The 487,587-nt window shown below is 48.7% G+C and overlaps 12 protein-coding genes, 6 non-coding genes and 1 pseudogene across 38 annotated transcripts in view; 9 read left to right on the top strand and 10 right to left on the bottom strand.

Annotated features, from left to right (window-relative positions):
- Positions 1 to 17,276: 17,276 nt before the first annotated feature.
- VAC14 (VAC14 component of PIKFYVE complex) lies at positions 17,277 to 115,473 on the top strand. 2 transcript variants are annotated; one of them, XM_068527467.1, is made up of 19 exons: positions 17,277 to 17,668; positions 29,454 to 29,604; positions 29,911 to 30,078; positions 30,886 to 30,948; positions 31,488 to 31,595; positions 32,149 to 32,258; positions 32,542 to 32,648; positions 33,647 to 33,781; positions 34,249 to 34,401; positions 40,527 to 40,590; positions 48,394 to 48,538; positions 48,765 to 48,830; positions 67,242 to 67,398; positions 77,237 to 77,369; positions 105,082 to 105,256; positions 106,641 to 106,759; positions 107,948 to 108,027; positions 110,011 to 110,161; positions 114,869 to 115,473. In XM_068527467.1, the coding sequence occupies exons 1-19, from the start codon at positions 17,565 to 17,567 to the stop codon at positions 115,029 to 115,031; spliced, it is 2,352 nt and encodes a 783-aa protein (XP_068383568.1). In that variant the 5' UTR covers positions 17,277 to 17,564; the 3' UTR covers positions 115,032 to 115,473. The 2 variants fall into 2 exon arrangements, with proteins under 2 accessions (XP_068383568.1, XP_068383569.1); XM_068527468.1 differs by lacking the exon at positions 107,948 to 108,027 and having other exon boundaries at positions 106,641 to 106,804.
- TRNAG-GCC (transfer RNA glycine (anticodon GCC)) lies at positions 26,247 to 26,317 on the bottom strand. Its single transcript has one exon. It is a non-coding gene; the product is annotated as a tRNA-Gly (tRNA).
- TRNAG-GCC (transfer RNA glycine (anticodon GCC)) lies at positions 26,922 to 26,992 on the bottom strand. The gene has a single exon. It is a non-coding gene; the product is annotated as a tRNA-Gly (tRNA).
- Positions 35,394 to 35,464, top strand: TRNAG-GCC (transfer RNA glycine (anticodon GCC)). Its single transcript has one exon. It is a non-coding gene; the product is annotated as a tRNA-Gly (tRNA).
- A 1,619-nt stretch (positions 115,474 to 117,092) lies between the features above and the next one.
- On the top strand, positions 117,093 to 137,144 carry MTSS2 (MTSS I-BAR domain containing 2). Of its 2 annotated transcripts, none has more exons than XM_068527301.1 (14): positions 117,093 to 117,249; positions 122,101 to 122,162; positions 122,251 to 122,324; positions 123,181 to 123,265; positions 123,362 to 123,453; positions 123,538 to 123,612; positions 124,927 to 125,084; positions 125,295 to 125,402; positions 126,354 to 126,451; positions 127,974 to 128,196; positions 134,021 to 134,095; positions 134,427 to 134,603; positions 134,789 to 134,954; positions 135,038 to 137,144. In XM_068527301.1, the coding sequence occupies exons 1-14, from the start codon at positions 117,181 to 117,183 to the stop codon at positions 135,817 to 135,819; spliced, it is 2,244 nt and encodes a 747-aa protein (XP_068383402.1). In that variant the 5' UTR covers positions 117,093 to 117,180; the 3' UTR covers positions 135,820 to 137,144. The 2 variants fall into 2 exon arrangements, with proteins under 2 accessions (XP_068383402.1, XP_068383403.1); XM_068527302.1 differs by having other exon boundaries at positions 117,094 to 117,249; positions 128,070 to 128,196.
- A 1,817-nt stretch (positions 137,145 to 138,961) lies between these two features.
- On the bottom strand, positions 138,962 to 208,854 carry IL34 (interleukin 34). 3 transcript variants are annotated; one of them, XM_068529001.1, is made up of 8 exons: positions 208,547 to 208,854; positions 200,716 to 202,682; positions 149,744 to 150,155; positions 144,239 to 144,372; positions 143,330 to 143,407; positions 142,881 to 143,042; positions 139,877 to 140,009; positions 138,962 to 139,643 (listed from the first exon to the last, which is right to left on the bottom strand). In XM_068529001.1, the coding sequence occupies exons 3-8, from the start codon at positions 149,769 to 149,771 to the stop codon at positions 139,471 to 139,473; spliced, it is 708 nt and encodes a 235-aa protein (XP_068385102.1). In that variant the 5' UTR covers positions 149,772 to 150,155; positions 200,716 to 202,682; positions 208,547 to 208,854; the 3' UTR covers positions 138,962 to 139,470. The 3 variants fall into 3 exon arrangements, with proteins under 3 accessions (XP_068385102.1, XP_068385103.1, XP_068385104.1); XM_068529002.1 differs by lacking the exon at positions 208,547 to 208,854 and having other exon boundaries at positions 200,716 to 204,054; XM_068529003.1 differs by lacking the exons at positions 200,716 to 202,682; positions 208,547 to 208,854 and adding an exon at positions 172,270 to 172,408.
- A 426-nt stretch (positions 208,855 to 209,280) lies between these two features.
- On the bottom strand, positions 209,281 to 256,583 carry SF3B3 (splicing factor 3b subunit 3). Of its 2 annotated transcripts, none has more exons than XM_068529000.1 (26): positions 256,353 to 256,583; positions 253,919 to 254,056; positions 251,390 to 251,716; positions 250,515 to 250,687; positions 249,365 to 249,506; positions 246,878 to 246,990; positions 244,571 to 244,708; positions 243,643 to 243,746; positions 236,166 to 236,331; positions 234,024 to 234,119; positions 231,223 to 231,295; positions 225,687 to 225,838; positions 225,226 to 225,381; positions 224,053 to 224,208; positions 223,413 to 223,556; positions 219,912 to 220,034; positions 219,030 to 219,184; positions 215,296 to 215,470; positions 214,384 to 214,589; positions 214,129 to 214,285; positions 212,744 to 212,869; positions 212,103 to 212,315; positions 211,497 to 211,595; positions 210,676 to 210,819; positions 209,951 to 210,055; positions 209,281 to 209,549 (listed from the first exon to the last, which is right to left on the bottom strand). In XM_068529000.1, exons 2-26 carry the CDS (start codon positions 253,986 to 253,988, stop codon positions 209,409 to 209,411), a joined length of 3,654 nt encoding a protein of 1,217 aa, XP_068385101.1. In that variant the 5' UTR covers positions 253,989 to 254,056; positions 256,353 to 256,583; the 3' UTR covers positions 209,281 to 209,408. The 2 variants fall into 2 exon arrangements, with proteins under 2 accessions (XP_068385101.1, XP_068385100.1); XM_068528999.1 differs by having other exon boundaries at positions 256,464 to 256,583.
- Positions 244,961 to 245,051, bottom strand: LOC137753986 (small nucleolar RNA SNORD111). The gene has a single exon (XR_011071667.1). It is a non-coding gene; the product is annotated as a small nucleolar RNA SNORD111 (small nucleolar RNA).
- On the bottom strand, positions 251,017 to 251,096 carry LOC137753987 (small nucleolar RNA SNORD111). Its single transcript, XR_011071668.1, has one exon. It is a non-coding gene; the product is annotated as a small nucleolar RNA SNORD111 (small nucleolar RNA).
- Positions 256,584 to 256,860: 277 nt separating the features above from the next.
- COG4 (component of oligomeric golgi complex 4) lies at positions 256,861 to 283,935 on the top strand. Its single transcript, XM_068527492.1, has 19 exons — positions 256,861 to 257,033; positions 258,672 to 258,754; positions 259,457 to 259,571; positions 262,306 to 262,480; positions 263,557 to 263,750; positions 266,019 to 266,124; positions 266,648 to 266,805; positions 267,740 to 267,798; positions 269,892 to 270,025; positions 271,732 to 271,850; positions 272,411 to 272,577; positions 273,380 to 273,545; positions 277,929 to 277,991; positions 280,613 to 280,729; positions 281,335 to 281,427; positions 282,419 to 282,502; positions 282,705 to 282,806; positions 283,059 to 283,187; positions 283,409 to 283,935. Exons 1-19 carry the CDS (start codon positions 256,863 to 256,865, stop codon positions 283,541 to 283,543), a joined length of 2,370 nt encoding a protein of 789 aa, XP_068383593.1. The 5' UTR covers positions 256,861 to 256,862; the 3' UTR covers positions 283,544 to 283,935.
- Positions 283,936 to 284,229: 294 nt separating this feature from the next.
- On the bottom strand, positions 284,230 to 302,534 carry FCSK (fucose kinase). Of its 6 annotated transcripts, none has more exons than XM_068528067.1 (25): positions 302,255 to 302,534; positions 301,267 to 301,432; positions 298,442 to 298,542; positions 297,935 to 298,086; positions 296,751 to 296,801; positions 295,697 to 295,822; positions 295,295 to 295,367; positions 294,794 to 294,891; positions 294,316 to 294,396; positions 293,710 to 293,829; positions 293,360 to 293,531; positions 292,832 to 292,944; positions 292,074 to 292,175; positions 291,782 to 291,952; positions 291,235 to 291,299; positions 290,151 to 290,521; positions 289,265 to 289,475; positions 288,924 to 289,090; positions 288,608 to 288,829; positions 288,148 to 288,291; positions 287,865 to 287,984; positions 286,079 to 286,266; positions 285,893 to 285,992; positions 285,167 to 285,390; positions 284,230 to 284,992 (listed from the first exon to the last, which is right to left on the bottom strand). In XM_068528067.1, exons 3-25 carry the CDS (start codon positions 298,521 to 298,523, stop codon positions 284,906 to 284,908), a joined length of 3,240 nt encoding a protein of 1,079 aa, XP_068384168.1. In that variant the 5' UTR covers positions 298,524 to 298,542; positions 301,267 to 301,432; positions 302,255 to 302,534; the 3' UTR covers positions 284,230 to 284,905. The 6 variants fall into 6 exon arrangements, with proteins under 6 accessions (XP_068384168.1, XP_068384169.1, XP_068384170.1 ...); XM_068528068.1 differs by having other exon boundaries at positions 288,226 to 288,291; XM_068528069.1 differs by lacking the exon at positions 297,935 to 298,086 and having other exon boundaries at positions 295,697 to 295,866.
- Positions 302,535 to 312,792: 10,258 nt separating this feature from the next.
- Positions 312,793 to 358,670, top strand: ST3GAL2 (ST3 beta-galactoside alpha-2,3-sialyltransferase 2). Of its 5 annotated transcripts, XM_068528857.1 has the most exons (8): positions 312,793 to 313,009; positions 314,082 to 314,184; positions 344,829 to 346,221; positions 348,855 to 349,048; positions 352,918 to 353,097; positions 355,004 to 355,049; positions 355,340 to 355,459; positions 356,309 to 358,670. In XM_068528857.1, exons 3-8 carry the CDS (start codon positions 345,883 to 345,885, stop codon positions 356,480 to 356,482), a joined length of 1,053 nt encoding a protein of 350 aa, XP_068384958.1. In that variant the 5' UTR covers positions 312,793 to 313,009; positions 314,082 to 314,184; positions 344,829 to 345,882; the 3' UTR covers positions 356,483 to 358,670. The 5 variants fall into 5 exon arrangements, with proteins under 5 accessions (XP_068384958.1, XP_068384956.1, XP_068384960.1 ...); XM_068528855.1 differs by lacking the exon at positions 314,082 to 314,184; XM_068528859.1 differs by lacking the exons at positions 312,793 to 313,009; positions 314,082 to 314,184 and adding an exon at positions 329,515 to 329,534.
- A 10,655-nt stretch (positions 358,671 to 369,325) lies between these two features.
- On the bottom strand, positions 369,326 to 393,627 carry DDX19A (DEAD-box helicase 19A). Of its 3 annotated transcripts, none has more exons than XM_068528851.1 (12): positions 393,459 to 393,627; positions 390,350 to 390,398; positions 384,486 to 384,536; positions 383,245 to 383,380; positions 380,839 to 380,931; positions 378,699 to 378,801; positions 378,187 to 378,301; positions 374,811 to 374,988; positions 374,201 to 374,438; positions 371,730 to 371,892; positions 371,075 to 371,266; positions 369,326 to 370,640 (listed from the first exon to the last, which is right to left on the bottom strand). In XM_068528851.1, the coding sequence occupies exons 1-12, from the start codon at positions 393,513 to 393,515 to the stop codon at positions 370,579 to 370,581; spliced, it is 1,437 nt and encodes a 478-aa protein (XP_068384952.1). In that variant the 5' UTR covers positions 393,516 to 393,627; the 3' UTR covers positions 369,326 to 370,578. The 3 variants fall into 3 exon arrangements, with proteins under 3 accessions (XP_068384952.1, XP_068384953.1, XP_068384954.1); XM_068528852.1 differs by lacking the exon at positions 393,459 to 393,627 and adding an exon at positions 393,343 to 393,362; XM_068528853.1 differs by lacking the exons at positions 384,486 to 384,536; positions 390,350 to 390,398; positions 393,459 to 393,627 and adding an exon at positions 382,889 to 382,949 and having other exon boundaries at positions 383,245 to 383,370.
- Positions 393,628 to 402,397: 8,770 nt separating this feature from the next.
- LOC137753588 (proteasome subunit alpha type-2 pseudogene) lies at positions 402,398 to 403,306 on the top strand (annotated as a pseudogene).
- A 100-nt stretch (positions 403,307 to 403,406) lies between these two features.
- On the bottom strand, positions 403,407 to 422,618 carry LOC137753585 (ATP-dependent RNA helicase DDX19B). Its single transcript, XM_068528854.1, has 12 exons — positions 422,440 to 422,618; positions 416,108 to 416,156; positions 415,163 to 415,216; positions 413,981 to 414,116; positions 413,607 to 413,699; positions 411,331 to 411,433; positions 410,648 to 410,762; positions 408,219 to 408,396; positions 407,609 to 407,846; positions 406,902 to 407,064; positions 406,247 to 406,438; positions 403,407 to 405,812 (listed from the first exon to the last, which is right to left on the bottom strand). The coding sequence occupies exons 1-12, from the start codon at positions 422,494 to 422,496 to the stop codon at positions 405,751 to 405,753; spliced, it is 1,440 nt and encodes a 479-aa protein (XP_068384955.1). The 5' UTR covers positions 422,497 to 422,618; the 3' UTR covers positions 403,407 to 405,750.
- Positions 422,619 to 425,440: 2,822 nt separating this feature from the next.
- On the top strand, positions 425,441 to 451,351 carry AARS1 (alanyl-tRNA synthetase 1). 5 transcript variants are annotated; one of them, XM_068528850.1, is made up of 21 exons: positions 425,441 to 425,463; positions 433,604 to 433,768; positions 436,608 to 436,796; positions 437,138 to 437,283; positions 438,988 to 439,179; positions 439,687 to 439,831; positions 440,179 to 440,324; positions 440,959 to 441,067; positions 441,222 to 441,372; positions 442,380 to 442,504; positions 442,942 to 443,086; positions 443,912 to 444,090; positions 444,795 to 444,908; positions 445,994 to 446,200; positions 446,705 to 446,889; positions 448,118 to 448,226; positions 448,902 to 449,015; positions 449,568 to 449,687; positions 449,811 to 449,897; positions 450,304 to 450,417; positions 450,825 to 451,351. In XM_068528850.1, the coding sequence occupies exons 2-21, from the start codon at positions 433,625 to 433,627 to the stop codon at positions 451,008 to 451,010; spliced, it is 2,907 nt and encodes a 968-aa protein (XP_068384951.1). In that variant the 5' UTR covers positions 425,441 to 425,463; positions 433,604 to 433,624; the 3' UTR covers positions 451,011 to 451,351. The 5 variants fall into 5 exon arrangements, with proteins under 5 accessions (XP_068384951.1, XP_068384950.1, XP_068384949.1 ...); XM_068528849.1 differs by lacking the exon at positions 425,441 to 425,463 and adding an exon at positions 430,003 to 430,077; XM_068528848.1 differs by lacking the exon at positions 425,441 to 425,463 and adding an exon at positions 430,116 to 430,187.
- Positions 451,352 to 452,487: 1,136 nt separating this feature from the next.
- Positions 452,488 to 453,831, top strand: EXOSC6 (exosome component 6). Its single transcript, XM_068528255.1, has one exon. The coding sequence runs from the start codon at positions 452,546 to 452,548 to the stop codon at positions 453,362 to 453,364; it is 819 nt and encodes a 272-aa protein (XP_068384356.1). The 5' UTR covers positions 452,488 to 452,545; the 3' UTR covers positions 453,365 to 453,831.
- A 4,497-nt stretch (positions 453,832 to 458,328) lies between these two features.
- On the top strand, positions 458,329 to 458,399 carry TRNAG-GCC (transfer RNA glycine (anticodon GCC)). The gene has a single exon. It is a non-coding gene; the product is annotated as a tRNA-Gly (tRNA).
- Positions 458,400 to 476,992: 18,593 nt separating this feature from the next.
- CLEC18C (C-type lectin domain family 18 member C) overlaps positions 476,993 to 487,587 on the bottom strand; it is a 14,407-nt gene continuing 3,812 nt past the window's right edge. Inside the window, 9 exon segments of the mRNA XM_068527536.1 lie at positions 476,993 to 477,679; positions 478,156 to 478,247; positions 479,167 to 479,263; positions 479,636 to 479,765; positions 480,359 to 480,465; positions 480,857 to 480,949; positions 481,426 to 481,533; positions 481,711 to 481,832; positions 482,252 to 482,349. Of these exon segments, the coding sequence (XP_068383637.1) occupies positions 477,642 to 477,679; positions 478,156 to 478,247; positions 479,167 to 479,263; positions 479,636 to 479,765; positions 480,359 to 480,465; positions 480,857 to 480,949; positions 481,426 to 481,533; positions 481,711 to 481,832; positions 482,252 to 482,349 (885 nt within the window). The 3' untranslated portion in view covers positions 476,993 to 477,641.

Here is a 487,587-nt window from a genome sequence, read left to right as displayed (position 1 = left end):
CACTGCACCACCAGGGAAGTCCCACACCACTTCTTAAAAATAGTTTCTACTTCTCTGGTGAGATTTCCTATTTCTTAATTTATTACAACAAATTTCCCTTTATATTATTGAGCATACTTATGATGTTTGCTTTAAAATCCTTATGTTCTAGGGACTTCCCTGGCCGTCCAGTGGTTAAGACTCCACGCTTCCACTGCAGGGGGCAGAGGTTCAACCCCTGGGCAGGGAACTAAGATCCCACATGCCACACGGCCAAAAAAAAAAAAAAAAGAAAAGAAAAAGAAAAAAGGCATAAAAAATCCTTATGTTCTAATTCAATGTCTCAATCGTGTTGAGGTCAGATTCCATTTATTGTCTTTTCTCTTGGACAAAATTCACATTTTCCTGTTTCTTTCTATGTCTAGATTTTTTTGACTATATCTCGGACATTCTGAATGATTTGTAGAGATTCTGAATTATTTTGTGGTTCTCTGAAGAATCCTGATATTTCTATTGCAACAAGCAGTTAACTCGGCTGAAGTCAAACACCAAACTGTTTTTCCTTTGATGGGCAACAGTTGAAGTATCTGTTCAGATCTTTTGGATTTACCTGGACTGCCTGAAAACAGTCTCATGCACGCCCAGTTCAGGAGTCAGGTGATGATATGGGTGAGTTTATAAACAAAATTTAGAGCTCCCCTTTGTGATTCTGTCATTTCCTTACTCACTTTCCAGCTGCTGAGGTCACCCCAAATCCTGCTCTCAAAAATCCTATTTAAGTTTTAGCTTGGCCTGCATATTGGAGTAATAAATGTGATACACATGGGAAACTCATGCAGTGCCATTCCCCTTTTCCAAACAGATACTCCTCCAGTTCCTGCCTGCTTTTGGTTGTTCTCCATTTTATTCAAGCAGTTAAACTTCCATCTTTTTGATAGATTATAATTGTTACCACAGAAGGGTTGTTCAAAAAGGTGGTACTGGGCTTCCCTGGTGGTGCAGTCGTTGGGGGTCCGCCTGCCAATGCGGGGGACACGGGTTCGTGCCCCGGTCCGGGAGGATCCCGCATGCTATGGAGCGGCCGGGCCCGTGGGCCACAACTGCTGAGCCTGCGCGTCTGGAGCCTGTGCTCCGCAATGGGAGAGGCCGCGACGGTGAGAGGCCCGCGCACCGTGGTGAAGAGTGGTCCCCGCTCGCCACAACTGGAGAGGGCTCTTGCACGAAAGCGGAGACCCAACACAGCCAAAAATAATAGATAATAAAAAGGTGGTACTCCTTTCCTTACCAGAATCAATGGTAATTCAATTGGGAGAGGTAAAAATGGTACTAGAAGAATTGGATATCCATATGAAAAAAGTGAATCTTAAACCTCCCCTCACACAAAAATTAACACAAAATAGATCAGAGATCTAAATACAAAAGCTGAAACTATAAATCCCAGAAAGAAAATCTTTGTGACCTTGAGGTAGACAAAGATTTCTCAGGACACAAAATGCATCAATCATGAAATTATAAACGGATAAACTGGACATCATCAAAATTAACAACTTCTCCTCTAGAACAGACATCATTAAACAATGAAAATGCAAGTCTCAGACTAGAAGATATTCTGAACATGTGTAATTGACCAAGTACTTTTATACAGTATAAGGAACTTTTATATCTCAATAAAAAGAAGACAAGCCAGTTCTTAAATTGGCAAAAGATCTGGATAGACACATCCTGAACACTATCTGAATACCCAAAGAACACATAAAAACATGGTCAATGTCATTAGACACCAGTAAAGTACAAATTAAAACCACAAAGAGATATAAATAAATATCCACTAGAACAGTTAAAATTCAAATAATTAATAGTTCCAAGTGTTGACAAGGATATGGAGAATTGCAACTCTCATACATTCCTGAAGGGAACATAAAATCATATAAATACTTTGGAAAACAGTTTGACAGTTTCTTATAAAATTGAACAATTACTGTGTGATCCAGCAATTCCACTTCCTAGGTACTTAACCCAAAGATTGCATACAAATGTTCACAGCAACTTTATTTATAATGGCTTCAAACTGGAAACAACCCAAATGTCAATCAACATACAAATGGATAAACAAATTATAATATATAAATATAGATATAGAAACACCAGGGAATTCCTTGGTGGTCCAGTGGTTAGGACTCTGTGCTTCCACTGCAGGGGGCACAGGTTCCATCCCTGGGTGGGGAACTAATAGCCTGCAAGCCACACGGTGCAGCAAAAAAAAAAAAAAGAATTTCATTCCATAGAAATACCATAATACTGATACACACTAAAACAGGAGTTAATGTCAAAAACATAATACTAAGGAAAAGAAACCAGATACAAAACAGTACATACTGTATAATTTCATTTATATGACATTAGAGAAAGTCAAAACAAATCTATAAAGTCAAAAAGCACATTAGTGGTTGCCTAGGGTTGGAGGGGAAGGGATAGAAAATGACTGAAAATGGGACAAGAGAACTTACTGGGGTAAAGGGAGAGAATGGGGAAGAAGCTATGTCTGAGAAGAACTGATCAGGAATTTTACAAAACTGGTAAAATATATCAAGCCATGATTCAACCCTACAAAAGGATAAACAGTATGCATTATTAAAAAAATATATAAGCCTAGGCACACCATATTAAAGTACTGAAAATCAAAAAGGGAAAATCTTAAACGGAGTCAAAGAGGTAAGTTCCTTTTAAAGGTGTAGAAGTAAGTCTGATAGCTAACTTCTAAGGAAAATCAGTAAAGACCAGAAGGCAATGGAATTACACCCTCAAAGGGATGGGAAAACCAAACTATCGATCCATAACTGACAAAACTATCCTTCATCAATGGAGGTGAAATGAAGACTTTTTTCAGATATATGAAAAATTATGAGAATCTGTCCTCAACGAATCCATATTCAAATAAATATTGAAGGGCATTCTTCGGGCAGAAGGAAATGATCCCACCAATGGAAGCTAGGAGAGGAAGGAATGAAAAGTCACAAAAAAAGGTAAATCTACAATAACGATAACGTCTTAGGGGATTTTAAATACATAGAAAATTAAAATATAATAGCAAAATATGAAAACATGAGAGTAAATGTAAGGCAATGATAGATTTGATAAATCAAGAATATAGAACAGAGGGGGGAAATGAAATTATTTAAAAAATCAATCCAACAGAAAGAAAAAAAGAAAAAAAATGAGACAAATAATAAGATGGTAACTATCAAATCAATGTATTTTTAATTGTTAATATATTAGTAATTATATTAAATAAAGAAGGGCCAATTGCAGGGATCTGATTCCTAACCACTTGACTCTTCAGGACCCCAAGACCTCATCTCTTGAGGCTGTATGTCTCTAAAATTCAAGCCTCGGGACTTCCCTGGTGGCACAGTGGTTAAGAATCCGCCTGCCAATGCAGGGGACACGGGTTCGATCCCTGGTCCAGAAAGATCCCACATGCCGCGGAGCAACTAAGCCCATGCGCCCCAACTACTGAGCCTGCACTCTAGAGCCCACGAGCCACAACTACTGAAGCCCGCGCCCCTAGAGCCCGTGCTCCGCAACAAGAGAAGCCACAGCAATGAGAAGCCTGTGCACCACAACGAAGAGTAGCCCCCGCTTGTCGCAGCTAGAGAAAGCCTGTGCACAGCAACGAAGACCCAATGCAGCCAAAAATAAATTAATTAATTAAAAAAAAATAAAACTCAAGCCTCTTGATTACTGAGACCTGTATCTCCTTACTCTCAGTATAGCAGTTTGATCAGCCTGCAGCGTTATTGCTCTTTTCTTCCAGCACTTTGTTTCTGGACCCCGGGGACTTTACTTTTATATGATATGTATATATATGTTTGTAGGAGAGGGTATTTTAGGTTATCTTTTCCTCCACTATGCAAAAACAAAAAATCTTACCTACCCAGTGTTTTTCTTTTAATTTATGTCTCACCAAGCAAGCACAGTAGTTATTTGCATTTTAAAGTATTGTATTGCTAATTGCTGTAGGGAACTAGGCAGTGCCTAGCAAAAGTAATGAAGATGAAGAATGTTATTAGGACAGCAGTGACAAACTACCATACAAACTGAGAGGTTTAAAACAACAGAAATTTATCCTCTCTCAGTTCTGGAGATTAGAAGTCTGAAATCAAGGTAGCAGCAGGGCCATGCTCCCTCTGAGGACTTGAGAGAAGGCTCCCACTTTCCCTCTTTTTAGTTTCTAGTGGTTGCTGAAAATCCTTTGTGTTCTTTGGTTTGCAGCTGCGTAATTCCAATCTGTTTCCATCATCACATGGCCAGAATCTTCCCTCAGTGTGTGTGCTCTCTGTGTCTCTGTATTCAAATCTCCTTCTTCTTTCTCTTGGAAAGAAACCAGACACCGGATCAGGACCCACCCTAATCCTGTATGACCTCATCTTAGCTTGGATAAAATCTTCAAAAACCTTATTTCCAAATAAAATCATATTCACAAATAACAAGGGTCAAAGACTTAAACATGTTTTGGGGCAGGGGGGACACAATTCAACCCACACCAGAGACTGTCTCTAAATTTAAGAAGCTGTACAGAGTTCTAGTAATTTCTATCCATATTCTGCAGGTCTGGGTTTCTGGAAGGCCTCCTGTTTGCTTCATTTCTCTGCGAGTAGTGCTTTTTAAATGACCCTAGCACTCTGAACTTACAACTCCTATAAAGCCCTCTCTACAAAAATTTCTCTTTCCAGGTAACAGGCTTGATGGTGTAGTTAGAATAAACTCCTACCCTCCTTGAGGACAGGGATCAAATCTTTATAATTCCCTAAAACCAGAATAGGGACTGATACCAATAAACTAGAAACCATTCAAGTTACCCTCGTTTCAGCTGTGTTATCTGTTTCTCATGGGACCTCCTGATTAGGTGATTACCTTTTAACTGAGCTCCTCTCCCATGTAAGAAAGATCTCCTTATGGCTTTTCCTCACACCCCACATCCTTGTTTTCCTCCGAGACTACTTGATTGACTTCTGAGAGCAGAACCACTTTACAAAATATGCATTAGTGAAATTGCGTTCAGGTCATCATGCTTTACATTTTTGCTTGGTGTAGTATTTCCAAAGGAAACCACAACTTCTTTAAAAGAAGTTATACGATTACGACTTCATGAATGCAAATCAGTCTTCCCCCAACATCCTTTTCTCAATTGGTTGTTATCTATCCTCAGTGGTACATTTGCTATTGTGCTTTTTTTTTTTTGAGAGTCATCAGGGCTTATTTTATTTCATTTCATTTTATTTTATTTTTTTGGCCACGCATGCAGGATCTTAGTTCCCCGACCAGGGATTGAACCCGCGTCCCCTGCACTGGAAGCATGGAGTCTTAACCACTGGACTGCCAGGGAAGTCCCTGTGTTCTTTTGTAAGGAGAAAAATTTTACCTTATTTATTCCTTCCAGGTTCTACCTCCATTTTGTTGTGTCCTTTGCATTTTCTTATAAAAATTATTTGAAATATTCTAAAAGTAAAAAATCAAGTAAAACTAACTCCTATATACCTATCATACAGCTTAAGAAATAACACATTGCCAAATATAGCTTAAACACACTATAAATTCTTCCTTAATGACATTCTTCCTCTCTTCCCTTCCTCCACTACAAGTACATACCACTAGTTATCTCCACAACTAATTACTATCTGGAAACTGATGTTTATGTCCCCATGTCCAATTTTATACTTTTAATAAATTATATTGTGTTCTATAACATATTTTTAAACTTTAATTTGGTATTATACCTGTTAGAGATTACTCTGCAATCTTTTTTTTTTTTTGCTCAAACTATGATTGTGATGTTCATCATATTGATCCATATTTCACTTCATTATTTTAATACCTTCTTCACTTTTTCATTCTGAAGGTATGCAACCATATCTATACTCATTCTTCTACTGATGGACATTAAGTTAGTTTCCAAGTATTTGCAATTATAAACAATGCTGTTTGAATAACCCATAAATGGATCACAACTAGTAGTTTTTTCCCTTTCTTTGAACAGCTTTATTGAGATATAATTCACATACCATAAAATTTGCCTTTTAAACTGCACAGTTCAGTAGTTTTTTAGAATATTCACAACCTATGCAGCCATCACAAGTATCTAATTCCAAATATTTTCATCATCCCCCCCAAAACCCCATGTCTACTCCAAAAAAAAAAAAAAAAAAAAAACCCCATACCCACTCCCCGTTCTCCCCTGTCCCAGTGTCTGGCAACCACTAATTTACATTCTGTCTCTATGGATTGCCTATTCTGGATATTTTATGTAAAGAGACTCATACAGCATGTGGCCTTTTGTGACTGGCTTCTTTCGCTAAGCATACGTCTTCAAGGTCCATCCATGTTGTAGCATGTACATTAATTTGATTGTAGTGATGATTTAATGGGTGTATCCATATGCCAAAACATATCAAACTATGATTTAATTATATGTAATTTGCTGTAGTTAATTATAACACAATAAAGCTGTCCAAAAAATAGACAAAAGATTTTAATAATGCTCCACCAAAGAAGATATACATATAGAAAATAAATACATGAAAGATGCTCTACATCATTGGTCCTCAGAGAAATGCAATTAAAACTACAATGAGGGAATTCCCTTGTGGTCCAGTGGTTAAGAATCCGCCTTCCAATGCAGGGGACGTGGGTTCGATCCCTGGTTGGGGAACTAAGATCCCCCATGCCAGGGGGCAACTAAGCCTGCATGCCGCAACTAGAGAAGCCCTTGTGCCACAACAGAGACCCAGCAGAGCCAACATTAAAAAAAAAATTTTTTTAAAAACTACAGTGAAACATCAATACACGCTGATAGAATGGAATGGAATAGTTAAATTTAAACTACTAACATCATCAAGAGCTGATGTGAATGTAGAATAACTAGAAATGTCATGTGCTGAGGAGAGGAAAACAAATGGAAGAGCCACTTTGGAAAAAAGTTTGGCAGTATTTTAGGATGTTAAACATACACTTATATGACCTAGTAGTTTCATTCCTAGGTAGTCACCCAGCAAAAATAAAGATCTACGACCTGTAGGCAAATGGTTACAGCAGCTTTATTGCTAATAGCCAAAGCCTGGAAACAACCCAAATGTCCATTAACTGGCTAATGGATAAACAGATTATGGTACATATGTATAATGGAGTACTACTCACACAAAAAAAGGAATAAACTACTGATACATGCAACAACGTAGATGAATCTTAAATGCATTATGCTAAGTTAAAGAAGCTAGACATAAAAGGCATACAGAATTCCATTAACATGATGTTCTCAAAATGCAAACCTATAGTGGCAGATATCAGATCAGCAATTGCTAGAGGATAGGTATGGGGTCTGAGAATTGATAAAGGAGCATGAGAGAACTTTATAAACTTACAGAAATACTCTATATCTTGATTATGGTGGTAGTTTACCACTGTTTACATTTATCAAAACTCTAAGAACTATATTCCTAAACAGAGTGAATTTTACCATATGTAAATTAAGCCTCAATAAAACCGACTTTTTAAAAAAAGCAGCAGCCAGGAAAAAAATAAAAGACATTACATACAGGAGAACAAAGATAAGAATGACTCCAAATATATAACTAAAAACCTCCTCTCTCCCTGGATCAATAGACTTTGACTTGCTGGGAGCCGGAAGGGAAGGTGAGGGCTGGGTTTGGCGGTCTCGGAGCCATGCAGTTTCCAAAACAGAAAAGTCTCCAAGACCCAGATCTTCAGACCCTTTGAGCCACCGACCCCCCTGATAGATCTGGACCCTTTGCCAAAGAAGTGCACATGTACACAAAGTTTTGTACTCAAGTTCCTCTCTCCTCCACTTCCCTACGCTCCAGTTCATCCCTGGATCTCTGCTCCCTGGGCTGAGGGTTTAGACTCATTAAAGGCAGTCCATTCACTCACATCAATTCTGTGACCCACAGGTCGTTGTCACAGTATCTTAGCTCTGGAAGTTTCTCAGAAATCACCTTGGTTTACCCCTTCATCTTAAGGAGAAGCTTATGTTTTAGACAGGAAAAAAATTGCCTGAGGTCACATAGGGAATTAGTATTTTTTGGGCACAAAACGTGGTTCCTTTAAGATTAATTTTGCAGGTACATTCTCGCACATTTTCTTTTGGGTGCACACAAATGCCCTCATGTGCTTCTCCCATGTGTTCTGTTTCTTTGTCTGTCTTTTCCTACTCATCTCCTGCGTTTTCCTGTCCAAAACTGATTGTCACTTTGGGTCCAGTTCTCAGGCCTCTCCTTCTATGGTCACATGCCGCTACTCCCACTGTTCTCAAAAAACTTAACCTCAAGCCCCAAGTGAGACTGAGGTCAGAGCTGACTCTAAAGAGGAGTGGAGTAGTGGGGATTGATGCTTTGGAAGATGTGGAAGAAGAGACAAGATTCCAAACATCTAGGCAAGGAACTGGATGTGACAAAGGTAAGGAAGGAAAGGGCCAAGTCGGCCATAATACAAGACATGAGTCACACCTTTAAAAAAATATATATTAAGGGCTTCCCTGGTGGCGCAGTGGTTGAGAATCTGCCTGCCAATTCGGGGGACAGGGGTTCGAGCCCTGGTCTGGGAAGAACCCACATGCCACGGAGCAACTGGGCCCGTGAGCCACAATTACTGAGCCTGCGCGTCTGGAGCCTGTGCTCCGCAACAAGAGAGGCTGCGATAGTGAGAGGCCCGCGCACCGCGATTAAGAGTGGCCCCCGCTTGCCACAACTAGAGAAAGCCCTCACAGAGAAACGAAGACCCAACACAGCCATAAATAAAATAAATTAATTTTTTTTAAAAATTCTTAAAAAATAAATAAATAAAAATTTTAAAAATATATTAACTAAAAACATTTTCAAGTTAAAAAAACACTAACAGGGCTTCCCTGGTGGTGCAGTGGCTAAGAATCTGCCTGCTAATGCAGTGGACAAGGGTTCAAGCCCCGCTCTGGGAAGATCCCACATGCCGTGAAGCAACTAAGCCGGTGCACCACAACTACTGAGCCTGCGCTCTAGAGCCCACGAGCCACAACTACTGAGCCCACGTGCTGCATCTACTGAAGCCTGCGTGCTCTAGAGCCTGTGCTCAGCAACAAGAGAAGCCACCGCAATGAGAAGCCCGCGCACCGCAACGAAGAGTAGCCCCCGCTCGCCGCAACTAGAGAAAGCCTGCGTGCAGCAACGAAGACCCAACACAGCCAAAAATAATTAAAATAAAAAATAAAAAAAACACTAACAGAATTCATTACCAACAAGCCATACCATAAGCAATGTGAAAGGAAGTTTTTCATACTGAAGAAAACTGATGAAAACTTGAATCTACAAGAAGAAATAAAGTGCCAGAAATGGTAAGTTATAGGCAAATAGAATTTACTCTCATTTTTTAAATTTCATTAAAACCTCCTCACAAATAAAGTGCCAGGTCTGGATGGATGCATTGGTGTTTTCTATCCAATATTTAACAAAAAAATACCAATCCTATACAAAATCTTTCCAGAAATAGAGAATACAACACATCTCAAATCATTTAAAGAAGTCAGACATTCTAATTCTAAAACCAGACAATCACAAGAAAGCAAAACCAAGACCAATCTCCCTTATGAACACTCTAAACAATCTTAATATCACATTAAAAGATATGAAAACAGGGACTTCTCTGGTGGTCCAGTGGTTAAGACGCTGCGCTTCCACTGCAGGGGGCGTGGGTTTGAACTAAGATCCCACATGCCCCACGGCCAAAAATAAAATAAAATAAAAAATAAAACACATGAAAAAAATCAGGATACACTATGTTCACGGATGGAAAGACTGAATATTGTAAAGATGACAACTCTTCCCAAATTAACGTGTATATTCAACGCAATTCCTATTGAAACCCCAAAAAGATTTCTCATGGTATTTAATAAACTGATCATAAAAATTAGTATGAAGGGGACTTCCCTGGTGGCGCAGTGGTTAAGAATCTGCCTGCCAATGCAGGGGACACAGGTTCGAGCCCTGCTCCAGGAAGATCCCACATGCCGCAGAGCAACTAAGCCCATGCGCCACAACTACTGAGCCTGCTCTCTAGAGCTCCCGAGCCACAACTACTGAGCCCATGTGCCACAACTACTGAAGCCCACATGCCTAGAGCCCATGCTCTGCAACAAGAGAAGCGACCGCAATGAGAAACCCGTGCACCACAACAAAGAGTAGCCCCCACTCACAGCAACTAGAGAAAGCCTGCGTGCAGCAACGAAGACCCAATGCAACCAAAAATAAATAAATTAAAATAAAATAAAGTTAAAAAAAAAAATAGTATGAAGGATCCAAGGGCCAAGAATAAATAAGGCAAAGAACAACTTGGTATAGGGAGTAAGGGAAGCAGTTAACCTATTGGATATTGCCCTATTTTAGCGCTAACGTAATTAAAACACTGTTATATGTGCAGAGCTAGACACATGCAACAGACTAGAAAAGCTCAAAAACAAACACATATATATTGAAACTATATGGGAACATGACATTATCCAATTGGTGAGGAAAGGATGTCATATTTCAGGGGTTGGCAAAGTTCTGTTACGGGCTAGACAGTAATATATTAAGCTTTGAAGCCCATATAGTCAGTCTCTGTCACAACTCCTCAACTCTGACACTGTAGCACAAAAACAGCCAGACAACAAGTAAACAAATGGATGTGCCTGTGTTCCAACAGAATTTTATTTACAAAAACAGATGGTGAGTCAGATTTGGCCCATGAGCCATGGTTTTGCAAACAGCAACGGAACAATGAAAAAGTTCTGGTAAAAGCTATTTATCACATCATACACAAACTAAGTTTCAGGCGAACTAAAGTTCTAACGTGAAAAAAATAATGCTTGACAATATAAATTATATTCAGGACACGTTATTTTTTCACAATAAAAATTATTTTAATATAAAACATCCAAAAAATTAAGCCACATAAATTATTTTAACTCCCTGTTGATCAAGAATTTTATATGTATAACTGATTCACTTTGCTGTACACCTGAAACTAAATCAACTATACTCCAATAAAAAAAAATTTTTAATTGAATATCAAATTGAACTGAAATAAAAAAGAATTTTCCTACTTTTTATGTTAACTCAAAAAGATACAAAATCTTATCAATTGTCTTCTTGTATGCCTGTGTGCCCATACCCTCGTCTGTGAATGACCTTCCTATAACTTTAGAAAGCATTTCAGTGTCTTCTCTAAAATTCCTAACTCAGTGCTCATTTTGAAGCTATGCTACTAATCTATCTGAGTAGGATCCTATGGGGCCTTCCCAGCACAGATTCTCCCCTCCCCCATGTCCTCCACCTGCCTCTTGTTTGTAGAAAAGCTTTAGCCTCCTAGGCCTTCCCCAAGTCCCAAAGAACAAAATTTAATCAGAAGTGAGAAAATACAGAAACAAAGGAAAACAATCAAGCAAGATCAAATAATAGTTCAGCCATAAAACAAAGTCAAGGACCTTTAGTTCCTCCTTAAGGGCTATAGATAATGTTCTGAGCCATATCCTTCCGCTCTTTTGCAGATACTGAAACCCACACCAGGTGGAAGAAGTTAACTGCATGCTGACCCAGACCAGCTGGAACCAGAAGATTTAATGATATCGACTCCCAATTACCTCACCAACAACCAATTAGAAGAATGTCCATGAGCTGATCATACACCTGGCAACCCTCTCTTCTCATCCGGTCTTTAAAAACCTTTCCCTGAAAGCCATCAGCGAATTTGGGCCTTTTGAGCATTACCTACCTTGACTGCTTGTTTGGTGCCTGCAATAAATGCTGCACTTTCCTTCACCACAACCCAGTGTCAGTAGATTGGCTTTACTGTGCACGGTGGAGCAAATCCAAGTTTGGTTTGGCAACACTAATACAACTGCTTCAGCCTTCTCAATCCCCACTTCCTTGAGAACTACAAGTCTTAAAACAACTCAAATTAAATGACGGCCATTTTTTAGACGTAAAACACTTAGCTGCTTTGGCTGTTTAACTACTTCTACTTTTTAAAAAAATAGAAATAAACCTCTAGAACTGGACTGAGGTCCTTCGGATATCCATACTTCAAAGTGGACTTTAAAACTCCCTGAAATTGGTATAAAATTTCTATGCGTCATATTCTATAAAAAACTCCAAGGTTTTCTTGGTTCTTCAAGGGGACTATGACACACACACACACACCCCCAAGTTAAGAACCTCCGTTTCCAGAGGCTGGACATCCAGAATATGAAGTTGAATTATCAAACTGGAAAGAAAGTAGATTTTCATAGTAACACAGGGGATATAGGAAAAGATGTCCATTTACACTGTAAAACTCCTTAAATGGTTCTGACCTCAATTTGAAATTCAGTGCGTGGGGGCTGGCTGGGGGGGAGTCAGATCATAATAAACACAGAAATTAATGAAAAGAAGTCTTTTCTACCGGTGGTTGTTTTTATGTTTTGGATCACGCCTCAAAGTTTGTACACCAACAGACCTATTGGCTTTGTTCTGTTTTAAGGTCTAGACAGTATTCATAACGCCAATCCGAAATGTATGTCTCAACAGGGTCCGACCAAGAACAAAATAATCCTTTTTTCGATATGACTCCATCCTCATTCAGAGTCAACAACTGGGACAAGAGCTCACATTTCTGTAGCGCTTTATACCGCGCTTCAAGTTGCTCAGGAGTCTTCTCCACACTGTCAAGGGCAGGGAGAAAGTTTCTGACAGTGCTGGTGATGGAGAGCCGGATATAATTACGAAAGAGGTCAGGGGGAGTCAAGTACGCTTGGGAGAGGTGTAAGCACGACAGGGTCGGACGGTTGCTACTGGGGAGGGAAGGAACTGAGAGACACCGTTCGCGAAAGAAGAGGAAAAGGGAGCGTCAGGAGGAGCCTCCGTCCAGGGGCGACAGAAGAGGGGCGGGCGCGTTGTCTCTGAGACGCGAGGAAAACGACGTGAGAGAAGAACCTAGAGGCTGCGAGGAAGCGAACAGAGGGGCTGCCTCAGGGAGGGAAGCAGCCCGGCTGAAGCCCCCCATCTCGAGGCGGATTGTTTGACTCAGCGTCCCTGCACCTCGGCCGCCCTTATCATCCTTCTCCCCTCAGGGTCACTCACCACCGAGTTTGTTGGCTCCAGCAAGACGCCCAGCTCCATTCCTCACCTCACGAACTCCCGGCGCCACAAATTCAAATATGAGTTCCAGAGCCCCGCAGCCCGGAACCTCTCCCAGAGTGAAGGACGGATGGACCAATCGAAGCCCGGCTGGCTACAAATATACAAGGTGGTGGGCGGGGCGAAGGGATGGGGTGGGACCAAACAGCGTTACCACGACGACGGCTTCGGGTGGGCGGGCTGTGGTGACTTAATGGCCAGAGGGTGAGACTCGGCGGGAAAAGCGGTTTTGTTAGGTGGTCCAGGTGGTTTGGGGCTGAGGCCGTCTCCTCAAGAGTAACCGCGGGCCTGTGCTACGGTCACGCCACCTGCCTCCGTTTCCTTTAGCCTTCTCTCTCAGCAAACGATTTTCCTGTCCAGTTATAAAGTGCAAGTTGTTTCCCTAAGGTAAGCGTGTAGTACCACCACCCCTTGTTGGGTAAGGGGTAACGGAAACTTGAGTCCACTTTGTCACCCGGCGAGCGGGTACTAAAAACAGAAATAGGTGAAAATTTGGATTTCTAAACATTTAGTAATTTCTTACCGTGTGAATTTTTACTGTATCGTGCACATTTAGTAGTCTTTAAATATTGGGTGCAACTTGAGTTACAATTAAATTTACCATTCTAGTTCTTTCTGACCCCCAAATTCCATCTGACCGGTTAACGAACAAAGACCTGAATTTTTTAATTTTCTGTAACAGTCTCAAAGATACTCTACCTTAAGTTCTTAATCTCCCCGAAATCTGAAGGCGGATGGTAAAATGGGCAGGTGCTTTGAGTCCAAACCGTTAGAAGAATCAAACTAATTCAGCTGAGGCTCCTCCTTTCTTAGATCATCACTTGAATCTAAAATAATTGAAACCAGATGCCGAACATGGTTCAATGTGTATCTCATTCAATGCTCATGGTCTCACAGAAGTCTCATTTATGAAAGAAAGTAAACATTGTTGAAATGATGGGGGAGAAATAAGGCTTTCTACAGACAAGTAGTTCTTAGAGAAAAAAAAAACCTTACAGCTTTGAAACACGTCTTGTAACAAACCACAAAGTTGTTGTTAAATTCTTTTTTTTTTTTAAAGTTAAATTTTTTTTTTTTTTATTTATGTATTTATAGCTGTGTTGGGTCTTCGTTTCTGTGCGAGGGCTTTCTCTAGTTGCGGCAAGTGGGGGCCACTCTTCATCGCGGTGCGCGGGCCTCTCACTATCGCAGCCTCTCTTGTCGCGGAGCACAGGCTCCAGACGCGCAGGCTCAGTAGTTGTAGCTCACGGGCCCAGTTGCTCCGCGGCATGTGGGATCTTCCCAGACCAGGGCTCGAACCCGTGTCCCCTGCATTGGCAGGCAGACTCTCAACCACTGCGCCACCAGGGAAGCCCTGTTGTTAAATTCTTGTCTCCAAAATCTAAAAGAAAACTTCAGCAGAACTTACCAGCTTATCAAGAAGAATTTCTTCCTCTAGACTTAAGGCAGAGAAGCATTTATGAAAGCTTAGATCTATATGTGTTTAGATACCTGCCAACCCTTTTCTTAAAATTCCATCTTCAAAACCCCCTGCTAATGAACCAGCCAGCTGCATCCTCATCTGGAGAGTCAACTGGGGAAAGAGTCCCTTCCAAACTCTCTCAGTTTGTTGACAAAATTCATTTCCTTGCAGCCATTTGAAGTCCCATTTTCTTGGCAACTGACAAAAGGGGACCCTTTTTAGCAACTGGAGACCATTCTCAGGTCCTTACCAAATGACCTGTCATAAACAGTTCACTGTTGTTACTGTTGACTTCTCAAGGTCAGCAGGAGAATCTCCCTCCCACTTAAAATCTCTTCTAATGGCTTTTAAGTCCACACATGATTAGGTCAGACCCACTCAGAATAATCTCCCTTTTTAGTAACTCACAGTCAGATGATTAGGTACCTCAATTACATCTGCAAAATCTCTGCTATATAACATAATACTTGTTAGAATGACAGTCCATCATATTTACAAGACTCAATCACAATTGAAGGGAGGGGTTTGCACAGGGCATATACCCAAAAGGGAGGGACTCTTAGGGGTCATCTCAGAATTCTACCCACCTATAGCTCCTCACTTGTGTCCCATAGATTCTGATCTGTGGATTGAAAATAACACTCCATTTTCAAAACTGTTATAAGCTTTAAGTGAGTGCTTTTCACTCAGAAAAAAGTACCACCAGTGTTATGTTCACATTGTTAAAAAAAAAAAGAAACAACAAGCCCAAACTGAGTCACTTGTGCTAAACCCATGTCAGCAAATCAAGACTTAATAGCTAACCTAATTGTAGTTTCAGCTTCTCCCAGGAATGTGACTTTTAACTAATTAATTTGGAATTACCTGATCAGCTCTGGTGAGGTAATCTGCATGATAAACAACCCCCTTCTCCCAAGGATGGTGACATACCTGAACCCATCCAGTTCCTTCCCAGCCCCCTCCCCTTTCTGCCTATAAAAGTCTTTGAAGCTCTTTGAAGCTCCTGTCTGCTAGATGGGATGCTGCCAGAGTCATAAATTGTTGAATAAAGCCAATTAGATCCTCAAATTTACTCAGCTGAATTTTGTTTTTTAACAATATGAATCCTCATTGGGTTCCACTGTGATATAGCCTTGTCCTAAGTCCCTGTCCAATGCGGAAGCTTATGATAAGGAACTCTGATGCATCTCCCTGTTACTGTATCTTTAGCCACACTGAATCAATAAAGTGCTTTTAAAATTTTTATCACGTAGCTTCAATTTCTGTTCCAGGATTTAGTGTGACACTTCAAAGCACTTGGAGGGGCTGCTTTCTAGTGGATCCATCTGGAGACCTGCAAGCAGCACATTTGGGGCTTCTGCTGTCTGTAACCCAGCCCTCCAAGGTATCAGAGCATGATAACACATCCTGAGTCCCAAATGGTGGGGTGACAACCACTGTTGGTACCTGAGATTTTAGGTGGCAGTATAAGCAGGTAGAGTAGGGGGTCCCTGGAGAAAGAGTAACAGGCAAGGCTTTCTTGACATAAGAGAAGCGGCCTAAGCTGTTTTGTGACCTAAATCTGGCCACAATGCCTGCCCTGGAACAGGTCTCAGTAATCATTGATATTAAGGGAAGTAAGGGAATGCAAGAACAAAGGAAAAGCAGTCAAGAAAAACAGTTCAACTATAAAACAGAGTCCTAGTTCCTCCTCAAGGGATGTACATAACAATCTGATACGGTTTTTGAGTACTGCAAGAACTAAGGCCCCAACCTAGGAGGAGAATGGAATGATGACATTGACCCTCGTGACTTCAATCAACTAAAGCTTGGACTCTGTCGACTGTGGCCCGAATTCTATGCTGAATTCTCCACTGCTCAAGCCCCTTCATGAATACCCATGTACCTTTAGCTTAAAACTTCCCCAAATTTGCTGTTGGGGGAGACACTGCTTTGGCAGAGATCACTGGTGTTCTCCTTACTTGTTGCAAGAAATAATAAATGCTTCCTTCTCCCTAACTTTGGCTTGGTTGTGACTTTTGGCTCAATACCCACCAAGAGGTGAACCCACTTTTGGGATCACAATAGACAGATTATTCTGTTTTTAATTGCAATTTATTTATGTGTTTTAGAAATATATATATATCACTATTCAAACCCATGATTATAGGGCATAAGCAAGGCTAAAGTAGGAATTTAAATTTTTTTTAAGTTCGTTGATTAGAGAAAATATTTTTTAAATAATAGTACAAGTGGCTAGGATATGGCAAAAATCAAGATGGTTTTACTCTAATTTGGGAATCATAGGCATATGAGAAACTGGCTGGTGACTAAGCAGTGGATGAACTAGTGGATTCAGTAGATATAGAATAAATTATGCTAACCGAGTCAGGCTCCAAGAGCCCTTTCGTTCTCAGGAACGTGTACAGAAGCCCACCATGTTCCAAGCCTACCACGTGCAGGCAGTGGAGTGCATGGTATTCAAGCCTACTAAGCAGGCCTTAAACCAAACCCATACCGTGGGGGTCTACAAGCAGGAGTGTGATGGGAGAAGGTGGAGCCTTGTGGGGGCGTGGCTAATCCACCTGCGGATGCGTGCGGGGGCGTGGCTGGCGAGGGGCGGGTTCTAGCGGCGGAAGGCGGAAGTCGGTGCAGAGTCACCTGATCTGAGTAACATGGCCGCTGCCCCTTGAGCCCGGCAGGTGCTGCCCGGGAGCGGGTCTCGTGAGCTGTTTCGCGGCCAGGGGCAGGTGTACGGAGACTGGGTCCAGGCCCGGGTTCCGAGGCGGCGCGCGGCGGCGCAGCGAGACAGGCGGCCCGGGGCGGCGTGGTCCATGAGCCGGCGCCGGAGGCAGCGCGGAGCCGCAGACTCCCCTAGTCCCGGCGCGGCCCGGGCTGCCGCGGGCTGAGGAGTCGCGGGGCTCCGGGGATCGCCCCGAGCTGCCACCATGAACCCCGAGAAGGATTTCGCGCCGCTCACGCCCAACATCGTGCGCGCCCTCAATGACAAGCTCTACGAAAAGCGGAAGGTGGCAGCACTGGAGATCGAGAAGTAAGAGCCGCGGGCACCCGGGATGGTCGTGGAGAGCGGAGCCGGGACTCAGTCCTGGCTCTGCAGGGGTCCCGCTCTCCGGGCAGCTCCTCACGCCTTTGCAGCCAGTGTTGCTACTCCAGGTTTCAGGCCCTTAGGGCCGTGCTTAAGAGCAGGAGATTGGCAGTCCCAGCTTTGCTTCTGTGTGACATGGGCCAAATTATTTAACCTCCTGGTACCCCAAAGGGGCTGCCGTGAGAACGAAGGGACGAAATGTATGCGTGGTGCTTTGCACAGTGCCTGGCACATGGTGCCTGGCACATGGTGCGTCCTCAGTGTGGTCTCCATGCAAACGAGCAAATCAGAGAGTGACCTCTGATGGGAGGGAGGTGGGAAGCATGAGAATTTGCTAACGATGTTGACCTGCCTCATTTCCTACCCAGCTTCTGAGAAGTGAAAGGGACAGTAAGTTGACCAAGTGGAGAAATCAGCCAAAACCTCAAGGCTCAGAGGGCTGTTTATCTCTGTCATATCACGCTTCCCTGCAAGTGAAAGAAGGAATTATTTGTTCTTGTTTTTGCAGTCTTATTACACGTACAGTAGTACCCTCTTATCTGTGGGGGATATGTTCCCAGACACGCAGTGGATGCCTGAAACCTTGGATGATACCAAGCTCTATATATACTATGTTTTTTCCCATACATACGTTTGTATGGTAAAGTTTAAGCACAGTAAGAGAATATCCTAATGACCGGCATCACCAGCATTGCACTTTAGGGCCATTATTAAGTAAAATAAGGGCTATTTGAACATAAGCACTGCGATACCGACAGCCGATCTGATAACCCAGAAGCTACTAAGTGTGTGGGTATCATATACAGCATAGATATGCTGGAGGAAGGGATGACTAATGTCCTGGTGGGATAGCACAGGATTTCATCTCACCATTCTGAACCGCATACAGTTTAAAACTTAGAAATTGTTTATTTCTGGAATTTTCCATTTAATATTTTCTGACCTGCTGTTGACCATTGGTAACTGAAACTGGATAACGGGGTACCACTGTATTTGTAACCATGATCTGACATTTTGCTTTTTTTTTTTTTAATTACAAAACAAGGTGTTTAACTGCAAACATTGAGGTTTTTCTGCTTTTATTTTACATTTGTATTTTTTTTCCAGCCAAATCGTTGTGATAAAGTCTGGTGGGTGGGTAATTTCAAAAGAATAGAAAGAGGCAGGCTGTGAAAGAATGCCAGTCTGGGCGTCAGGAAATATAGATTGTGGTTTTGCCCTGTCTAATAGGGTAGCCACTGGCCATGGGTGGCTATTTACGTTTAAATTATTAAAGATAAAATAAAAATTTTATCCAGTTCCTCAGTCACACTACCCATATCTGACACGTTCAACAGCCACATGTGGCTGTCAGCTGCCATAATGGACAGTGCAGATTTTAGAACATTTCCATCACTGCAGAACGCTTTGTACAGCTCTAATCTAGTCTGTTGTGTGACACTCATTCTTTGACCTCCAGCAAATTCCTTAACTCAGGGTTTCTTAACCTCAGCACTACTGATATTTTTGGACAGATAATTCTTGGTTGTGGTGGACTGTCCTGTGCATTATAGGGTTTTTAGCAGCATCCCTGATCTTTACCCACTAGACACCAGTAGCTTTCTGTCACTTGTACAACCAAAAATGTCTCCAGACACTGCCTAATGTCCCCTGGGGAACAGACAGTCACCCCGGTTGAGAACCACTGCCTTAACTGCTTTGGGTTTTAGTTTCCTCCTAGGCTAAAGGGTTTGGATTTTACTGAAAAGGACCCTCCCATTCAGTTCTGACATCCAGTATGTCCAGAACCACCTAGCTGCTTCTCTCATCAAGCACCACTTTCTTTTTTTTTTTTTTTGGCTGCACCTTGTGGCTTGCAGGATCTTAGTTCCTCAACCAGTGTCCTGTTTGTCCTTCCTCAGAGTATGTGTTTCACAAATTGCTCAGGGACAGAGGGACTTATTTGTGCTTCACCTGGGAGCTTCGTAGTGTCTCTGTTGATAAAGACACTGATCCTATTGGATCAGGGCCACACCTTTATGACCTCATTTAACCTTAATTACTTCCCTTATAGGCTCTATCTCTAAATACTCCCACTAGGGTTGTATGAACCGGGGCGGGGGGGGGGGGGGTACAATTCAGTCCATAACGTTGATCATTTTAAAAAGTGATCACGTGTAAAACGCTGTCTGCCTTATTTGGGGGGAGGAGGATTTGGCCTTTGTACATCCCTCATCTCATTATTTTGCGCAGCTGCCCTATGAGCTAGGTAGTGTTACCCCATTTCAAAGATGAGGAAACAGAGGCTCCTTGAGGGTAAGTAATCATCCCAAGGTTTCACAGCTAGAACCTGGATTAAAAACCCAGGTTCATCTGTCTCAAAAGGCTTCCCCATTACAATGAATGGTTTTCCCTTCCAAAAGGGAGGCATATACTTAATAAAACGTCATACTTGAACACCCCCATGGTAGTTTTAACTGCCACTTTCTGTTTTCTGGAAACCATCTATTTGCTTGGGTGACAGAACCAGTACTGCATGGGGTGCTGGAGTGAGGGATTAAAATTCCTAATAAGAAGAGGGTGTTTTATCTTGATGACAGGCCTCTCAGACACTAAAAACGCAGAGGCGGATGCTTGGCTCGACTGAAGGACCCCAGACTCTAGGCTCTCAAGACCAGGCTGTGTTAGGTGACCAGGATCTGACAGCTGACTGTGTGAGCCTGCTGTGCACAGTCCTGGAGAGCCTTCACCCCACAGCCTGGCTCCGGCACGCCCACACAGCTTCTCAGGGATAAGGCCCCGAGGCTAAGATTCTAGAATGGCTGTGGCGGGCTTTGCGGGCCTGGGTGTCAGGGGTTATAGTCCCTGATGAGTCCCGAGGACGGGGTTGGTGACACCCCAGGCCCTGCTCTCCGGGAGAGTCTAGCGTGGGGGAGAGACTCCAGCAGGCGCTCTGATAAGTGTGGTGGGTGCTCCCTCACTGCGGTGCCAGGGCCCTCACTGCAGGCTGGGAGAGATGATGCCCTTCGTGGTGACCAGGGATGGGCTCACTGGCAAGTCTCTGGTGCTCCTGAACTTTGAGTTCCCAAAGCCAGCAAATGGAGGTGCCCAGGCCCTGCGCCCTGAGAACACCGAAGCCCAAGGAGGGGCTCCAGGATCAGAGCTCCTGAGGGATGAGTCCCTGCCTGCTGGGGAAGGCAGGGTGGGGAGGGTGGCATGGGGAGCAGGGATCCCTGGGGCTCTGTGATCAGATCAGGGTTGAACTGCTGAGTTTGACCTAGCTCTTTGGAGCCTGCCACCTTTGTAGGGAGACACTGTTTATTACCAAGTGACTTCAGGCAGATTTTGGAGTGTGGGTCAGAATTCCACCCAGCAGATTGCTTCATCCAGGGGTCACAGACTGGCAGCCAGGGGCCGTGTCCTGCCGCAGACCTGTTTGGTTTGGCCTGGATTGCAGGGTATTTTAAATCAAGAAATTTCACAGTGAAGTTCAGGTTTCTGGCTTCTATTAAAGAATGGGAAGCTGTGGCTCTGTGCGGCCCACATTCCCATGTAGCAGTAGGGGACCCAGGGGCCCACGCTCTTCCCCCAGCCAGGATATGGGCTCCCCAGTTTGCTTCCTGTGTTGGCAAGTTCACTACAGCCTGTCTTAACTCCCTTGGCCTTCTCACTTGTGTCTCCTTCTTGGCCCCTGTAAGCATTTGAGTTTGTGACCTTGGGTTTAACGTCTGTGTGCCTCAGTTAACTCATCTTCAGAAAAAAATTGCACATAGAAAACATTATGCTAAGTGAAAGAAGCCAGTCACAAAAGGCCAGGTATTGTATCATTTCATTTGTGTGAATTCATAGGCAAATCCACAGAGACAGTGTAGATCAGTGGTTGCCTAGGGCTTGGGGGAGGGGGCTTGGGGGAAATGGGGAGTGACTACTAATGAGTACAGGTTTTCTTCTGGGGATGACTAAAAAAAGTCTAAAATTGATTGTGGTGACACTTGCACAGCTTTGTGAATATACTAAAACTCACTGAATTAATTGTACACGTTTAAAGAGTGAATTTATGGCATGTGAATAATATCTCAATTTTAAAAAATAAGAGTGCCTGTAGGTTGTGTTACAGTGTGAGGGAAGCGCTTATTCAGTGGTCTTTTGTCACCTGAGATCCAAACATGCCTCTTGCTGTCTCCTTTACAGTTTTTCCACTGATTATACCCAGTGGATGCTCAGTATATTTTGCTACTTAACTAACTCTTGGGCCTTTTCAGAAGCTCTTGGGCCTTTCCTCAGAGGCAGATGTTCCGCTTTTCCTGTTCAGTTATTGGAGAGTAGTGAGCAAGTGGAAACCAGGTTACTTAAATACTCAGCAAAGCAGATGGAGGAGACGTTTACCTGCCAGGTTCTCTTTGGGAAATCGCTGCCTGAATATGTTGCCTGATTACAGCGTGTTACATAGAGAACTGGGATGGTTCATTGGACTTGTCAGGAAAAAAATGGCAGCCCGAAGTCCAGGCTGAAATTTTTACAGCACACGAATAAACACAACTCTGGATTATCTTTCTGTCCTTCTTGGAGCAAGGAGCAAAGCAGGTTCTCAGTCAGCAGTTAATGAATGAGTATGATCTTGTTTGGTGTGTATAACATCACAGTTTGATTCTGATTTTGCACTAATACTGTTACATGAGCATATGCAGTGCAAAACACATTATGTGCATTATTTTATTTAATTCTCTAAAAATAGTACAAAGCCATAGCAAAGACTGTCTCCTCTGAAGACATAGGAATGTGTGTGCAATGGCTGAAACCTCTGCCACCTCCTGGCCAGGCCATTTGGACATCAACAAATGAAATGAGATAGGGCTAAATGAAATAATGCATGTAAAGTGCCTGGCACCCAGTAGGCATCCAACAGGTGGGAGCTTTGATGTTTGAAGAGGGGGTAATGTAACATGTTAGATTTCAGACCTGGTGTCAGAAAAATCTAGGTTTGATTTCTGCACCTACCATCCATAAGTTGTGTGACCTTATATGTTTCATAACATCTCTGAGCCTCAGTTCCCCCCATCTGTAAAATGGGTATTATAGTACCTAGCTCCGTGGCTTATTTTAAGGTTTAAATGAGAGAACGCATGTAAAGCATCCACCACATTACCTAGCATGTAGTAAGTGCTCAGCAAACAGTTACTTCTTTCCTGCCTTAATGGTAGAAAACCAGCCCTAGACCTTCATTTCAACATCTCAAGTATGTACCTCATCTGTACACCCGTGTGTGGCAGAGGAATGCTTCAGAGATGTCTAACACTAGACAGTGAGGAAAATGCATGGAGAAAGCTGCACTTCAGTTGGGGCCTGCGTTCTGCACGAGGGAAGTACCCTCTGTAATTGGGTGTGTGCACTTTGCAGCTGACGTGCTTTAAGAAGATGGGTGGGAGGAACTGGTGTACAGTTGAGGGGGCCTGGGCTTTGTAGGTGCCAAGGTTCAGATCCTCTGTGACCTCAAGAAAGGGACTTGGTTTCCCTGAGGCTCTGTTTCAAATCTAAATGGTGAGATGATAATAACTACAGAAGGAGGTTGCTGTGAGGAATAACCAACCCCTGGACTACTTAGAGTGTGTTCTTGGCAAGTGGTCAGCTCCCCAGTCCTCGTGCAGCCTGTGGTGGTCCCCAGGCTGCGTTACAGAGGCCGAGGGGCCCAGTGCGGGGCTGTGGTTTTGTTGCTGAGACGAGGCCCCAGGTTCTCCTTGGGTGAAAGACACATCCTGGCCTGTCTGTGGCTCCTTCTCCATCAGGGACAAGGTAGTTGGTGTGGCACTTTGTGAAGCTGAGAGCAGTGTCGAGAGCTTGGAGTTGGCCAGCATTGGGCATTGTGCCTCCTGGGGAATGGGTGTTCCTGCCACCCTGCGACACCTCTGACTAGTTGAGAATGGAGGCTCTGAGCAATCTCTAGAGGATACTTCGTCAGCCAGAGTTTTTAGAGGAACGAAGCAGAAGCAGATCTCTTCTCTGGGACACAGAACAGCAATGCATGTGACCCTAACGTCAGCAAAGGTCACTGGGATTTGTGATCATAAGTTTCTGGGCCAAATACTAACTTCAGAACTAGTTGAGATCCCCCAGCTGTGGCTCACAACGTGGAGATGAAAGAGGAGACGGGGTGTTCTTTTCAAGAGACACTAGCCTGGAACTGGGGGCGCCCGGATTTCAAACTTCACTTCCTCTGCTTCCCTTTGTAGTTGCTTTTTCTCTCTGCCTGTGCCCTGTGAAGAGACCAGGTCCTGCTGATGGGGGCTATTTGGGGCACCCCCAAGGGGTTGGTTCACCCCGAGGCAAACGCATGTCAAGTCACATCCTGGCATCGGCATCTGTCCCCAGCCACGGCCCTGGGGACCTGGTCCTTCTCAGTGTGCGTTTGGAGATCCTGGTGGTGGTGCGCTTTGTCCCTCCTAACTTGGATTGTAAACTAGGGGTTAGGTCCGTCCAAGTACAGTTCTGATTTACCCAACAGGTTAGGTGTAGATGAGCAGGCCACCCCTTGTCACCAGTACGGCAGCGTGGGGCTTTGCCCGTGTTTCCCTACAGCTTGCCCTGTGGGCCCGCCCACCTGCACAGATGGGTCCCTGGGCAGATGCTTACTGATTCCTCACTTACTGTGTGGGGAGCTCTAGACGCGGGGAGACGGCTGGCGCTCAAGAGGCAGAGGATCGTGGCACCAGTCTGTCCTCAGGGACGCTGGCAAGGAGCTGTGGAGCTAGAAACGTGAAACATGTGACAAAGAACCCGTGACATTCGATGGTGCAGTGCTGGGCACAGACTGCGGGGTCGCCGAGTCCTTCAGCATCCAGAGGAGGAGTGGTCCTTCCTGGGAAGGTCAGGAAAAGCAGGGGGTTGGATTTGAACTGGACTTTGAAGGCTGGCTAGGATGTGGAAGGGAGCGGGAGCTTCCCCACAGAGTGGAATGGACAGGAGGTGTCCAAGGAGTAGCGTAGCAGGGCCCAGTAAGAAGCCCTTACTGGAGAGGAAGGTTGTGCCGGGCGGCTGAGCAGTGAGACTGGAGAGGTCAGCCGGCCCTGCCTTGATCACCCTGACTGTCAGGTAGAGAGCGTGGGCTCGGTTCGTGGGACAGGTCTTCCTGCTGTGGCCCCAGGGGTGACCCACAGGGCCAGGCCCAGTGCTCTAAGAACGGATGGTTTTGGTGAGAACGTGTTCTCAGGGTTTCCCCTCCACAGGGAACCACTGTTTGTCATTGTCTCGCTCTCCTGGACACTGATAATATTCTTCCTCCAAGTGCAGATAGAGACTTGGGGTTCCAGGCCCTCGGGAACTGAATGGGCCATTGTACTGTAGTGGCCTGGGGTACCCTGAGTTGCGTCCTGGTAAGATTCGGGGCCTTGCAGCTGGTGTAGAGCGAACGGGAATGTCGGGGGGTGCTGAACACAGATATTCCCCTTGCCCATCTCATCCCCCTTCAGGAGACCCTGTTACACTTGCCCGCTGTCACCCGACGTTAGTGCCCCATTCCTCACGCTCTCCCACCATTTGGTCTCTGTCAGCCTTTGCAGTCTTCAGAGTTCCCTAAACGCTGTTCAAATCCCTACCACCCACCGCTGCAGATCACTCGTACCTTCCGTGGCTGCTCACGGCCACCAGAAGCAAAGGCCACTTCCTTTGCCAAGCACGTGAGTGGGCGCAGCCTTTCTGGCCCTGTCACCCACGTCTCCTCCACCTGTGTCCTTTGTGCTGCCAAACCAAGTGCCTCTCTCCTTCCTCTGAGCCTTTGTTCATGCTGTTCCCTCTGTCTGGGCCTCCTCACCCTGAATGAACACCTACTGATCCTTCAGAGCCCCTTTCAAAAGCTGACCCTCATGAAGCCACACCCAACTCCCTCCCCACCAAAGCTGCCGGTTGGGCTCTTTCTCGCCCGCCCCCTCCTCACCTTGCACTGTCCTCACCAGAGTTTTTTTCTGTTTTGCACGAAAGTCCTTGAGGCCTCTCTTGCTTCCCCTCCATGGGATTCTGTCAGAGAGCCCCTCAGGGGCAGGGAATGTGTCCCCTTTGCCGTCTCTCAGGTGGGGAGGAGGGCCCTTTCTGGTGGCTCAGGGACCATTTGTGGCCTGAAACAAGGAGACAGGCGAGGAGCTGGTCCAGGCTGGGCTGTGCTGCTGGCAGGGCTGGGTCTCCTTTGCTGCCCTGCTGGAGCCTCATAAATGTCGTTACTCCCACTCTCAGGGCTGCTCTAACGCGGACGGAGCAGAAACACACACGGCCTGGCTTCCCCAGGGGCAGCGCGGTCAGAGTCCCCGGGCAGCCTGTCTGGGCAGGAGGGGAGGCACAGCTGCTTGCAGCGGCTTCGGTGATCCCCACATCCTGGACTCCTCAAGAACAAGGGGACACAAGATCTAGATCTCTGTGGAATTTAGGAAACAGGCGTGGAAAACTCAAGCTAGGAAAAAGTCATTCTAGGTTTTTCAGACTGTATCACCAATGCTGTGGGCAGTGTGAAATGTCAAATCCAGTCTCTTAGGATGATAAAAAAAAAGTTTGCTGCTACTGCTGCATTGGCCGGGAATCGAACCCGGGCCTCCCGCGTGGCAGGCGAGAATTCTACCACTGAACCACCAGTGCTCCAGCTGTGAGCAGCTGTGTGAGCACCCCCCTTTAACCCCAGTCCCCTTGTCTGTATGCTGATTCACAGAATGGAAGGCCACATCAGCACGGCTGCAAGGGCAGGAGCCTAGGCTCCAGAGCAGGAGAGAAGGCAGGAGGAGGCAGTGTGTGTGTGTGTGTGTGTGTGTGTGTGTGTGTGTGTGTGAAGTTGATTTGCCTTCAGACGTCAGGACAGAAAGTAGAGCTCAAGTCGTTCCTTCTCAGTAGCAAAAAGCCCACTGAGACTCTGGGGACTTCCTCCCCTCTGAAGTGTGGGTCCTCCCGTCCCACGTTCACGTGGTGTGTTGAGCTGTTTTACAGCTCACGGGCTTCAGCACAGCTTCCTGCTGGAGACTGGCCAAGGCTGAGGGGGTGCAGCAGGAGTCCCCGTACAGGGTGAAGGGCCCCACAGCCAGTGGTGCCTCTGTGGAGAACCCAGCTGCTGTTCATGCTCACGAAGCAGGGAAGTGTGCTCAGAGAATCGCAGCCCCCTTGGCTGCTGCAGGCCGGGCGTGGCTGAGGAGCTGGATCCTGCGGCAGGATCTCTGGGGGAGCCTGCCAGGAAGAGGCCAAAAAGCAGCACTGCATTGGCCGGGAATCGAACCCGGGCCTCCCGCGTGGCAGGCGAGAATTCTACCACTGAACCACCAATGCTCTAGCTGTTCTCTGGCACACCTGCAGGGCTTTTCTCAAGAGGCTGTGTCTGTCATAATAGTCAGAGAGCTCTGACACACCACTGGGCCTCATCTGGCTGGTTTGTCCTGTTTGAGAATACAACGGGTTTATGTAGAGCCATCCTTGCTGCGCCTTATTACACTGCTTAGGGAGGGGGCACCTATGGAACTGGCTTCCTCCCGAGGCCCTTGGTTCATCCACAGCCCTCAGCCCCCTGGGGTGGGCTTGGTGGAATCACACCCTATAAAGATCAAAGCAAGAGGCCCCTCACAGGCCATCTGCGCAGCCCCTTCCTGGAATCCCTGTCTCTGCCCCCACATCCGCCAGCTCAGGAGCCAGGCCTGTTTGATTCATCTGTGGCCACAGTCCCAGGCACAGGATAGATGCCCCCTACAACTTGTGGGATTCAATCTTTATCAAGCCCTGTAATCCCCATTGAGCAGCCTTTTTGCAGGAGTGGTCACAGCCTCACAGGACAGCACATTTATTTAAACAACGCTAATTACTAGCAGGTTCCTGACACCGAGCTGGAACCACACAAACTAATTAATACCTTTTGGACTTGACTGTCCTTAAAATTCTTTGAGCCAGCTTGAGACCCCCATTTATGCCATAGGTGAGCAGTGTACCTGCTGTGATGGGCACAGAGCAATTAGGCAATGAGTCCAGGCAGCTACTTTGAAAAGTCTTTGACCTCTAGGCCTCCCTCGTCACACCTTCAGCTGCTATACTGGTCCTAGTCCCTCTCACTTGATGATGGGACAGTCTCCCCGTTCCCATCCATCTCATGGCTTCTTAAAACACCCTTTCACCATCTCTTCAAAACCCGCAAACAGCTTCCCTGTTACCCATGATGTGAGATCCCTTCTCCTGAATCTGAGCTGCCAGGCCAGCTCATCCCAGTTGATTTCCTGCTGTTCTCTGGACCCCAGGCAAATTTGGCTATTTTTCTCTCCTTGCCTTTGCTTACACATTTCCTCCTGCCTGGAACACCTGTTTCCTTCTCTCAGGGTCCCTGCCTCCTCCGAGGTCCAGCTCAGTTCCCACTCCGGGGAAGATGTCCCTGACCCCCAGGCCGCAGCTCCCCAGTGGTTATCTGGGCCCCTCATGCCACCATTTGCCCACATGAGGCTTCTCACCGCAGAGACGCTGTGAGCCTCCGAAGGGCAGAGCGTCTTCACGTCCACTGGGCTCTGAAAGGAGACCCTGGTGCCTGACGGAGCTGGGCCTCCCTCTGCTCTCCTCCTGTCGGGCGGGGCCTGCCTTGGGAGCATCCCCCCAGGGTGACCACAGGCACTGCCTCCCTCAGACCCCCTCTCCCTGCTAGCATCACCCACCAGGTGGACACCTTGCTGGCGTCTCTACCCTTCCTGCCCTCTCCCCTCTCCCTGCTGCTTCCCACTGCCTCAGCCATATTTCAGGCCCCCCTTCCTGACCCTGGTAGCTGTGGTGTTCTCCCTTGGAGATATGTCAGTCTCCTGTCAAACCATCCCACCCCCACCCAGGGCAGCCTCTCCTGGTCAAAACATAGACATAAATATGTCACCCCATTGCTGGAAACCTTTCACCGGCTCGTCTTTTCCTTTAACTGTCCCCAGCCACCCCTTCCACACACCGGACTCCTCACCCTTCCCTAAATACACCGTGTCTTTTCAGGGCCCCCGCCTTTAGCCAGGCTCTTCCCTGTGCCTGAGGTTCCCTGCCTTCCTTTCTTTACCTGGAAAATGCCTGTTAATGGCTCTAAGATCTGACTCAGAAGGCACCTCCCCGTCAGCCCAGGGACACTTGCCCGTGGCATTCTTTTTTTTTTTTTTTTTGCCTCTGGCCATGCCGCACAGCTTGCAGGATCTAAGTTCCCCAACCAGGGATGGAACCCGCGCCCTTGGCAGTGAAAACGTGTTGTCCTAACCACTGAACCACCAGGGAATTCCCATGCCCATGGCATTCTTGCTTCTGTGGTGTTGCTTGTGCCATGTTGCTACGTGTACTTGTTTGTGTGTGGCTCGTGCCTGTTGGACCTGGGCCCGGTTCAGCACCGTCCCTGGAAATGATGACACAGACACAGAGAACTGCTTGGGTGCATGAATGGAGGGCTGAGCAAGTGTTGAATGAAGACGGTGGATCATTGCAGTTTTGGGGCCCCAGCACAACGTTCATGTGCATTCTCTCAGATTCCCAGAAGTGAGATTGCTCACTGTTCTTCGTTCCGTGGTAGACAAAGGGAAACGGAGACTCAGAAAAGGGAAAGGACCGTGACCCAGCCAACGCCTCCCGGTCAGCAGCAGAACTGGGAAAGCCCTGCCCCGAGATGCCTGACTCCCAGTTCCTCTTTCTAAACCGGTCATCTCCCTCCCTCACCCCAGCCCCGGGCCCCAGGCCGGCAGCCGCAGGAGCCGCCTGATCCCGCTGGTCCTGCAGCCCCTCTCTGCTCCCTCTCCAGGCTGGTCCGGGAGTTCGTGGCCCAGAACAACACCGTGCAGATCAAGCATGTGATCCAGACGCTGTCTCAGGAGTTTGCCCTGTCCCAGCACCCCCACAGCCGGAAAGGGGGCCTCATCGGCCTGGCCGCCTGCTCCATCGCGCTGGGCAAGGTGAGCCCTTCTCCTGGAGGGATGTACACACCAGCCAGGGCCTCGACCCTGACCCCCGAGCCCCAGCAGCGTGTTGCAGACTTGTGATTTCTTTATTGCCGTTCTCTCCACATCTCAGACCTCAAGGCTGGCTCTGCGGCCTTGCACCCTGGGTCCTGGGCGTGGCCCCTATCCCAGGAGGCTGACTTGCAAAGGGTCTTTTAGCCCAGCCCTCACTCGAGGGCCTGAGCGTCTCCAAGGGAGCCGAGGGCTGGGTCCCCGAGGTCTGACCCATTCTGAGCTGCCTCTGCTCCTGCCCCATCGCAGGACTCGGGGCTCTACCTGAAGGAGTTGATCGAGCCGGTGCTGACGTGCTTCAATGACGCTGACAGCAGACTGCGCTACTACGCGTGTGAGGCCCTCTACAACATCGTCAAGGTGGCCCGAGGCGCTGTGCTGCCCCACTTCAACGTGCTCTTTGACGGGCTGAGCAAGGTGACCGCTCCTCACTCGACTGGGCTGAGCTCGCCCGACACACCTGACTTGACCTTTCGGGACCTTGAGTGCTGGCCTCCCTTTTCCCAGATGCAAGGGGAGCAGATAAGCACATGCTACCAGGGGTGCTTGTTGTCTGTTCAATCTAATGATATATTTTTTAGATGGGCTTGTAAATATTTGTTTGTTTTTCCCCCACACCTCTATTAATTTATTTTTAGTGCATTTTACAAAAGCATCAGTCCACCACAAATTGGAGGGGAAAAAAACAGTCATTTGAGAGCACTGACCTCCCTTATAGAAGGTGAAGGTGGTGATTCCATAGTATAGACTGTATTTCCCCTGCAAGGAGAGCGTAGCCCATAAGCTCTAGAAAAAGCTCTGCTTAGAAAGGCTTTGGGTTCCCTGATAGCTCATCAGCACCTCTCTCATCGTCGTGGAGTTCTCCTCCCTGAAGTCGTTTCTAGAGGATCAGCCTCACAGCTGATCCGTCCCCTCCTCCAGGAGTGGAGAGAGGACCCAGCATTGTAAGATTGGAAAGCCCTGAGGAAGGCCAACGGGAAGCAACCACCTGACTGGTGGCAGCAGGTCCCGGCGGTCCCTGAGCAGAACGGGGGTCTGCCACATCTCGGCGGCATTGCCAAGTTCCGCTTTACCCCCTTGCCTCCCCTGCCTGTCTTCCATCTGTGCACTGAAAGAGGTGCCCATGCGATGTTCAGGCTGTCCCAAGGCCTTTGCTGTGGGACTTCAGTGGATTCCTTGTCTTATATATTGACAGTGACCCTCTCTCCACCTCTGCTCTCATAGTTGGCTGCTGACCCAGACCCCAATGTGAAGAGCGGCTCTGAGCTCCTAGACCGCCTCTTAAAGGTACTTGTACTTGGTCCCCACTCTTATTTTTAGCATCTGTTTCTTCCATCTGTCTGTACAGCTTATAAATTCTATCATTGGGATGCTCTTTGTAATTTAAAAAAATTTTTTTTCATTTACATACAGTTAATGGAATAGTATACAGCTCTTTGATGAGAGTATAGAGTTATGTCAACAGCAGGATCAAAATACAGAACCATTCTGTCACCCCAATGTCCCCTCCTGCTGGCCCCACCCTGCCCCGAGTGACAGGGGCAGCTTATGCTCAGCTCACCAGGGCATTCGATCCGGACCACAGAGATGCAGGGTTTTGCCTTTTGATTAGTTCTCTCGACCTTGATTCCTGCTTTCAGTGCATCCTTTTTGCTGGTCCTTCGGCCTGTGTGAGGAGGGGTGCTCCGGGGGCCTCTCCTGCCTGACTCGGGCTCCGTCATCTTCCTCTGTGTCCACCTGACCCCTGGAGCCAGCCCGGGCCAGGGATTTAGCCAGGTCAGGCAGCCCCTCCCCCAGCAGGCAGCTCTCATGCCTTTGACCCACAGGACATCGTGACGGAGAGCAACAAGTTCGACCTGGTGGGCTTCATCCCCTTGTTGCGGGAGAGGATTTATTCCAACAACCAGTATGCCCGGCAGTTCATCATCTCCTGGGTAAGGTCCGGCCCCGCGACACTCCTTCTCCAGCCGTAACGAGCCTCTAGTTGAGTGAGGTCTGCTCTCTGGCTCACCTGGGCACTTCCTGTGGCTGCGGGGATGCCTGATTGTTATCCCTCTAGGAGCCGATGACACCAGATAATCGGAAAACACATTTATTCAGCTCTGCCCCCAAAGCCCATCACGTTTGCCTCTGAAGAGGATGTGGTTCCTTCCTTGTCTCTGGAAACACCCAGATTTACCTTTGAAGCCAGCTGTGCTCCTCCAGCTGTCACACCTCTTCTAGCCTTGCCCACCTTTCCCATGGGTTTCCTCCCGCACCCCCTGCCCCGCCCCCGGGCATCTGAACTGCCTTGGGGTTAAATTGCCGTCCCCTGCCCATTGAACAGAAACAACAGCTACTAGCACCCCCTCCCCCATGGGACACCCGCAGTGCCGTGAAAAGATGCCTCAGCAGGACCCCTTCTCACTGGCCAGTCCGGAGGATGGGCGAGGAGATGCGGGTTCTCTGGCTGGTGACTTTCCCTGATGGTTTCCTCCCCTGGGGCAGATCCTGGTTCTGGAGTCCGTGCCAGACATTAACCTGCTGGATTATTTGCCGGAGATCCTGGATGGACTCTTCCAGATCCTGGGCGACAACGGCAAAGAGATTCGGAAAATGTGAGTGGAGGAGGGGAGGGGCAGGTGGCTGCAGGGGCCCCTCGGCGAGAACGCGTACCCCACACCCAACCGACAGGCGGCGGCAGGAGAACACGAAATTCACCGTCCTCTTCCTGGCTCGTGTGCTTCCTGCTTTGAGGAGCTAGGAGATCATCCACCCCCAGCCTCTGAAAAAGGTCCATCTGACAAGCGTATCCCACAGAGCACAGCAGAAATGGCACTGGTGGCGGCTCCTCTGGCTCTGGCTGCATGAGCTATTTCCTTTCTCTTTGCTCATTGGTAGGTGTGAGGTGGTCCTTGGAGAATTCTTGAAGGAAATTAAAAAGAACCCCTCCAGTGTTAAGTTTGCTGAGATGGCCAACATCCTGGTGATCCACTGCCAGACCACGGGTGAGTGTGTAAAGGCCCCAAGGCCACCACCACCTCCTCAGAAGCACCTTTCTGTCTCCCCATCTCAGAGAGAGTCCTCATGGGAGTGTGAACCAGTGTGACGGTGGGTCCTGGAGCGGTGGGTCCTTGTGGGAGAGATTCTGATTCTGTCAACATGGAGGCCCTTTCACTTGGTCTGGCCCTAGAGGGGAATCAGATCTGGAGGCCTTCTTGCTGGCAGGCTTGGCATTAGCACTGTGAATTGAAATGCTTGGAGATTGGGGTCGTGTATCTCTTTGCTTCTACTGAGTATCAAACCACCACAAAATGCAGTTACTTCACATAGCAGTCCCTTGCTATTGTCCTGAGTCTTCGGGTCAGCTGGGTGGCCCTGCTCCCCTAGGCCAGGCTCGGCTGGGCTCAGTCATGTGCCTACAGTCAACTGGAGGGTCGGCTGAGGTGTCACTCATGGTCAGTGGTGTCACTCATGTCTGGCTGTTGCCAGCTGTCACCTGTGGCAACAGGAACAGTCGTTCCAGGTGTCTCATCATCCAGTGGGCTAGCCCAGGTGCATTCACGTGGCATCAGTGGATTCCGAGAGACATGAAAGACGTGAGCAAGGCCTCTAAGGCCTAGGCTTGAACCAGGCACACCATCATTTCTACCACCCTCTCTTGGACAAAATAGCAGGGCCAGCCCAGATACCAGGAGGGGGGAAGTAAACTCCAGCTCTTGATGAGAGAAGCCGCAGAGCCCCATTACGGGGGAGTGGACACAGGAGGGATAGAGAATCGTGGCTACTCTTACGATCTGCCGCAGGATTGTAATTCCGTGTCACCCTGGTACCTGTATGTTCCTTTGGAAGGAAAAAGCAAGGGCGAGCGTATTGGTGAGGCTAGAAGCTGTGCCAGCCCTCAGGTGCCCTCCAGTTCTCCAGTCCCATCTGTGGGCATGGTCGGTGGGAGGAGCACTCTGGCTGCTCATGCTGACCCCCTGGAACCCGCCCATTCCCCTTCCAGACGACCTGATCCAGCTGACAGCCATGTGCTGGATGCGGGAGTTCATCCAGCTGGCCGGCCGGGTGATGCTGCCCTACTCTTCTGGGATCCTGACCGCTGTCTTGCCCTGCCTGGCCTATGATGACCGCAAGAAGAGTATCCTTCACTCTGGAGAGAGGAAACAAGAGCAGCCCCAAAGGGGGCCATAAAGTTGCAGGACCCTGGAGTGGGGGATGGGGGCTCCCTTAGGATCCATCATACCTCCACATTTCCCCAGGCATCGAAGCAGCAAGAGGTGGAGCTGAACATGGACAGGGAGAACCAGGGCAGCACCAGGGACATGGCGCTAATGCCGCCATCCCCAAACCTCACCTGGTTACTTACAGATCTGGAGAGGCTCTCCCAGGTCCCAAGGCGCCAAGTCTCTGAGCTCACACTGCCCCACGTTGGGTGGAAGAAATCCTGTTGATGAGAGGTCCACCAGGAAGGGCCCCTGTGGGGAGACATAGGAGCATCTTGCGGGGACCCCAGCGTGGCAGGGAGAACAGGGACTCAGTTCAGCCTGGCTGTCTGCCCACTAACGTAGCCCTGGATCGGGCTGCTCCTTACATCAGTGGACTCAGGCATCAAGGAGGTGGCCAACGTGTGCAACCAGAGCCTGATGAAGCTGGTCACCCCCGAGGACGACGAGCCCGACGAGCCAAAGCCAGTGGTTCAGAAGCAGGCAGAGCCCAACCCTGATGACTCCTTGGCAAAGCAGGAGGGAACAGCCAGTGGTAAGTGGTCTCTGCCTCCTGCCCCTCACCTCCCAGGGAGGGCCACGGGGACCCAGAGGTTGTAGAACCTGACCTGGGGCCTCACTCAACCAGCCAGGGCTGCTTTCCATATCTTAACTCCTAATTCTAATAACAGCCCAGTGAGGTGGGAACTGCTGTCATCTTCATTCTGCAGATGGGCGCAGGGAAGATAAGTGCCACCACCAGCATCTGGCCGTCTGGCAGCTTTGAACCCTGGCAGTCTGCCTCCAGAACCCACAGCTCTTAACCCTTTCTGCCTCAAAGAGCATTACTGCTTTCTTTACTCTTCTTCTGGGTTCAGCTATAGTCGGTGTAGAAAGGTTTGGAGCATGGCAGGAGTACAGTCTGCAGGGTTCACTTGAGTCTTGGCGGTAGACATCCAGTGACTCGGAAGCTGGCTGCCTTTCCTGTGCCAGTCATTCTTAGGGTGGGAGGGTTAAGGAAGCTCCAGCTCTGGTTTATTTGGTCCTCGGGAATTCTGCTCTCCTTCAAACTCCTTTAACGTTGATGTCTTGTTTATCCTTAACATGAAGAAAACCACTTTTATGCCGATTGGAGCCTGGAGTTTGACTCTCTAAATGTTTTCTAGAAGTCTAGACTTTTCTAATCTCTTGGACCTCTTGTCGTCACTGAGAGGTCACCAGTCGGCTCTGGAGTGATGTCCTCCTTTCCAGAGTCAGCCAAAGAGTAAACTGACGCAGAAACTACTCCGATCTTTAAGGCTAACAGACTGAGGCCTGGAACCTGCCCCCCAGAAGCCAAAAGAATTTCTAGAGCCTTTTCGCCTGTTGCCTTTCATCGGAGCCGAATGTCAGGCATGTGTGCCCCATGGGCCTCCTCCCATGGATTTGGCCGGCAGAATGGAGCAGCATTCCGTGCTGGACCATCTGAGGTGTCAGGTTACAGCCCTGCCAGTGCCGCTGTGAGCCAGAGCAGCAAAACAGCCGCGGGCAGAGCGGCATTCAGCTGGAGCATTGGTGGTTCAGTGGTAGAATTCTCGCCCGCCAGGCGGGAGGCCCGGGTTCGATTCCCGGCCCGTGCAGCTCGTTTAACCTTTTAGACAGTTTTCCTAAGCATTCCTAAAAACAGCTCCCGGCTCAGGAGAACCTTATCCTAAATGAGGATACATCCAGGCAGCTTGCTTTCAGATTTTACTGCCTCATGAACAGCACTTCAGCAGATGCAGAGCTCACTTTATAGTAGTTCCCAGAGATGGCCGCAGCTAATGCTGGGGCTCCACATCCACTCCAGACGCACTCAGCTTGAAACTAACCACCACTTTACGAAGGTACCAGCAATCCAGGAGAGTCAGGATTTAGTTACTCAGTCCACGGGTTCATCCAGCCCTCCTGCTTACTCTCACTCTGACTCTGCTCCACTCTTCCAGCCTGGCAAAGGCAGGAACCTCCTGTCTGGCTTGCCTCCTCTAGTGCCCCTGTCCCCGACTCAGCCTGCGTTGTGTGTCCCACAGCACACCGCGTTCTCCACTGCACACCTCCGGGCCAGCCCCACAGTGAGGCCCGTCAGCCAGGCCCTCTGCATGCGAGCACACGCACACACACGCTTGTGCATGCACGTGCTTCTCCCTCTCCCCTCACCACGAGGCTTCAGGCAGGGCAGGCCCTGTTCGTGTCACGCTGCTCCCAGCCCCCTCTACTTACTCTGGCTCCCCCTTTGCCCTGCCACTTGGGGGGTCCACAGTGCAGTGTCCTTTCTCCGATTCTGAGTTCCTAGGCGCTTGATGCACCCTCCCAGTTCCCCTCCATGACGTTCCCTGATTGTCTCAGGTGTCACAAACTGGAGTCCACAGTCAGAACTGCCTGCCTGTGCATCCTGGCCCTGCTGACTTCATATCTGTTGCCCTTGGACAAGCCACTTGGCCTTTCTATGCCTCAGATTCCTTATTCATTGAATAGGCCAACAATGAAAACACTGAACCTATGTGTGGTTGTGAGTTTCGGAGATTTTTGCATGTAAAGCTCTTAGCACACGGCATAGGCCACACACTCCCAATAACAGGTGCTTTAGTGTCAAGTTGTTTTAATGTCTGTTTATAATGAGACCCACTACTTAGCAAGGTTGTCAGGGGCAGGGCTTTTGCTCATTTGTCTTTTATCATCAGCTTTGCCCAGGTGGTAATGGGCCCCTGATGGGTCCTAAATGAGGGATCGGAGAGGGTCAGGGATGGAAGTTCATGTGGTGAGTGAGGAGCAGATCTATAAATAACGGTTTCCAGTGGAAGACCGGTGACCTCCGTGGGTGAGCATGAAATGGAATCCACCCACTTGCAAAGCTTTGATGGGACTGTGTGTATCTGCACCCTCTTTGGACACTGCAGATGCAAGTGAATCAGACCCAGGACCTGCCTGCAAGGAGTTCAGGGACAGATCCTCAGATGAGTGATCGTGTGACAGCGGACGTGGTCACAGAGGACTGGGGGCACCGGGCCGGGCTTCGTGGAGGTTATTTGAACTGGATCTTTTCTTTCTCCTTCGCTTCCACTCTCCCCTAACCCCACCCTCATTTTTTACTGTGGTTATAAGAGAAATACACATTCCCTGGAGAGATTTTGGAAAAAACAGACATTCCTACTGGAAGAAGGTGGAGAGTAAATACATTAAATACATTAAATACGTTGTCTGGTAGATACCTTTGGCAGTGTGTATCATAACATTTAAGAATTTATCCTTAGGAAATAAGTATAAATGTGGGTCAGGTTTTTCATCTTAACAAATGTTACTTTACTGTCATAACAAGCCCTCTGGTGCAGGCAGTGGCGTTAGCACATTATACAGGTGAGGAAATGGGGGCAAAGGCAAGTGACCTGCCAAAGGTCACACAGTGAATGAGTACGAAAGTCAGGCTCAGACCCAGGCCCAGGGGCTCCTGAGTCTGGGAATTGATACAAAAGGGCAACCAAAGATGCTCAGCTTGCCTGGGTATCCCAGAATTGCAGAGTAAAACAGTGTCTCATTTTTACTCATCAACTTGGCAAACACTTTAAAGATTACTAATATCCCAGTGTGAGGCTTTGGGTGGGTTGGGGGGATGACTGCTCAGGAGAACATTCCTAAAGGGCAGCTTGGCGACAGCTATTAAAGCAGCAGGTGTCTGACCCTCCACCTCAGCAGCCCCCTCTAATGGATCCTGGAGAAGTGCCCACACCCATGCAGAAGGACGCAAGGGTGATATCTAAGACTGAAAATTAGGAAACAATCGAAGTTAATTTGAAGCCGGTTTCTGACATCCTATCATTTCATCTATAAATGCGTGTGTTTCCAAAAGGCAAGAGAGAGGGGGGCCACCAGCGGCAGGGAGCCCCAGTTGCTGCTCCCAGCTGGCCTGCCCAGGCTACCCCGCGTATCCTCCTCACCTCTCCCCAGGCCTGTTCAGGTCGAAGGCGGGCGGCTCAGCAGGCCCAGCTGGCGCCCACAGCTCCTCCTGCCCCCTCTGAGCTGTGCCCTGTCCCGCAGAGGGCCTCTGGGACCAGAGGGGACAGGCGGCAGCTCGGAGCTTTTCTGTTCAGCATGGAACTCAAGGCCCCCTTTACGGGGGGACTTCGGACATCCATTGTCTACAACTGTGGAGTTGCGCAGCTTGAGGACACAGTAGGAAGTGAAAAAAACAAGTTGCAGAAGATAGACTCTGATCCCATTTATGTTTACAAAACAAAAAGTAAGACTGGGAAAAGACGAGAGGGACCCTTGCCTAACCAGTAAATTAGTGAGTTACCTGCCCATAAAGTAAGATTGAAGGTTAAAGTGAGAAGGCGGGGACTTCCCTGGTGGCACAGTGGTTAAGAATCCGCCTGCCAATGCAGGGGACACGGGTTCGAGCCCTCGTCCGGGAAGATCCCACATGCCACGGAGCAACTAAGCCCGTGCACCACAACTACTGAGCCTGTGCTCTAGGGCCTGTGAGCCACAACTACTGAGCCCACGTGCCACAACTACTGAAGCCCGCACGCCTCGAGCCTGTGCTCTGCAACAAGAAAAGCCACTGCAATGAGAAGCCCACGCACCGCAACAAAGAGTAGCCCCCGCTCGCCACAACTAGAAAAAGCCCGCTTGCAGCAACAAAGACCCAACGCAGCCAAATAAATAAATAAATAAATAAATAAATAAATAAATAAATGAGAGAGAAGGGGGCTTTGCTTTGTTGTGTTTGGAATTTTTAACATAAGACTATGTGTTACTTGTATAATTTAAAACTTTTAAGAGGCCAGGGCTGGTACCATTTGAAAAACAATATAAATAATGATAGTTTTAATGTGTAACCCACAGAATAAAATAAATATGTATGGGTCAATGATGTTATAAATGAATGAATGGATGGATGGATGAATAGATAGGTAAATGACGGAGAAGGGACAGCTCTTCTATATAGAAGAATTCCAGTTAATAAATGTAGAAGGAAAGAAGAATATAGAAAATCACCATTAGTCAAACTCCATAGTACTAATTGTAGGCAACACCCACTGATGGATGATAAAAACAGCGGGAGAATGTTTGAGGGGAAAAAACTGGATATTTGTCTAGTCTTAAGTATCTTCCCCAAGATATTTATTCATTACAAAAAGAAAAATAGTAACTTTACAGGGGAGAAACCTGGTAGGCACTACCATAAATTGGGTGATGAGGTTAACATCACCAGTAAAGAGAAAGATAGACATCACGTACCCCTGATTTGATGTACTGAGAAGGCACATCACTTCAGAAATATTTTTCCAAAAATGCATAGCCTTAGCCTAGTCATGAGAAAACATGAGACAGGCCCAAATGGAGAGGTGTTCTACAGAGTAACTGACCAAGGGTTTCAAAAGCATGTTCATGAAAGACATGAAAAGACTGAGGAACTGTCACAGATTGGAGGGGACCAAGGAGACAGGAGAACTAAATGCAATGCGGGGTTCCGGATTCGATCCTGGAACAAAGGACGTGAGCGGTGAAATTGGATTAGGTCTGTAGTTTAGTTAGTAATACTGTATCAATGCCACTTTCCTGGTTTGATCATTGAGCTATGGGTGTGTATAATACTAATATTAGGAGCAGCTAGGTGAAGAATATCGAGAATTCTGTACTATTTTTGCAACTTTTCTGTAAATCTAAAATTATCTTAAAGGGTTTTTTTTTTTTTTTTAATTTAAGAAAATGGCCATCACACCCTTGTCTCCTCTAGTCCTCAGCAACCTCTAATCTACTTTCTGTCTATATAGATCTGCCTATTCTAGACATTTCATATAAATGGGACCAAAATATGTGATCCTTTGTGACTGCTTTCTTTCATCTAGCATAATGTTTTCAAGGTTCATCCATGTAGCATGATCAGTACTTCCTTTTTATTGCCAAATAATAGCCCATTGTATGGCTCCGGCACATTTTGTTTATCCATTCATCATTTGATAGACATTTGGATTGTTTCCACTTTATGGCTGTTGTGAATAGTGCTGCTATGAACATGGTGTACAAGTCTTTGATGTGGACGTAAGTTTTCATTTCTCTAGGAGTGAACTGGCTGGGTCATATGGTAACTAACTGTCTGGAGCCTTTTGAGGAGCTGCTGGACTGTTTTTCCAAAGCAGCTGCACCATTTCACATTCCCACCAGCAATGTATAAGGGTTCCAGCTTCTCCACATCCTCACTGTCACTTGCTACTAATATCTGTCTTTTTTATTTTAGCCACCTGGTGGGTGTGAAATGGTATCTCATTGGGCTTTTGATTTACATTTCCCTGATGGCTTTATGATGTTGAGTGTTCCAGAAGTCACTTTTAACATCCATGGCCCTTGAACCAGCAATGCCTTCTGAGATTTCCCAGATAGGTTCAGCCCTGGAGACCCCCTCCTTGTGAGATCACTGTGCCTAAAAACCTACAAGCATGGGTACTGTCCAAAAGCTTTGGGGAATGAGTAGGCATTGGGTCTTCAGAGCTCCAGAGTTACATCGCCTTTCCAAGAGCCAGAATCAAGGTGTGGGGGACTAGAGGGTCTGTGTGTCCTTGTGGATGGATTTAGGAGGGACTCGGGTGGGTGACAGGGGTCTTGTTCATTCTAAAGACTCCAACAGCCTTTATCATGATGCCTTGTGCCTCCTTCTTTCCCCAGGAGGGCCCGATGGTTCTTGTGACTCCACCTTCAGTAGCGGCATCAGTGTCTTCACTCCAGCCGGGTAAGTGGTTTGTTCCGGCCAGAGCTGTTTGTGGAAAGTGAGCAACCTCGATCTTCCCTGGGTGCAGGAGACTGCAGCAAAGCCCTGAGGCAAACTTTGCTTGGGGCCGCTGCTTGTGGGACACAGAAAGTGCCGGATGAGGGAGTCTGAAGGATACTAAGAAAGCCCACCCAACCCGGTTGTGATGGACACATGGCCTCTTGGGAGGGATTAGAAGCTGTTTGAGGTGAGTAAATACAAGTTGTTAGAGTGTAGCTAATGCATGATGACTGCAGGGAGACACTTGCAGATGCCTTTGCCCAGCCCCTTTTGCTTGTCCAGGATAACACGAGGCTGATGAGACTGACCAGGGGAATGCCGTTCAAGGAGAGCCCAGAGCACAGGCAGGGAGGGTGCATAGGCTGGGATGCAGGAGCTGTCCTTTCCCAGGCACCCAGGCCGGCTGTAATGGTGCAGCCTTCCACATGGGGGCAGTGCAGGCTGTAATGGTGCAGCGACGTAATCCTCTTCCTTGCCAGCCCCTGCCATACTCTGCAGGATGATGACATTCCCCTAGGAGGGAATTATCACCATTCTGTCCCTGTCTGCGTCCCCTGGACTTGCCCCATGTCACTTTTTCCTTGGGCAGAATTGGCTGTGGGGCTGGAATAGATGGAGGTTCTCCTACAAGGGGTTTCTTCCTACTGAATTCAACATTGAATGTGGACCCTGGGGGGACGGGTCACTCATGAAGAGAAAATATACACTCAACCCCAAGAGACTCTCTTCTCCTCAGACCCTTAGGATCTTTTCTCCTTTTATATCATTTTTTTATTCTTATCTCTGAGGACCTTGTGGGTGTTTTCAAAGTGAATACTGATTATAAATGTGGACTATTCCTAAGACCTCTCCCACATTGTTCAAGCAAGCCAATAAGCACTGTTCATTTATTGGTTTTTAGCTAGTCATCACACACATCCAGAGCCTGTGTTCAGCCCTGCAGGTTCGAAGATAAAGATACAGCCCCTGAATGTGGTCCCTGATCTTGAGGTTCTCCAGTGGGGAGGCAGAGAAGTAAGCAGGAAGTTCCTGGAAAGGGTAGTGATGGTTTTGCTGGGGGCTCACACGGTGTTGGGGGCAAGCGCTGGCGCCCCCGCTGAGGCTCGCTGGAACACTGGCTGACAGCCACGAACGCTCGGGGAGGCCTTCCGGGGCCCGGCTGTGCCCAACGCTTTGTGTTGCGTCATTAGGTTTTGCTGATGTTTAAATCCCGTGGGGTCAGTAGTAGCGTTACCTCCACTTAGGGCTGAGGAGGGACAGGAGGTCGGGGCTGTTGTGTGGAGAATGGATTTAGGAGGGACTCGGGTGGGTGCAGACCGGTCAGGGGGCCACCGCCGCATCCCAGTCAGACGGGACAGAGGCTCAGACTGAAGAGGCGGCAGAATATGGAGGAAGTTGACAGATTTGAGATCTGTTTTGAAGGTAGAATTGACAGGATTTGCCGAGGGATGGGATGGCGTGAGAGGAGGAAAATGAGGGAAAGAAGAACTTCTAGATTTGGGGCTTGAGCCAGATCAGGGCATCCTGGTATCATTTCCCAAGCTGGGGCGGAAGGAGGAACGGGTGTGTGAGCGGGCCCATCGAGAGCTGGGTTCAAGGCGGCTCTGAGCAAAGGTATAAGACACTTCTGTTGTTTTTCTAGTATTCAGTAAGAAGCCTTGGTACAAATTTAAAACGAATACAGATTTTGTTGTTTTTCTTCACTTGCTGGCCTTAGTTTTAGTCCAAGTACTATTTTCCTCGCTACTTTCATCGTCCCCCAGGAGCGGTTAAGGAAGCAGGTTTGGATATTGGATTCCAGAACTCGGGGGAGAGGTCTGGATGGAGATGCAGGGGGACTGGCCTGTTCTGTAGAGGAATCGATTTAGTTCTGAAGGTCCTGGGAGTGAGGGGGGCAGACCTGTGGTTTAGAAGCCCCTCTGGCAGCGCCGGGGAGGATCGGTGATGGAGGGGGCCAAAACTGGCAACAGAAGGGCCTGTTGCAGACTTGTCACTAACCTAGGCCACAGGGAGGGGATGACCATGCTCCCTGGGGGTTGGGGAGGTCCAGGAGGAGCAGAGACCAGACATAACTGACCGCCCTGCGGAGGCGGGCACGACTCCGCTGCCTCCCTTGGGAGGCGGTGGTCCGTTTGCCTAAAGGAGGCCTTGGTTCCTGTGCTGCAGCCGGGAACCACCTGGCTGGAACCAGTGCCTTGATTTATACCCGTCATTCAGCAGCAAACACCAGTCCTATCTTTGAAATTAAAAAACCAAACGAGAACAAATTATCTAGTGCTTTGTTTCCCTCAAACGGAGGTTTCCTCGCGGCAGCTGCCGATCTGAGTCACTAGCTATGCCAGAGAGGAGGGCGGCCTTCAGAGTCGTGGAACCTGAGCCCGGCCCCCCACCCACTGGAGACGGCAGCTGAGGACAGGAGGGTGGGGTGCGTACTTCCGCCAGTTGGTGCTGCCAGAGGGGGACTGAGCTTGGGCAAGATGGCATCTTCCAGGGACACCGAGAAACATAACCCACCCTGTGGTTTTCCAGATGCGCCGCTCGCCCAGGGCACTGCCCACGGGTGCCACTTTTACTAAGTTCAGGCCAGCCTAGGGCAGCGGCCCAACTGGGGTCCCCTCCCATGGCAGAGAAGCATCCCGCCCTGGCAGAACACTGTCAGCGAGGTGACACTCAATCTGATGAAAGCTCTGGGCCCTCTCCCTTATGCACAAAACTCTGAATACACTTTCAGGGGTTCAGGGATCTCCTCGAAGCCAATCCTTGCACCCCAGACTTTTTTTTTTAATCTTTAATTCCTCACTTGGACCTAAACACAAGGAGAGTTAACTGCCAACCCAAGAGCATAAGCCTCTTCTCCCTCCTCATGTCCCCTCTGTCCCAAGATGCTGGGAAAGCCCCACGCGGCCCCGGGTGAACAGTAGCCACAGGGGAGAGCCATCTGAATGAGCAGGGGCTACGAGGTCATTGTAGTGAGGAAGGGCTCCAGGTACCGGAGGCTGGGTTCCTCCACCCTCCAGGAGCATGAGAAATGCACACGGAGCTGGAAACCGGACTCCCTGGGAAGGCAGGGGAAGAGGGATGGAGGCAGTGTGCTTGCAGCTGAGGGAAGGGTTAAGGAAGAATAGTATACACCTCTTTCTCTCTGTCCCTCCCCTTCCTTCTCTCCCTCTCTCCCTGTCTAATGCTGCTATGTGCACCAGGCACGTTCTTCATCACCGTGAATCCTCTGAGCTGTGGAATCCCACTGCCTGAGCGCACATCCTGACTTCACCATGCCTGGCGGTGGGGCCCTGGGCAAGCAGCGTAACCTCTCCCTGCCTCCGTTTCCTCATCTGTAAACTGGGTGTGATGATCTACTCACCCCATAGTGGTGTGGAGCTTAAATGAGTTAAAGCATGTGAAGAGCACAGAATGGTGCCTAGCCCACAGAAGGCACTTGACACACTTCAGCTACAATTATTATTACAAGAACCTTGTCATTATTCCCATTTTACAAGTGAGGATACAGGCCCAGAGAGGTTAACTTCCTGCCCAAAGTTGCTCAGCTAACTAGTGACCAGCTTGGAATTCAGGCTAGTAGGTCTGTCTGACCCCCAGGCCCACGCATTTGAGCTTCATTAGTCACAGTTGGAGAGTTGCAGGAGCTTTGCATGTTGGCCTGTGACCTGATACAGGAGCCCCAGACAGGCGTTGCCATGGGCACAAGCTTCTACTCTGAAGCCCTGGGCCTCACTGAGGACCAATGTCATCGGGGACATTTAGTACAGGTCTTCTGGTATAGCTGGCTGCATAAGGCAAGCAGAAAGATCTAGAAATCAGTGCTTCCCAACTTATGGCACCTGCTGATTGAAAGAATTAGTAAAGATCTTTTATAAAAAAACAACTTTGAATTCAGCAACAGTTCCCTTTTAGATTTACCTTTGTTCTAATTTGATTAGAGCTGTAACACATGAGTGCCATCAAAGGTTAGACATTACAGAAATAAAGTGCTGCTTCCCAGAGAGAAGCACTGGATTTTATCACGAGGTATTAGAAGTATCAGAAGCCGTATTCAATAAATCGATATTTTAATAGCCACAGTAGCGCCATTCATTTAGAAGTCGTAGTACATATACTTGTAAGACCTTCATTATGAGATGCTTTATGAGAAAGCGCTCCGTGAAAATGGAGTTTTGGAGACACCTTGAAATAACTCAAAAGCCCTCAAGAGTGACTAGTCTAGACTTTTTGGAACCGGTGCAGAAATGTGTTTTAAACTGTGAGTGAGCTCCGTTCTGTTCTTTCTGGGTAAGGTAAGCCAGGGCAGAGGGAACGCACCTCCGGCTGCAGCCCAGCAGCTCAGGAGCTGAGCACAGGGTGCGGCGTGCCCGCTCTAGGAGGGGCCCGGGTTCCAGAGTCCCGGCTTCCCACAGAGCACGTGCGGAGCCCAGCACACAGCAGCCGACCCACCTGGCGTAGCAGCTGAGAGCTGCCCCCTCAGAGGCGGGCAGGATCATCTATCCTCCCTTTCCCTGGTGCCCTGGGCTATGCCTGCTTCCCATGGCCTTCACCTCCAGCCGGCCAAGGGAAGTGGGGCCAGGGAGAGCATCTCCAGCTGAGGGAGTGAGTTCTCCATGCCTCATGGCCTCGGACAGGTCCCATACTGTCTCATCTGTGCATCAAAGGACTTTGATCATCTGTGCATCTGTGCATGGTTTATGTGAACCACGGGGCCTCTTTCAGCCATGAAGTTCTTGGTTGTTCGAAGCTGACCCCTGCCTCACACCATCAGTCCAAAGGTACCCGTGTCTGGGGAGGGCTGCTATGGGGAAAGACGGAGACTGTTAGCACACAGAGTGCTGCCAGTTTACACACCGGCTCCATGAAATCCTTCCTTTGTTATTTGGCCCCAACACAGTGCCACCTGAGGGAGATGCCATAACGGGCATCGATTTCTGCCCTCAGTAGAGATGCTTAGCTGGCCAGGAGCATCTCGGGACCACTGTGAGTTAAGGAGCCTGGCTGGCCGAGCGACTGTCTAGCCTTGGCATCTTGGGATCCTATTTGGGCCACTTGGATTTGGAGTGCCCCCCCTCCCCAAAAAGGATCAGCATCGGGCTTCCCCAGTGTCCTCTCGCGCGCGGAAATGATGCTGCCGTGGACTCTCTAGGGTGCGGCCCATTAGGAGCCAGTGCCACGTGGTGGGGGAGGCCACTCTGGGCTCGGATGCTCGCGTTCAGATTGCCAGCTCCGCCGCTCCCCAGCTGTGTAATGTGGAGAGGTTGCTTAATGTCTCTGTGCTCTGATTCCCTCGTCTCCAGAATGGGAACAACATCGCTGCTGGCATAGGGCCCTTGAGGGAAGTAAATGCAGCTGTGCAGGTACAGAGCTCAGCATGATGCCTGGCACAGAGTATTTATCCAGAACATGAGTTATCATCGTTTTGAGTACCATCGCCGTCATCACTGTTATCGAGCCGTGTGTCATCATGTCTCCCCTACCCCATCAAGGTTCATACACCCCACTGGGCCTGAACTGCAGGGTGGATGGGGGAGCTGGGTTTGGCACTGCCTTCCTCCCCACCAGCAGGACACAGCTGTGCTAGATCAGTGCAGCCCTGAGTCCCCCAGGCCTCCCTCCTGAGGGCTGTTTCAGCTAAGAATGTGGCAGCGACCTGCCAGACATGGGGCACTCATGGCACCCTGGGCCCCACGTGGCAGCTCCTGCTGTGGAAAGGGACTCACTGCAGACCTTGGGTTCACGGGGTCAGGAAAGAGCAGGCAGGGAAGGGGCTTCCGTTCATTCCCCACTGCTTTCCGAGCTCGCTTTGTTAAGGCCTTGGGCTGCAGGTAGGCCTCTGAAGTGTCTCCAGCCATGGGTTCCTGCCCACCCAAGGAGAGGAGCTTACGGAGCACCCCAGAAGGAGCCCAGTAGGAGGCCAGTGCAATGGGGAAAAGAGGAACTTGGAGATTAGACAGTAAATCCTGGCCATCGGAGGAGGGAGAGGAGTGTCTAGGAAATTGTCAGAGAAGAAAAGAAAATGCTTGGGAAGCCCTGGGATGGCCTGCCAGCCTGCCACTGCAGAGCCTGTCACACGTGCTGCCCAGCGTGTGCGCCGTGGTGCGTCTGAGCTGAGGGTGCTGAAGGCGTGAAAGACATGCTGGGTTTAAAAGACTCCGGACATAAAAAGAATATAATGTGCTTTATTACTAATCTATATATTGATATTTATATTGATTCTGTGTTGAAGTGACATTTGGGGTATATTGGGTTAATTACAATGTATCATTAAAATTAATTTCACCTGTTTTCTTTCTACTTTTTAATATAAAACCAAAAAACATAAAATTCTATATGTGACTCGCATTATGTTTCTGTTGACCGTGAGTGTGAGAGAGATTAAGAGATTGTCCAGGAGGCTGCATTTGCCACCCTGGACTTGTCTGTCTGTGGGGGAGTTTCCCCATCTGTCTTAGGCTACCAAAGAACCCAGATGCTTGAATATCCTCAGAAGACCCCAGAACTTTCAGACATATGGCTCTTGGGGAAATCTCAGTGGCAGCCCCACCCAGAGGCTCAGGTCTGCTGGGCCGTGTCACTCACACGCCCAGCGCCTCTAACCACCAGAGGATAAAAGTGCCCACTTGCACCCCCGAAACGAGCACCATGGGGAATCATCAAACTATATTAAACAGCAGTTCCGTTTAGCACTTAACAGAGCTGAGATCATGCCCTTTAGGAATTCACTTCAAATGAGCTTCAGGAAGTCTGCAGGTGAATTGGGAAAGCACAGGCATCGAGTTCCTGATGCAAATGAATAATTGAGCAGCGTGGAAATACCACGAAAGGGAAAGGCCGTTTTGTACAGGCGCGCGATAGTGTCCCGCATCGGAGGGGAAAGGAGCCCCTCACTGACATCCTAAGGCCCTCTGTCCTTGCCGTCCCCATCCCTGACAACCCTGGCCAATGCCTGGACACCGTGCTTTGGGCAGAGGGCTAAGTGTCAGTGTCCCAGCAGCACCCAACCTTCCCGGGGCTGCTTGGAGGGACTTTTCTCTGCCTGGAGACCAGCAAGGCTTTGGGCCAGGGAAGCGGGGAGCCTGTGCCCCACTGGAGCAAAGGCATTCTGAACAAGCTCCATTCTGTAGGCTGAGGCTGTGTCACCTCTTCCCCGACTCAAACAAGAATGTTACAGCTTCACAGGCAACTCTCAAGGCCTCTCAACCAGGCCAAACGTGGTGCTGAGTGCCCTGGAGTGTGACGAGGTGAAGAGCCACAATCCCTGTCCTCACGGGAGAAGTGTTCTTTGGGTGCCTGGTGAAGGACCTGTTGGATTTAAGGGGTGTTACCGGGGCCATCCCCTGGACTCTCTGGACGTGGTGGTTTTGTTTTATCAACAAAGGGTCTGGACGTAATGCCCTGAGGGAGCTGAACAGCCTTTCAACCATGAGGTCTGCTAGGGCAGAGCTGGTTGACATCAGAGAGGTTTTCTCCGGTACAAGCCTGCTAGCGCTGGAAAGAGGACAAGGGGAAGCGGGTGGCTGCCCAGCAGAATGGCTTTCCTCCCCAGACGTGGTTGTCGGAGCTCCTACCTTGGAGAGGGAGGAGGGGAGCGGAGGGAGAGAGGCCCTCTGCGCGCTTTGCGCGGTGTGTGCCATCTGCCACTGTCCCGGGACAGCGGGCTGAGCGTGCGTTCCTCAGCGTGCGGGGCCAGGGTGCGGCCGCAGCTCTAGGGGAAGGGGCCTGATGGGCTTCAACCGGGCTCCTTCCTGGTCTCACCCACAGCACTGAGAGGGCCCCGGTCACCCTCCACCTCGACGGGATTGTGCAGGTGCTGAACTGCCACCTCAGCGACATGGCCATCGGGATGATGACCAGGATCGCTGTCCTCAAGTGGCTCTACCACCTCTACATCAAGACCCCCCGGAAGGTGAGCCCCCGGGCCCCTCAGCCCTCCAAGCCAGGGGGCTGCCTCTGGGTGGTTTTTGAGGGCCTGCCCGTGCTTGGTAGGATTTTGGTCGTTGCAGTTCTGGAGAAACCCTGACCAGGAGAGAAGTGGCAGATGCCTGAGGAGCCCTCGGTGTCTTGAGGGGGGTGTGGGAGGTGGTCCCTGCAGTGGGGGCGCTCACGTGGGTCCCTGCTTCTCTGCTCTCCAGATGTTCCGGCACACAGACAGCCTCTTCCCTATCCTACTCCAGACGCTATCAGATGAATCCGACGAGGTAGGTCACCAGTGCCCCTTCCTCTGTGCCCTTGGCTGCCAGCCTCTCCTTTTGATGGGATTGTGTAGCTGAGGGGTGCTCATTTTGTTGTTGTTGTTCTCGTAAATCAACACCCCTAAAATCACCCTATTCCTCCTACCTGGTGAGGTGCATCCATTAAGGGAAAAGCTGTTTACTGCCCTCAGCTTTGGGAATAAGGACTCTTTCTTTGTGGGCCCTTCTGAAGAGCGTGCTGGGTCAGGGCATTGGCGAGGAAACCAGTCCGGCGGGGAGCTCCTTGTCCCTGGAAGGCCGTGGAGAGTGGTGGTGGGGAGCCCAAGGGCAAGGTCCAGCCCGCCTGGCTGCCCAAACTTGGGCAAGTCACTGCCCGGCTCCGCACCTCAGTTTCCTTCTCTGTCCGGCGGGTAGTGACAGCACACGGGGTTGTGAGAACGAAATGACCCACGAAAAATGCCGGGTGCTGTGCTGGGCACCCGCTAAGCACTGAGGGAGCGTCAGTTGTGATTCATTTCAGCTGGACTCCATTTTGACCTCTAGTTTGAAATCGGACCCTGAAGCTTTGCGTTTGTTGGGGTCACCAAAAGTTAAAGGGAGAGGCTGGCCCCGTCCCAGGCAGCAGGAGTAACCCCAAGTGGGGGGGTCTCAGAGTGGGGCAGGGGGAGCAGGACCCTGCAGCCTGCCACGTGGGGGAGGGGCTCCTCCAGCCGCATGCCTCTCCCCACGCCATTCCCGGCAGCGTTCTGTTCCGTGGACTTCCTCACCAGGACTCCCCTGCTTCCCAGTCAAGGGGCAGGATTTGTCGTTGGGTGTTGCCATTTGCCGGGGTAGCATCCCTTCCCTCCGCCTGTACCGGCTCCAGGCTGTGGGGTTGGCCGCTGGCGGCCCGCGCCTTGACCCGCCCCTCTCCTCCCCTCTTCTTCCCTCCTCGGGGCTCCGGGCAGCTGTGGGCTCCGTGAGGCAGCAGGCTCGCACACCTGCAGACCTCCCAGCTGCCCAGCGGGAACGAAGAGCAGACGGGCTGGAGCGGTAGGAGAAAGAGGGAGAGGGACGTGGCTCATGACTTCCCGTGGCAGGAGGCACCTCGGTCTTTCCCCGGGCTGGTACCAGGCTTGTGTGGAGCCCAGGGCAGCTGTCCTGCAGCCTGACTTTGCTTCCCTGAACCTGAGCTGAAGAGAGATGCAGACAGGCAGGTGTCCACCTCTGGGTCCTCTCAGGGTCTCTGCACTTCCAGAAAACCCAAAGCGGGTGGCCTGGGAGTCTGCCCGTGTCCCCTCCTGCCTGTCCACCACGCACCCGCGTGTGCACACACACGCCAACGCCCTCTCTTTCCCCCACCACCGCGGCAGTGCGAGGCCCAGGTGGACATGGCCCAGTTCTGCCTGAGTTAGGACTGACTCACTGCACAGTCACGGCCCTCATTTCAATACAAAAAGGGAGAGAATAGCTTTGCTGATTGGTTCCTTCTCGAGGACTGCAGTGGAAGCAGCTGAGTTTTCAGTCCTTTAAATGGAGTTGTTTAAGCCCATCCAGCCTTCTTTGCTCGCGATTGGTCTTTGCGTGCGTGTGCATTTGAAGGGAGCCGGAGGAGACGCAATCCATGAAACGGCTCTGTTCAGGTTGCGGCTGTGGGAGCTCGATTTGCTGAAGTGCCAGATGTTGTGGGGCTTTGGGGCCCGTCTTGTGGGCCTGCGGTGGGGAGAGGATTGCAGCTGCTCCTGGGGACAGTGACCGGAGGGGGGTGAGGCGAGAGGGTGCTCCTGGAACAGCCGTGAACGTCCCTGCTTTCCCGTCTCTCCGGGGGAGGGATTTAGGGACCTCAGTATCAGTGGCGAGTTGTGATTGTGCTGCATCCTGGTTCTTCACCAGAATCACGTCCCAAATGGCCCCTGCCGAATCTGGTGACCTTGAGAGGGTACAGTGTACTTGGCAGTGGAAATACAGCCATGAACAAGACAAAGTCCCTCTTCTCCTGGAGTGAGCTTCCTTTCCAGGGTATCTAGGAAGTGCTGTCTGTGAGAATTTCCCAGTATTTCCTGGGATCAGGCACAGCCCTGATCTCAGATTGGAGCTCCCTGGGGTGCAAGACCCTGAAAGGCCATCCAGTCAAGTTGGACCACAGTCAGATTGGTGGGGAGAGGCCCCTTCCTAGGGAGGGCTTCACAGAGCCCCCTCGCCGATGGAATTTAACTGTGGCCCACCCTGCGCAGGGCCGTACATCCAGCCTGGGGCCTCAAGGCACAGGTTAGCCCATTTGTAACAGCTGACTTGTGTGAGGTCGTTACAGTGCCAGGAACTGTGCTAAGACCCCTTAGCTGTTGTATCTAGAGAAAGTTCAACAGTTCTGTGGGGGAAATACTGTTATCATTTCCATTTTGCAGTTCAGAAAACACGGCCAAGGGAGGTGAGGTTAAGCTGCACACAGCCATGGAGTGGTGGAGCCAAACTCAGAACCGGATCTGTTTGACTCCAAACCCCGTCCTCTTAGTCGCTTAACCACCATGCCTGTGTTTCACCACCTGTGGCCCTGACCGCCCACATCAGAACCCCAGCTCATGTTTAGTCGTATCGTCATCCCCATATGCCTTTTTCTCTTGTTCCACAAGTTCTTGAGAAGAGTTCTCTCAGTCTGGTGTGGAGAGGGGTGTGTGAATTCTGAAAAAGTTCTCCCTCAACCCCCTGACCCTTTGTCCGCTTTTCTTATTGATCTACAGTAGCTCTTTTTATATCGGGGACATTCCATTTATCATGTATGTTGCAAGTGTTTTTCTCTCCCAGGATGATTGTGATACACCCATGTGCCCATCACCCTTGGTGAGAGCCACTGGCCCCCGGGGGACAGAGTGTACCCAGGTGTTAATGATGCAAGAGCTGGGCACAGGGAGGGGCAGAGCCTCAGAGACCTAGCTCTGCCCCCCACCACCATGTTCCACAGTCCCCTTGGCACGTGGCCTCACTGGGGTGTCTTGTGTGCCATTGTTTTCTCTGTCCGCCTCCCCTTCCCCCCGCTCCAGTGACAGCTTGGTAGTCCACACCCGTCTGGCATCCTCAGGTTGTCTCTGCTTTTCCTTGTTCAGGATAAGCGGCTGTTTCCTCAGTACCGCCTGCTTCTTGCAGACTTTATCTGAAAATCCCTTTTGTCAGAAAGAATTTGCAGGTGTCAAATTAATATTCTTGGCACTAGAGTAGAAATCCTCCCATTAGCTGGAGATCCAATGACTTGTTTTTAAGCGAAAATGCAACCCCGATTCAACAGTGCAGAATGCGTGGCACGTGCACAGAGCTTCCTGCTGGACCCTGGTGGGAGGCGGGGCTGCTTCTTCCCCTGCCCGGAAGATGCCAGTTGTCGGCTGCCTCCCGAGCCTGCAGCTGCCGGGGCGGGCTCTGCCCGTGAGCCCGCAGAGGACAGGTCTTCTCCATGTTCCTGATGGTGCGGCTGGCTCAGTTGCAGGGGGGTGGGGGGAGGGGGTGGCTCCGTGATTCCTCATCCTCATCTTACTCTCAAGCACAACTGCCTCCTAACCGGAATTTAAAATCCTCAGCGGGTGGGGGGAGGACTTCCCTGGCAGTCCAGTGGCTAAGACTCCTCGCTTCCACTGCAGGGGCTGTGGGTTCGATCCCTGGTCAGGGAACTAAGATGCCATGCGGCACAGCCCAAAAAAAAAAAAAAAAATCCTCAGGGGGTAATGGTGGGTACGTGTCACTATACATGTGTCCAAACCCACAGAATGTACAACCCCATGAGTGGACCCTCATGTCAGCTATGGGCTTCAGGGGATAACCATGTGTCAGCGTAGGTTCATCGAGTGTAACAGATGCTGTGCCGTGGTGAGGAAGACTGATAAGGGGGGGGGGGGGGCTGTGCGCATGCAGGGGCAGGAGGTACGTGGGAAATCTCTGTACCTTCTGCTCCATACTGCTGTGAACCTAAAACTTCTCAAAAAAATAAAATCTGTTTTAAAGAAAGAAACATGTAGAACTAAAAATAAAAAGTCTCAGTCTCAGAAGAGACCTGGAAGGATGTCTGGTGCCCCTCCAAGGGAACGTAGCGTCCCAGACAGCCAGCCACCAGACCTGAGCTTGAATCGCAGGAGCTCTATCCCCTCCTCACCATGGACCACGGGCAAGAGCCTAACCGCTCCAACCTGCGCAAAGGGCCAGTGCTGTCTGCACATGCCTCGTAGACCACTGTTTAAAGGGGCAGAGCAAAGCTCCTGATCTGATCCTGGCCCTTCCTAACAACCTGGGCATCACCCCACGTTCTTTAGGGGGAAATTGGCATTTCGCTCTGTTGAACTCTTCTGCCCAGGAGCAGGGCCTGTCCCCATTTGGGTCATCTTGTAAAGCTTCGAGGTCCTTTTTGTAGGTCTTATTCATTATGAAGTTTACTCTCAGTATTTAAAATTTTGTTGTGACTTTGAGGGGCATTCCTTTCCGGTAATATTTTTTTTCCCGAGTGACAGTGCAGCCCGGTGGCCAGGCTGTCCAGGAGTCTGGTCCTGGCTCTGCCACTTAATAGTTGGTTGGGGGATTCGCTGGCAGTCCAGTGGTTAGGACTCTGCGCTTCCACCGTAGGGGGCACGGGTTCTATCCCTAGTCAGGAACTAAGATCCCCCATGCTGCATGGCGAGGCCAAAAAAAAAAAAAAAGTTGGTTGCCCTTGAGCAAATTACATAGCCTCTCTGAGCCCGCTTTTCTTATCTGAAAACCGAAAGTAACGGTGGAACCACCCACCCAGGTTGTTGTGAGGATTAAATGAGATCGAGAATGTCAAATGCTCAGCACAGGACGCAGCACATGTAAACACGTGGTAAACGTTAGCTCGGACGCTGGTTATAATTTCTGTGAAAATGGCAGAGACACGCACTGAAATCAGGAAGATGGGCTCCATGTTTGCCCCATGTCCTTCCTGCCTCAGTTTCAGCAGCAAAAGCCAGAATGGAAGCAGGTCTCTGTCCTGTTTCCCTGCCTGTCTCTAGAACCACACAGGCCCTTTGCAGATGGCCAGAGTAGGTGGGGCTGTTGGGGGTTCATCGTCCATTTCCAGGTCACAGAAAAACCAAGAGGAAGACAGTGGGCAGCAGGACCGGTACCCCATCCTGTGCTTTCTCCCCCTCTATCAGCCCCCCAGCACCCCTGAGATAGCAGTGCCCAGAGTGGGGAGCCCATCGTCAGTGGGCTGTGTTGCAGTGTCGCCGGTGGAGGGGCTCCCAGCTGGCTGCCCCGGGTCCAAGGAAAGGAGGAGAAATGGCATCAGCAGCAGAGGACCTGCACTGGGGCCTCTCACTGCCACAGCTTCTTGCTGATTCCATTGAGATCCAGAGGGGCACACCTGCTGGGGCCACCAGTGGCAGCCTCCCAGAGGCTTCTCAACATCTCGGAGCTGGGGTGTCCTTAACACCTTAGAGCAGACATTCTCAGTCCAGGAGAAGTCCCCCCTCTTTCCCCTCCCCTAGTTGCAAAGTAACTGTGAAGAGAAATTGTGGATGGGAGTTTATGGCTTATGTGTTCAAATTCTAGAAAATTTGGAAGGTAGGTTAGTGAGGGCATTACTCACGGCAGTGGTAGAGTTTCTAACTCCGGAATCCATTAACTGCATGGAGAGTGTGGTCTGGCTGTCGCACCCAGTGGGACATACAGCCATGACTAGGAGGCGGGAATAGTGGGGGGATAGCTAGACGGGTCTAAGAAGTGATCTGGGGGCATCTGACCAAGGTACTTAAAGTCCCCCATGGGAGCAGCGATGTACCCCAGTCCAGAGTAGCCCAGCGCCTTCCCTGTCCTCTACCCCGTGGTGCATCTCAGAAGTGTCCAGACCTGTGGGCGGGAGCGCAAGAGCTGCCCCGCCCTCTGCTGAGTCCTGAGGGAAGGGGGGCCGTCAGCTCTTCTCTCTGGTGCGAGACTCGGCCCATCAACCCACTCTGTGTCGGGGCGCTCGGACCCTCACCAGCAGGGGTGTTACCAGGGAACAGACACGACTATATTTGAGGGTGGTGGTCTTTGGGGGACGGGGAGAGGATTTCATTTGTTTTCATGGTCCAGATCCCAGGAGAGATGGAGCGGGAGAGGTTCTCAAATCTCTCAAAAGAGAGAGCTCTGCGGGGCTACGCTGAGTCGCCCCAAAGAGAAACGGGCCGAGGCCGGTATCAGGGATGAGCAGAGCGGCTCCGGGGCTGTGCGGTGTGGGCGGTGCTGCTCCTGACTGGCGGCCTGAGCCCAGCGCCCCGGCGCAGACTTGGGGCGAGGCTGCCTTTGGCTTCTTCTGCCTCGGGGAGCAACAGCCCTGCTGTCCCATCACGTCCCTTTCCCTCTCCATCCCGCATCCCGCCCGGTCCACGGAAGCACTCCCTCAACTCTTCCTCTCCCCAGGAGCCCTTGTCACTACGGTCTGGCGCGTCGGCCAGTTGGGCCCAGGGATTCATCTCTCTGCTGTAAAGGGATTTAGTTGGTGGCAACAGAGCCTTCCACGTTGGGGGAGGCCCCAAACCCAAGAGCTGTGCCCTGAGGGTGGTGGGGAGGCGCGCCGGTCCCCACGGGTTCCTCTTCTGACTCACGTTCCAGCATAACGGGCTGTGCTCGCCTGCCCTTGGGAAGGAGGGCCTTCTGTTGGAAGTTGGCCATCCCTCAGTGTCTGCCCCAGAAATGAGGGCTGCCACTTTAGAGGCCCCTGTAATTGACAGCAGCTTAGAGAGCCAGTGATGGCCTGTCTAACGCCCCCAGCGCTGGCATCCTTTGGAAACCATGGTGGTTGCTGTGTGCCGGACGCCACGTGTCTGGGAGAAGGAGAGGCAGAAACCAGTTTATGGGGTAGTTGCGCCGGTCAGAGTGCATTGCGTCTGTTGTCTTAAGGAATCTGCCTGGTGATCTTGGAGTGGTTTTCATTATCCCCAGTTTGACATAAGAGGAAATTCAGGCGTGAGGAGGATAACTTGCCCAAGGTCACACTGCCAGGAGCCAGACTTGGAAGTCAGCTCTGTCTGATTCCAGAACATCTAAAACCCCACAGGAGGTCTGACCTCGCTGCACAGTGGGAGTGCCGCTGGGATAGGGTGTGCTTTATTCTTCAGTCTGGATGCACTTGACTTTGACCTGCCCCATCGGGCTGCCCCGGGGCTGCTCACCCACCCACCCAGGGCCCCATCCAGAAGGAATGGGCCAGTGGCGGGGATGGCTGAGGGGCCGTGTGGAAGCAGCCCGGGTGAAGACAGGAGGACAGGCCTCGGCTCCACGCTGCCCCCTCTCCCCGTGGGACCGGGCAAGTCCACGGCATCTCCTCACCTCCGTTTCCCTCCCTAAAATGCGGTTGGACTGGATCGTGTTAGTCCCTTCCAGCTCTGACTTTGTGTGGTCCTGACTCCACCGCCTAGAATACTAATGCGGCCTGCTCAAAAGTGGACAGTCTTCCGTAAGAATGGGGCTTGTTTTTCCTTCTCATCTCCTTGCCTCAGTTTTTATTTCACTCCAATTTTCATTCCATCCACTCTCCAAAACAAACAAAAACAACCCCTCCACCACCCGCCCCCCGCTTCAATTCCAAAGATTTCTTTATAGTCAGATCACACGATCAGGTCAGATGCCAGCCCGGAGAACCGAGGGGTGAGATGTCAGGGGGCCAAGAACTTGGTTCCTCTCGCCGAGAGCCCACCTCACATGGAGAGATGAGCTGGGCCACAGCACAGACAGCCGGAACAAGGAAGGTGTGGACCCTCCCCTGCTGCAGCCTTCCGGGGGCTGGTCCACTCAGCTCTCCCTGGGGCTGACCCTGCGGCTTCCGTTGGGGGCTTTGGAGAGAAAATGAGAGGACAGGAAGTAACGAGCAGGGAGAAAAGCTGTGGCCAGCAAGGCAGAGACACAAGCCTCTAGTCACAGGCCACAGGGACAGGTGGCCCCAGGCCCCCACGGCCCAACAGAGGCACCGGCCGTCAGCTCTAGAGGTCCTGGGAGGTCTTCTGCAGTGAGCCCTTGACGGGAGACGATTGCCGTGGAGGGGGGAGGGGAGAGGGACGCGTGGTCTCAGTCCCAGAACAGCCTGTGGGGAGGCCTGCTGCTCTCATCTTTCCATACCTCTGCGCCGTGTGCTTTCACTGCCCCACATCAGCCTCCCTCAGGTAAGGGGGGACCCACAGTACCCGCCATCGGCCGCCATCACCTGCTCTAGGAAGGCAGGTTTGTGTGCCGGGAGGGTTTTCAGTCTTTATCTCTGTCTGGATTCCCTCCACTGGTGGGCAAGTGAGGAGCCAGAGCTGCACCGTAACTGGAGCACCTGGGTTGGGCAGGGGGCTCCCGGTGAAGGCGAGGGTGGACCGAGAAGGGCGGATGAAGGGGAGGTTTGCTTTCCCGAAGTAGGGCTGGGCGGCACAGGAGGGAGTCCACAAAGGGGAGCTGGTTGCGAACCGTCTTACCCTGGACAGAGCTGCGGGCTCCCAGAGAGCCGAGCTACAGGCCAACTGGCCTCCAGGGATGAGCAGACCCCCTGCCCCAGCCCATCTCTCCTTGAACTCAGGAAGTGATCAGTCACCTCACCTAGAAAGGCCAAAGTCCAACAACCCAACAGAAGTCCCACAGGGAGCCACGCACACCAGGGCCACTGTCAGAATCCTCTGGAGCTTTTTTTTTTTAATAGGTTGTTTGTTTGTTTTGGCTGCACCGTGTCTTAGTTTCAGCATGAGAGATCTTCATTGCAGCATGCAGGACCTTTAGTTGTGGCACACGGGCTTCTTAGTTGCAGCGTGCGTGTGAGATCTAGTTCCCCGACCAGGGATCGAACCCAGGCCCCCTCAATTGGGAGCACAGAGTCTTACCCACTGGACCACCAGGGACCCCTCTCTGGAGCTTTTTAAAATCCGACTGTTTGGGCCTCAGCCCAGACCGCCTGAATTGTTCTCTGAGGTGCAGCCTCGTGGCCTGGGCGCTGGTATTCTCCACAACCTGCAACGATTTTGATGCTTGTCTCTGGTTGAGAACAGCTCAGCCTAAGATCCTATTGGGAGGCTAGGGGCCAGGCCCCTAGCTCTCAGCCCTGATGCCCTCTCTCCATAGCCCTTGAGGTGGTGGCCAGGCCAGGGGCCCTGTTTTTACCCGACCCCCACCCCACTTGTGGCATCTTCAGAAGTCAAAATTTCTCCCAAGATGTGTGTCGATTTTTTCTCCTCCAGAGATGGCCAAAGCTGAATCAACTAAATTTCCCTGACATCTTCCTGTTGGCAGTGTGCAAGGCCCACGGATGGGGCAGGGAGTTCTGGTTGCTAGAGATGCTGAGGACAGGAAGTGTACCTAACGCTCACTCCACGCCAGACCTGTGCTGGGCATCACCCAACAGGCGTGGTCTTAGTCCATCTCCACAGCAGCCCCTCGAGGGTGCGTTCTGCTGTGTCCCCACTTTACTAACGTGGAAACGGACTCAGGGAAGTGAAGTAACTAGGTCAGGATCTCGGCTTGATGCTCCGTGAATCAACGAAGCCTTATTTGTCACGTACGCCACCCACTCCTCCTGCTCATCAAGGCCGGCCGGGTCCCCGTCTGTGTCATTATAGCACCCTGTGCCCTCAGACCCTCTCACAGCCCTTGTCACACTCTATGAGGACAGAGGCTGTGTCCAGCACATAGGAGGTGCCCAGACACGTTTCATGAGCAAGTGAAGAGACAGGAGGTGGGGCAGGCGGTGAGCTGACCCCACTGCGGCCTGCCCCACCCTCCTCCCTCCCTTGCTGGGGCCTGGTTCTGCCTCCTCGGACCAGACCTGAGTGGCTTGCAAGCACGCTGAGATTAAGTGGAGACCTGGCAGTGGGCAGGAGACCGGGGAGCCCCACGCTGCTCTCCTGGTTGCCATGGACTGGTGCCCCGGAGACAGCGGCCCTCGGCTCATCGCCTGGTAACTGAGCTATAACAGTGTGCGCACTGCTCCCGAGCTGCCCGCAGCGTGGCCGGCCCCTTGCCTGTTCCCTGCCTGGCTCATGGGGAGAATTTACCTCCTGGAGGTGCACCTGCTGGTCAGGGCCTCTGGGATGCAAGTGAGTGATGGCTGGCTTCAGCAGGAAGCCCTGGGAGTGGGAGAGAAGGGGTGGGTGGGGGGACTGGTCTCCAAGTTATCTCACCCCAGGCTGGCCTTTCCCTCCTCTCCCCTCAGAGGGATGGAGGCTGGAAGGCTTTAGGCTGCCAGAACCCACGCTGTGCTGCCACTGTGGAACTTCATAAGCAGTAGGTGCTGGCCTTTGGCATGTATGGCACATTTCAGACTTCACTAAGAGCAGAAGAAAAGAAAGAAAGAAAAGAAAGCAATCCTGATTCCTAAGGCCATGCTTCAAAGTCAGGCAACAAACCAAGATATAATCCTTTTTTTTTTTTTTTTAAGTTGTTTTTGCTTTACTAAGGCATACAAGGTTTTAATCTGTGTAGTTTTCTCAGTGGGAAAATAGGTCTAAGCCTAAGCAGTCCTTCTCCCCCACCCCCAAATCTAAGTGTTCTTTTTGGCAGTGCTTTCCTTGCTTGCTGCAGAAGGCAGGGCTGCAAGGCTGCGGGACCCGCCTCCCAAGAGTGCTGGGCATGGCCTGCTCTGACCCCGTTGCAGAGGAAAGCTTTTCTGGGAAAACCGCTCCCTCCTGGGCTGGGTTGGGCTGGGCCAGGCTGGAGCCTGGTCGCTGATTTCTCCAGCCTAGGTTTGCTCTGTGTCCAGGGCAGGGGCTTCCAGCCCCAATGCTGGCTAGTGCCAGGTGCCGTCACCTAGAGCTCCATAGTTTGACTGCTGCGGGGCCTGTGGAGATCCTTTGACCCTCCCTCAGCTCCCCCAGGGGACCCTTCCTGGGGACGGCAGCCTGCGTTCCTAGAGTCAGTTCTCTGGCTGATTCCACCAGCCGCAGGAGCCGTTCTATAGGTGTCAGGAACTCAAGAGGCCTTGGCCTGCTGGGCTGTACCCCTTGTGAAGGAAGGGGACAGGCTTCTGTGTGGAAGGAAGCAGAGGGCCCCAAGGCTTCCTGTGGATGCCTGGCCTCGGTGCCTCTTCATTTACTCTTAGCTCCACTTCCCAAGAATAAGGAGTGGCCTGACCTGATCCAGCTCTCAGGCATGGCCCTGCGGCCCCACTGCTCTGGACAGAGGCATCAGATGGCAGTGGCCCGCAGATCTCAGCCTCCAGGACCTTCAGCCTGAATTCACCTCTCCCGCCAGCCCAAGTGCATCACTTGGAAACACTCTTGCGGCCTCCTCCTGGCCGGGACTGGAGAGGGCCCACCCTGTGGATTTCTTTCCCTCCTCGTGGGACTGGAAGGCGGAGCCAGTTGACATCTGGGGTCTAATCAGCCGACCAGTGGCCTAGCCAAACTTTTGACAAAGCTTCTTAGAGATAAGTGGGTAGAGAAATGGGAGGCTTTTCCAGCCATCCCCTTGGCAGAAGCTATCCAGAAGCATCCATCTTCCATTTCCTGCCTGGCACTGCAGGTCAGCAAGAATTTATTCACTGTCTGCTGAGTGCTTCATCTGGGACTTCATGTTCGGGAGTCTTGGTAGGAGGAGAGGACGGGCCTGCAAGCCTAGGGAAAGCCTTGACCTTGCAAAGCTCTGGGTCTCCAGCTATTCCCAAGGTGGCGAAGGAGCAGCCGGAGCTCCTCGGGGAGAGAGAAGGGAGCCTTCCGCCCCGAGGGGTTTTCCAGGGCTGGTCTGTGGACAGGGTGTTGGGACAGAGAGCGCCTGGAGGGACCAAAAAGGAAAGGAGGAAACAGTCACCGTCCGGGAGACTGTCCTTGGCCTACTGGAATGCAGGGGGTGACAGCCTGCCGTGGCCCATCCAGACGATGACTCCCCTCCCACACTGAAATGTGCCCTTTGCTGCTGTCAGGTCACCTCCTAGAAGGAAGGCCTTTCTCAGGAGTCCCGTGGCTTCCTTACTTTGCTCCCCAAGCCATGGAGGGTGTGACACCCCTTCCCCCTCACCTCTGCCGCCTTCCCCTCAGAGTTGCTTTGTCAAATGTTTTCCTTACCCAGTTGCCACCGACCCTTTCACTTCATCGATGGCCAGCTCACTCGGGGACCAGGGACCAGCTGATGTGCCTTCCCCACCCCCCCAGCCCGTTGCCATGGTAACGGCAGGCACTCCTGCTCCTGCAGAATATTGCTTTCTTGTAACCTTTTTCCCTCCCTCTCTTTCCCCCCTTCTTTCTCTCACACAAAAAGAAAGCACAAGTGTTTTATATTCATTCTGCAAAAAGCTGTGTAGTGCATACTAATTGGCGTGGCTTCCTCCTGCTTCTTTGAGCCTTTCCCGTCCTCAGAGCCAGGACCACAGGCCAGCGCAGGCATGGGCCCAGCCGGCCCGCTCTCTGGAAGGGGCACTGGCTCTGCATTTCTAGAGGCCGAGCAGTGCGTTTATAGCTCTCGGCCTTTTGTCCAGGCCGTGAGCGTGATCGAGGCTGCTGAGATCACCGTGTCCTTCTCCCCGAGCTTCCTGCACTCAAGCCAAGGGCTGCGAGGTCTCCAGGGGAGTAGAGCGCTAACACCCTGGCTGGCACAGAGACGCAAAGCCAGGTGCAGCTGGAGGGTGGCTCCTCCGCGGTCTCTGTCGCCCTGTCCCAGGCCCCCTGTTGGCGTTGCCCCCTGGAGCCTCTCCTCACTCCCCAGGCAGAGGCAGAGGCCCGGCCTAGGCCTGCGTCAGGGTTGTGGTTCCATAGCCTCAAGTCCAGCACCTGGACTGAGTGGTTTTGCTGGTTGGTTGGGGCAGAGCCAGTGGCTGGACTTGATGGGCCTCGGAACCAGGAGCGGCTCCCCACCAACTCCCCACTCTGCTCTTCAAGCCATTCCTTGCCCTCCATTTTGGTAGCCCCTTTCAAGCCCCTTGCTCTGGAGGCTGAAGGAGATGATGGTGTGTTCTCTGACTCCCACTTAAAGGGGCTTCCACTGTACGGGACAGGAAGGACGCTGTGTGCGCGTGTGTGTGTGTACAGCAGACAGTGGGGCTGTCTGTTGGCTCTAGCCCCCCGGGGACCAGAGACAGATCTTGAGGAGTGGCCAGGATTACCGAAGGAACCTGTAGACGACATTTCCAGCTTTAATTGTGCAATTGAAGTGTAATTTGCATTCATTTGCCATTTGGTGTCAAACTTTCTAAAATAAGAGAATTCAAAATGCGAAGTATGCAGCTTTGCTGGCTGTGCTCTCCAGTGGGGCAGGAGGAGGTGTACAGAGATGGGCGATGCAGATTCTCTTCGGTGCAGAGATGAAATCTGAAGGCCTCGATGTGTGCGCCGCTGTTGCTGCCCAGTCCCTGATCCAGGGCCACTGACCAAGCTCGGCTGTGGTACCAAAAATCTCAGCACAGAAGTAGTACGTGAAGTATCTCCTGTAATCTTCACAACAACCTTGCAAGGCGAGTCCCCATGGGCACATATGAGGAAACTGAGCCCCCCACATCACCTGCAAAACCAAGTTCAGACCTACCTCTTTGCCTGGGTCCTAGTTCTTGACGACCTGCTCCTGCCTGTGGCTTCCGCCTGATCTCTGCACCAGCCCCACACCCCACTCCGGAGCTGGGCCGAAGCTTAGTTTCCTGGAATGTGCCACGGGGTCTGGCCCTGTGTCCATGAAAGGCTTCTGCTAGTTAAGAGAATGCTTTGCGTGCCTTCCTCTAACCCCTGGTTCCCAGGCAAACTGGGACCCAGGTACTTCCGAAGCCTCCCAACCCCCCTCAGGCCGAGCGGCTGGCTCCCGTTGCACAGGCGATGCCTTATCAGTGCGTCAGGGCCCCCCGTCTCCCCCAAGGTCACTCTCGTCCGAGGCAGGGCCCAGTTCAGCCTTGCAGTCTCGCATCTCCTCCAACCAGCACAGGCCCCAGCAGTAGATGCTGGAGAGGGGAAGGGTTGTTCACTGGTCCACTGGTGAAGTTCACTGGTCCAGGGTCAGGCGGCTGAAGAGCAGGGTGTGACCACAAAGCCCTGTGTAGCTTATCGGTCTCCGGTTTGTGGACTAGAGCTGGCTTTGAAGTGGACCCCCTGGTGCCCTGAGCGGCTGCCTGTATGTGAGACTGAAGACAAGTGAGGGCATTACCTCCAGTTGGGAGCGAGGACAGCTGCCTCTTACAGCCCAGCCTTGGGGCCACTCACAGGGTGGGGACATCTCACGGGCCAGGCCTCTCAGGCAGGGTGGTTCTTCCCAAGCATCTTTTCTGTTAGGGAAATAAGTACCTGCTGGACCTGGTGTGGGTCGTTGCAGCCCTCATGGGGGTCAACATCTGGCCGAGCGCTGGCCTGGCCCCAGCTGCCTTGCAGTTTTTCTCACTGACAGCATTCGACCACCAGGATTTGCTGCCCACCTGTGCAGCCAGACCTGAGAGGAGTAGCCTGTGGTTCAGAGGTACGGTCGGCACGAGGGGTGCAGTGGGGCTGGCAGATGCCACGAGATGTAAAGAAACACAGGTTGCCCCCCAGCTCCCTCGGCTCCCCTGTGAGTCTGAGCCAAGTGTGAGATCACGGGGAGTCAGTGAGGCCCCGCCACCCCGAGCTGTGGGCAGAGCAAGAGCGGACTGCTCTACCAGTGCCCCTGGGTTGGGAATTAGGCTGCTGGTTTGGGGCTTTGACTTCTTTTTTTTTTTTTTTTAATTTTATTTATTTATTTATGGTTGTGTTGGGTCTTCGTTTCTGTGCGAGGGCTTCCTCTAGTTACAGCAAGTGGGGGGGCCACTCTTCATCGCGGTGCGCGGGCCTCTCACTATCACGGCCTCTCTTGTTGCGGAGCACAGGCTCCAGACGCGCAGGCTCAGTAGTTGTGGCTCACGGGCCCAGCTGCTCCGCGGCATGTGGGATCTTCCCAGACCAGGGCTCGAACCCGTGTCCCCTGCATTGGCAGGCAGATTCTCAACCACTGCGCCACCAGGGAAGCCCTGACTTCTTTTTTTTTTTTTAAGATGAAATTCACATACCATAAATCTCATCCTTTTAAAGTATACTACACCCCAGAAAGAAACCCCTGTGCCCCTTAGCAGTCACTCCCCCGGCCCCTGGTAACCACAGCCTACTTTCTGTCTCTACAGATTTGTCTCTTCCGAATGTTTCATATAAATGTATTATATGTGACCTCTTGCAACTGGCTTCTTTCTCTTAGCACGTGTTTTCAAGGTTCATTCTTTTTGTAGAAGGTATCAGAACTTTGTTCCTTTCCATTGCCAAGTAGTAGTCCATGGCGTGGATATGCCACGTTCTGTTTTATCCATTTATCAGTTGATGTACGTTTGGGTTTGTGGTATTGTATATATATATATATATATAGTAAGAAATACATATTTGGTCTTCCTCGTTTCTGGCACAGAGGTTCTAAAACTGTTGTAATTTCCTAACTGATGAGAGCAGTAAAGATGTCTTTCATCATCCACCTCCAGGAAGAGGAGAGGGGCTGAGATTGAATCAATCACCAAATGCCAACGATTTAATCAGTCGTGCCTATGTAATGAAGCCCCCATAAAAACCCACAAGGATGGGGTTTGGAGAGCCTCCAGGTCGGATATTCAGGGAGAGTGTCGCCCCTGGAGAGGGCATGGAAGCTCTGTGCCCCTTTCCCCATACCTTGCCCTGTGCATCTCTTCCATCTGGCTGTTCCTGAGTTGTATCATTTTATAATAAACCACTGGCCTAATGAGAAAAATGTTTTCTGAGTCCCGTGACCTGCTCTAACAAATTAAAGCCAAGGAGGAGGTTCTGGGAACCTTTGATCCATAGCTGGGCAGTCTGGTGACAGACAGCCTGGACTTAGGATGGGCATCTGAAGAGAGCCTTCTGGGGGGCAGTCTTGTAGGACTCAGCCCCCAACCTGTGGGATCTGACGCTGTCTCCCGATTAGACAGTGGCAGAATCGGGTTGCATTGTGGGATACCCAGCTGGTGTCAGAAAATTGCCTGGTGGTGTGGGATAACGACATACATCAGAATTGGTGTCAGAATCTTAGGGCTGTCTCCACTTTCTAGCTATGATGAGCAGTGATGCCGTGAGCTTTCCTGTGGGAGTTTTTGTGTGAACATGTCATCAGCCCCCTTGGGTAAAACACTAGGAACCCATAACTCTGTTTAGCTGTTTGAGGCACAGTTGGCTTGCTGTTCCCTGGATGGATGTGCCAGATGGAGGGGCTACTCCATGGTGCGGCGCTGCACCATTGCTGCTTTGCTGCCGGTTCCCCCATCCACCTCCTCCCTCTGTGTCTTCTTTCTGCCATTGCTGCAGTAGGCAGCCTTCTGGGGGCCTCCCTTGATGAAGCAGAGGCCTGGGCCTCTCTGCTTCCAGGCCTAGACCCACCCAGGCCCAGGGCTCTCGGCCTGGGCATAGGGGCCACCCTTGCTCCTGCCGTCTGTCTGGGTTCTTAGCAGCCACGACTCTCAGCCGGCACGAATCCATTCCCTGCAGGCCGAACGGTCAGAATGTTCTGAAATCACGTACACCGATGCACGGAAGGGCAGGCGAGTGTGGGTCTGCCCGCCAGGCCGTGGCAAGGGCAGGTCTGACTCATCTGCAGCCCCAGCACCCAGCACAGCGCAGGGCTCAGGCAATGCTGAGAGTCAGCGGAGAGACGAAGGAAAGGACGAGGTTGGACAGATGGGAGGTGGCGTTTGTGTGCATGAGTTCCATGTCCAACGTGGATGGGGCCGGGGTGCGGCAGGGTAGGAAGCAAAGCAACAGGTTCTCGGGGAGACACGCCGTGCTGCTGGGAGAGATGGATGGGCCAGAGCTGACAGAGAGGACACCGGGAGGAGAAGTGACAAGTGGGGCAGGGTAGGAAGAGGCACTGGTATGTTACTCACATTGAGACAAGAATCGCCCTCAAGCTATGGAGAGAGGATAGTAGCGTTATCTTTTATTTTTTTAGATAAAATTTGCCCGTTTAAAATATACAATTCGGGCTTCCCTGGTGGCGCAGTGGTTAAGAATCCGCCTGCCAATGCAGGGGACACGGGTTCAAGCCCTGGTCCGGGAAGATCCCACATGCCGCGGAGCAACTCAGCCTGTGCGCCGCAACTACTGAGCCTGCTCTCTAGAGCCCACGAGCCACAACTACTGAGCCCGCGTGCCACAACTACTGAAGCCCACACGCCTAGAGCCCGTGCTCTGCAACAAGAGAAGCCACCGCAATGAGAAGCCCTCGCACTGCAAGGAAGAGTAGCCCCCGCTCGCCGCAACTAGAGAAAGCCCGGGTGCAGCAACAAAGACACAACACAGCCAAAAATAAATAAAATATATAATTCAGTGGGTTTTGGTATATATACAAGGTTCTGCAACCATCACCACTGTCTAACTCCAGAACATTTTTGTCATCTAACAAACAGCCCGGGAGTAGCCTTATTTTGACTGTAGTCACCACGTTCCATGGCTGGCCTGTCAAGCCACACACAGCCCACCCACCAGGGCCCCATCCGCCAACGCTCTGCGTCACTTCCACTGGTTCAGGACTGAAGCCCTTGGTTGCCGTGGTAGGTTCTTGGCCTGGGCTCAGGCACAGTCATCCATCTATTGGATGGTGCCTGTTGGGCATCCACTGGGTGCTAGAGATAGTCTTGGGGGTACACCTGTGCTAGGACAGGCACAGTCCCTCTTCAGAGCACAGAGATGAGGAGGGAGCAGAAAAGGGTGGGCAGCCCTACCTGCAGTGTGGCAAGGGCTCTGCTGGAGGAGCTGGGACAGGTGAGTTACCGAGCTGCACACACACTCACACACACACACACACACACACGCACACACAAACAGGGTGCCCTACCCCCACCCTGGTGAGGCACCGCCCTGCTTGCCGTTGATGCCAGGGGAGGAGCAGGAGGAGATGGGTGCTGTGCAAGGGGAGACAGCCTCTAAAGGTACAAGACTTTTTAGATTGTGGGGTCTCCCCTGGGGGCCTCTCACATCTATGTATGAATGTCGCAGAGGCAGCCGAGAACTGAACCTTGTGTCTAGAAGTTGGAAACTGCTCCGTCCTGGAGACCAGGATTACACCCCAAATGTGGCGGGTGGCCTGGGGTCACCTCTGCAGAAGGCTCTGCCCTGTGGCCTGGTGGTGGGCTGGGCCGTGGCCGGCACCCCCAGGAGTGTGGCCTGGAGGGCACCGTTGGACCCTTGCACAGGTCGACATCGAGGCCTGGCCAGCCCCGGAGCCCTGGGGCACACACCGCACAGACGGCACCCTGGGGACCAGAGAGGAGTGGTCATGGGAGAGCTGACTCCTGGGCCTTGACTCCGGCTTCCTTCCTGCACTTGCCCCCACCCACTGCCTGTCTGTGCTCTCATCGGCCCATGTCCTTTGCAGAACCCTCTTAGTACTGTTAGAGCCACAGTCTTGGCAGCTCTCACCAGCCCGTTGCCCTCTGCAGACCCCTCCCCACCCCCTGGAGGCAGCTCTCCATCTCCAACCACAGCTCAGCACGGAGGTCCTTGTCCCTCATCCTCTGCTTTTCTCCCCCAGGTTATTCTGAAGGATCTGGAGGTATTGGCAGAAATTGCTTCCTCCCCCGCAGGCCAGATGGATGACCCAGGCCCCCTCGATGGCCCTGACCTCCGGGTCAGCCATTCAGAGCTCCAGGTGCCCACCCCTGGCAGAGCTGGCCTACTGAAGACTCCTGGTGAGTCCTCCCCGGAGGGTTGCAGCCTCGGGGACCCTGGGAATGGCAGTGCTCAGTCTTGTCCTGGACCGGCTGGCCTTTGGGCTGTCCCTCTTTCCGCACCCTCCTGCCTCACACTACAGCAGCCCTCCACCCCTGTAAGAGACCTTCACAGCCCTTTTTCCTCATCTCCCTGCAAGTCTCGGGCTTTTGAGCCGTTGGCTAAACATAAAACCATCCGGGTCAGCTGACTGTCTCTTTCCCTGCGGTGGCGTCTCCCAGTCAGGAATCAAGGTGCTTCGGAGTCTTGGGTCTCACAGGTGGAAGACTAGGCAGCCGTTTCCTTCCTCGTCGAGAAGCTAAAAATAACATGGCAGGCAGCGCAGGCTGGAGAGCAGATAATTCAAACAGGATGTTTCCGGGCAGTCCTTCAACGTGAAGGTGGCCGTGGCGCTCCTGGTGCTCACCCCTCAGGGTCCTTCCAGACAGCAGGTGGCTCTTCTCCCTGCGCCTGTGTGACTCCCAGGTCCTCCCTCCCAGGCAGACGCCTCTTCCCTCCAGTGACACGATCCTGGAAAATGCCCAGGGATGCGACTTGGAAGGAAAGTACCCAGCGAATCTTGGGCATTTGCCTGGGGTGTCTCTTTGTCCCCTGAGAAGCTCTTGACATCTAGATACAAGGTCCTAGACCTCCTTTGATGCAGAAGCCAAGAGTCAAATAGATCTGGGGCCTTTCAGTGGCAGCTTCCCTCCTGCAGCCCCACCACGCTGGTCCCAGAAGGCGTCCCGGTACTCGGCCCTGAGGACACCTGCTTAGTGGAATTGGAGGTGACCCCAGGGCTGCCATTCAATCACAGAACACCCATGCATTGAAGACATCTGCCTGATGACACTTGAATTCAAGCCCCTGCAGTGGGGTGTCACATAGGACCCCAGGCTTCAGGCTACCGCCATTGTGCACACTCTTGGGCCTGCAGCTGGTCCCAAGTTTCCAGCTGTTTCTGACCAAAGCAAGGAAGGAGTAAGGGGCTCTAGCGGCAGCCCAGCTTCCTTCTCTCGTTTCACAGGACACGGTGGTTTCCCTGCCTGTGAGCCGTTTCCTCTGGGCGGTCAGAGGCCATGGCTGGGAGGCTCCCACGTCCTGACCAGGAGACCCCTCGGGAGGAGATCCCTACCCTTTGTCCCACAGCTCAGGAGTCCATTCTCCATCCTGTGTCCCCAAGTCAGCACTTGGGCGTCAGCCTGAAGTCTCTGGATGGGCGGCAGGAGTGCCAGAGGTTGAGTGTGAGGCCACGCCTCGCCGCAGGGGTGGGAGCCTTGATGAGGGGGAAGAGCAGCAGCTGAGGGAGGGGTTCCCGCCGGTGAGGCCAGGCCCCCAGATCTCCCTGCCCGGGAAGCAGTTATCACTCATCCTCGGGGAGAAGCTGAGGCAGCATAGCCTCGGGCAGGGGACACCTTGTTCTCCCGGGACTGTCTGTGATCTGTCCCTCCATCTGTAAGGTATCTTCTCTCTTCCTCCCCGGCACAGAGAAGCCGATGGCTGTGAACCGCTTACTGGCTAGTGGAGGGATGGGCCAGGTCTGTGTTGGAGAGGGCCTGGTCCAGGGAGTTCCGGCAGCAAGCCCTCCGCTGCTTGGGAGCAGGGGCTGAAAGGGACTTGGAGGGCTAAGAGGTTGAACCCCAGCTCCTGGCCCTGTCAAGACAGGTGGGCCACTAGGGAGCCTGAGGTGGCGAAGACTTGCCCCAGCTCACAAGGCTGTCAGACCAGCTCACAAGGCTGTCAGACCGGCTCACATCAGCCAGGGCCTCACCCCGAATTCATAGAAAACAAAACAGCCGAGTATGCCAGATGGGAAGAAATTCCATCCTGGAAAGAGCACCAGGGAAGTGCCTGAAGCACTTCCTTGGTAATGCGTCCCTCCTTCAAGGATACACAGCGCCAAGTGCCTGAAGCACTTCCTTGGTAATGCTTCCCTACTTCAAGGATACACAGCGCCATGGGTCCCGAGCTCTTAGCCCGAGACCCATGTGTGCCCTGCAGGGAGTGTGGGAACCACACGTGCGTGCTGTCCACAGCTGACCCCAGATCTGTCAGACGGGTCCATGGTTTTAAAAGGTCAAGCTCAAGGCGGTAATAGAAGAGCACGGGAAGCCAGAGCTGTACCCTGTCCCCTCTCCCGCCTCAGCCACCGTGGGGAGGGCACACGCCAGGCCCTAAAGGCCCCAGATCTGTTAGGATGGTAGGGGTGGCTGTGTGAGTCAGAAAGCGCGCAGGAAGTGCACTCATTCCTCCCGGCTGCTCTTTCTCCCATCGCTTCGCAGGCGTGCGAGGGGGTCGTTCTGTCTGTTTCCGTCTGGCTGTGCACAGAGGCTGCGAGGCCAGCCCCTCTTCCTGTTTGGACGCTGCCTTCCTCTGCTCTCCAGGGCGCAGCTCTGAGAACTTGCAGAGTGCAGAGCTGTGTCCCTTTAAGGTCGTTTGCCACCTTACCACCACCCCACCCTCCCCGTCCCTGTAAAGGCACTTTGGAAAGCCAGGGAGGTGGGGAGCCTAGCAAAGACGAAACCAGTGGTGTTTGTAGGGAGCTAAGTGGCCCTGCCTTCCTGTCAGGTCTGTAAACTCGGGTGGTGCAGATTGAACACAGCAGGAGCGGTGGGGACGCCAGCCCATCACACGCCTGGATAGTTGCTGTGCTGGCCTAAAAGCGCCACAGCAGTGGTCCCCAGGGCCACAGGCAGGGTTGTCCACAGGGGATTTTGCTCTCGCCTGGCCTAGCATGAACATCTCTGGCTCCAGCACAGAGCGGTAGGGGCAGAGGCGATGGTCTCCCTCCCCCTCACCACCACCCCGGCCTGTCCCCCTTCACTCCTGACCTTGGCAGAGCCCCGGGGCTGGGGAGAGGGCCACCTCTGGGGCAGTCAGGAGGGGAGCTGGCTGGGTGGGCGGCCCCGAGGGAAGCCTGTGGAGGGCTCCCTGTCTCCCTAACTTGTGTTTTGGTGAAATGACACGAAAACGACCGGTTGGGTCCCCTGTGACTTGGCAACTTTTGTGCCTTCTCTGTCTGGCTCCACATGGCTGGGGCCCTGCCAGGCTCTGGGGAGAGGGGATGGTGAACCCCCTGGAGCAGGCGTGCAGTGGGGAGGCCCAGCAGGAGCAGGAGGGCTCTGGGATGAGTCCGTCATTGGAGACGGGCCTGGACATCCTGCTGCACGAGAGGGAGGCCCCTGGGCCCCGCACCGCAGCAGTGTGGCGATCTGGGACCACAGGTCACCCCGGGACTGATGTTTGCCCCCAAAACCCAGTCTTCCTGACCTTCCCTTCCGGCCACAGGGCCCATTCTTGGGATAAAGCAGCTCGTGTCAGTGTGCCCTGCAGGGCTCTCTGGTCCCAAGCTCTAAACACATGGGCAAAAATGAACGTTCTGATTCAGTTTCGTTGCTTATAGCCTGGCCTGGTGTGACCAAGTGCAGAAATAAATTCTAGAAGAAGCCCAGGAAGCCATCCCTGGTAGTTTTGCCAGTAATAGCGGTGACTGTCATATGCTGAGCTCTTGTTTAGGACTGGGCACAGTTCTAAGCACTTCTCACGTCAGCTCACTGAACCCTCCCCGTGGATCAGCCCTTGACCCTTATGCCATCTCTGAGGAGAGCACTGCTGTCATTCCCACCTGGGCTGGGGGATCATGGCAGCGGTGGTGCCGGCCCAGGAGCCTGGCCTGAGAGCCTGCTCTCTTCACCTTCATACTCAGAAGACGGCAGCACACGTGAACCCCACCCTGTCCAGCAGTGGTGGTCCAGCTTCCTCCTCTGCGTGCTGGGCTATGGCCTCAGCCTGGCAGTTTTTTTGGGGGGGTATCCCTCCTCTTCACAGTGACTTCAGGGACCCCATTCCAGCCTTAAGCCACCTCAGCAGCTCATTTCCTGCCCTTCTGCTGCCTCCCCCCTGGCCTGCCCTCTACTTCCTCCGGCCACACCAGACCATTTCCCAGCCCCCAGAAAGCCGTGCCAGCTGCCCTCTGAGCTTTAAACGCCCTTCTTCCCACACACCCTTTTCGGGCAGCGTAAAAGCACACAGGTGCTGGGGTCGAAAAGATCTAGGTTCACAACCCAGCTCTGCCCTGCCTGTCTTGTGACCTTGGGCAAGTGTCCTGCCTCGGTGCCACCTCTCCCTCCTCTGTAAATCGGGTGATGGGCCGCTGGGGGGCTCTGTGAGCGCTTGCATGGAAGGGGGTAAGATAAATGCCCTGTATGTGTAAAGTGCTGCCTTTGTTCCCATCCTTCTATGTTACAAGAGCTTACGCGTGCTCCAGGCCAGCTCAGGTGGCTTCTCTTCCATGCAGCTTTCCAGGCTATCCCAGGCCAGACTCCTCTCTCCCGCTTTGTTCCTTCCACCAGTCACACTGTGGGGTTTGCATCTGTTTCCCTCCTGGCCGTGACCTCTTAGACCCCTGAAAGTGCAGGTTATGGCAGCCTCAGCATTGCCTAGAGCTCATCAGAAATGCAGACACTGAGGCCCGCCCCGGAGTCAGAATCGCATTTTATCAGGATTGCTGGGTGACTTGTGTGCGCCTCAGTTTGAGAAGCACCAGCTTATACCGCAGGGGCCTGCTGTACTCACCTCTGACCCCCCCAGCGTCAGGTGCCCAGTAAGGGTCAGCACCCCTCCTTCAGAGTTTCTTAAATTGACAGAAGGAGCGGGTACCAGGACCGATCACCTAGTCCCCATTGTCGGGTCTGAGGCTCCCCTAGCACATCTGCCCAGGCCTTCACTTGTCCCCAGATGGAGAACCTGGCCCCCTCCAACCCAGGGCCCTTCCTGGTCTCTCCAGCGCCCCCTTGGCCCCAGCCCCTGCTCTCCCAGCAGGAGCAGCGCGGCCCCTCTCCACCGCCACGGTCAGCTGGAAGGTCCTCCCAGGCCCTGCCCTGGCCCATTAGCTTATCTCTTGCTCCGAACCAGGCAACTGGAAAGCCTCCTGGATTTGGGTGACTGCCCGGGGCAGAGGACTCCCTGGCTTTTCCGCAGAAAAGAAAGTTTCTGCCTTTTGGATTGGGTCCCAAGGGTGCCGTTGCTGCAGCATCTTAACCACCCTTTTGTCCACACAGCCATAGGGTTTGGGCCCTCTGACTCGGGGGACTCCACACCCCCTGAGACCCTGCTTCCCAAGTGGCCGAGGCCTCCCTGTCTCCCGGCCCCTCTGCCCTGTGTGTGGGCTCTCCCTTCCCTGCTCGTCCCCCTCGGGTCCACACCAGCCTCCCAGTCACGCAGCCCGCTCCTCAGCACTTCCGGTGCCAGGTACGGCGTCGCGCTCCTCATCCCCGCGAGGTCCACAGATAGGAACCGGCCCAGAGAAGGTGTCACATCCCCAGGAGTGCCCTGCCAGTCGGCCACAGGACCTGCATCTGAGCCGGGTCCCCGGCCCTCCCCCCTCCTCTCAGGGCAGCGGATCCAGATGCCCACTGGAGGGGCTGGCCAGGCACACGGCCCCAGCCCTCGGGGGAGGTAGCTGGGAGGGCTGGGAGCGGAGCGGGGACCCTGCTGGGCCCGGGCTGGGCGCCTGATGTTTTCGCATCTGGTTTTGTTGAACTGTAACTCGCGTTGTGTGTTGAGGCCAGAGCTATTTTTATCCTGACATGTGAGGCTCCTTCACGTCATAGCCGCAAAGCTCAATCCAAAACATCCCAGGGAAGGCTGTTTGTAAGACGTTCTGCAGATTCTCATGTCGCCACATCAGGTTTCACTTAGTAGCATCTGCAGGGCTGGCTCCCTGGCCGCCCACCCCCCGGCCTGGTCTCGTATACGGGGTGCTCCCAGCAGTATCTGTTGGCCCCTCGGCCAGCTGGTGGTCACGTGGACGTCCTGCCAGAGCCCACTCCTCCAAACCAGAAATGCCAGGCAGGCGGCACTGGACTGGTCCTCGGCAGGAGTAGGGAATGGAAATCCCGCTCTTCTCGGCCCCTCAAAGGGCGCCTGCCTCCTGAGACCCGTGTCCAGGTTGCTCCCAGCCCTCTCCTCACTTCCCCACCTCCTGGGCCCCCGGCCAGAACACCTCCCCGACCGTGCGCGGCGGGCCTGGAAGACCGTGCTATCAGCAGTGTCTCCTGGGTCAAAGCCTGCCAGCCCTGTCGTCCCAGCAGATCCCCACGTTGGAGGGCGGGCCCTGACTCCGGGTGCCGGGCCCCTATCCGGCTCTTCCCTGTCCTAATGTGCCGGCAGCATCCAGCCCCGGGCCCCACCCGAGGGGGAGCTGAGCTGAGTAGGCTTTTATCGGCTGCTGAGAAAGGAGGCCGATTCCCAGCCGAGCTTGTCAAGCACGCAGACGGGCGAGAGGCAGAGGCGGCCGGTGGAGGCGCTGTGAGCTCCCCACGGGGAGGAGCAGACTGCGGCTGGGCAGAGATTAGTTCAGTTGGGAGAGGCCCATCATTCCCTGTAGTAACACTCCTGGAGCGGGTTTGTTCTCTCTCCACCCCATCTCCTCCTCCCGTGCCTGCAGCCTTGCCTGGAAACATCTCACAGGTTCTACCTCAAGCCAGCTGGGCCAGAAGGGCTGGTGAGTCAGAAAAGTGGCCAGTGGGGCCAGTGGGAAACTGAGTCTGGGAGGGACCGAATAGGCCCTCACCCCGTCCGTGGTGAGCACTGAGATGTGCCCCCTCCTTGCCCGGCCCACCTGGCCAGTGTTGCCCTACCCCCGCGAGCTTCCCAAGGCTCCCCGCCCTCTTCTGCAGAGGCTTCTCTCAAGGGCAGTGGCCCTGACCAGAGCCCATTCTGGCTGGCGGGAGCCTGAAGGGCCCCCGGCCTCGGGCAGCTCCCCCGAAGCCCCCATCCTCCTAGTCTCAGCCTCAGGAAGGCACCCGGCGCCCCCTTCGGTTGCACCCGGCCTCCTGCGCTTCACAGTCCTTAAACCGAGCAGCGGAAGCTTTCTCAGTGACCACCGCACTGTGAGAATGGGAGGCACTCGACATGGCTTCTCCCAGATGTGGCTCTGCCCCCTCCTACCTCCTAAGGGCCTCAGCTCCAGGGGCCGCCATGCGGGCCTGGACGTGGAGAGTCGATTGTGGGGCCCAAAGGGGGCTGTGGCTAAGGAGAGCGGCGACATGTGCAGAGCAGCCCCAGGCCTTCTCTTCTGCGGGTCTGTCAGCTGAGGGGTGGCCAGATCTCCCTCCCTGAATGTGGGGGGTGGGGGAGGGATCCCAGGCGATCCCCTCTCCTCACAGCCTCCCTGTCCCCCAGCAGAGGACTGTGAGCTCGTCCCAGATCTGACATTCCAGACTATCCCCAGCCCTCAGTCGTCCAGTCCGAGACTCGGAGAACGGGAACCATTTGCCTCATGCAGTGCTCTGCGTTATGGCACGTTTGCCAGGGATAGCAGCCCCGGTTTATCGAGATCAGACTATGTAGGAAGCCCCAGGCCAGGTACGTTACATGTTTGTCTCGTTTAATGAGGGCTCTTATTGCCCCCACTTTACAGATGAGAAAACTGAGGCTTAGAGAGGGTAAGAGACTTGCAATTCTGGAGTTGCACAGCTAGTAAGCGGTTGAGAGGAGATCTGATCTGAACCCAGGTCTGATGGACTCCCAAGCCAAGCTCTAAAACACCATGTTTGATGCTTCCCACTGCCTCTGTAGGGACAGAACCACCCAGCACCTCTCCCCAGTGCCTGCCCAAGACACCCAGTCCCTGGAGACTGGAGACTTGTGGCCCCAGGTGGGGAGGATTTCTTTATGGTCGGTCCCCGTTTTGGTCCCTTTGTCCTTTGGAACCTAAGCCTGGAAATGGGGTGGGACAGAGGTGTACATACAGAAACTAGAAGGGGACAGGGACCTAAGGAGTCATCGTGAACGAGCACCCAAGAGAAGGCTGCAGGGAGCTGGGCTCCAGTCCACACACACCTCCACTGGGGGGCGCGGGGGGAGCCTCTGCCCTCCAGCCAGGCCACCGTGGGGGCGGCAGAATACACGTCCTCAAGTGTGGGGATGGGGACAAGGGGCTGAGAGGCAGCCAGGCTGCCTCAGCAGCTGTATCTGCAGCCACCTCTTTGGAGATCAGCCCCAGCTGGGCCTGGGGTAACTCGATCTGTGAGAATGTGACACTTGATTCTGCAAACAGCCCCTCTGGGCAGGGAGCAGAGACTGTTTGCCATTCCAGAGTCACTCAGGACTGCCTGGGCCAGGCTCTTCTGGACAGGGACCCAGAACAACACACTGCAAACAACAACAAATTCAATGAGGCCTGTCCTTGAACTGGCTGCTCACCCTGTGCACGGTTCACAGGAGCTGTAGAAGAGGCTCAGGAGAGAGGACAGTATTTTGAAGGTGTGGTTCCTGGTAAGGAATCCTCATAGAGTAATTCACAGCCAGGAAAAACAAAACAGGAAACACCTTTTCCAGTTCCCAATCACTTCCCCGTAAGGACCACGCGAGGACGTAAGGAAGACTGAGTTCAGCAAAACGACAGAACTCCTGGGAGAAGGTTTTACTGCTGCTTCCTGGCATCTGATGAAGTCAGCCTGTAGGGGCTCCTCTGTAAGGCTCACTTGTAGTGCTCTGGACGACGGTTCCACACGTTCCTGTTTTGTGCTTTAGGCTGACGCTTCTGGGAGCTGATACTCCTTGCACAGCCAAGCTTGATTCCCAGAGACCCCCCCCCCACGCTGCCTGTTTCACTAAATCGTACGCTTTAAAAGGGTGAACTTTATGGTATATGAATTATATCTAAGTTAAACGGCTATTTTTTTAAAAAAATCAGATGTCCTGTTAATGCCTCAGGCAGATGGAACGAGGAGTCCTAACATCACTGACACCTCTTTCCAGCAGTGCTGTTGAGGTCATCATGTGTCAGAAAGGAAGGACGGGGGGAGATCCCAAGGGGTGTATGAACACACTACATTGGGATCATCCAGGCACTGTGTCAGCCCCGCCCTCGTCCCCTCCGCGCCGGAGGCCTTACAGAGGGGACCATGTGCAGGGCTGGGGCTGGGACGGGGTTGCAGGCACAGTGGGGTGAGGGCTGTATCTGGCTTTCAGTGTGTTTTCAGCTGGTACACGTAAGAGGGAGACCTCGAGTGTGCTTCTGGTTGTAAGGCCAGCTCAGGGTCTTCAAAGTACTACTCTAAAAGAGCGTCTTTGCCTGAAGATGAGGAAGACTCTCTGATTTCAAAACATTGGGTGCAGATGGAAACGCTCGGTTACATTTTGTCGGTGTGTGCTGTCTTCACCCTGGTGGCTGTGTGCATAACTGACTTATTCTTAAGCAGCGGCGGGAAGGAAGTATGGCTTCTGCCTTGCAGGATCTATCGGCTTCATGGACCATTGAGGTTGTGTGTCTGCCTTCTCTCTTTCTTCTCTTTGACTTGCCATTTGCTCTTAACCAGTCAAACAAAGCCCAAGTGTATTTTATCTATTAGGATAATGAGTAAAAAAAAAAAAAATTTTTTTTCCAAAAATTTCTGGCACCTAGCAGCAGGTCTCACACGTAGGAGAGGTGTTCACTAAGTGATGGGGGGTCGGCTGGAGGGGTGGACAGGGAAGTGGGTGCTTTTTGCAGTAAGCAGAGTTGTATCAGCTTGTGCACACTTGTTTGGTCCTGGCTTTTTTGCTGCCAACGTGGCCCTTGATTGAAGGTGTTCCCTCATCCTGTTACATTATCATTATCATTTATAAGTTATCATTTATAAGTCTGCAGGTTTGTGAATTGCAGTGCCCCTGAGGTCCATTTTTCAACTCGCTCTATTGCGAGCTGGCCGCAAAAGCGCAGGATTGCTTGAGGCAATTGCAGAGACTCTTCCCCCACCGTTTTGGCGTTGATAATTGTTTATATTCTGTGGACACGTAGAATAAATCCCGGCTCTGTCCCTTTCTCTACAGGTACCAAAGGCTTGGAGTGTTCTCCTTCGACTCCGACCATGAACTCCTACTTTTACAAGTTCATGATCAACCTTCTCAAGAGGTTCAGCAGTGAACGGAAGCTTCTGGAGGTCAGAGGCGGCTTCATCATCAGGTTAGACTCCGCGTACCTTCTGTGCTCCCACAGCCTCGGCTTTTCATTCTCATACCATGCAAGGGGTCAAGGCAACCATTTTCTCTTCCACTCCTCTCTCCTCCTTTCCCTGACCTTTGAGCTCTTAAAAGAGACAAAGAAGGTTCCCCCTTCACGCCAGGTTGCTGGTGCTACTGACGTGGGTTAGGTCGATGGCACCATTTTTCGAACAAATGAATTCGTCTTTCACTTGTTGAGACAGCTCTCCTTGAGGCTGAATATCCTCTCATGGGACACTCTTGTGGGAGTCTTCAGGGAGAAAAGGAGGTGAGCCAGACAGAGCGTGAACCGGGCTGCGCCGGGTGCCCAGCTGTCGGCACACCGTCTGGCCACGGCCGGTGGCAGCAGTGGCTCTGGCGGAGCCAGGTTCTTGTGCTGTGTGAGCCCAGCCCCGGACGGTCCCAGGGCACCAGCCCCGGTCCCTGGAGGCCTCCAGAACTGTCACCACCAGCAGTCTGGCCGGGTCCGGCCCTTTGCCTCTTGCTTGGCTCCAAGGAGCAGGGTCACCAGGAGAGTGACCTTCAGGCCAACAGAAATCTAGAGGGGGCACAGATTCCTTCAGGCTCCCCACAAAGCCAGGCAGAGGAGTTTCCCAGAGTAGTCTGAGTGACCCTAGATACTCTACAGCAGTGGTTCTTGGCCCTGGCTGCACGTTAGGTCACCAAGGAGGCTTGAAAAAGAAGGTGATGGCTGGCCTCCACCCTGACCAGTGAAATCAGAACCTCTGGGGCGACGGAGGTTAGTAAAGCCATCCAGGGTGTTCAGGGAGCAGACTAGACTAATGTCCCAGGAGTTGGGGGACTCCTGATCAGGGCCATCTGGGGGTCAGGGAGTTGAAGGAGAATTCCAGGCGGGGGGTCCACCCTGCACAGAGGCTTCAAGGCAGGAAGGAGGTTGGAGAGTTCATTTTGCTGTAAACCAGAAGGCGAGGGAGGGGGGAGGGGCTCAGCCGTGTGAGCTGGACTAAGGACTGGGGCCCTTACCCAGAGGTCAGCGGGAAGCCGCTGAATGGGCTTGAGCAGGGGGATGGTGTGACCAGATTGCTGCTTTTTTTTTTGGTTATATATAAATTTATTTATGTATTAATTTCTATTTTTGGCGGCGGCGGGTCTTCGTTGCGGTGCGCGGGCTTCTCATTGCAGTGGCTTCTCTTGCTGCAGAGCACGGGCTCTAGGCGCGTGGGCTTCAGTAGTTGTGGCTCGCAGGCTCTAGAGTGCAGCCTCAGTAGTTGTGGTGCACGGGCTTAGTTGCTCCGCGGCATGTGGGATCTTCCTGGACCAGGGCTTGAACCTGTGTCCCCTGCGTTGGCAGGCGGATTCTCAACCACTCCGCCACCAGGGAAGCCCCAGATTGCTGTTTTTACAGATTACTGTGCTGCTGGGAGAGAATGGGTGGATGTGTGGGAGACCAGGTGGGAGGCTGTTGTCCAAGGTGGCAGCTTGGTAGGGGGATGGGAAGAAGCAGTGCAGTGCGATGCAAGAATCAGTAAGAAGTATGTTGATTGGTGATGAATTGCCTGAGGGAGGGAGGGAGGAGAGAGGGAGCTGGGGGGGACGGCCAAGACTGTGGTGTGAGCGGCAGGGTAGATAGTGGTAGCTGTCCCTGAGGTGGGAGCCCCGGAAGAGGAGCAGGGAGGGAAGGGTTTTAAATAGCTTTGGGAACGTCAAAGGAGAGACACTGAAGACATTGCTATGTCTGCCTCTCAAAGGAGGGATCTAGGCCCACGATACAGATCTGGAGGTTGATGGCAGTCATTCATTCATTCACTCTCTTATCCATTCATTCAACAGATATTTACTGAACACTCTGCGGGGTTCCATTCTAGATAATTCTACCTTGTGGATTTCACTCCTAGGGACTAAGAATGGTCAGTGGTCAGAGCGAAGGAAGGCCGCCCGGAGCCGGGCCCTTCGGAGTTCCAGTGTGTAATGGTTGGGTCTGGAGGAGCTGTGAGAGGAGGCTGAGAAGAGGGGCCCAAGAGGTAGAAAGAAGCAGAGGAAAGAGGGGGATGGCAGGAGGCAGCGAGGGGAGAGGAGGCCGGAAGAGGGCCGGCTGGAAGGCGTGGGGGAGCCTGCTGAGCACGGGGTGAGCTGAAGGAGTGGGAGACAAGGAAATGGGGGGAGCAGGCCCAGGGCTTGCCTGTGTGGCGCCGGCGGGTGGAGGAGCCACGGGGCCCCGGCTCCAGGCAGAGGGTGGCATTGAGGCCGCCTGGGGAACGGGCTGAAGGGTAGAGTCTCAGGAGGGGACAGCCCTGCCTGGCCAGAAGGACAAACAGCAGGACCACAAGTCCCTGCCCATCGGGAGGAAGGGGCTTCCGATGGTCTAGACCACCCAAAGGCGTCCCGGTGGTGGTGGGGTGGTGTCACCACCCTCTGCCTTCCTGCGCTCTCACAGAGCAGGGTTTCTCAGCGTCGGCCCTGTTGGCGTTTGGGGCCGGACGATTCTTTGTGGCAGCGGCTGTCCTGCGCGTGTAGGGTGTGAAGCGGCATCTCCAGCCTCGACCCGCTGGATGCCAGTAGCACCGTCACCCACCCAACTGGGACAGTCAAAAACGTCTCCAGACGATGCCAAAGGTCCCCTGGGGGGCACAATCATCCCGGCTGACAGCCACGGTTACAGAGCGACAGAAATGGATTCTTATCGTCACTTGCCAAAAGAGGAAGGTTTCTTTCGCATCAAGTTGGACGGTTGGGGATTGAAGAGACCCCCTACCAGGAAAACGACGGACTCTTCCCACACGAGTGACGGTTAGCTCCGTGCGGCTTTCCAGATTGTAGAGGTGTCAGCTCTTTTGATGAGCCCTCCTTGCCTGGAAGACTTTTAGGAAACCAGTGGAGAGAAAGGCCTTTGAGAAAGGAATTTGTAGCTAGTTTCCTCTCTGGAGAACTGGGCTGTACTGGGTTTTTCCATCCTCTGTCAGCCTCACGTGCCCTGTCAGGGGCCTGGGGAGAGGGCGCTCGGGGAGTCGGCACTATCCCCAGATGGCACCAGGCAGAAGTGCGGGCAGCGTGCGCGCGCATGGGTGTGTGTGAGCGTGTGCGTGGGCGCTCCCTCCGCCCGCGAGGGCCGAGGCTCCGTGGAGCTGCTGCCACGTTCCCATTCACAGCCTCTAGGACAGTGAGGCTTCGCTTGCTCTGCAGTGTCTCCCAGGCATCCTAGGCTGATGAGAATCCTCATGTTGCAGGAGGGAAATGAGAGGAAGCCGCGTGCCTGCCTGGCTCGGTTGGAGCTGGGCTGCAGACCGCTGCACTCTGCTAATTTTGCAGCTGCCCCTCTGTCCCTTCTGTGAGAGCGTGCCGAGCCAGGTGCCTTGAGGAGCCCTGCGCAGCCTGCAGACCAGGACCGCCTGGCGCCCAGCTCCTCAGAGGGTCCTCCCTGCTCGTCCTTCTGGGGCTCAGTATCCAGCATGGCAGTCGCTCTCTGTTCCAGGGCTCACACTCCCCATGCACCACACTGGGGCCTCAGTGGGCATGGCGCCTGGCCTCCAGGGCACGCCTCACTCCCACCCCGCACGGGCCGCAGAGGTCTCCTAGCCCTGGGCAAAGAACCCAGTGGGCTGGACAGAAGGAACCTGTGACTGGGCCCCTCACATTTGTTGTCCCTGCTGGTCCTTCGCTTCTTTAGTCCAGCCTGCCGTTCCCCCTGAAGCAGCACCAGCCCCTGTCATTTCGAGCTACAGCTTCCTCTGGGCCACACCAGCTCTGTGGGGCGGCTACCTGCTAAGCCAGCGAGCCACGCCACCCAGCCTGGGTTCTCAGGGTGAGCACAGCCCAGCATCCGATGTGGAGGAGCCCTTGAAGACGTGTTCCTTCCTCCTTCCCGTGGCCAGACGGGCCGAGGCCCTTCAGCAGAGGTTCACTGGGGGCCCAGCCCTCGGAGTGTCAGCCTGCCCACCTGCCTTTCGTTTCATTTCCTTATTTTCTGCTGGTGGCTTTAAAGAGGAGCATAATAGTGATACATGCAGGCTGAGAAGAAGCCACAGGCCTGATAAGAAACACGGTAAATGAAAAACTTAAAAAAAAAAAAAAAGAGAGCGAGAAGCAGGGACTTCCCTGGCGGTCCAGTGGTTAAGACTCCATGCTTCCACGGCAGGGGTCATGGGTTTAATCCCTGGTCGGGGAACTAAGCTCCCACATGCCGTGCGGCGCAGCCAAAAAAATTTTAAAAAGAAAAAAAAAAACACAGTAAATGATTCCTAACCCCCTTCTTCTGGTGTTAAGCCAGCTATAAGTTGCTCCTCTCAACCCCCAAGATTGAGCAGAGAAAGGAAAGAGATTCTTCTGGCAAACAAATGAAGAGCCATTGTTTCTGTAGTAGTGTGTTCAGCTCAGGGTCCAGGAACGGCTACTGTCTATAGAAGGACAAAGGCATCCAGAGTTCTTGAGGACAAACGTCTGGTGGGGGGTCTTGGCCTTGAGGAAGATGCATGACTCTCCTCAGGCCCCGGGGTGTTTCCCCCAACTCGGCTTTCCCAGGCTGCACCTCCGTGGGGCGTGGGAGTAGGGCCCCCAACTCCAGCCAGGCCCCTGCGTAGGTTGGACATCCTCTCTGTGTCCATGTGGCCTCGCTCTCTGGTGGGTGTAACAGTTCAGAGGCATGTTGAGTTTGGGGAAGCCAGTGACTCCAAAACCAAGCCAGACTTGCTGTGACCCACTCCGGGCCCAGGCCCTTCTCCCGGCTGCAGGGACTGAGGGAGGGAAGAGGGGGACGCGGGCAGATGCCACCCCAGCCCTGCCCACACCCACGCCCCCTCCCCAAGGCTCCACAGGAGTCGGCAGATGCCACAGGCACTCAGGAGCTGGATTAAGAGGGGAGCTTCTCGAGTCAAACAGCCTTGGGTTCGAATCCCAGTTCCTCTAGCTTTTAACTCTGTGACCTGTTTCCAAGCCCGTTTTGCTTTGACTGTAAGACGAAGATAATTGTGCCTGCCCTGTCGTTTTGCGGAGAGGGTTACATAAGACCCTGCGTGTTACAGCGCTCCGCACGGCTTGGTCCAGGGGAGCTTGCTGTTCCGCCTCATGATGCGGCCTCGGCCTCCCACAGTGGTCTGTGGGGAGGGGAAACCAGACCCGGGAGAGGGTGAAAGAATTGAACCTTCTGTGCCGAGAGCTGGCCCCTGAGCGCCAGGCCTGCTGCACCGACACCCAGGGCGCCCACCAGCGGCCTGGCCCTGGCACCGCTAAAACAACTCGGCCCCAAGTGGGTGTTCGTGTACATTTCCCTCCTCTGGCCTCTCCCCCCGCCCCCCCCCCCCCACCGCCAGTGCAGACAGAACAAGCACAGAGCTTGTTTTCCCACGAACCGTTCCACTATACTCAGTAGAAAAGGAGAGGAGGGAGAAAATGCAGCCTCTTTGATAGACTGTGATATGAACTCCAGCGTAATCCAACAGCTGTGATCTTTACAAGGCCTGCTTCTGTGCTGGGAAGGCAGCGAGGCTGAGGACGCTCACGCTGCCAGCCAGTGCGGCCCTCTGACCAGCCGTCCTTCGGCTTAATCAGCTGTGCCTTTCCCCCTCCCCTTCCTCCCTGCTGCCTTGCAAAGAGGACTTGCCAGAGAATGCTTTCTTTTCAACGAGTGACTGTGCTGTGAACTCGAGGGCTCCATCCCCATCCAGCCCTGTCCATGGTGGCCGAGCACCCTCCCCGGAAAAAGGAAGCCCCCAAGATGAGGTGCAGGTGGGGGTCCAAGTGAGAGACGGGGGAGCCGTCACGAGGCTTCTTCCACGAGACCCCGACCCAGAGAGCCCCGCGATAAGGTTTCTGGTTCCTTCCGGTCCTCCTCTTGCCTCTGACACAGACAGGCCTGGCAGCCTCTCCAGTTCAGCCAAGGCCCAGAGTCCCTAATATGTACCCCTGCTAAGCCTGCCCTCCCCTCCCCCAGTGCCCCGGCTTTGCGTGAGAGCCCTGTGTTGGGGGGCGGGCGAGTGAGGAATTGATTGACTGCTAAGGTGGGTGGTGGGGCTAGGAAGCCCCTGGACTTGTTTTTAATTGCAGGGCGGGAGGGGGGCACGGTGGCTCAAGAGAAGAAGCTCTCTTTCATGCCCTAATTGGGAAATTCCACTTTGCTGTCCTTGTCTGTTCCTTGGCGGGGGGTCAAACAGCCCCTGTGGCTAGGGCAGCGAACGCCACAGATCCTTGCCGACCCCAGCTCCGCCCCCCTCGGTCTCTGTATCCACCCGGCCTCTGGAGTTCATCTGCGTCGGGGGCACCCCCTTTCCCCTGTCTCTTTCTGCGTGCCACCTTGCATGCCAGGGGGCATCGGTTGGGTCCCCAAAAGCCCATTGTGCTGGTGCTAATGAAAGATGAATCGAGTAAAGTGGCAAGACCCAGATCCCTGTTCAAATGGCATTTTAGAAAAGCAGCTTCGCTTCTGGCCCCCAGCCTGCGGAGAGAGCTGCTGAGAGGCCCCGCTCGGCTGTCTTCCTCTCGCCCCTTTAATGGATTGCGTTCATTTGCTCAGAATAAAAACAAATTGCTGTGACAGACACGCACCAACCTAAGTCTGTCTGTGGAAACAGGCCCTGATCCCCCTCCCCAGAATGCAGGCGGATTTGGGTCTTTCATCAGTTGTAGCCGTGTTGATTGGGGTCCCCAGCTGAGGGGAAGGAGACAGAACATTGAACAGGGCTGGAGGGTTGCTTCGAGGAATTTCTTACTTCCCTCTCAGAAGAAGCTTCTCTTCCTGTCAGCTTTAAGTCAGTCTGCCCAGTTCCTTGTGTGAATCTTCTGGAGCCTTCCCCAGTCATTCTTCTCCAGGGGCTACGGTGCTTTTGTTTAGATGCAGGACAGCAAAGGGAGTGAGTGGCAGAAGCTGCTTTGCACAACCAGCTCTTGGCTCTGATCTCCGAATTGGGACAACGCTGAGTACCTGTGAATGGCAGGGCAGCCCGATCTGACATGCCAGAGAAGATTGCCTGCAAGAAAGCCCTGCCCTCAAACGTGAAGAGATGTCCCTGGGAGGTGCAAAGTGCAGGCAGCCCAGAGAGCCCAGCCCGGCCCATGTCCATTGTTCCCTAATGCATGGCAAAGTGCCAGCATCCCAGCACCTCATAGAACCATCTGTGACCCAGGGGTGGCAGGGAGGGCTGGGGGCAGCCAGTGGCTTTGCTCTCGCTCCTGCAGGCAGTCCCCCTGCTGTCCCTGTAGAGCCTACTGTCATACACACTGACGCTCCCTGCAAGAACTGATGTATTTTCTTCTGGAATATGGAAACCACATGCGATAAGCCTTGCTAGGCCAGGCTGGGATTAACTAGGTGCAGCCAGGCGGGAGGTGGGAGGAGAGGAAGTGCTGGCCAGAGGGACCCCCGTGCAGCGTGCTCTGGAAGTCTGGGGAGCTTTAGAGGGAAGTGGCCCCATGTTTCAAGGGTCCTCCTGGATCCCTTGTGGGCGGAGGGCTGCTGATGGAAGCAGGGGCTGGAAGGAGGCCAGGGATCCACTCGCTTCGAGCAGGGCTTGTGGGAGGTTAGGGGTCACAGGCGAACTGGGCACGGGGAGGCCAGGTGACCCACAGAGCCAGCCGTTTGCCCCCACGTCCAGGAGCACCTGTGGTGGGGGGAGGACTCAGGAGCCATCCCGCACCTGCTGCATGGGAGGCCTTAAAAGGCCTCCAAAGACTCATCACATGGGTGGTGGCACCTGCGGGGCCCTTTCCAGCCTCCAGTTAAAAGCACTTTCTTTGTAGTCTATACACCCGAGAAGCCTCAGCTCCCCGGCCCTGTTGCCGGGGGCTGAGAGCTTGACAGTGAATTTCTTTCTGAAGCTCTAGAGGTTATGGAATCTGCAGTTGTCTCTGGACCTGTTTATACTTTACCTAAGGATGCCAGGAAACTAGCAAAGCTTTGACCTTGGTAAGTCAGACAGCTGGGTTAATTAGCAAGTAGCTGCTGGGTATCATAATGTAGCAACTTAAAATATCGTCAGGTTTGGAATTGGCCCCTAGAGGTCACTTCCATCCTCCTGCCTCCTTGGAGTTGGGCTGCATCCGAGCCAGAAAAGATAAATGGGCGTCCTTAGCTTAAAAGTGCTTTTAAACTCCTGGAACAGCAGTTACAGAAATGTGTCCTGTTTGTCGGTCGTAGAACGTGGTTCTCAGGAAGCTCTTTACTTCATCCTTTTAACCCAACCTTTTCACCGTGGGTGCCCTGGGAGGCCCCTGTGTGGTCCTCCCCCCCTCTCTCCCCACAAGGGTATTCTTTTAGCAGGTGGCCACAAAGATCACAGACACACACGCACCCACTTCCGCCCCCCGCACCCCCATCGTCAGAAAAATAACACAGAAAGGTTTCCATCACATGCGGTTTGTGAAAGGCCGTCAGACCAGCTGCCCCTTCCACATGGAAGGAGAGTTCCCGTCTCTGAGCGCGTGTGATGGTGACACCTTGCAGGGGCCCTGGCCTGGGGGGACCTTGGCACTGAATTCAGCCTCAGACGGTGAGCACAAGCCCACGTGAAGTAGTGTACAGTCCATGGGAAAGGGTGCTTTGTAACCCGGGCTGTGAGGGCCCACGGAAGAGGCCCTTGGGATCTAAAGTGGATAATGGAACTCTCTTTACAAGTATGCAGCCTCAGCTCCCAGGAGAGCATGGGCTTCGCGTCTGTTGCTGTCATCCTAAAATCTTTGTGTCTCTGTAGCACCAGAGCATTTGTCCCCAGCTCCCTCACCCCATGTCTTAGGACATCTCCATGGGGGTGCTGTGTACCATCTAGAGATCCCAGAGCTGAGGTTCTTGGTTGTCTTCCAGACTGGGTGCTGGAGGCCATTTGGGAAAACTGCCCAGTTTCCAGTCTGGACTTGCTTTTCCTCAGCCTCATTGGAAAGAAGCTATGTTCTCTCGTGGCGCCTCCCTTTTGCCCAGAGTCACTGACCCACAGAAAATCCCCACCAAGACCCGTCCTGATGTGCTCTCCTCCTCGTCGTCCTCTCCCAGGGCTCTCATCCTGCTGCCTGTCACCTCTCAGAAGTGAGACACCGAGTAAATCTGCGGATCCTTCCCTGTCTTCCTTCTAGGCCCCGGGCCCTCCAGACTCCTGCCCGGCCATTATCCTGTCCCATTTCTGGTCTATATTTAGATTACATAATCTCATTGGAACTGCCTGGCACTAGGACAGTGACTTTCTTGGTCTAAATCTCTGTTTTGACTCTTGCTCAAGAGGACAAGTCTTCCCCCCACACCCAGATCATTTGTTTTTCCTTCTGGTTTATCACAGTTGCTCACATCACCCACATTGGCCTCTCTCTGTCTCTGAAGCTGAGCTGAGATGGATTTCAAGTGCAATCCTGAGTCATCTCTCATTTTTCTCTAGTCCTCTGTCGAGCATCCCGTGCTGTCTGTTTCGAGCCTTGCCTCTCCCTCTTCCCTTTCAGAAGCCGCTTTCCTAAGCGTGAAGTTTTGCATCTCTTTCTCCGTTTCCACCGGCCGCACCGCCTGCCCGGGCTGCGGTCACGGTCACGCGCCGCAGTGCCAGCTCTCACACGTGACCAGTTTCCCGAACATGGGGCCATTGAGCCTCCTTGTTTTGCTCCCCCAGAGAGCTGCTGCTTTAGCCTAATAATGGCGCTCGTGTCTCCACTTCACCCTCAGCCTTGTCATCGGTAAACTCGTGGCCTCCTGTGTCCCCAGAAGTTCTGACTTGTTTTCTGCGCCGTTTTGCCATCTCTTTGGCAAAACCCTCTCTCTTTCTTAACCACGTAAGCTTAACACTTTTTGCTTCAGTGCCCCAGATCCATCTTTTCCTTCTCCTGATCAGGCCACCATGGCAGCCTTTCCTCCCTCCATGCCTCAATTTCCACAACGCCTTTTTTGAATCTAAATTGTGTATTAACAACATACTATATAAAAGTACACAAATCGTAAGTGTACTACAGTTCGGTTAGCTTTCGCTAATTGTCTACATCCATGTAACGAGCACTCAGATCAAGAAGTAGAGCATTTCCAGCACCCAAAGGTCCCTTTCATGTCTCCTCCCAGTTACCACCCCTACCCTCCTCCCCAAAGTAGCCACTGGCCTGAATTCTAACGCTGTACCAATCGTTTACCTGGTTTTTTGTTTTGGTTTTGGGTTTTGGGTTTTGGGGGTTTTTTTTGTTAACCTGGTTTTTTGAACTTTATATAAATGGAATCACGTAGTTTGTGCTCTTTTACAAACTGTAAACTTTCTTTTGACCCGCCTCGTGTTTGTGAGGTTCACCTGTGTCCCATGTAGCAGTAGTTCACGTTTCTGTCAAGTCCCCCACTGTGTGAAGATGCCGTGGCTCATTTACACATTCTGCTAGTGATGGGCATTTGGGTTATTTTCAGTTTGGCGCTATTGTGAATAGTGCATCCCTTCACATGTCTTCTGGTGAATATACGTGTACGTTTCTCTCAGATAATACCTAGGGATTGCTGGATCAGGGACCATACATGTGTTTAGCTTTGATCGATATTGTCTGAGCTGCACCAATTTCCACTCCCATCCACGGTGTGAGAGTTCCCGTTGCTCACATCCTCACCAACACTTGATATCATCGGTCTTTGATTTTAGCCTTTCCTGTAGGTGTGTGGTGGTATCACCTGTAGTTTTCATTTGCATTTCCCTGAAGACTAACAAAGGTAAAGAACTTCTCATCACTTTTTGCCTTTTGCAATGAGCCTATTCCAGTCATTTCCCCATTGGGTTTTTGGTGCCTTTCTTATTGATTTGTGGAAGCTCTTTACATATTCTGGATGCAAGTCTTTCTCCAATGTGTGTACTATAATTATCTCCTCCTACTCCGTGGCATGCCTTATCACCCTTTTAAAAGTGTCTCTTGTTGAACAGAAGTTCTTTATTTTTAATGTAGTCCAGGTGACCAGTTTTTCTTCTCAGCAATTTTTATGGTTTGTGCTGCTTTTTCAGGGGATTAGGAGCTCATGAAACTAACCATAAAGCTGCCTGTTTCTGGTAAGCACTCCCAGTGAGCTGGACACTGAGTACAATCCACCTAAAAAGGTATTATATCTTCACTCTGGACGGGGTCTTGGAGACCACCTAGCCCAGCCTGCTTACGCAAAGATTCCCACTCCCTCTCCATCCCCCCACCCAGCTAAATCCCAGGGGCTTCTGGTGCAGCCAGGCCAGTGGAGGTCTGCAGCCTGGAGTTGGGAACCGCTTATCTAACTATGGTGGTCAGCAGGAGGTGGGAACCCAGGTCAAAGGCACCAGTACGAGCAAGGGGGCTTGACTGGCCTGTGTAGCCAGACCAAGGCGGAGGGCTGCGAGGCCCAGGAACCCAGCATCTTCCTGTGGTGCCGCCTGTCTTCTTGGCCTCTGTTTGAGGTCAACCTCACTGCTTTGGTCTCTTCCGGGGGCGGAGACGAGGTCACCACATCACGTGGCCATCATGCCCCTGCTGTTTGTGCTCCGGGGGAGCTCTGGCTGGTTCCCATGGGGTCATGTGTCCCCTGTGGTAGGGGAGGCGGTGGCAGGGCGCTGCAAGCAGCAGCCCTGACAGAACCCCAAGTGGAGTGGGGAGCAGCAGCTCTTCAGAGGAAAGGGGCTCCCACGTGGCAGCTTTCCTGAGCACAGTTTTCTCGTATGAAAAATGGGGACGGTCACCATCGTGATCTGCTGATCCTCGGGAGGTTAAATGATGTTACGCTAAAGTACTCAGAAGAGTGTCTTGCACCTGGTAGCTAGCTGTGCAGGAGGTGTCCCGGTAGCGACTGTGACAGTCATTGTGATGAGAAGCATCCACCCTCTCTCTGTGCGTGTCAGAGTCAGGAAGCCCGCGGGCGGGTGGGTTGGCGGTCCTGGAGCTGGCCTGGCCCCCGTTCACCCCCTTCCCAGGCCCTTGCCGCTCCCTCAGCCTCAGCTCCTGGAAAGCAGATGCTCTGGGGTTGACTGTCACTTTCTCTTGTTTTCTAGGGAAGAGTAAGAGAGAAAGCCATTGAGCAAACTAAGACTTGCCCCCAGGTGTCCCCCTTCCTCTGCCCTTCGCCCCCCACCCCCCCGCCAAGACCCCACCCTGTTAAGAGCTGCCCAGTCAGGACTCTTGAGCACATGTGACAGAAAACCAATTCTCACGCTTATGTTGAAAAAAATGAAGGTGCTGTGTAGTCAGGGACCAGGATTGGCACGTCCGCAGCTAGCACCCTCCTGGTGTCCTCAGGCCTCCGTCTCACCTGCTCGCCCCCACAGCAGGCTCTTCTCCCTCCTCTGTCAGCCCCGTGCCCAGCAGGCCGTCTGTCCCGTGACAGGACAGCCACCCCCAGCCCTCAGCTCACTCCTCTCCCTCAGCAGCCAGCCTTCAGCCGCGGGGCTGGGCTTGAGTCTCACTGGACCCGTCCCTGTGCCCTGATTGTTCAGGACGGGATTGTGTGCCCACCCTCCCGCGCAGGAGGAGCAGCCGTGGTTCGTGGGAAACTGGGTCTGGAACCAGAATCCCAGGCTGTGGACACCGGGGAGGCAGACGCAACCAGCGCCCACCCTGTGGTCAGGTTCAGTGCTGCCCGAAAGGGGGTGCGAAGCAGGCCCCACTGAGGGCCCACCACGGCGGCAGTGGAAGGAGAGACACTCCCTCTCCACTCTCCCAGCAGCCAGATTCTCCAGGAATGGGGGCAGGGGGAGGGTGGAGCTGTGTGTGCGCCCCAGTGACCTTCCCAGAGACCACCGCGCAGGCAGGTGGGGAGCAGGGCAGCCTCTGAGGAATTAGGCCTCCAGCTCATCCCTCCTCTAGGGCTTCCTTCCTTTTGCAACACTGCACCTTGCCAGAGACTAGAAGTTGTCTGCTGTGTCATTGTGTGTGGAGCTGGGGGTTAGACTCAGACCCGGCCCCTCCCAGCACGGCCACTCGTGCCGTCTCCACACGCGTGTGCTCCCAGAATGGTGGCCCCAGGCCATGATTGAAGAGAGACCAGGAGAGTCTCGGTCTGGAGTTTAGGCTCAGTTCAGAGTGGGCAGAAGGGACCTTAAGGGTCAGCTGAGGTCTTTCACACAGGAGGGAACCGAAGTTCTGATTTTCCCCAGTAAATATTTACCTCGCGCTGCCCCGTGCCCCGCCTGGGCTAGGCCGACGCGGGACCAGCCACCACAGTCCACAGGCGGGACACTCAGGTGTAGCAGGAGCACTGGGGTGGGGGGGTGGGAAGAGCTCAGGCTAACCCAGACGGGGGACAGGGGTCGAAGGTTCACTCCCCCTGGTTCATTCCGTGGCTGTTCCTGGTGCGCCCGCAGTGTGCCAGGCCCCGCGCCAGCCCTGGGCACACACAGAACCGAGAGCCGGTTCCTGCCTTCACCGAGGTGGCAGTCCGGTGGCATAGGCAGACAGATGACGAGTGACTAAGAAATGTGTGCCCCAGTGTTGTGATTCCTGCTCTGGAGGAACTGCAGGGGCAGGGGTGTCCTCAGGTTCGGGCCTGTGGGCCGGGGGGTGCCCGTAGCTTCAGCAGAACCAAGAAGCTGTGACCTGGATCCGATGTTTTCTCAGAGCATAAAGGTGCCCTAGTTTTCCCTCTCCTCAGGCTCAGCTGAAGCTACGCCAAGAATTGGCCGTTAAAGGCTGCCTGAGCTGTGGTTTGGAGCCAAAAATCTATAGAGCCAGTGCATTTGTGACCTTGTTGAAAATGCTTACTGAGGAAAATCGGGGCGTGGGGCTAGGATTTGGGAGTTAGGTGGTGGGGTTTTTTTTCCTTTTTTAAAAAAAAAAAAAAGAATCAGTTTGGCCGTCCTCACCCGCATCCCTTTCCCTCTCTGCACAGCCCCTCCTGGGATGCCTGACTCCTCCAGCCCCACGGCACTCATCCCTCCCGTTTGTCCACACCTCCCCCATCCCCAATCCCTCTCCATCCCCTGTGCTTCAGGAATGAAAAATACCAAGTGGGTAAAATTAAGGAGCCTGGGTATAGCCCTGGAAATTAGGCCACAGCTGTCAGGCCAGGCAAGAGTCCTTGCCTCTGAATTGGAACTGCCGGTAGCAAGCGCTCGGCCCCTCCCCCGTGAGGATGGATAAAAATCCCCAGCTCCGCCCTCCCCCAGGAAGGGGCTGCTGCCCTGCCGGCCTTGGAGGGCCAGGGAATGCTGTTTGTCGTTGAGCAGACCTGTCCCAGTGCCCGCCCGCTGGGCCACCGCAGCGGGCAGAGCGCACCCCTGCCCTCCCAGGGATGGTCACAAACTCGAGTAGCGATGATGCTCTGTGGGAGCAGATGGGGTCGGGGAGTGTAGCCCTGATGGAGGGGTCTGGGGAAGCTTCTGGAAAGAGATGCTGTCTACCTGAGCCATGAAAGATAAGGAAGTGCTGGGGGTGAGAGTGGGAGGAGAAGGTGCTTCTGATGTGGGAAGAGTCTGCTCAGAAGCCCAGGCGCCAGGGCCCGGGCAACCCTAGGGAGCTGGGAGTGTGGCTGGGACCAGGCCCAAGCAGCCCTGAGGTATTCCCAGCGAGCCACTGAAGGGCCTGGGCAGGTTCAGAAAACTCCCTCCACCTGCTGTGGGCGTGCACAAGTCCTGAGAGACACCCCGACACGTGGCCACCCTGGCGTCCTTGGGATGGCACTGAGCCAGGGGGACTGCAGGGCCTCATGAGGCCACACCTGAGGCAGCTGGTCCCAGAGCCCCATGCCCTGAGCTCCAGCGAATGGCAAGGAAGTGGGGCCCAGGGCTCATGGTGGCGGGGACACTTGCTCGCTGTCTACAGCTGTGCCATTAGCCTCCTCAAACAACAAAGGCTGGTTAAGGAGAGGCTCAGGAAGCTTGCCTGACAAGGGCTCTGGCTGCTACATCACTTTAGAAGGTTCAGTGGTGCTGGGACCCACAGTGTGAGCAGATAATCTGGACTAAGTTTAAAACCTTCTGGAGGCTCCAGACATCCCTGCCCTGACACGTTTGGCTCTTCAGCCAGTTAATTCCAGGTGCCTGTGAATTCAGCCAACTGGCCTCAGCTGTTCCCAGAGAGCAGTCAGCTTTTTCTTTCCTCCCACGTGAGCTGGTCCACTTCCTGACAGACGAAGCCTGCCTCCTTTGAGCCCTCTCCTGAACGGGACCCCTGCCCACCTCTGCCGGTAGCCCCTGGCCCTAACAGTTGGCAGGTTCCTGGAGTTACCTCACTTCCTTCCTGCCCTTGAAGCCTGAGCAGCCGCCCCAGTCCAATTCCTTCTGCTTCTCCCGGCACCCCCAGTAGCGTGGTAATTGGTTTCTCAGATCTTCAGCTGTGCACCCCGTCTGTGAGTATTTCCCGGTCCCCTGACCCTCCGCAGGAAGACCTGTGATCTTACTGCTGTGGAGACCCCACAGGGAGGGGGCCGTGGAGAAGGGACTGCGCCTCCCTTTCTGCACCCCTCCCGTTCCTGTGCCCCACTCCTGCCAGTGAGGCCTGAAATAGCACCAGCACCGCCACTTTCTGCCCCCAGCCCCACCGCACAGCCCAAGGTCACACTCCCCTCAGGATGGGGTACTGGGCCTGGTGTGACAGAGCAGCAGCTGCCCGGTGATATCTGTCCCCAGCTCAGCTCCCGAGATGAGTATCTGTAATTACAGCTCTTGGAAGGTCACAGCTTTCGTTTCATTTTTGTGGTGTTTGGAAAAAAGTTCAAACGTCCCTTTACGTGTTTAGTCTTCCCGAGCCAGCTAGGGGTTTTCTAGGAGAGAAAAAGACAGCCATCAGAGATGTGCCCACAGGCCAAGCATAATGGCAGCGGAGAGTGGGGGGCCTGGGCTGGGAGAGGAGAGGCGGATAGACCTGGACAGGCGTGAGCGCCCGCGGGGCTGGGGAGGGCGGAGGGTGGCACGGAGCCGCAGCGCTGGCTCACCCCCAGCTGAGCCGCCTCTCGAGGGCCACCTCCCTGAGATGTCATCATCTGAGTCCTGCAGCGATGGTGCCCGCCTGCCGTCTGCCCAGTTCGTCCCTGTTCCTCAGCCTTGACTTGGCTCTGACCTTCCCCTCAGAAAGGGCATCTCTAAAGGCAGCCCCCAGACCCTCTGTACTTAAAAGCGGAAGAAGGTGGTTGCATGAGACAAAAGCGATTTAAGTAGCAGCCCAGAAGGGAGGCCTCCCCGTGCGAAGCTGTGATCTCTCAGATCTCACCCTGCCTGGCTGCATCGCACCCGTCATCCCCAGGCCCTCTGTGCGAGGCGGCTTTCTGGCTCTGATGGAAGATGGGGGCTTCACCTCCATTGATGAGACTTCGCTGTTCTGCTGGGATTCTATTTCAGGAGAAGCCTCCCCTGTAGTAGGCACTCCTGTCTCAGAGTGGAGCCAGGCCTTTTCTCCCAAAAGGAGTATTATGCTAATCACTCCTTGCAAACAGGCAGACTTTGTAGGAGGTTTGCCTGGTTTTAGATGAAACCTACGCCTTTGAAGCAAAGAGCCACCGTAGCTAAAAATATCATTTCCCGGCTGTTGATCCTCTCATTTGTAAGATGCTTGTTTCCATTGTCAGATCTCCCCTGCTCTGTCTCTGAGATTTCCATGAGGGAGTCCAAGATGATCCCCAGATATGTAGGTTTCTAAATGATTTCTGTATTATTTAAAAAGAAATTTAAATCCATGTAATATAAAAATTGAAATAATGCAGAAGAATGTACTGCAAAATGTAGAAGACCCTCCCCACCCCTTCCTCCCCAAGACGTAGCCTCTACTTTCAGTTTCATGTATCTCCTTCCAAACCTTGTCTTTGCATTTATAGATGTATAATTCTGTTTGGTTGTGGTTAAGGTTGAGGTTTTCCGGCAGACGATTCCAGACTCAGAATTGTTCTGCAGCTTGCTCTGTTTTCACTCACTCACACGTCACCCGTCATTCGGCAAGCGAATCTCCGTCGGCAAGCGAATCTCCGTCAGGATCCCAAGCTCATTGGGACACTGCCCTCTAATCTCTAGGCCAAAGCAGACCGGCTCGGGGTCACTCTCCCTCATCGAGGCCTCCACATCAGCGATAAGCTCCATCGCCCATTTTCTGTGTGCAGCATCCAGACTCTGCTCAACGGGCAGTGAGTGGTGTGGTGATGGGGTGCTGGTGTATCCCCAGCAGGCCCCTTGCCTGGCACAGCTGTGCTGGGGGTCAGAGGGCGGCCTCTTCTGTAACCAAGACCTGGGATTCCTCAGGCACCTGCAGGACACTGTCACGTCTGGAGCCCTTTTTCATTCTCGTGCGTTTAATCCGATAAAGATTTCCTGGGCTGGAAAGGGACGTTCGGATGAAAAGCCTATTTCACGCATCTTAAATTTCCCTGAAAATGACTGATCACAAAAGGAGTTTTTTCAGCCTCCTGACAGGATGGAGGAGGGTACCAATAAGAGAAACCCCCCTTCCATTTGGCCACGAAGAACTAAAGGAGTCCCCTCCACGCTCTCTTTGTCCATCCTTTCTGCTGTTGACCCTTCCGTCCTCCCAGCCCTTTCACTCTGATCTCTTCACATTGTCCAAGAGACTCAGCAGTGAGGCTGCTGTGATATTTGCTCTTTGTTACCAGCAGTAGTTATTAGTGTTTCACTTGCCGTTCTGTTTTCTGACGTTTATCTCAGTGCCCTTTAAGTGGGCACTTGTAAAGAGCTACAGAAAACAATCTCAGTTCATAAAATTCCATAAAACTCCCAGACTGAAGATATGAAGGCCAGAAAGGCACTAATCAGTCTAGCTCCTTAATCGGAGACTGTTATCTCCTGTGGAAGCCAAATGTAGCCAGGAAGGCGGGAGAGGCACATGCCAGAGGGGGCTAGAGCTGAGCTTCCTCCCCCAGGGCCTCTGAGGCTGGGAGAGGAGACACCGCCGGAGGAGATGGCCGTGCAGTCCTGGGCAGGCAGAAGTCTGGCCGGAGAATTCATCTGTTCCACCCTTTGAACAGCGCAAGTCAGGGCTGTGCACAGAGGGCTTAGGACCCTAAGGTGGAGACGAGGCAGAAATGCAGGGAAAACCAGGACCCTGGCTCTGGGGAGGTGAGGGTGTGGTTGGGAGAAGGAAAGCAACGGGCCCTTCACCAGAGCTCCGAGGCAGAGCCCAGGCTCTGCAGCCCTTTGTGGCTGCTGGTGAAGCCTCCCCATTTCCACAGGGAGAGTGGCATCGCCGGGCTTGCAGCAGTGGCAGTTTGGGGACAGTGGTTCTCGGTCCTGACTGTGAAGCCTGTTAGGAATACAAATCGCCCACTTCCTGGAGTATCCCAAACGGTCTTCGGGTAACTCCAGTGTAAGCCAGGTTCAGGGGTCTCTCAGTAAGGGGCTCTTTCTGGCATGGAGGGCTCTCCTGGTTCTGGAGGGTCACTGTGAGACCTTCTGGGTGGGCAGGTACACTGGTGGAGCAAGAGATGGGCACTGAGACGGCCACCAGAGCAAAATGGCAGCCCCTAGTGGGAACTCTTCAAGGCACAGTAAATCCCTTGGAGGAGTCACCACAGGAATGTGAGATAGAAGTAGATCTTTGTGATCACCCGGCAGGACCCACACCACGAGGACAGCCCATTTGGGTGAAGAATTTGAGGAGGGGGACATTCTGGCTTTGGTGCAGTGACCACTGGGCTGCTGGGCCCAAGTCGCGTGCCTGGCTTTAAGGGTAGAGGGGCAGAGTTATGGGAGCTCAGGCCTCGGCGTCTGGGCTCACGCTGACTAAGGTGGAAGGGAGGAAGTGCTCACCGTCTGTAAGCGTTTGTGGTCGTATAAGCAGCAGCAGGGAGTGATCCCTTGGCCTGGAACGAAGGACTAGTTTGGGAATAATGGGATGATGTAAAGGAAAATGTGAACAAAGCAGCTTGGTAACAGGAAGACTGTTGGGGCAATCCCCAGAGCCCTTCCCAGGGATGATGGGGCAGCCCCAGCCGGGCTCCCCAGGCTCCTGGCACTTCTGTTACTTGGCTGCCTCATTTCTCAGAAGGTCACCCTCTTAGTTTGAAGGGGGAAATGGCAGAGATTCAGGGGTGCCTTTCCCTTACCTGTCCCAAGACAGACCCTCTACCTCAAGGGACCCTGATTAAGGTCACATGTCATGGGGCGAAGAGGTGTCTGTGCCCTGGGCATTCGTCACAGGGAGTTGGAGCCCTCAAGTGGAAAGGGGGGCTGACCCGGGAGGAGAGGTCTGTCCTTCTGCAGGTGACATACCATGTGGGACTGTCTGGCAGTATGAAACTTGAACTCTGGGTCAGGGACGTGACTCCACCACGGCCCCGGCTGTGTGGCTTGGACCAGCCCTTGGCTTCAGTTTCTTCCTCTGTCCCACGAGCGCTTGATCTCTGAGGGCCTCTGTGCGCCTGGCTGGAAGCTGGCAGCGGCGTAGGGGGCAGGCAGGTCTGGGGCCAGGAAACAGTTTACCAGGCTGGCTGTGCACTGGCGTCGAGGCAGCTCGAAGCCTCTTCCCAGGCCGGGCCACCTCAGTGGGAGGCTGAGTGTGTCCTGGGGAGGAAATCCCTCCTGGAAGGCCAGGAGCTCAGAAGACTTCAAAGGGGAGAAAAGTTCCATCCGGTTCTCTAACGGTCAACCCAGGGCACTCCCAGGTGTGCAGGGCTCAGGATGCTCTTTCCCTGGCCGTCTCAGCCTGGGTTCAGAGCGCCGGGAGTCACTGTACTAAAACTCCCGCCTCGCCCTGGAGCTCAGGCAGCAGCAGGCCTGGGAACCGGCTGATGGAGTCATCCCCGTGGGTGCCTCGCTCCCCGCAGGCTCCCAGGCTGTGCCTCCTGTCTCACCCCTTGGAGACAGGCCACCACCGCAGCAGAGCAGCCCATCACTGTCCCGACCAGGTGTGGCCAAGTGTGGTCAGTGCCTTCCACCCCCAGAGGTAGCCCCAGGGTGAGGGTTGGGTAGAAGGAGCTGGATTGCAGATAAACTGCCCCAGAGCCACAGGAAGGTCCTGGAGAAACTTGGACTCTGGTCCATCAGAAGGCCTAGTGATATCTGTAGCCAAGGTGCCCTCCTTCTCCCCAAAAAACCATCCGTCTTCCAGAAAAAGCACTTCCAAACCCCTGTGCAAGCTGGGCCCTGGATCCCGCGAGCTGGGTGTATGGCGAGGCAGCAGCTAAGAGCTCGGGTGCCCAGGTGGGCGGACCAGATGGGGACCTTGGCAAGGCTCTGGGCTTTGCTCTCATCCTCTGGAAAAGAGGACGGCTAAAATGACGCCTGTCCCGTGTCAAAGGGATTTAAGGTACGGGACGTGCCTAATATGGAGAAAATGCTCACAGATGTCAGTTATGTGGGCCAAGGCTGAGGAAATGGTGATTCAGCTTGAAGGGAATCCCTGTGACGGGAGAGGCAAGAGCCCAGCCTCTCTCAAGGGCTTGTTGGAGTTGATGTCATGGAGACAACAGGATTTCCTTTGGTGGCCCACCCCTTTGTTTTCATTTGCCCTGAGGGCTCGAGAGATGAAATGCTCTGAAGCCATGGGCTTCGCTACCCAGGGTTTGAGGCTCGGAGGCCTGGAGAGATGACCCCCAGGGGTCTTCCCGGAGCCTCCAGCAGGGGGTCCCACCCCTGCCATCTGACCTGCCTCCAGCCATGCTTGGAGCAAGCTCCATGTGGGACAGGCCCGGAGGGGGCCGGAGAGGCACCTGTGAGTGCACAGTGGGGCCAGGCTTGACCAGGTTGCTAAGAACACATGGGAAATGAGGCCCAGTGGGTCAGCCGGGCATGCGCAGAAGCTGGCTCCTGTCCTGGGCAGTGGGCAGGAAGGGCCACCAGACCACCCTGGGCAGTGGAGGAAGCCTTGGTCCCTAGAGCAAACCCCAAGCCTGGAGAGAGGGGCTGTCTCGCACGGGGGGTCTAAGGCCCCAGCTGCCTCCACGAGACCATTTGGTTTTCCAGGCCGCTCCTGCCCAAAGGAGGCCTCCCCTGAAGGTCTCCGGAGGAGCCCAGCTCAGGTGTCTGTGGCCCCCCAGAGTGTGGCCGTGCCGCTCTTGAACAATCAGACGGAGAGCCAAGTGGACAGAAGACCCTTTGCTTCCTCTTCTGCCTCTTCCCCATCATGCTGCGGCCCTCCCTCCATCCCCTTTGCACCAGTTCCCAGCAAGACCCAGAAAAACAAGTCCTCATGCCCCCTCCTCCCACCCCTACCACCCCCCGCCAAAAAAAAAAAACTTATAAGTGTATCAGACACATCGACTGCATTAAACACGATGAATTTTTTAGGCATGAGTTAGCAGGGTTACCATGGCTGCCTCTGCCCTGAGGGGCACACTGCCGAGGATTGATTGAAATAAATAAAACAGATTTACAATTTTCATACTTGGGAAGCAGAGAGCTGGAAAGGAAGAGAAGCAAGGGAGCTGTGGGGGGAGGATACAGTGAAACTCTGGGGCTTTCTGAACTTCGGAGGGGAGGCCACTCCCTCCTCCCCTATTCTCATGTTATAGAATGCGAAAGCTGCTCTCTCTTTAAATTTCTAAAGGATCCCAGCTGTTGGGCAGGGACGAGGCAGGGAGGGCCCTTTCCGGTGGGAATGGCTCTGGGCCCCTGTGATCTCTGTACTTGACATTAGGCTGCACTTCAGAGTTATGGCTGTGAGGCTCCAGGTGTCTCCCAGGAAAGCCCGTGTCCCATTGGCCTTGGACCACTGAGGGGACGTGGACACCAGCTAGCGGCCAAAGGAGAGAGGAAGTGAGGGCCTGGCCCTTCATGCACAGTGTTGGCCTGGTCAGGACACGCACGGCTGGGGATGGAGACCAAGGAAGGAGACTCAGGCTAGAGGGAGAAGGTGGAGCCTCTGGGGAAATTATCCGGCCCTGCTGTCCAGGATGCCTAGACGAGAGGCGCCTGAAGTGTGGCATGCACCTTTTCTCACCTGCCATGCACGCAGCCCAGGCAGGGGGAGGGCAGGGCTCAGAGCCACTGGGCAGGTCTTGGCTTCCACACTGAGACTTGACCCTGCCCAACCTGGTCCAGGTCCCTAGAAAAGAAGCGGCGTGTGGCCCCTTTCCCACGCCAGGACAGAGCAAAGGACAGCACCAGGCTCCCTGGTGGCCCGGTGGGGCTGGCCTCTGCCCGTGCCTTCCCCCGTGAGGCAGCCTCCTCCCGCCCAGCCTGGGCCACACGGCCTCGGGGCACGACCGGCCCTCTCCAAGCCTCCTGCAAGGCAGCTGATGTCTTCCTCCCACCCGCTCTGGCCCACATGTCATCTGAAGCAGGGGCCGTGGGTGGGTACCAGGCTGGGGACAGGAGAGCACCTCCCACCATGGCCACCACCGAGGCCAGTGGCCTTTCAGGGACAGAGTCTGGTGGATGCTTGGCCAGTGTTTGTGGTTGAAGGGACAGTGACACGAAGCTCACACCAGCCCAGCAAGTGTGGTGTGGCCACTTCCAGGCAGGCACTGCCCCAGAGTGACTTCCTCGGCCCCAGCAAGTGTCTTGGCCTTTTGAGGCCGCCCCAAAGAAGGCCTCTCTGTGCATTAGAGAAAGCGGCGGTCCCTCTCTTGCGTCCCGGGGGCTTCAGAGCTGACCGAAGGCAGATTGCTCCTCTGAGAGCTCCTGGTATGTGACAGAGGGACCAAAGAGAGCTGTTCCCTACCCAGCATGAACCCAGACCCAGAGCACGGGAACAGCTGTCCAGGCAGCAGCGGGCGGCTGGAGGAGAGGGAGGCAGAGCCCCATCCGCGGGGCCTCACGGCCACACACCACGGGCCACCTTGGGGCCCACGCATGTGGACCCCGGCCCTAAGGTGGGCCTCCAGGTTGTGACCCCCCAGACCTCATCCAAGTTCGCTCCCACCCCACCTCTGCCTTGTCCCCAAGTATTTTCCAAGCCATTGTCTCATGATGAATAGCACTTTAATATGGGTATTAAAAAATATGGGCAAATGTTTAATGCTTGCAAGCTGTGTTCCATTATTGATGCTCTGCTTGAGAGCCCAGCAGGCAGCTCAAGCCGGGCGGGGGCTCAACAGAGAAGTGATGACGCAGCAGCCCTGCGAGGCAGCCATCTGCCAGGCGCCCCCAGGCGGGGACAGCCCCCGTGCCCGCTCACGACAGGCACCTAGGAGGCAAAGTGGGGAAAGGAACTTGGCTTCTGGGTCTGGATCCACCCTTCCTCGTCCCCTGGGCAGCTGTGTGACTGGGCCGCTCTGCCTGGGGGTGCAGGCTCGTGTGAGGACTCAGGATGCCGCGGGAGGAGCCTGGGGCCGGGCGCAGGGAGACTGAGGCCGCCTCTGTGGGTCGTGCCACAGACTCAGGGCTGAGTGAAAAGTGGGCCCCTTTCCTTCCTCCCTTACCTTCCTGATGCAGGAGGAAGAATCCTGCTCAGGTGTCCAGAGCTCGCAAGGTACAGCCCAGCCCACCGACCCAGACTCGCCTTCCCCTAAAATGCCCAGACGGTGCCCTGAGCCCGGTGAGCACGTGCAGACGTGAGCCACTGTCCTTTCCATCTCCCCTGAACTGCCCCAAGCGGACTCATGTAACACCCTCTGCACGGTGCCCGGCGTGTGCTCAGGGCTCCCCGGGAGCTAACACTTTATTATTCCTGCCTCCTGGAAGCTTCATGACCCGGCAGTCTGGAGGCGTCTTTCTTTTCTTCAGACTACAGTGACCTTGGAATGAGACAGCAAAGGACGGGTGAGGTGACAGGTGACCCCCACCGCCACTCCCCCCCACTTCCTGCCCCTGCCGGTCTGCAGGGCTGGAGCCCCCTTCGATGGAGCCCTGTGAGCCGCTGCCGCAGCCCTCCAGGCTCTGTCCAGCGGCCTCCTAGGGCAGGGGAGACAACCCCCCTGAAGCAGGTGTAGCTGCAAACATCCAGAGCACAGCGGGCAGGGCATGAAGGCTAGATGCCGCGTGTGCCCCCGCTGCCGCTCCTCCATGGTCCCTCTTCCCGGCTCCTCCCCGTCCCTCCCCTCCTTTTCCCTCCCCTCCCGTGGTGGTTTAATCAGCGGTGCTCAGGGGGAGACCCCTTGGTATGATATGCTGCGGCTGACCCTTCAGGCTGTCCTGGCGGCTTGGGCGTCTCCTGAGGTCTCCCTGGACCGGGCAGCCAGGCCCTGGGTGATAGGCTGAAAATGTACCATCAGGGCAGCTGCTCTCTGCAGACCAGGCTGGCACAACGTGCCAGGGCACGCCCAGGAGCAGCTAAGGGATGTGCTGGAATGGGGCAGAGGAACGTCTCCGGGTCTGTTCATGAAACCTTGGGTGGAGATCAGCGCATCTCCTCCATGCGGTAATGTGCAAAAGTGATTCTTGGTATGAGGGACCTGAGGGTCACAGGCAAGGCCCTGCCCTTTGCAGCTCATGTTCTGGTGGGAGAGACAGCAGGGGACCCAGTAAACGAGTCCATCAACCAGATGACTCAGGTGATGAGAAACGCTTGGAAAGAAACAGGACTTCCCTTAGAAAGGGCTGGTGGCAGAGGGGTGTGCGTGGGACAGAGGCTTCCCCTGAGGCTGGGGTTGGAGCTGAGATCTCCCTGGCTGGAGGGAGCCAGATGTGCGCTGGGCCCTGGCAAGAGCTGCCCAGGCCAGGGCAGAGGTCAGGAACAGAAGAAACGCAGGAGAGGCCTGCACATCGTGGGTAAAGGAGGACTCATAAGAGCCGAGGTTGGTGAGGAGCCGACCAGAAAGTGTGGGGCCTGGAGGCCGTGGTCAGGAGCTGGGTTTATTTAGATCCAGCAGGAAGCCGCTGAGGAGGCCCATGCTCTGATGAGGACTTTTTTTTTTTTTTTTTTTAAGTATTTGTTTATTTATTTATTTATGGCTGTGTTGGGTCTTCGTTTCTGTGCGAGGGCTTTCTCTAGTTGTGGCAAGCGGGGGCCACTCTTCATCGCGGTGCGCGGGCCTCTCACTATCGCGGCCTCTCTTGTTGCAGAGCACAGGCTCCAGACGCGCAGGCTCAGTAATTGTGGCTCACGGGCCCAGCTGCTCCGCGGCATGTGGGATCTTCCCAGACCAGGGCTCGAACCCGTGTCCCCTGCATTGGCAGGCAGATTCTCAACCACTGCGCCACCAGGGAAGCCCTGATTAGGGCTTTTTAAGAAGCGCCCCAGTTGGTGCATGGAGGGTGAATGGTGGGGTGAGAGAAGACACAGGGAGACCAATTAGAAGCTGGCTTGGAATTGACCAGGCAAGAGAGGGCTGACCCTTGGCCCAGGGCAGGGCAGCTGAGACGGGCCGGGAGCCAGGTGTGCCCTGAAGGCAGAGCCCCTGGGCTTGCTGGTACACTGGACAGAGGGGCCCAGAGGATCAAGGAGGACTCCTTGGTTTGGGGCTGGAGCAGCTGGGTGGGCAGTGATGCCACTTCCTGAGGCCGCGGGGCGCCGATGCCCCCCTGAAGGCTGGGGGACCAGAGTCTAGGGGGAAACCAAGAGATGTGCTTTGGCCCCGCCGAGTCTGAAATGCCTGTTGGGCAGCCCAGCAGGGCGTCCACCAGGCAGGCGGTGTCCATCCAGAGCTCAGTGGGGGCTCAAGAGGCACGTGTGGGAGCCGCTGATCTAGAGATGGCTTTGAAGATTTCCATGGGACCAGACATGACCACCAAGAGGTGCAGACCAGGGAGAGAGCAGAGGAGGAGAGCGCCGTGGTGGCAAGAGTATTTCCGGAATACTCTGCCATCCCTGACCTTCTGTGGCTCCCCAGTGTTTCCGGGTTCTTAGGGACAGCAGGAGGCCTTGGCGCCCACCTCTGCTCATCGCCACCCCCTTGCCTGTCCCTCCGCACCCTCCTCAGCCATCCTCACGTGAGAGCACCACCCCCGCCCTTCAGCTGCTGCGGGTCCCATCAGGCCTGTGGTCCCTGGAGAGCGCTGCCTGGCAGCAGCCTCAGCTGTTGGCCCCTGTCATGGAGACGGCAGCAGCTGCAGGCGACGGGCATTTGTGACCATTTGTCAGAATGCTCCCCTTCCTCCCCGGCCTGCCCTCCTGAAACATTTCTATCCCACAGTCCTGGAGATGGGGTCGTCTCGGGGTGGGAGGACCACGAGGGGACAGGAAGTGCTGCCTAGGCTCTGCTGAAGGGCCAGGCGTCCTCCTGGGAGCTGGCCCTCGTCCCCCACCCGTGGTACCAACAAGGTACCCAACCAGGGGTCCCATTTGCCACATACTGTGCACCCACGCGAGTTGCCACTAGTCTTGATGACTGCCCTCTGAGTAGCCCCCATGCTGCAGGTAGATGTCACCCCCAGTTCGGAGGTGGAGAAATTGTCACACAGACACACTGGGTGACACAGCTGGTCAGGGGCACCAGGCTCCAGGGCCCGGGCCCCTCCTCCACCCACACCAGGTGAGCAGGGGGGCTCCCCCTACCCTCCAGCAACGATGGCACGGCTTTCCCCACGCCACCCGCCGGCCCCATCCCCCCAACAGCTTTGTTTCCATTTCTCTGGTGGTTTCTTGCCCAAGCCTGCCGGTTCCAGCTGGGACTAGGCTGGAGACGGCCTGCCTGCTGCTTGCGCCTCGTGGTTTGGCCTCTCTGTTACCAAATGCTCTGGGATTTTTTGGAGCCGGGTGTGGGGAAGAATCTTCTCCAGTCTGGCCCCAAGGCGTGGCTGGCGTTTGGAAGGAAACAGGAAGCCAGACCCTGATAACGCCGAGTTTAGTGTGAGTTCGGTGACCTGGGGTGGACATATTTCAGGCTGGTTGGCTCCAAATGGGGCTCATTTTGTCCAGCACCTGAGACCTTGAGGCCTCAGACCCATTGTCCCCACAAGCCTGAGGCCTGGTCTGTGGATGCTTCCGTGGAGCAGAGACCAGGAGATGGGGAAGGGGTGCCATGCTGCCACCGGCGCCCAACAGGCAGGGCGCGGGGGCCACACCCCACCCTCCTTACCAGCCACTTGCCAGCTCCTTGGTTTGCTCTTCTTAGTTTCAGGAGCCTTGGGATCCTTAAACTCCCAGCAGGAAGGCCTGCTCATCCCCTCAAGGCCAGGCCTCTGTGGGCAAGCGGCAAACTAGGGAGGTCAACAGGCTTCCCTGAGCCTTGTCCTTGATACCTGCCTGTCACTGTGGACGTCACCTTGGCCCAGGGACCCTGGGAAAACTGCTTTCCTCCTCCATTCTCTGGGTTCTCTGTTTTCCCTTTTATAAAATGGAGACTCCTTTTCACAAAGCCCACGCCTTATCCCCCACAAGACTCTTATTAGAGGAGAGATAGTGGGAAGAAGTGGCCCTAAGTAATCCCGTGACCTTGGCCGAGTCACTTGGCCGCCCCACCAGAGTTTCATTATCGGAACAGCAAAGGTAAAACTCAGGGTTGCCTTAGGGTTTGTTCATCCCACGAGCACCTACCGAGCCCCTGCTACGTGCAGGCACCACTCCAGGCGTGGGTGGCACCGTGAACAGCCCAAACAAGCTCCTGACCCAGGGGCTCTCACGGGGGAGGGTGGGGGGACACCATCCACGGATGACCAGAATGCGTATTTGTCACGTAAAGATAATCTCTAGCCAGAAAAGTAAAGCCAGGAAGGGACACAGAGCACCTTGGCACATGGGGAGGCGTTGCTATGCTATGTGGGAGATCAGAAAGGTACCTCAGGGCTCCTGGGGCCACACTGGTAGCCAGAGGCCCCGCTGCTTCTCTCGGGATTCCACTTCCTGGCCTGGGGTGGGTGGGGGGATAGATGGAGCCCGTGGGGCTCTGGAGTTGCCGCGAGGCGTGGAGCCAGGTCCGCTGTGAGCAGCCCCCTTGGCCCCCCGCAGGCCCCAGAGCCAGGGTCCCGCACCAGGCCCAGGAAAGAGCAGGTTTCCTCAGGAGCTGCTGAGGAAGACCAAGGAGAGGGCTCCGAGGCTGAGGCCCAGAGGTCTCCAGAGCCTCCACTCGGCCCGTTTTCCAGGCAGCTCTGCCTCCTGCTGAACGCAGAGAACATCTTCCACTCGATGGCGGACATCCTGCTCCGGGAGGAGGACCTCAAGTTCGCCTCGACCATGGTCCACACCCTCAACACCATCCTGCTTACCTCCACTGAGCTCTTCCAGCTGCGAAACCAGCTCAAGGACCTGAAGACGCCGGTACTCCTCGCCCACGGGCTCCAGCCTGGTGTCATCTATGTGCCCACGGGCGCGGCCATGCCAGCCCAGCCCTCGTTACCCGGAGGTTGGCGGGGAGGAGACGAGAATGTGACCTGAGGTCTCCCTGGTCCGCTGTCAAATAGGGGTCCCCCTGGGTTGGCTGCGTGTAAGTGCCAGCCATGGGAGGGAGTCACAGCGGGCTTCCTTGGAGCTACCCGCTCTGGAGGTCTCTGCCCACAGAAGACTCCAGACCCTGCTCCAGGTCCACGTGCCCTCCCTGACACCCCGCCCCCCACCAGCACTGCCTCCTCGCACACAGAGAAGGTTGGGTTCCGAGCCCGCCTCGCAGGACCCGGCAGGGTCAGACCTGCCGGGCCGTGTCACCCAGTCAGGGTCAGGCCTCTGGATTGCAACCCCGCTGGGGATCGGGGGTCATTGCTCTCCTCACCCTCCTGCTTGGCCAGGACCCCTCTCTCCCACAGAGGGACACATCTCACAGGATGCCCTGTGTAAGCCAGGGTGTGTCACAGTGCTGCCTGGCCCAGGCTTTCGGTGAGGACCCACCCCACCAGGGCTGGTCAGAGAGAGCAGGGAGGCGCTCACCATTCTACCGAGCTGCTCTGGGGGACACGGGTCAAAGGCCTTGCTCGGCCCAAAGGAGGGGGCCCCCGGGGGTAGCCGCCATCCCAGACATGCTGGCAGCTCCAGGCGTTTCATCTGGGCTGTGGTCACCACCTTCCCAGCTCAGACCCTGCCTCGGCCCTCTCTCAGGGAGTCTCCAAGACATCCAAGCCTGCGCCTGAGGGCATCTGGGGCCGAGCCACTGGGAATGACCCAGGCCACACCCCTGCCTTCTTCCTGTGGTTCCTTCCAGACGTTCGCAGAGGCCTAAAGAATGTTCCTCAGGGCAGGGGCTCTCGAGTGTGGGCTCAGCTCCTGGGCTGGTTCCCGAGTGCAAGGTGGGCTGCAGAGGAGGGAAGAGTTGGCATTTGAGGACGGCAGGAGGGCGCTGCCGGGGAGAGCCTGGGCCCTGAGGAAGCTTCCTCCCCGCCCCCCTCCGGTCACACCCCCTGCCAGCCCCACAGGCTCCGGGACCACAGGGCTGTGGAGAGGACGATTACTGTTGTTTGCCGAGGGCAGAAACACCAGCACAAAGGACAGGCTCACTCCCGAGCAGGCCCTCACAGCCATCACCACGTGGCTCTGTGGGACGGAGAGTAATGACAGGGTCTGAGCGTTTCCTTTGTGACAGCTCGTTCCCAGCTGGGCTGAGCTGGCTCCCTGGCGCTCCGAGCGGGGCCCTGAGTCTGGGCCGCGGACCCGTGGGGAAGGAGTGGGGAAGGAGCGGGGGCTCGATTAACTGCTCACACCTCTCCGCCCTCAGGAGAGCCAGAACCTGTTCTGCTGCCTATACCGCTCCTGGTGCCACAACCCAGTCACCACGGTGTCCCTCTGCTTCCTCACCCAGAACTACCGGCACGCCTACGACCTCATCCAGAAGTTGTATCCTTCACTCACTGTTCTTCCAGCCCAGCCTCTGAGGGACAGGTGGGGGCCGGGTGCTCCCTTCCCACCCACGTGGTGGCCCGACTGCCATCCTTCTGCCCTGACCCTGCGCTCCGCCTCCGGGCCTTGGGACATCAGGACCCGTGAGGGCACCGTGAGGGGTGGATTTGAGGAAACAGGGTCATCTAGGGCCTCGTAGAGGGGAGCTGGCCCTGGAGAAGCTTTGTGAGCTGGGGATCAGGGACGGGGGCTTACCTAGGTAAGGGTGCCCCGAGAAAGAGGCAGGGTGCCCTCTGCCCGGTGCTGGGGCAGGGTGGGGAGAGAAGGCCCGGGAGCAGGGGGGCTGCCGGGCTGCAGCAGGCCGGTAGGTGAGGAGCTCAGGACCTTTGGGGGCCACAGAGCCAGGGCCCGGCAGAGGACACGACAGGGAGAAGCAGGCTGGAGGGGAGGCCTCAGGGAGAGGGAGCGCCCCTCAGGGCCTGCCTCTGAGAAAGGCATCCATGGTCGGCTTTTGTTTGAAACACCGTGAAGCAAACCAGCTTCCTCTGTGAATGCCTGGCGTGTGACCTGGATTGGACAGACATTTAGGATGCAAAATTGGTCTCCTTCCCTGATGGGCCAGGAGTTGGGGGGTAAGGAAAGAGGGCCCCTGAGGTGCCTCCACTGAGGGTCAGCTGTGGCCTCGCCTGGCTCCCTCAGGCTGCCCGCTCGCCTTCAAACTACGATTTGCTCCTCTCAGCCACCGGTGTGACCCGAGGACTGCAGGCCCCAGGCTTGCAGCAGCCCTGACCTTGGCCCTGCTGACAGGCATCCACTCAGGCAGGAACAGGGGCCTTTCCTGCCCAGCCCTCCCCCATAGGCTGCAGAGTGGTGAGAGCCTTTCAGGGCCTGGAGGGCACAGAGGAGAGAGTTGCCGGAGCAGAGCCGGAGTGCCCGCACAGGGGGACAGCTGTGCCGCTCTTCATTTAGAGGGACAGAAAGGCAGAGGGACAATAGGCTGCTGTCCTTTGTGTCCTGATCCTGCTCAGGTGGAAACACGCTCTGTGCCTGGAAGCCAGGGCCCAGTGGGAGGTGTGCTCTTGCCGCTGGGTCGAGCCCCTAGGGCCCAGCTCCCTGGCTGCCCCCGCCCCCAGAGAGGCAGGCTGCCCTGGCCAGTGGTCCCACTTCCCTTGACCACCCACCCAGCGGGGACCTGGAGGTCACTGTGGATTTCCTCACGGAGGTAGACAAGCTGGTGCAGCTGATCGAGTGCCCCATCTTCACATGTGAGCGCCCTGCCTCTGGCCTCCGAGGCCTGGAGGGAGGTGGGAGGGAGCCAAGCTCAGAGAGCAGCTCTTGGCTGCCACTGGGGAGGGAGCGAGAACAGTCACCCCAGGGATGCTTCTAGAATGTCAAGAACGTAAGGATGGGGATGACAGGGCTGAGGACGTACACAGGGCTGGGACACGCGGCATCAGAGCGTGGGTCCTGCCCGTGTGCCTTAAGGCGGGGCTCGACCCAGGCCAGCGCTGATGGCAAAACCCACCTGAAGAATAGTGTCACCTCTGCCGGGGAGACGTGGAGCAGTGCCGCCGGGGGGCAGGTGGGGCAGCCGTCCCAGGGCTGTCCCCGGCCACCCCTCTGAGCACGCTGCCCTCTGCCGTGGCTCTTGGAAGCTGGGGGCACCCTGGGCCCACCCGCAGGTTGCTCCCTTGTGCCCAGGAGCCACCCCCTCGTCCCTCTGCAAAGCAGAGCTGGCGTTTGCTGGGAGCTGATGGGCAGGAGCTGCCTGATTGTAACACCCGGGCTGAATGTGCAAAGTGGCAGCTGGCTGGGGCGAGTGCAGCTCCTGGCGCCTCAACACATACAGTGCCCGCTCCCCAAAGCAGGCAAGTCTCTGAATGACGCTCGTGTGCTTACGGCGTGGTAGCGAAGCCGGGAGGCAGCCCTGCCGGTGGCCACCCTCCTGCCGGGCTGGTCACCCAGGCCTCCTGCTGTGGTGGTGCCCCGATCTGCCCAGGCCGAGCCCATCGGCCTTCACCCTGGAGCCCAAAGGCAAACCCAGGGGCCGAGGGGCCCCCTCCCATCCAAACAGAAGACAGCTTCTCCAAACAGCCAGCCATCACAGTAACAGATGCCCGGGGGACCCAAGAGCAGGAGGGAGACCCTGTTCCCAGGGCAGTGCTTCGAAGCCTGTCCCAAATGGCCCCCTGGCCTGACATTTCACTTCCCCAAAGGCCTCCCAGGGCAGCCTGGCACACGCTCGCCTGGGGGCAGGTCCAGCCTGACCCTAGAGAAGCCACGAACATCTTCTCTCCAGGCCCAGGGCTTTGGTGGGGTGACCACAGCAGACATCCCCTGGTCCTGTCCAGCACCCATTCCAACCCTAGACCCCCCTGGTCTAGGCTTGGCCCCATAGCGCAGCTTACCCAAGGCCCAGGACTAGATTCAAAACAGGTTCCCGCCTCTTCTGGAGTCACTGGGCCTGGGCACGACTGCCACCTGGGGCGAGGGGAGGGGCTGCTGTGAGAGGCCCCTGCTTCCTGGCTCACCCTGGCCCCAAGGCCCCCGTACAGCTGCTGGGGTGACATGGTCTCTCCAGAAGTTTGTGGTTTGTCCTCCACCAAGGATGCCTGAGACTGGGCCTCAGAGACGGTAGAAACGAGTGATGCTCCTGGAAGGGCTCGGAGGAGAGCCACGTGGGCCTGTTTATCTGGGACGGATGCTGGGCAAGACCCGGGAGCGTCTCCCTGCCGTCTGGTCGGGTGGAGGCAGGGCTGGTAGCTGAGATGGATTTCCAAAAGCATCCACCAGACACTCATGGGCTTGATGTGTGTTTAGTCACACACCAAAGCGTTTTTCCATCCTGCCCTCCCTTAAAGCTGCCCTAATCCAGTCTTTCTCTCCAGCTCACCCTATTTATAGCTCTCTCGTGCTGGCACGTGCAGAGCAGACCGGGGAATCTGTTACGCTACAGGCCCCAAGCCCCCTCATCGCCAGGGAGGCAGTGAGTGTTGGGGGAGGGGACCAGGCCTGGCAGCAGGTTGGGGGTCGCCAGGCTGAGGTGACTGTTGGGAAGATCAGACGGAAGGCAGGTGGGCAGGTCAGAAGAAAGAACAATGGGATCGTGGGGACGGCTAAGACGCTGCAGGAGGAGAGGCAGGCATGTCTGGCTGGGAGGAGCCCTGGCCACCAGGCTGGCCCTTTCCTGGCCAGGCTGAGGTGCCACCCAGAGCAGTGCCCGACCCCTGCCCTCTGCCCTCCCACAGATCTGCGCCTGCAGCTGCTGGATGTGAAGAACAACCCGTACCTGATCAAGGCCCTGTACGGCCTGCTCATGCTGCTGCCCCAGAGCAGCGCCTTCCAGCTGCTCTCCCACCGGCTCCAGTGCGTGCCCAACCCCGAGCTGCTGCAGACAGGGTAAGTGCCCAGCTCATGGGGGCGGGGCTCTGCCAGCGAGCAGGGCCAGGGCCGGCTGGGCTGGCAGGGCCTGGCGAGCTTGGAGTTTTAAAGGGGCTACCAGGGCCCTCCCTTAGCTCGGCATCACACCTCCTGTCACTGCGGACACTGTCCGCCCCGCAGCCACTTGCCCTTGGGTTTCCATATCAGAGCACCGGGCTGGGAGATTCTAGGAGCGTTTGTGAGGTGGTAGGTAGTCGGAATACCTTCTCCCAGCAGTCAGGGTGGAGTTAAATCAAAAAACCCGAGAGCGTGCTGGCGTGACCCAAACAGAGGCCCCTGGAGAGAAAGTCCAGAGGGGAGGAATTCGTGCCCCAGCTCAGACACTGCGTCCCAGGTGGTACATGGGCAAGAGAGCTACATAGGGTCCCTCCCGGGCCTCAGAAAGCCCTCCCTTCCCATCTGTAGCAGAGGCCCAACCCTTGGCCACTGAGTGACCCTGGCACTGCTAGGACCCTCCCAATCTCCTCCTGAGTGGAGTGGGAGACAAGGGTGTGCCCGTGGCTACCCCGCTTGCGACCTGTCCGCGGGAAGCACGGGTCCCAGGCGCTCTACTGTGGAGAGGCCCAGCACGGCAGCCTCTGGGGAGGAGGGCTGCAGCCCCTCGGGGGCATCCAGGCTCCCACCCTGAACCCACTGCTGGCCCAGTCCCCAGAGCCTGTTGGGTCATGTCTATATTTGGTAACCCTTGGAGGCTTTGCCTCATCCACAGGCATTTGGCATCAGAGATGGAAAATTTCACTTGTCGGGTCGCCATGGAAACAGGCAGAGCCACTGAGAAGATTTACGCTGAATGGAGCGCACCCAGCTTGCATCAGATGCCCTGTGTGTCTAGAATTCCCTCCCAAGCTGTTAGACCCTCCTCAGCAGGCCTGGCGCCTCGCCCCCCGCCAAAGGTCTCGGGCCTTTGCCCTTGCGATGGATGCAGGCAGCCTTGAGATGGGCCTGCCCGGCACTCTGGGCCCCTGACCCGAGCCCCTGTGCCCTCCGTCCCCCAGGGTCTAGGCCACCACCACCCCTCCCACCTGACCTGGTCTCTCCTGGGGCTGGGCGTGGGGCCCCTAACGGGTTGTGAGCCTCAGGCCGCTGGAGGGGCTGGGAGCCCCCAGCAGGTGTGGCCCCCAGGCCAAGGCCCAGCTCCTGCCCACCCTGCCCCTTTCCCCAGACAGCAGCGCTCAGGGGTGGAGGGCTAGTCCCTGTCCCAGCCGTTCGTGGTGCCACCGGCTAATCCTCAGGGGAAGGCATTCAGCGCACTGAGTGTCCCAGGGGAGCGGGAGCAGCCGCAGAGTCAGGTGTGCATTTTATTCCCTTGGCCGGAGCACCTCTATCTCCTGGGAGTCGGAAGGGCCCTGACGCCACACCTTGCTTTGCTGGCTTGGCCTCTGCTGGCCTGTCCAGTGCCCAACGGGTGTTAGGGTCGCCCTGGCAGCCACTTAGGCGGGAAGGTACAGCTGAAAGTGAGAAGGAGGCAGGAACGGCTGCTTCCCTGTGACCTCTGGGCCAGGCCACAGCCCCTGTGCTGCTGAGGGCCCGTCCCTTCTCAGAGCTCTGCCTGCTACACCTCCTCATGTAGGAACATCCTGTGGAAAAGGAAGGCGGGCTCAGAGTGGTCGGACTCCTCCCTGCGCTCCCTAAGCCGGAGTAGAGCGAGTCCGCAGAGGAAAGCTGGGGAGGATGAGGCTTTCCCCCAGATCTCCCATGGTCAGGGTCAGGAAGTCTTGAGCCACAGGGCTGAGGCCTCTGGGTCAGCGGATGGTTCGCAGGCCTGGACTAGGATGTGGTCCGAGCTCTGCTGCGGATTTGCTCTGTGACCTCAGGCAAGCCCCATGCCCTCTCTGGGCCCTTGGTTTCTTCATCAGTAAGTGAGCATTTGGACTGAATGGATCCTTGCGGTTCCGCTCAGTCTTCAAGGCTTTGGGTTCCCAGCCTTTCTTTGCAAGGACCTAGGAAGAGCTGTCATAGAAAAAGGCAGCGGAGCCTTGGGCAAGGAAGGGGCCTCAGGAACAGCTGGGGGCAGGGTCAGGTTGCAGGGTTGGGCACAGAGGGACAGCTCCCGCCCTGGAGAGGGGGCTGAGGACAGTCTCAGCCCCGGGAGAGGCGGGCAGCTGGAAGACAGCGTCAGGTTGCCCGACAGGCCCGTGTGCCGGGAACAGCTGGGGGAGTCTCTGCTCCTTGCCCATTCCCGCCCCCCCTTGTGTGCACTCAGGGTGCCGGCAGGGCTAGGGAACCCTGGCCCTCCGCTCGGGCTTCTGGGCCACTCCCCAGGGACCGTCTCCTCAGTGAGGCAAGAGGAAGCCTCTGAAGGAGAAGCTGGTGACAGGTGCGTGGGTGCGGTGGCAGGAGAGAGGGCTGGCTTTGGGTACCCCAGCTCTGTGCTGCTGGCTGGGTGTCCCCTAGCCACTCACTGCCTGAGGGTTGCTGTAAACATACAGAGAACGTGAAGGCCTGAGCAGCGGCCGTGCCCACTGTGACTAGCAGGGAGAGGCCCAGCCTCAATGCTCAGCGGAGTCCCCGTACCCATGGACATACCCCTCCCTGCTACCAAGACTTCAGGCCAGGAAGGGTCTGCCCAAAGGGACGCTGAGTCATGGGGGGGAAGGACTTCTTGCCTCCGTGAGGGCCCAGAGAGCAAGGTGCGGCCCACTCCTCCCCACCCCTACCCTCACCTGGCCACATCTGTGCACATCACCCTGGATTTGCCATCCATTGCTGGCATCTCCCTGGCAACCCCTAATCTCAGATTCCCTCCTCTGGATCTAATGCAAAGAGTGTTGCGGAGAGGAGCATACAGATCCGTGGGTGCCCAGCCTCAGACAACACACTTCAGGATCATCTCTGGCCTGCACATCTCTCCCCCTGTTCTGGCCTACATGGGCTGGGGTAGCATCTGGCCACCCCCTGGAGTTAGGGCTCCAAGTTCCAGGGTGTCCCTCAGCATCCTCAGGAGCAGGAGTTGCTCTCTTGGGGCAGTAGCGCCTGGGCCACAGATTACTAGGACAGGGATGTCTCTTCCCCATTCCCAGGGGAGTTGAAAGCAGCAGCCAGAGCCCAGAATGCTGCCCGCAGTCTGGCCCCCTAGAGCAAGCCCCACCCAGCTCGTTTTGATCTTTGTTGAATTTGCCTGAGTCCCAGCTCCGGAGGCAGGGCCTGAGGCCCAAGAAAGAAGCAGCCACGGCCACAATCCAAGGTGTTGTCAGGTGGTGTGTCTTTAACAGGAAGGGAACAGGCTGAGTAGGGGTACAGGGGCCCACTTCCAGGCTCCAGATGGCATCCCAACCATGGGAAGAGTTCCCAATGCCCCTGGGCCTGGTGGCTTGTCAGAGATGGCTTTCAGGCTCTGACCATTGGTGGGATGGTCACAGCACCGTTGTGATTCACCCAAATGGAATGAGCTGCTGGGCCCCGGCTGGCCTTACCTCAAAGGGACAGAGTTGTAGCCACAGTGGGCACCCATTGGGTACCTAGGCTGGGGCTGGGCATCAGGCCAAGTTCTTCATGTCAAGTATGGAGGAATCCTCACCCACCCCACCATGGGGTGGTTCCTGTGGCAGCGCCCCCTTACAGAGGAGGATACTGAGTTACCTGCCCAAGGTCAAGTGGCTAGGGGGTGGTCGTGTTACAGTTGGGTCCAGGTCTGTCGAGCTCCTGTGCTCAGCTGCTGCCTGGACCTCTCCCGCCATATTGGGGTCTTTTCATGAACTCAAAGGGCCCAAGGATTCTCTGCTTAGCTGATCAGCCCACAGCCTTCATGAGATCCCTTACCAGGGCCACCAGGCCTCAGGACCTGGAAGCAGATCCTTCCCAGCCCACAGAGGTCGGCTTCCAGTGAGGCCAGAATGAGGGAGAAGCAGAGTCTTTTCTTGGGACTCTCTGCTGGGGTGATGATTAGGAATGGGACAGGGGCCCAAGTGGATCTAGTGTCCCGGGGCAAGCTAAACACTGGGCTTGAAGGGGACAGCAGGGCTAATGCATTGCCCAACTATAGAGAGCATCAGGCCCATGGCAGTTGTGCAGTGCACAAGCCGTGAGGCGGTACAGAGCACCTGGGGAGAGTGCTAGCAAGCGGAGTTCCCGGAGGCATCAGCTGCCCAGTGGTGAGACCAGCTCTCCTTCCCCAGGGACAGAGAGTGACTGCAGGCCTCTGGGCCCCAACACTCAAAAACAGATGTCCTGCCAAGTTGAGGGCCAGTAGACTTCAGCCCTCCCTGTGGTCCCCGGCCCTAGCCCTTCCCCAAAGAAAGGGCCAGGCTGCCTCCTCCCCCTTCTCCCTGGACCCTGTTCCAGGCCCCAGCTGGCTTCCTGGCTGGCTCCTAGCCCTGGCTTTCACCCCAAAGGGAGCCACTCATAAACAGGAAATGCTTCCCGATGTGATGCCTGCTCTGGGCACCGTTGCCAGCCCACAGGCTGAAGGCCCTATCCAAGCAGCAGTGTTGACTGGTCCCACCACCTGTGGGGGAGGGGATGCTCATAGGGCTCCCTGCTCTTTGGGGCTCACTGCTGGGGAAGGGTTGTTGGGCCTGAGGTGGACAGACTCCCCGAGGTCGAGCTCCCCCAGCCTGTGGCCCTGCCCCGACCCCACTGCCCTCCTGTGGCTGATGCTTACCCGCTCCAGCAGCCCCATCATGTGCTGAGACACTGACGCTGAGCCCTTCTGCTCCCTTTCCCCAGAGACGGTCTGAAGGCAGCCCCCAAGTCACAGAAAGCAGACTCCCCAAGCATCGACTACGCCGAGCTGCTGCAGCACTTTGAAAGGGTCCAGAAGAAGCACCTGGAAGTGAGGCACCAGCGGAGTGGGCGTGGGGATCACCTGGACCGGAGGGTTGTCCTCTGATAGGCCTGGCCTGGAGAAGGGCCCAAGCAGTGGTCCCATGGAGCACTTGGGGTCTTCAGGCCCCCTCCCCACAGACCCGAGGACCTGCCTCAGGGGCAGGGCTGGGCCTGGCCACCAGCGCAGGGCAGGGTTGGGGGCTGGAAGCCCTGTCTACCCAAGCTCCTCTCACAGGCCCTCCAGCGCGGTCAGCTGCACTCTGGCATTCAGACGGAGCTGGCTTCCCGCCAGGGTGAGGCCGCAGCCTCAGACGCCCCCATTTTCTGGAATCGGGTTCTTTCTAATGCCCTCTTGTAAAAGAGCTTGACCTCCCCAGCGCACCAGAGCTCTGGCCTCGTGCGGATGTGTGTGTACATATGTGTATACACATCTGTGCACACAGGGACCAGCACAGAGGTCCATATGAATGGTGCACCCTCTGCCCCAATAAAGAAACGCAACCCGTGCCTGGCCTGCTCCTTCCCACTGATGCCTGCCCCCGCCTGGTGCTGCAGTTGCCCCAGGACCTTGCTGCCTGTCCTAGAAATTTGTTCTCATGGTGGTCCCAGGAGTGCTGGCTCTGCCAGGAGAGGCTGGCCGCTCTCTGCACGCTCACCTGACTGGGGTGTGGGGCTTGGGCCCAGCCCTCACCTCTGTAGAACCAGCCCCTTCTTCCTGGAGAGCGCCAAGCACTGGCCTGGCCCCCGAACCCTGCCTTCTCAGGCACCTAATCTGACTTTTCCATCCTGACAACCCCCGCCCAGGGGGCATGGGACATGTCCCCACTAGACAGATGAACTGAGTGAGCCTCAGGAGTTTCTGAATGAAGGGGCACACTGCAGAACATTCCAGGTCACTGGGGATGAAGGGGAAGGCCCAGACCAGCGCAGGGAGTTGGGCGGGGCAAGGGGTGGGCTTCCCACATCCCCACCCCTTGATTTGGCTAAATGAGCCTTAGCTCACCAAACCTATAAGCCAGAGTCCACGTGACCCCAGGCTTTGGGAAGCCTCGGATGGGCCTAATGATCTCCCAAGTGGCTCTTGTGGGTCCCTGGAATAGAAGAGAAGGATCTTGCGCGGGCTCTTCCCCAGAGCCCCAGCATAGGGCCGGGAGGGTGGGTTTCCCTGCCTGGAGTCTCCAGAACAGTTTGACAGACTGAACTCACCATGGCCAACGTACACACACATGCACCCTCATACATGGGTACCCTGGCATCAGCGACTGGGGACAGTGGCCCACCTCTGTTCTGCTGGTCCCACACGGCCCCAACCCGAGGAAAGAGGTTGCTTGAGGACCAGTACACCACCACCCCCAAAGGCCCGGTCTGGGGCACCCCATGCAGGTGGCATCAGCACTGGCACTGCTTGGAAAAGGAGCCAGAGAACTTCTGGAGGAGGGTCCAAACCCTTTTGTGCCTGGGATAAAACGTTCCAAGGCGGGCGGCCTCCAGGGCACCGTGCGCCCCTGCTGAGTGTGGTGTATCCGTCCCACGGGATGCGCCCCGAGGACCCCAGCCTGCCCCCCTCTTCTAAAGCGCGGGAACACCCACCCCCGACACACGCGCGCGCGCGCGCGCGCGCGCGCCAGAGACCAAAGGCTGGAGGGTGGTGGTGGTGTTGGGCACCTTCCCGGAGCGGGCACCTAACCACTGGTCCCACTCCCGCGGGCAAGTCGGGCAGCCCCGCCCCAGCGCCGCCCCCGAACCGCGGTGGCGCCTGCGCCTGCCGGGCCCTCTAGCCCGACCAGTTTGGCCGCGCCGGGGCTCGGATTTCAAAGCCCGGGCTCCATTCCTGGTGAATGGGCCGGAGCTCGCCCGGTCTTTCCCACAGACCCCTCCCGCCACGGCCCTGCCCCTCCCCGCGGCCCTCCCCCCGCGCGTCCACGTGACGTCCAAGCCTCGGCGGCTCGGGTTACGGACGCCGCTCCAGTCCCCGCGCCGAGGCTGCACCGCCAACTGCCCGCGCCGCGCCCCCAGCGCCGCCCGCCAGCCCCGCCGCGACATGGCCCGCGCCGCCCCGCGGCGGCCCGCGATCCCCGAGCGCGGCGCGGCTGGCCGCTGAGCGCAGCCCGGAGGCTGCAGGCCCGACCCGGCCTCGGAGCGAAAGCCGCCGCGGCCCCGGGTCCCCGCGCCCAGCCTGCGCCCCGCCGCCGCCGCTGCCGCCCGGCCCGAGCATGGAGACGGCGGAGAAGGAATGCGGCGCCCTGGGAGGGCTCTTCCAGGCCATCGTCAACGACATGAAGGTAACGGGGCGCGGCGGGGGCTGGCCGCCCTGCGGGCGCGCGGGTTCTTGTGCGGGTGCGTGCCCCCTCTGGGGACGCGTGGCGACGGGCAGCCGTGCCCCGCTGTGTCCGTGCGCCGCGTGTCCTGTTTGTCCTTGTCTGAGCGCGTCTGGCCTGCGACTGCCGTGCGCCCCGTGTCTCTGGGTGCCCGTCTTGGGGGTGTGGGTGCTCGTGTGTCGGGGTGTCCGTGCGGTGCCCGGGGTCCAAGCCCCGGGTCGCCCGGGTCGCAGCGCCCCCTTGGGGAGCCGACCCGAGCCTGCGCACACGCGGGCTCCCCGCGCCCCAGACCCCCGAACCATGAATGGGGTTTGGCTCCGGGAGCGACTCCACGGCCCTTTAACGGGCCCGGGGTCTCTCCGGCCTCCGCCCCCTACCACCACCATCCCCCCCACTCCCCCGCCCACGACGGCCCGGGAGCCCAGACAATGCTGTCCACCGCCAAAGCAGGGAGAAATAATAAAGCAGGGAACCGTTAACTCCTTCCCTGCCGGCCTCGGCCTCCGCACCCGCTGCCCGGGTCCCTCAAAACAAGCTCCAGGACGCCAAGGTCTCCACGATGAGCGTTCTGCATCCCAAGGCTTCTGTTCCCACCTTGGGAGAGGAGGGAGAAGGTTGGGTTGATGGAGCAACCCCAGGGAAGGGCTACTCTTGCTCCAGGCTGTCAGCTCCAACCCCCTCCCCATGATTGCCCAAGGTCAGGCTGCAGCGGGCCACCAATTCCTGGCCCACTGCTGGCTCACCAGGTGGGGAAACTGAGGCCTGGGAATGGCTCAAGGTCATTAAGGAGACTGCTGGACACTCCCTGACCTCACCCCTCACTGGTGGTCTAGGGAGTGAGGGGGATCCTCTCCCCCAAAGAGGCTAGGGTTTGGCAGGGCCGGCCCAGGCTGACTAGGCAGAGAGGAAGGGCAGCTCCGATGACAGGACGGGGGCCAGGAAGCAGCGTTCTCTACCCTTCCCCTCTGGGGCAGGCCTGTGGGCAGGGGAAGAGCAGGGGAGAGAACTGGGAACTCGTCAGACCCCCGCCCTCACAACCTATCTCACACTCCCAAGTACACAACATAGAATCCTACCGTGACGTCGCAGGCCCGGGAGGACACACCACAGTGCACACCACACGGGCAGGCCCTTCGGGGGCTCCTGGTGCTGCCAGGGGAACAGCCCCAGGGGCAGCTGCCAGATCTCTGCGCCCCCACCCCCATCCCCAAGAGAACTGGAGCCGCCCTCACTGGGAACTACAGGGTTAGCAGCATGCATAGGTGCCACTCCCTGCCCCCGTATAGGGTGCGCCCCTGAGAGCTCCGTCCCCTGCAACCCCACTCCGAGCTTCTTCTACCGGCCCCCAAAAGTCCTGGCCTCTCTCTGCCCTCAGCAACCCCTCCTGCCCTGTGGACATCACAGCCCTGGCACTGGGTTTCCTTCCTGGGACCAAGCAGCCAGGACAACCCTCCCCCAACCATTCCCAGGGCTGGCAGAGGGGGGGACCTTCCCACAACCCTCCTTCTGGCATCCTCTCCACAAACACTGCAGAGAGCAGCAGCTTTTGCACAGAGCAGAGGGGCAGGACCTGTCTCCCTCCCTCTCCAGGCAATTTGCAAGGAACTTTGGGATGAGATAGAAAGAAATGGCCTAGATTGTAACAAGTGATTGAGGCAGGATTTTCTGATATGTGGAAGCAAACTGGGAGAGGTTTCACCTGCGGTGATGCCAAGTCCCGATATACCTACGACACATGCATGTGTTTGGGCCAGGGACAGAGCAGGGGACCGGGCCACCTGGAGTCGATCATCATCTGGATTTGAGGACAGCTTCTGGCTGTTTCCTTCGGTGGCCTGAGCCACAGAAGTAGCAAGGGTTTCCGTAGAGGAACGTGGCCAGGTTGAGGAGACTGAGCCTACCTGTGAGGCCCCTCTACACAGGGCAAGCACGGCCACAGGCCCCACAACAGCACACCCTGGCCCTCCTGGAGGCCCAGACCCTGGCGTGGGAGAGGCAGAGTAGGGGGAGGAGGACCTACACCTGGAGCCTGGGGGGCCTGGAGGAGGACAGTAGCTCAGGGATCGGGAGGGGGCCCTCGGGAGCTTTCCCTGCCTGCTGTGCCTCATTTAGCTCAGATGCCCATCAAATCCCAGAGAAGGGCAGGGACTTGCCCAAGATGACAGGGCTGGGTGTGGCACCCAGGGCTCTGCCTCAGCCCCAGGCCTCACCTTCAGCAGCACTGGCCCATCCAGAAAACAGGGTCATAATCTTTGCCTGCCCTCGAGAGTGGGGAGTGTCAGGACACATAGGCCCTGGCCAGGTGGGAGAGGCTCCTGGCAGAGAAGCAGGGGTCAAGTGTCTGCTCTGTCCGCCAGCATTAACCTAGCATTTACTGTGTGCCGGACACTGTGCTAGTGCTTTCCATGCAGTCTCCATACTGACCCGCTGACATCGGTGCACTTCCCATCCTGACCTTACAGGTGAGCAGACAGGCTCAGAGAGGACACCCTGGCCCAAGGCCACCCAGAAAGCCCCCTCTCTGGGATTGCAGCCTGAGTCACTCCCCTGCACAGCCCAGGGCCCGGTCAGAGACAGTGTCCGGGGGCCAGGGACCTGGGGCCCAGCGGCCTCCATATCAGTCTCATCCCATCCACTTGAGCACCTCTAGTGAGCATGTAACCTCTCCCCTCCAGAGCAGCCCACTGCTCTGGGGGCAGAGCTGGGCGTCTCTCCCATCCATGTAGTTCCTGCCCCCTACCCACCCTTGATGCCCAGATATTCATCTCCCCGCATCCCGGAAGTTGGGGGGGGGGAATCCCTGACGTGTAGTGACCAGTCAGACAAGGGATCAGATCCTGACCCTGGCACTCGATGGCCTTGGGCAAGCCGGTTAATCTCTCTGAGCCTCAGTTTCCTCATCTGTAGAATGGGGGTGACAACAGTATTCATTTCACAGGGTCATTGTAAGGATTCCATGGGATCACACAGTGCCTGGCCCACCGCACGCTCTTGATCAACAGTAGCAGTCCCTGTCACTAGTGGTAACAACCCAGAGTCCTAGAACCTGACAGCCAGGGTGCGGCCTCTGTGAGGGCACAGGTCCAGGTGAAGACCGAGGACAACCCTGGGGCCCTGGCTGCTTCGGCCCCTCAACCTCACCTCTGGGGTCCTCATGAGTTACCAGTGGGGGGTGGAGTCTCAGGTCCTTAGAGACCCAGGTGCTCCTGTCCATCTGCTGAGGAGGGACCGGGCCTGGCCTCCCCCATGCCCCATCCTGTCTCCTCTCCACCGGGAAAGCCAAGGCTGTGAGGGTCTGGGATGGAGCGATTCTGGCTGGGCAGAAGCGTCGGGGTGGGCCCCAGCCAGGGACTTTAATGGGGTAGGGACCTGTGTCTTCCCAGCTTCTCCCAGCCTGCTGCCCTCTGAGACTTCCCAGAGGCTGCTGGGGGTGCTTAGGTTTTCTGGGGGCCAGGACGGTGCCTCTGGACCCCCTGGACCCACAGCATCATCCCTCCTCCCTGGAGGTCTTGGCAAGGCTTGGGGCTGAGGGTGTTGAGGTGAGGGAGGGCGCCAGGCCCTCAGGACTGTCAGGGGCGGCCTCCCGGGCTCCTTTACCCTGAGCCGTGCCGCACGGAGACAGCCCACGGACAGCCTCCCCCTTCCCGCTCCAGCCTGTGTGAACTTCTCAAATATTTGCTTTCCCTGGCCACTGGTTGGGCTGGGCTGGGAGGGGAGGGAGTTTCTGAGGCTCCCAGAAGCTTCCCTGTCCTCCCCACCCCTGCAGGCTGGCCCTGTCCCTGGGGTTCCAGCCCGGCAAAGCCTCCCTCTGAGGCCCTGGGGACTGGGGTCTCTGCCTTCCCCCTTTCCACTGGAAAAGCCCCAGCTCCCAGCGTCCCATCCCACATGGAAGGGAAGGTCGGCAGCACTTTGGGGCTAGGGGCTTTGCCGGCCTGAGGCTCCCCTTCAAGGATCAAGTCTTCCACAGGGCCATTGGGCCAGGACCCAACAGCCATGAGAGGGCGCATTAGCCAGAAAAACCCCTTGATCTCACTGGACAACTTGATCACCAAGAGCCTGGCTTCCCTACTGGGAAACCCCCTCCCAACTCAGAACTTTGGGCCAGGCTGGGATAAAGGCCACACTGTGTCCCCAGGAGGGGAGGGGAGCCGGGGGTGGAGAAAGGTGGCTCTGTTGGCCGCACAAGGCCCCATTCAGCCTGGGGCCTGACTGTCCCAGGCAGGCTGGCCAGGCTCTGAAGCAGCCATAGCCTCCCCGGGCCTGGGAGCCACTTCTGCTGGCCCGGGATGGATGGATGGCCGGGCTGGCAGTTGCTTCCAGGGCACAGGGTGGGGGCCCCAGAGGCCCCAGTTTAGACCTGGCATGCCTTGAGCCCTGTGTACTGTGCCTCTGCCCCCATGCCATGTGGACCATCCTGGGCTGTGTCCGGGGAACATAGTGCCCCTCATGTGGCTCAGCCCAGATCCCCTGCCAGGCCCCTCCCATCCCCGAGGAGACAGGACCTGCCATTCACTGTTTCCATCTCCGTTGAGGATGTGGGCCACCATTGCAGACAATGGGCCAGAGTTCCTGACTGTCAGGAAGGGAAGAATGGGCAAAGGTGCGTGTTCCCAGGGCCAGGCCTTCTTCATGCCCCAGGTCTCTGTCTTTGGTCGCCTGTCCCCCTAGAGAGCCCAAGAGCCTTCCTCTCCGCAGGGGCAGGGCTGCTGTCTCAGAAACTGCCCAGAGTCTGGACCCAGGCATGTGGGGAGCCCAGCCCAGGTAGAGCCCTGCAGTCCTCATGGAGTCTCCCTTCCTCTCCCATCTCCTCTGCAGAGCTCCTACCCCATCTGGGAGGACTTCAACTCCAAGGCCACAAAGCTGCATTCCCAGCTGAGGTGAGGCTGCTGAGGGTGCCCCAGCTGGGGAGGGAATGGGTAGAAAAGACACCTCACCCACAGACCACCCCGCTGTCCATCTCCCCAGGACCACTGTGCTGGCTGCTGTGGCCTTCCTGGATGCCTTCCAGAAAGTGGCTGACATGGCCACCAACACCCGAGGTAGGGAGGGGGCATGGCTGGAGGTTGGGGATGCCCCAGGTTGGGCTTGGAAGCTGGAAGGGCTGAGTGGAATATGAACCGGGAAGGGGACACCAGGCCCAGAGTCGGGACCTTGAGTTCTGCTCCCTAGTGGAATGGGCTTTTTGTGGAGAGAGTGAGCCTCTCGTCATTAGAGGCATGCAAGCAGGAGTGGGCGAAAGATGACAGGATGTTACAAAGGGGGGTTCCCTTCTCGCTTCTGGGTGGCTGGTTTGACCCCTCAGCCACAGTTGTTCATGCTTCCCTATGGTGAGTTTGACTGTGGCTTCTTCTTTTCCACCCCCTTCTGCTCTTCTGAGAGCACAGAGGGCAGGTGAACATTCCCTGTTGGCCTTGGCATCTCCTCTGCATTCTGGTCCGAGTAGCAGGGACCTGGGTCCCCTGCTCCTTCGGGTGGTGAGAACCAAGGCAGTGGGCGCGTGCTGGCACTCTCACACCTGCATCTGGGCACACCTGGAGGGGGTTCCCGGTAGGGCAGGAGGGGATTTTGGTTGGATCTTTGGATGGTCTTTGGTGCCAGCCTCTCCTAGCTGGGGTGAAGGGCAGCTCCTGGCCCGACCAGCAGAGCAGCCGCAGCTGCAGGAGGCTGGCATAGCCAGGATGGGCAGGACCTTGGTCCCGTACGGAGGACGGTCTTGGTAAATACTGAAAAGAGATCAAGTCGCCTGCTGGGGCCGGCAGGATTGCGGAAAGCTGGGGGGCGGGGCGCGGGGTGCCGGCTCGGCCTTCGCGGGCCGGTGCGCCCCCTCGTGGCCCGAGGCCGGGACTGCAGAAGCCCCGGCGGGCCCGTTCACACGCTGCGCGCTTGCCTTGCCAGGGGCCACGCGGGATATCGGCTCGGCGCTCACGCGCATGTGCATGCGCCACCGCAGCATCGAGACCAAGCTGCGGCAGTTCACCAAGTGAGTGGGCACTGCGGTCGGGGAGCGGGGGGTGTCACGGGGAGTGTCACGGGGAGACCTCCATGGTGGCCCTGACCCTCTTGCCCCCGCCCACAGTGCGCTCCTGGAGAGCCTCATCAACCCACTGCAGGAGCGCATCGAGGACTGGAAGAAGTCGGCCAACCAGCTGGACAAGGACCACGCAAAAGGTGGGTCTGGGGCTGGGCCGTGCTTCCCGCCCCCCACTGGGCGGAAACCCGCGTCACAGGGCTCCTTTCTCATCCCTTGCACAGAGTACAAACGAGCCAGGCATGAGATCAAGAAGAAATCTTCAGACACACTGAAGCTGCAGAAGAAAGCACGCAAAGGTAGAGCCCAGAGCTGGCCCACAGAGGCACAGCCCCAGGGGGCCCCGCTCTGTATCCCCTGCCGCCCTGTGGGGCGCCCCAGGGCATCATCCTGGCCTGAGGGGCCCTGTCCCGCACACTGGACCCTCCAACCTGTTGGGTGGGGCAGAGGGAGCACCTTGCACCCCAGACCCGACCCAGGACCTCCCCTCCTAGGGAGGCAGCAGGAGGCCCAACAGGCCCAGGCACCCCCATACCCCACCCCCCCAGCCCCAGGAGTGGCTCTGTCCATCCGGCTGTCTTTCACACATTCTTTCTTTCTCTATCTCTCCTCTCCTCTCCTCGTCCCAATCCTTCCTGTAGAGCTACTTGGTAAGTCAGATGTCCATTCCTCCAGCTGCTCCTCCCGTCCTTGTCGTCCTTGTCGCATTTGTCTGTCTCCCCCAGCTCAGGGCCATTGGAAGGAGCCTCTCCAGGCCAAGGAAGAGCGAGGAAGGCGGTCGGTCCAGCGAGGGAGGGGCCTGGGGCACAGTCCCCTTGGGGCCCCTGGGGCCCCTGGCCAGGGATGAGTCCGGGGCCACTGCTGGGTCAGTCTGCCAGGCCAAGAGGGGTTGGACCGGGCAGGGTGGGGACACAGGCCCTGGCTGCCCCGCCCCCGCCAGGCCCTCCCAGAGTCCTTACCTCTTGCCTCCCCACTTCCTGTCTCGCTGTCTCCTTTACATCATCTTCTCGCCTCTCCCTGTCTCTCTCGCCGCTTCTTGGTGTCGCTGTTGGTGTCCTTGTGCATCATTCCCTGAGCTGAGTGGGGACCCACACGGAGGCACCCCGTTCCCTGTCCCCTGGGCCCAGCCTCTAGCCCTCTTGGCCCCTACACCCCCTCGTGGCCTGGCCTACAGCTGCGCCCCCATGCTCTACTTGGTCCTACTTCCCTTCCTCCTCCCTGTGCCCTGGGACGTGAGAGGCCACCATCCCACGGGCAGTGAGGGTATCCTGGGGGGTGGAAGTCTCATCTCTTGTGGAGGTTGCCACTGAGCTCTCCTGAGCACAGCTGCTCCAAGGGCGGCCCTGCGGCTGCCCAGGGCTCTGCTCACCCCAGGACCTGGGTGGCTTCGCAGCTTTGGCGTCTTTCCTGTGTGTTTGTTTGTCTGTCCTCTCTGTCTGCTCTGGGGACCAGCCCTTCCACAAGCCCCAGCGTCCCGACTGCCCTACCCAGTCCCCTGGCCCCCACGGCAGTGCCCAGCCCCACAGCCAGGGACACCACCACGGGGTCTGAGCTGTGGATGCAGCGGGCCGGGCTGGCATCCCCAGCGTGGTATCTCCTCCCAACCCCTCCAGGGAAAGGAGACCTGCAGCCCCAGCTGGACAGTGCCCTGCAGGACGTGAACGACATGTACCTGCTGCTGGAGGAGACGGAGAAGCAGGCGGTGCGCCGGGCCCTGATTGAGGAGCGTGGCCGCTTCTGCACCTTCATCACCTTCCTGCAGCCTGTGGTGGTGGGTTCCTCGGGCACAGAGAGGCGTTCTGAGTGTCTCCACCATTGGGCTGGTTGAGGGGTTCCCAAGAACCATGATTTGGGAGCCTCCGTCAGCCCGAGCAGCGTTGGTTGGTGGGAAGGGGTGAGGGAGGGGAGACCCGGTGTGGCCTGCTCCTCCAGGGTGCGTGGGCAGGGGCGGGGCCGAGAGGCTGACTCACTGCTCCATCAGAACGGCGAGCTGACCATGCTGGGAGAGATCACCCACCTGCAGGGCATCATTGATGACCTGGTGGTGCTGACCGCGGAGCCACACAAGCTGCCCCCCGCCAGCGAGCAGGTGCGGCCAGCCCTGGGGACAGGACAGGGGAGGGGAGGGCTTGCCCTTGGTTGGGGATGATAGAGGAGAAAAGGGGACAGCATTTGGGGGAAGCAGCTGGACACAGAGGACCACCTTCTGTGGGGATCTAGGAGCATCTGCCCAGGTGAGGGGTGGTGTGCCCAGGACCCAATGGGGGCCTTACATCGAGAGCAGACGGGTGGAAGTCCCAGATCCGCAGGATCCCCCTGAGCAAGCAAGACTTGATGATGCCCACCTGCCATCCACACCCAGACGCGTCAGCTCCCCTAGACCCAGACGCTCCTGCCCCCACGTGCCGCCCTGCGCACTTCACCTCACCACTGTGCTCCCATTGCACTAGGGTCAGCCCTACCTGACAGCGCCGTGGCGTTGCTCTCACTAGGCGCTTACTGTGTGCCCAGCCCACGCGGAGCACTTCCCATGGGTCACCTCATTCATTCACCCCAGTGGCCCTTTAAAATAGGAATGATTGGCTGCATTTCACAGGAGAAACCCAGGAGAGACCCAGGAAGTTGCCCGAGAGCAGAGCAGAGAGCAGAGCCAGGATTTGAACCCCGTGGGGCCCTTCATGGTCACTCTGGCCTGGCTCCTCTGCCAGCGACAGTGAGTCCTCAGGAGCACCAGGTTCTCCCATGTCCTGGCCTGCGCAGCTTCCCTGAGAAGCAGAGCGGGCAGAATCTCCCCAGGCATCCCCCGCAGCCCTCTGGCAGCCCTGCTTCCTGCCCCTGAGTGAGGAGCTTGTGTTAGGAAAAGGCTGGGGGGCAGGGGGCTTCAGACTCCCAGGGATCGCCTTTGGGGCCCGGTTCTCAATTGGGAAGACAGCAGGGGGCCTCTGGCCCTACTAGCCCTTGGAAGGGAGGCCCAGGAAAATGATGAGGCTTTCTGCAGGGCAGGGCTGCTTCCAGTGACCCCATCCATGTCCCCATCCAGGTGATCAAAGACTTGAAGGGCTCAGACTACAGCTGGTCCTACCAGACCCCACCCTCATCGCCCAGCAGCTCCAGCTCCCGGAAGTCCAGTATGTGCAGGTCAGTGGGGGGCTGAAGGGGGGTGCAGGGAGGGGCAGGGGTACTGCAGCAAGGAATCGGGAAGGTCCCACCAAAACTGCATCAAAAATAGCTTCAGGGCTCCAGAATTCACACAACTCCTAGGTCGTCAAGGAATCTGCAAGCATAGGGGAAACTCTACTCTCGTCGCAAGACTGCCGCTAGTGCAGGCGTGTGTTGGGGGCGGGCGGAGGGGCAGCAGCTTCGTTTACGGAGCAATAAGTATGCAGCAGGTGCCGTGCTAAATGCTTTATGCATTTTCTTCATTGAATCCTAACACCACCGTATCAGGTATGGTGTTGTCTCCATCTCACAGAAGGGGAAGCTGAGGTACAGAATCCCGGCATTTAACCACTAGACTCTGCCAGGCTCAACACAGTGCTGGGGCAATAGTAAGAATCTAAGATGGGGAGGGCTGTGGAGGCTTTGGGGAACATGTGCTGAGGCTACAGGCTTATTACCTTATGGACACTGCAGCCTGGCTGGTTCCTGAGAGCTGGTGCCTGGGCAGCTGCCACAGGCCCGAACCTCAGCCTAAGCTGGGCCCCGAGGTCTTGCAGAGCCAGGGAGAGGCCAAAGGTCTTGCTCAATCACCGGTCAGGCTCAGGATCAGGAGCACTTCCTGGGTGGGATTTGGAGAGCTATTTAAGATTCAAGGCTCCTCGGCGGGAGGGCAGTGAGCATAGCGCGAGTTACTGGCGGGGAGAGCCCTCTGTGCCAGGCACCCTTTCCCCAGATCCACCTTGGCTGGGCAACCGGGGCATGGGCGGTAAGCCAGGCACAGCAGTCAGCTGCTCCTGCAGGGAGAGGAGGGTCCACGTCAACTGGCAGCTCTTCAGACCCCGGGTGGGTGACTGGCACAGGAGGGGAGGGTTGATTGCAGGGGACACCCGTGACCAAGGGTGGAGGCTGGGGACCTTCCCGGTCATGCTCAGGAGGAAGGCAACCTTCATTGCCAGGAACGTTGCCCAGGGATGAAATGGTTGCATAGAGGATATGAACTACAGAGGTCTGGACACCCTTCAGTGGGTGGAAAGGATGAGGGCAATGGTGAGTCCAAGACCCACACAGACCGTCACCACGCACTAGACGTTCAATTAGGATTTGATGGCAAATATCAGGCTTTGAGAAGACAGTCATGATCAGACTTATGTCTGGTTGTAGCCTAACTGGGAAACTCTTTGATGCTGGGTGACTCCGTTTCCTCCTTGTTTTAACCTAAGGTCTACTGTTCTTGCTGGCAGAGTAGGAGGTAGCACTGGGGTGCTCCAGGGCAGGCGCTGGGCCAGCTCTTCAGTGTGGTCCCCTGCCCAGGCCCCACCCTGTCCCACAGTCCTGGAACCCAGCTCCTCTGTGGCACTTTGGTCTCAGGACCTTGTAGTCTGACATTGTCTTTTCCTTCCTTTGCCCCTCACCTCTCTCCCCGGCCCTCGTCTGTCGCCCTTCCACACACACCCCTGTGTCTCCCTGTCTGGCTGCTGTGCGACCCCCTTCACTCCCCCAGCGCCCCCAGCAGCAGTAGCAGTGCCAAGGGTGGCGGAGCCCCGTGGCCTGGGGGTGCCCAAACATACTCACCCGGTTCCACCTGTCGCTACCGCAGCCTGGCACAGCCAGCCACCACCAGCGCCCGCCTCTCCAGCGTCTCCTCCCACGACTCTGGCTTCATCTCCCAGGATGCCACCTACTCCAAGCCCCCCTCGCCCATGCCTTCAGACATCACCAGCCAGGTGAGGGGGCATCTGCCGAACCACCCGGGGTGGGGTGCAGTGGCCTCATGCCAGCCTCAGGCTATCCACGTCAGGGGCCACCTGTAGCTGTTGAGACTAGCCCTGGAGGTCCCCAGGGCCACCACATTGAGGACCAACCTGAACTCACTGCCTCAAGGCTAAGGAGAGTTGGAAGGTCTTGGAGCAGCTTACCAGCTCTGGCGCCTTGTGACCCTCCCCCTGCATAGCCTGGCTGTGATGGAGTGGCTGGCCCTAGCAGGCACCCCCAGGAGCCCCAGGATCTGCAGACATCCTCCCCCTTCTCCACACTTTGGCCAGCTCATTCTGAACACAGAGACTGGCCCAAGAATCTCTTCAGATGTAGGCTCAGATCCTGCAGCCTCAGTGAGATGGAAACAGAGGAACTACAGCAGAAGACAGAGGGAGGTCAGGCCACATGGCCAGGGTGCTGTCCTTCCCCATCATGGCGAGTGCCTCCATTTGAGCTCAGCATTCTCTCTTTTCCTGCTCTCTTGCCCAAGGATGTCCCCACTGCATTGCCAGTCTCCCCTCCTCTGCTGGCTCATTTCTGTCAGTACACAAACACACGCTCTAGTATCATCCATCTTAAAAGCCCTCCCTTCCTCCATGTTCTCCTCCAGCCACCTAGTCTCTCCTTCACAGCAAAACTTCTCAAAAGACTTGTCCACACTGACCACCCCTACCTCATTCCCCATTCACTCCTGTCTGCTTTACCTATCAGTAATTGAAAAGCTGGAATTGTTCATTTCTCCCATATAGTTCTATCCGTTTGCTTTATATATTTTGAGACTATTAGGTGCATACAACTTTAAAATGTTAACTCTTCTTAGTGAATTGAATCTCCTAACGTGATGTAGTTGATCTTCTGTTACTTATATGTTTTCTAGCTTAAAGTCTGTTTTGATATTAACTACAGCTCCTTCAGCTTTATTTTGCTCAATATTTATGGTATCATTTTCTGTCTCTTAGCTTTTAAGCTCACTATGTCCTTATGTTTTAGATGAGTCTCTTATAAACAGCATATGCCTAGATTTTCTTTTCTTATCCAATCTGACAATCTCTTAATTGACATTTTTAGTCCATTCATATTTATTATGATTACTGGCATATTTAGACTTCTGTCTTACTTTTTTCTTTCTATTCATTCTGCTTTTTCTGTGCTGCTTTTGTCTCTTCTCTTGCTTTTTGTTTTTTCCTTTCCCCATTATTTTCCTTCTACTGGATTTTAAGTTATACTTCTTATTTCATTTCTTTTACAGGTTACCTTGAAATTTTACCATGCATCCGTAGCTAAGTCACAGCCCCACCTCCTGAATAATTCAAGGACCTTAACGTATATTTTAACTTCAGTCACCCACTCCCTCCCCTTATAAGCTATATATATCTCTTTAATCGTCCCCATGATTGACATTTTTTTTCTTAATTTTATCATTATTTTATACATACAGTATCTGTTTAGATTTACCCATATGTGTTTACACTTTTTTTGTTCATTTTTTCCTTGTATCCCATCTTCCTTCTAAGGTCACTTTCCTTCTTTCTGAAGTAAAATACGTCCTTTAGAAGTTCTTTTAGAATGTGTCTGTAGTAGTAAACTCTGTTTTTGTTTATCTGTAAACATGCTTTATATTTTTCCTCTTTCTTGAAATTTAGTTTTGCCAGGGATGCAATTCTGGGGTGACAGTTACTCTGTTTCCACATTTTGAAGATATATTCCCCCTGTGTTCTGGCTTCTGTGGCTGGTTGTAATGTCTGCTGTCAGTCACTGTTGTGCCTTTGTGAATGATCTGACTTCTCTCTCTGGCCACTTTAGTTTTTCTACAATGTATCTAATTGTGGATTTGTTTTTGTTTAACCTCACTTGGTGTGTTTGTGTTTCTCTGTCTATCTCTGTATTCATGTTTTTCATTTGCTCTAGGAATTTGCAACCATTATCTCTTTTTTTTTTATAAATTTATTTATTTATTTTTGTCTGAGTTGGGTCTTTGTTGCTGCGTGCGGGCTTTCTCTAGTTGCGGCGAGTGGGGGCTACTCTTCATTGTGGTGTGTGGGCTTCTCATTGCAATGGCTTCTCTTGTGGCAGAGCACGGGCTCTAGACGTGCAGGCTTCTGTAGTTGTGGCTTGCGGGCTCTAGAGCGTAGGCTCAGCAGTTCTGGCACACGGGCTTAGTTGCTCCGCGGCATGTGGGATCTTCCTGGACCAGGGCTCAAACCCATGTCCCCTGCATTGGCAGGCAGGTTCTTAACTACTGCGCCACCAGGGAAGCCCGTCAACCATTATCTCTTTATTCTTACTTTCATTTGTGTGTTTCTTCATTCTCATATTTCCCATCTCTTTGTTTCTCTGGATAATTTCTTCAGGTCCATCTTCCAATGTACTTTTTCTCTATTTTATAGCTATTTAACTTAATCCATTAAGGGTTTGGTTTTTTTAAATTTTGAAATAATTTTAGCCTTGTAGAAAATCTGTAAAAAGAGTGCAGAGTTCCCACCCACCGTCCCCACAGTCTCCCTGGATGTTAACATCTCATGTAACTACCAAACAATTTTCAAAACCAGGAAATTAACACAGGCACAATACTGTTAAATAGTCAACAGACTCTTTTCACATTTTGCCAGCTTTCTCACTAACGTCCTTTTCCTGGTCCAGGAGTCCAGGATCCAACACAGGACCCTACCTTGCATTTTATTATTGTGTCTCTTTAGGCTTCTCCAGTCTATAATGGCTCCTCAGTCCCTCTTAAATGACTTTTGAATACTGGTCATGTATTTTGTAGAATATCCCTCATCTTGAGTGTCTCTGATGTCTTCCTGTAATTAAATGGGCAGGAAGAGCACAGCAGTGGTTTACTGCCATTCCACCTCCTCACCAGACCTTGGTATCCTTTTCATTTGAGCCATTCTGATAGGTGTTATATCATAGTGCCCTGTGTTTTTAATTTGTATTTCCCTGATGACTAATGAGGTTGAACACCTTTTCATACTTTTAAAGGCCATTTGGATATCCTCTTTTTGTGAAGGACCTATTCAGATCTTTTGCTTGTTTTTCTCTCCTAGGTTGTCTGTCTTTTTCTTGTTGATTTGTAGAACTTCTTATATATTGTGGATACAAGTCTTTTCATCTGATAATCTTCTCTGATTCTGTGGGTTGCTGTTTTACTCCCTTAATGGGGTCTTTTAATGACCTAAAGTTCTTAATTTTAATGTGTGTCCAATTTATCCATTTTTTTTCAATTGTTATTGCTTTTTCTGTCCTGTTTGAGGTATTTTTGTGTACTCCAAGGTCACAAAGATGTTTTCCTCCAAAAAAAGCCTTTTTGTTTTACCTTTTCTTCATTTAGGTCTGCAGCTCATCTGGAATTGATTGTGTGTGTGTGTGTGTGTGTGTGTGTGTGTGTGTGTGTGTGTGTGTGGTGAGGTAGAGGTCATTTTTTCCATATGAATATCTAATTGACAATTTTTTGAAAATACCATCTTTTCCTCCACTGCACTGTAGTGTGTTACCTTTGTCATAAAACAGGTGTCTGTGAATGCATAGCTGTTTCTGGAGTTTGTATTCTATTCCACTGGTTGATTTGTCTGTTCTTGCACCAGTACCACACCATCTTAATTATTAATAGCTTTATAAAAAATCTTGATATCTGGTAATAAAAGTCCTCCAGCTTTGATATTCTTCAATATTACCTTGTCTATTTTTGGCCCTTTGCATTTCCTTATAAATTTTAATATCAGCTTGTCAGTTTCCACTAAAAAACTCCAAAAAAAACCCCAAAAACAACCCCTGGGATTCTGACTGGGATTACATATGTCTCTCCATTTATTATGGCTTTACCTTCTCTCAATAATATTTTGCAGTTTTCATGTGAGGATCTTGCACATCTACTGGATTTTTTGCCCTGGGTATTTGATGTTTATTGATGCTATTTTAAATTATTTTGGCTTTTTCAGAGTCTTTTACTTGTTTTTTAGCTGCTGATATTTAGAAATTTGATTTTTTTTCTATGTTGATCTTGTATCCAGTAACCTCGCTAAAAACCCATATTAGTTCTTTTGAATATTCTATAATACATACACAGTCATGTCTTTTACAAACAACCATTTTCTTCTTTTCCAATCCTTTTGCTTTTTACTTCTTTTTCATGCTTTATTGCACTGCTAGAACTTCCAGTGCTAAATAGAAATGGTAATAGTGGGCATCCTTATCTTTTTCCAACCTCAGAAAGAAAAGTATTGATATTTTTGTAGATGACTCTTTATCAGATTAAGGAAGTTCCTTTCTATTGCTAGTCTAAGTGTTTTGTTTTCCATGAACGGGTGTTGAATTTTTCTGTTGAGTTTTCCAAATACGTTTTTCCTTTTATTTTTTATTTTTGTCTTAACATTATATTGGTAAAATTCTAAATGTGTTTACTATTTCCTCCGAATCCTTACCTATAGAGTTTAGTTCCTTTTATTTTAGTCATCTTAGCTCATCATAAACTATTAAAAAGATCTGGGAGTCTAAACCAGGATGATTTAGAGAATCTTACTTGGCTGGTACAGGATCTGGAGAGGTGCTACTGATTAGTTCCCTTCCAGGTTTAATTTGGGTCATCAACAGGGTGAGCTCTCCACCTTGCCACTTGCCCAGTCTCTCAACGACAGTGCTGAAGCCAGCCTCTGCCCTGGGGACCCTCATGGTCCTGTTTCTGCCCTTGCTTCTTTTTTCTTCATTCCTTGTTGTTGTTGTTCTTTTGTTATTTATGTATTTATTTATTTGGCTGCGCCGGGTCTTAGTTGCGGCATGCATGTGGGATCTAGTTCCCTGACCAGGGATTGAACCCAGGCCCCCTGCATTGGGAGCACGGAGACTTAACCACTGGATCACCGGGGAAGTCCCTCTTTGTTGTTTTGAGTTGGGGGGCCTCCCGGGGCACCTAGTTCCTGCCACTGTCCACAGCAGGAGCCTCCTGGGCACCCTCGGTCCTGTCCTCAGTGGGCTTCTGCCCCACCATTCTGTGAAACAGTTCTGGAGGTCTGCACAGACACCCCTCCGCCTCATCTGCACGGACCCCCAGCAGCCGAGCACAACTGACCCTCCCTCCTTTGCACGTCAGGTTCTTCCCCTGATTCTGTGACATCACCTGCTCGTGGTCTTCCTCCACACCACCAGCAGCTCCTGTCACTCTTCTTCGCTGGGCCATCCTCTTCTTCCAAAGCACTGAATGTCGGCCTGACATCCTTGAACCTTTTCTCTAACCACCCTCATCCTGACTGCCTGGTGACCTTATTCTGTCCGACGGCTGCTGGATTTGTGGTTCCAAACCTGACTTCTCCCTGAACTCCAGACTGTAAATACAATTGCCTGCATTGCATCTGGGCATAGATACCTAACAGGCAGCTCAGCTTAACATGTATAGGATGGAACTCTGGACTCCATTCCTCCCCCAGGCTTGCCCTTCTGAGAAAACAGTGGCACATCAACCCGGCAGTTCAAGCCAGCACCCCGCTGCCATCCTTAGTATCGCTCTTTCCCTGCCCACCACATCCAGGCCATCAGCAGCCAGTCCTCTTGTTAATCCTCAAAGTGTGTGGTTATCGGGCTGGGCTGGGGGGCAGGTCATTGCCCATGGCGTGCACTCTGGGTGCTGGCTTCCACTGCATACGCTCACGGCCGTGGCCGTGGCCGTGGCCCTGGAGGGCGTGGGGTGGGGATTGCTGAGTCAGCAGGCCCCGCTGCATGCCAGCGCTGTGACCAGATCTGTTCTCTCCTCTCGTCCTGCCTCCCCGCCCATCCGCCTGCCTGCTCGCCTCTGCGTGGCAGAAGTCCTCCAGCTCAGCGTCCTCCGAGGCCTCGGAAACCTGCCAGTCCGTCAGCGAGTGCAGCTCCCCTACCACGGTCAGTGCTTCCCACCCGCAGCGGGACACAGGGAGGGCCCAGGTTCAACCGGGGGGGCGTGCACGAAGCACTTGCTCCCCGCGAGACAGGCCTCCTGGGCACCACCTGCAGCCACTCCCCACACGCTCACATCTTTCCCTTCTGGGCCCTGCCCCTGGGCCTGGCAGGACTGGGGTGTCACAGCACCCTCCGTGCTCTGTCCTTGGCCATGGTTGTGAGCCTGAGGCCCCATGTGGGTCTGGAAACCCTGAACCTCAACAACAGTGAGGGCCCCCTTGGCCATGAGCAGCAGGACCAAGGGTCCTCCTGACCTGCCTGCCATGCCCTGCAGGACTGGGCCAAGGCCGGCCCCCACGAGCAGCCCTCAGGCACCACCCTGCAGCGGAGGAAGGACCGAGTGGAGCTCCTCCGAGACACAGAAGCAGGCCCGGCTAGCGGGGGCACCCTGGGCCCCAGTGGAGAGGAGGCCCTGCGACCCCGCATGTCCCCTGCCACCATCGCAGCCAAGGTAAGCGGCAACTCCCTGGGCAGCCCAACCAGGGCCCCACCTTCACTCCTAGGTCAGCTCCAGGAGGCCAGGCAAGTGGTCGCAGGGCCAGCTGAGACCGCTCAGCCTGTTGGGGGCTGCCTGAGGTCCGGGCTGATGGGGGAAGCGGGGAGCAAGGCTTCAGCCTGCAGTCTTACCACCCCCAGCACGGTGAGGAGGTGTCGCCCGCGGCCAGTGACCTGGCCATGGTGCTGACCCGCGGCCTGAGCCTGGAGCACCAGAAGAGCAGCCGGGACTCCCTGCAGTACTCGAGCGGCTACAGCACGCAGACCACCACGCCCTCCTGCTCCGAGGACACCATCCCCTCCCAAGGTAGGCCCCAGGGGCCGGGGGCGGGCGGCTGGGCCTTCCCAGGCCCCCAGGGCCCCAGGCCCACCGCATCCCGTGCCCCCCAGGCTCCGACTACGACTGCTACTCAGTGAACGGGGACGCAGACGGGGAGGGCCCACCCGAGTTCGACAAGTCGTCCACCATCCCTCGCAACAGCAACATCGCCCAGAACTACCGCCGCCTGATCCAGACCAAGCGCCCGGCCTCCACTGCGGGGCTGCCCACCGCCGGGCTGCCCACCACCTCGGGCGCACCCCCTGGCGTGGCCACCATCCGCCGCACGCCCTCCACCAAGCCCGCCGTGCGCCGCACCCTCTCCAGCGCCGGCCCCATCCCCATCCGGCCGCCCATCGTCCCCGTGAAGACGCCCACGGTGCCCGACTCCCCCGGCTACGTGGGGCCCACGCGGGCAGGCAGCGAGGAGTGCGTCTTCTACACCGACGAGGCCGCCTCGCCCCTGGCCCCGGACCTGGCCAGGGCCTCCCCGAAGAGGCTCAGCCTGCCCAACACAGCCTGGGGCAGCCCGTCCCCCGAGGCCGCCAGCTACCCGGGGCCGGGGGCCGGGCTGGCGGCCGAGGACGACGAGGCGCAGCAGCAGCAGCTGGCCGCCAACCGGCACAGCCTGGTGGAGAAGCTCGGGGAGCTGGTGGCCGGCGCCCATGCCCTGGGTGAGGGCCAGTTCCCCTTCCCCACTGCCCTGTCGGCCACCCCCGTGGAGGAGACTCCCACCCCACCCCCCGCTGCCACCAGCGACCCCCCGGCTGAAGACATGCTGGTGGCCATCCGGCGCGGGGTGCGGCTCCGCAGGACCGTCACCAATGACAGGTCGGCGCCCCGCATCTTGTGATCCCACCCTCTGGCCCGGGCAAGGCAGGTGGCCTGGTCGGTGGGCAGCGGCCACTCAGAGCAAAGGCACAGTCAGGAGCAAGCGGAGCCAGGCAAGCTTTTGTTTTTTTTTTTTTTTTTTTTTAAAGTCATACGAGGCAAAGCCACTTTATTGGAAAGAGACACCCATCTTGGATTTCAAGGTTTAAACAGGAAATGACTTAACAAACCTCGCCAGGATGGAGCCTGCGGGCCTGGAACTTGGATTTGGAGCCTGTTTCAACCTTTGCTTGCAAACTCTGCCCCTCCTCTTCCTCCTTTCGGGCCCTGCCTTTTCCTGGTGTGGGTGAGCCCCAGAGCCACGCTCCCCGCCCACAGCAGCGGGGCCGGGCCAGCCTCTCCCCGTCCCACCAGCCTGGCTGGGCCCCGCAGTGCCACCGCTTAGCTAGCCTAGCCCGGCTTCTCGCCATCTCCCCAGGGACGGTGGCCTTGGGCTCTTCCGGAATGCTAGCCCATCCCACCCTGACTGAGCTCCCTCCGCCTCCCTCCTCCGTTGTCTCATCTCTCTGCCTCTCCAGGCTCCTCTCCGTAGGGGAGCAGGGCCGACAGAGAGCAGCTGTGCAAGGGCCAGGGGCCCAACCGGCTAAGGTATCTGGTTTGCTGAGAAAGCTCTACGGGATGGCTGGCTGTTGGGGGGTTGGTGGGGAGGTTGCAGCTGGGAGCCCAGCCGCCGCCGCCGTCGCTGCCGCTGCCGTCGTCGTCGTCATCGTCGGGGAAGGGGGTCCGGGCCCAAGTCAAGCCTCTTGGGGAAGACATGCAGGGGACCTGCTTGGAGGAGCCTGGGGACCCTGAAGCAGCATCTCCTCCTCCCAGGGGCGGCTGGGGTTGGAGGCAGGGCGGGGCTGGGCAGTGGGGAAGAAGTCCAGAGGCTAGGGGTCACCTGGCCAGTCCCCCAGGAGCTGCTTTCAGATGCCGTCGCCATCCGGGCACATGGCGACCGACCCTGTGGACCCTGGTGACGGTTTCAGCCACCTCTGGAGATGGGGGCTGGAGCTGGGGGCGGGGGCAGGGGGGACAGGAGGGGTTTCTTTTATGAACACATAATAAAATGAGCTGACCGGACAAGGACTGCTTGTGGGGACAGGGTAGACAGTACAGGGTGTGTCCAAGAGTGCCTGAGGGACGGGGGTGCCCACACTGGCCGTTGGGCCTGTGGCAGGAGGAGGGCCTAAGGGCTCCAGAGGCCAGAGAGCAACTCCTCTCCAGCGTCTGGTCTGGAGCAAAGCCGCAGTGAGGTTGGAAAGGGCTGGGGGCTGGGCCTCCTGCCGGCCTGCTGCGGACCAAGGGGTGGGGGTGGGGGTGGGGGGGCAGTCAGGGGAGATTAGCTTTGACTCTGTTGTCAGAGGAGACGCCCTCCCAGGATGGTCCAGGCAGCGGGGAGCGAGGTGGCAAGTGCCCCCGCACCATGTTGCGTGCCAGCTCCAAGCAGGTAAAAGCACGTGTGCCAAGGGCGAGCGGAGGACTTCCTGCAGCCCCGCAAGGCAGCTGAGGGCGGCCAGGGCGGCAGGGTCACGGTCACAGGGCAGGGGCCCCTCCCGGGGTCAGGAGAGCTGGCTTTTCCTGGTCTGGATGGAGCCCGGGCTCCTGGTAGTTCTTGTGCCAGAAACGGCGGTCTAGGCACAGCAGCCAGGCAGGTGTGGGGAACCAAGGATGCCCCTGAGTGGATGGAGCCACGCGGGGTCCCCGAAAGCGGGTGGAGAACGGTACCTGTAAGTCGCTAGGTCGGAGAAAGGAGACTTGCTGAGCGCACCACACCTGGAGGAGGGCCGGGCGAGGAAGGAGCCGGCAGAGCAGGTGGCCTGTATTTGAAGGCTTGGGGCGGGGCTTACACTGCCCCTCACCACAGGGTTTGCCCAGGTGGGCTGATTTAAGATGCAGGTTATGTGATGTGAGCAGGGTAAGGGGCAGTGGGGTGCGGGGTAGCTGAGTCCCCATGAGGAAGAGCTTGCCCCTGGGGAGGGGGATGGCTTCGGAGACCCAGGGAGGGGGTGGGTGTGGCACAGCTGCCCCACCCCCCACCCCAACCCATACTCCAGTGGCGCCCTTCCCCTCCAAGCCACCCCCAGGGCTGTACATAACTCCTCCATCCCCTTGATCGCCTCTCGTCCATTTAGTGACCACCTTGTAGGCCCACCCCTTTGGGATCCGAGCCAGCCATCCCGCATCACAAACTTTGGTTTGGGGGACTTCTTTACGTTTGTTTCATTTTTCTTTTTGTACAGAGAAATATTCTTTTCAAAAAGTGTCTTTTGACTGAAGTAACTTTTCTGGTGCTGTTGTTAACTTGTTCCTTTTTTTAATTTATTTCCCCACCCCAGGCCCCCCCTCCTGGTTCCTACTCACTTTTTCTTCCCTCCACCACCCCCTCACCGCCCCCATCCCATCTGAACCATTTTGTTTCTTTTCTTTCTGTCCGTTTTTGGATAAATGATCCTCTCCTTCCCCCCCCCCACCCCCCTGCAACCCACCCTCTCCTTGATTTAAATAGTCACTGCTACAAGTAACAAATGCACTGTGAAGATTCCAGTATTAATAAAGTTGTACTGTAATTAACACCCCTGCCTCCGCCTGGCTTCCTCCACCGCTGCTCACCGGGCAGCACCCCAGCCCTTGCCCATCCCAGATCCCCGCTGGGGGCGGGGCTCCGTGATGGGGGGGTGGGGGGCGTGCAGGAGTCACCAGGTCTCATGCCAGAACCTGTGCCTTTGAATGCCTCAGCTCTGTCCCTGCTGGGGGCGGTCTTGGGGCTGCCAGATGGAGGGGGAGAGGGCAGTGGCCAGGACGCACTGTGTGACATAAGCCCCCCCCCCCGCTCCCCCCCCCCCCCCCCCCCCCCCCCCCCCCCCGGCAGTCAGGCTGGCTAAGGCTTCAGGGGCTGGGGCAGGGCTGGAAGGAACTCCGTCCCGCAAATATCTACCATTCCAGGGCCCTGGCTAAGGCCCTGACCATTCCAAAACTGAATCCTCAGACCAAGGCCCCAGGGCCAGACCAGCCCACCCCCTCCTCCTGCCTCCTGCACCTGGCAGGAGGGGAAAGCGGCCTTCTCCAGGTGGGCCTTCTCCAGGTTCACCCTTGCAGATGCAAAGCAAACCAAAACAAACCAAAACAAAGCAGGTGTTTAATAGAAAAAATAAAGGGAACTGTGGCAAGATGTGGCATTTGGCTACGCCCTCTCCCCAGCTTTGCTGCCCTCTCCCTGGCCTTGCTGAGTCATGTCCCCCCCCACCATGCCCACCTGGTACAGCTCTCACCTCTTTGGGCTTAGGAGACAGACGGTCAGCCCTGCCCTCAGGGAAGGGGGCAGCCCGGGCAGTGCCAGGAGGGGCCGTAGGCTCTGTCTTCATTGACCTTCAGGTGCCCCCCAGCGCCTACCGCGCCAGGTGAGACCATGGGAGGTATGGAAGGCGGGAAGCTGAACCCTTCTCAGGCACTGAGTCCCCCTCAAAGGAGAAATACCCCTCTAGGGTCTCCTCTCTCAAGAGGAGCTCCCCACCACCACCCAGAGAAGCCTCAGGCCCAGTCCATCTCCTGCAGGAGCTCCTCCAGCTGCCCCACCCAGTTACCATGCAGGCCACTCAGGGCAGGAGGCCTTCGCCCTGTGCCCTCAGCAGCTTCACTGAGCCGGGGCTCCAGCCGTGGATGCCGGGGAGTGGGGCAGGGAGGCGGGGGGCTGCTGGCGCAGGGGGTACAGCTGGGCGGCCACACACTGTGACGAGGGCTCCGGGCTGTGAGGCTGAGGCCTTGGCACCTCACAGTCCTGCCAGTTCAGGACAGAGCTTTGTTTACCTGCAAGCGACACACCACACGCAGACACAAATAAGACTGCAGGAGTGGTCAACACCCACCTCATCCCCAGACCAAGCCACATTGTCCTCCCTGTACCCAGGGCCCAGCTCAGCTTCCAGAAACAGCCTGTAGCCCTGGGAAGCAGAGGGCATGCCGAGGAGGGTCCCAGCTCTGCTCAGTGACCTGGGCTCAGATACCCAGTGTCCCGCCCCCAGCCCCTCAGAGCTCCTTACAGCAAGAGCAGTACAACAGCTCCATGACCCGCAAGCAGTTGTCCAGCAGAGCTTTGGGCCGCACCGGCTTCAGGCTTCCTGGGGCACTCAGGAGGGACAACACTGCTTCCACCTGGGGGCTGACCTCCACACCCTGGAAGGGAGGGAAACTTTAGGACCACAGGTGCCACCCCCAGCCTGTGAAGAGATCCCAGGAGAGCTGTGGGGGGCGGGGGGTGGTGGTGGCTGTCCTGCCTGGAAGGAGGACAAGAGATCCCTGTGACCAGGACGCCTGAGAGCAATTTCTCTCCTTCCTGCAGGTGCCATTTTTCCTGGGAGGGGCTCCCTCCATGTCCCTCACTCAAGCACAACACACAGAAGCTTCTCTTTTCCTCTCCTAGGGGCAGGCCAGACAGGGAGGAGGTGGGGGCATCCTTGCTGTTCTAGCCCAGGCCCGGCCACCACCACATGAGGAGTCCCTATCCCAGGGACACTGTCCTTCAGGATGCAAAGACCCACACCGACTCCAGTGAAGAAGAGACAGGACCCTCAGGAGGGTCAGTCATATCGTGAGGCGCACTGACAGGGCTGGGTCTCCAGCTCCAAGCTCGGGGTCTCCTCTCCACAACACTTAACAAAAGGAACCTGGTGTGGGGAGCACCAGGCACCATGGGAGGGACAGAGCAGGGGCCAGAACCGTCATAGAAGACACGGAGCACGGGACTTCCCTGGTGGCGCAGTGGTTAAGAATCCGCCTGCTACTGCAGGGGATGCAGGTTCAAGCCCTGGTCCGGGAAGATCCCACATGCCGCGGAGCAACTAAGCCGGTGTGCCACAACTACTGAGCCTGCGCTCTAGAGCCCACGAGCCACAACTACTGAGCCCCTGCACGCCACAACTACTGAAGCCTGCGTGCCTAGAGCCCGTGCTCCGCAACAAAGAGAAGCCACCGCTGAGAAGCCCGCGCACCGCAACGAAGAGTGGCCCCTGCTCGCCGCAACTAGAGAAAGCCCACGCGCAGCAACGAAGACCCAACGCAGCCAAACATAAAAATAAATAAATAAATAAATGTATGTATAAATAAACAAATAATAATACTTAAAAAAAAAAAAAAAAAGACACGGAGCAGGAGGAAACATGGGACCTGAGCTGGGGAAGGACCTTCCTAAAAGTAAAGTGTTCTAGGTTGAACTGTGTGTCCCCCTGCCCCACAACCCCCTAAAAAAGCTCTGTCCAAGGCCTAATCCCTAGTACCTGCAAATGTGACCTGTTTGGAAATGGGGTCTATGCAGATGTAATTAAGTCAGGGATCTCCAGATGAGTGCAGTCTGGATTTATGGTGGGCCCTAAATCCAATGACTGTTGCCCTTGTAAGAGAAAGGACACAGGTCCTTCTCTGGGACACAGAGGGAAAGGCCATGTGAAGACAGAGGCGGAAGGTGGAGTGACGCTGCACAAGCCAAGGACACCATCAGCCACCAGAAGCTGGAAGAGGTGGGAAAGATCCTCCTCTGGAGCCTTTGGAGGGAGCATGGCCCTGCTGACACCTTGATTTCAGACTTCTGTTCTCCAGAACTGCGATAGAATAATTTCTGTTGTTTTAAGCCACCAGTTGGTAGTAATTTGTGATGGCAGTCCCCAAAAAAACTAATATACAAAGGCTTAGAGAGAGAAGTGAGCGTGGCAGGAGGGCAAAGGGGCCCATGCCCATGGCCCTCTCCCTAGAGGGAAGACCCACTGCCCCATAGATGTTGGGCACATATGGAACGGGCCATCAACCATTAACACTGTGAGAAAGAAGAGGTTAAAAGTTAGTTCAGGGACTTCCCTGGTGGTCCAGTGGTTAAGACTTCGCCTTCCAGTGCAGTGGGTGCGGGTTCGATCCCTGGTTGGGGAGCTAAGATCCCACATGCCTCATGGTCAAAAACAAAAACATAAAACAGAAGCAATATTGTAACAAATTCAATAAAGACTTTGAAAATGGTCCACGTCAAAAAAAAAAAATCTTTAAAAAACAAAGCTGGTTCAATCTGAAGAGCCCAGGTGGGCAGGGCCTCAGCCTACCCACAATCTCCTTCCCAGCCCCCAAACCAGCTCCCCAGAGCTCACAGAGCCAGATACACTCCCAAGGAAAACTGAGGATGGAACACAGTCCGTTCCCCAGGTCAGCTCCAACCCCCCCTGCCCACAGGCACAAGAAAGCCACCAAGGAAATGGCTGGGTCTCCCGGTCCCCGCCAGAATGGAGAGCCTCCACAAAGTTCTCGGCAGCTGCAAAAGCAGGTGCTGGCCCCGAGCCCTGGTGTCAGCAGAAGCTCACAGTTGGCTTCCTGTTGGCTGTTCTTGCTGGGCAGCAGGTGGGGCCCCGGGGCAGTTGTGTACCAGGGTCCTAAGGAGGGCTGGTGGGGGGGGGGGCAGTAGGGCAAGGCGGGGGTGTGGGGAGGGGTCCCATGGCACATGGCCTGCAAGGACACACACCGACCCTGTCACCTTACCCTCTAGGCTTTTTGGAAGACGTATCCCCCAGGCCTCCGATCAACACTGCTCAACAGGCAGCAATCGGGAACCTCTATTATTATTATTAATTAAGGTACGTTTATGTTAGGGTTCACTCTTTCTGTTGTACTTTCAACGGGCTTTGACAAATGCAATTATACCCACCGGTACAGCATCATACAGAAGAGTTTCATTGCCCTCAACCCTCCTGTGCTCCACCCATTTATCCCTCCGCCTTTCCCTCTTTTCTTAGATGTGGAAATAAAGTGAGAGGGATCAATGACTCGCCCAGGGTTGCAGAGCGTAAGAACAGGGTCTCAGGTGCATCTCTTGCCCCCCAAGCCCAGGCCACCACCCTGCCCCCCCCCATTTCTCCCACACTCTCCAGGACATGCCAGAACTTTCCATGCCTTTATCTTCTCCCTTGATAGTTTTTGGCCACACACACACACACACACACACACACACACACACACACACACACACACACACGCACCCGCCCTGGCCACCTGCACCTCCGCACAGCTCACCGGGAGGCCTTGTTTGACATCCAGCAGCAGCGTATGTACCTCCTCCAGGTACTTCCAGGATGGATGGCCCTCGAGCAGCACCTCCTGCACCCACTCAGTAGCACTGAGACTCACCAAGACCCACAGATACCGCAGCTCCTGTTGGCTCACCCGGGCCCTCTGCTGCAGGGACAGGAGAAATTATTGAAACCCCAGACAGGAGCCTCTGGGCCTGCCCCCCACAGCTCTGACCGCCCCCCAGATTTGCCCTGCACAGGGGGAGGACCACGGGCATCCACTGTGGATGGGGTGGGAGGGGCACCTGGGGCCTGAGCCAAGGGCAGGCTTGCTTGAGGGGCCAGGAAAGACCCCTGGCAACAGGATCTGCCCAGACCAATGTGCCTCCAGGCAGGGTCCACAGGATGTCCCAGGAGGCAGGGGCCTCCCCATTCCAGAGGGGGGATTCTCACCAGCCTGGTGACGTTGGCCATTCGGAGTACCCCCTCATAAGGCACACTGACCCTGTAGTTGATGGGGAAGTAGTGTTTCTGGGGAGATACAAGAACAAAGGATGAGATCAGAGTCAGAAATGGCTCAGACTCCCCCAACCTCCGAGAAGAAATTGATGCAGGAGAAGAGGACCCAGGACCGGCCCTTGATGGCAGCGGTGGTCCTCTACAGAAAACATGTGCTTGGCTCCCAGTTGGGATAAAGACAGCTCTTTCCTCTGGGACACAGGGAAGGTGAAACAAAACAAAACGTGTTAAGGCATAAGTCTCGAGCCAAAATGTAGGATGAGAGGCTTACTACTCCTAGAGAATCATATCCTTTAGGAGGGGTGAGGAAAATGACTTTAAAAGATTGCTCTAAAACTTATCATGGTGATGGTTTCATGACTTTGCGAATACACTAAAAGCCACAGAAATGTACACTTGAACAAGTGAGGTGTGTGGTATGTGAATTATATCTCAAAAAAGCTGTTAAAAAAAAAAAAAGACCTACAGAGCCACATGCCACGTGGTCCACCCTATAAAAAGAATCAAACATTCTAATTTCTAGGTCCTTATCTCCCCTGCTAAATAGTGTCTGGGGTTCCCCCATGGTTTCCTGGAATCCATTCCTGAGTCACTGGGTGAGTGCCACCTGGAGGTGGGATCAAAGGTCAGATCAGATAGGAGGGTTGGAGGCCCCGGGGAAGGATGGCAGGAGCGGGGACAGGAAGTGCAGACCAGGCACATGGGTGTGTGTGAGGGAGAAGGGAGCCATGGCAGGCACAGGCCTGACACAAGTCCAAGGAGAGGGACTGAATTTCCAGGTCCTTACGTCGCATGAGCCACAGGGCTTTGGAAGAGGGACACAACAAGTGCCGACGTGGTTACCATGTACTGAAGGCGGTTCCGGTACTGCAGCTTGTCCCGCAGAAAGCCAGTGATGGCACACTCCTCGCTCCGGGTTAAGGGCCACACCTCCAAACCCTCGTTCCCCAAGGCCATGCCCAGGAGGATCCCGAGATCTGTGGACCGCACACAACAAGAACACGTGAGCCACCTGCGTGGCTCCCACACCGCCCGGGTATGCAGAGCTGTGCTCACGACCTCCCTTTTCCCAGTCACAAGTCCTCTCGGAAGGGCCGGGGTGGGGGGCGCAGCGTCCCAAGGAGGCCTTCCCAGCGCCAGGAATACTCTCCCTGCGGTCCGGGCTCCAGGACAGCAATGCAGACAAGCATGAACCGTCCAGCCCAGCCACCTCCCACCCAAGGCTGGCAAAGTCCCCCAGGAGCCACGTCCTGGGATTGGTCTCCAGTCTCCTTCCCACTCCTGCCCCAGGGGGCAGGCACAGCCTCCTTTCCATGGTAACCCCCTGCCCCTATCTAGAGCCTCTGAGTTTTCAAAGCCTTTTGCTGCATTTTCCATCCAGAGACTCTGGAGCTGTGGATTCTAGGTCCAGCTCTACAAATGACTCTTGGGTGACCCACTCCATTGTCCTCCCTGCTCTATCTGACCTTGACATGCCTCTTAATTAGAGGTACCAGCAGGTTTGTAGCGGCCCTTCCAGTTTGGTCTTTCCGGGATGCTGAGCGAACCTCACTCAGGCTGTTTCTCTTCCCCGCTAACAAACGATCCAAACATTACCAGCCTTCACCACTGCAGGTCACTGTGACTTTAAAAACAGTGTGATTTCTGTGTAACTGAACAGACTTACAAAAATTATCTGAGAGAATTTGCAACAAACATGAACAAGGGTTAAGTTGATGGGAGCAGAAAGAACAAAATATAGATGGGCAAGAGACGTATCTGAAACTCAACCTCGCTAATAAATTCACGTCAAAACAATCGATACATGTTTCACCTACCAAATGGAAAGACTTTTTTGTTGTTGTTACTGTTGTTTTATTTTATTTTAATGACACTTGCTGCTGGCAAAATAGTGAGGCAGATGCTCTCATCCTGGAAAGCAATTTGGCAATTTTTGTTATTAGTGGACTTAATAATGCCCACACACCTCAACCCACTAAGCTTTAAAATTGTCCACACCCTTTGACCCATTAAACTCATTTCTAGGAATAAACGTGAAGGAAAACAAAAGAGAGACATAACCGAAAGATTTGTGACAAAGACTTTCCTTTGCAGTATTATTTTGTAATAGTGAACATCTGTAAGTGGCCTAGATGTTCAATAATAACGAATGTAGCCAATAAAAATCACATTGCCAAAGAATACTTATGATATGCTTATATGATAAGAAAAATACTTTTGATACGCTTAGCAAAGTTTTAAAAAGCATGATTCAACACACCGTATCTGGGTATAAAGCATGACTTGAATTTTGTTAATTATGTGTATGTGTGTGTATAGAAAATGCAATGGAAAGAAATGCACCAAATCTCTATGGGAGATTTTTATGTTCTTCTTTATATTTTTTAGGATATATTTTACATTCTATAATTAGTATGTATTATTGTTAATAGTCAAAAGCAGTAATTTTTTTTCCTTTTCTCCCTCTTCCTTCCTTCCTCCCTTCCGTCCTCCTTCTCTCTCTTTCTCTCTTTCTTCCTTTTTTCCCCCAAAATAGCCAGGCAGGCTGAGTCACCTCTTTGATTCGCCCCTGGTTGTGAGCAGCAATTACTGACCGGACTTTCTGCACTCACTTCTCTGGCACTTAGGGAGACTTTTGTTCTTAAACCCTCACCGGCCTGGGCCTGCTGACACTCACTTTCCCACCCCCTTCTCAGTGCTGCTGCCATGCCTGTGCCCCTGCTGGGCCAGAAGCTCAGGCTTACTCAAGCCTATGCCCCTTATGGCCTGCAGCCCACCAGCCCTTCCCCTCACAGAAGTCTGATAGCACATTTTTTGCAAACTTGCAAATTTGCAATCCATTTTGCACTTCCTCTGTCTCTCTCTTCCCATGTTCTCAACCCAATATTTGGACAAGGGAACAGATAAACCAGTGTTTCTGCTTGCTTTCTCCCTTGTCTCTACGTCATTAACACTCTCAGCTTGGCACCCCTGCTGGTCAGGATCATTCCTGCCTCAGGGTTTAGGCTCACACATTGCCCCTGCCCTGGGTATCCTCTCACATGGCAGACCCCTTCCAAGGTCTCACCAAGACTCCTTCCCTCCCCAGAGGCTCCCCTGCCTACGCCAGCCACCAACCCGTCTCTAGCACCAACCCCTATCTCTAGCACCAACCCCTGTCTCTAGCACCATCTGTCCAATTCACTCATTGTCTTTTTTTTTTTTTTGGCTGCTTTGGGTCTTCATTGCCGTGTGCGGGCTTTCTCTAGTTGCCGCAAGTGGGGGCTACTCTTCATTGTGGTGCGCGGGCTTCTCATTGCAGTGGCTTCTCTTGTTGTGGAGCATGGGCTCTAGGCGCGTGAGCTTCAGTAGCTGCAGCACACAGGCTCAGTAGTTGCGGCACGCAGGCCCTAGAGCGTGCAGGTTTCAGTAGTTGTGGCACGTGGGCTCAGTAGTTGTGGCTCGCGGACTCTAGAGCACAGGCTCAGCAGTTGTGGCGCACGGGCTTAGTTGCTCCGCGGCATGTGGGATCTTCCGGGACCAGGGCTCGAACCTGTGTCCCCTGAATTGGCAGGTGGATTCTTAACCACTGCGCCACCAGGGAAGCCCCTCACTCACCGTCTTGACCAGACAACGCAGCTCCCAGTGTGTGAATGCACAGTGCTGTGAACCACAGAGAGGACGTGTTACTCAGCACTTTGGGGTTCACGTCGAGCAGGGAACCGGGAGCAGGCATCTGGGTCTCCTGTAGAAGCTGGTAAAGGCCCACCCAGGGTATCTGATTGAGCAGGTATGAGGTAGTGGAGCGGGGGAGCAGAGAATCTGCATTTCTAACAAGTCCTGAAGTAAAACTGATGCTGCTGGTCTGGGGACCGCACTTGACAGAAAGTGACAGTTTACAAATTGGTGTCCTTAGGGCCACATTCTGGTTCGCAGAGATTTCACATAAAAATCCAAATTTCCATCTTTTCTTTAAAAATCAGTATCCCTGTCCACACTGAGCCTTCTTTCCAGTGTGGCAGTCACCCTGTGGCTGCCCACTCCACCCCCAAGTCCTACCCCACCTGCCCTCATCTGAGTCCCAGTCTGGAGCCTTCGGGGGCCTGGCCACTAGCCTCGTAGCAGAGACTCACAGAGCCTCCGTGCTTCCCAGCCTGGCACACATGGGTTGCCCCAGAAACTCTGTCCACAGATGATCTGCCTTCTCCCAAACTTAGACCTCCTCCAAGTCTGCAGCCCAACTACCATTCCCAATTTTAAGCTCCCTTCCTGTTGCCTCCACTCTGAAAAACAGGCCAGCAAACAGGTAACTAGGCAGGGCCAGCACAGCTGTAGCCTCACGCACCCTCTGCATTCTGAAAGCCCCACAGCTAGTGCAACCCTGGTCGGGAGGCCCGCCGTGCCCCCCTATCTCCACAGTTAAGAGGCCTGCAAGACAGAAGAGGAGACTGAAGAAAGAGTAATGTCCTGTGCGCAGTGACAAATGGGGCTTGTCCACCACCCCCACATCTGTGCCTGTGTGTGTAGATACCCCCAAATTTACATTCACCAAGAACCTCAGATGCAACCTTATTTGGAAATAGGGTCTTTGCAAATGTTATTAAGAATCTCCAGATGAAATCCTCTTGAATTTAGGGTGGGCCCTAAATTCAATGACTGGTGCCCTTACACGAAGAAGAAAGGACACAGAGACACATGTAAGGAAAGACCATTCACATGGGCTTCACAGATGAAGGCAGACTGGAGTGATGCAGCCACAAGCCAAGGAATGCCAGAAGCCACCAGAAGCTGGAAGAGGCAAGAAGTATCCTCCCCGAGAGCCTTCAGAGGGAGCATAACCTTGACAACTTGATTTCAGACTTCTGACCTCCAAAGCTGTGACAGAATACAGTTCTGCTGTTTTAAGCCAAGACTGTGGCAATTTGTTACGGCAGCCACTCCTTTTCCAGCACCCCAGCCCCTCTCTGAGCCCCTGATCCTCATCCCTCCCTCCCCCTCACCCCATAGCCAGTCCTTGCCAATCCTGCGCTCTGCCTTCATGAGCTCTGTCCCCTCTGCCAGGCCTCTTCATTCTCACTTCCATCTCCAGAAGGAACCCTCATCACCTATCACATCCTGCCCGGGAGGCTGTGACAGCAACTCCCAAAAGCACGGCCAAATTGATCTCCCGAAAGCAGAGTACCTCTCAATCTCAGCTCCCACGCCCAGGTCACGGACCTTCCAGGGCTCCCTGTTATCTCATGAATTAGCCACTCTTCACTCTGGCTTTCAAGGCCTCAGCCACCTGAGCCCAAACCAGCTTTCCAGCCTGGCCTCTCACGCTCTCACTGCTGAGCCTTTGCTCACGCTGCCCCCTCTCCCTGGAAGGAACACTGTCCTCACCTCCCCACGTCTACGTGTGTGAACCCCACCCACCTCTGAGACCATTTCAAGCAGCACCTCGCCGTGCTGTTTCTCCTGCTCCCCCTGCTCCTCATGACTTGGAAGATTCCAGAACACTGGGTCTGGGTCCTTCAACCTGTTCTGAACATCCAGACCCTTTGCAGTACCCTCCACAAGGGCAAGGGTGGACCCATCTCCTCTGTGAATCCCTCACAGGATCAGACCCCGGACCTCATGCAAGTGGCACACAGTTCCTAGCACCTAACTCCATGCCAGGTGTTAGAGAGAGACGCACGAGACAGCCCAGGTCCTTGTCACCATGGCAGTGTCTCTCCAGTGGGCATGTGGGGGGCACCAGAAAAAAATATGTTGAATTTAAGTCAATTAAACTGAATCTTGGAGTCTGAAGGGAGCTTGGTCTGGCCTCCCACCAGCAGGCAGGCCTGAGAGACTTGTCAATTCTTTTTCTTTTCTGTCCTCATTTCAACTATTTTTCTTTTCCCCAACGACACTGTTCTCTTTCTGCCTTTTGATTTAGCTCTTTATGGAGGGAAAGGCAGAGGGAACAGGCTGCACTACTCCCATGTGTCTCGGGGCCCAGGCAATTTCACAAGCCCCCACCCCTGGCTGGTCACGCCCAGGGAGGCCAGAAATCATCTCTCTGCCACCTCCATCCCCACCGTACTCCCCAGCACCAATGAGTCTGAGCAGGTGAGACGCTGCCTCCTACCCCCAGTGCCTGTCCTGTCCCTGTGACCCACTGACTGTGCCCACCCAGCCTAAGGCTCATACCCACCATGCCCGTCTGAGCTGCAGTCAGCTGGAGACAGGGCAGACGGCGTGGGAGTCCCCAAGGGTGCCTGCCATTAAGCTGGGAAGCGTCTCAACTTCTCACCAGGAAGAATGCCCTGGTTGCCATGGTTACGAAGCCTGGCTCTGGGCCAAGCTCTCCCTGGGCAGTCCCCACAGAACCCCCCCAGTACTCACAGCGCAGCCAGGCGAATCCCCGGGGCATGGTGGTGCGCTGGGTCTCCCAGAGAGCAGAGGTGGTGTCCCCAGCAATGTGTCTATCCACAGAGGCCTGAGTGGGGCCTACATGGCCTCGGGTCAGCAAAGGTGGCCCAAAGTCGAGGAAGGACTAGCCACGGAGGAGTGGCCCAGCAGGAGGCGGCAGGTGCTCCTGGGCAGGGCTCACCCTTATCTGCCTGGCAGTGCAGAGGGCAGCCGGGGGGCGGTGGCTGTGAGTCCCATGGCAGCCAAGACCTGGCCTGAAACGGCTGCCTCGGGGTCTTCCTTCCAAGCAGGAGGAGAGAGTCCCCAGCAGGCCCCTCGGAATCTGAGGCTGGGTTGTGCTTTCTCTGATTTCTCTGTCTGCAGCTGCTCAGTGTGAAATCTGGCTCTGGAAAGAGAAAGGAGGAGAGAAACTGATTATGTAAGAGTGGTGCTGCCACTCAGCCATCAGCCACAGGCGCGCAGAGCCTACTGTGCAGGCTGCACCCTCCGCTGGCCGGGACCACCAGGGAAGGCCAGAGGTGCACAGCCCTGCCCTGGTTGCTGGCTACTCGGGGACACAGAAATGACAGAACCACCGAAGGGCAGCCCCAGCCCAGGAGTAAGTTAAAATGACACCAGCTGACAGCCTGGGGCCAAAACAAAAGCAGGACCACAGAATGAATGAGCTGTGTGGGTTAAATCAAGGGAGCTTCCTGAAGGCGGCAGATCACAGGTGAAATACATGAACGGCTTAGACTGTGGGGAGGTTAAAAAAAGCCCAGAATCAGGCTCTGCACCCCTCCATGCCCCAGAGAACACTCTCCTAGCCACCTCCTCACTCAGAAATCTCCCAGAAAGGCCCCCACCATGCACCCTAGACCACCAGACCGGGACGGAGAAGCTGAGAAAGTGAGAATTGGGGTCATGGTCACCTTCATGCCACACCACAGAGCCCTAATCCTGGGTGCCATCTGTGGTCCCACCCATCCACTGAAATGGGGGAAATGTGCGGAAGCCAGGAAGGCACAAAGTGGGAGGTAACTAATGGCACAGAAGCCAGAGCCTTCTCTCAGGGGGAGGGGCACAGAGGAAATCACCTAAAAGAATGGGGGTGTCTGTCTGTCTGTCTCTCTCTGGTGGGGAAGAGGGAGGGGGAGGAGTTTGAGAATTGCCTCTCCCACCCCACCCCCACTTTACCCAGGGGTTTGGAACAGCCCTTTGGAAGCTCATGCAGAGAAAAGTTAGACAAGTAAAAGTTGGAATATTATTCTACATAATTCAATTGCAAATAGCATTTTCAAAGTCACAGTAGCAAGTAAAAAGTGAAAGTTAATTTAACAGAAGCATGACTTAAGGATCCTGGAAGGACAAGGGCCTGGGGAGGGTGCACATGAGTGGTGAGGGAAGCGGGTGACGAGGAGCTACACGTTCCTTGGTGGGAAGTCAACAGATAGTGCCTCAAATGAATGAGCAACATGAGCGTATATATAACTGAATCAATTTGCTGTACACCTGAAAGTAACACAACATTGTAAATCAACTATACTTCAATTAAAAAAATTTTTAAAAAGTTATGGAAGTGGGTGCGTGTGAAGAATTAGGGCCACTTTTGCAACCAATCTATTACACCTACACAGAGCATTCTTCTCCCCAAAGTGGCCAGGCCTGACCTGAGGCCCAGGGGACAGAGCACTGGACCACCTGCTCCAGCTTGACAGCTTCCCTGTAAGCAGGGCAGGGCCACGAGGGTCTCAGAGACATTCCATGCCACCTCCACATCCAGAGATGAGGAAACAGGCCTGGGGGGAGGGAGCTGTCCCAAGGCCTCATGCCCAACCCCATCGTCCTCCTGTGAATCAAGCCCCTCTGCCCTTTGAGAATGTGGGGAGGGACATTCTAGCAACTAGCAGCCCTGTAGAGTGAGTCACAGACGCTCAATTTAAGGAGGAGGTGGATGAAAAATAGGGCTGAGTTGAGGCCACAGAAAAAAGAAGATAAACAAAAGCATAAATAGGAATGATTTTTTTCTGGTTAATTCCATTAGCCCAGGGTCTATATTTCTGAATAACATTTCATTCACCACCTCTGCTCAGTGGAAAGAGGATTCTAGACCTGGGGCACATGAATAACACAGGACCCACTCTTGGCCACATCTGAGTAGTAAGTCTCATTCAGAGAGGTGGGCTGAGTCAGACCCTGACTGGCTCCCTCGGCTCCCATATCCCATTCAGTGCAAGTCCAATCTGCAAAGGAGGCTCTATTTCTACCTCCCTTTAATCTGGGCTTGGCCCTGTGACTTGCTCTGACCAGTGGGATGTGCCTATGCCTTTGGCTTGTCCTCTCTTGCTGCTGGGAGGGCTTCATGTCATGTACACAATTCCGGGCTAGCTTCCTATAGGAGGCCTCAGGCATTTGAGTGAGAACATCCTAAACTAGTCCATCTGGCCTCTGTCTAGTCAGCCCAGAATCCCAGCCACCCCACAGAATCATGAGAAATAATCAGTGTTTGTTTATTTTAAACCACTAAGCTTTGGGGGTAGTTTGTTACACAACAAAAACTAATTGATATAGCCTGAAAGTGCATCATCTCTGCAAATGCTCTGTAAAAAGCCAGGTCAGTTCTAACCCAAAGCATCTTCTGGGAGTGGTTCCGGTGGCTTCTCTCCTCTGAATGAAGCTCAGGAAGACTTGGGGGCAAAGGTGCCCAGCTCATTGCCCTAGGGCCCAGCTCAGCATCTTCTATTGGAAGATGAACTTTCTGGAATTCAATACTAATCAAGACTTTTCTTCCCCTCTGCCACATTTGATTTACGTTTTGAAACTTTATTATAGCATTGTTAAACAAACCCAAATAAGGTAGAATAGTAAAATGGATCCTCATATAGCCATTATTCAGCTTCAAAAATTATCAATATTCTGTCACTCCTGTTTCACCCATCCTCCGTTTTTTTCCCTAGAGTATTTTAAAGCAAATCCAGACAGGCCATTTTACCAGTATGTAAGGATTCTTTAAAAAATATAATCGCATTACCACTATTGCACATTTCCAAATCAATAATCCCTTATATCATCTAATACAGAATCTATGTTCAAATAAACCCACACATATAAACCCACACAACTAATTCACTACAAAGGTACAAAGAACATACAATGGCGAAAGGATAGTCTCTTCGATAAATAGAGTTGGGAAAACTGGACATCCACATGCAAAAAAATTAAACTACACCATTACCCCACACCATACACAAAAATCAACTCAAAATGGATCAGAGACTTTAATGTAAAACCTGAAACCATAAAACTCCTAGAAGAAAACATAGGCAGTATACTCTTGGGCGTCAGTATTAACAATATCTTTCTAGATATGTCTCCTCAGGCAAGGGAAACAAAAGCAAAAATAAACAAATGGGACTGTATCAAACTAAAAAGCTTCTGCACAGCAAGGGAAACCACCAACAAAACAAAGACAACCTACCAAATGGGAAAAGATATTTGTAAATCATATGTCCAATAAGGGGTTAATATTCATAACAGATAAAGAACTCATACAATTCAACAACAGCAAAAAACAAACAACCTGACTAAAAAATGGGCAGAGGGGCTGAATAGACATTTTTCCAAAGACATACGGATAGCCAACAGGCACATGGAAAGATGTTCAACATCACTAATAATTAGGGAAATACAAATCAAAACCACAGTAAGATCCTACCTCACATCTGTTAGAACTGCTATCATCAAATAGGCAAGAAATAACAAGTGTTGGTGAGTATGTGGAGAAAAGGGAACCCTCATTCAATGTTAGTGGAACTATAAACTGGTAAAGCCAGAGTTTTACCAGTACAGAGTTTTCTCAAAATATTAAGAATAGGACTACCATATGACCTAAGTATTTCACTTCTGGGGTTTTTTGTTTGTTTGTTTGTTTGTTTTGACCACGCCATGTGGCTGTGGGATCTTAGTTCCCTGACCAGGGATTGAACCTGGGCCCACGGCAGTGAAAGCATAGAGTCCTAACCACTGGACCGCCGGGGAATTCCCAACACTTCTGGGTGTTCTTTTTTTAATATAACTTTTTTTTTCTTTCTTCCTTCCTTCCTTTGTTTCTTTTTTGGCTGCGCTGGGTCTTAATTGCTGGCTTGCGGGCTTTCTCTAGTTGCAGCGAGCGGGGGCTACTCTTCGTTGCGGTGCACGAGCTTCTCATTGCAGTGGCTTCTCTTGTTGCAGAGCACGGGCTCTAGGCGTGCGGGCTTCAGTAGCTGTGGCACGCAGGCTCAGTAGTTGTGGCCCGTGGTCTCTACAGCACAGGCTCAGTAGTTGTGGTGCACGGTCTTAGTTGCTCCATGGCATGTGGGATCTTCCCGGACCAGGGCTTGAACCTGTGTCCCCTGCATTGGCAGGCAGATTCTTAACCCCTGTGCCACCAGGGAACTCCCCCCAACATTTCTAGGTATTTATCCAAAGAATATGAAAATACTAATTTGAAAAGAAATATGCACCCCTATGCTCATCATAGCATTATTTTAAATAGCCAAGATATGGAAACAACCTAAGTGCCAATAAATGGATGAATAAATAAAGAAGATGTGGCATATATTATATATACAATGGAATACTACTCAGCCATTAAAAAGACGAAATCTTGCCATCTGTGACAACACTGATGCACCTTGAGGGTATCATGCTAAGTGAAATAAGTCAGAGAAATACAATACCATATGATTTTGCTCACGTGGAATATAAAAAACAAACGAACAAACCAAACCAAACAAAAACAAACATGTAGATACAGAGAACAGAGTAGTGGCTACCAGAGCGGAAGGGTGAGAAGGGCAAAATGGGTAACATATGTTGTAACTATATGGTTGGCAACTGTATGGTGATGGATGGAAACTAAATTTTTGGTGGTCAGCAGGCTGTAGTGTATACAGAAGTAGAAATATAATGCTGCATACATGAAACGTAATATTATACACCAATGTTACATCAATAAAAAATAAATTAAAAAAAAGAATCCTGGGGGCTTCCCTGGTGGCACAGTGGTTGAGAGTCTGCCTGCTAATGCAGGGGACACGGGTTCGAGCCCTGGTCTGGGAGGATCCCACATGCCGCGGAGCAACTGGGCCCGTGAACCACAACTGCTGAGCCTGCGCGTCTGGAGCCTGTGCTCCGCAACAGGAGAGGCCGCGATGGTGAGAGGCCCGCGCACCGCGATGAATAGTGGCCCCCGCTTGCCGCAGCTGGAGAAAGCCCTAGCACAGAAACGAAGACCCAACATAGCAATCAATCAATCAATCAATCAATCTTTAAAAAAAAAAAAGAATCCACGTTCAATTTTCCCTGGTTGTTTAAAAAATGTCTTTTTTTAAGTTGTTTTGTTTGAATTAAGAGCCCAGTAAGTTGGTCCACTGATTGATGGGTCTCTATGCCTTTTTTCCTCTCTTTTTAAAAAAAATTTTAAGGGACTTCCCTGGCGGTCCAGTGGTTAAGACTTCGCCTTCCAACGCAGGGGATGGGGGTTCGATCCTTGGTCGGGGAGCTAAGAACCCACATGCCTTGTGGCCAAAGAACCAAAGTGTAAAACAGAAGCAATATTGTAATAAATTCAATAAAGACTTTAAAAATGGTCCACATCAAAAAAAAAAAAAACCTAAAAAAACAATTAATTAATTAATTAATTAAGATATAACTCACATGTCATAAAGTTTGCCATTCTGAAGGGCACAATTCAGTGGAGATTTTTAGTATATTCACAAAGTTGTGCAACAATTACCATAATCTAATTCCAGAACATTCTCACCAACCTAAAAATAAACTCTGTAGTCATCAGCAATCACTGTTTATTTCCTCTTCCCCCTAGCCCCTGGCAACCACTCATCTGCTTTCTATCTCTATGGATTTGCATATTCTGGACCTTTCATGTAAATAGAATCTTTAATATGTGATCCTTTGTGACCAGCTTCTGTCACTTGGCATAATATTTTCAGGGTTCATTCATCATGTAAACTGAATGTTTGTGCCTCTGCCAAATTCCTGTGTTGAAGCTCTAACCCCCAATATGATGGTATTTGGAAATGGGGTCTTTGTGAGGTAATTAGGGCTGGATGAGGTCCTGAAGGTGGGGCCCTCATGACAGGATTAGTGCCCTTATAAGAAGAGACACCAGAGAGCTTGTTCTCTCTCTCTCTCTCTCTCTCTCTCTCTCTCTCTCCATGATCCCACAAAAAGGAGGTCACGTGCGCATACATCCAGAAGGTGGCTGTCTGCAACCCAAGGGGAGAGCACTCACCAGAAACCAACCATACTGGTACCCTCATCTTGGACTTCAGCCCCCAGAACTGTGAGAAAATAAATTTCTGTTGTTTGAGCCACCCAGTCTATGGTATATATTCAAGACCCATTTATTCTCTAGTTCTGCCCACATGGAGACACCCTCCTTGAAAAGGCATTGAATCCTTCCATTCACTTTAACACCTTGGGCTGAAAACACATGTTCCAAGGTTTCAACTATGAGATCCACATTCTTAAAGCACTAATTCTTAAATCTCACCTAGATTTCTCCCCTTGGATGGGGGGAGATGACCCAAACACAGCAAAGAACAGCTCAGGACTGTGGGCTCTGCTCGCCCAGAAGAGCTCATAGCTCCCCTGATCACCCGGCTGGAGCCAGGATTAGGGCCCTGAGACGAGGGGCGCCTGGTGGGTTACCGCCACCACAGATGGGACATGCTGCCTTCGGGCGCCTTTCTGCCACCACCGCCCCCAACTCCTGTCCTCTTCACTAGGCTGGCTGTCACCTCTAGTTTCCCTGGAGGTTGGGGACTCCAGACGGTCTCTGCTCACACTTCTGCATCATGCCTGCTGCCTCAGCACTACTGATCCACACCAAGGGGGAACAGCACACAGAACTGCTTTTCAGCACACCAACGTTCCACACAAAAGTTACTTTATGAGCCTGCAGGTTCTTTTTCATCAGAGGACATTCCCAAGGCCATGACTTCCTCCGGCTGCCCACTGCCCTTGCCAGCAGACTGGACATGCGTGGCCGCAGTGCTGAGTCGGGCACACCACCCTTGCTCCACTACTGCACACTCTCCTGGAGCACTGAGGACGGTGCCCTGGGCTCATCAGCAGGATCTGTCCTGAATCCAGTCCTAGAGTGACAAGAACCACACCTGCAGGTCTATTCCACTGACTAGCCGCACAGGACTGAGCTGGGCCCACGGACCTTGGTCTGGATTGTGTTGGGTGGTCATTCTTGCCTAGGTTCACAGGCCAACAGCCGCTGTCCTTCCTTTCCTGCTCATCACTGCACCAGCAGCTCACTCCTACCTGCTGCCATCACACGCCTGGCAACCTCGTGTGCCGGGGCCAGCCAAGAACTGAGACCCCCGCAGGCCCCTAGTTCCCAGCAAGCAAACGCCCCATTAAACTATTGCTGCCTAGCCGTGTTCTCGAGGCTTCAGAGCCGGGAGAGTGCAGAGAGCACAGCAAGCCGCGGCGCCCCAGCCCTGGACCGGGCTCCATGGATGCGCCAGAACCTCGCCGCACCCCACCCCCCAACACAGGCGACCTCTGCGCCCGCCTGTCCCGCGGACCCAGGCGCACCTCCGGCCACCGGGACCCAGGACGGCGGCGCGGGGGTCGGCCGGCGGCGGGCGCTGGGGTGGGCGGGGACCCGGGCTCCAGCCCGGAGGCCGCGCGGACCCGCCAGGCCCACCTCCGTCCCCGCCGCCCGGAAAGCTATGGTATATTATTATGGCAGCCTGAGCAGGCTAAGACATAGCATCTATCAGCACTTCATTCCTTTTTTTTAAAAATAAGGGTGAAACATTTTATTCTCAATTTTCTTTCTTTTTTAAATAAATTTAAACAGTAAAACAAAAATTCACAAGCTGTCTCCCTGTTCACTCTCTGCCTCCCTCCCCTACCTGTAGTCTTTAGTCTGGCTCCCTTTCCTTCACCCCACTCACACTGGCACAGGGTATCCAACTAAGAAAACAAAACCGCTCTAAGTACATGGAGACATGATGAAGGGAGGAGGTGACCTGCGTCCACATTCCAGGTTAAACTGCACAAGTCTGCATTTTCTGGGTTCTAAATAGTTTCCTTTCATTTGCCAAATTGAAAAAAAAAAAAAAATCCCTGGACCAGATGCTTCAAAACTCCCAGGACTGCCAAAGAATGCCTTGAACTCTCAAACTCCTAATTTAACCCTCCCCCACCCCCTTTCCCCTTTGGTAACCGTAAGTTTGTTTCCTATGTCTGTCTGTTTCTGTTTTGTAAATAAGTTCATTTGTATCATATTTTAGATTCCACATATAAGTGATATATGGTATTTGTCTTTCTCTTCCTGACTTACTTCACTTAGTATGATAATCTCTAGGTCCTTCCATGATGCTGCAAATGGCATTATTTCATTCTTTTTTATGGCTGAGTAGTATTCCATTACACACACACACACACACACACACACACACACACACGTCACATGGCTACTGTATATATATATATAGAAAGAGTATATCTACATATAATAGCTGTATATAGATATCTATATATAATAAGCGTCATTGTAATCTTTCTTGACATAGTATGCACCTTCTTGCTCCTTGAAAGACTGTTTCCTTCTTCATTTCTTTGTGGTTGAGCAGCTCTGGCTCAGTTGCTGCCATTACCACATCACAATCTGCAGCGGCCACCATCTTACCACCGGGACCAGTACTTCATTCCTTTTATTGTAATATAATATTCTAATGTATGGATATACCACATTTTCTTTATCCATTCATCAATTGATGGACATTTGGGTTGTTTTCATTTTTTGGCTGTTATGAGTTATATTGCTATGAAGATTCGTGTGCAAGTTTTTGTGTTGGTGTATGTTTTCAGTTCTCTTTGGGTATATTCCTAGGAATGTGGTTGCTGGGTCATATGGCTACTCTACGTTTAACTTTTTGAGGAACTGCCAGTCTGCTTTCCAAGGCAGCTACACCGTTTTATATTCCCATCAGCAATGTACGAGGGTTTTGATTTCTCTACATACTCACCAACACTTGTTATTATCTATCTTTTTCATTACAACCATCCTAGTGGGTATGAAGTGGTATCTCATTGTGGTATTGATTTGCATTTTCCTGATGACTAATGATGTTGAGCATCTTTTCACCTGCTTATAGGCCATTTGTATATCTTCTTTGGAGAAATGTTTATTCAAATCCTTTGCCTATTTTTTTAAACTGGTTTATCTTTTTATTTTTGAGTTACAAGAGTTCTTTATGTATTCTGGGTACTAGACTCTTATCAGATGTATGATTTGTAAATATTTTCTCCTGGTCTGTGAGTTGTCTTTTCACTTTCCTGATAGTGTTCCCGATGCACAAAACTTTTTAAGTTCGATGAAGTCCAATTTATTTTTTATTTATTTTCCTATTTTTTGGTTACTTATGCTTTTTGGTGTCATATCTAAGAAACTAGTGTCTAATCCAAGGGCACAAAGATATACATGTGTTTTATTCTAAGAATTTTATAGTTTTAGCTCTTGTATTTAGGTCTTTGATCCATTTGGAGTTAATTTTTGTATATGGTGTGAGGCAAGAGCCCAACTTCATTCTTTTGCATGTGGCTATCCAGTTGTCCCAGCACTAGTTTTGTTTTATTGGTTTTTTTAAAATAAATTTACTTATTTATTTATTTTTGGCTGCATTGGGTCTTCATTGCTGCACGCAGGCTTTCTCTAGTTGTGGCGAGCAGGGGCTACTCTTTGTTGCGGTGCACAGGCTTCTCATTGTGGTGGCTTCTCTTGTTGCGGAGCACAGGCTCTAGGCGTGCAGGCTTCAGCAGTTGTGGCTCGAGGGCTCTAGAGTGCAGGCTCAGCGGTTGTGGCACATGGGCTTAGTTGCTCTGTGGCATGTGGGAATCTTCCCGGACCAGGGCTCGAACCCGTGTCCCCTGCGTTGGCAGGCAGATTCTTAACCACTGAGCCACCAGGGAAGTCCTCAGCACTAGTTTTTAAAAAGATTATTCTTTCCCCCAATGAATGGCCTTGGCATCTTTACTGAAAATCAGTTGACCACAAATGCATAAATAGATATGGATTTATTTCTGGACTCTCAATTCTATTCCATTGATCTATATGTATATATTTATTTATTTATTTTATTATTTTTTTTTTTTTGGCCTCGCCACACAGCTTGCCAGATCTTAGTTCCCCAACCAGGGATTGAACCTGGGCCCTGGCAGTGAAAGCGCTAAGTCCTAACCACTGGACCGCCAGGGAAGTCCCTATATGTATATCTTTATGCCAATACCACACTGTCTTGACTTCTGTAGCTTTCTGTAAGTTTTGAACTCTTAAGACATTTTAATCTATAATAATTTATTTTTCCCTTTTTGTTTTTGTTGAAGAAACTGGGTCACTTGTCCTGTAGACGTCCCACATTCTGGATTTGGATAATTGTACCCCTGGAATGTCATTTAACATATTTATCTCTGTATTTATAATATTTAGATCAGGAAGCTTCATTGGGCTCAGGTATAATTTCCATAGGAGGTGCTGCATTATATCAGGAGGCACAGAAGTTCTGTTTGTCCCACTTTAATTAGCTAATGTCATGTTCTTGCTCCATGATCCATCCATTATAAAGTTCTCCATCAACATTTTACCTTTCATCAGGTATTCATGATTATAGCCTTGATCCAGTAATTTCCTTAGGTGGTGACTTTCTTATTCTATCTTCTCTTCCATATTTATTACTGTGATTCTTTTATAAAGTAGAACTTTCCTTCCTCATCTATTTTCTTATCTTAAAATTTGGTCTGGGTAGAAAAAGCAGGATAAAAGCTTGATTCTTTCCCCTTATTTACCAGCTTTCAGAATGAGTTGTTCCCTAACATTTTCCAAAGGTAATTAATGATGATTTTTCAGTATCACTTTGAATTCATTAATTTTTTAATTTTTAGATTTCAATCCATTGAAGTTACTTTAAAGTCAGGTTCACTGAGGTATAATCGATGTACACTAAAGTTCAGCCTCTTTGATGAGTTTCCACAACTATATACACCAACACATTATTCAAGATGTAGAACATTACTATCACCCCAGAAAGGTCCCCCGTATCCTTTAGCGGTCAATCCTCTTCCCCACCCCACACCTCTGGCAATCACTTCATTTCTGTTCCTGGAGTTTTATTTTTTCCAGAATATTATATAAATGGTATCATGTAATATGTTGCTATTTCTGTCCTGTCTTCTTTCACTTAGCAAATGTGTTGGGGATCCTTCCATGTTGCTAAAGTCTGTCAGTGGTCTCTTCCTTTTACTTTTTAAAAAATTTTATTTATTTATTTGGCTGCACCGGGTCTTAGTTGCAGCGTGTGGGATCTTTAGTTGTGGCATGTGGGATCTATCTAGTTTCCTGACCAGGGATCGAACCTGGGCTCCCTGCATTGGGAGCAGGGAGTCTTAACCGCTGGACCACCAGGGAAGTCCGCTCTTCCTTTTATTACTGAGTAGTTTTCCATTGTACCAGGTTTTTGCAAATATGAATAAAGCTGCCACATACATTTGCATACAGGTCTTTCTGTGGACATATGTTATTTTTCTTAGGTAAATACCTAAGAGTGAGTGGCTGGGTGATAGTTGGAGATTTAAACAGTAAGAAATTGCCAGCCTATTTTCCAAAGTGGTTGTTTGTTATTCTTTTTAACATTTGAATTATTTCATCATTTGGCTAGTGGGAGCTCCTTCCAGTGGGTTCCTGTCCTATTGACAGACTCCAGTAGTCTTCAATAGCTTCCTTGATTTCAGCCATGACTGAGGGTTCCAGGCTCATCTTGTACATTTTCTGCCTCAGACTAGATAGAAATCAGCTACTTTTCCAAGGAATTCTTTTAGTGGGAACTGGTACTTAGAAACCACAGCCTGAATACTACAGGCGCTCATTACTACTGGGTTTTCAGTGTTTATGTGAATAGACCTAGGAAATTCGGGGTTTTTAAAATTAATTAATTCATTAATTAATTTTCGGCTGCATTGGGTCTTTGTGGCTGTGCGCGGGCTTTCTGTACTCGCGGTGAGCAGGAACTACTCTTCGGTGCGGTGCGGGGTCTTCTCATTGCGGTGGCTTCTCTTGTTGCGGACCATGGGCCCTAGGCGCACGGGCTTCAGTAGTTGTGGTGCGCGGGCTCTAGAGCGCAGGCTCAGTAGTTGTGGCACACGGGCTTAGTTGCTCCACGGCATGTGGAATCTTCCCGGACCAGGGCTCGAACCCGTGTCCCCTGCATCGGCAGGTGGATTCTTTTTTTTTTTTTTTTTTTAATTACTTTATTTTATTTTATTTATTTTTGGCTGTGTTGGGTCCTCGTTGCTGTGCACGGGCTTCCTCCAGTTGCAGGGAGCGGGGGCCACTCTTAGGTGCAGTGAGCAGGCTTCTCATTGCGGTGGCCTCTCCCATTGCAGAGCACGGGCTCCAGGCGCGTGGTCCTCAGTAGTTGTGGCTCACGGGCTCAGCAGCTGTGGCTCATGGGCTCTAGAGCGCAGGCTCAGCAGCTGTGGCGCACGGGCCTAGTCGCTCCGCGGCACGTGGTATCCTCCCGGACCAGGGCTCGAACTCGTGTCCGCCGCACCGGCAGGTGGATTCCCAACCACTGCACCAAGGGAAGTCCCGGCAGGTGGATTCTTAACCACCTCACCACCAGGGAAGTCCCAGAATTATAAGGTTTTTAAACTTCTTTAGATTGTTATTTGCATCTCTTTTGTGCTGAAAATCTTGTTTCTTAATGACACTTAAGATAATTATTTTCTTTATCCTTTCATATATATAGAAGTTTCAAAATATTTCAATAGTAACACTGATAACAATAAAACAAGTCTGTGCAGTTTAAGATTTCTTTGTGGTTCTTTCATCTTAGGTCATATTCCCAATGGGAATGTATAGTCAAAAGATCATGTATTTCCGGGACTTCCCTAGTGGCCCAGTGGTTAAGACTCTGTGCTCCCAATGCAGGGGACCCAGGTTCTATCCCTCGTCAGGGAACTAGATCCCACGTGCCGCAACTAAAGAGCCCACATGCCACAACTAAAGCTCCTGCATGCTGCAACTAAAGAGCCTGCATGCCGCAATGAAGATCCCACAAAGCCAAATAAATAAAATAAATATTAAAAAAACCCAAAAGATCATGTATTTCCATTTGTTTCTTATTTTTAGAGATTTGTTTTAAATTCTGTGTTTTAATTATATAAAACACAACATTCCAAAGTAAAAACTATAAAAGCCATGTTCAGAAAGGTCTTTCTCCCCCCCTTATTTCCCCCTCCCTGATAAATATTTTTATTAGTTTTTGGTTTATTCTTACATTGTTTACATTTTAAAATACAAGCATATTTTTCATATTTCCTCTTTTTGCCTACAAAAGGTGGCATTTTACACATATTCTTTTGCACCTTGCTTTTTAAAAACTATTTTAAAATAAAACATAGAGGTAACAGAAAACGAATGTATAGTTTAATGAATTATTATAAGATAAACAAACTTTATATCTACCGTGAAATCAAGGAATGGAACCCAGTCAGCCAACCTAAAAGGTCCTCCATGAGCCCCATCTCAACTACAGCTCGCCAAAAAAGTAACCAGCATCCTAATTATTACAGCAATCACCTTGCTGGCTTTCTTTCTGGTTTTATCAACCAAGTGTGCCTCCCTAGACAGTATAGTTTAGTTTTCAGCGTTGCCCATTTTTAAAATTTCATATCTTTTAAGCCTCTTTTAATCTACAATCTACAGGATTTCTCCTCCATCCCATTCTTTTACAATTCATCTGTTAAAGAACCCAGGATATGCGTACCAGAGAGTGCTCCCAGTCTGCACATTCATCTGCACAACGTGTTGTGCAATTCAACACGTTCCTCTGTTCTCTGCTTTTGCACATTGGGGGTTGGATCAGACTCAAGCTTAAATCCTTTGTCACGACTACACGTGGTGCTGGGTTCTCCCAACAGGAGGTAATGTCTGGTTTTCACTCTTTTCTGATGTTGATAGCTACCAATGCTTAATGCCTAGACCCATTAATTCATCAAGGGTGCCAAGTGTGATATTCTCACTCACATGGCTATCTGATCAAGCCTTTTCCCATGAGGCAAGCAGAGTCAGTAGCAGGTCAGCAGCTTTGCCAAGATATCTGATATGAATGACATAGTGTACTTTCCTCCCACGTCTGACCTCTCTATGAAATCAGAAAGTCTCCAGGCCTGTGTGATTTGTTTTCTGCTTCTCAGAAGAAGATTGGCTGGCATCCAGACATGCACTGCCTTTACCCTTGTAATCCAAAGCTACCTGAATGATTTTATCAACTAAGACTCACTCCTGGGTCCACAGACCAAATGCCTGTAGCAGGCAGTACACGTCTGACAGGTGCTGCATGTATGTGATCAGTGTTAGCACGTCTGGGAGGCTTGGCACCTATACGAGATCCCTAGGGCATCTACCAAGCTGGAGTATTGACTTAGATGAAGCAAAACGTAAAAACCTGGACTTCCCTGGTGGCGCAGTGGTTAAGAATCCACCTGCCACACCATTGTAAAGCAATTATACTCCAATAAAGATGTTAAAAAAAAAAAGAATCCTCCCACCAATGCAGGGGACACGGGTTCGATCCTTGGTCGGGGAAGATCCCACATGGAGCAACTAAGTCCGTGCGCCGCAACTACTGAGCGTGCGCTCTAAAGCCCACGAGCCACAACTAGAGCCAGTGTGCCTAGAACCCATGCTTCACAACAAGAGGAACCACCGCAATGAGAAGCTCACACACCAAAACGAAGAGTAGCCCGTTTACCGCAACTAGAGAAAGCCCGCACGCAGCAATGAAGACCCAACACAGCCAAAAAATTAATTAATTAATTAATTTTAAAAAAGAAAAACATAAAAGCCTGCCCAGTGCCACAGACGACAGAAGCACTGAAACAGGAAGATGCATTACTCAACGTTTCCTTAGAACCAGGTGTCTAACACAGAGCTATTTGGGCCATACCTACATGTTTGAGGTATATTTCTCTATAGTCACTCACCTTTTTACTGAAATTTATTTGTAAAGAAAACCTCATAACACTTACTTTGAGAGGAAAACAATTCTAACTTGCCAAAATGAGAAGGTAACATCAAGGAGAGCAAAATAATGTAAATTCGAGTGAGAAAGCATTGCCTGCTGAACTAGGGATCTGTTCTCTCTTTTTGGAAAAGGGAGACTAGCAAGGGTTAGAGAGGTGTTTGAAATATATTAGCACCAGACTGAGTCTTTCTCCTAGAGCAGTCATTCTCAGCTGGGAGGTGGATTTTGTCCCCCAGGTGACATTTGGCAATGCCTAGAAATATCTTTGGTTGTCAGAACTGGGGGTGGCGGCGCTACTGGCATCTAGTGGGTGGAGGTCAGGATGCTGTAAACATTCTACCCTGCACAGGGCAGCCGCCCCACAGCAAAGAATTGTTTGTTTCTCAGCTGAGGCTGAGAAACCCTGTCCTAGAGAAGTAAGAAGGATTGAAAAAGAACTGAAAAGAAATTTCCTCACTCTGGGATTCAATGTTATTTAATGCAGGATCCAAGTACCATGTTACACCATCCAACATTAACTAATGGCACATAATCCACACTTAGAAAACGCTGTTTAAATGATGAGATGTCTTGGAACGAAAGCACCAGTGCTAAAAGAACAATGTTATCAGGAAGCTCATCTCAGAGAAGTCCACAGACCCAGCGGCAGTACTAGTTCATGCTGTGCTGCATGCTGTTCTTACAGTCAACATTTATTAAGCACCTACTATGTGCAGCCACTGTGCTGGGAACTGGTAAGGTGTGATTCCAGTAAGAGGTATACAGGCCAGTGGGGGAGGCAAGGAGGTAAATAAATGAGTAGAAAACAGTATCATGGGAAAGTGTGTGCAGCTAAAGGGAAGATGAGAAAATACCCACTGGGGATGGTGGCAGGGGGTTGCCAGGGAAGGTGATGATTCCAGTTCTTAGCACTCCCAAGGAGCTCCCTCTAGTTAGAAGCAGAGCTAATTCAAAAGCAATGCATGGCTTCTGGCTTCTGGCTTCTGGCAGAGTGCATGAATCCAAACACTTCTAACACTAATTGTAGTATGGATTAAGATGTGTAAATATACTCTAAAATAACTTTAAAGAAAAAAAAAGCAGTACGCTTGGAATATCCATTGCATTGCTGTTTACACTTGAAGAAAGAAAACTGGAAACAACTTAAATGCCAAACCACAGGAAAACAGTTACCATAATCTGAGAACTAATTGCTGTTTATTGAGTCCTGACCGTGTGCCAATGGGTATATATCCAGTGTAGCACAATGATTATACCTTTCTCTCCTTGTAGCGACTGCGAGAATTAATCCTCCCATTCCCGGGGAAAAGTCAGACTCAGAGAAGACATGGAAAGGGAGTCTTTTCAACCAATGCTGCAGAAACTACTGGAAATCCTTACTTAAAAAAAAAGAATTAAGCATAACCCTTACCTCACACCATGCATAAAAATAACTTGAAATGGATCATAGACATAATTGCAAAACCTAAAACTATAAAAATTCTAGGAGAAAATATTTGTGGCTTTGAGTTGGGCAAAATTTTCTTATATTTGACACCAAGAGCACAAACCATAAAAAAAAAAAAAATGGTGTTGGGGGAGAAACAATAGGAATAAGTTAGAATAATGTTGTTATCAGAGTATTTGTTTTTATAGTTATCATCTATCTTTGGCAAGTGATATGGATCTCCCATTTATGGTAGTGATATAATGTTTCCTTTTTAAATAAATGTGACTAGGTTTCCAAAATGTGAATGACCCTAAGGAAAAAATGTGCAGGTAAGATATGTACAGACTCTGAAGCTAGAACCCTTGAGTTCAAATTCTGGCTCCACCTTACCTTGGGAGAGGTCAGCATTCTCTTCTCGCCTCAGGTTCCTCATCTGTAAAATGGCCTTGATACAAAATTCTGACCTCAAAGCGTTCTGAGACTATTTACCGAGTTTCTATATATGGAAAACTTAGAACATGGGATGGTATGCGGTAGCTCAGTATTTACTATTATTATTATTCACTATTATAAATAGCAGTAAAGACGGGTTTTGGAAAACTTAAGCTTTCTCTTTTTTATTTTTTCAAAGCACAGGCTTTTATTATGTGGTAATTTTACAGTTTTAACTTTAAAGGCAACTTATCCACCCCCACTCCCCAAATATATTCCAAGACCAGTGAACTTCTCTCTTTTATTTTTGAATGATTTCCTTTATTGCTGTTGCTTTTGTACCCTCAATAGAGATCTGTGAACAAAATACTTGACTGTGAAAGAAAGAAACAAACACAGTGTGGAACTAGTCACGTGGGACCCCTGAACACTCTGAACAGCTCCTGCTTCAAGAAAGTTGCTGATGTCCTTCTGAAGGACTCCAACCTCTGATCTCCAACCTCTAACCTTCAACTTCTGACCTCCAACAAGCAAGGAGACTCAAGAGTAGAAGAACAGAGTGTGGAGAGTCCATACTTCTGCTCTTCTCAGAAAAAAGGGACAGTGGACAAAGGGACTCCAGCAGACCTTTTTGCCTGAAAGCTTCCTTGGAGCAACACGATAAAAAAGGAAACAAAACAAAACAAAAAGGAGAGAAGCAGAAGTCAGTAGCTGGAGGGCCTTTAGCTCGACAGCTCTGTGGATGGAAACCTCTGCAGAGAGTTACCCTCTCTATGCATCAAAGAAAATAACTACCACCAAGAAAGTAACCAAGTTCATGAGGATACGAAGCAACTGGAACTCTTACACATCGCCCTTGGGAGCATACAATCATTTTGGAAGACTGTTTGGCAATTCTAATAAAGTGAAATATACACCTGCCCTATGAAGCAGCAATCCTACTCCTAGTATTAACCTAGAAAACTCAAGATCTATGTCCACAAAAAGAACAAACAAGAATGTGCATTGCTACTATATTCATGCTATGAATAATACGCAGTTCCAAAAGCTGAAAACAATCCAAATGTTCATCAGTAGAAGAATGGATACAAACTGTGGTATAATCACACAGCGGAAGACTACTCAGCAAGAAAAAGGAACAAACTGGTGATCCATGCAACAACATGGATGAATCTCAAAAACATTTTGAGCAAAAGAGGCCAGACATGAAAGAGCACATGCTACATAATTCCATTTACTCGAATACAAGGACAGGCAAAAAACTAATCTACGGTAACAGAAATCAAACAGTGATTGTCTAGGGTGGGTGGTAGTGGTAGGAACTGACTAGAAAGGGGCATGAGCAAATCCATAGTGATGGAAATATCCTGGTTCTTGACTGGGGTGGTGGTCACCTGGGTATACACAATTGTCAAAAGCCATCTGTACTGGGATGAATAGTGTCCCCCCAAAATTCATGTCCACTGGAATCTTAGAATGTGACCTTATTTGGAAATAGGGGCTTTGCAGATTTAATTCGTTAAATTAGAGTGAGGTCATACCAGATTACAGAAGGCCCTAATCCAATGATTGGCGTCCTTATAAGAAGAGAAAATAGAGACACACAGGGAGGATACAACGTGACGATCAAGACAGAGATCAGAATGACATGTCCACAAGCCAAGGAGTTGTGAGCAACCACCAGAAGCCAGGAAGAGGCAATGAAAGGTCAAAGAAATCATGGCCCTGTTGACACCTTTATTTTGGATTTCTAGCCTCCAGGCCTGTGAGAGAACACACTTCTGTTCTTTTAAGCCACCAAATTTGTGGTACTTTGTTACGGTAGCCCTAGGAAACTAACAAACCATCAAACAGAATGTTTAAGGTCTGTGCCTTTTATTTTAAGTAATTATACTACAATTTTTTAAGTTGCAAATAGCTCATTGGAAACAGCAAGCTGGTGATGAGGCTTCCTTTGGCTTCTGCTTCACCAAATTAGACAGAACACCTGAAGGAGAGCCAGGCAATGCTGTTCAGAATCCACATTTAGCGGGAGAACCGGGGCACTGCCCAGGGAGCCCCTCCCTCCCAATGGCTCTCCCTTCACACTCAACCACCCTCCGCATCTGTTCCCTCTGCCCACAGCAAAATGCCTCTTTTACCCTCTCAGACACAAATACTATGGGGACTACAGGCAGCACTACCCAAGAAAGCCACCCTGCAGATGCCCCATTCAAAAATGAGCCAACCCACTGCCGAGGGAGGTCCAAGCCTTAGAATTAAAGGCTGCAGAAAAGCCTGATTAGGGGCCAAGAGCCTTTAACCCAGCTCTTCAGTAACTCACAAATTTATTATCTGAAATATCAACCTTAAGGAATCTTCCATTCCTTTGCTTTCTGCAGTCCAGACACTTACAAAAGGGGAATTTTTATTTCATTATTTTGCTTCATCTTAGAAGCCCATGACCCTGAGAACTTGCCAGTCACTTGTCTAAGCACACCGGCAGATATCTGCATGAGGATTGGCATCAGCAAAGGTCAGGAAGGTCACTGAATGCAAAGACCACCTGGCCCAATCCGCACTGGATGCTCTGATCCCCATTCCGGATCCCCCACATTTATGGCCAAGGAACTTGCCAGGCATGAACTCACCGAATCCTCACAACAAGGCTAGAGGTAGGACCATTATTATCTTTAATTTTCGATGAGGGCACTGAGGACCAGAGAGGTGATATAACTTGTCTGAGGTCACACAGCAGTAGACAGAGGAGGGATTTGAGCCCAGACAAATTGGCCTGGAAGTCTTAACCACTGGCTGCACTGCCAAGTGGATGCCTCTTCTTTGGATTGGGCACTGGATTCCCCAGTGACTGAGAACCCGAAGGTTTGTTAAATATCCAGACTCCTTCAACTTTTTTCCCTTCTTGATAAACAATAGAGCAGTGAGTCCCAAAGTCTACTGGGACATCCTCCAAAGCATTATATAAACAAAAACTAAGTGTAACAGGATTAAGGTTGTTTAATTTTGTTTTTTGGGTTTTGGAATGTTTTGTTTTGTTTTGAGATGAAAGTTAACCAAACGACAACAGAGCTAAACTGAAAAAAAGGCTAAGATCAGAAACATGCATTTTTTTCCCAACTAGATGGAAAACCCCAGTTGTCGGGGTTTTTTTGTTGTTTTTTTTGCTGCATCACATGGCTTGTGGGATCCTAGTTTCCTGGCCAGGGATTGAACCCGGACCCACGGCAGTGAAAGCACAGAGTCCTAACCACTGGACCACCAGGGGATTCCCAAAACCCCAGTTTCTGTTGTCCATTATACCAGGAAGGAGTTTGGAGCTGGGTTTGCTAAAAAAGAATCAAACCAATGGTTCCTTACTTTAGGAAAAGACACTTCAGTCCATATGTACTGACTCTGTACATGTCCCTAGACCCTCTCCAGAGGAGTCCACAGTAGCTGTTGGCTCAGTCAAAGAACCGTCTCCAGTAGGGTGGCACAGCACATTAAAAAACCAAAGGGAGGGAATTCCCTGGCGGTCCAGTGGTTAGGACTTGGTACTTTCACTTCGGTGGCCCGAGTTCAATCCCTAGTCAGGGAAGTAATAACCTGCAAGCCACGTGGCGTGGCCAAAAAAGAAAGAAAAGACCAAGGGGAATTTACTCCAGGAGTACAGGGATGGTTCAATATTAAGAAACTTCTTTTTTTTTATTTGGCTGTACTGCACGGCTCACAGGATCTTAGTTCCCTGACCAGGGACTGAACCCAGGCCACGGCCATGAAAGCCCAGAATCTTAACCACTAGTCCACCAGGGAACTCGCAGAAACTTCTTAATATAGTATAACATAATGATAGATCCCAGGAAATCCATAAATGTTGAATAAGCATTTGACAAAATTTGACAAAAAACACACTTTCCTGATAAAAAATCCCGAAGTAGGAATCAATGGGTAATTCCTTAATAAGATAAAATATATAAATCTCAGTCAAAAGCCAGCATTTTGCTTAACTAGAAAACACCAAACACCAGACGCATTCCCACTAAAGTCAGACATAACACACATGTGCACACTATCACTGTACAGGAGGTACTAGCCAGTGCAATTAGATAAGTTAAAGAAATGAGAGATAAAATAATTGGATGAAGGAATATAATGTACAGCACGGTGACTATAGTTAACCATACTGCATTGTATATTTGAAAGTTACTAAAGGAGCAAATCTTAAAAGTTCTCATTTTAAGAAAAAAATTATAACTACTTGTGGTGACGAATGTTAACCAAACTTATTGTGGTAATCATTTCACACATATACATACAATGGAATCATTATTTTGTACACCCAAAACTAATACAATGTTATATGTCAATTATATCTCAATTAAAAAAACAAAAAGTAAAGAATTGCATAGGAGGAATTGGAATTGGAAACATATTTCTATTTATAGATGAAATGATTATAAGCTTAGAACAGCTAAAAGAATCAATTAAGAAACTACTACAGGGGCTTCCCTGGTGGCGCAGTGGTTGAGAGTCTGCCTGCCGGTGTGGGAGACGCGGGTTCGAACCCTGGTCTGGGAGGATCCCACATGCCGTGGAGCAACTGGGCCCATGAGCCACAACTACTGAGCCTGCGCGTCTGGAGCCTGTGCTCCGCAACAAGAGAGGCCGCGACAGTGAGAGGCCCGCGCACCGTGATGAAGAGTGGCCCCCGCTTGCCACAACTGGAGAAAGCCCTTGCACAGAAACGAAGACCCAACACAGCCAAAAATAAAAATTAAAAAAAAAAAAAAAAGAAACTACTACAAACAATAGCCAGTTAGAAAAGACTCCATAAAAAACATAAAATATCTAGGAATAAACCTATCAAAAAATGTGCAAGATCCATACCAAAACACTGCAAACAATACTAAAGGACACAGAAGATTTAAACAAATGGAAAGACATACCATGTTCCTGGATAGGAACATCCAACATCATCAATATGTCCATTCTCTGAAGTTAATGTATAAATTTGAAGCAATCCCAATACATTTCATGAAAGAGAATATTTAAATAACCAACAAATACATATTTTGAAGTGCTTAACCTCATTAGTCATTACAGAAGTGAAAATTAAAACCACAATTAATTACCACTACACACACACCAGAGTAAGTAAAATCCAAATGACCAACAAATCCAATTGTTGCAGGAACTAGGAATAACTGGAATTCTCAGATACCACTGGAAGGAGGGTAAATGGTTACATATCTATTTGGAACACAGTTTGGCAGTATTTTCTGAAGTTGAACATATGCATATCCCATGTATAAGTTCTCTCGTAAGTAAATATCCAACAGAAATGTATATATAGGGGCACCAAAAGCCATGTGTTACAATGTTCTTGGCAGCATTATTCATGATAGCCAAAAACTGGGAACAACTTAATTGTCCATCAGCAGGAGGACAGACTTAAAAAACCTCACAAATATAATGTTGAGCAAAAGAAGCCAAATACAAAAGAATCCATTTATATAAAGTTTTTAAAAAAATCAAAACTAATCTATGACATAAGAAATGAGGATGATAATTACCTTTTGGAAGAGGGCGATGTAGTAATAACTGCTTGGGGACCGGAGGGGGGCTTCTCCATGCTGGCACTGCTCCAGTTCCAGATCTGGGTAATCGTTCACCTTACTATACGATGATTCATCCAGCCGTATACTTACAATTTGTTCCCTTTCCTGTATGTGTGTTATACTTCAGTTTTTATTAAAGCAATTCCAGTAAAAACACCAACACGTGTGTGTGTAATTATATACCAGATTTCAAAGTTCAAATAGAAAAACAAATAAGCAAGAGTAGCCTGAAAGAGATCTAAAAATAAGGGGCAGCCCTTCAATACACCAAAAGATATTTTTAAATATTGTAAACCATAGCAAGCAAAACCGTGAACATGAATAGACAGAGAAACCAATGGAAAAGAGTAGCAAGTTCTGAAACAGACCCACATATGTATGAGAAAAAAAGCTTATGACAAACAGCTTATGATAAAAGTAGCTTTTCAATTCAGCAGAGAAAAGATAGCCATCTGAAAAAAAAAAAAAAAGTTGGATCTGTACCTTACAGCACACCTCAGGATAAATTCCAAATGGATCAAAATTTGGATGTAAAATAACAGAAGAAAATAAATAACACGTTATCTTGAAGCGGGGCAGACCTTTGTACCTATGATTCAACATTCAGAAGCCGTAAAAGAAATGACTGATAAATTTGACAGCAAAAAATAAAAACACATGCAAACAAAACCAACCAACCATCAACAAAATAAAAGAGAAACACTAAGTTAGACATGACTTTTATCAAAGGCAAAAGGCCAACCTTCCCTAGTAGATAATCAGTTCCTAGAAATAAAGAAAAAGGCAACCACACAATTTTTTTTTTAAGATTTTTTTTTGATGTGGACCATTTCCAAAGTCTTTATTGAATTTGTTACAATATTGCCTCTGTTTTACGTTTTGGTTCTTTGGCCTCCAGGCATGTGGGATCTTAGCTCCCGGACCAGGGATAGAACCCGCACCCCCTGCATTGGAAGGCGAAGTCTTAACCACTGGACTGCCAGGGAAGTCCCTACAATCCAATTTTTAAAATAAGCAGAATACTAATAGTAAGAGAGTCATAGAAAAAGAGATAGAAATGGCCCGTAAACACATATTCTAAGTTTAAAACTTTCATTACAAATTTAAATGAAGACTCAATTGAGGAGGACTTCCCTTGTGGCGCAGTGGTTAAGAATCCGCCTGCCAATGCAGGGGACACAGGTTCAATCCCTGGTCCGGGAAGATCCCACATGCCGCGGAGCAACTAAGCTCATGCGCCACAACTACTGAAGCCCACGCGCCTAGAGCCCATGCTCCACAACGAGAGAAGCCACCGCAATGAGAAGCCCGCGCACCGCAACAAAGAGTAGCCCCCGCTCTTCACAACAAGAGAAAGCCCGCGTGCAACAACGAAGACCCAACGCAGCCAAAAATAAAATAAATAGATAAATATTAAAAAAAAAAAAAAGACTCAATTGAGTCACTGTTTTTCACCTATCAGATTGGTAAAAATCCAATGATGTGACAATTTAACGAGCTGACAAAGAGGTGAGAAAACAGTAACTTCTCAACCAAAGCTGGTGGAGGTGCAAATTGGTACTAACTTAAGGAGGGCAAGTTGTCAATATCTCTTGAAATTACAAATGCAGATACCTAGCAATCTCATTTCTGGGAATTTATCCTGCACATATAATAAGCACTGGCAAAATGCCACCTATACAAGCAATGTCTGTGATAACAGAATGGAAACAACTGCTATCACACAATAGAACTGCATAATATATTCAGTGAAACAAGCAAGGCACAGAACAGCACCGTGTATTCTAGTTTGTAACGTGTCGGCAGAGGTGACAAAGCATTAAATATATGTGATATATGCTATTATATATAGTTAATATATGTTATATAGAACACATATATATATACATATTTGTATATGCTTGTATTTGTATAAAGAGATGCTGTATTAGAATAATTCACACTAAAGTGTGAGAGAGTGGCAGCTCAGAACCTCTTAGAGATGGTGCATCCGTAAAAGAAGATGCTTGTTAACCAAAATAAATGTGTAATTTGATGGACTTTTTGTCAGGATGATAAAGTGAATTGGAAAAATGCATATACTGCAAGTTCAGAGATTTTGGGGGTCATGAGGGTAGCCATATATCAGGAGATTCCACAGCTTTGCCAAGGATCAGCTTTAATTAGGTTAAATCCAATAAACTAAGAACAGTTACCTGGGGGGGGGACTTCCCTGGTGGTCCAGTGGGTAAGACTCTGCGCTCCCTATGCAGGGGGCCTGGGTTCGATCCCTGGTCGGGGACCTAGATCCTGTATGTGTGCCGCAACTAAGAAGGCTGCATGCTACAACAAAAGATCCCTCATGGTGCAATGAAGATCCCATGTGGCGCGATGAAGATCCTGCGTGCCGCAACTAAGACTCGGCGCAGCCAAAATAAATAAATTAAATTAATTAATTAAAAAAAACAAAAACAGTTACCTGAGGGAGGAAGGTACGGGGTGGTTATGGAACAAGAGTGAAAGAAAAACTTTGACTATAGTCCTTTATTATATGATGTTTAAACCATGTGAACATATTATCTAATCACAACAAGAGACTGTAAAAGAAGAGCTGCAGTTCATGAGCTCCTAAGCCTTGATCAAGACCCACAAAATCTATCCCAGCTCATGTTTCAAGAGCCTCTGTCATTTATCAACAGGTAATCTTAAATATTTACGAGGAGTTTTATTACCCTGTAACAGCTGACTTTGCCAGAAACATCTTATGTCAATAATGCTATACAAGACATTGTGAGATAGAACGATCTTGGGCAACTCACTTAACCTCCCTTAAACTTCAGTTTTCTCTTTGGCAAAGCAAGATAAAGACAAAAGAACATCCCAGAATTGCTGTGGAGTGCATTGTGAGCGTTTCCAGAACCGCAAAGCAGCACTGAACAAGTTCTGTATACAACAGCTGCTCTACAGCCAACCCTCTGCTAGAATAAATGTTACTTGACTGAGGGTGCTTCTCAAAGGTCAGTGTGCTTAAGAATCACCTGGAGAGGCTGTTAAAACACAGGCTTTTAGGGCCGACCCTCAGAGATGTGATTCAGTAGGTCTGGAGCTCAGGAACTTACATTTCTAACAAGCTTGGGTGATACTGATGCAGCTGGTTTAAGGACTACATTTGAGTGGTCTTGTCCAGAGCAGGGCTCCTCAAACTGTGATATGTATACAAATGGCTTGGGAATCTTGTTAAAATACAGATTCATAAGGTCTGGGGTGGGACACAGGACTCTGAATTTCTAACAAGCTCCCAGGTGTTGTAGATGCTCCTGGTCTGCAGACTACACTTTGAGGACCAAGGTTCTGGAATATCCAGCTCCATTTGTTTAGATGAGGAAGTTGTGCCAGGGAAAAAGTAAATGACTTGCCCAAGGCCACTTGGACGGTAAGGTGAAACACTGTCCAGGTGAAACCCCGTCCAGGGAGGCGGCCACTCCTCAGGAGTGCCTTCCCTGCCGTGCCCAGACCTATATCACAAACCTGCCTGAGCCAGCAAGTGATGCCAGCCCTTTAGAAAATGGTGTGGAAATTTACTAAATCATACACAGTCCTCTGTGCTTCTGAGAAATCAGTCACTTACCGGGGAGCTTAGCTCAAATCACCAGTCTGTTCTTTACAAAAATGCACTTTTGGCCAAATTATTTCTTTAGCTGAGTCACTTTCCCCTTCAGTGACTCGCACCTTTGACAGGCACAGCTGTTAAAACGTGAGGAAGACACTGGCACTTCTCAACGTATCTGATTGTGGGGAGAAGAGGGTGAGGAGAAGCAGAAATGGGAGTGGGGAAGCTGATCCTTGGGAAAGCTGAGCAATTTTCTGATATATGGCTCCCTCACGCCCTCAAAACCCTACAGAATTGCACTGTATGCATTCTTCCAACTCACTTTACCACCCTGACAAAAAGTCCATCGAATTACAGATTTATTGGGGTTAACAAGCATCTTCTTTTCAGGATGCATTGTCTCTGAGCTGCCAATCTTTCACACTTTAGTGTGAACTACTCTAATACAGGAGGAAGGGGGTGGAATTCTGAACATAAAGTCTCTGGAGCAATTCATGCAGAGGGGGTCTTACCTGAGATGAAGCTTCATCTGGGAGCACAGCTGCTGGTAAACCACAGCTGCGACATTGGCTCTGCACCACATTCACCAGCAGGCCTCACCCCATACCCCTGATGCCTTCTGGCTGTTGAGTAGTTCCTGGGCCTGGCCCTGCCACTAACCTGTTGCATGATTGAGTAAATCACACAGTTTTAGGGACTTTCAGAGTTGGAAGTTTCTAAACCTAGAACCTCAGTTTCTAATCCAAAAAACACATGGTCTCTAATGGCCTGTCTAAGCTTGGTTTCCCCAGAAGCAGAGCCTGAGATGGGGTTCGCTTTTATATGAGTTATTGAGGGAGAGCTCGCCGGAGAAAACTTTCAGGTGAAGGAGTGAGGGGAGAGGATAGGGAAGGGCAGGTCTTGGGGATGCTAAAGCATTTTTAAATAACACCAGAGGACTTCCCTGGTGGCGCAGTGGTTAAGAATCCGCCTGCCAATGCAGGGGACACAGGTTCGAGCCCTGGTCGTGGAAGATCTCACATGCCGCGGAACAACTAAGCCTGTGTGCCACAACTAGTGAGCCTGCGCTCTAGAGCCCGCAAGCCACAACTACTGAAAGCCCGCGCGCCACAACTATTGAAGCCCGCATGCCTAGAGCCCGTGTTCCGCAACAAGAGAAGCCACCACAAAGAGAAGCCTGTGCACCACAACGAAGAGTAGCCCCCGCTCACCGCAGCTAGAGAAGGCCCACGCACAGCAACGAAGACCCAACGCAACCAAAAATAAATAAATAAATTTATTAAAAATAAATAACTAAATAAATAACACCAGAGTCCTCCCACCCTAGGGCAAGGCGGCTGGGTTTTCATACCCCTGACTAGTCAGTGGCCTCCCCTGCCCCAGGGGGTGTGACCCCACCAAGTAACTCTGGCAAGGTGGCTTAGAGAATGACATGGGGTCTGCTGTTCGTGACAGCCCGGAAATAGGTACAACAGTGGCTAAAGGGGATCTGGTGGGCACCAATACTTCCTTCCAGTTCTGAGAGTCCCTCAAATATGTTTCCAAACAAGAGGCCCCACAAATCACAAAAGACAGAAGGGGAGAAAAGAATACAAGCATATTTTTCATTTTCAGAAGCATCCTGGAATCTGCACTTAGAATAAGTCCTCACTGCTCCCCCTGACTTCCCCACACACTGCAAGGTGACCCCTCCCCCAACTCCACCCACTGTCCAAGCAGACACTGACCTCCAGCTACACATCAAACCGACTCCTCCTTAAGGACTATGTCTGTTCTCTCTGCCCAGAACGTCCCACCCCAGATTTCTGCCCAGCTGCTTCCTTGTCAACTCAAACATCACCTGCATAGAGCGGCTTCTCTGACCTGCCCAGGTCATTCCCTGTCACACTCCCTGGGGCACTTCTGCATTTATCTTGGCTGTGTTCACTTGTATGTTATCTTGTAAGAATGGCCTCCAGAGCCTTGTTCTGACCTCATCACTGTGTCCCCAGAGCCTATGCACACAGAAGACAATAACATCTGATGAACAACATCTGAGTGAATGAGTAGGGCATTTGGGCCAGATGCTGAAATGCCAATAGAGAAGGAGAACTAGGTCAGCTAAACACTCAGCCCAAGAAGCTGGAGGAAAAACCCCGCCCAAGGCCAGGATGGGGAAGGACAGAATACACCAAGAGCTTCCTTGGCTACTTGATTCCCTTCTCCTCTCTCAGCTCCCTCTCTCAACTACCCTTCAACGTAGGACCAGAGTTAGCATCAACCCTGGGGAGATCCTTCACCTTTTAGAAAGGCACAAACCCCTCAAAACGACCAAGGGCATCTGGATTCCAATTCTAGCTCTAGCTCTGAGCCTCCCCTTCCCCGCTGGTACCTGGGTGGGGCGCAAGGATCATGCCAGCCTGGCAGGGTTGCTGAGAGCACCGGCCCGTGGCACAGCGGCGCCGCAAACGCACATCACCGCACACTTAAACCAGGGCAGGGTGCATTCCTGCCCCTGGCTGCTTCTGTGGCTCCTCCAGCTCCAGAAGAGTCTCCACCGCAGCCGCACCGGCTCTGGGCACCTGAGATGCCCCACATGTTACCCAGCATCTCCCACATGCCAGGCACTGTGCCAGGCGCTTGCTCATCTGTCCGGTGACACCGAATTATCATCGGTACCCACACCTCTTGGTACCATTATCTCCATTTTACAAGTAAGGAGACTAAGGCTGAGAGATTCAGCCACTGGCGGAAAGACATGGCTAGCAAGTGGGGGGCATCAGCTTCGAACATAGTCCATCGGCCACTTTTATCTGGTTTATTTAAGTGGTTTGGCACCATGGGTTCACTGAAGAGAGCAGTCCTGGAAGGAAGGATCATTACCTTCATTGCACAGAGAAGGGAACTGCCGGCGCGCGTGTGGCCTGGTGGGCAGTCTCCGCTGCACTCAGGAACCCTTCGTGGGGCGCGCAGACTGGCCGCAGCTTGCGGCCTCCTGGGTCAGTGCGTGTGCTCTGGCTGCCCAGCCACCACCAGCTCCGTTTCGCAGATGCAGAGAACGAGGCTCCAGGAGATGCAAGGGCTGAGCGTTGAGACCCTGCAAGAGAGCCTGAGAGCAGGGACCGCCTCACCCCGCAAGCACACAGGCTGTGGCGAGCTGCCGCTGGGTCCCAGGTTGGCCCCTGGCTCAGCTGGAGCGGCTCACCTGAGGCGGCAGACGCAGGCAGCTGTGTCTGGCGGTACGTGCTGTCCCCGCCCTTGCCCTCTGTCCCCTCCCTCCTTCTTCCTGGATGACTAGGCACTAAACCCAGTTTCCTTGGAGGACAGTGCCCGGGATGCTCTGGAGGAACCTGGATGCCCACGTCCTACTCTAATTTCACATGCAGTACCAAGAATGAAAGGTTAGTTTCACATTTGAAAATCGAGCATTGTGAATTCCCCATGTTAGCAAACTAAAAAAGAAAAACCTATGATCACCTCAGCAGATGTAGTAGATTTTGTCCCTTTGACAAAATCCAACATCCACTGTCAAGGAAACTCTCAGCAAATTATGAATAGAAGGGAATTTCCTCAACCTGAAAAAGGGCATCTATGAGAAACTTACATGGTGAACGACCGAATGTTCTCCCCCTAAAATTAGGAACAAGATGAGCTAATAAACGAGCTCAGCAAGGTTGCAGGACACAAGATCAACATATAAAAATCTACTGAATTTCTCGGGCTTCCCTGGTGGCACCGTGGTTAAGAATCCGCCTACCAATGCAGGGGACGCGGGTTCGAGGCCTGGTCCGGGAAGATCCCACATGCCGCGGAGCAAATAACCCGGTGCGCCACAACGACTGAGTCTGCGCTCTAGAGCCCGCACGTCACAACTACTGAGTCTGCGCTCTAGAGCCCACGAGCCACAGCTACGGAAGCCCGGAAGCCCGCGCACCTAGAGCCCATGTTCCGCAACAGGAGAAGCCACCGCAATGGAAGCTGGCGCACTGCAAGGATCAGTAGCCCCAGCTCCCCGCAACTAGAGAAAGCCCACGTGCAGCAACGAAGACCCAACGTAGCCATAAATAAATAAATAAATAAATGTTCTTTAAGAAAAAAAAGTTCTGGAAATAGGGATAATGGTTACACAACATTGTAAATGTGCTTAACATCACTGAATTGTACACTTAAAAATGTTTAAAATGGTATGTTATGTATATTTTACCACAGTAAAAAAAAAGAGGAGGGTTCTCTGCTTTCCTCAGCCTAAGGGGTGTCTGGAACAGCCCTCCTCCCAGAGGCCCGACAGCCTTCCCCTCTCACAGGACAAGACTCTCATGATCCTTTGCTCCATGGAGCCAGGATCACCAGGGGGTCAGGCTCTCACCCCTGCAGCCCACCCCTTCCGCCACCCGATGACTGACCGGCCTCAATCCCTTTGCTCCTGCTGTTCCCTGAGCAGAATGCCCTCACCCCCTTCCCCTGCCAGCCTAATTCTCCCTCCTCCCCACCTCCCCTCCCCCACACCCATACCCTCCCAGACTCTCTCACATGCTGCCCCTGACCCACATAAGGTGGCCAGTCCTCTGATTGCTCCAGCTGACCCCTCTCCAAGGGGACTGTCCCTCTTCCCCCCATGCCCCCTCCCCACCCTCTTCCTTTGACCTGATCACAGTGTCCTGAGCATCTATTCATTGTCTCAGCTCTGGCTGGGAGGTCCTCAGAGTCTCGGACTTCTCCTAATTCTGTCTCCTGACTTTTCAATTCTGGTTTAGGGACAGCATAGCCGATCAACTGCCAGGACTCGGGCTGCGCCAGTCCCTTCTTTACCAATTCAGGAATGTCCCTAGTGGAGAACAATGGAGAAAATAGAAATCTCGGTGAACAGAGCAGCTTTGTTTCTCATTTTTTGGCTCACAGAGGATGGACTGTGGGGACTTGGGCAGGCTCAGCACGGTGCCGAGAAGCCTGGCTTTGGCTTCTCCCTACTGATTTGGGACCTAGTAGAGCAAATCGGCTCGTTTCTCTAGGCCTCACTTTACCCACCTGAAAAATGGAGCTTGAGAAACTCCTTTTCGAGCTGAGTTGAGAGGGAGGAGTGGTGGAGGGGAAATGGGGATGTTTGCAGAGGTCCCCACTGTGGGGAGCGTCTTGGTCACACAAGGCCCAACTTCCCGCAAATGTTTGGCCTCACACTTGTTGAGGTTGGGTTCAAGCCCTGCTCTAACAAGGCTGCTGGCAGGGACACAGGCCCTGGCACACGGGCTCTGTTCTGGCTCATCATCAAACTTGCTCTGTTACACCTTCCAAGAGCAATGGGGCCTGTGTTTTATAACAGCTACTGCAATTGTAATTAAACATGCATTAGTAGTTTCGCATCCATCCCCCCCTATCCCCACCAGAACATAAGCCCCACTGAATTCCTAGCTTAGTGCCTATCATGAGGCGAATTCAATCACCGTGTTAACTAATTAATGCAGGGAGGCCCGCAGTGGGGGCCTGGTCTGTCTTTTCTAACATGCATATATTGCAGCTAAAGGGGAATCAGACGCAGCCCCCTGTCCCCAAGCCACTTGGAACGGGGAGGTCTGGGGCCAGGGGAGAGTCGCCAGCCTCCCCTCTCATCACACACACCAGCCTGACCCAGGACCCTCCCTGGTTCCACCACGACCCCTACTCTTGCCCATGCCACCTGTATGAGAAAGTGAAACTTGTTAAATGAGTCAAAGTCTGTTCTACATGCGCTTGTGACCCGAGCCTCTCCCGTGTGCCAGGGGTTGGCACACAAAGACAAAAAGCTACAAGCCTAGCCTGGAGCAGCTGACACTGATGGGGAGGCCTGGTCACAGAGCAGGTGGGTGAGAGAGAGGGAGGCACAGAGAGGACGGGAGGCTGGGAAGGGGCGGGCCTTCAAAACCTTTCTAACACATGATGAGAAGTCACTCAAGGTCCCTCACAAGGGGACCCAGCCTGAGTAAGGAGGGTTCCTCAAGAACTTCTGGAAATGTCTGTTACCAGAGTCGGTGGCCCATAGACTGGGAGTCGGGTCCATCTCTCCTCAACAGGGAGCACGCGGTGGGCAGCCTCGGGTTCTACCAGCAGCCCTCCATTCTCCTCCTACCCTCCCCCCACCTTTCCCACAGTGGGCCTCAAACCCAAAGACAGGAGTGAACCTAGGAAGAGACAAGGAGGAATCCAGCCTTCAGAGCGAGCATGGCCCTTGATTTCAGACTGCTGGCGTCCAAAACTGTAGGAGATAAAATGTCAGGTGCACGTAACATGCCCCAACTTTACCTCACGTGTCCGGCTTTACATCAGTTGCCAACACCTGTCCTTCCACACCTTTCTCCTTGCTCACACCAACACATGAGCGCATATATACATAGGAAGGAGGTATGCTTGTTTGTATGAATAAAATGGAATCGCCAGATCCATATAACTTGTTTTCTCCCCCACTTCACAGTGGGCATATCTGCAAGTCAGTATTCTAATTTTTTTATCCTGCGGATACAAACACACAATCAGTTATCCTACTCCATAAACAGGATCAGAGCAGAGAGGCTGAAGGTTGAGTATTGTAGATATTTTCAGTTGCACCAAAATCTCTCTTTTTTTCCTTCTTCTCTTCCTTCACCTGCAGCCCTGATGGGAAGCCTTCACCACCTTCTTCATGCTCATGTATCTATACAGAAATACACCGAATACAAGTGTGGGGTTTGGGGTCAAGTTTGGCTTTATTTGGAGTTTCTTTGCAAAAAGGGGATCATAATAGTACCTGTCTCTATTTCTTACTTTTCTCACTCAATAGTAAAATTCTTCAGGAAAATCCCTCCAAATCTTTTTTTGTTTTTGTTTTTTTGGCTGTGCCACGTGTCTCTTTCAGGATCTTAGTTCCCCGACCTGGGCCCCTGGCAGTGAAAACACTGAGTCCTAACCACTGGATCACCAGGGAATTCCCCCTCCAAACCTTTTAATGGCTGCATAATATTCCCTGACTGAGGGACTTTTACTTTGTTTCCAGTTCTGGTGGTGGTGGTGGTGTGGTGTTTGTTTGTTTGACAGTAAACATCCAGGGACATTTATTTATTTATTTATTTTTCTTTGCAGCAAAGAGAGGGTTTATTTGCAAGGCAGCCCAGTGAGGAATCAGGAGAACAAACCTCAAGTCCACGAAGGCAAGGGGCTTGGGGTATTGATGGGATAACAAATAACAAAGCAGGGCAGTTTGAGGCACAGGAGAGCGTGGGGAAAGGTGATTGGAGAAAGGTGCATGGTTCTGCGCAGGCCTAAGCTCTGCATGTTCAAGAGGTCACTGAGGGGACACTGCACATGCCCAGCTGGAGGGTGGGTGGTCCTAGCCAGTCCTTAACCAACTCAGCTTGATCTAGACGCAGCTGACTCCAAGTTCCTAGAAAACAACTCGGGCAAACATCTTATAGGCTACATGCCTCTTGGAGGACCTGCAAATCTTAAAATAACCTTGATTAGTGAAGGCAGGTGAAGTGGATTTAACCATGGTTTCAGGGTCTTTACAGAGGTAAGTTAAAATGAGGTGGTAAGGGTGAGCCCTAACCCAGTATGACTAATATCTTTCTGAAAAGGAGAAATTGGACACAGAGGCAGATGCAGAGGAAAGACTTTATGAAGAGAAATGGGAAAAAGAAGAACAACTACAAGCCAAGGAGAGAGGCCTGGAACAGACCCAGCCCTTAGAAGATGCCAACCCTGCCAACACCTTGATTTTGTTTGTTTTTGCTGTTTTTTAATTTTTATTGGAGTGTAGTTGACTTACAGTGTTGTGTTAGTTTCAGATGTACAGAAAAGTGAATCAGTTATACATATATATATCCATTCTTTTTCAGATTCTTTTCCCATATAGGCTATTACAGAATATTGAGTAGAGTTCCCTGTGCTATGCAGTAGGTTCTTATTAGTTATCTATTTTATATATAGTAGTGTGTATATGTTAATCCCAATCTCCTAATTTATCACTTCCCCCCACATTTCCCCTTTGGTAACCATAAGATTGATTCTCTTGCTTTCTTTCCTGATCTTGCTGCTGACTCCCTCATGGTGGCTGGCTTCCTCGTGCATTTCTAATTTGGACTGTTTGTTCAAGTTTGACAGGCATCCTGTGGGCAGCCTGACCAGGCTGGGTTGAAGGTTTTGCTTTTGCTTCTTCCAGGTGTTCCAAGGAGTACCAGGTAGGAGTAGTTTTTTGGGTTTTTTTGTTTTTGTTTTTTGTGTGTGTGTTTTTTAAATTGTGGTAAAATATACATAACATAAAATTTACTGTCTCAGCCATTTTTAAGTATACAGTTCAGGAGTGCTAAATATTTTCATGTTGTTGTACAGTCAGTCTCCAGGACTCTTCATGTTACAAAATGGAAACTCTATATTCATTAAACAACTCCCTATATACCTCTCCCCTCAGGTCCTGGCAACCATTCTACTTTCTTTCTCTATGAATTTTCCAGCCAGGAGTAGCTTTTATGATCACTTCCTGGCCTGGAGACTCTAGAATCACATGAGCAGTGTAAATTTGATCCCAAATCCAAAAGAGGGCAGATGTGTGATTATACATTTCTCAGAGGAGGTCTTCCCCTTCTCAAACCAGACCCAGGCCAAGTTAGAAAATCTTCCTTCTCTGCCTCTTCCAGAGGTTGAATTTTTTCTGGCCTAACTTCACTTAAAAGAAGCTTAAACCCTTAAGAGTCTCAGCTGTATGTGGGGGTCTCATTTCTACCTCCCTGCTTCATGTGGGCTCAAAACTTTGGCTCTAGTCCCTATGGCTATTCAAATCTACTTCCCTGGATATCCAGACCAGTGAAGGGCCCTCAGGGAAGGCAAAGCAGCCTCACTCCCTCCCAACTTCCTTTACTGTCTTGCCCAGGGCTATCCTTATTCCCATGCAGCTCAGCTATGCATAAAAAAATGCTGATTGTTTTATATCCTAAGTTTCTGGATGTTTTTGTAGAGTTTCCCCGAAAAACTATCAAACCTTCCATTCTGTTGAAAAGGAACCTCACTTACATTTCTTTTTCTTTGTACTGGTTTTTAGCCATAACCGGAATTTTGCCTTATTTTTCCAATGAAACTAGAGCTCTGGTGTTCAGCCGGCACAGCCCCCAGTGGACACACAGGAGGTGCTCAGTGAAAACTAGTAGAGTGACGGAAAAAGAGCCAGAGCTCCCAGTCACGGCTGGGGATGGCCACGGAGGTGGTGCTGCCTCTGCTTCAGGGATGTTTGGGGCCCATACAATCTGGGTTGACAATGTAGGCAGTGTCCATGAGAAGCTGGGGCTACCTGAGCTTGAATAAAAGGACTAAAGGAACAATGACGATCGTCATCATCATCATCATAATAGCTAATGTTAATCACTTTACGTCATTTAATCCCCCCCCCCCACAACACACACATCAGTACCAGAATTAGAAATTCTAGCCCTCATTTTATTTATTCATTTTTAATTTTTATTTTTATTTTTTTGGCCGTGCCACGTGGCTTTCAGGATCTTAGTTCCCTGACCTGCCCCCTCGGCAGTGAAAGCACGGAGTCCTAACCACTGGACCACCAGGGAATTCCCTCACCCTCATTTTAAAGATGAGGAAAGCAAAGCTCAGAAAGGTCTACAAGTTGCCAAAAATCACACAGCTAGCAAATGGGACAGCAAGCATTAAATCTAAATATGTCTGACCCCAAAGCCCTTGCTGATAGCTCTACATTAGAGGGCAGTCTGAAGGCAAAAGAGACCACATTCCCCCACCCAGCAGCTTTATGCAGCTGGAAGAGCCTGACTGTGAGGCCAAGGAAGGCCCAGCATATGGGATGAAGCCCAAAAGAATATGGAGCTGGAGGGGTAACCTGAGCACCCTGCAACTTCAGAGACAGGACCCAGAGGTTGCCTCTGTGAATCAGCCTCTGAAGTAGCATATGCACAGAGGACAGGAATATGGAAGGAATAGCTGAATCAATTCAGAATGATTCAGGAAGCTTCTGGGCCCAATAGGGTACCCTCCCGTCCTTTTCTAGCATTCCCCACTTCTCCCAGCATCCCTCATCTCCCCCAGCATCCTCCACTTTTCCCAGCATCCTCTCCTCACCCTGTGTCCCTTCATCTTTCCCAGAATTCCCTCATTTCTCCCAAATGCTTTTTCCCAGGTCCAATCCAGAAACAGCTATCAGCAGATTCTCTCATCAACCAGTAACGCCTTATTTCATCAAGTCTAATGCACAATGGATTGTAAAATGCACCAATATTTTACATGACACTGAGAAAGAGGAGGAAAAACCTATCAGTTAAATTGTGATTTGCCATTGATCCTGATTTCAGAGATGTTAAAATGTGGGGAGTGAGGGAAAGGTGTGAATCAGTGGAATATGGTAACACTAAGAGCCCTATTGTGCACTTGGTGCCTTGTCTGAGAGTTACAGAATGTTTCCATATACAGTGTCTTGCTATTAATGGCTAGTAAGCAGGCAGTATGCCCAGAACCATCTTAGACTCTCAGGCATTCAGTTTTCTGCCCTTATGGAAATCACAGGCTAGTTGGCGGTCTTGGAGGCAGGCTGAGAGAACATATACAGAATGGTTCAAGGCTAGTCTTTATGGACGATAAATTTAATAAGTGTTTGAAGCAGGGATGGATCAAAGTTGGCCAAAGTGATCAAAGTAGGCTTCACGGCAAGGAGAAGGAGACTTAAACTAGAGGATGAAGGATGGAAAATGGGGACAAGAGAAGACACTGAGGAGGGAGAAGCGGGGAGAAAGTGAACAAAGCGTGGAGATGAGGCCCACATGGCAAATGCTCGGGACAGCAGAGAAGGTCCTTTGTCTTGGAGCCAAGAAGCGGCATTAGGGTGTCATGGGAGTCTACTTTGGTCAGGCAGGCCAACACAGGACTACAGAAGGCCTTGAAAGCCAAGCAGCTCTTGAGTGTCAGGCAGCAGGGAGCCAGTACAGGTTGTGAGCAGGGGAATGACCTGGTGAACACACTCACTCAGGGAACACTGATGGGCAAGATGAGCTGGAGGCCGGAGCTGGAGGCCAGGACAACAACCATTCCTCCAAGCCCTGCAGTGAAGGAAGGTGACCTCTAAAGAGTCTCTATTGGATGTTCATGTGCCTGGCAGGGCCTGGGGGACAGTCCTTCCAGGCGGTTTGAGCCATGCCTAGATGGAAAGGAGTCCTAGACCCTTTACAGAATTGTCCCTTCAGGGCCGGAGCCACCCAGGCATTTGCCTGGTATATTCCCAGGAGGTACAGCTATATGAAGAATCATTCTCTACTCAGTAAAATTGGTAACACCTAACAGATGCAGGGGCTCAAGAGCACATTGCTTACATTTGTACAGAGTGTAAATCACCATATAAGTAAATCCATTCTGCCTCTAGGAATTAAAGAGATGTATTTGGTAAGAGACACATATGTCTGAGACACGCTCATTGATAAAATACTCCAATCTTTCTGGATTGGTCCTACCCGGCAATTTGTAACAAGAACCATAAAACTAGTTAAACCCTGTGAGGGGGTAACTCCACTTTAAGAGGTAGACGCCTAGGAAATAATCAGAAATGGCCCAAAGCAGTGCCACTTGGGAAGGTGGGAGCCAGAGAACCACCCAAGAACCTAAGAGAGAGGAAAAGGCTCAGCTCAGCCAGGAGGGTCAACATCAGGCACCGCCTGAGCTGCCTGAGTGAGGCACTTACAAACGTGTCAAGCTGGGGAGAAGTACCCCAACTGTGTGTGCTGCCACCCTGGGTGCTGGGACCCTCTGGAGGCAATGCAGTGTTATTTGGCTTCAGAGCTCCGGCTTCCTCATCTATAACATGGGAACGAAATTTGCAGTTACTGGCCCTCAGCCTGGGTCAGTGGTGAACTATTATTACTACATGTATGACACATACAGATAAGAACAGCTCCACCCTCATTGCAAATGGACACAAATAATTTTAGCTGGGCTGGGGGATGGGTAGAGGGTGCCATATATGTGGCTGCAGGGCTTGGCTCCAGTGTCTGAGGCAGACGTGGGAAATGGGATGCCAGAGAGCCTAGTGCCATGTCTAAGAGTGTCACCTCCAGCCTGGGAGGGAGACCCAGGCGGGAAAGCCAACTTGGCCCACATCTGCCACTCAGACATCTTGATCCCAGCAGCTGACTGCCTCTCCCTGGCTCTTCATCATAACCTCTCATGACCACAGTTCCCTCTGCACCTCTGGGGACACCCTGATCACTCCCCCGGCAGGGTTACTCACAGTATAGATAAATCCCTTTCCTCCTGAGGTCGGCCAGACAAGGTTAGACTCGACCCCAGAAGAATGCGTCTAAGAAGAAACCGAGAGGAAACAAAACTAAGGAATTAAAATGCAGCCATCTGGGAATAGGAGGGCTTCCAAGTCATTAATCTGATATGAATCTGGCTCCAGACCGGGCTGGCAGCCTCCTTTAGCTGCCTCCTCACTTCTTTCTCATCTCCACCCATTTGCCTTAGCAAGAAGCCCTCCCTTCAAGAACCTGCTTCTTCTGGCCTTGAGCAGCCTTGCCCCTAGCTCTTGGCAGGACCAGCCTCTCTGCTTGAGCTCTTGGAGAATTTGGTTGGCCCCAGAGAGTCCTCCTTCAATCCTGAGCCCTTCCCACAGGGATAATACCTGCCGGGCAGAGTTCTTGTGAGGACTGGAGATCTAGTTGGTGATGCCAACTGCAACAAATGTAAGCTCCATGAGAGCAGGACTTCCTTTTGTTCTCTGCCCCATCTCCTGTGCCTGGCCCATCGTAAATGCTCATGGATGTTTGTCAAATGAATAATAAATATAAATACGAGCTTGAGTATGTATGTCAATCTCTAGAAGGACCCACAGAACCTAGTATCAGTGATTGTATTTGGACAGATGAAAACAGAGTCCTAAGGAATGGGATACAGAGAGGAAGCTACTTTTCACTGTAAACCAATCGTATCTTTTGATTTTTTCTTTTTTTTCCAGCTGCATCGTGCGTCACGTGGGATCTTAGTTCCCTGACCAGGGATCAAATCCATGCCCCCTGCAGTGGAAGCATGGAATCTTAACCACTGGACCTCCAGAGAAGTCCCTGATTTTTTTTTTTTTTACTGTGCACATATATTATCTACTTGAAATTAAAAACACACCACTGGGCTTCCCCGGTGGCGCAGTGGTTGGGAATCTGCCTGCCAATGCAGGGGACACGGGTTCGTGCCCTGGTCAGGGAGGATCCCACATGCCGCAGAGCAACTAAGCCCGTGCGCCACAACTACTGAGCCTGCGCTCTAGAGCCCGCAAGCCACAACTACTGAGCCCACGTGCTGCAACTACTGAAGTCCATGCACCTAGAGCCCGTGCTCCACAACAATAGAAGCTGCCGCAATGAGAATCCCATGCACTGCAATGAAGAGTAGCCCCCGCTCGCCACAACTAGAGAAAGCCCGCGTGCAGCAATGAAGACCCAACACAACCAAAAAATTAAATAAAATAAATAAATAAAAACACAACACCATTTACATTAGCACCCCCAAAATGAAATACTTTGATATAAACCTAACAAAATATGCTGAAGATCTACATGATCAAAACTATAAAGCTGTGATGAAAAAAATCAAGGAAGACCTAAATAAATCAAGAGATAGTCCATGTTCATGGATAGGAAGACTCAATATTGTTAAGATGTTTGTCCTCCCCAACTTGAGCTATAGATTCAATGTCATCTCAATCAAAATCCCAGCAAGTTATTTTGTGGATATCTACAAACTGATTCTAAAGTTTATATGGAGAGGTAAAAGACCCAGAATGGCCAACACAATATTGAAGAACAAATTTGGAGGACACACACGACCTGACTTCAAGACTTATATAAAGCTACAGTAAACAAGACAGTGTGGTACTGGCAAAAGAATAGACAAATAGATCCATGGAACAGAATAGAGAGCCCAGAAGTAGACCCACATAAATATAAGTAACTAGTCTTTGACAAAGGAGCAAAGACAATTCAATGGAGAAAGGATAGTCCTTTCAACAAATGGTACTGGAACGAGTGGACATCCACATACCAAAAAAAAAAAAAGAACCTAGGCACAGACCTTATACCTTTTACAAAAATTAATTCAAAATGGATATTAGACCTAAATGTAAAATGCAAAAGAATAAAACTTCTAGAATATAACATAGGAGAAAATCCAGGTGACCTTGGGTTTGGTAATGAGTTATTATATACATTAAAAGCACGATCCATAAAAGGAAACATTAGTAAGTTAGACTTTATTCAAATTTAAAACTTCTGCTCTGCAAAAGACACAGCTAAGAAAATGAAGAGAAAATATTTACGAAAGACCTGATAAAGGACTTGTATCCAAAATATACAAAAAACTCTTCAAACTCAACAAGAAAAAACAAAAGAACCCAATTAAAAAGTGGACAACAAATCTGAACAGACACCTCACCAAAAAGATATATGGATGGCAAATAAGCATATGAAAAGATGCTCAACAACATATGTCACTAGGGAATTACATCTAAAACAACAATGAGATAGCACTATACACCTATTACTTTGTGGCTAAAATCCAAGAAACTTACACTACTAAATGCTGACAAGAAGTAGAGCAACAGGAGTGCTCATTGATTGTTGGTGGAAATGCAAAATGGTACAGCCACTTTGGAAGACAGTTTGGTGGTTTCTTACAAGTTAAACATAGCCTTACCATATGATCCAGTGGTAATGCTCTTTTTACCCAACTGAGTTGAAGAGTTATGTCCACATAAAAACCTGCACACATATGTTTATAGCAGCTTTACTAATAAGCACCAAAAGCCGGAAGCAACCAAAATATCCCTTAATAAGTGAATAAACTATCGTACATCCATACAATGGGACATTATTAGGCACTGAAAATAAATGAGCTATCGAGCCACAAAAAGATATGAAGGAACTGGAAATGCATATTTTTAAGTATAAGAAACCAATCTGGAAAGGCTACATACTGTGTGATTCCAACTGTATGACATTTTGGAAAAGGCTAAACTACAGAGATGGCAGAAAGATTGGTGGTTGTCAGAGGATGCAGGGAGAGAGGGATGAATAGGTGTAGCACAGAGGATTTGTAGGGCAGTGAAACTATTCTGACATTGTCACAATTTCATTATACATTTGTCAAAAATCCATAAATGTACAACACCAAGAGTGAACCCTAATGTAGACTATGAACTTTAATAATGTTTTAATATACTAATAATAATGTATTAATATTGATTCATCAATTGTAACAAACTTACCACACTAATAATACATGTTAATAACAAGGGGCACTGTGTGACTGGGGTAGGGTGGCCATATGGAGCTCTTTATACTTTCTCCTCACTCTTTCTGTAAATCTATTGATAAACTGTCCTAAAAAAAACCCCACTAATTACTTTTTAAAAGCTTAAAAATTATAAAATAAAAATTATTCAGTCAATGTTATGGGCTTTGCCAGCAGACAGCCCAGGGTTTAAGTCCCAGATTCTGAACCAGCCTCAGCTTCCTCCTCTGGGGTTAACAGTCACGCCGTATAGGCTTACAGGTTCCAGAACTCCGTTGCTGCAGCCTGACAGTCAAAAATTATGTTGCCTATGTGATTTCCACGGACAGGGAGAAGAGTGGTCTTCTCTTGACTGGGAGGGGAACCAGGGCAAGTAGGACCAGGAGGCACCCTCTGCAGAGATGTCATCCAAGAAAGGTTTCCCAGCTGCAGGAAGATGCTGGAAAGCACCTGGCCCCAGCCCAGCCTCTGCTGGGCCAGCTGGTCTGCTGGCTCTGTGCAGAACCGCTTCACTGGGGCCTGGGACAGACCGTCCAAAGAGACAAGCAGGAGGGCTACATAGCCTGAGACCCAGTGCAGTGGAGGTGGGAAGGGGCCTGCAGAGCAAGGGGGGCCAGAAGGATCACCACCCTGCTCTGGTGTACCCCTTCCACTATGGGACCGTGGGAAGCCCCTAATCACCTTCTTCATCCACAAAATAGCACTACCCAGGCCCACTCCCAGGGTGGCGGTGAGGGTACCAGGAGGGAGGAGGAGAGCAATCTTAAATGTACGACTTCTCCACCAAGCAGCAAGTGGCACTAATATTACTGCTATCGGATCAGCTACCAATGCAAAGCCTCCAAGGCAGCAATGGGGAGAGAGAAAGATCTGAGCTTCTGAACACGTGACTTAACCTCTCCAAGCCTCAGTTGCCTCATCTGTAATATGGGAAAATTGCAGTTCTTCACCTCCTGGGCTCTGTGTGAATTTGGTGAGATAGTGCCCGCACAGAGCTTAGCACCCTACCTGGCATGGAGATGTCTTTAAACGGTAGCTCCCTGCATCTTCATAAGGTGTGAATGGCATCCCCACTAACTGGGTCATTCTGGCTCAATCGCCGTCCCTGCCAGGGCTTCCTCTGTAATTCCAAAGACAGAGGAGGCCACCGTATTGCCACCATTAGGGATAGCATTTATTGACTTGCGGGTGCTAGCCTGGGAACTTGGACAAATTGAATCATGTGGACAAGGTCTTGGCACCCAGAGAGCTGGGCTGGAAAAAACACAGTTGCAAAAAAGGCAGAATGAACTCAACAGCTATGGGAAAGACTTGGAGCCCTGAAGAGAGTTGTCAAGGAGGGTCCTGTTTAACAGAAGGAGAAGGGGGACATTGAGTGACAAGGAGCCTGGCTCCCAGTAAGGCCAGTGTTGTCTGCACAGTGTTATCCTTGAACCCTGGAGACCCCAGCAGGTGGGGTCTGGCTCCGCAGAGAAACCAGCCAGAGTGAGGCAGGCAGCAAGGACTCACAGGGGGAGGTGGCAGCTGCTAAATCCCTACCTGTGAGAGTGTCAGGACCCAGGAACTATCGGCCAGGGGCAGGGTGGCAGGGAGTAGTCAGCTTGCGGAGGCAGATTTGGAGACTTCCACCCAACAGCGAGGGCTAGCACCAGACCTCCTGGTTTCAAATTCCAGCTCACTGCCTACTGGCTGACCTTGGGCAGGAGATTTAACCCCTGGGCCTCAGTTCCCAGGAGTAAAATGGGGATGACTGTAGCAACCACCATACAGGGTTGTGGTGAGGATCTGAGATCAAGCCGGTTTAGCATTTAACAGTGTGTACCCAGAATAAATGGCAGCAACTATTATTACTGTTGTTTAGGGGAAGGCTGGCAGCAAGCCTTCTCACCTGCCTGCCCCCTCCCTCTTACTTGGGTCCCACCTTTACACAGGCCTGTTACATATAACTTTGCCTGGACTGGATCACATTAGAGAGGCGCAGAGCCTAGGAAACCCTCTGACTCCACCCCTACTCCATGCAGGAGTCTCCTCTACAGCTTGCCCAGCCTCTCCTCACATGCCTCCTCTAACGGGGAGCTCACCACTCCATGAGGCAGCCTGTTCCACATTCGGACAGCTCTGGTCACAAGTCCTCTAGGTGGAGCTAAAATCTCCTCCCTGCAAACTGCCCCTTAGTGGAAGTGATTTTTTGCCAGGGACTTTCCGATGTCTGGAATCTACCCATCCCACAAATGCTAGGAACCCTCTGAGCAGGGCCTGTCATTCCTCCAGAAGTCTCCCCTGAACCCCATCCTGAGCATCTCATGCAGAATGGCGCAACTGTTCCCCACAGGGATACACAAATCTCCTCCAATGCCTGGGTCCCTGAGGCAAAAAAAGTCTTGGATGTTCCCAGATCTGACATTAATAATAGTTCACATTCACTTGCCTCACTCAACTCTTACAAAACCCCTGTGAGGCATATACTACTTTTTCCTCCAAGTTTTAAAATTGTAGTGATATACATATAACATAAAATCTTAACCATTTCTAAGTGTACATGTCAGTGGTATTAAGTACATTTACATTGTTGTGCAACCATCACCACCATCTATCTCCAGAAATATTTTCATCTTGTGAAACTGAAACTCTAAATCCATTGAACAATAACTCCCCCATTCCCTCCTCCCCCCGGCTCCCGGCAACCACCATTCTACTTTCCATTTCTACAATCTGACTACTCTTAGGTACCGTACATAAGTGGGATCATACAGAATTTGTCTTTCTGTGTCTGGCTTATTTCGCCTAGCATAAAGTCCTCAAGATTCATCCATGTCGTAGCATGCATCGAATTTCCTTCCTGTTTAAGTCTGGATAATATTCCAGAGTGTGTGTGTGTGTGTGTATACATACACATATACATATTGTTTATCCATTCATCTGTCACTGGACACTTTAGTTGCTTCTACCCTTCTGTCTATTGCAAATAATGCTGCTACAAACATGGGTGTACTAATATCTCTTTGAGACCCCACTTTTAATTCTTTTGGGTGTACACCCAGAAGTGGGACCACTGGGTCATACGGTAGTTCTAGTTTTAATTATTTTAGGAATTGCCAAACTGTTTTCCACAGTATCATGGAAATGGATTGTACCATTTTACAATCCCACCAACAGTGCACAAGAGTTCCAATTTCTCAATATCCCAGCCAATGCTTGTTATTTTGTTCTGTTTCTACGTAGTAGCCATCCTAATAGGTGTGAGAGGGTACAGGGAGATCCTATGCTTACTCCTATTTTACAGCTGAGGAAAGTGAGACTGGAGAGGTGCCCTGACTTGCCCAAGGTCTCACAGGCAGCATGTGGCAGAGCTTGGACTCAAGCTCAGGCTGTCTAAGCCTGTCCAGTGCTCTCAACAGCTCCCATCCCGGCAAATCCCTGCAGTCCAACTGATCAGTGACCACCCTGGAGCCTCCAACATCCTCTGAGCTCCATCCAGGGAGCCCTGGCCAGGGAGGAGGTGGTGACCTTGGACATACCCCCACCCTGCCCCAGAGTGCTAAACTAACCCCAGCCCCTGGATCGTTTCAGCAAAGGCCTTACCCTGCATGGCCCACAGAGATGACAGCCTGGAGGTGTCCTCTAGTTGGTCCCTGCTCTCAGGGCAGGAGCGGGGAAGGGGCCGGGGGCTCGCTCCACAGCTGCCTGATGGGCTGGTGGCTGCTTGGATTATCTTGCACGAGAGCAGGGACAGCCCTGGCAGCGCAGGGCAGCCCGCAGACTCTTGAATCCGGTGGGACCGGGGCTCGGCAGAGGCTGGAGCGCAGGGTAGGGCCTCTCGGGAGACGAGGCGGGGCACATGAGGTGACAGCAACCTATGCAGGGTCGGGTGTGTCCTCTGCACTGCCTCATCACGCCTGAGTGACCGTGGGAAGCTAGGAGTCCTCCCTGCACCTCAGTTTCTTCATCTGTAAAACGGGGGAGACTAAGTCAAACCTAGCAGGGAGCTGTGGACATTAAATGAGCACCAGACACACACTGCCTGGCTGAAGAGTGGGCACCGACAGTGCTGGCCACCCCTGCCTCCTCCCAGGCCCATGTGATCTTCCACTTACCCCACACTTGTCCCACCTCTATCCCACACTGCTCCGCCCCTCACCATTGGTGGGCTGGCAGAGACTTGAGATTAAGTGTCCAGTCCCCCAGGTGACTCTGAGGACTAATACATTTGAATGTGTTAGTTCTGGTCTGATTCCTAGAAAGACAAATAAACACCATAACAGTAATTCCTTCAGGTAAACAAAGACATGGTGACAACGATGTTTGCGAATGCATTATTTATAACAGTGATAACTTGGTAGCACCTGAACTTCTTCCATAGGAACTAGCTGAATACCATCCGACCACGCAATGGGATAGTACGTGGCCACTCTAAAGAATGATGGAGGGCTTCCCTGGTGGCGCAATGGTTAAGAATCCGCCTGCCAATGCAGGGGACACGGGTTCAAGCCCTGGTCTGGGAAGATCCCACATGCCGCGGAGCAACTAAGCCCGTGCACCACAACTACTGAGCCTGCACTCTAGAGCCTGCAAGCCACAACTACTGAGCCCACGTGCCACAACTACTGAAGCCCATGCGCCTAGAGCCCATGCTCCACAACAAAGAGAAGCCACCGCAATGAGAAGCCCGCGCACCGCAGTGAAGAGTAGCCCCTGCTCACCACAACTAGAGAGAGCCCACGTGCAGCAACGAAGACCCAACACAGCCAAAAAAATAAAATAAATTAAAAAATAGTAAAAAAAAAAAAAAAAAAAGAAAGTCAAGTATAGATGATCCCATAGGACATAGAGCTGTGTGCGTGCATACTTACAGACCCTTGCTCCTCCAAGTATGGTTTCCTGATCAATAGCAGTAGAATCACTTAAGAGCTTGTGGAGTCTTGGGCCCACCCCAGGCCTTTGTAATGAGAATTTAACAAAATCCCCAGGTGATTCATGTGCAGGTTACAGTTTGAGGAGTGATGAAGTAAGGCACTGTCTGAAGAGTTGCCCAGTAAAATATTATTGGGGGTGGTTACCTTTGGGGAGTGGGATTGAGATTTTCTCTTCTTCTTGTGCTTTTCTGAATTGTTGGTATTTTTTATAATAAGCACGTATCATAAAAGCAATAAAGCTATTAAATGCTTACACAGGCTTAAGATCCAAAACTATAAAACTCCTAGAAGAAAACAAAGGTAAAAAGCTTCATGACATTGTATTTGCAATGACTGCATAGATATGATATCAAAAGCACAGGCAACAAAAGCATAAATAGACAAATGGAACTACATCAAAACTGAAAACTTTTGTGCATCAAAGGACACAGCAACACAGTGAAAAGGCAACCTATGGAATGGAAGAAAGTGTTTGCAAATATGATATGGAGTTAATATCCAGAATATATAAAGAACTCCTACAACTCAACAACAAAAAAAATCAAATAAGCTGATTAAAAAATGGCAAAGGACTTGAGTAGATATTTTTTCAAAGAAGACATACAAATGGTCAACAGCTAAATGAAAAGATGCTCACCATCACTAATCTCCAGAAAAACACAAATCAAAACCACAGTGAGGTATCACCTCACACCCATTAAGATGACCACTACCAAAAACCCAGATAATAACAAGTGTTGGCGATGATATGGAGACACTGGAACACTTGTGCACTTGTGGTAGGATTGTAAAATGCTGCAACTGCCATGAAAAATAGTATGGAGGTTCCTTAAAGTTAAAAACAGAATTACCATACGATACAGCAATTCCATTTCCAGGTATATACCTCAAAGAATTGAAAGCAGGGTCTTAAAGAGATATTTGTATACCCATGTTCATAGCAGCACTAGTCACAACAGCTAAAACATGAACAACCCTAGTGTCCATTGGCAGATAAATGGATAAACAAAATGTGGTATATATACAAGGGAATATTATTCAGCCTTAAGAAGGGAATTCTGATGCATGCTACAACACAGATAAGCCTTGAGGACATTATGCTAAGTGAAATAAGCCAGATACAGAAAGACAAATACCGTATGATTCCATTTATGTGAGGTACCTAAGAGTAGTCAAATTCGTAGAAACAAAGTAGAACGGTGGTTGCCAGGGACTGTCTGGAGGGAGAAAGGGGGAGTTATTGTTTAATGGGTACAGTTTCAGTTTTACAATATGAAAAAGTCGTAGAGATCTGTTTTGTAACCATGTAAATGTACTTTAATACCTTTGAACTATACACTAAAAAATGATTAAGATGGTTAAAAAGTGCTTATGAAGAGATGTTAATGATTTGAGAAAGTAGGAAGACAAAGAAGCAGGGAAGTTCTAGCTCTTGGGAAAGAGGGAAAGGCAGATGTGGCAGTAGGCAAGGGAAGATTGAGGAGACCTGTGGGTGCTAGATAAAGTAAGAAATGGGGGCTTGGATGTGGTTAAGAGTCCTGGGCCAGAATGTGGACATTCTCATGCTACGACAGATAACAGGCACCCAGAAAGCTTGAAGAGCAGGGCCTGACCTTTCTGAATAGCTGTCCACAATGGCAAGTCCACATCTCTTTGGCCTTTCAAATTCTTCACCTTGACCTCAACGTTGCTAACTGTAGCCACATCCCCACTCATCCACCTCTTCATCACCTGAGATCGACCCAAGGGGGAAGTTCTGGCTGGTTCTCCAGGCGTTGGCTATTGAGCCCTTCCTGGCTGAGATGCACAGACAGAACTCTCCCAGCAGCCCCTGGGAAGCTTGGGAGGTACGTTCCCAGGATGTCCACAGCCCTGTTCCAGGGCACACCATCCCCCAGTTGTGGAACAGTGCCCTCAGGCAAGCGTGCAGGAGAGTCAGAGCCCAGAAGCCCCCTGGGATTGTCACAGGGCTAGAGGCCACAGTTCTCAGACTTCCATGGAGCCTCTCAGGGTCAAGGGGTCAGACTGTCCACTTCAGACAAGATGCCTCTTCCTCCCAAGGCCAAGGCTGGGTCATGGACAGCCACCATGGACAGTGTTGCAGGGGTGGGGGGATAGGGTGAATGCAGTCTCCAGAGACATTTTGCAGCCCTCCAAATGGCAAGAGCTGTAAGAAACCTGACTGCCCTGAACTCTCAGCTGAGGCAGGAGAGGAGACCCTGGGTCTGGTCATAGAAAATCTGGGACCAGAACCCCAGAACCCTGGGCCCCAACTTGCAGGCCAGGCTGCCCCAGGCCGAGTCTGTCTTGAGAATCCCACTCTCTGCAATGATTTATCTTGGGTACCATCGAAGCCCCTGAAATGGGGTGGAAGGCTGGGGGTATTCCAGGCCTCCAACATCATCCTCTACCCCCAAAGCTGCCAGAACAGGCATCCCCAAAGCCACTTAAATCCCCATATACTTGAGAGGAAGTCCAAATTCTCACCTGACTTTCAGGGTTCTTCAGAATTTGGTCCCCACCACTTCCTCTCAGCTCCCTTTTGCAGCCCTCCTGAACTTCCCACCCTTTCCCAAACGCCATTGGGCTTTAGCACTTGCTACTCTCACTTCCTCCCCATCTCTGCCTAACAGATTGTGCTTCCTTCTTAAGCAGGGGGCTGTTCTGAAGTGCCCAGGCAGCTGCAGTCAGTCTCCTCTGTCCCTTGGGATGGGCTGTACACCTGTACCAAGAGCAGGGAGCCTGTGTTATATATCGGGTTGGCTAAAAAGTTCTTATGGAAAAACCCGAACAAACTTTTTGGCCAACCCAATATCTCTCCCTAGTTTCCAGCACCATGACCAGCCAGCCCGATAAATGTTTATTGACTGAGGCAATGAACATGAGTTTTCTGCCTGTCTTTTATGGCTAATTCTAGTACTTTCTCAAAGGCTCTGGAACATGGCCTTGACCTTCCACAGTAATGGGCCCCTAAGTGCCAGCTGATTTACCTATACTATCTCATGTAAATCTATGGCACAGGTATTAACATTCCCATTTTACTGCTGGGAATTTGTGCAGCCAGGTTAGAAGCCAGCCTATGCGTATTCCACTGTGCCTCCATGTGGCCTCCCAGCAAACTACCAGAGTGGGGAAAAAAAGGTGTGTCCACAGACTTCCAAGGAATTCTCCACTGTCCAGTGATCCCTTAAACCTGCCCTTTGAGGAAGGTGGCTAAGAGATGGGACTGGTGGCATCCAGATCTGATGGCAGGTGGCCAAGTCTGGGGGACCTTTGGAAAGAGGCTGATCTGAACCGCAAGTTCCCCGATGCCCAGTTCTCCAGCCTTAGCACAGACAGGGGCCCAAGTTAAAAAAAAAAAAAAAAAAGAACAAACAAACAAGTAGCCTCTAACAGGTGGCTGAATTAGAAGAGGGGAAGGGGTCAAAAAGATGCACTTGAGATGACTCTCAACTCTACCCAGCTTCCAAAATGGCCCAGAGAAAGTCCCAGGTTTGAAAGAGCCTTCCAGGGGTGCTTTTTAAGCACCAATGTTGTTTTACAAATACTATCTCTGCCTTTCCTACACCCCTAAGGAGTTTTATAATCTGTATTTTACATGTGAACTAATTTAAGTCATTAGGTGAGAGTTCAAGGTCAGGCAGCTACACATACAAACCCAGGCTAGCCTGCCTTCAAAGGCCAAGTCTTAACCACTGCTCTAGACTGCCTCCATCCCACTTCCTGAAAAATCCAGAGAAAACAAGTTACCCACCTACTCCCTCATGCCATCATGGTCCTGAAAAGTATTATGAGTGAGCTGACCCCATGTGTAACATGAGCTGAGCTACAAAAATGTTCTTGGGTTTACCTCAAGTATTTATTCTGGATGGAGAATAAAATCCAAGGAGAGATTAAAAAAAAAAATCTAAAAGACAAAGAAAGTTATTTCCAGAGTTGTCCATAAAAATCAAGTTATTAATTGCAAAACACCTGGAAGCAATCTAATTTCACAATTGAGGGACAAAGGCTGCATATCCTGGAATGGGCTTGTTAACGTGGCAGATACCACATGGACTTTAAAAATCACAGTTAGTTGGTTTATGTGCATTTATTAGAATAAATGCAAAGTGTAAAAGCAGAACACTTCATTTTAATTTCAGAATACCAACTGAATGAGGAAGGCTCACGTATGCCATTTTATTTTTTTCCTTTCCATTAAAGAATTTTAAATAAATTTTTGATAGGTAATTCATGTACATAATTCATGCACATAGTACATTAAGGTCTAAAGAACTAAAGCAATATCCAGTGGAACAGCCCCCAGTAACCCATGACAACCATTTAAGAATGTGGGTTTGTTGATTTACAAAACTCAGAAGGGAACACAGAGAGAAGCAACTTGCTTTATGGTTATTTGAATGTTTTTTTTCCTACAAGGCTGATGAAAGCAAAGGTTTAAAAAAGAAACCCAGAGCAGAGAATTCACACCCTTTTTCTGAGACATAATTCAGAGCTTCTTTCTGGGACTGTGTTTTTCAAGTCTAGCTCAAATCCCTCTTGCTGTGATCTGTGAAGGAAGGAAGCAGCTAAGTTGGGGTGGTCAAGTCAGGCAAAGAAAACCATGTGAGAGAAAATCAACCGCTTTCTTACCTGTTCACATACCAGGATGAAGTTTTCTAGGGCTTGGAACAGGTACCTAGGAGCTGGGGGCAGTGGGTGCCAGGTGGGAAAAGCTGTGGCTTCCCCCAGCCCACAATCCAGGCTTCCCGACTGATGGGAAGGGCGGGGAAAGCAGGCCACTGCAACTGACTCAGAAACTGGAGCCAGCAAGGGCGGGGCAGGGCCACGTGGCCCCAGCCAGCCTTGGAGAGTGGAGTAGGAGGGGGCCACAAACCCAGACGATCAGACCGGAACTCTTTTGACCAAGTGCGCCTGGCAAGTTAACGGTGGCAAGTTAATGGTGGGAGTCTGCAGAACCAAGTCTTGGCTCCCAGGCAGGCTAGGTCATTTAAAGGGGCTACCCCAGTGCCTCTCCAGAACACGTTTATTCTGACAAAAACCCTTCTACAAAACTTACTAAAACTGGGTGATGTGGTAGTGACTGGAGTGCATGTGTACATAGGGGGACAAACATTAGATGGAGAAGAGGCCTTTGATAAATATCATCAGTGTCGAGGACCAGTCAATTACCCAGTCTACAGATGGAGACATAAGCCCAGAGAGATGAAGTATCTAACCCAAGATCACACAGCCAGAGGGCTTCCTTCCTTACGTGACTTGGCCTGTCCTGGTGTTAATACGCGATCTGGCACAGCACTTGTGGGAGTTCCTGATGACATGAGAGAGGTCCTTTGCTCAACCCGATCTCCAAGGACAAGGGTCACTCTCACTTTGCCTGCGTCAGAGAGCTGAGAATGGTTCTGCTAGCACAGTTCTGTGGGAACTTAAGGGGGAGCTCCATCTCTAACAAGCTCCCTAATGTACTTAGACTATATTTGGAATATTTAGGGGGTGGGCCAATTCCCCAAGGGATCCTTTTTTTTTTTTTCCAGCCGCACTGTGCGGCTTGCAGGATCTTAGTTCCCTGACCAGGGATTGAACCCGGGCCACGACAGTGAAAGCGCCGAGTCCTAACCACTGGACAGCCAGGCAATTCCCTCAAGGAATCCTTTAGTTCCCCCACCAGCGGACAAGTAGAGAGCAAGGGACAGGGGAAGGGCTATGCTCAAGGCATCAAACTACCCAAGACAGTTTGCATGTTTCCCTGAAAGCAAGCACAGAATCCTTTACTAAGGAGTCCCTTATTAACATCTAGGATTCCACAGCACCTGGTTTGGGAAATGCTGGCCTAGAAGATGTTAGCATATATTATTCTGAATGTCAATGCCTGGCAAAAGTAGTTGTTCAAGAAAAGTTTCCCAAGAAATGGTTTCTCAGTTGGACTGACAAAACCAGATTCCTGGTTTGGCCAGCAGGACAATAATGCCCACACTGGAACTTCCAGCAGGACAATAACGCCCACACTGGAATGTACTATGGCTAATTTCCCACCCCTGTGCCCAAGGCTGTGACTACACTGGCCACACCGTCAGCAAGGCCTTGCTGTATTTCTACCAAGCTGATTCATAGTAGTCAAGCAGCCCATGAGAGGGCAAGTGGGGTGGAGGTGATGGGGGTACAGCCACAGCATATCACTGGGGTCTCACAGAAGTCTGAACAAACTCCACTGTGCCCTCTCCAGGACCTCTTGGCTTAGAATGATGCCCCTTTCTTTCAAAGCATCGCATATAGGGCTGCAATTCAAGATGGAAGTGGCTGCAGTTCTCCCAGCGCTTTTGGATCCAAGTTCTGTGGCCATACCTCCTCAGACACCCTGGAAGCTCAGTGGAAAGCACTTTGCTGTTACTATGACCCCTAGTAACAAGAGGTTGGTCTTATTCTCCCATTTTACAGAAAGGAAGCTGAGACCAAGCTTAGAGACTGGTGAACACAGGTCATGTGACTTCATATCCAGTGTTCTTTCCATGGACTTCACTCCTACTTGGCATTTGGCAGATGGGATCTTGTTTCTGATTGCTTTATGTGAAGTCACCTTTCTCCAGTTGCAGCATCAGCTCCTTAAAGGCAAGAGATTCCTCAGTGTGCCTTGTTAACAGCAGTAGATCCCCTAATGACTCACAGTAAATGCTAATACTTTTCACCATCACATGTCACACTAGCTTATACACATTTACTCATGACCCCAAATTATTAACTTGTAAAAACTCTCCAGAAATGGCCTAATCAAAAGCAACTCTCATTCCCTGAGATTTTGCTTGCAGTTAGAAAAGGGTAAATTCTGCTGGGTCGGCCTGTGGGATAAAAATCTGAGGACCAGACTCTAAAAGACAGAGGCGGGGAACTGGGGTGGGTTTGCCTCTGGGATTACAGCCAAGGCTGACTGGGTGCTGACAGAGCTGCTGGATTTAGAGGGTGAGCTGGTGCTGACAGGGGCCTTTAGCTACGTCCAGTTGAGTCTCCCATCCTTGTGTCCCCTCCAAACTTGGTGTTTTCTTTTGCTTCATTTTAAACAAGAAGCAATGTTCCCTCATTCTCATGGAAACCACCTAGTGATTTCCAGGTCTGATTATTATTACCAGATTGTGAAATATACAGATGCCCAGACACCCCCAGCAGAGTAATCTGGGGCAGAACAGAAAAGCCACTGCAACAGATTTCCTAGCTTCCTGACCTAAACTCTTTGGCTGTCTACCCTCCACCTCCTCATTTTTCATACTTGGGACCTTCTGATTTTCCCCAGAAATCCCAAGGCTGTGCCTGTTTTATCTGAGAAAACTAGAGACATCGGCCTTAGGCTCCTGTGAAATTTGTCACCAGGCTCTCTGGCAGACTCAACCTCACCACCAGACTCAGAGGGACAGAAACAGCATGCTAAGTTATAAAAACTCCTGGGTGTAGAGCAGATATTCAAGGAGGTAACACACAGTAGGTGCTCAGTAAATATTGGTGGAATAAATGAATGTAGCACCATCTTCTAGTGTATTAGGCGTATCTCTTGATGTTGACTTTCAAAGCTTCTACAGAAAAGCTCTTGGTGACGCTAATGCAGAGTGGTGAAGGGGATTCTCTTGAGTGCCGTGTAGTCCGTATCTACTGATTTCAGTTCACTCAAACTTCATACAAGGCCCACACAGTGGGTTATCAGATCCCCAAATATAAATCAGCCACTGACCACAGAGGTGTTTCTTCCCTACCCATATACCCCAGACAGCGTCACCCATGTACCCCAGTCATCTGTATCCCTACATTGTTATTTTTTTGGACAAGGTTTGACTTCAGCACCAGAGCTCTGGATACAGCCCTTGAATATATTTTAAGGGTGCAATAAACTTAAAAATATTCACATACAATATTCCATATGCAAATGAGCAAGTGGATGATTCACACAAACACATGTCATTTCTATTTTGAATAGAAACAGAATTTAGGAATTAAAAAAAAAACAACTGAAAGCCACATTGATTCATTTGAAGAATTCTCCCAACATTTCTGGCTTCCCACTAATAACCTCAAGAGAGGCTGCAGTCATGGGAGCAGCACGGATTCTGGAGACCAGAGCTCTCCCCACGAGGTAAGTGAACCCCAAGAGTCTTTCCCAGCCCCAGCAGCTGTCTTGCTAGCATTAAAAAAAACAAAAGCCAACATTCCATCCACAGTCCAACTTGAACCCCCCTCCCCCAAAGGAATGCTATTCATAGCAAAAGATCTTCCAAATGAAACAACATCTGTGGAACCTCCACTCCTGAGGTCAGGGAAAAGTTGAGGCAGCTAAAAACTTTTCAGTCCTTTTTTAGACCCAAATTGCAGAGATTTAACAGCAGCAGAACGGGAGCAATCCTAATAACCAAGAGCAAATGCCTTGGTGGGGTGGCCTTCCTTCTCAGTTCTATGGCATCCTCTAATGTGTTTTGCAAAACAGGACAGAGTTCTCCATTTACCTGGTTGCACAACTAAACCAAAGGAGTTGACGTGGTCCCCTTAACACTTACACAGATGGGATTTGTAATTTAGCGTATCCAATCACTAAATTTTACTAAACACTTTCTGTAGGTCCTACAGCAACAACTACGAACTAGACAAAACTGGTCTCAACATATTCAAGCCTAATTCCTTGTGCCTGTGCTCCTAAAATTCCACTTGTCAGAGCCCTGTTTTGCAGAGAACAAGCAAACCCACTGATATGCAGAGAAAGCTCAATGGTGATAATTCCTGGATACACCTAAAACACAAAACACAAGCAATAAAATAAAAAATAAACAAGTGGGACTACATTAGACTAAAGTCACACAGCAAAAGAAGCAAAGTAAAAAAGACAACCTATGGAATGGAAAAAATTATTTACAAACCATATATCTGATAAAGGGTTAATATCCAAAAATATAAAGAACTCAGACAACTCAACAGCAAAACACAAAAAATCCAATTAAAAAATGGGGCAAAGGACCTGAACAGGCACTTTTCCAAAGAAGATATACAAATGGCCAACAGGTACACGAAAAGATGCTCAACAAAACTAGTCATTAGGGAAATGCAAATCAAACCACAGTGAGCTAAATCACCTCACCCCTGTTAGAATGGGCATCATCAAGAAAATGAGAGATAAATGCTGGTGAGGATGTGGGGAAAAGGGAACCCTTGTGCAGTGTTGGTGGGATTGTAAACTGGTACAGCCACTACAGAAAAGAATACGGACAACCCTCAAAAACTTAAAAACAGAACTACCTTATGACAGAGCAATTCCACTTCTGAGAATGTAGCCAAAGGAAACGAAAACACTAACTCAAAGAAACATCTGTACCCCCATGTTCATAGCAGCCTTATTTACAATAGCTAAGTTATGGAAACAACCTAAGTGTTCATCAACAGATGAATGGATAAAGAAAATGTGTGTGTGTGTGTGTGTGTGTAATATTATTCACCCATAAAGAAGGAAATCCTGCCATTTGCAGGACTGGATAAATCTTGAGAGCATTATGCTAAGTGAAATAAGCCAGACAGAAGAAGACAAATTATTGTATAACGTCACTCATATACAGAATCTAAAAAAACAAAACCAAAAAAACAAAACTCACAGAAAAAGAGATCAGATTTGTGAGGGAAGGGGTGGGGGCCAGAATGGGAGGACAGGACATCAGAGCAGTGGTCAAGATATAAACTAGTTGTAAGATAAATAAGTACTAGGAATGTAATGTACGTGATGACTAGAGTTAACACTGCTGCATGATACATATGAAAGTTGGTAAGAGTATATCCTAAGAGTTCTCTTCACAAGAAAAGTTTTTCTTTCTTTTTTTGCTTTTTCTTTTTATTGTATTTAAGAGATGATGGATTTAATTAAACTATATATGTCAAACCATTGACGTATACCTTAAATAGATACAATGATGTATGTCAATTATATCTCAATAAAACTGGAGAAAAGAAAACCTTTCCAGCTGTGAGAATTCAGAGAAATCAAGTCCAGAGAAGGCCCCTCAGTAATGGAGCTGAAATGCTGTCTGTATATCCTTCAAAACTCGTATCTCATCCAGCACCCATTTGGCCACAACGGAGAACATGACAAAGTCAACAGATACATCAAAAGTAAAGCAATGTAAGGGGAAAAGAGAACATCACTGTGATGTGTGAGGGGTGGGAAGGGAAGGAGATCCGCATCCATGGTGACTCCTAAAGGAAAATGGAAGACTTCACTGTGCTGATCCAAGCCCCACGTATTAAGGGCTGGGGTTTGGATCAATAAGAACCTACAACATGCTGGGCTGACTGCTGGGTGTTTTAGGTATATGCTCTCATTTTATTGTGACATCAACCCTGTTTATCTCCATATTATGCACGAGAAGCCAACTGGCCTGACCAAAATCGTGGATCTAATCAGAGGCAGAGACTTGACTGAACTCAGGCCTGTGAGTTCATGTCTAGACTTATTTACAAATTCCATTCCAGACTTAAGGGGGAGACTCCTAGGAATCTATATTTTTTATTGAGTGGCCTAAGGGATGATTTTCATGATTAGGAAAATTTGGGGAAAAAAATAAAACAAACATACAAATGCAGTTTGTACTCCCAAGAGATACAGGGTCACTGACTTGTTGATGAATGCTGGGATTCTGAGGAACTAAGATGTTGTTTTAAGTCAGGCTGGGATACATACTTAGAGACTTCTGTGCAGCATATATTACATCTCTCCTTTCACTTTCTACAGCTGTGGGAGCCAAGGCTCAGAAGTTTTAATGGCTTGCCCAAATTCACTCAGCTGTTATTTGGCCCAACCAGATCAGACGTGTTGCCTGATTCTAATTCTCTTTCTACTATAAACACATTCGGCTGATTATTTCACATGTATAAGCCTCCTCTCTCCTACTAGAATGTCAAGTTCAGCTGAGCGAGCCTTGAGAATTTCTCACTGTGCTTAGCACGATGCTCAGAATATTAGCTCATGATTTGCTGTCATCAGATAACATTTTCCAATACACACCCATATTTCTCTGACAATTCCACTGAGTTTGTATCATTTTCCCCGGGAATGGAAGAGAATCTTGTAATACACTGGAAGCACAAGAAGATGATCCAATGTGAAATTCACCCTTGCCTGGCCTACTGGTAGCTCTCCAGTGGAGCAATAATCGGATGACCACACATTCCCAGTTACGGTATAAGATCTAAAATTAAGGTCCAGTATCTCATGCTATAAAATCAGAAGGGCTTCAAGTGGCCTAATCGCCAAGCTTCCCTCCCCACTCTGTTCTCATGAATGAGGTTCCCTAGCTAAACAATCCTCTGTATCAAAGGACCAGGCACAGTTCCTGCCCACCTCTGGGGAGGTTTCAGCTCCTTGCCAGTCTGTGGGTTTATTCAAACAAGCCAATCACAACTTCCCACAAGAACAGGAGGAGTTCCACCCTCTTGATATTACAGAGCCTGCCTCCCAAAGCCCCTAGTTGTTTACTGGGTTTCTGAATGCAACCCCCATGTTGTCTACCATGGATGGCATGCAGTATCCCTGAGTGACATGTGGTGTCTTCCTCCCCTGGGTTGGACAATAAACTGCTGTCTACATAATTAAAAACAAAAAAAGGGTGGCAACTCCTGATTCTATACAGAGATCAAGTTTTCCGTTCTTACATAACCCCCCTACTACTGTAGGAAGAAGTATTTCAGGAGAGAGGCTAGGAACAAGGAGCCACTGCTCAAATATCTATGCTGAGTTTCTCATACCACCGCACATCAACATCATACAATCTGACAGGCTAAATGGAACAAGCTAAGTTGGGGGTGGGCCACAGCAAAAATGAGCCCTGGAATTAGATTATGCAAATGTAATTCAAAAGTACTGTCTACTATGTATACCCATGAACTGAGAAAATGAAGTGTAATTTAGGGATTCAATTCCTGGCAAAACTTAGGTCTCTACTGACTGATCCAAAACCAAGCTGTGATTAAAGAGATACACAGTTCCAGGGATAGCATCAGGAACCCTCTCTGCACTTGGAATGTGGGCTGTTAGAGGTCAAAGACTGTATCTAACCACCTCCATTCCTGACTCTAACCCAATGCCTGCCAGAGAATCTGTTCAATGGAAGTGCTGAGCACACAAACAAAAAAGCGTTTTACTCTGTGAAGTACTCAGAAAAGAAATGACTCAGGCCTCTCCATGTTCAATGAAGCTGACGGATTGCCTGGAACATTAAGGCTTCCCACACAGTTTGACAGGGGAAGGCTGAATTCTCAAGTGTGAATTGGAACATTTGAGACTGGGTCACTTCCAGCTGCTGCCTCCACATACTCCAAAGGCCCTCCAGAGCCCGCCTAAGATGTCTGTTGAAGACAGGCCCCCCCACCCCCGACCCCATTACCCATGTGCCTTTAAAAAGGGACCACATGTACTGACTTTATTCCCAAGGGCAGGTTCTTCTGTACTTACTGATCCTTCCTAGTAGACAGATGGCAAATGATCATTTCAGGAGCTGTGGAAGTAAAAGGAGCATCTATTAAGAGACTAGGCAGCTGGAATTCATGACAAATCCTTCACTCTAAGGCTTCAAAGTAGAAGGGAGCTAAAACAGGGAAGAAGAAACCAGCCACCCTTCCTCACTATCCAATGGGAAGAGGTATGGATGACTATATAATTATCATCGAGCCCAAGTTTCATCTGCATAGTAGAAAAGACTAGAGAAAGCCAAAAACCATCACAGAGCTGGGAGCATGAGGCCACAGGGTGCCAGAAGTCCAGGTTGGTAGCTGGAAGAAGGATACTCAGTTCTTCCTGCTCCAACTTGGGCTCCAATCTCCCACCTAGATTCTCAGAAAAGACACATGGACACCAGCCACCTTAAAAGCTAGGTTTGTATTTCTGGTTAGGTTCCAGGGTGGCAGAACTCCGGAGTTGTACTATATCCAACCTGGTCTCCACCTCAGCTTGTCTCCCGCCTCCCACAAAGATAACATCATACAAAACTATATTTACAGATAAACCAGTTAAAAATTAAGGGTGTGTACAAAAGTAGAGAGGATAGCCAAAAATATCAATGCAAGAAAGCTTTGGGAAAAGGGACACTGTATTCCACACCGGAACCTGGGGGCAATGTATTATGTACCAGGCAAGGAGAAGTGTAGCAAATCTCAGTGCCAATTTTAGGGGAAACCAGTCACTCCACGGGAAGAGCTACTAGCTTTAATATTACAAAGTCTTAATTATACAGCCACCCTTCTTCTGTCACATGGATTCAGAGCCAGGTGGTGAGGGAAATAAAGTCTCTGACAAGCCCCACAGGAAAAGGAAGGGATCAGAAGGCATAGCGAGTCCGGATGTCCTCAAGCTTCTTGGACACCTCAGGTGGGGTTCGGTCCAGTTCTTCAGAGACATTCTTTTGTTTGTTGGGCTCCATGGAGTTGAACTGCTCACAGAGATCTCCATCAATCACATTCTAAGGCATGGAAAAATGAGAGGAAGAAAAAGGTTAGATGCCCAAAGAAAATGACACATGCTAAAGCAGCAACTGCAAGGAAAGCATTTTATTCTCCCTCAGATACCTGAACTACATTTACAGAGCCAGGAATACTACTCTAAGTTGACCCTTAGTAGCCAGAGTTCAGATTAGCAAAACTGGGTGAAAACTTTCCTCTGGCTATGGTCTGCCCTGAGGGAAGAGGTCTCTGAACATCACTAACTACTCCTCTCCCACATTACTGCCTCCATCAATCCACATCCTCAATGCTCCTTCATTCAAGACTGTTCCGATTTTTAAGGAGGGAGGCCCAGAGAAAAAGACTGGTTAAATGTGCTGAGGATCCCCCTTTTCAACTCGAGTTTCCAAGAAAGACCTACCTTAACAGGGAAGTAATAGGAACGAAAACTGAGGTGGTCTCGCCCACAGAGAGGGGGATGCTCGGACCGGAGGTGCATTTCCACATGCTGGAAGAAGTCATGGTCCTGGCAAAGAAACAAAGAATCTGTCACTAAAAGAAAAAAGTGATTTCAACTACTAGTCTACAGTTTCCAAAGCACAATGAACAGAGAAGCTATTGATTTTTACCACGCAAGGAGATGTTAAGTATCTAATTGTTCCTCATGACCACAGGTTCTCCTGCTACAAGGTAGCTAAAACCTGAAGGAAAACCCCTTTGTATTTGCAAAACATGAGAGAAAACACCATATGCAAAGAATGGTTTGTAAAGTCAGATTCCTAACCACAGCTTCCTTGGTTGCAATTACATAAACCAAATCTCGTCAATCCAAGAGCTGACTCTAGGAGGCATTACATGCCCAGTCCACACCATCCCATCATTCCTGGTCTGTGGGGTTTGGTTCTGGGGCTTCAGCCTCTGACTAACCAAACCCTGGTACAGTATAAAACCAGATGGCTTTCCACGCGGCAGGGGGGCGGGGGGGAATCAAGATTCCTATCTCCCCAGGCACTCCTGTCACCTTATAAAAACTGCACAACACTCCTACTTGCAGATGGAGACAAAATGGATTGCCCTCTTAGGCAGATTTAGCACCAAGAAACAACCTTGGGAAGGCAAAAGCCAGACCAGTGTGGAAGATGTCACCTCATGGGATGTGAACGGGACAAGGATGCCAATTCCTCCTGACAAGGTGGTATAGACAAGCGATTCTGAGCCTCCAGGGATCAGCGTGGTCTTCTGTAACGAAAGTACTGTCTCGCCCACGTGATAGTTCATGATCACTTCTGCCTGCAAGTTGAAACCAGAATAGTGACTATATGTGCCCTCAGGAGCCTGTTCTGGATTCCCAAGAGCAAACAGTGCCTCCAAAGGCCAGATTTCACCACCTTTGGAAATTCAAAAATTACTAAAATTTAAAAATACTTTGAAATGTCCTTAGCATTTACTTAGAGCTTAATGCCCTCACAAACATGCTGAAGTTAGATAATTTTTGATTTATAACTAAAAAATCTTTTTGTTAAATTATCAAGTTTGCAAAAAGAAGGTAACCACAGAAAAGCATAAAAAACAGCAATCTCTGGGCTTGCCCTCTAAAATGGATCTATTTTTAAAAGTCCAGAGATACAGAAGTATATGTCTACAGGAGAACAGTAAAGCCCAGGGCATACTTCAGAGAAGAGCTGGTTAGTATCTGGAATGAACCTGTGCAACCATCCTTTCTGAGGAACCCACTATGCAGAGATTTACACTGCTAAAATGTCTCAGAAAAATTTCTATTCTATTGTCATAAAAATGGGATAGTAACTTGGTCACCTTGTGTCAAACCCACCATGCATGGGAGAACACTCAACATAGTCACATGCACTGTGGATAATTCACTAAAGAAATGTTTCCTCGGTGAGGGTCATAAAGAATGTACTACACAGGCTTGTGCCCCTCCTTTGCGGTCCCTTCTGCAATCTTACCTTCTGAGAGGCCCCGTTGAGCAAACCCCGGTCCCACAGGGCTTTGTTTCCAGTGGGATCCTCATCCACTTCATCATTGGTGTTAGGTGGGAGCCTCACCTACAATGAAGTGACACAAATCACAGGGCTGGGTCCTGAACCTACTTACCTCAGTCACCAAGCAACGTTTGCCCCAGGTCCTTGCACGCAAACCTTGGGGCCCCGAATTTGGCAGAGGCCTGAGCCCAAGTCTCCTGCACCTGTTCTGATGTCCGAGGAGTGACAAACTCAAAAGCAAAAAAACCCAAAAAACAAAAAACTAAAGAGCAAAAACGGAGACCACAGAACATGAACAAGAAAAGCCAGACTGGGCTTTAAAAGATAAGCCAAAATTTTGGCAAGTAAAAATAAATATTAGTCCTTAGCTCAAACTAAATCTATCATTATTAAATCATGTTGCATGGGGAGGAGGGAGGTGAATGGGGTGTGAGTAGGGGAATCTTAAAGAATTTTATACCCATTTTTACTTTCCATGTCGGAGATCAGTCTTGGGTCCTTGGCTTTACCACAAACAAACTGGGTCAGCTTTCCTATACATCACTGTAACCCAAGTAAACATCAACTTACGACACAAATGTTGCCAAACTTGTCTGCCCCAGCCACAGTATCGTAGTCCAGGAGGCTAGCTGTTGTGACCCATCGGGGGTAGGTATCATCAGCAAAGATGATAAGCTGGTTCTCGTTACGCTTGTAGCGGACCCAGATGAAACTTTCCTGGACATCAGATACAATTACCCTATGTCCAATTGTCTGGATCCCAGAGATGTAATTGGCGATATGCTGGGAAAAACAAGGACAGCAATGGGTGTAACCTTGGGGTGCAGAATCAACAGAAAGTCCAGGTTACCATGACTGCAGCATATATATGGTCTGAAGAATGGCACACACCAAAGAAGAGGAGTCAGCAATAAATTCCTAGAAGGTGGGAAAAAGAGCTAACTGGTTTTAATACAGTGGAAATATATGCCTGTCACAGTTAAATTCCTTGCAGAAGCAAGGAGAGAAATCTGGCTCTTAGTGTAAAGAAGTCAAGAAACCCACCTACTCCTCCCCTTCTCAAGTCTCAAGGGCCTAGTTCTCCACCTGGCACTGGAAGACAAAGAAGGTCCTGATAAAGACAGATGATTCTAACAGTTGCTGTCCACCACCCCACCAGGGTCTCCTCCTTCCTCACTAGCTACATTTGGGCCCTCTACCAGCGTGTTTACCTTGTTCTCACACTTTCGGAGTAACTTCTTCTTTCCCAGGTCATAGACTCGCAGAAGCTTCCCCACACCAATCAACACCCTCCCCTGGAATGGGGCAATGGCAGCAGGGACCTCTTCCACTGGAGTCTGTGAGAGGAAAAACAGATTATGCAGCGATTAAAACATACAGCCATACCCCCTCAACCCAAAATGCCTTCTACAGGCATCTGTCAGGAAGACAGACAGCAAGTGATCACCTTTTGCTCAGAGAAAATAAACCATACATACAACAGTCTCTATAATATAAACAGGGTGTTTGGGTAAACACTCCACTTCCGCAAGTGGATCAATGCCACAAGTGAAAAGAAGTCCTGGTGCCTGATGAACACTTCAGAACCCATGTGAATTCAACTGGCACCATTAACTAAAAGTGAAGCCTCAATATCAGAAAAGTGACTGTGGGACATGGAGGGAGGGGAAAGAAGTGCTAGTTTAAGGGACATCTTAGTTGTAAGGGAGACACAATGAGTTTAGCACAAAGAAGCCTCTGTGAAGTAACTATTTCCTAGAGAACACTCCCCTTGTGGGACGCCTGGAGAAATCACATTCATGTGCTGTCAGTGTGGAAAAGAGAACAGGAATTTCTTCTATTTTAAAAATTATGGTAGGGCTTCCTTGGTGGCGCAGTGGTTGAGAGTCTGCCTGCCAATGCAGGGGACACGGGTTCGAGCCCTGGTCTGGGAAGATCCCACATGCCGCGGAGCAACTGGGCCCGTGAGCCACAATTACCGAGCCTGCGCGTCTGGAGCCTGTGCTCCACAGCAAGAGAGGCCGCGATAGTGAGAGGCCCGTGCACTGCGATGAAGAGTGGCCCCCGCTTGCCGCAACTAGAGAGAGCCCTCGCACAGAAACGAAGACCCAACACAACCATAAATAAATAAATTAAAAAAAAAAAAAAGTAAAAATTATGGCAAAATACACATGACTTAATATTTAAACCATTTTCAAGTATATAGTTCAGTAACATTAAGCATATTCACAGTGTTGTACAACCATCACCACTATCCATCCCCAGAACTTTATTACCTTTCCAAAGGGAAACTATGTAACCATTAAACAGAAATCCACACTGTCACCCCTGCCCCGAGAATGTTAATTCGTTAGAACTACTGAATTTTGGTCACAAACTGCTACCTACTTAGTAAGACTAGAAAACATGGGGCTACTTCAGTATGGATCTATTCCCCATAGAAATAGATGTGGGACCAACAAGCAGCGGAGCTTCACTGGAGCATTTTCCACGTGCCACCAAGAGATGGATCAGAAAGACCTGATCCACAACTTACACAAAAGTAGGAAAGTTTAGTAGGACCTAAGAACCAGGAAAACCACTGGCTGGTTCCTACCTTGTGCAAAAACTCCAGTTTTTCCCCATTGTTCACGAGCTTGTAGGTATAGACAAAGCCCCCTGCTACAGATCGGGGGTTCAGTATCAGGTCTTTGGCCACGCCCACCAGCACATACCAATCATCGCCAGTGTTGGAGAACCTGCACACAGCCACACTGCATTTACAGAGAAAGAATCAGGAGTCAGGTATTAGTCACAGCCCAGAGAATTCCCATTCCAGTCTTCAAAACTCTGTATGTACTGGGCTCCGTACCTGAAAGCAGCTTCATTCTGTTCCAGCTGGACAAGGTCCAGTGTGTTCCCCTGAATAGGATTCATCACTCGGATCACAGAGGCCCACTGTCCATTGCCAGCCTTAGGAGCTCCAAAGATGGACTCAGGAAGGTTTTCATTGAGGAATGCTGCTGCCATCTCCGCAGCCAGCTCTCGCTCATCCTCCCCTGCTGCTTCTACCATTTCCTAAATCCAAAGAACCAAGCGGAGAGTTGGTGTGTTCAGAGGTGGGTGCTCGGTGAGAAGTGGACAAGTAGCAAGAACACCTCCAGGGAGTGTTCACAGTACACAAAGTAGCCAAGTCTGTCCACCAAAATCAGGATCAAAGGGAGAGGTACACAGACAAGGGGAAGAGGAAAGATCATTCAGGGGAAACTAAAGAACTAACATCAGCTGTGGCAAACACTTGCCTGGTGGTCTGAGAAACATGAGATGAAAACACCTTTTTTCTATCTAACCCATCTGATTTCTCTTGCTAAGACTACTTGTTTCCTCTTTTCTAGGCCAGATACAGTTTTACATACTTGGGACCATTTGTTTTTTGCTGGGAAATGATTTCTGGAAGGAGCTGGTGTTGTGGGGAATACAAAAGCAGTCTCCTCTGGGCCCAAATTCAGGAAACAGACTGTTTTGGAAGTTCCAGGACTGAAGAACCGTTCCAGAGAAGTGGCTGAATACTGAATAAACCCAGCTCAGCGTTTTAGTCCTAAGTCACAAGAAAGCCTCTAAAACCAAGGACTGTGGCAAAGGGCTCTGCTTGAAAGACCTGAAAAGAGCCTGGATCTTCAAATATAACAAAGACTACAGCCATCAATTACACCGAGGTTTAAACTTTTCAACACAATTTCACAGGAATGCCTTTTTATTGAACCCTGAAGGTTAAATGCATTACCTCTGCCATCTGCTGCTTCCGCTGAGCTTTTGTGGCCTCAGTGTAGGCATTGTGGTCAGTCTCAATGATGATAAGGTTGTTACTTTCAGGGTGGATGACAAATTTCCTGGGTGTGTACTGCAGTGGAAAGGCTACTTGATTGAAGACAGCACCCAGCTTCTCCAATGCCAAAATCCTATGGCAAAAGGCAAGGAGTTAACAGCTCACCCACTCAGGACCAAGAAGCTGGTGTTGAAATGGTCAATAAGCAGTCACAGCAAACACATCAATCCCTAAAGCTCTAATGTTGGCATTAGACAACAAGAAACAATAGTCTTCTTATCTAGAAGATTACACACAAGAGACAAGGAGATCAGGGCAGGGCCTTTACTTTAGCAACAGCCCAGCACTGTTCATGGTGATTCCAGTTTCCATCAGTGAAACCTACATTAGAACCCTCAGAGGATTTTTTATCCCTCCAATGATAACGTGATAGTGACAAGTTAAAATTTCCTCTTGATTATTACTGACAAACCCTGATATAAGGAGTATGAATTCCAGGGCTTCCCTGGTGGCGCAGTGGTTAAGAATCCGCCTGCCAATGCAGGGGACACTGGTCCGAGCCCTGGTACAGGAAGATCCCACATGCCGCGGAGCAACTAAGCCCGTGCGCCACAACTACTGAGCCTGCGCTCTAGAGCCTGCAAGCCACAACTACTGAGCCCACGTGCCACAACTACTGAAGCCCGTGCACCTAGAGCCTGTGCTCCGCAACAAGAGAAGCCACCGTGATGAGAAGCCTGCGCACCGCAACGAAGAGAAGCCCCCGCTCACAGCAACTAGAGAAAGCCCGCACACAGCAACGAAGACCCAATACAGCCAAAATATTTAATTAATTAATTTTTTAAAAAAAGAGTACCAATTCCAAATTTGTTGAGAAGCACTGCAATTATCTGAACATATGTGGTACTTGTGTGATAGTGTTTCATAAAATAAAGTGGATGCCATCCTGAACGAAAATCACCTAAGCTTTAGGAAATCCACAACGATGCACAAAGAGATGGCAAGTATGAGTTCTACAACCTTTGTCAAAAGGGACAGAGATGTGCATTAAGTCAAATTATGAGCAAAATGAGCAGAACCCAGATGCTCTTAAAAATACAGACACTTGGTCTCTAACAATGGAGTTTTATTTTTAATTTAAATATTCTCTACAGATCATATACAATCTGACAGCAGACCTAAAAAACAATGGAAGATAGGAAAAACCATTTCAAAGTGCTGAAAGAAAAAAACAGCTAATTAAGAATCATTAAAAAAGAGTACAATATAAAAACCAGAACATCTTCTAATAGACTATGATTAACAACATTCCACTCCCATAAATATCCAAATATTCTGAGGGGATAATTAGCAAGGTCCCTTTACTTGCAGACATTAAATCAAATACTTTACCAACATGTGAGTAAAAAAAAAAAATCAACTGCTAAACATCAAAAACTGTCATTCTGCAAGGAAAAAAAAAAGTACGGCATAAACAAAAACCACAACCCCTGAGTTTTGACTCTTCTAGTCCAACCCACACACTGGCCTGCTTTCATAAAGGCACTCTACCATGCCAAAAGGCAGACTCCAGACAGAGGGAGCACCTGACCTAAGGGAGAAACATAACATGGGAAGGGACACAGATGCTCCCATGTTGTATTCTTCCTTGAAAAACATGAGGCTAGCCAGCGTTTGTCAAAGTGGGGCATATACCACTGCTGATACCCAAGGTGACTTCAGGCAGTTCTCAGATGGAGTTTTTAAAATATAATTCTTTAAAAAATAACCTTTTGTGTGCCAAAGGATACCACCAAGAAAGTGAAAAGAGAAGACTTCCCTGGTGGCACAGTGGTTAAGAGTCCGCCTACCAATGCAGGGGACACGGGTTCAAGCCCTGGTCCAAGAAGATCCCACATGCCGTGGAGCAACTAAGCCCGTGCGCCACAACTACTAAGCCTGCGCTCAAGAACCCGCGAGCCCCAACTACTGAAGCACACACACCTAGAGTCTGTGTTCCGCAACAAAGAGAAGCCACCGCAATGAGAAGCCTGCGCACCACAACTAAGAGTAGCCCCCACTCGCCACAACTAGGGAAAGCCCATGCGCAGTAACGAAGACCCAATGCAGCCATAAATAAATAAATAAATAAATAAATACCGAAAAAAGAAAAAAAAGAAAGTGAAAAGACAATCCACAGGAGAAAATATCTGCAAATCATATTATCTGATAAGGCAGTTGTATCTAAAACATAAAAAGAACTCTTACAATTCAATGATAAAAAGACAATAACCCAATTAAAAAATGGGCAAAGGATCTGAATAGACATTACTCCAAAGAAGAACAAAGAGCCAATAAGCACATGAAAAGATGCTTAACATCATTAACCATCAAAGAAATGCACATCTAAACCACAATGAGACATCACTTCACACTCTCTAGGATGGCTAGAATCAAAAAGTCAGATAATAACAAGTGTTGGTAAAGATGTGCAGAAATTGGAATCCTCAAACCCCATTGGTGAAAATGTAAAATGGTCTAGCCACTTTGGAAAGCAGCCTGGCAGCTCCTCAGAAAGTTAAACAGTTACCAGCAATTCCACTCTTACAGGTACATACCCAAGAAAAATGAAAATATACACCCACATAAAAACTTGTACATGAGTGTTCACAGCAGCGTTATTCATAATAACCAAAAGTAAAAGTGAATGGTTCTGACAGTAAGTACTATGGACAGTGGTGTTTAAACTATGTTCCCAAGAATTCTTATAAGTTTCACACAGCAGCCTTCCCTGATATTGTTCTGGGGGAAAAATGTTCTGCTGCTAAAAAAAAAGTTTGAAAACCTGTGGAATTGTCAAAATTAATAAGGAATCAAGGAGATAGAGAGCACACGTCGATAAAACAATTAGAGGATACATGGATGAGGCTAGGCCTTGAAAGGCAGAGATGTGTGTGGGAAGCATTCCAAGGACAGGTGCAGAGATAAAAAACCAAGAAGGAATATATGGAGGTATGCAGGGAGAGTAATTCTGCTGGAGCATAAGGTATACAAAGGTGCTGACACTTAGAAAGAGAGCGACAATGACTGAAAACTTTCAAAAGTTTTTGCAAACAAATCTGGCAGTTCACTTGATTAAGCAGCAAGTGATTCATACATCAAGAGGTCAGAGTTCCATTGTAAACAGCCAACAGTTATAACCAGGACATGTATGACACTGGTGGCATTAAAGGGTTAAAAAAGAAAACAAACACAACCAACCGCCAAAACTTGAGACAGTCAAACTGAATAGGTTATTTTCCATCTTGCAATACAGACAGTGTTCACTCCAATGTGATCAGTGTAAATAATCTGTCAACCTGCAAAAGGCCTAAATAATTTATATTGGTTAATATTTAAGATATAACACTGCAAATGCAAGACAGAGTGAGAAAAGATTATCAGTGAGCCAACAACGCCTGCTCTAAAACCAATCCAATGGCATGGCCCTTGAAAACAAGAATCTTAAATCTCAGAGACTGAACTACACTGCTGAGTATAAAAACTTGGCCCTGAAGGTCTAAACAGAAGCTAAAACTCCCAAACACCAAGACCTGGCTACCAGGTACTTAAATCCTGAGCCAAATGAAGGTTTCAATTACAACACACTAGTGCCATGGCAGAGTCAGCTCTCTGCAGCCTCTTGCGGGGCTTCAACTGTGGGACTCTCTCACCTCAGGGTATTGGTGGAGATGGCCACAATGCCCTCAGGGCACTGTTCAGAGGCGAAGCCAGATGCAAATTCCAGGGTCTCGTAAGACAGGGGGGTGAGATGGAAACGAGATTGGTAAGAATAGCTCAACCATGAGCGGCTTGACATGGCCAACACCTGAGGAAAGAAAAACATCTCCAATAAGCTTGGGAAAAGCCCAAACATGGTATGCTAACCAAATTATCCTATCCCCAAATTTCAGTGTGCAGAATATCCCAAGGAATTTTAGAAACCTATAGGGCTACCTTAAGAAAAACAGGCCTAGAGAAGAGGCAGTATGGCTTACTATTTGCTAAAAGCATTGGCTATTAGCCATATGACCTACTAATCAATCTCTGAGCCCCAGTTTCCACATGTGTAAAATGGGAATACTATCACAAGGCTGGATAGTTGTAAGTATTAAATGCAGTAACAAGTAAAGAACTAGCAGAGCACCCAGCAACACTGATATTCTTAGCTACAAAGGACACAATGTTTACCAGCCTCTTTCACATTACACAGTAAGCCATGACACTGATACCAGGTTGCTCCTGGGTACTGGTATCCTACATGGGAGGTTTCCAGCTGTCAGTGTACTCCATTTGCTCAGCCTCAGGACTGAAGGGATCAATACTCTAACTCACCTATAACCAAATCATGGCACAGTGCCATGCAAATCCAGTTAAGAAGCTCTAGATTAAGAGACCCAAGACTTCCCACGTGAAGGAAACTAATCAAGATAAAGCTAATGTCAACTAACTACAACACTGGTGAATTAATGACAGCAAAATTTATACCAAGGGGATTTTTCTCAGCTGATGTCACTAACATCCAAAAACACTATCTGCCCCCTTTCATTACTTACTGCCTCCTGGCCTTGCATCCGGACACGAAAGAGTTTCACAGGACGGGACCCCAGGTACCTAGTGCGGGTGTCAGACAGATCCCCAGTGACAGGGTCCAGGACAGTTCTCAGCAACACACCATTCTAATAAAAAGGAGAGGAGTGGTTAAAGCCTATACATAATGGAAGCTTCTTTAGCTACTTTATTTAATTTCAGAGCAGATGGAAGGAAATGACTAGGTGGTTTAAATATATAGTAATCAGCCAGCCATTCATTCACTCTCTCCTAAATCACTCACTCACTCAGATAGCTATTGAGTATTCACTAAGTGAAAAGCACAGTTACTTTTCACTGTATATCCTTAAAAATATTTTTACCAAGTATGTTAAACTCTTCTTCATAATTTTAAGTTTTAAGATATATGCACAGTTTAATATCCACGCCTACTGTGGTCTATAAATACCATTTCCCTTAAAAAGAATAAGAATCCTAAGAGAAATGGCTTCTTCAGGTCTGAAGCAAGAATATTCCAAATGTGTGTGGGGCACTTCGTTGTGCCAGAAGGAAGCCCCCAAATATAGTGGGGTCATGTTAAAAGGACAAAGGAGCCAACTTGAAAGGGGAACTCCCACTCATCTAAAATGTGGCAATTTAGCATCCAAAACAAAGACTACAACAGTTTGATGCACAAATATTATAAAATCTGCAAGTGCATCACGTTATTTAAAAAAAAACAGAAACAAACACTTCATCAGTCTTCACTGGAGTATGCTACGGCACCAACTCCTTACTCTGAAAATAAGTGAACAAAGGGGAAAAAATGAAACATTTATCCTTTCCCTATATGAACTGTACTTCAGGGTAAGCAAAGATATAAAGCAAATTTTGTCTCTAGAGAAAAGTTCCAGCTAATTAAAGAATGAAATAGAAAACCATCACTTCCCAACCCCTAATGAATCTAGGCAATGTGTATCACTGGCTGTTATTAAGTAAAAGATGGACAGAGAGCTTTAAAACAGGTCATTTAAAATAGATACTAACATTCTAACATCACTAAATTAAAGTGGGACAACCAGACTTCATATGCCACCTGATGTAATAGGAAAACAAATGGCACCTATAAAAATATTCTTGTCCCTCACCAAAAACAAAAAAACAAAAAAAAAAAACAAAAAAAACCTGCATCTGGATCTGATCAACCTCTTGGTCTGTGCTATCTAATACTATAGCCATCAATCAAGCCACATGTGGTTAGTCAGAATTAGAAGTGTGCTGTTAGGACTTCCCTGGTGGCGCAGTGGTTAAGAATCCGCCTGCCAATGCAGGGGACACGGGTTCGAGCCCTGGTCCAGGATCCCACATGCCGCGGAGCAACTAAGTCCATGCGCCACAACTACTGAGCCTGCACTCTAGAGCCCTCGAGCCAAAACTACTGAAGCCTGCGCGCCTAGAGGCCATGCTCCGCAACAAGAGAAGCCACTGCAATGAGAAGCCTGCGCACCGCAATTAAGAGTAGAGAAACTAGAGAAAGCCTGCACGCAGCAACGAAGGCCCAATGCAGCCAAAAATAAATTTTTTAAAAAAAGTGCTGTTACGTGCAAAGTACCAAATAGCAGATCTCAGAGACCTAGTTCTCCCCATTCCCAAAAAAATAAAAGGGAGAAAACATAAAATATCTTAATTTTCCACTGACTACAAATTGAAATATTTTGGATATACTAGGTTAAATAAAACATTAAAATTTAACTCCATCTGTTCCTTTTTTGTGGCTACTGAAAAACTTAAGTTACACCTGTGGCTTGCATTATATTTTTAATGGATAGCATGGTCTAATCTACCCACCAGTTTGCAGGAAATACAAAGGATAAAGGAACAACAAACACACAAGGAATGACTCTGTCAAATCCAGAAGGTGGGAAATTCCACAAGAAAAATGATCTGGTTTCTTTAAAAAAAATTTTTTTAACAGGTTGGGACAGTTATTAAAAGAAACATAAAAAGATAAATCAAGCAGATGAAAACTGTGGACAGCTTTATGTAGATCCTGAGTAGAACCAAATGTAAAAACATTTTTGGGAAAAGAAAAAAAAAGGAGAAAACTAGAATATGGGGGTATCAGATGATATTAAGGGATTGTTAGGGCTTCCCTGGTGGTGCAGTGGTTTGAGAATCCGCCTGCCAATGCAGGGGACACGGGTTTGAGCCCCGGTCCGGGAAGATCCCACATGCCGCGGAGCAACTAAGCCCATGCACCACAACTACTGAGCCTGCACTCTAGAGCCCTCAGGCCACAACTACGGAAGCCCATGCGCCTAGAGGCCGTGCTCCGCAGTAAGAGAAGCCACTGCAATGAGAAGCCCATGCACTGCAACGAAGAGTAGCCCCCGCTCGCCACAACTAGAGAAAAAGCCCGCGCGCAGCAACAAAGACCCAACGCAGCCAGCCATAAACAAACAAACAAAGGAATTGTTAAATTTTGTTGAGCATGATCATATTAAGGCCTCAACACACACACACACACACACACACACACACACACACACACACACTCACACCCCCCCCTCAAGTACAGCTACATTCTCAAGTACTTAAAGATGAAACTATATACCATATTGGATCTGCATTAAAATACTCCAGGAAAAAGAAAAGAAGGGGAAAAGACAAAGTGCTGATAACTGGTAACAGGTACATGGAGGTGCATTACATTAGTCTAACTCCTGGGCATGTTTGAGAATTTCTAAATTAGGAAGTAAAATTAAAAAGCAAAAAGTACCTGGCCATGATGAAAACGAAAAGTATCAATACATGGTCAAAACCCCTGACAATTTCTGATCCTTAGGTTCCTGCCTTTCGGGCCATGAAGAGCACAGGTGCTTTGACAACAGGGAACATCTAGGGGCCCTTTATTGCTAATGGAGCCCATTATGAACTGTGAGACCCTCCGTATCCAGGGGTTCTGAATCCACGGATTCAACCAACCATAGATCAAAAATATTTGAGGGAAAAAAAAAAATTCCAGAAAATTCCAAAAACCGAAACTTGAATTTGCAGCAACTATTTACATAGCATTCACCTTGTATTAGGTAATTAAGTAATCTAGAGATGACTTAAAGTATATGAGAATATGCAATTACTATGCCATTTTATATAAGAGACTTGAGTATCCTCAGACTTTGGTATCCAAGGGAGATCCTGGAACCAATCCCCCAACGATACCAAAGGACAACCGTATTAGTTTCAAAAGCCGCATACTGTGAGAACTATAGGCAACTCTTAAGGACCCCATCTAGTTCTGCCACAGAACAGTGATTGCTAAGCATTTTTATCAAAAACTCTTCATAAAAATACTTTTTTCTAGGCCTGATGTGTTCTAATTAGAGCTGAAATAAGTGGAACACAGAGCAGCATTGCTCACTTCTCATAAGGTGGGTAACTGAAACCACAGGCACAGTATTGAACAAAGGAGTCATGAAAGTAAAAGAAGCCCTGACACCAACAATGTGAGCTTCTAGATCTCTTACCTGTAGCCCAATATTCAGGTATAAGAAGCCAATAGAGCCCCTCTCACCCAGCTCATCCTGCTTCTCAGTCCCACCCATTTCCACAATACACAAGGACTCAGGCTGGGCTGGGAGAGCCTGCATGCTCAGAGGTTGCAAACAGTCCTAAGGGGGAAAGAGAAAAGAATAAAACATGGGAAGTGACCAATTTTGGAAAAAACTTACCCAGAGAAATCTAATTCTAGAAGTGAAGAACAACTCTTTCTCATGGACAGGGAAAACCTGAAGAAGTTCTATTTAGACTGAACCTTAGAACAATCTCTGGAGAGGATTGTGCTTTCCTTTTTTTTGGCAAAAGTGGATAACAGTAAAAGTAAATATGCAAAGGGCGCCTCTTTAAAGTCATCCAAGGCCCTTTTCTGCAAACACAATCTTGGATTTTTTTTTTTGTTTCTGTTTAAACGAAAAAAGGGAATCAAGACATAAGCCAAAGAAGCAAGCACTGCAGAAGACTCCTGAGGTGTGCTGCTACAATAATCAGGAGAAGCAGCAGGTAGAGATTTCAGGGTCCAGCCCAGCTGATCTCAGAGAGGGACATCAAAAATGGGTCAGGTGCTCAGGTTCCAAGTGGAAGATCCTTAAAGTTGAGAGTGACACTCACTGAGGGATCCAGGGAGATGATTCTGACAGTATTGTCCACCAGCCCCACAGCCAGGAAGCGAGACCGCTGCTCTCCAGGGGGCACATTGGCCAGACTCATGCACACCACATCTGCTGACATCTCCTTCCGCTCTGTGTATTCATTCAGCTGTCCTGACTACAGGAATGAAGACAGAGAGAGGTCACAAACCACTCCAACTTGCCCCCAAACCCTGGGCCTGGAGAACAAAGCGGGCTTGTTAAGTTCCTTTTTGCTTCCTCGCACTCTTCTTACTATAATCAATGACCAAGAATATCTCTACCTGAGGTTCCAAGACTAAACTCTACAGGCTAATGGAAAGCAGAATTACTGACAAGAGAATCAAGAGACCCTTGACCAGTATAATGCACCACAAATTTTCTAAGCCAACCTAGCTCTCAGGAAATGAAAATACATAAAACTGTTTATTTGTTCATGAAAATACTCTGGGTGAAAGAGAATTCAAATATGGCAGTTAAAGACAAAAACCCTCAATCATAGGTACAGTTGGACTATACAAGTTGGCCACATCCAGAGACTTCTTAAGAACATAATTAAACACACCTAACATCCTTCCATATATAAAAGTAAAATAAAATTTCTGAAATTGATTCAGATTGCAGAAACTAAACATATGGCAAGTATCTGGTGGAAAACTAGAGTGTGAAGGGCAGAAAAAGTGTTTCATTGCTAAGATGGCATTTCATAACTCCAATTAGAATTAAAGACATGAAAACATATCCACCTCCAACCCCCTTGTATAGGGCTTTTGGACACTTTCCCTTCTCATTTCCCTTTCATTTTTAAAATTTTATTTTATTTTTTATGTTTTTAATAGGTCTTTATTGGAGTATAACTGCTTCACAATACTGTGTTAGTTTTTTGTGTGCACAACAAAGCGAATTAGCCATATGCATACACATGTCCCCATATCCCCTCCCTCCCACCCTCCTTTTCCCACCCCCTAGGTCATCGCAAAGCACCAAGCCGATCTCCCTGTGCTATGCTGCTGCTTCCCACCAGCCAACTGTTTTACGTTTGGTAGTGTTCATTTCCCTTTCTTATGAATATATAATCTAGATACCTGGACTGCAACTCCCATCTTCACCTCTGAACCCTACATTAAGTCCCACAGTGAATGGTAAAATAACATACGGGATCCATTTCAAAATAGACCAGTTCTCCTCCTGTCAGGGCGATCACCACTTGTCGTTGGTTCACTGCACACTTCACAATTGTTTTCTTTCCAGGAGTCTTCCACTCATTGACTCTCTTGTCTGCTCGTATGTGCCGAATGCCATCAGGATACACCTAGAAGCAGTAACAGAAAGAAACCCAACTTTAGCAATTTGACTCATCACTCAAGCATGACCCTCACACCTATCAGATCTGTCAGATCTAGAGGCACTGTATTTGAGGCACCAGTTGGGTCAATGACAAAAAAGAGTTAAGAGGTCCCAGGCAAGGTTAACTTCAAAAAAGTTCATGTTTTGCAGCATCCATTTCAAAGAAGTTCAAAGCTCCTTAAATGTGAACCCAGCAATCTACACCATAATGAGGTCAAAGAACGGACAAAGTAAGGTGAGCAGGTTAAGTAGCTCTCTGAGAATCCCCACCTGCACTAAGGCATCATCTCCTAACAAGGAGCAGGACAAGGTTGGGGTAGTGCCCAGAAACCCAGAGTCAGTCACTTCTTCTACAGTCTCTCCAATGGACAACACAAGTGTGGCATTCACGAAAGACACAATGATGTAAGCATCAAACTCATCTGAAAAGGAAAGAGAAGAAAGAAGTGGGTTAGCTAAGAACTCATTAGTTACAAAGCCAAATGAGACACACTAAGCATTCTCTTCAGAAGCCTTCCAAGGCACTTCTCCTATGTGTAGTCATCACACACAGTGTGACGTGGCAAACAGCACAGGATGATCCAAAAGATAATTAAAGGTCATAACAGCCTACACATATACTTTGCTTCCTTAAATGGCTAAACAGCACGTAAAGTAGACAAGCCCACATCTAATACCTTTGAAAATTAATATTTTCTTGAGACATTTGCTAGAAAAATGCAAGAGAACAAAGCAAGAGGAAATTTTGTGTACAATATTTATATGTACTGAAGCTAGAGTTTCAGATGCCAATCACAATCCATTCTTAAGAGATACTCCCTATAACCAAGAAAGGTCCCCATCTTCTTCCAAAAGTATCTTATGCGGGAACACAAGACCTAATGAATAAAATAGTGATTACTTAAGCCTCCACGAGACTAAGTCATTCTAGGGTTGGAAACTGAGAATCCTAGGATGTCCCAAAAGGAATGATGTAAGAACACTGGATAACCAGGGACGGGGCGGGTGGTGGTGGTGGGGTGGTAGTTTATATTGTCAGCCCTTGAACTCTCTAGTTTTTCACATTTAAAAATATAACCATTCGATGGTCATGAGCAATCCTATTAGAACTTGCTTTTCATTTAATAAAATGTACTTGGATAAACAAACACCAACAAGTTTTTCAAGGAGGTCAGAGGTATACAGGCAACCCCAAAAGTTTCTCACACAGATCCCATAGTTAAAAGCTGTCTACTTCCTACACATTCCACCCTACAACATAAAACAACTTCTGTATGTATCTCCCACATCCAGCACAATGTTTGGCATAAAGCTTGATAAATGCTGAATAAATGTATGTTCATTTTTTTGAGATGAATTGAGATTTTCCTACTTTACATTTGAATTTTCTATATCAATTCCCCTCTTCCTGTCCCCTTCACACAGAAATCAGGCAAACAAGGGATGGAATGACAAGTAGACAAGGTACTAAATTGGAGTGGCTACCTCACTCTTAGCAGAAGCAGCTGAAGGATCCTGCTTGCCTGAGTCCTTGTCAGAGCTCAACACCATAGGCCTGATCCACCCCACTCACATCAAGGACACAGTCTGGATTTTGATTGCTCCAAGGGTCATTCAGCTGAACTAAGATTACTCAATGAGTTCAGCAGAATCAGTGCTCTTTACAGAAAAAGGGGCCAGATGAAAATGTATTATTGGTATAACCTATAGTAGCGTTCTGACCTATTAGCAGGATATAAAATCAATTTGGTGGATTGCAATCAGCATTTTAAAATACAAATATATAGAAATAAATATAATTTATGAGGACGCCTCATAGTAAGGGTAAGTACTATTCTGCAAAACTGTTGCTTCAGTTAACAATACGTGTGCACTGAATGAGTGGCTGAAAGGCAAGGATCAAAGATCTTTCCCAATGGGTATAATCTAATGGCTACACCAGGAATCCAGAGTAAGGGTTCCATCATAAGGAATAACACTGAACAAGCAGATAATTGGTTTTAGATTACTTTATTATAACTGTCAACATGTATCGCATGCCTGGGGACACCTTATAAAATGGCTTTGTAAGACCGCACTGTTCACATCATAAAACATGGAGTGCAGATGTGGTTGTCTCTGAAATGGACGCCTTAATAGCACACAGCAAAACCATCATCGCTCTCCACACAACACCAAACTTGGAAGCTTTGCTCCAGCTCAGTTTTTGAACTGGAAATCTCTGGTGTGTAAAAGTAATAGGAATTGCTTAATTTTAACATTATATAAATATTGTGTCCTTTCCCATGTTCTCAACACTGAAACCTTGTATCTTAAATGCTGTGCCAGAGCAAATTAAAGCCAAACAAAAATGGGCTCAAACTGGTCAGGATTTCGGCCTCTTCCTTCAGTCAAGGGAAAAGGTGGGCTTCCAGAAAAGAAACCACACATTTATAACTTACATGCAGAGCATGAGGGGAGTGAGGAAAAAGGGCTGCCTGGGCCCTTATCCTTCCTATGACCCAAGGCCCCAGACTGCTCAGGTATAAAAATAAAGAGATGCTCGGTGGACTTAAATAGGGTCTTACGTTTGCTGGGCAGTTCAACAAGGAGTAAAGCAATGACTGATGTCTGAAAGCTGCTTTACATCACGGATTTCCTGAAAATATCCACTACCCTGTAAATAATAAGCACACTGTAACTTCTACCCTTTCCATTCTACAGCCAGGAGGACCAGAAACAGATAAGCTGCTCTTGTGTCCTAGGCAGGTTATAGGTTAAATGGTGGACTTTAGAACAAAATCAAGCTTCAGTCAAGATAAATGACTATGAACTATGAAATCTATGTTGCCTTCTTCCAGAGGTTTCAAATTTCATATGAAAGACCATTAGTTCATACCTCAGTGAAGAATCTATTAGGATATGAGGACGCATCTTTGTCTCAGTTAAACAGGACTTCTATCTGTCTGAGCAATACGGAAGCAGCCCACAGAAGAGGGAATGCTTTCTTCTTTCCCCCGCCTTAGTATCTCAGGCTCAAAAAACAGCTCACTACTCAAAAGGGAAAAGTGAGTGACCATCCAGATGATTTAGGCCTCCAATGTCTCATTCTCACTCTATACTCAGACTACTCAGTGCTTGTCTTGCCTCAGCACAGTCTTGATTATACTCAAAAGAAAGAGAAAAAAGGGGGGCTTTCTCCAGGACCTAATCTTTCAGTCAGTACACGTGGAACATACCAAAACATCAAGGGAGAGTATGAAGTTAAGATTTTCTAGCTACAGCCTCTTTCAGCTTAATGAGAGGCAAATTAACCACATGTTCCATATTCTGTGGGAGAAAGTGATTCCTGCCTCAGACTATTTAACATACAGGCAGATGGGTGTGCACCACTAACACTGCACATGGAGAGCCAACTGCAAAGTTACCCTCTGAAAGATGCTACCAGGGCAGCCTCAATATTTTGTGCAGGTCCCTCTCCCTGGGTAATCTCTAAGACCCCATAGTAGACCCTAGCAATAGGTACAAGGTACACACCTGTGGTGATCAGCACCTTCACCAGCCACCTGTGGAAGAGAAAAAAAGGCTTGGTATTGGTAGTGTGCATCACCAAGTACCAGCCAAGGTTAGTAGTTGCCTGGAAGACTGCAGCATGTGTGGACATGTGGAATAGTAACTTAGGGTATCTGGAAAGAGAATGAACAGAGAGAACTTGACCTGTTTTGTGGGTGATCACCCAAATTATAGTTTCTAAAGAGTAAAATTTATCAAGATGTATTCATTTCCTAGATTTTAGTATCTAGAGGACAAAACTTTTCAGCTACAAGTTCCATCATGCAACATACCACTTATCATGAACTTATCTAACTTACCCCCAAAGCCTTTCCTGATTCTCAAACACATGCCTGTTCCCTCTCCTCTAACCCCTCCTGGCAACATGCTTGCTTGTGCCTTTCATCACATCAGAACGCACAACAGTTTTTTATACTTATCTCTTCTTTTTTTAAAATTTATTTATTTATTTATTTATTTATTTATTTATTTATTTATTTATGGCTGTGTTGGGTCTTCGTTTCTGTGCAAGGGCTTTCTCTAGTTGCGGCGAGTGGGGGCCACTCTTCATCGCGGTACGCGGGCCTCTCACTATCGTGGCCTCTCTTGTTGCGGAGCACAGGCTCCAGACGCGCAGGCTCAGTAATTGTGGCTCACGGGCCTAGTTGCTCCGCGGCATGTGGGATCTTCCCAGACCAGGGCTCAAACCCGTGTCCCCTGCATTGGCAGGCGGATTCTCAACCACTGCGCCACCAGGGAAGCCCTTATCTTCTTTTTTAGATGGCACATGCCCTGAGAGTAGAGTCCTATCTTAATTACAAGGTAGCAGAATGAGAATACTGAACTTATCCTAGAAAACCAGCACGACCCAGACTCACTATAGGGTTAGTCAAATGAACACTGGATTGAGATTCGGGAGACACCGCTTTCAGTCTCTATTACCTAGGTGCCCTATCTTGGGACAGTCTACGCCTGTGATTTTCGGTCTTCTTCATAAAAATGAGGGGTTAACTTTCCTGCAAATCTAAATTGATTTTACAGTAAAGTTTAATAAGTGAAAACAAAAACAAACAAAAAAAGAGGAGCAAACTAGGTTTTATCTCAAAGGCTCTTTCTAATTCAAACAGTCTGGGAAATGTTTTTAAGAGCCTAAATATCAACCAGCCAATCTGCCACCAAGCTAAAGGTGAACGTCAACAGTGACCAGCTTCTTTATGAAGACATTACGCAAAATGGGGAAATCTTTCAAAACCAATCATCCAATAATTACCTTCTCAACTAAAATGAACCTACTAATTTCCTATTCACTTTTTCTTTCTACTCAACTCAGATTGGATTCCAATGCTTACACGAAGACAAAATCCACTAAAATGTGTACTCTATTAATAGAAATGAGATTTCCCTCCTCCACATTTCCCAGCTCCCTTAAATTTGTTCCATACAACCAAAACATCTAAATAGCAGGAAGATTTCCAGCTGTTTTCTTGAAAAAGCTTTGTATATTGGCCAGTCCCACATTCCTGAGGGAACAAGAGGAAAATGAGGTCTAGGAATAGAAATGACCTACGATCCCAAAGAATCAAAGGGAAAATGAGAATTGAGTTTCATCTCTAAGGGACTGAAATTCAGTTGTCACTAGACTTTCCTGCTATTGCACTAAAAAGAATTTTCGCATAACTTTCAATTTTTTAGGATGAGGTGACCATTTTTATTCAGGAGCTCAGACTTCCTCTTTCCTCCATCCCTTCTTTTCCACTCACTCTAAAATTCTGATTCCATTCAATCAACCTCCGCTTTCCTTAAACACAACTACTATACCTATTGAGCAGGACATTAACAAGCTTTACCAATCTCTTAATACCCAGAATAATACCTTTAATTTCACTGTGATTTCAGCACAATGAGAGAAAACATCGTTAAAGAAAAAAAGCAGCAAAAACTTTCCCTTACACCATACTCCTCACACAAATGGAAAGAGTATCTTAAAGATGAATACAGTCAAAGAACACAACATACGACAGCTCTATCTATGACACTCAAGTGTATATGTGCTGAACAGCCACCCTATGCTCCCCTTACCCATGTGTACAAAAAGTAGTAAGTGAAGGCACCCTGATTGGGACAGCCTCAAAAACATGGTGTTGAGTCAGAAGAAGTTTCTAGTATATGGTGCCAGATGATGTGATATAGAAGCATTATGAATGCAGTTTCTTAAGCCTTCTATTGTCAATGGCACCCAGACCCTCATTTTGACTGTTGGGAAAGGGCTGCTTACCTTCAATGTGCCGACGCACTGTCCAGACAGCATTGGGGTTACCGGGTAGCTCTGAGACAGCCATTTCTGATACCTGACAGGGAGAGGAGACAAACCACAGATCCAGTCAGCATGAAACTCAGATCCTTAACTTACAACTACACTAGATAATACAGTCCCAACATAGCAGGGCTCACACTGTGTACTTGATTAAAACATTGGAACCATCTAGTCAAAAAGAACATAAGAACCAAAACGCTAGAGGTATTGGCAATTCCCATAACAGACTTCAGCAAGAAGTGATGGAACACCTAGGACAGTTGTTGCAGCCAAGGCCAAACGCTTCCTTTGGGTATAACATGCCTGCATCCTCCTCAAAGTGAGCACGTGGGAATGAAACAGTCCATCTAAGTTAGCATCCCATTTCTTTCTTTTTTAAAAAATTTATTTATTTATTTTATTGTATTCGTTTTATTTTTGGCTGCATTGGGTCTTCGTTGCTGCACGCGGGCTTTTTCTAGTTGTGGCGAGCGGGGGCTACTCTTCATTGCATGCTTGGTCTTCTCATTGCGATGGCTTCTCTTGTTGCGGAGCACGGGCTCTAGGAGCCTGGGCTTCAGTAGTTGTGGCTCGCGGGCTCTGGAGCTCAGGCTCAGTAGTTGTGGAGCACGGGCTTAGTTGTTCTGCGGCATGTGGGATCTTCCCGGACCAGGGCTCGAACCCGTGTCCCCTGCATTGGCAGGTGGATTTTTAACCACTGCACCACCAGGGAAGCCTCCCATTTCTGTTCTTTGTTCCCTCAAGGCCAAATTCCATCTCCCTTCACAGAACAATTCAAATGCCACATTCTTTAGGAAAAATCTTCCCTTATTCTCTTGGCTGGCAGTCATCTCTTCCTTGTAAGTTCTCACAGGAATCACAATCATCACCTCTTAGGACACTTACCTAAAAAGTGATCTGAGGAATTGTTTTGTTCTTCCTACTAGATTTTTATGCTCCTTAAGGTCAGAGTCAAGAATCCTCTGAATGTCCTACAGGCTCTCAAATGAGAGTAAATGCAATATGTAAGATGAACTCAAAATGATCTAGAGGAGAAAACTAGGTGTGGGTTATACATTAACTGTCTGTAATATCCTTGCAATTTTTCTGTAAATCTAAAACCATTCTAAAATAAAAATTTTATTAAGTATTTTTTAAATGACCTAGAAATAAAAAAATTAGGCAGCCTATTATACTGTACAGTGGAACTACATCTTATAGGAAGAACGCAAGTATATACATGAAAGACATTACCCTTTTGTTGGTTTACTGACGTAATAATAGCAGGAATACCTGATCGTGGTACAGGAGAATCTTCGAAAACTTCACCATCAATAAAACGTAAATGTCAGGTATACCACACTCTATACACCAAATGTAATATCTGACAGTGACCTTGTTCAACTGAGACCATAATCTAGCTAGACAACAACGTCCAACAATTTTAAAATAGTTTTATATAACACAGATTTTTTTTTAATAGAATTGGAAAAAATTAGGAGGGAGCAGAGGACTCACAAACAATGATTCTTAATTGGGTCCTTTATCTCTTACACGGTATACAAAATTTTCTGTTAATGCATATATGTATTTTTTGTGTTGAGTGGTTGCTTTAATCAGATGCTCGACAGGATCCAATTAGCAGTAAGTAACTAATCAAGAACTACTGGTCTAAATTGGGTTCAAGTCATCGAAAATTTGGTGACCTGATGAATATTTTGGCAGTCAAAATTTTTTGAATTCTCTGAAACTATACTATTAATAGCTAACATTTATTGAACAGTTACTATATGCCAGAACTTGAGCTAAGTGCTTCATACGCATTCTCATTTAATTCACACAACAATCCTTTAAGGCAGGTCCTATAAAGCTTAGTAATAGCTATTAAGTAGTAGAGTCAGAATTCAAAACCAAGGTTGTCTTCCCTGTGTTCCAATAAAAATTTCCAAAAACAGGCAGTGGGCCTCCAAGAGCCTGGAGTCTGCTCAACCCCAACCTCTAAGGGCAAACTGTCAGAGAAAGCTTTATTTTACTCCTAACAAAATCAAGTCCAGGGCACCTGCTAAAAGCCATCAACACTAGAACCATGATGAGAAGAGGGTGTGGGATTTGAGAAGGTAATTTTGAGTATCCGTATCACCTAAAAAGTCCAACAATAAAGGATTCATTGCGGGGGGTGGGAGGGTGAAGGGATGAATTGGGAGATTGGGATTGACCTATATACACTAATATGTATAAAACAGATACATAAGAACCTGCCATATAAAAAAAAAATTAAATTTAAAAAAATAAAGGATTCATTAAATAAATTCTAATCCACCCACTGTGGAGATATATTGCAAAAACATTAAAAATGACATGACATAAGAGCACACAGTAATCAGGAACGTAATAAGATACAAAAATATATACACAATATTAACATACTTAAAAATATAAGTATCTAAAAGCTACGAAAAAAGACCAACACTAAAAGGAAACTGAGTAAAATGTGTCATGCAGATTTCCTAACCTCCACGTAATGGCAACTGAACCTGGAACTAACAGACGTGTTTCTCCCCTTTGATCCCTATTTGCCAGATTTTTAAAATGTGCCTACTGTGCTAACATGTTAAAGGATAGGAAATTTAAACTCTAAACTTTATGGAAATGGGGAGGAAGAAAACATTTTTCTTTCACAGAAACATTAAATACATCTTTGATCTCATCAGAATAAAGCCTTAGGCTGCTTTGTCAATGCTTTCCTCCAAACCCTGCATATGATCTAGAAATTCCAATCTTACCTCAAGTCCATGCCTTAAGACTCTCAGAGATGACCTCGGTCCCCTACCACAGGCCACATATAGCTGTGGAGTGTCTTCATTGGCCAGGTCAGCTATCTGCACAGAGAAAGGGGAAAAAATGTCTACTTCTGCTACTTTTCCATACCCAACCCTGATTGTTCTCAGGGCGACAAACCACTTTTTAGTTTATTAGGCTTAAATATTGCTACTGGCCCTGGGGGCATGGAGTGGATAGACCCAATGTTCCAAAAAGCAAACAGTTTGAAGCAGCAAGTTTTACCAACAAAAAAAGCTTGTTCTTTTTTTTTTTTTTTGGCCATGCTGCGTGGCATGTGGGATCTTAGTTCCTTAACCAGGGATCCAACCTGTGCCCCTTGTAGTGGAAGCACGGAGTCTTAACCACTGGACCACCAGGGAAGTCCCACCTATATCAGTTCTTGAGTTAACAAAGTATTTCTTACAATTAGTGAAACTGTTATATAACCTCAAACTGAAATCTCAGCATTTCCTTCCACCTAAAAATATAGACAATAAATTATATTATCATTATCCGTGACTTTGTCACCAATATTAAAGTTTATAGATACCTCCAAATATCATTTCCCTCATCACGATTTCAAAATTACATTTACTAGATCTGCTGTTAGAACGCACATGATCACAGCTGCCCTATCTACTACAGATGTTCCTATGATGTATCTGACCAATTACAGGGTAACTCTGCACCTGGCTGTTTGCCACCAAATGGGGAAGCCATGTGTTCTTGTACTAGTCACCCCAGACATCTAGCTGCTTTCCAGTACAAATATTTGTTGATCAACATGTGGAAACAAGTTCTTTGTATTGTAGTTTTGTCAAACTGTACAATTCAAATGAAAATTCTTGACTGTAAGGCAGTGCAGCCTACTGTAACATGGATGAGCATGTGGGTTGTGAGCATATACAACCTTCACACTGAGTTCTTTAAAAAATTAACTCACCTATTTTAAATGCACTATATTGTTATTTTAAGCCCATTACAGAAGCACATATACTAATTTTTCACAATTTAAAAAATAATTTGCTCTCTTGGCTATCATGTTTATTACTATATGCATTTAAAAATATTATTCACAGAGGGGATCCAGAAGCCTCACTAGGCTAGTAAAGAGATACATGGCAAAAAATGCTTATAGCCCTGCTACAGATACCTGAACTTCCTGTTATTCTTGACCTACAAACTATTTACACAATTATCTCCTCAAATTCCAATGAAAGCAGAAAAAAAAAAATCAGTAAAAATCCAATTAGGAATTAGTCATACTTATTTTCTATTGCCCTCAGGACTAACCCTTTCTCAAAAAGAACAAAAGCAGTTAACTTCAGAACTGCTAATTTTACCAGGAAGAGTGCCTGAATACTGACTGTGTGTCCTTGGCACACAGTGAGCAAAACTCTTGCACTAAAAGTGTAATCATCTAGACAGGGTAGGGTGGTGCCTAATGATCACTGGAACCCCAGGAATCCAGGATGCAACAGCATGGTAAAATTTCTGCTACACTTGAGTGCCAGTAGTGAGTGACACAATTCCCATCTTGGGCCACCCTGGGTTCCCAAAAAGGTTCTGTTACTGACTGATCCCAGTGTCTGTGGAGTACTTTATGGAGGAAATGAGTGTTAAAATGAGATATAGATATTCACAGACTGTTAAGTGATAAAAGGTCTACTTCAGAATACTGTAAAGGATATGAGCATATTTACATTAAAAAGAAAAGTGTAACACACAAATGCTTATAGATGCAGAGAAAATGCCTGGAAGCAATCACAGGAAGGTATTAATGGCACAGCCTCGGTAGAATAGCGGGTTGAAAAGATTGGGGGTTGGACTTTTACTTTTTATCTTTTGTACAGTCTGAATTTTTATAAAACATGATTTTTATCATTAAAAAAAAATTTTTTTAAGCCCAAGGATTTATGTAATGGTTTTTAATTACCCAACTACCTTTAGTTGCTTCACCCTTATACTCTGGCAATACCACAGATACGCTGATGAACCTCTTAAACTAGACTTTAATTTAACTGGAGTTAAAACTTTAAACTCATTCAGATTCAGAAACAGTTGGCTAGCACCGTTCATTATGGAGTGACTGGAAAGACCCTCACCTGGCAAAACAAAATGGGAGAGAGGCTGTCCAACTCATCAACCAGCACAAGGTTTTTGAGTGGTCTTGGCTGAAAAAAGAACGTATCTCCTTCTTCCAGAGGCATGGCAGATGAAAACTCAGGTTCTTCATCATCATCTCCAAGATGTGCAATTTGATATAAGTAACTAGGGAGAAGCAAAGACTTTAGTTAAAATATTTTCTGTCTGATGTACAACATGATAAATATAATTAACATGCTATATGTTATACATGAAAAGTTGTCGAGAGTAAATCCTAAGAGTACTCAACACAAGGGAAAAAATTTTTTTCCTATTTCTTTAATGTTGTACCAAATGAGATGAACTGTGATAATCATTTCATAATGTATGTAAGCCAAATCATTATGCTGCAACACCTTAAACTTATACAGTGCTATGTGTCAATTATATCTCAATAAAACTGGAAGGAAAAAAGCAAATAGCATTTCAAAAATATTTTGTCTGAAGATGTTTGCCATCAACATAATGCTCATAAATCACTTTAATATTGAGTCAGCATCTATAGTTTGAGATCTCTGCTTATCTGACTGGGGTTTTCTATTTCTTTAAGAAGAGGGATAAAGAAATTAAGACTACTGAATTCAAACTGGTACAGTGGCAGGACCTTAGCATCACAGTGGTTAAGAGTACTGGACTTCCACTAGAGTGCCTGGGTCTGAATCCTAGCTCTGCTGCTTAACTAGCTGCATATTATTACTTAATCTCTCTTTGCCTCAGTTGCCTCATTTATAAAATTGAATAGTACCTTCCTCAAGAATTCATTGAGTACTTAGAACATTGCATCGCACCTAGTAAGCATAGTTTTTGTCAAATAAAATGAAATATGGATAAATGAAACCCAAAGAAAATCTATAACCACTTCTTATTTTAACCAGCCACCAGGCCAAATCTAACAAAAAACAAGAATTGGTGATTTCACAAAAGTATGCAGATACTGTAGTATTATTCCTGAAACAAAACATAAACATATCCAGAGATAATAAGCAACAAAATCATCTTGCCCTTCTCCTGTCTGTCCTCTGGGGGTCTGTAAACTGATTCAAAGGCAAACCACAAAAAAAAATAAAAAAGGGAAAGCAATTTGGGAGTAGATAATCTGTAACAATATACCATCATAAACTGAGTGTGCAATGAGCACACTTTTGGGAAGCAGCTCAATTAAAATAATATCACACGGCTGGTCATATTTATTCTTTAAGTCATATACCAAACCTTCAATACAAATCACTTTGAACAATCCAGTGTAGCTTTTTAGGAGCAAGATAAAATGATTAAATCGGGGTCTGAAATACATAAGACACTCAATAAATGTTAGCCAAATAAACCCCAGCATATAACCCTTCTGGTAAACTCATCAGATTCTATGCTAAATTATGAAAAAGTAAATAGGGTTATTATCCTTGAATGATTTACCGACACATTCAAAAGAAAGAAAATAAAAAGTTAAATAATACAAACTTCTTATTCAGGCAAGATGTCCATATACAGATGAAAAAGATCACCCGTCAAAGACACTTTCACAGATAACCAAGAGGATGCTGGGTTCACTATCTCCATCACAGGAAAGGTTGCTACGGCTGAATCTCGATAAAACAGTTTCTGTGATTATAATGTGCTTCAGAGCAGGAACTTTGGAACCAGGTGGTCTGGCTTTGAGTTAAATTTAGTTGTGTGATCAAATTTCTTAAATTCTCTGTGACCCCAGTGCCCTTACTATAAATGGGTTAACAGCACTGTCTTACAGGGAATGTTATGCATCAATATTTGTAAAGTACTTAGAACACAGTAAATGCTATATTAAGTATCTGATTGATAAATAAGTTTGCTTTATGAGTTAACACCCATAGCACATGTTTCTGATGCCCCAAATCTCCACTCTTAAGTCTTCCAGATTTCAGGTGCAACAGTAATGGATAATTTCTCACAAGTTCAAACCCGTCTCACTCTAACAAGCATCCCACCTGTGCACTGCGGTCTTTCTATTCTCTGCCCTCAGAACATCTATCCCGTTGGGGGCTGCCTGAGCAACAGGATGTACAGGGGACTTCATGCCCCCAGGGGTAACCTTCAACCCAAGAGGGAGAGGAACTGGTGTTGTTAACCCTCAGGTGGGCAATTTTCAGAGGCATTCTGCATGCTTCTCAGCAGGTCTTGACAGAAGCCGGTTTCCAATGTCCACAGCAGGAACCTCAGTAACGTGCCCTTAATATTGGCTTTTCCTCTTTTCCCTATCTCTCCCCACTGATCCCTCACTCTTGCTTCCTGCAATTACCTCCCAATAATCTAGCCTTGTCTCGGGCTCTGCTTACAGGGGAGCCCAAACTAAAACAATATAAGAAAAACGTTTAGAACAGTGCCTGTTACATACAGACAAGTGCTCAACAAATGTACACTATGATTCTTTAGAACAAAAGGAATCATTGTCTGTATTATTTCTAAAAAGACTTTTAGAGGACTTAACAGACAATTAGAATGTGTAAATCCCAGCAAATACACTATCTGCACAAGTTAAGCAAGAACAGAATACCTTATATGTCTGCAGCTACTGATTCCACCCACAGCCTTATCAAGACAGGTTATTATCTAAGTTTTAATGTCTGCCAATCGGCTAGGTGAAAAAACAACACCTCGTGGTTTTTTTTTTTTGGCCACACCTTGAGGCACGCGGAACTTACCGGACCAGGGATCAAACCCGAGCCCCCTGCAGTGGAAGACAGAGTCTTAACCAGTGGACCAGCAGGGAAGCCCAACACCTCGTTTTGATTGGCATTCCTTCAATTATGAATTAGCTTGAAAATCTTTTTACATATTACACTTCTAAACCACTAGTATTTCTTTTACTATGAAAGGCATGCTCAAATCCTGCACCCATTTTTCTATTGACTGAACTGCCCATTTTTACTCAATGATCTTTAAGAGCTTATTAACTCTCCCTTTTTCATGTAGTGAAAAGAAAAAAGATTTCACACACCATTGGTGGGAATGTAAACTGATGTCATCTTTTGAAGTACAATTTGGCATTCCCTATCAAAATTTCATTCCGCATATAGAAATTTAAACTATGGCTTTATTCAGCTAACATGCAAAGATACACCTACAACGTTCACTATAACACTGTTGGGTTTTTTTTTTTTTTGATAGGTAAGAAGTGGATTTATTTAGACAGAAACGCACTCCACAGACAGAGTGTGGGCCATCTCAGAAGGCGAGAGAACCTATAGCACTGTTATAATAGCAGAAGTACAAATAACCTAAATATCCATCAAGAGGGGGTAGAGCCATAAAATATTATGTAGCCATTAAAAATGTCTTCTCTACACCAAATGCAATGTATGAGTCTTACTGGGATCCTGATGCAAACAAATCAACTTATGAAATATTGAGACAATATAGACATTTGAATACTGACTGGTTATTTTATTATATTAAGAAATTACTGGGCTTCCCTGGTGGCGCAGTGGTTAAGAATCCACCTGCCAATGCAGGGGACACAGGTTCGAGCCCTGGTCCGGGAAGATCCCACATGCCCACATGCCGCGGAGCAACTGGGCCCGTGCGCCACAGCTACTGAGCCCGTGCTCTAGAGCCCGTGCTCCGCAACAAGAGAAGCCACTGCAGTGAGAAGCCCGTGCACCACAACGAAGAGAAGCCCCCGTTCGCCACAGCTAGAGAAAGGCCGTGCGCAGCAACGAAGACCCAACACAGCCAAAAATAAAATATAAATAAATATATTAAAAAAAAAAAAAAAAAAGAAATTACTGAGCTTCCCTGGTGGCGCAGTGGTTAAGAATCTGCCTGCCAATGCAGGGGACACGGGTTCGAGACCTGGTCCAGGAAGATCCCACATGCTGCGGACCAACTAAGCCCGTGTGCCACAACTACTGAGCCTGCACTCTGGAGCCCGTGAGCCACAACTACTGAGGCAGCGTGCCACGACCACTGAAGCCTGCACGCCTAGAGCCTGTGCTCCGCAACAAGAGAAGCCACTGCGATGAGAAGCCTGTGCACCACAACGAAGAGTAGCCCCCGCTCGCCGCAACTAGAGAAAGCCCGTGCGCAGCAACGAAGACCCAACGCAGCCAAAAATTAATTAATTAATTAATTTTAAAAAAAGAAATTATTATTATTTGGGGGAGGTATAAATAAAACAAGACTGGCCATGGGTTGGCCTTTGTTGAAGCTGAGTGATGGCACACATAAGTTCATTAATTATACTATTCTCTCTTGTTACGTGCCCGATAGAAAATTTCCATAATAAAAAAACAAAATAATTTTAAGTGAAAAATACAGACTTATTGACATGGAAAGATTTTTAGGATATACTGCGTATTTGAAATAGTAGACTAATAGTTTTTTATAGACTGATGCAGTTCTCTAAAATAAAACTACATATAAATACAAGAAAGTAAAAACACTGTAAGCAGATACAATGTTAAAAAGTAACTATTCTGGAATACTAGGATTATGGGTGATTTTCATTATTTATTTGCTCTTTTATTCATTTTCCAAAACTTTCTACATTATCAGAGTAAAATAACAAGAATGGGAGTAGTCAACATTTACTAAATGCTTACAACAAAAAGTACTTATTAGTGTTTGGCATTTGTATGAAACACCCACAAAAACCCTCATACATTAGAAATGGAAAATGGTGCAGCAGCTATAAAAAAGTTCAGCAGTTCCACAAGAAGTTAAAGAGAATTACGGTATGACCCAGAAATTCCACTCTTGGGTACATACCCGAAATAATTTAAAACAAAGACTAAAACAGGTATGTGCACATCCATGTCCAATGCTGCATTATTCACAATACCAAAAAGGTGGAAAGAACCCAAGTGTCCATTAACAGGTAAATAAACAAAATGTGGTACATACATACATACAATGCATTATTATTCAGAGATAAAAAGAATAAAGTGCTGATACATGCTACTACATATGAACTCTGAAAATATGCTAAGTAAAATGAGCCAGACAGAAAAGCACAAATGTTATATGATTCCACTTAGGTTACCAGACGCTGGAGGAAAGGGGAATGGGGAGTTATTCCGTAATGGGTACAGAGTTTCTGTCTGGAGTGATAAAAAAGTTTGGAAAAATGGCAGTAATGGTTATACAACACTGTAAATGTAATTAATGCCACCAAATTGAACATTTAAAAATGGTTAAAATGGGAAATTTTTTTATATGTATTTTACCACAAAAAAGTGGGGGAGAGAAAAGGTGCTAACAAAAAACGAATGTTAAAGATCTGTACATATTGGTAAAGAAAAATATTTATTATTTACTACTGTATAAAAAAAGCAGGTTACAAAACAATATATAGTGCATAGTTGCAATTCCGTAGAAACATTTAAATATATACACACACAGGAAGGCTACACAAAAAAAAATGTTATCTTTGGGTGGAAGGATTACAGGAGACATACTTGCTTACATGAACTTTCCTAACTTTTCTACAATGAAAATTCCTTGTTAAAAAACTAAAAAATTAGAAATGGATGAAAATAGTCATAATAACAGGCTAAATGTGAAAAATGCATCAAAAGAGGTATATAAACTGGGAAAAGGAGTCATGACGTTGGAATAGTCAATGAGGAAGAGTAAAAGGCATGTTAAAGAAAGGGAGAACAACTGGAGACAAGGCAAAATTGGAATAGAATTGCAGAATTCTAGACAACACCTTCATTTTCATTACGAAGAAATAGCATTAGGTAAGTGATCTGCACACACTTTAGCAGATACTGGCAAAACTTGAACTAGAAAGCAAGACCATGGCGGCTTATCTCATAAGCAATTTGGAGTCTTCAATACTGGTCTTAAATTCAAGGCTAGAGTTCAGACTTAAGCCATTTGTCAATGAAAAGCCATCAGAGACTATAACACGGGATGGGGAAATGATTTCATCAGGGTTGTGTCTTGTCTGCTTAATGAGATGACTCTATAAAGGCCAAGTTTTACAGGAAAGACAATGAACTGCAATAAGCAAACTAGGGAACTAGTTCAGACTAACACCAAAAAAAAGGGATACAGAAGTAAAAACAACTTGGCATTCAACTGAAAGTTGTAGAGGACAGCAAAATCGAGACTTTACACTCAAGATGCTGGAACTGCCCCATCAGACATTAACAGAAACACTGAGAATGGCAATAGCCAAGACATGGAAACCAACTAAATGTCCATTGACAGAAAAATGGTTAAAGAATGATACAGTACATATATACAATGGAATATTACTCAGCCATTAAAAGGAACGAAACTGTGCAATTTGCAGAGATGTGGACAGACCTAGAAACTGTCATACAGAGTGAAGTCAGAAAGAGAAAAATATCGCGTAATATCACTTACATGTGGAATCTAGAAAAATGAAACAGATGAACTTATTCGTACAGCAGAAACAGACACAAATGTAGAGAACGGACATATGGATACTGGGGGGGAAGGGAGGTAGGATGAACTGGGAGATTGGGATTGACATATATACACTACCATGTATAAAATAGATAATTAATGAGAACCTGTAGAGCACAGGGAACTCTACTCAGTGCTCTGTGGTGACCTAAATGGGAAGGAAATCTAAAAAAGAGGGGATATATGTATAGCTAATTCAGTTTGCTGTATAGCAGAAACTAACACAACATTGTAAAGCAACTATACTCCAATAAAAACTTAAAAAAAAAAAAAAGAACAAAATAATGCCATTTGCAGCAACATGGATGCAACTAGAGATTATCATACTAAGTGAAGTCAGTGAGAAGGAGAAAGACAAATACCATACGACATCACTTATATGTGGAAGCTAAAATATTACACAAATGGACCTATCTATGAAACAGAAGCAGAATCACAGACATAGAGAACAGACTGGTGGTTGCCAAGGGGGAGGGGTTGGGGGAGGGATGGATTAGGAGGTTGGGGTTAGCAGATGTAGGCTTTTATATATAGAATGGATAAACAAGGTCTTACTGCATAGCACACAGAACTATATTCAACATCCTATGATAAACCATAATGGAAAAGAATATTTAAAAAAAGAATGTAAAAAAAAAAGTGAGGTTGGAAGGGTTGGTGATGTGGCTGGGAAGCTATGGGTTCTGATGAGGTTCAACTTCAGATTTATACAAGTGAAGTGTCTGTGGAACATATACTTAATACTAAGTAGTTCAATAGATATTTATTCAATGAAATGTCCAGCAAAAAGCTTAGGAGAGATCACTTTTAAAGCTGTTTTTTTGCAGCTACCCACAGGTATTGATTGAAGCCACTAAAGTAGAGGAAGTCACCAAGAGAAAGATATAAAAGGGGAAAGAGAGCAAAACTTGTTCTGAAGAAACTAAAACATTCTTGGGAAAAGCTCCACAGCCTTGAAACTACATCTCCCTCCTGCCAACTTTTATAGTAACCAGGGTGAAATGGGGTAATAAAAGGATTACTCACTGGTTTCCAAATTCTGATGCTACGAAAAGGAAGCCTGTTTTAAGCACACACATGGCAGCAGCAACAGGCACAGTATCAAAATACTTGAGCCGGATCTCGGTAACCTGGAGTGGAAAGAGAAAAAGATTCTAGTGTATAGGCAAGTGAAGCCACGCCATGGAAAATAGCCCAGTATTATAAGATAGTGTAGTAAGCAAAGTAGCAAATAAAATACTGTCCTTCATATCCAAACCAGCGGTCAGCAAACTACAACCCTCAGGCTAGCCACGCAGTTTACACGGTGCTTACGGCTGCTTTTGTGCCACAATGGCAGAGCTAAGTAGTTGAGACAGGGACCACATGGCCCACAAAAGCCGAAAATGTTCACTATCTGGCCTTTACAAAAAAAACTTGCCACCTCCTGAGCTAAACAGGTATCTAAGAAATCACCCAGTGTTCAGCACTCTTCCATGGGATGAAAAAAGTAACAGATCATGTATATTACCAGTTTTCAGGAGACATGGAGAGCTTTCTCTTGTTATTCACTAGAAACGGCATTACCCATTCTCACATTATATGGGATCAGACCAAAAATCTGTTAACCAGAGGGAGAAAACCTACATTCATGTACCAGTTCCAAACTTTAAAAGCTTTAACACCTTAGGCAACCACTTTTTAAGGCATTCTGTTTCCATTTTTTTAACTTGTAAATTATCCTTTCTATCTCAGAGAGTAGTTGTAATGAACAAATGGTTTATAAAACCACTCTGTAAAAAAAAAAAAAAAAAAACCACTCTGTAAACCTTAAATGCACACACATATCAGTTTTTAAAATAAGGTTACTTAATTATATTAAAATTAGGATGAAACTGTAGAAAGTTTCATTAACTAGACTAACCACAACAAATAGGTTTTTTCATTTTTTTCCCTCCCTCCATGGTCTACTTACCATATCTTCATCTGTCTCCAAAGTGATCTTAAAGATATCTCCCTGCTCAGTTTGGGCCAAAAAGAAGAACATTGACTTGGTCTTATGGGTGGCAGAGCAGACAAAAATCATTCCTCTTTCAGGGTCATCCAGGTCATTCTAGCAAAGTCAAATACACAACCAACATCTTGGAAATGAGTACTCCTTTTCTGGAATTCAACACTTTACCGACAAGGATCATACAGGCCATCCAAGGCCTAGAGGCATCTGGAGCCTCTCCATGCAAGCTCTGACTCAGAGCAGCCTGCCAGTCACAGGACTAAAACGCAATAACCAAAAATTCTAGTCTACTATAAATACATAATAAAGCTTACGTTTAAAAAAAAAAAAAAAAGCCACAATTCCACTCTACAGCCTAATCAGATCAATAAGGCAAGAACTACCTCCAGAGAAAAATGTCAGAGAAGAGACATGAAATTTAAAGAATCATCATTTCAGGCTGTGAATAAAAGACTGTTACATGTTCACGACAATACCATCCAAAGCATCATCATCAGCCCTGATTTCCAAAGGGCATTCCCCCTTGGCTGGACTTTGGTTTTCTTTTTTAATGTTTCCAACATTTTGTATTTCTCTCAGAGTAAGTTCAAGGGCAAAACATGTTTTATACTTCTTTGCAGCCCCAAAGCCAAGTACAGCACCTGGCAGTCAGGTGCTTAATAAATTTCTGATCAACTAAACTGAATCACTTATCACTCCTTACCAAGAATTTAACTTGCTAATCTTACCAGATATTCTAAAATTGATGGAATCTTACTCAGATACCATGTACTAGATAAACTAAGTCTTAAAAGATTTAACCTCAGCACCTATAAATTAATATTAAAAAGATAAACAATAGGCGGTGAGAGGAGAGATTGAGGAAGCAGAGATCAAATAAGATTACCCATGTGCTATTGATAACTGCTGAAGCTGGGTACACAGAAGTTCTTTATATACACAATCATCCCTTGATATCTGCAGGGGATTGGTTCAAGGAGCCGCCACAGATACCAAAATCCACAGATGCTCAAATCCCTTATATAAAATGGGGTAGTACAAGGAATAGTCAGCCCTCCATATCCATGCATGAGAACCCTGCAGATATGGAGGCCCAATTGTATGCTTAATGATTTCCACAGTAAACTTAAAATTAAAAGCAATAAAGCAACATTTTCAACCACCAGTGTAGTAACTGACTGAGAGGAAAACCACTGTGTGAAAAGATTTGGGGGAAAAGAGTATTTACACAGTCTCAGAGTTCACTAGTTTCCACACCAATTACAAAAAGGAAAAGGTACCTTTACAACAAAGAGAAGTAGTAGGTGATCAATTTAGCATTACCAATAATGAACCAAATCAGCATCGTGTGCCCCTAATGTAATGTAATGAGAAATATATATCAGCACCTAAGTAATAATCCTATCAAAAATATAACATGGATGCTATCATGAGGAAAAAGATTATGGGACAAACTACAAGAAAATTAACCCAGACTCTTAAAAAAAAAGTCAGTATCATAAAAAAACAAAAGCAAAGGTGAGAGGAAATATTGTAAATTAAAGGAGACTAAAGGTAGATATAAGTGAACTTTGGGAGACAATGAGAGAACTGTACATAAGATAACTGTATTACTCAAAATGGTAAATTTCTTGGGCACAATACTGATAGTGTAGGAAAATTTCCTCCTTCTTAGGAGCTACATCTTAGGAAATTCTTGCAGTGTCATACAAGCTATCTTCAAATGGTTTTGCCTAAAAAAATTTGTAGATACATAAGAAAGAAAAGGCAAATGTAGCAAAGCAGTATTAATTGTTGAATCTAAGTGAAAGGTATACAGGAATTCACCATTCTCTCCTTTTAGATTTTTCTGTATGTTGGAATGGGGTGGGGTGGGAGAGAATGAAACAACACAATTTATCTCCAATGAATACACCTGGATTCTTCAAACTAGAAACTTTCAGAAATTTCAAATTGATAATCTCCATAGGTTCTTCGAGAATGAAAACTGTGTTGGTTTTTTTTTTTTTTAATTGAAGTACAATTGACTTACAGTATTACGCTAGTTTCAGGTGTACAACATAGAATTGTGTTGACTTTTAACTCCCTTTCTCAAAGATTTTGTTTTGCTTTTGCTAAGGCATTTTACTGGCTTTATTAAAAACAACATTTACAAAGAAACTAAAACTTGATTAACATATAAATTAAGAGACCACACTGTAATTACAAAAATTAAGTTCATTTCACAAACACAAATATATTTTCTCTTATGGAAAACAAAGACCTTACCCGTCTCCTGGGAATTGGACAGCGGATATCTGGTTGGTCACCAAAGTTCTTATAGGTGATGTAGTTTTCAGAGCAAATCAGCACTCCACTTGGACCATCTGACCCCCCTGGAACTGTCAAGAGAAAATGAAACTCAGCAATGATTTGACATAACCATGAATTACAATTTAGCCTTCAATTCCTTCCCTCCTTCAGCACAACTTGAAGGTACAGTGTGCCTAAAGGTGATAAACATTCAATGTTTCTTTTCCCTGATAGTTATGCTAGACAAGGATAGGGCACCATTTGGGGAATCTCCAGATCTCTGATAATGCATCTAAATGTTTAGCTCCAAGACCAGAACTCAGTTCTTAGGTTCAGACCTATAATCCAATTGCCTACTGGACACTCTCACATGGATATTCCATAGCAGCTTAAAAATGAACGTATTCATAAACAAGTGCAGAGTTCCTTCCCAAACCACCTCCTGGGTTCTCCACCTTAGAGAACACTGCCATCGACCAACAGACCAAACCAGAAACAAGGATGTCATCCTTCAATTCTCCCCTCTCCCACAGCCCTATTGATTCTACCTCCTTAGCAGTCCTCATGCTGCGAATCTCTCTTGGTTTAGTGAAACAGCTTCCTGACCAATCTCCTGGCTTATTACCTTCCATTCCATTACCAAAATGTAAGCATGTGATCTTTTAAAAACATTCACCTTTAACATGTCATTATTTTCCTGCTTAAAAATCCCTCAGTAGCTACCTCCCACCTCTACCCCATCCCTTTACCGCCAATGATCCAATCACAATGAGCTTTCAGTTCTTTCAATGAACCATGTTTCTTCCTGCATTTGGGCTTTTGTGCATTCTGTTCCATTTGGCCATAACAGAAACTCCTCCTCCACCCCCGTTACACTTAGCTAACTCCTAACTAGTCCTCAGTTCTCAGCTGAGAGCACTTCTTCTGAAAACTTTCTCTGACGCATTGCCTTCCTTCCCTAGGTTAGGGACCCTTCCTCCATGCTGTCATACCATCTGGCACACTGGCAATTTTTTTGTTACTATCACATATTCACCACTACGCTCAATCTTGCATAAAAGGAAACACCACATCTAATTTTTCATCACTGCAGTCCCAGGGCCCAGTAGACTGATTTTGCACATATTGATTGTAGAGGCTCAGTAAAAATTTGTTTTAATGAATGAAACCCTCATAAATGAGAAGTACAATAATACATTACAGCAAGTAATTAAATACAATCTATTTTCTAAAATTCTTCCGCTTAATATATAAGAAGTCTCTTCCTAAGATTTAATGCTCAAAGACAAGTGCTGTTTTGTACTTTTCTTCTCTAAAATCCTCCCCCAACAACTGACATATTTCACTTTAGACATCAATTCAAGTGCAAATGACTTGAAACAGAAAGGACTGGATCATTGTCTTACTCAAGCCTGATGAAATTTAGATTACCACAAATACAGTTGCCCTCCTTTAGTCTTTTAATATGAATTAAACTGATACTGATTCTTCATGGTGAACATCTTTGAGCTCCTACAAAAATCATACTTTGCTCTGGTGCATCTAAAACACTGTTGAGGGGCTTCCCTGGTGGCGCAGTGGTTGAGAATCTGCCTGCTAATGCAGGGGACACGGGTTCGAGCCCTGGTCTGGGAAGATCCCACATGCCACGGAGCAACTAAGCCCGTGAGCCACAACTACTGAGCCTGCGTGTCTGGAGCCTGTGCTCCGCAACAAGAGAGGCCACGATAGTGAGAGGCCCGCGCACCGCGATGAAGAGTGACCCCCACTTGCCGCAACTAGAGAAAGCCCTCGCACAGAAACGAAGACTCAACACAACCAAAAATAAATAAATAAATAAATTAATAAAACACTGTTGATCTGATTTGCTAAAATTTAAGATTTTTGCACCTATAGTCACAAGTATAACCAGCCTGCAAATTTTTCTTATTACTATCCTTCTCTAGTTTTGGTACTGATGTTATATTAGGCTCATAAAGTGGTACAACAGTTTTTATTCTTTTTTCTAATCTCTGGAGAAATTTAAGGTCCCTGAAAATTCTCGACCTTAAATCTTCTGAGAGAAAGAAACTTTGGATTATTGCTCCGATTTCTTTAACAAATGCTGGTCTATTCAGGTTCTTAATTTCTTCCTGGATCAATTTTGGTAACAGTTACATTTGTCTTTTCACAGAGCCATGTTTTGATTTTTGTAATGAGTGAAAGATTGACTACAGTCAAGACACCAGAGCAACCAATAGTAATCAATATTCCAAGCTGACTGCTCTCTTTTCTTCCCTGCCCCCATTAGAGAATAAGAGTTAACCACCACATGAATTTCTAACCTTGCCAAAACATAGACAAGGCACTCAGGTTTACTACAAATGGATTATAGTTTCCAAATCATATTAAGCAAACACCGCTAAGTTTGAACATAAAATGGACCAAGCAAAATGGTACAGAGCAGCTCTAAGAGAAAAGTACCTGTAATAAGGAAGTTTCCATGTTCCTCCAAAGGTTCACTGTATTTTCGGACCACATGATTTAAACCAAGGTCTAACTCATAGAAAGTAAGTGTCTGCTGGGTATTAGCCGCTGCTTCCCCAGTTGGATCATTGTCTGCTTCCTATAGAATAACAGTGGCACAGAGACTAATCAGTACCATAAAATCAAACTTTTAAAACTGGAAAGTAAAAAAGAGTGGATAGGGCTTCCCTGGTGGCGCAGTGGTTGGGAGTCTGCCTGCCAATGCAGGGGACGCGGGTCCGGGCCCTGGTCTGGGGGGATCCCACATGCCGCGGAGCAACTAAGCCCGTGAGCCACAACTACTGAGCCTGCGCGTCTGGAGCCTGTGCTCCGCAACGGGAGAGGCCGCAGCAGTGAGAGGCCCGCGCACCGCGATGAAGAGTGGCCCCCGCTCGCCGCAACTGGAGAAAGCCCTCGCACAGAAACGAAGACCCAACACAGCCAAAAATAAATAAATAAATAAATAAATTTAAAAAAAAAAAGAGTGGATATATGTATATGTATAACTGACTCACTTTGCTGTACACCTGAAACTAACACAACATTGTAAATCAACTATACTCCAATAAAAATTATTTAAACAAACAAACATAGCTGAAAAGGGCATCAGGATTCCTCCATTTCACAAACAAGGAAGCAAAGGTCCACAGACGCCAAATGGTTTGCCAAAGTTCACACTAAGTAATGGCAGAGTGGAAGCAAGAACCCAGGTTTTCTATTTCGGAGACCAGGGTTAGCTCTACTAGAAAATACTGCCTTCCTCTCAAGCAAAAGAATGGTATGCCCCATCTTTCACTATCTCCCAGTGAAAAAATATCCCAAATACACTTTCACCTCCTTTTTCAGGGAGCTTTTCCCAATAAATACCCTGTTTCCACAGGGAGACTATTCAAATCAGGTAAATTCTGAAACACTCCAAAGTATTTCAGAAAGGTATTTGGAATAGAAAAAAAAAAATTGTGAGCACGTAAGATATAAGAAATGCACAATGAAGAAAACAATCTCAGGAAAGCACCAAGGTGAGTGGAAGAAACCCAAAGGAGGGAGAGGGGGAGAAGGGAGGGGAAGGAAAAGGTGGGTAGAGAGATTGAGACCCCCCCGCCATTACCTCATAATCCATTTCCAGACAAGCAAACATTGGATTTTCAAATCCCACATCTACTCCGACCACATGATATACTAAAGTGTTCGCTTTGTGGGCCTCCAGTGGAGATGAAATGGTAAGCCGGGCTGCAGCATCTCTGTTCAAGATATACACCAATTTCTGTTTCTCAATGGCACCTGTTGAAGGAGACAAAACATAGAAAACTCCAGATAATGAAACGAGAGGCTACAGAACAGCTAGATTCACATCACAATTATTTTCTGAAAGATCGTTAATAGCCAGCACTAACTCTACAAGTGTATGCATGCTTTAGGATTTTGCTCTCTATCATTAAAATAGACAAGAGCATAATTTTACCCCCTCCTTCCTAATAGGGATCTTAATATCCCACTAACTCTTCAAAAATTTTTATGACAAACTAAACAATAATTCATAGAATTGCCACCTTTATTCTCTGAATTAGATCTAATGATTTTCTGACTGGTCAAAGAAGGTTGCCCTCTGGAAGCCTGATCAGATACACAGAATTTTCTTCAAGATATTTATCAGAGAAGAGACATGAATGTGAATCATCACTTCAGGCTGATGAAAGCAACCATATTCATTGTCTAATAATGTAAAATCTTACAGTGTAGCCTTTTTGCTACACTTAAAGAAATGGAAAAACACCCATTTCCAACTAGATAAGAAGTAGAAAAGGTGTGTTAAAACTTCTCCCATTGTTTTAAAAGGAAAAGCAACTTTAAACTTTAAACATCCAAAATGATCCAAACTTTACCCAGCTGAGTGATTTCCTGGCACACTACCAAGATCACAGCATTGTTATCCTGAACTGAGCTTCTTTAAGAGTCAAAAAGTCAACAGAGTAAGTCACTCACTAATCATAACAGCTCGCCCTTTGGGATCCACAGCTAAGAACTGGCCAGGAACAATGCGGCGGCATCCACTCTTGCCAAAGGTTTCTTGGTGAATTTTCTCAAACATATTCTTAGATGGCTGGTATTCCAGGATAACAATCCGACCTGAGTCACTGCCAACCACAATGTAGTCTTTTGTGCCACCTGTCAACCTAAAGGCCATGAGTGACCGGATGACACCAAATACCTCCACAGTTAGTAGAGTGTGTACTTTGCCGGTGTTGGGGTCAGGGCGAAGCAGCTCCAAGATCTTTCCCCGGGAAACAACAATTTCCTGTTGTTTGGTTCCTGAAAAACACGAAAAATAAAGATCATGAACAATCAGAACTAGTAACCTGAATGGATCAAAATTCCACTAAAGGGACTTCCCTGGTGGTCCAGTGGTAAAGAATCTTTACAATCCCCCTTACAATGCAGGGGACACGAGTTCAATCCCAGGTCAGGGAACTAAGATCCCACGTGCTGTGGGGCAACTAAGCCCGCACGCCACAACTAGTGGGCTTGCGTGCCTCAACTAGAGAGCCTGTGTGCCGCAAGCTACAGAGCCCACACGCCACAACTACAGAGCCTACGCACTCTGAAGCTCACACACCACAACCAGAGAGAAGCCCACGGGCCGCTACGAAAGATCCTGCCTGCCGCAACTAAGACCTGCCACAGCCAAAAAAATAAATTAATTTTAAAAAAGAAAAAAAGCCACAAAAGATAAATATAACTGAGCTGGGGGCTTAGTATTTTAAGTTAATTTATTCTACTTTAAAAGGTACTTTTCCTGGGCCTCCCTGGTAACACAGTGGTTAAGAATCTGCCTGCCAATGCAGTGCAGGGGACACAGGTTCGAGCCCTTGTCTGGGAAGATCCCACAGGCCGCAGAGCAACTAAGCCCGTGCGCCACAACTACTGACCCTGCGCTCTAGAGCCCACAAGCCACAAGTACTGAGCCCGTGAGCCACAACTACTGAAGCCTACACGCCTAGAGCCCATGCTTCGCAACAAGAAAAGCCACCACAATGAGAAGCCCGCGCACCACAACTAAGAGTAGCCCCCGCTCACCACAACTAGAGAAAGCCCGCACGCAGCAACAAAGACCCAATGCAGCCAAAAATAAATAAATAAATAAAATAAATTTAAAGGCAAAAAAAAAAAGGTACTTTTCCCAGAATTTAAAGCATCTAACAAAAGTAGTATCAAAGAAGAACTTTTCAAAAATGGTCACACAAGTTATTTTTAAACTTCCTTTTTATTTTTCTGAGATTTGCCATCAATTTGCGTAATTCGGAGTCGTCTACAAACGACATTAACATATAATGTTTTGGGGACTTCCCTGGTGGCGCAGTGGTCAAGCATCTGCCTGCCAATGCAGGGGACACAGGTTCAAGCCCTGGTCCCAGAAGATCCCACATGCCGCGGAGCAACTAAGCCCGCGTGCCACAACTACTGAAGCCCGCGCTCCACAATAAGAGAAGCCACCGCAATGAGAAGCCCGTGCACCTCAACGAAAAGTAGCCCCCGCTCGCCGCAACTAGAGAAAGCCCACACGCAGCAATGAAGACCCAACGCAGCCAAATATAAATAATTTAAAAACAAAACAAAAAAAACATATAATGTTTTGCTTCGTAAAATTAAAAATTACCAAAGGCTCTTTCTAGCCCATCTTTAAGTCTATTGTTCTAAGAAATCATATTAACTTTTGGGGCTGTTAGCTATAATATCTCAAAGACCTTTCAAAGCTACCATCTAATATATGCTGTTTATTTCTAAACTGACTCCTAAAAAGCTCACTTGCTTTCATAACTGCAATCAACACCTCCAAATACGTAACAGTCAACTTGTCCCCATCTCTCCCTGCTATGTAATTCCACCCAGATGAGCTGTCATCACCTTTAAACTAAATGTTTAAAATATCCAAGTTCCTCCTTCCCCAAACACACTCTCTGGTCTCAGGTAACCTGCTATCAATGTTACTGTCATTTTCTCTGCCACCCAGGTTGCAAACTCATATTTTCTCTTTCTTTCTATCCTCACTGCCCTAATACAGATCCTCACTATCTAATGCCTAAATGGCTTCCTATCCTATCTGATATGCCACTCCTACCCACCTCAATCCATTCTCATTTGCTCAATGCCATCATTTATCAGGCCACCTTATTTTCCAAAGGTCCTTTGGAAGATCAAGTACTCCAAAGTGCTTTAGAAACTGTAAAGCATCACATAAATTACAATATTCTCTAATGATTAAAAGATTTTTTTCATAATTTGTTTTAGAAAAAAGGTTTGATATTGAAAAAGCAATTTGAAGCATAAAACTAGTAATATTAAAAATGTTAGGAATTCCCTGGCAGTCCATTGGTTAGGACTCCGCACTTCCACTACTGGTGGCACAGGTTCAATCCCTGGTCAGGGAACTAAGATCCCACAAGCCGCGTCATGTGGGCAAAAAAAATTTTTTTTAAATGTTAAGCTCAGAAAGGTAATAATAGAAAAACTTACCAGAGAAGTTGCCATGAATGGCAAAGCTGATGCCAGTGGCTCGCTGCAAGGTCAAGTTGTACAGGAACATGGTAGCAGTAACACTGAGCCACCCAGAACTCCACAATCCAGGCCTTGGTTATACCAAGTCAAAGCAAGCTAAGGGCACATAAAAGCAGAAGAATATCAGCTGTGCAATTGTTATTTTAACAGACATTTCTGTATGGGAACTTCTGGCTGAAGACAGCAGAACCAGGAAAGTAAGGCCTATTGAGGAACAACATACTTATAATTAAGAGTGCCTTCTACATACCAGGCACTATGCTACTATACACCCTGTTTCAATCTCACAAGAATCCTATGAAGTACTCAATATTACACTAATTTTACAGATAAGAAAATTGAGCTAAGAAATTAAATTGTCTGCCTGAGGTCACATAACAAGTAGTAAAATCGCTGGGAGCTGGGATCTGTACCATTAAACCAACACTGTCTATTTGACTCTATTGTGATAGAAACTAAGTAGGTCTACATTTACTTGTATTTGAATAGGCTCTACTTTCACATGGTTCAGAATTCAGAAGCACAGCAAAAAGCTGACTCCATCCAGTCCCTAGCCACCCACTTTTCCTCCCTGGAGGAATCAATTTCACCAAGTTATATTGTGCCCTTCCAGATATTTTCTGTATGTACAAAGAAAAATATATATTAATACTGTCTATTATCTCTTTTTAACTAAAAGCTGGGTACTGTATATCATACACTCACATCATAGTGCAACTGATATTTTATCACTTTACCTATCTTTTGAGATAGCAACAAACAAAAGGCTTTCTCATTTTTATTTTACAACTACATAATATTCCATTGAACGGGTATATCACAATTCATTTAGCCAACACCCCATTGATGAACATTCAGTTTCTTCCCAATCTCTTGCTATTATGAACACTGCTGCAAAGAAAATCTTTCATATATAGGCCATTCATATGTGCATGACTGTATCTCTAAACTGAACTGTCACTTCAGGAGCAAGCCTCCCCAAAGGAGTATACGGTCACAGAAAAGGATTCTTCTCATCAGACAGAACTGAAGACTGCAAACTGATGCACTTCTACCATAAAAGAATTACCAAAACTACACCTATACACAGTTACTGCTGGAAAATAAACTGAGCTATTTTTCCTCAATTCCAAAAGGAAGGGATCTTGAAAAATTCAAAGTGATCACTGTGTAATTAATGTGAGTTTGGTTTTGTTAAATGAGAAAAGAAAATTATGAGCAAATGTCCTTATAAATAATAATCATTTTGGGGCTGGGCAAGAGCAGGGTGCCTAAGAGAGGAAAAGATCCTTCAGTCTGGAAACAGGTCCTGAGAGATATACATTCTCCTACTTGAAACCAAGGAACATCAAGGAAACCAAGGAATGTTCTTCTAGGATCACAGGGAAAGAAGGAAAAAGCCTTGAGATGGAACAAGAAGGGAGTGAGAAATGACCTACAAGAAGAAAAATAGAAAAAACATACAGACACAGAGACACAGATACACACACACCCAGTAGGGCTTAGACATTGGGAAATTTCCAGGGAAAGTTGTGCCCAGCTTAAAGTCTGGGTAAAAAATAGGCAGAGAATGTGTTGCAGTTGCTCTTAAATGAAAAGTAGTGAATGTGATTCTCAGACATAATTTATTGTTGCATCTTGCTCTTACTATAAAATTGCAAACATAATTTCAAATCTCCAGTTATCAACAACACAATTTACAATGAAAGCCCTACCATGTTGTTAATGTGATCCGTGTTGCAGGACTGATTACGTTAAAAATAAAGAATTTTTTAGAAAACAACAGAGGAAACCACAGGCCGCTTCTGAAACCTGGAAAAGCTTTACAGCCTATGCTATCCATTACTATCTTTGGAATTCATTTTCCCCAAACCTAGTTGGATCCAGGTTCCCCAAGTATTGTTATCTTGGGAAATGGAGGAAGTTGCAATCTGGAAGCAGACCAGCCAAGAACAATATACCAGGAATCAGTAACGGCCCAAACTTGGTAAATTTTGATTTCCCCCACTTCTACCTCCTGCCTGTGAATACTAGGAAATGAGCCTGTGATTGCCCCCGCCACCCCTCTCCATGTGCCAAAAGAACATCACCGCATGAGGATCAGAGAAGGAAACAAATCGCCCAAATGCCAAAATACAAATACAAAAGTCTTGATTTCAAAGGCTGTTTCCATTATTTACACTTTTAACACCCTCGATCTTTCCACCCTCCCGTGTGTCGTTTACTTTCTCCAGAAGAAGACGTCCCTCCTGCTCCTTCTCACACCTCCCCCAGCGCCTAAAAGGTAGGCAGTCTCTAGAAAGCTTATTTTGAGCCAGGCCTGGTTCCCACACTGTGAACGGAAACGGGAGACGATTTCCTAAAGCCGCCCCAAGCATTCCCTTTCCCGTACCTCTCGGGCCTAAGATGCCTCAGAAACCCCTGCCACAGGCTCGGCCCACCCTCCTACATGGCCGCTATCCGCCTCCCCGGCCTCGGGGAGGTCGGGGAGCTGTCTCTTTACCCTGCAGCCAGGAGGATGGCGTAGATATCCGACAGATCCTCAGTTTCCTTCAAGCCCTAAACAACCGCCAACGCCAAGCCGCCGGCATCCTCCATTAGCTCCTAAGCCAGGGACCTTCCGGTTGGCGCGCGACGGAAAAAGGTCCCCAACCGGCGCCTGAAGAATGTATATATAATTTTTTTTTTTACTGCTTCTATCTTGCTTCCACACAGCATTGAAAATTATTTAAATATACTTTATGACCGTCACTTTTTCCAGGAGAATAGGAAATGAATTGACCTTTTAAAGTAGACTTTAAAAAAAAAACAAAAAACTACAAATTCATTGGGCACTGCCGTGGGCAGCCCCAAAGACGTGGCGCGCCAACGAGGGGGGGCCTCGCGCGGCCGGAAGCGAGGAATGGGGACTAAGATGGCAGACCTCGATTCCGGTCAGAAGCTGTTAGGGGTGCCTCCGCCGCCTGACGGCGGGGGAGGAGGCAGCTGTTCGAGTATCTCCACTGAGCTCATTCGCTCCCTGACCGAGCTGCAGGAGCTGGAAGCTGTGTATCAACGGCTCTGCGGCGAGGAGGTTGGGGGCTGCGCTTCTTTTTCCAGGAGGATGCAGGGGCAGTGGCCTTAGGAGCCGTCAGTCTTGGGAAATTCAGGCTGTGGGAAGGTCTCTTCTTGCCAAGGAAACAAAAAAGCACCTACTCGAGAAGCGAGCGTGTAGTTGAGTGTAGCTGGGGGGACCTGACTTCTCTGTTTACTCGGTCTGATGCCCCCAAGCATGTTTTCCTGTCATCTAGGCGATCTGCCCCCACTCCCCCGTTGATTTCCCTGGCCCTTAATCTCTAGGTTTCTCCGCCAGAGTCAAGTTAGGCTTGAGGGTATACGGCGGCTCGCTTGCTTTTCAAAATAAGAGGAAAGGCTCTCTTGCAACGGCTTAGCAATTTTAAAAATTATGAAATGCTTTTACCCCATTATCTCATTTAAGCGAGAAATCATTGCAAATAACCTTGAAGCGTTTTAAGATTTCCTCCTGTGGGGAATGAATTTGGGGGTGTAATATTAGTGTTTCAGTTAAATACAGGGCTTTATAGAAGCTTGAGATTTTAAGACTCAGGCACAACTGTCTAATCCTGGACAAGTCACTTAATCTCTTGTACCCCTGCATGGTGTCAAATGAGGGGTGTGGGCTATATTCTGTCTAAGATTCATTCCTTGCAGCCTGCTTCACTTTTCCGTGCGACTTGATGATGTCAATACAATTTTGAATGCCAGTTGGGTTCCTTGCCAGTCAGAAGAAAGATCTAAACTCTAATCTAAAAGTTTAGTAGCTGTTCCCTAAACCAAACTTTTATTAAGGTTGAGTACAAAAAGCAATTTCAGACTGGAGCAGAGGTGGTCATTGATATCTTGAGAATTCTCAAATATAATATTAACTTATACCAACTCTAGCAGTTTCTAATACGTTTTTCAGCAAGATGTGCTTTATAAAGTTCAGTACTAAGCTTGCATTCAATGAATGGGGGGAAAAATTAAGTCAGTCTTACAAACAGAACAAACAATATTAGTTTTGTATTTGTATTTGATGACTGTCAAGGGCATGTTTTCCTCTGGATCCTACTGGACTATTTTAATAGAAACATATAGCTAATACTAATGGCTTTTGTTGAGCCATACGCAACATGCTATGTTAAGCACTTTATATGTGTTATCTTGTTTGGCTCACACAACAGTCGTATGGGGTATATATTACTGTCCCTATTTTACAGATGAAGAAACTCAAGCATAAGGTTACATTAGTTAAGGTAGTGCAGTAAATGACTTGGTTGAGAGAGAATTATATTTATCGCTTCTGGCTACTGACTATACACTAGAAGAGACTTTTTATAACTGCCACTTTAGAAGTTTCATTTGTTTCTTTGAGCCTTTATATTTTAAATGCCTTCCTGTGTTAGGCACTATGCTAATGAAATTGAATAAAAGTTTATGTTCTCCCTTCGTTGTGTTCATCTCCTAGATGGAATAAGATACACATAAGGTAACAATTATTATGTAATATGGTAAGTGCAAAAATGAAGTATTGTTTGTTAAAGTCCTAGGGGAGCTTAGTGAGAGGAAAGAAGACGTTTGAAATGGGATTTACCCTTCAGCTAAGTGGATTAGATAACTCTTAAGGTTCCTTCTGATCATCCTAATGACAGGTTGTTTCTCTGTGTTTCAGAAAGTGGTGGAGAGAGAGCTGGATGCTCTTTTAGAGCAGCAAAACACCATTGAAAGTAAAATGGTCACTCTCCACCGGATGGGGTGAGTCTTCATCTCAGCAAGACCTATTATTAATTCCATTAGGGTCCACTGGATAAGTTATTATTTTTCCTAACTTTATGTTATGCAATGCAAGTTGAGTTTGAATTGAAAAGGAGCATTACCTCCAGGTAAAGTGTTTACCTAAGGGTATAGTTAAGCTGTTCTCAAAGTGTCCTTGGACCAGCAAGTATCAACATTTGGAAACTTGTTAGAAATGCAAATTTTGGGACCTCACCCCGAACCTATTATACCAGAAACTCTGGGGGTGGGGCCCTAGACTCTCTAGCTTAATGTGCATACCAAGTGGTTCTGACATATGGCTCAAGTTTGAGAACCCCTGTTTTTACAGATTTTGTATATTTTCTAGTCATAAAAATTGCTTTTTGATTTCATCATCCTCTTAGATTGTTGGTTAGTGCATTTTATGCTCACTTAACAATTGGGAGAATCTAAATAGGTTCTTTGGCAGTACCTATTTAGGGGTGTCTTTAGTAGTTATTGAAATTAATTTATTATTAAGTATAGGTCTGAGTTTTCACTAAAACACTCTTGAGAAAAAGCTGTGAATAGAATGAACAGAGCTAATAGTTGTAGGGAGGTACAAAAGAGGTAGAAGATGTAGTCTCCATCTGCAAAAAAATTTTTCCATCTCTTCTACTGTCTACCCCTATGGATATGTGTGCTGACAATGTGTGTCTTCAGTCCTAACCTGCAGTTGATTGAAGGAGATGCAAAACAGCTAGCTGGAATGATCACCTTTACCTGCAACCTAGCTGAGAATGTGTCCAGCAAAGTCCGTCAGCTTGACCTGGCCAAGGTAATCCTGTTGAGCTTTTGATATTTGAGTTAGTAGAGGGCAGTAGAGAAGCTACCACGTTAGAAATTAGAGTAGCACCATCCAATAGAAACCTAACGCAAGATACCAAAACCAGACAAAGGTCTCACAAAAAAACTCCAGACCAATAGCTGTTATGAATATAGGCATACAAATTCTCAAAAACACTAGCAAATCAAATCCAGCAACGTATATAAAAAAAAAGACTATACTGTGACCAAGTGGGATTTATCCCAGGCGTGCAAGGTTGGTTTAGCCTCTGAAAATGAATGAATGTAACATACCATATCAATAGAATAAAGGACAAAAACCACATGGTCGGGCTTCCCTGGTGGCGCAGAGGTTAAGAATCCGCCTGCCAATGCAGGGGACACAGGTTCGAGCCCTAGTCCAGGAAGATCCCACATGCCGCGGAGGAACTAAGCCCACGTGCCACAACTACTGAGCCCGCGTGCCTAGAGCCCATGCCCCGTAACAAGAGAAGCCACTGCAATAAGAAGCCCGTGCACCACAAGGAAGAGTAACCCCTGCTCACCTCAAGAAGAGAAAAGCCCGTGCGCAGCAACAAACACCCAGTGCAGCCAAAAATAAAAATAGGTAAAATTAAAAAAAAAACAAACCACATGATCATCTCATAGACTCAAAAAAAGTATTTGACAAAATCCAGCACCCCTTTTGATAAAAATACTCAACAGACTTGGAATAGAAGAGACTTCCTCAACCTGATAAAGGGCATCTATGAAAATCCCACAGCTAATATACTTACTGGTGAAAGGGCATCTATGAAAATCCCACAGCTAATATACTTACTTAGGTGCTTTCCCCCAAGTTCAGGAACAAAGCAAGGATGTTAGCTCTTGCTGCTTCTCTTCAATATTGTACTGGAGGTTCTAGCCAGGGCAGTTAGGTAAGAAAATGAAATAAAAGTCATTCAGATTGGGAAAGAAATCTAATATGAACCCCACATGTGATTTAAAATTTCCCAGTGACCATTTTTAAAAAGCAAAGCAGAAATGGGTGAATATAATTTTAACAATTTAAAAATAACATTTGTTTAACCCATTATATCGGAAATTACTATGAAAAGGTATCAGTGAGATAGTTTACCTTATTTTGTGCTAAGTCTTTGAAATCCAATGTGTATTTTACTCATATACATCTTCATTTGGACTGGTCACATTTCTTGTTTTTTTTTTTTTTAAGATACAGTTTATTGCCACGTTTATACCTCTTTTTTTTTAAAGTTTTTACTTTTATTTTATTTTTTTTGGCCGTGCCGCACGGCTTGTGGGATCTTAGTTCCCAACCAGGAACTAAACCTGGGCCACGGCAGTGAAAGCGCCAAATCCTAACCACTAGACCACCAGGAAATTCCCCATGGACTAGTCACATTTCAAGCACTCATTAGCCGCCGGTGGTTCGTAGCTGCTGTATTGAACACAAGCACAGGATCTGGGTTCTTGAACAAGTCAGTCCCAGCCTCAGGTTGCCCCTGTGAAATAGCATAACTCTTCCCTATCTATTTGTTCAGATTCTGCCAAAATAATTTACCATGAAACATTATAGCCACACAGCTACCAACTCACATATTAAAGTTTTCTTAAATGTTCTTCTTTAAAACAAAAATACTGGACTTCCCTTGTGGTGCAGTGGTTAAGAATCCGCCTGGCAATGCAGGGGACACGGGTTCGAGCCCTGGTCCGGGAAGATCCCACATGTCGCAGAGCAACTTAAGCCTGTGCACCACAACTACTGAACCTGCGCTCTAGAGCCCGCGAGCCACAACTACTGAAGCCTGCGCGCCTAGAGCCCGTGCTCTGCAACAAGAGAAGCCACCACAATGAGAAGCCTGCGCACCGCAACGAAGAGTAGCCCCTGCTCGCTGCAACCAGAGAAAGCCCACACACAGCAACAAAGACCCAACGAAGCCAAAAATAAATAAAATTAAATTAAATTAAATTTTAAAAAAAAGGAATCCACCTGCCAATGCAGGGGACACGGGTTCAACCACTGGTCTGGGAAGATCCCACATGCCGCAGAGCAACTAAGCCCGTGTGCCACAACTACTGAGCCTACGCTCTAGAGCCCGTGAGCCACAGCTACTGAGCCCATGTGCCACAACTACTGAGCCTGCGCTCTAGACCCTGTGAGCCCTAGAGCCACCCCCCACCCCCCACTCGGTGCAACTAGAGAAAGCCTGCATGCAGCAACAAAGACCCAACGCAGCCAAAAAAAAAAAAAAAAGAAACACTGTAACAACATTGTAAATCAATTATACTCCAATAAAAATTTTTTAAAAAATGAGATACTGATAAAGACAATATATAAAAAGTAAATAAATAAAGCAAAAATACTTTCCATGTATTTTGCATATTTTACTACTTGGTTTACAATATCATGTCCCCAAAATGTCAAATACATTTTGATTATGTTATAAATTTAACAGTATAAGCCAAATATAAATACGGATTATCCCCGTTCCTGCTTCTATTAAAATAAATGATCTGGTCAATCAAATAAAATTGTGTGATACCCATCAGCAGTATTGACCATCGTCAACAAGTTTTGTGAGTGGTAGTGGTGGTGCTTTTTAGTTTACCAGTGAAAACTGAAAAGGACCTCTGGTTAATCACATTCAGCTCCTGAAACTCTACCTTCTGGAGAGAGATTTTTGAAAGAATAGGACATTGTTTCTAACCACCAGGTCTTTTTGCAGAATCGCCTCTATCAGGCCATTCAGAGAGCTGATGACATCTTGGACCTGAAGTTCTGCATGGATGGAGTTCAGACTGCTTTGAGAAATGAAGATTATGAGCAGGCTGCAGCCCACATTCATCGCTACTTGTGCTTGGACAAGTCAGTCATCGAGCTCAGCCGACAGGGCAAAGAAGGTTGGCATCCCAAACTGTTGATTTGTAGTTTAGTTACAAGCATCTGTAATCTAGTTTAAACATCTGTAATTTCTAGTTTAGGTACAAGCATCTGTAATCTGAACTAGGCAGTCTCAACCAGCAAAAGGACATCTGTTAGGAAATTTCCTTGTCTGGTACTAGACCCTATGTAGGTCCTAGACCATCACGAGGCAGAGGCTGTTATTCCTACTTTACGGAAAAGAAAACTGAATCCAGATCTACTGTTCCTCTGACCCGTGGGTTCTTTACACTTGACCATGTTGCCTGCTTATAAAATTAAAATTAGGGACTTCCCTGGTGGTCCAGTGGATAAGACTGCATGCTCCCAATACAGGGGGCCCGGGGTTGATCCCTGGTCAGGGAACTAGATCCCGCATGCCACAACTAAAAGATCCTGCGTGCCACAACAAAGATCCCACATGCCGCAACTAAGACCCAGTGCAGCCAAATAAATAAATATATATATTTTTTAATTTAAAATTAAATTTTTAGCTTGGTATTCTGGGCCTTCCATGATCTCAACCCACTCTGTCTTTCTAGCCTTATTTCATGCCATTCACTCATGCATCCATCCATTGTGCACACACTTATTGAGCTCCTCTGTGTACCAGGATATGTACTATCTGCAATACTCAGCAAATACTCTGCATCTTTCTGTTTCTGATCCTTTGCTCATTTCATTCCCCTTGCCTGGAATGTATGTTCCCCTGCTCAGGTATCAAAATCCTGCCCGTCTTTGAGAGATGGAATATCATCTCTAGGAAGCCTCTTCTGATTACTTCAACCAGAAATGTGACTGGGCACCTTTCTTATGACACTTATCATACACTGAATTTTATTACAGTAATTTGCACACAAATCTTATTTCTTTCAGTTGATTGTAACTTCTCTGACGATAGGATCATGGCTGATTCATCTCTTAATCATCCATATTGTTAGTACAGCATCTTACACTAAGTGCTCAATACATATTTTTGGAATGTGCAGACCAGGTGGCATATACCTGACATAGTACCATTCTTTACCTTAATTCTCATTTTCTCCCCATTGTGCAGGCAGCATGATTGATGCCAACCTGAAATTGCTGCAGGAAGCTGAGCAGCGTCTCAAAGCCATTGTCACAGAGAAGTTTGCCATTGCCACTAAGGAAGGGGATCTGCCCCAGGTGGAGCGCTTCTTCAAGATCTTCCCACTGCTGGGTTTGCATGAGGAGGGACTAAGCAAGTTCTCAGAATACCTTTGCAAGCAGGTATGGCTCCTGATTGCTTGGCAGGATAATGTACAGTTCTCCACCTGCAGATTGGGGCACTGGATGGATACATTTTCTGTGGATACTTTTTTACCTCTGGATTTGACTCCCCTTTTCTGCTGTATCCTGGCAGGACTGGATGCATACATTCATTCAACACTTACCTATTACCAGTCTACTGTGTACCAGGCATGGCCTGGACATCTGCTGCTGTACATTTTCCAACAGACCAAGTGAAAGTATAGGAAAATTAAAATGCAGATTCTCTGACAAGTTGAATCACCCTTTCCAAGCTGTCAACCAGGGACTGGCTTCTTTTAAGAGCATTCAGAGAAGTTGGTTAGTGGTTTTAAGACTTCATAACCAGGCTTGAGTCTCAAAATAAGACTTGGTGGTGAGGGGGGAACCCAGGCTTACGTCTCAAAAATTGAGATGAAGCAGGTGAGGTCACTTAAGATTAAAACTGAAAAAGAAACAGGCTTCAGTTAGTCTCAGCTCGCCTCCGCCCAGCCCAACCTTAGATGGAGAGAAGCAAACATCAGTAGGCATATGTGCACAGGGTTGTTGTTATTTTTTAACTATATGTCACAGTGCATCCTGTCCCCACCCCCTCAGTTCTGTATAATGGAACGTTATTTTGCCATTAAGAAAAATGAGACAGTTCCATATGTGCTGACACATTTTACTCTCTAACATGTGGTTGGTTAAGTTAAATAACAGTATGCTATAATTCATGTTTAAAATGAAGGGAGTGGCAGTAAAAATGTATGCTTATATAAACATAGGATATTTTTGGAATGGTTAATAGTGGTCGCCTCTCAAGAGGAGACTTAGGAGACCAAGAGACATAGGTAAGATGAAGAACTACTTTTCACCAGACACTCCTTTGTTTCTTTTGAATGTTTAAGTATGTTTTACCCATTCTAAAAATTAATTAACTAAAAATAAAATATAACTGCTTTATGGGACTTTTTCTTTTTAAATTTATTTATTTTTGGCTACATTGGGTCTTCATTGCTGCACACGGGCTTTATCTAGTTGTGGCGAGTGGGAGCTACTCTTCATTGCGCTGCGCGGGCTTCTCATTGTGGTGGCTTCTTTTGCTGCAGAGCATGGGCTCTAGGCACGCAGGCTTCAGTAGTTGTGACACGTGGGCTCAGTAGTTGTGGCTCATGGGCTCTAGAGCGCAGGCTCAGTAGTTGTGGCGCAAGGGCCTAGTTGCTCTGCGGCATGTGGGATCTTCCCGGACCAGGGATCGAACCTGTGTCCCCTGCACTGGCAGGCGGATTCTTAACCACTGCACCACCAGGGAAGTCCCTATGGTACTCTTTTATCAGTTTTTTTTTTTTTTTTTAAATCAGTACTTTGCCATCTGAAACCTGGAAATGGTTTCTACTGTTAATCCCTTAAAAATCCCTTCCAAGTACCCAGATTCCTTCCCCTGCTCAACGAAGCACCGTTAATAATAATGATAACTTTGAGTTATACTTTGAAACAATTATTGAAACTTGGGACTCTCTCCCCAGTTTAATGACTGTAGATGTTATCAAAGAAAAGGAAAGCTTTATATATACCTCTGAATGGAAGAAGAGTTAACAACTGTGTTAAGTTCTTTGTCTTCCCTGAGGCCTGGACAACCCAGAGCCCCCAAGGGATGTTCCTGTGTGCTGTCTAGGCTTTCAAGCATCAAGGGAAAAAGAAAGCCAATGGGAGGTCTTTTTGGAAAACTGAAACTAGCCTTTGGTCTAAGACATATATGTGGGGACTTCCCCGGGTGGCGCAGTGGTTAAGTATCCGCCTGCCAATGCAGGGAACACGGGTTCCATCCCTGGTCTGGGAAGATCCCACATGCCGCGGAGCAACTAAGCCCGTGTGCCACAACTACTGAGCCTGCGCTCTAGAGCCCACGAGCCACAACTACTGAAGCCCACGTGCTCTAAAACCTGTGCGCCACAACTACTGAGCCTGCGTGCTGCAACTACTGAAGCCCATGCACCTAGAGCCCATGCTCCACAAGAGAAGCCACCGCAATGAGAAGCCCGCACAACGCAACAAAGAGGAGCCCCCACTCGCCGCAACTAGAAAAAGCCTGCACATAGCAGCAAATACCCAATGCAGCCAAAAATAAAATTAAAAAAAAAAAAGTTGAAAAAATAACTTTAACATTCTCTTCTTGTGCGTATATGTACGTATATATGTTCAAAACAGAAATATGAGCAGTTAACCTTTTAAAAAAAAAAGAAATGTGTGGATTTTCTACTTTTTCAGGTGGCCAGTAAAGCTGAGGAGAATCTACTGTTGGTTCTAGGGACAGACATGAGTGATCGAAGAGCTGCTGTCATCTTTGCAGATACACTCACTCTTCTGTTTGAAGGCAAGCCCCTTTTTCCACTCTCGGGAGACTGGAGACACTTACAACACCTGCATCAATAGCTTTTCTTCTTGCTAGCCTGATGCCTTTAATTTAATCCTATGGTTTGCTATGTGTTGACTTATTGGAGAATTAACTTCCCAATTCAGTACCTGCTTAGCAAAGATTAGTTAGCGTCTCTCAGATGTTTTGATTCTCCCTAGTCCTCGAGACCCAAACTCTAAGAGTGAATTTAACCCCAAAATAAATGACTGGGAAGAGTGATGCTTATTTCCAAAGATGCTCCTGTAGAAACTATTAGTATAATTTATCAAATGCCTGCTGGTTTACTAAGCACTGTGCATATTTAACAGACAGATTTGCTTAGCAACTCCTGGCACTGACGAGTACAATTTGTGTTCATTTCGGGAAGTTAAACAGCCAAAAAGGGTTGAGTTAGACCCCAGGTCAGTCCTGGATGGAAGAAAGGAGTTTATCTTGTGGGAAGAATATTTGGAATACAGCTCTCTCACTTTTTCCCTTCTAGGGATTGCCCGAATTGTAGAGACCCATCAACCAATAGTGGAAACCTATTATGGCCCAGGGAGACTTTATACCCTGATAAAATATCTGCAGGTGGAATGTGACGGACAGGTAGAGAAGGTGGTAGACAAGTTCATCAAGCAGAGGGACTACCACCAGCAGGTGAGCAGGGGAGGCTTATAGGTGGTTTAGTAGCAGCATTAGCGTGCAACACTGAATAGAGTCAATTAGGGAGGGGAGTGAAAAAAGGTGCAGCTAGGAGAAAAATGGCAAATGCAGACTGGCCTGCATCGTGCCCCTCACCAGCTTACTTTGGACTTGAGGTGTTGTCAAGTTAATGATGGCCTCAGTACGCGACTAAGAAGGAAATAGAAAGGGCTTCCTAAAAGGAACACAACAGGAACGTTAGACCACTTCTCTATCACAGAATGTACAACAGTGCCTTCTAGTGATTTAATGGAATTTTACTTCTTAAGGTCCTATTCAGTGTTAAGTAATTTGTCTCAAATTTCTCCTTCATTCCTTAAGTGCTAAAGGTAGCATTTGCTTTTTTAGAACTTTGTTTCTCCATTCCTTTGAGCAGATAAAGTAAGAGTAGGACTTAGAAATAGGAGTAGCCCCATACAATTTTATTTCTAGAACTCTGGGAGACTCTAGACACTAGTCCATTGGAACACCACTAGCATCACTTTTTTTTTTTTTTTAACATCTTTATTGAAGTATAATTGCTTTACAATGGTGTGTTAGTTTCTGCTTTATAACAAAGTGAATCAGTTATACATGTACATATGTTCCCATATCTCTTCCCTCTTGCATCTCCTTCTCTCCCACCCTCCCCATCCCACCCCTCTAGGTGGTCACAAAGCACCGAGCTGATCTCCCTGTAGCATCACTTTTAAGTGCGATAACAGAGGTGAATGTTAGCATTATAAATCAAAAGTAAATCTTTGGCTCCTCATCCTGAGAGCCTACTTTTGGCTTGTCTGTTAAACAAACTAAACCTAAACATACTTATGCCAGAAGTTAGGAGTGACCAGCGAGGGGCAGATAGAAGGAGGGAGGGGAAGAGCATTCTCATTTCTGTGGTATATTGCAGTTCCGGCATGTCCAGAACAACTTGATGAGAAACTCTACATCAGAAAAAATAGAACCAAGGTAATAATGCTCTTTTCTTCAGCCCATAGGAGTTTGAATTGGTAATCAAGTATCGTTCAGAGACTGCTCTCTTACAATGTGGTTTATGTTTTAAAAATACTTTATCTATGACTCTTTTTTTAAATGGAATATAGCATACAAACAAAAGCATATGTATAACATATTTGTGTTTTGTAAAGAATACTAGATCATTACCAATACTTTTGAACTCCCCAAAGTGACTCTCCTCCCCCAAAGGTAACTACTATCCTAAAATTTTTAACTTTTACTTTTTTCTAATGAAAGTAACATATGCTTATTAAAAGAAATGCTAAACATAAAAGTGTATTCATTCAATCAGTAAATTTTTACTCTATACGTATTACGTGCCAGGCACTGGTCCTTGGTACTGGGTATATGTCAGAAAGCAAAGTGAGCAAAACAGACATAATTCTTTCTTTGTGGCATTTATGGTCTATAAAGTAGACAATAATAGCTAACATGTATATAGTGTGTACTATCTGCCAGACATTGTTCTAAACACTTAACCAATATTAAATCATTTAATCTAGGGTTTCTCAGCTTCCATACTATTGGCATTTTGGCTGGGTAATTTCTTTGTTGTGGAGAACTAGCTGTGCATTATAAAATGTTTAGCAGCATCCCTGGCCTCAACCCACTAGACGCTGGTAGCGTGATATCACCAGACACTGCTGAATGTACCCCGGGAGGTAAAGTCACCCCCAGTTAAGATCACTGATTTGATCTGTAAACACTTTTTACAGATGAGGAAACTGAAGCCTGGAGAGGTTAAGTGACTTGCCCAAGGTCGTTCAACTAGAAAGTGGCAGAGCCAGGAATAGAATCCAAGCAGTCTGAGTCTAGAGTTGGTGCTGTTAACCATTACAACATACTGAGCATAGAGTACAGGGAAGCATGTAATAAAGGGATGTAACCTAAGCTGATGAAGTTCAAGAAAAAAAATCCTGAGGAAATGACCTTAGATCTGAGACTTTAAGAGTAAATAGGGGGACCCCCTGGTGGCGCAGTGGTTAAGACTCCGTGCTCCCAATGCAGAGGGCAGGGGTTCCATCCCTGGTTGGGGAACTAAGATCCCCCATGCTGTGCGGCACGGAAAGAGTAAATAGAAATAAGAGGTGAAATGTGTAACACGTAGAGCAGGGAAAGCATGTGCAGAGACCCTGTGTATTTGAAAAACCCAAAGAAGGCCAGTATAGCTGAAGTGCAGAGAGTTGGCAAGAGCCTGCTATGAGATGAACCTGGTGAGGTTGTTAGAGTCAGGCCATTCAGTGTCTTGTATCCTAAGAGCTATGGAAATCATGTGATTACGGTATGACCAGATTTATGTTTTGAAAAGATCTCTTGGACTTCAGTGTGGAAAATGAGTAAAGTTTTTCTATAATGTGAGGTAGGGGATCAACTTCATTCTTGGTAATGTGGATATTTGTTATCCCAGCACAATTGTTGAAAAGACTACTCTTTCTTCATTGAATTGTCTTAGCATTCTGGTTGGAAATCTGTTGACCAAAAACGTCAAGATTTCTGGACTGTTAGTTAATCTGTATGTCTGTTCTTAATGCCAGTAAAACCACACTGTCTTGTTTGCTGTAGCTTTGTAGTAAGTTTTAAAATTGGAAAGCGTGAGTCCTCCAAGTCCTTACTTTTCCAAGATTGTTTTGGCTATTCATCTGGATAGATGAATGGGTGTGAGACACAGTTTAAGGGTGTACCCTAAAAAATCCCAGCACAGCTACATGAGGGCTTAGGGAGGTGTGATTTCTTTCACATGAACCATAGATAATTTTTACTAATAGATAATTTTAAACCACTAACAAAAATACGTCTCCCAATCTCTTATTTAGCCCTGGCAGGATTTTAGTGGGTGAAGAGTTCAGGTGAAACATGTAAATGGGATATGTGGTTGACAGCTGTCTCTGACTATAATTGGACCAGCAGAGCCAGGAGGTCCATCGGGCAGAGCTGACCCTTCTGGGCCCAGGGGGAAGGGGAGTTTGGGACTATGTTTGCCCTGTAGCTCTTATATCTGAAGGAATCCAGTGTCCTGCTTATTTTTTCTGCTCCATGTGTCTCAGGGAACTGGATCCTATCCTGACTGAGGTCACCCTGATGAATGCCCGCAGTGAGCTGTACTTACGCTTCCTCAGGAAAAGAATCAGCTCAGATTTTGAGGTGGGGGACTCCATGGCCTCAGAAGAAGTAAAACAAGGTAAAGGCATTTCCCATGTTCTCTGGGATGGGTTGGGGTATAGTTGGCTCTGTTTTGTAATACTTAAGTCACAGATCTTTTAATAAGGAAATAATTGGGCTTATTAGTCTGTGGGAGGTCTGTGGACAAATTGACTCCCAGGAGGAAATCTAGACTTACCAGATTTTAGAATTGGACTGGCTCTTTGAGGCCATCTAATCATTTTACAGATGAGGAAAGCTAAACGCAAGAGTGGTTCAATGATTTTCCTCTGCTCTTTTCCCCACACTATGCTTCCTCAACAGCTCAGATTTAGGGATTGGTGTTTAAGTAGGTGATATGTGCACAAGATAGATAGGTAGATAGAACAAAAAAATATACATAATTTCATGAGGGAACTTAAAGGAGTGATAGAAATATTCTAAAACTGGATTGTGGCTATTGTTACAAAACTCTATAGAATTACTAAAAAAAAATCATTGAATTGTACATGTACAGTGGGTGAATTTTATGGTATATAAATTATACCTCAATGTAGTATTGAGGTATAATATTGAGAAAAGAATATGTAGTATAAAGAGTATACAAAAAGAGTACATGGTATAAAGAAAGCCTTTCACTCCTTCCCTCAGTCTCCCAGTTCCTCCGGTCGCAATTTTTGAAGGGATAAATATGTTGAATAAAAAGGTGTGTCATAGTCCTATTTCATGGACAAATTGACTCTCCATGTTTTGAAGAAGACCATTTAATTCCTGCTGGTTGAGTATAGGCAGGATTCCCTGAACTGGAGACCTGAAACTGACCCAACATCTGTGGCAGTCTGCATGGCTTGTATCAATAATACACGGCAAGGGAATTATTTATATGACCCAGGTGGTTTTTTCTTTTTTTTTTTTGCCACGCTGCGTGGCTTGAGGGATCTTAGTTCCTCGACCAGGGATCGAACCCATGCCCCCTGAAGTGGAGGCACGGAGTCCTAACCACTGGATCACCAGGGAATTCCCTGAATTGGTGTTTAAAGAAGGATACATGCTCATTTACAGTTTGGTGCTTATTGCTGTTATAATAATAACCATGTGTGTTCAGAGTTGCACTGTTTATTACAGAAGCCACAAGCCATTTAATTAAAATTAAATAAAATTAAAAATTCAGTTCCTCAATCATATTAAGCACATTTCAAGTACTTAATAGTGGTACTGTATTAGACAACAGATATAGAACATTTCCGTCATCACAGAAAATTCTGTTGGATAGCACTGGTTAGAGAATGAAATGGTCTGTACCCAATATATTTTGGTCTTTGGCTTTGGAAGCTTACATCTTTTGAGTCTTACCAGTTAATTCTAAGGAAATAATGGAAAAGAAGTAAAAACTTCTTTGTACAATAACATTAACTAAAATCTCCAATTACTATGATTTCCAGTTATCTCTAATAATGGCAAAATGTTTGGAAATAACCCAGGTGTCTAAAAACAGACCATCTACATGATAAGATATCACACAGCCATTAAAAAATAAGCTAAAAAGAAGAAAAACTAAGCTATGTAGAAACATTGAAATATTTGTGATATAATTTTTAAGCAAAATACAAAATTTTATTGGTACTGTGATTATAACCATGTAAATCATGTACAGATTTGGAACAGAGACTAGAAAGGGACCTGAAAAAAATGATCTATTTCCCTTGGGGAAGAAGAGTGAGTATTCCTTTCTTGGCTGTCTCCTAGAGCACCAGAAGTCCCTGGACAAACTCCTCAATAACTGCCTGCTGAGCTGCACCATGCAGGAGCTAATTGGTCTATATATTACCATGGAGGAATACTTCATGAGGGAGACTGTCAACAAGGTAGGAGAGAGGACACATCCCTGGGAATTGGGGCTTCCTGTCCAAGTAGCCAGGCTGAAGAGAATGGCCGAGGCATGTCATAGTTCTTGGTCCTGCTTTGAGAATACCCTTGCATGCAGACTGAGTGTACTGCTTTGAATAGTTAGAGGGCATCTTTGGAGTGATCAGGCTCTTTGTGGACCCAACTGGGACTTCTTTCCCAAGGATCACAAAAGAACACCTCAGCTCCTCAGGGAACCTACCTGTTCCCTGCCTCCCTGGAGGTATGTGGGTGAGGAGCCTTGGGAAAGAAGGGCCTTGCCTGGTGTCTTACAACCTACGTAACAGATGTTCCCAAGGCAAACGCCCAAAATACTTAATTTCCTAATGTGGTGATCAGTAGGGAAGTGAGCTATTTTGGCAAGGAAGAACCACACCAAGCTGTGACCAGAATAAGCTATGTTGGGAAAAACATGGACAAGGTACAGAAAAGGGAGCAGAGCCAGGGCCTGTTCCAGAAGCATCTAGAACCGTGACATACAGAACTGGGGCCCTCATTGGGTGCTTTGCCTTTTGTGTAGGCTGTGGCTCTGGACACCTATGAGAAGGGCCAGCTGACATCCAGCATGGTGGATGATGTCTTCTACATTGTTAAGAAGTGCATTGGGCGGGCTCTGTCTAGCTCCAGCATCGACTGTCTCTGTGCCATGATCAACCTCGCCACCACAGAGCTGGAGTCTGACTTCAGGTACAGTTAACACTCTTTCTGCTTTCTAGGAGGCAAAAAGGTCCTAGTCGTGGTTGCTTCCTGAGGCCCATTTTGTTTCTTCCTTTTTTTCCTTATGATTGTAGTTCAGTTCTATACAGGATATAAGCTCCCATCCGTAGCACAACATCCTTGACTCCAGGCAGTTGTACAGCAACCAGATATGTTATAGGCCAAATCTGTGTTCCCTGGACTGGATTGGAGGAGTTATTGGCCCTCAGACCTAGGAAAGAGACCAGGCAGCTCAGATGAGGGCAGTAGTTGTAATATTAACAATGATAGTTACCACTGCTACAGACCAGGCACTGTGCTAACTTCCTGCTCCTGTTCGGTCCTAATAGCGACCCTATGAGGTAGGAACCATTAGCTGTCTTTTGTAAATGAGGAAAAGGCTCAAGGAGATCACACATCTCATAAATGGTAGAATATGGAGTAGAGTGTGACATTCAAAACCTATTCTCTCAACTCTGACACGGTACTGCCTTTCACTAAGCTGTACTGCCTTCTCTTGAGTTTTCTGGAGCTCAGTGGTGTTAAGTGAAAGCCTCATAGGGAGTAAAGAGTTGGCCAGTCTCCTCTGTATTCTTTCATATCAGTGCCTTTGAGAGGGTGTTGGCCTCTCATACCCTGGCTGCTCAGCGTCTCCTATGGTGATCTCAAGGATTGGTTATTCCCTGGAAAGAGCAACTTATGCTTCTGGATCAGGATAGTGAGCCCTTTGGTGCTGCTGAACTGGAGACCAGGTTGAGTGCTGTCAATCCTCATATGCCAATCTGCCCCCCAGGGACGTTCTGTGTAACAAGCTGCGGATGGGCTTCCCAGCCACCACCTTTCAGGACATCCAGCGTGGGGTGACAAGTGCCGTGAACATCATGCACAGCAGCCTCCAGCAGGGCAAATTTGACACTAAAGGCATCGAGAGCACTGACGAGGCCAAGCTGTCCTTCCTGGTAGGTAGCCCCACAGGTTGGGAGCTGCTCAATTTATCTCAAGGGGTTGAACTGTGACCTCTAAGCCACAGTATAACAAGCCTTCAACTGGAGGCTTTTCCTCCAGTGTCTATATACAAGGAAAACTCCTCCTTTAAGGAAAGCTCGTCCTAGAAGGTTGTGAAACCATTTCTTACCCAGGGACCTATTTCAGAGCAGCCCGAACCAGGACATGCACTGTTCCCTGCCTGGAAGGCTAGGCGCCTCAGCTCTCCCCAGCACTTATTCCCAAGAGCACTACCCAGCTGTTGAGGGGCTCCACTGAGTTTCAAGCTTGGATTACATCTGTGCCAGGCCCCCAGACTACTTCCCTGAGGACATCCCACAACATGGGTTGGGGCTGACCCGTTAGGCCTACCAAACTGCTTTTCTAGCGCACTTCTCAGGCTCTCAGCTTCCTCAGAAAGGTGACCTTCTTAAAGTCCTGCTACACAGAACGGCAGTCTTACCATTGTGTGACAGCTGGGGAAGGAGAAGCGTGGAAGGATGAAGGGATTTATACAGGGTAACAACCAATTTGTGATGAGCCAGAAAGAATGCAGATGAGCCCTGGGCCTGTGATCAGGCGTTTCTGGCACATGGTGTCTTTTCACGTGTGGGTACAGCGCCGTCAGAGGTCATTCTGCTCCACCCCCACACTGGCCAGGCTCTGAGTCTGCTTGGCTCCTGGGGTTCAGAGACCTGACGGAAGCATCCAATAGCAGAGCTCTCATTCAACAGTCCACAGATGGGGTCTCTGAACACCTGGGGGTAGGATGCAAAAATGTATACACGTTTTTTTTCTGGAAGCAAGGTCCTTAGCTTTTATCATTCTTTTTTTTTTTTTTTTTAAAGATTGATTGATTGATTGATTGATTACGATGTTGGGTCTTCGTTTCTGTGCTAGGGCTTCCTGTAGTTGTGGCAAGCGGGGGCTACTCTTCATCGCGGTGCGCGGGCCTCTCACTGTTGTGGCCTCTCTTGTTGCGGAGCACAGGCTCCAGACGCGCAGGCTCAGTAGTTGTGGCTCACGGGCCTAGCTGCTCCGCGGCATGTGGGATCTTCCCAGGCCAGGGCGCGAACCCGTGTCCCCTGCATTAGCAGGCAGACTCTCAACCACTGCGCCACCAAGGAAGCCCAGCTTTTATCATTCTTAAAGGGGCCTATAACACCAAAAGAGTTAAGATGTTGCTTTCAGAGACAGAAGCCTAAACATGCTAATATCTACCTTGCCCCTATGCAGGGGAGCCCACAGTAACTAGTCCTCAGACAGATCCAATGAAGTCTATTTAGGAAACCTTACTTTCTCCTTGTCATTGAAAATATCTTACCTGAGCATGGGTTCTGTCTTTTTAGGATGTCATAGTTGTTGCCAAAAAAGAGGATGAACTCCAAGAAACTATTGTCTCTGAAATATGGTACCTTTGGAAAACTTTGCCAAAATTTCTGGCAACCAGCTTCATATGATCATGAACTGACTTAAATTTTTCGTTTTGTTTGCATTGTGTTTCATTTTTTATAGAACTTATTTTCATTCTTTGATTTCTCTGCTCAGAAATGACTCCTTGCTACCTACCACATCAAAACTAGACATCTTTGCCTGACAGTTTGCTGAAGGCCTCCAGAATCTGATCCATCCTGTCACTCTAGTCCTATTTTCCATCCCTTGGCTCCACGAGTCCCCAGTAGGCTGGCTGCTGTGTGTTCACACATTCGCTGCTCCCATTCAGACAGCTTCATTGTTTGAGGGCCCAGAAAATAAGGCCAACAAGAAAAGGTGATGCTAAATGCTTGGTGACAGTTTTCTGGTTTTCCTGATACCAAGTACTTAAAATGTCATCACTCCCACTGGAGGACCTATTTCTTATGTCACCTTGATTCATATGGCTGTCAAGATGAATTCCCCAACAGTGCTGATGTATCATTCACCATGAGCTAGGGATAAGCCCAGTGAATCCATGCTTACAAGGACTGTCAGTACAAGGAAACTTTGACATCAAAGTTTTTGGTGTTTGAAATCAATACCATTTGAACTCAAATCCATTTTTCCCTCATGACAGATTTTACTTATGCCCTCAAATGCCTTGGAAACATTTATGTTGTGGCCTTCATCCTTGAGCTGTCATGACAGTGCAGTTATTTCTCTGGAAGCTTGTGATGTTAGCAGCCTTGTGCTGTGGCATGCTAATGAAAGACCTCAAGTCTCATCCATCCACCATGCAAGTGGTCTTAGCACCATTGTCAGCAGCGTAATCTTGCAGTATTAGCTGCAGGACACTGACAAGGGCAGTATTTTTGTGGAAGACAGGAGGGACATCCTAATCTCAATCCCTGGGCTTCTGGGATTCTTCTTTCACCCTGAAATCCTGAAGTTTCTGACTCATCTCTTGAAATACTAGCCCCTCTCTACCTCACCTCGGCCTTCCTGGTCATGGCACCAGCACACCAGTTCAAAGGCAATGTGATCTTCTCAAACTCTAATTTCTCCCACACAAGGCCTCTAAATTAGTATTCCCAAACCAGAGCTGTGCTCGTGTGGCATTCACCCGCTTTAAATAATCGTCAGTGCCACTCCATTGTCCACAGGACACCGTAGCACCCAATTCCCAGTCGGACTTCACCCATCTCTGCAGCTCCACCTCTTGCCATTTCCCTGCACATGTCTGTGCACTGACTCTCCTGGTCCCCAAATACCTTTTTGGATTTTATGCCACTCTGCATTTGCTTATGTTATCCTTTCTCCAGAAGACAGTCATTCACTCATTCATTCATTCAACAAATATTTATTGAGAAACTTCTATATATCAGGCACTGTTCTAGGTTTTTGAGCTGCACTGCCCAGTATGGTGTGGCTATTTAAATTTAACTTTAAACTAAAAATCCAGCTCCTGAGTTGCACCAGCCACATTTCAAGTGCTCGGTAGCAACACATGGCTATTGCTACCGTACTGGACAGTTCAGATTTAGAATACTGCCATCATCAAGAAAGTTCTCTTGGACGGTGCTATGCTAGAGATACAGCTGTAGAGAAGACAGACTAGATCCCTGCCTCCTGGAGCTCTCATTCTAGTGGGAAAGGGAAACAAGAAACAAACAAGACAATATCAGATAATCCTAAGTACCATTAAGGTAATACCAAACAGGACACTGGACTAGAGGAGGCCGATGGGGGTGGAGAAATGTACTCACCCTCCTCTCCTTTCAGAATTATGTTCCAGCCTTTTAAGTTCCACTCAGTTACCTACTGTACCATGGAGTTTCCTAGAATGCTTCAGACCAAAACATTGTGTCTTTCCTCTAAATGACCATAGCAGTTTTTACCTTAATTGTCACTTTTGTCACATGCTTTTTATGATTGGTGTTTCTGCACCAAGCTCATAAGGCTGTTGAGTTATGAAGGAAGGAGCCCTTGGCCTAGAGTGGGGAGACCTAAATTCTAATCCTGGCTCTAATCCTGTCACTCTTTGAATTGCTGTCCTCCTACCCTGCTTTATTTTTCCTCATGGCATTTATCACTACCTGACACTTATTTATTGACTTCCCTTCTGGAATGTAAACTCTGCGAGGGGATGGATTTTGTCTGTTAACTGCTTTCTTCCCAGTACCTAGAACAGTGCCTGGCACATAGTGGGCACCTTAAATATTTGCTGAATCAAAAGTTGACTGACCTTGGTGAATTATTTCACCTTCTTAGGAGTCATGTTTCCACCTGTGAGCTGGCTTGATAATACAGTTGACTCTTGAACAACACAGGTTTGAACTGCACAGGTCCGCTTACACGTGGATTTTTTTCAATGGTAAATACTACAGTACTACACAATTCACAGTTGGTTGAATCTACAGATGCAGATACGGAGGGCCAACTCTAAGTTATATGCTGATTTTCGACTGCATTCCTAACTCCTGCGTTGTTCAAGGGTCAACTATACTTGTTTTGCAGAAGGTATTCAACAGAGCCAAAGAACTAATGATGAGAAAATGCCTCATAGGTGGCAGGCTCTCAGGAAGCATTTCTTTAATCAATGTCAGCCGTTGCATCACTGACCTGGGCTTGGAGGTTTGGAGCCCAAGGACTTCTCCGAGACTTGCATGCCTAAACATGGAACAAAAAGACTTGAAACCTTGGGTCACTACCTCAGAGGTCAGATGGCTTTGCTGCCTTTGTGTCAAGCCCAGGAGAAAGGGCGAGCCTGGTTCACCATTCTGCCCACTGAGACCTGAGCCCCCTGCCTGATGACACTGGTGTGGGTGGTCCTTAGCGCCCCCCCGCGAGGCTCAGGAGTGCAGCTGTCAGCCAGTCTGGCCTTGGAGTGGGTACAAATAATAGTGAGCAGGAAGTTACATTCTTCTGTCCTTGTCTCCCAGGTGACCCTTAACAACGTGGAAGTCTGCAGTGAAAACATCTCCACTTTGAAGAAGACACTGGAGGTACAGGGGAAATTGCCTATCAGCTTTCAGTGGCTGTAGCCTCCCCAGGCCTCCTTTTGAGAGTGAGCCCTGTGCACTCCTCCTAGTGGGGGCTATGGCATTCCCTGGCATTGAGCCAGCTCTTCTTCAGAGCATTTGAGGGGATTCATTAGTGAATGACGTGGTAGCAGGACATCTCTGAACTATGGGAAGAGCTCTCACCCATGAGTTAGGAGATCAGAATTCAAATTAGCTCTTCCAGCACATACTTGGCATGTGACCTTGGACAAACCCCTTAACTCCCTGAGCTTCAGTTCTCTTATCTATGAAACAAGATACAGATCTCCATGGTGCCCTGCTTTGGGTTTGTTGGGTGGCCCGATAAAAAAACAGGATTGAAAGCACTTTATAAAAGTGATAAAGCTCTCTATAAATTTTGAGATTAAGATGATATGGGGGGAATTCCCTGGCGGTCCAGTGGTTAGGGCTCCATGCTGTCACTGCTGAGGGCACAGGTTCAATCCCTGGTCGAGGAACTAAGATCCCGCGAGCTGCGTGGCGTGACCGAAAAAAAAAAAAATGATGATACAGGGTTCACTTAACCCTGTACAGAGCCAGTTGCTGTTGTCATTTTTTAAAGGAAGGCCATATAACAGTGGAAGTTGCTTGGGCTTGGAAGTCACATACCCCTGAGTTCAAGTCCCCACTTGACCACTGACCAGTTGTGTGGCCTGAAGCAAGTTCTCTAACCTCCCTGAGCCTCAGTTTCCTCTTTTGTATACAGGGGTAATGCTGTCTGCCCCACAGGTTTGTTGTGAGAACTGAACGAGGATATAAAGCACCTGGTACATGAGCGGCATGCAGTGGTAGTTAATGATTGTATTAGTAGTTATACATAACATCATGGAGCAATCACTTTGTTAAGTATTAGAAAACGAAGAGCCCAGCTCTCCACCACTCCCCAACTCTGCCTCTGGGAGAAGAGGGAAGCCAGAGTCCTGCCTCCCCAGCGGGCACTCATACCAGGGCACTCATAACAGCTCCCCTAGAGCTTGGCTACAGAAGCGTGGGGCTCAGTGCCGAGGCTGGTGCTGAGTGTTGGCTTTAGGGTTGGGTGGACTGAGGAGGCCGGGAGCCAGCACGTGAGAAGAGGGCCTAATTGCTGACGGGGTTCCTGAAGGAGGCCCGGAGAGAGCAGTCAGGTGGGAGTTTACAGTGTAAACTGGACCAGATTAGGAATTCACCCCCAAAAAGGCCTTAAAATGGAATAAAATAAGAGCAATATTCACAGACTACCAGCAGCGTAGTGTCTCTCACGTTACAAGTGTTCAACAAGGTCGTTGTCGTCATTGTTTTTAAGTCATGGCACGTTAGATTGTATTCCAGACTTTTTCCTTAACGTTAATTAGTCTGTTGGATTTTGAAGTAAATTTTTGGGAAATCTTAGGAATTCAGAACTGAGCCAGCAGAATTAGCCAAGTGAATGAAAAGAAGGATAACGAAGAGCTGAAAAAACAATTCCCATAAATCGCGCCCCCCCCTTAGATTTGCATTTCACATGAATTCTTTCTCAACCCCGTCAGCAGTCCTTTGAGATAGGCAGGTCAGGTGGTGTGACGTCCATTTAACAGATGAGGTTAAAAGGCTAGTTAAAGATAGTAAGTATTGGAGCTGCCACGGGGACCAAGGACCTCTCCCTGCTGGATCAGTCCCTTTGCAGCTCTTCCTCACAGCTGCTCCTACTGTAGCCAAAATGGCACCAACTGTTAGGAGGCTATAGGAAATGCAGGCAGCTCCTGCCAATCCAAAGCAGCTCCCCCTGTGGCATTGTCTACAGCTAGACCTTAGTGTGGGATTAGGAACAGGTGCTCTGGAGCCATAATTCCCAGCTTGAATCCCAGCTTTACGACTTACTGCTTTGTGGCTTTAGGCAAGTTATTAATTTCTCTGTGCCTTAGTTTCCTCATCTATACAGTAGGGATAATAATAGTGCCTACTCCTTAAGAAAGGTACTTTAATTCATAAAAGTAAAATGCTTAAAACTGGGCCTGGCACACAGTAGGCACTTAAATCTTACCTATGGTCATAACAGTATCCCCTGGGCAGCCAGACCAAATTATTTACAAAGCAGATCCTATTACAGTAGCTAGTGTCTCCTTAGTGCCTACTACATTCCAAGCACTGGGCTAAGCACTTTGTGCATCATCTCATCCAACTCTCACAACCACCATGGGAGCAGGAATGTGTTCCCACTTTATGGCCAAGGAAATTAAAGCTCAGAAGCTTTAAATCACTTGACCAAGGTCGCTCAACTAATACATGGCTGAGCCAGGATTTGAAGCCAGGAATGCCTGACTCTAAAGGTGTGAAAAACTTCTGATATTTGTGTTTCTTACTCACACCCCCTGACCCCAATACCCTCATATTACAAAGAGGGAAGTGGGAGCCAAATGACTAGCCACAGGATCAAATCCAGCTTTCCTGAGACCCAGTCAGGGTTCTTGCCTCGGATTGACCAGAGCTGCTCCCAGAGAAGGCTGGAATAGGAGAAATGGCTGGTTTCATGTTGGCCTCTTCGCCCTCCTCACACGCCCATGGCCCAGGCATGCTCAGAAGCCTGATGGCTGGGTGTTCTCCCCTAGAGTGACTGCACCAAGCTGTTCAACCAAGGCATTGGAGGGGAGCAGGCCCAGGCCAAGTTTGACAGCTGCCTTTCTGACTTGGTTGCCGTGTCCAACAAATTCCGAGACCTCTTGCAGGTAAGCCCCAGGTTCAACCACTGCCTGAATCCTGGGCCTGTGTCTCGCTCTGAGAATATTGTCACTGGCTTATCATGGGCTTCGTGCATATAAGGAAACGGGAGGGGGGAAGAGGAGGCATGAGGGGGCAGAGTGCAAGCCACTGAACTTGTGCGAGTCCCTTGAAGACGAAAGGTTTTTCAGCAGTGCAGCTGTCACGTTGACAAGCTGGCATTCTGGTCCTCTAGAATCTCCACAGTGCCAGGAGCCCTCAGAAGGGTCCTCAGAGGAAATTGAACCATGTGGGTACTGAGATCTGCTTGGCCTTAGCCGAAGGTGCTGCTTAGTACCAGGCACTCAGAAATCTCTTCTTTCTAGAGTTTAACAGACCAACCCCATGGTCTCATCTCTGGCCTGGACCTGAATCAGAATATATCTGGAAAGGAACAGGTTGTTCCTGGCGTCTTTGATTAGCATTATTTCTGTGAGACTTCAGACAGGGCCTGCAGAAAAGCCTCATGGCTGGAAGGATGCCCTGATAGTCAAAGGATGGGTGGAGCAGGAGAAAGGGAAGGGATGGAGGCACGTGCCTTCTGTGTCTGATGCGTCTCTGCCTTGTCCTACAGGAAGGGCTGATGGAGCTAAACAGCACAGCCATCAAGCCACAGGTGCAGCCTTGGATCAACACCTTTCTCTCTGTTTCCCACAACATCGAGGAGGTCAGCCTGACCACGGACGGCCACCAAGCCCAGGATTACCCCTCATTCCCCAGCCCACAGCTGGAGCTCAGTGGAGCTGTCTGAACAGACTAGAGCTTACATATTTCTCAGGCCCACTTCCCTCATGCTCAAAGGCTAGGTTCCTCCCAGAAACAGGTGGTTCCTCCCAGAAACAGGTTGTTCCTGCAGTCAGAGGGCTCCGAAAGACATCTAAAGGGAGTTTGCCTTGACCTGACGCATTCTCATTTATTGAGGCTCTTTTTGCCCCGCATCTTATAGACTTGGAACCTTCCTCCCTCCCTCCCTCCCTCTCTCCCTCCCTCCCTCCCTGCCCCCCTCCCTCTCCCCCCTCCCTCTCCCCCCCTCCCTCTCTCTCTCCCCCTCCCTCTCCCCCCTCCCTCTCTCTCTCCCCCTCCCTCTCTCTCTCCCCCCTCCCCCTCCCCCTCCCTCTCTGCGTTGGGTCTTCATTGCTGCGCGCACGCTTTCTCTAGTTGCAGTGAGCAGAGGCTACTCTTCGTTGCGGTGCATGGGCTCTAGGCGCACAGGCTTCAGTAGCTGTGGCACGCGGGCTCAGTAGTTGTGGCTCGCGGGCTCTAGAGCGCAGGCTCAGCAGTTGTGGTGCACGGGCTTAGTTGCTCTGCAGCATGTGGGATCTTCCCAGACCAGGGCTCCAACCCGTGTCTCCTGCATTGGCAGGTGGATTCTTAACCACTGCACCACCAGGGAAGCCCCTCTAGCCTAATCTTTTCATTCCTGTATAACATGAGATACAAGAGGGAATAAACTGCCAGGAGCTTTACCATATTGCGTGGGCCACTGCTGCAGCCCAGGGCCGTTTGCTGGTCAGAAGTGTGATGCAGAAACAGCAGCAGTTTCTGCCAGCCTGATTTTAAGCTGATTTTAGGCTGGATGAGTCATAAGCTACAAGGGTGGGGGTGAATGGTCCTTCTTGGAGACGCCCCTGGTGACCCACCTTGCTTCCTGATAATAGGAAGAATTCAATGACTATGAGGCCAACGACCCTTGGGTACAACAGTTCATCCTTAATCTGGAGCAGCAAATGTCAGAGTTCAAGGTGAGCAGGGGCTCTTGGGACCAGCCTATAGAATTACCCACCTCTGCCCCAGTCAGCAGCCTGAGGCTTCTCATCACACTCCTGCTGGGAACCCAGGAAGCTCTTCCGAGCCCCAGGCCATAGAGATACTCCCACAGGAGAAAGACTCCTGGGAGGCAGAGGGGTGAGATGGGACTCCCGCTGATGCCTAACCTGTTTGCAGGCCAGCCTGTCTCCAGTCATCTACGACAGCCTGACCAGCCTCATGACCAGCCTTGTCGCAGTCGAGTTGGAGAAAGTGGTGCTGAAGTCCACCTTCAACCGGGTAATGTCAAGGGAGCACAGGCCTCCCGCTCTGTTGCTTTCCCTCTAAGGAAGACAAGTCCGTCCCCTCTGTCTGCTACCCCCAGGCCCTGCATATCTAGGCTCAGTCCTGCCCTGAGGCAGTGGGGCCAGCTGAGGCACCATCTGAGGCCCAGCTGGCCTTGCAGCCCAGCACTGAGCGAAATTGGGGGCCAGTTCTGCTTGGCCAGAGGGCCAGGCCTTAAACAGTGACTGGGCTCATGTTCCCTTGCAGCTGGGCGGTCTGCAGTTTGACAAGGAACTGAGGTCACTCATTGCGTACCTCACCACAGTGACCACCTGGACCATCCGAGACAAGTTTGCCCGGCTCTCCCAGATGGCCACAATCCTCAATCTGGAGCGGGTATGTAGGGCTCCCTTGGCCTAGCCAGGTAAAGGTGACTGGGAAGAGAGGCAGAGACAAAATTTGAATCCCTGCCACTCCCTCAAAACCAAGTCTCCACCAGCAACCCAGCCCTGCAGGCCACCGTCTTCCTGGGCACCCCTGCTCTGCCTCTGGTGGATCCCAAGGCCTTCTCTCAAGATAGCCCCTCCTTGCTGACTCGTCTCTGTTCTTCCCCGTAGGTGACCGAGATCCTAGATTACTGGGGCGCCAACTCTGGCCCATTGACGTGGCGCCTCACTCCTGCTGAAGTACGCCAGGTGCTGGCTCTGCGCATAGACTTCCGCAGCGAGGACATCAAGAGGCTGCGCCTGTAGCTGCCAGGGTGACCCCACCTGGCCCATCACGCTTTGCGGCCCATTCCTTAAGTGGCCACAGCCCACACTGTTCCACTGCTGGCAGCAGGGAAACAAGGCCCTGACGCAGTCCACTGTCTGTTCTCAGACCTGTCAGGGTGCTCTGGGGGACAGTCTCTCCCCACCAAGTGAGGTGGGTCCCCCTTGGCTCCTAATTAGGTGGGGAAGCCAGGGCAGGCCAGTCTCCTGCATGGGTAGTCATTCTCTCGTCCTTGGACACTGCAGCAAATGGGCTGCCTCCCTGCCAGTCTTAAAGGACCTGGGTTTATCTAGGGACCTAAGGAATTAGGTTTATTCCGAGGAGAGGCTATGATGTTTATGATCACCCTAAATAAAGATACTCCTTGAAGAGATGCCAGTGGCTGTTTCCAGGAAGGGCTGGATGCTACAGAGCGACAGGTCTATCAGTTGCACTGAAATGTGAAGGCAAAAGCCTAAATCCTCAGCCTCCTCCCACACCCAGAGAGGCACATGGCCACCACCAGGACCCACATGATAACAGGTGCCTCATCCAATCCCAGACCCTCATCCCATCTCTTGGGCCCTCAGCACCAGACGTTGGATCATCCCAGGGGCAGTTTCCCACAGTGCCGGGGGAAGTGGGAATTCCCCCAGCAGGAACGAAAAAGATCTTTATGAGGACAACCTTGAAGAGCAGAGTGAGTTTATTCCAAGAAGACTGCAGTCCTGAGAACTCACGGCCCACAGGCACATGGCAGAGCTGCTGGTTAAGGCCACGATCAGCAGTGACTTGCTGCAGGACTGCACTGGCTCTCCGCCACAGACACGAGTGTGGACCCTCATCCCTGTTCCCACTCCCCCATTAAGTCAGCTTGGGAGTGAGTGTGGAACAGCAAGTCTCTACTCAGGCAAAAGCCTGACCTCTAAGGAAGGCCACAGGAAATGCCTCAAAGGGCCTCTTCAGGGTCGGCCTTACCAAGGGACCCCAGCCATCTGCCAAGTCTAGTTGTCATCCCCTTCTTCCAGGCCCTCATGGAGAGTGAGAAGGCCAAGGCCCAAGCTGGGCCATCAGATTTGTAAAGGTCACAGGGGACACTGAACTTAGGACCTTCCTATGTCCAGACACCAAGCCTAGGCCACTGTCAACCAGAAGGTCACAGTCCTGTTCCCAAGCACCGTCTGTGCTTCACCAACTTTTAGAAAGGGCTGGGCCTGAGCTCAGGTTGGCTTCCTTTGGAAGCAGATTCACGAAGTGGGTGGAGAGTAGAAGACTGAGTGCTCCCAAGGGGGAAGGAAGGGAGGGCCTGCTATAGCTCCAGGCTTTCTCCTCTTGCAGAGGGACAAGCCTCATGAGAAGGGGCCTCAGGCTGAGGTCTCAGTCCCCAGCAGCTGCAGGCTCAGGCCCTGAGTGTCCACTTCTACCAGGTGGATGCTGTAGTTACCGAGGCCCTAGGCGCAAAGGACAGAGGTGCTTAGAGGGTTCTGGGTGGGTTTTAGGCTTTTGGGAGGCTGGACTGTGGCTGCAGGGCCAAGGGGGCTTACAGCTGTAGCCGCTGGTTAGCTGGTGGGCCACAGGGAGGGCTCCTGTCCCACGCCAGATACCATGCCCCAACCACACCATACCTCAGTCTTGGCCAGCACAGCCTCCAGAGCTTCCTTTTGCCGTGGCTCCTTGGTCAATAGATAGAGAAAGCCCCCGCCACCTGCCCCTGCCAGGCTCTGGCCATGCACGTGGGGGGCCAGGACAGCCATCATACGCCGCACAGCCAAGGGCTCACAGCCTGGGGCCATGAGCTTCTTCTGCTCCCAGTATGATGTCAGGCACTGGCCCAGCAGAGGCAGGCTCCCTGGGGTGGGGGCAGAGAGGGGAGTTGTGTGCCTGAGCCAGGATATTCACTCAGTGCCCATCTGTAGACTGGATGGGGTGCCAAGAGGCACTGCTTAACCAGTGTCATAGTTAAGAACCTGGGTTCGGTACTGGCTGGAAACAGGAGTGACAAAGCCCATCTCACGGGGTTGTTTGAGGACTAACGAGCACAGAGCAGTTGGCGTGGTACCCGGCACAGTGTTCACTGAACTGTGTAGCCCTAATCAGCTCTGACTCCCTGGAACTCGGCTATGGAGCCAAGCCTCTTCCCCCATCCGCTTCCTGGTAGGTGGGGCTGGAGGCCTTCCCCAGGATGCAGGTATTGTCCTGAGATGTGACTCCCACCTAAGTGTGGGACCCTGCAGAGGACAGAGGCTTCATACCTAGGGACGGTGCCAAGTCTGCAAAGGCCCCCAGCCTCAGACCCACAGGCAACAGGCACTCACTCCTGGTGCCTGAGCTCCGGGGAAGAAGCGCCTTACCTTGGCGGAAGGCTTCAGCGCACTCCTCGGTGTGCCGCACCAGGTTGTGGGCATTCTGCACAACGGCAGGCAGCCGGGCATACCAGCTCCTCAGCACGTCCTACAGATGGGGCAGGAGGGGTGCAGTGAGGCTCAGCCTAGCTGAGCCGTCTCGCGTCCCTCCCTTCTTCTGGGGCCAGGGCTCACCTGCAGCAGATTCCGGGCCAGGCGGGTCTTGCCAGTGTACACCAGGAGCAGGTGGTCATTGAGCTTCTGGACAAAGCCCACAGGCACAGTGATCTCTTCCACTTCCACCTTCAGTGGCAGCTGAGCCCGGGAGCGCCCCACCTTGATGCCAGGCATTAGGCCACCCACTTGGTCCTGCCAGCCACCTCCTGCAAGAGCCCAGGCCCCGTCACTGCTGGAGCCTATCTGGCCCAGCTTCCCTCTCCCAGTACAGGCTCCTGGCCTTGCATCCCTGGCAGGGACCAGCGTGGGAAGACAGCTTCCCCCCGCAATTTCAGCTGGGCCAGGTGAGCTGTGCAGCTTCTGCCCCCGCCCTGGGAGCAAGTTGAGCCCAGCAATGGAAGGGGCTTCATTCTGGAGCCAAGCTTAGAATGCACAAGGCCTGAGTTTTGTTGCAGACCTAATGTGTACTTGGAATTGGGGTAAACCACATCAAAGGATTAAGACCTTACGCTAACCTTTCCCCCTGAGGAGGGATGACATAGGACTTTCCCTACAGCCTAACAGTCCCTGCACCCTGGCTTGCCTGATAAAGGGTGTTGATGGTGGAAATAAGCTCCTCAGCATCTCTTATCAAACTTAAAATAGCTTGTTCATATTTTGCTTTACTAATGAAAGGTATGGATCTCTTTTCTTCTTGCAGCTATATAAAAATGTCAAAACTTGAGATGATTCTGGGATAGGCCTTTGATATTTGGAGAAGGGCCTGCAAGGATTTCGAGTATAAAATGCAAATGGCAGGAGGCATCTGGAACTTTACAGCCAAAATGTGGTTAGTGTCAGGCCTGGAATGTCAAGAACTCCTTAATCGCACCCCTCTCCTTCAGAGCACGTAGCGTAGCTTGTAATTATACATTTACTGGAGTGGTTATTGATCCATGTTTGTTTCCAATAGACCGTAAGACTTCTGATGGCAGGGATGCTGTTTTTGCTCATTTTATCCCCAGGGCCCAATACAGAGCGGGTGTTCCACAAATAGTTGTCACTTGACCAAATGAGAGATATGAACAGTGCACCTCAAAAGCAAACTAAAAAAGCTTCCCCATCTGCCCCTTTTGCTAATGACTACCTATTATGGGATGTGAGTCATTACAATGAAAGGAGGGAGCTAGGCTACAAAGTGGCCAGAGAAGATACCATAATCAGGCATCTATACATCTTTGTGGCAGTTTCCCTCCCACAGTCATGCTGAAGATGAGGCCTGGCATCCTGAGGTGACCAGAGCACCCTAGAGCCAGACAAACCTCTGGCTGCTCTCCATTGTGCATGGATGCTAAGGGGCCACAGTGATGAGTAGGAGAAGCGTGGTGCTAGTGACATTCCGTATGATCACAGCCAGGCACTGGGTACCCCATCATGTGGTGGGGGAAGCGAGGCACAAGTGGCCCTCGCCCAAGGGAGAGGCACGGTGCTGAAGAACAGGCTGAAGGTCCTGTCCCCTAATCCAAACCCAGCCCTGCCCTGAGGGACAGCCCTGGGTAGGAACAGAGACATGAGGAATACCTAACACACATGAAAGGTGCAGCACAGACTCTAACGCTTAGTAGGTGCTCCCACATCAAGCCCTTTGAGGTAGAAATATTTCATTTTGAAAAGCACGAGAGAGAGAGTGTCAGAGTGGTGAGAGGGAAGCTCTAACCCTTGTAAGGAGCAGCACAGTTCCGTGGCTGTCTGCACGTCCAGGGAAGCCCCTGGGGGCCCTGAAAAAGTTCCCCTGACCTCCCTTCTGCCCTGGGGCAGTCCGTACCTGTGGTAAGCAGCTGCTCCAGATGCAGCACCGCGTGGATCAGGGCCTCCGTGCCCACCGCCCGGCCTGCGGCCCGCTGCAAGGCGGCCAGGGCAGCCCCCGCCAGGATGCTGCTGGTGCCTGCAGGGCACGGAGGAGAGCACCAGCCATGGCACGGCTCTGCCCAGCCCCATCCTGCCCCGCCCCCTCCCTCTCCACTGGGCAGAGGCTGGGGAGAGGATTGGAGGCAAAGCTGAAAGGGGGAACAGAGTCGGTGAGCAGCAGGGAGACAGGGCCTGCTCACCAAGGCCAGAGCCATGGGGCAGCTCAGACCAGGTATGCAGCTCAAAGCCGCCCCCAAAGGCACACAGCAGCTGCTCACTCAGCGAGAGCTTGGAGTGGACGCTCACGATCCCCGCACAGATGAAGGCCGCCTTCAACAGCGCCCCTGTGGAGTGAGCAGCATCCGGCAAGGAGTTTGGTCTTCAGGGGTGGAAACAGAAACCCCACCCATCTCAGCCTGGCCTGGGGCTCGGCGCAGACCCCATCCCCAAGCCACAAAAGTTCCTCTGGGCTCCATAACACCAGCAAATGTGCCAGCTCTACCTCCTGTGCCTGGGCAGGGTAACATGAAGGCTCCTCCACCAGACTGGCTCACCCTCAGGCCAGGCACCCATGGCCTGCAGGGTCTCTCGGGTTCTGCCCCCATCCCCCAGCTGGCTAGGTGTGCCATCCCCACCTGCACAAATCACAGGTGCCCTGACCTGGGGCATGGGGCTGGCAGTAATCCTGCAGGTCATCCAGGCTCCCGCATACTATCTTCGTGGCCATCCTGTCCTGCCGAGGTCCCACTGCCAGCCACAGCTCGGGCTCTGGGATGCGGCGAGCCCTGGCCCCAATGGGCCGGCGGCCATTCAATCGCACAGCCAGGCCCAGCACTGCCCCACCAAGCTCATAGGCAAGGGGTGGCGTGTCACTCCAGCCCCCTGTGGCAATTGAACGAGACCAAGCTGGTCACAGGGGCTGCCAGCTCAGTTCTGGGGTGGCTACCCTCACCCCTACCCTCCACCAGGGGCTCACCAGAGAAGTCCACTCGAGCCGGGCACTCAGCCACCACCCACTGCCCGGGTGCTGGCAGCTCTACCGGCACCGAGGAGACAAAGTGCTGGGCTGACATCACAGCCTGGCGAATCAGGATCTGCCCAGCCCCCTCGTAGTGGCGGGCAGCTCGTACTAGTAAGGCTGGTCTGCCAGGAGGGAAGGGAGAGATGGTGGCATGGAGCCCCAAGCTGGGGGCGGGCTGCTTGGGTTTGGGGACCGACTGCCCTAGGTGACCTGAGGACACTCCGCCTCTCTCTGGGTTTCCACCTCCAAGGACGGCAGGAGGCTTCTCCAAGGGTTTTGACATCATTAGCACCCACCTGCTCAGCCACTTGTCCCGCTCCTCAGCGAGCGCCTCCACGCCCCGCGCCAGGTCTCCACACTCCAGGTACAAGAAGGGCCGCACCCACTCAGGGTTGGCAGCTGGCCCACTCCGTAAGCCTCCTTGGCCCTCTGCCATGCAGCCCAGGACATCCGCCACACAGGCCAGTGCCCGGGCTGCCACGCCAGGGTCTCCCCCACCAGCTGCCACTGAGGGACCAGGAGTCAGGAGCAGCTGGGGAGGAGGCCCGCCCTCAATGCCCCCTGCCCTCAGGCACCCCAGACTCCTCACACCTCTTCACTTTTGCCCAAGATGTATCCTTGCCTGGGAATGCTCCCCTCTTCTGCCTGGCAAAGTTCTCATCCCACCAGCCCCAGCCCAGATATGCCTCTGCACCCCCCACCCAGGATGCCCTTAATGAGTAAGAGCTCAGGCTTGGGGGGCAAACCACCTGGGTTCAGTCTCAGCCCACCACCAACCAGCTGTGTGGCCATGAGTGAATAACTGAAATGGAGAATGAGGCAGTCCCTGTGAGGCTAAGGCTGAGTCCCCAGCCAGAATGCCTGGGTCCCACGCAGGGCGGGCCACATCCCCCTGGGGCTGTGCTGGAGCTCTTCACCCACATCCAGCCCCCTGCACAGAATGTGCAGGCTTTGCCGATGCTCACAGGACCCAGAGCCTCACCCCCAGGCCTCCGCCGCTCACCAAACTCCCCACTAACAGGGATGGAGCTTCCCAGAAACCTAAAAGTTAAGTCCATTTGCGTCTTTCCCCTGCTTTAAAGTCTCAAGACTCCCTAGTACCCTCAGGATGATGACCTAGAGGGCAGACAGGGCAGGTGATGCTGGGTCTGGCTTCCCAGCATAGGTGCCCAGCACACTCACCCTGGTCCAGGGTGGCCATCAGGGGCCCAGGACAGCCCTCGTGCACAGCAGCCCGGATCAGCGGGCGCAGGCTGAGGTCCTGCCGGGCCTCCAGCACGTGCCGCGCCTTATGCAGGGCCTGGCGGAAGAACAGGTGCCGGCGGGAGGCCAGTGTGGCAGCCCGGTCCAGGCGCGGCTGCAGCTGCTCCCAGGACAGACGCCAGGAGGCTCGCCAAGCCCGCAGGGCCTTGCCCCCATCCTCCTGGGGGTCCAGCATCCACAGCATGTCCTGGGGCCCCAGGGCCCTCGAGGGGTGGAGCACGGGAAAGAGACGGGCACTGAGAAGGCAGCGCTCAATGGGGGGCATGTCTGGGTCCCACAGGTCCCAGTCCCTGATGTAGGGAGAAGACACATGAGCAGGAGGGAAGCAAGTGCTCCTGCCTGGTCACCAAGCCCTGACCACCTGTCAGCTGGGGGTTGGCTCATTCATGGGGACAGGACGAACTCCAGAGGCAGCACAAGCAGGCAATTCAGGGAGGGAGGCCCAGCTGCCCTGCCTCCTTTCCCAGGCCATTGAACAAAATCCCAAAGCCTGAGCACGGCCAGGAATTTGGAGTTGCCCAGGGAGAAGATGCTAGGGCAAATCAGGCTGCTCAAAACTACCCCAGGGGACTTCCCTGGTGGCGCAGTGGTTAGGAATCCGCCTGCCAGTACAGGGGACACGGGTTCGAGCCCTGGTCCGGGAAGATCCCACATGCCGTGGAGCAACTAAGCCCGCGAGCCACAACTACTGAGCCTGCGTGCTGCAACTACTGAAGCCCGCACACCTAGAGCCCGTGCTCTGCAACAAGAGAAGCCACTGCAATGAGAAGCCCGTGCAACGCAACGGAGAGTAGCACCTGCTTGCCGCAACTAGAGAAAGCCCGCCCGCAGCAATGAAGACCCAACGCAGCCAAATATAAATGAAATAAATTAAAAAAAAAAAAAAAAAACTACCCCAGACCGCAGGGATGGTGGGGGGTGGGGCAGGAGCAGGATGAGCCTCCAAGCAGCTACCACCCTGGCTGCTGAGGCCCACAGAGGCCCGTGGGGCCACCAACCCTACCGAATGCCTGTCTTCTGGAAGAACTGACTCCAAGACATGTTGAGATACGTTCCTGTCCCCTGTCTCTGGGGGAAGAGAAGGAAGCAGTCAGGGCTGCAGGGGCCACAGGAAGGGGTTAAGGGCAATAAGGCCAGGATCTGCTCAAGAGGGGACAGGAAAAGAGACAGGGGCACTTAGGCAAGCAAGTTCTGAAACAGCGTCAAGTCCTGGAGTTTCCACATTCCAGCCCGGGTGCCTGGAACCTGCAGCAGAATCCTGGCTGTAGGCCTGACCCTCCATAACTGGCTCTGCAGCCCAAGGCGGGTCACCTCCCTCTCTGAACCTCAGTCTCCGGCCTGAAAAATGGGGATAAGAATCCCCACCCAGCCTGCGTCAGAGCAGCTGAGGAGGGAGGTAAAGGCCTGTTGAGACTCTACTGGCTACACTCTCCTCACTGCCTATCTCTCAGGTGAGCGCTCAGAGAGCCCTGCAATGAAGCTGGGCTAGGACCCCCGGTGCTCCCCAAAGCCTAAAGAATGGGGGCGAGGGGAGGTAGGTGAGCACCTACTTCCCAGCTGTCCAGACGGCCAACGAGGGTGAAGGCCCGGCTGCGGGCGCCGTGCAGCTGCACATGGTGTCCCTGCAGGACGAGGTCGTGCAGCTCCAAGCCGTGCAGTGCCTCGGACTGGGCCACGTCCAGGCCACTCACGAAGCAGCCGGTGCCAATGTGAATGGGGCCCTGGCAGGGGAGCGGGCAGGCGTCCTGCGTGGGCAGGGGAACCCCAAGCACGCCCACAAAACACACAGGACCCTGGCTCCCGTACCCTTGCCCTCCCTCTGCCTGCCCTCTCAGGCCTCACCCGCAGGTGGCAGTGCTGCAGGACACTCCCAGGACCCAGCTGGACGGGGCCTTCCAGCAGGCAGCTGACCACAGAGCTCCCGGCCCCCAGTAGTTGCCGCTCCTGTGAAGCCAGGGAGAAAGCTGTGAGGGCCCAGGGCGGGTGCTGCCCCAATTCTCCTCCACAGCCAGGGCCAGAATTCCTGCTGCTCCCCGTGCCTGTCGGCCAGCCAGATCCCTCTCGATACCTCCCTGGCCCCAGCCTCAGGCTGACTCCCATCCCATCTTGATTTCTGCTGCTCCCCCAGGGGCATGCTCTCCCTGCCTTCTCCTCCAAAGCAAATCTGCACCCAGTAGTGGAAGTCCCACCAGATGACAGCTCCCCCAGAAAACCTCTCCCACCTGTCCAGCTATCCCTACCCCCGCCACCCTGAGGGCCACCTCTGAACTCTACCTGCCCCATCACCATGAATTTGCCTGAATCCCCAAGCAGACCCTTCAGAAAGGGTGGGGGGGGGGGAATCTTCTCTAGCTGCTCGCTCAGACTTGGATGTAGAATCCTGACTTGGCCACTTACTGGCTCTGTGGTCTTAAGCAAGTAACTTAACCTCTCTGAGCCTCCAGTGACTCACGTGCAAAATGGGGATAATAACACCTACACGCGTAGATAATCTGTCCCAAGCGTGAGCTATTCGCTCCCCTCCCTGAAGCCCCCATTCCTACCTGTCTCCAGGTACCCCGTAGGCCCCTCTGCTGGCCTTACCTCCAGGCAGGTCTTACCTCCACCTGGGAGTGCACGACCTGGGCCCCAGGAGCCCCCGGGAATGTGAGACTGTGCAGGAACTCACTGGCTGAGTTGGTCATGTAGTTGTAGCTGCCGTCAGGGACATATGCTGTAAAGATACAAGTACTGACCCCAACACCCTGCATGTTGCAGCTCTGACACCAGGCTGGGCCTCCCACCAGAAGACACATCTTCATCAGGGCCTGGGAGGGCAAGCATGGAAATGAGCCCGCTGTGCCAATGGGGAAGCTGAGATCCAGAGAGGCTCAGCAACCTGCCCAAAGTCACACAGCTAGAAAGTAGAAAGACCAGGACTGGAGCCCAGTAAAGAGACAAAGGAAGAAGAGGAGAGTTACCTCAGCAGGGGACTTTGAACTGGGAGAGGGTAATCGTCCAGTCCATGCACTCACTAGGCCTGCCTGGTCCAGGAGCCTGGGGGCCAGGCAGGTGGGGTGGGAGCCTCATTCTGGGGGCCTTCACTCCCATGGCCTCCCTACCCCGGAGAGCCAAGAGGCAGTACCCACCCACTGTGAGGGGCTGATCGCGAAGCTCCCTCCACAGCTCAGCCCGGGCTCCATGCAGATAACCCGCGATGTCCACATCACCTTGCCCCATCTCTGGGGGCCGCCCCACCAGGAAGTCCTCCCTTCTCACGTTCCGGGCCATGCAGAGCAGGATGTCAAAAAATAGAGACAGCTGGGACAAGGGTGGGAAGCACTGCTATTAGTGGGTACCTAGGCTGAGCTGGGGCAGTTCCATCTCTAGAGATGCTGACATAGAGAGGGGAAAGGACTGGCCTGAGGTCACACAGCCAGGTGCCAGTGTCAGTGCCTCTTGCCCAGGCCAGGACCTGCCAGTCCCCACTCCCAGTCACCTGGACAGGCCGGGCTCCGGAGTCCAAGCCCATGTAGGTGCAGGCGTCCAGAGGCGGGCTCACATGGGTGGCCAGGAGGTGCTCAGCAGTTTCCACAGAGAAGAAGACAAGCCCAGAAACCTGGAGGGGCCCCCACAAGGGTCAGGTGGGAGACCCTGGGGCCAGCCTTGTGCCTGAGTTGGGGAGGGCATGTGCAGATGGGCCAAGCAAGGCTGACTGCCACACCGGACAGGATCATTCATCTTCTGGGCCACTCCAGCGCCCAGACTCCAGGCTTAATGGAGGCAGCTCCACCAAGGGCCCCTCAGCAGGCAACTTCTAGGACCCCCTCAATTTTCAGGTCTCCTCCCAATCCCAGTTCTCCATCTTCCCTATAGTCTAGTCCCAGGCTCTTATCTACCACTCGTACCTTTGTCCTTCATTCTAGAAGGATCCCCTGAGTCTGGTTCCAGCCTTTCTCATTTGGGACAAGACCCTGAATTCCAAGGCTACCCCCTCCTCAGATTTTGGCTTCACCCGCTCCCCTGAATACCAGTTCCAGATCTTCCTCAGATTCTGGTTCTAGCCTTCCCCAGAAGGAGTGGGGCTCTGCCCTGGCAGCCATACCAGTGGCACCCGCCCGTCAGGCCTGGCACATCGTTGTATCTCTGCCTCGGTGCCTTGGTAATAAATGTCCAAAACGAAGCCCTACATGGGAGCAGAAAACAGAGTTAGGGAAGGGAGCAAGAGAGGATTACGAAAGAGGGCACGCAAGGGTGTTCTCCAGATGTAAACCTAGGACGCAAGTCTGACAGGCCCCAGCATACTCCTGGGGATACAAGTGCCTGAGACCTCCCCCACCCTGACAGCAGAGGGCAGGCTTCAAATGTCTCCACAGCCCCAAGCCTGGGCACAGAGCCTGGCACAGGATCAGGGGCAATTCATGTTTGGCAAAAGACTAAGCACAAGAGCTGCTGCCATGGGGGGAAACTCCTCCAGATCCAGACCATGCCAGAAAGTCCAGGACGAGGCTGCCCAGAGCACAGGACCAGGAGGCCATCCCAGGATGGCTCAGCTGCCCACGCTGCTGCCCCAGGGGCACTACCTGGGAGTCAGTGAGGTAAACACCATGGTTCCGGGCATAGGCCGTGCTCCCCGGAAGGGCGATCACTCTGGCTCCCCGGAAGCCGTCCCAGCTGATCCCTGCAGGTGGGGGAGTCAGGAGGCTCTCCAGGGACCCCAGCCCAAGGAATGGGGGAATCCCTTCCAGGAAGAGGGCAGGGGCATCCAGGCACCTCTAAAGAAAATATGGTTTCCAAAGCCAAATGGACATTCCTCTGGGAGAATGACAACACCTCACCCCCAAAGTTTGGCCACAGAGCCCTTTGGGACAAAGGGGGCAGGGCTGGGTATCTCCACTCTACGGACAGGCAGACAGGCCCAGCAGGGGAAGCCCTGCCTCCTGGTCTAAGCTCCATCCTTCAAACCTTAGAGCTTCCCTTGTGAACAGGGCAGCAGGCCAGGCCCAGAGACGGGGTGGGTGAGGAGAGGCAGAGCCACGTTGGCTGTGGCTAGGGAGGGCAGTCCCAAGCCTTCTCAGGCTCACCTGGGTTTGGAGGAACAGACAGCAGCATGTCGGTGCTGCAAACCCACACGCCTGGCGGGGAGCCTGGGCCCAGCTGTGGGGAGAGAGAACGAAGCTGATGGCCGGGCCCAGCCCTTCCTCTGCTCCCACACAGCACAGCCTCAGCCTGTTCCAGGGGGACTCGGGCTGCTGAGGTAACAGAGGCCTCCCTATATCCATGGTGCCGATGCCAGCCCTCCCGCCTGCTTCCTGAGGCCGCACCTCCCCCCAGTGTGGCCAACACTAACATCCTGAAGCTCTAACTAACTCCAGGCACCCAAAGCCATTGTTCCTGGCATCCCCCGTCTGAGCCAGCACAGACTATGGCTGGTGGCTCAGCAGGAAAGCGGCAGGACAAGGCCCCATGGCAGCTGCCTGTCTCACCCGATGGCTCATGATGTCCAGCAAGCAGTCCAAGTTGCAGACCACGGCCTCCACAGGGGCCTGTGGGTTCTCCACAGGGAGGCAGGTGAAGGCCCGGCCACAGTCATCGAAGGGGAAGTCTCGGCCCTGGGGCGGGAGCAGGGACAGCAGAAGAGCTTGAGGCAGAGAGCCTGGGCAGAAAGCCATCAAGCCAGAGGACTTTTACAAAGTGTGTTCTCATGTGATTTTTTAAATTACATGATTATGGTAAAAAATGAGCAAATGCAGATACACAAAAAGAAAAACCACCCCTCAGGGATAATAACCATTGCCCTCATTTTGAGGTTACGCCCTTTTGTATACCTCACATGCAGACTATTTTTTTTTTTTTTTTTTTTACAAAAATGAAAAAGACGGAGACAACAGAACTTCACACACACACAAGAGTACAAGTCAAACTGGAGAAAGACTGGGAACCATATCAATGTCAATATCCTGGCTGTAATTATACTATAGTTTTGGAAAATATGACCATTGGCGAGATCTGGGCAAAGTTTACAGAGGCTTCCCTCTGGAATATTTCTTAAATGTGGATCTACAATGATCTCAATCAAACTTCCAATTAAAAAGGCTGAGATCATTCTGTACAAACTTGTGCAGCTGGCCTTTTTCACTGAACAATGAAAATATATTCACCGATGCTCACAGTGAGCCAGGCCAGGCCCCAATTTAAGCATTTGATGGGTCATCTCAGCACATCCACATGAAGTAGGAACTGCTGCCATCCTCATGTTACTGATGAGGAAACTGAGGCCTCGAAACAGTCAAGTGACTTGCCCCAGGTCACAGAGCTGGTCAATGCACAGGTCAGTGCAGAGAGTTAAATGGACCTTTTAATCATTGTCTAATATTCCACCAGGTTCCCTATTTTGGACACCTGGATTAATTCTGTTTCTGATTCTTCAGGATTTGCACAATGCACACCTGCACACAAAGGTAGAAGACCCCTAAAGTCCCATCCAACCCCGAGGATTGACCATCCTTCTGCATGGCCCCTGCCCAGCATTCTACTGACCATGTGCAGGATGAGGATCCAGGCCGAGTGCAGAACATCCGATGTGACCACCTATCAAAAGTGGAAGAGCACTGTTCACAGAGGTCTGGGCAGATGGCACCCAAGGATGGCACCCTCTTGTGCAGGGAGAGACCCCCAGCACAAGTCCACACAAGAACCAAAGGAGGGACTTCCCTGGTGGCACAGTGGTTAAGAATCTGCCTGCCAATGAAGGGGGACACGGGTTCGATCCCTGGTCTGGGAAGATCCCACATGCCGCAGAGCAACTAAGCCCGTGCACCACAACTACTGGGCCCGCGCTCTAGAGCCCGCGAGCCACAACTACTGAGCCCGTGCGTCACAACAAGCCCATGCACCTAGAGCCCGTGCTCTGCAACAAGAGAAGCCACCGCAATGAGAAGCACGCGCAGCCCAACGAAGAGTAGCCCCCGCCTGCTGCAACTAGAGAAAGGCCGCGCGCAGCTACGAAGACCCAACGCAGCCAAAAATAAATACATAAAAAAAAAAAAAAAGAACCAAAGGAACAACCAGCAAGGTCAAGACCAATGGCCACAGGCAGGCACGAGGCAGCCCTGGCCACTCCTGGATAAGGAAGCACAGCAGCCTTCCAGTTGGGCCACTCCCCTGTCCCCTGTTTTTAGGGAAGGCTGCAGGCAAGAATGTGGGGCTGGCTGGCGGGTGACTCACAGTAAGTCAGCTTCATGGCAACTACACAGTGGTCCCCTCCCTTGCGGGTGCCACCCCCACTGCCAGAGCGTGTCCATGCCTGTGACCACCCTCACTGCCTGTGCCAGGGTGCCATGCAGGCAAGGTGACCTCGTGAAGTGGCTGGGTGTGTGTGGGACGTGGGCCCACGCTCTACGCACTGGGGGCCACTGCACCTCAGTTCCAGCAAACCATTGCTATGTGGGAAGGAGAGTCCAGGGTAGCAAGATGAGATTTCTCAAGGGAAGCCAGAAAGCCTAACTCCGAGATACTGGCTCTGACTTTCTAAAACCACTACAAAGGCTGCCCCTGCCTTCTGCCCTCAGCTGGATGAGTCTGCTCAATCTACAGATGCAAAAACTGATGCCAAACCTGAACTGGGCAGGAAAATGGAGCCCGAAGAGCTGGGGACCTTGGAAAGGCTCTGTTTGAAGCCCCCATCCCTGCTGTGCCCAGGGGGGCGCTTGAGGAGCACTCACAGTGAAGCCTGCACAGGCACTCAGGTGCTCAGCAGCCACCAGCAGGGCGTTGAGGGTGGCTCCTCCACTGCCCACATGAACCTCAGGGTCTTCCACGGCCAATAGCATCGTCCTGGTGGGGATCTGCTCTCGCTTCTGCCGTATCTCCAGCTCTGTGGTCAGAACATGACTGGGACCTGCGCCCCAGCCTCTCCACCCTGGTCCCAAGCACCTCAAGCAAACCTCCTGACAGCCATTATTTAATCTTCTTTGACTTAGCAGCTTTTCATCTAGTAGCTCATTAGATCTTTTCCCAACTCAGTGAGGTAAGTACAATTACTCCCATTGCACAGATGAGAAAACCGAGTCTCAGTGAAGTGACCTATGTCTGAGGTCACATGGCTAGGAAGAAGCAGAATCTGGGTTTGAACCCGGGTCTGCCCGGCTCCTGGGGCTGTAGGGGTATGTGGCAAAGAAAGGGGAGAGGGTTCCACATTAGGGGCAGAGTGGAGAGGGAGGGTCAACTACCTCTCTGGAAGACCTCGACGCTGTCCTTGTACTGGCATGTCAGGATGATGACCGTCCAATCAACCCCCTTCGGCTGCTCCATTCTGGCCAAAGTTGAGGGGCTTCCAGGGCAGAGATACGGGTATATGTGAATTTTTTAAAATTATCATACCCTAAAATTGATTTTTTTGGTTGTAAGTAGTTTTATGAATTTTAATACATGTATAGCTTCTTGTGGTTACTACCACCATCTGCATCTAAAAAAGCTCCCACATGCTAACCCTTTACAGTCACACCCTCCTCCATCCCTCACCCCTGACAACCAGCCATCTGTTCTCCAAAGCTATAGTTGCAATGTAATCTTTTGAGATTGGCTTCTTTCACTCAACATAACATAATGCCTCTGAGATTCATCCAAGTTGGCTATGCATATCCATAGTTCTTTCTCTTTTTTTGCCAAGCAGTATTCCGTCGCATAGACGTCGCACAGTCTGTTTCTCCACCCACCCACTAAAGGACATCTGGGCTGCTTCCAGGTTTTGGTAATCATGAATAGAGCTGCTATAAACATTCATGCAGATTTAGTGTGAACATAAGACTTCGTCTCTCCAGGCGGACACCTAGGTGTGGGATTGCTGGGTCATGTGATGAGTCTATCTTTGACTTCATCAATCTGGGTGCATGACATTTCCTCAGGAGAGGAAGTAAGGGGAGCGGGGTGGGGTTGACAGGGGGTCCCACCTTAAAACAAGGGGCTGCCCTTTCGGTACCGCAGGCCCCTCATCATCCAATCATTGCCACTGAGCTGCAGGGAGGGAGGCTCTAACTTCTAGGCTCCTGAGGCTGAGGGCAATTCCCCGGAAAAGAGGGAAGCTCTGGGAGAGGGGCACCAGTTTGTTCAAGAGCAGCATGCCAACAGCACCCACTACAGGGACCTCAGAGGGGAACTCCCCTCCCAGAGGCTCCAAGCCAGAAGGGGGCTGCAACCCCACCTGTCAGCCATCTTCCTCCAGGGCACTCTGAGCAAGTGAGGGGAAGGTGAAGCCAAAGCTATGGCTTCACCCACTCCTATCCCCCCAACACTCCTTTCCTACCAGATAAGAAGCCAATCTGACTGCAGAGGCCCTGGCCTCCCCAAGACCTCTGTGGACGAGTCTCTAGGAGTGCGCTGGCGTCTACCTCTGGCAGGGTCCCAGTTGCTGTCCCATGCAGCAGCCCACCCCCACCTCTTCCCTCCAGCCCCCAAAGCTCAGTGTGGGGAGGGCCGGTGGAGTGAGCTGCATGCCACCCCAGAGGTGCCCTGACCACACGTCCATCTGCAGTCAACCCTCACCCCAGCCGGAGCCAACAGGAAACCTGAACCTCAGTAATGGTTTCTTCTTATGCCAGACTCTGCTGCCACCAAGCCTATGGTTAAGGCTGACAGACACTGCCACTTAGCAACACCCACACTCCCATGAGCTTTCAGGGAAAGCTTCCACCACTATCAAAAATTGCTCTGTTCCCTGTTCAGCTCAGGAGGGAAATCCAGAGGGGAAACCTGAGCTAGAGATCTTGGCCAGGCATCTGAGGTCAAAGGCATTCCCCAGGTTACCCATCTGGCCTTCCCAGTAAAGGGGGTGGCTGGGGATTCCAGATGGGCCACCAACTCCCTGTGTGATCTTCGGCACCCCTAACCCTCTCTGGCCTCCTGTGGTAGGGAGAGTAACGGATAGATGCCCCCATCTTGTTCACACGGAGGCCATGCTTCCCACCAACCAATGACATGAAGAAGACAGACCCACTCCTACAAGATGGGGATCCTCTGACAGGCACCCTTGGCTCCAGAACTCCCCATCAACCCAACAGAAACTGTCTTAGAACTGCACTGCAGTCTGAGAGCCTTCTACCCATACCTCCCTTCTTCCTTCCAGTGCTGTTACAGGAAGCAGAACTGAAAACTGACAGCTCTCCCTGCTTCCTCCAGCTCCCTCCCCTTCTTCCCTCCCCCAACAAATCTCTTGCAAGTCTAATCCCATCTTGTTCTCTACTTCTCTGAGGACCTAAACCAATATGGGAGTATATCATCTTCCTCTTGGGACTGCCAAAGGAAAAATTACTGTAAGAACCTCTAAATTAATGTCTGGGAAGTACTTTCTTTATACTTAAAGATGAAGAAACTGAGGCACAGAGAGATTAAGTGACTTGACCAAGGTCACACAGCTAGCAAGTGGTAGAGCCAAATTTGAACCCAGACATCTTTTTTCCAGAGTCCATTCTCTTAACCCCTACACTGAACCTACTTTGTAGGATGGAAAAAAGAACCAACGTACTAAATATATGTGAAGTGCCCAATACAAGGTGACAATGAAATGGGGATGGCATTAATGATAACAGCCACTAGAAGTTAAGACCCATAGTTAAGACACTATGATTTTTCATCTTCACAACACCACTGCCAGGTAAGTATTCTGTCCACTTTACAAATGCTAGTTGATGCTGCATCCATGACTGGGACCTGGGTCTCTCAGGTGATGGTGACAATGATGTTTGATCCCAAGCAAAAGTGTTAAAAGAGAGCAAGGAAGAAATGCCCCAAGGAGAGTCCAAAGGTCTGAGGCCAGTCTTGGTCTTGGCATAGTGACTGAGAGTCATGAGCAGATGACGGGTCACAGGCAGAGGAGGGAGGACGGCATAATCTGGACTGTACTCTACTAGAAACTGGAGCAGAGAAATAGTCCTGGGCTGGGAATCAACCCCCCAGAGGCTGTCCCCATCTCTCCCTCTTCCTGTGTGATCTTGAGCAGGTTACTTAACCTCTCTGAGCCTCAGTTCCCCAATTGAAAACTGGGGCCAAAGATACCAACCTCCTAGGATGGTTGCATTAAATAAAACATAAAAATATGTGGCACACAGCAGGAGCTCAATGAATGGTAGTTCTCTCCAGTGAGGAAAAGCAACAGAAGAATTCGACTTGACCCTGAAGCAAGTTGGAGTGAAGGCTCTGATATATTCTCTGGGTCAAAGATGCTCCTGTAGAAGAAAAAAATCAGGGAAGGCCTGGGAAAATCAACCAAGGCTAAGTGGCATGCCTTGCCCGATCAGACTAAAGGGTATTATGAGAACAGAAAAGGTGGAACAGTACTGGTAGCATAGGGAGAGTCTTTTTCAGGCACCACGCCAAAGACACGTTGAAGTATCAGCTCATGTGACCCACTCAACAGCCCTATGAATTGAATTTTACCACACCCACGTAATTTGTAAGGAAATTGTAGCGTAAAGAGATGAAATAGCCTGCCCAAGGACATATACAGCTTTTACAGGCAGGTCAGGTGTATCCAACTCCAAGATTCCTGTTCTTACCCACCCTGTAGAAACAAGACATCTCTCCTGGAGTCTTTGCCCTCTGTCATACCTGACATTTGTACAGAAATCTTAGATAATACAGGCCTCTATCCAATATTCTGCACACTTCCAACAGAACTTTATCTACTGAGACCAAGTTGAAATAGTTCTTAATGTCCTCAGCCACACGCTGCCTAAAATTAGGATAGGGAAGGGGAGCCAGGGACAGAATAAAATAGTAAGGCCTCTTCATATTTGCTTTTTGAAGAGAAGTGGGGCAGGGATTTTGCATTTTAAAGGGAAAAAGCAGCCCCACGGAGGAATGTGATTCGTCTTCTGGGAAGCGAAAAAAGGCAGAAGGAAGGTGATTGGGAGTAAAATTACATTGCAAATTACACAAACGTCACATAATTGAGATTTGTGGATAATGACGAGCCCCGATGGGGTAAACGGAGGCAGGAAAAGCGACCTCAAAGGAAAAATCACCAGCGCCAGCATCCAGAGGCCCACCTGCCTGTGGTCCCTGTCCCGGGCGTCCCCAGGTCCCGGAGCTCCTGTAGAAAGACCCAGGCCAACGGGTAGAAGGACCCGCAAACGCCCCTTGGAGCAAGTGGGCGCCCGGGGGCGGCTGCAGAGTTCCCCGACGCTCTTCCCTATCAGGAACCAGACAGCCAGTGGCCCGGCTCAGTCTTGCGGGTCCAAGAGTGTGGGCGGGAGGCGGAAAAACGGCGCGGGACACTGGGTGCGCGGTGCCAGTATCCGCGCGGTCTGACATACGTGCCTCCGCCTGTTCTCGGCACAGCGGGATCTTTAACGCGGGGCTGTGCGTGCCTTCGCGGCGCACCCTGGGAAATGTAGTTTCAGCCCTCCGCCCGCCCTGGCTTGTCCTCCTCAAAAGCCCAGCTCGGAGCTATCGCCTGGGCCAGCGGAGATGGTCAGGGCAGCGCTTTCCTAAAGGGCAGTGATTCTTCCCCTCGAGAAGGGAGGTGAGGGGAGAAGGCGGCTCCGCTGGGCAGCAAAACTACAACTCCCAGAGGAACCAGTGGGTTGTAAAGACAAAACTCGTTTTCTGAGACTCGTGGTTCCAGGTTTGTGTTTTGTTCGTTTGTTTAACCCCCTGGCCGGGGGCGTGGTGCCGCCGCGTTTCCCCGAAGAGACAGAAATCAAACCGGGAGGAAAAACCCCACAGGTGTTGTTCGAGCGTAAGCGACTACCGTTGGATTGGCAATTGGCCATGCTTCGCGGGTTCATTACGTGGGTCCTTCCGGTAGAAACTTTTCAACTCTGTAGTGGGAAAAAGATCTGTGGCTTTTTTGGAAAAGTGATGAATGGCTGCCTTGTTCGTAATAGCGGAAAACTGGAAACACTCTCTCTCTCTCCAGGGTACTGGGAAAATAAACTAGGCACATCCATGCAATGGAATACTCTGCAGCAGTTAGAAATAATGAGCTAGATCTACATGTACAATAGGGAAAAGTGTTCAAGACACTTTGTTAAAGAACATTATGTATGGGAATCTACTCGTGTCAAAAATAATGTATGCGGACATATAGTACATGTGGATAGGAACCGGACCGGAGGGAGCACACTCTGAGGTGGAGACTGCCAGGGATGGGGATAGGCAGGGAGAACGTGAGCTTTATTTGTATTGTTTGAATTTTTCTTATGAGAATATACTTTCCAAATCTAGTGTCCTTAATAGGGAGCCTGCAAGACCCAAGTGGTCAGTCTCAGAGAAGATGAGGGATTCTGCTCTAACTCTGTGTAACCTTGACCAGTCACTTGGCTATTCTGCCTCCTTGTCTTTATCTGTAAAACGGGGTAATAATAGTGTCAAATGCCTAAGATTCTTTTTTTTTTTTTTTTCTAAGATTCTTATGAGGATGAGATAAATAAATTCTTGACTCCATAGTAAATGCTTCAAAAATATTAACCATTATTATGCTGATTGTTGTTATTCCCATGCGGACTCCTTAAAGCTGGATCAATGGTTTGTTCACTATTGTATCCTCAGTCACTAGAACGTGCCTAGGACATTGTAGGTGGTTAAAGCAATTTGGGTTTGTATTGTTTGTTTTTTTTGTTTTTGGGGTTTTTTTGGCCGCACCACATGGCTTGCCGGATCTTAGTTCCCCAGACAGGGATCAACCCCGGTCCTCGGGTCCTCGGCAGTGAAAGCGTGGAGTCCTAACCACTCGCCCACCAGGGAATTCCCAACAATTTGTTGAATGAAGGAATAAATAAAGAGCAGTCCCCTGCTCAGCTCCTGCTACCCTGCCTCCTCCCCCAAATCTCTCTCCTTCTCTCAGTCTTCTCCCACTAGAGTCATCCCCCCTCTTCACTTGGCCCAGGTCTCATCCTCCTTCCCCCACTTCAGCACCTGCTCTCTTCTCCTGTGAACCCAGCAGGCCTCCAGGGAAGAGATGAGCTGCCTCCCACTGCTGCTGTTCTCAGCAACGCAGATCCCAGCTCTGCAGTGGAGTGGAAGGCAGGGATGCCTGCAGCTGCAGCGTGGCGGGGGTTCAAGGAAAACAGCTCCGAGGAGCTCAGAGGCCAAGGGCTTCACCCCACCTCCTAGGGCGGGCATGCTGGCCCGGTAGGGAGTGGCTCCAAGGCCACTAGCAAAGATACTCACAGAAGGCTTTTTAATAAGATAAAGCCCTCAGCAGCAGACACAAAAACATGTAGCTCTCCACCCCACGGTCTGGGGTAGACAGAGCCATGAAAAAACATTCTGATGCTATAACGTAGGGTAGATTCTAGTGGTTAAATACAGGGTTTGGAATCAGACAAATCCTCCCCAGTTCTCATCACTTTCTGACAATGTGAGCAAGCCACTCAAATTCTTTGAGCTCAGCTTTCTTCCTCAGTAAGAATACAATAGTATTTGCCTAACCAGGTTGGGAGGATTCAATGAGCCAATGCATATAAAGAGTCTGGCACAGAGTAGGCATCCAACTTCCTTATTAAACAATCATTCTGCCAAAATGTAAGGGTGCAAGTCTGGAAGGCTTCTTGGAGGAGGTACAATCTGCAGGACCCTGCATGAGATATGAGGCTGCTGGTAGCAGGAAATCCCTCTGGGAGCCAGGACTACCCACAGGGATATCTTAGGTTGAGTTCCCTAGATGCCTTAGGTTGAGTTCTCAGAGCCTGAGAAAGGGATTCTTGTGCAAATGATCTCTTAGGGCAGTGAGGGAGGCAGGATAGGGCAGGGGAAGAAGCCAAGCAAAGATGTCAGTTCAGCTAAGTCTAGCCTCAGTCTGATCCTCTGGGGAGCTCTGGAGCATAAAATACATCACAAGGTTTACCCCTCTTAGAAGCAAGGGAGCTGGACTTTTTACCCCACATCAGTCATTCATGGGCTGTGGGCGGGCCAAGGGGAGGTAGGGAAAGGAGGGCATCTCCAGGCAAAGCAGCTCACAGGGACTGATACCAATTCTTCAGAGAAGGGTGAATCTATGAGACATTAGCAGCCAGCACTCACAACAGCAGGGGAATGGGTGCACCATCCCTGTAAAGGTATATAACCAAGAGTATTTACTGCCAGGGGACTGGCAAAGAGATGGGAACTGGATGAAGAAAATGGGGAGAGGATATTAATTTTTCCTACTGGGTCTTCCAAGGAGAAATTGAAGCAGCTGATATGTTTTTGTTTGTTTGCTTTTATTTTTTGCCGTACCACACAGCTTGCAGGATCTTAGTTCCCCAACCAGGGATCGAACCCGTGCCCCCTGCAGTGGAAGTGCAGAGTCCTAACCACTGGACCGCCAGGGAAGTCCCTGGTATGGTTTTAAATAATCAAAACCCAGACCTGATAGGATAACAAAATAGTTAACCCTTTCTGGAGAGCTAATAAGTGTACTTTATCATTAAGTGGCCCATCTTCCCCAATGCCTGATTTGCCTTTGCCAAATATCTTATGCAGTATTTTTCAAAAAGTGCTGCTATAGGATGTTAACAAGTGTTGCTGCAGAGGAGGTACAGATCCATTAAACAAAGGTAGACAGGTTTATTTTCTTCCCACAACTTTTAAACCAATATACTGGATAAACAAAGACAATGGAATATTATTCATCCATAAAAAGAATGAAATACTAATACATACTGCAACATGGATGAGTTTTGAAAACACTATGCAAAATGAAAGAACTCAAACACAAATAACTACATACTGTATGATTCCATTTATATGAAATGTCTGGAATAGTTAAATCCATAGAGACAGAAAACAGATTAATGGTTGCCAGGGACTGGTGGGAAGAATGGGGGGTGATTGCTTAATGGGTACAGAGTTTTCTCTTGGGATGATGAAAATGTTTTGGAACTAGATAGAGGTACTGGTTACAAAACATTGTGAATGTACTAAATACACTGATTTGTATGCTTTAAAATGGTTAATTTTATGTTATGTGAATTTCACCTCAATTTAAAAAAACAACCACGACAAGCTCAGTGTGCTTGTTGCTAATGGGGTGTCACTGTTCCCAGGCCTTCTCAGTGGACAGAGCTAAGGAAAAAAATAGCTATATGTATGGGGAACCTCTAGGCTAACCTATAAAGCATTTCACAAACAGGTTAGGGAATCCTTTTTTTTTCTTTCTTTCTTTTTAATTTATTTATTTATGGCTGTGTTGGGTCTTCGTTTCTGTGCGAGGGCTTTCTCTAGTTGCGGCGAGCGGGGGCCACTCTTCATCGCGGTGCGCGGGCCTCTCACTATCGCAGCCTCTCTTGTTGCGGAGCACAGGCTCCAGACGCGCAGGCTCAGTAGCTGTGGCTCACGGGCCCTGTTGCTCCGCGGCGTGTGGGATCTTCCCAGACCAGGGCTCGAACCCGTGTTCCCTACATTGGCAGGCAGACGCTCAACCACTGCGCCACCAGGGAAGCCCCAGGGAATCCTTTTTTGAGAGCATCTCACAGGACCTATAATGTAGAAGGCTGACCCAGCGCATGGAACATTGGTGGAAAGTGGGTCCCTTAAAATGAGTCCCTGGGGACACTAAGGATGGGGCACAAATGGAAGGACAAACTCCTGTTTTTGTTTGTTTGGGGTTTTTGTTTGTTTGTTTTGGGGGGATGACTTTTAGTTTTGGCCACGCCGCGGGGCATGCGGGATCTTAGCTCCCCAACCAGGGAACGAACCCGAGCCCCCTGCAGTGGAAGCGCGGAATCTTAACCACTGGACCACCAGGGAAGTCCTATGACTCCTGTTTTAATCAGCACTCTTCTTCTGCTTTTTTGTAAAACTTTTGAGAAACTGTTTCTCTGAGCTGGGACTTACTTTATACACCAGACCAATGGTCTCCATTGATATAATTGAAAGGACAGTAAAAAAAGTTTAACACTTTTAATGTCTGTCAGAGTGCTTTACTAGGTTTCAAGCTCCAAGAAGATAGGGTCTAAGTCTTCTTTATCAGTCATTTTCACAGTGCCGGCCGGTGTGCTTTCCACATAAGGAATAGGTAGTACACATTCTATGGAAGACCTTGGACCAGCCACTTTACCTCCCTGAGCTATCTGCCAATTTAGTTCTGCCAGAGGCTAAGAAATAATTAATTTAATCAACATTTCTGGAAGGTCTGTGTGGACCTACAAAAGCCGGTCTTCTGCTCTCCAATAGTCTGTTATCTAGTGAAGTAATGATAACAAAAGACACCGTCAGTTGACGCTTCCTCAGTTGCATTCATTTAATATTTAATCTGGATCATCAACATTTAGATCATTTTAAATCTTTGCTCTTACAATGCTATGACAGATATCCATCTCTATATGTAACTAAGAACATGTGCAGATAGGATATCTTCCTAGAACTTACTAGGTCAAATTGTGTGTACATGTGCAATTTGAAGATGTTACCAAGTCTCTTCTCATAGAGGCTGTATGGATTTCCAGCCCCGTTGGCAGTAGCTGGAGAATCCTTGTTCTCCACACTCTTGCCAAGATAGCTATCAAGCTTTTTGATCTTTGCCAATCTGATAGGTGAAAAATGATATCTCAGTGTGGTTTTAATTTGCATTTCTTTTATTAAGAGTGAAGCTCTGAGAAAATAAATGTTGGTTAGAATGTGGAGAAATTGGAACACTTGTGTACTGTGGGTGGGAATGTAAAATGGTACAGCCGCTGTGGAAAACATTATGGTGGTTCCTCAAAAAATTAAAGACAGAATTATTATATGATCCAGGAATTTCACTTTTGGAATATATCCAAAAGAATTGAAAACAGGAACTCAAAGATATATTTGTAAACCCATGTTCATAGCATCATTGTTCACAATAGCCGAAAGATGGAAGCAACCCAAGTGTCCGTCAATGGATGAATGGATAAAATGTGGTATATACATACAATAGAATATTATTCAGCCTAAAAAAAAGAAGGAAATCCTGACGCATGCCACAACATGGATGAACACTGAGAACATTATGCTAAGTGAAATAAGCCAGATACAAAAGGACAAATATTGTCTTCATACTTACATGCCTTGATAGTCAAATTCGTAGAGACAGAAACTAGACTGCTGGTTGTCAGAGGCTGGGAGGAGAGGAAAATGTGGGTAGTTATCCTTTAATGGGTACATAGTTTCAGTTTGGGAAAACCAAAAAGTTCTGAAGATAAATGGTAGTGTTTGTTGTAAAACAATGTGAATGTACTTAATGTCACAGAACTGTACACTTAAAAATGGTTAAGATGGTAAGTTTTATGTGTATTTTAGCACAATTTTTTAAAAAAGAGTGAAGCAGACTTCCCTGGTGGTCCAGTGGTCAAGACTATGCACTTCCACTGTAGGGGGCACAGGTACCAGGGAAACTAAGGTCTCGCATGCCACGAGGTGTGGCCAAAAACAACAACAACAACAAAACATAAAGAGTGAAGCTTTGCATCTTTTCATGTCACAGCCATTTGTGTTTGCTTCTCTGTGACCTGTCCGTTTGTATTCTTTTCACATTTCCTGTTGTTCCTTGGTCATCTTCTTACTGATTTACAGAGCACTTTGTACTAGCCTTTTACCCTGATATAAATTGCAAAATTTTCTTCCATTTTCCTATTGACTTGGTTTTTGTTGTGCTTTTTTTTTTTTTTTAATAAACTTATTTATTTATTTATTTTTGGCTGTGTTGGGTCTTCGTTGCTGCACGCAGGCTTCCTCTAGTTGCGGTGAGCAGGGGCTACTCTTCGTTGCCGTGTGCGGGCTTCTCATTGCGAGGCTTCTCTTGTTGCGGAGCATGGGCTCTAGGCACACGGGCCTCAGTAGTTGTGGCTCACGGGCTGTAGTTGTGGCGCATGGGCTTAGTTGCTCCGCGGCATGTGGGATCTTCCTGGACAAGGGCTCGAACCCATGTCCCCTGAATTGGCAAGCAGATTCTTAACCACTGCGCCACCAGGGAAGCCCTTGTTGTGGTTTTGGTTTTTAGCTAGGTATGAGGTAGAGATCTGACTGAACTTTTAAAAACCGTTTTATAAATTATAAATTAGGAGTTTGGGATTAACATATACACACTACTGTATATAAAATAGGTAAACAACAAGGACCTACTATGTTACACAGGGAACTATACTCAATATCTTGTAATAACCTATAATGGAAAAGAATCTGAAAAAGAATACATATATATCCATAACGGAATCACTTTGCTGTACACTTGAAACTAACACAACACAGAACTGTGTACCTTGCTCTGGGTCACACAAGCCATTAGGGTGGGAGCTGCCAAATGGGTCAAACAGAAAGCCAGGGAGGGAGGGAGCCAGCTCCACTTTGCACCTTGCTACTTAGTAGCTGTCTACCTCCAAAGCCCCTGCTCACATCCACCATGTTCACTTCCTGTTCCACTGCTTTCCTTGCTCTGGATGCTCACCAACAAAGGTAGGCTTTTAAGAGAATGAGGCAAATTCAAGTGCTCCCCGAGGGGTGATGTTCACCGGTGGCTGTGCGGCTGAGGCAGTTGGGGAGAACCTTGTGGAAGAAGGAAAACTCAAGGTAGACTTTGGAGAGTCAGGCAGAATTTGGATGGGTGGAGAGGATAGGAAAACACAACCGGCAAGGGGAAATGGGTAAAAACCAATTTGACATCTAATTGGGAGGTAGTCAGGGTGATGAGGGGCTTCCTGTTGGAGTTGAGGGATAGAGAGGGTCTGTCTGTCTTGCCCATGAAAGGACATCTTAATTCTGCCTGGGTAATCTGCTAACAGAGCTTTGGGAGATGGATGTACATTCAAAAAGGCTAATTACCTTCTGCCTGTGAGGGAATGTTGCCATTGCATGTGACTCAGGTACAGAGGCAAAGCCCTTACAGGAAGGGCCTGGCAGCTGGTTTTAGGGGCAGAGCATGGGGTTGCATGTGGATTACTTAGCCCCTCTATGGTCTGTGACGGGGATACACACACACACACACACACACACACACACACCACAAAAAAAAAAAAACAAAAGCATTCAAGGGTCAACATTAGTTAGGACCCAATGCCTCTGGTGGCCTCTTGGCTACTTGCCCAAGGACCTAGCAATAACTTTCCCTTTGGCCCTTGGTGGATGGGAGGAAGGCTAGAGCCTGGGGCCTGAGAACTCATAGCAAAGATAAACAAAGCCGGGCACTAGTTAAAGTAGTAAGGACAGATTTTAACCAATATACTATCGCAATAGTATATTGCAACTTCAATTTGCAAAGAGGTGACTGGGCCTTTTTAAGGGAGAATGAGGGAGTATGGAGGGAGGTGAGCAGGGGCTCCGTAGAGTCAAAGTGAAAAATTACAAAGGGTTGGTCAGTGTAAATGCTGATTAGGCCAGCTGTATTTGTGAGCTGGCAATTATTGAAGTTAGGACTCCACCCACCCACAGAGACTGGGAGACAGAGGCCCTATCCATTCCAATGATTACATTTCAAGGGAATGGCTTTCAGGTCCTTGAGAAAGACACATAATACATATACATCTGATATACACCTCAAAGGGGCAGGAAGAAGTCACAGTTGTAAGCCCTTTTTAGTATATGCTCTGAGAAAGGGGTGGTGGTGGAGACCTTATTACAGGTGTTGTCTAGAACAAACAGTAAATTCTGGAGCTTTCTCGGGCAGGCAGTTTAAAGGGGGTTAGGGTCATCCTAGGGATGTGGCCTTGAGGTGTTAGAAACTATGTTATTCGGTTTAAGTCTTTTAATGTGGGCGGAGGAGGGTGGATAAAATTATTTGTGTTGAGAGTGTAGGTTTTGTTGGTTTGTGGGTTTTTTTTTTTTTTTGGCCCCCCCTCGCGGCATGCAGGATCTTAATTCCCCGACAGGGATTTAACCCATGCCCCCTGCAGTAGAAGCTCGGAGTCTTAACCACTGGACCACCAGGGAAGTCCCAAGAGTGTAGTTTTTATAGGCCAAGGTTGAGGCCTATTGGAGAAGAGGGCCCAGAGGAGCCTGGCTAGAGTTTGGTGGAGCAGAGAACATTTGTCATCTCACAGCTGAAAGAGTCTGAGATCGTGCCTGAGGGTGAAGGTCACCAAGTTTCCCCTTCTGAGGTTTGTAGCTCCCAGAACATCATGTGGTAAGTAGGGTCTACCTGGGTAGGTGTGAGAGTCACTCTCTGCTAACAGACAAGTCAGGAATCCACCTCCCCACCTCTCAATCCTCTGGCCTGTTATAGGTCATCATACACCCAGAAGCAGAGGATACCACTGAGCTGACCCTATCCTATAGATTTGAGATTTCAACCCCTGGCTTGCACCCAGAGCTTGGGGAGTAGCACCAGGTATACCCCACCTGCCCCTCTTTGAAACAGAAAACTTTCCCAGCTTTGGAGAGAATGCTAAGGGCTAAGGTCTGGAACACCTTTCAGGCCCATGTAGTATTTTCCTTTTACTGCATGAACTGATTTATTTATTTAAATTAAAAAGAGCATTTCTGTGGTAAACTAGCCTGAGACCCCGCTTTCTATAGCCTGGTTCTTCAGAGGCTAATTATTATTCCACAGCCGGCCCATCCTTGAAGGACAATGCCAGAACTCTAGCGAACAAACGCCAATAGCAGCACTTCTCAAAGTGGTTCCCCAAACCAGCATCACCTGGGAACTTGGTTAGAAACGCAAACTCTCAGGTCCACCCTGGAGTTAAAGAAACAGCAACTGGGGTTATGGGTCAGCTGTGTTTGAACAAACTCTCCAGGAGAATTTGATAGACGCCAGTTAGAGAATTACTGGCTTACAGGCCTCCCCTCTGCCAGAGGGGATGAAACTTGGAGGGCAACCTGGAGCTTCATTAAGATTGAGGTAGGTTTGGAAATTGGGGGAAGCATGTGCTAAGAGAAGACATGGAAAAATATTTAAAATGTGTGCACTTTGCCCTAAACAGTTGGGAGATAAGGGCACCAACCAGAGAGGGAGACTGGAATGAGAAGGTGCCCCAGGGGGTGAGCGCTCCAGGAAACCCAGACACTCGGCCCCTTTTTCCCAAGTCGGGAAAACCACACGCCCACGTGGCTCCTGGTGTTCTCTCTTCTCCCGCCTGTGCGCAGCGGCCCCACCGCAGCTCCAGCTTATGGAGCCCGGGCACGAAGCCAAGCTAGCCTCAGGTCAAGGCTCTTTGCAAGCGCAAATGGGAATGGTATCCGGGGCGCGGTTCTCGGGCCACAGGCTTCCCCTCTAGTCCCGCTCGGCTGCAGCTGACCACAGCCGTGTCTGAGAGGCATCCTCAGCTACTTTGCATCTCCTTTGAGATCCAGGTATTCACCCCGGGTCCGGGGCATCGCAGACCCCAAATCCTATTTCCATCATCGCGAGCCCGGCCTTCTGGGAATCGAGATCTCCCATCCCCCTCTCCTCTCTTGCGCGGTAGAATCCCTGAGCCTTGGCAAAACTACAAAGCCCACAAGCCCTAAGGCTCACGCGCTATCTTCTGGAAGTAGTAGTTCTGGATGCCGGACACTCCTAGCGGCCCGGCGCAGGCTGGACTCCATATCCCAGCATGCCCAGGGGTGTGAAGGAGGAGGTGGGAGGGGACAGACCAGGAGGATGTGAATGGGGAGGGGGCAGTTGCCCCCCTGCCCCCACCCTTCCCTTCCAGCCGGGCTGGGGTGGGGGGAGGGGCCGGGTTGAGGCGGCGGCGGCGGCTCGGCTGCTCGCTTGGGGAGGGCACGGCCGGCAAGGGCGGGACTGGCCCGCTGCGGGCGGACTGGGGAGCCGCGGAGATAACGGGTCCAGACGCTGGCGGCGGCGGCGGCTTTCTCTGCACGGGCGGAGGCGGCAGCAGGAGCGGCGAGTATGGCCCGCGCGGCGCTCGGCGCTGACTGAGGTGCGCGGGCGGGATGAGGGCGGGCGGGATGTGGGGCGCCCCGGGCCCCTCTCTGCCCCGAACCCCCTCTGCGCGGGCAGCTGGCTCGGCCAGCGGCCCACACCCGCCCGGTCCACCCCGGCAACTTCCCCTGGGTCGGGGCGCTGGGCTCCCCCGTGGGGGCGGGGGTCCGCTTACATTGGCCTCAATCCCCTTTCCCCGCCTTCTGCTTCTGCATCTCCAGCCGCTCCCACGCGTGGCTGTTCCTCTCCTTGGCGGCAGCCCGCAGCGCCAGCCCCAGCCCTGGGAAGCGCTCCGTGCCCCAGTCCCGACTTCAGTCCACTGCCTAGTTCGCGCCGCCAACCCCCGCGCGCGCTCCTGGCCTGTGCACTACTGAGAGACCCCTGCCCCGCTCCTGTTGGCCGAAGGATGTCTCTGCACCATCAGCACCTCTATCCTCTTTCCCCTACCTGGCACTGCCCCCTAGCCACCCAAAATGGCCCAGTTCTCTCTGATGAGACCTAACGGCTTGACCTCCTTCCCACTTTGGAGAAACTGAGGCTTGGCACAAACCAGGAACTTGGCCAAGTCCATGCCCCAGTCCTGTGGGGCTGGTCTGAGCCCATGTCTTGGCATGGAAGAGTCATTTCTTCCCTCCAGTCATTCCTAGGTGACGGGACCAAACTTTCCAGCTCCCTGCTGCAGCTCTGGGCTGAGCTCACTTTAGTCTCCCCTTGGGTTTTCTCCCACTTCTGTTTCCCCCTCCTCCTTCCTGTATTTCACTTCTGGCCTACTCTGCCTGTAGGGTCACCCACCTATTGCTCGTTTAGTCAAGTTAGCCTTTTGATTTTTATTTCTTGCCAACTGCATCCATCTGCCATCCCGCATCTTACTCTACAGTGCTTTATAAAGCACTGTAGAACAGAGTCTAAGGTGGTGTTGGGGGGAAAGGGGAGAGAGAGGGGCTGGTGGTGGAAAGGGAGTGGCAGCCTCTTTCAACCAAAGCTGCTGAGGGGGGATCAGGGCACTCTGGGGTCCCTGGGTGAGTCAATCCTAGCCAGTAACGCACACTCCCATCTTGTCTTTGGGACAGTTGTCTGGAAGCTGGATGGTCATCCCTTCCTCTTATTATGCCTGATGGACTCCAGCGTCCCCCTGAGATGGAGGAAACCTCCTACATTGGTGGAGATGGCGGTGTAAGAGGAGTCTGGGAGACCACACCCCTAAGCCTCATCTTGCTTCTGCTGCTAACTTTGGAGGGGCTTGCCGGTTCAGGGAAGGATGCCTGCTAGGTGCCCTGAGCTCTTTGTGGAGGAAGATGCAGTGACTTAGGTGGTGATCTCAAGTTTAGTTGTGGTGTTCAGGATTTGAAGGAAAGAGAGAGCCAGGGCTCAGAGAGGTGGCACAGACTTGCGTGTATAATTCAGTTTTTTGTTTTCAGTTTTTTGTCTTCCTTCGGTAGATTTGCCTATGGGTCACCCCTTCTTAGCCCAGTCTTCAGTTTCCCAGTGGGAAGTTGGGGGAGGGAGGGAAATCTATGAGCCATCAGGAAGGCAGGCTCTGGGCGTTCCACTGGGGTCCTGAATGAGCAATCTTGATCTGAACCAGATGGTTCTCTGCTTCAGTACCCCTCTCTCATCCCTCCCCCTTGGCTGTGAATAGGACGCCTTTAACCTTGTAACTTGAGAATGGAGGAAGGGAGGCCAGGGGGCCAACTGTCTGTGTTCGTGTTTATGTCTGCATCTGCACTCACGTGCGAGCTTGCCAGGGACCTGAGGGAGTGACCCTGCACGGGAATGCGGTGCTGTGATGTGCTGTGGCATGCTCACAGCTCTCTAGGAACTTTCTGAGCCCAAACCCTAGATAGTGCCAATTTCCAAGTTGCTAAGAACCACTAGGTATGGCCTCATGGGCTATTTCCCCATGAACCAAATCTCTGGACCTGAAACATGCCTCAGGGTGAGGATCACTCTTCTCCAAAAAACTACCTGCAATTATGAGGAGTCCAGAATAGAAGCATGGGGGGACCGGTTTCCCGGAACTGGAGTTCTCTTTTTCCGCGGTCATGGCAAGAGAAGATCTGAGGGGTGGAGTCTGGCGAGAGGGATGGGAAGCTGATTCCGTTGCTTTGTTCTATACCCCATCCTGCCTTGTGTATTTGTGTACTTGATTTTGACCACCATTAAACTATGGAAGTTCTTCGGACGTGTCCTCATTTATGAAATATCACCACCCGGCTTGGTCCTTGGCGCATAGTAGGTGTTCAGTAATTTGAGTTAAAGTGGAGAGTCTTGCAGTTAAAGGGCAGGATTTCTCATACTTGATCAGACATCAGAATCCCCCTGGAGAGCTGTGTAAAGCACAGCTGGCTGGGTCCCACTCCCAGAGTTTTCTGGTTCAGGCAGTCTGGGTGGGGCCTAGGATTTGATTTGATTTCTGCCCAGTTTCTTGGCCATAACACTTGAGAACCACTGGTTTGGGGCCATGACAGTTGCTTGGGTGATTAATCCAGGCAGATTGTAAAGTCTTTTTTTTTTTTTTAATAAATTTATTTATTTGGCTGCGTGGGGTCTTCGTTGCTGCACGTGGGCTTTCTCTAGTTGCGGTGAGCGAGGCAACTCTTCGTTGCGGTGCGCGGGCTTCTCATTGTGGTGGCTTCTCGTTGCAGAGCACGGGCTCTAGGCGCGCGGGCTTCAGTAGTTGTGGCTCGCAGGCTCTAGAGAGCAGGTTCAGTAGTTGTGGCGCACGGGCTTAGTTCTGTGGCATGTGGGATCTTCCCAGACCAGGGCTCACACCCGTGTCCCCTGCACTGACAGGCGGGTTCTTAATCACTGCGCCACCAGGGAAGTCCCCAGATGTAAAGTCTTAAGAGAGATTTCCTCCTACCGTGCTTCCCCACCCAGGCTTGTTCTGGCAGCTGCCCTGGATTAGCCGTTTCCTTCCATTCTCATGCTGCCCAGTGTTGGCTAGGTTGGTGGTAGGGGTGACTTGTGGGGCCTGAGCTCCCAGTCCCCCTGTAACCACATAGCAGACACTGCCCTATGGCTATTTGAAAGAAGGCCCCACAAAAGCAGGACATTTAGGCCCCAGGGCTTTGGAAAAGAGGTGGCTGCGTGGCCATGGAGAAGCAGACGCCAAACTAGGCACTCATCTGCCCTGTCCCTCAGAACGAGCAGGCTGGGGTGCTGGCCATGCTGCACACTGGACGGGATGCCTGGGAACCTCTGAAATTTAGAAGAACAGGAGGAACCCCTTACATTGTGCTTTTACTTTGCCAAGCATTTTCCACCTATTGTTCTTTAGGAGGTTGATAAGGCAGATGTAGACATAGGCGGGGTTACTGAGAAACAGAGAGATGCACTGTGGGTCACACAGCAGGCCCAGGGCTCCTGATTCCAACCCTCTGGTGGAGCATCTACTAAACCAGTCGCTATGAACAGCTGGAATAACGGCTGCTGTTCCCTGAGCGCTTATTCCTCACCAGTCACCGGGCTAGATGCTTTCACATGTCAGCTCGTCAGATCCTCACAGCAGTGTTGTGGAGTCGGCATTGTTGTCACTCTTTCATAGAAGAAGCACTGAGCCTTACAGAACTTATGAGACTCGCCCGAGCTCAGACAGCTGGTAAGTGGAGGATACGGAAGTCAGACTCAGGCCTTACCCACAGCACACCCTGTGCTCTGTGTCACTCACTGTCTGTCTTGCCCAGAAAACCTGTAATTGTCCTCTGGGTTGTCTGCCCCCAGAGCCTGGTGAATTTTACTGAGCCTGGAACTATGCCGGGTGTTGTGGAGGAGAGAATGACCAAGTCACTGTCCGCTGGGAGGGGGATAAGACAAGTACACTGGTGTCCACAGTGGAAGGCAGAAGGGGCAGCCAGCGGCTTGTGGGTTTAAAGGAGGCGGAAGTCATCCGCGTAGAGGGTTCAGAAGAGGCCTTTGGGTTGGGCCCTGAAGGGGCAGGTAGAGTTCCAGCAGTGCCTACAGGCTGGAGAGTGTGCAGGCCAACAGGTGCAGAGAGAGGCCATCATGGCACTTTTAGGGAGTTTTCCCTTTTGGTTGGAGCATAGGAGAGGTATTTCAAAAAGCAGTGAGAAGATCCTGTTTGGTTACAAGCAACAGCTTGGCTGATTTTGGCAGGAAAGGACTTCATTGGAGGGCTATGGGAACTCCTAGAATCTGAGGGATGACTCAGGACCCAAGTCCCCTCCAGGGTCTTGGAGTGGGTAAGGCAGGAGCCAAAGGCCAGCCTCTTCAGGGTACTTCTGTCGCCAGGATAAATCTGTTCCAGCTGTGCTCTGTAATTTTGTCACCACAGCTTGGGAGTCATATCCCAGGGAGGATATGTCTCTTTGGCCCAGGCTGGGCCATGCTCCTTCCCTGGCCAGGGAAGGGCTGGTGGCATGGTAGGCAGTCCCCCCAGACTGTATCCAAAAGCTGAAGTCCCCAGAAGAAGTGGCAGTGGGCACTGCAAGAGATCAGTCCAGCAAGGTACTCAACGAGGACTCGAATCGGCAGACAGCAAAGGGAGGGCTTGGTTCTGAAAGGTTTCTGAGCAGGCAGAGGGCAGGCTGGCAGCAAGGTATGGCTGGGTCATAAGGGGACAAGAAAAGAAGGGAGGGAGGAAACGGAAAACTAGGTAGGGTCCAGGTGAGACGTAATGAAGGCTGGAACTTGGCAGTAGAAATGGAAAAGAAGGGACTGATTCTAGAGAATTGTGAAAGTAGATATTTTCTGGAACAGACACTTGATTGGCTAGGGTTTGACACTTCATTGCTTGGGTGATGAGGTTGGTTCCTTTAGCTGAAATGGGGCAGTCAGGAGGAGAAAGAGTTTGCAGGAGATGATGTGTCTTTGCTTTGGAGGGCTGCATGCAGGGTGCTCAGAGCACACACGGAACCCTGGTGAGCTCGTTACTCCTGACTCCATGCTGCCTGAGGTTTGGGGCCTCAGCCCTGAAGAGGTGGGGCCCCAAAGCTTCAGGGGCCCAGTACATCCTGAAAGCAGCTGGGGCTTTCTTGTCCACGCTCAACATGCCTACATCTCTTCTGTCTCCACACTTCCACCTGGGTGGCCTTCTTCCTCCTGCTTCCCCTTCCCCACTCAGTTCCCATGCCCCAAATTCCCCCACCACGTGTTCCCAATACCTGAGCCCTTAACCAACTAAAGGACCTGGCCCAGCTCTCTGGGGACTTAGGTTTTAGATTTTCCTCCCCTTCTGCTCAGAATGGTTGTTAACAAGTCCTCACTAACTATTAGGGCAAACATCTCCAAATGACATTTTGCAAGGAGAGGGTCTGAACTTTGCCTGCTATCTGGGGACAACAGGCTTTTCCTCCAGTTAGGCGGGGCTCACCAGGGATGCCTGTGTGTTTCCATAAGCAGCCATTCTAGAGCACTTCTTGGTGCTTATTCATAAATCATTATACAGCATGTTGTCAATCACGCTTTCATGTTGCCATTGCAGATCTCTCCTAAGGCCCCAGGGCGTAGGCTGGGCTTTGGGCCACCCCAACTTCCTAGCTGAGAACTGGGGAAGTTTCCTCCTACAGGAACGGGAGGGAGGGGACAGGGTCCTCTCTGGGGTGGGGCAGGAGGGGCAGTGCTGAAGAGTACTTATCTCCACAGATTCTCAGAGAGAAGGTCATCTTCCTGGGGTGAAGAGGACTGTTCCCCTCAGTTAGAGCTGTTAGCATTCAAATATAAGTGATATTTTGTCACCTATGAATGCAGTGCATTCCACCATGTACAGTAAGGTGAACCAGGGACAAGAGAAATCTAGAGAAAAATGTAACTTTTCTTTATTTTGATGTCAGTGCTAAATTTGTATTTGTGAAATAATAGCATTAAAACAAAACAAACAGTTCTGCTCTCAGTTGTTGAAAAACATCCTCAAATGGCTTCTTCCTTCAAGGGGATGTGACTCTGCAAATGAGGAAGTCCAGAGAGGGAAAGAGGTTGACTGACATCACCCCACTGGCTGCTGACGTGGGAGGGGAGCCGGCAGCACATGCATCTCCTGCCTGGAGGGGCGTCGTTCTCTGTCCTGCAGTCCTCTGTTTCTCATCTCTTGCTAGTTTATCACCTTGGCCCATTAGCATCCTTTTTCCTTTTTTCTCCTTCTCTTCCTCTCTAGGATCAGGGAGGGAAACATACCAGAGGGACACAGAAAGCAGCCCTGCTTCTGTGCAGTTGAGGCATGAGGCCCGTCCTGCTCCTGAAAGGGGGCTTGAGGGAGGGCAGGAGACCCTGAGGTGTTGGGGCATGACCCAGGGACCCCAGAGAGCAGCCCTCACCCTTTCTCTCTGAATCCTTCTGCTGTAAAGTCCTAGCACAGCAGGCAGGCAACAGCCTCCCAGCTTGAGCAGGTCTGCAGCCTTCTGAGGAAGAAAATCAGCAACAAATGCGAATAGCTAATTGGTCTAGAGGGAACCGTTCTGGTGAGGAAGAATCAACAAGTTGTTAGTGTGGCTGAAGGGAATTCAGAGAGGCTGGAGTGGGTAGTGAGAGGGGAAGTTGAGGTGGATGGTAGGAGGAGGCACAAGTGAGGGAACTGAGGGCGGGAGTGGGGATTCCCCCTCCCCACTCATGTCACCTCCCACAGCTCCACCCTGCTCCTTCACTCCCACTCCTTCCTTCCTTTTTTTTTTTTATTGACATGTAATTGACATATAACCTTAGGTCAGTTTCCGGTGTACAACATAATGATTCCATATTTGTATACACTGTGAAATGTCTGCAAATGAGTTAACATCTGTCACCATGCATAGTTCCCACCTCCTTCCTTCCTGGTGGGGAGGGTCCCTTTGGGTTTGCAAGGGACTCTCCCCTGACCTGTCAGTGGAGTTCCCTCCAACCCTCATTCTCACCCAAGTTCAGTTGAAAACCAAATACCTCTTTTGATACTGATGGTAAACTGGAACCAGAGTCAGGAGGAAACAAAAGTCTCTGTGGCCCGGTGCTGAGTCCTCTGGCCGAGCAAGTGGAACAGACAGCAGCCGGAGGGACTGAGGCTGTGCGGGAAGGCAGGGGAGGGGCGAGAGCCCCTGAGCTCCCAGTTCCTGTCTCTTGGGTTTTCTAGGGAACCATCTGAGTCCGAGGCGGCCACAAGGGAGTTTCCAGGGGTTGGCCTTCTCTCTGTTCCGTCCTGTCCCGGAGGGCTTTGTATTTCCCTGAACCCACACCTGTGTAGCTTCTGGCTGATTCCTGGGGTCTCCAGCATAGCTCAGGAGGAAACCCCAGATACCACAGGTAGAGGGAGATGGGAAAGCCCGAAGGGGGTTTGGAGAGGCATGGGAACCCTGTTCAGGCTCTTCCAGTATCGGGGAGCCAACGTTGGCACTTCCTTAGAGGAAGATGCTGTGAAATGGGAGCAGGGCAAGCAGTTTATGTCAGGGAGGTCCAGCCCAAGGCTACAGTGGCAGCTGATGGATGAAGGGGTTTCCTCAGTGCCTGAAAAGCAATTCACGCTTGACCCTAAAGCAGCAGTGGATAAATGTGAGTTCAGAGCTCTCAAGTGGCATTTCCTGTGATTAACACAGAAGATACCTCACCCCTCTTTACACCTGGTTGAGATATTTCACAAGGTGTCTTCTTCCACTCATGCTGCCCACCCGCCATGCCAGCAATTCCTGCCCATCCTGGATCTGTGGGCCTACCCTGCCATTCATCCTGTGCAAAACAGGAAGAGGAGCCAGCAGACCCTCTGTTGTCTGCCACTGTGGCCAGGGTGGGGGCCTGGCCTGAATGAGAGCCTCAGGGCAGGGCTATTTTGCTCTTCCAAAGAGGAAGCAGTTTGTTTGGTCAGGGGGCCCCGATGATTTTCATAGTCCAGGGCCCAGTCTGGCTGGGTGTATACAGGATTCTCACTGTCTTACTTACCCGCAGGGGGTTTGGTGCTGTGTGACCCAGGGGAAGTCGCTGCCCCTCTCTGGGCCCCAGAGCCCTCATCTGTAAATAAAGAATTTAAAGACCTGTTCAGGAATTTGCTCTCAAATCGTCTGGTAGACCTGACAGAGGAATGCCGTATCCTGAGTGAGGAGGTAGTGCTGGGGCCCAGGATGCCACCATGCAGTCCAGACGTCCATGGGAATCGGTTTGACCTTTCTGCTAACCCGCTTGGATGTACTGAACAGCAGCCAGCCTGCTCCGGCATCTCTCTGGAGAACTTGGGCTCCTGCAGCCAAGGGAGCTGTCCCCGTGCCTCCCGTTGTCCTCATCCCCACCTCCCAACCCTCGCTCTGCCTCTGTCCTGGGTTCAGGCAGAAAAACCCAACTGGTCTCTCATTGCGTTCTTCCCTTCCTATACTGGCCTAAACTGATTAGGCCTTGGGGTGACTGTTTATAGGCTTCCTGTTTCTTTCTGCTCCCAGTCCCCTCACCTCCTTATGCCCTCACTCTGCTCTAGCAAGATTTTTTCCCCAAAGCCAGCATGGGAGGTTGGATGACAGGCTGATCATGGGAGACGCCAGATCGGCAGCACAGACTCCTGGCGGGTCTGCAAGGAGTTGAGAACACGCCTGGAAGGGGGCTGGGTAGAGTTTCTTAGTAGAGGAGAGAAGGAAGATGGTGAGGCAAAGGCCACACATAACATGATGCAAAGGCCTGAACTGAATGGGCAGGGACCACTGGCCCCGAGGAGACCAGTTTGAGCAGAGCATAACATTTCATTGCTCAAGAAGGAGAAGCAGGATGGAGAGGTCTGGCCAAGAGATGGGCCCCAAGAACCACCCTGGCAGGGGGGGAAGGCCTGGGCTTTCCCAGGGCTGGGCTGGTTGCACACGATTGTGCTGGAAGTATGGGAAGGGTTGTTAATGACTGTTTGTTCTCCACAGGCTGTGAGGCTGCCAAGGGTCAGTCTGATAAGAGGGAAGAGATAGACTTCTTGAGTTTTATCCTCCTGACAGCTGCCTTCTCTCAGCCTGCGCCACAGATACTGACAGGCTATTGTGGCCCTGCTCTATCTTCTCTCCTTTCTGATATACACAGCCCCTGGCTTCAGCCCAGCTGGGCTTCCCCTGCCTGGCCTCCAGCTCCCGTTCCCATCTGTGGTTAGATGAAGTCTGTACTGGGGGAGGGTCAGTCCTGGCAAGACTGAGCTGTTCTGAGCCTGACCTGGGAGTGGGACGTACTCCAGGGTGCAGCCAGGGCTCTGGGCTGAGCAGTGACTCCCAGACCTGCCTGGTGCATTTTGGTCTCAGGGTTAACCTGCCACTCAGCCAGCCAGACGTCGGACCATGGGGTCTTAAGGGAGTCCCACCTTTGCCCCAGAGCTTTGGGAGGGCTGGGTGTTTTGCTGGGAGGAGTGGAAATGGGGATCTGATGGATCTTGCATTTGGAAAGATAACTTTGGCCTTTCTCTGGAGAATGAATTGGAGGGGGTGTCCCTTGAGTAGATCTGGGACTTTAGCAGTTAAGGGGCTACTATTGGTGGAGGGTGACAGTTCCTTGGATAGAGTGATGGTGGCAGACGTGGAGGAAGGTAGAAAGCTGAGAGATTTTGGTGGTAAACAGGTGGACTTTATAAGAGGTTGGCTGCAGGAGGTTGAAGGAAGGAAGGGACATAGATGACTCCCCGGTTTCAGGGTTGGCTGGATGATGTCCCTTTCCAGACACTGGGAATACAGAAGGGAGTCCAGTTTGAGGGGCTTAGAGCATGCGTGAGTTTGATTTGGAGCAGGGTGAGTTTGAGGTACTTTTGGGTGCCTCTAAGATATGTCATCAAAGGGGCGGCTTCCAGAAATGAGTGGGATAGATGTGTCTGGAGTTCAGGGGAGTGTCTGGCATCATTTGAAAAGCCAGACATGACTCTTAACAGGTTGAGAAACAGGTTTGGAAAGGGTTCCTCCCAAAATCCATTGCCAGACAAGGAATGGAACCTAGGGTCATGACTTCCTGTTGTGTTCTATGTCCAGGGTCATCTTTTCTTTCCCTGACCACTTCAGCCGGTTCAGGGCCCAGCCGGGCAGCACCCTCCCCTCCAGAGTCTTGCTTGTGATGGGGGGACTCTGGCTGTGGGCAGTCCTGACCCCAGGCCACCCAGAAAGTCCATGCATGTCAGTGGCTCTCTCACCATCTGTACATCTGGGCAGTGTCCCCGGCTGGAGGAGGGTGTGGGACCTGGCCAGGAATGAGTCACTGATGGGAATCCCAGAATCACTTCTGTTCCTGTGGGCCCATGGGCCTCTGAGCTGGGTTGACCTATCAAGGACAGGGTTTTAGGGCCAGGTTCAGGGCAACCCTTCTGCACCAGATGGCAAGCGATACTGTAGTGGCTTTTTAAAATTCCTTTAAATGAAATGCAAAATGGTTGTACATGTGTGCAAGATTGTATCAGTTGGACTTCTTCAATTACAACAGCCAAGAATCCAACTCAAAATGCTTTGATAAAAGGGAATCCGTTGACTCATACCTGAGAGAATGGCTGGCCACGTACAGGGAAGATGAGGGACTCAAACAACGCCATCTCGCCCCGCCCTTCTCCATGGTGACACCATTCTCAGTTCCCACATGGTGGAAGGTGCTGTCAGCAGTGCAGGCCTCCGTCTTCTCAGCATCCCATCCCAGGACGGCCACAGGAGTCCTGGGTTCACTTGGAATCAGGGTCCTTGCCCAACCTTGGATCAAGTACTGTGGCTGGCTGCATTTGGTGCTCTGATTGGCCAGGCACAGGGATGGAAATTTGGGGAGAGATGACTCCCCAAAGGAAAATGGGGTTGTCGTCCATTCTAAAGGCTTCGTGTATTGAGGCAATAGGCAGAGCTAGGTGTGCATGTCAGAATCACCACTGTAGACAAACTTATAAGGATTTATTGCCATGTATTCATTCACCTTGTTAAAAACTGAATGCTAGCATGTAGAATGGGACTTAGAATCATTGAGTCATTCCATTTACAGATCAGGAAGTGGAGGTTGAGAAATATGCCGGATCTCCTCAAACCAGTAGGTAGAAGAACTGAGTCCAGAACCCAGGTCATCTGACTTGCAGGCTGAGGCTCTTTCCAGTAGTAAGTGGTGTCTTTTAGGGAGGAGCCCCCGTGCCCCGGTTGCCCATCCACAAAGTCATTCATCCCCTGGACTGCAAGACAAAGAGTAGACACAGGCAGGTTATGGCAAATGTTCCCTTCCTCGTGGTGGCCCGGGGCCATCTGTCTGAGATGAGGGAGACATTCACTCAGTGTGCGTTCAACCAGGTCCCAGTAAACAGAGGAGGCCTTGGCCCAAGTCTGCCCACTTCTGCCCTGGTGCTGCCTCCATCCCCTCCCTGTCTCCCCTGTCATCTCAGCTTCCTAGATGCTCACCCTCCTCTGTGCCGTTTCCTGCTGGGGCCTAGATAAGGATGTAGCTCTAGGGCTGCTGTGCTTTCTGGATTATGTTGTATTTCCTGCTGGGGAGGGTTGTGCCCCTGTGTCTTCTCCCTTGGAAGAGAATGCCCAGGATGGTGGTGCCAGTTTCAGGTACAGAGAGATGAATAGCACAATTTTGGCCTCAGTTCGCCCGTCACCCCCAATTTGTAAAGGGTACAGATGTTTGACCCAGCTTGGCAGAGCCAAGAATGGGGTGTTGTAGAAAGAGCTCTGAGGGAATTTCCTGGCGGTCCAGTGGTTAGGACTCTGCGCTTTCACTGCCGAGGGCCTGGGTTCAGTCCCTGGTTGGGGAACTAAGATCCTGCAAGCTGGGTGGTGCAGCAAAAAAAAAAGTGCTTGGGGCTTCGAGCCTCACCTTAGCAGGAGGAGACCTCAAGTTCAGTCTGACACAGTTGTCTTGCCCAGAGTGGGTCACTCCCCTGGGGCCCCTGGTCAGAAAGGGAAGGCTGTCCCCTGAGTGTGACATGTATGTTAATAAGATGCTGGAGGTCCTGGGAGCTTGGAGGTGCTTCTCCCCAGCTCCAGGGTGCTCAGTGAGCAAGGCGGGGCTCTTCTGAGTTTGGGACTGAATTCCTTTTTCATTCTGACCATCTCCTCATGCATCTTTCCTCCTGCCCTTCATATACTTGCTGACAGCCAGTCTTCTCTCCTGAACTGTCTGCCAACCCAGACTGACCAGAGCGCTGTGTCTGCCCTGCATGCTTGGCTCCCGCAGGCTCCCTGGTCCACCTGTTTCTGTCTGGGTTCATGTTCTCAGAGATTGGCCAGCCTGGGTCCGGCCTCCTGTTCCCTCAGGCTTAGCCACAGTGCCTACTCTTGTCCCTGACTCCCTCTTCTCGGTGAGGCTGAAATTCGCTGGTACCTCGGGTACATAGTGCCTTGCAGCTTATAGTCATCGCTTATTTCATCTTGACGGGGACTGTGAGGTAAGCAGGGCAGCAGGCATCATGATGCCCATTTTACAGTTGGAGGACCTGAGGCCCAGAGAGGTAAGATTTGCCCAGACATGCAACTGTCGAATAGCAAAGCCAGTCCTGGAATTGAGGTCATCTGGGTTTAGTCCAGAGTTCACTGTAAAATGTTAACTCATAGAAACATGTTGAGGTGGGGCTGCCCCAGTCTCACCACCCAAGGGGCTTGAAAGGAGGCCCTGGGCCCCACCTCTTGGTGGCCCCCAGGTCACCCTGTACAGCCCAAGCCCCAAATAAGCACCATCATGTTGGCCATCCCCTTGTAACCCCAGGATACATAATAAAGTTAGCCAAAAGATACCGCTCCCTGGGGACCATCGTGATGGACCCCAGTCGGTGTATTCCTCCCCTCCATGTTCCCCCGAGGTTGACAACAGTAATAGATGTGATGACAGATACTATCTTAGCAGGAAACATATAATGTAGGCCAGGTCCAGGAGGATGAATCGCTCTTTGAGGATGGGACCGGGGAGGACTCCTTGCTCCCCCACCCTGGCTCCCCTCACCCAGGGGCGAGGGGCAGAGGCAGGGCAAGGGGAAGGCTGCCTTTGCTCTACTCATAGCAGCTGATATTGCCACTTCCCTGAAGGGAAAGCGGATTACCTGCCTAGCAACCTTGGGGATGTTCTTTCCTCCCAGGGGTCCTGCCTGAGTCAGTCACAGCATATTATCAGCTCCTCAGTGACGAGGAAGACGGCTTAGCCAGAGCAAGGGGGGAATGAAAGCAGGTGTGCACTGGCCTCTACAGTTTCCCAGCCACCTGCTCTCTGCCTCCTGGAGCTGAATATTAGTGACACGGGGATTAGCGGGGGCGCAGGGCAGGGGTGCTTCCTGCGGGATTGGTGCTGGCAGTTGCCCTGTGGCGCCAGGCTGGGCACTAGCTCAGGGCCTCTAACGGCAATTCCCAAGGTTTCTGTGGGAAAGATGACTCCAGAGGACACAGGCTGAGCAAAGGGCCCACCTCTGGGCTTCTCTCCACCTCCACTCCCGAGGGAGAGAGGGGACATTGCCCCCTTTAATCTCCTGGTCCAGGCATGGATGCAAACACCTCCTTTGGGTTTTCATTAGCATAGCTGCCACAGGCTGACCTTTCTGAAAGACGTTACTAAGTATAAAAGGAGAACAAGGGAAAGCTAAAGATAGGGTGTATGAAGAGTAAAAACAGTCTGGCTCACAAAGGACAGGTTACTGGTTTGTTTCCAGGGTTTTCGGGGTACTCTCCCCACTGGAGATACCCACCCCTAGGACCAGCGCACCTCTGTACGCCTTTCTGCCAGTCTCTGGTCTCCTAGCGCTGACCTGTCTCCCTGTCTAAGGACCCCTGGGACCCATCCTGCCATGAGTCCTCTTCAGGGCAGGTGGGACACCTCCTCTCTACTCAGGGCTGATTGGCTGTGAGGGAATATAGCTCCTTCCCGAGGTCCCCCAGGGAATTGGCACCTACATGACTGTACCTATAACAGTGTCACCTTATTTATTCTAAGTAAGCCTTGTAACAGGGCCCCATCTCTTGACACAGCACTCAGGCCCCAGCTTAGCCCACAAGCTGCCGTAAAGGGTTGGTGGTTCTCCAGCATCTGATCTTGGCAGGAATTATACAAGTCTCACCACCAGCCTCCCTCTTCCCACTGGGCCACAAGAATAGAAACTGATAAGTTGGCCTGGTTGATGGAAGTTTTCGGGTGGGGTTGGGGGGAAAGAGTGTTCTGGTTTAAAAAAAAAAAAGCAAAAAGAACACTTTGAAGTCATCTAGTCTTGATGAAGGAAGGAGATAAGCGCCTGACCACAAAGCGGAGTTTCCAGCCTGCAGCCCCACTTCTGCATCCTGCCTGGCATGTAGGTGGTGCCCAGGAGCCAGACGGTGTCCACGCCCCAAACGGCTGCCTGCCAGCACGCAAGGTGCTCCCATTTCATAACCAGTGTTCAGATGAAGCCGCAAAAAAAATCAAAAGAACCGCCTCCTGATAAGGAAATGTGGGGGCAGGGCGGATAGAGTAAGGGAGGTTGTCTGCCGACAGTTACAGCCCACTGTTGCTGCCCTGCTGAGCTTGGAGCCCTTTAGAGAAACTCGCCCCAGACAAAGTAGGCCTCCGTGCCTGCAGCCTGGACTGTCACCTTCATGATATTGCCTGGTCCCAGAGGATTTGGCAGGGCCATGCGGATTGAAGAGTTCCAGCCATAGGTTATACTAGCCCAGGGGAAGAGGTTTGCACAGTCCTGGCACTGAGGACGCAGAGCCCTGTTCTCACTTGCACCTTCAAGTGTGACGCTGGCCCTAGTGGAGTGAGTGTGCGCCCCTGACTTCCGCCCCGGGTTGGGGGATGGAAGAACCCCAGAATGGGGGCTGCTGTGCTCCCAGAAGCACTGTTTCTGGACCTTTGCATCCCAGGAGCTCTGCCAGCCTTGTCAGGGGCCGGAGCTTGCCCTGTGTATCAGAGCTTTGGGCCAGGTCCATCCCAGTATGCCCCCCAGGAAGGGCTGGTGTCTGCCCCCTGGTTGCTGAGGGCCTGGAGTCCTGCTGGGTCGTGTGCGTACAATGACTACACAGACAGCGGTCCTGCAGCCCTCCTTTCCAGCGAAGCATCAGTCACCCTGCTTCCCGGGCCCCTCTCCCGCAGGGCCACAGTGCTGGCCAGTTAGGTTAAGGCCTCTTCCCCGGCATTCTCTCCCCCATCCGCCCATCCCACAGAGGATGTGGGGATAGATGCTGGAGTTTTAAGTTGAATCCTTCAACTCTGGGCCTGGGCCAAGGCCTGGCTGGAGTTGTGAGCCACAGAGACTGTGGACTGGAAGATTCTAGAAGCACAGCTTCTCCTTTCCCTAGGTGTGTACTGGCAGGACTTGTACAGACCCTAGCTCAGCCCTTCCCCATCAGCTTTCTTCAGGTGGCCAACCTTCCGGTGCTTACAGTACAGGGAGGAGGACCCTGTCCAGAGCCCCGTGCCACAGTGCAGGCTGGGGAGGGGGCGAGCCAGGGCAGTGGTGGCACACAGAAGCACCAGTCCTGTCCCTTCCCCAGTGGTGAGGGTGAGAGTGATCAGATGCAGGATTTCTTGAGGGGGCTGGTTGGGAGTTAGAAAGGCAACGCCCTGCCTCTCTCTGCCATGTGTATGAATCTGCTGTTTCAGGAGAACATTTGCCCTTTGCCCCCAGCCCCTGGAGCTTCCTTCTCAGTCTGCATGCCCTTGCCTGGGAGCATTCCAGGAAGCTGTCTGGGTGTATGGACCAGGTTTTCACAGGCTCGTCCCCTGCCACGTGGGTGTATGGGTTGGGGAGAAGGGGGTTGAAGGTTACCTGGAGAAACCATTTACTCCTTTCTTTTCACCCAGTTCTGGCGGGGGCAATGGAATGCAGTGAGACTCTCTTTTAAACCTTCTATCTATCAAACTTACACTAGTCCTCCCACCCCAGGGTAGAGGGTGTGTGCGTTTGGGGGAGCCAGCGTTGAGGAGGATCGGAGTAACCCATGTTTCTGAGCAAGGAGGACTCCCATTGATAAGCATGAGTTGGACGGGAAGCATGATCCTTCTCCCCAAGGGGTCTGTAAGTTGAGGATTGACTCACCTCTTCCTTCTTGAAGCCCTCGGCTCTGCCCTCCACCCATGTTCTAGCTGGTGGGTATTGCTCTGGTTATGCCCCTCTGAAGGCCTCTGGGATATGCTGTTACCAGCTCCCTCCTCTTTAGAGGGAGAGGCTGACAGCTGGGACCTGGGTTGCTGGTCTCTGGGGTCAGCTGCCCTTGGCATACCCTTGGAAGGGCAGCTCTCCTAGGGGGAGCCTGGCTGGCAAAACCAAGGAGCCCTGGGTGGCGGGCAGACTAGAGGGGCTGGTGGGGCGTCCTCAAAACAGAGGAGTCCCATTGCTCTGCTCCTCGACAGAGCAGGAGCTGCGAGGCTGGAGAGAGAAGAGCTTTGCTAAGGGGTCAGTGATGCGGCTGTACAAGGAGGGAGAGGCCTGGGGCTCTTCCCATGCTGTCTGCCACTCCCCACTGTGATAATATTTGCTGAATAAAAATATTTGCTTTTCTCTTGAGATTCAGAACATCCCCTAGGCATCCTGACAAGGTGCAGAAGGAAAAGGAGGGCCTGGCAGCTTTTCTGTGGCTCTTCATTACATCTCTGGTGTGACTGAGATCTGAATCTTAAACGGTGAAGAATAGCCAAGCCTCCCACGCTTTGAACCTTATCTTTAGAGGAAATCAGAGCAGACTGTAAGCACCATGGTCCCCTGACCCTGGGTGTGGGTGGGGTAGTCAAGTTTAACTGCCCTTGGAAGGGAGAGTTGGGCAATAAGGTCTAGACCTCAGCTTCTCCAGACTCCTCTCTGACTTGCCCTAGGCCACCATTTAATTCATCCTGCTCCCTGCTTCCTCCAAAAGTCCTCAAAGAAACTTAGATTACTTTCCCAATCTCCTACCTTCAGGGTCTTCCTCCTGTCTCCTGCCTCTCTCTCTTTCTTTTTTTTTTTTTTTTTTGGGTGAGCGTGGAATCTTAAGCCCTGGACTGCCAGGGAGGTCCATCTCCTGCTTCTCTTAATGTCAGAGGCTTTCAGCCCTGTAGAGGAACCCCCTTACAAACTTTGTCTCTTCTAGAATCTTTTTTTTTTTTCAGGACCAAGAATAGGTTTATTCAGATCCATGGTCGGTTACAAGTTTGGTCTGATTACTAGTCACAGCCCCAAATGCCACTATTCTGAGTTTTCATCAAAATACAAAGCCCAATACTTACAGTTTGAAAACTTAAAAAAAGACACCAAAGACTAAGGCTTTTAAAAATCTTGGTTGAAAAGTTCTCCCGGGTGCGTCGTCTGTAGAATGAAACGCGTGTGAGGTGCTGTGTGCCTCTTCTAGAATCTTGCTGCCAGCTTGTGTCTAGAGAGCCACAGAGGTGGCCAAGTATGGGATGGACCTCAGTGAGCTGTTTAGAAGCAGCTCAGGGCAGGCCTCTGTTCTGTGTAGTATGATGAAGCCAGGGAACAGGTAACAGGCTCCGTGACCCACAAGCTCTGCCACAGGATGGACACAGCATTGTTCGCTGTGCAGCCTGGGGGTGGGGGTCATTGGGGCAGAGCTGGCTCGGAGACCTCAGGTCTACACTGCCCACTCCACCTCCCTGGAAGCTGCCACTGTGGGGGGTCGATGGGGTGGGCGGGCAGTACCTGTGGTTAGGCAGGGAAGGAATCTCTGGAGACCCTGGCGGTGCTGGCCTGGGGAAGCCGGGGCTGGAGTGGGGCTGAGGGTGCTGAGGAACCTGTGGTGCCTATCCAGGGTCACAGGCCTGCAGCCCAGAGAGCTGGCCAGGCTGGGTCTGGGACTAACCAAACCGTGGCCCTCCACCCGCCCACCCCAGGAGCACAGGCACTGAGGCTGGGAGCTTTGTGGCTCTTGCCCTTCCAGAAACCCTCCAAAATAGATGGTACTCCCATTTTACAGATCAGGGCATGGATCAGAGGGGCTAAATGGTTAATAGCTGACAAGCGGCAAAACCAGAAAGTGAAGCCAGGTTTTTCTAGGTGCCTTCTTCATTTTGGGAGGCTTGACTGGAAAGGGACTTTGAGCTGCGGTGGATGGTTGTGAGATCTGATGAGTCCTAGCTAGGGAGGACTTAGCCAGCAGCCTGCGGTGCTTAGGGGAGCCACCAGAGAGAGTATTGTCCCTAGCAGCCCTGGTGTGTCTCTGCTGACAGAAGCTCAAGAGCAGTCCACTTCAACTGTTCCCACCGTCCCGGCAGCTTCTCTAGCTTTTACACACTCACCCTTCTCATTGCCTCCGATTTGTGAAATCTGGTTTGTACCTGAGGCCTCGTGTTTCTTGGTGGTCCACGAGAAGTTAGAGAAAGCTTTCACTTCTAGAATGTCAAAGCTGAAAGAGTGGGGGCTGATTATAATGATCACTTCCATCTGCATATTTATACAGTGATTTATAGAAGTGGCTTCAAAACATTTTTTCATTACCATTTATTTCTTCTACTTATTTTTTATTATTTTTTACTTTTTAAAATCTATATGTATTTTTTATTTTGGCCATGCCGTGTGGCTTGAGGGATCTCAGTTCCCCAACAAGGGATTGAGCCCGGGCCACGGCAGTGAAAGCTCCGAATCCTAACCAGTGGACCACCAGGGAACTCCCCTCTTCTGCTTCTTATAACCCTGGGGTTATGTAGAGAGGTGATATTCAGTTGGACAAAATTTTTTTTAATTTTTATTTTATATTGGAGCGTAGTTGATTTACAGTGCTGTGTTAGTTTCAGGTATAGAGCAAAGTGATTCAGTTATACATATACATGTATCTATTCTTTTTCAGATTCTTTTCCCATATTATTACATAGTATTTAGTATTGAGTAGCGTTCCCTGTGCTGTACAGTAGGTCCTTGTTGATTATCTTTTTTTTTTTTTTAATAAATTTATTTATTTTTATTTTTGGCTGTGTTGGGTTTTCGTTGTTGCACGAGGGCTTTCCCTAGTTGCGGCGAGCGGGGGCTACCCTTTTTTGCAGTGCACGGGCTCCTCATTGCGGTGGCTTCTCTTCTTGCGGCATGCGGGCTCAGCTGCTGTGGCTCACGGGCTCTAGAGCACAGGCTCAGCAGTTGTGGCGCACGGGCTTAGTTGCTCCGCGGCATGTGGGATCTTCCTGGACCAGGGCTCGAACGCGTGTCCCCTGCATTGGCAGGCGGACTCCCAACCACTGCACCACCAGGGAAACCCCGATTATCTGTTTTATATATAGTAGTGTGTATATGTTAATCCCAGCCTCCTAAATTATCCCTCCCCTCCATGGACAAATATTTTTTGATACCTACTATATGAAGGCCAATGCTAGATAGTGAATTAAATAACATGGTGTCTGTACACTTAGAGCTTAAGTGAAGGAGATAAACATGTCTGTGTCTTTTTAGGTTTCGTGTAGGATCTTAATAAATATGGGCCAGATTTGGCCTGTGGTCCAAATTAACTCATAACCCCTGGAGGGTAGGACACAGTGAGAGATGAGGCTTAGGAGGGTGGCCTGGTTTGGGGATCTCTGGATGCTATGTGAAAGAGCCTGACCTTGGCCCCATGATTGAGAGAGCTGCATCTCCATCTCATGTGCTTTTGAACGCAGGAAGGTGATGAGTTTGTTAAGTCTGAAATGCCACATGGCTAAAGAGGCAGTTGAGAATACAATCTAGAATCTAGGGTAGAAGGGCCGGCTCTTGATTTGGAGGGGGATGGGGCACCATAGAGAGGCAAAGGAGAAAAAGGGCTGAGGGCCGAACCTTCAGAATCCATTAGCAGCTGAAAGAAGCAAGCAAGGAAGGGTCTGAGTCAAGAAAGCTGATTGTGATGGCTTGGAAGTCAAAGTGGTGGTCAGCAGGAACAAGCAGGAGATAATCAGAGAGGAAGAGGCTGGAGGTGGGATAGCCTTCCTCTGATGGTTCAAGAACCTTGGCCTGGAAAGAAAAAGTGGCTAGCTGCCTGGTGATAGCCTGGACTCGAATATGGCTCCTGAGTTCACTGCTGTTCTGATGTAATTGAAACTAAAGGCTGGGCCTGCTGCAGGTGGGCTGGGGACTTGAAGAGAGTCAGATGGACCTTTCATCAGGAGTGTCCATGTGGCCAGTATGCATGTTTCCCCGGCCAGGTGAAACACTGGGAAATGCTCAAGTGGTGTGGAAGAGGGGCTGAAGGCAGGGCTGGCCTTCCTCAGTGAAGGCCTGGTCAGACCACATCTGAAAGATGCTGTTTGCATGTCTGCCCGCCCCTGTCCCCATCCCATGGTGGACTGGAATGAAGATGGGGTGGGGATGGGAGAGCAGTTTTAATTGGAACTTTTGATCAGCTTACCCCAGGCTGTCTCAGCCGGCTTCCCTCAGTGTATTGGCTGGAGTTCTGTGAATCTCGTTAGAGCTGGTTTGATATACCTTCTCAGGAGACTGGTATTGGCAGGGGTTCCCAGTTCCTTGGTATAAATAGTTTAATCCAACTCATCCAGTGAAGATGGCACTGTAAATTTATACTCTAAACACATAGCAGTAATACATAAAGAGAAAAAATGCTGAAAACATAGTCATGTACTCCCCCTCCCTCCCCACACAAAATGATAAACATCCCTGTGATGAGAAATGGAGCAAGAACGCACACAGGAGAGCAGGGCAGAAGCTGCAGGCCTGCTGGTCTCTGAGACTGGATGCAGGCAGAAGTGGCTAGAAATCTGGGGTAACAGAGCTATGAAGTGCTCAACACAAAGCATGGAATTAGAGCTGGTACACTGCTGGAACCCAGGGGCTGGGAAAACAGTTGCTGTCACCCATTCCCTGGGGCTGTGGCTTACCATGAAGATGCTTACCTAGGGGGACAGACCATCAGAGCCTGGACCTAAGCTGAGCTGGTACTATAAGATATGATTCTAGACCAGGAGACCCAAAGGACCTGGGGAGGCAAAGGTGAAAACCCCCAGATTGGGGAGGGATGAGCTTATATATTCAGAAACATGTGAGGAAAACTAATATGAAAAAAGAAAAAGTTACCCCAGAAGAAATGAAAATAACAGAGTAATCAGAAAATGTCTTTAATAGAAATAGGTTAAGGATCCTCAAAGAGATTAGGGAAACAGGATATTCATTAAAGAAAAGAAAAGGAAGTTGTGAAAGAAACGAGAATATGTGATTATGAAAATTTTAAATTAAAAATTCTAGCAGCGAAAAATAGTGTAATTAGAATTTGAAACAATGGATAGCTGTAGCCTGGACACATAGAACTCATGAATTGGAAGCTAATGCTGAGGAATTAATCTAGAATGCAGCACAGACATGGAGGACATGTTACAGGCTTTAGCACAAGTCTAGTAGGAATTCCAGATATGAGTCAAGGAAATGGCAAAAAAATATTTGAAGTGATAATGGCTGAGAATTCCAGAATTGAAGAAACAGCACGAATACCAAACAAAATAAATACCTAGATATAGTGAAACTGCAGATAAGAATAAAGGGAAAATATGGGAATTCCCTGGTGGTCCAGTGGTTAGGACTCTGTGCTTCCACTGCAGGGGGCACGGGTTTGATCCCTGGTCAGGGAACTAAGATCCCACAAGCCGCATGGCACAGCCAAAATAAAATAAAATAAAATAATTAAAGGGAAAATATTTAAAACGACCAGAGAAATAAAAGAATTCAAAGAAACAACGAGACCGACAGACAACATTTCATCAACATTAGATGCCAGAGATGATAGAGGACTATCTTAGGGAAACTAGAATTCTATATCCAGTTATCATTCAAGAATGAGGTGAAATAAAGATATTTTTGGACATGCTAAGACAGTTTTATCTATAGATCCTGGCTAAAAGAACTACTAAAGGTATACTTCAGTAAGAAGAAAACTCGGGGGAAGGAGGGGGTTGCTAGCACCAGCATTGAGCGCAGAAATTGAAATAGTACGTTGGTACATTTAACTATAGACAGTGTATCTGGATGCTTAAGTCACTCACAGTGACTTAAACTCTAGAAAATATTTAATTAGCTTATAATGAGAAGTGTGGAGGTAGGGAGTTCCAGGGTTGGGGCAGTGGTCTAATATTGACATGAAGAACCCTGGATCATTCCATTGTTCTGCTGTGCCATCTTAAGGGTATAAGATCTTTCTACTCATGGTTGTGAGATGGCTGCTGCTGCTCTAGGTAACATATCATCACCCTATAGCTTCCCAAGCAGGAAGGCAGGGAGATGCTAAGAGAAAGGAAGCTTTCTTTCTTTTTTTTAAATATATCATTTTTAAGGACCATGATCTTTTTTTTTTTAAATTAATTTATTTTTGTTTTTTGTTTTTAATTTTTTAAATTAATTAATTAATTAATTTATTTATTTATTTATGGCTGTGTTGGGTCTTCGTTTCTGTGCGAGGGCTTTCTCTAGTTGCGGCAAGTGGGGGCCACTCTTCATCACGGTGCGCGGGCCTCTCACTATCGCGGCCTCTCCCATTGCAGAGCACAGGCTCCAGACGCGCAGGCTTAGTAGTTGTGGCTCACGGGCCCAGTCGCTCCACGGCATGTGGGATCTTCCCACATCAGGGCTCGAACCCGTGTCCCCTGCATTGGCAGGCAGATTCTCAACCACTGCGCCACCAGGGAAGCCCCGAAAGGGAGCTTTCTAATGTGCCTCTTTTTTGGGAAGGAGAATCTGTCCAAGAAGGCCCCAGCAGACATCTCCTTATGTCTCATTGGCCCGAGCTGGTTCATTCTTACACCAATTCCTGGTAAAAGGGAACAGGCTTACTGTGGTTGGCTTTGACCAGGCTTGCCTCATCTCCTGGGACTGGGTTCTTTGCTGCCTGAGCAAAATCAGGATTCTGTTGGCAGGAAAGAAGGGGGAGTGGCTGCTGGTAGGCAACCAACAGTGTCTGCCACAGATAGCAAAACACACAAACAGAAATCCAGTGTCTAGTTTGTTTTTTAATTTTACAAAAGGAAAACTAAAATTGTTGACCACATTATCAAGGAAGAATAAGGTAAAGTAAGGAAGGGAATTTCATTGTTAAATCACATCAAGTTTCTGCCTTGTTAAACAGAATAGTACTGCTGAAAACTGTAGACCTCATTAGGACAATGTATATATGCTAACAATTTAAGATAACCACTAAAAGAAGAGGAATATAATTACCAAGCCAGGAGGAAAAAAAGTGGTGGGAGTAGGGATAGTGTGTCAGTCCAACAAGTCAGGAAAAGAAAAAAGAACTAAAGGAAAACTAGTGAAGCGAAAACAAAGATAGTAACATGAGTCCAAATACACAAGGGTAAAGGGTTATACTCATGTGTTAAAAAGAAAAAAGCTACCAGACTGGATAAAATGCGAATAAGAAGTGGTCTGGAGCCTGGAGAGACTGGTCAGTGGACACAGGGGCTTAACAGGAACCGCCCTGGCCTTCATCATACAGGTGGTTCTGTTCTTTAAATAACTTTCTATTTATTCCTCACCCCATCTTCCTGCCTCTCCTCAACAGTTTCTGTCTGGCTTTGCCTTGCTACTGAGATGGTATTGTTTTTCTAGATCTCTCCCTGCCTACTGTAGATATGTATAACAAATTCCTGGACTCCTACCCCACGCCCAACACCAACAAATCACACTGGGACTCCTTTAAGGGGCAGGTGTGGTGCAGAGCCGGGACCCCACATCCCAGCTGTCCCCCTGCCCCACCCTCTCCCCGTGCCTTAGAGCCCAGCATTCCTCCCCTTAGAGCCTGTTTCTTAGGGTGCAACATCGATCTGCTTGCGATGAAGACTGATGGTTTATTTCGCTGGGACTTATTTGAAAGTTAGCCAGAGTGATGATCATAGGCCGGAAGAAATGTTAGCTCTTGCTTTCTGGTTTCCTGGCTGCCAACTCAGGACAGCATCAGAAGTACTGGAGCTGAGATCTCAGACTCGACATCAAGACAAAGTGAGGTGTCCTGCCGGAAGACAGGGGCTCCTGAGGCAGACACTGCCAGAGGGGTTGTAACTGGGGAGTGAGGAGGCCTGAGTCACTAGGATAACTGAGGGGTGTGTGCCAGAGGGTGGTGCCAGCATGTTGCAATGTGATGACTTCAGTCAGCCAAGCATGCAGAGGTGAAGCAACCAGTTCTCAGACACATCAAGGATGTGCGTCTCTGGGCTTCAGTTGAGTGTGAGGGAGGGGCTGTCAGGTCTCTTCTTCCAGATGATGACTGACACCCCAGGGCATCTTCTGCTGGGGTCGGCTGTTGCCACACCCAGCAAGCAGGGAGTTTGCTTGGTTGCTAGGTTGGCAAGGTTCTGGGACACAGGGAACTCTTTGATGGTTGTACCCCAGTTAGTGGGAAAAGCCTCTCTGGAAGGCAATGGGAGCTTTTGGAAGGAGCACTGGCCTTGGAGCCATCAGACCTGGAATGATATTAAAGCTCTGTCACTTATCGCCTGGCTGACCTGGTTCAGCTCGTCTTGGGACTTTTGTGAATACCGAATGAGAGGCTATGCCTGCACATGCTCAGAAACTGATAAAACGCCATGCAACGTGAGTACTAATCTGTGGTTTGATGCCTTTACATTGAGTCTCTGGGACACGTCCTTAGGCTGTGTGTCAGTGGGTGGAAAGAGGGTGCTTTATCAGCGTCTTGGGTTGGGATTTTTTTCTTTCTCTCCACCCCCTCCAGATTCAAGCAGTCTCCCTCCCCCCATCCTCTGGCTCCTTATTTTGACATTTCTTTTCTCTGCCTGCCAAGAAGATTGTGTTCAGCTGCGCTGGTCTGAGGCTGTGCTATATCCTGTGCTTCATTAGGTTAATTTGATGGGTTGTCTCCTGGGAACTGACCAGAGACTGGTTCTAAAAACACACAAGCCTCCAAAACCCAGTTCCGTCCGTTCTCCTTTGGGGCAAGCTTTGCTGCTCAATCCCATGTGCCTGCTTTTCCTTTCTTCCACCTGCAAGCTGGCCAGGGCCTCCTTTGGTTTCCCTTGTTTCCTTGTATTAGCGTAGTTGTTCAAGCATGCATCCCCTGATTGGTAGAAGGCTCTAGGGAAGACCATCCGTTCTTCAAGGCTGCCCCTGACCTTCTGGATTCTGGTCTCCAGTTCCTCTGTTCAGCCTCAGCATTTTGAGCTCGGCCAGCCATTCAGGGGGTATTTATCGTTAAGTGGTCTCACCAAATTTGCTAGATTTGTGACCACAAACCTCTCAGAAGACCCTAGTATTGCCTTGCCTCCCATTAAATTTCCCTCATTACTCTCCTTCTCTCTTAGAGGACTGTTTCACATCTGATCTCTGTAAATCTCCAACCCCAGCAATAAAGATGCATCCCTCCCTGTGCCTGTGCCCGTGCCCATGCTCTGCTTCACCTCCTGCTAGGCAGGTCAACCCTCTCCATGCGGGCACTGGCTCCCCCCACCCTCTGCCCCGTTCTTGCTGCTCAAGAACTCTGCTGCTGCTTCTTTTTTATTTAACTATTTATTTATTTTGGCTGCGTTGGGTCTTTGTTGCTGTGCACGGGCTTTCTCTAGTTGCGACGAGCGGGGGCTACTCTTTCTTGCGATGTGCAGGCTTCTCGTTGCGGTGGCTTCTTGTTGCAGAGCACGGGCTCTAGGCTCGTGGGCTTCGGTAGTTGCGGCACATGGGCTCAGTAGTTGTGGCTCGTGGGCTCTAGAGCTCAGGCTCAGCAGTTGTGGCACACGGGCTTAGCTGCTCCACAGCATGTGGGATCCTCTTGGACCAGGGCTCGAACCCGTGTCCCCTGCATTGGCAGGCGGATTCTTAACCACTGCGCCACCAGGGAAGTCCCAAGGACTCTGCTTCTTAATTATCCTCTTTTTCCTGCAGCTTTAACTTCTCCCTCTACTGAACCATCCCCACCAGTTTACAAACATTCTGTAATATCTCCCGTTCTATTTTATCTCATTCCCTTTATTTAGTAACACTTTTATTAAGATATAACTCACATACCATACAGTTCAGCCATTTCAAGTGTACAAGTGAGTTGGTTGTAGTCTAGTCGCATGGTTATGCAATTAGACCACAAACAATTTTAGAACATTTCATCATCCCAGAAGGAAACGCCATACCCATTCTCAGTCGCTCCCCATCTCCTCCAACCCCCAGCCCTAGGCAGTCACTAATCTACTCTATGGATTTGCCTATTCTGGATATTTCATATAAATGGAATCACATCATATGTAGTCTTTTGTGTCAGGCTTCTTTCACTTAGCACCATGTTTTCAAGGTTCATCCATGAGGCATGTACCAGTGCTTCCTTTTTATGGCTGAGTAAGATTCCATTGTATGGATATTTGACATTTTGTTTATTCATCAGTTGATGGAACTTTGAGTTCTTTCCACTTTGGAGCTGATACGAATAATGCTCCTATAATCATTTGTGTATGTGTTTTTGTATGGATATATATTTTCATTTCTCTTGGGTATAGACCCAGGATTAGATTTGCTGAGTCATACGGTAACTCTTTGTTTAACCTTTTAACTGCCAGACTGTTTTCCAAAGTAGCTGCACCATTTCACATTCTCACCAGCAATGTATGAGAATTACAATTTTTCCATATCTTCACTAATACTTGTTATTATCTGTCTTTTTGATTATAGCCATCCTAGTGAGTGGGATGTGGTATCTGATTGTGGTTTTGATATGTATTTCCCTGATGACTAATGATGCTGAGCACCTTTTCACCTGCCTGTTGGCCACTTCTCATCCAGTCAGGTGTTCACCCCCTCCAAACCTCTGGATCAGCCATTGTGAAGGTTACTGCTGACAGCCTTCTCTTATCTATGCCAGGCCTTCTGTCAATAATTTCTTCTGGTCCTGTAGTTTTAAAAATGAACTGTGCTCTGATGACTCTCAGATGTATCCCTCCAGCTGTGACCTCATCCCTGAGCTTCAGACATCTGTGTCCTGCTGCCTATTGCCATTTCCACCTGGACATTTAAAGGGCATCTCAAATTTAACCTGTTGTAAACAGAACTCTTTTTTTTTTTTTTTTTTCTTACCCAAACCCATTTCTTTCCTGACTTTTCTGTATGAAAGAATGGCACCCCCCCCCCACCAGATTGCTTGGGCCACAAGGTCCTGTGTCCCTGGTTCAGTCTTCCTCTCCCACCCACCACCCTCCATCTCACCCATCAGTTAAACCCTTCAGAATACATGCAGCTGCTTCTCATCACCTCCACTGCCTGGGATATTGAAGTAGCTTCTCTCTGGTCCCCTGCTAGTGTTACACAGCAGCCAAAGTAGTCCCTTAGCAAAAAATGTTTTAACCTAAAAAAAAAAAAATTAGATTTTATAATGAAATGCATCACACATTCAGAATAGTATATATCATATAAATTCCTTAAAGATTAAAAATTTTAAATACTCTGTTTCTACTGTCTGGATTAAGGAGTAATACATTCCCCAGTACTTCTGAAGCTCCTATAGACCCTTCTTCTTGTCTCATCTACCTTCTTCCCGTCCAGGGGAATTTCCTGGATTTTACAGTGTTTCCCTGATTTTATCTGTTGTTTTATCGTCTATGTGTATAGAGGCCTTAAAACAATTTCTTGCTTATTAGCTTTACATACTTTTGAACTTTTCATGAACTCATACTGTAAGTATTCATCCCTGACTTATTCTTTTTGCTCAACATAATAGTTTTTTGGTCATATTCATTCCTGTTTATGTCTGAAACTGGAGTTCATTCATTTTTACTGTATTCCATGAATGGACCACAATTTATCCATCCTATTCTGATGGACATTTGAGTTGTTTGCAGTTTTCAGCTATTACCCAGTGCTGCCTTGAGCATTCTCGTATGTCTCTTGGTACACATGTTCACGTGTATCTGGTTGTAGAAATACTAGAGTTTACTACATACCCACCAGGATGCCTAAAATTAAAAAGATAGCAGATATCCAGGACATGGAACAAATGGCACTCTCCTGTGTTACTGGTGGAAACATAAAATGCTACAGCCACTTTGGACAACTATTTCATAATTTCTGGTAACGTTAAACATACTGATGTATGTACCCTATGACCCTGTAATTCCACTCCCAGGTATTTACCCCAGAGAAATGAGAGTATGTGTCCACAAGATGACTTGTACAGAAAGGTCAGGGCAGTGTTACTCATAACGATCAAAAACTGAAAACAACTCAACTGTCCAAACATGGAAAAGATTAAACTACTGATACACACAACATGGACGAATCTCCAAAACATCGTGCTGAGCAAAAGAAGCCAGCCAGGCAGGAGTGTTTATATGAAGTTCAAGAACAAGTAAACCTAGTCTATGGTGACCAGACTCAGCAAAGTAGTATAGCAGTGAACAATGACCAGGAAGGAGCACAAGGGAACTTCCGGGGTTGGGGGTTGGCGGTGGAAATGCTCTGTATTTTATACTGGGTGCTTACACACATGCACACATGGGTAAACATGCATCAAGCTCTACATTGAAAGACGTCTGCATCCTATTATATGTGAATTAAACCTCAATGAGAAAAATCGATTGTCCCAAGTAGGGGCACGATTTTGGGGGAAAATGAAACAGTCTATTCAACCAGTTGTCAGGGTTCAACTTAAGCTTTAAATCTGCTTAATAGGGCAAGCAGGCTGAGCTCACCAGCTTTATAATTCATTGATTCCAAATATTCAACCTTTGGGTGAGAAACCATTCATTCCCACCCAAACTGGAGGAGGACTACATTTTCTGAGGATGTCTTCTCACATGAGGCATCACAAAATAAATTAGCTCAGGACAAATGGGGGAACTTTCTAATCTCTCATTGTGTCCCCAGTGTTCCATCTTTTTCTGTGAGAAAGATGTTTTTTAATTTTTCTTTAAAAAGAAATACTACTGGGATATACTTATGTCCGTGTTTTTTAAGTAATGCCAAATTAGCCTCCCAAGCATTGTACCAATTTATTTTCCCACCAATGGTGAGTGAGCGTGCTTGATACTCTGCATCCTCTCTAAACTCTTAGTACTGTTAGTTTTAAAAAATTTGCTCCAAGGGTCCATTTTAAAATATAAATCAGGTCATGACACATCCCTCCCCAAAACCCCCCCATCAGATTAATAATAAATCCTAATCTCTTCAAAAGCCTCTGTGGCCAGGCCCCTCGTGCCTACCTCTCCGACACCCTCCCCAGTTTTGCTGGCCTTCTTGCCATGCTTTGTTTTTTTTAAAATTAATTTATTTTTTGGCTGCGTTGGGTCTTCGTTGCTGCACGTGGGCTTTCTCTAGTTGCAGCGAGCAGGAGCTACTCTTCGTTGCGGTGCGCAGGCTTCTCACTGCAGTGGCTTCTCTTGTTGCGGAGCACGGGCTCTAAGTGCTCAGGCTTCAGTAGTTGTGGCTCGCGGGCTCTAGAGCACAGGCTCAGTAGTTGCGGCGCACGGGCTTAGTTGCTCCGCGGCATGTGGGATCTTCCCGGACCAGGGCTTGAACCCGTGTCCCCTGCATTGGCAGGCAGATTCTTAACCACTGCGCTACCAGGGAAGCCCTTCTTGCCATGTTTTTCACAGGTCAGGCTGTTTCCTCCTTGTGTACTCTGTTCCCTCTCACAGCACCCTGTAACTTCCCTGTCATAGCACTTTGTAATCCCCTGTGCCTTGCCTTTGTATTTGCCGCTAGACCAGAAGCTCCATTAGGACAGGATGCATGTGTACTGTCCCACACTAGCCCCCCAAGCCCTGCGCCAGCCCATTAAGTATCTGTCGAATGAATAAATAAGCCAGCACCAGCCAGGTGGCCCTGGAAGACTGGCCTGCTTCCCTCTGTGGGCATCAGAGGTGGGAGCTGATGCCCAAGTGTGTGCCCTTCCCCCGACTTTTTTACATTGGGGTTTGCATGGGCTTAAAGTGAAAGATCAAAGCAGCTGTGAAAGGGAGAAATGAGAATTAGGCATTGGCAACTGGAGGGCACGGGGAGTACCCCAGAGCAAATGACATGCATAAAAGCTCTTAACCAGGTGACTTCTGGGATTCGGGGTGCATGTCTGGGACCTCTGACCGTTCTTGCTCCGTTCTGCCCTGTGCCCTCAGTTGCCCTCAGCACACGTTCCCAGAAACAGCCCAGCCTTGGGATTCCCAGAGCAAGGGCTTTTGCCGGTGACCCTTGTTTGGGAAGACCCTCTCTGCTCTTCCCAAACACAGTGACGAAACTGGGTCTTTTCCTCCCCCTGACTAGGCAGCCGGTTACGTCAGATGCCCCCTTTGTTGAGTTAAGACTACAAGGAGTTACAGTCTTCCCCAACGTGAGAGATGTTTCCTGAAGGAAACTTCTGCCCAAGTCCGCCTTCGGGGGCCACAGTGGGCCACGCACCAGAAACCAGGTCTCCCCAGCCAGGCCCCTCGCTCCATCCCTTGCTCAGCCTGGAAAGTCACCACCTCCTGGGCCGCATGCCTCATGGCTGGCTCTCCTCAGGTCACAAGATGCTGGGAGCAAGACCCTGCAAAACGGAGTTCTTTTCCTTAGATGTTGGGCATGGATATGAGCAAAGGGAGGCCTAGAAGAGACAGTGACCTGGCTTATATTTACAGACAGCGCCTCCAAAGGCTGTGCATGGAGTCCGGCATGCCAAAGGGTGCAGTAGAACATTTGGAAGGAGCACACTGGACCAGTGCCACTGGGTCTGTGGGTTAGAGCTGGGAGCCCCGGTGAGGCCTGTGGGCGAAGCTTCACTCTTGACCCTGGGAAGCCGGCTTCTGTGTCTCTTTGTCTCTTACCCTGGAGCCTCTGGGTAGTTGAAGGAACCCATGGGCTTCTTTCTACGCCCTGGCCAGTTGCAGGCTTTGGAACTGGATAGACCTGGACTCAAATCTCAGCTACACTCAGGAGGTTGTGACTAGGCAAGTTCCTTCACGTCTGTGAGCATTGTTTCTCCACCCAGAATAATGTTTCCTTATTGGAATGTGTTAGTTCTGTTCCCTGATGGCTTTGTGGTTTGGCTTGGCCCCAGAAATTTGAGCTGCCATGAATGGAGGGGGCAGCAGAGGTTCTTGAACATAGAGCCTGAGGTGCCTTCTGTGCAGCTGGTGGCACAGCCAGAGGACCTGGAGGAGCTGGCTGGAGCTGGCGCTTTCCGAGAGCAGCTGTGAGGCCCAGGGGCCGGGTCAGAACCAGGGCTGGCTGGACTTGGAGAGGAGCTGGTGGGGACAGGCAGGCCTCTAGGATTAAGTGCTCCCCATGGCATGGAGCCAGGGCCCGGGGGCTCCACTCTCAGCCTTGTCCCTGACTCTTACGCTGGCTCCCTAGCACGTGGCATGGATTCAGGCTCCTTTCCTTAGGGTGGATCCCCAAAGCACCCTGCTGCCTCTTCTCCCTGCTCTTGCCCAGGGCAGCACAGGGCCTCAGGCTGTCAGTAGCCCCTGGCATTTATTTGGTAACCTGCAGAGGAAGGCAACTGTCCAGAGGGCTGAGTGGTGGTGGTGCTGAGGGTCCTGACACAGTCAGGTTCTCTCCCTGACACCAGAGCTGGAAGGATTGTTAATGAATCACCCAGCTAACCCAGGAATGCCTCATCTGTAGCCCACACTGCAGAGGGGAGAGGGCAAATCCCAGGGCTCAGGTCAACCGCCCCCACTCACTTTGTGGGGGCTTCTCTACCTCTTCTCAGGGGTAGAGAAGGCCCGGGCAGGGGGTCATATCTGCAGTCCCCTACAATCTTTTCTCTGGGCCATTTTCTCTTAAGTTTCCTGAAATTAACCTCATATAGCTGGAATAGGAACTTCCTAAACCTGGCTTTTCCGGTGACTTGCCCTGTGGCTCTAAGGAAATCACTTTCCGTCCTTGTTTACCTTCTGGCTAATGAGTGAGGGTGGCGGGCTAATCTGGTCTTTAGAGGCCCGAGTTAAGGAGAGCAGAGTGATGCTATCTGCAGTTAGAGGGAAGAGCCCTTTCTCTTGTCCACCCTTCAGTTAAGCGGGCATCTCCTCTACTGCCAGCTCTGTCCCCTCTGGGACTTGGGGGCAGGGCTGGGGGAGAGCACGTGTGCATGTGCGATCTGTCTGCACATTATTTTTCCTTTCTGCAATTTCAGAGTCATGCTGCGGCAGCCTGGCGCCTGACGAGTGAGGGGAACCTGCCAGGGGATTACTGCTAGCTCAAGGCAGGACAGAGGCCTCAGGGGAGCGGAGATGGGCAGAGCAGCCTCCAAGCCTGGGCCAGCAGCACCAAGACGGAGGCCTGGGCCCTGGCCTGGAGCTTGGCACACACTCGCTCGGCTGACCCTGATGGCATTCGAAGCAACACCCTGCTGAGAAGCGGCTGTTCCCAGGCCCCAGGGGACCTCAGAGCAGCAGCCGGAGTTTGACCACCCCTACACAACTGCAGTTGGGGCTGCGACCGTCGGGGGAAGGGGCTGGCGCCTCGGATGGGAAGTAGAAGGGCAGAACCTAACGCCAGGAGGATCTTGGTCTCTGAAGAGTTTTCTGGAACCCACAGAGCTTCCTGGGTTTCTTCTCTCTAGATTGGGGCTTGGTTCCCTTTCCTCCCCTGGCAGAGGGGTTGGGCCCTGAGGGCCAACTGAGAGAGGGAAGACTCTTACATGAGATTCAGGCTGCTTGAAGCCCACGTGCTCTCTGCTGTGATTGGGGTTCAAGGGCTTCCCTGCTGCAGGGGACGAGGGGCCGCCTCAGCATCTGCTCATGAGCCACAAGGACCCCGAATGCTCCAGACTGGATCGTTTCAAGCCGCCAAAGAGGGGGACCCCCAGAGCTGGCAGCCAGCAACCCCAAGGGACTAGAGGGCTGGGATGGACTGACCTCCCCCTTGCCAGGGCTCCGGGAGAAGCAGAGCCTCTGTGGCCCAGCTAGTGACGGAGAGACCCAATGAAGCCATAAGCAGGGCCAGGCGGCTCAGGGACAGGGGAGCCACTGCTGCCGACGTGCTTTCTCCTGACGCTGAGGGAGGGCGTGGTGTGGGACTCCTGCCCCTGTCCCCTCCTTGGCACGTGCCCATATGCCCTTTGCGCGTGGTGCCAGAACAAGCAGGCTACACTGTGGCTGGCCCATCAGCGGGCTGGGAAAGGAGTGGCCACGGTGACACCCGCCTGACTGCCGGGCTGAGGCCCCGGATCCCCGGGGCGCCGAACCATGAAGTGCTCCCTGCGGGTGTGGTTCCTCTCCGTGGCCTTCCTGCTGGTGTTCATCATGTCACTGCTGTTCACCTACTCCCACCACAGCATGGCCACCCTGCCCTACCTGGACTCGGGCGCCCTGGACGGGACCCACCGGGTGAAGCTGGTGCCCGGCTACACTGGCCTTCAGCGCCTCAGCAAGGAGGGGCCCGCCGGCAAGAGCTGTGCCTGTCGCCGCTGCATGGGCGACGCTGGCGCCTCTGAGTGGTTTGATAGCCACTACAACAGCAACATTTCCCCGGTCTGGACCCGAGAGAACATGGACCTGCCCCCAGAGGTCCAGAGGTGGTGGATGGTGAGAAAGCCGTGGCCTTTCCTGCCTCCTCTCCGGGGGTCTGTCCCCCCGTTTGGGAGTCACCCTTAGAGCCCCCTCTTGGATTGGGGCTGTCTGTCTTCTGGCCCCCAGAGCCTTGACAAAGTGTGAGGTTCACTGGACCGGAGCCAGCTACTAGGATCACAGATTGTGAAGGGGAGAGCGAGCTTTGGCCTGGAAGGAAAGAGAACTAATATCTTCTAGTGCCTGTAGAGGCCAAACAGAGACCAGAAATGCCTTGCTGGGCCAGGGAGGTGAAATAGACAGGAGAAACAGGTTCCCCAGGGAGAAGATGGTGAGAAGTGAGCATGGCAACAGGAAGAAGGCCTGCCCATTATAAAGGAGGCAGCGGCTCAGCTCCAGTGATTGTTGCTATGCAGGCAGTATCCTAATTTGTACATGTTTGCTCAAAATAATTTGAGACACCGTGCCACTCACTTGGTTCCTTCCAATTGCTGGAAAAGCCTTTCTTCTGGGTTGGGATAGGAAAGCATCAGCAACTCCTCTGGGGGCTAAGGGAGGTGAAGGGGAGGGGATGGGGGGACAGGTGTGCCCAAGCCTCCCCGCTCTTCCGGATCCTGTCACCTTGCTGCTGCTTTAGCTCCCTTCACCTTGTCCCTGTCATCTCTGGAGCGTCACTCCCTAGGCTTTGCCAGGGCCATCTGGTTGCCACACGTGTCAGAGGTGGAGCAGTGTCAGTACTTGACCCAGGGGGGCCTGCAGGCTGCAGGCGTTTCCTGCTGGGGGACCTGGGGGGCAGCTCGTGGTCCCTGGCTTCCCCAGCTGGCAAATGGGGAGGGTGATGACTCTCTCTTTTTCTCACAGTTAGGACAACTGTGAGGATGCGCTCTTGCAGCCAGGCTTATCAGAGCATCTCAGAGATCCTGCTTCCCAGCCCGGACTGTCGGAGTCCCTAAGGATGGGGCGTCTACAGAGCAGGAGTCACCAGGAGCCACACACGCCCTTCCCATGACAGCCTGGAGCCCTTGCAGGGTCCTGCCTGTTGCTCATAGTCACACCCTTCATTTTACGGGGAAGATCAAGGTTCAGAGAGTGCCCTGGGCTTGCCCTGGTCATAGGTCTCAGTGGTGGCCACGAAGGGCCAGCACAGGCCTCTGGGCAGGGATGGACCGAGAGGCAGGCCAGGCCCCCTGCTCACGGGTGGAGCTCAGGGCTGTTGAAGCCCCAGAAGCCACCTCTCTGCTGCTCCCCACAGTCACCCTCTTTTGCTATGAACTTAGAAATTCTTGTCTCAGGGCTAAGTTGCTTCTCCACACTGAGTTCATGTTCTTGTGCTCAGGGGCCCTTCCTGTGCTCAGAAAAGAGGCAGAGAAGCAGGCCCACCCATCCCCTCCGTGCATTCTGTCCCCTGAGCAGCTCCTGCTTAGCCGCAAACCCACAGCGTTACCGCTCGGACCACAGAGCATTTTAAAGCCCTTACAGATGGTGGCCCAGGGGCTGAACCCAGCTCACTCAATGTTTTTAAACTATTTGCATGAGTTACCATCATTTAGGAATCAGGGTATTTCACATGACATCTGTTTTTTCAGCTTCTCTTGAAAAACCAGAAAATCTGGTCCTTCTGGGCTGACAATCCCACAAGGCAACAATTGGTTCAAGTCACCCCCCTTTTTTTTTTTTTAATTAATTTATTTATTTTGGGCTGCTTTGGGTCTTCATTGCTGTGCGCAGGCCTTTCCCTAGTTGTGCGAGCGGGGGCCACTCTTCTTTGCGGTGCGTGGGCTTCAGTGGTTGTGGCACATGGGCTCAGGATTTCTGTCGCACGGGCCCAGCCGCTCCGCAGCATGTGGGATCCTCCCAGACCAGGGCTCGAACCTGCGACCCCTGCCCTGGCAGGCGGACTCCCAACCACCGCGCCACCAGGGAAGCCCCAGTCACCTCTTTTTGATGGGAGCTCCTGTTGGCTGTAGGCCCCACCTGCCTCTTCACTCCTGCATGTTACCTGCCTGGCATTATAGGCGTTTAAGTGCTGCCCTGGCCTCATTTCATGGTCTCTTGCATCACTGGTGGTGGGAGGTGCAGGGGACCGGTTTCATTCCAGCTGTTCTGACTTTGAAAGGATATCTGTGCCTCTTTGCCTTTTCCCCAGGGCTCAGGGCTCTGGATATCCTGTGGATCTTGCCTGGAGTTTCAGGCTGAGTCCCAGGGGCGCCCCCTGCAGGCTACTTGGGAATAAGCCCCTGAAGCTCCCCGGGGCTTTCCACGTTAACTGCACCTCAAAATGACCATGAGACTCAGAGCTGCCCCGAGAGGACAGCAGAGCAAGGGGCCTCTGTGCTTCGCGGCACAGGCCTGCAGACCCCTGGAGAAGGTGTTGAATAGCGCCTTGACCCCCAAGCCCAACCAGTACCGCAGGGCTACTCCCGGAAGCAGGGCCCTCCCTGGTCTGGTCTCGGTAGGGTAGGGAGACTGCGCTGTTGTTGAACAAGGGGAGGGTCCTTACTGCTCAGGGAGGACTTCCGCCCCCTGACAGCCTGGGTAGGAGGCCTGCGCCGCTTGGACACTGGAGGGTGAGGGCAGGGAGGGGGAGCAGGTGGGAGTCCCCTCCCGATCACACCCCTCCTTCTTTCTTCTCCCCTCCCCCCCCCCCCCAGATGTTGCAGCCCCAGTTCAAGTCACACAACACCAACGAGGTGCTGGAGAAGCTGTTCCAGATAGTACCAGGCGAGAACCCCTACCGTTTCCGGGACCCTCGCCGGTGCCGGCGCTGTGCTGTGGTGGGGAACTCGGGCAACCTGCGGGGCTCTGGCTACGGGCCGGATGTGGACGGGCACAACTTCATCATGAGGTTAGTCCCAGGGAGCTCAAGGCTGGACCCAGGACCGGCCTCCAGGAGGGGGCCCTGGCCTCCTTGGCCTTGTCCGGCCGCGTAGGAGCGGCCAGCTGCCGGGGGTGCTGTGACAGAGGCTCAAGTCTCTCGCTTGTGTTTGTCAGGGTGGATGAGGAGGCAGAACTGTCATTCTGAACTTTGCTTGAGGCCCGCGCTCAGCTTCCAACTCTGAATGCCTCTGCAAAGAGCTGAAACTAGACTCCTGGCTGATGTCATGTGAAAACTCCCCCCAGAGGCCCTTTCACCTGCCTGGTCCCCTTTAGCAGTTGGGCCAGGAGTGTGGGCCCCAAACTAGTGTCTTGCTTAATAGCCACAGATGATGCCTCTGGCAGACTCGCAGAGGAGTGGCGTCCTGGGCAGAAAAAGGAGCTGTCGGTGCCTGCTTTGGGCTCCCATCCCTTACCTTTACCTCATAGCATTTCGATTGTGCAGGGGCTCATTCATTCTACAGACGTCTGTGCCCAGACTTGAGGAAAAGAGAAGGGCTGGGGGGGCACTCATTCCAGACGAAGACAGGAGCAGGGAACCTGAGTGTGAGCAGGGACTAGAGGTGGATTTGTGACCCGGACATGGGCTGCTCATTCTGCTCCTGAACTGCCGTGTTTTCTGACTTATCTCCCTAGACTTGGGGCAGGAAATGCCACAGTGGGGATCCTTCCATCCCACTCCTTGGTGGAGGAAGAGCCCTAAGAGTAAAGATACTGAAAATGCCCAGTTTTCACTAAGCATCTCTTAGGATGAGCACTGCAGAAAGACCAGGTTTCCCAGGAGGCAGAGCGAAGGGCTTTGTCTTAGAAACTGTTGCTGTCTCCATAGCAACACCAAGGCAGCAATATGTCTCTGAGGCTTTCAACATTCCTTGCAGAACCTTTCTCATGTTGAGAATGGTTGGCGGGGGGTGGGGCAGGGGGGAGGGGGGATGCTAGGCCAAATCCAGGCATCCACAGCCACCAGCTGAGAAACACCATCCCCATTAAGGCTTCCTCTCCAACTGCTCTGTTCCTGCTCTGTTCCTCACAGACCCCAGGGCTGTCATGGCAAAGGCAGATCCAGACTGTGGCTTTGGTGACAATAGGACCAATGCTGTGTGTGGAGCTGTAGCAGTCCCAGCAAACTGTTATTAATGAATGGGAAAAATACTTCTCAATCCCCTCTAGGAGACAGTATCTCTGAACCCTAAATACCAAGACATCAGAGGGGTACCCAGACGGGAGGCAGACTGGCAGTTCTAAAGAAATGGATTTGGGAGAAGAGAGGCAGGATCTTAATCCCCGTTCGGGGGCCAGAGCACAGTTGGAGCTGCAGGAAAGATTCTAGGCTTCTGCTTGAAGCAGACTGGAACTGAAGTGGCTAAGAACAAGGACTCACTCTCTAGTTCCAAATCAGGCCACTCCTGGTTTCCCAGCCCAAAGTACCCTCCAGTCCCTCAAGGGAAGGGAACCAGAGAGGCATGAGGTACAGCACAGCGACCAGTGGCGGGGGAGGGGGCAGGGGCAGGCATCCTGGACACACTGTCACCACATCATGCCATCAATGGGAGACGGGCAGGAGGGAGGCAGTAGGGGAACCCCTGTGACGCAGGGCCCAGCTAGGGGGTGCTGGCCACTTTATGGACAGGGAACGTTCGAACGGGTGTAAAAAGCTGGGAGAGCACGTGGAGGAGACTTTGCTCCCTCTCTCCCAGATCCCTGTGTCCCCAGTGGAGGCCCAGGTTACAGTCACCCTCCTAGGTGTATGATTCTGAATTGTGATCCACACAAGATAGGAATGTTCTCACAATACGTCAAAACAGAAAAGGCGAACAGGTTTGTGTTTAAAGCTGGATCACTTGTTTTTAAGATGCTCACCAAAAAAAGGGAGTTTTGATCCTGTGTTTTGCACCACTTGAGTTAGAAGCCTTCTTGGTGTGTCACAGCCTGGGGGATGGGCAGGGGGGAGATTGCTCTGGGGTTCCAGGTTCTTCTAAGACAGCAGAGGAGAGACAGCCCCACACTGCACATCTGCCCGGGACAGCTGAGGGTGGGCTCTGTCAGAACGCGGGCATCCCTCTTGGCCTTGGAGTGGAAAAGGGAGACAGGAACTTAAAGTGCAGGGACAGGGTGGCTGGGACGGGCAGAATTGAGCCATCCGCCCAGGGGCCGAGGGGGTGCTTCAGCTTCTTGTCTTGCTTCCATGTCTTCTATGAAAGAGGACAGGACAGCCAGGTGAGCTGTAAGCTGTGAAAGGCTGTCTTGTCTTTTTAAAATATATATATATATATAAAAGTAATATGTGCTTGTTTTTGGGGAAAAAAACCCCAGAAATGTACGCACTAAAAAGTGAATTATCCAGGACTTCCCTGGTGGCGCAGTGGTTAAGAATCTGCCTGCCCATGCAGGGGACACGGGTTTGAGCCCTGGTCCGGGAAGATCCCTCATGCCACGGAGCAACTAAGCCCATGCGCCACAACTACTGAGCCTGTGCTCTAGAGCCCACGAGCCACAACTACTGAGCCCACGTGCCACAACTACTGAAGCCCGCGCACCTAGAGCCCGTGCTCCAAAACGAGAAGCCACTGCAGTGAGAAGCCAGCGCACTGCAGCAAAGAGTAGCCCCCGCTCACCGCAATTAGAGAAAGCCTGCACGCATCAACAAAGACCCAACGCAGCTAAAAATAAAACATATATATATATATATATATATATATATTTAAAGTTTTAAATTATTTATTTATTTATTTATTTTTGGCTGTGTTGGGTCTTCATTTCTGTGCGAGGGCTTCCTCTAGCTGTGGCAAGCGGGAGCCACTCTTCATCACGGTGCGCGGGCCTCTCACTATCGCAGCCCCTCTTGTTGCAGAGCGCAGAGCACAGGCTCCAGACATGCAGGCTCAGTAGTTGTGGCTCACGGGCCTAGTTGCTCCGCGGCATGTGGGATCTTCCCAGACCAGGGCCCGAACCCGTGTCCCCTGCATTGACAGGCAGACTCTCAACCACTGTGCCACCAAGGAAGCCCTAAAACATATATTTTTTTAAAAAGTAGGGAATTCCCTGGCAGTCCGGTGGTTAGGACTCCATGCTCTCAGTGCTGAGGGCCTGGGTTCAATCCCTGGTTGGGGAACTAAGATCCCACAAGCTGCACAGCGCAGTCAAAAAAAAAAAAAAAAAAAAAAAGTGAATTATCCCATTCCCTAAGAGTAACCATTGTTAAAATTTTAATACTCTTCCAGATTTTTTTTCTATTCATACACAAAAGTTAGTTTTCATTCTTCCTCCCTTCCCTCCTTCCTTCATTCCTTCCTTTCTTCCTTCCTTTCTCTCTCTCTCTCTCTCTCTCTCCCTCTCCTTCTATCCTTTCTTTTTTTTGTTTTCTTTCACAAAAAATGGAATCACACTATCTAATTTTCAGTTTTCCTTTTCTGTGTTATAATTTCCTCTGACTGCACAGGTATTCAAAAGATATGTGTTAAAGGGAAAGAAGTGAGATTCCTCACGCCACTTGGTTTTTTTCACTCAGTAGCTCTTGGACGTATTTCTTACCAGCACATGTAAATCTACTTTGTTCATTCTGATGACTACATGCTATTCTGTTACATGAATGTACCAAAATGAATTAGCCAGTTCTCTATTGTTTGATTGGTTTTCCTTTTCACTATTGTAAATAATACTGCAGTGAATATCCTTTGCACACTTATGCAACCATTTTTATAGGATAAATTTTAAGAATGGAATTGCTGGGTAAGTGCACACCTATTTACGTGTTTGATGGCCAGCAACAAACTGTCCTCTAAAACTCTTGTACCAGTTTCCACAGTGGTGTCTTCTCACGCCACCCTCTTGTCCCTGCAGGATGAATCAGGCGCCAACCGTGGGCTTTGAGCAGGATGTCGGCAGCCGAACCACCCACCATTTCATGTACCCCGAGAGTGCCAAGAACCTGCCCGCCAATGTCAGCTTCGTGCTGGTGCCCTTCAAAGCCCTGGACCTACTGTGGATCGCCAGCGCCCTGTCCACGGGGCAGATCCGATTGTGAGTTCCTCTGCTGGCTGGAAGTGGGATATGGGTGACAGGCCCACCTTGGGAGGAATTGTCCAGGGAATGGATCTTAGAATTCCTTTAATTGAATATTTTGGCCAAGAGGGGCAGGTGAGGAGAGAAGCAGTGGTAGGGAGGGCCCAAAACGGTGGTTAGCTGAGGCCACAGCTTGTTTTGGGTCACTCCCTGCACGGTGGCAGCCAGCATACTGGCGGTAGAAAGGTGGAGAAGGACACTTTTCCAGGTCTCCTTTCTAGGAGGTAGCTCCTACTGTGGGAGCTCTGCCTTCTGAGAACTTTCTTTGGAGGCAGTTGCCCAGTCACAGCTGGGAACCTCAGGAAATTCAATTCACCAAGTAGTTTTTTTTTAACAGCTTTATTGAGATATAATTCACATACCATACAATTCACACATTGAAAATGTACAGTTCAGGGACTTTTAGTATGTCTACAGAGTTGTGTAACCATCACCACAATTAATTTTAGAATACATGCATGTTCTAAAGATGAAGATAATCTAAAGATACTCCTGTACCCCTTAGCCATCTCCCCCACCCCCTCCACCCTCTCCTCCCCCCCAGCCCTAGGCAACCACTAATCTACTCTCTGTCTCACCATGGTGTGTGTGTGTGTGTGTGTGTGTGTGTAAAAATGTATGCGTGTAACAAAATATACCATTTTAACCACACAGTTCATTAGCATTAAGTACATTCACATGGCTGTGCAAACCTCACCACAGCCCATCTCCAGAACTTTTTCATCATCTCAAATGAAAACTCTGTACCCACTAAACAGTAACTCCCCATTCCCCCCCTCCCTCCAGCCCCTGATAACCACTATTCTTTCTGTTTCTATGATTTGACTATTCTAGGTACTTCATACAAGTGGAATCATATAGTGTTTGTCCTTTTGAGTCTGGCTTATTTCAGTAGCATAATGTTTTCAGGGTTCATGCATGTTATAGCCTGTGTCAGGATTTCATCCCTTTTAAAGGCTGCATAGTATTCTAGTGTATGGATATACCAGATTTGTTTATCCATTCATCTGTCAATGGACAATTGGATTGTTGCCACCTTTTGCCTGTTGTCACCACATATTTTTTTTTTTTTTATTAATTTATTTTTGGCTGTGTTGGGTCTTCGTTTCTGTGCGAGGGCTTTCTCTAGTTGTGGCAAGCGGGGGCCACTCTTCATCGTGGTGCGCGGGCCTCTCACTATCGCGGCCTCTCTTGCTGCGGAGCACAGGCTCCAGACGCGCAGGCTCAGTAGTTGTGGCTCACGGACCTAGTTGCTCCGCGGCATGTGGGATCGTCCCAGACCAGGGCTCGAACCCGTGTCCCCTGCATTGGCAGGCAGATTCTCAACCACTGTGCCACCAGGGAAGCCCCACCACGTATTTTTTAAACATGGAAGTATAAGTTACAGTTTTCTGACTTTATCTTATGTTTGGGAGTCATAAGGGCTAAAATAGGTGCTGTAGAGTTTAAGTCCCATGGATACTCAGAAATGGGAGTGTAGGTTACAGGCACCATGGCTGACTAATAGGGAAGGAGGGATTTGTGCCAAATGGGAGGAGAGTAGCAAGAGGGCTATTGTGGACAGAGGTAAGAGCACAAACATGGTGGGTGTGAGATGATCACAGCAGAGTGTTGTGGGAAGAAAAGTTGGGGCTGGGTTATGGAAGGCCCCAGTGCTTGTCTAAAACATCCTTATTTCATCTTGAAGGACCATAGAGAGCCACTGAAGGTTTCTGAGCAAGGAACTGCAGTGATGTGCTATGGGACAGCAGTCTGGAAGCAGGGGAGCCTGTCGTGAGGCTGTCATCACTCGGGCCTCAGTGGGAGAAAAGGCATCCCTGGGTCCACGGAGCCATCTCAGTGTTATTTTTCTTTCTGCTTTCAGCACCTATGCCCCAGTGAAGTCCTTCCTTCGAGTGGACAAAGAAAAGGTAAGTTTCCTCCTCCCCCTTCTTCATCCCCACCCCAGAGGAAACAGTGCAGACCTGACTTGTGCTGTGCCTGGTCTTGTGGTTCAGATACCCCCCAAAACCCTTCTAGAACCTTCAGAGTCCCCATCTGCTGGTATGCCTGACCCCACACAGAGGCTGCAGGAACCAGAGAACCCTGATGAACAGGTCCACTGGCAAGCATGGAGGAACTGGCAGAAGCTGTTCAGAGCCTGGCCTGAGCCTCCAGGCCCCAGAAGCCCTCATGTGCTCATTACATCTTCTCCTCCCAGGTCCAGATCTACAACCCAGCCTTCTTCAAGTACATCCACGACAGGTGGACAGAGCATCATGGGCGGTACCCTTCCACTGGGATGCTGGTACTCTTCTTTGCTCTGCATGTGTGTGATGAGGTGGGTAGTTGATAAAATAGCGGGACCCATAGACAAGAGGGAGTCAGCCCTTGTCGGGGCTTAGCAGTGCTTCAAGAGGAATGTGATTTTGCAGGAAGAAACAAAGTGGCTTTCATTCCCCCAATTTCTAGGTTGTAAGGTATAGATCTGCATTTCCCAAACTTAACTACTTTCATGATTTTACCAAATCTGAAATCACTTCATTGAAACGCTAAATTTATTTAAAAAGGAAATTGAATACTACTGTAATTGATACTACTTGCCATAAACAATAAGCGTAAACGTAAATGGAATGGAAACGACGTAGTTAAGTTTCAGCGGGATGGTGTCTCCCACAGCTGTGGGCCCCAGGCCTACTCTGTGTTAAAAATGGAGGTTAGTCATTCAAGGAGCCCATCTCTCTAGCAGGGGTAGCCACTGTGCCATACACGGTAGTGCTCATGCCCAGCACACCCACTTTTGCCAGTAAACTCTTCAGTGTATGGTACTGGGTACTTGACCAGCTTGCAATTAAAGTACTCCATTAAAAAAAAGAAAAAAAGTTAGCAAGGGTTGGAGAGCTGTCACAGACTAGCCCCAAACTGAGGTGTTCTTGATGTAATCAGAGGGTGGTTGGAAGGAGAACCGGAAGGGAGCAGCAGTCTCCCTCTGGGACAGTGTCCTTAGCGTCAGGGCTGGGTGTCCCCGGTCTAACCGCGCGCTGTAAATTGATGAGCTGCCGGCCTCTGGCTGTGGTCGGCTCGTCGCGGCTCCCCTCTCCTCCCGCACCGCACCACGACCCGAGGCTCTCCCGCGCCCTCTGCTCCCTGGTCCCCGACTTGGGGTGACCCGCGCCGCCCTCCCTCGCAGGTGAACGTGTACGGGTTCGGGGCCGACAGCCGGGGCAACTGGCACCACTACTGGGAGAATAACCGGTACGCGGGCGAGTTCCGGAAGACGGGCGTGCATGACGCCGACTTCGAGGCCCACATCATCGACATGCTGGCCAAGGCCAGCAAGATCGAGGTCTACCGAGGGAACTGAGCCCGACCCAGCCGTGACTCTTCCGGCCCTACCGCGAGGCGCCGGCAAGCGCTCCAGCCGGGACTCAGGGTCAGCCCGGGGGTGGTGGCCTAAGCGCGGGCGCGGCGCCCTATTGGGCGTCAGCAGGCAATCGGGAGGGACGCCGCCGCAGTCTGGACCAATCATGCTGCAGTCTAGCGAGCGCCGGCTATCCTCCGCCAATCACGAGACTCTGGGCGCTGGCTGGGCCTGGCATTAATCAGCGCTGCCGCCGGCCGGAGCCTCTGTTTCTCCCAGCCAATCACGCGACTCAAGGAGAACTTCCGGCGCTGGGGCCCGTCTTCTCCAATCAATGGCCTTCGGAGGCGGGCCGGCGGCCGATCAATCCCCACTCCCGTACGCTTTTGGGTAGGAATTTATCGAGATTTCACGCTTTCAAAGGAGCAGAAGTTCCGGCCTCGAGAAGTACTTTCTTCAGGCTCGGCAGGAGGCGTCTCAGTCGCCGGCCGGCCTGACCCCGCAGGGGGCGCGGAGGAGGAAACGGTGGGGAAGGTGCGGGACAGTAGCGGCCCGGTCTCCCCTTCCCGGGGGTCCCTCATGGCCTCGGGGCGGGCGGAGGGGCGTTCGCGGAGGCTTGCGGGTGGTCAGGTGGTTTCCAAGGAGCCCGTTTTTCCCCAGGGGAAAAGTTAGAGCCCTCCCAAACCGCTCTGGACCTCCGAGAGAACTAGACCCCACATTTCCTTTATCGGTCAGGCGCAGATGGGTGAGTGCAAACCCACCAAAGAAATGCAGTGAGAATCCAGAGGGCACGTGGGTCCCCTCCTCCTGCCTCCTCCCCTCCCGCCTTTGGCCACCCTATGGAATGGCCTTTCTGACCATGGCATTTAGTGTCTCACCAGAAAACTAGAATTGTTTTCACGTCTTGCTGGGGGCGGAATTCGCCTAGGGCTTAACTCTGGAACACAGGTGTAAGAATAGGGCAGGAGACAAGGAAGCCCCGTCACATCAAATGTAAGGTACACCCACGTGTACCCTCGGCCCCTGTTCGCCCACAACCTTTTTTAAGTGTCTCTCCCTAGGCCCTGTGTCTCCTCACCAGCCTACTTGTTGCTCTGGGAAAAAAAAAAAATCACAACTTGCCCTGATTGGGGCACTGCTGCTCCCCGCCCTTCCCCCTTTGTCTGGCTCTAGGGAGAGGGAGCAACACGTAGGAAAGAAGGCTGGAGATGCTTTGGGCTCATGATTTAGCTAACCTGAAGTTACTAGGGGTGGCTGACCAACAGATTCTTTGCAAATAGTAAGCTGGCCATGCAAATAGCTGGGGAGGAGTAGACTTGCCCCCTGCATGCCTCCTCCCCTGCCCACACATCCCTTCCCCCTTGCTCACCTCCTGCCTTTTCCCTCTAACCCACTTTCCATTTCCAGCTCTAGAAGGGCTGCGAAGCTAACAACCAGAGGTTACAGCTGGAAGCTACTTGCATGACTGAACTCAGCTTAAGTCCCTAGAGGAAGCTGCTGAAGGTGTTCTCACCTTTCAAGGTTGGGGAAGTGTAGGAGGGGTGAAAGGGCTTCTGTGAAGCTTCCAAACCACTAAAAGGATCCCCCTTCCCAACAGTGACGGACACAAAAACCACCCTTTTTTCTTGGTGAGTTGATACCACCCGGCAGCCTCCTGGCCATTGGTGTAGTTCCTGCAGCTGGCTGGGGGAACAGTAGCCAGCAGGGGAGTGTATTAGAGGGTTAGGGCAGGGCAGTGGGCACCCCTAAAAGTTAATATATTGAGAACTTAGCTTGAGTCTGTCCCTTCCCAATTCCAGAAGTAGGAGTAAAGAATGTGGGTGGGTTAGGGGGGCCTTTAGTGGAATGCCTCTCTCACCACCTCCCACTGTCATTTTAGAGAGTCGAGGTACCAGTTATTCTTGCCAGTCTCATCTCAGTGCTTCCTGAAGAGGCTCTTTTGAGTGTTTAAAAGATGACAAAACAATGCAATATGCCAAACAGTATTGAGCAGAATAATTTATTTCTTTTCTGTTCCTTTTTCTTCTTTTGTTTGGATTTTGTTTTGTTTAAAATATTAATAAATCCCCATTCTGGAAGAGGTAGGTCCCAGCACCTGGCCCAGATCTTCTTTTCTACAACAGTTATTTAAACAAATGTTGTTTTATTTTCTTCCCTTTCTCTTTCTGAATTAAAAAGAGCAAAGAAACTATATAGTTGTTTGTTTGTTCTGAAATGTGTTTGCTGGTGAAAAGAAGGTGTATCTGTCAGTGGGAAGTTGTGACCACGTGATGACTAAGACTGTTGTGGGTGGATGTGAAGAGGGGAGGGCACGACTCCCACCCTTTCCTTATACGTGAGGCTTCCCAACCCCCAACTGCCAGCTATGCCTTCTGGGAGGGTGGCCTTCACCACTGTCCTTCAGGGCCCCGGAGTCGATCAGCAGGGCAGACACTGTCCACTGCAAGGCGCCAGCACAGCATGCAGATCCAGCAGGCACCAGGATGGGGCTTTTCCCCCTTCCTTTTCCAGGTTCTGTGGAACTTCCCATGATGCCATAGGTGTGGGTTGGCAGGGATTTGGCAGAATGGTAGGAGCTGGTGCCACAGTGGTCTGCGGTAACTGCCTGTGCTGTTAACTGGGCTGTCTGGACCCACTCGAGCCTACTTCCATCATGCAACAGAATGGCACTGAATGTACAGTTTTATAGTCTGGTGGATTAGATAATGTGGGCCTCATGATGGATCTCTCTTAGAGTGTGTAGTCACATGGTGTCCTGCAATCCAGTTTCTGTCAGTGCTCAAGAGCGAGCCCAGAGTTGCTTTTCAAATGGAGAATACTTTTTGGTGGAGGAGGGTATAGGTCTTTTTCTAAAACCCTAGGACTCTGGGCTGTAATTCTCTTATTTGGAGTTGACATAGGCTCCATATGACATCTCTCTTTGCCACAGACACTCTCCAATAGCATTTGGTTGGCTGAGTGATAAGGTCCAGCGTCCGGATGACGTGCACATAGCCTGGGCTTCCGAGAACTGTTTCTTATCTGGGCCCCAGTCTTATGGGTTGTGGGTCACCACACTTTGTGGGAGCAGCACTCCAGATGTTGTACCTGTTACCTCCAGAATCAAGAGTCTCACCAAATCATGTGTCTTTTTTTTTTAATGTTGGCCAAGGACTGACTGTGTTGCTTTGATTCAGCAAAGATATCACATCTGGAACCACAGGTTACGTTAACATTGCCACTTGTTTACCTTTGCAGTAAACTACTGTCATTCTCCATGATTCAGATGGTGAGTGAATGAAACGAGGAAGAAGTCACCCACCCTTCCATAACTCAATTTGGATGGCAGCACCAATCTCTGCAAATCCTGCTGGAATGTGGTATTGAGTTTGACTTACCATGTTGGAGATAGTTCCAGGGACTTCTATTAGGCCCATCCCATCATAATCACCTTCCCTCCACAGGTCTGGTTGCCAATATGGTGATTCTGCCAGGTAGTAAATATCTCTCTTTCCTTTTGGAACTAAGGAAATTACCTTAAAATAGGTCTGTGGTCTCATTGGACCCACCATTAAATGGACTTGGACCAGAGCTCCATCTGTCATTAGCCATAGTAAGCTCCAACTCTCATAATAAGGTGGACTGCATTGGCATTTGGGTCTCAGAGCCAGTGTCTGATAACTCCTGATGGTCTGGGTATTTCCCTTTCCCCAGTGCCCTGTCACTCCAGGAAATAGGTTCCTCTGGAAAAGCTTAGGGGAAGAGCCACACTACATACCTGTTACATCAGAGAATAGTTCCTCAAAGGACCCTGAGATTGCCTTGAAAAAGGCTCCAGGTGTGTGACCTGATTAGGTCTGGGAACTGGGTAAGAAGCCAAAAATTCCCATCACTGTGACTCAGGTTTCTTCTCGGCACTCCTAGAATGTTCCCTCCCGTACACATCAAGCAGTACCTTAGTAGGCTGCCCAGCATCTGTTTTACTTCTGGGGACCTTAGTGGTCGATTAACTTGCCCCAAATGCTTATAGGTCAGAACTCTAATTGCCAAACTGGATTGTTGTGGTAAATGTGCCTCCCTGGGTCAGGTAGGGAGGCACGGCTTTCTCGTCTTTGTCAGGCTGAGATCCATTCTTTTCTGACCCTCACATAACAGCCACCAGAATTCTTTAAAGATGGTGCCTCAATCGCTACTACATTTAAAAAAAATTTTATTGAAGTATAGTTGATGTACAATATTGTGTTAATTTCTGCTATACAGCAAAGTGATTCAGTTGTACATATATATTCTTTTATTTTTATTTTTATTTTTTTTTTTGGCTGCTTTTGGGTCTTTGTTGCTGTGCGTGGGCTCTCTCTAGTTGCAGTGAGCGGGGGCTACTCTTCATTGCAGTGCGCGGGCTTCTCGTTGCGGAGCACGGGCTCTAGGCACGTGGGCTCAGTAGTTGTGGCACACGGGCTTAGTTGCTCCGCAGCATGTGGGATCTTCCCAGACCAGGGCTCGAACCTGTGTCCCCTGCATTGGCAGGCGGATTCTCAACCACTGCACCACCAGGGAAGCCCTACATATATATTCCTGTTCATATTCTTTTCCATTATGATTTATCACAGGATATTGAATATAGTTCCCTGTACTATACAGTAGGACCTTGCTGTTTATCCATTCTATATATATAATGGTTTGTATCTGCTAATCCCAAACTCCCAATCCTTCCTTCTTCCCACCCCACCTGCCCCTTGGCAACCACAAGTCTGTTCTCTACGTCTGTGAGTCTGTTTCTGTTTCGTAGATATGTTCATTTGTGTCGCATTGTAGATTCCACATATAAGTGATATCATACGGTATTTGTCTTGCTCTTTCTGATTTACTTAGTATGATAATCTCTGGTTGCATCCATGTTGCTGCAAATGGCATTATTTCATTCTTTTTCGTGGCTGAGTAATATTCCACTGTATATATGTACCACATTTTCTTTATCCATTCATCTGTCGATGGACATTTAGGTTGTTTCCAGGTCTTGGCTATTGTAAATAGTGCTGCTCTGAAGCATAGGGGTGCATGACTAACACATTTTTTTTTTAAAGACATTGTTTTGAAATGATGGGTTTTTTTTAATTTTTGTTTTTTGGCTGCATTGGGTCTTCGTTGCTGCGTGCACGCTTTCTCTAGTTGCAGCAAGTGGGCACTACTCTTCGTTGCAATGCACAGCCTTCTCATTACAGTGGCTTCTCTTGTTGCAGAGCATGGGCTCTAGAGCGCATGGGCTTCAGTAGATGCGGCATGTGGGCTCAGTAGTTGCAGCATGTGGGCTCTAGAGTGCAGGCTCAGTAGTTGTGGCTCACGGGCTCTAGAGCACAGGCTTAGTAGTTGTGGTGCACGGGCTTAGTTGCTCCACCACGTGTGGGATCTTCCTGGACCAGGGATCAAACCCGTGTACCCTGCATTGGCAGTTGGATTCTTAACCACTGAGCCACCAGGGAAGTCCCGACTAATACATTTTTTTTAATATAAATTTATTTATTTTATTTATTTATTTTTGGCTGTGTTGGGTCTTCACTGCTGCGCGTGGGCTTTCTCTAGTTGCTGCGAGCGGGGGCAACTCTTCATTGCAGTGCGTGGGCTTCTCGTTGCGGTGGCTTCTCATTGCGGAGCATGGGCTCTAGGCATGCGGGCTTCAGTAGTTGCGGCATGCGGGCTCAGTAGTTGTGGCTCACGGGCTCTAGAGCACAGGCTCAGTAGTTGTGGCACATGGGCTTAGTTGCTCAGCGGCATGTGTGATCTTCCCGGACCAGGCATCGAACCCGTGTCCCCTGCATTGGCAGGTGGATTCTCAACCACTGCGCCACCAGGGAAGCCCCCCGACTAATACATTTTTAAATTAATTTTTTAAAACTATTTTTGTTGTGGGATATAATGCATAAACAGAAAAGAGCATAAGAATAAATGTACAAAAATATATAGCTTCATGAATTATTATTTTTTAAAAGCTCCATAATGGACATTTATTTCGTAAAGCAAAGATGGCATATTATATAATACATACAGATTATAGATTATAAATAGATAGAATTATATAATTCCTGTGGTAAAGGAAAAGCAATTTCCACTGCCATTTGGATATCAAAATGGACTGAAGAAAAAAGAGGTGATTGAACATGTTATATGGAAGAATTGGAAAAGCTAGAATTTTATTTTTCCAGCTTTATTGAGATACAATTGACATAGAAAGTTATATATGTATGTAAGGTATACACATAGTGATTTTATGTGTGTGTATATTGCAAAATGATTACCACAATAAGATTAGTTAACACATCACATCATATAGTTAAAATATTTGTGTGTGTGATGAGAACTTTCAAAATCTACTCTCTTAACAACTTTCAAACATACAGTACAATATTGTTAACTATAATCACCATGCTGTACATTACATCCCCAGAGCTTATTTATCTTGTAACTAGAAGTTTATACCTTTTGACCACCTTCACCCATTCCCCCACCCTGGCAAGCACCAATCTGCTCTCTGTTTCTGTGAATTTAGTTTTTTTAGGTTCCATATAAAAGTGAGATCATACAGTATTTGTCTTTCTCCATCTGACTTATTTCAGTTAGCATAATGCCCTCAATGTCCATCCATGTTGTTGCAAAAGGCAGGATTTCCTTTTTTATGGCTGAATAATATTCCATTGTGTATATATGCACGACATTTTCTTTATTCATTCATCTGTTGATGGACATTTAGGTTATTTCCACGTCTTGGCTACTGTAAATAATGCTGCAGTGAACATGGGGGTGCAGATGTCTCTTCAAGACAGTGATTTTATTCTTTTGGATGTGTACCCAGAAGTAGAATTGTTGGATCTTATGGTAGTTCTATATGCACATGCAAAAGAATGAAACTGGACCCCTATCTCACACCACTCAAAAAAATTAACTCCAAATGGATTAGACTTAAATGTAAAACCTGAAACCAAAATATATAAAGAACTCATATAACTCAATAGCAAAAAAAAAACAATCTGATTAAAAAATGGGCAGATATGAATAGACATTTCTCCAGTGAAGACATACAGATGGTTACCAGGTACATGAAAAGATATGCAACATCTTTAATCATCAGGGAAATGCAAATCAAAGCCATAATGAGATATCACCACACTTCTGTTAGAACAGCTGTTATCAGAAAGACAAGAGATAACAAGCGCTGGTGAGGATGTGGAACAAAGGGAACCCTTGTGCCCTGTTGGGGGAAACTGAAATTGATGCAGCCACTATGAAAAACAGTATGGCGGTTCCTTAATGAATTATTTTAAGATGAACACTCACGTAGCCACCACTCAGGTTGTGCAAGCACCCCAGAGGCCTCCCTGTTCCATCTTCCTTGCCAAGCACAGCCCCCTTCCTTCCCCTGAAGGTGACCACCGCCCTGACATTCCATATTCACTTGAGTATTTCTGGATACTCAATTCTCTTTCATTAGTCTGATTACCTAGACCCAAGTCCGCATGGAAATTTGGTTTATAATAGAGATGGCCTCTCAAATCACTTAGGAAAAGATGGATATTTAAATAAATTTTATTGGGATAACTAGATAACCATCTGGAAAAAGATAAAATTAGATCCATAGCCTAAACCATTCACCAAAATGCCAAGTGAATCAGAGCTAAATGTTAAAAATAAAACCCTAAAAGTAGTAGTTCTTTGATATATTCAAACAGAATATTATCAGCTTTGTAGCTGGTTTTTGGATTGGAATTTTTTTCATGCTCTATATAGTTCCCTGTATTACTAAAAATTGGAGATTTTTCATTCATTTTTCTGTGTATTCCAAACATTTTGTTAAATTCCCTCTTCCAATGTAACTGCTTCCATTTTATTTGTCCATGTGAGTTTATACCTTTTTCCTTCCTTCCCTATAAATTCAGTGAGCTCTTGGAAAGGAAAGTTAGGTAAGTGTGGTGTTTAATCGCATACTAGCAGACACCTTTCTCTTCCTCTGTTTTCCTCTGTCTCCACAGAGCTGATTTTTTGTGGTTGTTTATTTAACCCCTCTCTGTCATGATGGAGGCTTTTAAAATAATTGGGAATTGGAAATTGTTCTGTTCTCTGAAATAGTGGATCCAGAAGCTGCTTGGGAATTTTGTGTACCGAGATGGAGCATATCTATGATATGGGTTGACCTTAGGGTGACTGGACAGGGAACCAGCTGTTCCAAGGCAGGGAGGGTGGTCAGGATAAGCTAGGTTGTGCTACAGTAACAAACACCCTTCAAACTCGCAGTGGCTTAAAACAACAAAGTTTGTTTCTCACTCAAGCCACTTTCCCATCATGGGCTGTGCTCTTCATGGTCACTCAGGGACCCAGACAGAAAGGAGTGCCGTCTGTGGTGGATCTGTTGTTTCAGGGCCAGGAAAAGAGTATCTGGTGAGCCACAGGCTGGCTCTGAATGCTTCTGTCAAGAAGTTCACATTTCCTTGATGTCAGAGAAGTCCCATGTCCATGCCTCAGTCTAGCAGGGATGTGTGTTCCTCTGGGAGAGGCACCATGTTTGAGTGAGCAGTAATACAGTCTGAGCACAGAGGGCTCTTTGGAGAGAAACACTTAGATTTATGGCCTGACCAGGGGTGATGGATACACACTTGGCTGGCACTCTGGCTGGATGCTAGAGGAAGGGCAGGAAGCGATTAAATATTTTACCCATCAGAGGAATGAACGGCTGAGGGCTGCCATTCAGCAGGCAAGGAACTGCTGCCTGTGACATATTTGGCAAAGTAGGAAAACATCATTCCTGGCTTGGTGAGGGGAAGGGTGAAATCCTAAAACACTTCAAAAAATCAAATTATTCCTTTCTGAGTGAATTAGGAACCAAAGCTCCTTCTCACTACCCTTCCAGAAAAATCACAGCTTCTGCGGTTAAGTTTGTCCGTGTGACAACTAATGCACAAAAATGCAAGATGGTCCCTCCCCTTACACTTGCTGAACTGTGGGTATCAGGACCAGCCTGCTCCCCGAGAATATAGAAACAACACCTTTCATCTAACAACTGTTTCTGCTCCTGAGAATAATACAGGCTCTTTCTGGCAACATGGCTTCTCTGCAGGGAGAAGGCTTGGTGAAGTAGAAAGAACATATGGTGTCTGCATTCAGAAGGATCTGAGTTCAATCCTTCTTTTGCTATGAGGTAACTTTGCCTTTTCTTTCTATAAACTTAAAACTGTTCTAAAAAAATCAATTCTATTAAAAAAAAAACCCACTCTTTTCAATGGAAAGAGGGGAAAGTGTCCAGAAGAGCCAACCAATCAGGAACATCCAGTTTAGAGTTTATGGGAGCAAGAAATAGTTTTATTGTGTGAATCTGCTGAAATTTGGTTGTGCTCTTATTCTTGTCCTTAAAATGAGAGTATAATTAGGATTTAAAATCTGAGATTCCCATTTATTGAGTTTATTTCAATGACTAACTTTCTCATTTCTAAAATTTCTAATCTTGTTTTATTTCTGCCCAGTGGTATGCTGGTAAACTGTCTCTGAAAACAAACTAAAACCCCTGATTTATAGTGTTGCTGATTTCTGTAGTATAAATATTCCCAGCACAGCCAGTTTCAATCTGCCAGTGATTTACCAGCCAGCTTGTGTGAGTTTCAGCACACCACTGCTCTTGTCCAAATTTACTTCATAGTTTCTTGCTCTTTTCAGTGAAATGTAATCATTTCGCTTTCTCTTTGAGCATCCAAACATACTTTAAGCGTTTTATGAGGCCATTCCATAAAATAAATTTTATTTGGGGTGAATTTGATACCTTTTTTTTTTTGAAGTATAGTTGATTTACAATATTAGTTTCAGGTGTACAACACAGTGATTCAATGTTTTTATAAATCGTACTCCATTTAAAGTTATTAAAAAATAAGGGCTGTATTTCCCTGTGCTGTACAATATATCCTGGCTGCTTATTTATGTTATACCTAGTAGTTTGTATCTCTTAATCCCATACCCCTATCTTGCCCCTCCCCACCTTCCTTCTGTTGTTTGCGTCTTGCTTTGCATTCAGTTTCTTCTCTCCCCACAATCCACAGATGGGTTTGCTTTTTTAAATTTATTTATTTATTTATTTTTGGCTGCATTGGGTCTTCGTTGCTGCGTGCGGGCTTTCTCTAGTTGCAGCGAGCGGGGGCTACTCTTCGTTGCGGTGCGCAGGCTTCTCATTGTGGTGGCTTCTCTTGTTGCAGAGCATGGGCTCTAGGCGCGCAGGCTCAGTAGTTGTAGCTCGTGGGCTCTAGACCACAGGCTCGGTAGTTGTGGCTCAGGGGCTTAGCTGCTCCGCGGTATGTGGGATCTTCCCGGACCAGGGCTCGAACCCATGTACCCTGCATTGGCAGGCGGATTCTTAACCACTGCGCCACCAGGGAAACCCCACCAGTGGATTTAGGAATTGGCTCCATCCAGCTCCCCGCCCCTCTCGCCCTTATTCTAGAGCCAGGTGTGCTGATTCAGTGAGATCAGAGGATATCAGACCAGGCAGGCAGACAGGATGGTGTGGGTTACCGGTTGCAGTGGGGATCCGCATCCTCCTGTCTCCTTTCTGGGCCTGCATCTTGATGAAAGTCTCTGTCCAGCTGGCGTGCAGGCGAAGCGCCAATCCAGTGCCCTCCAAGCGGCGAGGCTGCCTGGAGTTCTGGTCTTGTGTGCAGCGCTTCGCTTCCCGGCCCCTCTGCTGAGCGGGACCTAACAGCCTGCAGCTGCTCGGTCCCCGGACGGGAGTCCAGCAAGCTTTGGCTTCAGCCCTGCTCACAGCTTTGCATTTTTCCCCGTTACTGGTCCACAGAGGTATTCATCTCGTTTTTCAGTCGGACGGTATGTTTTGTTTTCTAGTTTTATGTTTTCTATATCACTGTTGTGTTTTGGGGTCAAAGTGGGTGTCACTTATCTGGAATGCTGGCACTGCACACGACCTCCTCTCCCTCTTTGCCTGTCTCCCTTCTGAGCACCCCTCGCACTGCTTCCTCTCTACCCGCCCTCGCCTTGTCCCCGGCCTTTCTGGAAACTTGCTCCACTTCTCGCTCCCACTTTTCTTCTCAGAACCCCTTCCCGCACCAGTGGCTTGCATGCGCCCCTGACACACCTGCAGTCACCGTACCTGCTGCACCCCCAGGACACTCAGTCTCACTTTCTCTCACATCCGATCCCAGCTGGACCCTGTCGCTCAGTCTCGGCTCCAGCCCACACACCCACTCACCCGGAGGTAACCGTAATTGCTCACAGCAAATCAGGCGGGCAAAACGACACTTCAAAACATACAAAAACATGAGTAAATAATTTATAATACTGAGATGAGGAAAGGTTTTCTAGCCATGACATGAAATCCAGATTTCTTAAAAATGAAGTCTGAGCAATATTAAACTTTTTTTTTCTTTTTTTTTTTTTGTTTAACATCTTTATTGGAGTATAATTGCTTTACAGTGGTGTGCTAGTTTCTGCTGTATAACAAAGTGAATCAGCTATACATACGCATATATCCCCATATCTCCTCCCTCTTGCCTCCCTACCACCCTCTCTATCCCACTCCTCTAGGTGGTCACATAGCACCGAGCTGATCTCCCTGTGCTATGCTGCTGCTTCCCACTAGCTGTTTTACATTTGGTAGTGTATATATGTCCATGCCACTCTCTCATTTCATCCCAGCTTACCCTTCTCCCTCCCCGTGTCCTCAAGTCCATTCTCTACGTCTGTGTCTTTATTCCTGTCCTGCCCCTAGGTTCTTCAGAATCAATTTTTTTTGGTTTAGATTCCATATATATGTTAGCATACAGTATTTTTCTCTTTCTGACTTACTTCACTCAGTATGACAGACTCTAGGTCCATCCACCTCACTACAAATTACTCAATTTTGTTTCTTTATATGGCTGAGTAATATTCCATTGTATATGTGTGCCACATCTTCTTTATTCATTCATCTGTCGATGGACACTTAGGTTGCTTCCGTGTCCTGCCTATTGTAAATAGTGCTGCAGTGAACATTGTGGTACATGACTCTTTGAATTATGGTTTTCTCCGGGCATATGCCCAGTAATGCGATTGCTGGGTCGTATGGTAGTTCTTTTTTTTAGTTTTTTTAAGGAACCTCCATACTGTTCTCCATAGTGGCTGTATCAGTTTACATTACCACCAACAGTGCAAGAGGGTTCCCTTTTCTCCACACCCTCTCGAGCATTTATTGTTTGTAGACTTTTTAATGATGGCCATTCTGACCAATATTAAACTTTTGTGCAGTATTAAGAAAAAGTGATTTTGTAAAGACAAACTAGGAAAATGTCCACCACTCAAGACAGTCTAATTTCCCTAAAATAGAAAGGTGGCTAAAATTCAATGAGGACTAACAAGCCAGTAGCAAAATGGTGAGATACGAATGGGCAGCACACCAAAACAGAAAATACAAATACCAATAAACTGAAAATTTGCCGAACATCACTAAATTAAAAAAAAAAAAAAAAAAGACAGTTATATAATCTATTTTTGCTACCCAGACTGGCAGTTTTAAAAATTGATAACAGAGGGGGTTGGTAAGCACGTAATAAGTATCTTTGTTATCACTGCAGTAACATAAATTGGTAAAAACTTTTCGGCAGGCTATATTAACAATGTGTTCAAATGTTAAGGGTCCCCACTCTGACCCAACAACTCTACTTCCAGGTATACATCCTGAGTGAGTCTCAGCTGGGCTGAGAGAGGAGCGGGACTGGTATTTTCACCGTGCGCAACAACACAGTGGAAGCCCCCATGTGCCTATCGCTAGGAGCCATGATGTAATGCTGGGGCGGCTATACGCTGGAATGATGCTTGTTGAGAGTGAGGCACATCCATGTCACATGTCCAAGACACACGGGTAAGTGAAAAGGCAGGTCGCACAAGAGCGTGAGTAGAATGTTCACATTTTTGTAAAAGAAAAGTGGGTTGATATATGCAAACAGATGGCAATATACTGCACGTTCACCAAGCTGCTAGCAATGGTGATCCCGAAGAGGTGGGGATGAGCGCTTACACTTTATATATATATACACACACACATTTTTTAATGAGCATATATTAGTCTAATAAGCAGAAAAATACAAGTAAAAACAAATGATTAGTAAAGCATTTCATAATTATTTTTAAATTTCTTAACATAATGAATGATGGGTATAGCTCTAATTTATCCATCCTTATTCATACAGACAATGTATGAATTAAAGTTCATCTACTGTTATGGATGAACAGCATAATCAGAGTTTTCACTTGGTCATAACTTCCTTTCCAAACTCTGCTGCTCGACTCCAGGCACAGTGTGACATCCATGGGTGAGAATCAACTCACTCGGCCAGGCGTGTGTCAGAAAACCACCAGGTACCTGAGCAGACAGAACAACTGCGGGAGGAGAAGGCAGCCCTAGATCATCCACTCTTGCGAGAGCAGTCCCTCTGAAGATTCACTGACTTCTGTGGTTCTCCCCAAATCTGAGGTTTACAAAGTAGCCAAGATGCTCACACAGGGAGAGAGAAGGATATACTGTGCACAGAGAACAGAGGTAAAAGGGATCAGCTGGAACATCTCTGGATTTGAGGAGAAGGAAGGCGGCCAAGGGCAAGAGACATTCGTGACAAGTCTCAGTCAGGGATGGGGGCTGCTGCTCACAGGCCTCTCTGCCGCCGCCCCCCATGCTCCACCCACGCACAGGAGCTCACACGGCTGAGTTGCCCGGGCCTTTCCTGCCCTCTGCCTACACCTCTATCATTTCTTCAGGGGCTAGAGGCTGGTCTCAATACCCCTAGCCAGAAAACAAGCAGGGGATCCTGGGGCCAGCGATTACCAATAGTGAGCACGTTATTATAAAGACGGAGGAAACCGTGGCTTTGAAAAGGGATGGGAGGAAAAGGACTAAATTTTCCAAAACGCAAATTTTTTCTTCTACCTTCCCCCATCATTTGCGCAATTTTTGTCAAGTCCAAATGTAATTTAAAATGAGGTAGGTAGTTTCTCTCTCCTCGTGCCTTCATCTTTGTGTTGACTGTTGAGGCCTGTGCCGTGAAAGCACTAGTGTCCCGTGCAGGGGGAGCACCAAGGGCGGCACCAGTGACTGCAGGAGCTTCTCAGTTGGCTATTTTCTCAATCTCGTCCAAGTCATCTGTGTCCAGTCTTTCTATTTTCTTATCTGGGGGAAAGAAAAGAGAATTCAAAGAGAGACCAACATGGCATTACAGAGACACACACTCAGGGAAGGGACAGCACAGCAGGGAGGGAGGAAACACAGGTCTCTGCCGCCTAGGAACGTGCTGTGCCTCTGGCCACAGAGATCCTTCACTGAACCCCAAAGGCTTCCAGTGACTGAGCAAGGGACACGGACAGCAACAGCCAGAGCCCCAGGCCCCTCAGCCTGGCCAGGGGGGACTGTCATTCAAGTCCCTGAGCCCCGCCCTCTCCAGGTGTGCTCTTTGAGAACTTCCACGTTGTAGGGAAGGAGGGGAATGGGACAGGGACACAGGCCTCTCTCGGGGCCACAGGAAAACCTACCCTTCACCCTCCCCACCCCGCCGGACTTGCCCCTGTAAGGTAAGGGCCCGGCAGGGGACACTCCCAGGGACTCACTGAAATGCTCCTGGATCCTGTTCAGGATGTTCATGCTGTGCTTGCTGTCCACCATGTTCACGGCCAGGCCCCTCTTGCCAAAGCGGCCGGTGCGCCCGATCCGGTGCAGGTAGGTCTCGTTGTCCGGGTTCCCGTCCTTGTCCACGGGAAGGTCAAAGTTGATGACGACAGACACCTGTTCCACATCGATACCTGCATGAAGGAGAGTTGGACAGGAGTAAGGATGGGAGACAGAAATCCCTGTTGTCCACAGTCAGGCCTACACACACCAACCTCAGGTGGAAGGAACAGTCTGGGATGGGCCAGCTCTGGGATTCAGACAAAGGGGCAGGTAGCAGAACCCAGAGGGAGAAAACAGAACTGTGGCAGGTGCTGACCAAATTATGAAATCAGCCATCAGGCTCCAGAGAGCCTCTGCTGGATACCAGTATCTGGAGAAGCAGCTAAAGCCTCACTGGGGGCCCCAAGAAGAGCAGGCGCCGTTCTGAGCCACCAAGTCAGGACTCCTGGCTTCTGTGAAAGTTCTCCTCTGCCGAGGGAATCCAAACAGGCTCTCCTAGAAAACAGGATCTCCCGCAAACCACCGGAGTGTCCCGCAGATGAGGGTCTCTCTCGCTACCCTGAGCCTGCAGACCAGGACACAATCTCTGCTCACCGCGGGCACACACATTGGTGGTGACCAGAACCTTCTCTTTGCCCTCTCGGAAGCGCTCAATCACTGCAGCCCTCTGCTCCACCACCATTTCACCACTCAGCAGAGCCACCTGGTGGCCTTCTTTTGAGAGCTCTGCTGCCAGCCAACTAGCTGTTTTGCGGGTCTGGAAGGAAGAAAACATTTCAGAAATGAAAGTACCTTAAGAGAATATTTTTGATCTGGAAGACTACTAAAACTTAGCAGTTAAGCATTAAATGTCTTAAAATTGTTAACATGATGTGGTATAAAGAAGTAACCATGTCACTTGGGTGCTAATCTTAGAAAAATATTTAACCTTAATATAATCACAAGGCGGGGGGAAATCAGGGACATTCTAAAGACTACTTACTAGTCTGAACTCCTTTTTTTTTTTTTTTTTAAGGTTTTTTGATGTGGACCATTTCCAAAGTCTCTATTGAACCCGTTACAACATTGCTTCTGTTCCATGCCCTGGCCCCTTGGCCCCGAGGCATGTCGGATCCCAGCTCCCTGACCAGGGATCGAACCAGCACCCCCTACACTGGAAGGCAAAGTCTCAACCACTGGACTGCCAGGGAAGTCCCTAGCCTGGACTCTTCAAGATGTCCATGTCATGAAAGGTGGAGAAACTGTTATAGATTAAGGGAGTCTCAAGAGGGACTAAATGCAACAGACAATCTCTGATTGGCTCTTAGGTTTAACAGCAGCAGCCAAAAGCAATAAAGGCCATTTTGGTACACATGGGGAAAGTGGCATATGATGGACGACAGAGAGGGCACTATCGCTGCATCATTGTGAAAGGTGTGGCAATGGTACTGTGCTCATGCAGGAGCACGTCTCATTCTTAGGAAGCATTTAGGTGGGAAGTGTCCTGATATCTACAACTGACTTTAAAATGATTCAGCAAGGGACTTCCCTGGTGGCTCAGTGGTTAAGAATCCACCTGCCAGAAACAAACACACCATTGTAAAGCAATTATACTCCAATAAAGATGTTAAAAAAATAATAATAATAAAATGTGCATAAAACCCTTACTCTAGAAAGGGACACAACAAATTTAAAATAATTACATTAGGCACGATTTGTTTATATTGAATTTCTAATTCTTACTGTTTAAAACTGTCAGGTGCTTTATTAATTGATACTTTCACAAAATGAGAAATGAGTAATTTCTTTGATGGAAAATCATTAGTGCTATATGGTGCAAATCACCTGATAATTTAATAATGTAAGGCATGGCTCCTATCAAGTTACATTTCAGTAGAGGAATAACATGCTTACATAAGGTTTTTTTTATAATAAGTATTTATATACACACATACTTTCTAAATATACTGAGTTACATTATGTCTGGAAGAAAACAGTGAATCAAAAGGATCTATACTGCAGTTTTCTACCATATATGGCATTAGATATATATCCCAAAGCAAAATAACTGAAAGTATTTTATTAAATAAAAAAAAAAGAATCCGCCTGCCAACGCAGGGGACATGGGTTCGAGCCCTGGTCCGGGAAGATCCCACATGCTGCAGAGCAACTAAGCCCGTGTGCCACAACTACTGAGCCTGCACTCTAGAGCCTACGTGCCACAACTACTGAGGCCACGTGCCGCAACTACTGAGCCCAAGCACCAAGAGCCTGTGCTCCGCAACAAGAGAAGCCACTGCAATGAAAAGCCCGCGCACCGCAACGAAGAGTAGCCCCTGCTCGCCACAACTAGAGAAAGCCTGTGCATAGCAATGAAGACCCAACGCAGCCAAAAAAAAAAAAAAAAGATTCAGGAAAAAGTACAGATATGCCCCACACAAAAGCTTATGGATAAAGTAAATGTTGACAATAGGTGAAGGGCATGAAAGTGCTCATTTTGTATTTTTTTCATCTTTTCTGTAGGTTTGAAAGTTTCAATTTGAGTTTGGGAAAACAATGCCACTCTAAAAAAAATTTTTTTTTAATCTACAAGTATTCCAATAATAGAGTAAGAGCTCTCTTATTCTTACATCGCTTAACAGAATTTTGATGTTTTCTTCAGCGATCTTAACTATTCCTGAAAAATTATTTTGGCTATTATAAATGGGGTCTGTCCTTCCATTTTCTAATTGTTTGTGTTTGACACTGGAAAACTACTTATTTTCTAGTAACTTTCTAACCAACCGTCCTGTTTAGTTTCTTATTTTTCCTACAAATATCAGTTGATTTACTTGGGTTTTCTAATGTATCACCTACAAATGATATAAAGTTCAGGAGACTCTATGCTTAGACTATGTATATGCCTCAGGATACTAAGAAGAAATTGTTTCTTACATCTTCACAAACCACTTCCTTTCCAGCCACAGGGAGGGAACCTGGTCCCCCAGCACTAGGTGGAGCTGGCTGAGAGGGAGGGTGCAGGGCCACACCCTCCCGTGGAGCTCCTCCCCCGCATGCCACCTCCTGCTGCTGCTGCTGCTACTCACGTGGCAGAAGATCATGGCTTGAGCAATAGTGATGGCCCCATAGATATTACACAAGGCCTGGAACTTCTCATCTCTGCTACTGCACAGGACATAATACTGCTTGATGGTGTCCAGTGTCTCCTCCTCGCGCTTCAGTTTGATGATGTTTGGGTCTGGGACCACCTTCTGGGCAAATTTCCAGACAGAGTCTTCGAAGGTGGCAGAGAAAAGCAGCATCTGGCAGTTCCTGGGAAGCATCCTGCAAGGGAAGGCCCAGGTGTTCGACATGACCCCGACCGAGTGTTTCTCTGGAAGGAACAGAAGCACAGCCTCCCCAGGCTTGGATGACCTGCGTCCCCAGGAAGGTGGCAAAGCAGGGAGGAGCACCGCAGCGAGGAGGGAGGAGCAGACGTGGGGCAGGGACGGGTGGTGGTAGAGTCCCTAAGTCTCCTTCCTCAACCCAGGCTGGGGGTATGGTCAGTGCTGACATGGAAATGGCCCACCAAACAAATGCCTCTGAAAGCTGCAGAGTAAAGAACCTGGCAGGGGCAAGAAGAGGAGGGTGAAGTAAAAGGACATGATGCTGCAGATCAGGAGGCCGAGAAGTTCCTCCTGGCTCAAGAGTTCCTACCTCTGGATGCGGACGCTCTGATCTTGGTGGCCCTGAGTAGCTATCATCACGTCAGCCTCATCCAGAACAAAAACCTTGATCTTCTTGGGGTCAATGAACTTGAGCTTGGAGCACCAGTCCAGAACGGTCCCAGGGGTGCCAATGACAATGTGCTCACTGATCTTCTGACCTCTTTCCACTGTGGAGACAAGATGTGTTCTGTGGGTATTTCCATGGCTAAACCCGCTTTCAAAATGAAAGCCTTGCCCATCCTTCCAGAGCTAGAACAAGTTAATTCCAGATTTCAAAACACAGGGTGTTACCCAAAAGTTTTGTGTTCTTCTACTATGAAATGGGCATAATGACACCTATCTCACTGCACTGTGGTCAGGATTAAATCCTACAGTCAACCCTCCATGAGTGTTAGTTTCCCTTTTTCTGCTTTCTCCTGTAATTCCCCATCACCCAACTCTTTTTCTTTAGCATAACACTTATTCTTTTTATACCATCCCTTCACTCATGGTTCATTGATTTCCTTATAAATTGGTAGTTTTGAGTCCTAGGATCCTGGCCCAATGATTTTTTGCTTTGTTAGACATTCTAATTGTGTAGACAGTTTTCCTAAGTACAAATTCTCTTTGATTGAAAAAAACACATTACTCTCAAACTATAGCTGGTGGGAGTTGAAACTGATATAACCATCTATCAGAATTACTAATGCATGTAGCCTTTGACCAGTGCTTCCACTATTACGAATCAATCCTGTATGCACATGAATATGTGTGAAATAACATATATGCAAGGATATGCATGCATTAAAACATAACTAAGCAAAATATGACACACCAAATGGATGACACCAATAAAAGTATAGAACTGTTTAGGAACTGATGTGGAACAATCTCCAAAATACATTATTAAATGTGAAAAAGAGGTTGCAGAGCAATTTGTATACCAATAGGGGCAAAAAAGAATACATGTAATATATGTACATGCGTGTGTGAGTGTTCTATCTATCTATCACATCTATCTCTATTGCCGTGCCATGAGGGATGCAGGATCTTTTAGTTCTCCGACCAGGGATCAAACCCGTGCCCCCTGCAATGGAAGCACAGAGTCTTAACCACTGGACTGTCAGGGAAGTCCCTACATGTTATCACATTATCACTTGCCTGTAGCCACACAGACTATCTCTGGTAGGACATGTGAGGAACAGGTTAGTACTGGGTACCTTTAGGCAGGCAGAACCAGGTGGTTGAAGGGTATGGGAAAAGAAAAGTTTCTACCATATATCCTTTTCAATTTTGAAACATGTGAATGTCAGTTATTTTCAAAACAAAATTTAAAGTTCGAGGAGAAAGGGACTTTGGTCAGGAATTCATTAACTCCACTGGAAAAGTTTTAAATGGACTCTTCAATACATTGTGGTTCTCACTGTCCACTGCCCATCAGTCTAAACTGAACTTTTAAAAATATGATACCTTAAATAGTTAATATACTAATCCTTCAGACACAGTGAAGTCCCCTGTTGTTACAAAACAATCTAGAGAAGATCCAGGTTGTCACAAGATTCTGGTACACTACACTTAGCTGCACCTATCAGTGTAAGACATCAAACACACACAAAAATACTAATAATTTCTGGTTAAAGTACTCTTTCTGCATGCTGAAACATGATGGTTTCCTCCAGGAAGAGCCCTTGTGTGATTATTTGTGTGGTAACTGTACTAGCCGTTTTTGTTTGTTGACTGACAAACTACAGAAAATCAAACAGGGGGAATTCCCTGGTGGTCCAGCGGTTAGGACTCCGCACTCTCACTGCCGAGGGCCCAAATTCGACCCCTGGTCGGGGAACTAAAGTCCCACAAGCCGCACAGTGAGGCCAAAAAAAAAAAAGAAGAAGAGAGAAAATCAAGTAGGGAATTTGATATACACTTTCTTGAAAATGAACAAAGAGAGCCTATCTCTTAAATGAAAACAACTGACTGTTATTTGTTGTCATGATAACGTTTCAGCTTAAGGGAAAATTAGAATTTTGGAACACTTCTATGTGCTGCTGTAGGTTTGAGAGTTTCTCCGTGTATAAACTCCTCTGAGTTGGTTGGTGGTGATACTAATGCATTTTAAATGCTATTTAAAATTTTGTATCATGAAATATGTCAACATTTGGAAGATCAGCATAACTCAGTAAGACAGTATTTTCCAAATGACCAAGGTATGATGTTAGAAAATCACAGTTGGGCAAAAGATGCATTCAAAGTGCAAGGGAGACCAAGGAATTTTAATGTGACAGTACGAAGAGTTCATTAATATGATTTCAGATATCACATGGCAACTAACTTTTAAGTAATTACCATTTGTTAAGTTTTGGTATGGCATCCAAACAAACAATATCTAAAATTGTAAGAAAGGCTAGATTTTCTTCATATTCTTCCCAAGTAAGTACTTGGGGTCCTCAATAATGTTTAAGAGTGTAAGAGAGCAAAAAGTTTAAGAACCGCTGCTCTAGGCGATTATAAACTGCTGGGTTGAAGGGATGTCTCTCTTCCGTTTTTCTAGGTAATGCCAACTGCTTCTGGAAGTCAGTGTGCCGATGTTTACTCCCCACTGGAGCACATGAGGCTTCCAGTTCTTCTACATCTTGGTCAACACTTGGTTTGTCAGACTTCCTCATTTCTACCATCTGAGAGGCATACAGTGGTTTCACCTGACGTTTCCCTGATGACTAATGAAGCTCATCATCTTTTCATGTTTACTGGCCATCTGAATTCCTTCTTTTGTGAAGCGTCTGTTCAACTGGGCCTCTCTCGTCCATTTTCCTGTTGGAATGCTTACTTTTTTCTAATTGATTTGTAGTTTCATATATTCTGATAACTTCTCCATTACCCATTTTCTACCTGCCCCTCCTCCCATTTTAACCCATATTTTCTACATTCTGCAGAACACATGAAAAAGGAATTGGTGGAAGGATTTCTGATTTGGTAAGAGCAAGTGAACTGTACGTGCTCTTAGATTACTCTTACTAAAGCTGTGCTTTACTTTTAAAGAAAGGGAACTGACCCAACCTACCATCTTCAGTGCTCATCCCTCCCTCTTAAGCAGCTTCCAGAACTCTGGATGCTGAATTCAAACCCTGGCTCCTCAGTGAAATACTCCACACTTTAAGAACCCCATGACTCATGCAGGGATTTTTTTTTTAACAACTTAAAATCTTATTTTAGGAGTGGAGAGAATTATTAACAAATCAGCAAGTATTTAAATAGATTTGCTAAAGGCAACACTGGGCTCCAAGGTCAGACTGAACTAGAAAGTTGAATATCATCACCTCATCTTCAAAATTCAAATACCCAACCACCCGTCCCAACTCACGGCCTAGGTCTTGCCCCTTTATACTCACATTTATTGCCTCGAACAGCATAAGCAAGCTTTAGTTCTGGATGAAATCTGCCCATCTGCTCAATCACTTTTCCTGTCTGAAGCGCCAGCTCATATGTTGGGGAGAGGCACAGACACTAACAGGCAGATCATAGAAGATGAGTTTAGGAGAGCCTTGTAGTAACAGACAACAGGCTCTAAAGCAACCAGTACACTGATGTCATTACCACTTGAACAGTGTAGGAAACCACATCCTCGTCAACCAGGCCCACATTTCAGCTGTAGACAGAAGCCTTCAATAGGGAGCCCTGGCTTGGCAGATGCCTTCAGAAGCCACTGTTTAAGGCTGCTGCTTCCGAATCAATTCTACCCAGGTAAGGGCCTGGTGCACCATTGGGCTTTGCCTGAGCGACAGTCTGAGGCATCAGATACATTCAGACTGTACCAGGGGCACCCTCGTTAGACAACCCCCCCAGATGGCACAGCCATTCCCAGGATGAGCAAGCCAGGGCCCCCAGGATTCCACCCCCTCACCTGCGGGTATCTCTCTGCTGGTTCCACTCGGCTGAGCATGGCCAGGACGAAGGCAGCTGTTTTACCAGTACCAGACTGAGACTGGGCAATCAGGTTCTGTGGGCTGGATGAAGGAAGAACAGAGATGAAAATAATATTGGTTAATAACAATCAAGTGTCGGGACTTCCCTGGTAGCGTAGTAGTTAAGAATCCGCCTGCCAATGCAGGGGACACAGGTTCGAGCCCTGGTCTGGGAAGATCCCACGTGCTGTGGAGCAACTAAGCCAGTGTGCCACAACTACTGAGCCTGCGCTCTAGAGCCCACGAGCCACAACTACTGAAGCCTGCGTTCTAGAGCCCATGCTCCGCAACAAGAGAAGCCACGGCAATGAGAAGCCTGTGCACCACAATAAAGAGTAGCCCCCGCTCGCCACAACTAGAGAAAGCCTGTACACAGCAACGAAGACCCAATACAGCCAAAAATAAATAAACAAATGTATTAAAAACAGAACAAAAAACAATCAAGTGTCCAAACGTTCTTTCTGGGTGGTAGGAATAGGGATTTTCCCCCTTCATGCTTCTATTATCCAGGTTTTCTGCACTGAGTACAATGATAAAATTTTATATGTTGTTAAAAAAAACTGCTTAAATATTAAGTGAAATGATGATTATTTTAGATGGGCTCACACTAAGAAATCCTCATTCTAGACTCTAGCACAGCTAGAGTGCCCTAGTTTTATACCCCAAGGGGCCTATGGAAATTAAGACCGCAGAGTAACATCTGTGCCCAGACAAATCCCTGAGCCATGATGTGTCTTCAGGACTCGGCTCCTACTATGTGCTCCCTTTTCTCATCTTTATGGAAAATTTAAGAGAACAAGTCACATGCTTTAGAGGGAACTTTCACATTTCACTTCAGGTAACCCAATGTCATGGGAATAGGTGGCTTTTTTTTTTTTTTTAATTTTTGGTTGCGTTGGGTCTTTGTTGCTGCCTGTGGGCTTTCTCTAATTGCGGTGAGCAGGGGCTACTCTTTGTTGTGGTGCGCGGGCTTCTCATTGCGGTGGCTTCTCTTGTTGCAGAGCATGGGCTCTAGGCGTGTGGGCTTCAGTAGTCGTGGCACGCGGACTCAGTAGTTGTGGCTCACAGGCTCTAGAGCGCAGGCTCAGTAGTTGTGGCGCACGGACTTAGTTGCTCCACGGCATGTGGGATCTTCCCAGACCAGGGCTCGAACCCATGTCCCCTGCATTGGCAGGCGGATTCTTAACCACTAAGCCACCAGGGAAGTCCTAGGTGGCATTTTTATCATTAAAAAAGAGGGACTTCTCTGGTGGTCCAGTAGTTAAGACTCCAAGCTTCCACTGCAAGGGGCACAAGTTCGATCCCTGGTCGGGGAACTAAAATCCCACATGCTGTGTGGTGCAGCCAAAATATAAACAAACAAACAAATAAATAATATAGTTGAATGAAAAAAGTTGCTACCTAAGTATGATACCATTTATGTAAGGTTTAAAAATATGCAAACTTGGAATTCCCTGGCAGTCCAGTGGTTAGGACTCAGCGCTTTCACTGCCGAGGGCCAGGGCCCGGGTTCAATCCCTGGTCAGGGAACTAAGATGCCACAAGCCACACAGCGTGGCCAAAAAAAAACAAACAATGAAAGCAAACTACGTAGTAAAAGGATAAAGAAACATGAGAGAATAATGACCCACATCAGTGATGCTCACTTGGGAGGGGGAGGGGGAGGGGGCTGTGAATGGAGGGAGTTACATGGGGGCTACAACTGCCAACTAGATTAATGGCAGCTTTATTTCTTGGCAGGATGGGGTTACGGAGATGTTCCTGGTATTGCTCCTGATATTTTTTGCAGGTCCCAAAATTTTCAAAATTATTAAAAAACAATAGCAACAACAACAACAAAAAAATAGTTTTTAAAGCTGCATAGAATAACAGCACTAACTTTTTCTATCAGTTTTTATTAAGTGGAAAAGGCAGAAACTGTATTGAATTGCATCAGACTCTCTCTGCACCTGTCTAAGCTGTTCCCCTGAAGAAGCACGTTGCTCCCAACGGCCCATCTTGTGCTCAGGAACACTACAGCTCTTGGTGGAAGATGTTGAACCCAGTTCTGAAGAGGTGTGCCAGGGTCCATATACTTACGGCTCAGCAAGCATCATGGGTAACGCATTCTCTTGTATCTTGGATGGTCGATTGAACCCCATGGCATAGACTCCCTGCAGAAGCTGTGGTTTCCTAGGAGGCCAGGGAGAGAAAGATGGATTCCTAGTTGTTGAAATTGTTTTAAAGGCCTAGAATTTTATTTTTCCCTATATCTAGCAAAGAATGATACTTCCTGTCAGACATATTTTCCTGTGCCTTAAAAAATACTAACTAAAACAGAACAAAACCAAAATCTTTCCCTACTAAATCTTAGTCTGAAACTATTATGCAATTTATACAATCCGGGCTAGTTTCCTTTCTTGGAGAAATTCATCTTTCAGGAGACCCACAGATTTGGTTGGCCTTGGATGACAAACATTCCCAGGATACTGGAAGAATGGTACTTATTAATTCATAGTATAAAATAAATTATAAAAGACATATCTAAAAATAAACACTGCTTACTATGCCACTAAGATACAGAAGTCCCTTTAGGGAATGAGATTTCAGTTTTCATTTCTTAGTGCAGATGTTCCACTGAACCACAGTCATTTTGTGTTCCATGGGCCTTCCAAAGCCAGCTGTGCAAGAACTCGGGACAACTGAGAGGTAAGAAAATTGATTCAGCCAGTTTCTAGTAAATAGGTAAAGGGAGTTCAGTTATCATACTGAACTCTACGAGTGATGAGATTTACTTATTATGTCTAGGCAAAATCAAAACTAGAAAAGCACCAACTTCTTCCATAAGTAGCCACACAACAAATATCAAATAAAGCTGCTTTTGTAGTACATTTATAATAAGCTCTCTGCTACCTCTAAATTGACAGGGTGTTTAACAAAAATCCCACCACACTGTTTTTAAAGAAAAGTCAAACCAAGTCAGGAGTGTTCTCTAAGCCTTCCTTAAAGTTTAACAGGCTCTCTAAAAGGCAATTCTTCTGGCATATGGTGGTTCTCAGATACAAAGAACTTTGAAAAGTAACATCCATTTGGAAGAAAAGGTTGTGAAGCTTAGCAGATTCTGATTTGGTTGCCAAGGAAACAAAGTCACTACTGAAAGAGGACTCAAGTGATCCAAGAACTTTCAGTGGCTCATTATTTTTCTTTTATTTTGCAGATCTTTTCAGTAAAAAATAGACAAAGTATATTCGGTAACCTAGGTTTTATTCTTGGTTTCCTTTGGCTACTAACAATTAAATCAGAAAGAACTTGCCTTTTCAAAGAGGACAGTTCATCACTGGTTGACCTGAGAACTCCAGTCCTTTAAATGAAAGGAACTTAAAAAGGCCACTGATACTTGGAAAAGCAAGCTGTCAGAGCACATCTAGCTGCTCGGACAGAATTTATGAATGGAAGCAGAGATGACAGGTTTGCTGAAAAAAGCCTTTGACAAAGAAAATACACATAGAAAAGTATAATGTCCTGAAAATATTCAAAAAAAGAGGCCTCACTTTAAAAACCTTGCTCTTAGCTATTGCTGCATTAACAACTTGATTTGGTTCTAGTTAGCTCTCTTATTTTAAGTGTCTCTTACTCTAAAGTGGTGGCAATAGTTGGCAGAAACGTGGCCCCTATTTGCCTACAGGGGGCATATGATAGATTTTGCTGAACAAAGGCAAAGAATCCATTCATTCCACCACTTTCTTATTCACTAGCTATTTTCTGTGATTTGAGTCCTGGCAGGCAGCAAGAATGGTAGCTATGTCCTGTGTTACTCATAACACCCAGCACAGTGTCATGTACATAAACCAACAACCCTAAATACCTCTTTACTAACTTACTGAAGGAAACAAAAAACTTGGCATAACATTACATAATTCTCTGCCTTTAAAACAAGGACATGTTAGAAGTCATTCTCACCACAGTGCATAAATGTGCACACTTAGGGCTTAATTCTGGGTTCTGGATTTTTCAAAAAATTCTGGAACACTGAAGGCTGATTTCCACTGCAGTTACTGGGAATCCTGCACAGGCTTCTTGGACAGATTTTATAAAAGCAGATAAACTGTTCTTAACACTGTAAACCCTATAGTCTAACAAAAGGGCTTACCTAATAAGAAATGTTCCTGACATCCAGAAATCACCTGTCAGCCAATATTTTATTGAAAGTTCTAAGAGCATAAAAGAAAAAAGACTTTCAGCTATGATGAATAAATTTGTGGCATTAAAAAATCCCTAAGGAGAAGAACTGGGTAGCCAAGAGACAAGGGTGGAAGGAGACCATCACTTTTTCACACTTTTAAACTTTTGAAACATGTGAATTATTAACTAGTCAAAGAAAGTAAATATACTAAGATTTTTTAAAAATAAAAGGAGAAAGTAAAATTCCCACAAGATCTCTGATATGCTAAGTCTTATAAAGGAGGGACTAACAAGGAACAGTTGTTCAAAGGAACAGATACTCACAGCCGAAGCTCCTCGAAGGACTTCACCGAGTAGAGTGGGGAGTTTGGATCCCGCTGCAGGACTTCCACTTGGTTGGTGTTATCGACAAGGTTGCTTCTGATCAGCTTGTTGAGTAAGGACTGGGCGGCTCTGTCCTCTGTAGGAAAAAACCAGTAGATCTTCCTCATACTCACTGGGCAAACCCCACCCTTGTGAAACCTCTCTCCCCATGTCTGCACCCACACCTGAATGGCCCAGCAAGGTGGGAGAAAAACATAATCACACCAAAAGGTCTCACTTTAAACTCCTGACTGCTAGACTCAAGTGGGCTGAGCTGCCCAGCAAGACTTTATGTTTCTATACGCCACTCATTTCTTCTCTCTTCAACTTCTAACCTCTCCACATTCTCACTCATCTAATGACCCTGCTACTCACTTCCCTGAGAAGTGAACGTAATCAGAAGCACCTCCACGCGCTGCCGTGACAACCCACACACCCACTTGCGTTTGTGTGCGTCCTTTCCACCTTCCCTGCTGTGACTATGGATGGACCGCCGTGCTCCTGAGGCTAGCCCCTCTACTCATACAATGGGTCCCATTCCGTCTTGCAGACAAGGATATTTCTCCCAGCAGTGACCTTCTCTCTTGCATGATCAGTTTCTCCCTCTAATGGATCATTCCCCCCAGCACGTATACACGTCGTAACACGTATACACGTCGTAACACGTATACACGTCGTAACACGTATACACGTCGTAACACGTATACACGTCGTAACACGTCTCATCATAAATGTGCTTCCGCCTTTATCCCACATCCCCATCCAGTTACTGTCCCAGTTCTCTGCTCGCCTTCACGGGACATTCCCTGACAGGGCTGTCTGTACTCATGTCTTCACTTTCTCTTCTCCCCTTCTCTACAGAATGTACACTGAAGAGGTTTTTTTAATTTAACCTCCCCACCTGACCTCAACAGCCCTTGTCAAGCTCACCAATGACTCTACACTCTAAATCAACTGAACAATTTTTAGTTCTCTCAACCAACTTATTACCTATATATGACTCCCTACTTTTGAAACACTTCCTTCTTTTGGTTTCTGGGATACCACTCTCTTTTGGTTCTCCTTCTATCTCACTGTTTTCAATTTCCTTGGCTGATTCCCCTCATCTCCTTGATCTTATAACTCAGAATGCCTCTGGCTCCAGAAAGGCACGTCCTAGGTGATACTATGTCTCTTGCTACAGGGTTTCAAAGATTAGTTACCTTTCTCTTCTTCTTCTGTTTTCTCTGGAGTGGCATCGGTTTTGATAACACCTGCACAAGAAAACAGTTATCATAATCAGAAAGGCAAGTATCAAATCCACTCAAAAGGGGACCTCCCTGGTGGTGCAGTGGTTAAGAATCTGCCTGCCAATGCAGGGGACACGGGTTCAAGCCCTGGTCCAGGAAGATCCCACATGTGGCGAAGCAATTAAAGCGGTGCGCCACAACTACTGAGCCTACGCTCTAGAGCCTGCGAGCCACAACTATTGAAGCCCACGCGCCTAGAGCCTGTGCTGCACGACAAGAGAAGCCACCACAATGAGAAGCACGCACAATGCAACGAACAGTAGCCCCCACTCGCCGCAACTAGAGAAAGGCCGTGCACAGCAACGAAGACCCAACACAGCCAAAAATAAATATAAATAAATACATTTATTTTAAAATAAAATCCACTCAAAAGGTGGGACAATATAAATATCAAACCTTATTTAAGTGATCAAAATTTAAATAGTTGGCGTTTCTATAAGTTTAATGGATTTTTATTCCTAGGAAGTTTAGTGCATAAGAAAATTTCAAATTTCTAGAAATGCTGGCTGACTTCAGAGTGATCAGATATGTCACCTCTGACTTATTTAAAATATAGCATTAGGGCTTCCCTGGTGGCACAGTGGTTACAAATCCGCCTGCCAGTGCAGAGGACACAGGTTCGAGCCCTGGTCCGGGAAGATCCCACATGCCGTGGAGCGACTAAGCCCGTGCGCCACAACTACTGAGCCTGCGCTCTAGGGCCTGCGAGCCACAACTACTGAGCCCACGTGCCATAACTACTGAAGCCCGCGCACCTAGAGCCCGTGCTCCGCAACAAGAGAAGCCACCACAATGAGAAGCCTGCGTGCTGCAACGAAGAATAGCCCCCGCTCGCGGCAAGTAGAGAAAGCCCGTGCGCAACAACGAAGACCCAAATGCAGCCAAAAATAAATAAATAAATAAATAAAATTTAAAAAAATAAAATAAAATATAGCATTATTATAACTATATTTAAAATATAGCATTATGTTAGCAGACACAATGAGACATGAGAAAGAAAATAAATATTAAAAATTAAAAGGAAGAGGTAAAATGATCACTTTTTTAAAAATTAATTAATTTATTTTTGGCTGTGTTGGGTCTTCATTTCTGTGCAAGGGCTTTCTCTAGTTGCGGCAAGCGGGGGCCATTCTTCATCGCGGTGCGCAGGCCTCTCACTATTGCGGCCTCTCTTGTTGTGGAGCGCAGGCTCAGTAGTTGTGGCTCACGGGCCCAGTTGCTCTGCAGCATGTGGGATCTTCCCAGACCAGGGCTTGAACCCGTGTCCCCTGCATTGGCAAGCAGATTCTCAACCACTGCACCACCAGGGAAGCCCAATGATCACTTTTTTAGATTACATGATTGTAAACTTGCAGGACTAAGAGTATCAACTTAAAAATGACTACAAAATAAGATATCTCAGGAAAAGATAAAAGAGCTAGGTACAAAATAAATAAATAGAAATCAGTAGCTTTTATAAATAGAGATATTATTGAAAAGATCCTCTTTATAATAGCAACTAAAAAGATAAAATATTGCACCTAGAAATAAAATTAACAAAAAATATATGAGACTTATATGAAGAAAACTTTAAAACACTCATAAACTAACGCAAAGAGATAAAGCTAAAAAGCTCATAAATAAATTAAAATGGAACTCTAAGATATTCAATTAACCCAAAAGAAAGCAGGAAAAGAGGCAGAGAAACAAAATATAAGGGGACAAACAAACAGTAAAATTGCTAACCTAAACCCAACCACATCAATAATTACATTAAATGCAAACGGATAAAATACTCCAATTAAAAGACAGAGATTAGAAAAAAAAAAAAAAAGACAGAGATTAGTAGAATGGATAAAAAAGCAAGATCCAACTGTCAGCTGTCTACAAGAGGCACATTTTATTTTTTAATTTTTTTAAATTGAGGTATAGTTAATTTACAATATTGTATTAGTTTCAGGTGTCCAACATAGTGATTCAAAATTTTTATAGATTATACTCCTACAAGAGACACACTTTAAATACAAAGACACAAACAAGTTGAAAGTCAGTGGATGGAAAGAGATACATCGCGCAACCAGTAAGCATATGAAGGCTGGAGTGGCTCAGGTAATGCAGATTTTAAGACCAAAATCACCACCAGAGATAAAGGAGGATATTTCTAATAAGAGGTCCATTCATCAGGAAGACATAAATGTGAATGTACCTGGCAACAGATCTACAAAACACAGGAGGCCAAAACTGACAAAATTAAAGGGAGAAATAAGACTATTCCACAATTGTCGTTGGAAATTTTAACACTTCTCTTTCAACAACTGGAAGAACTAGACCAAAAAGCAAACAAACAAAAAACAGTCAAGACATAGAAGATCTGAGTAACACTATCAACAACAGTGGCCTAATTGACATTTAGAGGACACTATACCCAATAACTGCAGAATCATATTTAATGGCTTCTGATCAAAATGGAGTTAAATTAGAAATTAATAAGATATCTAGAAACCCCCCAAATATCTGGAAATCAAACAACACAGTTCTAAATTATCCATGGGCCAATGAAGAAATCAAAAGGGAAACTGAAACTATTTTAAGTATATGATAAAAAAGAAGAGGAAAGTAAACCCCAAGTAAGCAGAAGGAAAAAAATACAGAGTAGAAATCGATGAAATAAAAGACAAATATTCAAGAAAATTAACATTGCCGAAGCCTAGCTCTTTGAAAAGATAAAAAAAACTGGTAAGTCTCTAGGTAGACTCATCAAAAAAAAGAGAACAAACACATACCGCCAGTAATAGAAATGAAAGAGGGGACATCACATATGCTCAGTCATTAAAACATTCCTAAAGGACACAAAAAGGGATTTGAAAAAAAAGGAAAGACTTAATCATAGGTTTTATAAAAAGACTCAATAGCATATAGATGTTAAGTTATAAATGTAACATGGTCCTAGGAGAAATACTAAAAGATTCTTCGTCTTCTTAGAACTAGTCAAGTTGACTATAACAGAATACATATGGAAAATAAGAATAGCCAGGAACACTCTAAAAAAAGATCAATGGGGACTTCCCTGGCGGTCCAGTGGTTAAGACTCTGTGCTTCCACTGCAGGGGGTGTGGGTTCGATCCCTGGTTGGGGACCTAAGATCCTGCATGCTCTGCGGCGCAGCCAAAAAAAAAAAAGATCAATGAATGGGGACCAGCACTCACAGATATTAAAGCATGTCATAATGCTCCAGCAATCAGGAATATGAACCTGGTACATGAATATGCAAAATAAACTTGATAGGATAGATGAGAAAATGCAGAATTTGGTATATAATACAGGTGGATCTCAAACTAGAGAGGAAGAATGGACTATTACAAAAGTGGCACTGAAACAAATCTGTAGCCATCTTGAAATTAAAAAGGTGAAACACACTAGAGAAAACACTTTGGATCCATACCTCACAATTCACACCAGGAAAAATTCCAAAAGGATCAAAGACTGAAGTATGAAAACTGACTCAAATTCCAGAAATAATAATGTAAAAGACTGATACGTTTGACTATATAAAAATGTTTGCAGAGGGACTTCCCTGGTGGTCCAGTGGTTAAGACTCCATGCTCCCAATGCAGGGGGCCCAGGTTCCATCCCTGGTCAGGAAACTAGATCCTGAATGCAGCAACTAAAGATCCCGCATGCTGCAACGAAGATCCTGCATGCCGAAACTAAGACCCGGTGCAGCCAAATAAATAAATAAATAATTTAAAAAAAAAAAAGTTTGCAGAGCAAAAATACACAAGAAAAAAGTCAAAAGACAAAACTGACTGAAGTATTAGCAACTTCTATCACAATCTTAAAATATGAAGTTCATATTTAGAAAAAAGACAAAAAGCTCAGTAGAAAAGGAAACACAAATTCCTTTATACTTATGAAAATATTCAACCTTATTAATGAAATACAAAATGTATTACACTGATCCACCATGTTTTACCTGTCAGATTAGCAAAATTTCAAGTTTTTGACTAAAAATTCTGTGGTGGGGCTATAGGAAAACACTTTCATGCTTTACTGATAGAAATATAAATTGGTATAATATTTATGGAGGGTACCTTGAAAAATACTGATAAAAAGTGCAAGTGCATATGCCTTTGACCATGGATATCCATTTTGGGGGAATTTATCCTACAAATGTATTTGCTTACATGTAAAAAGAATTAAGTTCATGGTTATTACATGAAACACTTTATAACAGTGAAAGAATGTGACCAACCCAAGTATCTATCAAAAAATGACTGGTTAAATAAATTATGGTCTATCAACACAATGTAATACTATGCAGTTACAAAACTGAGTGAGGAAACTCCATTTACTGGTAAGGAAAGCTTGCCAAGGTATGTTGTTGAATGAAAAAAAGTAAGTACACTGTGTATACTCTGCCATCTTTTGGTGAGAGAGAGGGAGAGAGGGAGAAAAATCTGTATTTGATTTGCATAAAGAAACATTGGAAGTGCAACTGAGATTATCATACTAAGTGAAGTAAGTCAGAAAGAGAAAGACAAATACCATATGAGATCACTTATATGTGGAATCTAAAATATGACACAAATGAACCTATCTATGAAACAGAAACAGTCACAGACATAGAGAACAGACTGGTGGTTGCCAAGGGGGAGGGGGTTGGGGGAAGGATGGGGAGGGGGTTGGGGGAAGGATGGAGTGGGAGGTTGAGGTTAGCAGATGTAAGCTATTATACATAGAATGGATAAACAACAAGGTCCTACTGTATAGCACAGAGAACTATATTCAATATCCTATGATAAACCACAATGGAAAAGAATATATGAAAAAAGAATGTGTATGTATGTATAACTGAATCACTTTGCTGTACAGCAGAAATGAACATAACATTGTAAACCAACTATACTTCAATTAAAAAAAAAAAGAAACTTTGGAAGAATATTAAAAATCCAATAACAGTGGTTACTTATGGCATAGGGTGGTATATGGGTTGAACTGTGTCCCCCCCAAAATTCATATGATCAAGTCCTAACCCCCCAGTATCTCAGAATGTGATCTCCTTTTGAGATAGGTTCACTGCAGATGTAATTAGTTAAGATGAGGTTGTTAGGATGGGCCCTAATCCAGTATGACCAATGTTCTTATTAAAAAGGGAAATTCTGGATGTAGACATGCACAACACCATGAAGGCAGAGACTGGGGTGATGATGACAGAAATGCCTATAAGCCAAGGAATGCCAAAGATAGCCAGCAAACCATCAGAAGCTAGGAAGAGACATGGAATAGATTCTTCCTCACAGCCTTTAGGAGGAACTAAACCAGATGACACCTTGATCTCACACTTCTGGCCTCCAGATCTGAGACAATAAATTTCTGTTGTTAAACCACCTAGTTTGTAATACTTTGTTGTGGGAGCCCTAGCAAAGTAATATAGGTGGGGCGTGGGATCTGGGTAAATGGTGGTTCAGGATGGGAAGGAGGCCTTTCACTTACTTATACTTTCTGAATTTTGAACCCAGATTAACCTTTAAAAAAATTAAATTAAAAAAAACTTACGGAAACATTATCAAGTGAACAGTGACTGTACAATCCAATAGTGATTCTTGATTTTAAGGAGTCAGAAGCTAGATAAAATCTGGAGAACTAATCTATCTCCATCATTAATGAAACTGAATTTACTGGTTCTCAAATCCAGTGCTGACATTTGCCAAACATGCTAAATGAAAGCTCCTTTCCACATTGCAGCTATGAGTGCAAAGCAGAAGTGCACATGTAGCTTCTAGTTACTAGTGACTCACCATTGGTATCTGGTTTGACTTTCTCTTCCTTGATCTGCAAATTACTCATCTGAATGGGAATAAAAGGAAACAAGAGTAGAGACACCTGATAACCAAATACCATGAATTACACAATTGACCGTTAAACACAAGGTTTGAACTTCAAGGGTTCACTTATTCAAGGATAAATGCTACAGTATTACTCAACCCATGGTTGGTTGAATCCAAATATGTGGAACCACATATACGGAAGGACAATGTTAGTTATTTGGCGATTTTCAGCTGCAGGGAGGGTTGGGGGCTCATAACCCCCAAGTTGTTCAATGGTTAACTACATTTATTAAGCTAATGTACACAAGTCTAAATGGTAAAACAAAAAAGGGGGGAGGGTCTTACCCAACTGTTAGCAAGCTATGTTTATTTACTTATTTTTAATTTTTATTTTATTTTTTTGGCCGCGCCGCATGGCATGTGGGATCTTAGTTCCCCGACCAGAGATGAAACCTGTGCCCCCTGCAGTTGAAGTGCGGAGTCCCAACCACTGGACCGCCAGGGAATTCCCAGGAAGCAACATTTTAAAACATTTACTTATACCAGCCACCCAATAAGCAGAGTGGTTGAAACCAGATACCAAGTATGTTTAGGTCTATATTTGTGTTATTCATAATAACACAGCTAGATTAGGGTTGTAGGTTAAAAAAGATTTGAAACCAATTCTCAGTAACTGTCTTTTAGGGAATATCTGATGCTAAATACTAGATTTAAATTCTAGAGTACAGAATCATATCCTTTATAATACTTTTTGATTTATTTGTGGCTGTCAGTTTTATACTTCTGACCTGATTCCTCCTGAACTCCAGTGCCACATTTCCAAATGCTTGATGGGCACTGTATAGAAAAGAGTTAACACAGCAGGACTGACTGCTATCCTTAGGAAAGCCAGCTTGCAAAGTTGGCCCCTGGCTGGCATCTGGAAACTTGGATTTGGAGAGGATTCCCACCATTCCCAGAACCGCTGAGGGGTTCACTAACTATCTTTCTAAAAACATGTGGTTTATGATAACACCTGGTTTCCTTCTAGGGGTCTGGAATTTTGGTACTGCTAGGCAAAGAATGACGATGTGATAGACCCCTAATAAAAACACTGAGCACTGAGTCTCCAATGAGCTTCTCTGACAACACTTCATATGTGTTATTACAATCTGTGGCTAGAGGAATTAAGCAGGAATGAAGTGGAGCTTGTGACTCCTCTGGGAGAAGATTCTTGGAAGCTTGTGCCTGGTTTCCTCTGGACTTTGCAACACGGGCCTTTTCCTTTTGCTAATTTTGCTTTTCATTGTAATAAATCACAGCTGTGAGTACAATCATATGCTGAGTCCTATGAGTTCTCCCGGGAAATCATTGAACCTGTACACCTCCTGGTGATTCCCAACACAGGTACTTACCAAGTTGTCCTCCTTACCTGAAATTCAGAACAGCCAAACATGAACTCATCATCCTACATATCAAATCTGCTGTTCCTCCCACTCCCCTAATCCTGTTATTAGCACTATATTAATACCACCTTGTGGGATCCAGGTTGAAAACAGTAATCTTTGCCTTTATCTCCCTTCTCTTCTTTTTTTTAAAATCTTCATACCTCCACAATTATCTCTTGAATCCATCCCCTCATCTTCACTTTCATCATTCAACATAGGCCCTCTATCTCTGGGCTATAAGAGTAACTTCCACATTGATCTCCTTTCCTTTAGACATCACTCCTAATATATACTGTTCTCTGCAGTCCAATAAATCTTGCTAGCTCTCAGATCTAATCTTGTCAATATCCTTCTTAAAAACCCCCAAACCAGCCAAATAAAGCCTTTCATTTTTAAGTTCTTTGTTAAGGTCCAAAGTACACTCCTACGATATTTTCAGTACTGCTCCTACTACAACCCGACAAGCTTAAGCTGCAGCAAAAATGAGTTCTGATTCCTGTTCTCTAGGCAAGTCCAGCACTTCTGTGCATTCTATTCTAAAATGCCGTTCACCTTCATCTCTATCTTAAATGATTATTTTCTAATATCCAGCACAAATATAAACTTCTTCATGAGGAATTTCCCTGACTTTCCTACTCATAAACATCCTCTCCCTATTCAAAGTTCATTTCTCACATTATTCTTACCCTTTTCACAGCACCTCCCACATTCTAGGCTTCCTAACTAGTTTGTAAAGCTTCTTCCTAAACTTTCCTGGATTTAGCCCATTTCAACTATCTGCTGAGAAACTGACAATCCTCCCAAAGCAATAAAGGGTGACTGGAAAAGAAATGTAATTTAGGCATTAAAAGGTTACATAAGACTTCAGACTACATGGGACTTCCCTAGAGGTCCAGTGGTTAAGACTCCACGCTTCCACTGTAGAGGGCGCAGGTTCGATCTCTGGGAACTAAGATCCCTCATGCCGCACCGAGGTGGGGGTGGGGGGAAAGACTTCTGACTACAAAAAAACCCCTATATTCTTAAAATCAATGGTCTATTACCACCAAACAAAGGTAACTTAGAGATAAGAACGGAGAGTCACAGTTTACACTATAGTTAACTTCCCACTGAATGGATCTTCATTAATCAAAGAACCAGTATATGAAATTAAATGTCTCTTTAAACACAGATGAAACAATCTGTAGTGCCTCCCCCCGTTTGCAGTAGATTGAAACACTAAATATAAACCTGAATCTGTTATTCTGCAAAGTGCTACAAACTGCCAACCATGTTAAGCACGCATCTAAAAAACGGTAAAATAAGAGTAGCAGAGAATCACTCAGAAACCAGATGAAAAAAGAGAATCAGCATTGCGCCTTTTCTTACAATCCCCACTGAGAAGGAGGTGCAGTGCAGAAAAGACAGCATACATAGCAGGGCCAGATTTGCCACAGGATAAAAGTCTTTAACTGGCCCAGATCAAAGGAAAAGGCTCCATACTGGTCTCTTCTGCCTTAGCCGCAAAACAAAGCTAAGAGATTCCTCCCAGCAAACCTTTAGGGGTGTGTGGGCCACGGGCCTGCCCAACCCAGAGAGCTCCCTGGACTCCAAGCAGGGTCGACTTGGGCCCTCCTACTTCGCTCGCCCCGCCTGGAGCTGAAGCCACTGACCGACTTGACAGCCGCTTCCTGCTCGTCCACTGCCAGGGCCCACGAATCGGTGGCCATGGTCCCGGAGGAAGAAGGCCGACTGGCGAAAAACACAACCGCACGCACGGCAACACCAGCCCTAAGCTCTCTGCCGGCGCAAGAACCACACTCACGCGGACCGGAAGCGGCGATGCGCGAAGATGACGTCAGTTCCCGCCCGGCGCGAGACGTCACCATCCGCGCGGCGCCACGCAGGGCCTAACATCGGGCTTCGATTCCCTTTCTCGTGCGCAAACCTGCTTTTTCCGCGGACTTTCCCGGGAGCAACCTCATCGTGCCTGGAAATGCGTAAGTTCTATGGGGTGAAACTCGTAGACCTCACTTCTTTGCCTTACGTCACTCTGAAGTAACCTAAATTTTATTTTTAGGTCTGCCACGTCTCATAATAAATGTGTAAGTCTCTGTCTGAGCTGTAAAGCCTTGCGCAAAGGAAAGTCCTAGGAGAAAACTCTATGATGACAGTTTCTACTGTTAGCGAACGAGATAACGTGTAAGACAGCAAAAAAGAAAGCGAAACCAAACGCCTTAAACCCCCATAATTCCACCACAAAAAACAAAAACAAAAACAAAAAAAACCCCAGCGTTTCCTTTACCTTCTGGGTCCTTCTAATTTCTGTACATATGCATCGTAGCACAGGTGTTTTACATAGTCCTAAACAAAGTACACATACAATTTTAAATTTGCTTTTTTATACGGCTAAGTATTTTTTAAAGTCAATTATCGGTTTAATGTCATTATAGTCCGTCAGTCTCATATCATGTAAATTACCTAAGTCCCCTTTCTCCCCCCCCTTAGGGATATAGGTTGTTTCCATGTTTTATTATTAATTGATAACACTTAAGTGAGCATTTCCACACTATCAAAAATCATCTTACTTGTTTGCTTCCAGTTTACATTTTGTCTCTCCCCACTAAAATATTAACTCTTCAGACAAGAGCAAAGATCTTATCTGTCTTAATCACAGTTGATTAAAGAACCTAGAAAAGTGCATGGCACATGGTAGACACCCAATAAATATTTTTTAATGTATGGCTGAATAGACTAATGAAGATTTTAGTTCAAAATATGTTACTCTAGGACACATTTCTAATCATTGCAACATTTATGTCAAAATGTATGAATATATGACTTCCCTGCTGGTCCAGTGGCTAAGACTCCGAGCTCCCAATGCAGGGGGCCAGGGTTTGATCCATGGTTGGGTGGTCGGGGAACTAGATCCCACACGCATGCCGCAACTAAAAAAAAAAAAAAAAAAAAAAAAAGATCCCGCATGCTGCAATAAAGATCCCACGTGCCACAACTAAAACATGGCGCAGCTAAAATAAATAAGTAAATATTAAAAAAAAAAAAGGATAAATGGTCAGTAAGCACAAGAAAAAGAGCTCATTAAAAATTATTAGTTATTAAGGAAATGCAAATCAAAGTCACAATGAGATACCACTGCACACTGGTTAGAATGGCTAAAATTAAAGATTGACCCACCATGTGTTGATAAGGTTGTGGAATGTTAAAGAAAAAAAAAATCAAAGACACTTGCTAAAGATGATAACGGAAACTTTACTTAGGACCATTGCCATAAGTATAGGGATGACTGCAATGGGATTTTGCACCAGAGGAGAAAAATTGGGCTCAATTCCAGATACAGCATGGGCAAGTGGGAATTTATAGCCAAGGAGCAGGGGAGTGGATGGAAAATTACTAAGAGGAAACATCAGGGGTAAGGAGAGTTTTTGTTAAACCGATGTAACAGTATTCTTGCTGAAGACAGGCCAGGATGATCAGACAACACCTGGGAGATGGTGGAGGATGAAGAACCTGACCAGATATTGAGGGCGATCAGATATCAAGGGTGGGCGGTTCTTGTTAAAACTAGATTTTACAAGTGCACAGATGGTCCTAGGAGAAGGTTCAGGAGCCTGACTAAATGTTGGTCAAGCAAGGAAACTGTCAGGAGCAACTGGAACTCTCTTAAGCCTCTGGAGAGAAGGTAAAATGGTACAATGGTTTTGTATAACTGTTCTGCAGTTTCTCAAGAAGTTAAACCTACACTTACTCTGTGATCCAGCAGTTCTACTCCTAGTTACTTTCCAAGAGAAATGAAACATAAAGACTTGTACACAAATGTTCACAGCAGATTTACTCATAATAGTCCCAAACTGGAAACAACCCAAATGTTCATCAACAGGAGAATGGATAGGGGCTTCCCTGGTGGCGCAGTGGTTAAGAATCCGCCTGCCAACGCAGGGGACACGGGTTCGAGCCCTGGTCCGGGAAGATCCCATATGCCGTGGAGCAACTAAGCCCGTGCACCACAACTACCGAGCCTGCGCTCTAGAGCCCACGAGCCACAACTATTGAAGCCCATGCGCCTAGAGCCCATGCTCCACAACAAGAGAAGCCACTGCAATGAGAAGCCCGTGCACCGCAACGAAGAGTAGCCCCCGCTCGCCGCAGCTAGAGAAAGCCTGTGCACAGCAACGAAGACCCAACACAGCCAAAAATAAATAAATAAATAACAGGAGAATGGATAAATAAATTTTGGTATATTTATTAAATGGAATACTTCTCAGCAATAAAAAGGAACAAACTACTGATACACATGATGAAATAGATGAATCTTACAGACATTATGTTGAAGGAAAGATGCCAGACACAAGAGATGCATACTGTTTAATCCATTTGTATGAGATTCAGTGTAAGCAGCTCTTTGCAGGAGGCCACCCTCAGCAGGAAGCCCCTTTTCTTGTCACTTTAGTAAAGCTGTATAGTAACTAACTTTTAAGCCCGGCACCCCCATGCTCTACTCATCAATGGCCCAAGCACACCTTTCAAATCTTTTAGTCACACAAAACCTTGCCTAACTTGTTGGTCCTTTCCACAGATCAAAGAAGTAGAAGAGAAGAATAAGTGATTAACAGATGACTAGATCTCTTCCCTAGCTTCCCCTTCAGTAATCTCCCAAACAAACTCTGTGATCAAACTGTGTGAACATGATCACATCTAGAGGAAGATCACAAGAAGTTGAGCCCGCACACAGTGGGGGATGGCGATGACTCAGACCCCCATCTCAGTGATTAACTGAGATTACTTCCCTCCTTCCCTTTAAAAGTTTCACGAGCAGAATCTTCGGAGGTGGTTTTTGGGGTACGTTGAGTCCACCATCTCCCCAGATTGCTGGCATTCTGATTAAAGGCCCTTTTCCTTTTTACCATTTGTGAGTATTGATTTTGTAAGCAGCAAGCAGCGGGACCCCCATTTGATAACAATGAAAATGTTGGTTTTTTTTTTTATAATGTTCTGTATCTTAATTGGAGTGGTGGTTACACATGTGTATACAATTGTCAAAACTTAGAATTATACACCTAATATTTGTGCATTGCAAGTCTATGTATATGTCAATTAAAAATAAAACAAAGTAATGTAATGAGAAAATCAAAGTGTAAAAAATAGAGGTAGTAATAAATTTATTTTTACTTTAAAAAAGTGGGGGGAGGGTAAGAATGTTTTCTCAGTTCTTAACCACTGATCAAAACAGAGGGCATGCACACATTATGCTTACAGAAGTAAGAATGCCAGACGCCATATTGTCGTCCCAAGTGACTAGTCTAATTCCCAGCGCATCACCAATGGAGTTACTGCTTAGAGACTACATTGTTTATTAGGAGGCAGCGCCACGGTCTAACTCCACGTAAGGCAGCAACACTGAGGGAGACTGCTAGTTGGTTATCTAAGGGAAAAATGCTCCTTCTGTCTTACTATTGTAACAATCGCTTTAAAAAAAAATCTAGATCTTGAGGCAACTATCCCTCTTTTTTTATCTCAAACACAGCAAAGCTTTTCATGACAGTCAAAAGCAGCAATATCAAGACTCAATTTAAAGTTATTTTGGAGGCAGAGGATCTTGCTTAGAGCAAAAATTGAAGTCTGGGTGCCTACTACCCTCTTTCCACTGCTGTTTCATTACGAAGTGCAGCTGCCCTAGCACTGAGAGGGTGATTCCTACGTTGCTTCCACTGAAACACAATTCCTAGAGATAAACGTGGTCTCTGGGGGAATTGATAGGATTTTTCCTTGCATTTGATTTTAGGGTGCTTACTAAAAAATTTTTAAATTTATTTCACTGCCTGCACCTACTGGAAGGGTGATTGGCATTTGTTTAATCCAGGTGAGTGTTCTCAGGGAGGTGCAGGCTGAGGCTCCAACTGGGACAGTGAAACCAGCCAGCCTGTTTGGAGCAGCTCTGGGCAACAGGGAACCCTCTGCCAAGGCTGCCAATACCCTGGTCAGCTGAGGTTTATATCCCTAAAGGACAGCATCCTGCTGGTAGCCACTGAGAATCCCATTCCTCTTCAGATCCGAGACCAACAAGAAGGGCACGTTCTCATGAAGCTGCGAACTAGACAGCCTGCCCTGAGTCGGATTCAATTAAACTGGGCAGATGACAACAAGAGCTCACATTTTAAAAATGCATCCTACATGATTTACTTGTATTCTCACAACAATCCTGTTTTCTCCATTTTACAAATAAGGAAATTGACGTTCAGAGAAGTTGACTTCCCAAGACCATATGGCTTAATAAGTGGCAAATCTGGGCAACCGAATTCCAGAAAACTCTGGGCGACAAAACCCAAAACCAAGAGCGGAGTGAGGGGCCGGCTTTCCTGGGACCCCTTTACTTTCAAGTTTCGAGCCGTGCCGGTATCCGATTGGCCGAGGCCGGGCGCTCCAGCCAATCAGAGGTGGGCAATAGCCCTGCCCCGGGCACTTTCTAACTGGCCCTTTGGGCCCAAATCCCGGCTTAGATGCTGACTGGGTGAGCTTGCACTGCGCCTAGTTTAGAACTGCCGGATCACATGATGATTTCGTCTTCAGTGAACTGTATGTCCCGTTGGTAGGGACCTTACCTCTTTTGATCCCGAGCATTTCGCCCATAGCAGAGACACAATAAACAACTGTTGAATTAGGGAGTGAACGTATCAGTAAGTCAATTAAGGGTCGGCAAAGAACATCTCACGATCGTGCCTGATTCTGTGGCGCCATCATGTGTTCTGAGCCGAGGCGTGCGGGCACTCGCATTGCTTACGTGTGCGGTGGGGGTGGGCACGATAGGATGGCGGCTCTGCTCTCGGAATGACTGCTCCTTCTCCCTCGTGATGCCTCTGTGTACCGGAAGTGACGGGAAGGGGAAGAGGAATGCCGTAAGATTCAGAAAATAATTTAGCAATAGTGGCAGGAGCCAGACCAAGTTTGTATTTGGCCCGCAAAATTCTAATGACTAATTTATAAAGATCAATTTGTAAAAATTGTATGAAAAAGTGATTGGGTATAATTTTTACAGAAAATTTGTAAAACATACTCCACTGTTAACACACATTAACAAAGCAGCAACACGCCTGCTGACAGCTAGGAATTCAGTGATGACTGATTACACACCTCCTACCCTTACTGGACTTCACCTCAAGGGAAGACGGACGCTAAACAAGCAGTCCCAAACATATACATGTTTGTATAAGAGGCAAATACAGCCTAGCGGTTAAGAAGGTGGGTCCTGGAGCCAGACTGCCCAGGCGTGTAGCCTGCCTTGCTACTTCTGACCTGTATGTAGTAGGACACATGACTTAACCTCTCTGTGCCTGTGTCCTCATCTGTAGAATAGGAATCATAACACATTTGTTGTCAGGAGTAAATAAGCTATCTATGTAGACCTTTTGAAGGTCACCTGACACAGTAATGTCAATAAGGGAAGTGGGGACTCCCCTTGTGGTCCAGTGGTTAAGACTCCCGTGCTTCCACTGCAGGGGGCGCGGGTTTGATCCCTGGTCGGGGAACTAAGATCCCACGTGCTGTGCAGTGTGGCCAAAAAAATAAATTAAAAAAAAATAATAAGGGAAGTACAGGCACCTGTACAGGGCACCTTGGAGATCATGACAGGGGACTGAGGCACACCTTCCTGAAGAAGTGGTTTTTACCATTGAAAGAGGAAGGACTAGGAGGAGTGAGACAGAAGGAAGGGAAGAACTGGGAGAATAGTTCCAAGTAGAGGTGTAACCACGGCAGTTGATGCACCTGGTCACTGGTTGTTCGGGGCCCACTTGGCAGAGGGGAGAGGGTCCCCCTCCAGGCTCCTCTCCCCACACGGAGTACCGAAATCTCTGGTGCTCTGCTGAGAGGGGGGACTTTAAGAGACAAGGACTGTTGAACAGGAGGTTGGCCACAGGTGATGCCCTGGGGTGGCGTGAAGAAAGTATCCTCAGAACTCCTGCTCTGCTCCCTGACCACCTGCAGCCTCTGAGGACTCCCGTTTTGAGTTACCTTCTCTCTTTCCTCCTGCCCATCTTAGCTAGAATCCTGGAGGTCAAACATTCTTAACCTCATCCATAAGTCCTGGCAGTTTCTTTGAATTTTTGTTCCTGCTTCAAAGTGGGCTGGCTGGGGGAGGAAATAACGGTCTCAAAATGAGAAACTGGAGAGGGAAATGCACAGGATCACCAACCTCTCCGTGGCGTGGCCTAGCACAAAAGCAAATTTTGGTGAGGGTGGAATTGGAGCAGAGTACAAGGGGGAAGTAAAGCAAGTGAGGCTAGAGACTTGAGGTGCCTGATCTGGAATGCCTACTACATACATGTGTCAGGTGTGTATACACAACATGTTATATGGTTTGCACTTAAGGAAAATGGAAAGTAATGGGGGGCTTAAGCAGGAGAGTGGGAAAATCAGACTCAAATGTTACAAAGATCACACTGGCTGCTGTGTGACAGATGAACTAGAGGAAAACCCAGTTAGAGGCAGGAGCACCTGTTAGGAAGCCAGTGTAGAACAGATGACAGTGGTGATCTAGACCAGGGTCTAAGCTAACTTAAGACTATTTGGCATTTCTCCAATTGCAGAATTCCAAGGATGCTGGAAGCCTATGGATGAGAATATAACAGTTGTAAAGACTCACAAAATGTGTACTAGTACTTCCAGGAGAGTTCCATTTAAACAGCCCCCCTCCCCGACCACGCTTCCTCTGGGAGTAGCTAGCTGTAGTCCTGCATAAAAGAAAGATCTGCCACCCAAGCACCTCTGCCTATGAGATATGGATAAAGCAGAGACTATAAGTGTCTCATCTGAGCAGCTGACATCCCGGACAGCGACCATTCTCAGGCTTCATCTAATGTTTTTTCTCCACCTACTCCTATTCCCCACTTTACAATTAGGACTATTAAGGAGAAGCCCCTTGCTCTGCTGAATACTAATGCCAGAACAGTTTCTAAGCCAAAGCAGGAGCATCCAACAACAGGGGCTGGAGAAAGAGAGGACAGAATGTAGGAGTGTGACAAATATCCTCCAAGCAGATCCCCACCTGCCCTCTAACTTCCCACTAGGTGTTTGAAGCTCTTCTGGGAAAGCCCTGTTCCAGACTCAGGATTAGGAAAGCAGGAAAGCAGGGTACTGGAGCCTCCTAGCATCAGCCCTTCAGGTTCCCTCACCTCCACTGTGTCATTTTTGGAAGATGCTGCAACCTGAGTCAGACAACAGAATAAAGAACATTTATTCTCAAGCAGAAAAGCAAAGTCAGATAAAACTGCAGGGGGTTCCTAAGAACCTGTTTTCTACGTTCAGGATCAAGAGAAACCTGAAGAGGGCCTCTGAAATTTACAATAGCTTAGGGGTGTTGGTGAAGAAGAAGGGCCAGTCCCTTCTTGCAAAGGTGACAGGCCTGACATCATTCATGAGTCATTCATTCATGACTCAACCCTGATGTCATTTGTTCTTTCCAAACCTTCCCTTTGGATCTCTCCCCAGAATTATTTGTGTATACTGTGTCTAAATTTTAAGAGCCACAGATTCTTTTCGGAATAACAACAGTAAGCAGGTATAAAAGTCTACCATTCCTCCTCTGCAGCACCCCTCCAGTCCATTTCTTCTTCTTTTTATTTTTTTCTTTTTTTGGCCATGCCGCCTGGCATGTGGGATCTTAGTTCCCTGACCAGGGATTGAACCCACGCCCGCTGCAGTGGGAGCGTCAAGTCTTAACCACTGGACTGCCAGGGAATTCCCCATTTCTTCTTTTGTGTTCTCAGTACAACCAGTGACATCCTGGCACTTACTGTGTGATGGGACTGATGTAATAATCTTCTAACTGGTTTCTCAGATGCCAGCCTTTTCCAGCTCCAATATATCCTGTATATCTCTGCTAGACCATTTTCCCCAAAACCCCATTTCATCACTTCCTGTGATCTAAGAATCTATGACAATTCACTACTAAATCCAAATACTGTTCAAATAATCAAATCTCATTTTCTACTTAACAAGACTTTTCTCTGCCCATGTGGCAAGGCTGCTCCCTTCACTACCCTTCCAGTATACTGCATTTATCCTAGTGAAGTTGCTTTGGTCTTAATAGGGCCTAATCTGCCTAGGCCACTCTTCTTGTCACTTGGAATCCCACTTTTCTCTCATAAGCAAACTCAACCCCTTCATGAAATCTTCTCTAACCTCAGAAATCCTTACCTTCTGAATATCAGATACTGTGAATGAAACAGCCTTCACGTTAAATAATAAACAAGATGGGAACAAAAAAGGGAGAAGACCTGTTTCCAAGCCCTATTTGTATTCCTTTCCTAGGACTAGAAAATCGAATATAAGGCCTTTGTAATGCAGGCATCTACCTTCTTTCTGATTAGTTAGCCAGCATACTCTGGTTTGCCAGCAGGAAAAACAGGAATGTAAGGAGTCCTCTGGCAACTGAGTAGGGCCCTTGGCCTATGGTGACATCCCAACTGCTTATGTTGGAGCAATGTCAACTCTGAAATGGAATAGTAGTATCAGGTGATGACTAGTCTATGGAATAATACATAAATCTTCACCAATACCAGCAACCAAAACGTGCTGTTTTCTTCTTATACTCAGAAATGATGTCTTAGTAACAAGAACATGTCATAATTCAGTTAAACATCAATAAAGAATACATTAACGGGGTCTTTGGGTAAAGATGGCAGAGCGTGGTTACAGCTTTTCGCTGACTACATTCAGCCCATCTGGTAAGCTTGTCCAGATTGAATATGCTTTGGCTGCTGTAGCTGGAGGAGCCCCTTCAGTGGAAATAAAAGCTGCAAATGGTGTGGTCTTAGCAACTGAGAAGAAACAGAAATCCATTTTGTATGAAGAGTGAAGTGTCCACAAAGTGGAGCCAATCACCAAGCATATAGGTTTGGTGTATAGCGGCATAGGCCCAGATTTCAGAGTGCTTGTGCACAGAGCTCGAAAACTAGCTCAACAATACTATCTCGTTTACCAAGAACCCATTCCCACAGCTCAGCTGGTACAGAGAGTAGCTTCCGTGATGCAAGAATACACCCAGTCAGGTGGTGTTCGTCCATTTGGAGTTTCTTTACTTATTTGTGGCTGGAATGAGGGACAACCATATTTATATCAGTCAGATCCATCTGGAGCTTACTTTGCCTGGAAAGCCACAGCAATGGGAAAGAACTATGTGAATGGGAAAACTTTCCTTGAGAAAAGATATAATAAAGATCTGGAACTTGAAGATGCCATTCATGCAGCCATATTAACCCTAAAGGAAAGCTTTGAAGGGCAGATGACAAGATAACATAGAAGTTGGAATCTGCAATGAAGCCGGATTTAGGAGGCTGACTCCAACTGAAGTTAAGGATTACTTGGCTGCCACTGCATAACAATGAAGTGACTGAAAATCTGGAATTTCAGATAACCTCTCTACTTAAACATGTTTAAAGTATGTTTTTGTTTTGCAGACTTTTTGCATACTTACTTCTACATGGTTTGATGGACTGATGTTTTTAAAATGAGACTTATAGATCATAATAAACCGTTAAATTCAAAAAAAAAAAGAATACATTAACGACTGATTAGTTCTTATGCATACAACCAATGAACACTCCAAAAAACCAATAAAATCCATTGTTTATGGATAATGAACATATCCAGAATTTTCCACTGGGCCCAAATCTCCTTTTCTCAAGTGAGTTTCTCTGTTGTAGGGCACAGTTTATCATTCCATACATAGGAACTTACTAAAATCAGCAGAATAAACTCTGGGGACTGAAGCTCAAGGGCTCCACACATTTTTACATCACTGATGTCTCAAAATGGCACAAGGTCACAGAAGCAGCTATGGACCATTACGCCCTAGAGGCTAAGCTCTGGCAGAAATGAACATGGACTGCAGTGACACTGGGGGCCTTTCCGGAGCCATCCATACAGTGAGTCTTTCTTACCTTTTAAAAAGACACATACTCCTTTGGGAGTTTCTCCCCAGGAAAATACATTTAAACTCAAAACACTGCATAAACTTCATAAACTCCATAAAACCCATCCAGTGAGTTCTTAGGGGTCTAGCCCCAGATAAGGAACTGTTAATCTGGATTTCTACCAGATACCCATTTATTCCTACTATTGAAGAGTCTGAAGCACATCGCTTCCCATTTTCCTGCTCAGATTTAGGGCTACTCAGTAGGTAGGTTACACATGTTGTGAGAAGGTGGGATGTGCTCAGCCTGCAGCCTCAGGAGTCCACACTCCTTTAATTATTGCCTTTGTTTTAAGTTATTTCAGGGTTGGTCCACAGGACTTTGCGGGGGTTGGGGGGGGCATAAAATTTCTTCCCTTTTTACAAGACTCCCAAGGTGGGTCAGAGTTGGCCAGAAGTACAAACAAGACTCAACACAGTCAAGTGCCCACAGGGGAATGTGGCAGGACTGACAGTCTGCGGTTCTCTCTGTAGCATCTGTAACGTCAGATTAGGGAAACCACCTGGGAGGCTGACATTGGCCCCTTCCCTTCCCAGGAGACAAATCTGGCCCTAAAACACAGAAATGCCTACAAGGAAGGTCTGGGATTGGAATAGTTCTCATCACAGAAAATCCCTCTTTCAGGCCTGGTCCTAGATAAAGTGGCCCTTCCGTATCGAAGTCAAAGAGCTGAAGAGGACTCTCAGCTGGGGTTTCATATGCGCTTGTAACTCAGCTTCATCTCATCTTTGCTCTGTCACTCTGTGGGTACCAACAGCTTTGGCCAGGTATGAGGAAGTGTCCATTACTATTATTTGCTCTGACTGCTCTGCACAAAGATGCCAAGTAAGGATGGAGCAAAGGCCTTGGCAGTGACTCTTGCCTTGGACAGATGAATGGCTGTAGTCCACCTTGTCCCTTAGTTGCACCTGTTTGTATTCCAAGCACTGTGAACGCAGATATTCAGAATCCTTTTATAATCAAGATGCCTAAATTCTGAAATCATTCCCCAGCACTGACAAAAAACTTGCCTTCTGTGATCTGACTACTGCTGATCGCTTCTGGAGCCCTGAGACTGGCCATTAGCAACTTGAAACCACAATTTTCACTGAGGATCCAAACCTCAGAGCACCTTTTATTTGCTTAGGGCTACTAAACGGTCAAGGTGATGTTAGGGATGTAAAAAAGATGCTGCAAGTGCCCACAAGATCAGGTTTTGTGGCAAGCCAGGACCACCACTAATTCTCCACGATGACTTCTCCACAGGACTTGCTCAAGCACAAGCACAGTTACCAGATGTGCATTCTACACAGATTGCACCCGCTGAGAAGAACAAGTCATGGTCTGCAACACAGACTTGTATACACCAAAGATCCCAGGTTGGCATTTTGGTCCATGCTTAGCAAATCTTCCTGCTCTGGCCATCAGGACAGCGGAGACTGACAACACTCAGATGAGCTGTCCCAACCCAAATCCAGAGCAGCAGCTCGCAGGTCTCCTCTGCTGCTTCATGCCACACTCCGGACATGATGACTGGCTTACACACCTAACCTACTCGGTCTCTCTCTCTCTGTGTTCCCTCTTCACCTCTACTCTGTCACTTTCACAAGGGCTGGAGGCTGGCCTGAACAATTCTAAGCAGAGAACAGGCTGCCTCAGGGGCTGCCACAAAGGCTCCTGAGCAAGTGATCAGCCACAACATATAGATTAGCGTAATGATGTGGGAAAACGCTGGCCAAAAAACAGACGGAATTTCCAAAAGGTAAATTTCTGTGTATTCACGCCTAATCTTCAAAAGTTGTGTAAACAATTTTTTTCTACCTTCCCCCATCACTTGTACAATTTTTGTCAAGTCCAAACGTAATTTAAAATGAGGTAGGTAGTTTCTCTCTCCTCGTGCCTTCATCTTTGTGTTGACTGTTGAGGCCTGTGCCGTGAAAGCACTAGTGTCCCGTGCAGGGGGAGCACCAAGGGCGGCACCAGTGACTGCAGGAGCTTCTCAGTTGGCTATTTTCTCAATCTCGTCCAAGTCATCTGTGTCCAGTCTTTCTATTTTCTTATCTGGGGGAAAGAAAAGAGAATTCAAAGAGAGACCAACATGGCATTACAGAGACACACACTCAGGGAAGGGACAGCACAGCAGGGAGGGAGGAAACACAGGTCTCTGCCGCCTAGGAACGTGCTGTGCCTCTGGCCACAGAGATCCTTCACTGAACCCCAAAGGCTTCCAGTGACTGAGCAAGGGACACGGACAGCAACAGCCAGAGCCCCAGGCCCCTCAGCCTGGCCAGGGGGGACTGTCATTCAAGTCCCTGAGCCCCGCCCTCTCCAGATGTGCTCTTTGAGAACTTCCACATTGTAGGGAAGGAGGGGAATGGGACAGGGACACAGGCCTCTCTCAGGGCCACAGGAAAACCTACCCTTCACCCTCCCCTCGCCCCTGGACTCGCCCCTGTAAGGTAAGGGCCCGGCAGGGGACACTCCCAGGGACTCACTGAAATGCTCCTGGATCCTGTTCAGGATGTTCATGCTGTGCTTGCTGTCCACCATGTTCACGGCCAGGCCCCTCTTGCCAAAGCGGCCGGTGCGCCCGATCCGGTGCAGGTAGGTCTCGTTGTCCGGGTTCCCACCCTTGTCCACGGGAAGGTCAAAGTTGATGACGACAGACACCTGTTCCACATCGATACCTGCATGAAGGAGAGTTGGACAGGAGTAAGGATGGGAGACAGAAATCCCTGTTGTCCACAGTCAGGCCTACACACACCAACCTCAGGTGGAAGGAACAGTCTGGGATGGGCCAGCTCTGGGATTCAGACAAAGGGGCAGGTAGCAGAACCCAGAGGGAGAAAACAGAACTGTGGCAGGTGCTGACCAAATTATGAAATCAGCCATCAGGCTCCAGAGAGCCTCTGCTGGATACCAGTATCTGGAGAAGCAGCTAAAGCCTCACTGGGGGCCCCAAGAAGAGCAGGCGCCGTTCTGAGCCACCAAGTCAGGACTCCTGGCTTCTGTGAAAGTTCTCCTCTGCCGAGGGAATCCAAACAGGCTCTCCTAGAAAACAGGATCTCCCGCAAACCACCGGAGTGTCCCGCAGACGAGGGTCTCTCTCGCTACCCCGAGCCTGCAGACCAGGACACAATCTCTGCTCACCGCGGGCACACACGTTGGTGGTGACCAGAACCTTCTCTTTGCCCTCTCGGAAGCGCTCAATTACTGCAGCCCTCTGCTCCACCACCATTTCACCACTCAGCAGAGCCACCTGGTGGCCTTCTTTCGACAGCTCTGCTGCCAGCCAACTAGCTGTTTTGCGCGTCTGGAGAATTGAAAAGAATTGTTTTAAGTGAAGATACCTGTAAAAAAAAAAAAGACACCTGCAGAAAAGTGGCTTGTTGCCATTAGTATATATGAAGGCTCTACTGAGTTCAGTCAGCAGGTTAGGCTTAAAAGTTTCTGAATATTTTTTAGCCATGTGATTTTTTTGGATAAATTCCATCAATGATCTTAGTGTTTATCTATAAAGACTGGTTTGAGGCAAAGGTCTTCATTCCTAAATACTCTATATTATTAAAACTTTAAAATTATTTTCCTGGATATTTTTTGGAGTTTTTTTTCCCAAGTTATCTCTAAGAAGTGGGACCAAAGAAGGTTTAGATCTTCAGTCTTCCCCTTACAACTCATTACAACCTGCAAGAATATGTCCTGGGGCAGATGGAGGTGATTCATTTCCTTTCCAGCCACAGGGAGGGAACCTGGTCCCCCAGCACTAGGTGGAGCTGGCTGAGAGGGAGGGCGCAGGGCCACACCCTCCCGTAGAGCTCCGCCCCCACACGCCTCCTCCTGCTGCTGCTGCTACTCACGTGGCAGAAGATCATGGCTTGAGCAATGGTGATGGCCCCGTAGATATTACACAAGGCCTGGAACTTCTCATCTCTGCTACTGCACAGGACATAATACTGCTTGATGGTGTCCAGTGTCTCCTCCTCGCGCTTCAGTTTGATGATGTTTGGGTCTGGGACCACCTTCTGGGCAAATTTCCAGACAGAGTCTTCGAAGGTGGCAGAGAAAAGCAGCATCTGGCAGTTCCTGGGAAGCATCCTGCAAGGGAAGGCCCAGGTGTTCGACATGACCCCGACCGAGTGTTTCTCTGGAAGGAACAGAAGCACAGCCTCCCCAGGCTTGGATGACCTGCGTCCCCAGGAAGGTGGCAAAGCAGGGAGGAGCACTGCAGCGAGGAGGGAGGAGCAGACGTGGGGCAGGGACGGGTGGTGGTAGAGTCCCTAAGTCTCCTTCCTCAACCCAGGCTGGGGGTATGGTCAGTGCTGACATGGAAATGGCCCACCAAACAAATGCCTCTGAAAGCTGCAGAGTAAAGAACCTGGCAGGGGCAAGAAGAGGAGGGTGAAGTAAAAGGACATGATGCTGCAGATCAGGAGGCCGAGAAGTTCCTCCTGGCTCAAGAGTTCCTACCTCTGGATGCGGACGCTCTGATCTTGGTGGCCCTGAGTAGCTATCATCACGTCAGCCTCATCCAGAACAAACACCTTGATCTTCTTGGGGTCAATGAACTTGAGCTTGGAGCACCAGTCCAGAACGGTCCCAGGGGTGCCAATGACAATGTGCTCACTGATCTTCTGACCTCTTTCCACTGTGGAGACAAGATGTGTTCCATGGGTATTTCCATGGCAAAGCCAGCTCTACTCTCTGAGCAATTCTAAAGCTATGATGTATTTTAAAGCAATTGTTTTGATGTTTGCATTAATATTTTAAGGAAAGGTTAGGATAGCACTACAGTATTTAATAGACATTCACACAAAAAACAGTAATGCTGAAAAGATTTGGTAAGAGTATAAACAATGAGATGAAAATGGTATTCTTTTACATTCTCTATAATCATCAGTCCTCTTTCAAGGATTTCTTATCTTTATTTCTTCTCTGTCAACATCATTCTCCCTTGCCTGGGTTTGCATTTCCTCACAAGTAGACTTTTTCAAAGTTCTCACTCCAGTATACTCTGCCTCTCAGTTCTCCCAGCATCTATGTCAAATAAGTCAGTTGCCTTTAGGTGTCCCTTTCCCAGGTCAGTAAATAAGATTCATTATGGAAGGTTTTGTCTTTTCCAAGAAACAAACTGCCTCTCTTAGAGTGCTTCCCCAGACTAGGCCTGGCACAGCATGGCACATTCTTGGCCCTGTACAGCCTGAAATTGAGAATTTGGCTCATTTTGGGTTAGATGGTACTTACTGATTCAATTTTTAGTCCTTTAGTTACAGTATAACCTTAACCAAATACATACAAGCTCCCATAGAAGTCACAGCCAAGGGACTTCCCTGGTGGTGCAGTGGTTAAGACTCCACGCGCCCAATGCAGGGGACCCAGGTTCAATCCCTGGTTGGGGAACTATATCCCACATGCATGCCGCAACTAAGAGTTCACATGCCACAACTAAGGAGCCCATGTGCCGCAACTAAGGAGCCTGTGAGCTGTAACTAAGACCCAGTGCAACCAAATAAATAGAAAAAAAAAGTCACAGAGACAATTTTGCCTTAACATTAATGTTGAGTCAATTTAAAGCTAACAAATGCTCCTTTTTACTTCAGTTAACAAACCAATTACTGCCCTCCACAAACACTCAGAATCCTCTGCCATTCTAACTCAAATACAAATTGCAATATTTTAGATGTCTTAAGACATCTAATCTAGACTTAGATTTTCCACTAAGTTTTATTGTCGTATTTACTTTTCTCTTCAGAAGTGACATAAGAGGACTCGCCTGGTGGCGCAGTGGTTAAGAGTCCTTCTGCAAATGCAGGGGACATGGGTTTGAGCCCTGGTCTGGGAAGATCCCACATGCCACGGAGCAACTAAGCCTGTGCGCCACAACTACCGAGCCTGCACTCTAGAGCCCACGAGCCACAACTACTGAAGCCCCTGTGCCTACAGCCTGTGCTCCGCAACAATAGAAGCCACTGCAATGAGAAGCCCGCGCACTGCAACGAAGAGTAGCCGCCGCTCGCCGCAACTAGAGAAAGCCTGTGCGCAGCAACGAAGACCCAATACAGCCAAAAACAAATAAATAAATAAACAAACAAATTTAAAAAAAAAAAGAACTGACTTAAGTTGCCATTAGGATACGTACACCGAGTGGACTTCTGCCAGTCATCAAGTCAAAGGTTTGTGTTAAAGATCCACAGGACTCAACCAAGATTCCAACGAATTTATAATTACTTAAATATTGTTAGTTTGTTGTAAAACAAGCAAAAGTAGAAAGAATGGATAAAGAAAAAAGAATAATAAAAATATCTCCCAGGGTTAATTGCCATGAACATTCTAGAACACTTTTGCTCTTCTAATGACATTAAAAAAAAAAATCAGTCTATTTTATAAGTAATTGGTCTACTCAAAAAGTCAAATGTAACGTAGTGGAGGGGACGGGAGGCGACTATTCTAGACTGGAAGAAAGAGATATAACAACCAAATGCAATGCATATACACTGACTCGGTCTTGGTTCAACAGAAAAGACATAAAGAAACACTTCTGGGACAATTAGGGGGAAATGAAATGGACTAGATGTTAGTTATTAAAAATGTGTAATTTTCTTGGTTGTGATAAGGGTATTGTGGATATGCTGCAGAATGTTCTTACTATGAAATGCACACTAAAGTACTTAGGAATAAAGAGCACAGTGTCTACAATTTACTTTCAAATGATTCACCAAAAAAAAAAAAAAAAATATGCACACATATACAGATAAAGCAAATATGGCAAAATGTTAACTTTTCGAATCTAGGTGGAAGTAACATGTGTTCATTGTATTATTTCAACTGCGTACGTTTTGAAATTTTTCAAAATAAAAAGTAATTAGCTTAATTAACAAGGATCACATAGGCATACTCACATTTATTGCCACGAACAGCATAAGCTAGCTTCAGTTCAGGGTAAAATTTGCCCATCTGCTCAATCACTTTTCCCGTTTGAAGAGCGAGCTCGTAAGTTGGGGAGAGGCACAGACACTGGTAGGGAAAGAATGCAGAGAGAGAATTCAAGACACTCACTATTATGCAACAGGGAATTGCCATTAGAACTTAATGATTCCTCCAGCTGAGGCTGAAGCAAAGAATATATAAAGTGCACACCATTTGACTCTAAGCTGCAGAGTCATAAGCTGTAATTCTCAGGGGTCAGAACTCTGGCTGGGTAAAGACACTTGAGAACAGCTATTGGCCACTGGAGTACCAAAAGCCCCATGTGAGCAGGGATCTGAAATTCCAATTGGAGATAAGCTTCCTTTTCTCTTACTCAGAAGGTTCTCAGAAGTTCCTAATGGATGACAGTTGTAGATTAAGGAGGTTTTTCTTGCAACTAAAGAAGCCAAGCCTATCAGCAGTATCCCAGGACTGGCAAATCATCGAAAGAGGAACAGGATTTTTGTTGTTACTGGAAGATCAACCATGTTGTTTGTGCTCAACTTAAGGGGTTCTAGTTTATGTGAAAAGTAATACATAGCTCGGCTTTTAATCCATCAAATGGCATTTCCCTTCCAGCTATGAGTTAGAAAACCCAAATTCACCAAGCCCTTACCTGGGGGTATCTGTTTGCAGGTTCTACTTGGCTGAGCATGGCCAACACAAAGGCAGCTGTTTTACCAGTACCAGACTGAGACTGGGCTATTAAGTTCTGTGGGCTGCACAAGAAAACACACTGTTTAGGAGTTTAAATCCCATGCATTCTTTCAGTGAATAAAAATGAAGCATAAAGCTTAATTAAAGAATGAATATTCCAACTTAATTTACAGAAGGAGGCCTTGGATTCTGTAGTAAAGTTACATATGATAGCTTCACAAATAGAAGATTTTATGGTGGGATTTGAAGTACTCCTTCCTTATCTTTTATCTATTCTTGACATAGCAGTGAGTGATTCTTTTAAAATGCGAGTCAGCTCATGTCACTTTTCTGCTCAAAAACCTTCCAATCAATCCTGATTTCATTCACAGCAAAAGTTAAAGTTCTTCTAATGCCCTACAAGGTCGCACCTAATGTGGCTCCCCAATAGCTCTCTGTTCTACCACCTCACCACTGCCCTCCCCCTTCCTCACTCCCCTCCACCACAACGCCCCAGCGCTGCTCTGGAAACATGCCAGCCATGCTCTTATCTGAGGGCTTCTGCACCAGCTATACAGTGCCTGGTACCACTGTCCCCAGATGATAACATGCCAACTCTCTCCTCTCCTTCAAGTCTTTGCTCAGATATCACCTATTTAATGAGATTCTACCCTAACTACTTGATTTAAAATTGCAACCTACTTTGAAGTGCCTTAAAAAACAAGATGTACTGATAGATGGATACACGATAGAGCATAGTAAATAGTCACAGTAAAATGTCAGTGAAAGAATCTAGGAGGTGGGTATATAGGTGTTCACTATAAAATCCTTTCAACTTTTCCATAATAAAACGTTGAGAGTAAAACTGCAGTCAGGTCCTTGGTATTCCCAATCCCCCCTATCATGCTCTATTTTTCTCCTTAGCACTTATCAACTTTTTAAAAAAGAACTTTATTGAGATATAATTCATATACCATACAATTCATCCATTTAAAGTATACAAGTCAATGCTTTTTGGTATATTACATTAATGATTTTTTTTAATTGTGGTAAAATAGATAACATAAAATTTGCCATTTTTAAGTGTACAATTCAGTGGCATTAATTATATTTACAATCTATCACCTTTTAACAGACTATATATTTGATTTATGTTTAATAAAAATATATCATCTATACTCCAAACTAGAATGTAAGCTCCTTGTGAGCAAGAATTTTGGTCTGCTTTGTTCACTAATGTATCCAAGTGCCTAGAATAGTATCTGTTACAAACCAAGCCCTCAATAAATATGTTAATGAAGAAAAAGTACTAGAAAATTCTCTCAGATCTCTTCTAACATTGACAATCTAACACTGAGCATCTATGAAAGCATCAAGATCCATAAACACAAGTGGCAAATGTGAAACAATCTAATAAACATTCAATTTATTCATTTTTAAGTATGCTCAAAAGACATTATCCATCTTGAAAAATACCATTATTATGACACAGAACAAAAAAAAAAACTTTGAGAAAATACAGACCTAAAGTATCTATTTTCAGACAAATAGGGAAAGGGGGATTTAGGATTATATGCAGTACAAATTTAGATAATCATATGTGATGTAGGGATCAGTTTTTATAAAAAGTTCCTCATGCTCTAGAACCTTGTTCCTCAAAATGTGGTCTGACACCAGCAGTACCAGCAACACCGGGAAGCTTGTTAGAAATGGTGAACCTCAGGCCCCACCTCAGACTTCCTGAAATCAGAATCTGCATTTTAATAAATTCCTATGAGATTCAAATGCCTACGAAAGAGTAAGAAGCACTGCACCAGAAAATGACCTTAGCAATTGTACTATTCTGGTCTCCTAGAACCCTGTTTGGTTTTTGTCTTCTACATTTGAGACATATATTTTACTTATCCATATAATGAAATCATGGTGTATATAAATGATATAAATGTATTTACCAACATATAAATATTATTATGTAATTATCGTATCAAAAAAACATTTAAACATTTTATATGGTTCCTTTAAGAAAAAAGTATACATATGCAAGTTTACATAGAAAAACATGTATTAGTCTCTACTCCAAATATTAATAGTGTAGGGGAGAGGGAGATTACAAATTATTTCTTTTTTCTTATTTTTCACTGTTTTATAACTCTTCTAAAATGAGCATGTATTACTAGTATAGTTTTTTAAAATAATAAAAGTTAAAAAAAAACATGGGAGGTTAAAAATGGGATAGAGTTGCATCAGGACACGTACGGCTCAGCAAGCATTAAAGGCAATGCGTTCTCTTGTATCTTCGATGGACGGTTGAAGCCCATGGCGTAGACTCCCTGGAGAAGCTGTGGTTTCCTAGAAAAACAGTTAAAGATGAAAGTCACAGTCTCTTTGGTTGAGGAAAGAAGCCAAATATCTAGCTAACAGTACTAGAATTGTGAACTGGACACAATGTATGAGTGCAGCTAAAGCTTTTACAAATTACCTAGAAATTTTACTTACTAGCCCAAAGCAGCTAAATTCTTTTATTAAACTTGTCTTAACTAAAAATGTTCTGTAGTGATGAAAAAATACTTGTAACAGGCCTAGGATTTCTATCTAAACACAAAGGGGAGAGACAGAAAGTAAATACTCACAGCCGAAGCTCCTCGAAGGACTTCACCGAGTAGAGTGGGGAGTTTGGATCCCGCTGCAGGACTTCCACTTGGTTGGTGTTATCAACAAGGTTGCTTCTGATCAGCTTGTTGAGTAAGGACTGGGCGGCTCTGTCCTCTGTCAGGAAAAAAAGAGTGTGAAGATTTTAAAAAGTCCATGAAATCCAGCGTGATCTCATCTGAATTCAGCTGCCATTGGTATTTTAAGCAATAACATGCATTTGTATTGGGACTCCTGATTCAAGGTATAGCTTAGTTTTGATTTATAAATGCAATTAAAATAGTTTTATTAAAGTGAAAAATTATGATAACTCGTATCATCTGTGGGGGCCTCATATTCTTCTCTAGAACTCTATTCCTAAAAACTATCCTTTCTTGAGGTTACTGATTCCTCCTATCCAAACCCAAATATTTACTCCCCAATTTACACTCAATATAAATTTAAAATCATGAGCTTAAGGGACTTCCCTGGTGGCGCAGTGGTTAAGAATCCGCCTGCCAATGCAGGGGACACAGGTTTGATCCCTCGTCAGGGAAGATCCCACATGCCGTGGAGCAACTAAGCCTGTGCGCCACAACTAGTGAGCCCACGTGCCACAACTACTGAAGCTTGCGTGTCTAAAGCCCATGCTCCGCAACAAGAGAAGCCACCGCAATGAGAAGCCCGCGCACCACAATGAAGAGTAGCCCCCACTCCTGCAACTAGAGAAAGCCTGCGCACAGCAACGAAGACCCAATGCAGCCAAAAATAAATAATAAAATCATGAGCTTAAAAACCACATCACAACAATGGAAAAAAAACAAATTAACAAAGTCTGTATCTTAATGTTAGATAAGCTGTTCGTTAAATGTGTCAAAATACCAACAAATATAATTTTATTAGAAAATGGTGACGCAAGTTAAAATTTCTTTTATAAAGACCAATACAAGATAATCATTCAGGGAATATTTCCTGCTGCTGCTGAAGTTTATCAGTTGTTCAAAGTAAAATTTCTCTAAAATGTAAAGAATTAGAATCCCTTTACCAATGACTATGTTGAACTTTTATTAGCACTGTGACTCCCATTAAAGCCCAGCTAAGTAGGGTGTAAAAATGAAACCTCATAACATTCCATTCTCTTAGACTGTAGAACTTCATGTATACATAACTCTAGGCTAGGTTACCTTTCTCTTCTTCATCTGCCTTCTCTGCATTAGCATTGGTCTTGACCACAGCACCTTTATCAGACACAAAGCGACCGTCATTCAAAATCACATCCCATACCCAACAGCTGAGACAATTCAAATTCTATGAGACACTAGAAATGTAAAGGCCTAGGGAGCAAAAAAATAAATGAGGAAACCAAGCCACAGATAAAAACATTTTATTGTTCCTATATAAACAAAGGTATGAAAACTCTCGCTTATATTTCAGTTCTTTCCAAGTCCTCTCACTTTACCTCAAAAACTAATATTAATCCCTCACAGCATCAATATTTCTCTCATGTTACAGAAAGATGGTTACAGCAATGACCAAAACCACCTTGATACTCAACAGAGGAATATCTATATCTATGCAAATCATATTTCGTCAATATACAAACACCATAGTGCCATTAAGACTCTTTGTATATAAATTGTTGATTAATAGAAACATATATTCAATGTTGTAGTTCTGTAAAAACATACAGAAAAATAATTCAGAGTGAGGTAAGGGTTACAATTTCTCCCCTATAATACTAAATACATCAACAAAAATTCAATGGACATATTAGGTTTTTGGTAGATACGATTTCAGAATAATTACAATAGGTTAACCCTCAGGTTGTTCATACGTTGTCTATCTCATCTCAAATTGAGGAATATTTTAAAAAACAAATAATCATTGGCAGTATATTTTCATGGTTAGTAATACACTTTATAATTTATAAGCCCATTAGGCATCCTCATGCTTATATGAAGCAGAATACCAAATCATCCCGTTTGTTGATTCCCAAATCAAATGACTGCCAATATCTGCCAGCCCCCTGTCTGGTACACATATAATTTTTTTTCCAGACAGTTGTTATGTTAAAACATTAATACTAAAGGAAATTATTTTTGTTTTCAAACTAGCATTTAGTTACTCACCATTGGCATCTGGTTTGATTTTCTCTTCCTTAAGATGCAAGTTGCTCAACTAAATGGAGAACATGGCGGGGAAAGTGTCAGGAAAATCACAAGATTTTGCATCAATAGTGCCTCCCCCAGTGAAGCTGGGAAGAAATGAACCACTCTCATGACCTATTCGTTAGGACATATTCATTAGGTTGTTCTGCTGGGCTCCTTTTGTTTACTAAATGTTAGAGTGAGAATAAACAAAATATCCCACAAAACCAGTTGAAAAAAATTGGTTACACAACAGCTCAAAATCCACACTTCCTAATTACAATCCTTAGAAAGAATTATAATTTGTGAGTTTGCTTAATGCCCGGATTACACAGATTCTCTCAGTCTCTCAACAGAATGCCATTTGAGTTGTCACTCTCAGTTTTCAAACAAGAGGAAATTTAGAGAGATACTGGAGAATGCAGTCATTCTTCAGAGAGCACTGAGGCGGGAAGACTGCAATGAAAAGCATCTGTGGGTGGGAACCAGTCACGCTGCAGGCTATGTTGGAGCGACAGGGCCACAGCACGCCAGTATGCACCCTCACATTCGGGTTGCCTTGTGCTAGATGTCTGGTATTTTAAATGGGGAACAGCCTAGAGCATCACGGCACACTATGTAATCAAAATACCCAGCAGGATGAAGTGGGAATAGAAAGGAAGGGATAAAGGAAAGACATTTCAAAGAAAGATTTATTAGGACTTTGATCAAACACTGTAAGTTAGGGATATCCTGGAAGGACTTATCTCCCCTATTAGTATGCAAATTTGTCAATTATACCTCAATAAAGCCAAAAAAAAAAAAGAAAGAAAGAAAAGAACAGAACTTAAAGACGGGATATTTTTATTTTTAGTTGACCTTTGGATCTAGCCAAAGCAGGTGCTCTAATCATAAAATATTAAGTGGGGCTTAAGACATCATGTAGAGAAGGGAAAAAGAATGAAAATCGCCACAATCAAACGGCTATTGCTTAAAGCACCACTTGCACAGGATTTCTATGTCTTGAGGTTCATTTCTGCTTTTCCTCTAAGTCCAAGAAAGGGGAAAGTGGAGGGAGGAATGAAAAAACTGTTTTAATGGGTGGTTAGCTGGGAATGGAGGAACATCACTTCTATTGATGGAAACTGAAAAAGGAGTTTCTGGTGTCTGTCTACTTCGCTGTTGGGGTGGGTGGAGGAGGAAGCGGGGGGCGGGGGAACACACTGGAGAGATTGGCAAGACAGGGAATTGGAAAGAAAAAAAAGGAAATCACTATGAAGCAGTAAAAATCCTTCATTAATTCTGAAGGACAGAGAGCACACTAACAGATAATGAATGAGGCAACCTGCACCGTGTATGATATATAATAGGCGTTCAATATATTCTAGTCTTCACTAAAGCACTCCTCTTCCACAACCTACCAATGAACATGGTTTAAGCCTAATATTCAAGGCTGTTAAAAACAGAGGCAGACAGACTGACTTACTGGCAATATTTACAAGAGCAGGGTTAATAGTACTCACTCCTAGGGTGATAACTGCTACCTAAAATAAATGACAGGGTTGAGGTATAAGTGAGTTAGAAATATCCTTTACTGTAATAATCCGTGATAAAAGGACAACCTATTCTTTTGTTGGTATATTGTTAAAATTGAAGCTAACAGAGTAAATAAACAGTTAAAATAAATAAAATGCAATGTACAGAAAAAGTTGATAGCAACAATGTAAATGAAACCAAGAAATGTTGTTTTGATTACAATGTATCAGAATTCTGGAGAGGTTCCAGAAGATTCTGAAAACTTACTCAGCCCTCACTGGGCTGTAAGGATCTCAAAGCCTAAACAGCAAAAGCACCAGGACAGTGAAGTTCACATCACCTACTGCAGTGTCAGTGAACTGAACGCTGAAACTTACGTTGAAAGTCCAGTTAGTTCCGATTCCTTCCTTTGCTCTGCTTACTTGGACCAAAAAGGAGAAACCAATTTCTCTTGCAACTTCATTCAAAACTATTTTGCAATCCAAAAAATTAACCAAAAGGCAAAAAAGCCAAAACACCCACCTTATAATATCTACATTTTTTCAATGCCTTTAGTTAATATTTTAGCTTTTAAGATGTGTTAAAATAGTTGGAATCTATACAGTTACACACTGCATTTTATTCAAAAGCTACTTGAGAAAGGATTCTTGAGACAGAAGAAGGAAGATTTAATGGTTATTCAGTTATACTGAATAAGGAATGCCTTAGTCACAACGGTGAAGTAGGAGACTTAAGAGTCTTACTCATCAGAGTTTCCTACTCCCTTTGCCCTTCTCTAAATTGAAATTTCCTAAGGAACAAGGGGAACAAAGAGGAACCACAGGGGTATGAGGAAATAAACATAAATAGGATCTAATATTTTCTTTTCTAAAATGAGTAAGAAATGGAGCTTGATGAATATTTAAAACACAGTAACCTTGTACTGCACATGTCAGAGTCACCTACATCACACAATTCCTGTGGAGATCCTCAGTGGGAGTTCCACAAGGCAGAAGGAAAGAGCTGTCTTTACTCATTTGTTCAGTTTTAGAATATTCGGATCTATTATAATTTACCTGTGCATGATTAAGTAAATTCACAAAACTTATCCAGGTTCAACTAATCTGTACAATATGGATAAGTAATTCAAAAGATTCCTGCAAAGAAAATGAATTATAGATAACAATAACTATAATAATAACAATCACTTATATAGCACTTATTTCAGGCATGTCCATAAATCAGTGAGGTAGGTACTATGATTATCCCCATTTAACAGATATGGAAATTGAGGAACAGAGAAGTTAAGCAATTTGCCCAAGGTTATAAGTGATGGGCCCAGAATACAAATCCAAGTCTATCTGGCTACAAAGTCTTAGGTCTTAACTTCTACACAATACTGCCTCTCATAGATGATACTAATCTCAAAAAAATAATAATAAACTTAAAGATGATACAATGATGCAGTCACTTTGGAAAACAGTATGGCAGTTCCTCAAAAGTTAAACACAGAGTTACTATATAATCCAGCGATACCACTTTTAGACAGATACCCAAGAGAACTGAAAATGTCCACACAAAAACTTGTACAACTTTCCCAGTGGCACAGTGGTTAAGAATCCACCTGCCGAATCCGCCTGCCAATGCAGGGGACACGGGTTCGAGCCCTGGCCTGGGAAGATCCCACATGCCGCGGAGCAACTAGGCCCGTGAGCCACAATTACTGAGCCTGCGCGTTTGGAGCCTGTGCTCCGCAACAAGAGAGGCCGCGATAGTGAGAGGCCCGCACATCGCGATGAAGAGTGGCCCCCGCTCGCCACAACTAGAGAAAGCCCTCGCAGAATGGCTTCGCAGAAACGAAGACCCAACACAGCCATAAATAAAAATAAATAAATAAATAAAATTGACTGTGGTGATGTTGATCTAATCTTCCTATTACATAAAAAAATTAACTCAAAATGGATCACAGACATAAATGTGACATTTAAAGCCATAAATCTTCTAGATGAAAATACAGATGAAAAGCTTTGAGGCCTTGGGGAAGGTATATTTCTTAGAACACAAAAAGAACTAATCATGAAAAAATTGACAAATTAGAATTAGCCAAAATTGAAAATGTCTCCTCTTCAAAAAAGTACTGTTAAGAAAATTAAAAGGCAAGTTCCAGTCAGGGAGAATATTTATGCAGATGACATATTTGATAAAGGACTTGTATCCAGAATACATAAAGAATTCTCCCAACTCAATAATAAGAAAACAATCAAATTTTTTAAGTGGGCAAAAGATTTGAAAAGCCACTTCAAATAAGTTATACAGGTGGCAAATAAGCACATGAAAAGACTCTCAACATCATTAGTCATTAGGGAAATGTAAATTAAAACCTCAGTGACATACCACTATACACCTATTAGAATGGAGGGAAAAAACTGGCCATGCTGTGCTGGTGAGGATGTGGAGCAACTAGAGCTCTTATACATTGCTGGTGGTATTACAAAATGGTACAGCCACTTTGGAAAACAGTTTGGTTTGTAACTTATAAAGTTAAACATACACTTAACATATAACCCAGCAAATCTCATATTAGGTATTTACCCAAGAAAAACGCAAACATAAGTCCATACAAAAATCTGTATCCTAATGTATATAATGGCTTTATTGATAAATGCCCAAAACTAGAAAATACACAAATGTTCATCAACAGAAGACTAAGCAAACTGTGGTACACCCATGCATGGAATACTACCCAGCAATAAAAAAGAACAAACTACTGATCCATGCAACAACATGGTTGAATCCCAAACGCATTATGTTAAATGAAAGCCAGATTTTTCAAAAGGCTACATATTATATAATTCCATTTATACCACATTTTGGAAAAGGTGGAACTAAAATAACACAAAGCAAATCAGCAGATGCCAGAGATGGGTGGAAAGAAGGAAGTGAATGCAAAAAGTTTGAGGGAACTTTTTGGAGTCGTAGAAACATTCTATATATTGATTGTGATGGTAGCTATACAACTGTACGTCTCTGTCAAAATTCACAGAACTGTAGCACTAACAAGGGCGAATTTTACTTTATATAAACTATATCACAATAAACTTGACTTAAAAAAATTAAAAGGCAGTCCAAGAGATCCAACATTCAACTGATAAGAGTCTGGAAAGAGGAAATGAAGAAAAACCAAGGGGAAGAAATCAACAATGAAATTTTTCAAGAAAATTTCCCATAACACAAGGACAAGAGTTTTCCAGATTGAAGTTCCCACCCAGTGCCTAGTAAAATGAATGAAAATAGACCCATATCGAGACACATCATCATGAATTTTCTGAATACTGGAGACAAATAGAAGATTCTTCAAGCTTAGAAAGGGAAAAAGAGGTCACATCAGGAATCAGAATGGTCTCAGACATCTCAACAACAAATACAGAAATCTAGAAGGCAATAGAACAATGCCTTTAAAATTTGGCAGGAAAATAATTTCCAACTAACAATTCTACACCCAGCAATACTATTGTTCAAATGATAGGGCAAAATAAGCTAATTTCGGAAAGGCAGTATCTTAAAAATTTTACTTCCCGTACACCTTCAGAAAGCTGATAAATGGCTCCACCAAATCGAGAAAGATGAAGAGAGGGGATACAGAAAGGAAGGGATCCAACACAAGAGAAGAGGAGGAAGTCCCCAGAATGAGGGCAAAGGGAAATTTGCCCTGTTCCCCTCCAGCCCCCAAAATGAATTGGGGCAACTAGTACAGTTTGAAGCAGGCTGAAAGACCTGGGAGAAATGGAATTGACAGAACACCTGATGTGTGGGAACATCCTGAGATAAACTTAGACAATTAGCAAAGAGCCTGGGGTTGAATTGGTGATAAACACAAAGAAAAAAAAAGGCAGTTAAATATTACAAGGGAAAAGTTGTATAGGAAATAAAGGTATTCCTGAGTTACTAATAATATAAGCACAGAATACTGATCTAACTAAAATCACAATATAATGGAAAGATGGGGAATGGGAAGCTGTGCTTTTGTGGTGGGGAAAGGAGGATGTAGGAAAGTGTCAAAATCAATAAACACCTAAAACGGAAAATTCAAGAAGTAGCAAAGCAAGCATGTTATTCAGGGAACAAGGAGGTCAGTATCGTAAATCAATGTCAAGAGAAATAACAATTTTCTTTGGGGAGGAAGAAACTGGCGGGAACCACTTTCTAAAACTATTTGACTCTATCTATGTGCATATGAAACATTTTTATCAGTTATAAAAAATAAGACTAAGTCCTTGTTCTCGAGAAATTAACAGAAATAAGTACCAACAAAGCGGGTTCAAAGCACTATCAGAACTCGAGTGTTTAGGCGGGAAAAATGAATTCTACATAGTAACGTTTAACCCATATCTTGCTTACTTTGTGTCAGGCCCAGAACAAAGTTAAACGGATCAGGAGAGGATTTACTGACTGCCAAGCCTACAGAGTCAATCATTCATCATCACTGAGCAAGCTGAGGAAGCACAGAAATATGAATGAATAAGCCATGGTTCCTGAGCCCAGGCAGCTCAGAATCGGGAGGTGGAAAATGACACCTACATAGGTGATTATTACAATTCAAGGTCCTGACTCCAGGAAGAGAGGCGGGCGCCTGCGCTTACGTAACCTGCGCACCTGCGCTTACGTAACCTGTCGGGGGCTGGCGGGTGGGTAAAGAAAGCCAGCTCAGGGTCCAGGCTGCATCCATCCCGGCCCAGACCAACCTAGGGAGTGTCTTTTCCCAGGCATCTGATCACGGCCAAAACGGCTCCCTGACCCTTTTACGGCTGAAGCCAACTCACCGACTCGGCTGCCGCTTCCTGCTCGTCCACCGCCAGCGCCCACGAGTCGGTGGCCATGGTCGCGGGCACGGCTGGGACGCAGGTGCCGGCAAACTAGCCGGCTGGCGCGGCGCGATCAGCGATCAGGGTAGACTCCCGCCCCAAAGAGGGGGGAATTCTTTCGCTCAGGCGCTGGGGACCGGAAGCGGCGCGCCGCAGTGACGTCAGAGTCTGCCGCCGGACCGGCTGCCCCTCACCTGCTTTGGTGTGGCGCTTTTGTCGCCTTCAGGTCCCCGCTCCTTCATTGCTCTCGGTTTTTTATCCAACGTCCAGAACCGCAGACTAAGGTAGTATCTTAAAGTGCCTAAGCTCCTGTCAACCGGCTCTCCAACCAAAGGGCAAAACCACATTTTGCTCTCTATTGCCACCGTGCTGGGAGAGATGCCACATTCTCTCCCAGCACGGTGGCATAGAAGATGCTCATATAGATTGAATATATCAATACACAAAACCATTACGGATAGTGAGCAAGATGAATTTGAAACAGATTTTTTCCTTCGCTTTTCAGGTTGGTAATTTTAAGTGTCCAGGTGTTGGCTAGGGTGTTGGGAATCAGCCCTCTCAAACAGCGTTTGGTTAAAAATTTGTCCCACAGACTATGTGGCAACACCACTTACAGGAACTTAACCTTGAAAAATACTCAGAGAGGGTGCTAGGGAAATGTGTTCCAGGTAGAAAATCAGAGACAAAAAGCAAGCAGGTTTGTGGAACCAAACACAGTTTCTGGAATGATGACAAGAACCAGGGATGAAGTTGATAGGAGGTCCATTAAAAGGGCCGTGCAGAGCAGCTTATGAGCAAATGAGTTCACTCGAGGGATCGCCCCACTCCGGTGTGACTTTTAGAGTTAGCCTTGCCTGGCTAGAATCCCAGCTCTCTCATGTAAGGGTTCTGTGACTGGGAGAATTAAAAAAAAAAAAAAAATATATATATATATATATATATATGTGTGTGTGTGTGTGTGTGTGTGTGTGTGTGTGTGTGTGTGTATGTGGCTTTTAGAAGAGGTAAAATAAGGTTTAAGTGTGACACTTTCCCTTAACTGGGGTCAAACAAGCTTCTCTCTCCTTGTTACTTCACTAGAAAGAAGCTGGGCACTTTCCTGCAACCTGAGTGAGAAATGAATCCCCCCTTCTTTCACTTTGCCAGTAATCCACTACAACAAATTAATTTCAAGTAACAGTGGGGTCTATGGGGAATTTTACTTGTAGACTGTAAGTAAAAATATTTGGGAAAGAGTAAAGCAGTTCCTGCAATCCTCTTCTTGCCATGATTCTTTTTCTCCCGCACTCCTTACAGGGTTAATTTGGGGGAGATTTTTTTGGACCCTACAGGTGAGGATGTGCAAGAAGAAAAAGGTAAATATGCATTATGGCAGGCCATGACCTACATCTCATGTGAGAAGCAACCCTGGGAATGTCTTGACAAATTATACTGATCACAGGGCTAAAAGAGGTTACGGAACTTTTAAGTTTAATGAGGTTAAAAATAAGCCATCAAAGTGCAGAACTGTATACAATAGGATCCACTTGTGCAAACAAAACAAACTCACATATATGCTTGTACATACTACAGAAAATGTATAAGATACACACAAAACTGCTATCAGTGGCTGCTTCTAGTGAGGGGCTCTAGAAGTCTGGGGTGGGAGGAGACTTCCTTTTCATTGTGTACAGTTAATCCTTTGAAAATTTTTCCACGTGCGTGTTTTCCTTTTAAAATTGTATTTCAGACAAACAGGAAAGGGAATACTATAACAGACATCTAGATTCCCACCTCAAGGCTTAAGAAATAAAACAATTAAGATTCAAATGAAGCCCCTGCAATGCCATCCCAAGAGACAGAAGCTCTCCTGAATTTTAGTGCTTATCTTTCCCATAAATGCTTTTAGTATGTATAGCTTTTCCTATTTAGAAAGAAAGAAAAAAAAAAAACTTAAAAATAAGCCCCAGGATTCTAGACTTTTCCATGTCCACCCCCAACACCTGCACAATGTGAGACTCCTGGTAAGAAGGAAACTGGTTCCCAAAGTGGGGCGTGGAGAGAGAAATCAAGGGAATAAGAGCACCTGGATTTGAATTCAGTCGCCTGCATTTACTCCCACGTGACCTTAGGCAGCCTGTCTCCTCTGAAATCCTGGTAAGCACTCATCTCACGCTTCGAGGATTCAACGAAATCACAAGATTAAGGGCCATCAGCCCAGTGCCCGGCCCTTGGCGAAGGCTTGATTAAATATACGCTATTATTATTATTCCTGTCCCCTCTCCCGTCCGAGCCCGGGGTGGGGGCGGGGAAGAAGCCTAAACGTGGAAAAAAAGGTCTTGTTTCTACCCTCAGATACTCACGTCGCCCACAGGCTGGGCGAGCGGAAAGCGCCCTACGGCGCGACCTCGGAACGGGCTAGTAGCCCAGGCCATCGCCCCTCAGCATTACAGTTACCACCGCCAACGGCCGCTCACAGCCCGAGCCTCATTGGCTGAGGCCTAGAAGCCAGTCCCGCCAGCCAATCAGAGAAGGGGAACGGCAAGCCTGGCGCATGCGCACCAAAGTACCTAGGTGCAAAAGGCTAGGTCTATGTTTCAACAGGGGTAGCCTTTGGGTATTGAGCTTTTTTTTTTCCCCCTCCCCCCGCCTTGAGTTTTTTAAACCGAGTTGTTTTTTGCTGAATGTCAGGCTCCCGCCTTAGGTTGGAAACTCCATAAGGACAGGGCAGTGTTCTCCTTAATCTTGATCTCTAGGGTCTAGCGCATAAGAGACACTCACTTGGTGAATAAATAGATGAGGAATGCACATCCCCCCTCCCTGCCCCCCAGATCAAACATTTTTATTTTTAATTTATTTTTTAATGAATATTTTATTTAATTTTATTTATTTAATTTTATTTTTTGGCTGCGCTGCGCTGCAAGTGGGATCCCAGTTCGACCAGGGATCGAAACTCTGCCCCCCTGCATTGGAAGCGTGGAGTCTTAACCATTGGATCACCAGGCAAGTCCCTATTTTAAATTTATTTTTAATCTTTTTTTTTCTTTGGCCAGGCTCTGCAGCATATGGGATCTTAGTTCCCTGAACCCGTTCTCCCTGCAGTGGAAGTGCAGAGTCTTAACCACTGTTCTGCCAAGGAAGTCCCTGTAGATCAAACTTTTTAATCTTTGCCTCTGAACAAATAGGTGAAGAAGCTCATTCTCTAGTTTAGGCCACTGCTACTCCAAGTGTGATCCCCCAGTAATAGCACAGATAACACATGGGAGCTTATTAGAAATTCAGAATCTCAGGCTTCACTCCAGACCTACTAAATTGGGATCTGCATTTTAAGATCCTAGTGAGGCAGGAGATAGATGGGCCCCAGGTTAGACATTTACAACTGGCCTCCCGTTTACATTTCATGAGACAGAAAAAAGTGGGTCAGGCTGGATACTTAAAACTAGCCTCCTGTTTGCATTTCCTGAGACAGGAGATAGGTGGGCTGCAGGTTAGGCATTTACAATCAGTCTCCTGCTTGCTCTGAAATAGAAGCAATGACAGGGACAGGGGAGATAGCCAAGCTTTGTCTCTTGTGGATGCCTTAAGATAACAGTCATGGCAAGAACAAAGAGGGGCAAAACCTTGTTTGAGTAAAGGATCAAGGGATCTCCGCTTCCCCTCTCCTTGGGGCAAGGGAGACACTACACATGGGCAGAAAGCCTCCTTGGGGGTCAAAAGTCAGGGGACAACTCCAGGCCATGGTGACTCTTGCTTCTCCCAGACACCTCCACGTCGGGATCCATCTTGACTGAGAGGTGCATGCGCACCTAAGGGGAGGGTCCTGAGACAAATTAGCCAGGGGAGAACAAAACAAGATGACTGGCCAGAAGGAAGACAAAGACCCGGAAAACTGCCCCTTTATAAAGAATTTAAGGGGCTTCCCTGGTGGCGCAGTGGTTGAGAATCTGCCTGCCAATGCAGGGGACACGGGTTCGAGCCCTGGTCTGGGAAGATCCCACATGCTGCGGAACAGCTGGGCCCGTGAGCCACAATTACTGAGCCTGCACGTCTGGAGCCTGTGCTCCGCAACAAGAGAGGCCGCGATAGTGAGAGGCCCGCGCACCGCGATGAAGAGTGGCCCCCACTTGCCACAACTAGAGAAAGCCCTTGCACAGAAACGAAGACCCAACACAGCCATAAAATAAAAAAAAAATTAAAAAATAAAAAAAGAATTTAAGAATTTCCCAAAGGCGCGACTCTTTCTCTGAGTTCGCCCATGTGTCTTTCTGCATGTACTTTGCTTTTCCAATAAACTTTTTCCTTTTCTCTTTACCTTCTGCCTCCTCGCCTGAATTCATTCTTGACAAGGCAGGCAAGAACTAGGGATCCAAGCCCTAGCCGCTGGCCCCTGTGGTCTAGTGGTTAGGACTCCCTGTCCGGGAACTAAGATCTTGCTTCCAGCTACCACTCGCTGTTAATTGCTGCAAGCTACTGCTTACTGCTGCATGCATCCAAAATCACTAGGTGACTCCTATAGTACTTCATGGTCTGAAAACTCTTCAGTCACCCCCATTTGACCTGATAGCAAATAAATGAACATTCAAAGTCCATTTTATAGATGATAGAAGTAGCTTAGGTGCCATGGAAGAGTTAGACTACATCCTTCCAAAACTAAGTATTTTAGCTGTACTATCTTGAGCCCCTGCTATCTTCCTCATGCCCCCAGGTAAGGTTCAACCAGTATTTTACTGCAGAGCAAGCCATGTGTATAGCACTCAGTCTTACCTACAGTCCTAAGCAATTAGCCCAGAATAAGTTAGTAGTTTCCTCAAATAGACAATTTGCATGTTACATTAAGATAGTTTTCCTTCTATTATATAGTTGACACTATCTGCCAGGGAAAAATATTGTAATAGGGAAGAGCCAAATCTGACTACATGTTGGATCTGTTTCTTTTACTTTAACCTTTGCTTTCCGCTGCTTTGTTCACTAAAAGGATACTTACTGTCTATACATAGTGGCCTGCCTCAGGGAACCCTGCCCCTGAATGTTAAACCAAAGTGCCTTTGTTCAGGGAAATATCCGGACCCTGTCCACCTGTGGATGGCTGCAAGAAATAAGAAATTAACACATCCCCTCCCTGAGGCTGGCTATTACAGGGGATATTTGCAAAATTTTCGGTCTTTTTACTTTACTTCCTCATCTCCTCCCCCTCTCTGTACTATAAAAGAAACTGGCATCCACACGCCAATAAGATGGTTATTTTGAGACTTTAGTCTGCCATCTTCTCTGTCTTCTGGCTTCCTGAATAAACTCGTATTCCTTGCCTCAACACCTCGTCTCTGATTTACTGGCCTGTTGTGTGGCGAGCAGAGCGAGCTTGGACTCGGTAATAGTATCATAGAGAACTGGGTAATTATCTGAATAATTCATGTAGAAAATTCATTTTTAGAAGAATGTGACTTTTGGGCTTCAACAATTTCTCTTCATGTGTACTGAACCAATCACTGGGGAATAAAAAACATTTTTTAATCTATCTTCAATTCTTTTGTTAGTGAAAGTGCTATATTAACAGCAACAACTATGGCAACATAGCTAAGTTATTAAGGCTACAACCAATATTACTTTATTTTGAAAGTACAGTTTGTACAATTTTGGCTCTCCATTTTAAATGTGCGGGTACAAAAGTCTGACCCATTTCTCAGGTTGTTGTGACTAAATATGCTATTTTGTGCCATTTTGTTAAATATCTTTTTTTTTTTTAATTAATTTACTTTTGGCTGCATTGGGTCTTCGTTGCTGAGCGGCTTTCTCTAGTTGCAGAGAGCGAGGGCTACTCTTCATTGCGGTGCATAGGCTTCTCATTGCGGTGGCTTCTCTTGTTGCGGAGCACGGGCTCTAGGCGCGTGGGCTTCAGTAGTTGTGGCACGCGGGGTCAGTAGTCTGTGCTCAGTAGTTGTGGCGCACGGGCTTAGTTGCTTCGCGGCATGTGGGATCTTCCCAGACCAGGACTCGAACCCATGTCCCCTGCATTGGCAGGCGGATTCTTAACCACTGCGCCACCAGGGAAGACCTATTTTGGGCCATTTTGGATCAGAACAGTTATCTCTCTTGGTTTTGACCTTAGCTGTCTTAACCTCTGGGTGCCTAAGTTTCCTCAGCTGTTAATAGCAGGTAATAAAAGTAACTCATAAAGTTGTTGTGAGGATCAGTGTCTGCTGCATACTAAGTGCTCAACAAACATTAGGTGTGATGATGATTATTAATGCTTTGCTGTGAACTGGGAAATTAAGTGCTAGCTTTTGAGCTTGACCTTCTATTTGTGTAGCATGCTCTTTTACATAAAATGAGTAAAATTTTTCTGAAGTATTGAAACCAAGCAGGACCCTGTGGGGCCATCCTGGGCACAAAAGCCTTTCTAGGAAATAGGTTTTATTCAGCCTCCTTGACCTTCCCAGAGTTCCAAAGGGCAGATTCAGACAGTTGCTAATCAGGGAAGGGAGGGAATGCAGAAACAAGGGAAGAGCAGTCAAGAAACAATAGTGCAGCCTTGGGGTAGGGTCCTGGTTCCTCTTCAAGGAATATACATATAATATGTTTAAGTTCTTCTGCAGGAACTAAGGCCCCCCCTCAGGTGGGGGATGGTAACTTCAGGCTGAGCACAAGATTCCTGGAGCACTACCCTGTTACCTCACCACCAACCAATCAGAAGAACGTCACACACCCTGCAGCCCTCACCCTAAATTTTACCATAACCCCCCCCCCAAAATCATCAGGGAGTTTGGGGTTTTTGAGTACCAGCCACCCGTTCTCCTTGCTTATCCCTGCAATAAACCTTTCTCTGCTCCAAATTCCCACTTTTTGGGTTGTTTGGCCTCCCTGTGCATGGGGCATATGAACTTGTGTTCCGTAACAATATCTTTAACCCAGTTATGACCAGCAGCACAATTTTATACCCTTGCATTTAGATATACAAGATAATGTAGGTTAATAGTGGAGAGGTTTAGGTCATGGGCTTTGGAGTTAAACAGAAACGGGTTTGAATCTTGGCCCTTTAACTTACTTTTCAGTGTGTACTTAGGCAAGGCAGTTACCTCATCTGTAAAAGGTATGCCAGTTGGCCTGCCTCATACACGGTTAAAAAAATAAACAAAATAATGTAGGAAATGTTTAATAATGCCTCACATATAAACATTAACTATTACTTTTCAAAGGCAAATCGAGGACCAAATGCCAATTTAATTGTCTCTCAAAGAGTACATTATTTCTTCCACACCAAATCCAAGAAGGTCTAAAGGACAAGTGTATCCATGAGCACAACGTATCAGAATCTGAGGTCTGCATACCATTCTGCAACTAAAACGAACATAACTAGATACTAAGAGCTGTGACCTCTACCAAACACACGTCACCATTTCCCCCTTATTAATCATGTCAACCACTAGGATTTTGAGTATGGATACTAAAATGTCGGTCCCCAGAAGTCCACGTCCTTACTTGTCACGTGACGTGCCCCAATCCCTTCTTTCCCTGCCATTGCATCAGCCGATTTAGAGCCGCCTTCCCAGAAACCAACAAATAAGCTGATTCGTGCTCCAGTTGACTGGCATGTCGGAAGACCAATAATTTCTCGGGAAGGTAAGGCGCGGCGGGGCACTTTCCATCCGCGCGCTCTGGTTGGACGGGGCGGTGCGTGCTGCCGAGGGCAGCGGTTTGGCGCTGGTACATCTGCGTGTCTGCGGGAACAGGTAACCGTGGCTCCGGGCGCTGGGCGTTGAGGGAGGAGTTAGGAACTGCGACCCTCGGGAGAAGCAGATTGACCTCTGAGAGAGTTCTACGGCGCCGCGATAGCGGCTGTGCTTGGCGTTTGGTCCCTAGGCCAGGCCCTGTGAGTCCTCTGGAACGGGGGCATGGGCTGGAGCCGGGGTTGAGGCAGCCGCTTGGCGACACGGCAGCTGGAGAGTGGCCTTTTGTCAGACCCTTGGAGCGCTGGGGGTGGAGTGGCCTCGGGTGGCCTTGCTGAGGACCGAGATCTTGGAAGGATCACTGTTGTCGCTGACCATCCGCCCAAAGCTGAGGTTTTATCTCCCCTGGTTTTAATCCCCTAGGGGCGGGCGGGGTTGCGGGCGGGTAGAGTGGTCAAGACGGGTGGAATCAGGCTGTGAGCCGTTCCATAAATTCTTAAAATTAGCTAATAACTGATACTAGTCCAGGCCCATCTAGAAGCACTTTCCGTGCTCCATCACGTTTAGATATTACTTTTTCAGGGTCTGCGTTTCCAGTGTGATTTAAGTTCATTCGCAGTTCTCTACTAAAGGGTTATTAATTATACCATGAAATACTTAGCAACCACTGTGCTGGATGCTGAGGCCATACCCGTAATGGTGAGCAAAAACCACCAGTCATGATTCCCACTGGGCTGGAACTTACAGCCTGTTGGGGAGATGGACCGCCAGCTGTCAAATGCATGTGCAAATTATGACGGGAGACACTTGGGGCTATGAGAATAAAATAGGGAGAATCTGATCAAGAAAGAGAAGACTTCCTTAAATAAGTCTCTTTGAAATTGAGATGCCAACAATGAGAAATTAACTAGGAAAAGGCAAAAAGGGAGAATAGGGTAGTCAGCTTACCTGGCAAGTGAAGAGCATGTTGAAAGGTCCAGTGGCTGGAGCCTTAAACCCAAAGGCCAGTGTGATTTAAGGTACTTAAGACCTTTACAGTTGCTGCTGGAAAATGGAATCTGACCTCCTTTGTGCTACCTCTGTATGCAATATAGCCTTCCTGTGTATTTATATTGAATAAATGAATGAGTGGTGATGGTGACACAGCCTTTAATAGTCCCAGCCTCCATTGGGCCTAACAGCAATATATTGGATCCTTTTACATCATACTGCAGTTATTTCTGTGACTATCTCCCTATTAAGGGCATGAACTCTCTTTCATCTTGGTTCCCAGCATACAGTATGTATTCAATACGTTGAATGAATAAACAAAGATGGAAAATTCATGTGTCTTTTGGAATGGAACTGCTTATTTTCCTCAGGTAACACATTTAGAGGAGGAGCAGGGAACATTCTGAAACAGCTATGATGTTGCTGCTCAGTCAGAATTAGCACCGTACGTTCATTGTTGCCACCATGATTAATATTCATTGAGAGCCGTGATGAGAAGGGTCGAGGAAGAATGTGGTGTGACAAACTTTCTAGAAACCATAGCCTTGACTCCTTAGCGTGAACAGAAAGTCCTCAGCTGTGGGGATTTTAGTCAGCTCCTTGGCTCTGTCTGCCAGTGTTTCACCATCTTTTTGCCCAATGGGCTTTTTGTTTGAGTAATGAGTTGATTGAGTTGTGAATAAATCAGTTGAAATTGTGATTAAACATAAATCTAAGAGTCAGTCTCTCATCATGTTCGCTGTGTACATCTGTCTTTGTATCTTCCTCCTAGGAAGGAAGAAAACCTTGAGCTAAGTGATGTAAAGTAATAGTATCCAATTTGTTCCAGGTTACAAGTTGCTTCCAAATACAGGATGGCTTTTGAGCCTCACACCCCAGGTGGCGTAGGCAGAGTAGATCTTACTTTTTTACGAAAAAGGAAACAAATTTAGGACAAGTGCCTTTTTACTTATTTAATTGTTTAAAAAATTTTTTGGCCATGCTGTGAGGCATGTGGATCTCAGTTCCCCAACCAGGGATCGAACCCGCGACCCCCGCATTGGAAGCGCGGAGTCTTAACCACTGGACCACCAGGGAAGTCCCAAAATGACTGTTTTTTTAAAATAAATTTATTTATTTATTTGTTTGTTTGTTTGTTTTTATTTTTGGCTGTGTTGGGTCTTCATTGCTGCGTGCCGGCTCTCTCTAGTTGCGGTGAGCGGGGCGGGGTGGGGGGGGGCTACTCTCCGTTGCGGTGCGCAGACCTCTCATCGCGGTGGCCCCTCCCGCTGCGGAGCACGGGCTCTAGGCGCACAGGCTTCAGTAGTTGTGGCTCGCGGGCTCAGCAGTTGTGGTGCATGGGCTTAGTTGCTTGGCAGCATGTGGCATCCTCCTGGACCAGGGCTCGAACCCGTGTCCCCTGCATTGGCAGGTGGATTCTTAACCACTGCGCCACCAGGGAAGTCCCCAAAGTGACTTTTTAAAGGTTAGAGCTAGGTCTAGAATTCTAGAGACTTTTAGATAATGTTGTGAATGACATGGTTCCTATTTTTCTAGACACCCAGTGCTACATGGCACTACAACTCCATGCCTGTGATTGGTACCCTCTACCAAGGCTTGTCACTTCTCTCTAACCCGCCTGTCAGAGAAGCTGTGTAATATATATGAAAGCGCTTTGAAACTGTAAAGCTGTTTTATTCCTAATTTCCCTCTCTTCTGATTCCCTCTCTCTTTCACTGGCTCTCGAGCTCTGCTTCCTCAGTGTGGCAACAACGTCCTCACTCCCTAGCAGTCAAATAGCTGGGAAGGCAGCAGTTTAGCAGTTGGGTTCTGGAGGAGCTAAGTGGAGGCAGGTACATTCCTGCTACTTGCAAGTCAGTTCCTTGTACAGATGGACCCATCCCCAGGTCCACTGTTGCCTCCCCAAGACGGTCAGGCCAAACCTAGAGGCCCTGGCTTTGGGGATAGTGGAACTTTGCACAGTTCTAGGCATGTGGGTTAAGACAGAGCCGGAAGGGCCCTTAGAGTTCATCTTTTATGGCCCCCTTTTGTTGGTGAAGTAATTCCCTTAAGGACTTGGAGCTAGGACTGGAACCTGGGTCTCCTGAGCCTCCCTCGTCTCCAGGGGGCTCCTCTGCTAGACTGAACTGTGAGGTTTTATTCCCATTTCTTAATTCCTGACCTAGGGCTTGGAACAGCGGACGCTCCATACATTTTTGCAGTGAATGAATGCATGAAGAAACCACCTCCTCGGCTTAATGTGTTGGTGTATTGAACAGATTGAGGTTGGCCGGGGAAGGAAGAGCATGTGGGGTTGCTGTCTGCTACTGCAGCAAGTTTTGCTTCGATGATGATTTTAGCCTTGGACATTAGAACATAGAGGTTTTAGGATCAAACAGCTTACCCGTGTCCTGCTTTGACATGGCCTGAGAAGCTAGGAGTCTTGTGTAATGTTTACTTATCTCTTAGTTTCAATTCCCCTAATTTTCTTTCATTTTTCCTTCGGTTAGTTCCGTAGGGTTATTTTCGAGATGGACTCAACCCTAACAGCAAGTGAAATCCGGCAGCGTTTTATAGATTTCTTCAAGAGAAATGAACACACCTATGTTCACTCATCTGCCACCATCCCTTTGGATGATCCCACTTTGCTCTTTGCCAATGCAGGCATGAACCAGGTAAGGGTGTTTTCCCTTCCCCTTGGCTTTCTTTGTCCACAGAGGCAGCAAAGCAGCCCTGGAGTCAGTCAGAATCCCAGTTCTGTCCTTCCTGTGTGATCTTGCAGAATCTACTTTATGTCGTTGAACCTCTGTTTCTTTGTCTGTGAAATGAGGAATAATGATAGTGCCTGCCTTTAGGTTGCAGTGAGGAGTAAATAAAATAATGCATTTAAAATGTTTAGCACAGTATTTGAAGTAGGTACTTGAAATTTTTTTAAAAATTATTTATTTATTTATTTTTGGCTGTGTTGGGTCTTTGTTTCTGTGCGAGGGCTTTTTCTCTAGTTGCGGCAAGCGGGGGCCACTCTTCATCGCGGTGCGCGGGCCTCTCACTATCGCGGCCTTTCTTGTTGCGGAGCACAGGCTCCAGACGCGCAGGCTCAGTAGTTGTGGCTCAGGGGCCTAGTTGCTCCGCGGCATGTGGAATCTTCCCAGACCAGGGCTCGAACCCGTGTCCCCTGCATTGGCAGGCAGATTCTCAACCACTGCGCCACCAGGGAAGCCCCGGTACTTGAATATTAACTATCATTATTTTTAATTATGATGAGAGACCTCGATACTCATGGATTAAACTTGTATGCCTCTCAAGAAAAATACAGCCTACATCTAGTCTGTAAAGTTTTGCCTTTTTTTTTTTTTCCTAAGGAAAAAGCTGTGCTTTATTAAAATCAGAGGCTGGGTTAATCTTGCTGAGCCCTGAAGAGACTTGTTAACTCAGCTGTTGTGGTTCTTCTTCATCTTTTCATTGTCCTTGTTTTTTTCTTTATAAAATGTCAGTTCTTCAGGATTCTTTTAAGGCTTTGCTTTCATTCCCATTCTAGGCCATGCACAGTCTTATTTTTTTCTTTAATTAATTAATTAATGTATGTATTTATTTATTTATTTTTGGCTGCGTTGGGTCTTCGTTGCTGCGTACGGGCTTTCTCTAGTTGTGGCGGGTGGGGGCTACTCTTCGTTGCAGTGCACGGGCTTCTCATTGCGGTGGCTTCTCTTGTTGTGGAGCACGGGCTCTAGGCGCGCGGGATGCAGTAGTTGTGGCACGTGGGCTTCAATAGTTGTGGCTCACGGGCTCTAGGGCACAGGCTCAGTAGTTGTGGCGCATGGGCTTAGTTGCTCCGCGGCATGTGGGATCTTCCCGCACCAGGGCTCGAACCTGTGTCCCCTGCATTGGCAGGAGGATTCTCAACCACTGCGCCACCAGAGAAGTCCCATGCACAGGTGTATTGATTTTTTTTTTTTTTTAAACTCCTTTCTTGAAGCTACTGCCACGAATGCCAATTCGGATCTACTGCTGACAAAACTTTATTAGTAGGATTTGTGTTTGGGGCAATTGAACTATAAAAGATATTTAAAAGTTTTATTTTTGGAGACAAGCATTTTCTCTTGAAGTAATGAGAGCATCACAAGTTTATAAAGGTGTTTAAAAGGAGTTTTTCAATATACCTGTGACATTGAAAACTATTTAATTGGCTGGAAGTGGATTCAGGTTAGATGGGGCCCTCAGGACTTTCCTTTGGAGGTTCTCTGGGTGACTGCTTAGCCCGGTGGACCCACCAGCCCTTAGGATGCCCCTCACTGTGGGATAAGTTGACATTTTCTCTTCTCTCAGGTCTCTTCTCTGGCATGGAAAACTAGAGGCGCTGGGAACATTTTCCACCTGTATTACATGAACCATGAAATTATGAAAGTGTTTTCAGTTGTGTGAGTCCCATGCATACACCTGGAATTGAGGGCACTAATTTTAGGTGGACTCTTCCAAGGTGGTGAGTTTTCTGGAACACTGGAACAGTTCTATTCTACTCAGGCATACCTAGGCTTTGTCTTCTCCCACATGAACTGAATGTACTTGGCAGAAGGACCATGGAGTCCAAGGTTTATAAACATTCTCTGAATAACAGTAGTAGCCTGCGTGTAGCACCTCCTATACGCCAGGCATTGCTCTGTGTCTTATGTATATTCACTCATTTAATCCTCACTCTGTGCCATCCTACTGAGGCACTGAAGGCTCAAGTAAACTGCCCAAGCTCACGAAGCTGGTAAATGCTGGAGCGTGGATTTGAACCCAGACAGTCACTTGCTTATGTGCTCTATGCCTCTTAATCAGAAATACCTTGTGTTTTTTTTTGTTTTGCTTTGTTTGTTTTTACATTTTGAATTAGTATTTATTGAGCATCTATTCTTTTCAGATACTTTTCTAGGTGCTGGATAGTAGCTAAGTAAGATAGTTTCTGCTTTTAAGGAGTTTACGGTCTAGTGCAGGACTGTACAATGTACTTTCTGCAATGATGGTAATTCTATATCTAATCACACACCAGCCATGTGTGATTATGGAGCTAGTGTGACTTAGTGTGACCAAGTGGCGCTAATTTTACTCCCTTAACAGGTCTCAAATTTTTTTCTTCCTTATCACCTTTACTACCAAGCCAGCACATTGGTTTTAGAATAAGTTCTTCCAGAAAGATGGTATAAGCCCTGACTGCAGAGACTTGAGAGGAAAGACAGGTTTCACTGCATCAACCTTGACTGTTATCCCAGATCTGGCAGGGCTTTGCTTTGCGCAGTTGGTGTTACTGGCAGTGGTGGAGACCGTTGGAGAACTAGGACCAGGGAGGAGCTGCTCCAAGACAGGCTGCCTCTGCTGCAGCCCACAGGGCCACCTGCCTCTGATAAGTTTCTGTATTGCAGGCTAATCACATCCGGAAGGGAATGGTCTATGTGTGTTCTCTTCCTGCCAGCATGTAACCACCTGATATAACAGCAGCTCTTTAAAAGTTGAAATGTTCCCTTTCTTTTTTAGTTCAAACCCATCTTTCTGAATACTGTTGACCCATCTCACCCTATGGCAAAGCTGAGCAGAGCTGCCAATACCCAGAAATGCATCCGGGCTGGGGGCAAACACAATGACCTGGACGATGTGGGCAAGGATGTCTATCATCACACCTTCTTTGAGATGTTGGGCTCCTGGTCTTTTGGAGATTACTTCAAGGTAAGTTCAAAGAGGAGATCTTTGAGCAAAGTTCAAAGAGGAGATCTTTGAGCAAAGATCAAAGGGATATTGAGCAAAACAGTCATTTCTACGGAGGGAAATGGGTTCTAACTTTGCTTGTTTCATGATACAAAATATCTAGGAGACTCAGAAGTGAAGGACATTTATCAATTCTAAGACTTCTTGGAAGCAGTACCTGTAATTTTATGATTTCAGTTTACGTGTGGATTTCTTGTGTAAATTTGACTGTTTATGGTGAAGATACTGTATTGGACCTCTCCTACTCATATTAAATAGATTCTGGTTTGGTCATATTCCACATCTTTTTTATCTTTTTGTAGGAATTGGCATGTAAGATGGCTCTAGAACTTCTCACCCAAGAGTTTGGCATTCCAGTTGAAAGACTCTACGTTACTTACTTTGGGGGGGATGAAGCAGCCGGCTTAGAACCAGACCTGGAGTGCAAACAGATCTGGCAAAACTTGGGGTAAGAATGTAGCTCGCATGTGGAGAGTATGAGTATGGAGGAATAAAATGGTTCCTACACTCAGTGCCAGAGTGGGGTCTTAGGACTTGGGGTGCATCGCCATTTCCTATTTCGGGGTGTGTATGTGGAGGTGGAGGTGACTGGGAGTAATTATCCTTTGGTGCATCCGTTGCTTCTTAGTAGGTTTACTTGATCATTCTGTCGTTGAAAGCCAACATAAAGAGTCTCATTTTTTTTTGCTTTTTATATATTTTTAGAAATTGTACATAGAGTGCATATGTTGTGAAATTTCAAACTATATGGAAATGTAAAAAATAGGAAATGGAAGATCCCTAACATTAGTCCTTGTTAATAGTTTGATACCCCATATAGAGTCTCTCAGGCCTTTTTTCATATTTCTGTAGCCCTGTGTGTATGTGTGTGTCTTTTTCAACAGAGTGTATTGATATGAAACAGTTTATTTCTTATAGAAATGTAATGGCGTCAAACAGGTCTAGGACAAAGGAAGTTGTGGGTTTTTTTTTTTTAACGTAATATAATTCTAATATAAAATCACATAGCATAAAAAGTAACATGATAGATGAGCGATATGTGTACTGGGCTTTGAACATAATAGAATTTATGAAGCTCTGTATCAAGAGGAATCTGATTGTGGAATGATGTTCCCCTGTAGATAGAAAGAATGCCCATGATGTCCTTGTCTCATTTTCTTGTTCTTTTTACTTACACTCTCTTGTCCTTTAGTTGCATAGCTTTTTATATACTTAAGCACTGCTACTTCTCCTTTATTTTTAATTTTTTTTTTTAAATTACTTTTACTCCAGGTATATTATTCCAATCCAGCTTCCCCTTGTACTTGGTCTGAAATCCCTCTTTGGTTAGACTCTATAGTCTAAATGTACTTGGATGTTTTGAGTAGTAACACATGTGAAACTTAAATACTAATCTTGACTTTTTGAATCCTGTTTTACTTGGCTTGTATATATCTGTACTTTGTTTTCAAGCAAGCATAATCTTTTTTGAGTGCTCTGTTATCTAGCAACTCTCAGCAGAGTCAATATTTTGGAAATGTTTTAACCTTATTAAATTCTTTTTGGTGTCATTTTAAGGTAAAAGATGACTAAATTGAGGCATAGAGAGGTGACTTTAAATGATCAGCTGCTTTTTTTCAACACTTATACTGTCATAATATAATTGTTTTCATTTATAAAAATGAAGGAACATTTGCAAAGAAACGTGCAAAGAAATTTGTTTAAATTCTGGTCAGGAATTCCCTGGTGGTCCAGTGGTTAGGACTCCACACTTCCACTGCAGGGGACATGGGTTCCATCCCTGATCAGGGAACTAAGAGCCCACAAGCCGGGTGGCCGATAGATAGATAGATAGACAGATAGGTAAATTCTGGTCATATTCAGCATGAAAGTTTTCATTTTTATGTGTTCCTTTCTAGGCTTTATCTATATGTTTACATGTTTTTATTTATGATCACAGCATATGTGCATTTTGTATTCTGTTGTAGTCACTCTTGAAAAGAATCATGTTCTGCTTCTTTATCAGGATTTGAATGCAGACTCAGCACTAGTAATTGCCAAAGAGTGAGCCTTCTTTCTAGAAATGCATAAGGATCTCCTTTTTTGGTGGATGCAAGTCTGTGCAGAATCCTGTTACTAGCTATAACTGGGCTTATCTTCCCGCTCTCTGCAGGCTGGATGACAGCAAAATCCTTCCGGGCAACATGAAGGATAACTTCTGGGAGATGGGTGACACAGGCCCTTGTGGTCCCTGCAGTGAGATCCACTATGACCGGATTGGTGGTCGGGATGCGGCGCACCTCGTCAACCAGGATAACCCCAATGTGCTAGAGATCTGGAACCTCGTGTTCATCCAGTATAACAGGTGGCCTTGGGGTCCTGATCTGTTCCTGCTAAGAGCAGCACCTTTCCTCAAGCTGCGTAGAACGAGAGGAACTCAGAGCACACGGCTGTCTTCCCACCCTCGTCTTTGGGGACAGTGGGGCACTGCTAAAGGCATCATGGGATCTTGTGGACATTTGTTCAATTTTATTTCTCAGGTTTTCCCTCTGATCTCTGGGACAGGGCCGGGCCTATTCTTTTATAAACTAGTTTTATTGCACATACTACCTGCTTAAGGGCTATTCCTATAATGTCATTTTTGCTATAATTTGAACTGCTGTTTTAAAGCTCATTTCCTTGAAGCTTGCCTCTTTAATGAACCCCAGAGTATTTCTTCCCTTTCCCCCTTCACTCCCCTCCTCCCACCAAAACAGGCAGAGGCAAATGGCAAATAGTCACAGCCTGCAAACTGCAAAGTGAGTTCTACCCAGTAGGGAGAGGTGGCAGCCTGAGTCCATGTTTCATCCTCCTCTTTCTCTGGATCTTGCAGGGAAACCGATGGCATTCTGAAACCTCTTCCCAAGAAAAGCATTGACACAGGGATGGGCCTGGAGCGACTGGTGTCTGTGCTGCAGAATAAAATGTCCAACTATGACACTGACCTTTTTGTCCCTTACTTTGAAGCCATTCAGAAGGTACTGGTCCTATTGCAGACTTCTGTGGAAGTTTCAGGCTGGACCCTTAGTACTGTCAAAGATAAAACAATCATATGCTTTGCCAGGTGAGGGTACCTGTGACCATCTACCAACTTCATTGTTAATAACACAGGGGTCTAAGCACAAGGCACTGTATTTTATTGTGTGCAGGGGCCTAGCTGGAGGCTCTCCACTCTTGCTCCTGTTACCTTTCTTGGGGTTATAGGATCTGGCAAGAGGGTCATCCTTTCTCTTTATGCCCCGTCAGTCCTCTCTGAACCTCCTAGGGTGAGGCAACGCTAGGAGGGCTGCTTCCTGATGAGCTGCCTCCTGGTTTTTATCTGTAGGGCACGGGTGCTCGGCCATACACTGGGAAGGTTGGTGCTGATGACGCTGATGGGATCGACATGGCCTACCGGGTGCTGGCCGACCATGCTCGGACCATCACCGTGGCCCTGGCTGATGGTGGCCGACCTGACAACACAGGGCGGGGGTAAGTGTGTTACACGTGGGGCAGGGTTAGGACTGACGCTGTTGAGTTTTATGGCTCTCTGTGGAACTTAACACCATACTTCGTTATTGTTTGTCTTCTAGGTAGTTGGAGGGATCCTTTTATTTTTTTTAGGGATAAAGGGAGGTTTCAGCTCACTTTGAAGAGTTCACTATATTAAATTTCTGCTGCCAAGTACAAGACGATAAGGATTGTATTGAAGGTTGTCTGATAAGATATTGGCAGGGGCAGGGGAGATACTGATGAACCCCAGGCAACTTCATTACTGACAGCCAGGACCTGGGATTGGATTGTGGGCATCAAGTTGGCCGTCTGGTCTGTCCTTCTTGCCTCCATCTCTGGTTTGGCAGAACAAGCTTGGAAAATAAACCAAGGTTATCCCAGGTTATCGATGCATATTTGTGGATTATATTACTGAGTTTTATGCTGGAATTAATGTAATGACCTTGGGGGAATGCAAAAAAAAAAAAAAAAGCAGGCTTAGGATAAAAGAAAGAATCTGAAAGAGAAAGACAAAAAATTGGTCATGTTGCTTGGGTAGAATTCCAAAGGACCCACTACAAAACGCTCGGCTGGGAATGTTGTCTAGCAGGAGACTGGGTTCTGCCTCTTACAGGTATGTGTTGAGACGGATTCTCCGCCGGGCTGTTCGATACTCCCATGAGAAACTCAACGCCAGCAGGGGTTTCTTTGCTACATTAGCAGATGTTGTCGTCCAGTCCCTGGTAGGTGTATTTCCTGTTCACCTCTTCTGTACTGAAGCACATACCTTAAAAGGTGTAGAGTGGGAGATATCACACTGTTAATGAGAATTTTTAGAGGAGTCATAGTATAGTCCCTGCCTTCATTGGGCTCATATCTGTGTTTCCCATTTACCAGGGAGATGCATTTCCTGAGCTAAAGAAGGACCCAGATATGGTGAAGGACATCATTAATGACGAAGAGGTGCAATTTCTCAAGACGCTCAGCAGAGGGCGTCGCATCCTGGACAGGAAAATTCAGAGCCTGGGAGACAGCAAAACCATTCCCGGTAAGGACCGGTTTGTTCCTTCCTTCTATAGGCTGGTTCATCTTTCTGGAAGAGGCAAGCCCTTTCTCACAAACTGACAGTGGACTCCTGTGTCTCCAAAGGCTGAGCATAGCTTGGTTAGACCGCTTTTGGTGTAAAATGGGGTTTATAGTAAGATTATAAAAGTAACATTTTAGGGCTTCCCTGGTGGCGCAGTGGTTGAGAATCTGCCTGCTAATGCAGGGGACACGGGTTCGAGCCCTGGTCTGGGAAGATCCCACATGCCACAGAGCAACTGGGCCCGTGAGCCACAATTACTGAGCCTGTGCGTCTGGAGCCTGTGCTCCACAACAAGAGAGGCCACGATAGTGAGAGGCCCGCGCACTGCGATGAAGAGTGGCCCCCGCTTGCCGCAACTAGAGAAAGCCCTCGCACAGAAACGAAGACCCAACACAGACAAAAGTAAATAAATAAAATAAAAGTAACATTTTATTGTGGCAAAGTATTCAAACAGTACAGAAGTAAAAAGTGAAAATCCTCTTTCCCAAACTCATTTCTCAGAGGTCACAACTCTTTAGAGTTTGTTGTATAACTATTCAGGACTTTTCTGTATTTGCATACAAACGTATATAGGGGTGTGTGCACGTGCACAAGCAAAAAATGGGAACGAATAGTATATAGTATTTTACAACTTTAATTTTTTACCAGACAGGAAAATTAAATCCAAAAGTTTTTACTTTTTATAGAAGTATAATGTAATGTTCAAGGTGAAAGCCTGATGGATTTCCACAAACTGAACACACTTGTGTTCAGATTAAGAAACAGCTTTTCCAGGGACCTCTTGTGCTTCCCCCAGGTTGACTGCAAAAGATCTGATGGATTTTCTGACAGATACACAGAACCATTACTAACTTGCCTGGCTCTTTAATCCCTCCTGTCACTGCCAGTGTCCTCCTGGGAAGGGGTCGGGATGGAAAGGAAGGGGGGCCATCCCCGTCATTCTTACGTGATTCCTTTGTGCTGTGTAGGGGACACTGCTTGGCTCCTCTATGACACCTATGGGTTTCCAGTGGATCTTACTGGACTGATTGCTGAAGAGAAGGGCCTGGTGGTAGATATGGATGGCTTTGAAGAGGAGAGGAAGCTGGCTCAGGTAAAGCATTTGGGGAATGAGCAAGAAACTCAGCACCAATCAAGGCAGCACTTGGCTGCAAGGCAAGAAAGAGTTTCCTTCCATTAAAGTCTTTGAAATTCTGTTTTTTCCAAGACCAGTGAGTCTCAAGTGGGGGCAGTTTGCCCCCCTTACCCCAGGGGATATTTGGCAGTAGCGTATAAAGACATTTTTTGGTTTTCACAACTGGAGATGAATGCTACTGGCCTGTAGTGGGTAGAGGCCAGGAATGCTGCTCAACATCCTTCAGTGGACAGCCTCCCAGAACAAGAGTTACCTGGCCCCAAATGTCAGGAGTGCTGAGATCAAAAAACTCTGTCTTAGAGCTTTACATTGGGCATAGTTTAGCAATTTCAAGTCCTTCAGAGTTCTTTTTCTTTGACATTGAGGTAACTTATGCTTATTTCTCTTACTGGCAGCTGAAATCACAGGGCAAGGGAGCTGGTGGGGAAGATCTCATTATGCTGGACATTTATGCTATTGAAGAGCTCCGGGAAAAGGGTCTGGAGGCAACAGATGATTCCCCAAAGTATAATTACCATTCGGACTCCGGTGGGAGCTACGGTATGTTAGTGTGCTCATCTGGGGTGGTTTTCAAGCAATGAGTCTCAAGATTAGGAACCCAGGACATCCATGGTAGCCTTGCCTGTAGTGCTGTGTAATTTTATACTCAGAGAGACCCTTGGTGATTGACTTTCTATTTATTTTGGAATAATTATAGATTCACAGGAAGTTGTAGAAAAAAATTTACCAGGAGATTCCTTGTATCTTATACCCAGTCTTCCCTAATTGCAACATCTTGCAGGAAACAAGGAAAATGACATTGATTGATAAAATTCACAGTGGCTGTTGAATTTTGCATCGGGATAGTAGCGTTCTAAGGTTAAGACAACTCAAAAGAAATACACAGGCGCTACATGTTTTTGCTTTTTTTGCTCCAGCAGAGATACCTAAATCTATCTAAGGAGGCCCACAAAAGGAATACATTCCTTATGAATTGACCTTGGAGTAGGGAATTTATTACTACTCTTAAATACCTACTAATCAAATTCACCAGGTTTCTGTTCAGTAGCTCACAGTTAGGGTGACCATCTGTCCCATTTTCCCAGAATTGTCCCAGTGTTGACGCTGAAATTGTCCCAGTGTTTCCTCATACCCGGGGAAATCCCTTGGTCCCAAGCAAACCGGGACAGTTGGTCACCCCTACTGAGTATTATATTCTCCAGTAGAAAACCAGCATGTTAAGCCCTTTTGTGGAGTCTAATAGGCTTCTTCCAACATGAAATTAGACAATTAGGACCTAAGGAGAGTTTGAGAAATAGAATCCGATAAAAGCCAGCTAAGAATGTGTGAATGAAGTCATCAACCGTGTTTTCCCCTTGTATGCAGTGTTTGAGAGTGCGGTGGCTACAGTGATGGCTCTGCGCAGGGACAAGATGTTTGTGGAGGAAGTGTCCACAGGCCAGGAGTGTGGAGTGGTGCTGGACAAGACCTGTTTCTATGCCGAGCAAGGAGGGCAGATCTACGACGAAGGCTACCTGGTGAAGGTCGATGACAGCAGCGAAGACGTAAGCCAGCAGTTCTTCTTCATTAGTGGGGGGCGGGGGCCCAGCAAAGTGCCGGGCCTGGGCCCCAGGCAGCTGCTCTGTCTCCTCGGTGCTCCCAGCCCTGAGGGGCAGACACCACCGACCTTTGGGTCGTGTTCTGTGGTCAGTGTTTCTGAAGCCGAGGGAGCTGCTTCTTGTACTGTGTTGCTTTCATCACCGTTAGGTCCCCTTGTAGCAGGATCCTTGCAGCCAGGCTGCTTAGGTTGATCCTTGATTCCTCCAGGCTTTCCTTGTAAATAAGGAGAGATAGTTCTCTGGAGGGCAGACATCCTCGTAGAAGACGTGGCCTGTAGCTCAGCCACTGCTGTCTCTGCGGTCTTGGATGAGTTACCTAGTCTCTTGGGCTTGAGCTTCCTTACAATGGCTTTAATTCTCTAAGATGCTCCTTAATGGAGAGTGTGTGTGTGTGTGTGTGTGTCTGTGTATATATACACATGTATTACATATTTAAAGTGTTGTGTGTTTGTAATGATAAATATTTATATAGTGGTCGATATATATATGTATGTATGTATATATAATGGTATTAATGGTATGTGTGTATAGTACATAAAGGGAGAATTCATATTTATGTCCATTTATATATATTTATATATATACATATATACACACACATATGTATTTGGATTTATTTATGTATTGGTCTCCTCCTTGACTCCTCTTAGAAAACTGAGTTTACGGTGAAGAACGCTCAGGTCCGAGGAGGATATGTCCTGCACATAGGAACAATCTATGGCAACCTGAAAGTGGGGGATCAGGTCCGGCTGTTTATTGATGAGGTGAGTTTGAGTTGCTTTAGGCTGGTTAGTAATCATCTCTCCTTCCCCTTTTAAAAAAAAATATCAGCTTTATTGAGGCATACCTGGCATGTAGAATTACAGGAGTTGTTTAAAGTGTACGTCATAGTGATTTGATGCAGGTTGTGAAAGGAATTCATCTCCTCCTCTGGCTTTAAATTGGTCCATCATTACTGTCCCTCCTAAGTAAAATTATAAGTAGATGATTGCGTGTAAGGTGCAGAAGTAAATTTTGAGGGATGTCAATGAGAGTTAAATCTGTTCCCAAGTTAGACCACAGTGGTTTCAGTTGAGATCCTATACCTTCATTTTCGCGGATTGCCTTTCTCCAGCTTAACCTCAAATACTTCTTCAGGAGCCAAGGATCCTGTATGAAGAAATAGGTTCTGCTGCACGTGCCAGAGCTCCAAAATAATAGTAGCATAAAACAAGACGGAAATGTGTTTCTCACCTGAAAGTCTGAGCTGATGCAGAGGCCCTCCCCACAAAGTCACAGGGCCTTGCTCTTCCTTGCTTTTGTTCCACCATCATTCCTGGGGCGTTGCCTTTGCTTTCATGGTCCAAGAAGGTAGCTATCAGATCCATTTTCTAGGCCAGGGTTGGGGGACTTTTTCTGTGAAGTGCCAGATAGTAAATAGTTTTGGTTTTCTGAACCATACTGTCTCCGTCACAGCTACTCGACTCTGCCGTTGTGGCACAAAAGCACCGTAGGCAATACGTAAACACACGGGTGTGGCTATGTTCCAATAAACCTAGTTATAAAAATGGATTGCAGGACGGGTTCAGCCCACAGGCCATAACTTGCCAACTCCTGTTCTAGACAGTGGGAAAGAGGAAGGGGAGGGTGTGTTCCTTTAAGGGGTACACGTCACTTCTGCTCACAGCCCACTGACCAGAATTTAGTTACATGGCCACAGTTAGCGGCCAGGGAAGCTGTAGGCTTTATTCTGGGCAGCCATGGGTCCAACTAAAAACTCTAATACTTGGGAGGAAGGGGAGAGCAGGTACTGGGGGCCAACCAGCAGTCCGCTGCGGACCTCTCCACCAGCCTGCTCTGCCCTTTATAGCCCCGACGGAGGCCTGTCATGAGCAACCACACAGCCACTCACATCCTGAACTTCGCCCTGCGTTCCGTGCTTGGGGAGGCTGACCAGAGAGGCTCCCTGGTTGCTCCTGACCGCCTTCGGTTTGACTTCACCGCCAAGGGAGCCATGTCCACCCAACAGATCAAGAAGGCCGAGGAGATTGCAAACGAGATGATTGAAGCTGCCAAGGTAGGTTGCGTTACATGTGAGCTCTTGGGTCATGAACTTCACTCCTTCCTGCACCATCGCTTTCTATGTACGGAGCCGCCCCCGCCCAGATGCTCTCACTCTGTCGAGCCATAGTCTGTCCTGTGAACACGTGTTCAAAGCAGTGATTCTTAACTGTGCTGGGTAGGGGGCAGTGCTGGTGTTCAGTGGGGGGCCTCAGGGAGGTCTTTGGTCCGCCCCTTCCTTAGGACAACCAGAGCTCTTTTAGTTAAATCTGTTTTACATATAGCACATCCATTTGAGATTTGGTTCACGGTTTAACAAAGCAGTTGGAAATTCCTATTTTGAGCCCCTTGACTTTACACATGGGGCTTTATTTTGGGAGGCTCAGGGCACATGATGGGCAGAGCCGGGATCAGAAACCCAGAGCCCTGCCTGCAAGACTGCATTCTCCCTGCTGCTTCCTACTGCACCTCCAGAGAAGATCTTTTCCCAGCTTTTTTTCCTATCTTCTTTCCGTGGCAGCCCGTCTACACCCAGGATTGTCCTCTGGCAGCAGCTAAAGCCATCCAGGGCCTGCGGGCTGTGTTTGATGAGACCTATCCTGACCCTGTGCGAGTCGTCTCTATTGGGGTCCCGGTGTCTGAGCTGTTGGATGATCCCTCCGGTCCTGCTGGCTCGCTCACTTCTGTTGAGTTCTGTGGGGGAACGTGAGTACTTCAGGGGGAGCAGTGGGCGGGCCTGCCTTTTGTTAATCTGCGTCGCCCTCGGAGGATGTGGGTGATAGGCTAGACCAGCTCTCGTTTGTCTGAGGTTGAAACAGAGTCCTCAGAAATGCAGTTGCCAAACAGCGTTCCCAGGAATCAGCACCTGCGTGCTCCCATCAGACCCCACAGTGTCTGACGTTGACATTTACTGGGTGTGTGATGAAATGTTCTTCCGAGGAGGGAAGGTGAAAAATGTCATCTTAACACTTACAGCTGCTTGCTCTCGTTCCCTGGACGGATGACGACAGAAGGCCTGGGGATTCATGATTCAGCAGGGCCCTGGAGCTTCTGATCTGGTCCTAGCCACTTTCCATTCCCAGGGCCTCACATAGTTCCCTTTGCAGGCTTGAGCAGCATCTGTGGAATTAACCTCATTGTCTCAGAGCCCCTGAGTCAGGCCCCACGGTAGACCCGGCTCACTTTGGCTGTGGGCAGCCGCATGTTTCTGCCAACTTGGAGTCCTCCATAGCCCTTGGGGTGTTTCTGGGACCGTCTGGTGGCCTGGGAAGTTCCTGCTTGCAAAGAATTCAGGGGGAAAAAAACATTCTTAAGGCCATGGTAGAGCCCATCCAGGGCCTCCTGTGAGCCTCAGGCAGGCAGAGAGCAGGTGGGCGCGTGGAGGATGGGGTAGGGATCTGGGAGGTCACATTCCAGGCCTCCCTCTGTCCAGTAGAATTGGGCCTTCAAATGAGTCCCACATCTGCCTTAATACCTCTCTACATGACACTCTCTAGAGCACTGGAAACAGCTTTCGGAGACTTTACATCATCCTTGCGGAGTGGCTGAGAGTAAATGAGCATTTGAGGTTCTCTGAGCCCCTGGGGTTGTCTGAGGTGCTGTGGTAAGACTTGAAAGGGAATCCATCGATACTCTCAGGCTGTTGAGCAGGGACAGAAGGCAGCAGTCCGGTGAGGGAGAACTATCCACATTTCGTGCATGAGAAAACTGAGGCACAGGAACATGGTGCCTTGCTCAGTATCGGCCCCAGCCAGGCCTTCTCTGACTGCCCCTTCCAGGCCACAGCTGCGTTCTGAAATAAACACGAAGGGCCTTTTCTCATCATCCCCTTGAGGGAGCTTCCCTGGGAGTGACTACCACTTAGGGCTCCTGTCTGCCAGCCAAGGGCTCCTGGGTGCTGTGAGGACCATGAACTTTGCCTTCTGCCATTCAGGCATCTGCAGAATTCGAGTCACGCGGGAGCTTTTGTGATTGTGAGTGAAGAAGCTATTGCCAAGGGCATCCGGAGGATTGTTGCTGTCACAGGTGCCGAAGCCCAGAAGGTGAGCAGGTCAGGCTGGTTTGTGGCTTACTTGAACAAGGCAAGAGGGGCCCAATCTGTGGATCCACAGTGTCGATGGTCACGTGGCCGCTGCGGTCAGAATCGGAGGTACAGCACTCCCTCCAGAGTGTCCTCCCGTTACCCCACCTGGCAGAAGAAAGCCAGCACCGCAGGAAACGTTCTAGCTATCTTACATTTAATCTTTTAAAATATAGGTAAATTCTGCCATAAGATGTCTGTGTCTAGGAGGGTAGGCCATAGTTTTGCTGTGGCTTCTGTGCCCCTAGCACTTAGCCACACCTCCCTAGGGGTTTGTACCCAGTTTGAGACGCATGGAGTACGGGGACAGTTGCTCTGGGGGTGGGGACTGCAGCTCACGCCTGATGTGTGCCGAGGCTTGAGGAGTGATGATCTCATAGGTGGGAAGGGCTCCTGGCTCATGAGTTCTCCGTCAGCCCCTGAACCTGAGTTCCGCTGGCCAGGTGTGTGAGGAGGGTGCGCCTTTCTGGGGCACGAGGCTGCAAACACTTGCTCCTGCAGGAAGAGAAAGTTCTGGTGTTCTGGGGGGGTGTTGTTCCATAGCCTGCCATCAGTGTCTGCCACCGTTTACAGACAGAGTCGTGAAGCTGGAAGTTGCCTGACCCACAGTTTACAACTCTGGTTGTCCTTCTCCCAGGCGCTCAGGAAAGCGGAGAGCTTGAAGAAATCTCTCTCTGTCACGGAGGCCAAAGTGAAGGCCCAGACTGCTCCAAATAAGGACGTGCAGAGGGAGATCGCGGACCTCGGTGAGGTAGGGGCGGCCTCCCTCCTCGGGTCCTGGTTCTCGGTGCAGTGGGCCTTTGGACTGACTTCTGATGTCCGGCAACCTTGCAAAGGGGACACTCCGGATCCTGGCCTGCGGACCCCTGGAACCAGCTGCTGCCCCCGTTGCCGATGGCAGGGCAGCCCCTTCTGAGCACTAGTGGGCACCGGTGTTGAGGGGGCTGGGAGAGGTGCTGTGGGAGCCCACTGTCTCCAGGTCTCCTGGTGTTTGTTAATATTCGGGGGCTTCCCATTAGCCCATCACAGACTGTGTTCACTGCCTTGGGGGGACCAGGTCTAACAGAGGATCCCAGCTCTCTTTATTCTGCCCCTTTCTCTCTAGTCCTGCTCCTTACAACTGATGCAGTTGCTCATTAAGTGACTGGTCTCAAGGCCCGTGGATTCCTTTTTGTTCTTGTGTTCTCGCTCCTTCTGGACACTGGTTGGGGGACTTCGGTGTCAGAAGCCAGAAGGGTGGGGTGGGCTCACATCCTAGCTCCTCGTGGCCCAGCTCCCAGTGGTGTTCCTGTTCTGGTTCCAGGCTCTGGCCACCGCAGTCATCCCTCAGTGGCAGAAGGATGAATTCCGGGAGAATCTCAGATCCCTGAAGAAAATCATGGATGACCTAGACCGAGCTAACAAAGCCGATGTCCAGAAGCGGGTGAGTCCTGGCGGTGCAGGAGCCGGGAGGGCTTACCCAGCAAAGGCTGTGCAGCCTGCTCTCTGGGTGTCGGAGTCTGAGCCTTTGACCTGAGGCCTCTCTTCTGGACTTCCTTCCTTGCAGGTGCTGGAGAAGACAAAGCAGCTCATTGACAGCAGCCCCAACCAGCCCCTTGTCATCCTGGAGATGGAGAGCGGCGCCTCGGCCAAGGCAAGCCGGGGTTGGGGCTCCGTGGCTCCGCCCTGTGCCTGTCTGCTGCTTGTCTCCTCCTCTCGGGGTCTTAGCCTTCTGGTGGCTGAAGTGGGAGCCTTGTGGCTCTGAGCAGAGTAGTTGCCTGACGGCCCACTCTCTGGGACTGAGGTTGGGCTGAGCCATGGAGAGAGCTGGTGGCTGGGGAGCTGTGGCTCCTCGAGGTGGAAGGCGAAGCTCCGAGCCAGAGCGTGGGCGAGGCCCTGTGCTTAGTCCTCCATCCAGGCTCCGGGGACCAGCACCTGCTCTTAGAAGGGAGTAGGGGGTGGGAGCACTCTGAGAACTGAGCTCTGCAGACGCGCTGCACTTGTGGAGAGCGTGGCCCCATTCCCCAGGGCCATGGCCTGATGCCAGGTTCTCCCCACAGGCCCTGAACGAAGCCTTGAAGCTCTTCAAGACGCATTCCCCTGAGACGTCTGCCATGCTCTTCACAGTGGATAATGAGGCTGGCAAGATCACATGCTTGTGTCAAGTCCCCCAGGTCAGAGTGCCCTGCAGTCTTGCTCACAGCAGCTCCGTGCCAGTGGCCATAGCTTTTCTCAGGGAGCTCGGTTCTTCTTACACCTGTTTGCCAAGACCCATGTGTGTTTGTGCAACCCCTGTTAGAAGTGGCCGTTTTCCTGCTCACCTGTTTGTCACCTCCCCAGCACCCCTTCCCCTCAGGCTCTCCCCTCCCTGGTGGATATGTTTAACCGTGCTGGCTTTGCTACTCGGTATGCCTCGCCCTGGCTGTCGTACCCACTGTAGGATCTCTCTTAGCTCTGGCAGCATCACCCAGGGCAGGATTGGGTGTCTGGCTCCCCCATCCTTTTTCCATCCCACCCCTCTCCTTGTCTCCCTCAATCCCGTCCTCTGTCCTAACCCCCACTTCTCCTTCCTGTCTTCTAGAATGCAGCCAACCGGGGCCTGAAAGCCAGTGAGTGGGTGCAACAGGTGTCAGGTCTGATGGATGGCAAAGGTGGTGGCAAAGATGTGTCCGCTCAGGCCACAGGCAAGAACGTGGGCTGCCTGCAGGAGGCGCTGCAGCTGGCCACCTCCTTTGCCCAGCTCCACCTGGGAGATGTGAAGAACTGAGGCGGAAGGGCGGCTTCCATGAGGAGGCATCTCCCCCGCACCCAGATGGATCCGTCCAGCCAGGAGCGCTCCATCCCCCACAAGGGCATTCTAATCTTGGGACCTTTAAACAGCCCCATCTGTCCTCCTAACCCAGCAGTAACTGGAACTTAACCTGGGAGCCAGCCTGTGACTCAATTCCCACGTTACGCTTCTGCCCCGAGCACATCAGCGCCATCTGTCTAGAACCACTATCCCAGGATTGTGTCTGTAGAGTTCTCTGCAGACCCAAGGCTCTGGGCCTGCAGGGAGGAATCGTTTTTGCTGCAGAGAATAAAAGGACCATGTGCAATACTTGATAATGCCATGTGATTTCTTATCTCCTCCTCCCCTCTCTCCCCCAACCCCCCCCCAACGGGTGCCCCCAGTGTGACAGCCCGTGGCTCCCTGGGTGTCTGTAGAATAAATGCTGTGGCTCCAACTGGCTTCTGGTCGCAGTCCTTGACGAGTCCAGCCCCAGACCCCTGAGGTTCGGGAATAATGGCCGCTAGATTTTCCTCAAGACATCTGTGGAGGTGGTCCACAGAATAGAGCCCCTTGTAGGAGATTATGTTCATTTTTTAGGCCCATATCCCTTTTCCTCACTTGATGTGCAGGTTGGGTGTGAGGTCAGAGGCATTCTTTGGTATAGGAGGTGTTTAGGGTACATCAGTTGCCTCCCCCCACTCCTTTGACTGCCACGTCATTCCTGGTTCCAGGACCTCACTTAGACGGTAAGGGTGGAGACTCTGACCCGGTTCTGTGTCCATTCACCCAAGTCTGAAGACAGTTGGGTTTGGTAGCAGTAGTGTACAGTACTTGGTTGTGCCTGCTCTGGCTGATTTCATGTCCCCTGAGTACAGCAGGCTGGCTCTGGGGCCCTGGGTCATTCTCAGGCCTGCTGACTTTGAGGGAGGAGGAAAAGCAGGTCTATGCTGAGAGAAGAAGCAGAGGCCAGCAGTCACAAGGCCTGGGGGTGAGAAGTATGAAAAGCAGATAGAGGGAGGGTGCTGAGGCCCTTGGTTGCAATATGTGCATGCCAGGTAAGGAGCGTTCATTCACTCGACAAGTGTTTATGCCAGCCAGGGCACTGACAGTACAGGAGTGACCAAGACAGAAGGTCACTGCCCTCTTGGGCAAGGCAGTGGGGAACATGGATAAAATAGTCACACAAATAAGTGCAAAATTAAAATAATTACAGCTTCACAAGTGAAAGGAAGAAGCCCTACACCCTGAGCGCAAAGGCTAGAGGTCAGCCGAGCCGGCCTAGGTCCCACTTCTGCAGGCCTGCCCGGTACATCCGTCCATCCATCCACGGAGCTCAGGGCGTCCTTGCGGCGGCCCCAGGCCTCTGCAGCGCTCGCCGTTCTCCCTCCGGGCCGGCAGGGGGCGGTGCGGGGGGCGGCCTGCCGCTATCCCGACAGCCCTCGCGCGAGCGCGCGGCTTTGAGCGGGCGGAAGAGCCGGTGCGCGAGGCCGGGCCGACGGGTGAAGGCGGCTTGCACGTCAGGCGCCGCCATGCCCGGGGACAACCGCCGCATCCGCGGGCCCGAGGAGTCGCAGCCGCCTCAGTTGTACGCGACCGACGAGGAAGAGGTGCCGGCCGCTCGCGACCCGACGCGGCTCCGGCCTGTGTACGCGCGCGCCGGGCTGTTGAGCCAGGCCAAGGGCTCGGCCTACCTGGAGGCGGGAGGCACCAAGGTGCTGTGCGCAGTGTCCGGCCCACGCCAGGTAGAGGGCGGTGAGCGCGGTGGTGGCCCGGCCGGAGCGGGCGGCGAGACCCCGGCCGCGCTGCGGGGCCGCCTGCTCTGCGACTTTCGCCGCGCGCCCTTCTCGGGCCGCCGGCGCCGCGCTCCCCCGGGTGGCAGCGAGGAGCGTGAGCTGGCGCTGGCGCTGCAGGAGGCGCTCGAGCCGGCCGTGCGCCTGGGCCGCTACCCGCGCGCGCAGCTCGAGGTGTCGGCGCTGCTGCTCGAGGACGGCGGCTCGGCGCTGGCCGCCGCGCTCACGGCTGCCGCGATCGCCCTGGCCGACGCGGGCATCGAAATGTACGACCTGGTGGTGGGCTGCGGTTTAAGCCGCGCGCTGGGGCCCGAGCCCACCTGGCTGCTGGATCCCACGCTGCTAGAGGAGGAACGCGCCGCCGCCGGCCTCACCGTGGCGCTTATGCCGGTGCTCAACCAGGTGGCCGGGCTGCTGGGCAGCGGGGAGGGCGGCCCGACCGAGAGCTGGGCGGAGGCCGTGCGCCTGGGTCTCGAGGGCTGCCAGCGCCTCTACCCCGTTTTGCAGCAGTGCTTAGTACGGGCCGCCCGCCGGAGGGGCGCCGCCACGCCGCCCTGAACCAGAACCCTGAGCAATGACGGACGCCGAGGACCAAGCTGCCGCTGTCCCCGAAAGGACCCGCGCCGTCGGCTTGCAGACTGCGTGCGCCAAGCTGAGAACTCGGACCACGGGAGAGGCTCTGGGGAGGCGTGCTCAGAACTGATGCACTGGACAGCTGTGTTGGGATGATTTTTTTTACAAACTGTTCTGTTAAAGGAACTTTTCTAATTGAGTTGGCTCCCAGCCACGACTCAGTTGAAGAAACCTGCGAATGCAGCCTGACCCCCAAGTTGGAAAGGACTTCAGCTGGACTTACCCGGAAAATGGAACCTGGAGCTAGTGTCTCGTAAGGGATGGACCCTATGCAGGCCGGCCAGTGACCCTCCTCCTATATTATTGGGCTGCTTTTGAGAGAATGGACAAGGGGGCTGTACCTTCCCACTTAATATCTGAGCTAAAACATAAACTCTTTTATATCTGAAAAATTCTGTTGTTCTTGGTACAGGATTTAAGAGAGCAAGGCTCTTCTGAGCTGGGTAGTGTGTTCTCGGACTCCTGGTGTCAAGGGCTTGAGACAGCATTATCTTATATGTGTCCTGGTGTCCCTCATCCTGTCTTGGCTCCTGGGAGAGGGCACTTGAACTGCCAGGAGTGAGAGTTTCTGGATGTTGGAGATGGAGTCTGGCCATTTTACAGGGCAGAGCTGGCCTGTCTGACCACAAGGTAGGATCTTCCCTTTGTGGCTCCTGAGCCGTGCAGGTTTGTGCTCAGGTCTGGTTTGGAGAAAAGCGGGGCAGCCTGGTGCCCTTTCTGCCCTGGCTTGGTGTGAGCTTCTGAGCTTGTGTGTCTCGGGCCTGCTCAGCTTCTCTAGGAAGGGCTGGCCTGGGACAGCCGAAGGGCCAGAATAAGGCTTGGAGACCACACCGAGAACCCCTGATCAAGAGGAAAAAAATATAAATTTTATTTCCCCCCAGTGACATAATACATATTTCCAAAGCAGATCTGAAATACATGGTATCACATCAGCAAGAAACAAGATAGAAACGACACAAAAAGGATACCCCTGTTGACACCCAGACAGGATTGGGGGCTTTGAGAGGGAGGAGAGCCGCTGGAACAGTACCTGCAGTCAGAGAGGGCTGATGGTGCTCCCAGGTGGGCCCCGTCCAGCTGCCCCTTCCACGAGTGGGCCTCAGCTTTATGAGAATGGTGAGCTGGTGCTGGGCAGTTGCAGGCCGCTTCCCTTCCCTGCCAGTCCCCAGACTGTCATCTGGAAACAAGACCAAAGCTAAAGCCAGCACTGGGGGGAGGCTTCCTGGCTGGTCTGGCTGAGCCGTGCCTCCATTTCCATTGCCCTTGCTCCAGAATGGGTTGCATGGGTGCCACTGAGAGGCCTTTGGAGAATCACTCAAGGCAAGGAAAGGAGCCACTCGGGAAGGTGCCTGGAGCTGATGAGCCTGGAGGGGTTACAGCTGGCTGTCTTCCTGGTCTGCTGCATGATTCTTCACCTGTAGGAGAAGCAGAAGCAGGACTCTAGCCCTGAGGGCTGAGAGGTGTGGTATGGCTGGGAAAGGGAGGGCCATCTGCTAACAACTCCCAGTCTCTCACCCCCACCTCCCTTTCTTGGCAGCTCTAACATCTCAGTGCTACTGTAGATTCTTCCTGAGACTTGGGAGCGAACCCAGGACCACCAAACAGAAGAAGGCATTTTCTCCACCTACCCCAGTCTTTTCCTAGATGTGATTCAGTCTCGGGCAGCAGTAAGTGTCTCCTGGAGCCCACAGGCCAGAGCTAGGCAAGTGGAGGAAAGGAAGCTCCTCACTGCTAACCTCCCAGCAGCCCCAGCCTTGCTGAGACGGCCCTAGCAACAGTAGGGGCTTGGCCCATCTCAGGGACCACCAATAGGAGAGGAGGAAATGGTAGGGCAGGGAACATTTGGGCCCTTTGAAGCTGCACAAAAGGCTGTTATCAGATCCAGGGTTGGGTATTCTCAGTCCAGGAAGGTCAGTGTGTGCTACAGCTTTCCTGGGGAGTATGGTACAATGCAAGACAGCCCAAAGACCCTGGGGCAGCAGGTGGGCAGGGGCAGGCTTACCAGATGGTTTTTGGGCAAGGGATCTGGGGCCATGGGGCACACCTGTGATACTCCCTGTACAATGCTCAAAGCCCCCTCCCCACCCACCTTCCAGGAGGAGATGGCATTTCAGCCCAGAACTGGCTCAGCTGCCCAGCCGTAGCCCCTGGTCCGTTTGAGCCCACCAAGCCCGAATTAAGAGGGGAGAAAAAACAGGGCAGGGCCCCATCTTCTCCTGGGCATTGCCTGTGATGGAAGTCAGACGCCTCCCCGCAACCACCATTGTGGTCTCCCACACAAACCCAAGTCCCTCCCTTGCTCACAGAGAGGCCACAAGGACCAAAACACAAGGAGGGTGAGAATGGGGGGAGGCGCCAGGCCACTCACTGCCGCCTCCAGGTCTGTGTTCTGGGAGCTGTCCGCCTCTGGGTGGGCCCTCTGGCCCCTGGGCTCCTGCTGGGGTTCAGTGGTTCTGCATGAGGGACCTTTACCCCCAGAGCCCCTGTTCTGTTGACAGTCCTCTGTCCCTGCACAGGGAGAGTCACTGGTCAGTGGCTGGATTGGAAGGCCCCAGCTAACCCCAAAGATGCCACTTGATGCCCAGCACTGATCTAGGGTATCTAGGGCTCTAGAGGACAAGATGGGGATGGGCTGGGACACTGCTCTGGCTCCAGACAGCTGCTGAGTGGGTGGGGGTCATAGAACAATCTAGAAGCCAAAAGGGTCCTCAAGCCACAGAAGCACCCAGAGGGAGTGGGGGGAAGTGAACTCTAGGGAGGGCGAGGAGGAGCCCTGCACCCAAGGAAAGCCGGAGGCAGGACCCCCTGGTACCTTCAGGAGTGGGACAACCTGGAGGCTGCTAGGAGTGTGGCCTGGGCCCACACTTGGGGGGAACTGACCTGAAAGCTGGTCCCTCTGCTGGTCCATGCGCTCCACACTGTCCAACAGGCGGTCCACCTGGGCTTTGATCTGGCTCAGCTCTCCCCTGATGGAGTGCAGCTCCTCAGTCTGGACTGCTGGGAGAGGGGCCAGAGTTGGTATCCATCAGGTTCAGGAGGCAGAGGGCAGTGCTGCGAGGACTCCTGAACCCACCCTCACTGCTAAGGGCCTCCCAGTTCTCCCCTAGCCCTGCAGGTGAGGGCTGTGCTCCCTCACTCACGCTTTATCTTGGGGGTCAGCTGACTGTTCCTGGGAGCCTTGTGGGGACTGAAGTTGCTCTTGACCCCCATGCCCATATGGGTCCTCCGGATCTTGATAGGCACGCGGTTGATTAGTGGAGGGATCCTCTGGTATTCATACACCCTATGGACAGGATGGAGAGGGAGTCAGGCCGACTAGCCCCACCTGCTTGCCCAGAGGACAGGGGGCAGGACCCACCTACCTGCAGGGGAAATCTTCCCTGTACAGCTTGTAATCCAGGTCATAGTTGCTGTTGAAATAGAGATAAATGAGGAAAGGGTCATTGTCCAGGGCCAGAATCCTTGCCTCGACTCCAGTTTAATTCAGAGAAACTGATGTATGCAGCTTTTCCTTAGAATCCCAGGATTCTTCACCAGAAGAGCCCCTAGGGACTTGACCAAGGTCACTTTGGGAGACCACAGCAAACCAGCTTCCCCATAGCTGGCCTCTGTTAGGGGCACGTTCCGGGTGCCTCCAGGTGGCAGGAGGGGGCAATTGCCCACAGGCTTCTGGCCAGCCAGGTCTGGGCTGTCCAAAGGCTGCTCTGCCTGACTTAGGCACTGCTGATCTTATTCTGGTTCTTAGTCTGGCAAAGGATGAAAGGGAAGAGTTAAGTCAGGGCTCAAAGCCACGGAGAGAGCCTTTAATCCTTGCGTGGGATTCGCCAGGATGCAGGGCTCAGCACTGGCAGGGCCAGACAGGCAGGGTTAGGGCCGTGGCCAGGCCACCTTCCCTTCGCTCCAGGCCCTGGGAAAGAGGCTGAGTCTGGAAGGTCCCAGGCTGTCACTGCCTGGCCTCACCCCTGCTCTCATGCACCATGCACCTCCAGGGAACTGGTGCCTAGGAGGGAAGGGGAGATGGGTGCAGAGGGACAACTGGGTCCGGCTTGGGCAGGAAGATCCTGTGGGGATACAGCTGCAGGAAGTTCGGGTGCAGCCTGAGGCTTCGGTTAAGGCAAGTGAGGAGTTGAGGGGGAGGAGAGGGGCTGCAAGCTGGGGGCAGTAAAGTTTCTGAAATAACTTTCTGGGACTGTGCGCCCACGCCACCAGCTCAGGCCCAGCCGATGAGGGGCGAGGCCTATGGAAGCCACTGGAGCGGAATAGGGAACATTAGGGGGCCCCTTCGCCTTCGTGCCGTGAGGTCCCCAAGCCTGTGGATGAGATTTCCGGCCACCCCCGCCCCCGCTTTCTGGCCTCAGGAAGTCTGGTGGGCGGCCCAGCAGCCGCTGGGATGCTGATTCCGGCGGTGGGAGGCCCATCCTTGGAAAAAAGAAAGCGAGCCAGTGGAGCGCGGGAGGGCAGGTACCCATCCCTTCGGCGCTCTGGGGTTGGGGTCAGGGTCCAGGGGCACGGTGCAGGAAACAGGCAGCCCCCTGAGGGTCAGCAACGACCAAGCTGGGACAGCTGGGTGCCAGGACAGAGCTCAAGGTTACGAGTCTCAGCTGAGTACGAGTCTCAGCTGAGCATGACCACTCCGGGAAAATTCTCGCTTGTCCGGCCCGCCTTGGGCTGGCCTTGGGCTGGCCATGGGGTAAGAAACCACTTACCTCCCATCAGACGGATATTTACCAAACCGTATATTTACCAAACCGATAGCCGCCTTGGGCTGGCTATCCCTGACTGGGTTGAAACCTCAGCAGAGATCAGACAGCTGGAGGGGAGGGGAGGGAGATGGGGAGGGACCGGTAGCCGACCACCTGAGCTACCTCGATGAACCCTGTCCTACAACAGCATTGGTGGTTCAGTGGTAGAATTCTTGCCTGCCACGTGGGAGGCCAGGGTTCAATTCCCAGCCAATGCAAGAAGCACACTTTTCTTTAAACACCTCTTCCTCACTTTTTTTCCTAAAATGACTTTTTAGAGTACCTAAAAATTAATGGTAAAGGAATGGTAATTCACTGACTGCTGAGCACAGACCTGGGAGCTACCAGAGTTGAGACAGAGGCAGGATGAGTTTGCGGGTTAGAGGTTAGGCGGTATTCGCTGCTCCAGTTTGCTGTAGGTAGAGGGTCCCTCCTGGTCTGGGGTCATCCCTGCTCTGTCCCTGGCCTGGTCACACAGGGTCTGCAGTCACATCTGTCCCCTGGTCTGGGCTAATGATTACAGTGCAAGCTGGGACTTCCCACAATAAGAGAAATAAAATGCACCATCAGTATGACCCCGTGGGCAGAGGTCAAGCCACCTCCCTCAGTGTCCTCAGGGGCCAAGCGGGGGGAGATGTGAGGGGAAGGGACCTGGGGCAATCCTTCCACCACAAACCTTTCCCTCCAGGTTGACAAATGCCATTTTGAGACCCAAGACACAAGACCTGGACTTGACCAGTTCTCATAGAGAAGTCATCCAACAACTCAGGGGCCACCAGAACCCCATCCCCAAACCACCGCTCTTTGGGTGACTATCCAAAGGGGCCAGAGCCACAGCAACAGCCTGCTGCTCCAGACATGCTGCCCTAGTCCCCAGAGAAGGGTTTCATTCTCCCCACTGGAGTTCCCTAGGGACACATGGGTCTTAAGGAAGCCACCCCTGCCCCAGGCCGTGAATGCCAGGCACCCCTCCGAATGGAATCTGAGCTCCTGCAGGACAGCTGGCATCACTCCCCATTGCTTCCCTGTTCTCCCACCTGCACCTACAGGACTGGGTCCGAACCTGCTAGGCAAGGGGGTGGGGGGACATGAAATCTGGAGAAGGCAACTGGAACTGAAGAACTGAGGAAGGGTTAACCCAGCCTCAAAGCGGCCGTGTGAAAAAACACAGCAGAGAACTATGGGAAGAAACCACTTACCTCCCATCAGGCGGATATTTACCAAACCGTATGAACTCCCAGATGAGAGTCTCACGCACAAGACTAGAGGCAAACCAACACACCGCATATGCAGTTCAACATCACTGAAGAAACGCAAGCTTAAAAAACTACGAGTACACATCTACTCATCAGCCCAAAACAACACAGTGAAAAAGCAGTCCATGCCGGCAAAGATGATGTAGACCTTCTGGCTGACGCAGGTAGAGAGAGATTTGGCCTAATGTCTCTCGAGGTCAACCTGGAGGTGCAGAGGCTTCTCAGAGTAGCCCCTACCCAGCCCAGCCATCGCACTTCTGAGGAGATGAGACCCAAAAGAAACCAGAACCGGACTTCCCTGGTGGTCCAGTGGTTAAGAATCCGCCTGCCAATGCAGGGGACACGGGTTTGAGCCCTGGTCCAGGAAGATCCCACATGCCGTGGAAGAAACTAAGCCCGTGCGCCACAACTACTGAGCCCGTGCGCCACAACTACTGAAGCCTGCTCACCTAGAGCCCACGGTCTGCAACAAGACAAGCCACTGCAGTGAGAAGCCTGTGCACCACAACGAAGAGCAGCCCCAGCTCGCTGCAACTAGAGAAAGCCCACGTGCAGCAACGAAGACCCAACACAGCCAAAAATAAAAAAATAAATAAGAAAAGTAAATTAAGTATTAAAAAAAATTATTAAAAAACCCCACAAACAAACAAACAAACAAAACCCCAAAAGAAACCAGAACCTTTGGCAGCAGGCTGTTTACATGGTGCTGTACCTAACAGCAACCACCTGCCCCACTGCCTCCCTGCCTCCCCCAGTGGCAAGACAGAAACCACTCAAATGCCCACAGACAGGCCAGGAGCTGATCGCAGACATCACAGCCTCCCAGCTGAGGGGACTAAGGGGCCACCGGTTCACACACACCCTCGTTATGCCTGTGAAAATGGCACATCGGCTGGCAGAGGTTGGTGAGCTCCTTTCTAAACATGTTTAAAGGTTTCTTTAAAATTCCTTGAAGCTTCCCAAGTTAGAGGGAAGATTTCATCCAGAAAGGTTCCCATTGTCTACTTCCCAAACATGTATACCCAGAAAAAGCCCCCGAGCACCCCACAGGTGAGGCTCCCCTTGGAGGACTCACACCCCCCCGGGGTCCAGGCGAGAGGAGAGGGCACCACTAGCAGGAGGGTGGCTGGGTTTTGTCAGCTAGAAGGGGCCTTGGAATGAGCTGGGTTGACCCCTCCCCCCAGTTTACAGACAAAACCTGTGGCCGAGGGAGACCGGACCTCCTCCAGTAACACAGAGAGTAGGACGAGCAGCCTGGCCGGCTGGGTGGGCAGCACACAGAGCAAGCCTCCTGGGGTTCTTATTCTGTCCCAGGGGAGCCCAGAGCCCCAGACAAGCTGGTGATCAGACTCCCTCCCCGGTAAGCAGCCCCAGGCAGACTCACCAGGAGATGGCTCTGCCCCATGGCCTCTTCTGGCCTGGCCGGGCAGGGCCGGGCTTGGGCTCCCGAGCCATGTCTCAATCTGAAGAGAGAGCCAAAGAGTGGGACAGAGCAGGAGAGAGAGAGGGAGGGATGCAGGAAAATGGGGCCAAGTGCACACGGGCCCCGCTTGCCCCCCTGGCTGGCCCTTCCCTGCTCCTCAGCTCTGAGGCGGTGGGCAGTGCCCCATGAGAGGCAGTGCATTGGAGCGCCCATCCCCAGTCAGTGGGCAGCCCGACCTGGCTTCCAGACCCTGGGCCCGCCTAGTCAGAGCTGGGCTCCGGCTCCAGAGGGGTCATCTCCATCCTCAGGGGACCATGGTTCTGAGGCAAACAGTCCCTTTGGCTAACTTCAAAACAAAAAACCTCCGAGGATGAGGAGGCTGCTCTACTGTTTCCCCCAAATTACCACGGGAATCAACCCCATCGCCCAGGCCTTGGAAGTTGGGGGTGGTACCGTCAAAGGGCAGGAGAGGGGATGTCCGTGATCCTCTGAGGAGACACCGGTCCCTGGTTGGGTTAATTCTCGAGTGTTCTCCTGCTGCCTGTCTGCCCACCCACGGGCCTGCCTGCTGCCAGGCCCACGCCCCACAGCTGCCTCTGGTCTAAGCTCCTGGGCTGGCTGCGTCTGAAACGGCCAGGGTGGCTCTGAGAAACAAAGCAAGCAGCCTGCCTGGTCTGGGGTGGGGACACCCCGTTGCCCTCTCTCTTGGTGGCAGGGGAGTCAAGAGTCAGCTGAACCCGATTTAGAGGAGGGCTGAGAAGTCAAGCAAGGCAGCTGTCTGTGCACCAGTCACGGGCAGACTGTCTCCTTTCTGGGCTCCTTCAGTGTTCACCGCTTGAGCACATAGCTCTATGCTCGTGGGAGACAGAGGGGAATCTGCTCCTTGCCGTATTCCCGCAGCTCACTTGGGGCCTGGCCACTTAGTAGGTGCTCAGTTGCTCTCTGCTGAATAAATGAATAGAACTCCATTAAATAAATTCCAGCTTTTGCCTGTGGGTTTGGATCAGACCCCAGAGTTTCACCTGTGACCTCGAGGCCCCTCCCTGAGCCCACCCCCTTTCTTCCTGAATCTATGATCATCATCCATGGCCCACTTTTAACTGCCAAGACAGCAACAAATGCGAGCCTTCTCCTTTTCCTGTTCACAAGACTTCCTGCAACACAGTCACCAAGAGCAGTTATCCAGCACCAGCTTGCTCATGGTGAGGAGCAAGGAGACCAGCAACGGTGTCCCTGAGGCATTGACAATCCAGATCGAGTGTGCATGTGGGAGGAAGCTGGCAATTCTGTACCCGCACCCTCAGCCCTTCTCTTCCATTCATGGTCCTGCCTTACCCAATTATCCACTCAGGAACACATTAAACAGATAGCCATGCACCAAGAAAACAGCTGTACTTCCATGTTGTCTGCCTTTCTATGTCTGTTTCTTTGACTTTCGTATTTGCAATGTCCGGAGAGGACAGAAAAACACACCCATGTCCACTGTGTAGGGCAACAGTGCATGAGCACTATGAAAATATATAAAGAAAATCTCATTTAAAACGGACTTGGGGGCTTCCCTGGTGGTGCAGTAGTTGAGAATCCGCCTGCCAATACAGGGGACCGGGTTCGAGCCCTGGTCCGGGAGGATCCCACATGCCACGGAGCGGCTGAGCCCGTGAGCCACAACTACTGAGCCTGCACTCTAGAGCCATCGAGGCACAACTGCTGAGGCCTGCATGCCTGGAGCCCGTGCTCTGCAACAAGAGAGGCCACCGCGATGAGAGGCCCGTGCACCACAACGAAGAGTGGCCCCCGCTCGCCACAACTAGAGAGAAGCCCACATGCAGCAACGAAGACCCAACGCAGCCAAAAATAGAAATAAATCAATAAATTTTAAAACGGACTTGGGAAGCTCTGAAGAGGGAACTTGCACACATGTACCATTCATTGCAGTCTGTATAACCAGCAGGAAGAGGGAAGATAAGAATTATTTTGACAGAGGAGGACATTAATCACATGGGAATTTTATCTTCTGCCTTTTTTCTTTTTTAAATATTTATTTAGGACTTCCCTGGTGACGCAGTGGTTAAGAATCTGCCTTGGGCAGAAGACCTAAATAGACATTTCTCCAAAGAAGATATACAGATTGCCAACAAACACATGAAAGAATGCTCAGCATCATTAATCATTAGAGAAATGCAAATCAAAACTACAATGAGATATCATCTCACACCGGTCAGAATGGCCATCATCAAAAAATCTAGAAACAATAAATGCTGGAGAGGGTGTGGAGAAAAGGAAACCCTCTTGCACTGTTGGTGGGAATGTAAATTGATACAGCCACTATGGAGAACAGTATGGAGGTTCCTTAAAAAACTAAAAATAGAACTACCATATGACCCAGCAATCCCACTACTGGGCATATACCCTGAGAAAACCATAATTCAAAAAGAGTCATGTACCAAAATGTTCATTGCAGCTCTATTTACAATAGCCAGGACATGGAAGCAACCTAAATGTCCATCATCGGATGAATGGATAGAGAAGATGTGGCACATATGTACAATGGAATATTACTCAGCCATAAAAAGAAACGAAATTGAGTTATTTGTAGTGAGGTGGATGGAGTTAGAGTCTGTCATACAGAGTGAAGTAAGTCAGAAAGAGAAAAACAAATACAGTATGCTAACACATATATATGGAATCTAAGGGAAAAAAAAAATAGTCATGAAGAACCTAGTGGCAAGACGGGAATAAAGACACAGACCTACCAGAGAATGGACTTGAGGATATGGGGAGGGGGAAGGGTAAGCTGTGACAAAGTGAGAGAGTGGCATGGACATATATACACTACCAAACGTAAAATAGATAGCTAGTGGGAAGAAACCGCATAGCACAGGGAGATCAGCTCAGTGCTTTGTGACCACCTAGAGGGGTGGGATAGGGAGGGTGGGAGGGAGGGAGATGCAAGAGGGAAGAGATATGGGAACGTATGTATATGTATAACTGATTCACTTTGTTATAAAGCAGAAACTAACACACCATTGTAAAGCAATTATACTCCAATAAAGATATTAAAAAAAAAAAAAAAAAGAATCTGCCTTGGGGCTTCCCTGGTGACGCACTGGTTGAGAATCTGCCTGCTAATGCAGGGGACACAGGTTCGAGCCCTGGTCTGGGAAGATCCCACATGCCGCGGAGCAACTAGGCTCATGAGCCACAACGACTGAGCCTGTGCGTCTGGAGCCCGTGCTCCGCAACAAGAGAGGCCACGATAGTGAGAGGCCCGCACACCGCAATGAAGAGTGGCCCCCACTTGCCGCAACTAGAGAAAGCCCTCGCACAGAAACGAAGACCCAACACAGCCAAAAATAAATAAATAAATAAAAGTAACTGGATGCGTGGTGGAGTTAAAAATTAAAAAAAAAAAAAAGAATCTGCCTGCCAATGCAGGGTACACAGGCTTGAACCCTGGTCCAGGAAGATCCCACATGCCACAGAGCAACTAAGCCCGTGCACCACAACTACTGAGCCTGCGCTCTAGAACCCACGAGCCACAACCACTGAGCCTGCATGCCACAACTACTGAAGCCCGTGTGCCTAGAACCCGTGCTCTGCAACAAGAGAAGCCACCGCGATGAGAAGCCCATGCACCAACGAAGAGTAGCCCCTGCTCGCCGCAACTAGAGAAAGCCTGTGTGCAGCAACAAAGACCCAAAGCAGCCAATAAAATAAAAAATAAATAAATTTAAATATATATATTTATTTATTTATTTGGCTGCACCGAGTCTTAGTTGTGGCACACAGGATCTTCATTGCCGCATGTGGCATCTTTGTTGCTGCATGCGGGATCTTTAGCTGCGGCACACAGGATCTTTTAGTTGCGGCATGCAGGATCTAGTTCCCTGACCAGGGATAGAACCCTGGCCCCCTACATTGGGAGCATGGAGTCTTAACCACCAGGGAAGTCTGGCTTGTGGGATCTTAGGGATTAAACCCAGGCCCTCAGCAGTGAAAGCAGGGAGTCCTAACCACTGGACTGCCAGCGGATTCCCTCTCCTGCTTTACAAAAAAAAAAAAAAAAGGAAATTTCCTCCCTGCCCCAGCAACAACTCTCTTACCACCACTTGCAGCCAATGAGAAACTGCCACAACCTTGAACACTTGTTCTTTTCCAATGAAGTTTTGTTCAAAACAGCTCTCCCCAATTTCCCCCTAAAACCTAATAAAAGCAAGCACCTCTCCTTTGTTCTGCAGGCTTGCCTTTGATACATCATAACATGCTTGTCCCAAATTGCAATTCTCTGTTATTTCTGAGTAAACCTATTTTGCCAGTAAAATAACTGGATGTTTTATTTTAAAGGTTGACATTGCATGGTGTCAGAAGTGGGATCCAGAGATGCCCTCTAATGACTTGGAAGCTGGTGAACAAGCAGGTGTTGGTACCCATGGAGTTCATTGAGCTCACTGCTTTCTTGTCAACCCTGGAGTTTGAAGGTAAGTTTTTTCCTGAATCCAAGCTCTGCTCTCTTTGCATTTTGAACTCTCCAGCTTTATTGGCATCTGTTTTCATGAAGCTTTCTGGTGTCACCCTTCCTGTTCAAAGCAGGGAAAACGTGTGATTCCTAGTATTTTTTGTTTGTTTGTTTGTTTTGTAAAATATCTATTTTAGGAGGCTTCCCTGGTGGCGCACTGGTTGAGAATCTGCCTGCTAATGCAGGGGACACGGGTTCGAGCCCTGGTCTGGGAAGATCCCACATGCCATGGAGCAACTAGGCCCGTGAGCCACAACTACTGAGCCTGCGTGTCTGGAGCCCGTGCTCCGCAACAAGAGAGGCCATGATAATGAGAGGCCCGCACACCGCGATAAAGAGTGGCCCCCGCTTACCGCAACTAGAGAAAGCCCTCGCACAGAAATGAAGACCCAACACAGCCAAAAATAAATAAATAAATAAATAAATAAATAAATAAATAAATATTTTTTTAAAAATCTATTTTATTTATTTATTTACTTATTGGCTGCATTGGGTCTTCGTTGCTGCACATGGGCTTTCTCTAGTTGCAGCAAGCGGGGGCTACTCTTCATTGTGGTGCACGGGCTTCTCATTGCGATGGCTTCTCTTGTTGCGGAGCACGGGCTCTAGGTGCATGGGCTTCAGTAGTTGCAACATGTGGGCTCAGTAGTTGTGGCTCATGGGCTTAGTTGCTCCGTGGCATGTGGGATCTTCCTGGACCAGGGCTCGAACCAGTGTCTCCTGCATTGGCAGGCGGATTCTTAAACACTGCGCCGCCAGGGAAGCCCCAGGACTTATTGTAACTTCTTGTTTTTCAAATTGTGATCATAGACCATTGGTGAATTTGATTAACGTTTATTTAAATAGAACATATACATATTGTCTGTACCTACATAGATAAATTAATAATATATATCTTCAATTTTATCTATAATTTATAGATAAGTTTATTATAGATTTGTTTATTATCTATATATAAATAGAAGAGAATAATTTCATAAAATGCAAAATAGAGTGCATGCATGACATACACTGCAAATAGGAAATACAGTTTATTTAACTTTTATTTCAGTTACTTATATGTTTTTTTATACGTAATTATATGTTGGACCATAATATTTCTTACTGTGGAATGATCCAACACATTTGAAAACAACTGCTCTTATACCACAGTAAATGGAGCAACAAAAGGGTCTTACAGCCAGCTGAAAAGGCCAATACAGAACAACCACCCTTTCTGCCCTGGACACACTCAGTGATAACTTCTCAGGGCCAGGCTATAATCACTTGTTGATAGGCTCATACTTTGTTGCCTTGTCTTTTCAAATTCACAGCCAAGTAGCAATCCTTATTTAAAAGAACATACCCCATTTATCTTTTTTATTCTATTTTTTAATTGAAGTATAGTTGATATACACATCCCCCATTTCTTTTTTTTTTACTTCAAGTATAGTTGATTTACAATATTGTGTTAGTTTCAGGTGTACAGCAAAGTGATTCTTTTTATATATATATACATATTCTTTTTTGGTTTTTTTTCCATTATATGTTATTACAAGATATTGAATATAGTTCCTTGTGCTATACAGTAAATCCTTGTTGTTTCTTTATTTTATATATGGTAGTGTGTATCTGCTAATTCCATACTCCTAACTTATCCCTTCCCCCTTCCCCTTTGGTAAACGTAAGTTTGTTTTCTATGTCTGTGAGTCTGTTTCTCTTTCGTAAATAAGTTCATTTGTGTCATATTTTAGATTCCACGTGTAAGTGATATAATATGGTATTTTTCTTTCTCTTTCTGACTTCACTTAGTATGATAATCTCTAGGTCTATCCATGTTGCTGCAAATGGCATTATTTCATTCTTTTTTATGGCTGAATAATATTCCTCTGTCTATATATACACCACATCTTCTGTATCCATTCTTCTGTTGATGGACACTTAGGTTGCTTGCATGTCTTAGCAACTTAAGTTGCTAAGGAACTCCATATTGTTTTTAAGGAAACTCCATATTGTTTTCCATAGTAGCTGCACTGATTTACATCCCCACTAACAGTGTAGGAGGGTTCCCTTTTCTCTACACCCTCTCCAGCATTTATTGTTTGTAGACTTTTTAAAAAAAATTTATTTATTTATTTATTTATTATTTTTGGCTGTGTTGGGTCTTCGTTTCTGTGCGAGGGCTTTCTCTAGTTGTGGCAAGCGGGGGCCACTCTTCATCGCGGTGCGCGGGCCTCTCACTGTCGCTGCCTCTCTTGTTGCAGAGCACAAGCTCCAGACGCGCAGGCTCAGTAGTTGTGGCTCACGGGCCTAGTTGCTCCACGGCATGTGGGATCTTCCCAGATCAGGGCTCGAACCCCTGTCCCCTGCATTGGCAGGCAGATTCTCAACCACTGTGCCACCAGGGAAGCCCTGTTTATAGACTTTTTGATGATGGTCATTCTGACTGGTGTGAGACGATACCTCATTGTAGTTTTGATTTGCATTTCTCTAATAATTAGCAATGTTGAGCATCTCTTCATGTGACTGTTGGCCACCTGTATGAATTCGTTGGAGAAATGTCTATTTAGGTCTTCCTCTCATTTTTTGATTGGGTTGTTTTTTTTTTTTTGATATTGAGTTGTATGAGCTTTTTGTATATATTCGAAATTAAGCCCTTGTTGGTCGCACTGTATGCAAATATTTTCTCCAGTCTGTAGGTTATCTTTTTTGTTTTTTTTATGGTTTCCTTTGCTGTGCTTCCTTTGCTTATAAGTTTGATTAGGTCCCATTTGTTTATTTTTGCTTTTGTTTCTTTTGCCTTGGGATACTGACCTAAGAAAACATTGATATGATTTATGTTGGAGAACGTTTTGCCTATTTTGTCTTCTAGGAGTTTTGTGGCGTCATGTCTTATATTTAATTCTTTAAGCCATTTTGAGTTTATTTTTGTGTATGGTGTGAGGGAGTGTTCTAACTTCACTGATTTACATACAGATGTCCAACTTTCCCAGCACCACTTGCTGAAGGGACTGACTTTTCTCCATTGTATATTCTTGCCTCCTTTGTTGAAGATTAACTGACTGTAGGTGTGTGGGTTTATTTCTGGGCTCTCTGTTCTGTTCCATTGATCCATGTGTCTGTTTTTATGCCAATACCATGCTGTTTTGATTACTGTAGCTTTGTAGTATTGTCTAGGAGGGTTATACCTCCAGCATTGTTCTTTTCCCTCAGGATTTCTTTGGCAATTCTGGGTCTTTTCATCATATATATATATATATTTTTTTTTTTTTTGCCACATGTCTTGCAGGATCTTCCCTGACCAGAGATTGAACCTGGGCCATGGCAGTGAAAGCCCAGAATCCTAACCACTAGGCCACCAGGGAACTCCCACATCCCCCGTTTCTTATAACTACTTACAAAGCTGGAAATTCTGGTGGTGGCTTCCCAGTTATTTATAGGTTGCAGGTCCCATCTTTCAAATCTTTATTCTGCTACTCAACTTAGAACAACTTTCTTCTGGAAATGTGGGGATCTTATTGCCCCTGCCTGTTCTATTATTCCCAGTCTAGCAGAGCAATGTCAGGATGAACATTTGACACAAGTGAATCTTATACTGTAATTTTCAAGAAGTGTATGGTTTATTTTAACTATATTATGTGGAAGGAGTTTATATTAATTTAATGTAATGCATAGGTAATTATGTGAGCCTCTAAAAGTAAATCTGTAATTATTCTGTAACAACTGCCTTTTATCATTTCTTTTCTAGATAAGATTTGTAAGTTTTTGAAATTGAGACAATAACATCTGAACTAATAAAGTTGAAATTATCAGCAAAAAACAAAAAAGATAGAACAAAGCTGAATGGAAACAAGTTGTAGAAAGTTTATGGAAAACGAATCTTTGAAAAGGAATTTTAATGTATGGTCAAGCTGGCTAAAATTAAAATAAATTTAATTAAAATGAATTTTAATATCAAAAGTACACTGGTGCAAAATTAGAATTTGGTTTTTCTCTCCGTTAAGAAGACAAAGTTTCTCAGGCTTCTCTGGTGGTGCAGTGGTTAAGAATCCACCTGCCAATGCAGCGGACACGAGTTTGAGCCCTGGTCCAGGAAGATCCCTCATGCCGCGGAGCAGCTAAGACCGTGCGCCACAACTACTGAGCCTGCGCTCTAGAGCCCACGTGCCACAACTACTGAGCCCGTGTGCTGCAACTACTGAGCCTTCAAGTCACAACTACTGAGCCCGTGAGCTTAGAGCCCGTGCTCTGCAGCAAGAGAATCCACCGCAATGAGAAACCTGTCCACAGCAATGAAGAGTAGCCCCACTCATGGCAGCTAGAGAAAGCCCATGCTCAGCAACGAAGACCCAAGGTAACCAAAAAAAAAAAAAAAAAAAGACAACAAAGTTTCTTTGCCTTTGATGTAATCTGCCTAAGAACAATAAGATTCTGTGCTTTGTCTTTATCAGATCTTTGATTACTCAGAAAAGCTGTCTTCTTATTTTTTATTTAAAAATTTTTTTAAAAATTGAAGTATAGTTGATGTGCAATATTATATAAGTTACAGGTGTATAATATAGTGATTCACAATTTTTTTCCCTTTTTCCTATGCCACGCGGCTTGCAGGATCTTAGTGCCCCAACCAGCGGTTGAACCCAGGCCCTTGACAGTGAACGCACAGAGCCCTAACCACTGGACCACCAGGGAAGTCCCTAAAATGTAGGTCCTAATAACTTTAAGATCATAACGCTGAACTGGTAAAAACTTCTAAAACTTTAATGAAAAACTGATTGATTCATAAAGCTGCTAACCCAAGATCAAGATCAACAAGAATTAATTACAGGAGACTAAATTAACTAATGAGGATGATTGTAACTTTTATGACTTTTTATGCTGGTTCTCCAATGTTTTACTTTTCCAGATTTAAGGAAACTTCTCTTCAGCATCTATGACTTACAGCAATTTGGTAAAATACACCTTTGTAAACAAAGAAGAAACATTATCTTTTTCTCCCTAATTGATTCCTCCAGAATTTGGAAACTCTTATTAAATATTCTTATTTTTCATGACAATATTTGCATAAGTTCAATAAGAATCTATTCTCCTTGTAATAGAAAATAATTGGAAATATTGGCTATATTACCAAGGCTTTGACTGAATTATCAAATTCAAGAGAGATATGCATAGATTCAGGTATGACCAGACAATTTTAAGGAACTGCTTGGAAAAATCAGCCTAGTACCTTGATTACAAGGTTCCAGCAAAGTAATCTTAAAAAGGGCTTATATGAGGGAATTCCCTGGCGGTCCAGTGGTTAGGACTCTGTGCTTTCACTGCCAATGGCCTGGGTTCAGTCCCTGGTTGGGTAACTAAGATCCCTCAAGCTGTATGACCAAAAAAAAAAAAAAAAAAAAGGGCTTATATGGTCAATCACTATTCTTGCTGTATTTTTGTAAATAATCAAGCCAAATTTACTACAAACAAATTAGTTTTACTATGATTATCTTTGATAATAAGGGGAATAATTATTGAGAGAGAAATTGTGTTTGTAACTTTGTAGATATTAGATTCTTGTCCTTGTAGATATTAGATTCTTGTCCTGTTAATGATAAAGCTTCAAGGTTTTTTTATACAGCTGTAAGCTGAACTGGATTCTAAACTCTTCTAGTTTCCTCAAATATCTGACTATAAATCTCTAAACTGTTTCCAATTTTCTCCCACCCTTCTGATTTGAAATCAGTAAGAACAAAGACTGCCCTTAAATGTCCTTGGAAGGGACTATACCAGGTCCTCCTCACTACCCAGATGGCAGCCAAACTTGAGACTCAAGCCTTGGATATACATCTCACAGTTAAAGAAGGCTCCAACTGACATCCAGTCCGAGATAATCAAGCGCTGGAGACCTCTGAATCAAATTTCACCAGGAATTGAAGCAGACAGCAGCTGAAGGAGACAGCTTTCCCAAGATGACCAGAACAGGCCTGTATACTCTTTCCTGCTCTTACTTCTTCCCTTATCCTCTCCCTCTTTTTCTTGGAAAGACCAAATGCTCTTGTCTGCATTACTCAATCTATTATAAAAGGAGGAAACTTATCAGTCCACTGATTCAAATGTTAATCTCATCCAAAAACACTCTCACAGACTCACCCAGTATAATATTTGGCCAAGTGTCTGGGTAACCCATGGCCCAATTAAGTTGACACATAAAATTAACCATCATAGGGACCAAGAATCAGGAAATGGGGTGGAGGTCTTTGCTCCATCTTCACCTCTCACAAAGATTCCCAGACAGATTTCCTAAGGGACACCCTCCTGTATTCCCCCAGGTTGTGAGTTCTTGACTGCACGGAACATGGGTAGGACAGTTAATGAATGGGAGTCATAATGAGTGACAGCAAATGATGCAAGGATGGGGAGGTTGGCAGTCCGGTGGGAAGACAGAAGAAGGCTGAAACAGAGAGGCCAAGCTGACGGAAGGACAAGAATAAGGAAAAAGGAGAGGAGGAGAAGGGGGTGGACACACTGAACAACTGGTCCCCAGAGTTCCCTGAGTTGACTCCCAGACACATCCACCCTGAATTCATGAGATGGATACAAAATAGTTCACTTTTTTGCAAAGAGCTCCCAGAAAGAAAGAAAAGGGTAATTGTATCATCCCCAGTGTTAAAATTGTAATCGGCAGCTAACAGTGATTGAATTCTAGCTATTTGCCAGGCATTGTGCTACAAACTTACATCCATCATCTCATTTAATCCTCACAACAGCCTTGCAGGGTAGATGCTCCCCATCTTATAGAAAGGCTACCGAATGTGCCCAGGGTCAAATGGAGAGCCAGTTGAGAGGAGTAATGAGATCTCAGTCGCCTGCCTGGCAATCACTACGTGTTCCAAGAAGTTAGAGGACTTACTGAAAGACACTTACTGGTAGGCTCGGCTACAAGCATAGCCTGATTCTGTCAGGACCTCCAGGCCACACTGCCTTTGCACGGGGTTGCTCCATTACCTACCTTACCCTGCACAGACTCCAAAGGCTGGCGAGGCCCCTGGTTAGAGCGTGGGATGACAGGGCCAGTGCTGCAGGCCAGGGGCCCAGGGGCCCAGGTGTACCAAGTGGCTTCTTGCAGTGGACCTGAGTCATTCTCTTGGCCGTCCCACATCGGAGTCCCATTCCTGTGTTAGAGCTTGAAGACAGAGGCTGCCTCCCTGAAAGAAGCTGAAAATGCCCCTTTCTGCCTCCTTTTTCCAGCCTCCCTTGCAGCAAGGTCCTGGGCACATGACTTGGCTCCTCCAATTAGAGCCACATGCCCAACTTCAAGGTAAAGCTGCCGGTGGGAGAAGCTCATCTCAGCAATTGATGGCGGCAGTGCCAGCAGCTATATCCGGCTTTCAAAGGTGATGGCACCTCCATCCCACGTTGGTGATGCCCGTTGTGGCATCTGTGCCCAGCAGAGGCAGTAGGGTCTCTTCCAGATCTGATCCTCCGACCTTCCAGAACTCCTGGGAGCTAACCAGTAACTTGGACAAATTCCTTTTCTGCTTAGAGTCACCGGACTCAGTTTCTGTTGCTTACAGTTAAGAACCTTGATTGATACAAACACAGGACTAGAGGTGGATGGAACAAGAAGCCATGTGGGAAATGGGGGTGATGGAAGCCTGGCAAGCGGCCAGGGGACAGTGAAAATCCAGCTAGTATTAAGGGACAGGACACCAGCGGCCCACGGCATGCCGTGGCGAGACAGTTAATCCTGTGGTCCCCAGAACAAAGCGCCCATCAAGGGCAAGGCTTTTGGGACCTGGTGGCTCTTGCCATAGAAGAATATAAAGATTACCCTGAAGTCAAGGGCTGTTAGGCAGGCTGTGTGCTAACAGCACCAACAGCATAAAGGAAAGACAAGATCAAAGTCCAAATTTGCGGCTCAAGACATGGTTAGAAAATCAGGGAATTTTTATATCTTGTGGCTGCAAGGCTGAGAGAGTTACAACCCAAACTTAAGGCTTAATCAATGGTTATAAAATGGCACCATGAGGTGGCTTCACACCCTCTCTGGGTCTCTAATTGGGAAAGAGTGGAGAGTGGGGAGCAGAGAGAGTGGAGGGCTTTGCGGGAAGGTGTGGAAGACTCAGGACCCCCACTGCTACAGAGGTTCCCTTGCCTGCCAAAGGGACTCTTCTTGGTCATTCTGAAGGTCCTGGTAGCAGAAATTCACTAGCTCTTTGCCAAACCCAGATCCCTTTCCTCCTGGGTGCACATCTAGGTGGAGTTGCCCACCCTCCCTTGCAGTTAGTGTGCTGCATGGCTGAGGTGTGGCCAGTGGCAGTGGGAGGGCGGGATGTGCACCACTTTCATGCCTGACCCATAGCATCGTCCAAGTGACCATCAGCCCTCCTGCTTCCCAAGTTGGCCACCTGAATGCCAGTGCCCTGGGTGAGCTGGGAGCCATGTGCTGTTGGTGGCAGGGCCTTGCTCAGCCTGGGTTCCCCCCCTCCATTGCACATGTGCAACCAGGCCAGCATCATTTCCTTAAAAAATACACTCTGTAATGACCTTGCCCTGAAGGAGACCCCTTGTGTGTGCTACCCCATCACCCCTCATTTTCTCCAGACTTAAATAACAAGTCATATCGCAGCAGGCCCCAGGGGGCCGATGACTTCAAATCTGGGAGGAAGATATTGAAACACCAGAAGAACCATGAGATTTTGCTAATTTATATTGACAAAACCTGCAAAATGATCTGGGAATGGATTCTGAGGGTGGAGAGTGGGGAAGGAAGAAAATGTTAAACGGGGTTGAATGTTTTTTTTTTTTTAATTTGGCTGTGCCGGTTCTTAGTTGTGGCATGTGGGATCTTTAGCTGTGGAATGTGGGATTTTTAGCTGCAGTATTTGGGTTCTAGTTCCCTGACTAGGGATTGAACCCTAGGCCCCCTGCACTGGGAGCGTGGAGTCTTAACCACTGGACCACCAGGGAAGTCTGGTTGAATATACCGATATTTAGGATTCTATGGGGCTAACTTGAGTGGCTGGGATGGTTCCAATTGTTTGCTCTGATGGTTGCTTAAAGCCTGGGCTCAATTGTGGCCGAATAATATTAGCTAAAAGCTAATAGATAATAATAATAATACAAATAAGAATAGCTAAAACTTACTGAGCATTTACTATTCTGCCAGGGACAGTTTTAAGCACTTCATTTATTTAACAAATTTACTCAGTTGACAAATGAGGTTTAGGTAGTCTAATGTTGATGGAGGAATTGAGAAATGAGGGCGCTGGCTCAGTCCAGCTGATATTCATCAGTGTTTACTCTCCCCAGGCTTTGTTTCAAACACTTTAATGTATTAACTCATTTTATTACCTTCATTTTATAGAAGAGGATCATGAGGCAGAGAGGTGTTTTAGGGTGACCAGCTGTCCTGGTTTGTCTAGGATGGAGAGGTTTCCCAGCATGTGGGACTTTGTGTGCTAAAACCAGGACAGTTCCAGGCAAACTGGGACAGTGGGTCCACCTAGGTGTTAATAACTTGACCGAAGTCACACAGTTAGTAAGTGGCAGAGCCTGTCCTCCAATTCAGGTAGCCTGACTTTAGACCCGAACTCTGCCTCTGCCAGTGGTTGTCACACCTGAGCCTGCATCTGAAGTGGCTGGAGATCTTGTTAAAACTCAGATTAGGTTTGGGGCAGCTGAAAATCTGCTCGTCTAACAAGTTCCCAGGTGATGCCAATGCTGCTGGCCCGTGGACCAACATGGAGGACCGCGGCGTTCGGCTGCCTCGCCTGCAGATGAGAATGTTGGAATGGACTTTTCAGGTAGGACTTGCTCACTGACACCCCAACCTAGAAACCCTGAGACGGCCCCAAGCGCGTCCTTTGCCGAGGCACTGAGAAATACATTGGTGAGGGAAGCGCTGTAGCGCCAGGAATGCTGATGGGAGAGGCTGCAGCTGAATGGGAATCTGGTGTCTGGGGTGTTAGAGGCTCAGAAGGGCATTGGATTGCCAACCTTAGTTGCCATAAAGGTGGCTCCTGTGTCTCTGCTGTCAGAGTAGGCTCTGCATTTCCTGTGCCTGGCAGCAGTGGCATGGGAGTCTACCCAGATGGGCTTTGCAGCAGAATTTGGAGCACTATTCCTGGCTACATAGGCCCCCAGCGTGTCTCTCTCACTCTCCCTAGGATCCTGTGACCAACCATTATACTTCAAAAAAAAAAAAAAATGAAGTGAAATTTACATAACATATTAACCAATTCAGTGGCATTTAACACATTTACAGTGTTGTACAACCACCACCTCTATCTAAATTCCAAAACATTTTTATAATTTCAAAATAAAACCCATACCCTCATTTTCCTGTTTCCCTTGGCAACCACCCGTCTCTGCATCTATGGATTTACCTTTTCTGAGTAGTTCAGATAAGTGGAATCATGCAATATGTGACCTTTTGTGACTAGCTTCTTTCACTTAAAATGTTTTCAAGGTTCGTCCACCTGGTAGCATGTATCAGTACTTCATTCCTTTTAATGGTTGAATAATATTGCATTGCATGTATACACCGCGATTTGTTAGCTGCTCATCCATTGATGGACATTTGGGTTGTTTCTATATTTTGGCTATTGGCTATTGTGAATAATGCTGCTATGAACTTTGTGTTTTAAGGATTTGAGCACTTGTTTTCGTTTCTCTTGGGTACATACCTAGGAGTGGAATTGTTGGGTCATATGGTAGTTGTGTTTAATTTTTTTTTAATTAATTAATTAATTTTTGGCTGTGTTGGGTCCTCGTTGCTGCATGCAGGCTTTCGCTAGTTGTGGTGAGCAGGGGCTACTCTTTGTTGCGGAGCACGGGCTTCTCATTGCGGTGGCTTCTCTTGTTGTGGAGCACAGACTCTAGGTGTGCGGGCTTCAGTAGTTCTGGCATGCGGGCTCTAGAGCGCAGGCTCAGTAGTTGTGGTGCACGGGCTTAGTTGCTCCACGGCATGTGGGATCTTCCCGGACAAGGGATCGAACCCGCATCCCCTGCATTGGCAGGTGGATTCTTAACCACTGTGCCACCAGGGAAGTCCTGTTTAACTTTCTGAACAATCGCCAAACTATTTTCCACCGTGGCTGCACCGTTTTACATTCCCCAGCAATGTATGAGGGTTCCAATGGGTCCCCACCCTCATCAACACTTGTTATTGTCTGTTTCGTTGCTAACAGCCATCCTAATGGGTGTGAAGTGGTGTCTCACTGTGGTTTCTATTTGGATTTCCTAATGACTAGTGATGTTGAACATCTTTTCATGTGCTTATTGGCCATTTGTATATCTTCTTTGGAGAACTGTCTATTCAAGTCTTTGCCCATTTAAAAATCATTGCCCTTTTGATAAATTCCTTTTCTGCCATGACTAGCCAGAGCTGTTTCTATGTTTCTATTGGCTGCAACCAAGAACCGTGAGTGATCTGCTTCTCCCGGTTCCATGGGCCCAGGCCACACTTGTACTGATACTTCCAACCAGCAAAGCAACTCGATGTTCGCACATAACAGTGTGCATTCTGGACACTAATGGTAGCACCTCCCAGTCTTGCACCTGCCTGGACTCACCCTCTCACCACTATAGGGAGAGGGAGGAGATGGGGCCATAACAGACCGCAGTTCAGATTATCACAAAGAAAGAAGAGACATGTAGAAGCAAGCATAATTAATAAAGGAGGAGGTGTGAACAGAAACACAAAGCTGACAGAGGCAGTGGTCAGAGGAGCTGGAAATTAGGGATGCAAACAAACAAGGCTTCTAAATCTGTGCATTATTCAGGACTAAGAGTCTGAAAACCTCCAGAGGGTGGCCTGGGTCATGTGGGTGAGCAGGGATGGGACTGGGGTGGCTGGGAGGAAACCAGTCTTCCTGGGATCATTCTGGGTTGTCTGAATTCCCCTTCACAATGAGCATTCACAAGCCCAGCTGATCCATAACTTAGTTTAATCCTTTGTGGGGTGCATCCTGGGCAGCAAGGAACCTCTATCTGCCCCAGAGGGTCCAGCCCAGATGGAGGAGAGTGGTCTCTTCTGACCGCTGCCCTAGACTCCTGTTTCAGTGCCTAATTAAGATCCATCTTCCCACTCAAAAGCAGGCTGGGGGACCCCAGGCTCCCCTCCTCCTATACCGGGCTCTCCATCGGCCTCACTTGTACCCCCTGCCCCACTTCCTGCAAGGTCTGAGGCCTCTTTGGCTGTTGGGCCTGCAGTCCTAGCCCGGCCCTTGTTCTAAACAGGTGGGCAGAAGGGCAAGTAGGGCTGTGCATCCAGGTGCTGGCAGGGGAGAGGCATGGGTGAGCCTCAGGGCCCTGGGTCCCACCGGGAAATGTGCTCCTGAGCTGGAAAGGAAGAGAACAGAACAAGGGTCAGTGACAGCCCAGGCAGTCCTGGGTTGGGGACCCTGCTGCACTAGGTCCAGAAGTAACCATGATCCCACTTGCAGCTCCAGATCCTTCTAGCAGGTGCTGCTGGGGGCTGATTCTGGGCTAGGTCTCATCTCTGTCCCCACCACAGTTCACTGTGCTCTAGGGAATCAGGGAACGCTGAAGAACCCGCTGGGTCCCCATGTGGCAGCTTTAGTGACAGGAGGAAAGGGACCTTGGCGAAATCCCCAGCCGGGCTGTAGTTCTGGTCCTGCCCCTGCGTGGCTGAGCCCAGGCCAATCTCCCTCTCTGTGCTTCAGGGGCCTACAGGTCCAACGAGGCTCTGAGCAGGATGTCCTCGTGGCCCTGTGTGCTCAGACACTCTAGACTGTTCATCTGGATATCCCCAGGGGCCAGGGGCCAGAGGAGGGGAGCCATGGGAAGGCCCTCACCAAACTGGCAGATGTAACGGTTTCGGGTTTTACAGCGCTGGTCGTTCCAATTGAAGGCGGCCGATGCCTGCAGTTCCACACAGTTGCCAAACCTGCCAAGATTGTTGAGTGCTCAGGGTGGAGGAATGAAATTATGAGTCCTTAAATCCTCCCCGACAGTGGGCCACCTGCGTCTAGGGAGGTGCCTCTTAGGTGCCCCCGTCCCACGTATGGGGCTTCTGGGAGCCAGGCCCAGCCCCTGGCTCCTTGCCTGCTCCTCAGAGCGCTGCAGCCCTCTCTTCTCGGGGTGCAGTGGGGACAGCGCCACCCACCGCTGCAGCCCTCAGCCATGCCGGCCACTGCGGGTGGGGGCAGGGGGCTTGGAACAGGCAGGCCCACATCTTTCCTCCCAGCAGGAGAAGGTATGCCTGGGGGCCCACCGAGCCGGCTTACTCTAGGGATGGGCCAGGGGTCTGGGCATGGCTGCCATCAAGGAGGTCAAAGGAGAACTGGGCGGGGTATCTGGAGCCTTGGTGGCCACACAGCCTGACCACCTACCCCCTGCCCTGGGCATTCCTGGGCTTTGAAGACCAGGGCTGGGCCTCAGTGCAGGCGGGCCAGTGGGCAGATGTGTGCACAAGTGGACGCAGGTGGGTGGCCAGCTAAGGAGGGCAGAATCAGTGTATTGATACAGGCAGAGGGGGCACGGTGCGGGGGAGGGATGGATAGATAATAGAGAGACGGAGAGACAGCTGGGGGGATGATGGGGACTGTGGATGGATGAAGCCTTCTTGGGTTCCCTCTCTTTTATGTGAGCCCCTGGAGGTCAGGGATGTACCTCATCTCAGCACTGGGCCCATAGCCAGCTGTGCCCAGACTTCCTGGCACCTGGGCACCAGGTAAGGCCCAGACCCTCAGGGCGCTCAGCCAAGCAGCAGGCAGGGTGGAGGTTGTTTAGTGGTGTCTGAAGGCTCAGCAAGCAGGCCCAGGTGAGAAGGTGCGCCCAGGGGAGGGAGGGCACCCCAGACTCACCCCTGGTTGTCAGGCTGCCCAAAGGCGAAACTGGTGAAGGACTGGTGCTCCCCGGTGGTCCAGCGGAAGGAGTCCTTAGCGGTCTTGTAGGTGAGCCCTGAGCCACAGCAGCCAAGGCTGGCCCCATACCCGAGATCCCTGGGCCCCACTGGCAGCCCGGGCTCCCTGCGATGAGGGCCTGAGCCCAGAGCCTGCTGCCCAATGCCTGTCGACCCCCAGCCCTTAAGCCCCCTTCCCAGCACTTCCAGCCCCTCTGGTGGCTCTCCCTCCCTTCGGCTCTCTCCACAGGGAAAGGAGTCACCAGCCTGACCACTGGCCCCATTCTGGGCCCCAAACCCTCACCGCACCCTTACTGCCCACTGGTAGGTGCTCTGGGTTTCCACGGCCCAGATTCCTGGAGCAATGTGAGGCATCCCAGCCCCACACTCATTGCTTTCTTCCCCCCTCCCCCAATCAGCCAGGCACTCACCGATCCAGAAGTTCCTGGTCTCGAAGTCATTGTTGGTCACCTCGTTGGTGGTCTCCAGGCGGCCCAGGTAGAAGGCGAGGATGTCCTGCACTTTCTGGCTCTCAATCTGGGCTAGCACCCCGCCCTTTCCCTGTAACCCCCGCTCCGGGTCATGCTGGCCCCAGAGCTCAGGCCAGCCCTTCCTTTCCATCCTGCCACCCACCGTGGCCATGGATGTCAAATCTGTGTGCTGGCCGGGCTGTCCTCAGCCCCCAAAAGCCTCCTGCCTCTTAGAGCAGAGTCTGCCTTCTCTTCCCTGCCCACAGCTCCTCTGGCAGGGTCCCACCCTTGGAAGGGTTTTGTTTCACCTGCTCAGTGTCTTTAATACATTTGAATTGGTTGCCAACATTAATAAATTGAGAGAGCTCAGTGAAAATCTGAATTTCTGGTTCTCTTGAAAAATTCCAGGTCCTGGCCTCCCTGAACTTGCATTCCTGCCTGGCAGCCAGCAGCTCGAGCTGAGTCAGGATGGCCCCTTAGATGGGGGTTGAGTGGGGCCTTGTCCCTGGGTCCCTCAGCTCATTAAGTGACCTCCTGGCTTCCATGGGCCTCTTGAGTTGTAACCCCTGCTTTATACTAAAGATGAGAGTCAGGAGAAGTCAAAGGAATTAATCTCTTAGCCCAGGGTCTCTCTGTTAAGAACCCAGGGGGGTGGTCCCTGGGAAGGCAGGGGCCAACCATTACCTGGCATTTCATCTTGGCTCCATAATAGGTGTCTGCCTCTGAGGACACCATGAAGCAGTCTCCATCGATCCTCAGGTCACAGGTGTGGAAGGGAAAGAGCACTTTGGCTGGGGGGAGGGAAGCCTGATTTTGTGTGTGGGCACCTCAGAATCATTACCCTTCCGGTCCTGCCAGGATGTTAAGCTCAATGTACCCCTTCCTCTGGCCACCAAGCAGGAGAGGGGGTTGGGGTCAGTGGTGTGCTGGTAAATGTGTAACAACCAGCTCTCTCTCTCAAAAAGAAAAAAGTCTATGATTTTAGCATTGCTATTTCTGTGGTGGTGTAAAGACCCCCACCATGGCCAAGTTCAAGCTACCACTGTGACGTCACTGTTCGGGGAATGGGGAAGAGGTGCATACGATGGGCTCCTGTGAGCTGGTCCGAGCCGGACCCAGCACCATGCTGAGGGGGTCCTGGGAGGGGCTCGTCTTATTGGGGGGCTTTGCAGCAGGACTCACTGGCACACTGGGCTCCCCCATAGCCAACATCACAGACGCAGGAACACTCCTCTTCCCGGAACCGGCCGTGCACGCACTGCACGCTGCACCGCACTGCCAGGATGGGGCAGGGGAGGGGACGGCACTCAGCTGGCAGCCACTGGGCCCCAGGCTGCCCCTCACAGGCCACGGATGTGCGCAGAATGGCCAACCACAGCAAGAACACCCCCCCACCCCCCCCAGAGATGGAACCCATCTGGGCTCCCAACCGCTGCCACATTTGGCATCTTTGGTTTGATCTTGTAGAGAGAAGCAAATCGGGGTTTGGGAGTGGACCTACTCATGGTCAAAGAGCTGGGGGGTGGGGGACAGTGGGAAAGGAATCCACTTCTGGATCCTAGTACTGTCCTCCTCCCACCATCCCAGAGCCTGAGGGGCCGATCTGATTTCACTTTGAATTCCCTGTGCAGTGCAGGGTCTGGCAGACCGTCGGTGCTCAGTGAATGCTTATTGGATGAGGATATGCTGTGCGAGGATCACTCCCTGGGTCCCCCGGCTGGTCACAATCCAGAACTCCAGGTGCCCCTCACCTTGGCAGTATCTGCCTGTGTAACCCGGGGGACAGTGGCAGTGGCAGGTGCTGAGGTTGAGATGTCCGTGGTTCCGGCAGCTCATGCGACATGGGTTCCTGGGGACCTCTGGTCGGATAAGAAGGAAACACTGAGAGGGGGCCTCTCCCCGGCAGGCCAGGCAGGTGCCTCCCTGAGTGCTGAGGGCCAGGGCTTCTGGGACAGTCCCTCAGGATGCTGCCAGCCTCCTCCAGGATCACCAGATCAAGCTGCCCCAGCCAGAGGCAGGCAGGGTGGGGCACTTACCACACAGCCCCCCTGCGTGGTCCCAGGCTTTGAAGCAGCCCGAGACGCTAGCTGTGCAGAGCGAACACCAGGCGCCCTTCTTGTAGGGGACGATGGTCTTCCCGTTGACCTCCCAGTTGCCTCTGTGAGAGCAAGCAGCAGAGGCTGGAAGGGCCTGGCCTTGGGCCTTGCTGCCTGCCCCACCAGCCCCTTCAGCTCCTTCTGGCCCAGCCAGGAAGCTGGGAGCTGGGTGAGACAGGGAGATTTCCTAGGAAAGAAAAGATGACCTCCAAACTAATACTGGGCAGATGCCCTGAACGCTGGGTGGTGCCTCCAGGAAGGGGCATCTGAGAAGAAGCCACATTCTGCGTGGCCAGAATCTTGGGTGCTGCCCACTTCTGCACCCTCTCCCTTTCCTCCTTCTTCCCTCTCCCACCAGGGGTGCAGACCAAGGGGTAAAGGCCTGTGGGTGGGTGGGTGAGTGTCTCACCCTGAGTGACAGCATCCCCTACCCCGCAGCCCAGCAGGGGACGGCAGGGCAGCTGCCGTGGAAGAGGCTTACCCGGGAGAGTAGGCACAGACAAAGGCTTCCATCTCACCCTGGGCCCCAGGGCAGGGATGCCGCCCACAGCCCAGCTGGCTCGAGGTGGCCCACACGAGCTGCAGGAGACACAGTGGCTCAGAGACCCTCTCATGGGCCACCTCCACTCCTAGTCTGGGGACCAGCAGCCTAGATGATGCCCCCCTGGGAAGGGTGGACACAGCTCTTGCCCCAAACCAAGCAGATAAACAGTTGTGTCACCTCCCTGGGGACCCCAGGAGCAGTAGCTGTGCTGGGCAGGGATATAAGGATGGGTGGGAATAGTCTAGAAAGGCCTTCTGGGTCGGGAGGTGAGGGTCAGCAGATACCTGAAGGGAAGGGAGATTGTGGATAGTGGAGGAGAGTGGGAAAAGAAAGACTTGGACATCAAAGGCCTTGTGATGACTGAAAAAATGGCCACAACCCTTCACTTCTCCCTACAGCCCCATCTTTATAAAATGTGGCTTTGCAGTTCTTTGCATCAAGAGGAGGAATCTCTTTCCCACACCTTGAATCTGGCTGTCCCTGTGGCTTCTGTTGGCCAACAGAATGCAGGGGAAATGATATTGAACCGTTTTAAACCTAGGCCTCAGGAGACCCTACAATTTCCACTCGTTCTCATAGAACTCTCATGCTCAGCCTCCACGTGAACAAGGCTGCTGGAGGTTGAAGAACCTTATAGGGCAGGGGTGAGCCAGTTGAGGCCACTCTAGACAGCCAGCTCCCAGCCAACCCAGCAGCTGACTGCAGTTGCAGGAGTGGGCCCAGCCAAGACCAGAAGAAACTTTCCGCTGAGCCCAACCCAAACTGCCAACCTGCAGAATCGTAAGATGCTATATTTGGGAGTAGTGCGTCATGCAGCAACAGCTAACAGATACAGGTCTTTAATATTCAAAACTTAGATTTAGAGTTTTAGAATCAGTGACAACTTGGAAATAGCACAAATGGTCAATACACAGGAATAGCCAAGCAAACTCTGGTAGCCACTAAAAATGACCAGCATGAGGCGGGGAGAAATGCACATGTAGTCATACCTATGTATCCAACAATTAGAGAATATGCATTCTTTCTAGGAGTGCGTGGAACTTTTGCAGACACTGACCCCTCACTAAGCCACAAAGCAAGATTCAATAAATACTCAATAACCAACATCCTACAGGATACATTCTATGAATTCAATGCAATAGAATGTAAAGGAAATAATTTACTATTGTTATTAATTAATTTTTTTAAAAAAATTTTTTGGCTGCGTGGCTTACAGGATCTTAGTTCCCTGACCAGGGACTGAACCCAGGCCCCGGCAGTGAAGGCGTGAAGTCCTAACCACTGGACCACCAGGGAATTCCTAAGGAAATAATTTAGAAGTAAGTAAAGGAGAAAACATAGTTTGGAAATTTAAATATACACTTCAAAATCAAAGACAGCATCATAATGGAAAATAGGAAACTCATAGACCTAAGTGACAATGAAATCACTAAATTCCAAAACTTATGGGATGTAGCTAACAAAGTTTAGAGGGAAATTGATAGCTTTAAAGGCATATACCAGAAAAGAAAAGGGAGTTAAAATTAATGAGTTAAGAAAGTAGAAGAAAGAAAATAATAAAAACAAGGGCAGAAGGACTTCCCTGATGGCACAGCGGTTAAAAATCCGCCTGCCAATGCAGGGGACACGGGTTCGATCCCTGCTACGGGAAGATCCCACATGCTGCGGAGCAACTAAGCCCATGTGCCACAACTACTGAGCCTGTGCCCTAGAGCCTGCGAACCACAACTACTGAGCCCGCGTGCCACAACTACGGAAGCCCGTGCGCCTAGAGCCTGTGTTCTGCAACAAGAGAAGCCACCGCAATGAGAAGCCCACACACTGCAATGAAGAGTAGCCCCCACTCTCCTCAACTAGAGAAAGCCCATGCACAGCAACGAGGACCCAACGCAGCCAAAAATAAATAAATAAAAAATAAATAAATTTATAAAAAAAAAAAGAGCAGAAATTAATAAAAAGAAGAATAAAGTTGTGGATGGTTGGAAAAAAGAGAGAAGGAAAACAAACAAAAAGCTGATTCGTTAGAATAGACAAACCTCTGGGAAGACTGGTAAAGAACAAAAGAGAGAAGGCACAAATAAATACAATCGAGAATTTTAAAAGGACATAGATGCAGACACAGGAAACATTTAAAAAATCTGTTTAATTCTAGTTTAAAATCTCTGTTAAATAATTAACAGTTAGGACCAACAAACTGGAAAATATAAAATGGATAGTTTCCTAGAAAATAGAACTTGGCAAAACTGTCTCAAGAAGAAATAGAAAATCTGAAATGATCTACGACCATTTCTAAAAGTTGGATCAGTAATTAAAAATCCATGGATACATACACATACACACAAAACAATCAAAAAATAGGACAAGGCCCGAATAGTTTTACAGGACAGTTACAGCAAATATTATAGAAACTATTCCAGGAAACAGAAAATGAGGCAAAGCCTCCAACTCATTTTATGAGGTTAATATAAACCAGGTGAGGGCAGTATGAGAAAAGAAAATCAGAGGTCAATTTCACTATCAAATAGTATTTAGGAAACCAAATATAGCAATTAATTAAAAACAACAATAACACACACACACACACACACACACACACCCTACATCGGTTTATTTCGCATCACATCATATATACAATGGAATACTACTCAGCCATAGAAGAGAATGAAATTTTGCCATTTACAGCAACAAGGATGGACTTGGAGGGCATTATGCTAAGTGAAATAAGTCAGACAGAGAAAGACAAATACTGTATGATCTCACTTATATGTGAAATCTAAAAAATACAACAAACCAGTGAATATAACAAAAAAAGAAGCAGGCTCACAGATATAGAGAACAAACTAGTGATTACCAGTGGGGAGAGGGAAGGGGGGAGGGCAGTATAAGGGTAGGGGAGTAACAGCTACAAACTATTAGGTATAAAATAAACTACAAGGATACATTGTACAACATGGGGAATATGGCCAGTATTTTATAATAACTATAAATGGAGTATAACCTTTAAAATTTGTGAATCACTATATTGTGTACCTGTAGCTTGTATAATACTGTACAACTGTACTTCAATATAAATAAATAACTAGATAAATATGAATCATGAAACTGTGAGCTGATAATTGTTGAAGCTGGATGATAGGTAGATGGGGGTTCATTATATCACTTTGATTGCTTTGTATATATTTGAAATTTTCTATAAATGTTTAAAATATGTGACCAGGAAGATGTAGTGTCATGTAACAGCTTTGTACACACACAAAAAAATTATTCATGTATTTCATCACTGTAGATAGTTAAGGAAAAACCTTGTAATTATTTCAATGGATGCGCAAAAGGCATTTGATAAAACACAAAACCTGTTCATGACTTTAAAAATCCTTAACAAACTTAGATTAGAAAGAAATGTCTGTAACCTGATAAAGGCTACTTATTAAATTCATATGAAAGAATCAGGAGAAAGAATCAAGAATAGCCAAGAAATTTTTGAATGATAATAATAACATGGGGGATTTTCCTGTCAAAACTTTTTATAAAGCCATAATAATTAAAGCACATATATGCAGGAGTAAACAAAAAAAGCAACAAAATAGAAGAGAGAACTCAGCAACAGACCCCTGTGGATATGTGAGCTTGGTATATGACTGAAGTGGCATTAGAGTCTGTGGGGGATTCAGTACTTAATACAAGAAGTAAAAAAAAAAGATAAAATTAAATCCTACATCACTAGATGGCTTAATGACTTCAATATGAAAAAAAGGAAAACATTTAAACTTTGGAAGAAAATACAGGAAAACTATCTTGCTGATGTCAGAGTTGAAAAGGATTTCTTAAACATGATACAACAAATGGATGAACTATAATGAAAAACGAGAAAATTGATTACATTAATATTAAAATCTTCTGAAAGATTTATCTTATAAAAGATAACATAAAGAGAAAATACAAGCCATGTATTAGAAAAAAAGTATCTGCAACCAATATGACCAACAAAAAGTACAAAGAATATAGCAAAGATGCTTACAAATTAATAAGGGAAAGATGAAATTAACAGGCAATGAAAAGAACAGAAAAGAGGCTCAGTCCCACATGTAATCAGGGAAATGCAAATTAAAAACAGAATGAGGTAGCATTTCACAGCCTTGAGTTGGCAAAAATTAAGGCGCTGACAATACTCCTTAATGAATAGGGTAAGAATGGGGAGTGAGAACTGGTTTGTGGGCAGGAGTAGAGTTGGCGACATCACTTTGGCAATAGCTACTAAGGTTGTAGGTGCGTGCTCCCTCTGACCCAGCCGTTCCCCTTCCAAGTGTGTCCTAGAAAAAGTATGGACACATATGTACAAGAGGACCGGAACTAGGATTTATGCATTGCAGTATGACTTGGGATAGTAAAAAAAAAGTGGAATTAACCCAGATGCCTGTAAATTGCAGTTTATTCATAGTGAATCACACATGCATGCTTGGATCAATGGAAACAAATCTTACAAATGTGGTCTGAAGTGATGAACGCAAATTGCAAAAGGAGATGTACAGAGAGAGCAGCACTTAGGTAGGATTTAATAACACACAACCCACTTGCACAAGTAGAAAAGGTATCAAAACCCTTCCACGTGTAGTAAAGGTATTAAAACATGCTTGGGGAAATTCCCTGAGGGACCAGTGGTTAGGACTTGGTGCTTTCACTGCTGGGGCCCTGGTTCCATACGCGGTCGGGGAACTACCCTCGGCCAAAAAAAAAAGAAAAGAAAAGAAAAACAGGGACTTCCCTGGTGGTGCAGTGGTTAAGAATCCGCCTACCAATGCAGGGGACATGGGTTTGATCCCTAGTCCGGGAGGATCCCACATGCCGCGGAGCAAATAAGCCCATGCACGGCAACTACTGAAGCCCACGCTCCTAGAGCCCGTGCTCCGTAACAAGAGAAGCCACCGCAATGAGAAGCCCGCGCACCGCAACGAAGAGCAGCCCCCGCTCGCCGCAGCTAGAGAAAGCCGGCACGCGGCAACGAGGACCCAACGCAGCCAAAAATAAATAAATAAATAAATTCATATAAAAAATGTTAATGTCATGCAAAAAAAAACACCCCAAAAACCAACCCACTACCCTGCAAGTTGACACGTAAAAGTAACCATAAAAAAAAAAAAAAGAAAGAGAGAAAAACATGCTTGGGATTTTGCCTGTGTTTTCCAGTGCTGGATCCTAGTACGTAAACGATGCCAGTTATAGAGAAGACGTTCAACAAATTTTGTTGAGGGGGAAAAAAAGGAAACATGGGGTGT

Source organism: Eschrichtius robustus, chromosome 19 (genome assembly GCF_028021215.1).
Source record: "Eschrichtius robustus isolate mEscRob2 chromosome 19, mEscRob2.pri, whole genome shotgun sequence".
Classification (NCBI taxonomy): Eukaryota; Metazoa; Chordata; class Mammalia; order Artiodactyla; family Eschrichtiidae; genus Eschrichtius; species Eschrichtius robustus.
The sequence above is the reverse complement of the archived record's forward strand: the minus strand, read 5'-3'. Positions and strand labels throughout refer to the sequence as shown.

What these genes read in the sequence shown, in the direction of transcription:
- EXOSC6 (XM_068528255.1), top strand. Translation starts at nt 452,546, where the DNA reads ATGCCCGGGGACAACCGCCGCATCCGCGGGCCCGAGGAGTCGCAGCCG.
- DDX19A (XM_068528851.1), bottom strand. Translation starts at nt 393,515, where the DNA reads ATGGCCACCGATTCGTGGGCCCTGGCAGTGGACGAGCAGGAAGCGGCT. An exon ending in AGGAAGCGGCTGTCAAGTCG is followed by an intron (nt 390,399 to 393,458) that starts GTCAGTGGCTTC and finishes ATTCCCATTCAG; the next exon opens with ATGAGTAATTTGCAGATCAA. An exon ending in TCCTTCGAGGAGCTTCGGCT is followed by an intron (nt 380,932 to 383,244) that starts GTGAGTATCTGT and finishes CTGGCCTCCTAG; the next exon opens with GAAACCACAGCTTCTGCAGG.
- VAC14 (XM_068527467.1), top strand. Translation starts at nt 17,565, where the DNA reads ATGAACCCCGAGAAGGATTTCGCGCCGCTCACGCCCAACATCGTGCGC. An exon ending in CTATGATGACCGCAAGAAGA is followed by an intron (nt 33,782 to 34,248) that starts GTATCCTTCACT and finishes CAGTGGACTCAG; the next exon opens with GCATCAAGGAGGTGGCCAAC. An exon ending in AGTGTCTTCACTCCAGCCGG is followed by an intron (nt 40,591 to 48,393) that starts GTAAGTGGTTTG and finishes TCTCACCCACAG; the next exon opens with CACTGAGAGGGCCCCGGTCA.
- LOC137753585 (XM_068528854.1), bottom strand. Translation starts at nt 422,496, where the DNA reads ATGGCCACCGACTCGTGGGCGCTGGCGGTGGACGAGCAGGAAGCGGCA. An exon ending in GGCAGATGAAGAAGAGAAAG is followed by an intron (nt 414,117 to 415,162) that starts GTAACCTAGCCT and finishes TTTTCCTGACAG; the next exon opens with AGGACAGAGCCGCCCAGTCC. An exon ending in CCTTTAATGCTTGCTGAGCC is followed by an intron (nt 411,434 to 413,606) that starts GTACGTGTCCTG and finishes TTTCTTGTGCAG; the next exon opens with CCCACAGAACTTAATAGCCC.
- ST3GAL2 (XM_068528855.1), top strand. Translation starts at nt 345,883, where the DNA reads ATGAAGTGCTCCCTGCGGGTGTGGTTCCTCTCCGTGGCCTTCCTGCTG. An exon ending in AGGTCCAGAGGTGGTGGATG is followed by an intron (nt 346,222 to 348,854) that starts GTGAGAAAGCCG and finishes CCCCCCCCCCAG; the next exon opens with ATGTTGCAGCCCCAGTTCAA. An exon ending in CTCTGCATGTGTGTGATGAG is followed by an intron (nt 355,460 to 356,308) that starts GTGGGTAGTTGA and finishes CCTCCCTCGCAG; the next exon opens with GTGAACGTGTACGGGTTCGG.
- COG4 (XM_068527492.1), top strand. Translation starts at nt 256,863, where the DNA reads ATGGGGACTAAGATGGCAGACCTCGATTCCGGTCAGAAGCTGTTAGGG. An exon ending in CTCAGAAGAAGTAAAACAAG is followed by an intron (nt 270,026 to 271,731) that starts GTAAAGGCATTT and finishes GCTGTCTCCTAG; the next exon opens with AGCACCAGAAGTCCCTGGAC. An exon ending in AATTCCGAGACCTCTTGCAG is followed by an intron (nt 280,730 to 281,334) that starts GTAAGCCCCAGG and finishes CTTGTCCTACAG; the next exon opens with GAAGGGCTGATGGAGCTAAA.
- FCSK (XM_068528067.1), bottom strand. Translation starts at nt 298,523, where the DNA reads ATGGAGCAGCCGAAGGGGGTTGATTGGACGGTCATCATCCTGACATGC. An exon ending in GATGGCCACCCTGGACCAGG is followed by an intron (nt 289,476 to 290,150) that starts GTGAGTGTGCTG and finishes CTGGTCCCTCAG; the next exon opens with TGGCAGCTGGTGGGGGAGAC. An exon ending in CGGGACAAGTGGCTGAGCAG is followed by an intron (nt 289,091 to 289,264) that starts GTGGGTGCTAAT and finishes CCCTCCTGGCAG; the next exon opens with ACCAGCCTTACTAGTACGAG.
- SF3B3 (XM_068529000.1), bottom strand. Translation starts at nt 253,988, where the DNA reads ATGTTCCTGTACAACTTGACCTTGCAGCGAGCCACTGGCATCAGCTTT. An exon ending in TGGAGACAGATGAAGATATG is followed by an intron (nt 243,747 to 244,570) that starts GTAAGTAGACCA and finishes TTTCCACTCCAG; the next exon opens with GTTACCGAGATCCGGCTCAA. An exon ending in TCCCGTTCACATCCCATGAG is followed by an intron (nt 210,056 to 210,675) that starts GTGACATCTTCC and finishes TTTCTTTGCCAG; the next exon opens with GACCATGACTTCTTCCAGCA.
- IL34 (XM_068529001.1), bottom strand. Translation starts at nt 149,771, where the DNA reads ATGCCCCGGGGATTCGCCTGGCTGCGCT. An exon ending in GGAACCGCCTTCAGTACATG is followed by an intron (nt 143,408 to 144,238) that starts GTAACCACGTCG and finishes GTATCTCCCCAG; the next exon opens with AAACACTACTTCCCCATCAA. An exon ending in TGGCCAACGTCACCAGGCTG is followed by an intron (nt 143,043 to 143,329) that starts GTGAGAATCCCC and finishes CTGTCCCTGCAG; the next exon opens with CAGAGGGCCCGGGTGAGCCA.
- AARS1 (XM_068528850.1), top strand. Translation starts at nt 433,625, where the DNA reads ATGGACTCAACCCTAACAGCAAGTGAAATCCGGCAGCGTTTTATAGAT. An exon ending in CTTTTGGAGATTACTTCAAG is followed by an intron (nt 436,797 to 437,137) that starts GTAAGTTCAAAG and finishes ATCTTTTTGTAG; the next exon opens with GAATTGGCATGTAAGATGGC. An exon ending in AGATGATTGAAGCTGCCAAG is followed by an intron (nt 446,201 to 446,704) that starts GTAGGTTGCGTT and finishes TTTCCGTGGCAG; the next exon opens with CCCGTCTACACCCAGGATTG.
- MTSS2 (XM_068527301.1), top strand. Translation starts at nt 117,181, where the DNA reads ATGGAGACGGCGGAGAAGGAATGCGGCGCCCTGGGAGGGCTCTTCCAG. An exon ending in CATGGCCACCAACACCCGAG is followed by an intron (nt 122,325 to 123,180) that starts GTAGGGAGGGGG and finishes TTGCCTTGCCAG; the next exon opens with GGGCCACGCGGGATATCGGC. An exon ending in CTGCCACCATCGCAGCCAAG is followed by an intron (nt 134,604 to 134,788) that starts GTAAGCGGCAAC and finishes TACCACCCCCAG; the next exon opens with CACGGTGAGGAGGTGTCGCC.